Below are 471096 nucleotides of genomic sequence, written 5' to 3' on the forward strand. Positions count from 1 at the left end.
AGCTCCTTATGCTACCAAGCATATTAACATAACTGTTTCCCTTAATACTTTTAACAACTTCAGGTTGTTAAAAATTCTCATTTTAGAGTTGAAGACACTGATGATCAAAGGTCATGACCTGTAAGTGGCAAAGCCAAAATCTGACCTCTGGTTGGATGTCTTTCAGGTTAAAAGAGAAAGAGGGCAAATGTGGAAAGACAATGGCACCAGTTATCTTGAAGAGTCAAAAGTGCTAGAGATCCTTGGTTATGAGCAGAAGCTCATTCAGTGTAGATCAGTCTTTCTGCTAACATCCAGAAGATGACTTAGCTGATGTCTAGTGAGTGTGATATGAGTGAAGAGCACTGGTTAAAGAACACTCATCAGGACCCAAACTGACTGCTTATTTTTTTTTTTTTTTGGCAGGGTGACAAAAGATAGAAAATGAGTAGTCTGGCATCTATCCAATTATCTAACATAGATGTAAATATTTTTCTTGCAATAAGAAGGAAATCACCTATTGGATCACCGTGAAGATATCAAGCAAATTTCTAGCTAGAATGTACTCATAGATTTGATAGAATACAATGTCTGGACCATTTCTTCATTATGGTGTTTTAGATTTCCCCCATAGGGTGGTTATACATGTTTTATGAGAAGATGATTTCCCCCTGGGAAGTAGAGCAGCGTTGACTAAGATAAATAAGAATCAAAGACAGAGGCCAATGGGTAACTGGGAAGAAGGATTTTTAGATTTCCTAGAGTATATTCTAGGCTAAATAACATCTGACCCCCAAATTATAATCTGAAAAGATACATGTAAAAAGTGTTTAAAGCAGCACTATTTACAATAGCCAAGACATAGAACCAACCTAAATGTTTATCGACAGACGAATGGATAAAGAATGAATACAATAAATGTGGTATTCCATACAATGGAATGTTTTGTTGTTGTTGAGTCTCTAAATCGTGTCCAACTCTCTGTGACCCCATGGACTGCAGCATGCCAGGCTTCCCTGTCCTTCACTAACTCCCAGAGTTTGCTCAAATTCATGTCCATTGAGTTGGTGATGTTATCCAACCCTCTCAGCCTCTGCTGCTCTTCCTCCCTTGCCTTCAATCTTTCCCAGCATCAGGGTCTTTTCCAATGAGTCACCTCTTTACATCTGGTGAAGAGGTGGCCAAAGTATTGGAACTTCAGCTTCAGCATCAGTCCTTTCAGTGAATATTCACAGATATCCAATGAATATTCAATGAACTGTTCAGTTCAGTTCAGTTGCTCAGTCATTTCCGACTCTTTGCGACCCATGAATTGCAGCACGCCAGGCCTCCCTGTCCATCACCAACTCCCGGAGTACTCCCCCATAAAAAGGATGAAATAATGCCATATGCAGCAACATGGATGGATGTAGAGATTACCATACCAAGGGAAGTATGTCCGAAAGAAAAAGAGAAACATCATATGATATCAGTTACAAGTGGAATCTAAAATATAACACAAATGAACATATCTACGAAATAGAAAGGTTTCCCTGGTGGCTCAGCTGGTAAAGAATCCACCTGCAATGTGGGTGACCTGGGTTCAATCCCTGGGTTGGGAAGATCCACTGGAGATGGAAACTGCTACCCACTCCAGTATTCTGGCCTGGAGAATTACATTGATTGTGTAGTCCATGGGGCTGCAAAGAACTGGACACAACTGAGCGACTTTCATTCATTCATCCATGAAATAGAAACAAACTCACAGAGACAACAGACTTGTGGTTGCCAAAAAGGAGGGGGCTGGGGAAGAAAGGAGGCTGGGGAAGAAAGGACTGGTGGTTTGGGATTGTTTAGTTGTTGTGTCTGACTCTTTTGCAATCCCATGGATTGTAGCCCACCAGGCTCCTTTGTCCATGGGATTTTCCAGGCAAAAATACTGGAATGGGTTACTTTTCCTTCTCCAGATGCAAACTATTACATATAGAATGGATAAACAACTATCCTGTTGTATAGCACAGGCAACTATATTCAATATCTTGTGAAAAAACCATAATGAAAAATTATTTATATATATATATATATAAAACTGAATCACTTAGAGGCACAGCAGAAAGTAACACAACATTGTAAATCAACTATACTTCAACAAAATTAAAAAGATAACTTGATGCCTTACTTAAAGTTTGCATATAAATTGAGAACATGTTTCTCCACTGAACGGTATACAATTTAAAAACATACTGTTTCAGTTATCTATTGCTGCGTAACAAATCCAACCTGGAAAGTAGTGGTTTAAAACCACTGGTTTATTATTTCTTATAGTTTGGTAGGTTGACTGGGCTCAGCTGGGCAGTTATTCTGTTCTACCTGATGCTGGCTAGGGATGCTGATTTGGGGACCTTCAGCTGGTGGCTACATTGAGTTGGAAAGCCCAGGAAGGCTTCACTCACATGACTGGCTCCCTTGGTGCTCCTCCAGCAGCCTCTTCCTCTCCATGTGGTATCTCATCATTTAGTTGTATCTAGCTCAAGCTTCTTTAGAGCATGGAGGCTGGCTTCCCCAGAGAGAAATGACAGACTTCTCTGTCTGAGGAAGAAGCTGCCAGACCTTTCAAGGACTAAGCCCAGAAATGGCACAGGGCATCTATGGAAGACACAGGTCATAAGATGAGGAGAGGGAGCGTGACTTCATCTCTTGATAAGAGGAGTGGAAAGTGTCATGGTAAAACTGATGTAGGTTGAGAGAAATTGTTGCAGCTACCATTGGAAATAATTGACCACACTCTTTTTACATAAGTGCTATTAAAAATAATGAAAGCAGAAAGGTTAGTTCAGAAAAAAATAAAAGAACTGAAGTATATTTAAATAGTGACTCATTCATTATTTTATCAATTGTTTTTCTCTCTGATCATTAGTCTAAGTTTGGTCTTGAGCCTTTTTGTGTTTTTAAACCTATAACAGAAACTAGCTTGGGCTTGAAGATACAAGAACATCTTGCAGCTTAAGTATCGTAAAGGGCCAGAAAAAAATATTTGAACTGGAGGAAAAACAATCTTAGAGCCTCAAAGTAAAGTTGTAAAGATGTTCTCAGAGATAAACATCAAGCTGGTCAGACTGGAAAAATTTTTGCTAGTTTTCCATTTGTAAAAATTCCCAGCCCCAGGCAACAAAAGGAATAGTTTGCTACATCAGCTGTTCAGATATTCCAACTGATAGGAAATTAAATAACAAATTCTGGAATTAATATATGAAGATGACAGTTTTTCTCACTTAAATATAAAGTAATAGTCAATAGACTAATACCTGAGTTGAACAAAAATTAGGAGACAGAAATAGTTCTAACTTTTATTAAAATAAGCTAAAGAACACATTCAGGTTAAGTGATATATTCGAATATAAAGTCACCAAAGTTTTTAATCCCATTCTCAGGTTTTACAAGTATCTTAAGATAAATAAAAAAATATTATGTATATTTAACATAATACAACTAAAACTGTTTGCAGTACATTATATCTAGAAGTCTAAGTTGTCATTATGCTAACTATCAAATGCTAATTGAATCACAGCCATAAGTTCATGTGATTTGAAGTAGACCTGCTTTTATACAAACATGTCCTAAAATCATAAATAGACATACAACATCCTCAAAGTCACAATATATAGAGATACAGTCAGTGACTAGCGTTCAGGACAGAAAAGAAGAATTGTAACTTTATAAATACAAGTCATTTATATGCCTGTTAAATAGGAAAAAAAATTCTTGGCTTGATTATAAGCTTTAAGGATAAGTTAAACATAAGGTTGACTGAGCCTGTGTCCCTGTTGCTGAAATATAAAACAGATAAAATTCAGTTCTATTTGTAGAATTCCATTAAGTTATCATTTACTGAAACTACCAAAAGTTTTACTGAAGTTAGAAATGTACTGAATGTTCTTTGCCTTAATGGATATCTTAAATTAGTATTTCATAGCATATGTCATTTCCAAGCTAATTAGAGTTAGATTAAAACAGCAAAGAATGATTACATATTACTCTGCATTTTGAAAGCACACCTGTTTGATTTACATTAATTAAAAAAATCCAGTGATAATTAGCTTTAAAATTTAATTTTGTTTATCAAATTGACCTCTGTTAGGCGGTTGTCTGTAAATTGCTATTCACTTGATAGAACTAGCACGGGGCGGTGTGTGTGTGTTTGTGTGAGTACAAAAGAAAGCAGGTGAGAGAGAGAAAGAGGGAGATCTCCTCGCTCCTGGCTAAACCATAAAGAGCAAAATGTATTTTGATATTGTTAAACAGTCTCGAGAAAGACTATTTTAGTGGAAGATACATCCAAGACACAAATACCATGCCCCACAGAGAATCACAGGAGTTTAGAGCTGAAGGGGAGCCTAACGCATTATCTCATTTATCCACTTTCTTATCTTACAAATGAGGAAATGAAGGCAAAAGAAAGTTACATATTGTGACAAGGCTACACAGACCTAGAACCAGTGTCCTAACTTCCAGACCAAATGGTATTTCTATTATTCTCTAAATTACCACTCTTGACTTTTCATCTTCTGTCAAAACAAGAATGACGTTGTTGAGTTAATGATTCTAGTAGAAAACAAATACACGTATATACCCAGCATACTACTTTAACTTGCAAGTGTTAATGTCTTAATGACATCTTAATGTCTTAACTATATGCATTAAAATCTATATACTTGTGATTTCGCTATTACCTTACACTAGTACCCCCATTTTCCAAGATTCTACTGTTTGTGGAATTTTAGGATCATTCCTATTTCGGTAGTATGTTTTAATTTAAAATATATATTTATATTTTTTGGGGAATTCTGTGCCATTCAAGTTGTTCCAAAACCAGGATTGGAAATTGCTGGTGGTAACAAATGACAAAGAAAGTGCCACCTTTTAAAAAAAACTGTAATTCTACGGCAAGTATGAACAAGGACCTTACAACATGTTCGGAACTGAAAATTTTTCATCTTATTAAAAAGAACATATTAATTTTCTTATGTCCTGTAGTTTGGGGAATGTGCAAGAGCACTAAAAGACAGTGAGAGAGCTCCTTAGCAGAGAGACATTCTCTCTGCTCACTTCTTCATCCCTGCACTCTGTTGTTTCCCTTTACTCAGTCACCTCCCTAATCCAAAGCATTTGACAGCTGCCTCTTGAATACCACTTTTTAATGGTTCAGTCTTGTTAAAACAATCTTTAAAAAGTGACCCCCTCAAGGGCTTTGTGGTTGGAGCAAGTCTGAACAACTGCATGGATATATCATCAGAACCGAAATGGGGACTAAAGACAGAGTCCAAGCAAAGAGGCCTATGGGGCTGATAAAGTTGAATCAGATGTCCTCTCTATGTATTATGTAGTATACTTTCTTCTTTCCTGAAGAAGCAGCAACACTAAGAATAAATAAGGTCTGCATTTTTAATTGTAAAGTGCCCTGAGAAAGGAAGGAAAGAAAGAAGAATGAAAGAGAAGGAAGGGAGGAAGGAGAAAGAAAGAGAAAAAGAAAGAAAGAAAGAGAGCAACTTGGAGAGTCTCAGCTATGTGTGTGTGAAAAGTGTGAGAAAACCAGGGCACCAAGAGGTCACACTGACGTGGAGGAAAGGAGTATTCAGGTGGTGTCACTCACCATGACGGTGTCGTATTTGGACAGCCCTGGGAAAGAGCTCTGTAAGTAAATGAGAAAGCCTGGAAGCTGGCACGGGTGAGACAAGCCCCAGGTAAGCCAGAAAGTGTGCAAGGCTGTAGAAGGAAACGCGTGGTTATAGAATCACGTGGGCTTCTGCAAACAGCAAGCCTATTTGCTGAGGAGAACTTTTACAAAAGTCATTACTTAATTTGGGGACGAGTACCACTGTCTTCCATGCAGCTGAGAAATGCAAGGGAACCCGCAAAGTACAAGGTGAGAAATCCGCACTCTGTAAAGAGTCGCACTTCAAGATGCGTGCCCCTGAGCGACCCAGGCATCTGAGGTGCTCTGTGGCCTGGGCCACCCAGGAAAAGATAAGCATGCAAATGTCTATCAGAAGATTCCTTTTCTTCAAGGTAATATGACTACACCGGAATATTTTTCTAAGCATTAGATGCTTTCACCTCTCCTCTCCCCAGTGATACCTAAATGATGGATGTGTCTAAGGAACAGAATGGAGAGAGAGATGCTAGTTTGAAAGGATTCTTAAATGTAAGCAAAAATTAAGGGAAGACAGTTATCCAACCAACCTCTGCCCAAAACTCCACTGTTTGAAGCACAATTATAAAATGGATAATGGGGTCTTGCGCTGTCTTAATTTCTACATGTAAGCCCACATTTAGGTGAGCTTGAAGAGCATGAGTGGTTTGGCAGTAAGAAGGCTTAAATGATTAAAAAAAAACCCACTATGAAAGCTAAAAATAAATCTTTAATCAATGTTGCTTTTATCTTTTATTCCTCATTGTTCTTGTACCTGTGGTATATCATCCTACTAAAAATGCAAAAAATCTGAAGAGACACATTCTGATAATAAGATGAAAATAAAGAAGATCCTCAGCAGGCTATATTCACACTAAGAATATTAAATGGTCAAATAAGCCCACCTCAAATATCTTTAGTGAGCACAGAACTATTGTTTGGATGTCATAACTCCTCAATAAAGAGATGCACCCAAGTACTTGATTGAGATTCTCTGAAAGTTCATAGGGCCATGTTTATATGTGCAGCAGACTTTTAGAGATGAACATGAGGTGGAACTGTGCTTCCTTAATAACAATTTATGCTTGGTGTCTTAGTGTCAAATACGAGGAATTTCTGGAATTAGGTGTATTTGCAAAATTTGACCATGCTCAGGTATGCATGCCAGACCCAGAAGCAGAAAAAAGTTAATGAAATCATCTTAACATTTATTGATAAAGATGCCACTATTTTGTGCCTTTATGCCAGTCAGTGATAGACAGCCTCATGTTATTATTTTATTTTTATTTATTTTTTCCTCCTGCTATTATTTTACATGAGTTCCTTACTAGCAAACTAAAAGTACTTTCGAACAGTCCGTACCATTTTTAGATGTCCAGGATAAAAGGGATCTACTCTGATGCTTCAAAATTTATAATTATAAATATATATTTACACATATGTATGTGTGTGTGTCAAGTCTACTTGGGAAAACGTCCCAACATAAATTCAACTCACTTATTGAGGTGTTTTGTTTATTTGTGTCTTTTTTTTGACAAGAGACACAAAATGAAGTTAACTGAATGATAATCTTTCTGCTCTCAGAAGTGTTTGCAAACTTGACCTGACCATGAAGGGCAAGTTTATAGAGTGCATGGATGCAAATGTTTGGAAGAGAGTGTTGACAATGAGATGTTTAGAAAATACACCCAGGAGGATAGGTTTAGGTACTGAGATGGCTTAATCAGGAGGAGAAAAGGATAAGGAACTGTGATGCACCAAAGGACAGGAGAAGGCTCAGCAGTCAGTTATTCTAGGGCGTGATGTCACAAGGATGGTAATTCCTTGCAGTTCATCCACTATTTTCTATGTAAATGTACGGCATGTTCTCTAGCTAGCTTTAAAAATAGAATTGTCAATGTCTTATGAGACAGAGAAAGTAGAGTCTGCCCAGGAATTAAGGGATAAACCTAGACAACACTTCAAGGTTCCCTTCCTACACCAATATAAAAACACAGAATAAAATACCAGGATTAACTCAACAGACCTGGGTGCAACAAGAGCGAATTAAAATGCAGAAATATAATGCCATTCCTTACACAAACAATGGCTAGGCAAGCAATCTGATATTGCTCTAAGACTGTATATGGTCAGCTGAAGCAAGATGGTATATGTAAATCTTTTTCATAAATCAAAGGATAAGTTCACAAATTCTCAATACAAGTTGCTTCAAGAGGGGCTGCTCTGATAAAATCGAAAATCTCTCCTCCATATGTGCAGTTTCAAATGCTGTTAACATTTATAGAAAATGTTCTAAAATATAAACTTGGCATGTAAAAAACACAGGCAGAGGAATCAGTAATGATCAGAGCAAAACAATTCTAGAAAGCATCTTAATTTTCATATGGCTCATTTGCATCTGAAACACTGAGACTCCCTATCTCTCTGGTACAAAAATGTGTATACGTATTAAATTACTTTCCTCTTGAAAGAACTAAATGTTTGGAAGATGATCAAATTTTAACTGGAGGACTTGTTTTCTTCCATCAGGTGTGGGGGAGATGTGGCTTCCTGGTATGAGAGGCAACAGTTGATTCTAATAGCAGAACAAGACAAAAATAAGAAAGTAAATTGAAAACAATTCCTATTGGTACAGTTTGATTTCAAGGTGGTAAAACAAAAGGATACATACAGTACAAAGATGTCAAAAGACATCAATTTAAAAAATTAAACAGAGTTACTTTTCTAAAAATTGTGGTTCTGATACTTGAAAATTAGTTTATATTATTCATTCTAGGATACTTAGGGACGTCCTATGATCTGTTTCAATGAATTCATTTCTGAGTATCTGGTCAGGGTTTAAAAGAAAACTTCCCACCAGCTATTAAACAACAAGTGCAAGAGTCTACATTTTACTCATCTCAGATTTTTAACTTCAGATATTAATTTTAGGATATTGGCAGAACAGCAAAGATCTAAAATCTCTTTACTATTAACTTTAAACAATATTTAGGCTTAAGGAGATTGTTGGTCAATCACTCATAGATACAGAAACTTTATTTTCTGATATGGTTAAGATGTCTAAGAAAAACGTGTGTGCTCAGAAAGAAAATCAAAATTTGGAAGATGTCTCTGTCTTTCTCTTGGCCTTGCTCTCTAGGGCCTTCTGGTGTGCCAGGCTGCCCTGGGCCTTCTCCGTCTCCGCCTGATGGAGGGAGATGGTTAGGCATGGTCTCGTGGGGGGCGCTCTGGAGGGGCTGACACACAAGATGGACAGGCTGCAGCTGGCTAGGACAGAGAACATGACATCTTTGTAAATGAAATTCTCTAGATGCATGCTGCTCTTGGTGTTTCTTTTCCTTCTGTTGTCCTGTGTCTTTGGGAAGGCTTATTCAGCTGAGTTATGAAGTATTAAAGAACGGTAGCACAGCTGTGAACTGGAGATGTCAAGGGACAGCAGCATCCCCACCCACCTGGGGGTGAGCGCAGTGGAAAGTGGCTCAGGGACCAAGAGGCAGGGTGGAGCCGTGCCTATCCCCTCTCCCAGGACAAAGGTCCAGGAGCTGGTGAGATGTTTTTGAGGGGACAGTGTTTTTACACACAATTCACACTGTATTTCAAATTTGAACAAACCGTAATTTCTTGGTTAAGTAAACAGCATTGGGCTTGAACTTGCAAGCACGTAACTTGAATGGTTAAAGGGCCTATGTAATAAAAATTTGGATTTTTATCTTGGATAAAGATTTGGGATACACAGACGTCATCTTAACATTTCATCTTACTGATCAGTTTGACCCTCCTCTCCCCAAAAACTTCTATTTTAACTACTGAAAGAGACCACTTTCTTCCTTTATGGCAAAGATGCTAATGGGAAGACAGGTGAACAGAAAAGTAGATCAGAGGTGGAGAATTAAGCAAACGCAAAATATGATGGGTGTCAGTTTTCTGAGAAATGGAAACTTATCATCTTGACTTATCAATAAGCAATGTTTACCTACTTACTGAGCTTCCCTGGTGACTCAGATGGTAAAGAATCTGTCTGCAATGCAGGAGACCCGGGTTCAATCCCTGGGTTGTGAAGATCCCCAGGAGAAGGGAGTGGCTACCCACTATTTATTTGCATACTATTTATTAAGTACCTTCGATGTGACAGATATTGTTTTAGGTGCTGGGGATGCAGGTGAGGGGGAAAAGAAGTCTAAATCCAAATAAACCTACTTCCATGGAGCTTATGTTTCCACTTCAAAGTTGTCTGAAAGCAAGTAAATGGTAGTTGCCTAATAAGCCATAGAATCAACATCTATCTTTATATTCACCATATTAATCTATAATATTGGCACATTTTAGGACAGGATTGGTTCTCAGATATCTGAGCTTCATCTTTTTGAATCTGTCCAGAGCTTGTCTTTGGCTACCAGGAAAAGCCTAGGAAAGGCAGACTAAGGTGCCTGCCATGGGTGAAAGAACAGAACAGTCAAGTTACTTATTACACACGTGGAGGCTACAGAAAGGTACAAGGATTCTTCCATAATGCCCGTCAAAGTCAGTTCAGCGGTAATCAGGGCTTAGTTGTATGAAACTGTTGTGTTTTGGGTACATGACTTGGTGGGGAGGATATCCAATCAGTGTAACAAAAGAACTGTGCAATAACTTTAAGTATACTTGGAATAAGATTTTGTGGCAATCTGGAAACTTTCAGTTTTATGGTTTTTATTGCATCAATCAAAATTTCTGTTAGACAAACAAATACAATTAAACCAGTGCAAAGAAAAGATCTTGGTGCCGCCTAGTCTCACTTTGAGAGGTAGAGAACGAAAATAATCATTTTTATAGCACTTTAACTTTGGAACTGAGGTACCTGCTGACGCCTTCTGTTTCTTCCTTCATTACGTGCTTTTCTTTTAATTTGGTCCTCTTGAAAAGAATCAAAGTAGGGGCTCTCCAGGAGTTGGGCACAGGTTAATCTGTCATCTGGATTCATCTTCAGACACTCCTTTGGAAGATGGGAAGAGCAAAGAAGATATTAAAAAGAGGAGCCTGCATTGTTACTGTACCCTAAAACTCTGAATAATAACTTGGTAGAGCAAACACAAGTTTAGAAAATCTTCGAGTTTGTATAGTATCCAGAACTGGAAACTTGTTAATAACTGGAATTGCTCTTCTTTTGCAAATTCAAAGTCTTTTGAGGGCAGACTTGATGCACAGTCAATGTTTTGAAGGGGGTAAATGTAGGTCAGGTGTGTGTCACTTGTAAAGCAAAGAGTTTGTAGGACTTCACAAAATGTGGTCCCTAGGCCAGCTACATCAGCATTACCTGGAAATTGCTAGAAATACAAATTTCTTGGTCCAACCCCAAATCTACTGAATCAAATGCCTTGGGGGTAGGGCCAAGCAATCTGTGGGCTTTTTCTTTTTTTTTTTAATCTGTGTTTAACAAACCAACAAAGCTGGGGAATTAGACTTCCAGGATAGGATCTGTGGAATGCTGGGTTACAGCAGGTCAGAGCAGTGAGAGGTAGAAAGCAGGTGAGGTCCAGTGGAGCAGTGGTAAGGGCAATCTAAGAGTTCAGAGGCGTGGGGCTCTTGGTTTCAGGAGGACTCAGACGGAAGGAATCCTGTACGCTGGATAGAACCTGGGCAGTGGCCAGCACGAGCACAAAGGCTGGTCTACACAGCTGACTCTAGGTCACTCTGATGGCTCCGCTTCCTAGATCAGCAGAGTTTCACACTGGTGTTCATCATAATTACCTAGGGAGAGGCTTCAAGATATAAACTCCAAGGTCCTATGCACAGAGATTCTGCTTCTGTAAATCTGAGGTTATTTACTGGAATGTGTATTTTTAAATAGCTCATTCTGATGAGTAGTCATTCTGATGAGTGGTATGGAAGCCAATGCCATAAATATGACTTAATTGGTTGTTAAAGATAGATACTCATACTGGTATCTCCATCCCTGCCCCATTAAAGGCTTTCAGTATCCATGGTGAATGAAGAGTCACACTTTCTAGCATGGTCTCAGCCGGTCAAGCAAGAATGGCAGACTTGTCATAGATGAGCTTCTTCTGCTTATTAGAACTTGTTCTTTGTTTGACCCTGGTACAGGGGCTATATTCAGTATCGACATGGTTCTGATTTTGCCTGATCTTCTACTGATTTATTTAAAAAGCAATTTAGAATTTTAGTGAACCCAGTGTATCTAAAAGGTTATCCGTTCAACATGTAATATTTTAAAAATAATTAATGAAATATTTTATATTCTTCTAAAAAGTAATTTTCATAGAAATATAGAACATCTCAATTCTAATCAGCCATAGTTCAACTGCTCAGTAGTAACATGGCTAGTGGCCACCCTATTGGATAGCATAGTTCTTGATTTTCCAACTTAAAAGGGAATACATTCATCCTCATAAATTTCCATAGTCTGAAATACACTGACATAACTGTCAAATTTCCTAATGAATGCAAAAGAAGCATGGTGTTCATCACAGCTTTAATCATTCTCTTTCATCTTCTACTAATTTTAAAGGAAAGATTTAGTGTTTAAACCACTGATGTTCCTCTAATTGTAATTATTTTACAGTTCTTTAATAGTTTCAATGACCACATTTTTACATCGGCTTTATTTGACCTACTGTCCACCCGTCCCAGAGTTACCAGCTCCAGTCATTATGATTTCCAGTCAATATGGTTATAATTGATTCTTAGGTACCTTCATGAAATTCAAAGCCACAGGATGAACATCTGAGAACTTTTCTTCGAGAGTTTCCTAAAAAACAGAGTAAAGCATTTCAATGTTATGTAACAAGAAAGTAGCAGATATTTAAAATATATTAGTATTAAGAATACTTTGGAGAAAGCCCCTTAGTAGGTTATATAATTCCTTTCAAAGATTTTTTAAAACCGTATTTTTACATGATTTTACACTATAGTGTAATTAAAAAAGCTGAAGTTATTTTCTTAATTTTACAATGTCTTACAATTGGTGTTTGGTAAATGCTCATTCTAAATGTCCCCTTCAGTACCATAATATCTACTTATAGGGATCCCCAATCTACTTACAGGGGTGCTTTGAACATTAATGAAAATACACTGAACTGCATGAATAAGAGCACTACAGAAAGCAAAGGAATGATGAATGCAAAACTCAAATAGTAAGCAAGGAAGAGAATGGGACTGAGGAAGAGAACATGGGGAGGGGGAAGCTTCCAAGTTAATGGCACCATTCTCCTTCTCCTTTTTGGCTGCGCTGGGTCTGCGCTGCTTTGCGAGGCCTTTCTCTAGTTGCAGCAAGTGGAGACTACTCTTTGCTGCAGCGCCCGGGCTTCTCTTTGCGGTGGTGTCTCTTATTGTGGAGCACGGGCTCTAGGCACGCAGGCTCAGCAGTTGAGGCTCATGGGCTCTAGTGTGCGCCTCAGTAGTTGTGGCGCTCTGGCTTACCTGCCCAGAGGCATGTGGCATCTCCCCAGACCAGGGACTGAACCCATGTCTCCTGCATTGGCATGCAGATTCTTATTCACTGCATCACCAGGGAACTACTGTATTTTAGTCTTTAAACTAAACATGTTTTATGAATATTATTTTTAATTCAACCTCTATACTTGTAATTCAACATTTAACCTTTCATTATATGTGTTAAGAGTCTTAACAAAGATAATAAAATAGAAGTCCAGTATATAAATCAAGGTATTATATGAAATAAATTGAAGATGAACAGGTGTTTAGAGAAGCCAGGACCATTTGAACCCAATGGTTCACAGGTGCTGTAAATCATGAGCTGGCTTAACAGATTCTCCCTTCCTCCACATCACTCTGTCTTCAACACATCAGGAGTAGGGCACAAGCCTCCCGATGGTCCTTTCATTGTATAGGCAGAATAAAGCTGGGTTAAAACTCAACATTTTTTTAAAGATCACAGCATCCAGTTTCATCACTTCATGGCAATAGATGGGAAAGAAAGTGGAAGCAGTGACAGATTTTATTTTCTTGGGCTCCAAAATCACTGCAGATGGTGACTGCAGCCACGAAATGAAAAGATGCTTGCTCCTTGGAAGAAAAGCTTTGACAAACCTAGACAGTGTATTAAAAAGCAGAGACATCACTTGGCTAACCAAGGTCCATATAGTCAATGCTATGGCTTTTCCAGTAGTCATGTACAGATGTGAGAGCTGGACCATGAAGAAGGCAGAGTGACAAAGAATTGACGCTTTCAAACTGTGGTGCTGGAGAAAACTCTTGAGAGTCCCTTGGATAGCAGTGAGATCTAACCAGTCAATCCTAAAGGAAATCAGCCCTGAATATTCATTGGAAGAACTAATGTTGAAGATGAAGCTCCAATACTTTGGCCACCTGATACAAAGAGCTGACTCACTGGAAAAGACCCTGATGCTGGGAAAGACTGAGGGCAGGAGGAAAAGGGGGCAACAGATGATGAGATGGTTGGATGGCATCACTGACTCAAAGGACATGAGTTTGAGCAAACTCTGGGAGATAGTGAAGGACAGGGAAGCCCGACATCCTGCAGTCCATGGGATTGCAAAGAGTCGGACGTGAAACTTAGCAACAACAACAGACCATGTGGAGTTTTAAAGTTCATAGCCCAAACTCAGGTAACACAGATAAGAAATCAATGACTACAGAGAATAAGAAGGTTGGGTAGTCATTGACAGATTCCCAAAGAAAGGCAAAGACCACAGCGAAGCTGTAGAGGTGATCACTGGGGTTTGCAGTTTTGATTTCAATACAGTAAAGATCATTTTGTGGAATGACCTTCCATGTGAAAAGACATGTTGTAAAAAGATGGTTTGTATTGATTTGAGGTTTCAGAAGCTGAAAAAAATAGAGAATGCATTTGTTTTTCAAAATAAATATAACTACAGTAAGTACTTTTTGTGAGAAAATAATTATTTTATAATTATTTCAGGGAAAGGTACTTGAGTGTTTTGATTAAAAGGCTCACCATATTTATGAAGGAAAGAAAGATGCTTTCACTTCACATTTAAAATTAAATTAATCTTTGGATAGGGCAAGAAAACTTTTAAAGCCTTCTCCTGGTTCATTTTATGCAGTTTTTACATGGTTTATTCAGCCTGTGTCAGTGATGTCATAAGGAGAACAGGAGTTCAAAGCACAAATATTAAAAGAGAAACAACCACCCCTTTAAAGAAAGTAGCAGCACAAAGAGCGAAACACCAAAATCGAGCAATTTACCATCTCTTCTGGTTCAGGAATACTGATGCCATGGAAAAACTGGTTACTTTTAAAGATAGATTGATGTCTTGGGATTAGCTTTCCTGTAAAATACAAACCACATAACTCACGATTAATTTTAGTTAAAACAGCATCGTGCTTCAACAGTTAATTTCCGAGGTCCAGATGTAAAAGAAAGACTGAGCCTGATCATTTCCTCTAGATTTGGGAGAAACTGGTCCCTGCAAAAACTATGCCTTCTCAGGTAAGATCGGTGCTGCCAACTCTCTTTGCCACACGTGGCTTGCACTGTTATTTGTGCGTGCCTGCTCAGTTACGTTAGTCGTGCCTAACTCTTTGTGACCCTATGGACTGTAGCCCACTAGGCTCCTCTGTCCATGTGATTCTCCAGGCAAGAATACTGGAGTGGGTTGCCACGCCCTTCTCCAGGGGATCTTGCTGACCCAGGGATCGAACCTACATCTCCTGCACTGCAGGTGGATTCCTTACCCACTGAGCCACCTGGAAAGCCCCAGTCTGTCATTCAGCTGCCATCAGAGGAGGAGGTAAGCAAGTGGTGTGGAGAGCTTTACACATATGATCTCATTTAATCTTATAACTATCTCATGATGGTTGCATTTTTTCATCTCTACTGTCCCAGTGAGAGAATGAGGCTCAGAGGCTTGATAACCTGTCTCAAGTCACACAGTCATGTGACAGACCTGAGATTCAAACTCAGATCTAATATCTGCCTAATGTAAATTTCTACAGTCCTTAGAGGAAATCAGTTAAACAGCATAAGCTTAAGGGGTGGCCTATAGTGAAACACTACTCCACATCTTCCAGGGCTTGGAATTCTCCAGAAGAAGGTGTGGGAACCACACAGGGAATCAGACAGCAGTAGTTCCCTTGCCTGGCAGCCATGCTGCCAGGAGAGCCTATGGGAAGCGATTACTAAGTACCCATCTTGTGCGTGGCTTGCCACTTTGTTCACACCCAGGCTGAGGTGTGAGCTTGCAGCTGATCTTTTGGGTTATGTTCTCTTCCAACCAGGTGGAAAGTGCAAGCGCTGAGGACAGTGACATGGGATGAAAGCTCATGAGAGAGAGCACTGGAGTCCATTCTCATTCTTCAATTGTTAATAACTGGTTGTACGACTTCAGGTCATTCATGCAAGCTCCAAGAGCCTCAGTTTCCTCATTTGTGAAAACAGGCACAATGAAAAATGTTATAATGTTCTTAATGGATTTTTATTAAGACTGAAAGAGATGGTGTGTGTGAGAGCAATTTGTCAATCTTACGCATAGAGGAGTGGAGTTGAAAGCTGCAATAGAGGCTGTATAGCCTGCAAGACCTAAAATATTTACCATTTGGCCCTGTATAGAAAAAGTTTGCTGATCCCTGTGCTAGAGGAAAGGGGGAAAAAAGCAGAAACTGCATTTGATTAAGTGTCTTCAGAGTAAGCTCTATGCAGCTGACTCACACCCTTAGCCCCATCTTAGCCTGATAAGGAAAGTAAATGTATAGTTTATTGCACAGCTAATTGACTTGACTTGGAATGGCATCTGAAAACTCCTCACTGAGAGGAGTTAGGGCTCCACACACTGAGAAAAGGGTTGGGCGTTGGCTACAATCCAGAACAGCCGCCCTCAGCGGCACTTTGGAGACAACAGAAAGCTCTTGTTCATTATAATGACATACTACTACTACTACCAGTTAGCAACTCTGTAAGCCATAAAATGTAACTTATACCCAATGTTCTGATTATCAGATAAAGTTGGTCCACATCTGATTTTCCAGGCCAGAGTGGCTGGCCTGTCAGCAGCTCTGCAAAAACGCAACCAGTAGCCCATATGTCGACTGAAGAACCATACTGGGTATCCCCCACAAGAAGTTCGGGAGCTCGGTACCATCTTGTAGCGACATAGTCAGTGTAGGCATCTCCTGGAACTGCAAATGCATCAAGAGCAGGTCAGGCTCTCTGAAGAGATCAGCGTCAATAATTCTCAGAAGCCACGCTTCTCCTAACAGTTCACGCAGTGACGCACTAACCCAGGGAACTGTTACACTGTGTACTCAGAGAGTAAATTCCCCTTCCATACTATTAATATAAAATAGACAAGCAACAAGGATACACTGTGTAGTTCAGGAGATTATAACCGTTACCTTGTAATAAGCTATCAATATAATGGAGTATAATCTGCAAAAACGCTGAATCACTATACTGCACACCTGAAATTAACATAATACTATAAATCTATACTATAGTATATTAACATAATACTATAAATTTTTAAAAAATTCAACTAGCAAAGATACCTTAGCTATTTATTAACATCTGTGTAATCCCAAAGAGAGGGGCCCAGGGTGAGGGCATGGGGAGAATTTCTGTAGTGCGGCTTCGAGAATAAACCAGCTTCCCAAAGCACTGTCAGGTCCTGTCAACAAACTGACTGTGCTCACACCCACCTTGCAATGTGTCTGTTGTTAACACATGTTTCCACCTGCTGCAGAGTTTTAGATTCAGGGGGAGATCGTTACCTGTCCCCCCTTTCCTTTGGTTCCTCTCTCTCTGGGATGACTTCTTTGCTTCTCATCACTGTCTCTGAATCCTCTCTGTAATTTACAGTTCACTCTCCCAGTCTCATCAGCTCCATGAAGATTTTCCCAACCACTCTAGATCACGTTAGTATCTCCCTCTGGGGAACCATCTGCCTCTTCACTTTAGCACTTTATTGCCAATCATCTTGTGTTAGTCTTTTGTTTCTTTTACTTCGGATTATAAGTGCATGAAGACCAGAAATGCATCTTTTAGTTCTCTTCCTTTCCTACGGGCACAGCACATAAATGTGGCATCCAATCAACTATAGTTGATTGGATGGAGCTGAAGTATGAACTAATGTACTGACTAAAAAATTAAAGTGAAATTTCCCTTTCTGAATAATAACACTATAACAATTAGCATAATTCAATATCTAAAGAATTTAAACTATATCATTTCATAATTATCTGTATTGCATAACTTAGTAAAAAACTTGCTACTTACTCAGAATTCGTGCAAACCCAAAGTCACAGATCTTGATTATTCCTTGCTTAGTTATTAGAATATTTTCAGGTTTTACATCTCTGTGAATACACTGTAAGAAAATATTTAATTATTTCCCTGAGTCACCAAAACAACAAAGCATAATAAACATTAACTATTAGTTTCAATGATAAACACAGCCTGTGAGATAAACACAAATATGGCTTTCCTTCTTTTTTTCTAAAACCTTAAATTGGCAATTTTTCATTTGTAAATCTTGTCATAACAAAAAAGTTGCTATACTAGGGGAAAAAATTAAAATAATTATTGGATGGGAAAACTGAAAAAAAATTTTTTGAGAAGGGAATATCATATAATTATTTCTTCCACTTTTTACTGAGCCCTATTTGAATAGTAAGAGGTAGAACCCTGAATGAAACAAAGTCCTAGTGCATAGCATAGAGAACTATATTCACTATCCTACGATAAACCATAATGGGAAAGAATATTAAAAAATATATATATATGTATATGTATAACTGAATCCCTTTGCTGTACAGCAGTAATTAACACAACATTGTAAATCAACTATACTTTAATTAAAAAAAACCAAAACCCCTGAATGAGAGTACACCCAGAGTGCCTCTAATAAGAACAGCTGCCACCCAAGAATCACAATTCAGGTTGCATAAATATTACAGATTTGAGAAACTGGAAAAACATTCAAATGACAACAAAAAGAAAATGCATCAGAGGGACCATCTTATTTATCATCTGGTCAGGATGTGTGAAAGGGAGCTGAGTTTACAGACCATAGCTGTCCTAGGCCAGCTGGAACCTATGGCCACCTATTAACAAGAGATACCAAAGATTCATTTGTAAATCTATTTGTAAAATACCTCAGGAGACGAGTATCCTCAACAGTGAGCTAATCTGGAACCATGAACAACTTTCTTGCCATATGACCTCATGATGGAGTCGCTCCTGGGAGACCAGGTCACCACTGGGAGGCATTCTCCCCTGAGAGTCCTCTCCGGTGGAGAACTTGCAACTTGCTGCATCATCCCAGGACCCTCAGTGAAGCAAATGCTCCTTTCTGGATGTGAGAGGGCCTGTGCATGACGGTGGGCTGAGTGAACCCACCCACTGTTATTCCAGAAATGACTATTCTGTGTTGTGGATGCCCCAGGAGAAAACAGCTCAGGCCCTCGTCTTCAGACTTTAGCTTTCCAGGTTATTCTCCCTCTAAACAAGCAAATAGGTTTAAAACAATCTTGCTCTTCTTCTACAACTCAGCCCTCACACGGAGCTCTGGACTTCTCAGAGCACTTCCACAGGAATTAGTGCATCCTTGCAATGATCCTGTGCTGGCAGGTGGCAACCGCTGGACTCCTGATTTAGTACCACAACAATCAGCTCCCTCTGCCTGACTTCTCTGTTGTGATGTCAGTCCCTTTAAGTATTCCTTTCAAACTGATGATTTTGAAATTTTTATTTTTTTTTGCTTTTATGATAGCTATCTAAGAAGAGAAAATGTTGAATGCTAAATTCATTCTGGGTCATGGAAAAAAAAAATCCAGCACTCATACTACAAGCTTGTTTGTATTTAGTCTCAATTACTGTCAACTGTTTCATCATTTGTATGGCCATCAGCTAGAAGAAACCTTTTAAGGCCTCTTAAAAGTCCGAAGGCCTTAGATGGTAATTTTTAAAGCTGCACTGTTCTGACATAACCAACATAGTTTTCATCCTACCTTTTAGGCAACACATTTATGAAAACTGGATTAACACTGAGTCATATTCACCTATAATAGCTACTGATTTAATAAGAACAGGTTATGTCCTTCAGATGAGTCCAGCAAATTCTAAGTTTCTGGATTATGTGTGGTACTACCAGGTAAATGGACTTATACTGCTACCTGTCTAGTGGCCTACTGAAACATGCAAATCCCTGTGAAATTTATAGCCACGTGTTTTCCAACCAAAATATACAAAGGCAAATGAAGTACGGACAAGTCCCAAAGAAACAGAAAAAATCATTTAGTGTAGGTACAAGGTAAGAGAAGCTTCAAATAAAGAAGAATAGATGGAGTACTGAAGAAGGAACAAGAGAGTAAAAATCACAGGAAGAGTAAGAACCAGAGCATGGAGAACAGAAGATGCTTTGACATACAGCATTCACTTTCTCCAATGCAAAGCTGCACTCAAGTGTAAACTCTGTAATGCCTCTTGCAATCAACTTATTTTCCACCAAAGAACAAGAAAGTTGTAAGTCAGGGGAATCAAAACATTTTAATAAACTTGAGTTTCATACACAGCTTTTAGCAAACATTGCTTAAACTGGATTATGGTGGCTGATGTACAATCTCATTTTTACAGACTCACAAGCCAGTAGGAAGAGGTATCCATGGTATTTTAAACCCAATCCTTAATTCTAAGAACCATCTCCAGAAACTTCCCTGCCAGAAGCTGCCTCTTTATATAAGCCTGAATGGACATCTGAGAAGGTTGTTCTTTGAGCCTTATGGACGGACACTCATAATCAGAGAGGAGAGAAGCCTCCTTGACAACTAGGACACTGATATCAACAAGACAATAATGGATGTTATAGCCAGACACACTCACATTTTGTAAGTCACTGTAATTTTGCCATTTTGATATGGAGTTTTTTTTTTTTTTTTTTTTTTTTTTTTTTTGCCACACTGCATGGCGTATAGGATCCTAGTTCACCAACCAGGGATTCAACCGGGAACCACGGCAGTGAAAACACTGAGCTCTAAACACTGGACTGCCAGGAAATTCCCAGACATGAAGTTATTTTTTTCTAATTGATACATCAAATATATAAAAATTCATGAGTTAATAATGACGTTAAAGGGTCACTTCAGTTACCTCACTCTAGCCATATCATAGGGTAGAAAAAGAACAAAATGAGTAGGTATTTTCTTAAGTCCAGTGCTTCTCAAAATTTAATGTGTACACGAATCTCTTGGAGATCTTGTTAAATATGCAGATTCTGACTCAGTAGATCTGGAATGAGCCTGAGAGTCTGAATTTCTAATGAGCTCTCAGGAGACCTTCACCAACCACACTCTGAGTAACAAGGCCTTAATCCCTTACTACCTTGACCTTGGCTGGGATAACTGCTCTGGAGATAAAAGATAGTCATGGTCACCACTGTGAATCTTCAGCAACAACATGGGTGGGATTGCCTTTCCTATTTGAGAGTCTCATGAGGGTTCCTTTAAAATAAGGAGGGTATAAAGGTTTTAGATGTAGTATTGTAACAGCTTATATATGATTTAGACTGTTTTCCTTTGCATATGTTTCAACTAATAGGTTTATTTTAAAAAGATACACAAAGGTTTACCATAGTGTAAGAAAAATGGGGTAACCAGAGTTCAGAAGTAATTTTCTTGTCAGAGAAAGAAAGTTTGTCTGCAAAATTATCCATTTTTAATAAAGGTCACGGGTTATAAGTGGGAGGTTTTCAATATTTTAAGGTTTAATGTATAGAACATGTTGTTCCAAGCAGAGGAATGGTGGCAGTTCACAGAGCTACAATCACATTTGGGTTCACTCTAAACAGTAAGTCATAATCAGGTAGGTAAGTTGATTGATGGACTCATTCATTCATACATTCATCCAGTTACTCCATAAATGTTTCCTGAACACCCTATATGAAAAGATCCAGACCAGGCATTAAAGAGATACATACAAAGATAAATCATCCACAGAGACTGCATTCAAGCTTATAATGTGATTATATAGAGCAAAGATCATGGCATCTGGTCCCATCACTTCATGGGAAATAGATGGGGAAACAGTGAAAACAGTGTCAGACTTTATTTTTTTGGGGCTCCAAAATCACTGCAGATGGTGACTGGAGCCATGAAATTAAAAGATGCTTACTCCTTGGAAGAAAAGTTATGACCAACCTAGATAGCATATTGAAAAGCAGAGACATTACTTTGCCAACAAAGGTCCATCTAGTCAAGGCTATGGTTTTTCCAGTGGTCATGTATGGATGTGAGAGTTGGACTGTGAAGAAAGCTGAGCGCCGAAGAATTGATGCTTTTGAACTGTGGTGTTGGAGAAGACTCTTGAGTGTCCCTTGGACTGCAAGGAGATCCAACCAGTCCATTCTTAAGGAGATCAGCCCTGGGTGTTCTTTGGATGGAATGATGCTAAAGCTGAAACTCCAGTATTTTGGCCACCTCATGCGAAGAGTTGACTTATTGGAAAAGACTCTGATGCTGGGAGGGATTGGGGGCAGGAGGAGAAGGGGACGACAGAGGATGAGATGGCTGGATGGCATCACTGACTCGATGGACGTGAGTCTGAGTGAACTCCGGGAGTTGGTGATGGACGGGGAGGCCTGGTGTGCTGCAATTCATGGAGTCGCAAAGAGTCGGACACGACTGAGCGACTGAACTGGACTGAATACACAAATAGTTATGGTAAATAGAATTTTAAAAAAATCATTTTAATTACCCACAAAACTCCAGCAGCAAACTTAGGTGAATTTGAATACCTCTCAGAGCATGGTGGAAAGCAACAAAGATGTGGATTCAATTCTGCATCATCTTTAGCAATTATTTGCATCATGAAAAATATGAGCAATATGTCTCTATATTCTATATACTTTATCAATAAAAAGTCAAAGCTTCTGACTTACTCTAACAACAACAAAAACCTCACTTTCTTTTTTTAAACGGTTTTATTTAGTTTTGGCTGTACTGGGTCTTTGTTCCTGGGCTTTGCTCTAGTTGGTGAGCGGGGCCTGCTCTCTAGCTGCCGTGTGTGGGCTTCTCGTTGTGGTGGTTCCCCTTGTTGGGGAGCACAGGCTCCAGGGCTTGTGGGCTCAGTACCTGCGGCTCCTGGCTCTAGAGCACAGGCTCAATAGTTCTGGCACATGGGCTTAGCTGCTCCTTGGCATGTGGGATCTTCCCAGATCAGGGATTGAACCCATGTCTTCTGCACTGGCAGGTAGATTCTTTAACCACTTAGCCACCAGAGAAGCCCTTCGCTGACTTTCTTCTTAACACCAAGGGAAGCTTTCCTTAAGTACTGAAAATTAGTTGCATGATTGTGTACTCTTTTTCAGCAATCCTAGATTACCAGGATAGATATTCTGCTCTTGGCATCAAAACTGACCATATGGTAGTCTGTATCCTTGCCTCAACACTGCCTCTATGTAGGCACCAACTCAAAAGGTTATTTTTTTTAAAAAACTATCATTATAGCAAAAGCACCCAAGAGTCTACTTAAAGAAGCCCCCGCTGGCCTAAGATGGGACAACCTGAACATCAGAGAGAACAATGATTGCAAAGGACTGGAGCACATCACATACATAAAATCATGATGATGCCCTACACCCCCCTGAACCCTTCACTCCTCGAGGTTGCTGGGAGACACTCTTGGAGACACCAGTTCATCACTGTGAGTACTGACATCTAAAAGGAATAATCACATATTTATCTTACTGTACTTTACAGTAACCAGAGTCCATGGTAAATTCTTCTCCATAGAATTCCAATTAATAAATGCAGAAGGAATATTAGAATTAGAAAATTGTCACCTTTTAACTTTAATGAAATACTGGAGCGAGGTAATAATGATCTCTAAATGCTAAAACTAAAAAACAGATTGACAGCGAAAGTGCTAAAGAAGGGGATTGAGTGAACATCTCTTGAACCTACTAATCTATTTTAAGACAATCCAAAGTGGGAAAGACGGCCAGACGTTATATATGCCTCAGGTTGCTGACACAGTAAGAAGTGTACAGTACTGTATGTGAAGCCTTCCTGTCTAAAAAGACTGAACCTGAGTGTGACAAGCCTCTGGATATAAACACCAATTTACAGTAAATACAGGCAAAAGAACAAGTTAAATAACACACAGGAAGCAACCAGCCAAAAGGATTTCTATAACACAGGAGAAGTCAAAGCATGGTTCTAGGACGGGAAGCTTCAGCATCAATTGGTAAACTGTTAGAACTGCAAATGCTCAGGTTTTATCCCAGACCTACGGAATCAGAAATTCTGGAGGTGGGCCCAGCAAAGTGTGTCTTCACAAGAACTCCAGGTGATTCTGATGCATGCTCAAGTTTGACACCCATGGCTCTGAAAAATTAATGATGGAAAAAAGAAAAAACAGACAGAGGAAAGGAGACCTTTACAGTATAAAAGACTTAAGAGACGTTAAAAACAAAAGAAAATCAAGTGCCACGGAGGGTTACACTACTGATATTCTGAAAACTTCTTTTAACCCAATTTAAAAATAATCATAGTACTGATTATTTAAAAATAATCATTAGTACTGGGGCAAAAGGAAACTTTTAAGTTCATACAAACTTTTAATTCGTAAGGAATGAATAATTTGATTCTTATAGAAGTTGGAAAAAGCCATGAATAATGCATTACTTTTCCTTGTATTCTGTAACTTCCTTTTGTTTTGCTCTTCTGGTTCTTATTCTCCTTCCATCATTAGCTCTTCAAATAGACCCCTGAGCCATTTAGGAGAGAAGAGTCATGAAGAAATTAGCGAATGCATTAGGAAATGTTACTTACGTTGTGTTCATGACAAAAGTTGAGAGCTTGAAGTGTTTGCCATAACACACTTTTGATCACTCCATCAGCAACTCTGGGGAAAAAAATAAAAAAGGAAATGAAAACTCCTAAGATGTGTTTTCAGGAGCAGAACTGGGAATAGAAATGGAATGGGCGGGGCTTGTCACAGCCAGTGGATGCAGTACAAAGGGAATCCTGGAAATGTTCTTTTAAAAAAATGTTTTAATGAAAATTGATTTGCTACTTTCTTCATTATAGCTATGTAACTTTCCTTTTTAACTTGAAATTTTTAATGCTTATCATGAAAATTCAAACAACATAGAAAAGTAAAGAAATAAAACATGTTCATTCAAATCTTGCTAGCCCAAAATAATTGCTGTAACTTACAGTGATTGTCCCTTTGGGAATCCCTGGTTCTCTTCCTCTCTCTGCATTTACTTTTTAACTTTAATATTAAACAAATGTATTCATAAGGTTCGATATTTTTAAAGTTAAAAGAATATCCATGAAGAACTCTCTCATATCTGCCTAGCCAATCATTTCATCCTTGGCAAATTCCCCTCCTCTTTCAGAAACATTGTATGCATTGAGGTACAGATACATATATACAGAATATATATACATCTATTTCAGTGACCAAAGATCTCATTATATAGATGTATCATAATTTAGTAAGTCCTCATTGACAAGCAATTAGGTTTGATCCAAGTTTCATTTCTAGAAACAATGCTTCAGTGAATATCCTATCATCTATCCATGGCAGTTGTGCAATAATCTTTTTAAGGTAAGTTCTAGAAGTGGGATTTCTGGGATTTCTGGGAGGCACATGATATATTTCGATCCTGCAGGTATGAACTTCAGGTAGAACTGAGACCTGGTTTTGCAGGAAAAAAGGCATCCGTGAAGAGTGACCTTCAATTCATCGAACTCATGTCGGTGGTAAACACTCAAGCATATGCAAGAGTTGTTTTTATAACTTACTTACACCTGGTAAGATGCAGCTCCAATACTTTGGCCACCTGATTCGAAGAGCCGACTCATTGGAAAAGACCCTGATGCTGGGAAAGATGGAGGGCAAGAGGAGAAGGGGATGATAGGGGATGAGATGGTTGGATGGCATCACTGACTCAATGGACATGAATCTGAGCAAACTCCAGGAGATGGTGAAGGACGGGGAAGGCTGGCATGCTGCAGCCAATGGGGTCGCAAAGAGTCAAACACACCTCGTGACTGAACAGCAGCAGCACTTACACCTGGTAAGCAGGCAGGCACACAACCAGGGGGCCAGGGAGGACCAAGAGCCCAGGAGAGTGGAGTCTGGGAGCTTCTTGCCTCTGCAGATTTCCTGTGTGGAAAATACTAGGGAGTATTTTCCACTTGGGGATCTGGGCAACGTGTACTCGAGAGTACTTAATCTATTTTGTGTAACCATTTCTATAAATTGCAGCAATTACATTCCCTCTAACTTTTCTGTTGATGCACTGTTTCAGGGCATTTCACAGAAGAGTCATGGCTTTGGTTCAAAACAGAATCCTTAGCACAGATTCCAGGAAGGCAGATTCCATTTTAGGCAAAACAACATTTATACAAAATAACAACTACAAACAAATACCACAGATCTTAAAAGATAGTTATCAAAGAGAATACAGATTCACACAGAGCTCATTCCAGAAACACAGGGTGCTGTAACATTATTCAGCCACACTCAGCAGTTTTTCAAAGCATTTTGTGAAATAAAACCTTCCATAGAAACCAACTGATACTCAATGCTTCGTATACTGTGGGTGAATGACAAACATATAATGGAAGAATTGATAATCTTGAAGGTCTGAAAGCAAAAACTAGACATCCTGGGACTTCTCTGTGGTCCAGCATGCTTCCACTGCAAAGGGCATGGGTTCCATCCCTGGTCAAGGAACTAAGATCCCACATGCAGCGAGGCACGGCCAGTAACTAACCCTGATGCTGGGGAAGACTGAGGGCAGGAGGAGACGGGGGCAACAGAGGATGAGATGGTTGGATGGCATCATCGACTCAATGGGCATGAACGTCAGCAAACTTTGGGAGACGGTGAAGGACAAAGGATGGCACCTGCTGTGCTGCAGCCCCTGGGGTCACAAAGGACTGAACAACAACAACAAAACTAATTAACTGTTTTAAAAAAACAACAAAGAACATGGTATCCTGCTTCAAAACCAAAGGTGTTAGGGAGGGTGGCAGGGTCAGGGAATTCAGACTGGGTTGCCCAAAGGCTGCTCTTTCAGCCACTCAGGGGAATCCTGGCGCTGACATCAGAGCTCATTATCTTTTAGTTTTATATATAACTTGATGGGGAAAACAATTTCATTATCAGTGCCCAAGATGAATCAAGCCCTTCTCCGTAAACCCTTGTTATTCTAGAATAAAATCCAAGCTTTATTGTGGCCTGCTGGCCTCTTAATGATTTCGCTTCTGTTCACCCCTCTCGCCTACCTTTATCTCCTGCCACATTCTCACTGACTTCCGCTCTGGCCTGTTAAGTGTCTGCTCTTCCCTCAACAGACCGCCAAAGCTCTGTGTTTACTCTTCATCCTACGCCCCTCACCAGGAATTCTCTAGCTTCTCAGTGTGTTTTCTTCTCCTCCAAAGCCTTGTAACTCTGCAAGGGCTTTCTTTACCTTGTCCGTTACTGTAGCTCCAGGGCCTCGAACTGTAACTGGTACCCAACAGGTCCTCAACTAAGCTTCCTTCGCTGGCACTCTCAGAGACTATATAAACTCACACCCTGTAATAAATCCCTTTTTGCTTAAACTAGCTAGAGTGAACTCTGTTGTTGAATCCTGATCAGTGCAGAATAGGACACCAGAATTGGGGATGGGAAGCAAAGTCGAGGCCTTGGGAAGGCAGGCTATCTGACTGGTTGGGTCTGAAGTCCAGGGGATCTAATTACCATCAGTGGCTGTAACACTGGTGAATGGATACCCAGTGATGAACCAATTAAGTACATAACCACGTGTAGTCATCTGTAATAAAGTGCCTATTCAGGGCAGGGTTTTGCTGGACTGAAAGTGATCAAACAAAACGGGAACACATAGGAAAGTAATAAAAGTGGGGTTGGGCTGGTCGCTTCTCACTTTGCGTGAAAAATTGAAGAAAACAAAAGGATAGCTTTAGGTAAGGCTTTGATGTTTTAGTTCGAGGCACAGTTAGGAAACCGGAAGTTTCAATGTTTGCCCTTATTTCTTGTGTTTTTAAGACTCGCTCCACTGACCACTGGGATTATCCCAGAAGTGACTGAAAAATCGGACACTGAGAATAGTCCTGCTGGGTGCTAAATGACAAAACAGACTGAATTTATGTGAAGTTAATTAATTTCTCAGTTAATTAACTGAGACATACACTTTGAGAAATGAAATGCGACACTTGGGAGTATTCACGGAACTAAGAGCATCCCAACCTCCTGCCAAATATCCCTTCTTTTTTATTTATTTACTTTTTGGCCACACCTCATGGCATGTGGGCTCTTAGTTCTCTGACTAGGGATCAAACCTCTTGCAGTGGAAGTGTGGAGTCTAAACCACTGGACCTCTAGGGAAGTCCCTAATGTCTCTTCTTACATGAAGTAGCCCCCAAACTTGTATGGAGACTGGTCTTGCCTTGTGGAGGGCCCCCTCATGATCTCACTTGAGGCAACTGTATAACATGGGTGCTGTCAATTCTCCTCAAGGCTCCTTTCCCTGCCACCCGTCAATGTCTCCAAACTTTGACTCAAGTCAGATCTCAGCATGTTCCAAAGGGCCTATTACAAAGTCAAAGAGAAGAAAAGAAGATTTGCACAGCAAAGAGAACTATAAAAAGTTGCTAATCTATACTGGAGAATGTACATGGAAATGGATTTCGTAAGTGTCGGACCAGAAAGGAGGAAACACGATGTTACACTGGGCTGATTATAAACAGTTATGGGCACACTTACTATGGAGCCTGGTTCAATGAACTGCTTGGAGCAGCTAGGGGTGAGAGAAGTTGATTGCTGAATTGGTTGATCAGAATCTGGGCTAGATGGGTGCCTGTGCCAAATGAAATTGCAATGCTGGAAGTTCATTAGTAAAATGAAGAGGAAGAAATCCAAAGTTTTGGGGAGACAGGAGTGTTGGAGAGGATTTATCATATGCAACATGCTCATCTACTTCCCAGCTATATCTCCCCAAAGTATTAATGGTAGCAGTAATCTATGAAAAGTGAAAGTCATGTCCTACTCTTCCATGGAATTCTCCAGGCCAGAATACTGGAGTGGGTAGCCTTTCCCTTCTCCAGGGATCTTCCCAACCCAGGGATTGAACCCAGGTCTCCAGCATTACAGGCAGATTCTTTGCCAGCTGAGCTACAAGGGAAGCCCAAGAATACTGGAGTGGGTAGCCTATCCCTTCTCCAGCAGATCTTCCCAACCAAGGAATCGAACTGGGGTCTCCTGCACTGCAGGCAGATTCTTTACCAACTGAGCTATCAGGGAAGCCTGTGTTTGTCCCTAAATCTGCAGTATTGCTTTCAGTTTTCTATTTGGTGCCAGACACTTCTACTAGGCTCCTCCTACCACAACTGCCTTCATTCCTTGGCTCAGAACCTGCTGGTTCTTCTTCCATTTTCTAGTGTATCTATTGGAGAAGGCAATGGCACCCCACTCCAGTACTCTTGCCTGGAAAATCCCATGGATGGAGGAGCCTGGTGGGCTGCAGTCCATGGGGTCGCTAAGAGTCAGGCACAACTGAGCGACTTCACTTTCACTTTTCACTTTCATGCATTGGAGAAGGAAATGGAAACCCACTCCAGTGTTCTTGCCTGGAGAATCCCAGGGACGGGGGAGCCTGGTGGGCTGCCGTCTATGGGGTCGCACAGAGTCAGACACTACTGAAGTGACTTAGCAGCAGCAGCAGCAGTGTATCTATTTCCACTATCCAGTTAGGAAATGGGTAAACAGCCCCAAGGATGGATTCATGGACCTGACAGGACTACCACGGGACAGATTTAGGTTAAATTTCACTGGGTACTCTCAATAAGCTTCCCATCCCCACAAAACTGCTGAACCACAGTGACTTTCAAAGTTACTGGTGATTGGCTTTACTTCAGAGCATGATTCAGAGATTCCTGAGAGATTGGGTAGCTCTCTTTTCCCAGTACACAACTATCCTGGTAAATATTTGGTCACAGACCATGCGAGGATAGGCTGCTGCTGCTACTGCTAAGTTGCTTCAGTCGTGTCCTACTGTGTGCGACCCCATAGATGGCAGCCCACCAGGCTTCCCCGTCCCTGGGATTCTCCAGGCAAGAACACTGGAGTGGGTTGCCATTTCCTTCTCCAATGCATGAAAGTGAAAAGTGAAAGTGAAGTCGCTCAGTGGTGTCCGACTCTTCGCGATCCCATGGACTGCAGCCTACCAGGCTCCTCCATCCATGGGATTTTCCAGGCAAGAGTACTGTAGTGGGGTGCCACTGCCTTCTCCGGGGATAGGCTAAGAGGAAGAATTAAGTACACACACATGATGTCAATGCAAGGCTATTCCCCAAGGATAGCTGCCTCCTTCACGAGGCCCTGGGTCTTGGCTATTATGATGTGCATATACACTAAGTCACTTCAGTAGTGTCCAACTCTTTGCAACCCTATGAACCATAGCCCACCAAGCTCCTCTGTCCATGGGATTCTCCAGGCAAGAATACTGGAGTGGGTTGCCATTTCCTTATTCAGGGGAATCTTCCTGACCCAGGGATCAAACCTGCGTCTCTTGCATCTCCTGCATTAGGAGGTGGGTTCTTTACCACTGGGGCTTCCCTTGTGGCTCAGCTGGTAAAGAATCTGCCTGCAGTGAGGGAGACCTGGGTTCGATCCCTGGGTTGGGAAGATCCCTCGGAGAAGAGAATGGCTACCCACTCCAGTATTCTTGCTTGGGAAATCCCATGGACAGAGGAGCCTTGCAAGCTACAGTCCATGGGATCGCAAAGAGTCAGACACGACTGAGTGACTTTCACTTCACTTTCTTTACCACTAACACCACCTGGGGCTATTACAGTGGCTGAAGCCAAGCCTCTAGTTTATGTAGAAAAGAACCTTAGAGACCTGCTCATCTATCTTGTGTGGGAGAACCCATGGTCAGATCAAATTATTCTGATCACCACGCTGGCTCTGTTGTCTATTACAGTAACTTCTGGACTTGGAGTACTCCTTCCTGGCCTCTGTCACTCAGGGACCCCATCATTCCTAGGAAACCGGGATGTCATTTCAAAGGAAGACTCTCCCTGCTTCAGCATGTGGGACATGCTGCTGCTGCTCTTCTGGCTAAAGCACTTCTCAGTGCTCATGATTCACTGCCACCCCTCCACCAACCCACACCCATGGCTTTACAGGAAATTACCTATGGTCAGTTTGCTGAGAAGGAAATTAATTCTTTTATATGTCCATCACACCTGGGTAAAGACGAATTTAAAAAAAAGAAATTGAAACCTGATTTACAGACGTACATGATGCGCTGTTGCCAGCCAGAAGTGGAGAGCAGTAGTTTTATAAGACCATTTATAATTCATTGTTCCCTTATATATCTAATTCTTCATTAGATTTTAAATTTCTTGATGGTAGGACTGTTCTACTATGTATAGTGCAATGGCATGAAGGGAAATCTTTTCTGTTGGCAGGTGGTAATTTCTATCACATTACCAATTAACTTATCTACTGGACCTATTTTGAACACAGAAGGATTTTAGAGAATGGGAATGTATTATTTCAAATTTAATCAGATGACACCAGTTGCAGTTGCTTTACATACATGTAGTTTCTTCCATATATCAACTTGAATCAGCCATAGGTATATGTATGTCCCCTCCCTCTTGACCCTCCCTTCCACCCCCTTTTTTCTCATTTATTTATTTTTAGTTGGAGGATAATTGCTTTCCAATATTGTGTTGGTACATACAGTTTCTTAACTGCAGCAAATCAAACACAGTCTCAGGGCTTACTCTGCAGCTATTGATCTAACAAATGCTTTTCCCTCTATTACAAAAGTAGAGGAACCCAATTGCTTTCATTTGGCAGGGGAAGCAGTACATTTTCACCATCTTACTTCAGTGTTAAATTAGCTCTTCTTTGTGATATAATTTAGTCCTCAAGTCTCTAGACAATCTCACCATCTCACAGCTCATCCCAAACATCCATTACCTTGATCATCTTATATCTACACACCAGTTATTTCTTCAAACTGTGAATTTACCCTGATAAACAATGAAGCTGAAGCTCCAATACTTTGGCCATCTGATACGAACAGCTGACTCACCGAAAAAGACCCTGATGCTGGGAAAGATTGAGGGCAAGAGGAGAAGGGGGCGACAGAGGATGAGACGGTTGGATGGCATCACTGACTATTAGAGTTTGTGCAAGCTCCGGGACAGTGAAGCCTGGTGTGCTGCCGTCCACGGGGTTGCAAACAGTCGGATTCAACTGAGCTACTGAACAAACAATGGTCCAATAGGCTTGGTATATATGCTGTTTAGTTGTTTACCTCTGTTTGCTATTCACTGGGTTTATACTCTTTGGGATGTTGAAGATTTTGGGAAGGGAGTGAAAGCAGACAAATATTTTAAATTAATCATAGTTATCTGGAAGTAGCCAGCATTTCATAGAAAGAGTGGTGAACCTGCATTGTTCCTATTTGCATTCCTTCATGTAGATCCAAGTCTTAGGGCTGACCCAAAGCACGCTGTATACCCCGGCACTGCTAAATACACTAGTAAAACACACTGTGCTGTGCTTAGTCGCTCGGTTGTGTCTGACTCTTTGTGACCCCATGAACTATATGTAGCCCACCAGGCTCCTCTGTCCATAGGGATTCTCCAGGCAAGAGTACTGGAGTGGGTTACCATGCCCTGCTCACACTAAACACACCAAATACACTTTCCAAAGGAAAGCAGGGAAGTTCAGCAGTCTCTGTGGTTGCTAAATACATACAAGACAAATGAGTTACTCAACTATGCCTTGTTCTTTCTTGCATCTGTGCATTCCACCAAGATCGCCCACCCAGCCAGTTCTTCCCCTTTTCAAAGTCTCAGCCCAAATGTGTCCTTCTGCGCAGAAACTTCCCTGATTCCCCGGGACCAACAGATGCTGGAGCTGTTCTTCTGTATCCAAAGCACTGTTGGTAACTCAATTTTCACTGTCATTTGTAATGGCTACTTTGAGTATTGGTTTCTTCATTAGATTTTAAGCTTCTTGAGCACAGGATTGTGCCATTATATCTTTCTAGCCTCTGCACTAGCAGAAGTGTTCAGTAAAATATTTCTGAAGTGAATGAATGAATCAAAGCATGCTCCACACTTAAGGAGGCTATTAGGATGAATTAGATATGAGTTCTGCACTCAAAGGAAGAGAGAGTATGCACTTAAAAACCTGTAAGGTGGTAAGTGCCAAGTACTGTAACAGGGATGAAAACAAAATTTCACGGATATTCAAAGGAGGGAAGCAATACCATTCAGAAAAAGGAATCTCACAGATAGTCAGAATGTCTAGGATTTCACATTCTAGAGATAATGATACAGATAGGGAAAGAGGACACAAACTTAGGAGGAACAGCATAAGCTAAGTCCTACAGGCAGTAGACTTCCTTCCTTTCACAGAAGGAAGAAAGAGATGTTCAGTTCAATTAAACTGGTACATGGATTGAATGTATTATAGGTTTTATTTTCAGGGCCTTGAACAATGCATGATATTAAGCATCCATGTCTAACTTTATAAAAATGTATGTTAATTTATAAATTAATTTATATTTAAATTAAACAACAAATCTGTCCTCTAAAGCCAACATACAAAACCCTATTTAGCTTAAAGTAAAGTTGAAATATGAATTAATCCATTCCTTTAATTCATTCCTTTAACCGTTTTTTAAATTATTAAGAAAAAATTTTTTTGGTTATGCCTTGAGGCATGTGGGATCTTAGTGCCCCAACCAGGGATGGAACCCACACCCTCTGCACTGGAAGTACAGGGTCTTAACCACAGGACCACCAGGGAAGTCTCTAAAATTAATTTCTATTTTAAAAGTAAAATTAGAAAATTAGAGATGCCAAGGGAACATTTCATGCAAAGATGGGCACAATAATGGACAGAAATGGTATGGACCTAACAGAAGCAGAAGATATTAAGAAGAGGTGGTAAGAATACACAGAAGGACTATAAAAACAAGGTCTTAATGACCCAGATAACCATGATGATGTGGTCATTCACCTAGAGCCAGATATCCTGGAGTGAAGTCAAGTGGGCCTTAGGAAGCATTATGAGAAACAAAGCTAGTAGAGGTGAGGGAATTCCAGTTGAGCTATTCCAAATCCTAAAAGATGATGCTGTGAAAGTGCTGCACTCAGAGGGCCAGCAAATTTGAACAACTCGGCAGTGGCCACAGGACTGGAAAAGGTCAATTTTCTTTCTAATCCCAAAGAAGGGCAATGCCAAAGAATGTTCAAACTACCGCACAACTGAACTCATTAAACATGCTAGCAATGTAACACTAAAATATACTTCAAGCTAGGTTTCAACAGTACATAAACCAAGAACTTCCAGATGTACCAGCTGGATTTAGAAAAGGCAGAGGAACCAGAGATCAAATTGCCAACATCTACTAAATCATAGGAAAAGCAAGGGAATTCCAGAAAAACATCTACTCTGCTTCATTAACTACACTAAAGCCTTTGACTGTGTGGTTCACAACAAACTGTGGAAAATTCTTAAAGAGATGGGACTACCTGACCACCTTATCTGCCTCCTACAGAGATTTCCATACAGAGGAATCTGTATGCAGGTCAAGAAGCAACAGTTAGAACTGGAAATGGAACAACAGACTGGTTCAAAATTGGGAAAAGAGTACGTCAAGGCTGTATATTGTCACCTTGCTTATTTAACTTATATTCAGAGTACATCAAGAGAAATGCTGGGCTCGAAGAAGCACAGGCTGGAATAAAGATTGCCGGGGGAAATATCAATAACCTCAGACATGCAGATGACACCACCCTTATGGCAGAAAGTGAAGAGGAACTCAAAAGCCTCTTGATGAAAGTTAAAGTGGAGAGTGAAAAAGTTGGCTTAAAGCTCAACATTCAGAAAATGAAGATCGTGGCATCCAGTCCCATCACTTCATGGGAAATAGATGGGGAAACAGTGGAAACAGTGTCAGACTTTATTTTTCTGGGCTCCCAAATCACTGCAGATGGTGACTGCAGCCATGAAATTAAAAGACGCTTAGTCCTTGGAAGGAAAGTTATGCCCAACCTAGACAGCATATTAAAAAGCAGAGACATTACTTTGCCAACAAAAGTCCATCTAGTCAAGGCTATGGTTTTTCCAGTGGTCATGTACAGATGTGAGAGTTGGACTATAAAGAAAGCTGAGTGCAGAATAATTGATGGTTTGAACTGTGGTGTTGGAGAAGACTCTTGAGAGTCCCTTGGACTGCAAGGAGATCCAACCAGTCCATTCTAAAGGAGATCAGTCCTGGATGTTCTTTGGAAGGACTGATGTTGAAGCTGAAACTCCAATACTTTGGCCACCTCATGCGAAGAGTTGACTCATTGGAAAAGATTCTGATGCTGGGAAGGATTGGGGGCAGGAAGAGAAGGGGATGACAGAGGATGAGATGGTTGGACAGCATCACTGACTCGATGGACGTGGGTTTGGGTGAACTCTGGGAGTTGGTGATGGACAGGGAGGCCTGGCGTGCTGCGATTCATGGGGTCGCAAAGAGTCGGACACGACTGAGCGACTGAACTGAACTGAACTGAATCTTTTAAAAAATTTGATTTGCAAAATCTACATATGTATGTATGAAATGATATTAATTCTTCATTTGGCAAAGATTTACCCAATTTGTCACTTCTTTTTTAGTTTTGTTTACATACTTTTTGTCAAAGGGACTCTAAAACTAATATGACATTGTTTGGCAGTTGAAGTTGAATTTCTTCTTCTTTAAAAAATTTCTTGGTTTAGTTGAACTTTCTCAAGTTAAAAACAAAAACCTATGGCTGATTCATGTTGAAGTTTGACAGAAAATAACAAAATTCTATAAAGCAATTATCATTCAATTGAAAAATAAATAAATTCACAAAGGAAAAAAAAAACCATTGGCATTCTGATTAGATTTTTGTGCAATATATAAATCAGGAAGGAAGCCAAAATATAATAATGAATACTTCCATCCAGAAATATATGTTCATTTAAATAAAATCCTTTGTATATATCAGTTTTGTAATTGTTTTTAGGCAAAGTTTTAACATCTTTTGTATCTTTATTCCTAAACATTTTTGTTGTTGACATTTGAATGGGATCCTTTTACATTAGATTTTCTACAGTACTGATTGATACAAAAGCTATTACTTTTTGTGTACAGAATTTAGAGTGCTATACATACAAACATATATATGTACATACATATATATATACACATACACACAGATATATATACATATATATATATGAAAACTGAATTCCATTTGTTTTAGTAACTCTAGGTAATTCTGTTAGACTATAATAATATCATGCAAATAATGGAAATTTTATCTTGTTTTCCGAAGTTTTAAATCCTATTTGTTTTTCTTAGTACATTATGCTGGCTAGAGTTCTCATGTTTTATTTCTCACTTTAATGATGGTTTCTCTAGTGTTTTATCATTGAATATAAAATTTGCAGTCAATTTGGAGAAGTTGTGTGTCTATATGTGTGTTTGTGTGTATAAAAAGTATTTTAGTTCTAGTTTGCTAAGGTTTTTTTTCCACCAAATAATCAGGAGAAGATGTTGAATTTATCAACTGACTTTCCAAATTTTATCAAACATGTATTTTTTCTCCTTTAACTTTAGTGAATTATATGAAAGAACTATGGTTCATTCCTTGAATTCGGACAATCTAACATATAACTTTGAATTACTCTGAGATACATATAGCTTTGAAATACATCGTAATTTATATTTGAAGTAGATTTGTCTATTAAATACTATACATTATTCCTCTAGGTTAACATTACCTTTGGTTAATATTCATTTGCCCTTTGAGCACATCCTGAGATTGGAGAGAAAGAGCCAGCAGATGCAAACAGGCAGAAGGGGGCTCAGATCTGAAATTTGCCATTGTTAATCCCACACTTCAATATTCTTGCCTTGAGAACCCCATGAACAGTATGAAAAGGCAAAAAGATAGGACAATGAAAGATGAATTCCTAGGGCTGGTAGGTGCCCAATATGCTACTGGAGATCAGTGGAGAAATAATTCCAGAAAGAATGAAGAGATGGAGCCAAAGCAAAAGCAACACCCAGTTGTGGATGTGACTGGTGATGGAAGTAAAGTCTGATGCTATAAAGAGCAATATTGCATAGGAACCTGGAATGTTAGGTCCATGAATCAAGGCAAATTGGAAGTGGTCAAATAGGAGATGGCAAGAGTGAACATCGAGATTTTAGGAATCAGTGAACTAAAATGGACTGGAATGGGTGAATTTAACTCAGATGACCATTATATCTACTATTGTGGGCAAGAATCCCTTAAAAGAAATGGAGTAGCCATCATAGTCATCAAGAGTCTGAAATGCAGTACTTGGATGCAATCTCAAAAATGACAGAATGATCTCTGTTCATTTCCAAAGCAAACCATTCACTATCATGGTAATCCAAGTCTATGCCCCAACCAGTAATGCTGAGGAAGCTGAAGTTAACGGTTCTATGAAGACCTACAAGACCTCTTAGAACTAACACCCAAAAAAGATGTCCTTTTCATTATAGGGGACTGGAATGCAAAAGTAGGAAGTCAAGAGCTACCTGGAGTAATAGGAAATTTGGCCTTGGAGTACAGAATGAAGCAGGGCAAAGGCTAATTGAGTTTTGCCAAGAGAATGCAGTGGTCATAGCAAACACCCTCTCCCAATAACACAAGAGAAGACTCTACATCACCAGATGGTCAACACCGAAATCAGACTGATTATATTCTTTGCAGCCAAAGATGGAGAAGCTCTATACAGTCAGCAAAAACAAGACCAGGAGCTGACTGTGGCTCAGATCATGAATTTCTTATTGCCAAATTCAGACTTAAATTGAAAAACATAGGGAAAACCACTCAACCATTCAGATACAACCTAAATGAAATCTCTTATGATTATACAGTGGAAGTGACAAATAGAGTCAAGAGATTAGATCTGATAGAGTGCCTGAAGAACTATGGATGGAGGTTTGTGACATTGTACAGGAGGCAGTGATCAAGGCCATCCCCAAGAAAAAGAAATGCAAAAAAGCAAAATGGTTGTCTGAGGAGGCCTTACAAATAGCTGAGAAAAGAAGAGAAGTGAAAGGCAAAGGAGAAAAGGAAAGATATACTCATGTGAGTACAGAGTGCCAAAGAATAGCAAGGAGAGATAAAAATCACTCAGTGATCAGTGCAAAGAAATAGAAGAAAGCAATAGAATGGAAAAGACTAGAGATCTCTTCAAGAAAATTAGAGATACCAAGGGAACATTTCATGCACAGATAGGCATAATAAAGGACAGAAATGTTATGGACCTAATAGATGCATAAGACATTAAGAAGAAGTGACAAGAATACACAGAAGAACTATACAAAAAAGGTCTTAATGACCCACATAATCACAATGGTGTGATCACTCACCTAGAGCTAGACATCCTGGGATGTGAAGTCAAGTGGGCCTTAGGAAGCATCACTATGAACAAAGCTAGTGGAGGTGATGGAATTCCAGCTGAGCTATTTCAAATCCTGAAAGATAATGCTGTGAAAGTGCTGCACTCAATATGCCAGCATATTTGGAAAACTCAGCAGTGGCCACAGGACTAGAAAAGGTTAGTTTTCATTCCAATCCCACAGGAAGGCAATGCCAAAGAATGTTCAAACTACCGCACAATTGCACTCATCTCACATGCTAGTAAAGTAATGCTCCAAGTTCTCCAAGCCAGGCTTCAACAGTATGTGAACCGTGAACTTCCAGCCGTTCAAGCTGGATTTAGAAAAGGCAGAGGAACCAGAAATTGCCAACATCTGTTGGATCATCAAAAAAGCAGGAGAGTTACAGAAAAACATCTACTTCTGCTTTATTGACTATGCCAAAACCTTTGACTGTGTGGATCACAATAAATTGTGGAAAATTCTGAAAGAGATGGGAATACCAGACCACCTGATCTGCCTGCTGAGAAATCTGTATGCAGGTCAAGAAGCAATAGTTAGAACTGGACATGGAGCAACAGACTGGTTCAAAATCAGGAAAGGAGTACATCAAGGCTGTATATTGTCACCCTGCTTATTTAACTTATATGCAGAGGACATCATGCAAAATGATGGGCTGGATAAAGCTCAACCTGGAATCAAGACTGCTGGGAGAAATATCAATAACCTCAGATATGCAGATGACACCACCCTAATGGCAGAAAGTGGAGAGGAACTAAAGAGCCTCTTGATGAAGGTGAAAGAAAAGAGTGAAAAACCCAACTTAAAACTCAACATTCAAAAAACTAAGATCATGGCATCTGGTCCCATCACTTCATGGCAAATAGATGGGGAAACAATGGAAACAGTGACAGACTTTATTTTGAGCTCCAAAATCACTGCAGATGGTGACTGCAGCCATGAAATTAAAAGACACTTGCTCCTTGGAAGAAAAGCTATGACCCAACCTAGACAACATATTAAAAAGCAGAGACATTACTTCACCAACAAAGGTCTGTCTAGTCAAAGCTATGGTTTTTCTAGTAGTCATGTATGGATGTGAGAGTTGGACTATAAAGAAAGCTGAGTGCCAAAGAATTGATACTTTTGAACTGTGGTGTTGGAGAAGACTCTTGAGAGTCCCTTGGACTGCAAGGAAATCCAACCAGTCAATCCTAAAGGAAATCAATCCTGAATATTCATTGGAAGAACTGATGCTGAAGCTGAAACTCCAATACTTTGGCCACTTGATGTGAAGAACTGACTCATTTGAAAAGACCCTGATGCTGGGAAAGATTGAGGGAGGGAGGAGAAGGGGATGATGGAGGATGAGATGGTTGGATGGCATCACTGGCTCAATGAACATAAGCTTGAGTAAGCTTCCGGAGTTGATGATGGGCAGGGAGGCCTGGTGTGCTGCGGTCCATGGGGTCGCAAAGAGTTGGACATGACTGAGCGACTGAACTGAACTAAACTGAATCCCACATATAATGAAACTGGGAACTAGCCAGCAGAACTTCAGTTTTCTAGATTACTTACCCGTTTGGGTTTCTTTCCAGCTCATTTAAAAGTGTGTGATCACAGTATTCAAAGACTAAATGCATTTTCCTCTTTCTCCTGAACACCTCAATGAGGTTCACAAGATTTGGATGTTTTAATTGCTGCAAAGGAATTGAAATACAAAAGTTGGTGATTCACTTCTTGTAATAGTTTCTCCCAGACCCTTTACAATTTTAAGAGCCAAAGGCTTTGCTCATCTTTCTCTTTGCATTTCTTGCCGAGAAATTATTACAGTTACTCAAAAGAGGAACTACTCTTAGTAAGTACCAAAGAATCTTAAAGCTGGAAGAAAGAATTTATCTAACATACCCCATAGTAAAGGGTAACTAAGCTGCTTGAATCTCTCTGGAGATAGCAAAGTACAACTTAAAATATAAGCACTAAAATTAAAAATGCTTTATGAATTTAGTGGAAATTCTAAGTATACAAGTTGTAAGATGATCTGAATATAGAATAGTAATGGAATTATTGAGTAAAAGACTATAAAAATCATCTATACCCATTTAGCTTATATACTGTCATAGATTTAATGTAAATAGCTGCACTGAAATCCAGCTTGGATTTTAGTGTTGTGCTCAGAAAGACTAGATCTCAACCCTCGAATCTGAAATAACTGCATATTCTAGGAATCCTTATGGTTAGTCTGTGTCTAAATTTATCACATTTTCAGCTCTCTTCTTTGATTTTCTTGTTCTCTTTTATGCTGAGATGTTTAATGAGTTAAATTCAATTCCCAGACTGAAGCATTTCACAAGGCTGCCTTTCACAAGCATTTCACAATGTCGCAAATCAAAGGAAAAACCCCGATTAAGTAAGATAATATCACTAAAGTAACTACATAATTTATCACCCAACCAGGGTAACGAGTATAAACCAGGACTGTCCCAGGCAAATCAGCACATGTGGTCACTCTGCCTATAGGTAAGGTGACTGTATAATTTCACACGTGAACTAGTACACTTTTGAAAGAAAATGCTAGCCAGACAAAAAGGGATGCTAACCACATGGAACACTGGGATAGAAGCTATAAACCAGGACATCTGATCACTCCTACTTTTGAGTCATCTTCCTGTTGTTTTCCCAGTACAGTAGACGAATTAACTTTCCAAACCCTAGACACCATTTACTCAGAAAGATATGCAGTATTTTGTATATTGTAGAAACTCAACAAATAGTTTGCAGGCCCGGTAGAGAGGCTTAAAGTACCGTGACTTGTACAGTATACTCTCTCTTATCTGTAAGCATGGCTTGATCAAAAAAAGAAAAAGAAAAAGAAAAAAAAAAAAAAACCCAACCAACCAAAAAAAAAATAACCCAGAACAAAAAGTATCACCCTGTGACTATGTGCCTGCTGCTCAACAGTGTGGGGAAAGGGAACACATTACACATTAACTACACACCCAGAGCACCAGATCAATTTGTTTCCTATGTGCTCCACCAGCTAAAAGAGCAGAAAGGCAAACAGTGGACGGAACAGGTCACACAGGTGAGCCAGACGCTTCGTGCTGAGGCCAAAACTGCAGATTGGGAGCTAAGAGTCTCTATCAAGAGTCAGGGATGCGCAGGTACTGCTGGATGTGCTGGCAAGGTTTTCAGCTCTATCTCTGAGTGGACTGGCAATTTATATCTTCTTTGCAAATCAAATGAACTTAGATCAGAAAACAGTGACTTGTGTAAACAAAAACAGGTAGTAAGGAGGAGGAAATCAAAGGAAATTTAAATAGTAGGAGTATGTGAGGAAAGTAAGGTAGGTTTATCATGGAAGGGATCTCTTCAGGGCGCAGGTGGGTGAAACATACCAGAGACAGGGGAGACGCACCCTCAGAGAGCCATCGTGCTTAGTCGTTCAGTGGTGTTCTTCTTTGTGCGACCCCATGGACTGTAGCCCGCCAGGCTCCTTTGTCCATGGGATTCTCCAGGCAAGAATACTGGACTGGGTAGCCATTCCCTTCTCCAGGGGATCTTCCCAACCCAGGGATTGAACCTGGGTCTCCTGCATTGCAGGCAGATTCTTTACCATCAGAGAGCCATCACTGGAGACCAAAGTGAGTTGGAATCTGGCTATTTTTTTACCTTCAAGTGCACCCTTAAATTGGACACTTGTAACCCAGGAGGTGCTACCTGAGCATTAACTGTACTTGAAGGGTTGGTGGGAGTGGGTGCATAAAAAGCTTTCCTATTAGAAAACCACCCACTGCCAGGTCCAGACACACCCAGCTCATCTGTGATGAGCTGTGTGTCTGATCAGCACTCTCTGCTGGCCATGAAGTTAACAGGGAACTGTTTTTAAAATCATGATGGATGTGCTCTTGAAAACTCCGTGCATATCAAGTCATATTTTAAACAAAATGCTAAAACTTTTTAGTTGAGGAAACCTGCTACAAATGTTTTTAAAGGGAAGGGAGTTTTATCTCCCTTTAAAAACTAGATTTCTGGGGTTTTCCTGTAAACAGGTGACACATGCCAAAAAGCAAAGGTGAGCTGTGTGTTCCTGAGGAAATCACACTTTTGTTACTCAAAGTGTGGTCCACCGACAAGCAGCATCTGTGCCATCAGGGAGTTTGTTAGAAACACGGAATCTCAGGCTGACCCCAGACCTAGACTCAGAATCTGCATTCCGACAAGATCCTCAGGGCATCCCGGTGCACTGCCTTTTGTCTCAGTTTCCGCCCTATGTTGCATGAGAAGCATCTCTAAGCTCTCTTACGGCTCTAAACTTGTAAGATTTTTTAGGATAAGAAAAAATTTGCATAGAAAACTTGTGAATCTTCCATATGAAATCCTATGTTGTTTTAAAGCCTTTAAAAACAATGTAAAGGCTTTGTGTAAAGTGTGTATACATAACTGGGGGTGACAGTCAATGTGTCTAAGAATCAGTGGAGCTCAGGCGGGCCCAAACCAGATCGATGACTACAGGCACTCTGATGCAGCCCTGTGGGTCCCTCAGTACCACAAAAAGCCCTTTTAGTTGCTGGTTTATGGGGAGAAGGACTTGGCTGGGGGTTGGGAGGAAAGGCCAGGGCTGAAGGGGAGGATAAACACTGGGGATGAGGGGACTTAGGACATTGAATATTTACCAACCAGAACGAATTTTTAACAATCAAAATTTGAACAATCTATGGCTGTACTCATAATATCACTTAAAGATCAGAGTGGCCAAAGCCCACAGTGATGATCTATTTACAGAGTTGCTGATACAGAGGAATTTAAGTCCAACAGAAAAAAAAAAGATCACTTTAAAATTCTTTGTAATTTTCCAGTACTGTGATATTATAGATGTACAGAGGAAGTTAACCTACCTTTAACATGCGTATTTCTCTTAGAGCTATTTTCTTAACGACAGGATCATCTTCGGATTCCACAAATTTTTTAATAGCTACCACTTGTCCCGAGGTTTTGTTTCTGCATTTGAAGACAACCCCATAAGACCCCTCCCCAATCTTAGCTAATTTTTCATACTTCTCCATTGGTGTTGAAGTGATTTAAATTTCTGTACTGATTGACTTGCAGCGCAGTGTTGCACCTGGAAAATAAGATGGCTTGGCTTAATCACTTTACCAAGGATAGGGCTCTCACAGTTTACCATCTAAAATTAATTTGCCCTGGATGCCAAAGGTTTATTTCCATTTAACCTTAAATACACTAAAAAATATCTGGAGATTGTTTTGTTAATTCAGTTAAGTCCTATGTAGTTATTCCAGCTACTGCAAAGATTGCACATATGCTTCTTATCATGGGTTTGTGTGTACTTCAGTTGAGCTAAAAGAATTTGTGGAAAGGAATCTTATCCGATCTATTGTTGTCATTATCCTCAGTAAAATGTTTAAAATATGATGCTGTAAAACCCAGCTGAAGGAACACTGCACACTCTGGTGTATGGTGTTTATCTTTCTGGTCCTATTCCAGGTTAATACAGCCAGCTACAAAGAGTGGGAACAGGGCATGGTATGGATACAAAGTGCTCTACTGCCACCTGGTGGACAGAAGAGAGACGGCTGCTGAACAAAGCGGTCATTAAAAACATTAACAAAATCTTTCTGGAGTATCGTTTCTGGTCCCTGCTGCTGCTGCTGCTGCTAAGTCACTTCAGTCGTGTCCGACTCTGTGCGACCCCACAGACAGCAGCCCACCAGGCTTCCCCGTCCCTGGGATTCTCCAGGCAAGAACACTGGAGTGGGTTGCCATTTCCTTCTCCAATGCACGAAAGTGCCCCTAGGTTTTACATGTATGGAGGAATGGATCCTTAAATTCTTAGATCCTAAGGAAAATAATAAAAAAGCACAAAAAATTAAGGCAGCTCTAATTCTTCATGAATGCTTTCATATCCATAGAGACTTCTATGATAATACTAGTTTTGATTTTTCTGTCTTGCATCATACATCCATCAGTTTTGTGGTAACTGGTTGACACGCTAAGTAACACATGAAGCCAACACAATTAAACATATACATCTAGCAATGAAAGATACACAAATTGTAAATAGTCTCAAAAATCCCACCCCAGAATCTTGATGATATAATCTCACAGTAATAGTTAGCAATTAAACAACATTGTTCCAATGAAATTACACATCATCTGCACAAATTTTTATGAAGTAGGTGTTATTTTTATTCAATTAAACAGATGAGAAAGCAGGCACAGTAAAGGTAGCATGGACCGAGAACTCAGGCAGTAGGGTTCCAGAGACCGCAATTTGACTCACAACACTACACTGCTTCTTGGTGAATTCAAAAGAAAGCACAATTTGAAGAACCACTTTATCCAGGTATTCAGATTAATAAAATGTCAAGCGAAAGAGCCAATCACTTTAAAAAATTCTCATGTTTCAAATGAGGACACTTTTTTTTTACTTCACTATTATTGTCTTTTCCATCTAAAGAGTATCTCAGTGGAGAAAGAAATCATCTACTCTTGCTTGCAACCATAAAAATACACAACTGGGAAAAGTATTTAAGAGGTAAAGGAGTAGTACCTTTTAAAAATTTGTGCTTTTACAAATGCCATTTCTTTATTGTTGTTTTTTGATTTTATTTTCTCCTACAAAAGGAAGAAAACTTAAGCACACACTCAAGTAACACATGGAAAATCCATCACAGGTTATAGCCTGAAAACTCTGTTAATTACACTGTATTTAAAAATAGGTATTATTGATACTTTCCTTGTGGTCCAGTAGCTAAGATTTCACGCTCCCAATGCAGGGAGCTTGGGTTTAATCCTTGTTCAGGGAACTAGATTCCACATGCTGCAACTAAGAGTTTGCATGCCACAGCTAAAGATCCTGCAGGCTGCAACTAAAAAAAATCCCGCATGCTTCAGCAAAGATCGAAGATTCCACGCGCTGCAACTAAGACTGAGCACAGCCAAATAAATAATCAATAAAACAAATATAAAACATTTTTAAAATAGATATTATTATCTTAAAGGCATTTAGGCATAAGCATGCATACATTTGTCTTTCTGTAGCCAAGTAAAGGGCTTCCCCGGTGATTCAGTAGTAAAGAATCTGCTTGCAATGCAGGAGACATGGGTTCGATCCCTGAGTTGGCAGATCCCCTGGAGAGTGAAATGGCAACCCAGTCCAGAATTCTTGCCTGGAGAATCCCATGGACAGAGAAGCCTGGTGGGCTACAGTCCATGAGGTCAGAAGAGTCAGACATGACTTAGCAACTAAACTACCACCACCAGCCAAGTAAAGGGTGATCGGGAGGAGGACAGGAGAAATGGCACTTGCTTTAGAAAGTTATTGGCATAGAAAATTGAAGATTTATGACTTTAACCTACTTAATGAGTGTTACGGTTACTGAGGGAAATTTTGAATATGCCAAAAAAACTTAATTATGAAGTTTTAGTCTATGTGTTATTTTGTTTCCCTCAAGTAGGTGATCTGATCTACTGATTTGTGATTTTCCTTTTCTTTCAACAGGTTCAGCAGCAAAGACTGATTGCTCAGAATAATATCGAGATCTCTGTCACATCAACCAAACTGCTGAATATGATAATATAAAGCACCAGAAAATAGTACTTTACTAGTAACATCACTGACTCGGTGGATGTGAGTTTGAGTAAGCTCTGGGAGTTGGTGATGGACAGGGAAGCCTGGCGTGCTGCAGTCCATGGGGTCACAAAGAGTCGGACACGACTGAGTGACTGAACTGAGTAACATCCCTATATTATCTGTTTTCCAAAGCCCTTATATGTTCATAGGAGATGAATCTGAGTACATAGGTAGGCATTAGAACAAGGCAGGCATTTCACAAAGGAATTTATGGCTCTAATTCCAGCTTACTAGGACTCCACCAGAGTTTATAGAAGCTATAATTCCTATCTCTGACATGAGGTTCAGATCAGATATCTCACTGTTTGATGAACATCTCTAAATGAATGGACAGAAACATCTCAAAATCAATACATTCTAAATCAAATGTCTTCTTTCTAATCATCTACCCTTACCCAAAGTTCCCAAACCTGCTCTGCACAGTTCCTAAATGGCTTGTCAAGATATGCACAGGGAAAACTGAGGCAGACAAGGTCAGGGGCAGCAGCTTAAATGGAATCTCTCTCATGTACCTTTCACAAAGCTATGGAAGTCAACCAAAGCAATAAAACCACATAAATCCAATACGGTCAACATTATAAGGAGACAGAGGAGTCCAAACTTAGATAGAAAGATAAACACCCAATTCTGGAAAAGATACCTCTTGAGCTGCCCTTTTAAGCCCTTGCAGAGAGCAAAGATGGGAGTGGGGTGAGGTCTGGAAAAACTATAAAGAAGAGAGAAGAGTAAAAGAAGGGCCTAAGATAGACTTAGCATCACTCCTCAGAAGAGAAAAACACATTACAAGTGCAAAAAGTACTGAGAGTGTCCTGGCAGATCTGAGCACTCACTACAGGGACGAGACTTCAAAGTACAAGGGCATCCAGGAGGCATCAGTCAACTTGTCCTACTCTTGGGGAAGAGAAGGGTAACAAGGAAGGGAGAGACTTATTCAGTCTTTGTTGGAGACTATGTAAGTGAAGGGAAAAAGAAACAAGAGGATAAATTTGCAGTTCTGCAAGACAAAAGGGAATTCTGAAACAGAAGGCTATGGAAACCTTCCTCCCACCACTAAGAAAGCACAGTCCATTAGAGACACTGCACTTCAGCACAGCAGCACGGCAAGCGTCCTTGAACTAGGATGGCTGTCAATTACTGTAAGCCTAAACCTGCCCAAGAAATAAAATAGAAAAAAAGTAATCTCCACACAAAGTTATTAGTAGAAGAGAACATAAATGAGAATAAAACATCGCAGCTGATAAAAATCATTCCAGGGAGTTCCCTGGAACAGTGCGTGCCAAGTTGCTTAAGCGGTGTCTGACTCTTGCTGACCCCATGGACAGTAGCCCGCCAGGCTCCTCTGCCCATGGGATTTTCCAGGCAAGAATACTGGAGTAGGTTCCCATTTCCTTCTCCACTGGAATACTGATAAAGGAATAAAAAATAGGTTGAGGGAATTCCCTGGCCGTCCAGTGGTTAGGAGTCAGAGCTTTCACTGATATGGCCTGAGTTCAACCCTTGGTTGGGGAATTGAGGTCTTGCAAGCAGAGCAGTGCAACTGAAAAAATAAAAAAACAAAAGAACTTTCCAAAAAACCTAACCATGAAGCAGAAGAAAACTAACACAATATCTGATTTAAATATCCTCTAACAATGATTTGGAAATAGAAAGAACCACTTTAGATAGCTCAGCAGTGAAGAAACTGCTTGCCATGTGGGGGACCTGGGTTCGATCCCTGGGTCGGGAATATGCCCTGGAGAAGGGAATGGCTACACACTCCAGTATTCTTGTCTGGAGAATTCCATGGATAGAGGAGTCTGGTCAGCTACAGTCCATGAGTTATAAAGAGTTGGACACGACTGAGTGACTAACACACATACAATGTTGATGAAAAAATAAATTGATAGTTGATTTAACTCAGGAAAGAGAAAGAAGAGAAAGAAAAATGATCTCAGAAATAGAGACTAAATAACAAGATGCCAACAGGAGAACAGAAATAAAAGTTTAAGAAGAGGAATTAAAGAAAGGCAGACTAGCAGTTAAGAGGCTAAAAATGAGGGGGAAAGAAGGAAGTGAGTTTAGAGAGACAGCAGTTGAATGGAAGATAGGCAAGGAAGATACAACAAAAGTATAACTAGAGTTCCTTAAGAAAGAAAACAAAATAATGGAATAGAACCAATATTTGAACATAAACCAAGAAAAACTTCTGGAAATAAGATGTGAATGTACATATTGAAAGGACGCATCAGGTAATTGGCTAACTAACTCAGAACAACCAATTCAGAGACATATATGAATAAAATTATTAAGATAAAGAAAATACTCTCATAGCCTCCAGTCATAAAGACTAAATAACTTCAGTGTAACAGAATTAGAGTGACATCAAACTTATCAAGAGCAACATACAACGCAAAATGAGAATGCATCAGCATTTTGAAGAAATTCAAGGGAAGAAAGTGAAAACCAAGGGTTTCAACTCAGCCAAGCTGTCCTTCAAGGTAATAGACAAACAGTGTAAAACAAGCAAGAATTCCAGTAATGTTATATTCATGAGCTCTTCTCAAAAAATCTGAGAGGATAACTTTCACCCAACCAAGAGTTGACTGGGAAAACTTCAGCAAAAGCATTTATAGTGAACATTTAATGTATTCAGTGTATTCAAAGACTTCGTATACATTTAAAGTATTCAAAGACTGAAACAAAGGGAGGTACAAAAGTGGAAGAATAAATATATAAGTAAAAACTTGTAGATGTTACCAGTTTTGATAATGTAGGAAGTAATGCAACTAAAAATCTGTTAAAAGAACGGGGGAAAAGGGAGGCAGAATAAGTTCATGGATAACTGAACTGCTGCTGCTGCTAAGTTGCTTCAGTCGTGTCCGACTCTGTGTGACCCCATAGACAGCAGCCCACCAGGCTCCCCCGTCCCTGGAATTCTCCAGGCAAGAACACTGGAGTGGGTTGCCATTTCCTTCTCCAATGCATGAAAGTGGAAAGTGAAAGTGAAGTCACTCAGTCGTGTCAGACTCTTTGCGACCCCATGGACTGCAGCCTACCAGGCTCCTCCGTCCATGGGATTTTCCAGGCAAGAGTACTTGAGTGGGGTGCCATTGCCTTCTCTGGGATAACTGAACAGGTAGGAATAAAAAGATATATTAAGAAACAACAAAAAACAACTGGGGGCTTCCTTAGGGACTTGGTGGTAAAGAATCCGCCTGCCAATGCGGGAGACACAAGTTTGATCCCTGGTCTGGGAAGGTCCCACATGCTACGGAACAACTAAGCCCGTATGCCACGACTGTAGAGCCTGTGCTCAGAGCCCAGGAACCACAATTACTGAGCCCATGAGCTCCAACTACTGCAACCCTCACGCCCAAGAGCCCATACTCTGCAACAAGAAGAACCACTGCCGTGAGAAGTCCACGTGCTGCAATGAAGAGCAGCCCTCTCTTGTCGCACCTAGAGAAAAGCCCGCACAGTAACGAAGACCCAGCACAGCCAAAAACAAATAAATAAATAATAAATAAATAAAATTATAAAAAACACTTGACAAACCAGAGAACAAAAGGTTAAATAAGAAAACAAGGACTATGAGAATTTTTTTTTTTTTAAAGTATTAGTCTAGGGAATTCTCTGGCAGTCTGGTGGTTAGCACTTGGTGCTTTTACTGCCGTTTCACTTCCTGTCAGGGAACTAAAATTCTGCAAACTGTGCAGCTCTGCCAAAAAAAAAAAGGCTTTAGTCTAAAGGTAACTACTGAAACAAAAATATAAGTTTCCAAAATACCAAAGAAATTGAAAAAAATATAAATCTAACACAGTACATAGAGAAATTCAGAAAATTTTACATTCTGCACATAATAATTATAACATAAAACAATATGGCAGAATAGAAATGAAAATAAGTTGTATCAGTAAATACGAGTGGGTTTAAGTCATTTATTAAATGAGAAAATTTTAAGTATGGCTCACAAAACAAGATCCAGTTATAAGCTAGATGCAAGAGACACACCTAAAATAAAGTGATTCAGAAAGGTTAAAAATGAAAAGACAGGCAAAGGTATATAGGACAAATGGAAACAATAAGAAAGGAATTTGTGATCTTGGTATCAGACAAAGTAAAATTAAAGCTAAAAAAAGTATTAAATATGACAAAAGGGGGCAGTTTTTAATGCTAAGAGCAAAAATTCATAATGTAGATATAACAGTGTCAAATAGCACAGCAATTACTGTTATAAAGCAGAAACTCGAGGGCATGCAAGGAGACATGTATAGAAACAAATTAATGAGAGACTTAAATACATCACGCAGTAAAAGACAAGGCCAGTGAACACAAAATATGTAACTCTGCAGAACACACAAACAATGCAAGCAGTAAAGTGAACCTAGAGGAGAGATATAAACTGAATTTTATACTCTGATAATACGGAATGGACCTTCTTATCAAGCACGCAGGGACTAGTCACAAAAACTGTTGTTTTTTTTCCGTTGCTCAGGCATGTCTGACTCTTTGCGACCCCATGGACTGCAGCATGCCCAGGCTTCCCTGTCCTTCACTATCTCCTGGAGTTTGCTCAAACTCATGCCCATTGAGTCAATGATACCATCCAACCATCTTATCCTCTGCCGCCCCCTTCTCCTGCCCTCAATCCTTCACAGCATCAGGTTATTTTCCAATGAGTTGGCCCTTCTCATCAGGTGGCCAAAGTATTGGATCTTCAGCTTCAGTGTCAGTTATTATATTAAGTCACAAAGAAAGCATCAGGAAATCTCAAAAGTAGAAATATTATAAATAACATTCTGGTCATAAAATATCAAACAAGAAATTGGAACAAGAATTAAAAACATAAAATAAAAAAAGATCTTCTACCTAGAAATGAAGAAGTCTTCTATTAAATACCTCTTGGGTAAAGAGGGAAACACAAACTAAACTAATAAAATTTAAAAAAATGATTATGAAAATACAACATATCAAAATCTAGAAGATACATTTAAAGTAGTGGTTCTCTACTAGAGTTGGTTTTGGCCCCCAGGGGAATTTTTCAGGGTCTGGAGACATGTTTTTATGAGTATGCAGAGACCAGGAATGCTGCTTAACATTCCTCAAGATGCAGGACAGACCCCCATGATAAACAACACTCTGATCTAAAATAATAACACAGTTGAAGTACCCTGTCATAAAGCAGTAAAGAGAAGAAAAGCCAGAGATCAAAACAAACATATAGAAAAAAGATAGAAGGCTAAAAATTAACAAATTAAATTCAAAATTTAAAAATATAGAAAAGCAAATACAAAATGAACCAAAGTAAAGCACAAAAAGGGAAACAATAAATTAATAAACTAAAATAGAAATTAATAAATCAAAGAAAACTTAAAACAGTAAATCTAATTAATAAACCTAAATTCTGGTTCCTTGAGAAATTTAAAATAGACAAATCATTACCTAACTTAATGAAGGAAAAAAGGAGAAATAACAATATGTAAAATAAAATCATAAGAGGGAATAACCATCAAAACAGAAGAATTTTTAAAAGATCATGAGACTATTTTGCATTTATGCAAATGAATATGAAAACTTGGATGAAATGGATAATTTCCTCAAAAGACAGAGTTTACCAAAATTTGTCCAATTAGGGATTGAGAATCTAGACTGGTTTAAGTATAGGAAATAGAGGAAGTTTTTGTTTTTCTTTTTAATCCCACAGAAAAGCACAAGACGTCAGACTTTGACTATGGTGGGGTAAAGAGATTGGCAAATTTTCTTCCTAAAACACAAGTATAACACTAAGCAAAATTGTCCAAGAAACAAAAACAAAAATACAACAATTTTACGAATCTGGAAACTGAGTAGAAGCAAAAAGCAAATGGGGAAGTATTTATTTATGATAAGCTGCTAGAAGGCTACTTAAGAACAGTGGGGTCTGCGGCTTCTTGCCTGAGGCTTCCATCATTCCTCCACTACCCCTGCCCCCCAGTTCAATGAGGGCAGTAATAAGACCAGTGTGGATGGGCCACGAGCCAGCAGCCTTGCTCCCGAGGCGGTGTGTTTGACATACCTCAGATGATGAAAACCTGTGACAACGTCAGTGAAATTCTTATGAATTGATATGAAACAAAAGGGAGAGAAAACAGTTTTTCAAGCCTGAAAATGCGGTTCTCATGCGGGTGAGGTGTAGACCAGCCAAGGGATTTATGGGAAGATCCTAAAAATGAGAGAACCACAGAGGGGCTAGATTAGCTTTCCACACACGGGGAAGATCAAAGAAGGTCTTAAAAAAAGTTAAAGCTTGGCAGGTTGGAGGACTGATTGAATTTTGAATCCTCTCTCCAACCCACATACTCATTTCCTAGAAGAGGTGGAAGACTTATGGCTAGAGACGTCTGAGTACCACCACTGCCCAAATTATTGGCGACCACTAAGCTCTGCAAGACAGCAGTGACTTCTAGAAAGCCAGGCTAAAAAACTAACACACTGAATAGAAACATTAGCAGCCACACATATGGGAGGAGATGGACTCTGAAATATAGGCAGAATGCAAAAACAAAAATCAACCCATTAAAAAACCAACAAAAACCCAGGGGAGAAAACCAGAATCCAGAATTTCTGGATAATATTTATCTAAAATGTCCAATTTTCAATAAAAATTATGCAGCATGCTAAGAAAAGGGAACGTGTGACCTATACTCAGGGAAAAAGTCAATAAAAATGAATTCTGAGCAGATGGATTTTGCTGACAAAGACTTCAAAATCAGCTTTTATAAATATGATCAAGTAATTTAAATAATGAAAAGAGAATATGACAATGACTCAGATAAACAGGGGATCTCCACAGAAGAATGAGAAGCATAAAAAAGAACCAAATGGGAGTTTTAGGGTCAAAAGATATAACTGAAAAATTCACTAGATGGATTCAGTAGCAGATTTGAGATGGCAGAAGACAGAATCAGTAAATCTGATAACAGGTTAATAAAAAATGGCCCGTTGGAAAGACAGACAAAAGCCTTAAGATGAACAGACTTCTGGAACAAAAATCAACAGTACCAATATACATGTAATGAGATTTCTCATAAAGAGAGAGTGAGACAAAGGGGTAGAAAATTACATTTGAAGAAATAATGGCCAAAACCTTTCTAAACATAATGGAAAACACTAACTACAGATTCAAAAAGCTTAATAAATCCCCAAGTAGGATAAACGTGAAGAGATCCATACTTAGATAAATCATAATCAAACTTCTGGAAACCAAAGATGAAGAGAGCTCTCAAAAACAGTGAGAGAAAATGATTCACATACAAGCAAACAGCAACATGCTCACTGACCAACTCTTCACTAGAAAAACAATCACAAAAAAAGCAATAAAAGAAAAAACCTCCCTCTTTAAAAAGATCAATAAAATTAATGGACTTTTATCTAGATGGACTAAGAAAAAAGAAAGAAAAATTGCCAAAATCAGAACCACCCTACAGAAGAAGATTAACAGAGAATATTATGAACAACTTTAAGCAACCACATTAGATACCTTGGTTGACCAAATGCCTAAAAAGACAAAATATCAAACTAACTCAAGGAAAAATAGAAAATCTGATTACACCCTTAAAAAATAAAAGGAACTGAATTGGTAATTAAAAATCTACCTACAAAGAAAAGTCCAGGCTCAGATGGCTTCACAGATGAACTCTACCAAACACCGAGAAGAATTAATATCAACTCTTCACAAATTGTTCTAAAAAATTGAGGAAAGAACATTTCCCAGCCCCTTCTGTAAGGCCAATATTAACCTTGATACAAAGTCAGAAAAAGAAATCACAAGAAAACTATAGATCATTATTCTCATAGATTTAAGAATCCTCAACAAAATTAGTAGAAACATATAAGGTGGATGTATGCCATGACTACAAAGGATTTATCTCAGGAATGCAAAATTACTTTAATATCTGAAAATTAGTAATGTAAAACATCATATTAATATGACAAACAAAGGAGCATCTCAGTAGATATGACAAAAATCCAATATCCATTCACAATAAAAATCTCAACAAACTGTATTAGAAGGGAATTCCCTACAGGAGATCTGTGAAAAACCTACAGTTAGTAGGCTGCAGTCCATGGGGTCGCATAGAGTCAGACACGGCTGAAGCGACGTAGCAGTAGCAGCATCATGCTTAATCTTTCTCTCCTAAGACTGAGAAAACGATGCCTGCTTTCACCACCACTACTTAACATTGTTTTGAAAGTTCTCATGCAATAAGTCAAGTGCAATAAGTCAAGTAAAAGAAATTAAAAGGATGTGCCTTGTGGCTGGGCCCCAGGGGTGGACCCAGGTCCCAGCAGTGAAAACACTAATTCCTAACCACTGAACCACCAGGGAATTTCCAAAATATTTATAGTATCATTACTCATAGGAGTCCTAAACTGAAAGCAAACCATCAATTGATGAATGAGTATCCATGCAATGAAATACCATTCATTTCATTCAATTCAAAATACCAGTAATAGAAAAGAACAAAGAAACTAACACAATACTGTAAATCAATTACACTACAATAAAAATTAAAAACAAAATAGAAAGGAACAAAGTACTGATACATGCTATAATGTGTTAAACATTAAAAAAACCCCATAATGCTATGTAAGAAAAGCCACACACACACAAGGAACACATATGATTCCATTTACATGAAATTTCTAGGAGAGTCATATGAGCCACTGAGAAGGACACAGGATCTCCTCTGTGATATTTATGCCAAAAAATGGAAACCTGAATATAATTATAAGGTAATAGCAGACAAAGCCAAACTGAAGACCATTCTACAAATAACTGTCTTGTGTTCTTAAAATATCAAGGTCATGAAAGGCAAAGGTCAAAGTACTGTTCCAGACTGAAGGAGAGTGAAGAGAAGCAAAAAATGAAATGTGATGCGTGATCTGGAATTTGGTTCTGGAATGGGGAAAATCCTAACTATAAAGAATCATCCTGGGATATCTGGTGAAACCTAAATATTGATTGTAGGTCAGATATCAGATTTCCTGATTTTGGCAATCTTTACTGAGGTTATATAAGATAATGTCCCAGTTCTTAGGAAATAAACATTGAACTGTTTAAAGGGACATGATGTCTACAATGTACTCTCAAACAGCACAGAAAAATTAATATGCATATATATATAATACACACACACAAAGAGAGAAAGAAAGCAATAAAAAATAGAGCAAAATGTAAACAATTAAAGGATATAAATGTATAGGAGTTCATTGTACTATGCTTTCAGGTTTGAAATTATTATACCAAAATAGAGCTATTTTAGAAACCTATATATAGGGGGACTATAGTGTCAACTCACTTTTTTTCTGCCTATCTAGTTCAATGACAGCAAAACATCTTTCTCAAACATCAATATAATCAGAGATCATCCTTTCTCAAAAATGGCTATGGCTTCTACTGTCACAGAATAAAGTTCAAATTGTAGTATGGTATTTATAGTCCTTTCAACACTGGTCCCAGTGTACCTTCCCTGCCAGTCCTTCTCAGATTTTTTCCCCAAACACTGTCAAGTCTCTAAGTCTCTGCTTACACGCTGCTTGGAAGGTTTGACTCCCAAACCCTTTTCATCTTTTGCAGTTCAACTCAAATGCCTTTTCTACTTATCATTTCCCTGATCCCCAAAGGCAAGCCCTTTCTCACCACACATACTGAGTCAACAACTTCCTCACTCCTTTTTTACACATTACTTACTGCACTTGAGATACTTTGTTTGCCCACTGTCTGGCACACAGTAGGTGCTCGACCTGTCTGTTTCAGTCATATCGTAATTTTATTTGCTATCCTTTCCACTAAATATGTACCTTTCTGCTTTAAACAAAAGCAGTAATACATATTGGTTGTTAATATAGTACCTGGGCAGGAAATCAGTATTAAACAGTGAGACAGTTATCTGCAGTGAATAGAAGCAACTGACAGGGAATATTTTTCAGTCATTAGTCACCTTCAATCTGAACCTATGTACCTCTTGGCTAATTTACCAAATGTTTGACTATTAAAGTTAATGAAGTTCTGTGTACAAAGGCAAAAACAGGTACAGACTTGGGCCGACTGGTGAATATGACACAGACAGGTAGATACTTGAGCGGATCATTAAATTCTTTGAAAATGTTCTATTTATCTTCCTTAGTCTTGAGGATTTGCAAAAGGATGCACATACAAACTAAGAAACATTTGGGGGCAGATTATTTGCCATGATTGTACCACAAGGCAGGTCACGAGGGTTCAAGCTAGCCTTTGAAGAAAAAACTGAGAGAAGGAAAACAAAATTAAGAAAGAGAGAGGAAATGGGGTGAAAAAACATTAATTTCCTAATCTAAAAGTTTATAGGAAACAGGTAAATCGTGATTATGAATAGGGGAGTAAGGAGACCCTTTCAAGACCAAGACAAGTTACAGATTCTACACGCTAAAAGTCACAGTCCGCTACGCAGTTATTATTTGCAATGCAACAAACATGTATTTATATTTAATAAAACTGACCGGAAAAATGGGCTATAAAACCATTCTCCGTCTGTCTTATAAACATCATACCAAATCGCAGAACTTCAAAAGTACACACACCCGTTTAAAAACCTGTCTTCGTGACAATACAACAGGATTAACTAAGAGCACCCCAGGAAACCAAAGACCACATCATTCACATAATCCAAGAAACGAACTTTGTTTAAAAGCTTCACATTTCATGCGAACACATAACAGATCTGAAAGTCTGGCATAATCCACTTGATTTCCAGGCTTCTAAACTAGCCTCGACCATACATTTAATGACAGTCCAGCTTCTCGGCACGCCAGGGGTCGATGTTCCCAAGCACAGCCGCTCCGCTGCCCCGGGGGCCCGCACCGGGTGGATCGTACAGTCGGCTGGCGCCACCCGTCGCCTCTGGGCCCTCGCCCATCCCTGTCTGTCCCTCCGAGGAGGCCAATCGGGAAAGCTCCCCCGCTCCCCTTCTCTCAGGGAACCTTCCCTTCTCTGGGAACCTCCATCCAGACCCTGTTTCTCTCTCCATCACCCCGGCACCGACCCACCTGCCTCCCAACCGCCGGACTTACGGCTCGGACGGGGCGACGGCGACGCAGCCTCTAGCGGCCCCGGCGCAGCGACTCCGGCGCTGGGCGCTGTGCGCAGGCAGCCCCCGCGAGGCGTCTCCTGGGCAACCGGACGCTCAGGCCGCACAGGGCAGGGCGGCTTCCGGAGCGGGTTCCCCCGGCGCCCGCCGCAGGGAAACTCGCGGCCTGGGTTCAGCATCTCGGTGGGTCACCTGTGGGCCAGTCCTTAACCGCAGAGTGTGGACGCAGCAGCAGTTTCTCCTCCCGGAACCCTTTTTAAGCTGCCCTGAAGGAGGCACTCGGGAAACGTTTAAACTTTTCCAGAACATTGCGATCACACCAAGTACTGTTCCTATCCCAGGCCTCAGGAGCACTAAAAGTTAGCATTGAAGTTACAGTAGGCCGTTTCCCTACCTGGGCATAGATCTTGAGGTGACCAGATCCTCTATTCTTAATCGTTCCTCTTTGGTTCTGCCCTGGTGTCCACATAGCTTCTCAGCAGATTTAAGGCTTTTCCGTAACAAGTAGCTTTATCTATTAGTTGCGGTCCATCGCTGCTGTTTTGATAATTCAGCAAGCATTGTTACTATTATGTGGGGCTGATTCAGAGTGAAAGACATGTTTGCCACCCAGTAGGGAAGCAAGTCAAGCAAACAAGTAATGTGATGAATGCTATATGGGGTCATAGGTATGAACACTGGAAAAAGATAATTTTTCTAAAGTCTACTCGTTTACAAGATGAACGTGGGAACACTAGCTCTATGTTGTTAATGAGCACATACACACTTTGGCCTCAGTAAAATGCTCCCCCATCATGCCCAAATTTAGGATGTCGATTATTCTGATTCCCTCAGAGGTAACTCTTCTTCCTTTTTCTTCTCTATCTTCAATTCTCCACTTCCTTCATTTGCTGAGACATATCCTCTAATCTCTGCCCATCTTTAGAAACAAAGGACAGAGACAAAAACAAAACCAGAAACTTTTACCTTTTTCGCCTTTAAGACCAAACATAATCCCACTGAACTCAAATCTACATAAACTTGTATCAACTTATTTCTCTTTTTTACCCTCATCATGCTATAATTTCCCCAGTAAGGATTCAAGAGATCACATCACCTTGGATACAGACCCAACGCCTATTTTCTGTTTTTGGCCACATCACACGGCATGTGGGATCCTAGTTCCCCAATCAGGGATCAAACCCTGCACCCCTGTATTGGAAGCATGGAGTCTTAACCACTGGACTGCCAGGGAAGTCTTTTTTTTTTTGCCAATGGCTATTTTCATCATGGTATTTAATCTCTGCAGTTTCTGTAACTGTTGACTATTAGAACTACTCTTCTCAACAGGAAGCTCTTCACAAATAGGCCCATCCCTGCTTGGCAGTAGCATGTTAGCATGTCTTGTTACTCTGCTCCACACACCCTGAGCTCTACTGTATTTAACGTCACTATTCCTTGAATAAGCAGCATTTTTGCATATGCCTACAGCTCCCTACCCTGATTTTTTTCTGCACTTGATAAACTCATCTATTAACAACCTGGTTTATATATAACATTCTATAAAGGCTTTTCTTTTCCCAAAGCAGAATTAAGCACAGCCTTTTGTATTGTTCTTCAAATCTATTTATTCATCCAAATGTGCTCCTGGAATATTGGGAATGATGATCTTCTATCTTCTCCCCAGTGTCAGTAAAGCACTTGGACCCACTGTGAATGATCAATGTTTGTTGGTTAAACAATTATCTCACCAGAGGAAACTTGAAAAGTCAAGTCTTTGTAATGAGTTTTGACTAGATGTGTTTCATAAGGTTTAACAGTAAAATCAATTATATGCAAATCCTTTTATTCTTACACAAAACACTTTGAATAAGGAAAATCTTTTTTGATAAAGTGAAAAATTAAAAGACAGAAAGTTAATTTCTTTTGCTGCAAAGAGACCATGAAAATCAGATTCTGAAATCCAATTCCTAGAGAAAGTAAGTGTAATTTCAGGGCAGAAATGGCTAGAGTGTATTTCAGAGGGTAGTGGATATATTCTGTGTAGTACATAGCTTAGCATAGTAGTTGAGAGTATACACTCTGAACTAAGTACCTAGGTTCAAATCCTAGCTCCACTGTTTCCCAGCTATATTCTTGGGCAAGTTATTTAATCTTTCGGTGCCTTAGTTTCTTCATCTGTAATATGGCATTAACGATACTTACCTCATTGGGCTGTTTTGGGGCTTCCATGGGAGAATCTATGGAAAATATGTGGAATAGCACAAACACATTCATTGGGCACTTATTATTATATTCCCTCATGTAATACCCTTTAGTGTTTACCCACTATTTAGTATAGCACACTTTCATCTACTAGTAATGGTAAAAAGTGATGCCTGTCCTTTATTTCCTGATCTCTACTGAAATCAGTAACACACTAGCAAGATGAATGATGCCAATAAGGCCTAGAAAAATTGGTATCATTTTCAACACCAATGTCCAAGAAACTAGCTCACAAGATAGACAACTCTGAATTTCAAAGAAATAAAATCTTTCCCAACATTTCAGTTAGGGACTCTCTTCCTATTTACTAAATAAAGATTCTCAATCAAAAGTTGGTAGGTGGAGCTCTCAAATTTGCATTCTTGAGTGTCACCACTGATTCTTCTTTCTCAGTCAAGGGATACTTGGATCACACTCAGAAACACTGATTTAAGTTCAACATCGGGCCAGTGGTTCCCATGAAGCACTGTACATCAGAGTCATTTGTATAACTTTATAAAAATATGGCTACTGAGCCCTTCCCTCAAAGACTGATTCCAGGGGTCTGTAGTTTTAAAAAGCCCGTGTGTAACATACAACCAGTTGTATACTTTATCTTCTGGAAATATTTTGAAATGGTTTGACAGTTAAATGTGAAGGTTACATTTTTTTGAGATGTGACCCTTTATGTAATTTACAGGATTTGGAAACTAGAAATACATGGCCCAGGTAAAGGATCAACAACCTGATCAATAAATGCCAAGGACAGAATATTGATTTCTTAAAAATCTTTTCCATGAAATCTGTTTTTCAACAAACTGATGATCATGTTATACTGATAAAGATCTGTTTCTAAAACAGTCACTGTGTTAGTCGCTCAGTCGTCTCAGACTCTTAGCAACTCCATGGACTATAGCCCACCAGGCTCCTCTGTCCATGGGATTTCCCAGGCAAAAATACTGGACTAGGTTGTCATTCCCTTTTCTACGGGGTCCTCCTGACCTAGGGATCGAACTCGGGTTTCCCTGCATTTCTTTAACGTCTGAGCCATCAAGGAAACCTTAAAACAATCATTATTATTAATGCTAAGATTAGTCACAATGTATTTGGGCAAAGTGATAAATATACACGACTGCTATGATTTTTAACATCTCTGTGGTTTAGAAGTCAGTTTTAGATGAGGAAACTGTTCTGGAGTCAAGGAGATTATCCAAGGTCATAATAACAGGCAGAAGCATTAACAAGAGTTGAAATGTCACCCACCTCTCAGTCCCCAACTCGTTTTTCTTACATCTAACTTTGCCCTCCTTGCCTTCAGAACTGCATTCCCCAGCATTCTCCTTTCCTTTCTCTACCCAGGAGTCAGCAAACTCTTTCTATAAATGGTCAGATGGTAAATATCTTGGCTCTGTGGGTCATGTACTTTTTTGGGGAAAACTGTCTTTTTTTTTTTTTTGGTGAAAGCAGCTATAGACAACATGTAAATGTATTTGTCCTAGTAAATTTCATTTAAGTAGGACTGGGCCCAGGAATGCAGTCTGTCGACTGCTCCAACTAAAAAATTATGAATGTTGTGATTTTCCTGATCAGAAAGTTGAAGAGCCTTCAAATGTGGGAATATTACTCTTTTATGAAATTTAGATGACAGATAAAATAAAAATATCAAGATCTGAAGGATCACAATGGTTACTTAAGGATTTAATGCAGAGTAATTAAAAACACTTTTCTCCTTAATATGTTTTAATCTTACTATATACAGATTAAGCCCAATGACAAGCTACTATACAACAGCATGTTAAAAAACATATTTATTTTACACTATGTACAATCAGGAACATATTTAAAAGCATTGTCAATTAAAATAAATGAAGACCATAAATCACAATTTAGTTTGTTCTTTGTGTATATACTCACATTAAAATATAAAGAACATATACCAAAAAAGAGCCAAAAGTGTGCATTTTTCTAAAACTTGGTATATACATATTCCACTGGGAAAAAAGCAATCAAAAATGACTTTAACCAAAACTAAGTTCCTGTGATGTGTAGTAACCATTATATTGTTTATATGAGGTAGTAACTAAATTATTTTGGCCAAGTGTTAATACTCTAAATCAAAAGAAACATGAAAATGATGATAAAATAAGGCCAACAAAAGTAAAAATTCCACTAGAAATTTGAACTGATTCCCTCTATGGAATGTTATAGTTCTTCAAAGTGATTATATGAAATGTTTAGTGTGGACTCTTTGATAATGCTAACATACTCTGTGCATATTGTAACTCAGACAAACTGCAGTGCTATATCACGGTACCGCTATTCTGTGATTCAAAAATTTTTCAAAGGTATTCTTTTTAAGCAGAGACAAGCAATCTTATAGGATTCTCCTGAAATATAAAAAAGACCAGTTACTACAACAAGGGATTAATTGGTTTGTTTCACATAGAAAACAATCCAAATACATTTATAAAAGGTGTTGTGGAGCCAAATGCATATTGACAATGTCACAGCTTACTTTTGTGACTTAATACATCACATATCAATACTCTGTGCAAATATAAACACACCAGTGTACTTGCATTAAAATTAAAAACAAGATTATAAAATGATTACAGCCTCCATTACAATTTTAAAAGTTACAAGATTTATCTTCATATTACTAAATTACATATAATAAAAATACAATAGTGTTAAAGGTACGGTTTCATTGCCAGCATCCCATTTTGTAATATAGCCACACCCAAGAATATACTCAAGAATTCTTAAAATATTAATCCCAATTGCCTTTTCAACATTTACATCTGTACAGATAAGACACTTACTTGTACATCTCATAAAAGTACATTATCTACATAAATTCTTAGTGTGTGTCTTCAGCAATATGAAGTTTCACAGAAAAATACTGCCTATATGTACAAAGATTACATAACAATGAATTAAGCACTTGTGTGGTTCAATATGCTAAATATATCCATACCACTTAAAACAAAAAATTGCCCCATCTTGTCTCATGCCACAATAAATTACAAGGAACTGAAGCCAGGTAACCGCGCTTTTGCAGCTTCAAGCGTCCGATCATGCTGCAGTGGTAGTGTTCTTTCTTCCTGGGTTCACTGTCAGAGCACGCTTCTCAGTAACTGTTTTCATGACCCGCCAGGATGTACAAATTGCTATTTGCTGTGGGGTTATCGGTTGGCCTACTTTCCAAAACCACGACCCTAAAATAGTAAACAAACCCATAAAAAACATGTAACATACATTTGAATCAGTTCTAATGAGGTGGATGAAACTGGAGCCTATTATACAGAGTGAAGTAAGCCAGAAAGAAAAACACCAATACAGTATACTAACGCATATATATGGAATTTAGAAAGATGGTAACAATAACCCTGTGTACGAGACAGCAAAAGAGACACTGATGTATAGAAGTCTTATGGACTCTGTGGGAGAGGGAGAGGGTGGGAAGATTTGGGAGAATGGCATTGAAACATGTAAAATATCATGTATGAAATGAGTTGCCAGTCCAGGTTCGATGCACGATACTGGATGCTTGGGGCTGGTGCACTGGGACGACCCAGAGGGATGGAATGGGGAGGGAGGAGGGAGGAGGGTTCAGGATGGGGAACACATGTAAACCTGTGGCGGATTCATTTTGATATTTGGCAAATCTAATACAGTTATGTAAAGTTTAAAAATAAAATAAAATTAAAAAAAAAAAAAAAAAAAAAAAAAAAACATGTAACAAAACAAAGTTATTCTTACAAACTAAAGAAAATTTTCCCACTGCTTCTTCATGATATGCCTCTAATAAATGCTGCTTATTTGCTATGTGGGCAGAAATCATTTGCAAATCACTATGATTAAAGAGGCAGTTCTAGCTCTGGGAAGTAATTTTGCTGCCCACCACTCTCTTCTAAGCCAGTGTTGTTCTAAGAGCCAGAGGGGGTAAAACCTATAACTAGGAATAAGTAGGGGGAACTTAATTTTTATTATGAATTCTAAAAACAATGTGTAGTTCAAGAGTTAGAAAATAAATCAAAATAGAACCAGATCCTATTTGGTCCTATAACTAAAAACTTTTCTGTTTGCTAGCATATGGTATTTCCTCTCTTGTGTTGTAAATCATATTTGAGGTATTATGTTTAATGCAAAACTAGTACTGACAACATCTATGTATTCCTGTTACTTGGAAGATCAGGCTCATTGTCAAAGGCTTCATAACTTTCTGTGAATACTTATAGCATGAAAATATAATCTTGAATATATTACTGCAGAAATTCCAATTCTCTTGAAAAATAAACTAGTTTTATGCTGGATTTATAAAATATGTTTAGAACTATGTATTTAATACAACCACTTTTCCTACCTGTCAGATCCAAGTAGTCTGAAAATTCTTGTGCTATCTGAAATTTCTTGTGTTACCTGTTCAATGAAAATACCAATTTAACTTCTGAAATGAAAGATACAGAATTTTATATGGGCATTTAATTTATAACTCTATAGAAAAGAAATAAAATTCCCAAGATGGAAACGGAACCCCTGTATGACCATTAACTTTCTCAAGTCAGCGCACAGGTATGTCCACTTGTTAGTCTAGGAAAAATATGGATTATTTTGAATCAATCATAAAACATGGAAGTAGTAAACGGAATATAGGCTCCCAGGGAAAAATTTAAAAGCAAAGCACCTAGTCCACTTTATTTATCAGAAACCTCTTATCAGTTACCCTAATGCTGACAGCAAGGCTCTCGCAGCAGTAAGGCCCTCATATCTGGTCCTTCCACTTAAAAGGCTGCAGTGTAGTGTGACGGGCCAAACTCATGATTCCAGTTTTAATCCGAGTTCTCCCACCTACTAGCAGTGACAACTGCAAAAGGTATGTAACTTGTTGGAAGTGGTTTATCTTCTGCCAAAAGGGAGAGACAGTATCTACCTTTCAGTGGTATCTTGCATATTCCTGTAAGTTATAGTGGGTTTAATGCTTAGTTAAGGAAATGCTCAGTAGATAACAATTCTCTTTCCCATTTCTTTCCTAGTCTCCTGAAATAATATTTTCTGATGGCATACATCTTGAAAGAAGTCCTCAGTGTGACCAAGTACCAATTGGGGAGTTAAGAATAAGTCTACAGGAGAAAGATAAACCCATTGTTTATTGCTTATTAAATGCAAAACATTCCCAATTATAATGGCAGTAGCCGCCCCCAAAATCTGGTAGGCTGAAAAAAACAATTTGATTTTGAAAATAAAATTATTCTGGAAACAGCAGTGATTCTTGACTTCTTTTGTAACTCAGCATGCCTGAAGGATCTAACATGCTCACTTCAATAGTAGCAGTTCATCATCACTGATTGTCAATGTATTTTGGGATTTGCCTACTTAAAGGATAGACCATTTTTGGAGGGGTTGTATTTAGTAAGGGGTATCTAAGCAGTCTGAAAAAGTGCCTCAGGATATTTTGGGACAAACTAATTTTTTTTAAACCATTCTCTTCTATCCAGCTTACGATGCTTTTCTTTCTCTGTCTGGTGTTTATTAGCTGTTGACGATTCTTATCTCTAGGTTCCATTCCCTCAGGTGATTAAAAAAAAAATCTTCCTGAGAGGTGAGCCCTCTTGTGGGAGTAACTCTTGGAAACATACTGGTAGTCACCTTTCTTGAATACGTACTATAGGCTAGGCATTATGCCAAGCACATTACTTATTTCCTTTCTTTTAGCAACCCTATGAGGTAGTACTATACTGTTATCCTCAATTCACAGATGAAGAAATACAGGCAAAGAGAAGTTAAGTGAAGCGCCAAGGTCACACAGTTACTGAAGAGGAAAACTGAGACTGAACCCCAGGATCTTCTCTGAAACCCACACTCATGATCATTCTACCAGTACTGTTTACTGGTCAGGAGAAATGTTCTGAGCTTAACACGTAACAGTTTAAAACACAAATAAGCTATTTTCTTACTCAAGGCACCTAATGTTTTCCTTTCCCTCCAATGCTCAAGTAGAAGTCTTACTATTGAGACTGGCGTGGGGTTACTGAAAGAACTCAGGATGATTTTACTTGCCTGTAATATTTTAAGGGACAAGTACCAAGTCTTGCTCATGTTATAACACCAGCACTTTCTGGTATAAATGATGAACTGAATTGAATACGTCGTATGCTGTTGCTGCTGCTAAGTTGCTTCAGTCATGTCTGACTCTGGATTCTCCATGCAAGAACACTGGAGTGGGTTGCCATTTCCTTCTCCAATGCATGAAAGTTAAGAGTCAAAGTGAAGTCGCTCAGTCGTGTCCGACTCTTAGCGACCCCATGGACTGCAGCCTACCAGGCTCCTCCGTCCATGGGATTTTCCAGGCAAAAGTACTGGAGTGGGGTGCCATTGCCTTCTCTGGAATACGTTGTATGACTTAGAGTTAAATTAAGGAAGGAAGGATAACGAGATAAGGGTACCAGAAATAGGAGGCAAGTTGACTTCCAGGGAAACCCTTTACCTGGAGCCTACACTGGTCGTTTTTCTGATATACAAAGTAGGAAAGGTGCTTCAGGGGCAGAGCGAGCCCGCATCTGCACTCCTGCTCCAGGTGACGTTCTGGGAAAGCTGAAAGAATATCAGAGCTGGCTCACTTTTAGCAGTATTTAGCAAGCTCCTGTGCTGAATATAAGGGTGCTTATCTGGAAGCACATAAAATAACACACTGAACTTGTCTGACTTAATGGACAGAGAGAGGGGGCTATAAAGTATGCGCTCTTGAATTTATCACTGAATTGAATACAGAAAATGTAACATTTCGTTGCACCAATCAGGAATTTTCCAAAGTTAAAGAAAACTCTGTGATGTAGAATTTGCCAATGCTTCAGGACTATTTAATGGTTCTAATTTTTAAAAAGATCACTTACCTCATTAGATCTAAAACTTCTACCTTGCATTCCATGTTTCCAGAAAGCCAGCACACTGTCCTGTAGGCAAACTAACAGGCAAGAACAGCTGAGTTACTGTTAATAGTACAAAAGTCCAACCAATAAGCAGCACTTCACCCCTCTTTCTACAATATTTCAATTAATAACTGTTACTCATTACAGATTTATAATGGCATCTTTACCACACCACATACTACATAGTATAAACTAAACAGCATAAATACTTTATTGAACTGACTCATATTTTGGTAAGAAAAAGAAAATTCACTGAAATTTTTTTTTGCTTTAGGAAGTTTTGTTTTGTAAAAATATTTGAAACATATAGAAAAATAGGAGAATGACATAAAAACACATGTATCTACCATTTAACACTTAAATCCTAACATTTCCCCATATTTGTTCTTTGTTTTAAATAAAAATGAATACTGCCAGCATCCCTATATGCTCCTCCTCTACTTCCATTCCAACCCTTCCTTCCTCCCTCCCTGAGATAACCACCTTACGGATTTGGTATCTGTTGTTCTCATGCATATTTTTACTATTAGAACACAGTGAGTTCACATGATCAGTGAACTTTATATTGTATGTTTCCAACTTTCATATATTTAGTGTGAGGAACCAAACGATGTTTCTAATTTTTTTTGTTATTACAAACAATGCTGCAATAAACACTCTTGTGCATGTGTGCATACTAAGCCATTTCAGTTGTGTCCGACTCTGCCAGGATCCTCTGTCCATGGGATTCTCCAGGCAAGAACACTGGAGTGGGTTGCCATGCCCTCTGCCTGGGGGTCTTTCCAACCCAGGGATGGAAGCCATGTCTCTTATGCTTCCTGCACTGGCTGGCAGGTTCTTTACCACTAGCACCATCTGGGAAGCCCTAAACGTTCTTGTACCTCTCCCTACATACGTGTGCAAAATTGTCTCTGGAGTGGATACCTAGAAATAGAATTACTGGGATATGTGCCTTCTAAAAATTCTAGTTTTGCTTTCTGTACTTAAATATTTAATATATATTCTGGTGTATATTCAGTGAATATTCTTAATTTGTTTCCTGCAGATAACGAACTGTACTGGCATCATTTGTTGAACCAAACATCATTTCCCCACTGACATATGATATAAATATCCAATTACATGTAGGTCTACTTCTGAGCCTTCTGTTCCATTCTTCCATTTATCCCTGTGTTGATCCCACACTGTCTTAATCACTATGGCTTCACAGTAAGTTTCAATATCAAGCAGGGCAAGTGTTCATCAAAATTTATTTTACTATTCTTGGCCTTTGGCTTATCCTTATGAATTTTCAGATCAGCTTATCAAGCAGCACAAGAATACCTTAATGGGTTTTTTTTTTTTTTAACTGCAAATGCATTGCATGTGTGGATTAATTTGTGAACTAACATCTTTCCCATATTAAGTCTTCCTATACATCAACACAGTGTAGCTCATTTGTTCAAATCTTCTTTTATGCTTTTAAAAGATAACTTCAAATTTCCTAGATAATGATCTTACACATGTTTGACTACATTTATTCCTATGCATCTTACTGGCATGTCAGAAAGCTCTCCATCTATTTTATTCATATCTAGCAATTTTGAATTTTCTTATTGGTTCTAATAGTTTAGAGTTGTATATTCTAGTAGATAATCATACCATCAGCAAAAAAAGATATTTTGCTTATTTCTTTCTAATCCTCACAGTTCCCTTTTCATAGTCTAATGAGACTATGTTGTAATATGATGATAGCAAACCTCCTTATCTCATTATCCAGTTTAATGGGAATCAGTTTAACCATTAAACGATATTTTTAATAAGCTGTACTAGATGAAGGACATTTCCTTCTACTGATAATTTCTAAAAAGTTGTCTTTTTAAAAAACCAAGAATGACTTAGATTTTACCAAATGCTTTTTGTGCATCTACTGAAGAGTTATGTAACTTTCGGCTTTCAATGTGCTATACATAAATAAATTTTCTGCTGCTGAACTACCTTTGCTTTTCTGAGATAAAGTCTACTGTTTGATGATATGGAATTCTATTTGCTAGTATTTTATATAAAATTTCCAAAATCTGTTTTCATGAGATTGGGAAACTTTGTTTTCTGTATAATTTAATTGATTTCACTATCAACAGTGCTAAATGAGTTTGAGCAAGCTCCGGGAGTTGGTGATGGACAGGGAAGCTTGGTGTGCTGTAGTCCTTGGGGTCACAAAGAGTTGGACATGATTGAGCGACTGAACTGAAGTGAGTGTTACTGATTTATTCTGCATTCCTTTCTTGTCTACAGTCTGAAGCAGTTGGTATATAGGACAGGGACTATTCCTTCTTTTAATAGTGGATAAAAATCCCCTATAAAGCCACCAGGCCTTATGTGGGGAGTCTTAATTAGTAGGTGCTTCAAACAACATGCCTGGCTCTGGGTCCCCATTTTCGGTGGGACACCGCTAGTTTTCTTTACCACTCATGAGGGCTTATCACTTTGAGTTTCTGATTTTTTGCCCTTTTTTTTTTGACCCGGCCATGTGTTTTTAAGTATGGATTCCATTTGAACATTTTGAGCAGATGTCCCTCAAAACTGACTTATTATCATCAGTGTCTGCTTGTTGGAGAGACGCATTCTAATTGGGAGAAAGATTAAAAATAGGACCAAGAATAAGACAAATGAACTATCTGCCCTTGGGCCTTACCTTCTGCTAATGCATATACATGCAAGGATCTTTACTGATAAAGAACTCCAGAAAAACCAGTGTACAGCTAAATTAACTGCCATTCATATTCATCAGCATTCTCTCTATTATGGTCATTTTACCTTATTTTTCCTGAATGCAATCATTTTAGAATACTGATTCTGTAAGAAATCTTTTTCCAGAAAAAATTCTTATCAAGCATAATGTAAAAATAGCAAGAAGGAAATTCCATATACTTAAGGATCTGTGATCAGTAGACACAACAGCAAAAATAATAGATTATACTAAATTGTAAAGCACTTACTGGGAAACCCTACAGGAGTCTCAAGAAAATGGAAATTCATAACTAGGTTATGTGTTGGGGGCCGGTGTGAGGCACTCCGCCCATGGCAAAGGTCATGAGGAAGGAGGCTCGACATACGCAAAGGTGGGATCGAGCCTCAGGAGTCCCCCTGGAAATCCTTGAGCATCTACCCCCATAACCAGAGCCTGCCTACTTTACTACTTTGTGCTCTCACCTACACCTCTGACTTTATGGGGGGCTGTCCCCCACCACCTCTTTCGGAGAAGGAGTTAACTTAGAGTTCCAGTTAATAATAATTCCTGGGCATGACAGGACTCCTGTTTCAACTTACAAACTCCTCTGAAGGTTCTCTAGCCTGCCTGACAGGCTTGTCCGGCCACATGTGATTGCTCACAGCCTCCCAACTGTGAGAGGCATGAGATGCTTTAAACCTTCTAAAAACAGGTTCCTTAGAAAAGTTAGAAAACTATTAGTATAAGTATAATGGGGCTGATTAGAAATTGTATTGGTGGAGGGTTTTTCATTTGTTGAGCCAATGCTTGTTGCTAAGTCTCCATATCCCCTGCCCTTACACACATTAATGAATATATAGAAGAAATAAGTATTAACCTTTGATATTAATCACATTAGACCTTAGGCTAAGTAAATTCTTTCCTTAACTAAAACCCACTACACCCTCACCCTATAGGAATGTAACTTTATTTGGGTGGCATCTGTTTTAAGAATAATCACTCCTGGAGAAATAAGTGTTGACTGACTGCTGTCACAAGGAGAGGGTCATAAATTGTCAGCAGGCCCCCCTGGCCAGAAGATGATGTAACACCCCTAAGACCTCTGTATACATTTGTGTGAAGCACCTGACTTTATTTATTTTTTTTTAAATTTTATTTTATTTTTAAACTTTACATAATTGTATTAGTTTTGCCAAATATCAAAATGAATCCGCCACAGGTATACATGTGTTCCCCATCCTAAACCCTCCTCCTTCCTCCTTCCCCATTCCATCCCTCTGGGTCGTCCTAGTGCACCAGCCCCAAGCATCCAGTATCGTGCATCGAACCTGGACTGGCAACTCGTTTCATACATGATATTTTACATGTTTCAATGCCATTCTCCCAAATCTTCCCACCCTCTCCCTCTCTCAGTGAAGTAAGCCAGAAAGAAAAACACCAATACAGTATACTAATGCATATATATGGAATTTAGAAAGATGGTAACAATAACCCTGTGTACGAGACAGCAAAAGAGACACTGATGTATAGAACAGTCTTATGGACTCTGTGAGAGAGCACCTGACTTTAATAAAAGTCAGGACTGCTGTCCCCGCGTGACTTTTGTATAACATCTCAGTGTATAAAAACAGACTCTGGAAAATAAAGAATTGGGATCAGTTCCTCGAAATACTGGTCTCCCCATGTCTTTCTCCCTCTCAAACTCTGGCTGAGTCTCCATCTGGAGCACGGAACCCGCCATGCTTACTAATTATGCCTGGGCTTCTAAGATCCGACTGGGGAGGCCTCAGTGTCTCCTCTCCTTTGGGAGAACGGAAGGACGCCTGCGGCCTACATAAGTGGTGCAAGCTTCTTGTCTTGAAGTTTTATTGGTCTCCCGCGTAAACCAAGCTACTCAGCCTCTTTTCTCCACTGAATTTTCCTACTGAGCTATTCTCATTCTATTACTCTTTATATCTTTGATGAATATTTAGATTAAGTCGCCGAAGCCGTCTCCCCTTCGAATACCCTGGATCAGCTGGGGCTGGACCCCGGCAGTTATGAATAACAATATTTAGTTACTTATTTTGAAAATGCCCAACCTGTAGGGAAGATGACATTATTTACTGATTATATCAAAGTTGTTAAACTATTTTAGGGAATATGTAAAAGCAAAGACTGATACCTCATATTCATTATATCCTATATTAAAAAAAATGAGTCCTTAGTAATATATTTTTATAATTTCAAACAACTATTGGACAAATTATTCTAAGCAGCTGATAATGCAATAAAACAAGAAACACAAAACTCTGACTTACCTATTGATTCAATCTGGAAATCAAAAGTGAGTTCAGATGATAATTTTCTGCTAGATTTTAATCTTCCTTGGAGATTTACTATTTTTATACAACCTATAATGGAAAAAAAGTCACTTAGAAACTAAGATAAAAGAAATCTTATTAAGATAAAGACATTCATAAACAAAAACTTACAGTCCAAGCATACAAGAATGGTATCTCTCTCCAGCTGCGTTACATGAGTAACACTCGTCTGTGGGGTATCTACAACACAAACAAACTTGATAAAACTTACAGGAAACAGTAATATTTAAAGCACAGAGACATTAAAAAAAGAATTCTGAATATAACTGAATTTGAAATAGATATATATTTTTGGTCATACACATGCAGCAGTTGACTCAGATGGGTTTGGGTTCAAACTCTGATACAAGAGCTAAACTGAGTGAGTGCTTAATGGAGGGTTAGCTATTGTCATTACTGCCGGTAACGCACTATCCTATTCATATGTGAGGTTCATATGTGAGATCTATATTATGGCAATGATTAATTTTGGATTTTAAGCGCAGAAGGCCAAGGGCTGTGCTTCGTAAATCATTATATGTGGTGCCTAGCACATGCAATAAATATTTACTGAATGAATGAATCAGAAAGTTAATCACTTTGAATACAAATGAGTTAAAAAAATACTGACATATTTTGAGAAGTATGAAGCACCATAAAAATGCAGAGGCATTATTTTTATAATAATGATTTATCCAAGTTCTAACAAACCTAAAATATTTAAATGATTTAGTTTTCCAGGAAGTGAGATGTAATATATCCTAGACTTTGTATGAATATCAAAGCTAAAACTGTTGAGCTATTGGCCTTGTTTCTGGAGAGTGGTTCTGAAGTCTAGTCTATCAGTCTAGTTTTTTACTTTCCATAGTATTTAGAATCCTAATAAATCCAAGGGCAGCTGTAGTTCAGACTTTCACACATATTCTGTGACTAGCCAGGGTTAAGAAGGATATGGAACAGGCCTCCTATAAATCAGGCCAACCAGATCTTTGTAACTCTTACACATTTGGTGAAAATTAGTCAAGAAGCCAGTCTAGCATTACTAGATAGAAAGCCAGGAAAATGAGATTTACAAATGGCTTATAATAATTAGTTTCCAAACACTGAAGGTATCTGGAGGCCTACTGATGTCCAGCTGCCGCCTCCAGATATTATTTAAATGGGGGTATGTGTGTGTGACTTGATGTATCAAGAGTGTTAAAATCTTCTCAAGTGGATTCTACTATGCAGCAGAGTTTAGGAAACCACAGCTTATAATTTCAGCTCATACAAAACCTTAAACATACTTTCACCCTCTTACTCAACCTCATCATCTCAAAAGCAGAAATGAATTATATCTGTTGTATTTAACTTCTAATAAAGGGATTTCATTATGCTAAGATAAGCGATCCAAAGTTCCTGGATGGAAGGTACAAAACTCTTGTGTCAGGAAATGAGAGGCCCTTCATTAAACAATTAGTAGAAAAGGATTTAAAATTAAAACAGTTGGGAGAAATAAGACAACTGAAATTCACTAAATAAAATATTAGTCAACCAACAATAGAAGGGAAGAAATTAGAAAGCAGGAGTTAACTCCATGTCTGAAAGGGTAGATACTGTCTAAAAAGGGAGAATTTAACAAGAGAATGTGAGGAAGCCAAAGAGAAGCCCCATATTGTTGCCAAGGGCTGGCCATGCTTTCTTTCAATGGAAAGCTCTCCAAGTTCCCTGGGCTTCAGCAGCCATGAGACTGTCTTTAGATTTCTGTTGAATGTGTCTAAATGTGTGATCCTTTTTTTTTTTTTTCCAATGCCAAAAACCTCAGTCTCTTAATTTTTTTCCTTTAGTGAACACTCTTTCAGGCTTCCAACAAATTCCTGACTAATCAATATTTGTTGGCAAGTTGGATCTTTAACACTTCTCTAAGTTGTCAAAGACTGAGCAAAGGGCCTTCGCAAGACCTTTAAAAATTACCTTCAAAAATGGCCACGCCTATTTTATAGCAAAACATTGTACACTGTCCTTTTTTAGGCAAAAACACAAAAGGAGCTTCATAACAAACACAGTGTTTTAAAAACAAAGATAAAAAGACCTTTAAGGTCATTTTTTTTTAAGGGTAACAGTTTAATCAGATTAATTTACCACAAAACCCAAGTTTTGCCAATGTGTATGGATTGTAACAATGCAACTGAGGGTTTCAAACTATCATCAAATTTCTGTTAAAAACTCATTAATTGGAGATGTTATTTCCTAAGGTACAAGCTATGAAGGAAGAATGTGCTACAACTGGGAAATGTAGATCAAAATTTAGGAAATATATAAAAGAATTATTTTCAAGCACCCTCAAACACTTTGGAGGTGCTTTACTATTTACTTAATATTTTGTATCCTAATTACAAATGATTAAAAATATTTATTAAAGTTACCAGGTAGTACCTGTGCATCAATTACAAAGATATACTGGAAAATATACTTAATGCAGCTTTTCCTCTTTAGATAAATCAGGTTTTCTATTAGCCTCTTGATGAAGGTGAAAAAGCAGAGTAAAAAAGCTGGCTTAAAACTCAACATTCAAAAAACTAAGATCATGGCATATGGTCTTATCACTTTATGGCAAATAGATGGGGAAAACGTGCAAACAGTGTCAGATTTCATTTTTTTGGGCTCTAAAATCAGTGTGGACCGTGACTGTAGCCATGAACTTAAAAGATGCTTGCTCCTTGGAAGAATAGCTGTGGCAAACCTAGACAGTGTCTTAAAAAGCAGAGACATCATTTTGCTGACAAAGGTCCATGTAGTCAAAGCTATGGTTTTTCCAGCGGTCATGTATAAAATGTGAGAGCTGGACCATAAAGAAGGCTGAGCGCTGAATAACTGATGCTTTTGAACTGAGGTGCTGGAGGAGAATCTTGAGAGTCCCTTGGACAGCAAGGAGATCAAACCAGCTCATCCTAAAGGAAATCAACCCTGAATACTCATTGGAAGGACTGATGCTGAAGCTCCAACACTTTGGCCACCTGATGCAAAGAGTCGACTCATTAGAATAGACCCTTATGCTGGGAAAAACTGAGGGCAAGAGAACGGGCGACAAAGGATGAGATGGTTGGATGGCGTCACTGACTCAATGGACATGAGTTTGAGGAAACTCAGGGAGGTAAGTGATGGACAGAGAAGGCTGGTGTGCTGCAGTTCACGGGGTCGCAAACAGTCGGATACGACTTGCACTACCAACAAGGTTTGTGTGTATATATATATATATGTGGTTCTCCACGTATGGTCCCTGTAGTAACATCATCAACATCCTGGGAACTTACACATTGAAAATCTCAGGCCTCACCCAGATCTACTGAATGAAAAACTTGGGGGTTGGACCCAGCCAAGTGATTCTGACACACACTCAAGTCTGGGAGACACCAGAATGTTTTAAATGTGTCAAACAAATTAGCTATTTCAAAGCAAGTCACCTTCTCTTTTTCCAGTTCAGTAAGTTACTCAAGACTGGATTTTTATGCACTGTACTTGCCTGATGAAAGATACAGTAAATTTATTACTTACAAAACCAGTCTATGCACTGGCCTTAATAATGAAATAAAAACCACAAACCTGATTCTGTAAACCACGAAGAGGTAGAATTTGGATTGACTGTTTCAAATCGAACCACCTGGTTGAAGTCTCTCCCTTTACTGACACCAACACAGACTAAAGGGTACTCCTGCTCAGGAACCACCAGCATCTCAAACATTCTAAGTGGGCATGGTATAGGAAAATCTATGTGCTGGAAAAAAACAAAATATATTACAAAAGGAAAACAAAAGCCAAACAATTTCATGGGAATGCCATTAAGAATGTTTGGTTTTATGAAAATACATAACAGAGTACTCTCTACTACAAAGACTGCTTCTTCTCACAGAAACTCAGGGTATGCAGAAAAAGTCCAAATTATGAAGCATCTTATAAATATTTTAGGTTCAGCACTGTAATTTTTAAGTTAAATACTACACATTTTAGCATCAGAATTGGAAACAGATCCAGCAACTGCATGGCTGGTCTGAGAGTCCCCCCACCTCCACCCTTTGAGGCAGAGTCTCTTGTTTGCTAATTGGACACTGCGCTTCAGTAATATTCCTCTGCCTTCTTATCCAACTGAGCAAACATGGGTGAGAAAACTGAAATGCCAATTAGCAAGAGACATTCCTTTTATAAGTGTGGACAGGAAAAAAAAAAAAAAAAACCCACAAAAGAAATTAGCCCTGTATTTCAAGTGATTCTATTCGATAAATTACCTTAATTACAATGTAACTGATTTTCATTATACATAAGCTTAAAATTATTTTTATTTTGCTACAAAGAGATGAAATTCACATTCTGAAACTCTGGAAAAATAGCAAACATTCACTTCGTTAGTAATCAGGGGGAAAAAAAATCAAGGTAACTATACACATCCACCAGAAGAACGAGAATAATAAGGGTTACTCAGAGAAAAGTGGACAAATGCTCGTAGCACTTATGGTGGCAGAACAAACTGGTGCAACCGCAGTGGTTAACTACGTCACTTATTAACGGGTGTGACCGCAGTGGTTAACTACGTCACTTATTAACGGGTACGACCGCAGTGGTTAACTACATCACTTATCAATGCCAAAGATATGCATCTCTTAGAACCCTGAAATAACACTCCAGTTATACCACCTACAGAACATGACTGTATACGCACACAGGAGCCATGTGCAAAAGTATACACACGTTTCATTGCTAAGAATAACAAAAAAACTGCAAGTAACCCAAATGCCTAAAACAGATAAAATGATGACAGTTTCACACAATCAGAAATTAGAGTGCAATCGAAATGAACAAACTATGGCTACATCCAACAAGCACACAAACACAGTGCTGCACAAAAGAAGTCAGGCCCAAATGAATATGATTCCACTTCCATACTGCTGAAACATTAGGTAAAATGCTAATGTTTAGGGGTACGTGCTATGGTAAAAATGGAAAATATGGGAGCTGATTTGTAGGGGGGGGGTGCCATGAGGAGCTCTGGGGTGCTGGCAATGTTCTTCCTTACAATAAAAAGGTTTTTTAAAAATATATTAGTCTTACACATATTTTATTAGGGCTACTTATAATTTATTTTTGTTGCTCCTATAAATGGGCTGTTTTCATTATATTTCCCAATGGCTACTGTTAGTATCTTTAAAAGCTACTGAAATTGATATTTTTTAATTCTGTAGTTTACTTATAAATTCTAAAAAAAATAAATTATAGAGAAAATAAACAGGTGAAATGGGGCTACCACAAGCAATTGCCTTAAAGTGTCAGAAGATGCAGTGTGATCCTCAGACTGGCAGGTGAAACTCTGCCCACACCTGTTGTTCCCACATTGCTCCTTCCCCGAAACTGCCTAAGTGCCTCCATCCCAGAGCTCCAGACATGCCTTCAACAAACACCCTATGCCCATGCTCGCTGGGAGCATCCCTACGACCTGGGGATGTGCTTTGGATAAAATCTGCCCTATTTTTAATAAAGCAAAACATTTAAAATAATTATCTTTGAAATGTGGAAACAGCAGTAGGACAGGAAGAAAACAGTGCTTCTGTATTTTTTCCTCAGTAAATTAGAAAACCAACAGATTGTGACTACTTCTACTTAGCTTCCAATAATATCTAAACAATATGTATAAGTCACTAGCAGAACAGCGTTCCCATAAAATAGTTTTAAAACCAGTCGCTACTGATGATAGTCCTTGAGGGAAATAACTATCTTTTACTCATTTTTTTCTTTTAAAATTAATTTTTTATTGAAGGATAATTGCTTTACAGAATTTTGTTGTTTCCTGTCAAACCTCAACACAAATCAGCCATAGGTATACATATATCCCCTCCCTTTTGAATCTTCCTCCCATCTCCTTCCCCATCCCACTCCTCAAGGTTGATACAGAGCCCCTGTTTGAGCTTCCTGAGCCATACGGCAAATTCCCATTGGCTATCTATTTTACATATGGTAATGTAAGTTTCCATGTTACTCTTTCTATACATCTCACCCTCTCCTCCCCTCTCCCCACGTCCATAAGTCTATTCTCTATGTCTGTTTCTCCACTGCTGCCCTCTAAATAAGTTCTTCAGTACCATTCTTCTAGATTCTGTATATATGTGTTAGAATATGATATTTCTCTTCTTTTTCTGACTCACTTCATTCTGTATAATAGGTTCTAGGTTTATCCACCTCATCAGAACTGACTCAAATGTGTTCCTTTTATGCCTGAGTAATATTCCAATGTGTAGATCAGTCCTGGGTGTTCTTTGGAAGGGAGGATGCTAAAGCTGAAACTCCAGTACTTTGGCCACCTCATGTGAAGAATTGACTCATTGGAAAAGACTCTGATGCTGGGAGGGATTGGGGGCAGGAGGAGAAGGGGACGACAGAGGATGAGATGGCTGGATGGCATCACCGACTCGATGGACATGAGTTTGAGTGAACTCTGGGAGCTGGTGAGGGACAGGGAGGCCTGGCGCGCTGCAATTCATGGGGTTGCAAAGAGTTGGACACGACTGAGGAACTGAACTGAACTGAACTGATATGTACCATAACTTCTTTATCCATTCATCTGTCTATGGACAGCTAGGCTGCTTCCATGTTCTAGCTATGGTAAACAGTGCTGCAATGAACAATGGTATACATGTGTCTTTTTCAACCCTGGTTTCCTCAGGGTATATGCCTAGGAGTGGGATTGCTGGGTCATATGATGGTTTTACTCCTAGTTTTTTAAGGAATCTCCATATTGTCTTCCACAATGGCTCTATCAATTTACATTCCCACCAACAGTGCAAGAGCGTTCCCTTTTCTCCACACCCTCTCTCTTACTCATTTTTATCTGTCTAATTAAATAGCACTGTACCTGATTTGTAATAAGTACATGAATATCTGCTTCAATTTATGACTTTTATTTATATTGAAAATAAAACAGTGTAGTGAAGTAAAAACTTAGAAAATGTCATGAAGGCATGTAAAGAGTAGAAAGAGATCTAACTTTAGTATAGGTTCAGAGGAAAACAAAGAATGGAGAAGAAAAAAAAAGAAAATGTCATGAAGACATGTAAAGAGTAGAAAGAGATCTAACTTTAGTATAGGTTCAGAGGAAAACAAAGAATGGAGAAGAAAAAAAAAGAAAATGTCATGAAGAGTAAGAGTACAGAAAACATAAGAATGTTTTTGAATACATCTGTTAAGACTTATAGTATAGAAACATCATAAATACTGTTTGAGATAATATCAAATATAGAAACAAAATACACTCAAGAGAAATCTCAAAGCAGAGAGACAAAGAAAGGAGAATTGGGTTTAGATGAAGGACAGTAAAGAAGTGCATGTTGCTCAGGGAGTTTAAGGAAAGTGGGAAGAGTGACAAGTCTTAGAGGAGGCCTACAAGTAGAACTGTATGTAAGGCTAACATCCTAGAATCCTGGCAATAGGCCTCGTCAGTCAGCACCAAGCTCCCTGGTACCCAGAAAAAAGAAAACATGCATGGGTAATTTTTAAGCTTCCCATGCCTTCAAAATATATATTCTCTCTTGCATGCTCTTTTTTGTATATTTATTTTTAATTAGAGGATAATTACATCACAAAAACATGGAATGCTTCATGACTTTGCATATCATCCTTGTGCAGGGGCCATGCTAATCTCTGCATTGTTCCAATTTTAGTAATAGTATATGTGCTATCGAAGCAAGCACCTGTACGTTCTTAATACAAAAAGTTCCTTTAATAGAGAGGATCTTTCACTATGTATTAAGATAAATAGTTTAACATATCGGGTAACACATAAAATTCATTCATACTAAGGTTTAATCAGACTATTAGTATCCATGAACAACTGATGTAATGAAACTATTTTTCATTTTGATAGAGGTTAGGAAAGAAAGGAATAGGAAGGACATACTGTAACAGACTAAGGATAAAGACAGGGAAGGGAACGGTGGCAGAAAAATAATTATATACACTTTACCACTCCATCTAGGATATGCTGTGCTTTTGTCAAACAGATAAGAACAAAGAGGAACTTAGAACAAAACCAGGTGGACAGAAATGGGCTGGGTTCAGAAGTTCTATTTTGCACAATTTATAAGGTTATTTTCCCTTTCAGCTTTTTGTTTAAAGAATTTTTGTTTCAGTAAATTTGTGGAAATATTACTTCAATGGGTGGTAAATTCTTGAAACTCTTTATTTCATTTCTTTAGTCCTAATTAATTGTGAGGTTAATAAATACTGATGTGAAAATTAAAACTAGATTCCCTAGTCACTCATAAAATTTTAAATATCAGGAAGCCAATACTTTAAACATCTTAATTCTATATTATATAATTTAGGAAGAATCCACTCCAATTATTTTGATCCCAATTTCTATGGAGATAGCAAATGCTCATGAAATACTACTTAATCTATACAAAATAGCGAGGAAAACAGCATAAAAAATTCATCTGGTATTTCCTTGGAGTGACTGAGCCAGCACTTCATACATTTTCAGTTAGCTTTTCCTCTAAATTTAAATTACAGCTGAGTAGTATTAAATGTTTTAAAAAATATTCATTAGAGGGACCTCCCTGGCAGCCCAGTAGTTAAGACTCCACGCTTCCCCTGCAAGGGGCACAGGTTTGATCCCTGGCCAGGGAACTAAATCCCCATGCCATGTGGCACGGCCAAAAAAATTTTTTTTCGTTAAGATTCTAGAGACACAAAGGCACAAAAACGATCCATGGGAAGGCCTAGGTGAATTAATAGGAGGGCAGATATTTAAAACAAATTATTTCCCCTTCATGATGGTTATTCCTTGACTTTTTAAGCCAAATGCCAATCTGTAGACTGTCCCTCTGCTACAGTGGAACAGGTCAACCAGAGAACATATTCAGACAAAATTTCACTGCTCTCTTAGTACCTCCTGTTCTTGATATCAGACTGTGTATGTGATTCAGTATTTCAGCCTTCCACTGTCACATCCCTGAACTATCTATCTAGTCTCTTTTAAAACTTTTATCAGGCCAATGGAGTTTTTTTAAAATAATTAGGCAGATTTTCACCACTCTGCCATATAATCCAAAATCATTACATTGTCTTGAGAATTAATTGGAAAAAAAAAAAGTTTTCTTGAAAGAACAGGAAAACTGATAAGCTTTTATATAAAAAATGATGCAGGTTGACATTCATGCTTACCTTAATTAACATAAATTTCTGCATTGGTTCAACCCATTCTAATAGAACAATGCTAGTTTGAAGTGCCCCACATAGGTATTTATGGCCTGTGTAAGGATTTCTCACTGTCAAGGCAAAAAAGTATATGTGAGTTTTCTTATAATGTGAAGTTTTAACAGTAATAGTTGCCTGCTCCAAAAACAAACAAACGAAAGGTGGAGGCCAGTTCAATTTGTTAATTTGATTGCAGAGTGAAAAAGAAATACTGTTTCAGATATGAGTGCAAAACTCTCATCACTTCCAGGATTTTTATTTGTATGCTCAAAAACTGTTGGTTGTTATGGCGCCAGGGGGTGGGAAGAAGAACTTTAGGTCTTATGGTATCAGAGGGATTAACTGAGATGGCAAGATCCTGAAGAAAGGTTTAAAGCAGATTTGGGGAAATGTTCCCGCATGGATAGCTGTAGCACATTTAGGGTGATTTGGGGTGCTCTTGGTAGTACTCATCAGAGGCAGTACTGCCTTGGTCCTCACTAGATGGAGACATTAATCAAGATGCAGGTTTACAAATAAAAAAACTGAATTGCCTCAGAGGTTTTTAAGGGAGGAAAGAAAACAATTTTTTGCTTTCCCTAGATACGAATCAACCAGCTAATTGTTTCAGGGGTTGAGGAGGACTTTAGGCTTGTGGTATGTGAAAAGGAGACTATGACTTGCACATCACAAGCATTAAGTTTCATGTATTAAAGGTATGAGAGTAAATAACAAGTATACTGAGTAAATAAATGCAGTCTCAAAAGCCATTACTAAGCAGAATGGTGAATGATTAGTAACAGGCTCCTTAGAGAACAGGGTATGGTAAAGTGCTGTAATAACATCATTCTCCATTTATTTAGTCAATAAATTATTTGGGAAACAACTATGTGTGCAAAGTTCTACATTAGGTTTAGTTTACATGAAAATAGAATGGGCAATACATTTATTTTACTTAAGGGAGAAAAGTAAACTATTACTGGCAGGATGTCCTGGAGTCCTACGGTTTTATTCTAGATTGAAAAATGGGCCTCACAGCATCCTCTTATCCACTCTGCAAAACAGGAGAGCTGCGTGAATTTGGATGGTTTACTTACCAACACAACACTTCTGACACCACTTGGTTTCAGGGATTTTTGCTGATACAGCAAATTTCCTAAATGGAAATGGAAATGAATATATAATACATGTAGGTGAAGTTAGTATATGAAAATACTACTGTTATAGAACAGTGGAGAAAAGATGAGTTGTTTAAAAACTGGTCCGGACATAATGGGTTATCTATTAAACACAAGAATAAACTGGATACCTTTCTCAACCCCTCTCTAATCAATTCCAAATGGATAAAGAATTTAAATATGAAAAAACAAAACTATGAAATATATAGATTTTTGAAGAATATGACCACAGGATTACTTTTAAAAATGCAAAAATAGATTATACAGGAAAATAATAATAAACTTAGATTTTTTTTTTTCACTGATGTATCCACAGCACCTCAAACTATGAGTGGCATTCAATTCATTGAATGTATTTAGTAAATTATTAACTTTAGTTTACCAAAAGACAGAGCTGAGAAAGTAAAAAGACGAGTCACAAATTGGGAAAAGAATAGGACTCTGTTCTGATAAAAACGGTATCCAAAAGTTAATACATTAAAGTTTATGTGCCTTCCACTGTTCGGGAGCTCTATACGACTTTAAAGCTTGGTGGTCAGTTTCCATGCCCACAGGAATTTAAGATTTATCAAGTTAGAAAGCAGAATGGAGTCATGCTCTAAGGAGGCAGAAAAACAATAGCAGAAAGTGGCAGCTGGGAGAAAAAATGGGCCACATAAACTATATAGGAAGAAAGAAACCTCCTGATACCCTTAAGTCCAACTATAGATACTATAGTACAAACATAATAAATCAAGTTCATTGTCACAAATAATTTATCATGAAAAGATACAGTTAAACTGAGTGCAATCTATTCTAAGAAGACGGAAACGCTTGCAGTGTATTTTAAAAGGATTTCCATTGAAAAGTTAATTTTTAAAAAGCTTTTGTGTGCAAAGTGGCAAATCTTAGCTATACTGTAAACTCAGTAATTAACGACAAATTTTTAAAGTACTTAAAAGTTAAGGTTCTATATTAGTTGCTTTACAACTAATACTGTACAGGAAGAATGGTTACATTACAGAAGTATTGTAAAGTACAATTTATACCAGACTCAGAAGACTTTTACTTAACAAATAAGGTCCAATATAATAATAACCAAAATAATAATAATGACTAAACAGAGGAGTAAACATAATTAAAAATCCCTGTAAGTAGAAAAACAAAACACCTAAATTTATAAGTATCTTCTTATAAAAATCTTCAATTAATAAGTCACTTAAATTTTCTAAGTTTAGAAACTACTTTGAAAAAAATTCAATTCATTCAAATTGACGCAAATAAGTCAAAAGCACTATATGTGATATAAAATTACAAGCAAACTAGAGGAAAAAAAAATTAGTTTTAACGTTGTAGAAAAACTAACAGTTCAGAAAGAAAATGTTTGATATAAGTGGAAAAGTATAAAGTAGAAAATTTTAGAATATGATAGACACTTCTGAAAATATGTTACTTTTACAGTTTTTTTCATTACATACGATTTCTACAAACCTAAGCTGAGAGCTTTTTTCCATTTCTGTAGTATATCTATTTTTTTTTATGAATGCATTCACATATTATCTCTAAGGATGAAAACATAAACGTACAATTACCTTGGCAGTATTCTGTCAGGAAGTTTGTGTGCTGGAATAGAAACGGGTAACTTTTGCATTTGTCTTGCATAATCAAAAAGCCCTGGTAAATTATGAGAATAAAGCTGAGAAGCTTTACCTGTAGAGAAAAATAAAGGTGTCACAAAAGCTGATAACATAAATAGGAACAACAACTGTAAGGTTTTTAAAAACTAAAAGACTTACCAGATATTGACAGTAAGCAATTGTTCATTACATACAACCATGTACACCTTCGGGGAAATAGCTGATAAAAAAAAGCACAAAGTTTACAGAGAATAATAGACAACGGCAGTGTAAATATTCACATTTAACCATGTAGCTGTCATATCATTAGGCCAGTTTTTAAAAAGAAATTTATTTTTAATAGAAACTCATTTTATAAGGCATTTAAAACAAGATGCTACATATACATATTTATATGGAAGAAAAATAAATTAGTGTAATTTCATTATATAAGTTTCTACATTATATGATTAGCTCAATTCTCCTTATGGTACAGACTATGTAATCTCAAACTACACGAGGAAAAGGACATTTTCAAACAATGTCTATTCCTTTATTTTGGTTCTTGAGTTTTCAATAATTAAAACTCTCCTGTGTACTTCCAAAAAATGGTCTTATCTGGGCGTATGGACATGCCTGGCTTCTGGAGCAGAAGAGAGGAAAAAAGATCACAGTGTCGTAAAACATAAGAGTATGGAAACACTAGGTATGGAGGAAAAAAGGCTGAGAGAAAATGCTGAAAACCTATAAATCATAAAGGACATATATACAGAATTCATTACTGATCATAAGCATGGTACACAAAGCTCTGGGGTGTGGCACCTGCTTACTCACCCACCTTCATTTACTGTTATTATTCTATACTCATTCTGTACTCCAGCTGAATTGACCATTCATAGTTCCCTACTCGTGCCATGCAGTTTCTATGTCTCTTGTCTGTCTGTCAACCTTCTATTCATCATCATTTATGGTCCATCTTAAGTGTTTCTCCTCCTCTCTCCACAGGTGGTGCTAGTGATGACCACCTCTGGGGATTACACTTTGTACTCACTCCTAGTGTGACATCTAACTGGAAGTACAATATGTTGCAGTTACTGGTTTACAGGTCTATTTTCTCTGTTAGATCATGAGCCACTTGAAAGTGAGCACTACTCCTGTGAATAACCACTGTGTGGATCACAACAAACTGTGGAAAATTTGAGTTCGTCTCCAGCACTGAGTAAATAGGACATGCTCTAGGAAGGTTTTCTAAACAAGACACAGCAGCAAATCACAGCACTGAAACTTATTCCTTATTTAGTGTCTATGTATAATAAATTAAGAATTTTTTTTTTAAAGGGAGAAACACAGAATAACATACCTGTTCCATTGATGTTTCATGAAGTTCATTGAGATTCAAGGTATAAATCCCCTCTTCGGCACCAAATATCAAGTACTGATCTGAAATGACAAAATAATCCACTGATTTTGATGTATAAAATTCTTTTACAAAAGACTTATATAATCTAACATTTAGTGTGTGTGTGTGTATATATATATATGCATTAACATATGAAAAAAGAATTGCTATCGTCTATAAAGCAGTATTTCTTATTTTAATGCAAGTAAGTAGTTAGAAACTGTAGCTCAAAGAATTGATTTATATGCAGATATCAGCCTCAAAGCATTGAAGAAAACTTTTAGGAAAACAGGTTCTGAAGAACGGCATGTTAGGACTCCTCATTCATTGGAGGGTGCTAAGGACTGATAAGAGAATCTGCAACTCCTTTTCTAAATTCCCTCTTGGAGAGGATCACGTGCAAATGACACATAGAATGTAATCCAGGAACAGTTGATGAAAACTCAAAATATTTTTGCAGATGGTCTGTTATAAGCATAGCATCAAAAAACCAAGATCTGACTACTGCCTCTTTAAAAGGTTAACTAAACTTGGATACCTGCTAGGGTGTTCAGTGTCTTCTAGAAGACGTAACAAGTCTGGTCATGGTCCTGTTCGATCACATTTTATGATCATATCAAAAAGTAGGTGAAGAACTTCTCCAGACTAAGCTGAAGCATCCTACAAACAACTTAGAATGTCAAGAGCATTCCTCAACTGCTCAGTGTTTAGGGTTAGTACTGGGAAATTAAACTTTGTGCTCAGACAGGACTGAACGGGGTTCAAACTGCAGCTCTACTACCGACTGTGAAACAACGAGCGTCTCTGAGTGCCGTTTTCTTTACCTGTGAAATAAAAGTACCCACATCTTGGCTATTTAAAAGATTTAGCAAATCTGTGTGTGTGTGTGTGAGAGACAGCGAGCATGTGCACATGTGTGTACATGTGTATCTATGTACATCTTTATACAGAGAGATGGCACAGAGTGTACGGTTTCAATATATTGATATGGTGCTGCTGCTGCTGAGTTGCTTCAGTCGTGTCCAACGCTGTGCAACCCCATAGACGGCAGCCCACCAGGCTCCGCCGTCCCTGGGAGTCTCCAGGCAAGAACACTGGAGTGGGTTGCCATTTCCTTCTCCAATGCATGAAAGTGAAAAGTGAAAGTGAAGTTGCTCAGTTGTGTCCGACTCTTCGTGACCCCATGGACTGCAGCCCACCAGGCTTCTCCGTCCATGGGATTTTCCAGGCAAGAGTACTGGAGTGGGTTGCCACTGCATTCTCATGGTGACTATACAGTAAAATTTTAATATCATGTGTCACCTCAAACACTGCTAATAACACAAAGAAACATATTTACCTTGAATGTTTAATTATAATAAATTTATTTTTCATAAAGATATGCATAAAGTGATTAAAACTGAGTGCTGTTCTAGCCTCATGAAAACACCAAGCAATTTTAATCAGAAAGATAAAAACAGATAAAAACATATAGTACTACCTCTTGTGTCTGGATTTATCCATGATGTTGCACAGTGAATTTTCAAGGGACATCCATTAAAAACCTTTGAAAAACAGGCACCCATCTGGAAAAACAAAAAATAACTAAATGAATCTATCAAGTCCTACTCCTTTGCCTTACAGTGATATCAAGGAGGTTCCAGGCACAAGGACTGTTAGATATGATTTTACTTAAAAGTCACTTTATTCTTCCTATCTTCTCAAATAAAGCAGTAATAGCAATTAATTCTGCACAATAATTTGCTTATAGAAGTATTACTTACATATCCCACATTAAGACTAATACAATATTCTCTGATAAGGAAAACCATAATTTCTCTACAAAGGTGAAAATTTTCTTACTTGGTTTCATGAGCCTAAAACTAGTATTAATCACTGAATTTCATATTACAAAGTGGAAGAGGTACAGTTGATTTGAAACTCATATAGGTACTTTAATCTCAAAACAGAGAGATGCACTTTACAAAAAAAAAAATTGAGCGATCTGATTATTCTCCTTGGAGGAAGTCAACAAAAGGCTTTATTCTTTGATGTTAATATTTATTTATCAAGCTCATTTATAAACTTTTCAGATAATAAATATCTTATAATGAAATATAATATCACTCATTTGAATGTTTTTTGATCTTCAAAGGGTAAGATGTTAATTTTGAAATGACTGTTATGGTTAGAATAAATAACTTGGAGGGGAAAAAGGATATAGAAGCATTTGATCAGAAGAACGGCACTGTGGTCATTTCTTTTTTCTTCTGGCCATGCCACAGAGCTTGTGAGATCTTAGTTTCCCAACCAGGGATCAAACCTAGGCCCACGGCGGTGAAAGCACCTTGTCCTACAATGGACCACCAGGGAATTCTACTGTGCATCATTTTACAGCAGAAATATTTTCTTCACAAACACAGAGACAATACAATGAGGGATTATTATTGTTGACTACAGTGGATTAAAATTATTAACACAAAATAATCAAAATATTTGATCTTAAAATTTCCTTTTTATGTATAGAAACCGAGCAACCAGTATTTTTAATATTTTAGTTCTCCAATAAGAACAACAGCCTGGCAATACCAGTGCGTGGCAGAAGACCAATAAGAAATGTTCCTATAGTGTAGGGCAGAAATTCTATCACTTAACTAATCCTGATAATTGTCCTTTAAGATAGGTACCTCAAATTCCTATGTTAAGGTACTGCTAAACTCCTAAAAATCTAAATGACAGAATGAGGTACAAAACAATCAAACCAGTCCTAACCTAAAGCTAACTTCTACAGTTGGTCCACAGTTATCAGCTCTTCCCTGTCAACTGCATAACTCATAAAGCAGTTTCATCCTGTAGGCCAACAATAAATCTTACCCCTTTCGTACATATGTATCTCCTAGACTTGGAAGCCCTTTACACTCAAAATTTCTTTTTGTAAGATGAGGTATAATTACTTAGATTTTTATACTAATAGTAGAGTTAAAAAGTAAAAGGGCTAAAAAGTAGACTTGAGAGGTTACAAACTAGAAAAACTATGGACACTGTCTAAACTAGTGTTACATGAAGTTTCAGGCTATAGACTGAGATCAGCAAAATGTAGTTCTATACATATTTAGCTAAAATTAAACTGAGTTAATATAATTTTAAGGGGTTCCCTGGTGGCTCAGTGATAAAGAATCCACCTGCCAATGCAGGAGCCATGGGTTTGATCCCTGGGTTGGGAAAGTCCCCTGGAGAAGGAAATGGTAACCCACTCCAGTATTCTTGCCTGGAGAATTCTATGGACAGAGGAGCCTGGCGGGCTACAGTCCATGGGGTTGCAAAGAGTCTGACAGGACTGAGCACAATATAATTTTAATCCTGAAAAAGACAGCATGGTATATATATATAGATAGATATAAAAAATGACAAGGACTATAATATAGACATCTAAGGTCTAGTTTTAGTTCTGGTTAGAGCTGGGTGGCGGTTTGTGATTTTGGTGACTAGTATCTTTGGGTGTCAGTTTTGAGTGAGTGAGTGATAGTCACTCAGTCGTGTCCAGCTCTGTGACCCCATGCTCCCACTGGGTCAGCTTCCAAAGGAGCTGAATGCTCCTTCCCCAGACTTGGGGACTGAAGAGAGAAAAGGAGTCAGGAGCCATGAGTTCTCCATGTTTTTAAGCAAACAGGATTCTGGACCCAAACTGGATCCAAAGGGTCTCAGTTTTACCCATGGACAAAATAAAGTTAGGGCCAGATGCTCCTTCAATGCTCCTTTTAGTTCTAAAATTCTGTTTTTGGTAATTGTGCATTTTTCACATTCCTTCAAAAATATGTACAGAACATTAGTAATTTTCAAATAAAGAAGCTATAGAACGTATAATATATCATAATTCTTTTGAAAAGCTATACTTTTCAAATATAATCAATTAGTATTTAAATTAGCAACTTCTAAGATTTTTTTCAATATAATGGGGGTTCTTTCAAACAGGCAAAAAAATCCAACCAAAGGCACGTACTCAAGAAATTATATGTCATTGTATTGAGTTTGAAAACTTAGCCTATTTGATCTTTATACTTACATGCACTTTAGGTGTTGGGGGTAGGCCATTACTAATAGGCTTCTAGAAAAAGAAGAGATGCATGATTATACTTCTTTTTGTTTGGTATATCAACACTATTATTTCAAACTCATGTGTTGTCCCAATAAAATACATGAATACACTTCTTTGTCAAACAAAACATTATAGATAATATTGAAGATCCCTATATCCTTTCACAGTCCACTTAGTCCTAGAACCTGCCCCCTCCAAATGGTTTATTGTGTACCCTTCCAAATCTTTCTCTAGGCAATTATATTACACTACAAAATACTCAGGTATTTGTATATCCTTCCAGACCTGTTTGCCATTGGCTTTAACTGCAGCACAGTATGAATATAACAAACTTTAGCTACTTCCTGTTGTTGGATGTTTAGATTATTTTCTATTTTTTACTACAACAACAATGTGGAAATCATCATCCTCGCATATCCTTTACTACACAATGTGTGAATGGTTTTTTTAAAGAATATGCTGTGATGCTTGGGGCTAGTGCACTGGGACAACCCAGAGGGATGGTATGGGGAGGGAGGATGGAGGAGGGTTCAGGATGGGGAACACATGTATACCTGTGGTGGATTCATTTTGATATTTGGCAAAACTAATACAATTTTGTAAAGTTTAAAAAAAAAAAAAAAAGAATATGCTGTGAGAAGTGAAAACACTGGAACACGGGGTCTGTAGCTTTTGCATTTTAGTGGACACTGACTGCTAAACTGCCTTTCCAAGTGCCCATTTTGTATCACTCCCATCAGCAATGTATGAGTCTTGGTTCTTCACAGTCTCACAGACAATGTTATCAAACTGATAACAGTTTTTACAGGACTAAAAAAAGTTTTCCCCTTTGTTTCTCATTAACTTGCATGCCTCTGACAGCTAGGAAGGTTGAGAACCTTTTTAAAGAAATGTTTACTGGCTAATTGTATTTCCTCTTCTGTGAATTCTCCCCTCCCTGCCTCGCTTTTTTTTTTCAAACTGAGTTATTTATTTTTTGGAGCTGTTTATATAAATTAGACTTAAATGCTTTATTGCTATATATTACAAATGTTTTCTCCTAGTCTGTAGATTTTTAACCTCATTTACCAAGTGCTTTGTCCATTGAAGTTTTAAACTCTGATGGACTCAAATGCATTAATCATTGGTCAGAGTATAATGATAATGTAAGGAGAGCAAAAACAATCACATCACTCATCTATGACAACATCCTCAAGAGTTCCAGATATTTTGCCAAGGAGCTACATTCCTGGGGTGTATGATTTACCCCTGGAGAATAAATTATTTTCAATTTTATGATTTATCCCTGGAGAAAGAATCTCCTTGGGAGAGATTATAATTTAAACATAAGCTTTCTGATAGTCTAGTTTCTTTTAATCTTAATAACAGCATTTTAAGGCATGACATTATAAATTTTTCTCAGTTTAATATAAATCAGAATTATTTAAATGAGATAAAAATTTAAAGCTACTATTAACTGATTTCATATACATGAAACAAATGAAATATTCTATATAGTACTATTTATATGAGTAACTTTTAGACATTTCTAAAATTAAGACTAGGAAATTTTACTTTGGAGATATGTTTATGAGGATGTACATACTGCCATCAATTTCTGATCATTTTTTTTCATTCTGCAAATAATTTATGTACATAATTTTATATAGATGTCCCTAAATTATCATATATCATCTATTTTAGCAAAACATTTTTAATTAGGGAGCTCTAAATGTTATAACTGTCGGATTTAATTTAAGTACTGACAGAACTGGCTGTAAATAATTTCAAGAAGCTGCACGAACTGTAATCACATTGCAATATACCATGGATACTGTTTATCCTATGATACAGTCATGACACACTTATTTCAGAATTACTGAGACTGTTAGTTTAACTACTAGTTCCTTATCCTAATAAGGTAATAGAAAAAGTGAATTTAAAATATATAAATTTTAAAAAGTACTCATTTCTCAAAGATTATTATACTGTTACAGTCCTTAAGCTGAATTTTTAAACTACTACATTAGAAGGATTGCTAAAATTTAAGTTGATGAAATGAAAATGGCACTTCTCAGTTGGAGAGACTACATAAACCCTATGATTTTTAAAAGACATTTCACTTTTGTTAAAAATGTCCTAAGTTTCACAAATTACAATGCATAACCCCAGTCAAATGCTTTAAATGAATCATAAAAATGGTATGTCACATTCTATAGTGAAATCTTATAAAATAACAGATACAGTACAAAAACCTCTAGCAATGTGTTTAGTGTACAAAGTTATTATAGCTATATGCACATAAACATATCAAATGGTCTATGAATTTCAGAACAATAACAAAAATTAGTATACACAAAAAATTCCCCCAAAAGACTGACTTATGATATGTTGACATCTGCTGAATTGGGAATTTTAAGGATTTTTTTGTTGTTAAGTTCTGATGATGGACATCATAGAATGTCTTCTGATGATTAAGTGTAAATTCTTCACAAATTCTTAATCTCCTTGATAAATTCTATTGATGTTCTGGTAGTTATGTCATAGTGTTTTATCTAATTTTTCTAATAGGAACAGTCGCTAAGGCTAATTTCATCTTTCCTGAAGTGGTATCTTATATCTACTAGAAATAACCTTAATTTTTCTTCCTTGTTCGCTATTTTCTTTGGTAAAAGTAGTAACATCACAAATTATGTGACAGAAATTTGTCCTGAGGTAGAAGGTATGGCTTTCCATCCATAAGTTCTTGAGACCATAAAAGGAGTGTATAAGAATCATTTTCATCGATGAGATTAATATTTCTCAACAATCACAAAAATATTAAGTGTTTACCCGTATGTAGAAGCCCACATTTTATAATATGCAATATAACCAATTGGCCTAAATAATTTGAAGAGTAGAAAGCCTTCATTCATGTTTACAACTGCAAAGTCATTTTTTTCAAGATTTAAACAACCTATTATTAACATAATAAAATATAAATATACTAATTATAAAATATATAATTGCTATTGTTTCATTAATTAAAATTGCAAAACTAATTTAATAGTCAAAAAGGAAACAAATACAAGTAGAGCTTATGAACATAAATACCTACTGGTACATCTTTCTTTTCTTTCCTTGAGAGGTTAGTGCCTCTATATTCATTCTGCTGTTGATATAATGAACCATCTCGTTCACCATTTAGCTGGAAGGAGTTCACCCCATTTCCTTCAATAAGATATGTTTAAATATATTAAAAAAAAAAGGATTAATTTCCATCAAAGTTTTCATTCAGAAAATTATCAAGTAGGAAAAAAATATATTATCTCTGAGGCAGTTTCAGCCTTCATTTGGGATTACCCAATCAGAATATTTAGTAGTGTAACAATCATACAGATGTTCTAGTTTTATCTCTATTTTTTTCATATAGGCAAATTAAAATTCAGGTTGTATCTAAGTACATATATTTGTGTTAAAAAGAAAAAAGTACTGAATACATAACTACTTTCAGGAAAGGGGCAATTTACAGTTTGTTACCCAAGGAGCATTTCTACTCTTTTTTTTAATTGCTTCTTTTGCATAAACATAAGACACTTCACAGTATTAAAACAGCACCTTTGAGGATTAATTTGGAGGCAAATACCTAGCAAATACAGACAATAATTTTTCTAAAAATGATTAAACGAAATAAAACAAATGAGTTCGACAAGGCATCCTCTCCTTTTTCTCAAACTGAAGTAGCCTAGGACCAAAACACATTTTCCTTGTTTGTTCAGAGTTTAATTTCTTTTGTTGCCGCACTCTATAGATAAATGACAAATTGGGCACAAACAATTCTACAAAAGAGGGAAGGCTAGACATGAAATGAGAAGCAAGGGGCAAAATATCTCAGCCTGGGTCACAGGTAATCCTATCATAAAAACATTTCAACCTATGAGACAAAAAGCAAACTTCATCTCTCTAGAGCCACTGCTTCCTTCTCTTCTCCTCAAAGGAATTTCAAATCATCTCTCAAAAGAAGAAGTCCTTCTACTTTTCTCCACACATCATGAAAACCTGGCAACCCTCTCATTTCACCCCCTCTTCCTCATTACCTAAAGCCACAGGCTTCTGAGGCGGTAACCTGGGAGGTGGTGGCCTAGGTGGTACTTGGGATGGCTTTGCTGGGCTCTCTGATGTGGGACACCTCTTGATTGTTCCTTGATTATCATCCTCAGTAGAATGAGTTTCCTGTGGTATGAATATGGACTTAGGCTGAAACAATACAGAAAAGGAGACCAATGACTAAACAAGAAATCGCTCATGTTTCATTAAACATGAAAAATATTAAGTATCTTCCCTGAAGTAAATATTATTATATATCAGAGTCTTTCAAACTGTGTTTAACAGTTGAGTTTCAAGCATATTCAACTATCTGATTCAGATAATCTTAATATATATCCTAAAAATGTACACAAAAATGTTTTCTCAAGAAAAAAGACCTTGTTCTACTCTTTCTATTAATTCCTCACAAGCCTACCCACTTAAATCTGACAAATAAAAATATTCTGGTCTTTATGATCTCCAATTTAAATGAGTCTCTTTTTATTTTAAACATGCAGGCTAATCAAAGTTCAATTCCTTTCAAGGCTAATCTCTAAACTGTCTCTTCCAGATGACTCTAAGTCTTTAAGGCTAATGCTTAATCTTCCAGACGCTCAACAGAAGATGCTGATTAAAATTTTATTAAATCAGAGAACACAAACTCAGCAATATAGGATACCTGAGAGACTTTCTGTGTAGACAATGGAAAAACCTCCAGTCAGCCAAAGGTTTGCAGAATTTATAAATTTTTATAATGTGTCCCTTATTAGGGAGACTGAGCTGTATTTATCTCTTTGAAATTCAGATCTCTATATTTCTAACTATAAAACTAAACAAAAAAGAACAATATTACTTGTGTGTGTGCATCATGATTTTTTTAAAAGTATAAAATGAAAACAAAATATAGTAGTGCATTGGATATCTAGACTGGTTGGACTCCAATTCTCATTTACAACTCCTGATTTCAAACCTAATAACAACTCATTTTATAAACAGTTCATTTTATAGTTAAAATTTGCTATGCATATGAACTTATAAATTTAAATTACCATATCTATCAACTTATTTTACTTATAAAATATCTATCAGTTGGGATTATTATTTATGATTCCTTTTATTTTTGGTCATGCCACACAGCTTATGGGACCTTAGTTCCCTCACCAGGGATTGAACCTGGGCCTTTGCAAGGAATGTGCAAGTCCTAGCCATAGGATCACCAGGGAATTTTCTAATGATGCTTTGTTTTGTTTGACAAAAAGACTTTGTTGCTAAAATTTTATTTTTAAATTACTGTCCTATTTTGTATTTTTTATTTAAAAGTATCTTCTGAAAATTAAATATCTGTAATGGTAAGTCACTATCTTTTTTACCCATTCTCAGGAAATCAGTTACTTGTAGATTATAGATTTAGAGAGAAAATCTTATTAAATACATGAGTTTTCTAACCCAAGTGAAATAATCATTTTTATTTATGAATTTCTAGAACTTATTATTTAGAATTAACATCAAATAATAAATTGGAAAATAAATTGAAAAAAAAGGACAAAAACAATTATAATCATCTACTTATATCATGATTAGTAACTTCAAGATTTTTCTTTGTGAATCCCAAGTGAAAATAAGCTACAGAGTAAATACTAATACAGTATTAAAGTGGCAGAACAATAATATACACATACACAATTTGCACTGAAAAAGAAACCTTTTTACCTTTGGTGGCAAAGGAGGTGGAACTTTGGCTTTCATGGTTGAACTATAAAAACATAAACACTTAGAATCAGAACTCTTCATTTTACAAATAAATCATTATTAAAATATGATTCATTTTTCAAAACTATAGATGATTTATATATACAGGTTTCTTTTTCTAAGATTAGTGTTATCCAAAATATTCTGTGAAATATTCACATTATGCTGAATGAAGTATTCTTGAGAAATAACTGAGTTTATATGCTTTCTTGTTTCCAAATAATATTTAGTAATTAAAACTGGAAAAGATAGCTATAATTCCAATTTACATCAATCGAAAGGTAATTAATATAAAAACACAAGCAACAATTGGTTTAAGGAAAGACAGTAAAATGATATAAAAATATATCATGATATAAGCTTCATTTTTACTACTATTAGGAAATATCTCTGATGAAGCCCATCAAAAGCTTCATGCTTTTTTCATTTACATGCTCTATGAAACTAATGGCAGAGTTTACTTGATTGAAACTGAGATTCATTACAACTCAGGACTGAACTAAAATTAAAAGATTATTGAGCATAAATTCTCAGCTAAGGAGACTGAGGCCCAGAGAGGTTAAGTGACCCAGCCCAAGGTCGCATAGTGGTGAGGTAGGAAAGAAGATCAATGATCCAATGGCTTCTCAGGTGTTTTTGTCACTCTATCAGGAAACTGCATCCTTCTTTAAAAAAACAAAAACAAACTTCCTCTCCTCTCTCAAAGAACTAACATCAATAAATACAGAAGGGAAAAATATTCTCCCCTTAAAAATACAGTTGTAAAAAAAGAAAAAAAAATTGTACCCAAAGGATTTGCTTACTTGAAACATATCAGATGAAATTTAATCAACCATATAGTAAGACTCTTTGTAGTTACAATAGTAATTCTAGCAGCTACCAATTACTAATTTATAACATTAAACCACAGGATATGTCTACTGTCTCTGTAAACATTTTTCAAAGTTATTATTTTTTTAAATCAACTCCTGCTATGGACTGAACTGCGTCCACTGAAAATTCGTAGGTTGAAACTCTAACCCCCAAGGTGCTTGTGTTTGGACATAGGGCTTCTAGGAGGTAACTGAGGTTAAATGAGGTCATACGGGTAGGGAGCTGATCCAATAGGATTGGTGGCTTTGTCAGATGAGGAAGAGATCTCCTTCTGTGTGTGTGTGTGTGTGTGCACAGACTGCGAAAAGGTTGTGTGAGGACAAAGCAAGAAGGCCACTGTCTGCAAGCCAAGAAGAGGGCTTCACTGGGAACTGAATCTGCAGGTACCTTATCTTGAACATCCCAGCCTCCAGAACTGTGACCAATCTCTGTTGCTCAAGCCACTCAGTCTATGATATTTCGTTACGGCAGCCTGAGCTAAAACATATTTTGGTACCAAGAAGTGGGGTGCTACTGTAACAAATACCTAAAAATGTGGAAACAGTTTTGGGACGGAGTAATAAGCAGAGACTGTAAGAGTTAAATATGGACACTAAGAGTGAGAGGTCAGTGAGTAAACAGGAGAGCTGGTGAGAAAGCTTCCATCTTCTCAGAGAATACACAAATAGAATTACACAAATTAACAGAATGTTGGTGGAAATGTGAACATTAAAGGCTATTCTGGTGAGGTTTCAAAATGGAAATGCACTGGGAAATGGAGGAAAGGTAATCCTTCACAAAAAGTGGCAGAGAACTTGGCTGAATTGTGTTGTTCTAGTGTTCTGTGGAAGGAAAATCTGCAAGGGATGAAACTGGGTAAGTTAGCTGAGGAGATTTCGAAGCAAACTGCTGAAGGAATGGCTTGGTTCTTTCTGATTGCTTCTAGTGAAATAAGAGAAGAGAGATGAACTGAAGAAGGAATTACTAAGCAAAAAGGAGCCAGAACTTGAAATCTGAAAAATTCTCAGCCTATCCGTATTAGCTCAGAAATGGATGGCATCAGAAAGCATGTACTGGAGAGAATACTATATTTATGCCTGAACTATCACTCAGAGAAAAAAAGAATTCATGGGATTGTACCAGAATAAACATTGGCAGCTTGAACGGAAGTTGGACAAGACAAAATGAAGGGAGGCTGTGGACAGGATGACAGAGCTTTCCAAACATGTATGCTTCTTCAAAAAAAGGAAAAAATAAATCCTGAAGGTGATCTAGGGATCATGAGATCTAAATCAGATTGACTTAGATGATATTTAGATGAGTCTTGGACTTTAGAGTTGATGCTGGAAGGAGTTAATAAGACTTTTTGGACTGAACTGTGTCTCCTCAAAATTTATATGTTAAAGTCCTAACTCCAATATGACTGATTATATTTGGGGACAGTGCTTTTGGGAGGTAATAAAGCTCATTTAACTGCGGTCATAAGAATGAGGCCCTAATCCAACAGGACTGGTGGCCTTATAAAAAGAGGAAGAGAGATTTCTCTGTCTGCACGCACACAGTGAGGGAAGCCTAAGGATATACTGAGATGGTAGCCATCTGCCAGCCTGGAGGAGAGCTCTCACCAGGAAGTAAACTGACCAGCAGCCCAGCCTCCAAAACCATGAGAAATAAATCCCAGTCTATGGTATTTTGTTAAGGATGCCCGAACTAATACAACTAGAACAGAGAAAAGGAAAGAAACTCTGGTACAACCCATGATACTACATTATAAAAGACAGTAAAATCACTTCAATATTAAGCCGTCAGATTTACTCAATCAGGCTAAATGACACTCTTTCTTCTACTAAAAATGGAAACAGAACTTACTTTTTAGATTCATCATCTTCTCCTTCATCATCTTCTAAATGTGCCACGTGCCCTCTAAGGATAAAAAAGGGTAATTTCACTGTTACTAAATGGACTTTACCAAAAAGCTTAAGAAGAAATTTTAGAAAATGCAAGAAGAGCTAACACAGGACAGAATTTTATTTCTGTATCTTTTTAGGATCAGAATATTAAAACAACAACAAAACACTCTTAGGCTATATGATAGAGAAGGGGGCAAATGGACTTGACTCATCTGTAACATAAAATATTATAAACTTAATTAAAAATTAAAGTTACCGCTGATGTAATTCTTCTTCAACAGACTTCAGAAGACTCCTTAGGAGAAAAGTAAAAATTAAAAATAATGTGAATAAAGCAAAGAAATACCAAGTACAATTTTTTTTTATCACATTAACCTTATATATAAAATTTTCAAATAAATACTTTTATTACTCACTACAAACTTGCTACAATAATCGTCTCTATACCATAAAACATCATTTAACATCTATTTTCTGCTGCTCATGTCTTTATACATGTATTTTAAATGAACAAAATAAATTCCAGTGTTTACTGGAAAAATATCAATTCAAACAAAGGACAACCCACCATGAAAGGTCACAATAGAGCTGACAAAGCAATAATTGCAGGGTCACACTCAAGGGTTTCCAGGATTTACATTTTTACCTGGACTATTTTACCTGACACCTGAAATTATATTTTCTTTTTCTTAAGAAAGGTGACACACTTTAAAAAACATCATGCTCTCAGGCAATCCTCCGAAATGAAACTCAACAGGTTGGACCTCTGCAAAAGCACGCATGCATGTGATGTGAATACATGAATGTAGCAGCGCTTTGCTTCCACAGAAGACACTCACTTACCTGAAGGACCTGTTCTCCAGTGGTGTGGGCAAACACATTTACACTTTTGGGAGACTAAGCCTGTACAAGACCAGGTGTGAGGGTCTTACCATTACGAGCAATTTATAAAACTTTGGTATTCAGGAATGTAAGAGAGAATTCACAGCATTCCTGAAAGTCCCTTACTTCTTTTCCCTGCCCATTCATGCAGCATACCTCCTGTATTATATTCTTTAAGCATAAAAACTCAAGAGCCTTCTTAAAGCTAATGAGATAGAAATATGGTTACTAAAAGGTTACTATTGTAAAAGTGATTCAGCAGAAAATTTACTCTCCTCAAAAGTTGTAAGGTAGTACCTTCTAATCATTTCCCTTTCCTATTATATAAAGTTGAAAAAACTACCCTCAGAATTATCAAAGCATAAAACCAGAGAAAAATGAAAGGTATGGTTAGCCTGGTATAAACAATTAACAGAATAGATTTTAGCCATCAAATGTTTTAATTAGGATAGTTAAATAACAATTTAAGTCTTTTAAAATGACAAAATTTTAAGTCTGGAGTTGTAAATGATATAGGAAAACCATAAACTAATTGCAAACCCTATTTTGCATGTGAAAAAATTGAGGGACTTCGGTCAAATGTATTATCTATTCACCAAACACTTCAAGGACTAGGTCTAAGAGAGACCTGTCTAAGAGACCGGGAGGCAGTGTAGCAAAATGATTTCAAGCTGTGAAGCAGCCTCTCCACTGTCAGTGATGCGGCCTTCAATCAGTTACTATGATTTCCCTAAGCTTCGGTTTCCATATATGTAAAGTGGGAATGACAATAGTATCTAGATCAAAATGTCTATCTGAAAATACAATTAATTAATATAGGTAAAATGCTTTGAATAGTAATTTAGAGTACAGGAAGTATTCAGTCAGTGGGGTTTAAAAAATTATTATCAATTAAATTCAGTTTAGTTCAGTTGCTCAGTCATGTCCTACTCTTTGCGATCCTATGAACCACAGCACGCCAGGCCTCCCTGTTCATCACCAACTCCTGGAGTCCACCCAAACCCATGTCCATCGAGTCGGTGATGCCATCCAGCCATCTCATCCTCTGTCATCCCCTTCTCCTCCTGCCCCCAATCTTTCCCAGCATCAGGGTCTTTTCAAATGAGTCAGCTCTTCACATCAGGTGGCCAAAGTATTGGAATTTCAGCTTCAACATCAGTCCTTCCAATGAACACCCAGGACTTATCTCCTTTAGGATGGACTGGATGGATCTCCTTGCAGTCCAAGGGACTCTCAAGAGTCTTCTCCAACACCACAGTTCAAAAGCATCAATTAATCTGCGCTCAGCTTTCTTTATAGTTCAACCCCCACACGACCACTGGAAAAACCATAGCCTTGACTAGACGGACCTTTGTTGGCAAAGTAATGTCTCTGCTTTCGAATATGCTATCTAGGTTGGTCATAACTTTCCTTCCAAGGAGCAAGCGTCTTCTAATCTAATGGCTGCAATCACCGTGTGCAGTGATTTTGGAGCCCAGAAAAATAAAGTCAGCCACTGTTTCCCAATCTATTTGCCATGAAGTGATGGGACCGGATGTCATGATCTTAGTTTTCTGAATGTTGAACTTTAAACCAACTTTTTCACTCTCCTCTTTCACTTTCATCAAGAGGCTCTTTAGTTCTTCTTCACTTTCTGCCATAAGGGTGGTGTCATCTGCATATCTGAGGTTATTGATATTTCTCCCGGCAACTTGATTCCACTTGGGCTTCCTCCAGCCCAGCATTTCTCATGATGTACTCTGTATATAAGTTAAATAAGCAGGGTGACAATATACATCCTTGACATACTCCTTTTCCTATTTGGAACCAGTCTGTTGTTCCATGTCCAGTCCTAACTGTTGCTTCCTGACCTGCATATAGGTTTCTCAAAAGGCAGGTCAGGTGGTCTGGTATGCCCATCTCTTAAGTAACACTACTCTAAATTAGCAATTCTCAAGGTATGGTCTAGGAACCCTGGAGGTCCTTTAGGCTCCTGTAAGAGGTTTGCAAGGTAAAAACTATTTTCATAATCTAAAGCACTTTAAAAAAATACAAACTCATTCACTCTTTTTCTTTCTTTTTCTCTTTTATTCTTTCATTGAGAATGAAACTCAAGAGAGTTTTCTGGAGACTATGAGATGTGAAGGGCTTCCCTTGGTGGATCAGATGGTAAAGAGACTGCTTGCAATGTGGGAGACCTGTGTTCGATCCCTGGGTCAGGAAGATCACCTGGAGAAGGGCATGGCTACCCACTCCAGTATTCCTGCCTGGAGAATTCCATGGACAGAGGAGCCTGGCAGACTACAGTCCACGGGGTCCCAAAGAGCTGGACACGACTGAACCACTAACACGTGCTCTTTTCATGTTTTCATGAGATGTATATCAAAACAGATTAGTAACAGACGTGAGAATCCAGCTATGTTCTATCAAGCCAGATATTAAGGATTTCTGCAAAAAATATAAAACAATGCCACCTTTTTTCCTAATATTATTCTGCTTCAGAAAAAAACAGCTATTCTTCATAAAACAATGTTGTTTGTGGGCCTCAACAAAATGTTTGCTGTATTATACTGCCATATATAAGCTGCTTTTAAGTCTCATGAAAAGAATAAATTGGTATTACAAAGAAGGTACCATTAAGAGTTGGCATTTCACTTCGTTCTTAAAGATGAGGAATTTTTTAATACACACAAAAAACATTTTTAATGATAACACGGAATGAGTACATTACTATTTGAAATAAAAAAATATTTTGAAGCTTTCAGTACTACAAATATTTATCTTTGTAACCCATATATACAAAAGCTCATTGAAGTCATTAACAATTTTTAAGACGGTAAAGGGATCCTGAGACTAAAAATTTCAGAAGCACTGCTGTATTTTCATCAAATGAAACATAATGTCTTCTAAACTCTACAGTAGGCTTTCACACCATCTTGGGGGGTTAGTCGCTAAGTCGTGTCCGACTCTTACAACCCCATGCACTGTAGTCTGCCAGGCTCCTCTGTCCATGGGATTCTCCAGGCAAGATTACTGGAGTGGGTTGCCATTTTCTTTTCCAGGGAATCTTCCCAACCCAGAAATCGAACCCGGGTTTCCTGCACTGCAGGCAAAGTCTTTACCAACTGAGCTATAAGGGAAGCCATCTTAGAAGATCTTAGAAGATATGAAAAAAACTTTTTCTTAAGCATATGACAATATTTTCTGAGCCATTTCTTTTCCAGTAGAGAATATTAGCATTTGAAAATAATTAAAAGGAGAATTTAAAATATATTTTTATTTTCAGTTTACCATATTTAATTGGACTCATATGGCATTTCACTTTTTAAAACATTATCTTCCTGGGATTAAAGGTTCTGTAAAAATAAGAGAACATGAAAAAGCAGATATTCTATGGCTAGGGGCTCATATATTTTTAATTCATTTATAAATGTCCTATGATGAGTTAAGATATTTTGTTAATAAAGTTACAGAATTCATGAAGTTTTAACGAAAAGGAGAAAACATGGTTTGCTTTTCTTTTCAGCCTTTTATAGAAGAGAAAATGAAATATAGCTATATTTACATAAAGGTTCATTTATACTAAATATTGCATCTTGAATGTGTTGGAGAAAAATATGATATTGATTTAATCACAAGACTGGATGCAACATAATAAATAATATCACTATTCACTAGTCTACTTAAATTCCTTTTATGGAATTTTGAGACAGTAATGAATAAAACAAATCAAAAAAGATGCCGTCACATATTGAATTAAATAAAGTCAATCTAAAATGACTAAAAAATTTGGATGAAGAGTTTAAAAATGGTACAATCTGTAAACAGATCATATATTTAACTGATAAACTAAAGAAACAGACAGAGAAATAAAAAACCACCACCGAAGTGTTTAGCATATCTGAATTAGCTGCTTGTTACTATAATCTTTCAAAACTGCCTAACTGGCTCAAAACTGTAAGTATTGCCCTGATTATATTAAAACACAAAGCAAAAACCTATTTATTTAAAACCAAAAGGCAATTTTATTCTTTCACTCATACTCATTTACTCTTTTTTTTTTTTTCCAATAACAACCTTTCTATTTTATTGAAACATAAAACTCAAGCACAAATTATTTTTAATCAAATGATCATTTAAGAAAGGGATATTTGTATTTGTTATTTGTTTTGGTCCATTATTTAAAATAAGGGATTTTGCTAATGGAGAACAGAAATTAGTCATAGATCTTTAATTCTGCTTTTAGTGGGCAGGAAAAATCAATGCATGTTATTGAAGGGCAGTTACCTTTAAAGTTTTTGATCATATACCCTTCAAAAGAATATATATATATATATTTTTTGGTGGATTTATTTATTTATTTATTATTTAATTTTATTTTATTTTTAAACTTTACATAATTGTATTAGTTTTGCCAAATTTACTCTTACAATCAACATTTACTGAGTAAATACCATAAATAAGGGCAACTAATGTGTTTTTACTAAAAAGGTGCTAAATGTTTTGCAATGATTATTCCATTTCATCCTTAACATACTATGCTGCTAAGTCACTTCAGTTGTTTCCAACTCTGTGCGACCCCATAGACGGCAGCCCACCAGGCTCCCCATCCCCGGGATTCTCCAGGCAAGAACACTGGAGTGGGTTGCCATTTCCCTCTCCAATGCATGAAAGTGAAAAGTGAAAGTGAGGTCGCTCAGTCGTGTCCGACTCTTAGCGACCCCATGGACTGCAGCCTACCAGGCTCCTCCGTCCATGGGATTTGCCAGGCAAGAGTGCTGGAGTGGGGTGCCATTGCCTTCTCGTACTATGAGGTAGGTACTATTATAATCCCCATTCATTAGAGAAAACTGAAGTAAATTTCTCAAAGTTACACAGTTATAGCAAGAAAGAGTTCTGACTCTGATCTGGCATTTATTACTGCTACACTCCAAGGTGGTGCTAGTGGTGAAAGAACCCACCTGCCAATGCAGGAGGTGTAAGAGATGTGGGTTCGATCCCTGAGTCGGGAAGATCCCTTGGAGGGGCACGGCAACCCACTCCAGTATTCTTGCCAGGAGAATTCCATGGATAGAGGAGCCTGGCAGGCTGCAGTCCATAGGGTCGCAGAGTCGGACACGACTAAAGTGACTTAGCACACACGTGTGCACTGCTATACTTAATTATGCCAGGAATTTCTTTTCACTGTTATTTAAGTCTTTAGAAGAGAATTTATTTTTAGAACTTTGGCTCTATATTAATAGAAATCAGAAATAATTTTTCTTTAAAAAATAATACCTTGTTAGTTTTTAATAGAAAAGTTGACCCCAATAATAACAGAATTCAAAAGAAAACAACTAAGTCAAAATACGTATGTACTCTATTTTTAAAAAAAAACTCTCTTAGACATTTCCTATGTGGTCTGGAATAGGTAGAAACCCATAAATGGAAATCTGTCTGCCTGATCACCTATGGAGAAAGCAGAAAATCCTGAGAGTTTTAAAACACTGCCTCGTCACAAGAATAAAGCAGACATATCGGTACAATAAGAGAAGTGCTACATCCATGCTCATGTCACATGTATGTATATATTGGCCAACCTACCTTGCCAGTGATTCGTTATATAGAATACAGTTCCTTAAGCAGGGATCCAATTAATCAAAAAATGAAGGTTGGGCAAATTATTAACATTTTACCTAGCCAAAGTAAACTATATAATATGAAAATGTTTAACAATCAAAAAAAAAAACTCACAACCAGACAAATGAGAACCAACGAATCTGGAAACGCACTTAGTGACAGGCTATTTTGGGGGTATTTTTGCAAGTATATAATATAAAAATATATTTTAAATAAACTAAAAAAGGTAAATGAAATATTCTTCCAAATTATCCAATCTGATAAAAATACATCAAAATTTGTTAACAAGATTCTTAAAACTAGGGACCTGAAATTAAGACAAAAATAACACACAGAAACACATCAGAATTTTTTATTTGCTAACCCATTATGAGACAGACTTTCCTTTGTTGCCCATCAATAAATCAGGACAAACTATAAAATAACACATTGCTATTAATTTTGACAAACTTCATTTTCCTAGCAGGGAAATTTTAGACTTATTTTAAATTTTAGGAAACATAAGGTTTAAAACAAAAAACAAAATCTTGAGCTAAATCATAACTAATGCATTTCTCTAGCTTGTCATTCAAAGCCTTCTCTGAATTAAAAAAAGAATATTTAAATTAAACATTGAGTTTATAAAAAAAGGGACAAGATTTTGCATTACTATCTCTAAATCTGAGAATCTGAGTTGCCTGTCTTTTAGTCACCTGCTGAACTTAAAATATGTCTCAACCCTCTAATTTCACTGAAAATGTTATTTTGAAATTTTAAGTAGTTCTGATTATTGAAATAATAGCCACATAGCTGGGAGATTTTGTCAGTTTAAAATATTTCCCTATAAATTAGCTTTTATAATGATAATTCATCCATGAACTCAGGAAATGAGACTCTGAGAAACAGCAGACCCTGGCCGGGTAACATGCTAATTCAGGCCTATGAACATCTTAGATTGTCACCCTGTAAGCTAGGTGCCGCTTCACTGCGGGGCTGCACCAGATACACAGGGCCTGGTATAGAGCTGACTTTGAATTAACTGTTGGATTTACTTCTTGCATAAAATATACGATAACTTCAAAAACTTGAGACTCATTTTAACTATTTATTTTCTTAAAAGAAAGTTAAGACAGAGATTTCTAAACAGTGTGACTATTTCCATCTGTTTTCACAGGCCAACACATCTGAAAGATGCACTGGAACAAGTTTTGTAAGGAATAAACATGTCAACTCTGCAAATAAAAGCAATACATTGCTGAAACATATATTTCTCTTCAGTTGGAATGTACTTAGCTTTCCCTAACAGGTAAGGTCTACAAAGTAGCTTGACATAAAAAATTTAATGTGATTGTCCCCATTATGACAATTATTGAGTAGATGATTGGCAAGGCAGTAATAAAAAAAGTTTAAAACATATTATAAAATATAATCTACCAGACTAGTATAATTTACTACTGTAAATATTTAAAATAAAATTAATAACATATTTAAAGGCAACTTAATTATTCTTAAATTTAAATATAATTTTAAAAGGATTTTACTTACTTGTTTGCACCTAAAAAGTAACTACTTTGGTGTCCTTGTCCATATTCTAGTTGTAGATCCTAATGGTACAAAATAAAATATTTAGCAAAACGGTTGTATATCACAAATCATGATACTATAATAAATATTTTTTAAAAAGAGAAACCTCAGACTTCAAATAAATCTGTATTGCTATATGTTCTTAAAGGAGGCACGGTAGGACTTCCAACAATAAAAGATTTCAGAAGTTTGTAGTCTTGCTGTATACATTTTATGATTTAAGTTGCCAAAAATATTCTGGCAACTAGTTTGAATAATATATGCAAGTTTCATTTATGGTCACTGCTACTATAATTAACATTTGTAAAAAAAAGTTTTTGGAAAGAAAAAAACTTAAATAAGGTATTTATGCTCAAGCTATAAAGAAGCAGAAATGATTACAAAAGAGAACAAGCAACAAAAATCTTGGTTTGACTTTGTAAATAAGATCTGGATTCATTATGTATATACACACATTCACATATTTCTACTACTGCCTCAACAGGTAATAATTTTTTAAAGATTAAAAAATAAGGTGCTTTTTTAAAGTAAATTATACATGTGAACTTGCACAAGATTATAAACTGCACTTAAGGACTTTTAATACTTTTGTAGAGTTACATAGCAAAGTTTCACATGATTATTATTAAGGTAGGTCAACTATTTAAACACTTCCACTGAACACTGCAAGTTGTAGAGCTAAGAGCTGAAATATAAGGGAAATAATAATAAGTATGCTCGATTCAAATGCCTTCTTGAGGAAAACGTGCCTTCCGACAACTATGGAAAGTACAAAGTTTCATTTTCTCCCAGGGTATTTCAAGCACCGTTTTAATGATTAAGGGGGGAATATTTAACATTTTAAACGAATGTTATTTTCATTAGAATACATCAGTGTACTCAAAGTGCTTTCTAATTTTACAAGATATTGCCAGATGCACAATGAGGACTTAATGCAAAAGTTATCTTCTTGGAGCAGCCTTCCAAGACTGTCCAGGAAGATAGGTGTGACCTTCTCCATGACTCCACAGTATTTAACACATATGTCTCCTTTAGCATTTACACTGGCTTTTCATTAACTTATTTATAAGTCTATAAAAATAATAGCCAGGCTGTAAGCTCCTCAAACATAGGAAAATTGTTAAATCCATCTTTTTTCCCTATAGCCTAGGGTCTAGCATAGTACCTGGCACACAGTAATTAGGCCCTAAATAAATGTTTGTTCAAATGCCATTTGTTTATTTTCCTGTTAATAAATAATATTCAGCCTTGTTAAGATATACATAGATCACATAAATATTAAGCTGGGAAATATGAGACTTCTAAGCAATACATCACATTTAAGTGAAAAGCATTTTAACATTTAAATACTCTAAGACCTGTCCAAAAAAATATCTGATGAAAATAAAAGTCAAAAGCCTGGTTTAGACAAGGCTCAAATTTTGTCTTCTTCAATAACTGTGTTCTTCCATGCATAACATATGTACTTACCAGTGACAGAAAAGATAATTTATCATAAACTAAAAAGATTAGTGAACTGTCACACTGGTATCACATAAAATCCTAATGAAAAAGGACACTTGTTCTCTTTAATTTGTAATGATGTATTTTAATATGATGAGATCACTACTATCAGTAGACCACTACACAGTTATTATGCTGTACTATTTAAGTGGTCATGTTACACAGGAACTTTTAAGCTTTGGTATTTAGAAGAGAAAAATACTAATATCAATGCATACCTTATTGAATTCAACTTTATTTTCTTTAGCTACACGTAATTGGGCCCTTCTAAAAGCCAGCCCAGCAATCTCTTTAGCCAGTATAATCTCTTAAGCCTTTAATCAAATGACAGCTTTTGAAAGCACACATTTGTGCCTAGTGGCCATGGCTTGTGTTATATGAATATAGACAGGTCCTAAGAATAGCTAGCTCATCTGCTATATGACAATTATAAGGTCGATGATAATAACTTATAAAAAATCAGCTGAGATATTTAGAAAGGTAAGAGAAGAATTTAAAATAACTAATGAAATATTTTAATAGAAAATGGAGCCTAAGTTCACATACAGAATAACACTCAGGCTGGGGAGAATCTGTTGATAGATCCAAGTCTGATGATTAAATGTGCCATGTATTAAGCCCTACTAGGAAAGCTAAAACTGAAAGGGTTTCATTCTTTAGTAATTCCTTCTCTGTAAATCAAGTTATATTTTAGCATCCAAAGTGGGGGAAAAATGTGCTGGGCATGTCATCAAGTAAAAGGACTACACTAAGTTCTTCTAATAAGCAGTTAATTTAATTCAACTATTATTTACCAAGCACTTATTAAATGGCAGGAATTCAGATAGCAAATCAGATAAGAAAAATGAGAAGAAATAAAAAAGAAAGAAAGAAAAGAGAAGCTTGGGTAAAGTTAGCAGTCATTCACGTATCTTTAGGGCAGTCTAAGAAAGACTGATCTAAAAAGCCTTCCAACGGGACCTGGAAGCTATTCTGAATAGAAAAATGCTACCAAAACTTTTGGCAAAACACTCAAATTAACCCTATAAAGTGACAATAAAGTAAGTCCATTCTTTATAAGCTAAATAAGAATATATTGGAACATGTCTGGATAGACATAAAAAATTCAGTAGCATAAATCAGTCATCAACTTATTAATGAATGACAGTGTTTAACAAAGAAGCCAACCAACATAGATTGAAAACATGCAATAGCCCAGAACAGATTCAAACTGAACATTCAGCAAAAAATTTAAGATTGTCAACCTAGGCCCAATTAAAATATCTTTTGGGGTTAGAAAGTCCTTAGTGTTTTAATGAATAGGGGAAAACTTCTGAACTAGGATAAAGGCTCTAAGAAAACAAGGGCCTTGCAAGAGCTGAAAATAAACAGAGGATGTGATGTGGAACACTGGAAAAGGAGAATATATCACCAAGAAAATATTATTATTGTTTTTTTTTTTAAACTTAGCTGGAGATTACAAAGTCTATCTATAACTGATGAGGAAACAGCAGGAAGTCTAAAGAATTATTACAGTTAGCTACAAAAACAGAAAAGAAATACTTTAGCAATATATTCTAACCAAGAAAACAGAAAATATAATTTTTTTCCTCATCAAAAAAATGAGACAATATGGTGCATGAGTAAAGTGTTAGGAAATATTTTTTAATGTGGTAGACAATTTACATATGTAAAAGGGACTGAACCCTAGATAATTCTTGTTTCTTAAAAAGAAAAGCAAGTAGGGTTGGAACACTGATTAATAAAAGCAGAAGAAAGGATGCAAACTGAATAAATATGGAATGAATATCAGTAGGTTATTATTTTCTCTTTTTAATTTTGTTGAAGTATATTTGAAACAGGTTAGGTATATTTTCCAGCAAATGTCCTATCATCATGCAATTATAAAACGAGTCCTCCCTAGAACTGTCTTCATATACAAAAGGTAAGAAATGTGACCACACAACATAACTTTATAGTAATAGTTTAACAGATTTAAAATGAACAAAGCTGATCTGTTTCTTTTCCATAGTAAATTTATTTATAGATTTTATTCAATTTGACTTAATTCTGGGGTAATCTTATAGCTCAGTGGTAAAGAATCCACCTGCAATGCAGGAGACCCATGTTCTTCAGAGCAATGATTATGTTACTGCTGATGTTCCTCCATAGCAATTAACATAGTGTTCTACATAGACAGCTGACCCTTGAACAACAATCGGTTTTAAGTGTATGCATGCGTACTCAGTTGCTCCAGTCGTGTACAACTCTGTGTGACTCTATCGACTGTAGCCTGCCAGGCTCCTTTGTCCATGGGGTTCTCCAGGCAAGAATACTGGAGTGGGTTGCCATGCCCTTCTCCAGGGTATCTTCCAGAGCCAGGCGTCAAACGTGTGTCTCTTCAGTTCAGTTCAGCTCAGTCACTCAGTCGTGTCCGACTCTTTGTGACCCCATGAACCACAGCACACCAGGCCTCCCTGTCCATCACCAACTCATGGAGTTTACCCAAACTCATGTCCATTGAGTCAGTGATGCCATCAAACCATCTCATCCTCTGTCGTCCCCTTCTCCTCTTGCCTTAAGTTTTTCCCAACATCAGGGTCTTTTCAAATGAGTCAGCTCTTTGCATCAGGAGGCCAAAGTATTGGAGTTGCAGCTTCAACATCAGTCCTTCCAATTAACACCCAGGACTGGTCTCCTTTAGGATGGACTGGTTGGATGTCCTTGCAGTCCAAGGGACTCTCAAGAGTCTTCTCCAACACCACTGTTCAAAGCATCAATGCTTCAGCACTCAGCTTTCTTTATAGTTCAACTCTCACATCCATACATGACTACTGGAAAAACCATAGCCTTGACTAAACGAACCTTTGTTGGAAAAGTAATGCTTCTGCTTTTTAATATGCTGTCTAGGTTGGTTATAACTTTCCTTCCAAGGATTAAGCGTCTTTTAATTTCATGGCTGCATTCACCATCTGCAGTGATTTTGGAGCCCCCCAAAATAAAGTCAGCCACTGTTTCCCCATCTATTTGCCCTGAAGTGATGGGACCAGATGTCATGATCTTAGTTTTCTGAATGTTGAGTTTTAAGCCAACTTGATCACTCTCCTCTTTCACTTTCATCAAGAGGCTTTTGAGTTCCTCTTCACGTTCTGCCATAAGGGTGGTGTCATCTGCATATCTGAGGTTATTGATAATTCTCCCGGCAATCTTGATTCCAGCTTGTGCTTCCTCCAGCCCAGTGTTTCTCATGATGTACTCTGCATATAAGTTAAATAAGCAGGGTGACAATATACAGCCTTGATGTACTTCTTTCCCTATTTGGAACAGTCTGTTTTTCCACGTCCAGTTCTAACTGTTGCTTCCTGACCTGCATACAGATTTCTCAAGAGGGAGGTCAGGTGGTCTGGTATTCCCATCTCTTTCAGAATTTTCCACAGTTCATTGTGATCCACACAGTCAAAGCTTTTGGCATAGTCAATAAAGCAGAAACAGATGTTTTTCTGGATCTCTCACGCTTTTTCGATGATCCAGCGGATGTTGGTAATTTGATCTCTGGTTCCTCTGCCTTTTCTAAAACCAGCTTGAATATCTGGAAGTTCACGGTTACGTACTGTTGAAGCCTGGCTTGGAGAATTTTGAGCATTACTTTACTAGCATGTGAGATGAGTATGATTGTGTGGGTAGTTTGAGCATTCTTTGGCACTGCCTTTCTTTGGGATTGGAATGCAATCCTTTTCCAGTCCTTTGCCACTGCTGAGTTTTCAAAATTTGCTGGCAGTGAGTGCAGCACTTTCACAGCATCATCTTTCAGGATTTGAAATAGCTCAACTGGAATTCCATCACCTCCACTAGCTTTGTTCATAGTGATGCTTTCTAAGACCCACTTGACTTCACATTCCAGGATGTCTGGCTCTAGGTGAGTGATCACACCATCATGATTACCTGGGTCGTGAAGATCTTTTTTGTACAGTTCTTCTGTGTATTCTTGCCACCTCTCTTAATATCTTCTGCTTCTGTTAGGTCCATACCATTTATGTCCTATATCGAGCCCATCTTTGCATGAAATGTTCCCTTGGTATCCCTAATTTTCTTGAAGACATCTCTAGTCTTTCCTATTTTATTGTCTTCCTCTATTTCTTTGCACTGATCATTAAGGAAGGCTTTCTTATCTCTCCTTGCTATTCTTTGGCACTCTGCATTCAAATGGGTGTATCTTTCCTTTTCTCCTTTGCTTTTTGCTTCTCTTCTTTTCACGGCTATTTGTAAGGCCTTCTCAGACAGCCATTTTGCTTTTTGCATTTCTTCTTCTTGGGGATGGTCTTGATCCCTGTCTCCTGTACAATGTCACGAACCTCCGTCCATAGTTCATCAGGCACTCTGTCTATCAGATCTAGTCTCTTACATCTCCTGCACTGGCAGGCAGGTTCTTTACCACTAGCGCCACCTGGATGCATCCACTTAATATGTTGGCTTTTCTTCAGTAAGTACATACTACACTACCACATGATATGCTGTTGGCTGAACCTGAAAACAGATGCACAGGATGCCCAACTTTACAGTTATACTCGGACTTTTGACTGCTGGTGTCCCCAATCCCTTTGTTGTTCAAGGGTCAACTGTAATTACCTTTCAATATATTTTTCACTGGTACATGGGCTAAAATGCCTAGTACAACTAGGAAAATAAGCAGTAGCTGAACAGATGTGTAATATATTCTTTTAACATAAAGACAGCATCTTGTAGATGGGATATATTCATTTATATGGTCATGGGCAAAACTCTTACTATTATCGAATTTTGCTGAGTTTTTTACTTTGCTTTTTTAACTCAGAAATCTTTCAAAATTGAAAGACTTTTTTTTTTTTTTCTAACAATGCTAAAATCAAGCTTTCTTCCTTGCTGAAGATCCCATGTGAAGTAAAAGAAGAAACTAATTTCCTCCTCGGATGTCTGTGCTCCTGGGAAACTTTATCTTGCACCATTTTTTAATTAGACAGCCCTAAGCTAGGAATTTCTGAAATTCTGCTTTTTGCTGTAGTTGACTTTGTTCAGGGCACACAGGGACAGTCACAGGGTGTAACATGCAAAGTCTGCAAAGATCACTGCCGGTTCTGTTGACCTGTTTAAGCTCTGGCAATTTCCTTGCCACTAGGTCCTTTTAAGTGGACAGCAGTCCTACTAAAGGGGAGTTTGGTGTGGAGGTAAGTGTCCATGATCGTCCTGTCCAAGGTTATCAAATTACTAATTTTTCTGCTGCCTAAGGTGAACCAAAGGATCAAAAGAAAAGCCTAGAGGGAGGGGATATATGTATATGTATAGCTGATTCACTTCTTTATATAGCATAAATTAACACCACATTGTAAAGCAATTCAACTCCAATTAAAAAAAGAGAAAAGCCTAAAAAAAAAAATAAATAAAATCAAGCTTTCTTCTTTTCGTTTCATATATTTCATATATATGTCACATATTAAGATTGCCTGATTAAAAAAACCTCTATTATAGTAATGAAAATTGAGATATAGTAATATTCTGAATTCATTTACAAAAACCATAAGATGAAAATACTTGCAACCAGAAATCACTGATGACAAGTAAGGTGGTGAGGTCTTTAAGAGGATAAATGCTTCTTTTCAGCTGCAAAAGATTTAGGGCCGTCATCTTGGTGCCAACACTCTACTAAGATAACAGCCAGACGTGTTGGGTCCATCAGGTTTTTAGTGGCTAGCAATAGGTATTTGTTAAGAGTTGAAATCCTGTTCACAGTGCTAAGAACTATGAAAGCAGGAGACTGGAATAATTATGGATACTTCACACCAAAAAACAGAAACACTGATGTGAAAGGACACATGTACCTCAAAGTTCTCAGCCGCACTATTTACAACGTCAAGACGTGGAAGCAACCCGAGTGCCCGTCAACAAAAGATGTGGTACATACACATGATGAAATAATGCTCAGTGATAAAAAATGAAATACTGCCATTTGCATCAATGTGGACTGGCCTATAGAATATGATGCCTAGTCTATGCAGAATCTAAAAAATAATACAAATTAATCTATTTACAAAACAAAAACAGACCCACAGACACAGAAAATAAACTTATAGTTAACAAAAGGGAGAGAGAAGGAGGAGAGAAAAATAGAAGTACGGGATTAACTGATACAAACTACTAAATATAAAAATAGACAAGCAAAAAGGATTTGCTGTATAACACAGGGAATTATACCTGATATCTTATAACAACCTATAATGGAATATAATCTTTACAAAAAACCTGAATCACTATGCGACACACCAGAAACTAATGAAATACTATAAATCAACTATACTTCAATAAAACAAACATACACTCAGAAGATAACAAGCATTGAGGATGTGGAGAAAATTGGAAGCCTTGTGCACCGCTGGTGGGACGGTAAAACGATGCAGCTGCTATAGAAACAGTATGGTAATCCCCCCAAAATCAAGCATAGAATTAACACATGATCCAGCAATCACCCTTCCAGTTATATGCCCAAAAGAACTAAAAGCAGAAACTTGACACATTTTTGTATATCCAGGTTCACAGCAGCATTATTTACAATAGAGTCCACTGACGGATTAATGGATAAACAACATGCGGCTATACATACAATGAAATATTATTCAGACTTAAGACACATGCTACAACAGAGATAAATCTTGAAGATGTTACGACATTATGCCAAGTGAAGTGAGCCAGTCACTTCACTTATATTATTTGTAACAAAAGGACACATAATGCATGATTCCACTTACATGGAATACAGAATACACTTACATAGAGTACAGAAAATCTCAAAGACATAGAAAATAGAATGGCAACTGCCAGGGGCTAGGGATGGGGGAATGGGAGTGTTATCAATCAAAGTGGATTTTTTAAGGTTGATTTTATAAATGGTAGGATCTGACAAATACTTCATTCATTCCTCTTCTTCCAGAACTACCCATAAGTTGAACGGCTCTAGAGCTCTTCTCTGTCACAAGCCCCCCTTGTCAACTGCCCCCACTATCATAACATAAGGGGTGTGGGAGGTAGTTCCAGGGAACAGAGCCATGATAACTCACTCAAGTGACTAGGTGCGTTACAGACAGGGTAGAGAAAAAGACTGCAACTCTAAAATGGTTTCTCGTTTTGTTGTTTTTTTTTTTTTTCCTGGAGAATATAAAATAGTCATTTTAAGCTTTTAAGTCTATGGTCTGTTATTTCCACAACAAATTTCACTAACTGTCATTCTAGCCTACATATGCCTAATTTTGAAGACATTTTCTATCCACAAATCACTGGCAGTGTTGTCTTCAGACATTCCATCTCACCTGTCCCCTCAGATGATTAATTCTGGCCTCATGTCTTCCGGCCTCTCTGGGCCATTTACTGACTCTTCCAGGTGGGAAGATCCCCTGGAGAAGGCAATGGCAGCCCACTCCAGTACTCTTGCCTGGAAAATCCCATGGACTGAGGAGCCTGGTGGGCTGCAGTCCATGGGGTCGCAGAGTCGGACGCGACTGAGCGACGTCAGTTCCAGTTTCCAGCGTTTCAGCTGCTGCTTCCCTGCCTCCAGAGCTGGCTCTGCCTCTGACCGCAGAACAGGCACCACCGCTGTGGTAACTAGTCTTCTGCGCTTTCTTTCTTCAGACCTAACTGGGGAACACATGCAATCCCACAGTTTCACCTATCATTTCCTCTTTGATGACATGAACCTTCCTTTTCTGAGCGAATCTCATAATTAGTAGTAGTATAACCACTCCATAATTTCAGCTCTTTATCTGCCATCTCTCAAAACTGTGTCAATGACTGTTCCCACATTAATTCCCACGAAACATAGGAGTCATTTGTTCATTTTCTTCCTGAAAAACATAGAATGATTCCTACACAATACTGAAATCAGACTTTCAGTTCCTCCCACAAACCAGATGAATCACATGAACCCCAAAGCTTTTGTCCTTTGATTTCCATAGTACCTATTATATGTTAGACTCTCCTCAACAGTCACCACCAGAAGAAACTCTGGCAGGGCACTGTACATTCTGTTGCAAGGCTAAGAGTTTACATATACAAGTATTTTCTGCCTATCAAGACAGCAACTTTCCTAAAAGGGAAACTGTATCTTAAGTCTCTTTTATGTTCTACAAATGTTATTTGGCATAGATTTAGAAATTTTTATAAAGAATCATTTAAACTAACCAGAACTAAAACAGGTATGAGAGGAAGAAAAGAGAAGGAAAATTCAATTGAAAAGGCAGAAAAGTAGATCAAGAAGTAAATGCTGAGGCAACTTGGGGCCCTGGCCGGCTACAAAACTTGAAAAAACTACTTAATAACAACTGTTAAAAGTACTATTTATTTAATATTTGCTAGGGTTAATTTCTCATCTTTTCTTACCTAATGGTAAGATAATATTTAAAACTTCAGGGAGTCCTTATAACCCAAATTCTAGCCTGAGAAAACTGGATATTACATAATATTACAAAGTTAAAATTTCATCTGAGATGGATTTCGTTGTTAATTAAGGGTAATTTATTTTTTAAAATTATATATATTTTATTTTTGTAATATATGGATATGTATATACATGGATGGTTTCTAGTTCACTAAAACAAGTCACATTATTCACACTGGGCATGTTTATAGGGAAATGCAATATCTAAAGAAAAAATTTATATCTGAGTGAGAAAAAAATGTTTTTATAACAAATAAAAAAATTTGATTTTTACTGTAACATTATAGTATCTTTGAGTAAATACGTTTACCTTGTAGAAAAAATTGCTATAATCCTTAATACATGGTAGGTTGCTTACTGGTAGGAATTTATAAAACAATGCTTAAACTGATTCATTAAAACTGAACAAAATGGTTGATTTAAAAAAAACCTAAAAACAGTTAAGACTAAAACAATGCTGACAAAGAAAATCAGAAGATGAGAAATACCAGGTTAGATCTTGCAGTGTAGTATACTTCTTCTGAACTGTCCAAAAAACCATCACTGTCGGGCTGTTCAGCAGAGACCAAAAAACCCAAGTTATTTACACTCAGACTAAAAGCCACAAATTCACAAAGGGAGACTTTCACAAGGGAAGTCAGTCAGTCCTGCTAACATCATTTTATTAAGGTAAATGCAAAGTCAAATCCAATGAAGCAGCTTCTCAAAGAGCAGCAGTGCAACAACTTTGCTATATAATGCAGTTACTAAATTAGTACAGAACTCAAATACATGCAATGCTAACTTAAAAAGAGAAGCAGAAAATAACAACTGGCATTTAGAAACATCATGATTTACCTTCTCCATCCTCTCCATAAAGGCCAGGCTGAAGTACTATAACATGATCATGTTAAGAATTTTTCTTTTAACATTCTTAACATGTTAAGAATTTTTCTTCCATGCTGGTATACTGAGAGCAACTCTTTAGATTAAAAGCTAAAGACTCTCTTTGTATGCCATTAGTCAGGTGGATTAAAATAAGCATTAAATTTAAGAAGAAAGTTCCCACTTCAGTTCTGAACGTTCATTAAGTTACTTTCTTCTCATTATTAAGCAGGAAAGGGAAAAAAAAAATGAAACATACAATCTGGAATTTTGGTTAAGTAATTTCATTAAGATTGATTTTGTTTTTTAAGTCTCATTTTTCATTCCTCTGTAGACTATTAACATCTCAAATGTTTGCACAGCATTTTGCTTCTGAGATTGCACTTAATATTTTATCATATATCTGGAAAGCAGTATATAAAAAATTAACAAAAAAGAATCATGAAAAGAATATTTTAGCAATCTTTAAATAAATGATAAACTTAATCTGCTATGTACACCTAGTCTCTCCTGAATTTCAGTTACTCCAAGGAGACTGGATTCTGCCTTGATGTTTAGAAAAGTGGCTGACACTCTTAAAAAGTTGCCCATAAATTTAATGAGAAGAGGTATTAATACTATCACTGGCCCAAAATTCTAGTTTAAGACTGTGGCATTTATCCTAATAAATATATCTGCAAAAAGCCCCTCAAAAATTGCAAAGCAAAAATGAAAAAAGAAAAAAAAAATCATTAAAAACATTTAAACAGAGAATGGTACAAACTAAGTTTCTCCTAAAGTAATTTTGAAAATATTTAATCTCAGCAACACAGATTTATTTATTTTGAATTTTAGAATTACTTACCTTTTTATTTCCCCAAAGGCTTAGAAAATTTTACTAACTAGCTTTTGTAGTCAGTGCCAACAAATCAGAAAGACTAATTAAAACATTTATTTTCAGTGTTAAGATTCCAAGATTACACTACTTACAAGTTCATGATGTGGTTCTGTCTCCTTCCTTAAGGGTGGATCAAATTTTACTTGGCCAACTAAAAAAGATAAAAAGTAAAGCTGTGATCTGATTCAACATTCTTAATAATAATTTAAAAAGTTACTCCATAGCAAAACATATTTAATCCCATCATCTCCTATAGACTGATTAACACCCAAAGATTTAAATAAACAATCTGTTAGCTGGAAGAAACCTAAGAAAGTTTAAGCTGTTAAAGCTTAATCTAATAACCCAAAGATGATTAGCAAAATTATGTCAGGATCTAACTTGTTACTTCATTGTGACCCAGCATTAAATACAGACAATCTTAGGACTTTATAGACAGACAGCAATTCAGGCAGAGTATTTCTGAAAACCAGCCTGCAAGGTGGTCTCTGATAAGTCCTGCCTCCTGACCTTCATAAACTTGTGTAGTCCCTTCCTACATCCTGGGGTGGCTTCTGAGATAAGGCTTCTGTCCTGGGTGCTCTCTCTACTGGATCACTTGGCTCTGGAGGAAGTCATGTTGAGCAGCACTATGGAGAGGCTACACTGCAAGGAACTGAAGTCCTGGGCTAACAATATGTGAGTAACCCTGGAAGCAAATGTGCCACCCTGGTCAAGTCTTTGGGAAACCGCAGCCCCTGATGACACTCTAATTGTAGCTTCATGACAGACCCTGAGCTAGAACCACCCAGCCAAGCTGTCCTGGATCCCTGAATATGTTGAGATAATAAATGTTTATTGCTTTAAGTTGCTACATTTTGGGGGTAATTTGTTAAACAACAATAAATAACTAGCACACTTCTACAGCGAAAGTATAACCTAAATATTATAGCCGACATAAACTGACTATACTACATTCACCTTTCCCCCTGCTATTCTAATTTAATGAATGACTCACTATCTTTATCTTTAATTTCTGTATCTCATTGTCATTATCTGCTTTTATAACCTGGTACAGCATTCAAGACCACCGAGATAAAAGCAGGGGCACAAATATAAAACATGAAAAAGAAGCAAAACAGAGAGTCACAGATATTACAGCTCAACTAGTAAGAGCTTGAGTTTCAGACAAAACAACAATTCTCAATCAAGGCAGGGGAACGAGTGAGATGTCAAAGCACACTCATTTTGTAACTGTTTTGATTTTAGCTTAGTATGTATGATTACTGTGAATGTTAATAACAATGAAAGGAGATCATGAGATTTGAATATTTAGCAATAGGAAGCACAAGTAAAGAAAGTTGAGAAACGGCCCTACAGAATACACAGTTGTATGTGAAGTATGTATATGCTTTATAGCTCTTATGAACTAGATATCAAATTCTAGCTCTTGGAGATAAGCAGGCTCTTCAATAATGGGTTCCTCATGCCTGTTCACATATGATCACAAATCAAAGATTACAAAATAGTTTTTAGTAAGATATTAAAACATGTATATACATACATACACATATATATACACATACATATATATATGTATCTCACCTTGATAGAGGCCTACTGAACAACTCTCACCTACACCTGTCACCAAACAGCATAATAAAGTTACACGAGGACAGTTTCATGCATTATCTGCCTTGTTATCGTCACATGTGAAATGCCTGCTTTCATTGGACCGCATAATTACTGAGCACAGTGATCCTTTCTTTTTTTTTTTAATTAATTAATTTTAATTGGAGGCTATTTACAATATTGTGGTGGTTTTTGCCATACATTGACATGAATCAGCCGTGGGTGTACATGTGTTCCCCATCCTGAACCCTTCTCCCACCTCCCTCCCCATCCCCTCAGGGTCATCCCAGTGCACCAGACCTGAGCACCCTGTCTCATGTATCGAACCTGGACTGGCGATCTATTTCACATATGACAACACACGTTTCAATGCTATTCTCTCAAATCATCCCACCCTCACCTTCTCTCAGAGAGTCCAAAAGTCTGTTCTTAACATCTGTGTCTCTTTTGCTGTCTCGCATATAGGGTCATCATTACCATCTTTCTAAATTCCATATATATGTGTTAATATACTGTATTGGTGTTTTCTTTCTGACTTACTTCACTCTGTATAATAGGCTCCAGTTTCATCCACCTCATTAGAACTCATTCAAATGCATTATTTTTAATAGCTGAGTAATAGTCCATTGTGTATATGTACCACAGCTTTCTTATCCATTCATCTGCCTATGGACATCCAGGTTGCTTCCATGTCCTGGCTATTATAAACGGTGCTGCGATGAACACTGGGGTACACGTGTCTCTTTCAATTCTGGTTTCCTCAGTGTGTATGCCCAGCAGTGGGATTGCTGGGTCGTATGGCAGTTCTATTTCCAGTTTTTTAAGGAATCTCCACACTGTTCTCCATAGTGGCTGTACTAGTTTGCATTCGCACCAACAGTGTAAGAGGGTTCCCTTTCCTCCACACCCTCTCCAGCATTTATTGCTTGTAGACCTTTGGATCGCAGCCATTCTGACTGGCGTGAGATGGTACCTCATCGTGGTTTTGATTTGCATTTCTCTGATAATGAGTGATGTTGAGCATCTTTTCATGTGTTTGTTAGCCATCTGTATGTCTTCTTTGGAGAAATCTCTGTTTAGTTCTTTGGCCCATTTTTTGATTGGGTTGTTTATTTTTCTGGAATTGAGGTGCAGGAGCTGCTTGTATATTTTTGAGATTAATTCTTTGTCAGTTGCTTCGTTTGCTATTATTTTTTCCCATTCTGAAGGCTGTCTTTTCATCTTGCTTACAGTCTCCTTTGTTGTGCAAAAGCTTTTAAGTTTAATTAGGTCCCATTTGTTTGTTTTTGCTTTTATTTCCATTACTCTGGGAGGTGGGTCATAGAGGATCCTGCTGTGATTTATGTCAGAGAGTGTTTTGCCTATATTTTCCTCTAGGAGTTTTATAGTTTCTGGTTTTACAGTTAGATCTTTAATCCATTTTGAGTTTATTTTTGTGTATGGTGTTAGAAAGTGTTCTAATTTCAGTCTTTTACAAGTGGTTGACCAGTTTTCCCAGCACCACTTGTTAAAGAGATTGTCTTTTCTCCATTGCATATTCTTGCCTCCTTTGTCAAAGATAAGGTGCATGGATTTAAGTGATGCTGTCTTAAGACTAACTTTCATAACAAGGACAGAACCCCAACTGTCACAGGTATTCAACACCCTTACACTCTGTGGGAATGCATTCCCAGAAAGTCATAAAGTCCCTCTGGAGATGCATTCTTCACGCTTTACATTGGCATCACTCTTCTGTTCTCTCCAACTTCCCTAAAGTTATGACAGTTTCTGCCACAGGACCTTCCAGCTTCTGTTCAAATAACTGCTGGACAATCACCCCAGGCTGCACTGCTATTTATGATGTTCTTAATAATGTTGAAAATTCCTACTTATCTGTAACTGTCTATTGGTCTTGATCTCTGTTTCTGCTACTATCTCCTTGAACATATGTCAAGTTACAAACCATAAATTTATGTTTTACTGTTCAGATGAAAGGGCTTCCCTGGTGGCTCAGTAGTAAAGAATCTGCATGTGACACAGGGGATCTGGGTTCAATCCCTGGGTTGGGAAGGTCCCCTGGAAGAGAACATGGCAATCCACTCTAGTACTCTTGCCTAGAGAATCCCATGGACAGAGGAGCCTGGTGGACTGCAATCCATAGGGTCACACAGAGTCAGACACAACTGAACTGACTAAGCAGCAGCATCCAGATGAAAACTCCCTCTTAGTTCTTTGAAACAGCTCTGACATGATCACTTGCTGACCCATCACCACTATTAGGGTCAAAACTGATCCTACTATGGCAGACAAGAAGAGCCCCAGAATTACTTCTTCTCAAAGCAAGTCTTTGCTTACCATATTTAACTGAAGGCGGAGGGGACTTTCTAAAAGGGAAAGAGTAATAACTTTTCTGAAAGTGAGTCAGTTTCTATATATATTGCCTTAACACCATTTAGCTTAATAAACAGAAAACCTCAGTTACATGAAGAGACATCATATAATTGTAAACAGAAAACATTATTAAAGGAACAAAGATATACGACTACTAAAATAAGTTATTTTTCAAAGCCTGTCTTTATCGTCAATAGCATGACTGCCTATACTTTATAACATCTCATATAAAATCATAAAACATCCTAAGAAAGCATATACTAGAACATTGTACAAGATTTTAAAGGTTCAAATATCAAACCCACAAGTTGTAAGAAGTGGTGATTTTAATCCCGTTGTTACCTCAACATACTAGAGGGACATGACACCTTTCTTACTGGTAAATGGTGAGAAAATGTCCATCACGTATCACCTGCTCCCACCAAAAACGGGGCATATCAGTATCTCAGAAAAACTAGGGTAACAGTATTTAGCTAAATAGAATATATGTGCATACGTAGTTAGGAGCTGATTAATCACTGATACAAACTACTAAAGAAGGACCCAGAGGTAACTGCACTTTGCAATAAAGGGCCTGACAATACAACTTAAAAATGTAACTGGAAAGCATAATAGAAAGTACTTCAGATTTTCAATAGTACTGAACACATAAGGTTTTCTGAATCAACTACAAAGGTATCTCTAATCACCTTTTGTATTATTAAAGAAATGACAAAGACATATTGTAACTACTTTCACATATTAAAAAATAATGGAGGACTTCTCTGGTGGTCCAATAGTTAAGAATTCACCTGTCATACAGAGGGTATGGGTTCGATCCCTGGCCTGGAAAGATTCCACATGCCACCAAGCAACTAAGTCCTTGCACCACAACTACTGAGCCAGCATGCTCTAGAACCCGTGCTCTGCAACAAGAGAAGTCACCGCAATGAGACGCCCACCTACTACAACTGGAGGAGCCCCACTAGCCACCAACTAGAGAAACCCCACACGTAGCAACGAAGACCCAGCACAGTCAAAAATAAAATAAATGAATTTTTTAGAGTTTAAAAAATAATGGGGGACTTTCCTAGTGGTCCAGTGCTTGAGTAATCCACTTTGCAATCAAGGGGACATGGGTTCCATCCCTGGGAATATCCCACATGCCGCAGGTCAACTAAGCCCGCATGCCACAACAAAGACCCAGCACAGCCAAAGTAAAATAATAATAATAAATAAAATAAATGAAAATAACAGGCTTTTTTTTTTTTAATGGGGAATGCTTGCATGCTAAGGTTGTCATTTTTAGAAAAACACTTTAGAGGAGAAATTAGCAAATTTAAACCACGTGGCTTCAGTGGGAGCTATAAAGGTAATTTAACATGGTCACAAAACTGACTATAGGCAAAGTATTAATCCCAGTCCTGGGCTTTTTGCCAAGTAGATTGTGCTTATCTTTCAAGAATTTCCATCTTATATGAGCAATTCTAGGTAGCACCAGCACCAAAATCTGCCAAGAACTTAATATACAGTGTAAGGTGCAGCCACCATTCCAAAGGAAGGTTCACAAAGGACTTCCAGGGTGAAGGTCACACACGTGTGCTGAGGTGGTTTCTGTGGAGCCAAAGACCTCTGGCCTGGAAGCTGAGAGATCTCGGGCTTGTTATTAATCAGTTGTATGACTCCACCCGACAGGTAGATCTATTCATCTTTGCATTTCTTTTTTATTTTCTATTAAATGGTGATAGTGTCTGTCCCTACTTGCCTTACTTAGCTTTTAAGTTTGCAGCCCTCTCCTCTTCTGGACCATCAGCTTCTTTGTAACCTGGGAGCTTGTCAGAAGCACAGAATCTCAGATTTCACCTCAGAACTACTGAATCAGAAAGGGCATTTTTGCAAGCTCTCTAGGCAAGTGCTACCAACAAGGAAGTTTAGGGAGCGCTGCCTTGATTCCTTCTATCCTGCCTACTCTAGGAATTTTATTCCTCTTCCCAAACAATAACACATAAATACACATCCCCAGCCACCACCAGAAAGCTCCCAGGAGCAAGAAAACAAAATTCTTACTGTCTTAATTAAATTCTACCTTTCAAAGCATCTAAAACATAAAAACTATTTGGAAGAAAATGGAGCAAAAATAATGACAACTAAATTACAGCCTGAAATCTTATTTTTCATTGTTAAATTACAAACTCTATACAATATATACTTACAGTTTATCTCCGAGCGTGTTTTTTCCTCTCTCACATTTCTACTCGTTGAGTGAATCCTATGTGGGACAGCAACAAGAGGCTAGGAAAGAACAAAGTCAAGGACAAGTCACTGTCTTGTCCACAGAATTACCTACATATGAAAGAAAGCTCTCACTTTACATAAAAATGGGAACGAAATACAACTTTATTATTAGTATTTTTAAATGGCAACCACAAACTGCAAACTCTTTTATCTTCAAATTGGGAGCTAAAGCTTAGGGATAGACATTATCCACAGCAGGTTCCCAGTGAGTTTTCTTATGAAAGTGTTGGTTGCTCAGTTGTGCGCAACTCTTTGTGGTCCCACGGACTGTAGCCTGCCAGGCTCCTCTGTCCATGGGATTCTACAGGCAAGAAAACTGGAGTGGACAGCCATTCTCTTTCCCAGGTGATCTTCCCGACACAGGGAATGAACTCAGGTCTCAGGCATTGCAGGCATATTCTTGTAAGTGAATATAGGAGTGTTCTTATGAGTTGAACATAAATAAATATTCAAAAATGAATATTTTGACAATACAATAGGTGTTCAAAAGCTGCAGCAAGCTTTCCCTGTTTCAGAGGAGAAAATTGTAATTAAAAAAAAATCTGCCTCAACTTCTTATATCAAGGATAAAATAAATGAAATGAAATAATGCTAAAGGCATTAATGATTTATGGTCTTCTTACCTAGTAAACACAACATTTCCCCTGCCTTAATGTTTTTTCTTGTAGAAGCAGCACTTTATTTTCTTTCCTTTTACTTTATTAAAATCTCTCTATGTGTACTGCCACATTCAGAGAGCGGTATCCTTGGGGGAGGGGAAGTGGGGGTGAGTTCTTCTTACTGTTAATATTAACACATGGACATTCTCCAATCTTTATGGAGTAAAAATGGCTCTATCTGAAAAGCTTCTGCAACTTCATTCTATATACTCTATGCCAGCATCTATTTCACGTACCAAATAGGTTTTTCTCCCTGTGTGTGAAACATTATCTTTGAAGTTATTAGCTGGGAAGAAGATACACTCTTACATCTATCTTTTTGGAAAATGTAATTTGTAAACACTTGAGCTCCAATTCTTAAGACTCTGTAAGGCAAATCAAGAACAGGACCCAGGTTAACTATTCTCAGTGTAGACATCTCTCAGGAAATAAAGAAATATGAATCTGAGAGACCCAAATATTAAAACACCAGTGGGTAATAAAACAGAAGCAAAAATAACTTTAAAAAGTAAGTAAACTTCAAACATACAGTGAGTTGTAGTTTACAAAGTGCTTTCATATACCTTAGCCCATTCTGTTCTCAAACTTGTGAAACAAATCTTTATCTTCATTTTATAGATGAGGACATTCAGCTAGTTAGCTGCAGAATGAGAAAAACCCTGAACTTTTGAAAACAATATTGGAACAAAAACAAGCAAAAATAGGTATCACGTTAGATTAGTAACACATATTGCTGTTATCAGTGAACATGCATGAAATCCGCCCTTTCTATGAGAATCGTTTTACTTTCCCAGCTTCAAAGGTATAAAGTTATTAAATCTTACAATGTTGTGCCTAGTAAATGGGTTAACATATAGAAGAAAATACTATCAAGTAAAAACCAGAATCACAATTACTTCAATGTGCAGTACTTCTAAAATAGAAATTACACGGGAACCGTACAGGAAAAGTGGACTTTCTTCTATTGTGAATAATGTATAATAAAGAAAAACTAAAGACTAAAGTAGAACTAGTACACGTGCTAAATATTTTCAAGAGAATTCAGTTTCCACAATATATACATAGTATCGGCAACTGCTGAAATACTAAGCACATTCAAATACTTAGCAATTACAAATCATATGCATATAATAAGACTGTTAGATATTACCTTTTATGCATAACATATACTGTAGTATATATGTATAAATCATCATAAATTTCTCTGGGGAAAGTATGATCAAAAAGAAAAATAAAAAGATCTTAAACTGTGGTCAAAAGAAAAGCTACCCCCATCCTTAACCTATAATTATAATACCAGTAACACAGTCTTGATAAGGAGAAATTTCTTTCTCTGCCATATGAGAAAATTTCAGAAGAGTCTTTATTCTACAGCTTGCTTCTACATTTGGTTTATTATTTCTCCACTTTAAACACATTTTAAAGGACTTTATAATCCAGCACAAATACACAGGATGAAGTGAGGGACAACAGCGCAGCATCTAATGCGCAGCATCTAATGCACTGAAGGAGAACAGGCAGTCCATATGCTGAATCTTGATACGCATGAATTTCAGTTACTATAATATAGTTAAATTATACTAGTCCTCTATAATATGATTCAAATTTTAGTCACCAATATATTAATTGCATATTATGAGTTATTAATTATATGTTATTCAGTATATTAGTATCTTATCAACATTCAGTATATTGATTGTAATTGCATAAGATAGAAACTTCACTGTGAGCTCTTCAGTCCACAGATGACTATAGATTTATGTGTGTGTGTTAGTCACAGTCGAGTCCAGCTCTTTGTGACCCCATGGACTATAGCCCACCAGGGTCCTCTATACATGGGATTCTCCATGCAAGAATACTCGAGTGGGTTGCCATTTCCTTCTCCAGGGGATCGCTCTTCCTGACCCAGAGATTGAACCTGGGCCTCCCGCACTGCAAGCAGACTATTTACTGACTGAGCCACCAGGCAAGATGACTTATAGTCTATTTATAATAACAGATGTACATCATGATCAGTGGCTAATCACATCACTACTTTCAAAGTACATCTGTGACTGATCCCTGAGCATCTGTTATTCAATTCATGTACAGACAGCAAAGTGTGTAGCTGTGTTGTTTCCCTGTCTCCCAGGGATAATATACTCATGTGACATTTTTACAAAAACTTGTTAACTGAAAGAAGGAATTAGCCAACAAAGATAAAACTGCTGCAAAGAAATAGAAAGTGATCACTCTGGATTAATGCTGGAAATGAAATTACAAGATAAAACAGACGACAGTGAGAATGCTGACATTGCTGCTGTTCAAGAGACTGCAGACATACAGCCATGGTAACTTAGTGAGGATGAAGCTGATGCAAGTGAAGAAAGAAGTTTTGATAAAAAGGATGAAGATGCCCTAGAAGAAGGGGCACTAGCAAAAAACTTCATATCATAGGAATATGGAGATTATTTCATACATTCAAAGTTCAAAGGATAAAATGCTAGAGGCGCTCTGAACGTAGGAAAATGACATTCACCAAAGCATAAAAATAACCTGCTCTGTGTCATGAAGTTAAATGACAAGAAGAAGGCAGACACTGTGCAATCTACTTAATAAATAGACTACTTGATAGTGAAATAATCCACCAAAGTAGTTTTTTATTTAAACAAAGAAAAGAAACAATTCTCATAGGTTATAGTATATCACAGTGTACTAAATATTAGTTGTACTATTTTTCACTTCTCCATACATTTAAAACGGACAATAAGAGATTTTAATCTTCTGACAAAAAACAATTATAATTTTCCTTATGGACAATTTAGATTGCTTTGCAGGATTTCAGCTCACTTGATCATTTTTACAGTCCTTTACTACCATCCAAATCAAGGCAACACCTATATATTAAATTAAAAAAGAATTTATAAAGCAAAACAACAAAACCCAATTTCTCCCTAGTATAAAGTCAATAATATTTAATAATTTTTAAGTTTTTTAAATTTCCAAATGCTTTTCCAGACCTTTAAACAAAAGGACAATGGCTTATTTACAGTTGTATAAATATAAGTTAGAATAGTGGTGAATTGATAGAAAGGTTCTCTGACCTAAGATAAGCTGAGACCATCTTTCTGACCACCAAGAGCCATAGTTTCTTCAGTATCATCGCTGAAATTTACACCATTTTAAGTACCTTCTAAAAGCCAGTCAAGTTCACGACTATCCACCTCAGCTACATACTCAGTAACAGAATCCTGACATGTAACATATATGAGTTGATCTTTGGTGTCACAATTATTAGCTGAGTTAGGAATGCTAAATATGCCAACCAAAGTGAAAGCTTCCTTTTATATCTATTCTCCCATCACACTAGGGTTAATTAATTCTCTAATTACACTGGATAAACATAGCAGACAATTAGGGTATTAGTCACTAACAAAGTCAATCCTATACTTTCCACTAACCACTAATAACTCATGAAGTACTGTACATGGATTCTTTTGGAGAAGAAAACAGAACAGAAATTTTGTGTATATTCTAACATCTTGTATAGGTGGTTCCATTTGCGTTCTCTTTTACAATGGGTTATTTATTTGGCAACTTCATCTAAAATGACTACTTTAAAATAACTAGAGTAATTTCAAGAAGTGGATTAGATGATTCTGCCTTTACTATTGGACTTCCCTGCCTGCAATGCACCCTTTACCTTTAATATTTTCAGAAAACAGTCTTCCAAAGAAGTCAACAGAAAAAACTCAGCTCATGACTTCTCTAGGATAGGCAAAATCAAGGGGTATTTCTTCCCTCAAGAGTTTATTTAAATTAGACCCAGACCTTAAGCAAACTGATTCCAAGATGTATATACTTATATACACATACATTACATATACCACTTGGTAAAAATGGTAAAAACAGTTCCTACCTCAGGATCATCATCATCAAAATCATGGTAAGTGGAATGATCTGGATTATTCACTTTATCCAACAGTTCGATTGCCAAAGACCGTGTCAAAGGCTGTGTGACAAATGGGTGCTATAAAGATAAAACAACATAGTACTTATTAGAAGTCTTGATTAAGGGACATCTTACCTCTTGAAAAAAAGACATTTTTCAGGGTGAAAATAATACCTGCAGTAACTTTTCAGCAGTAGGTCTTTTCTTTGGATTTTTGGTAAGTGCCATTTTCACAAAATGATGAAAACTATTTGACCTAAGAAATTTTGAAAATCAGATTTTAAAATTTCAATTCTGTTTTTTGCTCATGACTGTAAAAGTAAATAGCACAAACATACTTACCACTTCATCTTATCCTTTAGTTTAGGAGGCTGAAAATTGCTTTTTGTCATTAGAAATAATGCTCTGAAAAATCAACAATCATTACACAGCATTTTAAGACTGCATACTTTAGTATAAAACATTAATTCTACTACTACTGTTCCCAAATAAGGTGAAGCAAAACTAAGAATGCTATTTGGTCAGGACATGATAAATAGTACTGGGAGGGGGATGGAACCTCAATTTAAGCACAGCATTCTTCAGGTATGACGCACTGACCTCATCGGGTGTAAGTCAAACATAGGCGGCTGCAGCTCAGCAAGTTCTATGGCAGTGATCCCCACCGCCCAGAGATCACACAGCTGATTGTACCCCCCTTTCCTCTCAACAGCTGCGACTTCTGGAGCCATCCTGAAGGAAATATTCCAGAAAAGAAAAAACTGTTTACTGTATTTTAATCTTCTTATTCCCACCAGACACATGTAAGCTGAGGCCTACTTAGACCTTGACATCTGAAAAGTAAGTATGTAGTACTTAACATGGCTCGTATTTCCCAAGATCGTGAGATCTCTTAAGATGAGATCGTGACATCTCGTAAGACCCTCCCCATCCCAAGCCCCTACTGGTTTCTCATCGGTTACTTTGTTAAGTTAGCTATTTAGTATAAAGGTTTATAACAATTTACAAATGTAATAGAGCAACATGTACTAAATTTGTCTAAACCCCAATCTTTCTTCCTCTGTATATGCAAAATTCTATAGAGAAATTACATACTGTAATAAATAATTTATCATTTAGCTCTTCCTTTTTATATCAATAACTGTCATCTGGTCTCTGACTGTTTTCACTTGACCAAAACTATTTACCAGGGCACCAAGAATCTTGATTTAGTACTTAACTAGTATTTACTATAAACTTAATTGGTGTGTGGAAAGTTATAAAAATGAGGGTCTGCTTTTTTTAAAGAAATGTATTTACTAAGAGGAAAGTTACCTAAATTCAGTAAATTTTTTGTTTCTTTCAACTTTATTGTAGCCTTATTCTATCTCTATAAATCTATATTTTATTAAATACTTACACTCATTTTCAAATATAAAAAATTTCAAATCCTAAGCAGTAGTTCTGAAAATAAATACATGACATAAACACTTCAACTCTTACATATCAAAAGTATGATTTAAAAAAAAAAGTATGATTTAACTAGGCAGCCTTACAAGAATGTTTATTTTCCCGGTATTATTTCAGGAAAGTCAAGGCAGTCAGTCAAGTAAACAAACAAACAATAAAACTCCTTCTAATTTTCTAAACCCTTGATCTTAAGATGGTTTTTAACTTTAAAGTAGCTCTTATGACTATGCAAATTATCATAAGAAAAGTGAATTGTTAAGGGTGACGGTTTTAACTTTATTGACGGCTGTGGAAATGCCCTGTAGAGGATGAAGGTGCACACAGGTGGCACCTTAACGAGCTCACAGGTGATGCTCCCTCTTCCTCTACAAAAATATGAGTGGCAGATTCCATCCTGTGTACTTCTACTCCTGCCATTAGGCTGCATCCTTACCACAGCCAACTGAGTCATCTGTGAACCTGTTTGTTACATTTGTTACTATGAATATGTAATTTAATTAATTATAAAAACTAATTTATTATGAAGGTAAAAAGAATAAGTTGTCATGAAAATGAAAATGTATGCTTTAGAAAAGATTCTTGAAGACAAGTTTCTAAAGATGAAAAACCAAAAAAATCTGGCAAACCAGGCTAAAAACAGGACAGCTGTGAAAGATTAGGAGGCTATAGACTGCATGATTCCATCTGCATGACACTGGAGGAAAAGGCAAAACTATAGAGACAAAAATCAGAGCAGGTGCTGCCAGAGGCTAGAGATGGGCAAAAATAATTTATGAAAGGGGACAAAAGGAAACTTTCCTGGGTGATGGAAACCTATGTTTCACAGTGATTGTGGTGGCATTTTTCACAACCACAGAGTTTCTCAACATTCACAGAATCGTACACCTAATAATGTTACATTCATACCTCAACAAACCTGACTGGCTAGGCTCTCACTAGACTTTAGAGAAACACAAACTAAAAAAACATGGTTCATTTGCATACATCTAACTAGTTATCTGCACAAAGAAAAGGCCTTGATCCTATATCAGAAGACTGTCCCCTGCCAAAAAAAGTACACTCACCTTAAATTGAAATAAAATGTTTAAGGTACATGTGAAGTGTATTAATTTTGAGATCTGCCAATAGCACAGACTTTTTCAGATTAACTGAAATAACTGCCAACCTTAGTGACAGTGAATGAGAGATTCTGTAAATATTCTACATCCCTAGAGTTTAGGTGGGAAAGACATGATATGAGACAGGGAGTTGAGGGAGAGTCAGAGGAGAATCATGTTAGATTCTGGAGAATGAATGAGAGCTCCTCCAGATGTTTAAAATCAAACTGAGGAGACAGAGTACCTAAAAAGAGTTGTAACAGATAACTCTTTAATCTCTTATTCCTCTCGGAAATCAACCCCAAATAATGAGAACAAAAAGAGAAATATAAACATATCGTCTTTGAAAAATCTAGAAGACATATTTGGACAGAAGTAAAATAATAGTAAATGATGTGGCAAATAGGAGGAAGGACAAATCTAAGAGCGTGCGAAGGAAAAGACCAACGAGCAAGCCAAGAACCCCAGAAATAAGTAAAATTTAATGTAAGCCAATTATCATTTTATTGATGACTAGGTTCCTTCCAACTAGTTGGTTCAAAAAGTTTTGAGCAAGAGAATACTGTGAATAATATAATGTTGAAAAATTCGTCAGAATACAGACTGACTATGAAAATATATATAATATGTGTAGGACCGAGAGCTGAGAGTTTTGGGGGGAAAAACTTGAACCATCAGGTTTGTATCAGGTCTTCTAAAAGCCACATCGATCTTTAATGCCTTTTCCACTTGATGAAAAATAACATGAAAAAAAAAAAAAATAACATGGTAGAATATTCAATGATTATGTAATTCATCTACAGTGTATATGCCTAAATTACTTGGCCTGTTGATGACCTCCTTAATCTGTTTTAGACCATTCAGTCTATTTTTAAATAAACACTGCATACAATAATGATAGAAAAACAGAAAGTTAAATTATCAGTCAAAATAAAATTACCAATATGGTGTACCAATGAAAGACTTCCGTTTGGCAATCGTAGCTGTTATCTGAGCGGACACCCCAAAATCAGCTATTAAAAAAAGAGAGAAACATTTAGAAAATAAAACTGAAAGTAAAATTAAAGTAACATGAAAAAATTTCAATAATTATTTTAATTAATTTCATAGAAATGAGACATTCTCAAACATCACTCTAAAATCTTTAAGTGGACTAGCATTAAAATATCACAAAATATGGTGCATGATAGCCATGTGGATTCCCATACATCCCCACGTGAATCAAACGACAATAATTTTGATGAAGAAACAACTGAGAGACTCTAACCTGCCAGACTTAATGCTATAATTTCTAATTCCCAGGACCTGAAATTCAAGGAAAGTCATTGGAAGGGACCTTAAGTAGGAATATATTCCATTCATTTCCTGCCATACACATGACAGCTGACATTAAAAAAAATTAATAAATCTCTACTGGCAAATCTACCATGAAATGACATTGAAACAGACTTTTTCTAAAAATCTTAGAAAATTTACAAAAATCTTTTTGTAAAAATCTTAAATTCTAATACCAGTATCAATCACTATCAAGAAATGTATCTTTGTGTCAGTTTATTTTTATGTTGCTATTTAAGTATGTTGAATTCTGTATTTTCTAGTTTTTTAATGAACGATTTATAAGTCTTTACAAACTAAGATATATATTATATATATGTATATATAGGAGGTCTCTAAGGCACATAATATTGACACAAAACATTAAATTGCAGATGGAAACTGTTCACTAAGCCATCAATAGATAGCTGCTTTTCTCATATATAGAGATGACTTAGGAAATTTTTTTTATGCAAATTATTGTACTTTTAAATTTGCTTAGTCCTAATGTAGGCTATAGATCAAAATAGTTTTATCTTATTTTTAGAAAATAAATATTTGAATTTTGATTTTATAGTGTCATGCAGTTCAAAATAATCATTTCAAACCTAACAGACACAATTTTATAAAGTTACTATATTGTACATGTTTTCTATCTTAAACTTCCAAATTAAGTTAAAATTTAGGTTTTGAACTGCTTTAATCATAAGCTGACAACCAAAAGTTAGAAAATAAAAGCCCATTTAGCATCTAAATCGCATTTTTATGTGAGTTAATACTGTGTTTTATTTTAAAAGCTTATGCAAGTAGGTAGGATTTTTGGCCTTATTGATTTTTTGCTTTTTGGTTACAGGGTAATTTTATACAGATTTCTTACTAGAAGTCCCATTCCTTTAGGGTTAGAGGTGAAAGAATTTTCAAGGTATATTATTTCACTATTCATTATATCATCCATCATTATTTATAACAAATCTATAATATATGTAGGACAAATCTGATTCCCATTTAAGAGAAGAGGAAACAAATACATAGAGATTATATATGTTATGTCCTGCAACGAAAATTTCTGCCTAAAAATATGTAGACACTGCTGAAAGGGGAAACCTAGTCCTACAGAGGAAAACAAACTTACTATGCTTTGAAATAAATTTGTGTAAGTGATGAAACTCAAATTTACTTACCTAATTTTACATGACCATTATCCGTTAATAGAATGTTAGCTCCCTTCAAAGTGAGAACATTTTAGTTACAGTAGGAAACATTTTATCAGACCGCACATATAATACATTAAACATACACATTTAAAATAACAAATGGCAGCCTCAGACCTAGAAATACTTATGATTTAAAGTATGCCCAATTAAAATAGAAATACTGCCTCTATAGGCTGCACCCGCCTCCTCCCTGGGCAACTTTTAAATGAGAAAGCAAAAGTAAGCAGCCTCAATGGTTCAGGATGCAATCAATTATATAAGAGTAAGTTTGGGGAAGAAATATCAGGAAATCCCTTCCCACACCCCAGAGAGGAAGAAATAACCAAAATCTGCACCCCCTGATATTACTGCAGCTCTAAGAAGAAATGGGAGACATGAGGAAAAGGAAAAAAAACTAGAGGAGTGATTTCAACTTGAATTAGGCCCTAGCAATCTAGACTCTTGCAGAGTCTTCGATTTGTTCTCTCCAGATTAATTTTTTAAAATTACCGTTTATATCATGTCACCTGTAGTTATGATGCTTCCTTCCTTCCATTCATCCATCCATCTACACACCCATTTATCCCTCTTTCCCTGAGAGACTACCAGCAACCAGACACTATTTTAAGCTCTGGGGTTATAGTAACAAAAAAGTTACAGCTCTCATGGAGCTTACATCCAAGTAGGAGTGAAAGAAAATCTAAAAATGAACACACACACACACACACACACATACACACACACCACACGAATGAATGAATGAAACAACAAATGGTTCAAAGACAGACAGAGGTAAGTACTCTGAAGATAAAGCTGGAAGAAAAGTCCTCTCTAAGGCAGTGATAATTACACAGAGATTCAGATGAAGAGAGGGTAAGAGTCATGCTAAAATCTAGAACATTCCAGTAACAGCGAATACAAAGTCCTGGGACCAGAATGAACTTGACATGTTCCAGGAACTGCAAGTTTAGTGTGGTTAGAACAGAATGAGTAAAGCGAAGAGACGTGTGAAATGAGGTCAGAGAGGAAAGCAGGGGCCATATCATGCATAACTTTAATGGTCATGTTAAAAAAACTGAATATATATGGAGTATCACGGGAAGCCAATGGTAGTTTATAAGCAGAAGGGTGACAAGATCTGAGTTTAAAAGGTCACTTTGGTTGTGAGGTAGAGAACTGCCTGTAGGACCACTCAAGAATGGGAGCAAGAAGACCAGTTAGAAGGCTATTCCATAAATCCAGGTGAGATATAATAGCGACTTAGACAGGGGAGAAATAGTGGTAATGGCCAGAATCTACCTAATCAGGCCCAAACTCTGGAGTCCAGCACACAAGTTTTTGCATAATGGAGCACCAAACCTCCTGGCCAACCCGCTCTCCTAACACTCTCCTACATTTTCTTCTCTTCAATCTGTAAGATGTGGACTTTACAATCCCTGAAATGACCCCAAAATTCTGATCTCTGTATCTTTGCCCACACTGTTCCCTCTGCATAGAAAGCATTCCAACCTCCATTTCCAACAAAAATCTATCACTTCTTCCAGATCACTGAAGTGCCAATGACAGAATCTTTCTTGATTTACTTATCTTCTTAGGATCCCCCCTACCTTTGTATCCAAGGCTCTTATGTCTTTTAAGTGGCTTACGAACCATACTTAAAGCAGAGGATCTCAGCAGGTGATCTGAGAGTCCACTGAAATTTCATGCACAATTTGAAGGCATGTGCATAAGGGTATTTTCTGAGGAGAGAGTCCATGGCTTTCATCAGAGACTCAAAGAATACATGATCCACCCCTCCTCTCAAAAGGGCTAGAACCCTTCTGTTAGAGAAAACCTCAGGAAACAGAAGGGGGAATGAAAAAGCAGGAGGTAAGGTGGATGAGGGAGAAGAAAGGAGATGTCAGTTATCTTTGGAAATAAGCTGAGTCCTACCATCGGGGTGTTTTACCAAGCATGCATGGGGCACCTGCTCTCCCCTGCCAGTTAAAGACCAGCAGAAAAGGTCAAGGTTTAACTTACCCATCTTGATACATTATTAAAGACAGTTCCTTAAGACTGCCAACATTTACTAAACATCTTACAGAAAAAAACCTGAACAAACATTTTGACCAACCAGAAACTTCCTAAAGTCCGTAAATTAATGGAAGTTATGGACCTAATTTACATTTTATAAAGAAATAACCACAAACAAGATAAAATGTGTTATTAAAACATGAATCCACAATTGTACTCTTTAAAAGGCATGAATTTGATGGTATGTAAACTGTATCTCAATAGAGCTGCTATAAAAAAATAATGAAAATCTTCAAAGTATCACTCAACTTTATTATAGCAACATATTAAGACAACAAATTCATCAAATAGAATAATTGAGACAATTTAGCTCAGTTTGATCAGAATATTTTAAGAAGAAGAAGAGGGCCATTAAATAAACATATGATATATACCTTTATATCTCTGTGCATTTTTCCTTTACTGTGAAGATAGTATAATCCCTGGAGTTTCAAAAAAAAGTCAGAAACAGTAATAAGACTTTACTACAAAAAACACTCTTGGATTTAAAGTGGTTAACTCAGTAGTAGTCTCTCTTACTTATTTACTCATCACAGAAAGCTCTAGGGACAATCACTTTATTTTACTGGAATATCCAAAAAGATAAAAGAATCAAGAAAATGAAAGAGGCAGAGCTCACTCTGAACTGCTAATTTTCCTAAGACAAATAATTTTCACTAAACTCTGCTCAGTTTGAAATAACATTTTAAAAATAAATATCCAATTAGTATCAGAATGAGTTTCAATTCCATAAGAGCGTTTAATTTTCAAGACTTTCTTTGGTACTAACAGATATATAAAAATAAATAAGTAAATCCAATTTTAGGAGGTATATTATCATACTAAAGCTTTAAATAGTTTATTTGCAAATATAATGTACAAATTCAAGAATTTTCCAAACTGGAATATTTAATCCTTATTCTACTTAACAGCTTATGCACAATAATCAAACATTTAGTTTAATAAAGAACATTACTTTTCAATTAGCATTGAATTTACCTGTAGTGTTTCTCTGCTAACATATGCTATTTGCAGTTCTGAGAGAGGTCCCGTTACTATGAGAGGAGAAAATTAATGTTAATAAAATTACTCGAAGTGTGTTTTTTCAATAAAAGACAAAGTTGTAAAAGTTCCATTAAGCAACAGACTTAATATATTTAAGCTCTACTAAAATGTAAGCTCCATGAGGGCAGGAATTTAAAAAAACCTGATTTGCTCATTGTATCCCCAGTGTTTAGAACAGTGCCCGGCATGGAAAGGCTACTGAGTAAATGTTCACAGAATAAATAAAACAGTGAAATAGTCAATGAAATTAATTTACATTTTCATTTTTTACACCTGATCATAATACCTCTTAAATGTTAAAGAAAGCACGGCCAAGATGTCTAACTAGTTTTTATTAAAATTTTTTTAAAAAAACTGACATAACATGTATTATTGGCTAAGTTAAAAACAATACTTTTCCCCTAAAATTATTTGCTTTATAGACATAAAAGTACACACGTTCACTATAAAAAATTTCAATCAACAGAGATAGGTCTCTTCCTGATCCAAACCACTATTACCCAATAATAAACAAAATCAACAGTGTGGCCTATCTCTACCAGATGACTTTACACACAGATGTTTTATACAGTGCAGGTAGGCAGTGCACACACACATAAACATAAATGGAACCGTATTACACAGACAGTTCTGGAACTTGCCTTTTTCACTTATCACGACATCTTTCCATCTCTCTCTCTCTCTCTATATATATATATATAGAGAGAGAGATAGTTTAATCATATCGTAATATTTGAATAGTATTTCCTCTGTGTGCATCTGCTATGAAAAACTATGAAAAACATTCAAACAGTTTTTTTCTTTTTCACTATTAAATCACTTTAGAATATAAGAAGTAAGTTAGGTGGGAGAAACTATTCCAGAAATTGAATTAAGTCCCAACGATGAAATCAAATACTAGATAGTGATCTCCCACTTGCACAAACTTAAAACGTTTTGTAAAAATGTGTAGTTCAGACTACTTGTATTTTACAACTGTGGGAGAAAAGAATCCATTTCACTTAGATTCTTTTAGGGACAAGGCTAAATTTCAATGTCTGTGGATAAACCATATAGTAACTAATTTCTGTGGTTTATAAGCCTACTCTCATCCAGTAAGAAAGGCCTTCTTGACAAGTCTGTTCCCACAATATGACAAATAACATAACTTGAAAACCCTGAAAGTAACACCAGGTAAACATTTTAAAATAATTTTTAAAATGCCTAGCTAAGCTTATAAATATTAAGAGACTTGCTCAGAAGCCAAAAGCAAAAAGAGAAATGAAAAGCAGAATGGTAAAAATGTCAAATATTCTAGCTGTCTCTTAGGAGAAGGCCAATCTTAGTAAGCTAGGGCTTTAGTTTTATCCCCTACATGGGCACAGAAGAAACGGTTATAGGCCTGCAAAGGAAGAGTTAAAACAAACACCCACATAAAACCAGAATCCTCAAAGGGCTACATCTTCATTAAAATAGCAGATAAGCACCAGGAGATGACTAGGGATGTGTCATGGCCTGGGATCTGAACAGGGGAAAAAGATATCTTCTCTTGGAATTCATAAGGTCGCTTCTTCACTGAGGTTTAGAGTTCAAATATATATCGAAAACAATGAGGCCATTGGAGCCCTGGGGAAAATAATCCAATATTGTTGAAAGGACATTCTTTAAAGTCATATGGAACTCCCACTGAAGATGAGCTCAAAATTATGAAATCAATGAGAAAAAAATTCAACATAAATATTTAACAGAGTGTAGAAAGTTGTTAAAGGACAACATCAAACAGAAAGAAAAATGTTCAATGAAAAACAGAGACCAAAAAATCTATTATGTTGCAACAGTATAAAGTTCTAATGTTAGTTCTGCAAAGAAAAGTAAACAAAAGGAGAGAAGAAGGATTTGCCCCATTGCCCCCAGCCAAGCGGTCAAAAATATGTCCATGAATTCTTTGATACAGCCCCCTTAAGAGTTGCAACTTAATTCCCTTCCTGAGAGCGGGCTGGACAAAATGACTTGCTTCTAAAGAACAAACTGTAATGGTAGTGACAGAATACAACTCTAAGACTACATCATAAAAAGTCTATGGCTTCTTCCTTGCTCTTTGGGATCATTTCCTCTGGGAGAAATCAGCTGCCATCCTATGAAGAGACTCAAGCTGTCCTATGGTGAAATCTACATGGTAAGGAACTGAGACCTCCTGCTAATACTGATGTAAGTGAATTATCTAGAAAGTAAATCCTTCAACCTTAGTCAAGCCTTCAGATGACTACAGTTCCAGACAAGAGTTTGACTACAACTTCATGAGTGACCATGAACTAAAATCGCCCATTTTAGCAGACATTTGGTTCTTCCTAAAACCTCCATAAGACTTTCGATCCACACCAAATGGATCTTGGTATTTGTTGATATTTGGTCCTGCCCACAATGTCCTCAAGGCATTTGGTCCATGCTAAAAGATGACTGATATCAAGTCCTGTATAAAACCATGTGGCATGAACCAAACACGCTCACTGCACAGGACCAAACTGCAAGGACTTTTAGCATGGACCAAATGTCTTATGCGTGTTTTGGCCTGTCCTACAAGGCAAATCACCCAATTAAGCCATTCTTAATTCTTGACCCTTAGTAACTGTGAGATAACAAACGTTTGTTTTAAGACAATGAATTTTAAGATCAGTGTTGCACAGCAACAGATAACTAATATGGTTCACCTTTTAAGAAGATTTAAATGTAAGAAAAATCACACTGAGTAGATGATGGAATTAAGGACAGTAAGAAAAAACATAAAAATTCACTTAATGGTGCTTCAGAAATAAACAGAAATAATTTTTTAAAAGCCGCTTTAATAAAAAAAAATTGCATAATGGATCAAAACATAATTTGTATATGCCAGCAAAGAAACAAACAAAAACCCCATAAGCACTGTGGTTATTAGAAAAGTAGAACATCTCTCTGACCAACGAAAGTAATCCAGCATATTTTATACTACTCCCAATGGAATGACAACATGATGAAAGAGAGAGAGGAGAGGAGGAAACACACACACGCACACACAGAGAAATGGAAGTACACGTCTTATATGGTTATGTGAGTAGACAGCACTGTAGACCGCAGCCAAAGAGAACTATACATTGCCATGAGGAGGCTATTCGGTAGAAACCTAGGTGAAATCAAAGGAGTGAATGCAGAGAAAGAGGGTTTGGAGCTGTGTATAAGCATGTATATTCTCAGCATGTATGTCTGACAGCACGCAAGTTAACACAAGATTATTTCTTCCATAGATTCTTCATAAACAGATCAGGACCAACAAATTTATATTACTATATTATTTTCATCAGAAGGTTGATATGGAAAGATAACATGACAACCTATTTCTGTAACAACTGGCTTTCTTGCTTCCTAATGAAGAAAGCAGAATCAGACATCTAAGACCAATCATATATATCTGATGAAATTATGAAGCAATCTAAGACTAAAAAACAAGTTTGCTTCAAAAAACTAAAGATGTAAAAGAACGGATGACAAATTACAAGACAAGAATAAGACAAAAAATTGAAGGAGACCTGAAACAGAATCAATTTTGGAAATGAAAAATACAGTCACCAAAAATTAAACCCTAATGGATGTACTTATCACATGTGCACAATCAGTGAACCGGATGATGGCTATGAGTATCCTCAGTGTTCTGAGGGACTAAAAACCGGAAAATATGAAGGTGACTTTAAGAGACATGGAATGGAAATTGTAGATGGAGCAATCAGAGAAACTGAAGGAGAAACTATTTGAATAGACAGTAATTAACCATTGTCAGATTTGATAAAAGAACTAAAATCGCATACGTAAGCACTTTAAGTCCCAAGCAGGAAAAGTAATGTACGCTTAGATACTAGAAACACCAAAAATGAAGAGAAAAATCTTAAAAGCAATTAGAAAGAAAGGAAGATTACCTGCAAAGGATCAATAGTTAGCAGAAGGTACCAACAACTACACAAACTAGAAGACAATGGTCCAGTATCTTTGAAATGCTGACAGAAAACATCTGTCAGTGGAGAAAATGTGCCTATGTCTGCTTAATCTATTATTTAAGAATGAGGATCAAAGACTGAGTTTACCACCAGGAGACTTAGTTGAAAAAAACTTCAGGAAGAAGGAAATTAAATCAATAAGTAGCACAGTAGAGAAATTAATCCAAATGAAGACAATAAAAGGGGAAAATAGCTTTTAAAATTTATAACCAACTTCCAGAAACACTATGTTCTGTAATGCAAATGGTGCCAAATATTTTTCAATTTTCACCGAACCTTGAAATCAAAATGTTATTAATAAAAAGGAAAAAATTATCAAATAGAAAGAATAGCCACACTTAATAAAAATATTCTCAGAAAATAAGTAACTTTTCATAAAGCAGAAATACTCAATATTTTCATGTTTTTCCTTCTGACCTTTTTTTTTTTTTAAGTTCCCTGACCAGGGATCAAACCCATGTCCCCTGCAGTAGAAGCAATGAGTCTTAGCCACTAGACTACTTGGTAAGTCCCTCTTTCTGGCTTTCGAGGCTCTCTGGATCTGATTCCAGACACACCCCAGACATTGAGAGCGATCTCGAACCACACCTTCATGTCACTGTGCGGCCGCTTCACCCCCAGGAGCGCACATCTCTCTCTTCTTTGTACCCAAAGTTCACCGATCTTTTAAAGACCAATTTAAAGCCCACTTTCTTCATTATACCTTCTAAAGCACTTCTGGAAAATCTATTATTTCCTGTTTCCTATTCCAACTGAACTAACTATATATAAAATGCCTTCTTTAGAATTAGCAAATAATTCCACTGCATGAAGCTTTCTAACTTAGAAAGCAAATGTTCCTTTTGCCTGTATATATCTTAAATTTCCTTATGTATCCATATAGTATAATGATAAAACATACTTTCCACAAAACACTGATGTTTAATATAGTAAATAACTGCATTTTAAGAAATTCTACCTAATCTCTTTAACATACAACTTTTGGTCTTACCATGATAAATATCTTGTAAGGAACCACCTCCGCAAAACTCCATGCAAATCCAAAGTTTATCTCGCCTATAAAAAGAAAATAAGCATTATCACATTTTCATGATTAAAACTACTTGAAGTAACAAGTATTTGAAGGCTGTATGTTAATACCTTGAAAACCCACATAAATGCAATGTGCTATTTAAGAGAGAAGTTAATCTCTATGAGTAAACGAATCTTCGATACTTATGTGCTACTGTAACTCAACCTAAGGTTTTAATTCTTAAAATACACCTTTTGCAGGATATAAAGATGTCATCCAGCACATTCAAATGAGAGAAAATGTCCCTTTAGTTAAAAACTTCCCTTCCATCAGTTATCCATCTACCTTATGACTGTATTATAAAAGTTAAATGCTAATTAGAAGGTTCATACCAAAAATTATATAGAAGATTTATCACATAGAATAGCAATACATCTTAAACTACATCACTTTGATGGCGCTCTTAACAACAAAACAGACAAAATGTAAATTTTACCCTCATATCTAGACTCAACAAAGATCTTTCAAAAATAACCTTTCTTAAAAATTTATCACTTAGAACAAAAGAAAAGAAAAAAAAAACTATCACTCACTTGTCTTTAGTAGAATTTCTCTTTCACATTTACATTATAAGACAGCATAATCATAAGTCACAGGAGAAATAATTAGCAAAGAAATAATTGCTTATTCCTTTGTTCATTCCTTTGTTGAATCATTAATTACTTCATCTCAAAACATACCAGGAAATGTACTATTCTTCGGGGCCAGAGATGAGCAAGCTCAGTCTAACACAGAAGATTCTGCCTTCATAACAGAGACATAATAGAGACATATGTCTGTCTCTCTCACCCCTGTATCGATAGTGCCTAGGTATCCAGCAAATGAGTATTTATTCTATAAATGAATGAATACATGAGTGAGTGAAAGAATAAACAAACTGATTAGATCCAGGGTCAGCAAACTATGGCCAGTGGGCCAAATCTAACCTGCTGCCTGATTCTGCACAGAACAGGAATTATGAATGGTTTTCACATTTTTAAATGGTTGGGTGAGGGTTGTCAAAAGAAGATTTCTTGACATGACAATTATATGAAATTCAAATTTTAGTGTCCGTGTAAAGTTTTATTGGAACATAGTCAAACTTGTTCACTTACATATTATCTGCGGCTGATTTTTGTACTAAAAGCAAAGGTGAGCTATTGTGATAAAGAGAAACACACAAAATCCACAAAACTTAAAGTGTTTACTATATGGTCATTTACAGAAAAGGTCTGGTGACCCCTGGACAGAATTATAGTTTGATTAATGGACAATCCGGCCTTGTATAAGTTCTGCAAGAACCTAGAGGTAAAATAACTAGCAAAGTTAAGGGATATTTAAGAGAGGAAAAAACATTTGAGTTGAGTCTTGAAGTTAAAGTAGGAACTCACTGACAAGAGACATGGAAAAGGTCTGTGCAAAAGAATGAAAATCTGAAAGAAGACCCACATTTGAGAGACTGTGGATGATTTAGCATGAGCTGAACTCAGGCTACCTGAAGAGAGAGTGCAAGACATGAAGCTAGAACGGGCTGAGGTCATACTGTAAAACAACGGTCTGTTTGTGGATGCCTCAGTTTAGTTACCTTCACCTGGAAGGTCTCTAGTTTGTCAGTGTCTCTTAAAATGTGGCACCCAGAGTTAAGTACTATTCGGAGGAGTGCACGTGAAAAGTGAAAGGTGCTCAGTCGTGTCTGACTCTGCGAAATTCTCCAGGCCAGAATACTGGGGTGGGAAGCCTTTCCCTTCTCCAGGGCATCTTCCCACCCCAGGTCTCCCACACTGTAGGCAGATTCTTTACCAGCTGAGCCACAAGGGAAGCCCTCAGAGTAGTACATGAACAGTATACTAACAAGTGGACACGTATGGCAGTGCTGGTGTGATGAAGCAGACCTGAGAGGTGAGCTGACCTGGTTGGGTACGATGGACGATGCACCATGTAACAAGCGAACACAAACTATTAAAGAGTGTGGTCAGCAAACAAGAGTACAAACTGCCATGATTCTACAAAGTTGAAGAGACTGAAGCCCAGCGAAAGAAATCAGGACCTCACATTTACAGCTGGTCCACGCACCGATGAAACTGAGACATGGCAGCTGATGGTAAAGTATGACCTAGCTGGGCTTCTTAAGTGGCTCAGTGGTAAAGAATTCACTTGCCAATGCAGGACACGTGGGTTTGATTCCTGGGTTGGGAAGATCACCAGGAGAAGGAAATGGCAACCTACTCCAGTATTCTTGCCTGAGAAAGCCCATGGACACAGGAGCCTAGCAGGATACAGTCCATGGGGTCACAAAGAATCAGACATGACTTAGCGACTAAACAACAAGAAGTGAGGTTACTAATGAGCTTATGCTATGCTATGCTAAGTCACTTCAGTCGTGTCTGACTCTGTGTGACCCCATAGATGGCAGCCCACCAGGCTCCCCCATCCCTGGGATTCTCCAGGCAAGAACACTGGAGTGGGTTGCCATTTCCTTCTCCAATGCATGAAAGTGAAAAGAGAAAGTGAAGTCGCTCAGTCGTGTCCGACTCTTAGCAACCCCATGGACTGCAGCCTGCCAGGCTCCTCTGTCCATGGGATTTTCCAGGCAAGAGTACTGGAGTGGGGAGCCATTGCCTTCTCCACTAATGAGCTTAAGAAGTAATTTTTCCACTGGTGACATGAATAGCTATGTATACTGCTCAGAATTACCACCTGGCACCTCTCTGCACCTTTGGTTGCACAGACAGGTGTAAGACTCAGGCAAGTCCATCAACCAATATTCTTTGAAATGATGCTGAGACTATAATTCAATATGTATAATGCAGGATTTCATAGCCTGATCTCTCTAGACTGAATCCTTTCTTTAGGACAATGGTTTTCAAAGTATGGTCTGGGGCCCTCTAAGAGTGCCAGAGATCCTTTCAGTGGATCAGCAAGGTTAAACCCATTTTCATAACAACACTAAAAATTACTTGCCCTTTGCACTCTTTTTTGAGAATACAGTGGAGTCTTCCAGAGGCTGCAGAAGTGAGATGATGATGTAAGTCCTCTGATGGCTACTGGGATATGTGCTTATGTATTCTTGTTTCATATGCTTCTCAATTTTATCTCTAATATAATAAGTATCAATAGATATGATCCATAGAAACCAAAGCTCTTTGGGGTACTCAATAATTTTTAAGAGTGCAGAAAAAAATGAGCTCTCAGACCAAAATGTTTTGAGAACTACGGCTCTAAAATATTTTCGCATCTGCTGCACATGAATCTGATGTAAAATTCCTGTTGCAAGTGATTATGCAAACAGGCAGCAGGGACTTCTCACATCTTACAAAAACTGGCTGAACGGCTGTTCTGGGATCTGCTTAGGATAAACAGAAATAACATGTAAACTGCTTAGTAAAGGACCTCGAATTTAATAAGCCCAATAAATGTTAAGCCATTTCTACTTTTTTTCTTATATTTCATCTTGTTGGGCAGTTATTTACACTGCTTACAATGCTCCTAGAACTCAGAGAACGTGTAAATAGATAAAACTGCCCTTTTCTAAGAGGAAAAAAAAATAGAAGAGAGATGGGATTGATTTGATGTAACTTCTTACTAAAGTTGTGTTAATCACCACTTCCTTCTTATAAGTGCTAATTATGTGATTAATTATCTTAGATGCTTGTTGGGGACAGATGACTGACAAGTTTAACGGTCTATATTTTCTAGAAATCACCTTTTCCTTTCCAAATTGGTCAATGTGATCACTGATCTTTTGACATCTCTCCTTTTCGTCAAAAGGCACTCACTGACAGTGGATGACCATCGTGTCTGCTATATTTTCAGTACAGTAATGAGATATACTTTATATAAATCCAAAAAGGCTTGGATTCAGGTAGTGTCTAGTGTTCTGTAATTATCTACTCATCTATCTGTGCTTTAATTCCTTCTTAATAATGCTTTTCCTACCCTTGCTACTTTGAAAACAATTCTCCTTTAGTAAGGAAAATGGATGTAGGAAATGAGTTCTCTGCTTTTTAACATATTTCAGTATTACACCATCCTCTCCTTGAAGTTGGTCTACTCCTTTGCCCACCTGGCTTAAAAGTACAATTTTCTCTTCATTCTATGGGAAATGACTTTCCAACTTACACACTGAGGGAAAAAATTGTAATAATACATTTAAAATTTTACTTTTCAAGAGGTATAAAATACTTCACCTTTATAACTCTCTATTTAGTTAACTCTGCTATTATAAAAAATGCTTGAATATTCTGAGTTTATTAGAAAAATGACTTCCATCTGTTCCATGAATGTCCCTCTTGTGATGGTGAATGTTCATTTGCTTTTGGTCATTCACCAAGCCATCTGCCTAACAGGAAAGGGCTTGAACCATGTTAGTCCACTTTATGCAGGCCAATAAATTATAAAATGTTTGTCTGTGGGTATTTGGGACTGAAATACAATTAATCACTGAAGTAAATATATGTGTCTCTTAATTCCCTGACTCAACAAATCCTTAGAATTCTTCTTTCTTATCCTCTAAAATCATTGTTCTATTTGACAAGGAATAGAAAAATAAATAGGGGCAAAATTCACTATTCTCACCTTCTAGTTCAGTGTTTACTAGAGTATATATTTCATTGAAGAGTTTATCATTCCTATCAATACAACAGGCCTTTTAACCTTCCCACACTAATTGAACAAACTAAGCATAATTATTTATATATTTTGCCCAAATATAAAAATGTTTTAAAAGAAAAAATGTGAGCATGATCACCAAGGATAAACAGTTCTTGAATGTCTGCTACAAATTGGCACACCAAGTCATTCCTCCCACCCCATGTGAAAAATATAAAGTTCACTAACTGCTGGGTGTTTTAATTTAGGATAACTTATTTTAATGTGAGCTGAATTTAAAATGTTTTGGTTCATTTTTAAACATATGCAAACAAAAAAAAATGACTGCCTTCCAAAAAAGGTATATGGAACCCATCCACCTGCTTCCCCTTTAACAATGAGGGGTAGCTATGTATTCAGGGGATACAAGGTGACCTATTTCTCTGTAATTCTACCTAACAAGCCCCAGTTTGGCATAATATCTGACCAAGAATAGACCATAGGACAGCAGCTCTATGTGAAGCATGCTCCCTCAAAATTAACGGCTGGACAGTGAAATGAGTTTTAGAAATGTCATATATTAGCCTTCTCTTGGAAATTAACAATGCCACTGATATTTAAAGGGCTCTGAGAAAACCAGTGGGGTTGGGGAAGGCAGAGTACAAGGAGAAATGGAAGGAGGAGATGCAGGAAAGGGAGGAATGGGTGGGGAAACGAGGGCGAAGAGAAGAAAAGGGGGAGGAAGGGAGACGGAAAAAGCTGGGAAGGGGAGAAGAGAGAGCAGGAAGAGAACAAACAGCAGAAGGCGCGAGGGAAGACGAAGAGAAAGAGGAAATACAAATTCTCTGATTTGCTTCACCCCCAAATTATTTTTTCCATAAACCCACATATGAGCACCCCTCAAAACAAATGTTCGGTAGAAATACCTGAGCAATACTGGTGTAATAAAGTACCTTGTAAGGTAGTTCCATCAAATCTCTCACACTTAAAGAGGACTATTAGGGATTACCTGGTGAAATTCGAATGAAATATCTTAGTTTAACTGACAGTTTTGTATTAATGCTAATTTCGTAAGTTTTGACAAATGTCCCAGGGTTATGCAAGATGTTAATATCAGATAAAGCTGAGGGAACGCTTTGTACTATCTTGGCAACTTTTATGTAAATCGAACATATTCCAAAATTAAGTTTCTTTTTTTAAAAAAAGATGTGTGCACTAAGTCGTTTCAGTCATGTCTGACTCTTTGTGACCCCATGGACTGTAGCCTGCCAGGTTCCTCTGTCTCTTTCTCCAGGCGAGAATACTAGAGTGGATTGCCATGTTCTGCTCTAAAAAAGAGTAACTAGGTATAAATTAAAATGACTTAACTGTAATTTTAATTTTCATAGTGTGAACATTCAAAAAGGCATTTTTAGTTAAGATTCTGTGGTTTCCCTGGCAAGTCCTCTCTCTGGCTCTAGAAAAAAAATTTCTTCCACTTTCTGTACAACTCAAGAGACTACCATCTCTTTCTTGGATTACTGTAATAAATATACTGTATAAAATTAACTGACTCCTTGTCTTACTCTCCTTCACTCCAAGTTCCTCCCGCACAGAATATACTATCTCTGAGTTAAAGCCTTCCAACAAATATGCTCTACACTTATAGCTCTTAATTAAGGCATAAAAGGTTTCTTTCTTTGCCTAAATCTCCTCGGCCTTACCTTCTGAACTACACCCTTTCCCCTTAAGCTTTAATGTGAGATTGTTAGCTGTCTCCTGAACACTTCATGATTTTTTCATGCATGCATTTCCTTTGTCAGAAATTATAATCTTCTATACACATGCACACACCACGGTAAATGCTTACTAACCCTTTAACACCATTTAGGAATCATATCATTCAAAGAGCTCTCTCTGATTCGCTTTAGCAAAATCAGATACTCTACCATCTTTACCACTTTGTAACTGACATCAAAATGATTATTGTACTTAGCATATTGTGTGCTAAGTCCCTTCAGTCATGTCTGACTCTTTGCAACCCAATAGCCTGTAGCCCGCCAGTCTCCTCTGTCCGTGGGATTTTTCAGGCAAGAATACTGGAGTGGGTTGTCATGCCCTTCTTCAGGAGATCTTCCTAACCCAGGGATTGAACCCAGGTCTCTCATATCTCCTGTACTGGCAGGCAGGTTCTTTACCACTAGCGCCACCTGGAGGGCCCCACCTAGCACGCTGCTAAGTCGCTTCAGTCGTGTCTTGACTCTGTGCGACCCCATAGACGGCAGCCCACCAGGCTCCTCCATCCCTGGGATTCTCCAGGCAAGAACACTGCAGTGGGTTGCCATTTCCTTCTCCAATGCATGAAAGTGAAAAGTTAAAGTGAAGTCGCTCAGTTGTGTCCACCTAGCATATCATGTTGCAATTATTTGCTCATGTTTGTTTTTTCTATTCGATAATAAGCTCCTTAAAGGCAAGGGCTGTTTTACGTATCTTAACATCTCCAGAAATCAATACAGCACTCCAGACATGCTAAGAAATAATATAAAAACACTTTGTAAGTGGTGGTGATTTAGAAGTATATTATTACTGTATATTAAATTATGTTCAAGTACGTTAGATTTCAAAGGTTTAAAATATCTCATCATCTAAATAAAATTGTTTTTACAATTCTGGCTCTGATCCTCCAAAGGCTTATCTTTTGAGGAGCATTTGCTGTTATTCAAAGGATACGCTGGGCTAAGGAAAGCTCAGAAGCAATCTGAAGTCAAAATCATAATTTGCTTAAAAGAAACAATAGTTAAAAGAAGCTTAAAAGAAGTTCTTCTGGGAATAAAGAATAAGCCTATAGTGATTTAAATCTGTTGTTTTATAAATATATACACAGAAATACATAGATAAATATATATACGAAACCAGGACTATTTACTTTAAATTTCCAAAGAAATGTTTTATATAGTCAGCTCTTATTGCATAGTATGTGTAATTAGGCACTCAATAAACACAGGCCTTTAAAAATTTTTTTTTAATTTTATATTGGAGCATAGTTAATTAGTTTTGCATTAGCTTCAGGTGTAGAGCAAAGTGATTTAGCTGTACATATATATATTTATTTAATAAACGTGAATCTGAGCAAGCTCTGGGAGACAGTGGACAGGGAAGCCTGGCGTGCTTCAGTCCACAAGGATATAAAGAATCGGACATGACTCAGTGACTGAAAAACAACAGTAACAATTTTTTTTCAAATTCTTTTCCCATTTATGCTATTACGGAATACTGAGTAAAGTTCTATGTGTTTTATAGTAGGTCCTTGTTGGAATAAACACAGGCTTTTAAGGATATTGAAGAGCAAGTAAGGAAGGCACCATCAAGAATATTAGGCTCCTGTTTTACAGGAGGCTCAGTCTTGAGATTTCCTTGGAAAGTGATCATAGCTCACTATAATCCTGTTATAAAATATGCTTCTGAAATTAACTATATGCTGGTCATCTATTCAGTAAATTCAAGGGTTAAGTGTAATTTTCTGGAGGGGAAATTTATTAACAAACCACACTAGTTCAATTTCCTCATTTTTTGGCCTAAATTTGTTATACTAGGCTACAATGGCAACAAGATAGAAGAAAGTCACTAAGAACAATATATATTTTAGAGCGTTTGTATCAAGTTCAAGCAAACAAGCTCCTTGCCTTCTGTAAAATCATTCAGTAATGAGAAAGAATCCAAGAAACCATGTTTCCTTGGAGACTAAATCTGCCCTTTCTGGACTATGTAATACCTATACCTAAAAGAATGCTGGCGAGGTACCTGCAAAGCCAGGTTTAAATCCCAGTGCCTACAATGAGTAGCTGGATAACCTGAAGAAGTCATTTATCCAGCACTCCATCTTCTCATCAGTTAAAAAAAAGCGTGGGCTAAAGTGACAAGACCTCTTAGTCCCTTCCAGCTCTAACACCCCACAAGGCTAGTGATCATTATCCCACAGTCTGAATTTGGATGGGTCTAGACTTTACCTAGGGAAGCAGGGAAGAATTTATTGAAGAAAAGAGAAAGAGAGGATTAATAGCTATTTTATATTAATACCACCATTTGCTTTCATATTATTTTCATCAGCTATACAAGTTACAGAATAAAACTATCTACTTAAACCAATAGTACTGGGGATTCCCTGGTGTTTCAGTGGTTAGGACCTCGAGCTTCCACTGCAGTGGGCATGGGTTTGGACCTAAGATTCCACATGTGTTGCCGTGTGGCAAAAAGAACAAAAAAACACAACAAAACTCCCAAAACCTACCACCAACAAAACAACAAAAAAATCCCCCTAAAAAATCCCAGTATTCCTATGCCAAATCATTCAACTCCAAATGAACACAGCCTCACTTAAAAAAAAAAAAAAAATAACCTCAATTTTGTCGGTTTCATTATGGTTTCTGGACAGTTTTGCCCTTTGCATTCTTATATTCAGATTAAAATAAAAGTACCCTCTTTAAAAAAAAATCCATCCAGTTATACACATAACAGATATTCGCACACTTTTCTGTATGTATGTTATCTTTCAATTTTAAAAGCTTACTTTTAAAAAAAGGGTATTCAAAATATAGTCAGAATACATGTTTCCTGAAATCTAAAAGGAAGTACTATTTTTGTTAGGCATAACCTCAAACTGGCTCTCTTGCAGCAAGTCTCAAAGTTAAGGTTAAAGAGTATGTGACTACAAACTTGTGCTCTTTTGCCCAAAGCCTCAACAAAAATGGATACAAACTCCAAAGGAATTCTGCATTCTGGTAACAAGATCAAATGTTCTGCTGCTTAACCTGTGTGAGAAGGCTCCTGCCTAAGGAAGCCAAAAAGTCTAATGTCCAATTTAGTGTAACATGAGCTTGGGGGATTTTCTGGGGCAGGGCAGGTGGTAAGATGTGAAATGTTAGAAGTTTATCTGGTCAGCTCTTTTGCCAAGAAGTAGAAAGGCCAAGTCAAAAGTCATGTGATTCATGAGCAGAGTATCACAAAAAGCTTCTGTAAATAATTTGAAATGAGACTGGGAACTAAATACTTGGTAGGAAACTCTCTCAAACACCTTAGTCGTAAAACTGGAAGAATATTTACCAGAGTAAAATTGTTAACAGCATTGTTGAAAAAAATCAAATAAGGCACTGACCTGATGGTATTCAAAAAATAGCTAATAGTAATAGCAATTGTACCAATAATAGTAGTAATAGCAGTTAACATTTATCAAGCATTTATTATGTTGTAATCATTGTTCTAAACACTTGTATTTACCGATTACCCTCATTTACTATCACATCATGTACCTGTTATTATTATCTGCATTTTAGAGATGAGCAAACAGAGGCACAGAGTGATTAGGTAATCTGCCATAATCACACAGTTAGTAAGTGATGGTGTCAGGATTCAACCAACCTGATTCCAGAACTCTAGGCTCTCTAAACTAGCAACTATATTACTGTCTCTTTCACAAAAAGACCACCCCAAGGTTGACATGTAAATGGGTACAGCTATCTTGGAATAACAGGTTAGACTGTGGATGGTCCCATACTTCTAGAAGGCTCAGGCCATGTTTGAGAAATACTCAGTTTAATGTCTTTGGGGAAACCCAGAAACTCTTAAATTACCTATTCTTCCTTGGAGGAAGAAAACTTTGTAATACTTCTCCCAAATGAGTCTAAGCAGGGTCATTTTGTTAGAACCAAGAATAGTAAAACAAATTGTTTTGAAATAATTTTAACATATTGATAGCAATCGATTATTTGTATCATGAGTTTAAAAGATTTTAAGAGACTTCTTTGAGCTGATAACAGTAACTGCCTGTGCTGGGTCTGTCCATAAAATAAAAACGGATGCAGAAACGGTTGTTAGAGTATTGTCTGAACCACTCACCATTAAAGCAGTTTCAACTTGGTTGTTAAAGAACCCATTCAAAATGTTTAATAGTCACTGACCTGGGGATAGTACCTGTCCCTATGTGAACTAAAGTCTCCATTAAACCCACCCTTCGACCTCAATGAAGGTGGGCAATCAAAGCTGTCCAAGAGTAGTTAGAATCAAGAAGAGTTGGTCTGGCTGGCTTTTCACAAGCTGGAAAGAAGAGAGGGCAGAACTGCCCAGTCTTTTCCATATGCTGTGCCTGCATCAGAAGAGGAGAAGTGTTTTGTACTTGGCTCATAGATGGAAGGGGCGCTGTAATAAGTTACATCCTTATCTTACTTACCCTACAATGTATGGGAACCAAACAGGAGTTTTGTTTTTTTTTTTTAATACCTAAGAAAACATTCTGCAATCCCCCCTTTTGGAAGGAACCTTGAAAACAATTAGGTCACAGTATTCAACTTATAACTACATACAGAAGTGAATAAAACACAAGATTTGACCTTGAGGTCATCCCCTATGGAATACGATCTGGGAAACCCAGCCTGGTCCTGCCAACCAAAACCAGGGGCGGTAAATTCAGTCTTTCTAAGTTCACTTTAGGACCTGGGAAAATAAGAAGCTAGTGAAATAATTATAATTCGTAGTCCTTTGGATAAAACGAAAGGAAGGGATGATGCAATACTCTGAGGATAGAAGCACAAAAGAAAAAAAAAAAAGGTTCTAATAAAAACAACAGATATACTCTCTAAATTCACCCAAGACTAGAAGAAAGGGGCATGTACAGAATGGTTTATTTAGATCTCTACCATAGAAAGACTAACCATAGAACTTTTTACTTGTGAAACTACATCCAGAATTCCCAAGAGTACAACAGACATATCACAGACTGTGGTACTGGTTACAGAATTAGAGAGGTCATAAAAATTCCATTCATGTGAAAATATTGTATCTCCAAAGCATGAAGAAATATACAAAACATGGTACTTGAGCTAACTTAATTTTGTTAAATGGAGTAAATGACAGAAATCATTATTGCTTTTCATAAGGGAAACAAACAATGTACCTGAGATAGCTTCCAAAATAAGCAACAATATTTGGGTGTTTACAGTCTTTCATCATAATAATTTCTTGCTGCACAACTGCAAAGTCTTCTCCTAGAATAAAAAATAAGCATGTTGAATATTTAGTAGGTAAATTTCAAAATGTCAATTTGTTTCAAAACATAATAAATTATGCTGATATTATTTTTAATGATAACTTCAGTCTTTTCTTGACAGAAAGTAAAGTACAGCAATTAAAAGTATGAACTCTGGCCCCAGACTGTGCGGATTCGAATCCTAACTCTGTCCCTGACGAAGCTGTGTGGACTTGGGCAAATTACTTGATCTGTCTGTGCCAATTTCTTCCTCTGTAAAATGGGGATAAAAAATAATAATAACCTATCTCATAGGGCTGTTGGAAGGGTCAAGTGAACTAATGTATGTAAAATGTTTAGAACAGTATCTTGACACAAAGAAAGCATTAGAGATAAGCATTTACTATTATTACAATTATGCCCTGGATATAGTCATCACATAATTCACTAGAAATACATTATTTTTTCCCTTTATTAGCAAATAACATTTAATTTAAGTTTACACAAAGAAGCAATTCTTTTTAAAGATAGGGTAGGAACCCTTAGACACCCAGACTATCAAATGTACCTCCACAGTTCTCTGTGTAGAGTTGAGCGGCCTTTAGCAGTACTGGGTTACCAGGTGGTCCCCACACACAGGCCTATCCCGTATTTGAGTGCCTTGTCCCAGGTGTACTGGGATGTAGAATGGGATTGTATTTAAGCCTGGTCAGACTGTAAGCAAGTAATCTCTCCCCTTCTACTCCTTTCCTCCTTGCCCAAATTCTTCGAAATAAGATCTGGCAATCCTATAACAATGTCACACACTATGCCTCCTGAATGTACACTTGTCATGAGAGAAAAAGAACTGCCATGAATGCAAATGTGGTAAACCAGAGACTATGCAGAAAAAGAACATGTAGAAGTGCTTACATTTAAATCAAAGCAGCTTTTTATTACTAATTCAGTTTTTAAAGCATTATATACTATGAAAAATCTGATTAAATGAATATTAGTGGCAAAGTCAAAAATAGGCTTCCCAAACCAGTCTAAATCATAAAAGCAAGGGTGTAATGAGAAGCCCTGACATTTCTGGTCTTGGCATTTTCCACCTGTAAATGTAACTGAGACCTGAAGTAGCCTAACTGTGAAACATGAACTCAATACAGTCCCAGTCACAGGGAAGAGGTAGAGAAGAGATAGTATGTCAGATTTGTCATTTCTGCACTGAAATGAAAATCAAAGATCTCCAAAGGGAGAGTAGCAAATTTTTATATCTTCAAAATTTCAAAAGAAAATCACTAAACCAGGAGGATATTCTGCTGGGTTTACTTTCCACTAGTAAGAATTCTTGATTTTCAGTATATTAGGAAAAATCCAAGATAAAAATAATAAAGCCATAATGAGACTAATACCAATTTTCAGGGATACAGTAAATACTTTGTAAGCTCTAAATTTTGCTTTTTCACATGCCTCTTGATTATCCCTTTCCCCAATCTGTAACTGGGTTACAGGAGATCAAAGTTGAGATAAAGTTGACTCCAGGACTTTAGTTTAATGGTTAGAGGAAAGCTGCTCTCTTTTGGGGGGCAGCCCTGAAGTTGTTAGTCATCACACAACCTCTAAGGGAGCCAGAATAATACTGATCTGCAGAAAACAGCAAGAAGAAACAAAAAAAGGGGAGAAGGGGAAAGGCATGTGACAATGTAATTAAACTTGGAAATCTCATCTGCCTTGGTCATTTTCAGATATACCTGTTCTTGATCAATAAATTCCCTGTAGCTTCTGTCACACCTGCAAGCATCAGTGCATCAATGTCTGCGTGTCTCCATCCTCAATGGACTGTGACAGCCTCCAGAACAGGATGATGCTTTTATGATCTTTGCATCCCTAGCACCTAATATGTAATCAATAATACGCAGCTGTCTGAATGAATCCATGACAGAACATAATGCCTCTACCTCATGACTCTAAATCAGGAACATCGGCTTTTGGTTTAATTTCATCCAGTTATTAGCATGTTTTATACAACTGTTTGCTTGCTGCTAAGTCACTTCAGTCGTGTCTGACTCTGTGTGACCCCATAGACGGCAGCCCACCAGGCTCCCCCGTCCCTGGGATTCTCCAGGCAAGAACACTGGAGTGGCTTGTCATTTCCTTCTCCAATGCATGAAAGTGAAAAGTGAAAGGGAAGTCGCCCAGCTGTGTCCGACTCTTTGCGACCCCATGGACTGCAGCCCACCAGGCTCCTCCGTCCATGGGATTTTCCAGGCAAGAGTACTGGAGTGGGGTGCCATCGCCTTCTCCAGTTTGCTTGCTACTCCTGTGCTTTTACTAAAACCTATGAGTGACTTTAAGTCTTCAACTATCTCCCAGGAAATGCTGATACAAAGTGCTTCCTTTTTATCCTATTAAGTCAATTCCTGTGATTAGGACAATGGCCAAATGAAATTCAACATTTTTGTGGGGAAAAAAAATCCAAAGGAAAAAAACTCACAATTTGATTTTTAAAGGTAACTGAAAAAGGTAGATTTGAGAAGGAAAAAAGAAAGCAGTTTATTACATTAATTAATCCAAAGGAGCCTAACAGACTTAAAGGACTTTCTTCAAAGTTCAAGAGAAATATTCCAAAGAATAAATTAACAGCCCTCCCTGCCTAAATCTTAGCATACCTAACTGGATACTGCAAATTCTTTCCAATTTTGAGAGTCTAGGAGTTTTTGGTAAAATTTTTAGACATGAAAGTGAAGAATATATCTTCCAGAGGACGGCAAAAATAAAAACAAAACCTAATTGAGAAAAATAGGCAAGCCTAGAAGTAGAGATCATGAATAAACCAAGTAGGCAGGCAGAAAAATACAAACGAATACATGCAAAGTTCTCAGAATAAACATGGCACATACCAAGTGGTAAAAAATGTTAACTATTTAGTAGGCTGAATAACGGCTCCAAGGAGAGCCAGATGCTAACCTCTGAAACCTGTGAATGCTACCATATATGGCCAAAAGAGGTTCGCAAGTGTGATTAAATTAAGGATCTTGCAATGGGGAGATTATCCTGAATTATTTGGGTGGGCCCTCTAAGTGTAATCACAAGTGTCCTTTTAACAGGAGGCAGAGGGGATCACTGCTCCATTTTTTGGCTAAGATCAAATGTAAGAGGAGGGAGAGGGAGACTTGGAATGGCAATCCACTCCAGTATTCTTGCCTAAAAAATCCCCTGGACAGAGGAGGATGGCAGGCTACAGTCCAAAGAGTTGCAAAGAGTTGGACACGACTGACCGACTAAGCGCAGCACAGAGGGAGACTTGACTATAAGAAGGCAAGGAGCAAGATGCTATGCCGCTGGCTCTGATGATGGAGGAAGAGGCCAAGAATTAACAAATGCAAGGAATGTAGCTCTACAAGCTAGAAAAGGCAAGGAAACTGGTTCTCCCTTAGCGTATTCAGAGGAAAAGCACCCTTGTGGACACTCTGATCTAGACCCAATGAAACACACTCTGGACTTCTACATTCCAGAACATTAAGAATAAATCTGCGCTGTTTCAAGTCATCAAGTGTGGGATTTGCAAATGTAGCCATAGGAAATTAACACGTAATTACTATCAACATTATGTGCGACAGAGCTGACTAGCCACTCACAAAATATCTGCGCTCTCCCTTTCATGGTAGGGAAGTTACTGCTGGGAGGCAATCAGCCAGTCAAAAGACAACAACTCCCTGTCAACATGATGTGCCCAGGAGACTAGTTCTCGCCAATGGGATGTGGGCAAAAAAAATATGCCCTTTTCCTGCTCTTTGTTTTCCCATTAGCAGGCTACATGACACTGTGAGGTCCCAGAAAATGTGAGAAGTCTGGGTCTCTGAGTCATCATAAGAAAAATTTCATCCAACAACTTGAACATCCGCTCTAAACTATGACATAAACTTGCAATAAAAACTTCAGTTCAGTCGCTTAGTCGTGTCCGACTCTTTGCGACCCCAGGCATCCCTGTCCATCACCAACTCCCAGAGCTTACTCAAACTCATGTCTATTGAGTCCGTGATGCCATCCAACCATCTCATCCTCTGTCATCCCATTCTCCTCCTGCTTTCAATCTTTGCGAGCATTAGCGTCCTCTCAAATGAGTCAGTTCTTCACATCAGGTGGCCAAAGTATTGTAGTTTCAGCTTCAACATCCTTCCAATGAATATTCAGGACTCATTTCTTTTAGGATTGACTGGTTGGATCTCCTTGCAGCCCAAGGGACTCTCAAGAGTCTTCTCCAACACCAAAGTTCAAAGCATCAATTTTATGGCACTCAGCTTTCTTTATAGTCCAACTCACATCCACACATGACTACTGGAAAAACCATCGCTTTGACTAGATGGACCTTTGTTGTCAAAATAATGTCTCTGCTTTTCAATATGCTGTCTAGGTTGGTCATAGCTTTTCTTCCAAGGAGCAAGCGTCTTTTAATACCATGGCTGCAGTCACCATCTGCAGTGATTTTGGAGCCCAAGAAAACAAAGTCTCTCACTGTTTCCATTGTTTCCCCATCTATATGCCATGAAAAGATGGGACCGGATGCCATGATCTTTGTTTTCTGAATGTTGAGTTTTAAGCCAACTTTTTTTTACTCTCCTCTTTCACTTTCATCAAGAGGTTCTTTAGTTCTTCGTCGCTTTCTGCCATAAGGCTGGTGTCATCTGCCTATCTGAGGTTATTGATATTTCTCCCAGCAATCTTGATTCTAGCCTGTGCTTCATCCAGCCCAGCATTTCTCATGATATACTCTGCATATAAGTTAAATAAGCAGGGTGGTAATATACAGCCTTGATGTACTCCATTCCCAATATGGAACCAGTCTGTTATTCCACATCCAGTTCTAACTGTTGCTTCCTGACCTGCATATAGATTTCTCAGGAGGCAGGTCAGGTGGTCTGGTATTCCCATCTCTTTCAGAATTTTTTTAGAGTTTGTTGTGATCCACACAAAGGATTTGGTATAGTCAATAAAGCAGAAGTTTTTCTGGAACTCTCTTGCTTTTTCCATGATCCAACAGATGTTGGCAATTTGATCTCTGGTTCCTCTGCCTTTTCTAAATCCAGCTTAAACATCTGGAAGTTCACAGTTAACGTACTGCTGAAGCCTGGCTTGGAGAATTTTGAGCATTACTTTACTAGCGTGTGAGATGAGTACAACTGTGTGGTAGTTTGAGCATTCTTTGGTATTGACTTTCTTTGGGATTGGAATGAAAACTGACCTTTTCCAGTCCTGTGGCCTCTGCTGAGTTTTCAAAATTTGCTGATTTCGAGTGCAGCACTTTCACAGCATCATCTTTTAGGGTGTGAAATAGCTTAACTGGAATTCCATCACCTCCACTAGCTTTGTTTGTAGTGATGCTTCCTAAGGACCACTTGACTTCACATTCCAAGATGTCTGGCTCTAGGTGAGTGATCACACCATTATGGTTATCTGGGTCACGAAGATCTTTTTTGTATAGTTCTTCTGTGTATTCTTGCCACCTCTTCTTAATATCTTCTGCTTCTGTAAGGTCCATACCATTTCTGTCCTTTATTGTGCCTATCTTTGCATGAAATATTCCCTTGGTATCTCTAATTTTCTTGAAGAGATCTCTAGTGTTTCCCATTTTATTGTTTTCCTCTATTTCTTTTCAGTGATCACTGAGGAAGGTTTTCTTATCTCTCCTTGCTATTCTTTGGAACTCTGCATTCAAATGGGTCTATCTTTCCTTTTCTCCTTTGCATTTCGCTTGTCTTCTTTTCTCAGCTATTTGTAAGGCCTCCTCAGACAACCATTTTGCATTTCTTTTCCTTGGGGATGGTCTTGATCACTGTCTCTAGTATAATGTCACGAATCTCCATCCATAGTTCTTCAGGTACTCTATCAGATCTAATCCCTTGAATCTATTTGTCACTTCCACTGTATAATCATAAGGTATTTGATTTAAATCATACCTGAATGGTCTAGTGGTTTTCCCTATTTTCTTCAATTTAAGTCTGAATTTGGCAATAAGGAGTTCATGATCTGAGCCACAATCAGCTCCTGGTCTTGTTTTTGCTGACTATACAGCTTCTCCATCTTTGGCTGCAAAGAACATCATCAATCTGATTTCTGTATTGACCATCTGGTGATGTCCATGAGTAGAGTCTCCTCTTGTGGGGCTGGAAGAGGGTGTTTGCTATGACCACTGCATTCTCTTGGCAAAACTCTGTTAGCCTTTGCCCTGCTTCATTTTGTACTCCAAGGCCAAATTTGCCTGTTACTCCAGGTAGCTCTTGACTTCCTACTTTTGCATTCCAGTCCCCTATAATGAAGAGGACATCTTTTTGTGTGTGTTAATTCTAGAAGGTCTTGTAGGTCTTCACAGAACCATTCAGCTTCTTCAGCAGTACTGGTTGGGGCACAGACTTGGATTACTGTTATAACTGAATGGTTTGCCTTGGTAACGAACAGAGATCATTCTGTCGTTTTTGAGAGGCATCCAAGTACTGCATTTCGGACTCTTCTGTTTACTATGATGGCTACTCCATTTATTCTAAGGGATTCTTGCCCACAGTAGTAGATATAATGGTCATCTAAATTGAATTTACCCATTCCAGTCCATTTTTGTTTCCTAAAATGTTGATATTCATTTTTGCTATCTCCGTTTGACCACTTCCAATTTGCCTTGATTCATGGACCTAACATTACAGGTTCCAATGCAATATTGCTCTTTACATCATCAGACTTTACTTCCAACATTAGTCACATCCTCAACTGGGTGTTGTTTTTACTTTGGCTTTGTTTCTTCATTCTTTCTGCAGTTATTTCTCCACTGATCTCTCATGGCAATTGGGCACCTACTGACCTGGGGAGTTCATCTTTCAGTGTCCCATCTTTTTGCCTTTCATTCTGTTCATGGGGTTCTCAAGGCAAGAATACTGAAGTGGTTTGCCATTGCCTTCTTCAGTGGACCACATTTTGTCAGAACTCTCCACCATGACCTGTCCATCTTGGGTGGCCCTACACGGCATAGCTCCTGGTTTCATTGAGTTAGACAAGGCTGTGGTCCATGTGATCAGTTTGGTTAGTTTTCTGTGACTGTGGTTTACATTCTGTTTGCCCTCTGATGGATAAGGATAAGAGACTTATGGAAGCTTCTTGATGAGAGAGACTGACTAGGGGGAAACTGGGTCTTGTTCTGATGGAGGGGGCCATGCTCAGTAAGTCTTTAATCCAATTTTCTGTTGATGGGTGGGGCTGTGTTCCCTCCCTGTTGTTTGACCTGAGGTCAAACTATGGTGGATATAATGAAGACAATGAAAACTTATTATGCTCTAGTTTAGTTATTACAGCAGTTAGCATTATGCTAAAGTGATGTAATTACCAACCATTTACTAAAAAGGTTGTCCAAACTGTAGGTTTTCCAAATTGTTAATTCACAAATGTTTTAGTGGATTACAAACACAAGACTATCCTTTTAACAGACAGAGGACAGATAAAATGAATAAGAGTATAGACATTTGTATTTGGTTCATTTTTTATACATTTTTAATTTAATGCTTTCCTGTAAAAAGCTATTCATATATGTGAGAGCTGTAAGACCTACTCTTAACATAAGCACTTTGTCTTAATGGACTTCCCTGGTGGATCAGATGGTAAAGCGTCTGCCTACAATGCAGGAGACCTGGGTTCAGTCCCTGGGTTGGGAAGATCCCCTGGAGAAGGAAATGGCAACCCATTCCAGTACTCTTGCCTGGAGAATCCATGGATGGAGGAGCCTGGTGGGCTACAGCCCATGGGGTCGCAAAGAGGCGGACACGACTGAGTGACTTCACTTTCACTTTTGTCTTAATAAGCTATCCACTTACATTTTCAAAAAATTGGCAAAAAATTCAACAAAGCAAATAAAATTCCACAAACACTGTTGCTAGATAAATATGGTGAAGCTGTCAAAAGAGAACGACTGGCAGGGTAGCACTACCACTGTGGTCTTTTTAACAGTTTATGTATCTAAATCCAAGTATTCTTATGTGTATCTGCACAATGAGTGGAAGGAGAGGTTATAAGAAAAACAGGCAAATGTAAGGATTATCTCTACTGGGAGGTGAACCAACAGACAAGTCTTTAGGAAACCAAGTCTGGGTCTACTTGTAAACTGTGAGTTCTCTGTTTCCCTAGTTCTTTCCTTATGAAGTAATAAACAAGTTTACATGTCACCCTCAATTACCTTTTGTTTTTTGTTTCTTATTTTGATTCTTTGTTTTTAAATTTTCCTTGGGGCATCTTTATGTGCCTCTTCTAAGTGACATGTTCATGTCTCTCAGAAGCCAACATGTTTTTCTAGAAGTGTCATGACAAATGTCATGATAATGAAATAATTCTTTGCAGTATCAAAAGTTAATTAACATGGTAACTAACAATAGAGCAGATTAGAACTTAAAACATTTAATTATAACTTTTAAAGAGTTTAAAAGCAAGTTATTTTGTTATAGATCTGATTTACCTTAGTGTGTAAGCACGTAGAGAAATATGTGTATGAGCATGTATTTGTGTATATATATTATTTGTGAAAATATCTAGTGCTTTCATTTGGGTGAAGATGAATAGTTATTCTTAGGACATTCTGTGTTGAGAAGACATTCAACAATCACCACACACCGAGCAGCTAATATGACATAAAAGAGGACATACTAAAGAGCATGGGCAGAGTTCTAGAAATGAACAAGACTTTCCTTGACTTTAGGAAACTTACAGGGGATAAAAAATGCTGCACAATCATCACTATAATACCTTAGAGTCAAACCTTAAATAATTCCCTTCTCTTTTTTTTTTAAAGTTATTCAACAGATCTTTACTAACAACTACTATCTGCCAGCAATGGGATGGCACCAGTTTAAAAAAAATACAAACAAAAATCCCTGACATTGCAGAGCTTACCTTCTAATATAAGTAGACAGGCAATAAACAAAATAAGTCAGCAAAATTATACAGTATATTAGAAAGCAATGAGTAGTAAGGTGAAAAATGAAGCAAAGGAGGGAATAGGGATTTGGCAGGAATGGCTCAAGAGAGTGGGTGAGAAAGAAGATATTTGACTAAAGACACAAAGGGGAAGGGAGCCCCTGAAAAGGGTCAAACTGCCTGGCTTCTTGGAATAGGAGGCAGCCTGCTGTGCTTGGTGTGGAGTGAGCTAGGAGAGAGCGCAGAAGATGAGGGTGATGAGGGGGTATATCATATGTGAGCACTTTGTCTTGTACCCTGAGACAGGAATCCACAAAGACCTGACATGCTAACACTGACTGCTGGGTGGAAAGGGAGCAGGGAAATCATTCAGAAGGTTGTGTATCAATCCATGGAGATGTGCACTGGCTTGCACCAGGGCTGGAGCAGTGACGATGGAAAGATGTGATCACCAACTTGATCTATTTTAAAGATAGGGCCAACTGGTTCAGTCTGACTGGAAGTAGAGTATGAAAAAATGAGATGAGTTAAATACCACTTTCAAACATATGGTCTGAGCAACTGGAAAGATGGAGTTGCCATTCACTGAAATGGATTGACTCCCTTATTTCTGTAACATTAAATCTACGCTTTGCTGCTGGACTCAACATGTCTAGCACAGGGTCAAGATTAAGGACAAGTATTTTGGAATCAAAATATTGAACTATGAAACTTGGTTTCACAACGTTCTGGTTGTATGATCTTAGGCAAATCCTCACATTCTCTGAGCTCAGGTTCCTCATTATGAAATGGAGATAACAGTGTCTCCCTCTGAAGGTTACTGCAAAGATTAAATGAAAGAAGTAGCTAGAACAAGGTCTCACACATGTTTAATAACTATTACCTCCATTGCTGTCACCCAGTATGATTTATTTGTAAACCTACTTCCATTTCTCCTACTATTCCCCCACTTACTCTGCTTCAGCCACACTGGCTCCCTTGCTCTTCCTTGAATACCATACACAGCTCCTGACTCAAACAGAGCCTGTGTACTTTTTATTCAGCTGCCTGCAATGTTCTTTTTCTGTGCAGCTGCCTTGATTTCTCACTTCCTCTAGGGCTCTACTCAACTGTTCCCTCTAAGACGAGACCTTCTCTGATAACCCCATATAAAACAGCAACTCACAACTACAAATCTACAACACTCTTACTCTGCTTTATTTTGCTCCACAGCACTTATCACATCTAATACACTCTCTGTTTATTTACTCTGTCTCCCAACACATAATAGGGGCATTCAGTCTGAAGGACTTAATGAATTATTCTAGAAGTACTAAGCAACTGAAACCCACAAGTGAAAAAATAAGGTAGTATGAATAGTAGAAATACAAAGTTCTCACTATCTGCAATATATATTATTGTGTTCTTGGAAAGCAAGAAAACAAACAAACAAAAAAAATCAACTGAAAAAACAACCAGAAACAATTAAAAAAAAAAATCAAGTCAACAAGTTAGAATACATACATCAAATTAAATTATGTACCTAAAGATAAGCTTTAAAATGTGTGGGCTACATTTAATTAAATATTTGTAAGTATTTTTGGAGTTAGAAGATATCGAAAAAAGTGGAAAAACATTTCACTTATGAACAAAAGAATTTACTATGGTAAAGATGGCAACTGTCTCATGAATTTATCTCTGAATTAATGTAATTCCAACCAAAATACCAATTAAATCTTCCTTTGAACATAAAAAAATTATAACTAAATTCATCTGGAAAAAAAATTGACACAAGGGAATGATTTTTACTGGGACTGCACTGAATTTGTAGATAGGCATTTGTAGTAGGCATTATTTTTAAATGAGTAGCTCTTATTTAAAAATTGATACACCCAAAAGAATTCTCATCTTTTTGATTCTTTGTCTATTTTGGATCATGTTAAATGTCCTGTGACCAGAGAGATGGGAAAGAAATAAAAAGCATCCAAATTGGAAAGGAAGAAGTAAAACTGTCTTTGTTTTCAGACAAGATGATCTTCTATGTAGAAAATTATAATAATTCCACAGGAAAACTGTTAGAATAAATGAATTCAGCGAAGTTTTAGGATACAAAATCAACATACCCAAGCAACAAACACTCAGAAAAGGAAATGAAGACGATCTCAATTACAATCTCATGAAAAAAGAGTAATATATTTAGGAATAAACTAATCAAGAAGATGAAAGACTTGCATACTTAAAATTACAAAGTACTGCTGAAATAAATTAAAGAAATAAATGGAGACACCCATATTCATGGATTAAAAGACTTAATATTGTTAAAGTGTCCATACTACCCAAAGTGATCTACAAATTCAATGCAATCCCAGTAAAAACCCCAATGGTATTTTTGAAAAAACAGAATTAGAAAAAACAACCCTAAAAATCATATGAAACCATTATGAAAGACCTTGATTATCCAAAACAAGATACAAAGTTACAGTAATCAAAACCTTTCAGTACTGGCATAAAGACAGACCTATAGACCAATGGAAGAGAATGGAGAGCCCAGAAATAAACCCATATACATATGATCAATAGATTTTGAACAAAGGTGCCAAGACTACAGAATAGGGAAAGACTAGTCCCTTCAACAACTGGTGATGGGAACAATGGATATCCATATACAGAAAAGTGACATGAGATCCATCTGTCTCTTAAATCGTACAAAAAATCAACTCAAAATGGATTAAAGACTTAAACCCAAGACCAGAAACAATAAAAAAAGGAAATAAAAAAAGGAAAACATCTTTAACATTGGTCTTGGAATGACTTCTTGGCTATGATGTGAAAAGAACAAGGAACAAAAGCAAAAATAGAAAAGTGCAACTACATTAAACTAGAAAGCTGTTGCAGGGCAAAAAAGGAACCTAAAGAATAAGAAAATATTTGCAAACCATATATATGATAACAGATTAGTATCCAAAATATCTAAGTAACTCCTACAACTCAATAGCAAAAATAAACAAAAAACCCCAACAAAACAAAAACCCTTATTAAAAAAATGGGCAAAGGGCTTCAATAGATAATTCTCCAAAGAAGACATTACGAACAGCCCAGAGGTATACGAAAACTTGTTCAACATCACTAATCAGAAGGAAAATGCAAATCCACATTTGCAAATCCACAAACGCAAAGCCACAAAGAGGTGTTAACTCACACCTCTTAGGACAGCAACTACAAAAAATAGTGAAAATAACAAGTGTTGACAAGGATGTGAAGAAATCGGACCATGTGTACACTCTTGGTAGAAATGCAAAATGATGCAGCTGCTATGGAAAACAGAATGGAGGTTGATCAAAAAATTAAAAATAGGACCATCATCTGATCTAGCAATACCACTTTTGGGTATTTAACCAAAAGAATTAAAATCAGGATTTCGAAGATAATCAGCACTCCCATGGTCACTGCAGCATTATTCACAATGGCTAAGAGGTCCAGTGATGCATGAATAGATGAAGAAAATGTGGTACGTACACACACACACACACACAATGGAACACTCCTCAACCACAGAAAGAAGGAAATTTTGGCATACACAACAACACTGGTAAACCTTGAAGATGGACCCCGAGCACATGCTGAGTGAAATCAGTCAGTCACAGAGGATAAATACTACATAATTCCACTTATAAGATATCTAGAGTAGTCAAACTCATGGAAACAGAAAAAATACGGGGGTTGCCAGGATCTGGAGGCTGAGTGGGGTGGGAGTGGTGAGGAAGTGCTGTTCAATAGATTTAGAGTTTCAATCCTGTTGGAGATCCTCTATACAGCTTAAGTTTTCAGTTAGCAATACTGCTATAACTGTACTGCATGATATACTTAACAGCATATCATGCATGTTATTGATATGCTTGATACACTTAAAAGTTTATTTAGAGGGTAGACCTAATGTTATGTGTTTTTACATATAAACACACAGACATACACACAGTGTCCTATGGCCTGAGGAAACAATTTAAACTATGGGAATAAGTAAGGTTTCTCACGCCCACGATGTGGGTATTCACAAATCTTCCTTCTATTTTAAACACAGAGAAATGGTAATATTTACCTGTCCTGTTATATAAAAGTATTTTAATTATAAGATCAGTTTTAATTTATCTTTTAATATGATATGTGGTCCACAGGGTCGCAAAGAGTCAGATATGACTGAAGCGACTGAGCACGCGCCATTCAAAGTACACAATTTATAAACCCCATTTCATACTACAGAAACAATAAATGGAAATAATTTCAGTAAAACCATGGCTCACAACCCAGAGCTGTTATGATTCCCTTAAACAAGCTGTCAATTATTGTCACAAATTACCAGAATACCAGTAAATTCAATTACTATCTTAAGCTAAGAAGACACGAGATCTAATGACTGGTTTTAAAAAAGATAAAATTGGCTTTAAGTAATGACATACTATTATAAGATATTTTTTGTAAAACCATAAAACCAGCACCTAATTTTTGGTTTTTGGAGAAATAGTCAAACTATAATACCAAACAGAAATATAAAGGGAGCATCTAATAATTCTACTGACTTCTTGATATTTTGACATACAGAAAAATTAATTATAATATCAATGTATGTATTTTTAAGGATTGAGAATGAAGAAAATGACACTTCAAATATTTCATCTGATGAAAATACCTGATAAAGAGAGATTAAAAAAAGGAAAATCACAGGTCTAAGATGGCATCACTTGTACTAAAGGCCATGATATCTAACCTGGATTGAAAACCTAACCCGAATGCAGTTTGAGCTTTCACCAGGAATGTAATCCTGACCAACCAGTTTGGGATTTTCTGGTCAGCATCAATTAGCTAATCCGTCACACGGGCCCTCTCCAACCTCACTGAGGAGGAAAAAGCAATCTGTAGGATAAAACCCTTGCTATTCCTTCCCCACAAAAGATGTCCTGGTCTAACAATAATCCTTTCTTTTGCTAAAGGTCCCCTGTCCCATATTTCTTCCTCTAAAAGCTTTCCATTTTGTACGTCCCCTAGGAGGGCTGTGCCAGTTGCCAGACAGGATTCTGCTCGATTCATGAGTCACCGAATACAACCAATTAGATCTACAAATTTACTCAGCTGAATTTTGTTTAAGCATAACTTACAGCCTTTTTATTTGCCTGTCTTCTAGTAAGTGTTCATGATTAACAATGCTTAAGATAAGTATCACTTATTTTTGCATAAATTGTTATGAACCTATTTTGACTTGGGTTCAACAGGATCAAGAAAAAAAGTCCCTTATTGAAATGGAAAGATCAAAATATCCAGCTTGGTATAGCCAAAATAGCTTCTATTGGATGATTAGGTTTAGTTTTTGGTTTAAAGAAAACATGAGCCTCACTCTCAAAAAAGTCTTACTCTAATGCAATGTTTATAAACCTTTTGGTCCTAGTCACCTCTCTCCATGAAAATTTAATGCCACAGATATTCTGTTTATGTACTGTGTGTATATATCTGTGCTTAATATATTAAGATTTTTTTTTCTCCTTAAAGAAATAAATTCCCCTGCCTTCTCAAGTTAAAGGCACATATGAGAAAACATTCCTCAGTGGTAACAGATGGTCTCCAGGTAGTGAGGGAAGAATGGTTTAATATGAGATTCCTGACTAGTATGCTAGGTCTCTTTTTCCCTTACCTGGATCCAGCTCTTCTTTTGAGAGCCAGGTTTACCTATGTGGCTCCGATGGACGATCCAAAATAAGTCAGGTGCCCTCAACACAAGAGGTGAATTCCCAGTCTTTGGATTCTATCTTTCCTACTCTGGTAAAAATTTACAGTAGCATAGCTAGAGTCTCTTTATGCAAAATAGGTCTTGTACCAGGCTAAAAAACGTTTCTGGAGTAAGAACAGAGAAAAGGAAATATAAAGCACGGCACATATTTTAAGCCAAGTAAGGAATACAAGCAGGAGGAGAAGGGGATGACAGAGGATGACATCCATCCTCTGTGATCACAGATGGACTTGATGACAAGTCCATCACCGACTTGATGGACATGAGTTTGGGTGAACCCCGGGAGTTGGTGATGGACAGGGAGGCCTGGTGTGCTGTGATTCATCGGGTTGCAAAGAGTCGGACATGACTGAGTGACTGAATTGAACTGAAGGAATACAAGGGTAAAACATGTATCTCTAGAGGCTTACCAACGAGAACCACAGTCTATTATTCAGGGAGAGTTCTAATTTTGAGATGCTTCAAGCTCTCAGACATTCTGGTTCTCTCTCAGAAGACCTGATTTTAAATAAAGTTTTATAGTGGCTCTTGATCTATTCTTGAGGTCATGAAGGCATAAACCACAATCAACTCACTAAGCTACCATTCCCGAAAATCAAAAATGTATGGCAAAACTATTCTTCCCACAAACTAAATTCTGACTTACATCTGCCCCTAATGTTAACACAGACAGTACCTCTTCCTTATCCTTTGTCTTATCAGTCACATTTTAAGTCTCATTCTTTCACCCTAAAATCCTGCCCATCCCTGCCTACCATGCTACTCAAGTGTGGATGTTTTAATAGGAATAGGTCTTCTTACCAGGGGAGTCTCCCTTCTCCATCTATCCTGTGTATACTGACCACACTACTAACCTATTTTTAAAAAATCCCATTATCCACAGGGTAGAGTCTAAATCTCTGTGCTATTAACATTTATGGTTCTCCGTAAACTATAATCAATCTGCTTTTCACATCTTATTTCCTACTATATTTCCTATTTATTTCCCACTGTGACAAACACAGCACAGTCACTAGTGTTAGTCGCTCAGTCATGTCTGACTCTTTGTGACCCCATGAATCGCAGCACGCCAGGCCTCCCTGTCCATCACCAACTCCCAGAGTTCATTCAGACTCACGTCCATCGAGTCAGTGATGCCATCCAGCCATCTCATCCTCTGTCGTCCCCTTCTCCTCCTGCCCTCAATCCCTCCCAGCATCAGAGTCTTTTCCAATGAGTCAACTCTTCGCATGAGGTGGCCAAAGTACTGGAGTTTCAGCTTTAGTATCATTCCCTCCAGAGAAATCCCAGGGCTGATTTCCTTCAGAATGGACTGGTTGGATCTCCTTGCAGTCCAAGGGACTCTCAAGAGTCTTCTCCAACACCACAGTTCAAAAGCATCAATTCTTCGACACTCAGCTTTCTTCACACTCCAACTCTCACATCCATACATGACCACTGGAAAAACCATAGCCTTGACTAGATGGACCTTTGTTGGCAAAGTAATGTCTCTGCTTTTGAATATGCTATCTAGGTTGGTCATAACTTTTCTTCCAAGGAGTAAGCGTCTTTTAATTTCATGGCTGCAGTCACCATCTGCAGTGATTTTGGAGCCTAAAAAAATAAACTCTGACACTATTTCCACTGTTTCCCCATCTATTTCCCATGAAGTGATGGGACCAGATGCCATGATTTTTGTTTTCTGAATGTTGTGCTTTAAGACAACTTTTTCACTCTCCTCTTTCACTTTCATCAAGAGGCTTTTGAGTTCCTCTTCACTTTCTGCCATAAGGGTGGTGTCATCTGCATATCTGAGGTGATTGATATTTCTCCCGGCAATCTTGATTTCAGCTTGTGCTTCTTCCAGCCCAGCGTTTCTCATGATGTACTCTGCATATAAGTTAAATAAGCAGGGTGACAATATACAGCCTTGATGTACTTCTTTTCCTATGTGGAACCAGTCTGTTGTTCCATGTCCAGTTCTAACTGTTGCTTCCTGACCTGCATATAGGTTTCTCAAGAGGCAGGTCAGGTGGTATGGTATTCCCATCTCTTTCAGAATTTTCCACAGTTGATTGTGATCCACACAGTCAAAGGCTTTGGCATAGTCAATAAAGCAGAAATAAGATGTTTTTCTGGAACTCTCTTGCTTTTTCGATGATCCAGCGGATGTTGGCGATTTGATCTCTGGTTCTTCTGCCTTTTCTAAAACCAGCTTGAACATCTGGAAGTTCACGGTTCACATACTGCTGAAGCCTGGCTTGCAGAATTTTGAGCATTACTTTACTAGCGTGTGAGATGAGTGCAATTGTGTGGCAGTCTGAGCATTCTTTGGCATTGCCTTTCTTGGGGACTGGAATGAAAACTGACCTTTTCCAGTCCTGTGGCCACTGCTGAGTTTTCAAAATTTGCTGGCATATTGAGAGCAGCACTTTCACAGCATCATCTTTCAGGATTTGAAATAGCTCCACTGGAATTCCATCACCTCCACTAGCTTTGTTCGTAGTGATGCTTTCTAAGGCCCACTTGACTTCACATTCCAGGATGTCTGGCTCTAGGTCAATGATCACACCATCATGATTATCTGGGTCGTGAAGATCTTTTTTGTACAGTTCTTCTGTGTATTCTTGCCACCTCTTCTTAATATCTTCTGCTTCTATTAGGTCCCTACCATTTCTGTCCTTTATCGAGCCTATCTTTGCATGGAATGTTCCCTTGGTATCTCTAATTTTCTTGAAGAGATTGCTAGTCTTTCCCGTTCTGTTGTTTTCCTCTATTTCTTTGCATTGACCGCTGAGGAAGGCTTTCTTACCTCTTCTTGCTATTGTTTGGAACTCTGCATTCAGATGCTTCTATCTTTCCTTTTCTCCTTTTCTTTTCACTTCTCTTCTTTTCACAGCTATTTGTAAGGCTTCCCCAGACAGCCATTTTGCTTTTTTGCATTTCTTTTCCATGGGGATGGTCTTGATCCCTGTCTCCTATACAATGTCACGAACCTCCGTTCATAGATCATCAGGCACTCTATCAGATCTAGTCCCTTAAATCTATTTATTTCCACTGTATAATCATAAGGGATTTGATTTAGGTCATACCTGAATGGTCTAGAGGTTTTCCCTACTTTCTTCAATTTAGGTCTGAATTTAGCAATAAGGAGTTCATGATCTGAGCCACAGTCAGCTCCTGGTCTTGTTTTTGTTGACGGTATAGAGCTTCTCCATCTTTGGCTGCAAAGAATACAGTCAATCTGATTTTGGTGTTGACCATCTGGTGATGTCCATGTGTAGAGTCTTCTCTTGTGTTGTTGGAAGAGGGTGTTTGCTATGACCCATGCATTCTCTTGGCAAAACTCTATTAGCCTTTGCCCTGCTTCATTCCATATTCCAAGGCCAAATTTGCCAGTTACTCCAGGTGTTTCTTGACTTCCTACTTTTGCATTCCAGTCCCCTATAATGAAAAGGACATCTTTTTTGGGTGTTAGTTCTAAAAGGTCTTGTAGGTCTTCATAGAACCATTCAACTTCAGCTTCTTCAGCATTACCGGTTGGGGCATAGACTTGGATTACCGTGATACTGAATGGTTTGCCTTGGAAACAAACAGAGATCATTCTGCTGTTTTTGAGATTGCATCCAAGTACTGCATTTCGGACTCTTTTGTTGACCATGATGGCTATTCCATTTCTTTTAAGGGATTCCTGCCCGCAGTAGTAGATATAATGGTCATCTGAGTTAAATTCACCCATTCTAGTCCATTTTAGTTCGCTGATTCCTAGAATGTCAACGTTCACTCTTGCCATCTCTTGTTTGACCACTTCCAATTTGCCTTGACTCATGGACCTGACATTCCAGGTTCCTACGTAATATTGCTCTTTACAGCATTCGACCTTGCTTCTATCACCAGTCACATCCACAACTGGGTATTGTTTTTGGTTTGGCTCCATACCTTCATTCTTTCTGGAGTTATTTCTCCACTGATCTCCAGTAGCATACTGGGCACCTACTGACCTGGGGAGTTCCTGTTTCAGTATCCTATCATTTTGCCTTTTCATACTGTTCATGGGGTTCTCAAGGCAAGAATACCGAAGTGGTTTGCCATTCCCTTCTCCAGTGGATCACATTCTGTCAGACAGCATCTTGCCTAAATAGGCCCAATCTAGAGTATTTCACAAGAAAACAGCCAAAGCCAGCCACTCAGAGACATGTGAATTGGTAACATTTTTCTAGCCACAGCCACCACCATTCCTTATTGCCAGCACCACTACTCATACATATACTCTGCTCAACGGGTAAATCTCTGCAATTAGGCTACTTACACACGCTTTCTGGTCGGTTAGTTTTCACATTGGGTAACAAGCTCTTTGAAGGGAGGAACCATGTCTTTGTACCTTCTATTCTAATTAAACTGAGTACTAAACAAATATTGACGAAGCTGAATCACTGAAGTGACATAGGGTCGAGGAGCAGGAAGAAAGTGCAGATATACTAAGTAAAACATCTTCTTTATTTTTGAACATTATTCCCTTGCCCTGTGTAAATATCTAATCTGACCAGTACAGTGGGCCTCAAGCTTACTGTGACAATAATGTGGCTCTAGTATGTTAAGGAGTGGCTAGGCAATCCATGGTTAACCTTTGAAAAGTAATGATGTAACAAGTCTCTTCATGAGGGCAATCAACACCTGGCAGCACTGAATAAACAGCTGGAGGCAAGGGCTTTAATCAAGCTCTCAGGGAGGTGGGAAAAGCAGCAGATAACTCATTCCCCTCCCTGCCCTCTGTGACGAGAGATGGGGGAGGAAAATGCACTCTCCCACCTCTCAGGACAGAGAAGGCTAATGTCAAAGGCTGGCAGGAAAGAAGATTCATAACAGTTAACTCTGGAGCCCCATGAAAAAACTGTGGAATGGGTCTTACTGGTACTTAGTCACACTTTCAAATTTTTGCTTTACAGTTTAATAAACAATGCTCTTCTGAAAACAAAACATCATACCTTATTTTCTCATGATGAATTTTCCTACTTATCAATCTCAGTATTTTTCATGGTGTTGGAAGAGGAATGAGTTTCCCTACTTAGAAGAGTTGCTCCCATGCTGCTGCTGCTGCTGCTAAGTCGCTTCAGTGTTCGACTCTGTGTGACCCCATAGACGGCAGCTCACCAGGCTCCCCCGTCCCTGGGATTCTCCAGGCAAGAACACTGGAGTGGGTTGCCATTTCCTTCTCCAATGCATGAAAGTGAAAAGTGAAAGTGAAGTCGCTCAGTTGTGTCCGACTCCTAGCGACCCCATGGACTGTAGCCTACCAGGCTCCTCTGTCCATGGGATTCTCCAGGCAAGAGTACTGAAGTGGGGTGCCATTGCCTTCTCCTTGCTCCCATAAGCTGCTACCTAATCAGTGTTATCTGTCTGCATTTACATTCTACTTTAATAACTAAAGCTGTAAAAAATACCACAAATGAGTGACTGCAAGCAACTTTAATTAAATACTATTTCTTTAGTGTGAAAAACTAAAGAACAACTGGTAAAGAGTCAAAGGAATCAGGTCCACAAACAAGATGAATGGCCTTGGGTAAATTACAAGCGCCGTGCCTGCTTCCCTGCAATAGGAAATGCGAGCATTAGGCGGAAGAGACTGTTCAAATGACACTTCTCTGCCTTCAGGTATTTTCTACGCCAAGTTCTGAAAATTGTAAAAAGCTCTGACCACCATCTATCTATGACCTAAAAAGTATCTTCTGGCTCTAAAATAGACTTTAAAACACAATAAGAAGAAAAAAGATAAGAAGTTGAAAGTGAAGTCTGAAAGTACTGTGTTGATTTGAGTTTTTTCGTAAGATGTAGTAAAACCCAAACGAACTTTTGGGCCTGGAACCCAATACCTATCCGTGCATTCTCTTCTATTAGCAGGCTCTGCCACAAGCGTTCATTTGGATCCTTTTGAACTTTCTTTTAAAGTAAGTCTCAAGAGCTGGCGGTGTACTAGGTCCGTCAGCCTAACAACCACAGAAACAAACCTGCAGTCTGACAAGAGCAGGTTTACTGACCCATTGCAACAAGGAAGACTGCACACCAGGGAATCTTCAGCTGTCTCACAAAACAAACGAGAAAGAGTGGTTAATTTGGGGAAGAGTAGTTAGCCTTCCCTGGTGGCTCAGATGGTAAAGAATCTGCCTGCAATGTGGGAGACCTGGGTTGGGAAGATCCCCTGGAGGAGGGCATGGCGACCCACTCTAGTATTCTTGCCTGGAGAATCCCCATGGGCAGAGGAGCCTGGCAGGCTACAGTCCATGGGGTCACAAACAGTTGGACACAACTGAGCAGAGTATGAAAGCTGTAAGACTTACAACTATAATAATATTTATAGTAGTTATAAAAGAGTAGAGTATAGGGCTTCCCAGGTGGCACGATGGTAAAGAACTCGCCTGTCAACACAGGAGATGTAAGAGATGCTGGTTCAGTCCCTGGATTGAGAAGATCCCCCGGAGGAGGGCATGCAACTGACTTCGGTATTCTTGCCTGGAGACGTCCAGGGTCAGAGGAGCTTGGTGGGCTGCAGGCCACAGGTTGCAAAGAATCGGACACAAGTGAAGTGACTCAGCACGTACACACAGAGTACAGGTGAGATTTACATCAAGCTGTGTTTTGATAGGCTTAGAGCAAAGCAGGGCTGTGTGTAAAGGGTCTACTTCAGGACTGGACTGCAAAGTGAATCAAGATCCTCTTTCCTCAGGAACTACAAAGTTAAGACAGATGTGGATGCTGTGTCCAGAAACCCCTTATCTGGAGCTGTGTGTCTTGGCTGTAAATTAAGACCACTGTTCTATGTCAGAGAGACCTAGATTCTCCAGGCAAGAGTGGGATGTTTTATTCTTCCTGATATAATTACACACAAGTCAAGTTTCTGACAGCCTGATTTTCCAAAACAAAGTTTTTCAGTGAGTTGGCAAGCCATAGTCATTCAAAGACAGGGTTTGTTATGACATTTCACAGCTCTATCATTCTTGGGAGAAATACTGTTTCTTGTTGAGTTTGAGGTTTTATCTATGTCTGCTATTCCAGCCTGATAAATGGCCAGATTCTGACTTTCTCTGCTATTTAAGATTCCTGTCTCCACAGCTTGCTAATTAAACTGATTACATTATGCTCTTCAGAAAAGTGTGTTTGCCGATTTATCTTTTGTTTGTTATACAGCAATTTCTCCATGAAAGATATCCAACTTCAGTGGATACACTGGTTTTGAAGAAACCTCAGTGAAGTTCATGTACTCATTTAATGTGCTAGCTTAATTTCTATTAGTATAATGCCCTCAAGGTCCATCCATGTTGCTGCAAATGGCAGATTTCCTTTCTCTCTTGGCTAAATAATACTCCGTGTATATATGTATACACATGCTCGCACACAGGGAGAAGGCAATAGCAACCCACTCCAGTACTCTTACCTGGAAAATCCCATGGATGGAGGAGCCTGGTAGGCTGCAGTCCATGGGGTCGCTAAGAGTCAGACACGACTGAGCGACTTCACTTTCACTTTCCACTTTCATGCATTGGAGAAGGAAATGGCAACCCACTCCAGTGTTCTTGCCTGGAGAATCCCATGGATGGAGAAGCCTGGTAAGCTACAGTCCATGGGGTTGCACAGAGTTGGACACGACTGAAGCGACTTGGCAGCAGCAGCAGCTCGCACACATGCACACACCCATATCTTCTTTATCCATTCATCCACAGACACTTAGGTTGTTTCTTTATTTGGGCAGTTGTGAATAATGACATAGGAGTGCAGGTATCTCTTCGATATCCTTTCATATCCTTTTGATATACACCTAGAAGTGAGACTGCTGGATCACACTGCAGTCCTATTTTTCATTTTTTAAGGAATCTTTATAGTGTTTTTCACAGTGGCTACACCAATGTACATTCCCACCAACAGTGCACAGGGGTGCCCTGCTCTGCACCTCCTCACCAACATTTATCCCTGGATAAAAAATGGGATATTTTTATGATAAAAATCTAAAAACCCGCACAGCAAAGGGAACCCAAAGAAAATGAAAAGACAGCCTACAGTATGGGAGAAAATATCTGAGAATCATGTATCAGGTAAGAGGTTAATATCCAAAAAAATATAAAAAACTCATAAAAGTTAATCGCAAGAAACCCCAAACAATCTGATTTAATAATGGACAGAGGAACTGAAGAGATATTTTTCTGAGGAAGACACACAAATGGCCAACAAGTATATAAAAGGTGCTCAACATCATTAATCACCAGGGAAATACAAACAAACCACAATAAGATATCACCTCACATCTGTTAAAATAGTTATCATAGCAATACAAAAGATAACAAGTGTAGATTAATTTTTATTGTGAAGATCTCTGGGACTACAATGTAATTTATAAAACATCAATAAAATGTAAACTTTGTTAGAAGCAACTGGTATTAAATGGAAACTGGACTTTCTTCTATACTGGTGTATTATGGGAATACAGTAAATATTACATTTGTATTAGCCGTATTTCAGGTAAAATGCCAGAAGTCACTGGTCTGCATTACATAGTGAGAATCAAGAAGCCTTTCTGCAGGAAGATGAGATCATGAAGTGACATTATCTGGGTAATGTTGTTCTCTTTTCTATAAAAGTATTAATATTTCTATCTCTCATTAAATACTTGTCTTAGTATTGCTCAGATTTTTTTTTTTTTTACCCACTTCATGAGTAAGGCTTAAAATAAATTTACAAATATATTTTTGTTATCCTCTGAGACTTTGGGGAAAAGGTAACATGGATGGATAATTTATATAACAGGGCAGGAAATGCACTAATGAGCAGTTTTTAAAATAGAGACAAATTTACCTACCTAGGGGTAGTACCCTAATTCCCTTAATACTAATTTCTAAAGAAAAGTTCTTTAATAGGTAAAAATTGATGACATATTGTTTCTAGGTGATATTCCAGTGACAGTTCTTGAATAGCAGCATAGGTAAGTCAATGGGCATAATAAAAACGGTTGATTTCTAACTTCAATTAGGTAGTCAACACTGCACAACAATTCCATCACTGTTAACTGGTCAGTTCCGTCTATTTTCTTACCCGGGTTCAAATCCTCAAAATAAAAACACTCAGATTGCCTCGTGGGGTAGACTACTGTTTGTGCCTCCAAAAGCCATTCTTTCCTTCTTCTTGGACATGTTAATGACCACTTTTCCCAGCCTCTTCCATTTCCCTCTTGCATTTCTGCAGCCACTGAAGTTACGTTATAGCAACAAAATGAGCAACAAAAATGAGCAGAACTGGTGTGTGACGTCCAACCTCACTTTTTAAAAAGAAAAGTTACTTGCCTTAAAATATCTATCTCTCTACCTGCAAGCTAAAGATGGACATACCAGTGACCCAACCTCACATCAGCAGATGAATGAGTGCTCCACTGGGTGATAAATCACAAGGAACAGGCATCCTTGAATGACCTCATGGAACAGAACTGAATTACCAACTTGTGTTCACCTCAGAACTGTTATAAGAGAGAGAAATAAATGTCAATTTTGTTTAGGTCACTTTATTTTGGGTATTTTTGCTATAGCAGTTAACCTGAATGTAATATGCTTCTTTTAAAAAATGTTTACAATTTGATAGCTGATTTACAATTTGTGCCAATTTCTGCTGTACAGCAAAGTGACTCAGTTATACATATATATACACATTCTTTTCCTAATACCCTTCTCAATATACCTCTTCACTGGTCTCTCTGTTTCCAATACTAATTTACGTTTCAATTCATCTGCCACATTACTACCAGTTATCTTTTAAAACACAGACTAAATATTAGTCTTCTCCCTAATAATCTTCTGTGACTCATGGCTCTAGACTTTCTGGCATGGAACAAAGGTATTATGGTACATAATCTGGCCCTAAGTATCTTTCTGGTTTTCATCCTTTATGATCCACTCCCATCCTGGACCATGCCCCACTTTTTCCCATGAAGGTTCTTTAGCTCCAGCGTCATTAGACTTCAGTTTTTTCCAATGAACAGAAAAACAAAACGTAACTTTGCAAAGTGAAAGACAGAGGAGGTAAAGAAAATTAAATCTGACTGAGCGACCAAAAAAAGGTGTGAAGAGACAGTATATACACATATGGTCACTAAAGTGATTAACTTCAGGGTATGTTCTTTCTGAGAAGCATCTGAAGATGTACTGATTATCCAGTGGCTGAAATGTCAACAGTATCAACATCCAGAAAAAAAAACAAAACAAGCGGTTATTTAAGTTCTATGGATAATATACACTTAATATTTAGGTGACATCCGTATAACAAAGTAGCATTTAGTATATTCACAACACTGTGCCGCCATCACCTCTATCTAGTTTCAAAACACTCTATCGCCCCCAAAGGTGACCCCACACCCACTAAGCAGTCACTTCCCCTTCCTCCCTCTCCCCAGCCCCTGGCAACAACAAACTAGATTTCTGTCTCTTTGGATTTACTTATGCTGTATATTTCATATATTAATAAACAGAATATACTATAGGTGACCTACTGTGTTTGGCTTTTTAGCACAATGTTTCTGAGGTTCATCCTTTTTCATTTTGTAGTTTTATCAGTATGGATGATATAAATTTTACAAGCAGGAATATTTGTAAATGCAACATACTGAAACCAACCTAAAGGCTCACACATAGACCAGTGACTGAATTAACTACTGTATAGTCACATGATGGAGTAACTATACAGAATGAGAATTAATGTGGAATGATTTCTCAGACATAATGTTAAATGAAAAGGGCAAAATTCAAAGGGATAGCTATAGTACGCTTTAGCTGTCTACCTTTTGTGAAAAAACAAAAAATAAGAAAATATTCAAGTACTGCCCGTTTGGGTAAACAAAACAACACAACATGGAAAGGATAATCTTGAGACCATAAATTGTGGTTATCAACAGGGGATGAGCGGGAATAGAATAAAAAAGAAGAATGATACTTCCCTAAATCATGTTCAAGTTTCATGTACTTCACAAATACTCTAAAGGAATGAAATCAAAGATGAATACAAACAGAAACAAATGAACTGGTCAGGTTTTCATGGGGTAAAATGCGTCCCCTCAAAAGATACGGCGAAATCAACCTCCAGTACTTCTGAATGTGATCCTATTTGGAAATAAGGTCTTTGCTGTAATATAGTTAAGATGAGGCCTTTATGGTGGTCTCTATAGCTGGTGTTTTCATACGAAGGAGAAATTTGAACACGGGGTGTTCGCTCTGAGATGATGGAGGTAAGGACTGGAACCATCTATAAGCCATGGAATACCAAAACTGTTGGCCATATTTTTCAGAGTTCTCAGTAGGAACCAACTCTGCTGACACCTTGATTTCCAACTTGTAGCCTCCCCTGTAGAGAATAAACTGCTGCTGTTTCAAGCCATCTAGTTTGTGCTATTTTGTTATGGCAGTCTGGAAACCATACAGACTTCAAAAGAATAACATAAGCAATTTTGAAAGGGAAACGGAGAACCAGATTTTAGAATGATATATGACCTCAGCCTACAGATCAACAGAATTCTGAACAAACAATGACCTCCAGTTAGTAGCTGAGTTCTCAAGGGAGGCATAGGTTTCCAATTCTGAAATTACTTTTATGTTCAAGGATTAAGAAAATAAATAAATATACTGTTGATAATGGAAATGAAGTTTCTCTCTGTTGGAGAAGGAAGTTACACATATGGAATGGAGAGAAGAGTATTAGATTGGTATTGGAGGTATAAGCGTGAAATGGTTTTCAACAAAGATAGATGGGGGTGGGGGAGGGAAGAGGTGAGTGGGTATATATATATTTATGTGTGCATATACACACCTATTTCCTGGCTCTATCCCTGAAGACAACCTAGTAGAAACCATGCATCAGTAGCAATAAACAGACCCAGCATTCAAAACAAAGGCTCAGGAACTCTTTCAGATTAAAACAAACAAACAAAAAAACTAAAGAGACCTGGCAACTGATTGCAACACATCCTCCTAGATTTTCTTTTTTCTAAAAACGTACTACTGGGGCAACTGACAAAATCTGAGTAAGAACTGTGGATTAAATAACAGCCCCATAGCAGCATTAATTTCCTGATTTTGATCACCGTACTGTTATGTAAGGCAATGAATGACATTACACTGTTTTAAGGAAATACACATGAAAGGTATTCAGGGGAAGAGGGTATTTTAAGTGTAGGAAAAGAAATAGAGAAATCTAGATGAAATATTAAAATTCTTTGTACTATTCTTTCCAGTTTTCCCTAAAGTCTGAAATTACGTTAAATAAAACTGTAACAACTTAAAAAATAATGAACAATGAACTCTATAGTAGAGAGGCAAACTTTTAAAAAATATTGCTGGAGGACTGGGAATTATTCTAAAAATTCCAGGAAGTGCCTGTAAGGCAATATATTGAATACATAACAGCACCGGCTCTAAGAAAACATAAACTTGGATTTGAATTTGCTCCTCTGTTATACAGTCCAAGGCAAAGTAATCTTTCTGTGTCTCTATTCTATGAGATGGGGATGATAATACCACACCTACTGCATTGCCTCTCATTAGGAGGATTAATTGAGACACTACACAGGAAGAGCTCAGTATAGGGTCTGGCACATTGTCCTAAGCAAGCATCCAAAAAGTGGCTGCTGGAACTTTTATCATCATTAGCATTATTGTTGTTGTTATGTGAGTTTGTGAATTTAAGGAAAATAATTCCACCATCTGGAAAAACATTAATAAGAAAGTTAATTTCTGTTAAACCAAGTTCTGCACATCATCATTATTTTCTACTGATTTCTGGGCCCGTGTGGAATTCTGCCAGGGGCTTCCCAGGTGGCACTAATGGTAAAGAACCTGCCAACCAATGCAGGAGACATGAGACGTGAGTTCGATCCCTGGGCTAGAAAGATTTCCCTGGAGGAGGGCATGGCAACCCTTTCCAGTTTTCTTTTCTGGAGAATTCCATGGACAGAGAAGCCTGGCAGGCTACAGTCCATGGGGTCACAAACAGTCGGACATGGCCAAATTCTCCTTTGTACCTTCTCTGATTTAGAAGACAAACCCAGTATGATAGCTGCATTTTCCTGGTTTTTAATTTTAAAAGGACCTGTTAGTACTTCAGAGCCTATTAATGTTATTTTAAGTATCTCCAATAGTTCTAAGCATGTGTAAGAGTACATGTGTGTGTGAGAGACTCTGGGGAAAGTAAATGTTACCTTATACAACATTTTTAGACTTTAAAGACTAAATTGGATATATCAAAGATTCAAACTAAACATATAAAAAGGGCTCTTTTCTTTATTTGGTGGTGGTGGTTTAGGTGCTAAGTTATGTCTGACTCTTGTGACCCCATGGACTGTATAGCCTGCCAGGCTCCTTTGTCCACGGGATTCTCCAGGCAAGAATACTGGAGTGGGTTGCCATTTCCTTCTCCAATACATTAAACTACTTAATTTTCACACCAATACTAGGAAGTAGAAACTATTGCTATCCCTACTGTGCAGAAAGGAAAAACAGGTAGAGCAGTTAAATATCTGCCAAGGTCACACAGTTTGCTGTGATGGAGCCTCAATTATAATCTAAGCATTCTGGGTCCAAAGTCCACATTCTTAACCACTATACCATGCGTGCTTTGATTTCACTATCCATCATAGAAACAACTGGGCTTCAAACTAAGCACTTCCTTAGTAACTTTAACTTTTCAGAACATAAATGAGAATCAGGCACGCACAAAAAGGTACCATGAGAAGACAAGAGAGATAATGCACAGTTCAAAGGAAAGTTCTTCTGATAAACTCATAGCATGCTCTTTTTCATTAGATACAATTCTAACAAACCTGATTGTCCAATCTTCTGGCCAACAGTGCAACAGAAACAAGCAGACAGAGGAGGCAGATATAAAGGGCCGGACTTCAAAATCAAGAAATGTGCCTTATCATTTTGTCTTAATACAAGACATTGTCAGTAAATGTTAACTGATGTAAAGAGAAGCAACTAGGGGATTCGCTGACAGTCCAGTGGTTAGGATTCTATTAAGTTGCTCAGCACGACCATCAGAGAGATGGGAGTGGGGGGAGCAGGGCAACTAGCGACACTGAGTGGGCAAAGGTCATCATTTAGAGCCTTTTTCTAAGAGGCACAGTGACGTTTCTTTATTTGTCATGAGCTGCTGAAGACAACTTATAACTATTAGTTACATTATGATAACTATCCTACTCTCAGCATGCTATTTGAGATGAAATGCATTTGAGAAATACTTACAGATAATGGTTAAAACAACTTTGGCAATTTAAATAGAATTTTAGAAAATTTACCTCTATGAAATCCTTTATTTTCCAAAATCACTGAGTATCTTACATTATTGTATCTACTTCTGATATCCAAACAATACCATTATCAGCCATTATGTTACCCTTCATCAAATTCTATACAAAAAAATTTAAACAATTTTGCCAAATACGGTTTCACTTAGCTTCACGTTCAGATTGGATATCAGTTATCAAGAAAAAGGGGAAAAACAACTACTTTGGATGCAAATTCTTAAAATCCTTTTCATTACACTTGACTATTTCAGGTCTAGTTTTTGTTTTTCAAAATGTCAAAGACTAGATATTAGAATTCTAATTCAGAAAAATGAGTACATAACACTACCAATGAAGCTGTCCTCTTCTACCACATTCCAAATCAAACCTGAATCTTACCAGTCTTCGAGAGCTAACTCCCCACCCACAGAAGACCACATTAAATGATTCTATGGCGAGATAACTGGCAAAACCCAGTTATCTGGGTTAAGGGGGGAAGTTCCACAGGACAAATGACTAAGGACAAAAGGCAGGAGGGACAAGGAAAAAAATAAAGAAGTGAAGGCAGAACCTATAGACATAAAAGAAGTTTGAGACATATCAACTAATTGTAACATGTGAAACTTATTTGTTATTAAGAAGCTCTTATTGATATTGTTAAGAGAAGACAATGGTATTATGATTATATTTTTATAAACTATATTAAGGCGTATTTTAAAATCATACATGGGCTTCCCTGGTGGCTCAGCACTAAAGAATTCACCTGCCAATGCAGGAGGCGCGGGGTGATCCCTGAGTTGGGAAGATCCCCTGGAAAAGGAAATGGCAACTCACTCCAGTATTCTTGCCTGAGAAATCCCAGGGACAGAGGAGCCTGGCAGACTACAGTTTGTGGGGTTGCAAAGAGTCGGGCATGACAAGAACTAAACTACAGCAACAATTAATCCATATCAAATGCATAATCAAAGATTTTTCTTTAGTAAATTCACCTAGTTGTGCAACCATCAGTATAAATCAATTTTAAAATATTTCCATTACCCAGTAAGACCCCTCACATCCATTAACTATTAATCCCTTCTCCAAACACACCAGCTGACTAATCCTCTTTCTGACTCTGTAGATGTGTCTTTTCCAGACATTCCACATTAACAGAATCATCTGGCTCCTTACACTTTACAATTTTTAAGGTTCATCAGTGTCACAGCTGGAGAAGGCGATGGCACCCCACTCCAGTGCTCTTGCCTGGCAAATCCCATGGATGGAGGAGCCTGGAAGGCTGCAGTCCATGGGGTCGCCAAGAGTCGGACACGACTGAGCGACTTCCCTTTCGCTTTTCACTTTCATGCACTGGAGAAGGAAATGGCAACCCACTCCAGTGCTCTTGCCTGGAGAATCCCAGGGACGGCGGGGCCTGGTGGGCTGCCGTCTCTGGGGTCGCACAGAGTCGGACACGACTGAAACGACTTAGCAGCAGCAGCAGCAGCGTCACAGCATGTATCAACAGTTTGATTCTTTTTATTGCTGAAAAGTATTCCACTGTATTATATAGACATATTTTGTCTATTCATTTATAGTTTTGTCTATTCATGTACAGTCTATTCATTTGCAGTTAGGTTGCTGTAGGGCAGTGAGGTTGCTGCCAACGTTTGCCTATTAAGAATAACACTGCTGTGGACACGTGTGTGTAAAAGTTGCTGTGTAGGTAGATACACGAGAGTGGAACTGCTAGGTCATTGCTATTGCTATTGTAAGTCACTTTACGGCAAACTAATAAGCTTCTCAAGAAATATTTAAAGTGTTTTAGATATATTAGCTTATTTAATTCCTACAACAGCCTTAAGAGGAAGCTATTACTATTATCCCCATTCTAGGGATGAGGAAACAGAAGTCCATCCAAAAAGCTTAAGCAATGTGGTCAAGTCAGATGAGAATCAAAGCAGCTTGGCTTTAGTATCTGTGGTCGTAACCACTAGGCCATATACTTCAAGCTCACTGACAAGTTAAACATTTCTCACAAGACATAAACAAATTAAAGAAATTTAATACAAAAATTCAGGTGGCTTCTAAGAACACAAAAGGAGACAGTCCAATGTTAATTAAATTTAAGTGTATATCTCATAACATATATATGGTAGTAATTCTTGTTATCTCTGAGTGGCAGAGTTGAAATGTATTCCATTTCTTTTTATTTAATTGTATTTTCATTTATTACAGTGAGAGAGAGAGATAAAAGGCAGTATTTAAGATTAACATAAAACAAACAACTCACTAATCAGAAAGCAAATGACCTGATGAACAATAAGATTTTAAGTTCCTAATTTTTTAAAGGACATTTTAAGATGTCCTGAGTGAGTACTATGCATTGACCCTAAGTTGAGTGCTGTGGACATAAATCTGATTGCAACTTAGGAAAAAAGAAAGGCAACTCTAGAATCACAGCTGTGGGAAAAGGTGCTCCTCTAGTAGGAGTCATCTTAACCAGAGGAGGGGTTAGGGAGAAAGGTTTCCCGAAAGAGAAGGCACGAAACTGATCTGAGGGAATGGTGTATGAACACACTGCTTCTAAGCAGACTCTTTCATCAATAACATAGCCTCTTCATAATGATTAAAAACGGAGGCCCTGCTTCAAATGTCAAACCTTTCTTTTTTTGTCAGTTTGTCAATTTTGAATATCCACTAAAGAATAGGAGTTTCAAAGAAAAGGAAAAAAGCTTTGTCTTGTGATGTTAGAACGTAATCAGAGCATAAAAAAAATCTGTAAATACCTATAAATGAGAAAGTATTTTTTAAATTCATTATATTTGCGTGTAGTTTGATCACAGTCAGTCAAGGCATCCTTAAAACTTCATCTTAATAGCACTTCTAAGTCTGTTGATGATCAAAATCAGGGGTGGGGCAAACTACAAGCACAGGTGGCCTGGTTGGTTAAGAATGATTTTTCACCAACGAATAGTATTTACATTCAAGGAGGAAGAAAGAGAGGAGGGAAGGGAGCGAGAACCATAAACAGAGACTACATGTGGTACCAAAAGCCTACAATATTTTACTCTCGACCTTTACAGAAAAAGTTGTCTACAATTAAAAATATATATATATTACTGGATGGATCTGTGGCCATACAGAAAGGCATCAGCAGAAAGGCACAATCACTGAGGTGGAATTCAGTCTAGACACTAGTATACATACGTACTTACAATGGGAGGGCGAAATCAGGGAGGGGAGGGGTTTTTAAGAGTACACAGTTAGTTCAGAAAGACATGGGTTCTGCAGGGAGTGGGGGGAATTCAGGGATAGAATACAGTTGAAGCAGATGAAAAATAGGGAGTAGTCCTGGGGCTTTACAAGCTACTCCAGGTAGAAGGCAGCTATTCCAATATTAACGACCCATAAAATGTGAGAGTTAGGTTTACTGAGGAAACTGAGACTCAGAGCTAAAGTTACTTGCCCAAGTTCACAGAGCAGGAGTACGGGACACCAAGAACTGGCCTGCAAATACCAGATGCCAGTTCCGTTCTTTCCACTGCAGCACACTGCCTCTTGTCACTGGACAGAGTTAACCTGGACAAGCACTCCATCTCTGTGTGACCAGTGAGCTCAACAGAGTACAGAGGCAACAGTCTCCTCCGGAGCTCCCCTTCCTCCTGCAGTCATCAGTGGTTTTTCAGGGAAGAACTGGGCAAGGTGTCTACAGGTCTCAGAGAGGTGGAGGAGCAGACAACAGCTCTGCCAGATATTGGGAACAACAGAGAATGTTGACCAAACATCATTAAAACAAGCCTGAGATATCCAGTGGTTGAGGGCAATAAGAAACACCAAATTTGAATGAATTTACCTGGTTCCAATTTTATTACTTTAATTGCTGCCAGTTCACCGGTGTTAACATTCCGTGCCTAAAAAACAAAAGAAGATAACTGTGAAAAGAAAGCTTTCATAAAAACTTTATGAAATGCTATTTTAGCTTACTACTTATATTGTCAATTATTCAGAATATTTTTTAAAGCAAGAATTGTAAAACTGATTTATATTTACAAAACAAACAGTATATTCTTCCCAATGAATTTCAACATCAATCCAAGTATAAATTTAATGAGGATGATAATAACAGCAGTAGTATACCAGATTGTAGTATATCCAGGCACTATTCCACGTGATTTTCTATTTATTCATTGAATTTTTACAGCAATCTTAAAAGGCAGGTACTAATGTAATAATATCAATAATATTCTTGTGTTGCACATGAAGAATTTGTAGCACAGAGAACTTGCCGAGACCGTATAGCTAGGGACATGCTGGGATTCAAACCCAGGCAGTCTGACTCCAGAGCCTGAGTTTTTTAAGCATTACATTCCACCGCGATTCACTCAAGTTCAATTCAGTCGCTCAATTGTGTCCGACTCTTTGCGACCCCATGGACTTCAGCACACCAGGCTTCCCTGTCCATCACCAACTCCCAGAGCCTACTCAAACTCATGTCCATCGCATTGGTGATGCCATCCAACCATCTCATCCTCTGTTGTCCCCTTCTCCTCTCACCTTCAATCTTGCCCAGCATCAGGGTCTTTTGCATCAGGTGGCCAAAATATTGGAGTTTCAGCTTTAGCATCAGTCCTTCCAATGAATATTTAGGACTGACTTCCTTTAGGATGGACTGATTGGATCTCCTTGCACTCCAAGGGACTCTCAAGAGTCTTCTCCAACACCACAGTTCTAAAGCATCAATTCTTTGGCACTCAGCTTTCTTTATTGTCCAACTCTCACATCCATACATGACTACTTGAAAAACCATAACTTTGACTAGATGGACCTTTGTTGGCAAAGTAATGTCTCTGCTTTTCAATATGCTGTCTAGGTTGGTCATGGCTTCTCTTCCAAGGAGCAAGCATCTTTTAATTTCATGGCTGTAGTCACCATCTGCAGTGATTCTGGAGCCCCCAAAATAAAGTCTCTCACTCTTTACATTGTTTCCTCATATATTTGCCATGAAGTGATGGGACCAGATGCCATGATCTTAGTTTTCTGAATGTTCAGTTTTAAGCCAAGTTTTTCACTGTCCTCTTTCATTCAAAGAATTCTGAATTAACTAGCTTTAAACTTTTAACCTAAAAAAACTTTATGAAAATCAAATACCTTTATATAACTGTAAAAACAAGCTCCTCATATCTGTTTAAACACATCTGATAGTATAAAGAAATCAATTCAATACAAACCAAATATATTTTACAAGCCACATATTACAAATAAAAACTATTTTAAAAAATCAACCCATAATATTAGATTGCCAGTGTTTACAAATGTAATTACATGTAAGTAAGCAGAAATAATCTTTTCAGTTTGTATAAAAATGGTAGTTATTTTTGTAAATTTAAAATGTTTTATAATTGAATAAAAATTTTCAAAATATTTCAAACTATGAACTGAAACTTAAATTGATTTTTGTATCAACTAATGAAGACCAATATATGCAATTCACTCAACACTGAAAAATTCATTCATGTCATGAGAATTATTCTTAGTTGTAACACTTATTAGTGGACTGGTATGATGCTGTGAAAGTGATGCACTCAATATGCCAGCAAATTTGGAAAACTCAGCAGTGGCCACAAGACTGGAAAAGGTCAGTTTTCATTCCAATCCCAAAGAAAGGCAATGCCAAAGAATGCTCAAACTACCACACAATTGCACTCATCTCACGTGCTAGTAAAGTAATGCTCAAAATTCTCCAAGCCAGGCTTCAGCAATATGAGAACTGTGAACTTCCAGATGTTCAAGCTGGTTTTAGAAAAGGCAGAGGAACCAGAGATCAAATTGCCAACATCTGCTGGATCATGGAAAAAGCAAGAGAGTTCCAGAAAAGCATCTATTTCTGCTTTATTGATTATGCCAAAGCCTTTGACTGTATGGATCACAATAAACTGTGGGAAATCCTGAAAGAGATGGGAATACCAGACCACCTGACCTGCCTCTTGAGAAACCTATATGCAGGTCAGGAAACAACAGTTAGAACTGGACATGGAACAACAGACTGGTTCCAAAGAGGAAAAGAGTACGCCAAGGCTGTATATTGTCACCCTGTTTATTTAACTTATATGCAGAGTACATCATGAGAAACGCTGGGCTGGAAGAAGCACAAGCTGGAATCAAGATTGCCGGGAGAAATATCAATCACCTCAGATATGCAGATGACACCACCCTTATGGCAGAAAGTGAAGAGGAACTAAAAAGCCTCTTGATGAGAGTGAAAGAGGAGAGTGAAAAAGTGGGCTTAAAGCTCAACATTCAGAAAACAAAGATCACGGCATCTGGTCCCATCACTTCATGGGAAATAGATGGGGAAACAGTGGAAACAGTGTCAGACTTTCTTTTTTGGGGATCCAAAATCACTGCAGATGGTGACTGCAGCCATGAAATTAAAAGACGCTTACTCCTTGGAAGGAAAGTTATGACCAACCTAGATAGCATATTCAAAAGCAGAGACATTACTTTGCCAACAAAGGTCCATCTAGTCAAGGCTATGGTTTTTCCAGTGGTCATGTATGGATGTGAGAGTTGGACTGTGAAGAAAGCTGAGTGTCGAAGAATTGATGCTTTTGAACTGTGGTGTTGGAGAAGACTCTTGGAGAGTCCCTTGGACTGCAAGGAGATCCAACCAGTCCATTCTAAAGGAGATCAGTCCTGGGTGTTCTTTGGAAGGATTGATGCTAAAGCTGAAACTCCAGTACTTTGGCTACCTCATGCAAAGAGTTGACTCATTGGAAAAGACTCTGATGCTGGGAGGGACGGGGGGCAGGAGGAGAATGGGAAGACACAGGATGAGATGGCTGGATGGCATCACCGACTCGATGGACATGAGTTTGAGTGAACTCCGGGAGTTGGTGATGGACAGGGAGGCCTGGTGTGCTGCAATTCATGGGGTCGCAAAGAGTCAGACAAGACTGATTGACTGAACTGAATTGAACTGAAAGCTCAGTGAATCACCCATAAGGGATGATAACAATATTAACAGTGGAATCCTTCTAAGAGTACTGGGGCATTAAAAAAAAAATGAGTTTCTAAGAAGATATATACGGGACACAGTCACTGCTAAAACATATAAATAAAAATTTAACCTTTAAACTCAAAGAACACCAAAGGTATTAAAAATACAAATTAAGAAGAATTAAAATTAAAATTTCAAGGGAAGTTCATTCCTTTTAAAAAAAATCCCCATAACTCATAAACATTTATGATGCCAACTTACTACAGAGTAGTAAGTTTTGAACTCAGCAGTAAGTTTTTGAACTACAGGCAGTTCAGAACAGATTTGAACATTTATTTCAAATTAACTTAATTTCCATTACATGAAACAGACATTTCCAATAGTGTCACACAAGTATTTATCGCTTTCACCAGGATAAGAAGACATATATATATGAATGGAATAGAAATAAAATCAGAGTGTCATTCTGGGAGCATTTTGTAAAGAGGATGGAGCAGAGTGCAAAATATTCATTATATCACAGCAACGTTAGTCATAAATCTTCTCAAACACTATCAGAACACCTTGCCTTTCCTCACGTTGCGATACCTCTTCTCTGTTAGACTTCTTGACACTCTGTCCTCTAATCCATATCTTTTTTAAGCACTTCTCCAATAAAATAAGACATCCCTCTCTAATTCTCAATTCTCCATTTAAAAATCTTGAAATAGTTTTATTTTCTGTTTATTGAAAAATAAATTCAGAGTCTGGGTAATTCCAAACGAATGAGCAAAAGAAAATATGAACTCAGAGAAAGCTAAAGTGAAGTCGCTCAGTCGTGTCCGACTCTTTGCGACCCCATGGGCAGTAGCCTGCACCAGGCTCCTGCGTCCACTGGATTTTCTAGGCAAGAGTACTGGAATGGGGTGCCATTTCCTTCTCCAGGGAATCTTCCCGACCCAGGGATCGAACCCACATCTCCCAGATTGTAGACAGACGCTTTACCATCTGAGCCACCAGGAAAGTCCCTCAGAAAGCTAGGCTGACTATTTTTACAACTGAAATTCTGTTTCCAACTGACCACAAGAGGGCACACTTCCACTGACAACGCAAGTTACACAAGGGTCCAAAATGGCTGCAGCACACAATGTACTCTTCTAAAAATAGATTCATTAATAGTTAACACAGCACATATTTAACAGAAAAACTATGACAGTAAACTACGGGTAAGTACTTTACAAGAGTCAATTATTTACTAAAGGCTTGACTTATGAATACTATTTTTCAAAATTTAAATTAGGATTTTCTAAAGGGTAACAAGTTTTTAAATTATGGTTCTTCAGAGTCAATAAGAAAAGAAGACAGCTAATGATTACTGTTCTTTTTGCCTTCTGAATATTTTCTAATATGTAACTTATTTGACAGAAATAAGATAATTCACAAAAAAGGGAAGAAAAAATCCTCAGGAAACCTGAATTTCTGATCTTTACCACATCATAGTCCTTAGGTTTATTCATGAAAGGTGTTTAACATTATGATTCATCAATAATCTTGGGTCTTCTGGCTAAAGTCAGTCATATTTTGCTGTTTCTAAATTTACAGCAGCCAAGATTACACATAAGTAAATTTTAAAATACCAACTCTATTGCTCTGTACCTGCTATTCTTTTTTCAATCACCTAGAAAAATTGATTACAGAAAAATGAAAACACGGTAAATATTTATAATTATAATAAAGCATATAGCTAAAAAATTTCTAATTCACTATCAGTAACATGAGGAGCCCTTACAAATAGCTCTGAAAAGAAGAGAAGTGAAAAGCAAAGGAAAAAATGAAAGATATACCTATTTGAATGCAGAGTTCCAAAGAATAGCAAGGAGAGATAAGAAAGCCTTCCTGAGTGATCAGTGCAAAGAAATAGAGGAAAATAATAGAATGGGAAAGACTAGAGATCTCTTCAAGAAAATTAGAGATACCAGGGGAACATTTCATGCAAAGATGGGTGCAATAAAGGACAGAAATGGTAGGGACCTAACAGAAGCAGAAGATATTAAGAAGAGGTGGCAAGAATACACAGAAGAACTGTACAAAAAAGATCTTCATGACCCAGATAATCACGATGGTGTGATCACTGACCTAGAGCCAGCCATCCTGGAATGTGAAGTCAAGTGGGCCTTAGGAAGCATCACTACGAACAAAGCTAGTGGAGGTGATGGAATTCCAGTGGAGCTATTTCAAATCCTGAAAGATGATGCTGTGAAAGTGCTGCACTCAATATGCCAGCAAATCTGGAAAACTCAGCAGTGGCCACAGGACTGGAAAAGGTCAGTTTTCATTCCAATCCCAAAGAAAGGTAATGCCAAAGAATGCTCAAACTACCACACAATTGCACTCATCTCACACGCTAGTAAAGTAATGCTCAAAATTCTCCAAGCCAGGCTTCAGCAACACGTGAACCATGAACTTCCAATGTTCATGCTGGATTTAGAAAAGGCAGAGGAACCAGAGATCAAATTGCCAACATCTGTTGGGTCATCAAAAAAGCAAGAGAGTTCCAGAAAAATATCTATTTCTGCTTTATTGATTATGCCAAAGCCTTTGACTGTGTGGATCACAATAAACTGTGGAAAATTCTTAAGAGATGGGAATACCAGACCACCTGGTCTGCTTCTTGAGAAATCTGTATGCAGGTCAGGAAGGAACAGTTAGAACTGGACATGGAACAACAGACTGGTTCAATATAGGAAAAGGAGTACATCAAGGCTGTATATTGTCACCCTGGTTATTTAACTTATATGCAGAGTACATCAAGAGAAACGCTGGGCTGGATGAAGCACAAGCTGGAATCAGATTGCTGGGAGAAATATCAATAACCTCAGATATGCAGATGATACCACCCTTATGGCAGAAAGTGAAGAACTAAAGAGCCTCTTGATGAAAGTGAAAGAGGAGAGTGAAAAAGTTGCCTTAAAGCTCAACATTCAGAAAACAAAGATCATGGCATCCGGTCCCATCACTTCATGGCAAATAAATGGGGAAACAGTGGCTGACTTTATTTTTTGGGGCTCCAAAATCACTGCAGATGGTGATTGCAGCCATGAAATTAAAAGACGCTAACTCCTTGGAAGAAAAGTTATGAACAACCTAGACAGCATATTGAAAAGCAGAGACTTTACTTTGTCAACAAAGGTCCATCTAGTCAAGGTTATGGTTTTTCCAGTAGTCATCTATGGATGTGAGAGCTGGACTGTGAAGAAAGCTGAGCACCGAAGAATTGATGCTTTTGAGCTGTGGTGTTGGAGAAGACTCTTGGACTGCAAGGAGATCCAACCAGTCCATTCTAAAGGAGATCAGTCCTGGGTGTTCATTGGAGGGACTGATATTGAAGCTGAAACTCCAATACTTTGGCCTCTGATGCAAAGTGCTGACTCATTTGAAAAGACCCTGATGCTGGGAAAGACTAAAGGCAGGAGGAGAAGGGGACGACAGAGTATGAGATGTTTGGATGGCATCACCGACTCAATGGGCATGAGTTTGGGTAAACTGCGGGAGCTAGTTGTGGACAGGGAAGCCCGGCATGCTGCGGTCCATGGAGTTGCAAAGAGTCGGACACGACTGAGCGACTGAACTGAACTGAACTGAACATGAACTTTATAGATCTGCCCAGGGAAAAAAACTGAGGATAAATATTCTCAGCTTCTAGACCTAGTCTTCTGCCACAGCATTGATTTGTCCACCATTCTCACATGTTCTCAAAGTAATGCTCAGATCAGTTGTTTTGAGTTCAAAACTCTTCAGGAGTACACACTATTGTTTGAAAGACATGATCCAAATTCCTTACCAGAAAATTTAAAGTATTTACTAAATATAGCATTTTATAACAGCTTTACTGTGATACAATTCACATACCAAAAAGTTCACCCTTTCAATGTGTACAATTCAGTCATTTTTAGTATATGCACATAGTTATGTAACCATCATTCCTATCTAATTTTGACACATTTTTATCAACCCAGAAAGAAACCCCAAGACCCATTACCAGTCACTCTCTATTCCTCCCCCTCCCAATCCCTGACAACTAATACTCTACTTTCTGTCTCTATGGATTTGACTATTCTGGATATTTCACACAAATATGATCGTACAAACTCTGGTCCCTTGTGACTGGCTTCTTTCACTGAGCATAAGCTTTCCAGGTTCATCCATGTTGTAGCATTTATCAGGACTTTATTCTTTTTGTTGCTGAATAATATTTCATTGAATGAAAATTCCCCATTTGTTTATCCTTTTACCAGTTGAAGGATGTGTGGGCTGTTTCCATTTGGGCTATTATGAATAATGCTTTTATGAACCCTGTGTGGATCTGTGCTTTCAATTCTCTTGGATAGAGAGCTAAGAGTGGAATCGCTGAGTCACATGGCAACCTCTGTTTAGCTTCCTCAAGAACTGTCAGACTGTTTTCCAAAGTGGCTGCACCATTTTATATGACTGCCAGCAATGTATGAGGGTTCCAATTTCTCTACAGCCAAGCTGATATATATTATTACCTGGCTTTTTAACTTTAGTTTTCCTCGTTGACGTGAAGTGGTATCTCTTTGTGGTCTAGTAACTCACTAATGACTAACAATCTTAAGCATCTTTTCATATGCCTGTTTGTCATTTGAATATTGTCTTTGAAAAAATGTGTATCTAATTCTTTGCCCATTTTTAATTGTGTCGTATTTTTACTGTTGACTTGTAAGCATTTTTTATAGATCCTGATGTAAGTCTCTTATTAGTTACATGACCTGTAAATATTTAATCCCACTCTTGAGTTGTCTTCATTTCTTGATGGTGTTCTTTGAAGCAAAAAATTTTTAAATTTTGTTAAGTCAAACTTTATCTACTTTTAGTTGCTTATGTTTTTGGTATTATAGCTGAGAAACGACTGCCTGGAAACCAAGGTCACAAAGATTTTTTTTTCCCTATTTTTTCTTCTAAAGAGTTTTATAGTTCAGCTTTTCCATTTAAGTCTATGACCCATTTCCATTTAGGTCTATGACTTTTTCTATGGTGTCTGGCAGGGCTCAAATTTCACTCCTTTGCATGTGGACAGCCAGCTGTGAAGTACAACATTTTATCTATAAAACTGTTTACTACCTGTCTGTATTTCCAGTCGGTCCTTACTTGGCGCTTTATGCTCTAGCCAAACTAAACAACTGCCCAGCCCCAGTGCTAGCCACACTTTTACCCTCTGGCACTTACTGCTTAGACAAACACTTTCCATAAACTCCCTCCCCTAGCCTAACTCCTAGACATCTTTTAAAGCTCACCTTAGGTTATTATCACTGCCTACAAACCCTTCCTGACCCCAGTTCAAGTCAGGCATCCCTCACACACACTCCCAGATATCCTGGGTAACCTTTCTCACACAGGAGTGAGCTTGATTTGGAAAATCCTGCAGATCTAGAGCTGATCTCAGATTAGAGGAGCTCTTGGAAACCATTTTTAAGCTGTCCTGGAATTCAGTTTGGCTCAGTCAGTCTTTCAAAAAGCGTTCATTCTAGCACTGGTTTGGGAAAAGGTTTCTGTGAGACGATTTCATACTGACTACTAAGTTATCTCTAACTATCGGAAAAGTATTCCTTGACTGTGACAATGAGAGTAAACAAAATCTAGACTAAACTATAAGTGGCAAAAACATGCTACACACTATATAAAGTGAGTTAGATAACTGTCCATAACAAACCTGATCATCTACTATATACCGAACACCTTCTATATTCAAAGCTTACTGTTCAGAAGGGGCTGTCCAATGTGAACATATATAAAGAAAGGTTCCAAGATGGGAGTGAAGAAATGCAAAGTTTAGTGCTGGCTCTGCCAGTAACAAGCAATAGGATCTGAGTTAGTAATTTCCCTGTGTCTTCTGCCCTCAATCTAAAAATAAGAGGAGAAAAAAGAGACTATTTCGAGTTTCCTTCTAATTCTAAAAGTAAGGTGTTCGCATCAAATAATTTAAGTCTAAATTAACAGATTCCAAATACTAAACCAGTTGGCTGGTTATACAAGGATCATATGAGGACCTCAAAAACAACAAAAAATGCTGCCACTGATTTCTGAACCAACAGGTTTAGGACAAGACAGGAATCTGTATTTAAAGCTACTGAGGTGCTTCTGATACTCAGCCAGGTCTGGGGACCTGGCTTAAGGCACCATGCCTTGTGAATTTTCTAAAATATAAATACCAACTTCTAAGTCTGGAAGGGGTGTTACAGGGATGGCTTTATGAAGGAGATACCATTTAAGCAGAGGTTTGACAGACGGGCTGGATTACAACAAACACAGAAGCAGGATAAGAAAGAGGGCACAGGAAGAAAAGCATGAGCAAAGGCATAGGGACAGAAAACAGAGGCTATTTTGAGCGCATTGGGCGGGTGGAACCTCAGGGTGTCTCCCATATAAATGCTCCTTCCCATATAAATGCTCCTTTTCAGAGGGAAATGGTTAACCCAAAGCTCCTGTTGAAGGAAGAGTTTTGTTTGCTTTTCCACAGTTACTCAGACTAGTATGAGCCTACTACAAGGGCAACCAATTCTATAGGAAGACTGAGAGCCAGGGTGACAGACATTCCTGGTTTGCCCAGGACACGCATAGGTTATGCCAGATTGTCCTAGCAGAATTACTAATAGGGCCCACTTTCACTCTCAAATTTATAATTAAAATTTTATTTAACTTGGACAGTAAACTATAAGGTCACTCTACCTTCGTGACCTGAGCTAACATGAAAAAGGAGATACGCTGATCGGATTATTGAAAACAGGGGTCAGCAAGCATTACTGTTTTTGTAAATGAAGTTGTACAGGAACGTGTTCATTGGGTTAAGTATCATCTGTGGCTGCTTTCACAACACAATGTAAGAGTTGAGTAGCTGAGATAGAGACCATATGGCCCAGAACCCCTGAAGTATTACCACCTGGCCCTTTACAGAAAAAACCCGCTGACTCCCACTCTGAAACAATACTGTCCAATAGAATGTTTTGCATTAAAGGAAAGGTTCTACACGCACTGTCCACTTACTGTAGCCCCATGCCACATAAAGCTACTGGCAAACCAAGACATGGCTGGTTGTCTGAAGAACTGAATTTTATTTAATTATTTGATATGCAATAAGATATTTAAATTTGAAAGGCTCTCAAACTGTTCAGATATTTAAATATTTAATTGAGATATAATTGACATATAACGTTGTATTTACTTCAGGTGTACAAAATAATGATTTGATACATATATTACTAAATGATCACAAATTTAGTTGACATCCATCACCACACCTAGTTACACATTTTTTTTTCTTGTGATGAGAACTTTTAAGATCTGTTCTCTTAGTATCAATACAGTATTGTTAACTATAGTTACCATACTGTACATTTCATCCTTAGGACTCAGTTAGCTTTAATTGGGGGGAAAAAAAATCAACTTTAAAAAATATAGTTCTAGTAATTTTAATACATGTATAGATTTGCATAAAGTGAGTTAACTATCATCTGGAAACAGAAAAGTTCCATCACTTCAAAAACTCCCTAGAAAGTTACATTCTCCCCTTACCTTTACCTCTGGCAACCACTGACTGTTCTTTGCCACTACAGTTTTACCTTTTTAAGAATTTCACGTAAATTAAATCATCATGTAACTTTCTGAGACTTACCTTCTTTCACCAAGTTGCTCCATATATCATTAGTTCCTTTTTCATTGTTAAGTAGTATTCCACTGTGTGGATATACCCCAGTTTATTCACTACCAGTTGAAGCTATCAGCTATTTTTAGTTTTTGGTAAATATACATAGAGTTGCTATAAACTCAATGCACAGGTTATAAGAATATTTTGGAGAGGGATACAGTAGATATATGTTTAATTTTTAAAGAATCTGCCAATTCTGTTCTTCAGTGGATGTACCATTGTTCATTTCCAGCAGCGATGTAAGAGAGCTCCAGCTCTTCCAGAACTTTCTTGTCAGAAACTGGAATTGTACTTTTTAGCCATTTCCAACAGGTATATAATGGTATCTCACAGTGGTTTTAGTCTTCATTTTCCTAAAGGCTAATGATGTTGAACATCTATTCCAGTGCTTATTTGCCACCCTTTGGTGAAAGGTCTTCTATTTTTTGACCATGTTTTAATTGGGATGTTTATTTTCTTACTTTTGAGCTTTGAAAGTTTTTTTTATATATTCTAGATACAAGTTCTTTTGCAAGCGCTACGATTTGCAAATATTTCCTCTCAGTCTTAGCTTGCCTTTTCTCTTAACAGTGTCTTTTGCAGAGCATTATGGACTGATTTGATGCTTTCGAACTGTGGTGCTGGAGAAGGCTCTTGAGAGTCTCTTGGATGGCAAGGAGATCAAATCAGTCAATCCTAATGGAAATCAACCCTGAATAGTCACTGGAAGGACAGATGCTGAAGTTGCAGCTCCAATACTTTGACCACCTGATGCAAAGAGCCAACACACTAGAAAAGACCCTGGTGCTGGCAAAGATTGAGGGCTGGAGAAGGGGGCGACAGAAGATGAGATGGTTGGATGGCATCACTGACTCAATGGACAAGAGTTTGAGCAAACTCTGGAAGACAGTGAAGGGCCAGGAAGCCTACTGTGCTGCAGTCCATGGGGTCGCAAAGAGTTGGACATGACTGAGCGACTGAACAACAATGGACTGATTGTGTGCTCCCAAAATCTGGATGTTGAAGTTCTAATTCGTAATACCTTAGAATGTAAGTGTATTTGGAGACAAGGCCTTAAAGGAGGTAACCAAGGTTAAATGAGTTCATACAGATGGGCTCTAATACAACAGGACAAGTCTTCTTATAAGAAAAGGGCCCACAGATGTTAGTGCACAGAAAAGGTCATGTTGAGAACACAGCAAGAAGGCAGCCGCCTACAACCCAAGGGGAGGCCTCGGGAGACACCAACACACCTTGACTTTGGACTTCTAGTCTCTACAACTGTGAGGAAATAAAATTTCAATTGTTTTATGCCACCCAGTCTGTGGTATTTTGCTACAGCAGACCTAGCAAACTAACACACCGAGCAGAATTTTTTACTTTTGATGAAATCCAGTTTATCAATTGTTTTCTTTTATGAATGATGCTTCTGGTGTCATGTGTAAGACCTCGCCTGACCTCAAGTCATAAAGATTTTCTCCTGTGTTTTCTTCTAAAAAACAAGTTTTACATTTATATTTATGATATACTTTGAGTTCATTTTTGTTTAAGTTAATTTTGTTTTGTGAAGCTTAGGTCAATGTTCCTTTGTTTTTTGCAAGTTTATGTCCAACTTTTCCGATACTATTTGTTGAAAAGGTTATTATCTTTCTTCCACTGAATTGCCTTGCATCTCTGTTAAAATCAATTGGCTGTTATCTGTGTGGTTCTATTTCTGGATTCTACATTGATCCACTAATCTTGTTCTATTCCTTACCCACACTACACACAATCTTGATTACCACAGTTTTATAGTTAGGTCTTAAAAATGAGACACTGTGATTCTTCCAATTTTATTTTTCTTTTTTCAAAGTTCCTTTAGCTATTCTAGGTTCTTTTTCTTTTCACAGAAATTTTAGAATCACCTTGTCTACATTTGCTGTAAAAAATCCTGCTGGGATTCTGATCTTGATTGTTGATAATTATAGATCAATTTGTGGAAAACTCACACCTTTACTGTTCAGAACTTTTCAGTCCATGAACATTTTCTGTTTAGGTTTTCTTTGATGTTTTTCATAATGTTTTATAAAAACATTATCAGCATATATAATAGATCCTACACATTGTGTATTTTCAGCACATAGATCCTACCTATTGTTTTAACTTTGACTTTAAAAGCCATGTGTGGCCAGTGACAACCATATTAGACATCATAGCTCTAAGAAGTTTGAACCAGCATGTAATATAACCCAGTGTGAAAATGATGCCATAAAGTTGTGCCAGTGTCTTAGCAAGTAGGACTGTGGGCAAAATAAAGATACGAAGAAACAGCATGGAGACAGACAACAAAGAGCAGAGAACAGAACAAATGCATAGAAAAAAAAAAAAGAGACCATGAGAAAGAAACGTATCTCCAAAGTTGTCCTGAGTTCCTGATAACTTTCCAGTCCCCTATCACATGCAGCTTTCAACAGTCTCTCTTTTCCTGAATTAACTTGAATGTCTCTTTGTTTCTTAAAACCAGGTGATTAAAGATTTAAGTTTCTAAGACTGTATGATGCTAATTAAAAAAAAAAACAACCCATAAAAAACAGATTGAGACTATCGTACTAACTTTTTAAAAAGATGCACTTAACAGCTAATGACTGTATAAAGACACAGAAAATAATCTATGACTGATAAAAATCAAACAGCAACAAGTTATATTTCAAAGTTTATTTTTTAAAAAAAGTTATTTGGAATTCAAATTGGACTTTTTCCATACCAATAACACTTTCAAATGGTAACTGGCAGACCACAAATGTCAAATGAACTGATAACATATATAAAACCTTAACAGTGGCAATAAGTTTGGGAAAACATAAGGGGCCAGGTAACCACATTCCCACTTCCCACTATAGAAATGACAGAAGCAGCATCTCTAATCCAAAGAGGCCCAAACTCCAGTGTGTATAAAAAATCACCTGAGATTTTGCTTTTGGAAATATGTAAAACTAGATATGAAAATCCTTCCCATTATAAATACCCAGCTATAGCAAGTAAGACAGAACAAGTACTCTCTTAAATGTACTGCTGGACTCAGGAGGAAAGAAATCCACAGGAGGCAAAAACAGAGAGAAAATAGTAATTTGTTAAAAAAAATAAAATCTGTTGAATGTATTTACTGAAGGAAATCAGAGTGGTAAACAAGAGCTAAAGTCATGACTTCAGCTTAAACTTGGAATCTAGAGACTTTAATTGGCCACCTGATGCGAAGAACTGACTCATTTGAAAAGACCCTAATGTTGGGAAAGACTGAAGGCTGGAGAAGGGGACGACATGGCATCACCATCACTGACTCAATGGACATGAGTCTGAGTGAACTCCGGGAGTTGGTGATGGACAGGGAGGCCCGGCGTGCTGCAGTTCATGGAGTCGCAAAGAGTCGGACACGACTGAGCAACTGAACTGAACTGAACTGACAGTGAAAGCTGGAATTGAGATCACCACAAAAAAAGCAACAATGCCCCCCGAAATCACACCTCTCAGTGCATGGAGGTAAGGAAGGGGGTGTCTGTCCACTGACACAGAGAACAAATTAAAAAAAAAAAAGTGCTTGAATCACTGGAATGGGATTCCTCGAAAATTCAAATTCATAATCACAGCCTATTTTCTCAGTTGAGTATAAATTTACACTGCAAGGACCAGGAAACTCAAGCCAAGAAATGAATTTAAGCTGTTTCTGCATTGGTAATCAAGGCACCTGTCAGAAAGAGAAGCAAATTTTCTATAGAGAAATACACTTTCAATCCATGCCCCAGGAGATTCCTAAATACAGCACCGGCCAAACACGAAATTAAAACAAAATTATCAAACCAAAAGGAAACAAACTACAAGAACAGCAAAAGTTTAAAACAACAGAATGAAATTTGTGGGAGGTTCAAATTTTGGAATTAATGGATACATAAAATTACAGTTAAGTATGCTTTACAAGTTTACAGGACTAAAGGAAAGTATTAACTACATGGGCCAGAAATAAGAGGCTAACAAAAATGACTTGAAAGATGGGGAAAAAAGAACTTAATAGAATTTCTGGAAATAAAAAATATAATTCTTGAAATTAAAAACCTAATTGGAGCACACACAGAGACAGAATTTAAACCAAATGACAGATCTAAAACAGCCAAAAGAGACAGATATAGAAGATATGAGAGATTGAGACATTTTAAAATCATCTTATCTCATAAATACATCTCATGAAAGAGAAAGGAACATACATCTAATTAAAATTTCAAAAGAAAAAAATAAAAATCCAACCATGGTGAAATATTATGTCAAATAAACTGAATATTTATTTATTGAGATAATTGGTAGTTCAGATTAATTATAAAAAGATTGGAAAAAAAAGACAAAATAGTCTACCCAATAAAATCTTTTTCTCACTTGAAGCCTTCTATTTATTTTTAAGTATGAATTTCTACCTTACAAAAGAATATATCCTTCAAATACATCAGTCATGAAACCTAGCATCTATCCATTTGAGAACACCCTTTCCACCTATAATAATCAGGATCTATCCATTAAGTAAAAGCATGCAACAGCCAACTGCATCTTTTAAATTTAAAATTCTGTTTAGATCTGAAATGAGTAAACAAATTATTGGAACACATGAATGCATCTGAGTGCTGGATTTATATCTTTCCCTAAAATCAGTGATATTAAAACATGTATTTGCTTTTTACCTGACACAAAATTACAAGCTTAAATATATTTATAAGACAGAGTAATTTAGCTTCATGAAATCTATAAATGATACTTTCACAAAGCACTCCTAAAAATATTAGAAACATCTTTTTTTGATATCATATTATATAAAAAATTTTCTACTATTATTCCTCCTTTCACTAAAAATCCATCTATTAATACAGGAGAACGACCAATATGAACACCACTTTTTTCACATTTTTCCTCTGTTCCAAAATCCTTCTGACTGCATCTCACTTGTTTCCATTACTGCTGGGTTTTTACTTCCATCATACTCGGGTGATCTCAGAGGATAAACTGAAAAGACGGGCTGAAAAGAAGACAGGACAACCCCTAAGGACACAGTGTTAAAGCAGGCATGGAATGATAAGTGCCTGAGCTAAAGTAATTTAATGAGAATGGACAGAAATGGCTAACATTCTACATTATTCCATGTTTCCGTTTGTGGTTGTCCAGAGCCCAAATTAACAAGATCCACATTTTATTTGCTAATGCAATTATTTTCAGGAATAAACAGCTATGTTTTCTGCTGCACTGTCAATCCAGGGGTGTTCTAGGACAGTCCTCGAACAATAAAGGAAGGACCATAACGGAGCAAGGCCATTCCTCTCCAATAAAACTGGACCTGAGTTCACACAGGCTGCCAAGTATGAAGACAGCATATCCTCAAATAAGTTATGAAAGAGCTTGGCCAGATGGACAGGAAAAAGAAATGTAAGAGCAGATTGTGGAAAAAAGAAGACCAATTCAGAGAATAAGGCAGGGAGAATGTAGTTATGGGGCCAAAGACAAGACCAAACAGAGACAGGCATCGCAGTGGCTATAAGCCCAGACTGCTGACAATAACTGAACCTGATCTCGCCAGTACTGATAAATGTTATTTTCAGGTACCACATTCTGGTGGGACAGCTTGTGGTTTCCCATGATAATCTCACACAGGTCTGAAAGGGCTAAAGTAAGGAAAATGGACAGTGAGCTTCTGTCACCCTTGGCCAGTGATAAATCTTCCTCCCAAAAGCTGGAAAGGGACCTTCCTGTGAGTCAGATGGAATCTGAATCCATTAAATGGCAAACAAAAACATATAAAGGCAATAAAGCACAGTGGTTCTGGGTATGTTCCGTGAGGTTGGATCCCAGCTCCATCATTTATTATGAAAACACACAGAACACATTCAGCAGCCTGTATGACACTGAGCGAGTTCTTTAACCTTTTACAGTGTCCTCATCTGTAAAATGGAGATAATAAATGAGGTAAACTCATTATAGTCGTGAGGACTTTTGTTTTCCACTGTCTCAACTCAGTGAAGGAACTCTCAAAATTTGGATAAAATGAGAAAATATTGAGAAATCTATATGAATCTGCTTTAAATGGAATATACCAGGTAAATTTAGGAGAAAAAAGAAAAAAACACAAAACAAACAGTAATTCTAGGTTCTTTAAGAAAGCATTTAAAACCAAGTAGGAGCTTTACAGATGTCTAGTTCAGTTCAGTTGCTCAGTTGTGTCCGACTCTTTGAGACCCCATGGACTGCAGCACGCCAGGCTGCAGTTAGATAGCATTTATGCAAAGCAAATAATCAGGTAAATTTTTAAAAATGTTTTAAAATTATCTGTTTTGGAAATACAAATTTACATGAAGCTGTTATCCAATAGTAGCAATGTGTAGTTAATCATACCAGTTAATTCCAGACCTGGTCTGATTACACTGGTCTGTTACAACCTAAAACAACATTTAAAGACTTAGCTGAAAAGTTAGGGGAAGAGGAACAAAACAAGTATGTTATCTCAAATTGTGCAGGGCAGAAACACACTGCCATAATGACTATCCAATAATATCTTGGTTATTAGAACAGACGTCCTGCAAATCTAAGCAAATGAAATAGCTCCAAAAGCATGATTAAAAAACAAAAAGCTTGTTTGGCATTTGCAGTGTACTCTGAGTAGTCAGCAATAATGAAAGGGCAGAGAATTAAGAAGCCTAAGGTCATAACCAGATGTAATATGATTGTTTGTTTGCTGACTGGCCAGTGAGATCTAGAGAAGCTGAGATGCTTCACACAAAAGTTGGAAAGCAGAAGCAAAGAATCCAATCAAGTGGGTGTACTAGTTAGCAACTAAAAGACACATGGAATGGCAAATAGAAAAGGTAAGAGGCAGTTAACAGCCAGTGATAACAAACATAGGGAATAAGTCAGAGAGTAGATATGATCAAAGCCTTAATGTATAAATGCAGAGTACCTGAGCCTAGAAATCTTATACTAACAGATAGCCTAAAGGCAAGGCATCCCATTACACAAATTCTAAATATACTCGGAAGTGAAAATGTGTGATTAACCAAGGAAAACTTTTCAAAGAATTAAAAAAGAGGATAAATTGTTGTAACAAGTATTCAGTTCAGTTCAGTTGCTCAGACGTGTCCGACTCTTTGCTACCCCATGAATCGCAGCACGCCAGGCCTCCCTGTCCATCACCAACTCCCGCAGTTCACTCAGACTCACGTCCATCGAGTCAGTGATGCCATCCAGCCATCTCATCCTCTGTCGTCGTCCCCTTCTCCTCCTGCCCCCAATCCCTCCCAGCATCAGAGTCTTTTCCAATGAGTTAACTCTTCGCATGAGCTGGCCAAAGTACTGGAGTTTCAGCTTTAGCATCATTCCCTCCAAAGAAATCCCAGGGCTGATCTCCTTCAGAATGGACTGGTTGGATCTCCTTGCAGTCCAAGGGATTATCATACTAAAAAGGTAGAGAATTTAGGAAAGTGTTTTTCTGGCACAGAAATCACCAAATCAATGGAATAAATTTAAAATATGATAAAGATAGCAGTTCACATACATATAGAAAAGCTTTAAAAATGCATACACATTTTTACACAGTAAAAATACACAGTAACCAGTGGTTACATACAGCTAATAGGAAGAAGGTTAAAGGAAGAGACTCTCAGGTTTTTTTACTTTTTAATTAAAATTATTAAGAACAAAAATAGAAAAGCAAAGTTGTGATAATAACTTTTAAAAGCACCACAACAATTTATATACAACATAAAGAACTGCATACTGCAGTTCTGCATGAAGAAAGTGAGGGTGCAATTAATCTACAACTTAAGCCAAGTTATCCAAACTACTGGCAGATTCTCAATCTCTGGAAGTTTTAAATGGTACCACATCACACACAGAGCCAAATAAAGCATAAAGATTTTAGTTTCATGGTTTTCCATGGAAACATAAGAGAATGTCCCTAAGGTTTCTAATTGAAAAGGCACAGATTTATATGAAGAAATGGGCTTCCCCAGGGGCTTATGGCAAAGAATCTACCTGCCAATGCAGAAGACGTGGGTTTGATCCCTGGGTGGGGAAGATCTCCATGAGCAGGAATTGGTAACCCACTCCAGTATTCTCACCTGGAAAATCCCATGGAGAGAGTTCTACAGTCCATGGGGTCACAAAGAGTTGGACACAACTGAACAACTTCAGTTAGTAATCTTGGCATTTCACAGTAAACATATTAAATTATTATTATTATTTTAAATTTTATTTTACTTTTAAATTTTACATAATTGTATTAGTTTTGCCAAATATCAAAACGAATCCGCCACAGGCATACATGTGTAAAAAACAGCTCATGAAATTGACAGAAGGATTACATTTGTCGACACACTCATTTCAGATCACGGTCTGTCTCTTCAACAGTTTTGCAATGCTGATACCAGGGTCTTTCAATGATACCAGCCAACTTTCACTCTAGTAAAAATTCCTAGTGTGATGTAGATGAAAACCAGCAACCTCTTTCATGTGTGTTAATAATATAAGAAGGGTGCAAAAAGGATAATCAATCTTTGATGATTACAAAATATCCTACAACCTTCAAAAAGTACATTGGCTAATTACTTAGATGCTTGAACAAGGTGAATCAGATTTTTTTTCCCTAGAAGGGTTTTTTTTCAGGGAGGGGGAGGGAATCTTTAATAAAATACTAACTCATGCCAACAGAATATTTTTAGTATCCTACTACAGAAGGATATTCATTTTATGCAATTTTACAGTTTTCCTACCTGAAAATGTTCTGTTTCTGCTTCAGTATATGCACAAACCATGGTAGTACTGCTCAGAACACAATGATGATGATGATACTACACCCAGCAATAAATGCTAAACAGCAATAAATGCTTACCCAGCACATACTACATGCGAGGCACTGTGCCAGAGCTCTGTTTGTAAACCTCACTTATTCCACGATGACCCTATAAAGTAGGCACTACTATTAAATCTATTTTATAAATGATATAACTGGCACTCAGATAAGTTAACAAATTTGAACCCAGGCTGTCTTGATTCCAAAAAGCTATGCTCTTCATCACCAAGTTACCCATAACCAGGAAATGTTACTCAAAAAAGCTTCCCTGAAAACAAGTATGTATTAAGCAGACGCCATACACATTTTCAATTGCCTGATGTAAAACTAAAGGTTCAGTTGTGAATTTCACATGTGCCTGGATTTCATTTTTTTTTAATCCCTCCCACCCCTCTAAATTTCATTTTTGAGGAAAATATTAGAGAAAGCTCAAAAATGCAGCAGTTGCTTCATTTAACAAATATTGAATGCCAGGCTCTGTGTAAGATGTTCTTTATAATGAGCTCTTGGGGAAAGACAGTCTAACGTGAAAGAGAAATACAGGACTGGAAATAGAGATACGTGCTATAAGAGTAAATGGGAGACTCTTCCTTAGAGACTAACAAAGTCAGGGAGGGATTCTCTGAGGATACAATTGTGATCTGACATTATGTGTAAAACATATTTTTTTCGACCAAGATTTTGAACCTTTAAGGTACAAACACATAAAAATAAAAAATATGTTTATTTCCTAATTCTGTTGATTCCTCTGTGACAGCAATCAGAATCTATCATTTAAGTCAGTGAAGTGGGCCTTAGAAAGCATCACTATGAACAAAGCTAGTGGAGGTAATGGAATTCCAGTTGAGCTATTCCAAATCCTGAAAGATGATGCTGTGAAAGTGCTGCACTCAATATGCCAGCAAATTTGGAAAACTCAGCAGTGGCCACAGGACTGGAAAAGGTCAGTTTTCATTCCAATCCCCAAGAAAGGCAATGCCAAAGAATGCTCAAACTACCGCACAATTGCACTCATCTCACACGCTACTAAAGTAATGCTCAAAATTCTCCAAGCCAGGTTTCAGCAATATGTGAACTGTGAACTTCCTGATGTTCAAGCTGGTTTTAGAAAAGGCAGAGGAACCAGAGATCAAATTGCCAACATCCGCTGGATCATGGAAAAAGCAAGAGAGTTCCAGAAAAACATCTATTTCTGCTTTATTGACTATGCCAAAGCCTTTGACTGTGTGGATCACAATCAACTGTGGAAAAGTCTGAAAGAGATGGGAATACCAGACCACCTGATCTGCCTCTTGAGAAATTTGTATGCAGGTCAGGAAGCAACAGTTAGAACTGGACATGGAACAACAGACTGGTTCCAAATAGGAGGAGTTCGTCAAGGCTGTATATTGTCACCCTGTTTATTTAACTTCTATGCAGAGTACATCATGAGAAACACTGGACTGGAAGAAACACAAGCTGCAATCAAGATTGCCGGGAGAAATATCAATCACCTCAGATATGCAGATGACACCACCCTCATGGCAGAAAGTGAAGAGGAACTAAAAAGCCTCTTGATGAAAGTGAAAGAGGAGAGTGAAAAAGTTGGCTTAAAGCTCAACATTCAGAAAACGAAGATCATGGCATCCGGTCCCACCACTTCATGGGAAATAGATGGGGAAACAGTGGAAACAGTGTTAGACTTTCTTTTTCTGGGCTCCAAAATCACTGCAGATGGTGACTGCAGCCATGAAATTAAAAGACGCTTACTCCTTGGAAGGAAAGTTATGACCAACCTAGATAGCATATTCAAAAGCAGAGACATTACTTTGCCAACAAAGGTTCGTCTAGTCAAGGCTATGGTTTTTCCTGTGGTCATGTATGGATGTGAGAGTTGGACTGTGAAGAAGGCTGAGCGCCGAAGAATTGATGCTTTTGAACTGTGGTGTTGGAGAAGACTCTTGAGAGTCCCTTGGACTGCAAGGAGATCCAACCAGTCCATTCTGAAGGAGATCAGCCCTGGGATTTCTTTGGAAGGAATGATGCTAAAGCTGAAACTCCAGTACTTTGGCCACCTCATGTGAAGAGTTGACGCATTGGAAAAGACTCTGATGCTGGGAGGGATTGGGGGCAGGAGGAAAAGGGGACGACAGAGGATGATATGGCTGGATGGCATCACTGACTCGATGGACGTGAGTCTGAGTGAACTGCGGGAGTTGGTGATGGACAGGGAGGCCTGGTGTGCTGCGATTCATGGGGTCGCAAAGAGTCAGACACGACTGAGCGACTGATCTGATCTGATCTGATCTGAAGAGCAGATGTAATACTAGTAGTTCAGATAAAATAGACTTTTTAGCATTCTGACACTCAGTTAAAAAAAGTCGATGCCACTGTTTCCATTCAAAAAATAACAACAACTCATAATGAAGTACTAATATCATAATATGCAATAAATCCATCTGCACAGGGCTCTCAATCCATGGAAAATATGGCAGAAATTAAGAGTGGAAACTAATAACTTGCTGTTGACACATCTAAGTATGTAAAAAGTGGATTTTACTAAACAACCCACCAACTACCACCACACATACAAACTTTTTTCTAACTGTTTTAACCAGGCCATAGCAAGTAGCTTTTTCCACTACATGATGATACTGGCTTTGGTTTACTTTGTCAATCAAAACCACTAGGTTTTCACTAATTACAACTGAACTAAAAACTGAGCAAGCAATAATTACCAAGAAAATTCTGAAAAAGACAACCCTAAAAGATATTAAAGCATATTTTATAAAGGCCTCAAGAGTTAAAACCACGAAGAAATGACAAATGAATGAACAGATCAATGGGACACAGTTCAAAGTCCAGAAAAAGACTCATACAATTTCCAGAAACAGAGAAAAAACCTGAAATAAAAATGGACAGGTTACACTCAAAAAGAAATACAAATAAGATAGCATAAAATCCTTAACCTAACTCATGTAAACAGAAATGAGATAGCACTTCTTATCAGAGGCAAAATGCTATCTGAGTTCAACCACTCTCTCATCAAGCCATTAAGAATCAGGTGCTCCAAGGATCCTCAGGCACTGCTGGTAGAAATGCAAAATGTACAACCTTTACATGAAGGGACTGTAATAATACTTATCAAAATTACTGGTGTATTTACTCTTTTGCCTAGCAAACACATTTCTAGGAATCGAAACAAGACACCTGCAAACATAAGAAATAATACATGAACAAGCTCATTCACTATAAAATTGTTTGTAACTGCAAATTGAACACATTCAAGTGTTTGGCAACAGAGGACTGGTTGAATAAATGATGGTACATACACACAACTGAATACTATATAGTCAAAAAAAGAAAAAAAAAAAGGAAGATCTTATTGTACTGATAGAGAGCTCCAAGGTATAAAAATGAAAAATAAAATAAAGTGAAAACTATTAGTATGCTAAATCTTGAGTAAAAGGAGGAGGAAGAAAAGAATATATATTTGAATTAGCTGTTTGCATAACATCTGAAAGAATAAACAGAAATGTGCAAAAATAGTTACATGTAATTGGGGAGAAGTAACAGGGATGGGTAAGATTAAGACTTCTCAAGGTATGTACAATTTAAAAAACAGCATTTCGATTCTGACCCGTGTAAACAAATATATTCCCTATTCAAAAAATCATAAGTTAACAATTACATTTGGAATAAAGATATAAAAAGAAATTGGTGACTTGGTTAATGTTTGGTCAAAAAATGTTATTGGACCATGGTGTAAGCCTTCCCTCTGAGTGATATTTAAAATAATTAAAAATATATAATTAATATATTTAATATAATTAAAATGACAATACTAATCACTGTATGAAAGAAACATCAGTATCACAAACATGATCACACTTGTCTGTATGCTTATACCAAATTTCAAAGCAATCTATTAAAACCAGAGGACGTCTTTCCCTTTGGAAAACTCACTTTGCACTATGTGGTGAAAAGTATGCTGTCCGCCTGGCTGGACACAGCTGCATTTCACATGTCTATAAGAAGCCAGCAGGAAGAGTAAATGCTTGGGACAAGCATAAACACTTCTGCCCCTGTAGATAAAGGTTTTAATAACAGCCAGCTCAGCGCAGGTCAGGCTGGGATTATGCTAACACTGGCATGGTGGAGGTGGTAAACGGCAGCCTTCAGTCCAGTGAAGGAATGAAAGAATGAGGAAAAGCCACTTCCAATATCTGCTAGTCTCTTCTCCCAAAAAGAACTAAAAAGGACCTGGAAATGGTAAAGAATACTCCTTTAATGCAGGAGACCTGGGTTCGATCCCTGGGTCGGGAAGATCCCCTGCAGAAGGAAATGGCAATTCACTCCAGTATATCTTGCCTGGAGAATTCCATAAACAGAGGAGCCTCGTGGGCTACAGTCCATAGGGTTGCAAAAAGTCAGACATGATGGAGCAACTCAGGCACACACACACGGAATTCCATGGACAGAGGAAGCTGGGCTACAGTCCGTGGGGCTGCAGAGTCAGACATGACTGAGCAACTAACAGACACACATAACTCAGCAACTAACATACACACTCACACACACACACACACACACACAGAATTCCATGGACAAAGGAGTCTGGCAGGCTACAGTTCATGGGGTCACAAGGAGTTGGACACGACTGAGTGACTAACACACACACACACACACACACCCACACACACACCCCACCCCCATCTTGCTTCCATCTGTGGGTCGGTTGGGAGTTTTGTTTAGGACCAGAGAGGAAAGAAAAGTCTACATTTAGCACCTCATTAACATAAGTGAAAGTGGCTCATTTAGAAAGTATTTTAGGCACTAATTAGGGAAATGAAAGGTAAGAGGAAAGGGCTAAAGTCTAGTAAAGGCTGCCCCAGCTGCCTAGGATCAGGGTCAGCTAAGCCCAGCAATGACTTCCAAAGAATTAGAATCTAAGTCACGGCCACATCACTCAGAGAAATCTGAGTATGGACACAGAAGTGTGCCAAAAATTTAAGGGCTCCTGTTACAGGCGTATGTTCTAGTGTTTATTAGAAGAGACTGCTCTAAGTAGGATCTTTGTTCTTGCATCTATCTGGGTAAATAATATTTATATGGGGGAGGGTTTAATCTGATAAAAAAGGTATTTTTATCTCTGGGAACTTCTGAAGGCATATTCACAAAAACAAGCTGGTGAGTTTGGAAACAAGAACCTAATCCTGTGGCAACATAAGCAGACAACTTACTCAGACCCCTCTTCAAAGTTCAAGACCCATATAACCAACTGGATAATGCCTCCCGTACCCAATATATCTCAAATTCAAGAGCCTCCACCCAAATTATGTTATTTCTTAGGTGTAATGTTACTGCACAATACCATCCAAGGCCAGATCTGATAACCCAACACCTTAACCCTTCTCTGACACACCATCTCTTCACGCACAGGACTTTAAACGCCTGCTGAATCTTCTACTGCTCCACTTCCACTCTTGGTGCTCTAGGGTTTTGGCCACTACCATCTCTTCTCTGGAATATTTGATGAGAGAGTCTCCAGCCTGGACTCTCTTGCGACTTCTACAATCCACACATCTAGCAGGCTTTCACTTTTATTAGCATAAATTGCTCATAATATTCCTTTATGAGTTTTAAAATATCTGCTATATCGGTAGGTATACACTCTTTTTTCCTCAATAAATATCAATCAATACATACTATTTATGCCTTCTCTTTCATTTCTTAGGTGATCTTGTCAGTTCAGTCACTGAGTTGTGTCAGACTCTTTGTGACCCCATGGACTGAAGTATGCCAGGCTTCCCTGTCCATCACCAACTCCCAGAGCTTGCTCAAACTCATGTCCATCAAGTCAGTGATGCTATCCAACCATCTCATCCCCTATCTTCCCCTTCTCCTCCTGCCTTCATTCTTTCCCAGCATCAGGGCCTTTTCTAATGACTCAATACTTCGCATCAGGTGGCCAAAGCACTGGATCTTGTCACACATTCTTTTTTTTCACTTAATTCCTATCCTTCCTTTCTGTTTACATGTCTTCCAGTGCCTAAGATTTCACTCTGCTCTTTTTCTAATTCTTGGGGGTGAATGCTTATTTTTTGCTCTGTTTTTTTAATAAATAAATTAGCAATTATAAATTACGACTGCAAGTCCTGCTTTATCTATTCAGAGTTTTGATAATTTTTCATGGATAAGATTACTGTGTGGCTTTCACTGTGATTTCCGCTTTAACTAGGTGAGTAATAAAGTGGTTTTGAGCTTCCAAAAGTATGGGACCTGGCTAAGAGAGACCAGTTTTACCCTTTCTTCTTAAGAAACTGAAAAAAATAAAATCTTAAACAATGGTTCTTAGACACTGAACATCAGATAGTAACTACAGTGATTCCTGTAAACAGAAAACCAAAACCCTACAGAGTTCTACAACTGTCTCAGCTTATAACCTAGGGATAATTTTCAGGCCTTAGTGTAGGGAGGAGGAATCCGGATGCAGTCTCATGGTCTCCCTGAGTTGAGAAGATGGAGCCGGGAACATGGGAAAACCAAGGCAACTAGAATTTATAGGAAAAGTACCCAAGACAGAACTGCAGAGAGAGACAACTTCAGTAGAGAGTCCACCTAAATCTCAAGTTTTTCAGCTCAGCACCGATCCCCAGTGTGCGAGACCCGAAAGAGAACCACCAGAAAGGAGGAGAGAGCAGCCCCCACAGCTTGTTAAGGCCAGGAATAGTTCAAGTTCCTACTACCACAAAACCTCATCATTTAAGAGGCAATGGGTAAAAAAAAGCACTCACAAGGGTATTACCTTACTATTGGGGTAAATTAGCCCTAAGCTACAGGTTGCTCTGTTTCAACCTAACTCAGCTTGAAAACAAACCTCCAAAGGATCTGATTCCAAAGTAACTTCACTGCACCACAGAACAAAGCTCAAGAACATTAATAAGAACACAAAAATATCCTACACACTTGAGGCAAAATTCACAATGTCTAGAATCCAGTAAAAATGACTAAGCACATAAAGAGGTAGGAAATACAACCCATAAAATGAGAAGGAAAATCGATAGAACAGAGAGGTAAAAAAAAAAAAAAAAAAAGAATTACTAGACAAGGATATTAAGATAATAACACTTTATTAGGATACTAAAGGACGAAAAGCAAAAAAAAAAAGGAAAATAGTATAACTGAATTCCGTATGTTAAAGAAGCAAAGATTGAGCAAGTTAACTTAAACAGGGAATATGAAAAAGACCTAAATCAAGCTTAAAAGATGAAAACTAAACTACCTGAGGTAAAATATACACTGGCAGATCAGATACCATGGATGCAAAGATTAATGAACTCAAAAACAAATCATGTATAAACTATGCAAAATGAAACAGAGAAAAAAAACTGGAATAAAATGATCAGAGTATTAGTTGTGGGACAGCTTCAAGCACCCTAATAATAGGTAATCAGAAATTTTTTTACAATGATGATCAAATTTTCCCCAAATGTGACGAAAACTATAAATCCACAGATCTAAGACACCTTAACTCCCAGCACAAGAACCATGCAGAAAACATTAAAGCACATCATAATCAAACTGATCTGAGATCAAAAGCACATAAAGAAACCCCCAGGGGTGAGGGAAGTCTTCTAAATGAGATTATAGAGATAGCTGCACAACCATATAAATTTACTAGAAATCAGACTGTAATACAGTCCTGGGTAATTTTTATGTTTTGTTAGCTATACTACAGCAAAGCCCAAACACTACTTCGAAAAATGCTCTGAAAGAAATATTAAGAGATAATCTTAGTGACCTTGAGTTTGGCAAATATTTCTTAAATAAAATAAAATAAAAACAGCATGAATAAGAACCATGAGTAAAGAAACAAACTGTCTTGTATCCCTACAGTGAAACACTATACTCATCAATAAAAAGGAATACTGACACACTCAACAACAGGGGTAAATGTCACAATAATTAAGGTAAGTAAAAGAAGCTGGACAATACAGTACATACGCTGTGATTTTAGTACAGAAAATTCTAGAAATGGCAAACTAATCTAAACTGACAGCAGTGGTTGCCTGGGGACTAGTTGGAAGTGAGAAAGGCGGGGGGCAAGAAAGATTACATGGGGGCACACAGAAACTTTTGAGGATTATGAGAATGTTTATTATTTTGATTTCTGTGATAGCTTCATGGGTATATACATATGTCAAAAAATAATCAAATCATATGAGTTAAATATGTACAGTTTACAATATGTCAATTACACCCCCATAAACTGCTTTTTAAAAAGAAAGAAAAAAAAAAATCCTTAAAGATCATTTCCTCACTGTAACTTTTCTGGTATCCTCAACCCAAATCTGTATTCATACCATATCAGAGAACCTACAATTTACTCCTAAAATAAAATCATACTGTTGTTATGCTTATTTGTATGACTGTCTTCCCTGTTAAGGCTGTGAGCTCTTGGATTGTCTTATTTATATTTTTATATTTATATTAAAAAATTTATATTTTTTATATAAATATAAAAAATATATTTTTATATTTATGACTTAATAGGGTAGTGCTTATACATAATAAACACACAACACATGTATGATTAGTTGAACTTTAGCTTTTTAAAACCAAATGCGGAATTTTGGGTATACAGAATTAAAGGTATGAAAATAGGTACTCGATGGGAATCTCAACAAAAATCTACTTGAAGTTGTCTTCAATGCTTCAATATAAACAGCCAGTTTGTAAATGTCTCCAGAAAAATTTAGTGTGCAGAGAGCAGAAATCAGAAGAAAAAAATAAAATATGGTAGATACCGAGAAAGACTCAGGTAAAAATTAAGGAAGACACAGTAATTTAACACTATGGACAGAAAGAAACAAAACCATTATCCATATTCTACATGCAATCACTGATTATGTTAGTCTGTATAAATGTCTGTTTACCTAGTACTGTAAGAAATATAAAGACAGACCTCTAATTCACGGGTCCTGAGACAAGGACAGTGTGGTTAAGGGAAGAAATAGCTTTAAGAGGGTCAACAGCTCTTAAGCGGATAGTTTTTATGTGCCAATTCCAACAATGAGCTGAAAATAGCAGAAAGGGATTCCAACTGTTAAAGGTACTTTGAAAAACTTCTCTCCACAAAATGCTATTTATGTCCAACAGTCACCCTTTTTTTCCTGATTACATCAGAGAAATAACTGGTTGATCTCTTTTTGGTTTCTATTACATCTAGGTCTGGGTGGAAGGACAGTAATTTAGAATACTGGAGGTGGGGCTGCTGATCTGTCTTAACAAGAAAGCTGATTTTCAGCTCAGGGACAGGCCACTGCTTTAAAGCAAAAGAGGCAGAAGAACCCTCCCTGGATTGTCAGGAATAGATGGAATCAAGAATTCTGAGCTCCCTGTACTCATGCAACAATCTGCACTCATTCTAATAAGAGAATTTCACAGTTCTAGAAAATTAAGAGTAATATAGTCATAACAAAGTCAACTGGTATTATTAAAAAAAAAGTGTTTGTAAAGCTTTGTATCTATATAAATTTTGATTCCATACCCACACATTATAATAACAAACTATGGAAAACCACTACAGTCATTTAACTATAATAGCCAAAAACCATATTATGCGATTTTCCTATAAACACACAACATGTGAATAAAACCAAAATTTGCCTTCAAGAGGTAAACATGAATTTACTTATAGTGAAAATGATATTTAAAGGATTATTTTTAAAAAGACTTTGACTTGGTAAATATCATAAACTAGTACTTTTAATAATATAAAATACAAAAACATTTTCCTAACTTTTGAAAATCTCTCTGGCTTCTCAAAAATGAAACTTTCTTAATCTAGCAATTAAATTAAAATGTATGGAACAGTCATTTAAAATACATAAAAGGCTATGTGTAATAATGACATTAAAGATATATATATATAATTAAATGACACTGCTGTCCTAGCATTGCTTTTCTGTATTATTTTTTCATTCAAATGAAATACAACCATACCATCTAATCCACAAAGGCATTAAGTAAATCCTTTAGAAATAATAAAATGTGTTTAAAAGAACAGAAGATTTTTAAGTCATTACACTATTTTACTTAAAGCTATACATAAATGAAAGAGGAGAGTGAAAAAGTTGGCTTAAAGCTCAACATTTAGAAAACTAAGATCATGGCATCTGGTCCCATCACTTCATGGCAAATAGATGGGAAACAGTGGAAACAGTGTCAGACTTTATTTTTGGGGGCTCCAAAATCACTGCAGATGGTGACTGCAGCCATGAAATTAAAAGACGCTTATTCCTTGGAAGAAAAGTTATGACCAACCTAGATAGCATATTCAAAAGCAGAGACATTACTTTGCCAACAAAGGTCCAGTCTAGTCAAGGCTATGGTTTTTCCAGTGGTCATGTATGGATGTGAGAGTTGGACTGTGAAGAAAGCTGAGAGCCAAAGAATTGATGCTTTTGGACTGTGGTGTTGGAGAAGACTCTTGGGAGTCCCTTGGACTGCAAGGAGATCCAACCAGTCCATTCTGAAGGAGATCAGCCCTGGGTATTCTTTGGAAGGAATGATGCTAAAGCTGAAACTCCAGTACTTTGGCCACCTCATGTGAAGAGTTGACTCATTGGAAAAGACTCTGATGCTGGGAGGGATTGGGGGCAGGAGGAGAAGGGGACGCCAGAGGATGAGATGGCTGGATGGCATCACTGACTCGATGGACATGAGTTTGAGTGAACTCCGGGAGTTGGTGATGGACAGGGAGGCCTGGCGTGCTGCGATTCATGGGGTCGCAAAGAGTTGGACATGACTGAGTGACTGAACTGAACTGAATACATAAATGAACAGAACCTAACAAACGTCCTCTTTAAAACAATAATTAAACAGCATTTTTTCCCCTTAAATTTTATTTATTTAGGCCACAGCTCACAGCTTGCAGGATCTTAGTTCCTGGACCAGGGATGGAACCCGTGTGCTCTGCAGTGGAAGTGAAGAGTACTATCCACTGGATCACCAGGGAATCCCCTAAACAGTAACTTTTTAAAGCAAGATATACTCCATATAATTTTATGCCTTAGATTGAGGGTGGATTTCCTAAAAGGACTAGGAAATAAACGACAGCAATATCTGAGAAGTCTTCTTGACCTCTATTTTTAGCTAAGGTTGCTATATGAGATCCAGTTTAAAAGACGAGTACAGAGAAATATTAAGTTTGACTCCCTTGTTTTCAGCTGCTAAGTTATGTCCAACTCTCTGCGACCCCATGGGCTGCAGCATGCTAGTCTTTCCGGTCCTTCACTATCTTCTGGAGTTTGCTCAAACTCCTGTCCATTCTGTCGATGATACCATCTAATCATCTCATCCTCTGCTGCACCGTTCTCCTGCCTTCAATCTTTCCCAGAATTAGGGTCTTTTCTAATGGCTCGGTTCTTCGCGTCAGGTGGCCAAAGTATTGAGCTTCTGCATTAGTCCTTCCAATAAAAATTCAGGGTTGATTTTCTTTAGGATTGACTAGTTTGATCTCCCTGGTGTCCAAGGGGCTCGTAAGTGTCTTCTCCAGCACCACAACTCGAAAACATCAATTCTTAAGCACTCAGCTGTCTTTATGGTCCAACTCTCACATCTGTACACGACTACTGGAAAAACTTTAAACTTTGGCTATACCGATCTCACTTTGACTCACTTACTACTGGTATAAATTCAGGTGTCTTGATTACATTTTCTTACTTATTTAAAGTATACTGTAAAATTGTCATGCATGTTCCAGACTGACTGCAGGAATTTATATTCCCTTTCTAACTGGTGTCTTCATTTCACTACACAAGAATGAAGAAAGAGAATAATTTCAGTGTCTAGTTCAGTTACTAATTATGTATTGGGAGCCAAATACCTGCAGGAGAAGGCAATGGCACCCCACTCCAGTACTCTTTCCTGGAAAATCCCATGGATGGAGGAGCCTGGTAGGCTACAGTCATTGGTCGCAAAGAGTTGGACACGACTAAGCGACTTCATTCACTCACTTCATACTTTATCACTAGAGAAGGAAATGGCAACCCACTCCAGTGTTCTTGCCTGGAGAATCCCACGGACAGAGGGGCCTGGCAGGCCGTGGTCCATGGGGTCGCAGAGAATTGGACATGACCGAAGTGACTGAGCACGCACGGTGCTAGGTGTTGGGACACAAAGCTTCTGCTGGCATAAACCTAATGCCTTTGTTAAATGGTAAAACCATGTGTTAAAATTCTGAAAGTCCATTTCCCTGAATGACCGAGTAAGACTGGTGAGACAGTGGATGAAGCCAGTGAGCTTTTATCTGTCAAGGCCTCATTATTCATTTAGTTCTGGTATGTCAAGTATCTGTTCTACACATGGGCAGAAAGTCTTCCTGAGCTAAAAAAAAAAAAAAAAAAAAAAATTCTAAGGGAAAGAACAGCTGGGACTACTGGCCATGAAAAACCTTAAGGTCTGCATATAGGGGGATGTAATGCCTTCAGATTCTAAGGATATTGGTCACCACATTCACCTGGTAGTTAAAGAGGGAGGCTTAAATGCCTGACAACAATGAATGCCTTAAGGCACTTTAGAGTTCATAAAGTTGTTTCTCACTATTTTGCTGTAACTTTCCTGACCTCATAATTTTATACAGAAAGGAACTGAGAGAGGGTAAATCAGGCCTTGAGCAGAAGGCCAGCCCTAAATTTCACAAAGCGTGTTCTGTGATATTAGGCAAAAAAAAAAATTTAGATTTATGATCTATTAGTTTAGGACAATAACTGATCAAAGTTAAAAGTACCATCTATTATAAGACTTTTCAAAGTCTTCAATACGCTAATATATAATGTGAATTTCCATGTGGAGGAAGGAAATAGCAGCGTTTCCCAAACTCATTTGATCACAGAATGGTTAGTCCTTTAAGTAAGGATCTAATGCTCCAGAAAACAAATTTGGGGAAACCTTACTACTGTACCAAACAAGATACAAAGGATCATGTCAGGGGAGAACATACTTCCAGAGGTAAAACTGACTGACAGCCAGAAGGTCAGGGACCTGGAAAAAATGACAAAATGGTTGAAGAAGAGAAATGTCCACAATTCCTGCAGCTATACACTGAACAGCTAACTGTAGCAATTAATGTCTTCCTCCAAAATACTTACTGAGCTTCTACTTGTTCCAGGACTGTGCTAAAAGTTGGAGGTATAACAAAATATAGGACACAGAAGTTCCCTGATCACACAAAGCTTACATTCCAGTTGTGGGAAACAAACAAACAGGCAACAGATTGAGTAGTGCTACGTAGGAGGAAAAGAAAGCAAACAAAACCTGGAAGATGTGACACCAAGTATGACTGAGACAGGCTAATACCAAAATAAAAACAAACCAAAAAAACCCTGGAAGTACTAAGAAGGGCTTTCCTAAACTGAGCCATGGATATAGGCTCAAATTTACATAGTAACAGGAACAAATACTATCACAAAAATAGTTAACATTTATGGAGTACTTAGTAAGTAAAAGGTAATATACTAAGATCTAAAGGCTTTATTTAAACCTCACAATAACCTATTTCATTATTTTCATCTAACAAATGAAACCAAGGTACAGAGAAGATAAATTAAGTGTCAAAGGTCACAAAGCTAAAAAAGTAGGAGAGCTTAAGTTCAAATTCAGCTTCCCAGTTCAAGATACTAACTTCTTAACTATTTGGCCATCTGACCAAGCAGTATCTACTTGACTGATGTTACTGTCCTGCAGTTCAGTTGCTAAGTCGTGTCTGACTTTGTGTGACCCCATGGACTGCAGCACACCAGGCTCCTCTGCCCTCCATCCTCTGGAGCTTGCTCAAACTCAGGTCCATTGAGTCAGTGATGCCATCCACCCATCTTGTTCTCTGTCACCCCCTTCTCCTCCTCTTGCCCTCAATCTTTCTCAGCATCAGGGTCTTTTCCAATGACGCGACTCTTCATATCAGGTGGCCCAAATACTGGACCTTCAGCTTCAGCATCAGTCCTTCCAATGAATACTCAGGGTTGCTTTCCTTTAGGGCTGTCTGGTTTCATCTGCTTGTGGTCCAAGGTATACCAGATTACTGGTATTGGTGACAAAAAAAGGCACAATCACAAAATCTGTGAAACCAAACACTAACAGTCAAAAATGGGTCACAGCCAGTAACTACAACGATTGAGATTACAACTGCAAGAATCCACTTTGCCGTTATGTGGAACAGCAAACACGGTAGACGTTCAGGTGTCAGGAACAGGGACTAAAGAGAAGACAGTAGAACCAGAAAGTCGTCAGAAAGGCAAGATCAGGTAGAGTCAGGCACACTGTGCCACCAGTCTGCTCACAACTGTCTTTCTGAGAGCTCTTGGAGTAAGAGGTCCAACCTTCACCACACACATGCTGACTAAGTAGCTCTTGGGGAAGTACAGCTTTGGATCACTTTGCCACTCATGGGGACTTTAATCTCCTGCTTCCTACAGAACATGTACAAGATTCTGACACAGTCCCAAAGCACATCATTCCTTTCCTCCCTATCAGTTTCTGCATCTTCGCATTAATGACCTGCATAGTTATTCTCATTTTCCCATTACATTTTTCCCAAAGTGACCCCAGAAGAAGCGTCGCTCAAGCAGTATCTGCAAGCCAAACAATATGATCACGGCCAGCATTAAAATGTTCTGGCACAGTTAAACATGATTTTGTTCCCTTCTGCCTTGATACTTTTACAATAAGCAACATGCTGTTATCTTCATGGAAAACAGCCAACTCTGGAAGCTAGAAACATACCCCTCAACCTTTCCATCGAAAGCCAAAAGCAAGAAGTAAAGAGAAGCACTGAATACTTCTCTAAACACTAGTGGTACCCAGAGGCAGGAAGAAAAATTCCTGCTCTGAATGTTCATATCTTACTGCCAAATCCCTATGCATACGGAATTTCAGAATTTGACATTAAAATCTTCTATTAAATAGTTTTTAGATATCATCCTGTGGGAAATGGGAGGCAAATAGTAATTTCAAAATTACAATATCATCAGGAAAACTTTTCAGAAGAATATGTGTTCTTAAGAAAATGTGTCAGTAATGCTTTTGGGAAAATGCCTCCACATCCCACCTCCACTGCCACCTGCTTGCAGATCTCTATTTCCCACTCTGCCTCCTGCGCCTCAATTCAAGAGTATGTACCAATCTGATACTTTGCATGTTGTATGAAAACCAAATATTATGTCAACGGTAATTCATTACATAAATGGTAGTTCATTTATTCAAAATAAAACCACCAAATCCATAAAGAATCCTAACTACTGTCACCTACAATTTTGGGAAGAACTATGAACTTCCAGAGTTTATAAGCAATTTTGAGCCAGGGGCAACAGCCCACAACTTGGGTGTGGCTCTTAGCCAGGTTCTCTTTTCTGTGAAATGACAGCTTGCACTTGCAAAGTCCAAACTCCTTCTAGGAAGTAAGGTGCTTTTTTAAAAGATAAGGTTCTTAAACAGTTCCAAATGTATGGCTAAAAACATAATGCCTATCTGCATAAGCACCAGAATTAATGATTAGGTTGCCTTCAGATTCTCTATGTGAATTGATCTGACTCTGCTTAAGCAACAGGAGAAATTTAACATGTTCCAGAAAGTTATGTCCAACCTAGATAGCATATTCAAAAGCAGAGACATTACTTTGCCAACAAAGGTCCGTCTAGTCAAGGCTATGGTTTTTTCCTGTGGTCATGTATGGATGTGAGATTTGGACTGTGAAGAAGGCTAAGTGCCGAAGAATTGATGGTTTTGAACTGTAGTGTTGAAGAAGACTCTTGAGAGTCCCTTGGACTGCAAGGAGATCCAACCAGTCCATTCTGAAGGAGATCAGCCCTGGGATTTCTTTGGAAGGAATGATGCTAAAGCTGAAACTCCAGTACTTTGGCCACCTGATGCGAAGAGCTGACTCATTGGAAAAGACTCTGATGCTGGGAGGGATTGGGGGCAGGAGGAAAAGGGGACGATAGAGGACGAGATGGCTGGATGGCATCACTGACTCGATGGACGTGAATCTGAGTGAACTCCGGGAGTTGGTGATGGACAGGGAGGCCTGGCGTGCTGCGATTCATGGGGTCGCAAAGAGTCGGACCCGACTGAGCAACTGAACTGAACTGAACTGAACTGACACTAAATAAAATGGGAATTTTCAGTGTACAAAAAAGACCTCTTCCCTTTGCATCTACTGGTAGACAAGTAATAAACAGAACCTAGCTTCAGCTTAATTATGACTTAGCTGAAACACGTTTAGAGGACTGAATGCCCTTTAAGACTGAATGGGAAAAAAGGAGACAGCCAATAAAAAGAAGAAAGGAAAATGGAATTATGGTGAAAATAAGCCAATTTTGTATATTATTCAAACAGGAATAAACAAAGCCACGTTTTGATCATTTCTAATGGCCTTTATGTCTCTCCAATCCTTATAAATTAACAAAATTAGGCATTAATAGTCACCTTTGGTGTCCCTAAGCAGCAGTTAATGTAAAAATAAAATTACGAATTATATAAAATACATAAATTTGGGAAAATAAATTCCATCTCTATTTTGTTTCTTATTTTAAGACTCAAATTTATGTCAGATGGTTAACTCACTGAATTGTACACATTTAATGGGTGAGTTTTATGGTATGTGAATTTTATCTCAATAAACTTGTTAAAAAAAATTTAAGTCAAATGCCGGGGTTGGGAGAAAGAGCAGGGGGACTGCAGTGTCTGAAAAATAAAGCTCCAGAATAACTAAGCTTTTCTATATAAGCTGACCAATGAAACCAAAGGCAAAACAGGCTCTGGTGAAACAGAATAGATTTGATGTTTCTGGCCTGTTAAATAAAGAAATCCCCTCAAATGATTGGGTTCCTGACTTGATCAGCAGCCAGCTAACCCGCCTTTGCTAACTGCAGTTCTGACCCACTCCTTTCCCCTCTGTGCAAGGAACATATTTGAAGAGGGTGAGAACCACATGCTTCTACCAGAAGGAAAAAATAATATTCTGGCAACAGTGGTGGAAGGTTTGGGGCGGAGAAGGGGGAGCTGTCCATGTTTTATGCCAGAACATTTTCAAAAGCATAAACTACTTTCCTCACAAGCTCAATCTTAACTAACCAGAAGATAAATATCCTCTCCTTTAGTAAGTATACAGTTCCACTGCATAGTTGCCTTTTTAAGGAAATCTACTTATTTCTTATCACTGTCCCTTCTCATGACCAGGGAGATACACTGGGGGCTTTTCTCATATCACCGAATCACTTCCAATCTTCCTTCCTTGGCAAAAAACCCCCCACAAAAACATTATTTTAAAAAAAGTAGAAACCAACACAACAGACGCATAGCTCTGTGCTTCCACACACCTAATTTTGGCAGTGTAGCTGAGTGCACGGACTCCGCAGGCGGACTGGGTTCAGTTGCTGCTAGGTGGGAACCCTCGAGCAAACCACCAAAGGTCTCTGTGCCCCTCTATTCTCATCTGTAAACTAGAGATACAGATCCTACATCATAGCATGGATTAAGATTAAAACAGATTATTAGGGGCCAAAGCTTACAGAAAAATGCTTAGCACATGATATATAATAATAATTATTACTTCAAAATGCAAGTGAGCAACTTAAAGTATGAAGATAGTTTGGTTTGAAAACTTGTAAAACAGAGTTGTGGCAATTTCTAAAAAACTGTACAGATATACTAAAATTGAACAAGGACATAAATGGATGGCAGATGGTGGGAGTGAGCCAGGTTTCATACTATTAGAGAAGGCTACAGATATGCAATAAGGAAGTCTAGAATGAACCATGGAGGACTGGATTAGATTTAAAGGCATCAGTACACTACCACATTTAGCTTAAAAGAATAGTTATATAAATACAAAAAAACTACATTAACCACTGATACATGTATTCATATATAACATATATTATAAAACAAATATCTTATATATTAACAACATATTTTATATACTATATATTTATTAGATTTATATAAGTATTTTATATATTAACAATATATATCATATACATATATATCTCCTAGATTTATTTATACACATAAGTGTATACATGCATATATAAATATGTATCTCCTAGATCCATCTCGGAGAAGGCAATGGCACCCCACTCCAGTACTCTTGCCTGGAAAACCCCATGGACAGAGGAGCCTGGTAGGCTGCAGTCCATGGGGTCGATAAGAGTCGGACACGACTGAGCGACTTCACTTTCACTTTTCAATTTCATGCATTGGAGAAGGAAATGGCAACCCACTCCAGTGTTCTTGCCTGGAGAATCCCAGGGACGGGGGAGCCTGGTGGGCTGCTGTCTATGGGGTCGCACAAAGTCTGACACGACTGAAGCGACTTAGCAGCAGCAGTAGATCCATCTAGAAGGGGGCCTAGAAGAAGTGACACACCAGTAAGAACAAGTACTCCTATAACCCCAATCTTGGCTTCTCACAGTACTCTTCAATATAAGGAATCTGGGGTCCTTGAAGAAATGCCTGATCATAAGGCTGGGGCAGGGAATATACATGATGAGCCTGATCAGATACGATCAGATCAGATCAGTCGCTCAGTCGTGTCCGACTCTTTGCGACCCATGAATCACAGCACGCCAGGCCTCCCTGTCCATCACCAACTCCTGGAGTTCACTGAGACTCTTGTCCATCGAGTCAGTGATGCCATCCAGCCATCTCATCCTCTGACATCCCCTTCTCCTCTTGCCCCCAATCCCTCCCAATATTGCCAGGAGTAATAAAGTATTAAAAACAAAATGATAGGGACATATCAAAGGGACACAAGAGACAACCTGAAAGAGCTCCCAATGACCATGCTGGAACAACTTGAGCAATCTGAGTACTGGATTACAGTCCACAATATAAAATAAGTACTGATAAATCCATCAGTTCAGTTCAGTCACTCAGTCGTGTCCTACTCTTTGCGACCCCATGAATCGCAGCACGCCAGGCCTCCCTGTCCATCACCAACTCCCAGAGTTCACTCAGACTCACGTCCATCAAGTCAGTGATGCCATCCAGCCATCTCATCCTCTGTCGTCCCCTTCTCCTCCTGCCCCCAATCCCTCCCAGCATCAGGGTCTTTTCCAATGAGTCAGCTCTTCGCATGAGGTGGCCAAAGTACTGGAGTTTCAGCTTTAGCATCATTCCTTCCAAAGAAATCCCAGGGCTGATCTCCTTCAGAATGGACTGGTTGGATCTCCTTGCAGTCCAAGGGACTCTCAAGAGTCTTCTCCAACACCACAGTTAAAAGCATCAATTCCTCGGCGCTCAGCTTTCTTCACAGTCCAATTCTCACATCCATACATGACCACTGGAAAAACCACAGCCTTGACTAGATGGACCTTTATTGGCAAAGTAATGTCTCTGCTTTTGAATATGCTAACTGAGGAGCAAAGATACAAATCTCCATACGGAAAAGCTCCAAGTAATTTACATAGCTACTCCCTCTCTCACAAAGATGAGGCTTAACTAGTCACCCTCTAAGTGTGGGGCTATGTTTAATGATTTGCTTTCGGACAGCACGGCATGGAAAGGTGGGAACAGTGACTTACAATGAAGAAACCTGGAAAACATCATCAAGGCCAGGTGATCAAGGTTAACATCACCAGTGATAAGTCAAATTAATAGCATGGATACTTCATCCTCCCCAATAATTTATACTCCAGTCTAACCGTGAGAAAATCATTAGATACAACTAAATAGAGACACACACTATAAAATACCTGATTAGCACTCCTCAAAACTGTAAAGGCCATCACAAACAAACAAAGTCTGGGAAACACAAGGACAAAATGTAAGGAGGCATCCTGAGTGGGAGCCTGGTACAGAAGAGAAGTCAGGGGAAAGCCAGTTGAAATCCAAACAAAAGGTAACGTTCAGTTAACAGTGATGAACCAAAGTTGGTTCTTATAGTTGTGACAAATGTACCATGGTCATGTGAGATGTTAACAAAAGGGGAAAACAGGTGAGGAGCTTACAGAAACTCTCTACTATTTTTGTAACTTTTTATAAATCTAAGAATATTCTAAAATAAGCTAAAAAAAAAATCTCAAGCCAAAGAATTAAAAGAGAAACTAAATTTTAAAAATGGTATGAGTGTAAAAAGATGAGTTTAAGCCTTGTCCAGATAAACAAAAAGGTATTTATCTCCTAAAACAGCTGATCATATCAGGTAAATGAATAACTTTTACAAACAATGCTGCTAAAAAAAAACTAGATCCTTTTGCGGCCATATAAAATAAGTTTGGTTTCCAGAGTTTTCTAAAACCCACCAAAATAAGTTAAATTATATTTTTAGAATACTTTGTCTAAAGTCTTATAAACACAGATTTAAATTTCATACCTTTTATATGATCACTTACTATAAAACAATACAGGTTATATTATTATAGAAATGTTCTTTAAAATTTAATCCAAATACTATAACATGATAGAAACAGCCAAGGAAATCTCAATACAAACCTACTGTAAAAATAGCAACTCTGCCCAGTAATTAACAGTAACCTTCAATTTTGGTTTTTTGAAAGAAAAAAGTCTGTCAAGCCTCATGTAACCACAGTTTACTTTAGGAAAAAAAACAACAAAAAAACCTCAACATTCCAAATGAAAACATCATATGCGATTAGCAGACTCCAGTAGTGAAGCAGATGAACATCAAAGTACTGACTAGAAACACAAGACCCCCAAAGAAAAATGTCAACATAATGATTATGAAATAAAAATGACAATGGCTGGCTGACCTATGACTGTTCAAGTTGAATGGCACACAACAAGTAAACAGCTCTGCGTGTGGCCTGTTTCTGTAGAAGGCTTTATAGTCTCTATTCAACCCTCTTTGAAGGTTTGGGGTTTGACGTTTCATTAAAGGGAGAAAAGGCGGAGGAGCAGGGGCGGGGACAAACGCAGCAAGAAACAGAGAAAGGAAAGCAGAACAAGTTTTCATAAAGCGACTGTCCACCTGAGTCTCCTATCACTGGCGCCTCAATGTCCTCTACCTCTCACTGACTCCGACACCTTAAGGATGTTGTGGTGGGAGAGCAGTGTGAAGCCTCCTGTGTAGGGACACTGGGAGATCAAAGTCACCAACTCCTGAGGTACCAGAAGGAAAACAGGAATCCAAAAAAGGATTTCAAGGATGCACAGGTGTTGAAAGAAAACTTTGATTACAACAATGGTGGGTCATATCTCACTATCTTTCCATTAGTCTTAGCTGTTTCGACTAGAACATATTCAGTAACTTGTAACACCAAACTTTTTCCTAAATACCATAACTTTCACATACATGTATATTATGGCACAGGTCTTTCATGGCATATTTCACTCACTCACTCAAATGTGACACCTCAAAAAAAGACTGAAACCACAAATCTTGAATCCTTTGAACATTTTTTAAAAGCGAGGAGGAAGTTAGATGAGAGCTCTTCTTTATTTGAAACCTCTAAGCAAAAGATGTCCCTTCTCTTGGCTCCCATAAGAAATCTGAAGAAATCTCATTGGCACATTCACTTTTCTTCTTTACCACATCTCCCCCCTGATCCCTTCAGTTCTGCTAGTCGACCACAGGGTGGGAAGGGGAAGGATATGAGACAACATATTTCCACTTAAATTGATTATCTCAATCGATCTGTCCAAACTCCAACTATACAGCTTACTTTATTCAAGTTTCCCATCTCTTCAGGCCACCTATGCTCCAAACTTCCCATGTCCTTAATCTAATTCACATTATTATCATTCATTCTTGGACTGTTCGCACAGAACCATGCCTAGGACTTAGTGAGTACTCCATAAATGCTATTTGCTATTATTATAATTACTGCTGTCATTAATATCCAATATTCTCCACTATTCTCATTTGATGCAATCTGACCTATTTCCTGCATGATCCCTTCTTGCTTATCCCCCACCCTCAATTGTCTTCATTTTCCAATATTCATTTCAACTGCAATATTGTTCCACTTCACCTATTAAATCTAAGCACATTTTAGAGACCAACTTTCAGTCTGTTTCTTCTAGAAAGTTGCAACTGTTTTCTGATCTTCTGTAAGTCTATCAAGAATCACATAATTCAATACATAATAAAAAAATGCTCCATGTTAATGCTGGAATTAAATTACATAGTACATTGATACCCTGGGGTAAGAAATGGTAAACCACTCCAGAACTCTTGCCTGGAAAATGCCATGGACAGAGGGGCCAGGCAGGTTACAGTCCATGGGGTCACAAAGAGTTTGACACGACTGAGCGTGTACCCACACACATGCCCATATCTACCCTGCCACCTCCCTGAGAAGAGGGCTCACATCTTCCGCATCAGCCGTGGTACAGGGTTCAACAGAGATGCTCAGTAAGTACCCCTGGGGAACACACTTAGAGAAGGATATAAATGATATGGCGCTAGGAGGAAGTAACAGGATCAAACTCCTCAACAAAAGACTACGAAAGATGTCACCATCTTCTCTTATTTTCTGAATCACTTGTAAACAGGATATTTTGCCAACCACTCTAAACACTCCAGAAAACAACTCTACAGACAGCAAGTACATTCTCCTAACTGGATTCAATGAACTCCCAGTCTTACCTCCCCTAGTTGTACGCTATATGTGCTGTGCATGCTAGGTCGCTTCAGTCGTGCCTGACTCTTTGCAACACGATGGACTGCAGCCCACCAGGCTCCTCTGTCCACAGGATTCTCTAGGCAAGAATACTGGAGTGGGTTGCTGTGCCCTCCTCCAGGGGATCCTCCCGACCGAGGGATCGACTTGTCTCTCTTACGTCTCCTGGACTGGCAGGCAGGTTCCTTACCACTAGTGCCACCTGGGAAACCCAGTTCTATGCTATATCTGACTCCAAAGTACTGCATACCACTCTTTAAAAACCTCAAACTACCCCTGTGTGAACACAGACAGTTACAGCGGAAGACCACGTAAAGACACCAGGAGAAGATAGTCATTTACATAAGACAAGGAGAAAGGCCTTAGAAGAAACTAACTCTGCTAAAAATCCTTGATCTCAGAACTTTTAGCCTCCAGAGCTAGTAGGAACTCCAAGAAAATAAGTTTCTGTTGTTTAAGCCACCCAGTCTATGATACTCTATTTTGACATCCCTAGTAAGCTAATACAAGAACCCCAAAATAGACCCATACAGATACAGTCAAGTGACCTTTGTCAAAGGAATTATGGTAATTAGATGGAAAAAGGATGATCTTTTCAACAAAAGGTATTCAAACAACTGGACATCCACATGCCAAAAAAAAAAAAAAAAATATCTAGACACAGATCTTAACATCTCTCACAAAAATTAACTATTTCAAATAGATCATAGACCTAAATGTCAAATGCAGAACTAAAGAAGTCCTGGAAGAAAAAATCTAGGTGACCACAGTCTGGGTTTGGCAATGGGTTTTTAAATAACACCAAAGCCATGATCAATGAAATAATCAAAAAGCTGGACTTCACTAAATTAAGAACTCCTACTCTGCTACAGACACTGTTAAGAGAATGAAAAGACAAGCCACAGATGGGAGAAAATAACTGCAATACATATATCTGATATAGGGCTTGTACCTACAATATACAAAGAATTCTTAAAACTGTTAGAAGACAAACAATCCAATTTTTAAAAAGACAAAAAGACCTGAACAGACACCTCACCAAACAAGATACACAGATGACAAACAAGCACATGAAAAGATGATCAATGTCCCAGGGATCTGCAAATTAAATAAGATAACCACCACAGACCTATGAAGATAGCCAAAATCCAAAAGACAGACACCACCAAATGCTGGCGAGGCTGTCGAGCGACAGGAACAGGATTCATTGCTGGTTGGAATACAAAATGGTACAGTCGCTCTGGAAGCAAGTTTGGCAGTTTTTCCACAAAGCTAAACATAGTCTCACCACACAATTCAGCAATTACACTCCTTGGTATTTACCCCAAACAGTTGAAAAGTTATGTCCACACAAAAATCTCTGTCCACAGATGTTTACCGCAGGGAGGAAAGAAAAAAGCCCCTTCAAAATTCAAAACCAAGAGTGTGCTACTCATTTGGGTCTGGGGTTCAAATCTGCATTACACATAATGTATGAGAAATTCCAAACTGAGCATTCAACATAAAGATTAGTTCCAGATCAATGAGACTCATGAGGTTTCCAATAGGAGTGAAAGCAAAACTGTTTTGGAAGCACATTCCCATATAACTTGAGCCACAAAAGATTTTCACATAAATTTCAGATGAATTAAAAATTAAAATAAAAATCTACCACAAGGGAGAATCAACAAACACAACAAACCAAAACATAGAAAGATCAACATTCCCCCCACCTCGAATTTGAAAAGACAGGATAGTAATCTGAAAAACAAACGTTAGTAAGTATGTTAAGATAATCAAAGTTATAAGAAGGGGTCAAAACCCTAAGAACAAGAAACTATGCAAAAAAGAATATACAGACTTGAAAAAAATAATAAAACAGAGCTTCTCGAAATGTAATTATTAATTTATTTATTAATTTAATTATTAAAGGAAGTGAATCTACTATGGACTGAACTGTGTCCCCCACCTCCCCCCAGTTCATATGTTGAAACCCTCATCTCCATGTGATGGTGTCTGGAGACGGGGCCTTGGGCAGATAATTAGGCTTAGATGAGGATGAGGTAATGAGGCTGGGGGCCCTCACATGGCACCAGTGCCCTTAGAAGAAGAGATACAAGAGAGCTTCACTTCGTCTCTGCCATGTAAGCACACAGTAAGACAGCAGATGAGGGCCCTCCACAAGCCAGGACAGAGCCCTCACCAGAAACCAACTGTGCCGGCACACCTTGATCCCAGACCTCTAGTCTTCAGAACCGTGACAAAGTAAATTTCTGTTGTTTAAGCCATCCAGTCTATGGTATTTTGTTTTTGCAGCTGGAGCTGACTAAGACAGAATCTAAATAACCAAGGCTTAAATAGTTTGGCCATTAAAATAAGTGATAGTGATTAATTAGAACTCAATAAATAAGAATCTTTAAGTCCAAAAATAAATAAATGGAGAAGTAAGCGGACAGAGGAGCCTGGTGGGCTACAGTCCATGGAGCTGCAAAGAGTCGGACATGACTAAGAGACTAAGTACAGCAAAAGCTCTTCATCACAACAGAATGTCAACCAATAAATACAGAAAAAATTAATGGAGCTAGAACACCACTATTTTGCAACCATCATAGTAATAATTCGAGTAAGAATCATCACTGGAAGCTAAAACTAATGGATGTAAGTTAGATGAAAAAGGAGGTATTATACAGTCTCACAGTATCTCCCCACAAATTACTTATTAACTACAAAAAGAAAAAAGTTAACTCTGTAGTGGTGAAATCTGGCAGACCCTTGTTAATCAAGTGATCAAAACTAACATTAATAAAGGGACAAATCAACATCATGCGCCTCCTGATACGATTCACTGAGTACACATCATCACTTACACACTTTTCTGCCCAAAATGTGTAACCTGAATTTAACCAAAAGGAAACACCAGACACTCCAAAAATGAAGGACATTCTACAAAATAAATGACACACACTCTTCAGAAATGTCAGTGTCTAGGATAACAAAGAAAGGCTAAAAAACTATTCTAGATGAAGAGAGACTGGAAAGTCTTGAAAACTAAAAGCAATGAATAATTCTGTGTCAGTTTCTAAACTAGCAGGCAAAATGCTCTTATGGACATTATTAAGACCACTGGAGAAATCTGAATAAGGTCTACAGATCAGATAGTAGTAGTATATTGAAAGTCTGACTCGGCGGTTTCATTTAAGTGAAAAATACTTGAGAAATACTGTGAGTTGTATATACATAAAGGAGCATGATGCTTGTAATTTACTCTCAAATGCTTCCCAGAAAAATACTAGGTTAGCCAAAATGTTCGTTCAGGTATTTCCTTAGGATGCTATGGAAGAACCCAAATGAACTTTTTTTTTGGCCAACCCAGTAATATGTGTGCATACATATATATACATCTAGAGAGAGAAAGAGAGGAAAAAAAATGACAACGCAAATGTGGCCAAGTGTTAACCACTGGTGAATGTGCATAAGGGTATATGAGAGTTTTTTGTATTATTCTTCTAATTTTCCTGTGAGTTCAAATAATTTTTTTTAAAGGCAACAGAAATTCTGAATAGCTGATGAGACTAGACACAATGGAAGATACTGAAGGTATGAACCATACTATAAGACAGCATACAGAGCTGAAAAATCATGATGTTATACAACATGATGAAATACAGAGAAAAGTACACAATAGTTCTAAAGAAAAAAACGATAGGAAAAAAGTAATCGTCAAAGATATGCCAGCTTAGAATTTTCCAGAATTGATGAAACAAGTATTTTTATTTAAATCCACATCTAGAAACATCAATGTAACACCAGAGTCAAATAAAAAAATCTTAAAATCAATTAGAAAGAAAACACTGATTAGCTACAAGGAACAACAAATTGACAACAGACTTCTTATCATCAACAATAGAATATCTTCAGAGTTCCGAGAGAAAGTAGTTAACTTAGTTATACTACACTACATTATAAAAGTTAAGACAAAAATAGAGATATTTATTGAAAAAAAGAGACTGAGTTTTACCTTTACACAGTCGAAGGGAGAGGGGGAGGGAGGAATAATAATCTACCAAATAATGCTAAACAGGAAGAAGAAAACTGAAGCCAGAGTGACACAGTAAGATGCCAAAAACAATAGTGAGCAAAGAAACTGAAAACCATATGGTTGAACGTAAAATAGCACTGTATGTAAAAAGCAATGATAGTAAACACTCATCTGGGAGACAAAAAAAGCAGTGTAGAACCAAACTAACAGACAACACAGAGCAGAAAGGTGGCAATTGAGTCGAATCATTCTCAAGTCCATGCACTGACCAGAAAGAGAATAAAGATGCATTAACCTTATTATCCATGTTGAAATTTTAAACCAGAAGTATAAAAATAAAATGTATAAAAATAACTTTTAGCCCAACAGAGGAAAAAGGGAGGAAATAAAACTCATCCAATAGTGACCTAAGAAGGTTAGAAAGACAAGACTGGCCCTAACGAATTTGGAAAATATACTGTAGTTCAAATGAGTAGCACATTTTCCGAGCATTTATTTGTCTTTATCTTGGATATCTAAAACATTATCTATCACATCTCAAAATATGAACGCTCACTTTAGTCAGAATGTCTATTACCTCTTTGCTCACTTAGGTCCCACAGTTAGATGTTTATACATACCTACTCCTTTGGAATGGCTTCACTCACAAATGACAAGTTTTCTCTCTACAAATGAAAACTTAATTATTTCTTTGACTCCCAGGTCAGATTCATTCTTCCTGGAAGTCCTTACTAAATTAACGCCAACTCACCTTTCCCTTAAATTGAATTTTCTATAGTATTTAAAACATGTTATTGCTCTTTTAATTGTTCAAATACCGCCTCGACCCAGAGGGATGGTACGGGAAGGGAGGAGAGTTCAGGATGGGGAACACATGTATACCTGTGGCGGATTCATGTTGATATATGGCAAAACCAATACAATATTGTAAAGTTAAAAAAAAAAAAAATGTTCCTTAGATGTTCCATTTTAGGCATAACTTTGTGCTCGCTTCAGCAGCACATATACATTTTAGTCATAATTTGTTTCCTTAATCAGATTATAAGCTCCTCAAGATCTGAAAGAATTCTTTAGGATTTTCTAAACCAATCAAGCACAATGTTGTTTGTTTTTCTCTTAAGGATGAAGCAAACTTTTATTTTCCTTTAATAAGCACAAAATATTAATTTTGCAAAATATGTACCAATTCATCTCATATATAAAGCTCTAAGGACTTTGTTTTAATCTTTAGATAATATAGTTGAAGTGGACAGCTTTTTAAATTCATTTCCCCTGTTTTCATTTTGCCAATTTTAATAAGAGTCCATATGCTCAGGGCTAAAAATGTTCAAGGTTAAATCAAAGGAAGTCAGACACCACTAGTACAGTGAAGATTTTAATTAAAACTGAAGCTGTGGCTCACATTACAAATACTGTACCACTGTGAAGAAATATTACATAATAGCTATCTTTTACTATATTAGTAGAGACAGCAAATGATGAAATTTATAAATAAGAAGAAAAGGCAAACATTAATAAACTAAAGGAGAGCTAAATAAATGGAGAGAGATACCATATTCACAGATCACAGGGCTCAGTACTGTTAAGATCTCAATTTTCCACAAACTGAACTGCAGATTCCACGTAATCCCAATAAAATCCCAGTAGGTTACATATGGGATAAAATATCACAGAATTATACACACAGATATGAAAATATGAGTGCATGCAAAAAGGGGTGAAATTTACTAAGGTCCAGTTAACTGCATTGTATCAATCAATCTTCCTGGTTTTGATAATGCACTATAGTTGGGCAAAAGTATCAACACTGGGGGAAGCTAGGGGTTGGGTCCACATGATCTCTTTGTCCTTTTTTTTTTTTTTGCCACTTCCTGTGAGTTTTTAATCACTTCAAAATAAAAAGTTAAAATCTCAGAAGCCTTTGTCATATCATTGAAATGCTGACTCTAAAATCTGCATGGTAAAAATAAAGGACCTAGAATACATAAAACAATTTTGAAAGGTGGGGATAAAGTTGAAGGACTCACTGTGTGAGTGCATGCTAAGTTGCTTTAGTCATGTCCAACTCTTTGAGACCTTATGGACTGTACCCCTCCAGGCTCCTCTGTCCATGGGATTCTCCAGGCAAGAATACTGGAGTGGACTGCCATGCCCTCCTCCAGGGGATCTTCTGGACCCAGGGATCAAACATGCATCTTTCATGTCTAGCATTGGCAGGCGGGTTCTTTACCACTAGCATCACCTGGGAAGATCTCACTACTTGATTTCAAGACTTTCTATAAAGCTACAGTAAGCCCCCAGGTGGCTCAACGGGTAAAGAATCCACTTGCAATGCGGGAGATACGGGAGACCTGGGCTCGATCCCTGGGTGGGGAAGATTCCCCAGGAGTAGGGCATGGCAACCCACTCCAGTATTCTTGCCTGGAGAATGCACATATGCACAAGCAAGACTGAGGTATTGTTGAAAATATAGCCAAACAGCTCAATGGGACAAGACAAAGTGCCGAATACCACACGTACTGTCAAGTGATTTTTGTCAAAGGTGCCAAGGTAATCCATTTGGGATACACTTATATCACAATCTAGAAGAGCTTTCATAGTGACAGAAATTAGAACAGGAGTGGAATGGTTGAGGGGGGCAGTGCTGCATGACTGAGAAGGGACATAAGAGAATTTTCTGAGGTTAAGGAAACCTTCTACCTTAATAAAGGCATGGGTTGCAGAACTATATATGTCAAAACTCCTCTAATTGAAACATTTAAGGTCTAAGCATTTCACTCTAAGTATGCCATAATTAATTTTAAAAATATGCAACAGCATACAAGTTTTGTAAAATATCTGTCTACAAAGAAACATCAAAATACTAAGAATATTCATCTCTTGGGAGTAAGCCTATCAATTATTTTAATTTTCTCAGAGTTTTCTTATTGTCTATTTTTTTCTTTTAAAAAATATACGTTATAATCAGAATACAAAAAACTTTTCAAATTTATGCCAGAATAAAAATATCTAGCTCATATTCTACTGCTCCATTCACTAATTCCTTATATCAATTATCCTCCAAATCTGCAGCATTTTTCTTCAATAGGACACATTTTTCATCTCCTCCTGTTAATCCCTTAGTAAGCTGGGAGAAAGGTTCTGGCCCTTATCAGCCTCATTTATCCTAAGATACTGCTAAACAATTGTTATTCTGCACAGAAAAATGAAGGGAAGTCTTTATTATTCCTGTTTCTTTATAGAGTAACCACAGCCAGAAAATAAGGGGGGGAAAAAAACCTCACAGATACCTATTTTCTAATAGAGTATTCAAACTGTCAGAGCTCCCCTTCTCAACTTCACTGTCTCTATAACTGATGCCATTCTCCCACTAACTGATTTAAACAAGTATTTATAAAGCACCTATTACATGCTCCTCAATGAGGCTTAAAATTAAGTCCTCTCTGAATTGTCTCTCTCCATCCCTGTACTTCTCCACAAAGCCCTGTCAAATTTCTCTCCAAGATGCTTTTCATCTATCTGTTCTTCCTTTCCATTCTTCACTTCTGTTTGCCTTGTCTGACCCATTCCCATTGACCTTCCTCTTAGATCTCTATATAACCCTCTAGCACAGTTCTGTGAATCCCTGGAGGTCCCTGGGAGCTCTTTCTGAGAGCCTGAATAGTCAAAACCATTTTCATAATAATACCGAAACGCTATTGGCCCTCTTTCACTGTGCCGACATTTGTACTAACAGTACAAAAACAGTGATGCTAAAACTGCCGGCGAAGTGTTCGTTTTTCAGTCTTGTCCGACTCTTGATGATCCCACAGACTGTAGCCCGCCAGGCTCCTCTGTCCATGAAATTCTCTAGGCAAGAATACTGGCATGGGTTGCCATTCCCTTCTCTGGAGGATCTTCCCGACCCAGGCATTGCAGGAGGATTCTTTACCATCTGAGCCACCAGGGAAGCCCAAACTACCCGTGCCTTAGCACAAATCAAGGCAGCAGCCCCACAATGTAGAGCAGTCAACTGTATTCTTCACTGCCGCGCACTCACTGGGAAAAAACAAACCAGTTTCACTTAAGAATGCCCTTGTGGAAGCATGAGTATTAATTTTATTAAATCTTCACCCTTAAACACTTATTATTTTAATATTCTATTTGAGGAAATGCATAAAACACTTCCACATTCCAAGTACACTGGTTATCATCTCAAAGAACAGCACTGGGGATTGAGCTGCAACCTGAACTAGCCACTTTTCCCACAGTAAACTGTTTTTACTTCAAAGACCAACTGACTACCTGTGATTATTCATGTCTAGATATCTGACATTTTCTTGAACATGAACGAAATGAATTTGTCAGTTTAATGAAAAAACCAACAGTTTGTTGCAGGGGATGCATTTAGCACTTTCAAATAGAAACTTGAGTCTTGGAAAACTTGTATCTACCATTGATAATTTAAGACTTTTCTGATGAGATGAGTGATGATTTGTGGTACTGTGTAATGAAAGGTGGCAACCTTGGGAAGGTCTGGATAATGTCGTGGATCTATATTTTTGAGTGAACAATGCATGCTGTTAAAAAAAAAATCATACATGGGTAAAAATGATGTTTAAAATTCAAGAGAGACTAACAATTAAGTGTTTTACCATAACAGTAGGTCTTAGATTCTACTTTATAACTAATTTTTAACTGTCAAGTTGTAGAGAAGTATTAGAGGAAAATACCCATAATTATCTGAAAAGGGTATTAAAAAATATTCTCCTTTTCCAAAAAAATATGTGCCAGAGACCAGAGTTCCTTTACATGTCAACCAAAACAAAGTATCCCAATAGGCTGAATGAGGGAGAAGAGAATGGCAACCCACTCCGTATTCCTGCCTAGAGAATCCTGTGGACAGAGGAACCTGGAGGGCTGCTGTCCATAGGGTCGCAGAGCTGGACACTACTGAAGCGACTTAGCATGCATGCATGCACGCACTGGAGAAGGACATGGCAACCCACTCCTGTATTCTTGCCTGGAGAATCCCAGGGATGGGGGAGCCTGATGGGCTGCCGTCTATGGGGTCGCACAGAGTCAGACACGACTAAAGCGACTTAGTGGCAGCAGCAGCAGGCTGAATGAAAGAACAATGAGAATCTGCTGCCTTCTATTTAACAAAATATTAAAGAGATTTTCAAAATGTATAACAATGCCGCTCCCTTCACTAAATTTTTTATTTGGAAAATAGTTATTTTTCATGAAAATGTCAATTTATGTTGACATGTTATAAGTTTATTATTTTTTTCAAAAAATTAATATTAAAAAACCTCTCAGGTATAATTGCTAATATAGTCAATCGCAATAGATACAATTAACATAAACAACTCTGGTGTTATCAACTATTTTTAAGAGTACATAAGGATTCTAAAGCAGATTCTTTCATAGGTATTTCTGCCCTTCCTCTCTGATCCATTCTCATCAAAACTGCCAGAATAACCCTGGGCACTCGTCAACATTATTACATCCTGCACAAAAGTCGTTAGTGCTCCCCACAGCCTGTCACTCCCTATATACACGATTTTACCTAGCTTCCAAGTTTGTAAATTGGTCCTGCCTCACCTAGCAAATTCTACTTCTCCATGCTCCTGCACATGGGTCTTCCATGTTAGTCAATCCTCCCTTTTAGTCTCTAAACCTTTACTCCTATAGTTATACAGTCACTCCTCACCTGGAAAGCGCCTACCATTCCTTCCTCTCTCCCTGTCTCTTCCAATCTCAACTTTCTCTTCCTAAGGGGCCAGAAGGCAAAAAGGACAATGTCTCAAAGGTGAGATTTAAACTATCGGCAGCACATAATCTTTCTAAATTGTGGATCATTACATTGTAATTTATATATTCCACAGAAACTGTACTTCAATTTTTCTTAAGAAGTTTGCGTTTTATAGGTAATGAAGGAACAGAAGGTGGATGATTTATACAGGAAGAACTTTCTTACCATCTCAAGTTTTTTAGACGACTTTAAACAGACTAAATAAATGTCTTATTTGGACGTACCTAAATTTACGGTCACATCTAAAATTTTTCCAACAGATTTTAAGGATTAAAGGAGGCAATACATTGTCACATGAAGAATCCAAACCTATAACCTCAGGTCAAGGCAGCTGGAAATGAAACATGGCATCTTCCAGCCGCATCTCCACCAAAAAAAAAAACAAAACAAAACACAAAAACCTGTAAAAACAAAGCTAAAACAAACATGAGCTCATCTCTCAAATCTAAGGCCTTTTGGTACTGGTGAACAAAGTCCTCTTCCTGATTTGAAGTCCAACTTAATCATATTTTCAAAACACAAAAACCAGTATGTAACAGCTACATATATTTTTTTTTACTAGTTACTAAATGTCTTTAGTTTAAAATGACAAGAGTATCTTACATCCATGTAAGCTATGAATACTGCTTATTATGCAGAAGATACATTAAGCCTATTGATTTACCTTGGTCCTAATAATAATCCATAATGTTTAATTCAGTCTGTACCCACTGTGGCCACAGCTGTAGGTCAAGCCTGATATCATCTCCACTATAAAACCTGCTGTGATTTCTCCAAACCGGAAATAATGTTCTCCTTCCTCTAAACTTAGGTAGTAGCACATGGTTTCTCTCCTGCCGGTTCATTCATTCATTCCACAAATATTTACTGTGAGTCTAATACGTGTTAGGCACTTTTCTACGTTCTGGGGATACAGCCGTGGACAAAACTAAACCACCAGCTTCTTGGGCTTACACCCTAGTGCGGAGAGGAGGGCAATAAGTAAATAAATATAAGGTGACACATGCCACAGTGAGAATTAGGGAGAGTAAGAAGCAGAGCTGAATTTTTTTATAAAGCTAATAAAACTTAAAAGTTCAGGCCTCCTCACTCTCCTGGGCCTCTAAGAGTGCTGAGAGCTACTGGGACGTGGAGGGTGCTGCTGGGGAGGAGAGGCAGGGTGGGTGGTATCCGGAAGTGCCACCCAGCATCTCTGCTTAAATGCCTGACGAGCCCTCAGAAGAGAGGGACCTGCCTCTAAGGTTACAGCACTTGCTGGGACACCTTTTCTAATTCTAAGTATTCACTTTCACACCAAACATTTTATTCTAATGTATTTGTTTTCTCACTGAGGGTACCCAAATTACTGTATAAAGTTCAGGCCCTACAAAATCTGGACACATTCCGGGTAAAGACAGAAGTGCGGAGGAGTTGTTTCTTATAGGATCGTAAGGAACATGCACATTAAAAGGTGACATTTGAGCTGACACCTGAGGGAAATGAAAAGGCAAACCATACAGACATTGGGGGAGGGGAATTTTCAAGCACAGACAGCAAGTGCAAAACCACTGAGGCAGCAGCAGGAGGAGCAGAGTAGGTTAGGAAGACAGCAGCAGGAGAAACAGCAATATACGATAATAAATATTATGACTGACAATGAACCATTACTGAGTATTAGGTGACAGGCCCTGCCCCAAATGGGGCTTCCCTGGTAGCTCAGACGGTAAAGAATCTACCTTTTCATACTGTTCATGGGGTTCTAGCTAAAACTGAACATGGAACAAAAGACTGGTTCCAAATCGGGAAAGGAGTATGTCAAGGCTGTATATTGTCACCCTGCTTATTTAACTTATATGCAGAGTACATCATGCGAAATGCCTGGCTGGATGAAACACAAGCTAGAATCAAGATTGCCAGGAGAAATATCAATAACCTCAGATATGCAGATGACACCACCCTTATGACAGAAAGCAAAGAACTAAAGAGCCTCTTGATGAAAGTGAGAGAGGAGAGTGAAAAAGCTGGCTTAAAACTCAACATTCAGAAAACTAACATCACGGCATCTGGTCCCATCACTTCATGGCAAATAGATGGGGAAACAGTGGAAAGAGTGAGAGACTTTATTTTTGGGGGGCTCCAAAATCACTGCACATGGTGACTGCAGCCATGAAATTAAAAGATGCTTGCTCTTGGAAGAAAAGCTATGACCAACCTTGACCAACCTAGATAGCATATTAAAAAGCAGAGACATTACTTTGCCAACAAAGGTCCATCTAGTCAAAGCTATTGCTTTTCCAGTAGTCATGTATGGATGTGAGAGTTGGACTATAAAGAAAGCTGAGCGCTGAAGAATTGCTTTTGAACTGTGGTGTTGGAGAAGACTCTTGTGAGTCCCCTGGGCTGCAAGGAGATCCAACCAGTCCATCCTAAAGGAAATCAGTCCTGAATATTCATTGGAAGGACTGATGCTGAAGCTGAAACTCCAATAAATTGGCCACCTGATGGGAAGAACAGACTCATTGTAAAAGACCCTGATGCTAGGAAAGATTGAAGGTGGGAGAAGGGGACGACAGAGGATGAGATGGTTGGATGGCATCACTGACACGATGGACAAGAGTTTGAGTAGGCTCTGGGAGTTGGTGATAGACAGGGAAACCTGGCGTGCTACAGTCCATGGGGTCGCAAAGAGTCGGACATGACTGAGCAACTGAACTGAACTGAAAGAATCTACTTGCCTTGCAGGAGACCCAGGTTCAATCCCTGGGTTGGGATGATCCCCTGGAGGAGGAAATGGCAACCAACTCCAGTGTTCATGCCTGGGAAAACCCCATGGACAGAGGAGCCTGGTGGGCTACAGTCCATGGGAGTCACAAAGAATTGGACATGACTAAGCAACACACACACACACACGCACACGCACATGCATGCACACACACTGTCCCAAATACTTTTTTAAGCATCTCCATTTTACAACTGAGGAAACTGAGGAACAGAGAGAAAGATTAGGTAATTGGCTAGTAGGTGGTGAAATCAGGTAGTCTGACTCCAGAAACTACTCTTAAATCACTATGCTGTGCTATAGAGAGGTTGACTGTCCACTTTACGAAGTGTCGGAACAATCTCTCTGCCAGTAAGATATTTAATGTGCTAGAAAAGGGGAAATCACAGTTTTGATCTCAAACTATGACAGCTTAAAGTAGGCTCACATTTTATGCCCCTGTACATAAAGTACCAAGTCTTATCCTTTTCACTATTTCACACACAGTCCCTAGAACCTTTCCTTTCATATTACAGCTATTCAATGTGGGGCAAATGTTAAATGGACTCTCATGAGAGAATGACTATTCATTCTCAATACAAAACAAATAGATGTACTTTCAAATTCTAGAGGTAAGTACCTCTTTAGGGAATCAGAGCCTAACAAAATCAGATAACCTGTTTGTGTCTACAGAAATTATTCAACAATCTGTTCCACTGTCATTTTCCACCTCAAATAAATACTGAAATGAGAAAACTCAACCTTAATTTATCCCACTCTATCTTTCTGAAGTTTAAGACTACTTCCTCTGGTCCCTCTCGACTTTGTTCTCCATGAAAGTAAAAAAAATGGGCATAGCCCTAGATACTCATGTTTCATTTTCTTTCAGCTGTTCTTTTCTAAATGCTAAAGGTCTTCATGTCTTAACTGACTTTTCCACAGAAGTCCTTACAAATCCTGACTATAATGAAAGAGTGTCTGATGGTATTAATCGGAATGCCTGAAAGACTGCAGAGTTACAAACAAGTTAACACACAATCACATGTGTTGTGATAACCTGTTTGTATCTACAGAAATTATTCAACAATCTGTTCCACTGTCACTTTCCACCTCAAATAAGTACTGAAGTGAGAAACTCAACCTTAATTTATCTCACTCTATCTTTCTGAAGTTTAAAACTACTTCCTCTGGTCCCTCTCGAACACATAAACACTTGAACATGCAAATTAATTTCCTGATTTCACTATCCCGTCTTCAATTCTCCCGTCAGCTTTCAGAGACTCTCTTTACACAGATCACCACGTGAAAGCTACCCTGGAGCGCAGCCTCTCTACAGCCTCTGCTCCAGAGGGAATGACTTCCCAACACACATAGATAAAATCAGTATCAACATTTCCAAAGCATGTTCTACAAGACACTAGTTCTAAGGATAAGCAGTTGGAATTACAGAGAAGAATCCCAGTGTTAAGGAAGTCTGGAGTTTGCTGGGTAAAGCACTGTTGACCAGGTTTGTTTACCGTAGGACTTCCTGGTCTTTGGTGTAACTCATAGTACTGCTTTCCTTGGAGCATCCTGGTCACACTTTGGAAAACACCTATGAAGTCCAGTCTGAAGGCACAGATGATGCCAAGGCTTCAAGAATCAAGACTTACCAACTGAGTTGGGACATACTGTGGCACTTGACAAAAGAGGGCTATGAGGCACCTTTGGAGGAAGATGTAGTCTGCGAAAAGGTCAGCTGGAGACAAGGACCTAGAACTCAGGAGAAGGCACAAGCTGGTGGCATCTGGGAGTGTCCACAGGGACCAGGCCAAAGCCACTGAACCAACTGAGACGCTCTCTTAGAACACATGAAAACCGGTGCTTCAAATTCACCTTGCCTCACCCTATCTCCAGCTTTAGCATCTTCTCTAGCTGTAAATCTAGAAAAACATCTGTACACAAAGGCTCTAAGGGTAGGAAAAATACAAATTAAACAGGAAAACTACCTGAGAAAAATAGCATAATGCATGTGGAAATCACATTAATGTTAACAAATGCTGGTAACGTGATATGGTATATAACTACCTAACCTCTCCAAGAAATTGCTTTCAAATGACAAACCTACAGCTCTCCATTCTTTTCTTCCTTAGGATCATGGACCTCTTTGAAAACGTAATAATACCAAAAGCCATCTCTCCAGAAAAACACACAAACTTACAATGTGAAGTCTATTAATTTCAGAGGATTTCATGGGCCTCCTGAGGCTCAATCAAAGAGCCCCTTTTAGCTGTCAACTCACAGGTCCCAAGGTAACTCCTGCTACAGATACTTCATCTGACAGATAAAACCCAGAGTTATAAGACATTTAAAAGTATTATGACTGTTCTTTTTAAATTATATGTTCATGTACTTTAAGACAGTGCAGTGCATGCCAAGTCGCTTCAGTCGTGTCTGCCTCTGTGCAACCCTATGGACTGCAGTCCACCAGGCTCTCTGTCCATGGGATTCTCCAGGCAAGAATATTGGAGTGGGTTGCCATGCCCTCCTCCAGGGGATCCTTCTGACCCAGGTATCGAACCTGTGTCTCTTACATCTACCTGCATTGGTAGGCGGGTTCTTTAGTACTACCATCACCTGGGAAGCCCAAGACAGTGCAGAGGAAATGTATTATCCGTATTTTTTTGGTCTTAAAAAAATTAAAAACTTGTTGACTGACATAAGTCATTTAACACCACAAACAGAAGGGCACGTGATGGTAATAATACCTTCAAACCAAAACAGCTCTGAGAGGCTAAATGATTTTACAAGGCTACAGAGCTAATAAATTCCGGCTCTTCCACATGCTGCTGCTGCTGCTAAGTCTCTTCAGTCATGTCCGACTCTGTGCAACCCCACAGACGGCAGCCCACCGGGCCCCTCTGTCCCTGGGATTCTCCAGGCAAGAACACTGGAGTGCGTTGCCATTTCCTTTTCCAATGCATGCATGCATGCTAAGTCACTTCAGTTGTGTTCGACTCTGTGCGACGCCATACACAGCAGCCCACCTGGCTCCTCTGTCCACAGGATTCTCTAGGCAAGAATTCTGGAGTGGGTTGCCATTTCCTTCTCCACTTCCACATCCTAGCTCAATACTTTTTAACCAAAACACACCACCTTAAATATAATAAGCATATTATTACATTGCATAGGATATAGCTTTCAAAACAAAAATCCCTTAAAACACCAACCCTCTAAGAATGACTGTACATAATCAGGCCTCTAACTTATTTACTTAATCGGATCATTCCATTTTTAGCACCTAAACACTGGTAAATCAGGGAGCAAACTACTGACTTTTGAAAAAAAAATCCTTTAATGCACTCCTCTCTAATTAACACAATTTGCATAAACAAGGAAAATCAAAAGAGCAAAACAAATACCAAAAAATAAAAATCTGTTATCTTTATAGCATGAACATGATTATGTATAGACAAAAATACAAATAGTTTAAGCTTTGGGTTGTTCAGCAAACCGGGGATATGATGCTAAAAACCACGTAGTTTCTCTCTTTTGGGTCCCTGGTACTAGAAGAGTCTGGCAGGCAGGGATCAAGCATCTATTATCTGATGTCCACTTGGCAGACTCTACAAAAACAGTGAGGCCTGGCTGCACAGCAGGACTTAGGTATACTAACTACTACTTAAAGATCCTCTCTGACTCAGAGCGCGGCTGCAGCTAAATGCTGAACTAAGTTGTGTGCCTCTGTGTCCTCACTTGGATAATACATGATCTGCCCACATATTAAGTTAAGAATTAAGAATGCAGTCCCTAAAGCAAACTGATTCACCTTCTGGCTTGGCCACTTACCATCTTTGACAGGTTACTGCAACTTCCCCGTGCTTTAGTTTCTTCTACTGCAAAATGGAGTTAATAGCAGTGTCTACCTCCATGGGTTGTTGTAAGATTAAGTAAGTTAATACAGGACGAAGTCTTAGAGCAGTGCCTGGCAAGTAACACTCTATAAATGTTAGCTTCTATTATCATTATTTTAAACAGATGACAAAATTAATCAACTTATACCTGTACTGCACTTAGATGTCTTGAGGAAATTACAGGCCTGAATTTTTTTTTTTAAACATGTGGCTTAACTACCAGCTGTTTTTTCTAAACACAATAAGTACATGGCCGATTATTCTTGTAAAGAACTGATAAAGCACTTACTGTCCACACTGCCACCTAAGACTGACACATTAGCAAAGTTTCAGTTACTTTTCATCTCAATACAGCAAGACTTCCTTAACCAACTCTAAGTTACCTGGATTCACTCACCTCAACTTTCACAATCACTACAAATTCCAAACACAGTAACATAATGGTTATTCTTACAGTGGCCTCCTAACTGCTCTTCACCTCTGTCCCCCATCTCCACCCCCCACACTGCAGCGATAAAGCTTGTAAAAATCCAAGTCTAAATTCACTCTTCTGCTTAAAACCCAGCAATGACTCCTCATTGTCCTAGGGAGAAGTCCCACCTCCTTGGAGGACCTAATAAGAGGCCTGCTCAATCTAGGGCCATTCTCCCTCTCTGGCTACTCAGGCCATACAGGCCTTCTTTCAAATCCTCACCCTGCCCCTGGGGCCTCCAAGCCTTCCCAGATCATGCTCCTTCTATCTGGCATAATCCCCTTTCCCCAGTGCCTCTGACTCCCCTGAGGAGATGAGGTCCCCCCTGGTACATGCTCTACTAGCCCTAATCCTAATCCTCTCTTCTCTGCAGCACAAAAGGAAATTGCAATAAGACAGTTATTTAAATGACTGTTTACTGTTGTTCTTGTCCAAAAAATATAAACAAGTAAGACTTGCGAAGACCGTCCCTCTTTTAGTGCTACAACCCAAGTGCTTAGACACACAGTACCTTATATACAGTGCCAGCCTGCTAAGTCTCTTCAGTTGTGTCCAACTCTTTGGGACCCCATGGACTGTATAGCCTGCCAAGCTCCTCTGTTCATGATATTCTCCAGGGAAAAATACTGGAGTAGGTTGCCACTGTCTACTCCAGGGGATCTTCCCCACCCAGGGATTGAACCCTCATCTCTTATGTCTCCTCCAAAGGCTGGTAGGTTCTCTACCACTTGAGCCACCTGGGAAGCCCCTATACACAGTAGGCATGCACAAGACACCCCTGCCGTCCATGGAGAAAAGTGGTGAGATAAGTGGGAAGGGAAAGCGACTCATTCACAAAACATGACTCCTGCAGAATACTGGCTGCATTGTGTTGAGTATCTAAGTTACCATATGCATTACAAGTCACGCCAAAGTAAAAAATCTTCTGCTTAAACGTGGGCAAAACAAAGTTAAGACTCAACTTTCCAAAGTAAACTTAAGTTTCTCTACGCATCCTCAGGTGTTATGTGAAACAGGAGGAGTTCTACTTCAGTTACCAGTAAGAAGATACACAACCAAATCAAGACTGCTGCCACATTTGGCATGAGCGTCCTCTTCTTGGCAGCCTCTGCGAGGCCAAGAGTTGAGCTGGCCAAGGAAGCATGCTTTATCTCCCACATTTAGAAGTGGTCCCTCTACAACAGGAATGCTGTGCTACTAATGGACTTTCGATTCTAACCTTGTCAAACCAGTACCTCCCCTAAGTGTTCAAGTCACTTAAAAAAAGAGAGAGTTGAATCGTATGTGTCACTGACGGAAACAAGTTTAATAAGGCATCACAATCCAATTTGAGATGGAGAAAAAGTTGCTCTTTCGAAAGAAAGGGAGAAAGGAGTCATCCTAACCAGATCTCTTTTGCAAAAGAAAGTCATTACTTGGAAAATTGAAAGAAACTGGCCTGCGGATGCTAAGAGACGAAAGGTGGTTGAGACTGCCCAGAGTAATGACCATTGCCGGGCCTGGTGGGCAGCAGATGCCAACCCAGCGCGGAATATCCCGGGTCCGTGCGGAGCACGCAGGTTTGACACACGCCAAACCCCTGCCATCCGGCTCGTCGCACTGCCCCTGCCAAAGCAACAAACGCGCAGACCCTCTCAACGCGGTCAAGAGCAGAGCTGCCGCCGCGGATCAGCGCTTCCCGGGAAACGCGCGTCAGGGGCAGATCCAGGTAAGGACGCGGGGGTCTTGGGGTTAACCGTCTGGCCCTTTGTTCGCTGCAAAGCCGCGGAGCCCTGGGCGCCCGCCGTGCCTCCTCCCCCACATCTCTCCGGCGCCGACAGGCAGGGCGGACTCCGGCGCCCCGGCTCGCCGGCGCCCCCCACCCTCCCCGCGGCGGGTCAGCGCCCCGCGGCCTCGGCGGCGCGCGGCCCCTCGCCCTCACCTTGTAGACGTCGCCGTAGGTGCCGCTGCCGATGCGCTGAATCAGCTCGAAGTCCTCCTGCGGGTTCCGGCGGGACAGATCGAAGCCGGGGTTCATGGCGGGCCCCGGGTGCCCCCCGCCTCCCTCCCAGCCAGGGGAGGGGGGGCGCTCAGGGGGCCACACGGAGAGTGAGAGCCGCGGCCGGCCCCCGGCTCCCCCCGGCGGTCACAATTGCCCGACTCCACGCTGCGGCCGCCGCCGCGGACGACAACCACCGGCCTAACCGTCCCCGCCCCCAGCAGCCCGCCGCGGCGCCGAACCCAGGTCACACCCACACGGAGCGGAGGACGCTCGCAGCCCCTAGCTCGGGGTGAAACTCCAACATGGCTTCCGCCTTGGCCGCTCCTCCCCCTCCCCTTACTCCGGCTCCGCCATCCTCCTCCCCTTTTCCCGGCTCCCGCCCGACTGCGCAGCCGCGATCCCGGAGGGAGCGCTCCCCGGCCCCGCGCGCAGCCCGCCCCTTGCGCGCTCCGGCTCCGCGCGCCTGCCCGGCACGGGCGGGTGGCCGGGTCCTACCGGCCCAAGCGGCCGCGGCTTCCCGTGGTGGCGGATCGGTCTGCGGCCGCCGCCAGCCAGGCCGCGCCAGGAAAGCTCGCCTGTCCCCGGGACCGTGGGTGGGCACAGGCCGACAGGAGCGCCTATTCGCTTGTCATTCCCCCAACGACAAAGTTTGACGTCGCCTCCTTAGGCTCCCATCCTGAGCAGGTAGTAGTTTGAATTTGCAGGTAGTGTCTCGAACTTTTTTTTTTTTTTTGAGACGCAGCCACAAATAGGACACAACCGAATTTCTGGTATTGCTGGCAAACTGTCCTGAGGAAAGCCCCTGCAAATGAATTGTGCTGACTCCGACTCCCGACACTCGGGCCCGTGGAGTTGACCTGCCGGGGTGCCAAAGAGGACGGGCCAGGAGGGCGGCCAGGGTGGCCTGCGCAGTAGGTAGGCGGTGGGAAACACCTCGAACGCGTGGAGGGCGTGGGAGACAGGCAGAGTCTAGAACTAAAGCAGTGCTTGACGATCACCTTCACAAGGCATCTGGATTATCACAGATGGGGGAGGGACCAGCAAGCTGTCAAGCAACCTTGCAAAGGAGAGTGGGGTGGGGATGAAAGGTGGAGGGTGGACAAGCTCCATTCCCACGCCTGACATGTCAACACGTGATGATCTGGAAGCTCTGTAGTTGAACAACCCAAAGCTCCACCCTGCTTAAGACCCAGATTTCAACCATTGCATCCCATGTATGTGGACACCAGCTCCAACTCTTATTAGCTGTCCAAGAAAACTTGTGGGTATGGAGGGTTTATTTTCTGTTCTCAGGAAACTACCCATTGTGTTAGTCGCTCAGTCCTGTGGACTCTTCGCAATCCCATGGACTGTAGCCCGCCAGGCTCCTCGGTCCATGGAATTCTCCAGGCACGAATACTGGAATGGATTGCCATGCCCTCCAGAGAATCGTCCTGACTCGGGGATCAAACCTGTGTTTCATGTCTCCTGCATTGGCAGACAGGTTCTTTACCCCCATCGCCACCTGGGAAGCGCCCACTAGGCATTTCCATCAGCAGTAATCAAGTATATTGGTGATGGCCATTTCCAAAGTACCACTTGGGAGTTTTGCTTCAGAAATGCTTTCCTGATACCCTTAGGCACCGCACCCTCTGACCATCAATATTCTCTAATGCCTCGAGGCTCCCTGAGAAACTAGGTCTTGTCAAACCTGTTAAGAATATAATTGTTCAGTTGCTCAGTAGTGTCTGACTCTTTGTGATCCCATGGACTGCAGCACGCCAGGCTTCCCTGTCCTTCACGATCTCTCACAGTTGGCTCAAACCCATGTCCATTGCGTCGATGATGCCATCCAACCATCTCATCCTCTGTTGCCCTCTTCTCCTCCTGACCTTAATCTTTCCCAGCATCAAGGTCTTTTCCAGTGAGTCGGCTCTTCACATCAGATGGCCTAAGTATTTGAGCTTCAGCATCAGTCCTTCCAATGAATATTCAGTTTTGATTTCCTTTAGGATTGACTGGTTTGATGTCCTTGCAGTCCAAGGGACTCTCAAGAATCTTTTCCAGCACCACAGTTCAAAGCATAATTTTTTCAGTGCTCAGCCTTCTTAATGGTCCAACTCTCACATCTGTGCATAACTACTGGGAAAACTAACTATGTGTACGTTAGTTGTCCAGTCATGTCCTGACTCTTTGCAGCCCCGTGGACTGTAGCCTGCCAGGTTCTCTGTCCATGGGATGAAAGACCATATAAGTATCATCAAATAATAGTCAAATGAACTAAACTGCTTCATTTTTATCTTTTCAGTCCCTTTGCTTACAGTAAGATTGCATGTTTACTAAATTCTCAAAGTTGTTTGCTCTGTTGACTAAAAGATGTTGGGAAATGACCATCTCTTTGCCTATACAAGTAGACTTTCAATTGTCTAGTTTTTAATTATTTTAAAGTATCAGTACCATGAGCATATTATACCATGAACATATTACTTAAACTGCCACTGTATAAATACTTACCACTGGGTTTTTTTCTAGATGGATCTACCCTAAGCCTCTGGTATCTTCAGAATTAAACTCCTGACTATAAATGTTATTCCATGGCTAAGGACCCTGTTTTGGGTCTGTTTAAGGCACTTGCCCGGAGTGCAAGCCTTTCTTCAGCCTGTCCACTTTTGGAGAACTGTTTGGCTTCTTTAAGGCAAACATGAGGATAATTAGCCCAGGATTTAGATAAGCAGATCTAATAAACTATCCCAATAGGAACCAGTTCTGCTCTCCTTATCTGCCTTTTTAATGCTGTAAAGACAAAGTCTCAGGATTGAATGTGCCAAAAAGAACATTCTAATGGTTTCACTGTTTTGTTTGTGAGGATTATCATCCGTGCAGATAACTTTGTATTTGCATCGCTAATAGACTTCTTTCAAAGGGAAAAGACATTTCAGTAGGGTTGAAACAGTCTTTAAAGTTTTGTTTGGTTCCTTTTGGCAGGGCCAAACTAGTCCTTTTGAAAAGACATGGATTTGTATGTAAGGGCCTGATTTGCCATGTGGGTTACAACATAAATAAAAGGACTTTTGCAGTCAACAAAGAATAAAATATTTTGTTCTTTGCAATACTAATACATATATACAGTCAAAGTTGATTTTTTTTCTATTCTAACAGTTCTCATCTTCGCTAGAAATAACACTAATGATCACACTTTCTGTGAATCAGAGAAATAGCTTCCCTCTTCTATGATTAGAAGCATCCTTAGAAGTCATAAATTGCTTCCAAAGCGTCTCTCCCTATTTACTACTGCTTGAATACCTTCATTAAAAGGGAACTTGCTGCCTGCAATGCAGGAGATGCGGTTCAACCCCTGGGTCAGAAAGATCCTTTGGAGAGGGGAATGGCAACGCTCTTGCCTGGAGAATTCCATGGACAGAAGAGCCTGATGGAGTCCATGGGATCACAAAGAGTTGAACACAACTGAGTGACTAACACACATTTCTGAAGCACCCCACTTTATTGTGAGATAGTGTTAGTAAATAATCATATAACAATAATAGAAAACAATATCTAACATTACCAAGTACTTACAAGGTGCCAGGCCCTGAGCCAAGTTCTTTCCATGTTTTATCTCATTTAAATCTCACAACTTGATGACATAGATATTATTATCTCCATTTTTTGTTGCACAGACAGTAAACTGCTCAAGGTAACAGAAAAAGCTGAAATTTGACTAAATGTAGTACTACACACTGGAGAAGGCAATGGCACCCCACTCCAGTACTCTTGCCTAGAAAATCCCATGGACGGAGGAGCCTGGTAGGCTGCAGTTCATGGGGTTGCTAGAGTCAGACACGACTGAGCGACTTCACTTTCACTTTTCACTTTCATGCATTGGAGAAGGAAATGGCAACCCACTCCAGTGTTCTTGCCTGGAGAGTCCCAGGGACTGGGGAGCCTGGTGGGCTGCCGTCTATGGGGTCGCACAGAGTCTGACACGACTGAAGCGACTTAGCAGCAGCAGCAGCAGTAGCAGTACTACACAAAGGTCAGGCTCTTAGTCACTAGTTTGTAGTTAAACTATACTTTAATCATTTTCTCTCATGCTTAGCCAGAATCTGCCTGCCTGTTACCCATTTCGAGTCGGTGGTTATTAGATTCTAGTGGCATATAATACAAAGAAATGCCATGGTGACTGCCCTCAAGGAATTTGCAGTATCCAAAACAGTGTGAGAAGCACAGAGGAAGGACATAAATGTTGACCAGAAGATGTAGGAATGATGCTAAAGCTAAATTTTGAAAACTACGTCAGAGTTTGCCAGACAAGGGGGGAAATGGTACACTCCAAGCTGGCCATTTAGCCCCAGGCCCTTAAAGCACCCATCCATGTAAGCATCACATAGTAGGGAGCACATGAAGGCTGAGATGGACTGTAGCAGTTGCTGCCATATCCAGACCACCCTTCTGTTAGCCTGTCCCTCATGGATTTGTGGCTTAGAAATTCTCTTGTCTCCACACCAGCTTTCAGTTTTATCCTCAGAACCTGTTGTCTAATAACTCACTGTCAATGAGTCTAATAACTCATTGTCTAATAACTCTCTAATAACCACCATTCACATTTTCAGTACATCACCAGCTCAGGGAAAGGAATGCTGAGGCAACCCTAACTCAGAAAAGACTCAGTACAACCAAGCCATCCATGGGAGAGGAGACTCAGACCCAGACATGCGTGAAACAATATGGCAGAACATTGCAGGAGATTATATAGCCTCACCTAGCACAGCTCTGAGCCTGGTTACTAGGGTTCAAATCTTGTCTGGCTTTCCTTACTGAACAACCTTGGGAAGTTATTTCAAACAGGAGCAATTATGAAGAGTCGAAAAGAAAACAACGTGTAAAAGTCAGTAGTGCCTGGCACCATAGTAATCCCACAAAGTATTAATTACTGTTGTTTTGAGTACATTTTAGAATGTTTTAAAGGGGAACAGTCATGAGGATCTGGTCCCATCACTTCATGGCAAATAGATGGGGAAATAATGGAAACAGAGACTTTATTTTGGGGGGATCCAAAATCACTGCAGTTGATGACTGCAGCCATGAAATCAAAAGATACTTGCTCCTTGGAAGAAAAGCTATGACCAACCTAGATAGCATATTGAAAAGCAGAGACATTACTTTGCCAACAAAGGTCCATCTAGCCAAGGCTGTGGTTTTTCCAGTAGTCATGTATGGATGTGAGAGTTGGACTGTAAAGAAAGCTGAGCGCTGAAGAATTGATGCTTTTGAACTGTGGTGTTGGAGAAGACTCTTGAGAGTCCCTTGGATTGCAAGGAGATCCAACCAGTCCATTCTAAAGGAGATCAGCCCTGGGTGTTCTTTGGAAGGAATGATGCTAAAGCTGAAACTCCAATACTTTGGCCACCTGATGTGAAGAACTGACTCATTTGAAAAGATCCTGATGCTGGGAAAAATTGAAGGCGGGAGGAGAAGGGGATGACAGAATGAGATGGTTGGATGGCATTACTGACTCAATGGACATGAGTTTGAGTAAACTCCAGGAATTGGTGATGGACAGGGAAGCCTGGTGTGCTGCAGTCCAAGGGGTCACAAAGATCCGGATACAATTGAGCGACTGAACTGAACTGAACTGAGTAATGAGGATGGGGATGGAGATATGATTTAGGAAGCAAATGCAATAACAGAACATGAATTAAGGCCAGAGATGTCTAGGATGGAGAAAAGGGAAAGAAACCAGGAAGTAATTAGAAGATGGAATTGACAGATTTGGAGAGGTGAGGGAGCAGTCAGAGACATGGATGACAAGGAGGTGCCTGACCTAGACAATTGGGAAGATCCCAAAAAGGTGATAGCATTTGTCATAAGAGGAACTGGGGTTATTTGCTGGAGAGTTTTAACACTGGATCAAAGGAGTGATTCTGTTTGTATATGTTAAATTTGATGTGCTCAAATAGAAATGTGAAATCAGTGATAACTTTTACATTTATCACTAATAAAAATTATAGTTGAAACAGAAAAAACTAGGAGACTAATTTTAAAATTTTGGGGAGCCATAGTTCAGAAATGTTTGTTGAGCATCTGTTAGGTGTCAAACATATATGAAGTTCTGGCAATCAAATAGGTCCCTAAACTCAAATTGAGGCTAAAGACAAGTTCTCAGGTAAGTACTAAGGTGCAGAGAAGCAAAGCAAGAAGAAAATATTAGATGCCACTCAGGCTAATAATTTGGTTCTTTTTCAACCTATATATATTTTTACTTTCTTTAAATAAATATTTTAATTTTTTTTAAGTAGTAAATGAGTATTTTTAAAAGCAGTATTTTACTCAGCATTTGCTCACAGGGCAAGTGGAGCCCTGCATGGGAAGTAGGTGGAGATGGAAGTCCTCAGGTGTCAGCTTTCAGCTGCTTCTCTGTTATTCTGAGCAGTTCACCTCTGCTCTCAGATTTGCATACCTCCTAGTACAGTGTTTCTCAATGGAGGTTTCATGAGCATTTTGGATAGGACAGTTCTTCCTTGTGTGGGACCGTCCCTGCCCTGCACCAATACTGCCCCCAGCCATACTGACATCAACAGTAACATTTCCAAATGCCTAGGGCTGGGCTGGAGGGTGTGGATAGTGACTGAATTGAGAATGTTTGTTTATCATGTCCCTTAGGAGAACTATCACCTACACCAAACTATTTACCATGGAATTCCTTTCTATATCATAGTGTGTTCCCTGAGAAAAGTCCTAATATGTACCTAATAAGTACCTAATAAGTACCTAATATGGAAACTAATATGTTTCCAGTATTTAGCACCCAAGTGATGTTTCTCAGCTCTCTGTAGATCCACAACCAAAATTCTACTTCCCCTTTATTATGTAGTTCCTGGGTTCACGTAAGAGGGCACTGAATCTAGTTTTTGCTGGTTATGAACATCTTCACAGAGGAAGGAACCTCTAAGCTGAGACTTAAAAGATGAATAGAGAATTAGTCAGGCAAGAAAGTATACTCCATACTGAGAGTAGAAAGATTACACTCAAAGAAATGAAAGTAGTTCTGTCTGGGGTGACTAACAAATAGAGTGGTAAACAGGGATCGTCCATTAAGAGGCATGCAAATTGTGATAAATAATTTGGATTTTTATTGAGAACCCAAGGGGGCTAGTGATGGGTCATCAGCTCACGAGTGGCATAATCTTATTTATGTCTTAGAAATATGCCAGTGTCTGCAGGTGGCGAGTGAATTGGAGGTGGGGGGTAGAACTGCAGATGAGCTGGGAGAACATGGAGCGGTGTTTGCTCTGAGGTCTTCGTTGGCCTCACTGAGCCTTCCGCAGAGCTGCTCTGCAGTCTCAGTCTTGTCCCTTGCACTTCTGCTCCCAGGCCTCTTTATTCTTCACAGGTGTTTCCACACCTAAGTCTCTTGCCCTTCTAATTCAATTTTACTATCTGTGGAACTAGGACAATTAGTATTAACAAAGCAAAGAAGGAGGGAGTTTTAAAAAAGAGAATGATCAAGTGTGTTAAATGCCAAAAAAGAGACAGGAGACAGAAGAGTGTCATTAGATTTATCATCATGGAGGTTAGTGCTGACCTAAGTATTGACATTCATGGCTCCTCTTCTGCCAGAGTGTCCCCTCTTAGTTATATTCTCCTAGATCCCCTTCAGCCTTTCTCATACATCATGATCTTCATACATTTCATCTGGACACATATTGTATATTCATATCTTTCTAAATTTTGGTGCTAAGCATTGAGCTAGCTCAGTATTCCACATGGAGTCTGGTCAGTGTTGACTACTGGAAGACTATAAGTACCTATTATCTCGACATTATCATGGCCTAAACTTTGATTCAGTTTCTTATAGTTCCAACAAACTTAGGGCCATTGTGCTGCCCAACTCCAGGGGATCAGATTATAATTTGCAATTATATAATTCTCAACTCCAACTGGCCCCTAGGTCCTGATCATGAAACGTCTCCAAAAAACATTTGCTCACCTCTGAATCAGATCGTCAGAGGTGTTCTTGAATGCCCATTGCCATGAAGTACCAGGGACAAGAAACCTAATCTCATAAATCCTACTGTAAAGTCCCTGCCAAAAGTTCCTCAGATCAGATAGCATCTTCTCATCACCAAACAGATGTAACACGCCAACAAAACCGGGCACAGAATACTACTACTCAATTGCTACCAGCAGAGATCTGGCAAAGAAAAACAAGACAAGAACTTTGTTTAGATAGAGAAGTACTTCCTATCTTCTAGAGAAGTCAGGATTTCAAGGGGGTGCTCTTGGGCCTGCTCTGTAGGTAAATGATATCTTTTTAGACCCAACTAATCCTTGATGGGTGTAGGCTATGGAAAAAATAGACAAAATATTGAAGGATTGTAAGGAAGTGCAGGCTGATTGCAGGCTGGGTGAGAGATAGAGATGCTAAGATTATCTTATGGATAAAACTCCTAATTATATTCATCTTTTGTCCCCTGGTAGATGAGCACACAGTGTTTCCCTGGTTCCCTTTCATGTAACATCTAGCCCTCAGTTAAAGGCTATTGCCTTGTCCTCTAGTTCCCAAGTACAGAGTAAGACAACTGTTGGGCCAGATGGAGTTGAACCGGAACAAATTCAATTACATACAGTGTTTTTCCAGGGTAGGTGACTGCCCAGAGTGCCATCCTGCTGGCCTCTTCATTAGAAACTTGAGTCTAGTTGCTATTATTCCCTTAGGAGGACTCCAAACCTTACTCTCAACAAAGCCTGTAGCAAAGCAATCTGCTTATATATCTAAAAAGTTCATCACCTTGGAGGAAAAAAGTCCACTAATTTGGTTTAAACCTGGACTGGATTTTTTTTTTAATCAAAACAAACAAAAAACAGCCAAAACAAAAACAAAGCAAGTCAGAAATAAAAGCCCAGTTAAATAATTCAAATAAAATGCTAGGAGTTTTTTTATTATTCCTTACTCTCTGTTCATTGCTCAAGGCAGCTGTGAAGGTAACTCATTTCTCAAACTGACCCAGATCTCTGCCTCAGGAAACAGAACCTGCTGGGCCTGAGCTCATGGTAAAGCCCAACTGGATCAAGACCACGTCTCAGCTGCTGCTGCTGCTGCTAAGTCGCTTTAGTTGTGTCCGACTCTGTGCGACCCCATAGACGGCAGCCCACCAGGCTCCCCCATCCCTGGGATTCTCCAGGCAAGAACACTGGAGTGGGTTGCCAGTTCCTTCTCCAATGCATGAAAGTGAAAAGTGAAAGTGAAGTCGCTCAATCGTATCTGACTCTTAGCGACCCCATGGACTGCAGCCCACCAGGCTCCTCTGTCCATGGGATTTTCCAGGCAAGAGTACTGGAGAGGGGTGCCATTGCCTTCTCTGCCACTTCTCAGCATTAGAACCAAAACTTCAGCTTGGAATCTGATCATCTGGACTTAAAGATACTTTAAAAATCTTTTTATGTTTAAATTAAGACTCATCTGGTAATACCAACTTTCCCAGCTGAGCATCTGATACCATCAGAAATAGTTTAAACATGTGTTGGTGAAATAATTGTTCTCATCATAAAAGGAACAAAAGGAAGGAAACTCATGAAACGTTCCTAGCTGCTTTGTATTTTATTTACAAAGGGCTAAGCTCTTCTATAAAATTTATGAATGGTCATTTTTAAGTGTAAGTGTGGAACTGTACAGGCATTCTATCTTTGCCTCAACACCAGCATCAACTGGGCATCAGTATCTGAAAATGTTGTAGGAACTTTTAATACCTAAAAGTATAACTCTCTTACATTGCTGATGTCAATATTTAGGGCTAACCTGTCACCTAAAGAGAGCCCTCTTTGATCCTTCCAAATAAATCCAAAATACCATGTCCACAAATCGGAGAGCAGTCTGTTTTTAGCTATGGGATGCAAGCCTCTTAATTAGTCTCCCTGGCCCCATTCTCTTCTGACAATACCACACCTGGCTAAGAAGCAGGCTTCTTAAAATGCCAACAGTGAAAATATGGAAGTCCTGGGAGGAAGCTAAATTTGGAATGAATATGAACTCACTTTTAGGCATATTAAATTTGAGAAGATAAAAAGGGCATTAAGGAGAAACCATTGCAAAGATGGTGACAGATTTAGAAAGTACAAGAGGAAATGAGATCATCACGTGTAAATTTGAGTCATACAAATAAAGAGTAGAATCACGAGATCTCTAAGTTCTTTTCTCAGTCTGAGAGTGTAGAACAATGGTGAGCATTTTTTTTTTTTTTGAATGAAGGCCACTTAAAGGGAGCAGAAAATGTTTCTGGATTTCTTTTTTTTTTTTTTTTAAACATTTAAAGTGAAAAGAATGTTACTTCCATATCAAGAATTTATACTGTGGGATGATTTATTAAGATTTGAGTATGTATTCATTCTTCCTCACGCAGTGTTTTCCAGCCTTTCTTTGTTTGATATATTTGTGACATGAAATTTAGAGACAGGATAGTTGGAGACATGTTAGTGGGGCAGTAAGAAGACAAGGGGAATAATTCAGCCAGCAAGGAGCTGAATCAACCTTTCAGATGTTGAAAGAAAGAGAGAAGGGAGAAAATAACCAAAAGCTCAGTTAACTGGTTCCTAGAGAAAGTTTGGGGGTTTGTGTTTAAGGCCTAAAGAGAATAGAATGGACCTCAAGTGTGAGTCTGTATAGGTGCTCTTTGAGAGCTGCAAGTAATGATTAGAATACCTTTCTAAGATTATGGTGTATCTTTATATGTGATCCTAAGAAGAGTTTGAGGTAGGTGGGATCCCAGAATAAATTAAGGTTACGAGAAGAATACCAATGAGAAATTTGCCAATAGTTTTGAATTTTGCTAAAATATTATCTGGTCCTATGTAAGAAGTCATGACACAGAAGCAGCTTTCAAAGCTGTTAAAACTGAATTTGCATTGCTTTTTAGCATTTATAAATGTTTTCATATTTATATCTCATTTTATCTTTGGAATCAGTCCTTCATTTATTATCATCCCCAGTTTAGAAATGAGGAAATTGAAGCTTGCTGCTGCTAAGTCGCTTCAGTCGTGTCCGACTCTGTGCGACCCCATAGATGGAAGCCCACCAGGCTCCCCTGTCTCTGGGATTCTCTAGGCAAGAACACTGGAGTGGGCCGCCATTTCCCTCTCCAATGCATGAAAGGGAAAAGTGAAAGTGAAGTCACTCAGTGGTGTCCGACTCTTAGCGACCCCATGGACTGCAGCCTACCAGGCTCTGCTGTCCATGGGATTTTCCAGGCAAGAGTACTGGAGTGGGGTGCCATTGCCTTCTCCAAATTGAAGCTTAGCGGGGTGAAAACCAGAAACAGATCAGGGTTTATAATTAATTTCAGTCAGGGGAATATTTACTGAGCTTTGATGACTGAACTTCAGGTTATATTAGGTGTTGGTTGTATTATGAGTAAGATGTGCACCCAGTCCTTGACCACTCAGCCCGTTCTTTCTCCAGTTCTCTCCCAGAGCTTTGCTGTCCCCTCTGAGCTCGGGCTGGGCTGGTTCATGGTGCAGTCCACAACTGAGCATCACCTACACAAAGTGCTTACAGGTTGCGGTTTACAGGAAGAATTGACTCCAGGGTACCTGGCAGTTCATGCCTATGCTGCAGTCGTCAGAGTTGCAAAGGTAAAGAAGAAATGGGAAATCTTGTACACCGTGGGGAGGAGAATAAATTGGTACAACCACGTTGGAAGGACATGTTTCATTATCAAAGCAAAAGATGCCTTTACAGTCTTAATATGTAACAATTCCACTTCCCCATGTATACAAGAAACTCTCCCTCAAATGCGTAAGGAGACATGTAAATGAATGTTCACTGAAGCGTTGTCTATAATAGGAAAATAATTGGAAACAACCTAAATATTCATCAACCTGAGAATGGATAAGTGAATTTGTGTATGATCACACAGTAGAATATAATATTATAGTTAAAGTAAATGAGCTAAAACTGGAATTAGAATATGCATAAATCTCAACTAATGGAATACTGAGTGAAAAAAAGTGACAGAAGATAAAGTATGCTACCATTGACATGAATGTTAAATGCATCAAACGATACTGCATATTTCCATTTGTAATAGCATTTTAAAATATTCGTGGTAATGATAAACTCTGAATTCAGGATAGTTGTTACCTCTGCTGAGAAAGCAGGATAATGATAGAGTATGCAGAAGCCATTAGCCAAATCTGTGTTTCTTTTAAAAGAAAAAAAGCAAAAAACGTGGATCAAAAGTAAATATGTGACAAAGCTGGGTGGGAAAGACGAAAGAGTTTGTTATATTATTTTTCTATACTCTGTATGTTTGGAATATTCCGTTTAAAAGTATCTCTGGGCCATGGGCCCTGGAGTTCTGGGATTCTCTTGTGTTTTTTACTCTTGTGCAGATTTGTTTCTTTTTCTTTTCTCATGCTGGAATTCCATCCATTCTTTGATATCTAGCTCAAGTCTCACTACCTTATTGAGAATTTCTGTGACCAACCTATCAATTCAAACTGCTTCCCCTTTTCGAAACCATGATAGATTTGTCAGGTCAGTTTATTTTTTTCCCTCAGTTCTTGTCTCATTGTAACAAAAATTTGGAACAACAAACTAAAGGGTTTAACGTAACAGAAAAGTTACAGCTCAGTTCAGCGCAAGCAGACAGATCTTTCATTAGACAGATACTCCCAAGGCATGGTAGCAGGCTGACCCCAAAGGAGTCATCCCATTCCCTCTTGGCTTCCCTCTTCTTTATACTTCCTGTCTCCTCCTCTTGGTTATGCCCTGTGCTAAATAAAAAATCCACCTGTAATGTGGGAGGCCTGGGTTCGATCCCTGGGTTGGGAAGATACCCTGGAGAAGGGAAAGGCACAGTATTCTGGCCTAGAGAATTCCATGGGATTGCAGAGTCGGACATGACTGAGGGACTTTCACTTGCACTTTCACTGTGCAAAATAGGGCCTGTACCCACCACCAATCAATGAAAGGAAAAGTAAATAGGCATACAGTCAAGGCCGATTGACAATTGCAAGCTATATAATAGCAGGCTCTGTTGTATATGTCTTCCCATAATTCAGTCTGTTATAATCAGATGTATATATGTGCAGAATATTTATGAACCCTTAATGGGCTCCTGGCTGCTTAAAATTACTTGAAGAAGCCCCTGTGATTGGTTTGTATCCACTGTGTGCATGTGCAGGAGTTGGAAGAGTCTCTGTGGTTATTTTTGTAGCATATCTGTGAGCTCTCCTGGGTGTGTCTGGGATGGGGTTTAGAGATGCGCTTGCATGCCTTTCAGCCAGGCCACCCCTCATTGCTCATGCCTAGCTTCCTTCCTAATAGATCTATAAAGTTCTCTTGTACACTATGTATTTATGACCAAATTCTTTCATATTGTTGTTTAAATATATATTGCCTTGCATTAATTTTTGACTTTACTGTACATGAACCTTCTTTTTCCAATTATATTGTAAGAGAATTAAGAGCAGGGACAATGTCTTTAATGTGTTTTATTCTTCCCCAGTGCCCAGTGGAGCCTAACCAGATACTTATTAAAGAAAGTGGTTTATGAACCAATAATTATAACCCTTCCTACAAAACCTGTACATAGAAAGTTGAAAATACTAGTTTGAGCTACATTTGCTTTTATTTTCCAAGAGAGAGAATACTAATGAGCTGTGAGACGAAAAATCAGGCAGCAGAAGGGAAAAGAAAAAATAACGGGTTTGTATATTACACATTCTGAATAATCGGCTCTTGAATTATTAAGTGTGGGTTATCTCTTATAGGGAAAGTCAGATTTTAAAAATTCATTTTATGACTATTGAACTGCTTCACAGTTATTTCCAGTTTTCAGACAATCATAGGCCAAACTTACAAATTATTTTGGAAAAACATTTCCTCTCTTGATATGCTGCATAATCACACACAAATACACCTTGTTTTTTGTAGTGTTTATTAGACAAGACCTGGGAATGGTGGTCCAGTGAAACTAAAAAACAAAAAACATTGCACCTGTGAAATCAGAAAAGGATTTTGGAGGAAAAGAAGTTACTTTGAGTTCAATTTACCTGTAGTCCGTCTAGTAAAAAGTGCTTGGTTTTTTTTGAGGCAATTACCTCCCCCGACACCTCAGAGTAAAAGGTTAGTTTCTACTAGTCCAGAATGAAAGCTGAGGAGCACAGGAAATGGTGAGAGGCCTGGACTACACTGTCTCTTCTCAGAACGAAAAGTCAGTTATCACAGAATGAAATAAATGTAGGAATCAGTGTGGTTACTTTTAGCAAAAGTAGTAGCTGGTATGGTCTATTTCAAAACTACCTCCATTTTATCCCTGGTGTATTTTATTAAACCAGGCCACTGTCTCAGGATTCTTTGGCCTAAGTGCTACAATATCCAAAATACAGTTTCTTAAATTAGACCTTACCTACATCTGTATTTATGACTTCATTCTTAACTCTAAAGTGTACCTCAGGGAGGTAACATCTTTTAAATTATTATCCTTCTTTATCTCTATGTCATTTATGCCTTGACAAAGAAAACTAGAGACACAAAAATATCTTGCAATTTGGTAAAAGATCACTTATTCCCTCATGTTGACCTCATTTCTGGGTATTAAGGTTGAAGTAAAGTCTTAAAGCAGTGGCCAGAGTATTTTTATATTAATAATGAACCTTATCATTGGTATCTGCAATTTTTCCTTTCCTTAAATAAAGAAAAGCAAGAAATATGCTGTTATAGAGAGAATATATCCAATGATGCTTACTCCTTGGAAGGAAAGTTATGACCAACCTAGATAGCATATTCAAAAGCAGAGACATTACTTTGGTCCATCTTTGTCAAGACTATGGTTTTTCCTGTGGTCCATCTTTGTCAAGACTATGGTTTTTCCTGTGGTCATGTATGGATGCGAGAGTTGGACTGTGAAGAAGGCTGAGCGCCGAAGAATTGATGCTTCTGAACTGTGGTGTTGGAGAAGACTCTTGAGAGTCCCTTGGACTGCAAGGAGATCCAACCAGTCCATCCTAAAGGAGATCAGCCCTGGGATTTCTTTGGAAAGAATGCTGCTAAAGCTGAAACTCCAGTACTTTGGCCACCTCATGCGAAGAGTTGACTCATTGGTAAAGACTTTGATGCTGGGAGGGATTGGGGGCAGGAGGAAAAGGGGACGACAGAGGATGAGATGGCTGGATGGCATCACTGACTCGATGGACGTGAGTCTGAGTGAACTGCGGGAGTTGGTGATGGACAGGGAGGCCTGGCGTGCTGCGATTCATGGAGTTGCAAAGAGTCGGACACGACTGAGCGACCGAACTGAACTGAACTGATATCCAATGAATATGTTGGGTTCTCAAAGTTTCCTAAAAGTTTATAACATGAAATTACTTTCCCCTGGAAATAAAGTAATTAATAATTGTTACATTCTAACTCAAGGCCACAAAATCCAAATAATATTAGTAGGTGTGGCAGTTGATTAAGAAATCATGTCTTATTTTCCTGTCTATGGGCTTGCCATGGAAAAACAAATATTTTTCCCTTCTCTTGTCTAGAGGAAAGGATAAAACGTGGTGATTTTCTAAAGTTTTATGGAGACAGAGACTCAATTATCTGGAAGGAGAAGTGTTCTAAGAAAATGGGAATGACTTGACTTCAGGAGAATTTGGATCTCTTGATTCCAGAAGGAGGCAAGAACTAGACAAGAGGCAGTTTCCATAAATGGTGAAGACCCACGTTCATGCCCAGATAACAGTTCAGAATGGTATAGACCTCTCATGGGGATGCCAGCATGGATATGACGTCTCAGAAGTAGTAAAAGTATTCATTTATAATGTGTGGGCATACATAGTCGTGTCCAGCTTTTTGCCACCCCCATGAACTGTAGCCTACCAGCTCCTCTGTCTGTGGAATTTTCCAGGCAAGAATACTGGAATGGGTTGCCATTTCCTACTCCAGAGAATCTTCCTGACCCAGGGAATGAACCTGCATCTCTGGCGTCTCCTGCATTGGCAGACAGATTCTTTACTACTAGTGCCATTTGGGAAGCCCTAATTTATAATAAGCTAAAGTAAATCAAGGGTACAAGTTGTAAACTCTAGGGTTACTATTAAGAGAACAGTAAAAGTATGTGTAAACAATATCTTGTATAAATAGTAAAAGAGAGAAAAGTAATAATAAAGAAAACTCAAGCAAAAGGAAGGCAAGAAAGACAATAAGGGGAGGTTGGGGCTGACATATACACACTACTATTTATAAAATCAATAACTAATAAGGCCTATTGTATAGTACAAGGAACTCTACTCAATACTCTGTAATGACCTATATGGGAAAAAAAATCTGAAAAAGAGAATACACAGAAGAACTGTACAAAAAAGGCCATAATGACCCAGATAACCACGATGGTGTGGTCATTCTCCTACAGCCAGACATCCTGGAGTGTGAAGTCAAGTGGGCCTTAGGAAGCATTACTACCAACAAAGCTAGTGGAGGTTATGGAATTCCAGCTGAGCTATTTTAAATCCTAAAAGATGACACTGTTAAAGTACTGCATTCAATATGTCAGCAAATTTGGGAAATCCAGCAGTGGCCACAGGACTGGAAAAGTAAGTTTTCATCCCAACTCCCAAAAAAGGGCAGTGCTGAAGAATGTTCAGATCTCTGGACAGTTACACTCACTTCCCATGCTAGTAAGGTTATGCTTAAAATCCTTCAAATTAGGCTTCAGCAGGACTTGAATCAAGAACTTCCAGATGTACATGCTGGGTTTAGAAAAGGCAGTGGAACCAGAGATCAAATTGCCAACATTCGCTGAATCGTAGAGAAAGCAAGGGAATTCCAGAAAAACATCTACTTCTGTTTCATCGACTACATGAAAGCCTTTGTGTGAATCACAGCAAACTATGGAAAATTCTTAAAGAGATGGGAATACCAGACTATCTTAGCTGTCTCATGAGAAACCTGTATGTGGGTCAAGAAGCAACCGTTATGGAACAATGGACTGATTCAAAATTGGAAAAGGAGTATGACAAGGTTATATATTGTCACCCTGTTTATTCAACTTATATGCAGAGTACATCATGCGAGATGCCAGGCTAGATGAATCACAAACTGTAATCAAGATTGCCAGAAGTATTAATAATCTCAAATATGCAGATGATACCTCTCTAATGGCCGAAATGAAGAGAAACTAAAAAGCCTCTTGATGAAGGTGAAAGAGGAGAGTGAAAATGCTGGCTTAAAACTCAACATTCATAAAACTAAGGTCATGGCATCCTGTCTCATCATTTCATGGCAAATAGAAGGGAAAAAAGTGGAAGCAGTGACAGATTTTCTCTTCTTATGCTTCAAAATCTCTGGGGATGGTGACTGCAGCCAAGAGATTGGAAGACATTTGCTTCTTAGAAGGAAAGCTATGACAAACCTAGATACCATATTAAAAATCAAAGACGTCACTTTGCCAACAAAGGTCTGTATAGTCAAAGCTATGGTTTTTCCAGTAGTCATGTGCCAATGTGAGAATTGGACAGTAAAGAAGGGTGAATGCCGAAGAATTGGTGCTTTCAAATTGTGGTGCTGGAGAAGACTCTTGAGAGTCCTTTGAACAGCAAGGAGATCAAACCAGACAATCCTAAAGGAAATCAACCCTGAATATTCATTGGAAGGACAGATCCTGAAGCTTTAGCTTTAATACTTTGGCCATCTGATGCAAAGAGCCGACTCATTGAAAAAGACCTTGATGCTGGGAAAAATTGAAGGCAAAAGGAGAAGAGGGTGACAGAGGATGAGCTGGTTGGATAGCATCACTGATTCAATGGACATGAACTTGGGCAAACTACGGGTGATATGAGGGATGGGGAGACTGGCATGCTGCCATCCATGGGGTTGCAAAGAGCTGGACATGACTTAGTGACTGAACAACAACAACATACATATATATGCAACTGATTCACTTTGCTATGCAGCAGAAACAAACACAATATTATAAAGCAACTGTACCCCAAATTAGTAATAAAAAAGACAATAAGAAAGAGTAAGTAACGAATGGAATAAATAGAAACCAAAATACTGAGACATTAGCTATAAACCCCAGATTCTTATGACTTCACTATTGAATTCTTCCAAATGTTAAGGAAGAAATAACAGTCTTGCACAAACTCAGAGAATACAAAAATACCAACTCATTTTATGAAGCCAATAAACTGTTGATCTCCAAATCTGAGATCATCACAAGAAAAGAAAATTATAGACTACTTTCTCTTCTCAGTGATTAAAAAAATTATAAATTAAATATCAGCAAGACAAATCCAGCAACATTTAATATATAAGATGTGTATTTATTTCAAGCATTCAAAGTCAGTTTAACATTTATAGTCTTATTATTTACCCAATAAATAAATAAAATATATATGATAATCTTTATAGATACAGAAAAGGAATTTGATAAAATTCAGTGTCCATTCATGGTTTAAAACTTAACAAACTAGTAATTTCTTCTCTTTCTGGAAGTCTTTTAGTTTTAAATAAGTTTAGACTTATAGAAATGTATAGTCACTGTTATAAAAATTAAAACTCAAACCACATATTGGAATACAATATTTGTAAAACGTACCTGATTAAGGACTTGTATCAAGAATACAAAAGAATGCTTACGACTCAGTAAGAACTCAAATTAAAGTGAAAAAATGCAATTTATAACATGGGCAAAAGATTTGAATAGATGTTTATGAATGGTTATAAGCACATGAAAAGATGCTCAACATCATTAACCGTCAAGGAAATGGAATTAAAACCACAATGAGATACCAGTACACACAAACTAGAAGGGTTAATATTAACAACACTGACAGTACCAAGTATTGGCAAAGATTTGGAACAACCAAAACACTCATATACTTCTGGTTGGAGTGTAAACAATATGGCCACTTTGGAAAAATCTGACAACTTGTTATGAAGTTAAACATAGACCTACCATAGGACCCAGCAATCACATTCCTGTGTATCTACCTAAAAGAAATGAAAACATATGTATTCATAAACTTATATATTAATTCTTGAACGTTTACTACAACTATATTCATAATGGCCCAAATCTGGAAACAAAATGTTCTATTAAACAGGTGAATGGATAAATAAATTGTGGCACATCTATACAGTGGAATACTATGTAGCAATTTAAAAAAACTTAATGAACTACTGATACATGAAATGACATGGATAGAATTTCAAAAGCATTATTCTCAGTGAAAGAAGCCAGACACAGACTTCCTACCTGAGTCCACGTATGTGCAGTTATAGACATTACACGGTATAGTGGTGGCATGCGTGTCAGCATTGCCTGTGGTCATGGGGTGGGAGAAGGAAATTGACTTCAGAGGACAAAAGGGAACTATATCATTAGTATGATGATAATTACATTAGAGAATGCATTTGTAAAATTCATAGACTTGTGCTCTTAAAATTGGTGAATTTCATTGTATGAAAATCATATCTCAATAAATCTGACCCCCCAAAATAGGTCAAAGATTTGGACAGGTACTTCAGAAAAGAGAATATCCAGGTGCCCGATAAACATGTGAAAAACCACAACATTGGAAGATGTGAAGCAGCTGGAACTGTCCCACACAGCTGGTGAGAATGTAACTTGCTACCACTTTGGGAGACTATTTGGCAATTTCGATGACTGAATATGTGCATAACCTGTGGCCCAGCAATTTTGGTCCTATTTGTAGTAGTCAAAATTTACAAACAACCCAAATATCCATTCAACAGTAGAATAGATACCTAAATGGTGTGTATCTACACAATGCAATACTACACATGATGAGAATGAATGAACTACTGCTACATATGTGTGAAACATAATAATGAATGAAAGAAACTGTACACAAAAGGCTGCATTTATTTAAAGTTCAAAAACAGAACAGATTAACTTATGGTAATAGACATCAGGACTGTGGTTATCTGACAGAAGGTTATAATTGGGTGGGAGCACAAAGGGGATTCTAGAGGAACAGTATCCCTTTTTGATCTTTGTACTCATTCAAACCGGAAAATTACTTGTAGTACAAAAGCACCTTTCACTTTACAAAGCAACACATCAAATTCATGAAAGGAACAAGGAAAACACCATAGAAGATCCATTTTTCAATTGTGTAAATTTATCCTAAGGAAAGAAAAATTCAACAGAAGCACAAAGCTTGCTGTGGAAATGATTATTTTAAACATGACATCTGTTAGCTAAAATCAGCCCAAATATTCAATGAGTGGACCAAGATTTAACAAATTATGCTATTACCAGTACAAGATAATAACATACATTTAAAATGATGAACAGACTTTGTAGAGACACTAAAAATTTTTACAGGTACAATGTTAGGTAGAAAAATAAAAATTTAAGATGATAGGTACACTATGATTCTGTGTGAAAGTGAACCAATAGGTGGTATAAAAATATAAAAAACTTTTGTGTTGGAGTGATTTATGGGTTTTTTTTTTTTTTTTTGAGGGGGTAGCCCTCTACATTCAACCTCCCTACCACATGAATATTTTTTATATTATTTGAACCAATTAGAGTTCTTCTATTGCAAGAAACTAACAAGTAAAAAAGATTTATGGAGCCAGAAGGGAGTAACTTAGAGAATCAAATCAATTACTGCATACCTAAGAAGAAAGATAAAGGAACTAGGAAGGTTACAGAGATTTTAGAAACAAAAGTTCCCCAGCAAAGTCTCTAGGATTCTGCCTTCTGATGACTAGTCTTAAATACCTTCTTTCCCTGTGTGCTGCTATGCAAGATTCAAATTATTGGAGGAGAAAATCTAATTATTCTGGCCTGCAGATGGTGACTGCAGCCATGAAATTAAAAGACGCTTACTCCTTGGAAGAAAAGTTATGACCAACCTAGATAGCATATTCAAAAGCAGAGACATTACTTTGCCAACAAAGGTCCATCTAGTCAAGGCTATGGTTTTTCCAGTGGTCATGTATGGATATGAGAGTTGAACTCTGAAGAAAGCTGAGTGTCGAAGAATTGATGCTTTTGAACTGTGGTGTTGGAGAAGACTCTTGAGAGTCCCTTGGACTGCAAGGAGAGCCAACCAGTCCATCCTAAAGGAGACTAGTCCTGGGTGTTCATTGGCAATCTTGAAATATCAATAACCTCAGATATGCAGATGACACCACCCTTATGGCAGAAAGTGAAGAGGAACTAAAAAGCCTCTTGATGAAAGTAAAAGAGGAGAGCGAAAAAGTTGGCTTAAAGCTCAACATTCAGAAAACGAAGATCATGGCATCTGGTCCCATCACTTCATGGGAAATAGATGGGGAAACAGTGAAAACAGTGTCAGTCTTTATTTTTTGGGGCTCCAAAATCACTGCAGATGGTGACTGCAGCCATGAAATTAAAAGACACTTACTCTTGCCTTGGAAGGAAAGTTATGACCAACCTAGCTGCTGCTGCTAAGTCACTTCAGTCGTGTCCAACTCTGTGTGACCCCATGGACTGCAGCCTACCAGGCTTCTCCATCCATGAGATTTTGCAGGCAAGAGTACTGGAGTGGGGTGCCATTGCCTTCTCCATGACCAACCTAGATAGCATATTAAAAAGCAGAGATATTACTTTGCCAACAAAGGTCCGTCTGGTCAAGGCTATGGTTTTTCCAGTGGTCATGTATGGCTGTGAGAGTTGGACTGTGAAGAAAGCTGAATACCAAAGAATCAATGCTTTGAACTGTGGTGTTGGAGAAGACTCTTGAGAGTCCCTTTGACTGCAAGAAGATCCAACCAGTCCATCCTAAAGGAGACCAGTCCTGGGTGTTCATTGGAAGGACTGATGCTGAGGCTGAAATTCCAATATTTTGGCCACCTCATGTGAAGAGTTGATTCATTGAAAAAGACCCTGATGCTGGGGAGGGATTGAGGGCAGGAGGAGAAGGGGATGTCAGAGGATGAGATGGCTGGATGGAATCACTGACTCGATGGACGTGAGTCTGAGTAAACTCTGGGAGTTGGTGATGGACAGGGAGGCCTGGCGTGCTGCGATTCATGGGGTCGCAGAGTTGGACATGACGGAGAGACTGAACTGAAGTGAACTGAAAGCTGTATTTAAAAGTACTAGTGTAACCAACTGTTCGAGTTTGCCCAGGACTTCCCTGGTTTAGCACTGAAAGCCCCATATAGCAGGAAACCCCTCAGTCCTGGTGAAATCTGGACAGTTGATCATCCTACTCAAGATTTAGCCACTTCAATTAATAAACATTTGTAATCTAGTTTCTCTAGACCAAGAATGGAGGCAGAGCTTAACCGTATAGTTCTGGCTCAGGGTCTCTCATGAGGTTGCAGTCAAGATGGCACCTGGGGCTGCAGTCATCTGATGGCTTGACTTGGGCTGAAGAGTCTGCATCCAAGTTCACTTGTGTGGTTTTATCAGGAGGCCTTAATGTCTTACCATGTGGGTCTCTCCTTAGAGAGACATGGCAGCTGGCTTTCCCCATGAGCATGTGATCTGAGAGAAAGGCTAACTTGGACGCTGTGGAGTCTTTTGTAACCCTGTCGTGAAAGTTACATGTCATCACTTCTGCCATATTCTATTGGTCACACAGATCAACTGTGGAACAATGTGAAGAAGGAACAACACAAGTGTGTGAATACCAGGGGGCAAGAATTATTGGGCCATCCTGGAGGCTGGCTCCCAACTCTAACCCTATCAGCATTTAGTAATATTCTGCTGATTTTTAAATTGTAGAACATATGGACAATTTAAGAGTGCAAGTATAATAGAAAAACATATAATGATGAATACCTTTGCACATATATTTTATTTCCCACTCTGGTTATATGGCATAAATTTCTGATGTGCAATTATTAGGGTGCATGGTTTAAGCATTTTATAATTTGTTATATATTGTCATAATGCTTTTCTGATATTCGCAGTGTATCAGAGTGCTCGTTTCACCATACCCTTGCTAACCTCAAATATTATTGAAGGTAGCTGTGCCAATTTCTAAGTGAAAAATTGTACCTCCTTGTTTCAGAGCGCCTTTTTAATAGCAAGGTTGAATATTTTTCCATGTTCAGTGGCCCTTGCTAATAAATAAGCACGCAATAAGCCATAAATCCTTTCCAGATATATTCATGCTTTCATTCAATATTTATTGAATGCCTAGTGTAAGAACAGTGAAATGTCTCTACTTCTAAGATGCTCACTTTCAAGTGAGAGAAATGGACAGGGAAGCAGTTCCATATATTCTAATCTGGGAAAATATTTTAAAATTTCAGAGTCAAAAAACCATTAGGTTGCTGGTGGAGACTGAAAATATTGATACTTCTCTCTTGCTAGAACATCAAATACAGAGCTAAGAGATGGAGCTGAGAATCAGACCAAACAAAGGATCTCAAATCAAATCTTGTTGGCCTTGTCAGCCTCATCAGGAAGGTTAGATCTTTTCTCTGAGGGCAAAGGAAAGGAGGGGGCAAGCTGATCAGATTTGTGCTTTTGTAATTTCCCTTTGACTAAAGTGTGGAGAAGAACCTGGAAAGGGGTGATAATCAAGATAGGGTGGCCAGCCAGCGAACAACTGTAGTCTAGGAGGGCGCTGAGGATGGATTTATCCCAGCAAGTGGCAGGAAGGATACTGAGAATTGTCTTAGGTTTAAATAGCACCCCTTGTCTCAGTCTAGGTCTTCAAGAAAATTAAGCAATAAAACAAAAGATTGACAGGTGGACTCCAAAACATGCCATTTACTGCTGGAAAAAGTTCCATAGAGGTCTTAGCTTAGAGTGAAAGCCAAATGAGATGCTAAGTTAAGCCCTAGGTGAGGGCAGCCCTCTCTGAGGTGAATTTTGAGGTATGCCACCTGGATCCCTCTTCAGAAATAAAGGACTGGTTCCCCTGTGCCAGGAGTGCTGCTCCTACGCTCAGCTAGCAGCTGAGGGCCTTGGCAGAAAAATCCCGATAGCCCAAAGTTATGTCTCCTTCTTGAGTGGCTGGAATTCAATGACTGATCAGTAAGGAATATAAAGCTATGGTCCCCCTCCCCCAATTTGAGACAACTTTGAAAGGTCATCCCAGCTTTGGGGCTCCCTGGAGAATGGCCACAGCCTTTACTGAGACTAACTCTCAGCTGCACTTCTCCCTTTGCCCAATCTTGGTCCCTTCTTTTTCCTTCCTGCTCATTCTTCCCATCCTGTCCTTTTCTTTTCCCTCCTTTTTTTTTTCTTTCTTTTTTTCTCTTTCCTTCCCCAACTGTTGATTCCAAAAGCACTACCTAATAAACCTCCTGCACACTAGTACTTATCTCAGAATCTGCCTCCCAGGGAACCCAACACGTGACACCTCGGGGAATGCAAAACCTGGAGGACTGGGATGTTTGTCCCCTGTAGCTAGCAGTCGAGAGGATGAAAAGTGGCTCAGAACTAATTCGTCCAGACAAATCATGGGTCATTCCACCTTCCCTGAGATAGAGCAGTCAAATGCATGGAGAAATGCCAGGACTGACACCACCTATGTTTGTTCAACAAAGCAGAAAATATTAGGACACCATTGAGTGAAATTAAAGAGATAGAATCACTGGGAATTAATGTAGTAGATACAGGGGAGGAAAAATAGAGCCAGTCAAAAGTTACTCCTAACATTGCAAAATAGTAATCCTCCAATTAAATAAATTAATTAAAAATACAATAAAGAAAAAGAATTACTCCTATGTTTCTTACTCAGGTGACTGAGGGCATGGTAGTGCCTTGTAGCGTGATAAAAGAAAAAAACAAGTTTGAAGGAAAACATGTGTTCAGTTAGACGTGCCTTTAGGAAGTCAGAGTTGTTCCATTAGGCAATTAAAGATACTATCTGGAGTTCAGGAGTGTGGCCTGGAATAGCAATATATTGTGTGTGCTCATCAGTGTCTGCCAAGTAATGATGAGGATCCCACAAGGCTGACAGAGAAATAATTTAGGGAACAGAAGTAAATTTATTTTTAAAAAACCCAACAGTCTCTAATTAACATTTCCAGATATTTGAAAAGGTACAGCAAGAGCAAAGATGTGATAAAAAGGATGATCAGAAATATAAGGACAGACATCTTGGGAATGAAAAGTATGCTTGGCAAAATAAAAATTTCAGTGGAAGGATTAGAAGATAAAATATGTCAGACAGTAGAATATGAGAAAAAAAGGTGAAAAACATTCTTTCAAAAAACCCAACATTATCTTTATGTAGGTCCTGTCTTGGTCCTTATTATTGTTAATATTCATCCTTGGCTAGATTTCTGGATTTGCTTTTAGTTCATACAGGGAAAGGCTAGGGTTTTTGCATTGGACTGGAACAAAAATCTGTCTGAGGGGAAGGGATGTAGCAGGGAGGTGAAGAAGGGATAACTGCTGGGGTCTTTTCCCTGAGAAGGTTAAATGGGGTGGGTCCAAAGCTCTGGTGCATGCATTCACATTAAATGGTAGAACACCCTTTCTTTGTGCAGGGGTGGAAAAAAAATGTTTGCAGGAGCAGAAAACTTCGTGTCTTAGCCTTTGTATTAATAGCTCTATGAATGTGGGTCTTGCCTCTGTTTAGGAAAAGAGCCTCCCCTTTCTAAAGGTTCCAAAAGGTCAGGCTGCTGTAATAGAATACCATAGGCTGGGTGGATTATAAACAACAAAAATTTATTTCTTACAATTCTGGAGGTTGAGAAGTTCAAGGTCAGGATGCCAGCAAATTTGATGGTGAATATGTGAATATCTGGTGAAAGCCCACTTCCTGGTTCTCACTGTGTCCTTACTTGGGGAAATGGGAAGGAGAAATCTCTGGGGCTTCTTTTAGAAGGGCCCTAATCCCAGTCAGGACAGCTCCACTCATGACTTAATTATCTAATCACCTCCCGAAGACACCACCTCCCGAAGACCCCACCTCCTGATACCAGCATATTGGTGATTAGATTGCAACATCACTTTGTAGACAAAAGCCCATATAGTCAAAAGCTATGGTTTTTTCCAGTAGTCATGTATGCGTGTGAGAGTTGGACCATAAAGAAGGCCAAGTGCCGAAGAATTGATCCTCTGAACTATGGAGCTGGAGAAGACTCTTGAGAGTCCCTTGGACTGCAAGAATATCAAACCAGTCAATTCTAAAGGAAGTCAACCCTGAATGTTCATTGGGAGGCCTGATGCTGAAGCTGAAGCTCCAATACTTTGGCCACCTGATGTGAAGAGCCAACTCATTGGAAAAGACCTGATGCTGGGAAAGATTGAGGGCAGAAGGAGATGAAAGAGGACGAGATGGTTGGATGGCATCAGTGACTCAATGGACGTGAGTTTGAGCAAACTCCAGGAGATATAGTGAAGGACAGGGAAGCCTGGCATGCTGCAGTTCATGGCGTCGCAAAGAGTCGGACATGACTGAGGGACTGAACAACAACAACAAAAATGCATTGTGGGGACACAAACATTCAGTCTATTGCAGGTGACTGGAAATGGAGGAAGTTCTTTCTGCTGGTTTCTATGTTCTCTCTGAATGGGCACTGTCATCTGCTGAGGCTTGCTGGGTGAGCAGGGATGTTGGGGTGGGATGTGGGTAGGGAGCTGTGAGGAGTGTGAAGATTTGGGAGGAATCATCTAAACGAAGGATGAAAAACAATAACAAAAACAAAAAAGCTGCGTAGGGAAACAGGAAATGATCATCAGGCTACTCTGAGGGCTCAGGTGAGTGGTAGGTGAGTTGAAACACCACTGAAAAGTTGAGAGTGATTTTGACAACCAGAGCTGAAAATGAGGAATCTCTGAAAAAGAGGAGGCAAGCTGGTCTCATAATGAAAAGGTTCTTGAGAAGAGACTTGCATAAATGAAAAAGAGAAAAACATCCTCCTATGAGTCACAGGCCTCATTTTCCTCAGCTCCCTGGTCCTGCTTTGATGTTTACAAAGGGACAAGTGATTATAAAGGGGAAAGGTAATGGGAATAATAAACCCAGGACGCAGGAGAAGGAAGCGACTCCAGAGCCCCAAGGACGAAGGGACCAGCACGTACTCTGCTGCGAGGAAATGGGAAAGGACTTCCTGGAGCTCTCTTCATAGATCAGCCCCGTCCCCACCCTCACAGAAACTCCCTCCAGGGATCAGACACTTGGTTGTCTTTGCTGCTCTACCCTTAGTACCTAGAACAGAGTGTGGTACCTCACAAGTACAAGGTTAACACTTGGTGAATCAAAGATGTCCATGGTGTAGTCACGGGCTTTTTGAATGGCTGAGCACACCAAAGTCTGGTGTTTTGTTTTTTCTTCTCCGCCTTTACAAAAAGCTTTCAAACAGCTTTTGGGCCTCTTGGGCCTTTTCAAAAGACAAATAATCCTACTGCTGCTCCAAGGGCCCCACCGCCCACTTCCCAACTGAAATTGCCTCTCTCTGTTCTTGTTGGAACGAGAGGCACAGCTTGCTTTGTGAGAATCTTGCATAGAAAATGGTGCAATCTGGGCCGCTTTTCATCTTTTCCAATCTCATTTCCTAAAATTAAAGAGAGAGAAATGTAAGGAATCTCAGGAATATGAAACTTCTCTGGAATGATCTTTATTGAGCAGTTCTTGGAACCAGCTGAAATCCTGAAGCTCTGTCAATGTGGCCAAGAAGAAGGGAAAATGACAAATAACTTCAACAGTCCTAGCCAAACTCTGAAAAAGATATCTAGAACTATTTTTTTTCCTTCTGAGAGTGGTTTGCCTTTCCCCTAGTTTAGTAATTGTTAAAAGATTGTTTTAGATTCTTTGGGGGTGGAAGAAAAGAAAGGAGAAGGGAATCCAGTGTTTAGGAAGTAGCACGATGTGGTTAGTAGTGCCCTGGAAGCTGTGTAACTTACACGACTGTTTCATGCCTGCTGACTTCCTCTCCTTTCAGGGTGCCCCTGACTGTTAAGTAGGGTTTTTATTAATGGCATTCTCCTAAGGAGATTGTTCACAGCATTTAGGTTCCCCTTCCCATTTCCATCTCTCTTTGTGGCCTGTAAATCATCTTTCCAAGGGCTTCATTCATGGTGAAGAGCCATTTTGTCTGCCTTATAATTACCGAAAAGAGTGTAAGAAAAACTGTGTTAGTCTGCCAGATGGGCCAGAAACACTTGACTGCACTAAAAAATTTCCAGTCATGGTATTCTCAGCTTGCCCTTTTGCTGTGAGCAGTGCACAAAGTCCGCAAGCATTTCCCCTGAAATCTCCACCGCCCCTTGGCCAGGGCGAGTTTGGCTGGTTACCAGAGGCCTGGGAGGAGACAGCCTATAGAGTGGCAATTTGCTTGCACCCTTCTTCTCACCCCATTGTAAGCGAACCACTTCCAAACTGAGCTGGTGGTGAGAAAGGAGCTGAAACTGATTTGCCCACAGTCCGGCTGGGTGAGTGCTGACCCAGGACTGAAGCACAGAATCGCTGCACGCCAGCCTGCCTGGGGCACATCGCGCTGAGTCACGGCTTCCTCAGGAATGCAGCTCATCTGGAATGCAGCGCAGGGGCACAGGCCTTTAGAAAGGGGAGGTTCTTTTCCTAAACAGAGTGAAAACCTACATTCATAAAGCTACAAGAGATCTTTAAAAAAAAAAAAAAAAATCACACACATTACAGGTAAATAAAGAATTTTTCTTTTTACTTCTCCTCCCACCTCCATTTCAGGTTCCTACTTCGGGCCAAGGCACATTTCATCTTGGGCTCTATCTTTTCATCTTTTCGGATGTTTAAATATCTGTATTTTCTATGTATTATATAGTTATATGCATATATGTGTATACATACACACACAACAGAGATTTATAGACAGAGGGAATTTTGCTTTGACCTGAATGGTGTCATACAGTGTGAATTATTCTCCAACTTACTTTTTTTAAAAAATTAATTTAGCTATGTCTCTTGGAGACTTTTCTGTGGCAGTAGGTTCTAATTCTTTCTAACTGCTGCATACATGCTTGCTCAGTCATCTAGTCACGCCCGACTGTTTGTGACCCCATGGACCATAGCCCTCCAGTCTCCTCTGTCCATGGAATTTTCAGGCAAGAATACTAGAATAGGTTGTCATTTCCTCCTCCTGGGGATCTTGCCAACCCAGTGATGGAACCCACATCTTCTGTGGCTCCAGCATTGGCAGGCAGATTCTTTACCACTGAGTCACCTGGGAAGCCCAACTGCTGCATACTCTTACACATAACTCGGATGCATTGCTGTTTATTCATCTCTCCCTCTTTTGGTGATTATTTTGATTGCTCTGGTTTTTACTGCTACAGATAGTTTTCAGTGAACAGCCTCTTACCACTCTCCTTCTGGCATCCATGCAGTATTTCTCTAGAGTAGATACCAAGGTGTAAGATTGCGGAGTCAAAGGATAGAGACATCTCAAATCAGAAGAGCTGCTGCCCAGTTTGTTCTCCAAAAGGCTTACACAGTTTATATTCCCAGGTTTAAGAGAGCACCTCCATTTCAATATGCTTGTCACGCTTGATGTCAATCTTTCTTCCTTATTGCCAATTAAATGTGGAAAATGGTATCCTCCATGCTTTTATTGGCATTTCCTCCTAAAATGGTGACACTGAGCATCTTTTCGAATGTTTGTCATTCGTGTTTACTGTTTTGTGAATTGCCTGTTCATATTTTTTTGTCCGTTTTCGATTTTGTTTGCCTTTTTTTGAGGATCTATAAGAGCAAGTCCTTTGCTGTGTATGTTACAGTGATCTCATCCAGTCTGTCACTGGAATTTTAATCTCATTTATGGCTTATTTCATTGAACAAATCTAAAGTTTTGATAAAGTGAAATTTCTTAATCTTTTTAACCCTTTTCGTTATGGCTTTTGCAGTTTGTATATTGTTTCAGAAGATCTTTTCTATCCCTAAGATCAGAAATTTGGTATTCTACGTATTTTCTTTTTATAGTTTAATCATATGTTAGCTTTTTTCACCCAAATCTACCTAGAGTTTATTTTAATAAATAATTGAGGTTAAAAAAAAAGTCACTTAGGGACTTCTCTGTGGTCCAGGGGTCAAGACTCCATACTCCCCAATGCAGGAGTATGGGTTCAAAATCTCTGCTTGGGGAACTAAGATTCTGCATGGCTTAGCCAAGAAAAAAAAAGGGGGGGTCACTTAATTTTTCTTTCTAATATTAGCCAGTTGTTTTAATATCATTTATTGAAAATTCCATTCTTTCCCTTGTTGTTTCAGGATACTACCTTTACAATCATACTAAATTCCTATAAACATTGGCTTGTTTCCAGGCTCTCTCTCTTTTTCTATTGCGCTGTTGATCAATTTTTGTTCTGTTGGAAATGTATTTTTGGATAATTTGGGGACAGTTGTTATCTTGACAACCTCACGTCCTCCTATTCAAGTCTTTGTCTAGGTTTCATAATTTTTTCTGGTAGTTCTGGCACATATCTTATTAGTTTTTTTGGTGGCTATTTTCTACTTTTTGTTGCTATTGTGAATGGAACCTGTTTTTTCCCCTCCTTATCATACTTTCTATTTTCAAAATAATTGGTTTATTGACTTTTTTTTTTTTTAACATATTGACCTTGCATCATTGGTTCTAATAGTTTTCAGCTGATTTTCTTGGATTTTCTAGGTAACTGATCAGGTTATCTGGAAACAAACCACTGAGTCTCTTCATTTCTGTTTTGTCTGGGCTCTTTCAGGTAAGAATAACAGAAACGTAATTCAAATTAACCAAAAAAGGGAAGCTTATGCGCTCACTTAACTAACAAGAAGCCAGTACGTTTGGATTCAGGTGATAAAACAATGTCATTTGATATTGGTCTTGCTTTCTCAATCCCTCTACTGTACCTCCCTTTGTCTTGGCTCCATTTCAGGTCAGGATCTCCCTGTGGTGAGATCCTGCCAGAAGCCCCAAGCTTACATCCTATATTCTCTCAGCAACACCCAGAACTTCCTTTTTAGTGTTCACCTTGCAAAATTTCTATTTGCAATAATTCGGTCAAAAGGATGGTTTTGACTCATTGATTTGCTCACATGCTCATCTCTGAACCAACCGTTTCAGTCAGTAGATTATAATATGCATGTAGACAGGGAGTGAGACTGGTTCTCTAAGGAAAATTGAAATGTTTTTATCAAAAGAAGAGGATATGGATGGTGGATAGAGGAAAAGCAGGCACTATCCACTCTGACATATTTAAACCTCTTTCAATGTTTTCAATATTAAACCTATGATTTCTTTTCTTTGGTCTTATAACCTTCCCCCCATTTTGGGGGCGGATGTGTGTGAATTTTTCTTCATGTTATAGCTGCTACTTTTCGCTCAATTTCTTAGCATTAATTTCCTTCCTCCTTTCCTTCCTTCCTTCGTATGTCCCTCTAAATACAACCTTCCCTGTTTAGCAGTTTTGTGGTTTTTCCAGCTAGTTCCTGGGCTTCCAGGCCAGACTTTGATCTTATTCTATAGTGTTATAGATCCAATTCCTTCTCCAGAGTCAAATTCTGGCTGTGAGACTGTGCCTGGCTCTTCTGCATCCCCTAGTATGTTGATTTGTTCAAGCCTGCAGTCTTAAGCAGCTTCCGTCAAGGGGGTAATCCTGTCTGACCCTTGATTTCAGTTATCTTACACAGAAGATATTTAGCCCCTGACACCTTGTATGGGTCCAGCTCCTGAATTCCTTTGTTTGCTTTCGGCCAAACAAAAGGAAGGCCTTCAGCTCGAGGCCACTTGCTGTATTATTTCCATTCCATTTCTGGGCAGCAGAGGTCTTTCTGAGTGTGAACAAAGCTGACTCTTCTCTCCTATTTTATATCTCATCCGTTATCACCATCATCTTGGTTTAGAGTGGTCCTCAGAGCACTGTAAGTCCACTCCCATTTGCTATTTACTGTTCAATATCCTCCTCCCCTCTCACCTTCCTCTTGGAAACTGTACTGTCTGAGGGCAATGCTGCCATTTCTCCGTCACTGAAATAAATGGCTTTTCCCTTCAGTCCTCATTTTCTTCACTCGTCTGCAGCAACCAGCCACGTTGATTGCTCTTCCTTTTGCACCTCTCTGCCTTTGGCTAATACTGTGCTCCACTGACTTGGTTCACTACCTCTTCTGATTCTTCCCTTTTTAAAATTACTTTCATTTCCTCCTCTCATTTTTTAGCTGTGGAAGCCCCCAAGGTCTTTGCCCTCTGGTTTCACTCTGTTTCCTTTACCCTTAGACTTTCTCACATCTTCAGTAACCTCTAAAGTGAGTGCCTGTCTTCATCCCAGGACTTTGCCCACCTGAGTTCTATAGCTATCCATCTGCCTGTGGTAGTTCCACTTGATGTCCTGCTGTTCCATCAAATTTATTCCCCTTTTGAACTTTCCAAATTCCATCACAGGTACCATCTTTTCCTAGTTTCTAAAGGTCAAAATTCATACCCATCCTTGATTCCTCCTATGTTCTCCACAGCCAGCTAATTACACATTTTATTGATCCTGGTGCCTTGAATTTCCTTTCTTGTGATTGCACTGTTTGTGCACCTGCCATGATACCCTATTATTCCTCTTTTAGACCATTTCTGTGTTTTCCTAGCAAAGCAGGATAGCTTAAAAGTGGAAGAATTTTCATGAGTTTGTGTCAAGCTTTATGATTCTGGACACTCCCTTCCAGAAAAGACTTATAAATATTCTAGCTTTCTTCCTGGTCCCCTTATCGCCCCAATAAAGGAGGGAGAATCCTTTATTGTATAGGCAAAATCAAGACTGATGTGGGTTCAGTCCAGAAAGGCTAAGTTGTTCTATTAGAAAGAGCAAGACACTATCAATAGGAGAGAATTCATTTGAGCTGAGACTAAAAGGAAGAGTAAGAACTATTTTGACAACCCAGGGAAGAGAGGCTTGTTTTCCAGAGAGAATGGGAGGCATAAGCAAAACAGAAACAAAATGCAACATGGTGCCTGGGAGTTAAGTGTGTGTGTGTGTGTGTGTGTGTTGGGGGTCTACAAAGAGTCAATGTGAGCCAGGAAGAATAGGGATAAATGAGGCTGAACACAAAAGCTTTCTACATCAAGTTAAAGACGACCATTTGGGCTAGAATCGGACATGGAACAATGGACTGGTTCAAAATTGGAAAGCAGTGAATCAAGGCTGTAAATTGTCCCTCTGCTTATTTAACTTATATGCAGAGTATATCATGCAAAATGCCAGGCTGGATGAAGCACAAGCTGGAATCAAGATTGCTGGGAGAAATATCAACAACCTCAAATATGCAGATGCTACCTCTCTAATGGCAGGAAGTGAAGAGGAACTAAAGAGCATCTTGATGAAGGTGAAAGAGGAGAGTGAAGAAGCTGGCTTAAAACTCAACATTCAAAAAACTAAGATCATGGCATCTGGTCCCATCACTTCATGGCAAATAAATGGGGGAAAAAAATGGAAAAAGTGACAGACTTTATTTTCTTGGGCTCCAAAATCACTGAGTGTGCTGACTGCAGCTGTGAAATTAAATTACGCTTGCTCCTTGGAAGAAGATCTATGACAAACCTAGACAGCATATTAAAAAGCAGAGACATCACTTTGCTGACAAAGGTCTGTATAGTCAAAGCTATGGTTTTTGCAGTAGTCATGTACAGATGTGAGGGTTGGAGCATAAAGAAGGCTGAGTGCCAAAGAATTGATGCTTTTGAACTATGGTGCTGGAGAAGACTCTGAGAGTCCCTTAGACAGCAAGGAAATTTAACCAGTCAATCCTAAAGGAAATCAACCCTGAATATTCACTGGAAGGACTGATGCTGAAGCTGAAGCTCCAGTACCTTGGCCACCTGATACAAAGAGCCAATCCATTGGAAAAGATCCTGGTGCTGGTAAAGATTGAGGGCAAGAGAAGGGAGCGACAGAGAATGAGATGATTGGATGGCATCAGCAACTCAATGGACATGAGTTTGAACAAACTCCAGGAGATAGTGAAGGACAGGGAAGCCTGGTGGGCTGAAGTTCATGGGGTTGAAAAGAGTTGGACATGAACTAGTGACTGAATAACAACAACAGTTTGGGGTATCAGGGATGCATTAGAAATGGGGATGGGGTCTTATGGCCACATTTGTAGCCATTTGGCTTGCATCTTTCATTAAGCAGGACTCAAGGTAGAGAAGGGATGGGTATGTATTAAGGATAGTGATGAGATTGTGATTTGCTGCTCTTCACTGCCTTTTTAGGACTCTTTGTGACCAGAATTGCTGCGTGGGGTAATCTCTGTGAGGAAAGAATGCAGGAGCGGCTCCCAGAAAGGGGGCTGCTGGGATAGTCAGAATGAGTTTGCCAAGTTGGGGGGCAAATCAAGGTTTAGACCAGAGGAGTCACCATCGTGGCTGGCAATATGGCTCTGCAGGTTATCGTAGGTAGAAGGAGTTTCATAGGAACTTCCCCAGTGGTCCAATGGCTAAGACTCCGCACTCCCAATGCCGGGTGGGGTGCAGGTTTGATCCCATATTGGGGAAGTAAATCCCACATGCCTCAATTAAGACCTGGTGCACCCAAATAAATAAATAAAATAAAAAGGGTCTCATAGATGAAACAGTGAAGGTGAAAGTGAAGTGAAAGTGAAAGTTGCTCAGTTGTGTCCAACTCTTTGCAACCCCATGGACTATACAGTCCATGGAATTCTCCAGGCCAGAATACTGGAGTGGGTAGCCTTTCCCTTCTCCAGAGGATCTTCCCAACCCAGGGATCAAACCCAGAGCATAGGTCAAATGAAGGCCTCAGCCCCTCATTTCATGGCTCCCTTATTTGTGAACTTCCTGTTGGTCTTTTAGGGCCCATTTGAAATGCTTGTTTCTCTCTGAAGTTTTTCCTTTAGCCCCTGGCCTGGTAGCTATCTCTTTTTCTTTGTAAACTCTATAACTTGTGGTTTACAAGTATTTTATAGCTTTGTATTCCCACTGTGGGTAAAATCTCTGAAGATTGTCTTGCTTATCTTTGTATCTTCTCCATCACCTGAGACTCTGCCCTGTCTATAGTTTCTACTGAATAAACAGTTAAATGAGCTGAATCTGTACTTTCTTGGGTAAAGTACCTCCTACAGGATTTAATAAGTATGAACCTTAAATAATGAAATATTTGAAGGAACTTGAATATTTCAAAGCTCCATCCATACAAGGCCTGAATAATTCATGCAAATATTGTGAAGAAAAGAACAAAAGCTTATCTAATAATTCAATACACTGTTCTTTATTTGGGTCCATAAAAGGAGATCTCATGCTTTCGTTTTGGTGGTAAGCTCAGCTCTAGAAGCTTTGAAATGCGGATTAGATCAGTTACATCACAATTATATTTGAAAATTGAAAAGAAGCATTTTCCAAAAGGCAGATTCCAAAGCTATGCCTTTTCAAAGGAGGTGTCATTTGGAAGGAAACTGAATCACACCATGAAAGATGTGGCACTTCTTTTGGTTTCCACGGTCTTCTGTACTACTGGTGTAGGCTCGTGTGATATGTAGAAATGTGCTTAATCAAAAATAGCCTGACTTCTCAAGTTAAGAAAATGTATATGAAGTGTTTCTGAGATAAGAAGAGGCGCATTCTTTTTTTAGCACACATACCTCCTATGTGGCTGTATTTGTCTTATTCCCTTATTTGAAAATTTGGCTCTGTTTATAAAATCTACAAATTCTTACTCATTTAGAAGAGAACTAGAAAAGCCTGGAAACCTGTGGAGCTGAATGGTATTTTAAAGTGCTCATTCTCATTTTCTCTTCAGTAAAGAACTCAACGCTGTTACTTGTGTTTATCTGATAGTACACACACTTGGGATTACTCACCTGGGAGCGAGACCTGAGTTCTGGTGCAAGCCTTCTATTTACTGACCTGGGTGATGCAAATCTCTTAACCTCAGAGGTAAAATGAGGGGGCTGTTGCCTCTGACTCCATGCTTCTGCATGTATAATAATAAATAATAATGCTTCTGTAAGTGTAATTAACTCAAATGTTTGATGAGCTCTTTAAAAAAAAAAAAAAATGGTTGGTGGCTTTAATGAGTTTGTACCACTGAGCCCTGAGTCGTATTTTTGAAGTAATATAAGACAGGGAGAGAGGGTTAAGAGGTCCCTTCCATTATATGAATTTCCTATTGAATGTGTTAGCTTGAGATAGCACTTGCCTAGTGTTAGGGGTCTATAGATACTACTTGAATTAGGGAAGGTAGTGATTAGGATAATGAAATTTTTTTAATTTGAAAAAACAACAAAGCCAAACAGAAATGAGTTTCTAATTTTATTGCAAATAACTTGGAGGACTGAAAATGATTAAAGTTGTCATACATTTCTACATTGATAAGCCCTGTGCCAAGGGATCAGTTACAACACAGTAATCTACCAAGATGAAAAAGAGTACCATTGTTAATAGCTTATTTTAAGTGTTGTAGAGTTTTAAATGAATTTGCTTTGTTTCTTTGTCTTTTGTTCTAAGAAGCTGCCTCTGAGGGGTTTATGCAGGAAATAGATGTGATCACCTTTGTGATGTGTTAAATTAGTAGCAAATTTAACTTTAGGATGAGAAATCATACTGGATGCAGAAATAGATTCAAAGAACCACATACTAGTTGCAGGTTAGACATAATGTGTAAATGTTATTTTGATAACGATTTTTAAATTTGGAATTTTTAAGATTACACTTTTTTTTTAAGTGTAACTGAGAGAAGCAAGAGCAGTGTATTTGTGATCGAATTTAAGTCACCTGCATGATATTTGTATATCTACATGTGAAAGTTTAAATATAATGACATCATCTATATTGTGCATATATAGTACACACACACCTATGTATGTTGGAATCCTTATCTATTCCATAGGAAGAAAATGCTGTGTTAAAATGTCTCTAGCATTGAGTTACCTCTGAAGAAATTATATTGTTTTGTTTTTGTTACTTCCTGTTGGCCTAGTGACAATGATTCATGATAATATAATGTAGTACATATGATTTCCAGTATCATATGACATTTAGATGGATATATAAGAAACCTGGAACACTATTCTTTTCTTAATTTAAATTTTAGTTGGAGGATAATTGCTTTGTAGTATTGTGTTGATTTTTGCCATACATCAACATGACTCAGCCATAGGTATACATATGTCCCCTCCCTCTTGAACCTTCCTCCCACCTCCCACCCCATCCCACCCCTCTAGGTTGTCATAGAACACCAGATGTGAGCTTCCTGCATCGAATAGCAAATTTCCACTTAGTATCTAATTTTATATATGGTAGTGTATGTTTCATTGCTGTTCTCACAATTGGTCCCATCCTCTCCTTCCCCGAAACACTGTTCTTTAAAAACATAAAACTTCAACAGAAGTCTGTTTATCAGAGAATTTTGTCTCATTAAACAGGTAGTGTTTTGATTTCAATAATAGTAGGACTCCAACAGAATTGACCTTCAGTGTAGAATATAACTGAACTTTATTTCTTAGCAATTATAACTCATATGTAAAAACAAACAGAAATCTTTTTTTTTTTCACGAGTTTGTTGTCTTTTCTGCAAATACATCACTTTCATTTTATGATTGGAGTGAGTTTTCTTTACAGTAGGCTTCTTAGAGACAAATACTCATTTTAGAATTGGAAAAATTAAGTTGCTAATGATTAACTTTGGAGAGGAGAGAACAAACAGAAATACAGACATAAAAGAACAAATAATTTTGAGTTAACAACACTGGCAGGATTAGATGAACAAACATTTCAATAAAGAAGTGCTCAACAAAGTTTAATTGACTAATTTAATGATAATTAATGGGAATTAGTGGAATTTGACAGGGAGGCCTGGTGTGCTGCAGTTCATGGGGTCACAAAGAGTTGGACACGACTGAGCAACTGAGCTGAACTGAACTGAAGAATGAAAAATTTTTACAATTATAGCATGAGGGAATGAATAGAATTTTGTTACAGAAGCTGCTATTAGGACAATAACAAATTGTCTGGTAAACAGAATCCAGTATATGTAATTTACTCTTGCTATAGGTAGACCATTTGCTTAATTTTATTTTCATCAGCCATCTCACAAATGCTTACCAGTAAAATGAGTTATATCTTTGGACTCAATTTTCTTTATCTGAATAATATTCCTGGGACAGGTAATAATCTCCAGTTGGAGCTAGAAGCATTTGATTTAGAAATCAATCTATTTCTGAATGTTGTAGTATTTGATTTTACCACATCTTTTTTTGTTCCATTGAAATTTGTTGTTTTTTCCAATGACAAGTTGACGTGCCAATAATACCATATATATAAAAAACTATAATCCTGTGGTTCTCACTGAACTTGGCTAAATTTCAGAACTGTAAATGATAACCCAAGAAAGCCTTAGATTAATGGTTCTCCTCCCCAAAAGTTAAAGGGATTCTGAGGTTTCTAAATAGATTTACTTCAGAAGCATTCTAGGGATATTTTTGCTTTTCTTTGACTCATTTCCTTCTTGATAAGATTCTATTTCCTTTCTCTTCCTCTTCACTCTGTTACTTAACATAGCTAGAAATATGGTGTAACCCTCCTGAAATCCTGCTTTCAGCAAATATGCTCATATGAGAAAACTGAAAATTTAGGGGCATATGTGTTAACTTATGTTCCTGTTAATTCTTTGCTTCCCATCCCACTTCTGATATAATAAACCCTCATATTTGGCACCAGATTTTCTTGCTACTATTCTGACATTAAAACATAAGCTTGTCCCATTCTCTGAACCAAGATTAAGCCACAACGTGAGCTTCCCAGGTGGCGCTAGTGATAAAGAACCTGCCCACCAATGCAGGTAGACTTAAGAGACGTGGGTTCGATCCCTGGGTCGGGAAGATCCCCTGGAGGAGGGCATGGCAACCCACTCCAGTGTTCTTGCCTGAAGAATCCCATGGAGAGAGGACTCTGGCAGGCAGCAATCCATGGGGTTGCAAAGAGTTGGACATGACTGAATCGGCTCAGCATGCACACAAGCTACAATGAAGTCTTAAAACAATGAGTAATGTTTTGACCTTTGGTTTAGTAATGAGGAGCCTAGGAAAAAAGTAAGCCTTTTTTACTCTTTCAAATATGCTGCAATAGACTGAATATTTGTGTCCCCCCCAAAATTCACATGTTGAAAACTAATCTCTGATGTCATGGTATTTGGGGGTGGGACTTTGGAGAGGTGTATGGGTCATGAAGATGGAGTCATCATGACTGGAATGAGTGCCCTTGTAAAAGAGACCCCAGAGGACTCACTTGCCCCTTCCCACAAGTGAGGACTCAGCAAGAAGACTGCCACCTATGAATCAGGAAGTGGGCTCTCACTAGACACTGCATGTACTGGCACCTTGAACTGACTTCCCAACCTCCAAAACTGTGAGAAATAAGTTTCTGTTGTTTATAATGCACCTAGTCTCTGATATTCTTTTATAGCAGGTTGAATAGACTGAGACCTATAACAACCTTGTCTGGGCATCTCTAGGATGTAGTGCATGCATGCTAAGTCCCTTCAGTCATGTCTGACTCTTGGTGACCCTATAGATTACATCCTGCCAGCCTCTCTGTCCATGAGATTCTCCAGGGGAGAATACTGGAGTGGGTTGCCATGTCCTCCTCCAAGGGGTCTTCCAGACCCAGGGATGAAACGCACGTCTCTTATATTTCTGCATTGGCAGGGGGGTTCTCTACCACTAGCGCCACCTGGGAAGCTCCCAGGTATAGTGAAGCAGACAATTTGGATCCCCTTTTTTTCCCCACTACCCATCCCATTCCTTACCTGGCAGGGAGGGATCCGTGCTGTTTGGATGCCATGTACAAAGGGTCACTAACTGATTCTACATCTTGCCTATCCCCTCGATCCATGCCCACCCTAAAGCCGGGGTTTGGTCCCTTCTCCCCAACTTCCCCAAGTTCTGTGTTAAGACCATCTCTATTAAAATGCTGCTTAGGAGTTGTAATGAAGGGTGGTTTGACTATGAGCGTTGGTGGATTTTGAGTCTTTTCCAAATATTCAACCAGACTTCACTGACCACCTTTATTGTCTTCATTTTTCAAACAAAGCAGGTAATTGAGGATAAATTCCTCATGTGGAACAACCTGGGAAATTGTGACACTTCCAAAGTGAGATTGGAAATCTCTCCATCAGGAAATTCAACGTAAGCGAATCTCTGCCCAGATATGTCTTTGATGCCCATCTCCGTAAATCTTATTTGCTTTGATAGCATCTGTCTCCCACCTTTATTTCCCAGAGGGAAATCAAGGTCCTAATAAATGTGAAGTGACTGAGAGCAGGATTCGCATAGCAAGTTAGAGAAGCAACAAGGATTCTCAGTTCTTACCTGTTTATACTTTTTTCTAACAATTCCCACCTGCTGCCTTCCTATGTCATTACCTGGTTAACAAAGGACAAAGAGGATTGTGATAGTTACGGGTCGTTTACTTTCTGGTCACGTACGTTCTTCATATTCATGATGTTAATCATCTGATTACTGTCAAGTCAATTTAAGTTCGGGTGAGATCAGCATCTCCTGAAACGCAGTGCATTTATTGAGCAACTACGGCATGTAATGCAGTGTGTTAAGTTCTGTTTGGGGAAACTGAAAGAGAAAGATATGGCCCCAGACATATAGTATCTTATACTCTAGTCATAAAGCCAGATGCACAGAAAATGACATTTGCAAAGTGTATGTTAAAAGAAAAATAAACAAAAAGCTGTTATATTTCCTTTCTCTCTTCAATGAGATGAGATTGTTTTCCTTTTTGATAGTCTTGCGATTGGTTTCACAACATTTCCATTCCAATCAGAGATTCTCTTAATATGACATCTCAGAATAAGCTATATTTTGCTTTCAAAGTGGAACGAAACAAGAATCCTTTCTTCCCACATTTCCTTGGCCTGTCTTTGCAGTGTATTTACTAAGTTCTTTGTATTTCTCTTGTATGTCACGGTTCTTTTTTTTTTCCTTCTGCTTTTAAATTTTTATTTTATTTTTAAACTTTACAATATTGTATTAGTTTTGCCAAATATCAAAATGAATCCGCCACAGGTATACATGTGTTCCCCATCCTGAACCCTCCTCCCTCCTCCCTCCCCATACCATCCCTCTGGGTCGTCCCAGTGCACCAGCCCCAAGCATCCAGTATCGTATGTCATGGTTCTTGATGAGGAGAAAAGTAGGTTTTCATTGGCTGACATCTTAGTCAAACCTGAATATATATGTATATTTATGCAGATGGTGACTGCAGCCATGAAATTAAAAGATGCTTACTCCTTGGAAGAAAAGTTATGACCAACCTAGATATCCTATTCAAAAGCAGAGACATTACTTTGCCAACAAATGTCTGTCTAGTCAAGGCTATGGTTTTTCCTGTGGTCATGTATGGATGTGAGAGTTGGACTGTGAAGAAGGCTGAGCGCCGAAGAATTGATGCTTTTGAACTGTGGTGTTGGAGAAGACTCTTGAGAGTCCCTTGGACTGCAAGGAGATCCAACCAGTCCATTCTGAAGGAGATGAGCCCTGGGATTTCTTTGGAAGGAATGATGATAAAGCTGAAACTCCAGTACTTTGGCCACCTCATGCGAAGAGTTGACTCACTGGAAAAGATTCTGATGCTGGAAGGGATTGGGGGCAGGAGGAGAAGGGGACGACCGAGGATGAGATGGCTGGATGACATCACCGACTTGATGGACGTGAGTCTGAGTGAACTCTGGGAGTTGGTGATGGACAGGGAGGCCTGGCGTGCTGCGATTCATGGGGTTGCAAAGAGTCGGACACGACCGAGTGACTGAACTGAAGTGAACTGACTGATGGTTAGCTGAGTTCCCATGAATGTGTCTCATGGTGGGGACTCAAACACACCCTTTCTCTGGCCCCTTCACTGTGAGGGCCTCCAGGCAGGCTGAGGTTCTCTTCTTTATTCATGGCTGCTTCCTCCTACTCCTCCCAAGTGGATAGGTGGTCCGGAGTGAGGACATTCCATTAGATTGCACAGGGAGCCGGTCAGGTTGGGATTCTGCCTTTGGAGAAGTTCTTCCTGAAGGAGCTAGAGAAGTAAGAGGAGTCAGTATTGCCTCTACCTGGCAGGAGATCTGACCCACTCCTCCCACCCTAGCCCCCCTTTGCCCACTTTTGACTCTTTGACCTCACTCTCTGGTGGGTGCTTTAGTTTGGGGCTCCTTTAGCCTAGGGTGATCTGGGACAGCCGCCCAGATGATGCTCCCTTAGTAGGGAACGCACCCTCAAGCTTGTGGCTGCTTCCCTCTGACTAATGTATCTTTCCTTTTGAAAGTGGTATGTGTGCGTGCTAAGTCATTTCACTTTGTGACCCTATGGACTGTAGCCCGCTGGGCTCCTCTGTCCTTGGGATTTTCCAGGCAAGAACACTGGAGTGGGTTGCCATGCCCTCCTCCAGGGGATCTTCCTGACCAAAGGATCGAACCTGCATCTCTTATGTCTCCTGCATTGACAAGCCAGTTCTTTACCACTAGTGCCACCTGGGAAGCCCTTTTTAAAGTTTATTATACAGGAAAAAAAGAAAGAAAGAAAGAATGAGAGAGGAAAGACCAAAATAGAGATGTAGGAGAGGTAAGAAGAGGCAGAAAGAAGAATGAAAAAACTAATTTTATTGTTATACGAACTTGACATCTTACTGTGTCTCTCCCTGCTCCCAACCTGGCTTCTGCTGTGCCCTCTCTGATTTAGTAGGTCAAGAGCAGGGCCCGAGAATCTGCATCTCCATCAAGCTCCCATGTGAAGCCAGTACTGCTGGTCCTTAGACCACATTCTAAGTAGCAAGGGTCTTGAAGAATGATGAATCACATACTGTACCAGTTTCTTAACCACTTTTTATATAATTATATCTGATGTTCAGATTGAGCTTATGTGCCTGCCCATTTTAAGTGCTTTGCATGTATCCACTCATTTAATCTCCGTAATTCTATGAGATGGGCACTACTGTTAGCCCCACTCTACAGTTGGGGAAACCAGGGCACAAGATTATTTACGGTAGGCCCCCTACATATGAATGCGTTCTATTCTGAGAGTATCTTCTCAAGTTCAATTTGTTCATAAGTCCAACAAAGTTAGCCTAGGTACCCAACTAACACGATCGGCTATTTGGTACTGTACTGTAATAGGTTTATAATACTTTTCACACAAATAATACATAAAAGAACAAACACAAAAAATAGGCATTTTTAATCTTACAGTACAGTACCTTGAAAAGTACAGTAGCACAATATTACAGCTGGCATAGAGGGGCTGGCATGGAGTGAACGGACAAGAGTTACTGACTGGAGAAGGGAGAGGAGGTGGGAGATGGTGGAGCTGAAGGGTTGTCAGCAATAGGAGAGGGAGGGCAAGCTGCAGTTTCACTCACATCTGACATGGATGGCACAAGTCCTAGTTCCTTGCTGGATTCAATTCTATCTATCCTCTTGAAAAAACAGTCTAATGATGTCTGGTAGTAGTGTTTTTCTTCTCATAGAGGACACTTTAGCCCTAGGTTGCATTCTGAACAGCTCCAACACCTTTGTGTACTGCTCTACATTGGGTCCTGTGCCTCAAATAAAGAAAATCCCCTTGCCATTTCTAGCATCAGGAATCTCTTCAGTTCTTCAGTTACTTCTTCTTCCTTTTGTCTCTCTTTGTGCTTTCTCTGGGCATGTTCACATCTTTGCAAGTTTGCAACTTGAAAGTTTGTATATAGGGAGCTTAAGCTGTAGTTGATAAAATATCACATAGGAAGTATTATGTTAGAGCCAGGATTCAAACTCAGTCTAGCTCCAGAGTCTGTGTGTTTAGCTCCATTCTTATTTCAATAGTTTACAAATGTATCACCCTCTTCTGGACATACTTTTAAGTTTTCAGTCTTTCCCCTTTAAAGGAGGGAACCCAGCTTGAAAACGATGTACCAGAGGTGTACTTAAGCAGCCAGGGAAGACCACTGTGATATTGACTCGCCATTGTATTAGACACACTGTCAACTTTGTGCCTTGTGTAAATTTAATAATTAGAGCCAGTTCTCCAGGATTAGCTGTAGAATCCCAAGACAGCTGTGGTTTTGGCTGTTTTTGTTCTTTTGACAAGTAGAGCAGCTGAGGTGAACAGCTCTAGCTGATCATTGAGGCAGCAAGAGAGACAGCTCCAAGACAAACACACTTTTCATTGTGCAACCCAAGGGGAGAGATCAAGGCCAGAAGGGCTGAGCCAGGCAAGGGTGAGGAGTGAAATTGGATGCTCTGTAGGTGAAAAGGTTGGTGGCTAGTCAGGGCAGATAACACAGTGGAGAGGCTGAGGCAAAATGGACTCTTATAGACGAGCCCAGTCTGAATCAAGGAAGCCAGAGATTCACTCATTCATTCACTCAATAAGCATTAATCGACAACTTCTATGTTCTAGCCACTATGCTGCATGCTGCTGATACAGTGATGAGTTGCACAGAACTGGCCCCTATCTTCAGGGAATTCTAATTCTTGTGGGGAGACTGACAAGACAAAACCAAATCAAGTAAGAATTCAGACAAATAAATCAGTGCAGGCTGTCCTCAATGCCCTGAAAAAAGGATGAGAGATGGTGAAATCAAAGGGCACCCTCTCGAGATAAGTGAACTCTGAAAACCACTCTACTAGGGGGTGCCAGTTAGCCCCAGGAGATAGGTTTCCATCCGCCCAGCCCTGGGCTCTTTTCCCTACATATGGCCACTCTTCAGATCATCCTATTTTGATGTCAGAAACCCAATATGGATTTGACTTTGGTTCCTTGATTTACCATGTTGAGGCTTTAATTTTGCTTCTGGAACTAATAATTTAATTATTAGCAAATGAATTAGCATTAAGCTTTTTCATTTGGAGGCCTACTGAACTGTAAACCTCTTCTTAAAATTTCTGAAGGGACTTGGAAAAAAAATGATAAATAAGGGTTGAGCAAATTGTCAGCCCTTCATTGGTCTTTTAGGAGCTCTTTCACAAATTGGTTCACAGCAGAGTAGTTAATAAGCACCAGCTTGTCACTTTATAATACAAAGACACTCACTTCATCTTCCTTAAGGATGCTCTAGAAGGAGAGTGGGAAAGTTAACACTGTGCATCATATCTTCCCTGGAAGCAAATATGTTTCTTTACTGGTAGAGCTAGAAAATTGTATGTGCAGTTTACTAATTTTTTACTTTAAAATTTTTGTTTTACTGTTAGATTTGATTAACACTGAAGATTAATAGTATAAAGATTAGCACATCTTTCATTTTACTGTAGATTATTTCAAACATACAGAAAAGTTTAGAGGATAAATAACAAAATGTCATGTATTGTCATCCAACTAAGTCATATAATAAAATTTTACCATATATGCTCCAGATCTCTTTCTTCTTCCCTGTCTCTTCCCTCTCTCCCTTTCTTTCATCTCTCTTCCTTCTTTCCAAATTAAAGTCTTATACATGTAGCTAAAGCCCCTGTAACTAACCTGTCCCATTACTCTCCTGCCATCTGTAAAAGTAAAACCTATCTTGAATTTCCAGTTTTAATTTTTGTGTGATTTTTCATTCTTAAATTATATATACACCCATAAACAATACAGAATGTTGATATGATTGTTTTCCATCTTTATTAATGAAATATTCTAACTTTAGGTGTGGCATCACTTGGTTGTATCATAAATATTTTAAAAAGAATGTTCATGTTGATAGCAAAATTGATTAGATACCTAAGAGATAAAAATGAAGCCAACATAAGTGCTGGAAGAAATAGATTGTCAGGAATAGGAAGTAAAATAGTATCAGAGAGTAGGTGACTTAGATATAAAGTGTTATAAAGATATAAAAGAGTATAGGAGGGTAGGTGACTATACTTTTTTTTAAAAAAAGTAGTCCATCTTTTGACAAAAAAGGTAGATCAAATATGCAAGTTAATTGAACAACCACTGAGAGCCACAGATTTTCATCTACATTTAAGACTACTTGTTGTGTCAATGCCTCCATGAACTTTGAATTTTCTAGATTATTCTAGAATTTTCTTCTTTATTTTGTGACAACTTCCTCTTTAGGAAGGAAAGTGACAACTTCCTCCTTTAGGCCTCCGTTCTATCTACCTCTAGTATATGATATAATGCATATGGTATTTGCTATGGTTTGTTTACATGTCTCTCTCAATAGGTTGAATGTTGTTTGAGAGCAGGGTTCATGTCTTATTGTATTCTCAGGGTATAGTCCACAGGAGGTAGTTAATACAGTCTGAGGAGTGGATGAGAAATCCAAATCATGGAAAATCTTTTAGTAGTTGGCTTCTGAAGACAAGATACTTTAGTGAAAATTAGCTTAAAGTATAGAAAAGGAGGTTTTATCTTTTGGTCTTCAATTAGGCCTACAAAAAGGAAATTTCATGTAAAAGCTGATAAATATTACTAACAAAGCAGAGAAATTACTTGGCATTTGGCTGTAGGCACTGGCAATGTATGAGAAGTGTGTATCAGTATACAGATCATTTCAGGAAAGCTTTAATTTTACAAATTGCCAATTTTACAGATCACCTGGGAAATAACTTCTATTCTTATTTAGGAATTTAATTCTTTGTCAACTATGAGGATTTAAAAAGCATTTATTCTTGTAACTTGGAATACTGGGATTTTGTTGTGTTGGGATTGAATGAAACAATTCTTCTAAAGCGCTTAGCATAGTGTTTGGCAAATAGCAGGTACTGAATAAACATTTGCTTTACTATTATTAGCTGATCCCATACTTAGATTCCTCTAATTTATACTACATTTTCTTGGTATATGGTATTTGAAGGGGCTCCCCACTCTCTGTGTGTTCATAGTAGTGCATTAGTAAAGCTGCTAGCTCAGAGAAAAGAAGGCATCAAAAAAATTCAGACCTTAAAATTAAGCTCATAATGGGAAATTCTTGAATGTTTTGTGAATTAGATATGAAAAATATAAGAAAATTATATATATATTTAAATTGAAATAAAGTTGACTCAATATTGTATTAGTTTCAGGTGAAGGGGATTATATATTATAAATATATTTTTGCAGAATTAGGAAAGTCATTGGAATATTATAAGTATCTTAGTCCAATTATAAGAAGTACTTATTATGAATAATGTATCACATGCATGAAAAAAGGGTGGTGTCTAGTTTCGTTTCCCTAAAACACCTTTTCAACTGTGAGTTTGAGGCAGCTGTGGTTGACCAAAGTATAACTAGTGAGGTCCACCGTAACTAGCGTGTGTTTACATTTTGACTCATGGTTCCTATCAGACTTTAACACAGAGGAACAAGTAATATTACTCAGCCTTCAGTGTTTAATCTTCCATTGTTTTTGTCTTCCAAGTTGTTTCAGTTTGTAGAAAAGTTCCTTTTCGATTACAATATGTAGTCCTGATTTCTGCAATTTTTCCTCATTTGTCATTTTGGGGTAGCTATGAAAATCCTATAATAAGCTTCTTATTTCCCAAATCCCTGCATATAAGCCTTATTGAGTTGGATTCATCCTAAATACATTGTGAAATCACATCAGCACTTTCAGATCAGCAGGTTACTTCTTAATAAATTTCTGTCTTAATGTTAGACGCTATTTTAAATATATGAAAAGGAGCAGTTCCCAAATGTGTGTAACTACTTCCAGGGAATAGTAAACCAGAGCGTATAATTAAATGAAGGGCCTAAATCTTTATTATGCTGTCACTGGATATTTGAATGACTAGTTGTAAATGAGTTCTAGTCATATAAAAGTCATTTTCTATGAGTAAAAAAATAAAAATCCAAATTTCCCTATTTTGAAGTATAGTTCCAGTTCCTGGGTAAAACTAGCAATGAAATCGACATGTCTCCACAGCTAAAACAGACAGAGGCTTACAGCAATAAACTAAACCCACATGGGTGGTGGGGGAAGAAACCTTTGAACCCTGTTTTTTTGTTTTTTTTTTTTTCTTTCTTCTGAGCTGATTGGATAGTTTACTCAACTAATTTTGTCTTGTCACCAGAAAGTCAATTCTCCATTCTAGAATTTCTTCCACTCAAGTAAACAGTATTGATGCATATAATCTGGATGATAAAAAGAAAAAATTCTTTTAAGAAATATCTGGATATATGCCTTGAATAAAGTCCTCATTTAGGTCACAAAAATGTATTCAAAGAGAAACCAATCAAAAATAATAACAACATTAAGTACCATTTATTGAGTATCTCCTATGTGACAAACCTTTAACATGCTTTATTCCTTACAGCCAATTGTTGGACGAGTGATAATATTTGAATTTTAGATATCAGGAAATTTCTGTTCCCACTGGTCAAGTAATGCACCCAAGTTTGCACAGCTGGAAGTATGAAGGCTGATATTAAAATTCCAGTCCATCTGGTGGTAGTGCCTGAGAACCTTTATTTCTTTCTTCTGCAAAATACAATTAAGATCCAAATTACCCAGGGGTGAATAACAATTATTGCAAGCCCTATTGATTAGTTTGGGCTTCCCTGGTGACTCAGAGAGTAAAGAATCCGCCTGCAATGCAGGACATCTGGGTTTGATCCCTGGGTTGGGAAGATCCCCTGGAGAAGGGAGTGGCTACCCACTCCGGTGTTCTTGCCTGGAGAATTCCATGGACAGAGGAGCCTGGTAGACTACAGTCCATGGAGTCACAAAGAAATGGACATAATTGAGTGACTTCAGTTCAGTTCAGTTCAGTCGCTCAGTCGTGTCCGACTCTTTGCGACCCTATGGACTGTAGCACGCCAGGCTTCCCTGTCCATTACCCACTCCTGGAGTTCACTCAAACTCATGTCCATGGAGTCAGTGATGTCATCCAACCATCTCATCCTCTGTCGGCACCTTATCCTCCTGCCTTCAATCTTTCCCAGCATCAGGGTCTTTTCAAATGGGTCAGTTCTTTGTATCTTCACAGGTGGCCAAAGTAGTGGAGCTTCAGCTTCAACATCTGTCCCTCCAATGAATATTCAGGACTGATTTCCTTTAGGATGGACTGGTTGGATCTCCTTGCTGTGCAAGGGACTCTCAAGAGCCTTCTCCAACACCACAGTTCAAAAGCATCTATTCTTTGGCACTCAGCTTCCTTTATGGTCCAACTCTCACATCCATACATGGCTACTGGAAAAACCATAGCTTTGGCTAGATGGACCTTTGTTGGCAAAGTAATGTCTCTGCTTTTTAATATGCTGTCTAGGTTGGTCATAGCTTTTCTTCCAAGGAGCAAGCATCTTTTAATTTCATGGCTGCAGTCACCATCTGCAGTGATTTTAGAGCCAAAAAAAAATAAAGTCTGTCACTGTTTCCACTGTTTCCCCATCTATTTCCCATGAAGTGATGAGACCAGATGCCATGATCTTCATTTTCTGAATGTTGAGCTTTAAGCCAACTTTTACACTCTCCTCTTTCACTTTCATCAAGAGGCTCTTTAGTTCTTCACTTTCTGCCATAAGTGTGGTGTCATCTGCATATCTGAGGTTATTGATATTTCTCCTGGCAATCTTGATTCCTGAGTGACTAACTCTAACTAATTGATTAGTTCACCCAGCCATTCACTGATATTTCCAATGACTTGAGAGAATTCAGCCAGAATGCACCCCCAAACATCAGCATCATGACTTTATCTCTTGATGAACCAGAGTACAAATGCTGTGAACAGAACCAACAGAGGTTCAGGTGGCAAATCAAACCAGAATTCATAAAGAAGTATTAGATACACAGTAGCTAAATATACTTACACTGCTATCACATGTGGATTGGTTTCTACGTGCCAGACACTGTGAAGAGCTGTATCTGTATTATTTCATTTTTTCTTCTTAGGCTGGATTACATGGTAGTTAACAACATGGACTCAGAACCAGAGTAGCGTGGCTCTGGTTCCTCGAGCAAGCAGTCGAAAATGTTTCATTTGCTGTGTCTGTAGAATGGAAATACAATACCTCATAAACTTAAAGTGAGAAATGAGTTAAATTAAAGCCCTTAGAATAGTACTTGCATGCAGACAGCACGCAGCATATGTTGGCCATTAATTCTCCTAATGACCCTGTGAGGTAAATATTGATACTATTATGATCCTCATTTACTGTTTAGAAGATTGTGGTGGCACATAGCAGAGGTAGGCTTTGAAAGTAGGTCTGTTTGACATTAAAACCTGCCCTCCTCATCACTGCACTGTTCTGCCTTTCAGTACAAAGATACACAGAATGGGCAAAGAATATATGGGGTGGAATACCACTGCTCAGATGACTTCCTGGGGCAGTCAGTGAATCTTTGCTGAGAGGCAGGGCAAAAATTCCTAGGCCGCTTCCATCCAGATGGAAATGTAAATAATGTGAAACTTTCAGTGAAGGCTTAACCACAGCCAGGTGATTCCTCTGGTGGTGATGAAAGTGTATGAATGAAGTATAGGAGCAGGGGAGCCTTCACACACCTCCAACCCTTCCTGCCTCTCAGAACAGTTACACCCCTTGGCACAAACCCACCAGAGACATCTGTACACACTCACAGCCTCAAAGAAGACCACACAGCTGACTTCCCTACCTGTTGGGTGATAGAATTATTAAGCTTCTGCTGGGCATCTTCTCAAAAACCTTATGCACTATGTGTAATTATCTTACTTAAGAAGTGAAGAAATTAAGGTTCAGAGGAATTAGGTGAATTGTCCAACGTTATTACACAGCTTGTAAATGGACAACCAGGATTCAAACACTCGTCTGTATCTTAATCCCACAGCCATGTTATCTCACTTTTCAGGGATTGTTCCTTTGGTTTGGGAAATTACAAAGTCACGATTTCTCCTGATTGCTTTTTGCTGTAATCTTTTGACCATCTCTTTTGTTGTTGTTATTGATTTTATTCAAGAGCAAGAACATGCTGTGGAATCCTTGGAGTAGCACCAGAGATTGTGTTCTAATTTAAGAGGTTGCATCACTGGAATATCTGTGGACCGTTACTCCGCCATGCTCTCTTTCTTCCCCTTCCTACCTCATTATATTTGACATCTGATTATTAGAATCTTTTTAGGGGTTTTTAAACACACTTGTGGGAAAATGCTAGTTAAAATGGTTACAGGCAGACATTTGTGTTATAAAAAGGGAAGGAAGTCACCTTGGGGAATTCGATTTATGTATACTGCAAAGATTTTCTTAAAATTTTCCACAAGATATACATGATTTCACAAGCAAAATGATTAGTCAATCCAGTAGCAAAATTAAGACTGGTTATTGGACTTGTTATTTTAAGCTCACTGCAAGTTATTTGCTTCTGTACCACAAAGGCTATGGGACAGTTGGAGGACTTGAACTGACTCACCATCACTCTTGAGTAAAAGGACTGAAGCTTTGTAAATCTTGTCCTTCACCCTCCAGCTCTGACCCTACTGTCCATTTCCTATAGGGAATGAGCATGTTGCCTGCAGTAGGTGTTTGTCAAACATTTTAATACCATCTCATCACTGTGATGATTAACAAATGTGTTCTTTTGTAATTAGGGTACACTATGAAGTCCAGCATCAGACTTCCTGTGGTTCAGATCCTGGCCCTTATACATATGAGTACGTAGAGGGCATGCACTGCATCCATGTTGAAACACAAATGGTAATCTCATCCTTTAATTCTGAAATGGTTTTATTGTCCTCTACTGGCAAGGATGGCTAATAGCTATCTTGCTTTTATTTCCATAAATATATTTATATAATATGTGTAATAGATATAAATATATTTACATATATAATATCTATTCTATATGGCATCCATAATGCCATCTATAGCAATTTTGAAATTTTAAAGCATTAATTCCAGTAACTAATTCAGGAATAAATCACATAACCACCAATCCCTGTCAACCTTTTCTCCAGTGACCAACCCCCACCTCCAATTTCATGTAAATAACAAACACTCTGGAATATTTTATCTACAGGAAACACTGTTGAGTACAGGAGCAGTAACTGCATTTGCTTATCTTGTTTCACTCAAGAAGGCTTTAAATGTTTTTATGCTTTAAAAACATAAAGAAAGAAATCTGGAAGGATTTATCTCTGTCATGACATCATCAGTAAAAAGTGGTTTTTAAAATGGAGACTTCTTAAGAAATAAAATCTGTTGATTTTAGCATTCACCTCTCACTTTCATTAAAAACGGAGTTTTCATGTTAGACTCAAGCTTTTCCTGGAGATAGAGATTCCACCAGGGGAAGCAATATGTGAAGTTATTGCAAGAAGGTTTTTTGGTTTTTTTTGTGAAATCGTGACTCTTGCCAGAGATGTCATATGCTTTAGTTAATTTCCTTCCCAGGAACTAGGAAACATTCCCAAGGCCCAGATATGTACAACTGGAAGGCTATTCAGAAGTCAGTAGCATGGGGCTGGAGACTGAATTTTGCATACTTCATTTGTTTCTGGAGATAAAGCCTCTATTGTATTTTCCTCAAGGTGAAAGTCTAATTCACTTTGAAAATCTGAAAGCCTTATTCCATTGGAAGAAAATGATTATGATTTCTGTCACATTTATTACTATTTATATCATAATAAATTTACTTAAGGAAGAGGATGGCCTCTGCTGGACTCCTTCCAGAGTTCCCTAAGGAATAAAACCATACAACTGACAGCCCATGGGACATTGTGTTCTGCCTTTTCCTTCTCAATCCTTCGGTGTTTAAGCTATCCACCACAACACTGTTGATTAGCAACTCTGCACGTACACAGTGCAACAGTAATTAATGTTCCCCATGTTGACTCTCAGGAACCACAATACCATGAAGTACCCTTCAGGATTGTCAGGGAGAAATTAAATTACACTCAATATAGTTTGAGAGCAATTTTGCTAGTGGTTTAGGGCACCTCTACAGGGAGGTGCTAAGGTCTGAAGTCAGCTCCTACCAGTTTGTGAGAGCTGATTGTTAAGTAATAAACAGTTGCGTGAGCCAGATGTTAAACCTTTGGAATTGGGCCATTGTGGGAGTATTGACATCACAGGAATTGGCATCTGCTAAAAATCAGTTTGTTAGTTTTTTCTTCCAGGGTACTGGTTTATCAGCACACTGTTGTCTATCTATACCTTTGAAACTGCATAATCTAATTAATATTCATTAACTAGGGCTCAGGATGGACAACAGTTTACTGATGAGTTTTGCTAGGTTGAAAAGCCAGTTAATACGTTTTAGTTTTCTATGGCTGCTGTACCACAAACCTGGTGACTTAGAGCAATTAAATTTTATTATCTCATAGTTCTAGATGTAGAAGTTCAAGCTCAGTATCACTGAATCAAATTCAAGGTGTTGGCAGGACTGTGTTCCCTCCAGAGTCTCCAGAGGAGAAGCTGTTTCCAGCATTTTCCAGTTTCTGGTGGCTGCTAGCATTCCTTGGTTTGTGGTTTCATCACCCCAATAATCAAGGTCAGTTCAAGGCCAGCATCTGTAAATTTCTCTCTGTTCTATCTTCACATTGCCTTTGTATGAGTGTGTGTGTGTAAACTTCCTCTCTCCTGTAAGGACACTTCTGATTACATTTTGGGCCCATACCAGTAATCCAAAATAATCTCCTCCATCTTAAGATCTTTAACTTAATCCTATCTGCAAAGACTGATTTTTCAAATAATATAACGTTTGTAGGCCCCAGGAATTAGGACCTGGCATCTTGGGAGGGCTATTTTAAGCCTCCCACAACACCCACCTCAGCAGACTCTTATATACACAGATGTACTGTATTTTATATAACATCCTTAACTAGTCTTAATGATAGGAACAAATTTTTAATAATGGTAGTAGCAGCTTTTTTTATTGAGTACTTCCTATATACTGGGCAGAGTGCTCAGCACATGGTAATCTGTTCATCTCAACTATTATCCCTTCTCAAATCTGGACATGTGTGTTCCAATCTCCTAAATTCTTTCTGGCATTCCAGAATCTAAGGAGACATGTCACAATATACATGTCCTGCCTCCCTCCAACTGCCACCTCAGTCATTCCTTGGGGCTCTTCATACAACTATTTCCAGGATTTCCAGTTTATATAGCTTACTCTTCCTAGCCTAGTTCCGTAGTTTCCAATTCTGTCCTTTGGTTATTCTTAATGAGATTATCTCCAGTATCAACACAGGGCTTGATTAAAGGGACTATGGAGACTATTAGAGTATTCTCTAAGACTTCCCTGGTGGCTCAGATGGTAAAGCATCTGTCTACAATGTGGGAGACCCGGGTTCGATCCCTGGGTTGGGAAGATCCTCTCCTGGAGAAGGAAATGGCAATCCACTCCAGTACTATTGCCTGGAAAATCCCATGGACAGAGGAGCCTGGTAGGCTACAGTCCATGGGGTCACAAAGAGTCGGACATGACTGAGCGACTTCACTTACTTACTTACTTATGGAGAGTGTATCTATTGGCTGGGAATGACTCCTTGGCCAAGTGAGTGGAAGTCTCTGGGCTACGATCTGGGCCATGTATTAGGTTGCTTCCATGTATTAGCTATTATAATTTAGGGTTGCTGTGAGCATTGGGGTTCATGTATCTTTTCAAATTAGAGCTTTCTCTGGATATGCCCAGGAGTGGGATTGCAGGATCATATGGTGACTCTATTTTTAGTTTTTTCAGGAACCCTCATGCTATTTTCCATAATGGTTTTACCAATTTACATTCCCACCGACAGTGTAGGAGGGTTCCCTTTTCTCCACACCCTCTCTAGCATTTATTATTTGTAGACCTTTTAATGTTGGCCATTCTAACTCGTGTGAGGTGATACTTCATTGTAGTTTTGATTTGCATTTCTCTAATAATTAGCAAAGTTGAGCATCTTTTCATGTGCCTATTGACCATCTGTATGTCTTGTTTGGAGAAGTGTATATTTAGGTCTTCTGTCCATTTTTTGGGTTGGGTTGTTTGATTTTTTGTTATTAAGGTGTATGAGCTGTTTGTATATTTTCAAAATTAAGCCTTGTTTGTCCAATTACAAACAAAACACCATCTTTCTCTAGTCACTTGAAAAATGCAATGCTTTCCACTTTTCACTTTCCAGTTCTGCAGGGCAGCAGCAATACAAATATTATCTTTTTCTTCTCTGGGAAGGATTTTCTGACTTTGACAGGTCCTTGCCCTTTCTCTCCTACAGAACCTGTGAACTTCATCTCAGTTAAGCTAGAGTAACTGTCACTCAGAATAACCTTTGCTTTGTTTACATGCCTATCTCTGTACCTCAAGACCTTCAGGTGCTTGAGAACAAGGATATCTTATGTCATTATTGACTGGGGGATTTTTGCAGAAACTAAAGCCTGTGGCCAGCAATTTTTATTGTGTCCAGCCAAAAATTAATTCTGTTATTTCTCTAGCACTTTGTTAGTTATTCCGTTCAATAGTTACACCTGTAACACCTGTGAAGTCTTCTCCAGTACTGTGAGTTTCATTTTCACGTTCTGTATCAGAATCAGTATGTTTTTTTTTAGGGGGGGCCGCTTTTTCTTGGTTTAATATTCATATTGTCTGAATCAGAACTATATTCTGAAGAACTGCCATCTTCTGAGACACTAGTATATATGTTGCTCAGACAATCAGAGATAGTACTCATAAAATTCACCAAAAAATTCTTCACTGCAAATTCCATGATGCATCATTTTTGAAAATTTAATGGTAATAAACTTGAGTTTATAATATACACAAGTTTGGAACAAAAACCTAATGGAGCAAAATATGAATAACAACAATCATAAGTTGTATAATTAACCCTGATCAATTTTAAACTCTAACAGCTTTGCATGGTGATGTTAATTGTATCACTCTCTAAAAATGTACTGATATGTCTCCGGTCAATAATGTGTTATTTTTTAATCTTTACTAACTAGCATAATTCCTGGATCATGAAATAAACCCTAAGCATCCTCTCTGAATTGAAATTAAATAAGATTTCAACTTTTTGAAAGTTGAAACAAACAAACAAAACAACAACAGATTGAATATTTACTCTAACTCTTAAGGGAAAAGCAATTGATATCATTGCTGGGTTTTTTGTTTTTCACATTCCTTCCTAAACTTTCTTTACTTTGGCTTTTGCTTCACTCTTGGGACAGAGAAGAGGCAGTGTTCAGCTTTTGTGATTTTAGACCCCCTCTGAAAGACTGATTACTGACACTTTGAATTTTGGTTTTTAATTTCATCATTTTGTGACTCAGAGTAGGGGGAATTTTGGTTAATTTGTTGGGGAGTAACTTTGGTTTACTGTCAACATTACAAGTTGATATTTGAGTTAAGTCTTTTACATGTGTAGACTTATTTAACACTTTCCACAACTCCATGAAGTAGGTACTTCATAGCTAAAGAAACTGAGGCACAGAGAATAACTGCATCAGGGCGTGGGGGTTTACCCTGGGACTTCAAGACTTTGAAGTCTAAGTTTTGAACATCACATTACACTGCTTCTAGAGTCAACTGTTTTCTTAAGCTGTATTAGAGAAATGTTTCTAAAAGAGAAGGGAATTCAGCCTTTTACTAAATCCTGATTGAGCACTGTTGTAGCTCAGGCTTCCATAGCAAAATACCATCCTCAGTGACTGAAACAACAGACTTTTATTTCTCATAGTTTTGGAGACTGGAAACTCCAAGATCAAGGTGCTAGTCGATTCAGTTCCTGGTGAATTCAGTTCCTGGCCCCTCTGTGTGCTCACACAGCCTTTCCTTGGTGAATGCACATGGAGAGAGAAAGAAATCTCTCTCTGCTTTCCTCTTCTTATCAGGACACTAGACCTCAAATGAGGGCCCCACCCTCATGACCTTGTCCAAACCCAATTAGCTCCCAAAGACCCCATCTCCAAATATCATCATATTGCAGGTTAGGGCTTCACGATGTGTGTTGCGGGGTGGAGGTGGGAGGGGACACACAAACATTCAGTCCATAACATGTACTAACTAGAATTCTCTGGAATATGTTAGACTACATTCTGACAAGAAAGAAAGAAAGAAAAGAGCACAATAAGGCCTGGACTAGGGAGAGGCAAACAAGTGACCAAAGGCCCAGCATTCTAGGAGGCACCCATGCTCAGGTGCTCACCCCGCAAGGTCATGAACCTACACTCCTTGCCTGCCTCAGCCTGGTCCCAGCCCTGCTGCTCTTCCTCTGTTCTTGGGGAACTCAGCATCTGGCAAGGACATGCTATCAGTGTGGGTCAGATCAAGAGAGAGAAACCACAGTAATTACTTAGTGTGCCTCCTCCCCAACCCCCAGTACACATTGTTGTTCAGTCACTCAGTCATGTCTGATTCTTTCCAACCCAATAGACTGCAAGACTGCAGCATTCCAGGCTTTCCTGTCCTTCACCATCTCTTAAAGAGTCTTAAAGAGTCTTCACCAGCACCACAGTTTGAAAGCATGAATTCTTCGCCGTTCAGCTTACTTTATGGTCCAACTCTCACATTTGTACATGACTACTAGAAAAATCATAGCTTTGACTAGACAGACATTTGTTGGCAAAGGAATGTCTCTGCTTTTTAATATGCTGTCTATGTTTGTCATAAGCTTTTCTTCTAAGGAGTAAGTGTCTTTTAGTTTCATGGCTGCAGTCATCATCCACAATGATTTTGGAGCCCAAGAAAATAAAGTCTGTCACTGCTTCCATTGTTTCCCCATCTATTTGCCATGAAGTAATGGGACTGGATGCCATGATCTTAGTTTTTTGAATGTTGAGTCTTAAGCCTACTTTTCCACTCTCCTCTTTTACTTTCATCAAGATGCTCTTTAGTTCTTCTTCACTTTCTGCCATTAAGATGGTGTCATCTGCATATCTGAGGTTATTGATATTTCTCCCAGCAATCTTGATTCCAGCTTGTTCTGCATCCAGCCTGGCATTTTGCATGATGTACTCTGCATAAAATTAAAACCCTAACCTCCAATGTAATGGTATTTGAAAATGGGGTCTTTGGGAGATAATTAGGTTTAGATGAGGTCATGAAGATGGGGCCCTCATTTGGGCATTAGTGATTTGAACAGGGGAAGTTTAGTATAAAGAATTATTAACTAGCAGTCTATCGTTTAGAAACCCATGAGGATGCAGAGGGAGAAAATATGACGAGTCAAGCCAAGGAGTTTTGACCTTCAGGATAAGAGTGAAGATTTTGTTTTTCCCTCTGGGCTGTGCCTGAGTGAGCATGACTTGCCCCATTTATTAGGCAACATTAGACTCGGCAGCATTTCCTTTCAGATCGACCCAAGCATTTAGGCTATTTTAAAAATCTAAATAACATCTCAGTCAAACTAACATTCCAAGAGAGAAATGTTTTAATCTATCTTTTCCCAGAACAGCCTTTAGGCCTGGGAGGAAGTGCAGATAGGCTGGGTGATGGGCAATATACTTGAAGGTTTATGGGAATCCAGAGGTTTTGGCAAAGGTACATATAAATCTCAAAGAAGAATTAAATATAATTGGAAATTACACAAACTGTACAGTAGAATTTGAATGCAGGTCAAATCACAACAGCTGTTTGCTCTCTCTCATTTAAGCTACAATAACAGAATCGCTTAAACAAATTCTCTTCCTTTCTTGAACTTTCAAAGTATTTATTATTTGCATAATGTTTAATCTCCAGTTCCAGAGGAAATTCCCAAAGGGAGAGACAACACAGAAGCACTTTAAATTTCAACCACATGGAGAAGAGAACAGAGGGAGTATGCTGGATCTTTCTAAATATTGGTGGTCATTTTGTTGAATATTCAGCTGAGGGGTGGATGGCTGAGAGAACACAATCCCAAACATTTGCACAATATATTCGAACTAGGTCAAAGGTACAGCTCCAATTAAGGGATGATATCCAACCCCGTGTTTATAAATCTGGAATATTTCAAGAAAGATTTATTCTTTGCTTTGCAAGGGCTAAATCCTTATTCTCAGAGGTCTGGAGTACATCGTACCTGCACACCCAAGGAAAACTTTGAGTATCTTCCATTTCATTCAGTTCAGTTCAGTTCAGTTCAGTCGCTCAGTCTTGTCTGACTCTTTGTGACCCCATGAACCGCAGCACGCCAGGCCTCCCTGTCCATCACCAACTCCTGGAGTTCACTCAAACTTATGTCCATTGAGTCCATGATGCCATCCAACCATCTCATCCTCTGTCGTCCCCTTTTCCTGCCCTCAATCTTTCCCAGCATCAGGGGCTTTACAAATGAATCAGCTCTTCGCGTCAGGTGGCCAAAGTATTGAGTCTCAGCTTCAACATCAGTCCTTCCAACGAACACCCAGGACTGATCTCCTTTAGGATGGACTGGTTGGATCTCCTTGCAGTCCAAGGGACTCTCAAGAGTCTTCTCCAACACCACAGTTCAAAAGCATCAATTCTCCTGCGCTCAGCTTTCTTCACAGTCCAACTCTCACATCTATACCTGACTACAGGAAAAACCATAGCCTTGACTAGACGGATCTTTGTTGGCAAAGTAATGTCTCTGCTTTAATATGCTGTCTAGGTTGGTCATAACTATCCTTCCAAGAAGTAAGCGTCTTTTAATTTCATGGCTGCAATCACCGTCTTCCTTTACATAGAGGCTGTTTATTTGCTGTAATTTGCAGGGATCCAGGAAGATCTTGGCCTAGGAAAGGGCAGTGGGTTTGAAGTGCATCTCCAGAACTCAATATTTGACCTGTAAAATTTTAAGGTACTGTGCTCAGTCCATGGCTCTTAGTCTGGCTGCGTTTTAGAATTACCTGGGGAAGCTTTAAAGTAATACACAACCCTTGATCCCACTTCAAGAATGTTAGTATTTAAAAACAATACTAAAAACATTTAAAATATTTAAAAACAAACAAAAACTTCCTAAGTGGTACCACTGTGTAGCAATTTTTGAGAGTCACTTGTAGCTCTAATATATAATGCTATTGATTCCTCTGTGATGAGTATCTTATGGATAAACCTTTGCACACATTTCAAAATTGTTTTTAGGGACTTCCCTGGTGGTGCAGTGGCTAGGACTCTGCACTCCCAATGCAAGGAGTGCAAGTTCAATTCCTGGTCAAGGAATTGATCCCACATGCCACAACTGAGAGTTGGCATGCCTCAACAAAGATCCCAAGTGCCACAACTCAGACCCAGCATAGCTAAATAAATATATAAAATTAATGTTTTTTAAAAATAGTTTTTTATCAGGATAAACTCTCATTGGGGCTTCCCTGGTGGCTCTGACAATAAAGAATCTGCCTGCAATGCAGGAGACCTGGATTTGATCCCTGGATTGGGAAGGTCCTCTGGAGAAGGGAATGGCTACCCACTCCAGTATTCTTGCCTGGAGAATCCCCATGGACAGAGGAGCCTGGTGGGCTACAGTCCACGGGGTAACAAAGAGTCAGACATGACTGAGCAACTCACACAGATAGAAACTCTCATTGAGAGTCAACCGTATGTGAACGTGTGTATGCATTTAGATGAAGTGTAAATAGCACACAAAAATGTACACACACAAATACAAATGTACTAGGGTACAGGGAGAAAGGGAATTTTCCTTTAAAATTTCTGAAATGTGATACTGTTTTCATTATAAAATAACACGAGTTACCAAACACTCCCTCCCCAGTTGCCCTTTTTGCATTTTTGGGTTTGAGCTGCTTTCAGAAGGCTGTTGAAGACTGTACCCTGAACATGATAAAGGCATCTGTGTTGTTATTTGCTCAGAGCTGGCCTTCTCAAATAACTTTCTGTCTCTCTGTCCTGAGAAAGCATTGCACGAAGAAGTTCAAAGTTCTATGTGGGTTGAGGACCTAAAATAAAGTGGTCATTCAATGCATATTCAATTATGATGACTAACTGCATCTTATAACTTTGTTCTGAAATCCAGCACTTGATGCATAGATCATGGATCATATTCATTAACCATGGATCATAAATATTCATTTAATGTGTGTCTTCATTAGGTGGTTATTAACATGTCAAAGATATTTGTGGAGAAAATGAAAGTGATAAATTCTATCTATATTTACTCTTATTTGAAAGGCTAATTTATTTTTAGAGTATTTTTTGATAAAAATCCTTTAATAAAAGGAAGTTTACTTTAGAAATAGTCCTCTGCTTTTAAGCTAACAATTTTACACAAAGAGAGTTTATTGATGTTTTGCCTGCCAGATGGATATTAGTCAAATGATGGACCTTGTAAATAGTCCAGTTCAGAGAAGGATAACATAAAGCACTGCTCTTCAAAGACTAAATTGGTGCCTTCTCTATTGATAGTACTTTGGAGTTGTTTTAGAGGTGACAGTGTTTTTTCTTCACCCTTACCTGAGCCCCTTGGTGATCAATAACTCCAAGATGGGTGCATGGGGTTGGTATACAGTCTCTGAATAGAAGAGGGAAAGGATGGGCACGCTTTGTCTTCAAAGGACCATTCAACTCTGGTGCTATTGCTCTAAAGCAGCCACAGACAATATGTAAACGAACAGATGTGACTGAGTTCCAAAAAAACTTTGTTAAAAAACACAGGTGGCAGGTTATATTAGGCTTATTAGGCCATGGTATATAGAAAAGAGCAAGCCCAACAGGGTATCAGGCTGGTGCTCAGGTTGCAGTGGGAGGGCACAGGCCAGGACTGGATGTTTTAGCTACAGTGCAAGAAGTCAATGTGTGTTGGGGCTCTATATGAGCAAGTAGGTCCACTGTGGTAGGAAGAGTCATGAGAATGCATGAATAATAACAGTGGGGTACTATGAATGGCTGGCATTTACAGAGGACTTGCTGTGAAACTTGTGTTAAATACTTTACATGTTATCTTCACAATCTCATGTAACCTTTTTTTTTAATAAATTTATTTTTTAATGAAGGGTAATTGCTTTACAGAATTTTGTGTTTTCTGTCAAATTTCAACATGAATCAGCCATAGGTATACATATGTCCCCTTCCTCTTGAACCTCCCTACCAACCCCTCCCCTCTAGGTTGATACAGAGCCCCTGTTTGAGTTCCTTGAGACAAACAGCAAATTCCCGTTGGCTATGTTTTACATATGGTAATGTAAGTTTCCATGTTACACTCCATACATCTCACCCTCTCCTCCCCTCTCCCCATGTCCATAAGTCTGTTCTCTATGTCTATTTCCCCATTGCTGCCCTGCAAATAAATTCTTCAGTACCATTTCTAGATTCTGTATATATACATTAGTATACAATATTTATCTTTCTCTTTCTGACTTACTTCACTCTCTATAATAGGCTCTAGGTTCATCCACCTCCTCATGTAATCTTTATAATAACTTGATAATCTCATATAATTGCTGTAATAACTTTGAGGTAGGTGTTATTATATTCCCATTTTATAGATGAGATTGAGACATTTAGAGGCTAAATAAATTTCTCAGTGACATACAGCTAGTAAGTGGCATAGCTGAGATGTGAATCCATTTAGACAGTGTAACTTTAGAGGCTGCTCTTCTATGCATTTCAGAATTTTCTTGAAGAGATCTCTAGTCTTTCCCATTCTGTTGTTTTCCTCTATTTCTTTGCATTGATTGCTGAGGAAGGCTTTCTTATCTCTCCTTGCTATTCTTTGGAACTCCGCATTCAAATGGGAATATCTTTCCTTTTCTCCTTTGCTTTTTACTTCTCTTCTCACAGCTATTTGTAAGGCCTCCTCAGACAGCCATTTTGCTTTTTTGCATTTCTTTTCCATGGGGATGGTCTTGATCGCTGTCTCTTGTACAATGTCACAAACCTCTCTGCATAGTTCATCAGGTACTCTGTCTATCAGATCTAGTCCCTTAAATCTATTTCTCACTTCCATTGTATAATCATAAGGGATTTGATTTAGGTCATACCTGAATGGTCTAGTGGTTTTCCCTACTTTCTTCAATTTAAGTCTGAATTTGGCAATAAGGAGCTCATGATCTGAGCCACAGTCAGCTCCCAGTCTTGTTTTTGCTGACTGTATACAGCTTTTCCATCTTTGGCTGCAAAGAATATAATCAATCTGATTTCGGTGTTGACCATCTGGTGATGTCCATGTGTAGAGTCTTCTCTTGTGTTGTTGGAAGAGAATGTTTGCTATGACCAGTGTGGTCTCTTGGCAAAACTCAATTAGCCTTTGCCCTGCTTCATTCCATATTCCAAGGCCAAATTTGCCTGTTACTGCAGGTGTTTCTTGACTTCCTACTTTTGCATTCCAGGGCCCTATAATGAAAAGGACATCTTTTTTGGGTGTTAGTTCTAAACGGTCTTGTAGGTCTTCATAGAACCGTTCAACTTCAGCTTCTTCAGCGTTACTGGTTGGGGCATAGGCTTGGATCACCGTGATATTGAATGGTTTGCCTTGGAAACAAACAGAGATCATTCTGTCATTTTTGAGATTGCATCCAAGTACTGCATTTCACACTCTTTTGATGACCATGATGGCTACTCCATTTCTTCTAAGTGATTCTTGCCCACAGTAGTAGATATAATGGTCATCTGAGTTAAATTCACCCATTCCGTTCGCTGTTCCCTAGAATGTCGATGTTCACTCTTGCCATCTCCTGTTTGACCACTTCCAATTTGCCTTGATTCATGGACCTGACATTCCAGGTTCCTATGCAATATTGCTCTTTACAGCATCGGACCTCGCTTCTATCACCAGTCACATCCACAACTGGGTATTGTTTTTGCTTTGGCTCCATCCCTTCATTCTTTCTGGAGTTATTTCTCCATTGATCTCCAGTAGCATATTGGGCACCTACAGACCTGGGGAGTTCCTCTTTTATTTTATTTTATTTTTTTCTGTTTTTTTTTTTTTTTTTAATTTTTATTTTTTTTTATTTACTTTTTTAATTTAATTTTATTTTTTAAACTTTACATAATTGTATTAGTTTTGCCAAATATCAAAATGAATCCGCCACAGGTATACATGTGTTCCCCATCCTGAACCCTCCTCCCTCCTCCCTCATTGAAACATGTAAAATATCATGTATGAAACGAGTTGCCAGTCCAGGTTCGATGCACGATACTGGATGCTTGGGGCTGGTGCACTGGGACGACCCAGAGGGAGTTCCTCTTTTAGTATCCTATCATTTTGCCTTTTCATACTGTTCATGGGGTTCTCAAGGCAAGAATACTGAAGTGGTTTGCCATTCCCTTCTCCAGTGGAACTGGAAAATTCTGTGGAAAGTTCTGAAAGAGATGGGAATACCAGACCACCTGACCTGCCTCTTGAGAAACCTATATGCAGGTCAGGAAGCAACAGTTAGAACTGGACATGGAACAACAGACTGGTTCCAAATAGGAAAAGGAGTACGTCAAGGCTGTATATTGTCACCCTGCTTATTTGACTTATATGCAGAGTACATCATGAGAAACGCTGGGCTGGAAGAAGCACAAGCTGGAATCAAGATTGCTGGGAGAAATATCAATAACCTCAGATATGCCGATGACACCACCTTTATGGCAGAAAGTGAACAGGAACTAAAAAGCTTCTTGATGAAAATGAAAGAGGAGAGTGAAAAAGTTGGCTTAAAGCTCAACATGCAGAAAACGAAGATCATGGCATCTGGTCCCATCACTTAATGGGAAATAGATGGGGGAACAGTGGAAACAGTGTCAGACTTTATTTTTGGGGGGCTCCAAAATCACTGCGGATGGTGATTGCAACCATGAAATTAAAAGACGCTTACTCCTTGGAAGGAAAGTTATGACCAACCTAGATAGCATATTCAAAAGCAGAGACATTACTTTGCCAACAAAGGTTTGTCTAGTCAAGGCTATGGTTTTTCCAGTGGTCATGTATGGATGTGAGAGTTGGACTGTGAAGAAAGCTGAGTGCTGAAGAATTGATGCTTTTGAACTGTGGTGCTGGTGAAGACTCTTGCGAGTCCCTTGGACTGCAAGGAGATCCAACCAGTCCATTCTAAAGGAGACCAGTCCTGGGTGTTCATTGGAAGGACTGATGCTGAGGCTGAAACTCCAATACTTTGGCCACCTCATGCGAAGAGTTGACTCATTGGAAAAGACTCTGATGCTGGGAGGGATTGGGGGCAGGAGAAGAAGGGGACGACAGAGGATGAGATGGCTGGATGGCATCACCGACTCGATGCACATGAATTTGAGTAAACTCTGGGAGTTGGTGATGGACAGGGAGGCCTGGCGTGCTGCGATTCATGGGGTCGCAAACAGCTGGACATGACTGAGTGAACTGAACTTCTATGCATTATGACCTCCTGCTCCAGGTCAGAGCCATGTCCAAAGTCATCATAGCTGGCAGAAAATATAAGGGTCTCTATCTAGGTACTTTTTTCTTGGTTCTGGTTCTAGGGATTCACTGTGCTTAAAATAGACCAAGAATAGAGCCCTGGGGTGTACACTGTGGGGAAACTATTCTCCATGGGCTTTCATGTTTCTACATGTCTTCAACTAAAGGCATTGGCAGCCTTTGGTTGAGCAGTGTCTTTTCAAGTGTGTTTGTATATTGAACAGCCCTGGCAATTAGAAATAGTGTCTTCCTCTGGAGCAGAAGGAGGTTTTGTTTACTGTACTTTACAATAAAGACCATGTCTCCCTCTGGGGCAAAGTTGGACAAGTTCACTTGCAGCCCATTGTAGAAGATTGGGGTTCTTCAGCTGTGTTGGAACCCAGTGTGTGTGTGGTTTCCATCTGGGCTCCTGTGTCACCCCTTGGGTCTTGGGGCTAAGGGGACGTGACATGAACATGAAGCTCATGTTGCTTGGTGTGTGGAGCATAGAAAAGTCCTTTGTCTTTGGCCCAGGAGTCTCGTTTTGTCCACTACCATCCTTGACTCTGTGGCAGCTAACTTGTTATTGTGTAAAAAGGCTAAAATCTTAGATCTTCCACAATTCTTGGGACATACACAGGAGGTACAATGGTTATGAAGGCTGGTCTAAGGGTAAAGGCTGTCCAACTCCTGGCTTGACTCCATGCCTTTTAAAATTATGGATGTATGTTGTTGTTGTTCAGATGCTAAATTGTGTCTGACTCTTTGTGACCCCATGGACTGCAGCACACCAGGCTTCCCTATCCTTCACTAACTCCCAGAGTTTGCTTAAACGCACATCCACTGAGTCAATGATGCCATCCAACCATCTTATCCTCTGTCTCCCCCTTCTCCTTCTGCCTTCAATCTTTCCCAGCATCAGGGTCTTTTCCAAATGAGTTGGCTCTTTGCATCAGGTGGCCAAAGTATTGGAGCTTTGGCTTCAGCATCAGTCCTTCCAATGAATATTCAGGGTTGGTTTCCTTTGGGATTGCCTAGCTGATCTCCTTGCTGTACACGGGACTCTTAAGAGTCTTCTCCAGCACCACAATTTGAAAATATCAATGGATGAATGTGGGCCATGCTGTGATCTGAATGTTTCTGTCTCCCCAGTTCATATGTTGAACTCTTACCCCTCAAGGTGATGGTATTAGAAGGTAGGGGTCTTTAAGAGGTGTTTAGGTCATGAGGGCAGAACCCTCATGAGTGAAATTAGTGCCCTTGTAAAAGAAGCCTCATTAAAAAAAATGGTATATAAGAAGTGGACTCTCAAAAAAAAAAAAAAAAAAAAAAGAAGTGGACTCTCATCAGATGCTGAATCAGCTGGTATCTTGATCTTGGACTTTTCAGCTTCCAGAATTGTGAGAAATAAATTTCTATTATTTGTAAGCTACTCAGTTTATAGTGGTGGCTCAGACGGTAAAGCGTCTGCCCGCAGTGCAGGAGACCTGGGTTCGATCCCTGGGCCGGGAAGATCCCCTGGAGAAGGAAATGGCAACCCACTCCAGTACTCTTGCCTAGAAAATTCAACAGATGGAGGAGCCTCGTGGGCTACAGTCCATGGGGTTGCAAAGAGTCGGATATGACTGAGTGACTTCACTTTCTTTCTTTTCTTTCAGTTAATAGTATTTGTGTTACAGCAGGCAAAACAAAGACCAGCAGGCCTACAGTGACGTCAGAGAGAGGCAAGCCTCTGTAAGCACCTGTAGCTCTTGCTCCTGTAACTAGCAGAGTGTTACGATCCTCTGAGAAGTTCTGAGACGGACCGCAAGGAGTTACAGCTGTACAGTTGATTCATTGGAATGATCCTCAATGAACCATAGCTGTAACATAAATACTACATTCCAGCAACCTAATATAGTGGTTCTGGAACCTAGCTGCTCATCAGAATCACATGACAATATTAAAATAACTTAAAAACAACAGATTCTTGAGCACCACCTCATACATAATGAATCAAAATATCTGAGGGTGAAATCAGTATTTTAGAGCAGTTTCCCACATTATTTACATGTGGTCATTCCCTGCACTATTCTAATGATAAGGATCAAATAAATTATACCATAAAAAATCCTACTGCTTCTCTGTAACTTTCTTCATTTGTTACAAAATAGAATTGTGTTGGTCAGTTTGGTGGCAATTGGCCACATGTGGCTATTTAAAATAAAATCAATCAACAGTTAAATACAGTTTAAAATTCAGTTCCTCAATTGCATTAGCTACATTTCATGTAGTTAATCACTACATGGGGCTAGTGGCTAAAGCATCATAGAGTGCAGACATAGAACGTTACCATCATCAGAAAACGTTCTATTGGATATCTTATTATACCAGAAAAGAAGAAAGCCATAAAAAACTACTGGGGTTGTACCAAAAAACTCAGGAAGCAACAGGAATAAGCCTCCATGGACAAAGATGGGATAATTTGAGCGCCAGTCGGGATAATAACTGCAGTGAAGTGCACTGTTGTTGTTCAGTCTCTTAGTGTGTCTGGCTCTCCCGTGGACTGAAGCACGCCAGGTTTCCCTGTCCTTCACTATCTCCTGGAGTTTGCTCATACTCACGTACGTTGCCATCCAGCCATCTCATCCTTTGTTGCCCACTTCTCCTCCTGTCCTCAATCTTTCCCAACATCAGGGTCTTTTCCAATGACTTGGCTCTTCAAATCAGGTGGCCAAAGTATTGGACCTTCAGCTTCAGCATCAGTCCTTCCAGTGAATATTCAGGGTTAATTGCCTTTAGGATTGGCTGGTTTGATGTCCTTGCTGTCCAGGAGACTCTCAAGAGTCTTCTCCAGCACCACAGTTCAAAAGTATCAATTCTTCAGCACTCAGCTTTCTATATGGTCCAACTCTCACATCAGTACATGACTACTGGGAAAAAAACAACAACATAGCTTTGACTATATGGATCTTTGTTAGCAAAGTGATCTTTGTTAGCATGGATATTTCAATTCATGAATTAATTATCATACTAAAAGAAAATTTACTGGTGACTAACCGTGCTAGGGAGCCAGGTCATTATTTGAAAACTGGAAAATAAAGGATATCAAGCATTTAATCAGTAATTTCATAATGGAAAGGCCATATAAATTCTTGAGATATACTGAGATGCATAGCAGAAGGCCCTTTGGCAGGTTCCATGGGACTGAGTGCCTGTTGCTCTTCGCCAGAATCAACTCAACAACAAACACGTTCTAGAACTGCTTTTTCTTCCTTCCCTCTTTTGATTCCCATATTGCCCTGTTGTTCACTGGGATTCTCAAATAAACTGCTGTGTGCAAACTTTTCTCTCAGGCTCTGCTGTGTGGGGCAACCCAGGCTAGGACAGCATTCTGGCTCAAATTCTTGAAAGAGAATCTAATGCACTTGGCATATAGATTTGGTTGCTGGGTTGTCAATCTACTCCTGGTCCAACTTCCTGAAAGGGGCTGCCTCTTCCAGAGATGTAGGTAGAACTTCTTAAAGTGGAAGAATAGAAGGGAAGAGATGATTATTGGAGGTGAAATCGATTAACGTGTCCAGCCTGCAGCTCTGCTACAGACAGAATGACCTGTTGACCGTCAGCATCAGTATCACCTGGGAGCTTGTTAGAAATGAGGAATCTCAGGGCCTAGTTGGACCTACTGAATGCAAACCTGCTTTTTAACAAGACTCCCCAGGTGATTTACATGTATAAAGTAAACTTTTCTAGAAGGAGAAGTAATGATCTGGGGCAGGGCTATTTTTATAAAAGATGTTGCTTCCAAAGGTCAGTGGGAAACACATATAGGGGAAGGAGAGAGAGTACATATTATTGGAACTGGGGTGGGGGGGGGGCAGCGGGCAGGGAAGCTGGGGGTTGGGGGAGGATGGAAGAGGAAAAGCGAGATCGAATCTCTCTGAAAACACTTTAAATCCATAATAGAAAAAAAGCACTCTGTAACTAGGTTATTATACACTGCCCCATAAACCTCAAAAAATGGGAAAATAAAAAAGTCCCCCAAAATGTCTCTATGTGTTTTGGACAGACTGCAGATTAAATATTGAATCCGAGGCTTCTTTTAGGGGTGGAGTATGTGTTCATGAGAAAGGCAGAACCAGTCCGGGCAATCTACCCCTTCCCTCTGGACACGCTGGACTTCACCATCCCTCCCCGACCCCCGATGTCCCTTCCCCCTCAGTTCACTATCCCCTCTTTCATGTAAGAGCCTTTAGAAACAGGCATGTGTTAGTCACTTAGTCATGTCTGACTCTTTGTGACCTATAACCTACCAGGCTCCTTGGTCCATGGGATTCTCCAGGCAAGAATACTGGAATGGGTTGCCATTTCCTTCTCCAGGGGATCTTCCCAACCCAGGGATCGAACCTGGGTCTCCCACATGGCAGGCAGATTCTTTATCTTCTGAGCCACCAGAGCATGGTGTACTGGTAAATGTTTAACAACTGGCTCTCCAGAAATATAAAGCTCTGATTTGTACTGTTGGCCAATTTCCATAGTATAAATAGTTCCATGACTGATTGTAAACTGCCATGACATTAACTGAACATGGAGTTGGGAGGTGGTACGTAGTGGCTCCAGCACACCCCAGGAAGTAAAGGGTTGAAGGCACCAAACGGAGTGGTTTACAGACTTCCCAGAAGTGAGGGGAGGAAAATTAAGTTGATGACAACCTGCAGTGCTTGCTTTACCTTCAGTAACTATGATTCTGAAGCATAACTATCAAGTTAAAGGGACTTGCCTTGTCTCCTGGGCTCCAGGCTGCAGATCTGGCCATCTGGTCCAATCTGTGGCTGTTTCTTAACTCCAAGTTTATTGAGAATGTCCTTATGTTGTAGTTCTAAAAGAACCAGAAACTCAGTTGGAGAAAACGTTTGAAGGGAGCCACAGTGACTTACAGTCTATATTTACCAAAGCTGCTTCCGTAAACATTATCTGGGCTCGGAATGCTCACACCCACCCTTCATGGGCACACCACGCCCTATTCTCCCCTGCCTGAGTGTAGCCCTAATGACTACCACCCAGCTCCCTAGGTGTCACACACCCTGCTTCTCTGGCCAGAGTCCAAGCCCTTGCCTTGTTTCCTTGAATGCCATCCAAGAGTTGCATACCTGTCTTTCCTGGGAGATTTCCAGCTGGCCCATAATTCCCTTCCCTTGGGGATGTTAGCAGATAAGGCATATCTACCTGACTTGCTGTAGGCACTGGCAGGCAGCTTGAACCTCTCCCCCTGCTCACAAACACTGCCATGGGGGCTCAGTGTTGGGTCTCTCAAGGCCTGATCCAAGGGGCCCATCCTCTCTGGGCACCACCTACCCCCCTCCCCAAGCTCCATAAACCATTGATTTCTGTTTGGTGCAGCCGAACACCCTCTCCTCACCTTTATCCACAAAGTGCACAGCGGAATTCCCCATAACTGCTCTGGTTGCTTACCTTCTTGGAAAGCATCCAATGCTAGGAATCCAGCTCATTACAGACAGCCCAGATTAAAGTTTCTTAAACTTTATGATCAAACCAGTCCATCCTAAAGGAAATCAACCCTGAATATTCATTGGAAGGACTGATGCTGAAGCACCAGTACTTTGGCCACCTGATGCAAAGAGCCAACTCATTGGAAAACACCCTCATGCTGGGAAAGACTGAAGGCAAAAAGGAGAAGGGAGTGGCAGAGGATTCTATGGTTAGATGACATCACTGACTCAATGGACATGCTGCTGCTGCTGCTAAGTCACTTCAGTCGTGTCTGACTCTGTGCGACCCCATAGACGGTATCCCACCAGGCTTCCCCGACCCTGGGATTCTCCAGGCAAGAACACTGGAGTGGGTTGCCATTTCCTTGCCTCTAATTCAAGCTCAAGTTATGCAGGAAAGAGTCCCAGCTTCTGCTGTTAGACACGAGAAGCTGACCGTGGAGCATCCTTGACCTCTCTCTGCCTCCCAGCAGTCCCGAGAACTGGGGTCCACTGTGTCCTCTAACTCCCCACAGAGGTTCCTCCTGCGAGGCGCCTGCTGAATTTGCAAGGACACAAAAATGGAAGTGCCTGAGGGGAGAGTTTCTTCCAAAGTTCCTGGCTGTCAAAGAAATGAATATATCAAATGACTCTGAAAGAAATGATGGAAGAGATCAACATTGTAGGCACCTGGGAGATCAGACTGTCCAAGTGACTTGGTTCAAGAGGAGACAGGAGCCAGAGCAGAGAATATACTGCACTGGAATTGCTAGCATTACGAGCAAGGTTTCAGGAAACTTATCAGGGAAGGTTAACTCAAATGGGCACTAATGAATTGATGACTCAGATCCAGGAACAGGTAAGACTGTAACAACCAAAGGCAAAGGGAGGTGTGATGTCATGTAATTATAACATCCCATAGGGACTGGCACTGGGCTACAGGATGGGATTGGTTGTCCCCTGCCCAGTGAGCAAATGATCAGGTTTTTAACTAAAACATGGACTGTGAATATGCCCGGAATTCTTAATGCATGCACTTGAATCCTTTAGCTCTCTTATCAAAGACTTTCTTTGTATATAAAGGACTAAACTAGATATGGGCAGATCTTTAAAATGCATTAGACTGGGGCTACTTGAACCTTGTGTATTGTAGGTACTCAGAAAATGGCTTATTGATTATAATGTAGTAAGGCTCATCCCTGTCATGGGGGGCTATGGCCGTGGTCTTTAAAGAGTGAGCGATAGTGACACATGTTCAGAAAATCCCACAATAGTCCACAGATGGGCTACCTCTCTGCTAGGACAGGGCTTCACCTGCTTATCCCCAAATGCATAAAGGTTGAGTGTTCCCTCAGCCTTAGGAGAGGTAAGACATAGCACCAAGCATTAATCTAAGTCTTGGAATCAGGCTGAGGAGGTCAGATGTGTGTATTAACATATATCCTAAAATCAGGAAAACAGCCTTTCCCTCATCCTCCTCGTTTCCAAAAATATCTTTATGAGATATTCTCTATTGTTTTCCCAGTGCAGTTAGGTCAAAGTTTGCCTTATAAGGAATTTCACAGTTTTGAGAGCTCTCCCTATAGGAAGTTTTTCCTGCTGTTCTGCCTGAGTTGCCTTCTGCTTAATTTTAGTTCATTACATTTTTAAAGACAGGGAGTGCTTTATGGGGCAAAAGGCCCAGTCATCGTGGGAAGAATGAATCATTTCAAGAACAGCGAGATGTGGGGGGAAGGCCAAGGCAGCTGAGGGCAGGAAGTTGGGGGTGGATGGGTGACTGAGAACAGCATCACAAGTCTGTCTTTTCTTCTGTTACTCCCACTAGGGGGTGCCCAGCATCCCAGGATAATCACTATTACTAGGAAGTTGAGGTTGGAGGGGCATCTCCTTCTAATACAGAAGGGTACCAGCTGACCCAGGTTTCCTGCCTCTCTGTCCTGATCTGAGAAGAGATCCGGAGGTGGGGCATAGGGAGTTGGGGGTAGGGGTTGGCTGGGTGGTATCAGATTAAAGGCACCAAGAAGGGGACAACAGAGGGTGAGATGGTTGGATGGCATCACTGACTCGATGGACATGAGTTTGAGCAAGCTCTGGGAATTGGTGTTGGACAGGGAAGCCTGGCGTGCTGCAGTCCATGGGGTCGCAAAGAGTCGAACATGACTGAGCAACTGAACTGAAACTGAATGCCTCTCAGGCATTTGAGGAGTCTCTTTCCTTGGAAACCTCTGGGGATATCCTGGGTTCTCTAGAACCTAAGGGTCTTAAAGTCATTGGTTGGAGTGATTATGGACCAGAAAAGTCCTCCTGAGCCCAGGAGAAGTGGTGATATTTCACCTCTGGTGGGTGAAGAATTTGTGATAAGAAATGACCAGGACTGAGGGACTGGTTGCAGACCAGGGATGGAATAAAAATAAAAAATGAGGTGAGATTCTGAAATAGAGTAGGTAACAGGTATGGATGAAGATCATGGAGAGGTGACAGTATTTTGAGGGTCTCAAAACAGCTAGGCAATCAGAATGGTCACAGCATAACTTTAATTGTGAATGGCTTTCTGAAAAGAAAATGGAACTTGCACTTTGATAGATGTGAGTTCAAATTTCAGCTCAGGCATTCAATAGCCATATGGCTTTGGCAATTTAGGAAAGTTATCCAGCATTTTTTCTCTTTTATTTTGTTATTGAAGTATAGTTGAATTACAATCTTGTGCAACATCTTTAATCCTTAATTTTCTCATCTTCAAAATGAGACTAATGATACTAGGACGATTTGAGAATTTAAAAGATATAACGGCATATAAATCACTAAATAACTCTAATCTTTTCCCTTTTCCTCTTTCCTGTTTGGAATTGATTGCGGGCAAGGAAGGGCTTCCCCGGTGGCTCAGCAATAAAGAATCTGCCTACAAGTTAGGAGCCACAGGAGATGTGGGTTCGATCCCTGGGTCGGGAAGATCCCCTGGAGTAGGGCATGGCAACCCACTCCAGTATTCTTGCCTGGAGAATTCCATGGAGAGAGGAGTCTGGTGGGCTTCAGTCCATAGGGCCGCAAAGAGACATGACTGAAGCGACTTAGCACGCACACATGCATAATGGCAAGGAAAGATGTATCTGTTCCTTTTGTTCTTGTCCTGAGATGTAGGATATCAAGACTGCAGCCCTGGGGTCAGAAGATCCTCCCTGGCCTCTGCAGTTTTCTGACCACAGGACTTCAGTGAGTACTCAGGGCACTCTGTAGAAGGCCTACCCTCTTTGACCCTTTCGACAAATCCTCATACTTTGGGCTTTTCAGGCATAATTTAGAAAAGAGCCTCCAACTAAATTTTTAGAGGTCACCATCTGGTCCTGAGACCTTCAATCTTGGAGAATTAAACTTTCTTGTCTGCAGCCTTGCAGAGCACCAAAGCCTGGCCTGGAATCCAGGTGCAATGTTCTCTTGTATTAGCAGTTAATCCATGTTAATATGATAATGATTCACTATTATTTTCAGCACAGTTTTCCAAAATATGGGCCACAGACCATTTGTACCAGCATCAGCAGGTGGGCTTGATAAAAAATGCAGGTCCCTGGCCTCCTGCCAGACCTGTGCAATCAGACTCTCTAAAGTTAAAAAGCAAAAGCTTAGAAAGTTAACCAGTCCCTCGTTACACTTTTACGAAAATGTTATGGAAACATAAGACCTTAGTCATCCAGAGTCTCCTTTGTGGAGGAAAATTGGAGCCCTTGGGCAGATTTCTGGTTGCTTCAAAAATTATGTATTTTACTCAACTTTAGCAGCATGTCTATGAGTATTTTTTTTTATTAAAGATATCTTTGTGTAATTGAAAAAAAAAAATCATACCTTAGAGGTGTTTCTGACCCTGCTTAGTTACAGGGCCAACTCTGTCCTTAGCCACTTATTCACTCCCCCCAGAACTTTCTAAACGCTGGAAACATTGCCGTGAAGGTCACAGACCATTTCTGTGGATACCCGATGAGACAGTGTGATTCGGAAAGTTCACTTTAATTCAGTCCTAAGCCACAGTGATAACCTGGTCAAGGCAGTGGGGGAGGGAAGGGAGTCCTGGTTCTTGTTTCTGGGGATGGGGGAGGGGGCCACCAGAATAAAGGCTGATCACCAGCTTCCACTTCCTTTATGTTGACAGAGCTCTTGCTGCCAGTGTAGCTGTGCTTATACTGAGAGTTGGGGCAAAAATGAGCCCTTCCTCCAAAGCTGTGAACTCTGATCTCTTAGTCTAGAGAGAGATGAGTTGTGGACATTGAACAGACACCAGGAGCTTCCTCCTGACAACAAGGACTGCATGAGTTGGCTTTTCAGAGGGAACTTGTGACTATCACTCTGGAGAGACAAACCTTTTTTGGAAACAGCAGTGGCAGCAGCTTACGCATTAAAGTTCTGACCAGCTCTTATAGCCTTTTGAGTGAGAGGGTTCTACCTTGACCTCTGGGTGTCCCTGCATTGCAGAAACACAGTAGCTGTTCAGGGCATACTGGGAGCTGTGGGTAAATTTTCCAAGGAGTCACATCAGCTTCGGAGTGCCCAAAATGAGCATAAAAATGCTGCCAGGAAGACAGTCATTGGTACCATAAATCTTTTGGGGAACAAAGTAGAAAATGAATATTAGTGAAATAAAACAAGACAGGTCATGGTGGTGTAGCTGATGTCACTGTCCGCAGCACCTAACTGCAGGTCAGGGGATGGGGTGACCAGGTGGACCTGGTTTCAGCCTCTTTCCAAGAGAGGCTGCATCCCTCCCTGAACAGAACACTGGTGGTAAAGGGCTCTCCTCTTTTAAAAGGAGGAAGCATCCTTTGCATCCTTCCCAGTCTATTCTTTCCCTTATTTTCCAGGAAACAAGAGGATTCATCTGATTTAACTGGAGATGGCTCCCTTTCCTAATTTTTGTTCCATTCCTGAAGCTTCCGCCCTGCAGGGCTCAGCGTGAGCAGACAGGAACATGCGAAGAGGCAACCACTCGAGAGGTACCAGTTCCCAGAGGCAGAGCCACCCCTCTGCTGGGCCTGGGCAAAGAAAACTCCCCACCTCTTTCTTGTATTCAGTGGGGTTTTGCTGAACCTGGAAAGGAAGTAAATTCCAAAGGCAGGAAATGACCCAGAGACCATAACAATATGTGAAAAGCCAAGCCGGTACTTCCGTGGCTTTATTTCAAACTATTCTAATCTGTGTCCCAGGAAGCCTAACCCATTACCAGATGGAAATCTGTTTCCAGACGCCTCTGGGCATCTGCCACTCCCGGCTGGTGACATTTGTACATTTCAAGAAGGCAGACCTGTCCTGATAGCTTCAAACTTCCAGAGAGGGGCAACCCCAGGAGGGTCCTCAGGTCTCTGGCTGGGCGCATCGACCATCTGATGTGCTTCGTCATAGCTGCATTGTTGCTGGCCCCCAGCCTAGATCACTGGCACGCCTAGTCTGTTCTTGAAGACTCGCAGGATCTGAAATCAAAAAGCCCTGTGGTGCCAGAAAAAGCTGGCTGCCTTGCTGGCTGCCTAATCCCTTCCCACCAGGCTTCCCTAAAGAAACCGATGAGTCAGGAAGGAAGAAAACGTACCTGAGGGAGAGCTGGGTTGGGCTAGTCTCTCTCATTGCTTCTGAAAATTCCTCCTGTTTTGTAATGCGGGTGACGTTTGGCGATTCGGTTGTGCTTTTCCTGTGTCTTCCTCTATCATCTCTCTCTTCGAGGAACATTTCATTTACCACTCATGAAATTGTTAGGGGAAGCACACTGATTGAAACCGCCCACCCTGGCCAGGCACCATGGTAACCATTTACAAGAGTTGTTTTATGACAGGAGATCCTGATAAGGAATACGGAACTAATAAGCCACCACCAACCGGAAGAATTCGGGAAAGGTCGAAAGGAAACACCGCATGTCCATCCACTTCCCAGAATCCCTCTGGCTAGCATCCATCTTGGCTGAGCTATGCCTGCGCCACCAGGAAGGACTCTGAATTAGAATGATTGGCCAAAGACCACCTGGAAACTAATCCCATCACCATAAAACCAGAGCAGTTCTCCTGGGTTCCCTTACCCTACTGCTCTCCACCCAGGTGCCCTTTCCCAATAAAATCTCTTGCTTTGTCAGCACGTGTCTCCTCGGACAATTCTTTTGTTAGACAAGAGCCCAGTTTCAGGCCCTGGAAGGGGTCCCCTTTCCTGCAACAAAATCAGCTTGGCAAAAACAGGAGTCCCTCTGATGGGGAGTTAGTCAGTGTTGTAAAGATGTTTTCACTTAACTTTTGTCCCCAGGAGCAGGGTAAGAAAAACTTTCCACCTTGACTCCCAGATGGAACCATTGTTTACCTGCCTTGTTCTGGCCCCGGGGCCTCTGCTTTTCCTGGCTTTTAATTTTTCTGAGCACCATATCAGTCTTCCCATGGGTTTTAAACACAGTGACTTCTGGGATACTTGCTTCAAACAGGTATCCTGCTAATCCCCTCCCCTAGTAATCAGACCCCGATGCTGGTAAAGATTGAAGGCGGGAGGAGAAGGGGATGACAGAGGATGAGATTGTTGGATGGCATCACCGATTTGATGGACATGAGTTTGAGTAAGCTCCGGGGGTTGGTGATGGACAGGGAAGCCTGGAGTGCTGCAGTCCATGGGGTTGTAAAGAGTCAGACACAACTGAGCAACTGAACTGAACTGAGGAATCAGAGACTAGCCCATAGTTGAATTGATAATATGCCTACATCTTTCAGCACTTTTGAAATGTTAAACAGATTAAAGGATAAAGAATCCAATATATTTGTTGACATCTGGTTTATAGAAAATCGCCAGCAAGAAAAGAAGTGGAGAGTTCCACATCCGGCAGGGGGAATGAAGAGCAGCAGTGAAGGGCGCTGCCCTCCTTGTTCTGACATCAGATACCTGTCCTGGAGTCCCAGTGGCGCTGAGCCATCTATCTACAATTTGTGTGCTGTTTCTTATGAAAGTGGTTTTAAATAGTATAGTCTGATAAGCTTGGATTTATCCTTGGAGACGGAATGTATTTTCCATTACAAGACAGTAGCTTAATGTCAGAGGTAGTCTGTATCAACTATCTGAAGGTAGTAATGAACAGAAGATAAGAGAACAGGGGATCTTCCTAAAAAGGAGGGAGGGGGCGGAGAGAGAGAGAGAAAGAAAAAGTCTTTTTCGTTGTTGCCAGGAAGAGACAGTCTTGTAGGGAGTATAAGATATATGAGTCTCTCTCTTTCTCCCCTTTCCTCTGCTGATGGAAAAGGAGCCAGGAAAAGCTAGAAACAGGAGACAGAGGGAGGCCATCCCTTCAACTGTTAACAGCAGCCAAATAGGATAAATAGTCAATATTTATGATGATGACGACAGCTGTGATGATGAAGAGAACATTTTGACCCAGATGAAAAAAAACAAAGACTTGATTTCAAGCTATGCTTGAGTCCCACGTATTCCTGTTAGAGCCTCTTACATGATCCAAGGGACAGGAATTTAGGATGAACGAAATAAATATAATTGGATAGAAAAGTCAGGATTAGAATAAAATGTGATTAGAATGGTTACAAAAATTAGAAGGTGCCAAATTCCACCTATTTTTGTACTGCTTTCAGTCGTGAATGGTCTGTTAAAAGATAACATGATGAGTTAAAAACTTCTTTTTTTTTTTTTGAGTTATAATTGACACATAATGTTATATTGATTTCAGATATAACCCTGCTTATTTAACTTCTATGCAGAGTACATCACGAGAAACTCTGGGCTGGATGAAGAACAAGCTGGAATCAAGATTGCCAGGAGAAATATCAATAACCTCAGATATGCTGATGACACCACCCTTATGGCAGAAAGTGAAGAACTGAAGAGCCTCGTGATGAAAGTGAAAGAGGAGAGTGAAAAAGTTGGCTTAAAGTTCAACATTCAGAAAATGAAGATCATGGCATCTGGTCCCATCACTTCATGGGAAATAGATGGGGAAACAGTGGAAACAGTGTCAGACTTTCTTTTTTGGGGCTCCAAAATCACTGCAGATGGTGATTGCAGCCATGAAATTAAAAGACGCTTACTCCTTGGAAGGAAAGTTATGACCAACCTAGATAGCATATTGAAAAGCAGAGACATTACTTTGCCAACAAAGATCCATCTAGTCGAGGCTATGGTTTTTCCAGTGGTCATGTATGGATGTGAGAGTTGGACTATAAAGAAAGCTGAGCACAGAAGAATTGATGCTTTTGAGCTGTGGTGTTGGAGAAGACTCTTGAGAGTCCCTTGGACTGCAAGGAGATCCAACCAGTCCATCCTAAAGGAGATCAGTCTTGGGTGTTCATTGGAAGGACTGATGTCGAAGCCGAAACTCCAGTACGTTGGCCACCTGATGCGAAGAGCTGACTCATTTGAAAAGACCCTGATGCTGGGAGGGATTGGGGGCAGGAGGAGAAGGGGACAGCAGAGGATGAGATGGTTAGATGGCATCAGCAACTCAATGGACATGGGTTTGTGTAAACTCTGGGAGTTGGTGATGGACAGAGAGGCCTGGTGTGCTGTGTTTTAGGGGTCACAAAGAGTCAGACACGACTGAGTGACTGAACTGACTGACTGATACAAGATAACGATTTGATATTTGTATATATTACAAAATGATCACCATATGTCTAGTTAAAGCCATCACCATACATAGCTACAAAAGTTTTTTTTTCTCTTGTGATGAACACTTTTTTTTTTTTTTTGGCCACAGTACACACTACACGCCATGTGGGATCTTCCAGGATCACACCACACCGCATGCAGGATCCACCAGGGAGCAAACCTGTGTCCCCTGTGGTGGAAGTGCAGAGTCCTAACCACTGGGCAGCCAAGGATGAAAACTTTGAAGATCTACTCCCTTAGCAACTTTCAAATATGAAATTAGTAATATTAACTATAGTTACAACACTATGCATTATGTACCCATGACTTGCTTATTTTATAACTGGAAGTTTGTACCTTTTGACCTCCCTCACCCATTTTGTACCCCCTCACCACCACCCCTCTGTTCTCTGTATCTATCTATGAGCTCAAGTTTAAAACTGCACTTTTATTTGAATGTATAACAGAGCAGAAGATTTTGTTACCCTCTCTGAGACATATATTTGGGATGTCTGGCCACTGGGGACCTTCTCATCCTCTACAGGCTTTGCCAGAAACAAAGAACAGAGGAGGAAATACACGGCTTCTTGAGTGCTAGCGGTGAAAGGTCAGAGTTCTGACAGTAAATGTTATATTCTGTTTAATCCCAGGGTTAGCAGAGGCAGTTGCTAGATATCGAAAATGGATGATTTTATTTTAAAAATGGGAGAATAGAATAAAAAATTGAAAAAGAATAGAGTCAAGAATTCCAGACTATTGGCTAGGTGCCCAGGACACCACCGCAAACTCATGGAGGTTCTGTGGTGTAGGTTAAATGTCAAGGGTGATGCTTGACATCTGTTGGCCGCCAGCTGAACTACTTGGTCAAGGTTGTTCAGGGTTTCAACATTAGATTGTGCTGCACTCCTTTCAAAGATATCTTTGGGTTTTTCAGCAGCTGTTATAAAATGAGAATAGTAAGTAAAAATCAGTATGAACATGAGGTGAATAAGTGGTGGTGTCTAAACAGCTTCCAAGGTTTGAGAAGATGTTCAATGCCCAGTTGTCATACATATCCTTTTATAAATAACTGTGGTTATGAATAAAATTAAAATATTTTTTCTTTCAATTTATGGGTATTATTTTTTTTCAAACAGCTAAGTTGTTGGGACCTTCCTATTGGATAAATGAGATTTATGGTGTTTTTTCTGGCCCAGAATCTCTGTGAAAAAAATTACTGAGACAGTAAGAAGCCATGAATTGGAAAAGTTTGGGAACTTCAGGATCAGAGCAATACAAATTGTCTCAATGGGCAAAGATGGATTTTAAAGACTTAGGCTTAATGGTGAGTATGGAAAAGTAATTCTATTTTTTTCCCCTAGACTATCCAGGGGACTGCTCACAGTAGTTCCCCTGTGGAAACAGGAACATTCTTAGTCTGAAGGTTTTTTTATTAATGGAACTATTTGGTAGACTATTAAAAGTTGTCTTGTGCAATGGTTCTCAAACTATCTTTCAATCTGTCATAGACTATGTGATAACTTGTGGTAACTTGGCTGGGCCAGGGAGCCCAGATATTTGGCCAAACATTATTCTAGATGTTTCAGTGAAGGTAATTTTTTAGATGAGATTGACAACTAAATCAGTAGTTGAGTAAAGCAGAATGTCTCTATAATATGGGTGGGCCTTATCCAATCAGTTGAAGGTCTTAACAGAACAAAGACTGAACTCCCCTGAGCAAGAAGGAATTCTGTATATATAAACACACACACACACACACACACATTCTGTTGATTCTGTTTCTCTGGAGAACTCTAATACAGATTGATACTTTTAAAAAATGCAATAAAAGTAAACTTCTAGGAAATCAATCATGCTTAATATTGTAAAAATGTTAAATTGTTATACAGCCTTCCAAATGCTTAACTTCAGTTGCCATATTTAGTTTGTCTGATTAATAATAATAGTCTGTTTTGTAAATAAGTTCATTTGTATCATTTTTAGATACCACATATAGTACTCTTGCCTGGAAAATCCCATGGATAGAGGAGCCTGGAGGGCTGCAGTCCATGGGGTCGCTGAGGGTCGGACACGACTGAGCGACTTCACTTTCACTTTTCACTTTCATGCATTGGAGAAGGAAATGGCAACCCACTCCAGTGTTCTTGCCTGGAGAATCCCAGGGACGGGGGAGCCTGGTGGGCTGCCGTCTATGGGGTCGCACAGAGTCGGACACGACTGAAGTGACTTAGCATAGGATAGTGATATCATGTGATATTTGTCTTTCTTCGTCTGACTTACTTCACTTATAGTATAATAATCTCTAGATCCATCTATGTTCTGAAGATGATGTTATTTTAATCTTTTTTTACAGCTGAGTATTATTCCACTGTACATAAATATACATCTTTATCTACTCATCTGTAGATGGACATTTAGATTGCTTCCATGTCTTGGCTATTGTAAACAGTGCTGCAATAAACATTAAGATGAATGTATCTTTTTGAATTATGACCTTCTCCAGATATATGCCCAGGAGTGGGGTTGCTGGATCATATGGTAACTCTATTTTTTGTTTTTTAAGGAACCTTCATATTGTTCTCCATAGTGGCTATACCAGTTTACATTCCCACCAACAGTGTAGGAAGTTTCCTTTTCTCCACACCCTCTTCCACATTTATTATTTGTACTTTTTGATGATGGCCATCCTGACCAGTGGAGAAGGCAATGGCACCCCACTCCGGTACTCTTGCCTGGAAAATCCCATGGACAGAGGAGCCTGGTAGGCTGCAGTCCATGGGGTCGCTGAGAGTCGGAGACCACTGAGCGACTTCACTTTCACTTTTCACTTTCATGCATTGGAGAAGGAAATGGCAACCCACTCCAGTGTTCTTGCCTGGAGAATCCCAGGGATGGGGGAGCCTGGTGGGCTGCCGTCTATGGGGTTGCACAGAGTCGGACACGACTGAAGCAACTTAGCAATCCTGACCAGTGTGAGGTTATATTTTATTATAGTTTTGATTTGCATTTCTCTAATAATTAGCGATGTTGAGTATCTTTTCATGTGCCTGTTAGCCATCTGTTTGTCTTTGGAGAAATGTCTATTTAGGTCTTCTGTCCATTTTTGATTGGGTTGCTTGTTTCTTTGATATTGAGGAGGAGAGGAATATATTAGGAATTTTGGGTTAACAGATACACATTGTACATATCTATATATAAAGCAGATAAATAACAAGGCCCTACTGTATAGCACAGGGAATGATATTCAATATTTTATTATAACCTATAAAGGAAAAATAATCTGAAAAAAATATGTTCTTATATATGTATATAATAAGGGTTTCTCAGGTGGCTCAGTGGTAAAGAATTTGCCTGCCAATTCAGGAGATGCAGGCGGTCAGGGTTTAATTCCTGGGTTGGGAAGATTCCCTGGAGGAGGAAATGGCAAACCACTCCAGTACTCTTGCCTGAAAAATTCCGTGGACAGAGGAACCTGGCAGGCTACAGTCCATGAGCTCAGAGTCTGACACAATTTAGCGACTGAACACACACATATATAATACATATTATATATATTCTTTTGTATATATAATATACATATATATATAACTGAATTACTTTGTTGTATACCTGAAACTAACACAACATTGTAAATCAACTATACTTTAGTTTAAAAAAAAGGAAAAAAAGGTGGATGTTAAAAACTGTACTTTATAAATAAGTTGCATTTTGTAAGTAAAATCTTCATGGAAATGAAACTGCTGGCAGAAAAGACCCCATGGATGGGTGACTCAAAGCCCCCCTCTCAAAAAAAAAAAGCCTTTGTGGGAAACACTTTCTGTAGCATTGATCTCATAAAAATGTTAATATATCCAGGTGTGTGTGTATGCGCTTGGTTGCTCAGTCATGTCTGACTGAGCAGCCCCATGGTCTGTAGCCTGCCATTCTCCTCTGTCCATGGAATTTTCCAGGCAAGAATACTGGAGCAGGCTCCCATTTCCTTCTCTGGGGATCTTCCTGACCCAGGCATTGAACGGGCATCTTTTGTATCTCCTGCATCAGCAGGTGGACGTTTTACCACTAGTGCCACCTGGGAAGCCCATATATACCCACACACGCACACATGTATTTATTTACTTTTTATTTTGAACTAATTTTAAATTTACTGAAAAGTTGTAGAACTGGTACAGAGCTTTGCTGTATATACCTGAGTTTCCCAATTTTAACATCTCTACAACCAAGTACAATTTTCCAAATGAAGACATGAACACTGGTACCAAACTATTAACTAAACTTCAGCGCTTAAGTTTCACCAGATATATATATAAATAGTGAAGTAACTACTCTAGGATGTGCAACTTTAGTATGTACCGGGTCAGAAGATTTTTGCAGAATGGGTTGAAACTGATGCTTTGCTTGCAGATCAGCCAGCTGAGAATAGAACAGTTTGACAGCAACTGTGGATTGTTCTATAGAAGAACATACAAACCACAAACCTCAGTAAAAAACATCGCATATATTGATAGAGCCAATACCATAGTTCTTAAGCTTAACTGTCATTACTGCCAGAAATAACAAATACTTTTGTATTCAGAGATGTTCAGTTCAGTTCAGTCGCTCACTCATGTCTGACTCTTTGCAACCCCATGAACTGCTGCATGCCAGGCCTCCCTGTCCATCACCAACTCCCAGAGTCCACCCAAACCCATGTCCATTGAGTCGGTGATGCCATCCAACCATCTCATCCTCTGTCATCCCCTTCTCCTCCTGCCCTCAATCTTTCCCAGCATCAGGGTCTTTTCAAATGAGTCAGCTCTCTGCATCAAGTGGCCAAAGTATTGGAGTTTCAGCTTCAATATCAGTCCCTCCAATGAACACCCAGGACTGATCTCCTTTAGGATGGACTGGTTGGATTTCCTTGCAGTCCAAGGGACTCTCAAGAGTCTTCTCCAACACCACAGTTCAAAAGCATCAATTCTTCAGCGCTCAGCTTTCTTCACAGTCCAACTCTCACATCCATACATGACCACAGGAAAAACCATAGCCTTGACTAGATGGACCTTTGTTGGCAAAGTAATGTCTCTGCTTTTTAGAGAGGTTAGTCACTTAATAACAAAATGCTTGAATGTGAATCTGAAATGGCATGCATTTTTTGCCAAGTGTTTTCTATCTCTTCTGTAAAGTCTTTTATGACCTTTCATAGGTAGAACCCACTGTAATGGCTTTTGGGGCCTTACTGTGACTTCACAGATGTCTGTCATAGTACCAGTAACAGTCACTATTAATATAATTTGGGTAGGTACCTGCTAAACTGTGAGGTACTTGTGGGCATGGGTGTGTCTTGCTCACACTGATAGCTCAGTGCCTGGTCTAATGCCTGAAGCATAGCAAGCCTGCAACACATGCTCACTAAAGAAAGGAAGTAACTAATCAAACACACAATACGTTCATATCAACATTTTTTCACTTGTTGGAAAAATAGCCTGTGTATGTGTGTGCTTGGTTGCTCAGCCATGTCCTACTCTCTGCAGCCCCATGGACTGTAGCCCACCAGGCTCCTCTGTCCATGGAATTTTCCAGGCATGAATACTGGAACAGGTTGCCATTTCCTCCTCCAGTGGATCTTTCCTACCCAGGGATCAGACGGGTGTCTCTTGCATCTCCTGCATTGGCAGGAGGATTCTTTACCACTATGCCACCTGGGAAGCCCTAACTCAAAATTATTCTAGTGATGAAGACAATGCCGCAGGTACATTTAAAAGGAAAAGCTTACAAGGGCCTTGTGTTTGAGAAACAGGCTTTGAATGCCAGGTATGACCTACAGACTGAATAAAGAATATCGCTGTTGCAAATAACACAAATATCTGATGCTGACTCACTTATTCCATAAATGGATTGTTCTCTGAAGGTAATTTTATCCATCTGAGTAAAACCCAATTTCCACTTAGACTGGTGTGTTATTAATAATTATCATAATTATTCAGCATTTCTGCAGTATGTGTTTTAAAGTCTTATGTTCCTCATTCTTAATGAGCTATGCAGACAGAGGTAATGAAAGGTAATCTAGTGTCACATGCAGCTGGTATTCATTACATTGTGATTGACTGATTCATTACTGAACTCAGTTAGGGGCAGGTAGCTGCAAGCTTATTGGAAGAAAGCCTCCCTCACTTTTACATGGAGGAAGTGTGGGGAGTGGGAGAGGGTGGGGAGTAAGGGGCAGGCAGAGACTAGAGAGGCCAGGATGTAGGAGTTCCTCCCAGATGGGAACGGAGCAGCTTTCCGAAGCCCTGACCCACTTCAGCAATCCGCAAGGCACTCTGGGATTACAGACGCAGACTGTTTATTTGCCCTGTGAAGGAGTGTCCTTTGGGATCAGAGCTGTTGTTTCTTAGGAACAAACTGTTTAGGGATTGCTTTTGCGGGCTTCCCAGGTGGCTCAGAATCCACCTGCAATGCAGGAGACCTGGCTTCAATCCCTGGGTCCCAATCCCTGGATCAGGAAGATCCCCTGAAGGAGGAAATGGCAACCCATTCCAGTATTCTTGCCTGGAGAATTCCATGGAGAGAGGAGCCTGGCAGGCTATAGTCAGATATGACTGCAAGACTAACATACACATTTTATGAATCTGGGATTAATTGTCAGCATTCTACTTATGCTTATATCATCTGATTATAAAGCTGGGAAAAAATAAGATATCAAGAAAAATTTATAGAAATTCAGAACATAAAAGCTGAATAGTGAGATATTCTCATAGGAGATACTGCAATTATGGTAGGGTGACTAGTGACAAGGAAAGCGTTGATCCTAAGTGCCCCTAGTGGCCAAGGACAGTTGAAATATGTCCTTGAGAAATGGAAAGAAGAGATGTGTCTCCTATTTGTTGGAAACCTCACTTCCTTCTAGAAGCCCTGCTCAGTGGGTTGCCCTGGTTCTGTCAATTGAAAGATGAAAAAGGCTTTAACAATGGGAGTTGTAATTAAGGTTGGGTTGTTGGCTTAAAAAAAATAATGTATTAGGTCTCTGGTAAGTACTCAGAAATCCTTCATCTCGCCATTTTTTTTTTAATTAGCACATGACATTTGTGTACTTTGGTTTCATTGGGCAGTGACCACAAATATTTGTCTGGAACCCAACTTGGAAGAAAGGAAAGTTGAGAAGATAAAAATACAGACCTTTCCTGGCAGTTGAGTTGGCTGGGAGAAATACAGAAAAGCTCAGGGAAATGTGCTGCTATAAACTCAAAAATCTACTTTGTCAGAGGCCTGGCAGGCCAGGTTAGCCTGGGGCCATACATGAATGCCACCAGGGAAGTAAAAGAACCAGCCTGGAGCGCTCAGAAGGGTGGCAAAGCAGATTTCTCTTATCTTGGGTAGAAGCTCAGATCCAGAAGTCAGAGAGTGTTATGAGGGTTAAATGAGATAATGCCTGCCAAGGTGACCAACACACAGCCTGGCACCTAGCAGATGCTTGGGACGAACTGGGTTTCCTTCCCTACTGTGACTTCATCAGGCCTGGGCGTGGGTGTCTGAAAACACTGTCTCGGAGGATAGCTTCGTGCCATGCTGGTATTCTACATTTTTGAAACCACTGGAAAGCTGGACCCATGCAAACTCCAAATTCTTCTGTTCAGGTTGAGAGTAGCCATAGCTAGGGATGCAGCTCAGTTTCTTCATTTGCAAAATATTATATTTCTGGGAAATAAACTTGAGACCCAAGTGAGGAAGCACACCTGATATCATTTCTTCAGATGACAATTGGTATGGATTTCAACTCAGAAAAGGACCCTAAGAACTCCCACCCACAGGGACTACTGTTATCTCTATTTGAGGAAAGGACCCAGTCTCTGGGATGCCTCAGCTAAGATTTCTTGGTAGTACCTTACCAGTTTCTCACAGATATGTTGCTTGGAAGCCTAAACCAGGGGGCAGCAGGGAGCTTTGATTCCAGCTGGTCCCCTCTCCACCAGCTTTGTCATAACATCAACAGAGTCCTGCCGTTTGCGACCACCTTTTGACCAGGAAGTCCTACCTGCTGCATCTTCCTAGCCAAAAGGCACGTCCCCAGCCAGCTGTCCTTTTTAGCCTCTTATCCCACTGTGGTGCTGCATGTTCTTTCATCATGCTTTTATTTTCAGTCTCTTTTCTATTGGATTCTTCTCGTCACCTTTAAAGTGTGCTGAAGTCTCCCACTGAGAGTAGAGTGGGAGGAGTGGAGACAACCAAATCACAACTGTACATTCTTTTTGAACCATTACATTTTCTTCTCCCCCTTATAGAGCATTCTAGAAAGAATATTTATACTTGTGGACTCTGTTTCTCACTTCCCACTCACTCCTCTGGTCACTCTCAGCTTGGCTCCTGAGCCATCAACCAAACCAAACAGCTTGTGCTGAGGTCCTTTCGCTTCCCCTGCCTCCCCAGCAGTCATCTGTCCTGTTCACCATCCCTCCTGGGACCACTGTCTTTTCTTGGCTTCACTGATACAAGACTTTTCTGGTCTCCTCTGTCTTCTCTGACAGCTAATTTACTATCATTTTTTTGTAGCCTTATCTGCCGAAGAATTGATGCTTTTGAACTGTGGTGTTGGAGAAGACTCTTGAGAGTCCCTTGGACTGCAAGGAGATCCAACCAGTCATTCTGAAGGAGATCAGCCCTGGGATTTCTTTGGAAGGAATGATGCTAAAGCTGAAACTCCAGTACTTTGGCCATCTCATGCGAAGAGTTGACTCATTGGAAAAGACTCTGATGCTGGGAGGGATTGGGGGCAGGAGGAGAAGGGGACGACAGAGGATGAGATGGCTGGATGGCATCACTGACTCGATGGACGTGAGTCTGAGTGAACTCCGGGAGTTGGTGATGGACAGGGAGGCCTGGCAAGCTGCGATTCATGGGGTCGCAAAGAGTCGGACACGATTGAGCAACTGATCTGATCTGATCTGATTCTTTTCAAATTAATAAATATTAAAATACCCAAGGTTCACTCCTAGACTCTCTTCCCTCCTTCTATATTTTATTCATGCCAAAAACGTTTTCCCAGCCTAGATCTCTCCTCTGAGCTCTAGACCCACATATCCACTTCCTACTTAACATTTCTACTTGGGAAGTCTCACAGATATTGAAAATATAACACATCCAACACTAAACTCTTTTTTTTTTTCAATTTTAGTATTTAAAATTGAAGTAGAGTTGATTTATAATGTGTTAATTTCTGCTGTAGAGCAATGATTCAGTTTAAGGTATATATATTCTTTTCCATTATGGTTTATCACAGGGTACTGAATATAGTTCCCTGTGCTGCACAGCAGGCCCTCGTTGTTTATCCATTCTATATAGTTTGCATCTGCTCATCCCAAACTCCCAATCCATCCCTGTCTTTGTCTTGACAACCGCAAGTCTGGTCTCTATTTCTGTGCGTCTGTTTCTGTTTTCTAGATAGGTTCATTTGTATCTTTTATTATTTTTTTTCCAGCTATACCACACAGCATGCAGAACTTCCCCAACCTGCTATTAAACCTGTGCCCCCTGCATTAGAAGCATGGAGTCTTAACTGGACCAATAGGGAAGTCCTTGTATCATATTTTAGATTCCACATACAAGTGATATCATATGTCATTTGCCTCTTTCTTTCTGACTTACTTCACTTAGTATAATAATCCCTAGTTGCATCCATGTTGCTGCAAATGGCATTATTTCGTTGTTTTTTTTAAATGGCTGAGTAGTATTCCATTGTGTATATGCACCACATCTTCTTTATCCATTCCTCTGTAGATGGACATTTAGATTGTTACCGTGTCTTGGTTATTGTGAATCGTGCTGCTATGAACATAGGGTGCACACATGTTTTTGAATTATAGTTTTTAAACTTGATCTCCATCCCCAACCTCAAATTTCTTCAGTGTTCCCCATCTCACTGAAGAGTTAAGTAGGCCAGAACTTGAGTCTCCAAGACCCTTCCCTCTGCCTTACCCTTCACATTCAGTTTTGCCTTCTAAACCTCTCCTGAATCCATACTCTTGTTCCTTCTTCCTTTCCCACTATCCGGAGCTACCATCATCTCTTACCTAGATTGCTGCAGCCATTTTGGTCTATCTGCAGCCATTTTGACCTTCACCTCTCACAACGTATCCAGAGTGATTGCTTCATCTGATCTTTATGGCCACCACTGCCCAGCCTGAAAATGGTTGAAATGCTTGAATTTCTTTCCATTATTATAAGACACAATATTCTTAACATGCCCTGCACCTATCCAGCTTTATCTGAAACCATGCCCCACCATGCTTTCTGCACACCAGCCCCTCTGGCCTTCTTTCACTTCCTTTTACTTGGTATGTTTCCCTTTCTCAATAGCTTTTTTGCCCAGAATGCTCCTCACCCCTCTTCAACTTGTAACTTTGCCCCTTTCTTCAAGTCTTTCTCAGTTGTGGCTTCCCCAGAGCTATCTTTCCTGACCTCTATATCCAGGGCAAATCTCTACCATATGACACTGGGTACTTCTCCTTCATATCGTGATCATGGCTGTAATTTTATATTTATTGTGATTATTTGGTTCAAATAAATTTCTCACTGACTGTAGACTTCATTAGGGTAGGGACTGTGCCTGGTTTTCTGTGCCTAGACCCAGCACAGAGCCTAGTATATATAATACATAGAAGGTGCTTGGTAAATATGTTTGTTGAATAGATGACTGAATGAATGAACATGGACTTAGGTTTTCTGTGATTTCTTTGGCTCCCTCTTATTTTGGCTATCTCATCCATGTCTTATCCTTTGTCTAGTTATTGGAAACTCAATCATGACTTTGGTTTACATGTCCAGTGCCACTGCTGGGCCTTCTTCCTATGTTGGTAAGGAAACTCATGAGATTCTGCATAACCTTTGGACAACGTCCTCCTGTGAACGCTTCCTCTCATGCAATAATTTTGTTATTATCAGGATTCTGTTCAGAACTTCAGGCTTAGATAATAAGAGAGAGCCATCTGGGTTGGGGGTACAGTAGAGAATCTCCCACCTAGAATAATAAGATCATGGAGTTGGAAGAAACCCTTGGTAATCATTTAATTTCTCAAGTGAAGCATACATTCTTTCTGTACCACTCCTGGCAGATGCTGTTTTGTCGCTAAGTCGTGTCTGATTCTTTTGCAACCCCATGGACTGTAACCTGCCAGGCTGCTCTCTCCATAGGATTTCCCAGGCGAGAATACTGGAGTGGGTTGCCATTTCCTTCTCCAGGGGATCTTCTCTATCCCAGGATTGAATCTGCATCTCCTGCACCGGCAGGTAGGTTCTTTACTACTGAGCCACCATGGAAGCCCCTCCTGGAAGATACTAGTAGCTAATGTTTATTGAGCACAGGCCTGTTACTGTCCTAAGAACATTGATATGAATGAACCTATTGAATCCTTTGCAACCAAATGATAAGTACAGTTACTGTAATACATCTTTTGTAGATGGAGAAATGCTGTACTACCTTTGTAGTTAGCCAGTGTTTATGTGGACACTTCCAGAAATGGGAATTCACTCCACTATGAACTGGATAGTAGTTATTTCCCCTAGTTCCAGCCTCGATTGTATAGAATAGCCTGCTCCAACTTCTACACAGTCATTAGAATATTTTCAAATAGTAAGAATAGTTTTTTTCTATTAATAAAAATAACATATTCTTGTATAAAATTTGGAAAAGTTCAGAAGAGTATAAGGAAAGTAAGAATCTTTGATAAACAAGGAGAAAATAAATGTTAACTGTCCAGAAACCATTAGCTTTTCGTTATTGTTTTTAACATCTATATTTCTTTAAGGGCCCATATAAAATCTCTGGCCAGTCAAGACACCTAGTTCTCTGTCCCATGACCTTTCAACAAGCCAGATTTTTTTTCTTTGTATAAAATTCTAAATGTGAAATTTTACATTTATCCCTTATAAACTATATTTTGCTTATTTTGATTTTTTTCTTCCATACTGCTGAAACTTTAAAATCTACATTCTGCTACCTAGTATGTTAGCCTTCCAGCTTTGTATGCTACATGATTTTGATAACAGAACTTTCCAAATGTTTATTCTAGACATTGATAAGATGTTGAGCAGAAAAGAGCTCTGTGATGCTCTCTCAGGACCCTCCCTCCAGTCTCACATGGATCCTTTCATCAATCATTTAGTATGGCCGCTCAAGAAAATACAAATCAGTGATCACGTCTCAATTTCTAAGTGCTCACAAATCATCATTTAAATACTCCATTCTAGAATTTTCCTGGAAATCCTTCCATGTCAATCTGTTACATCAGACTTTTCACTGCAGTGGAAGGGGCTGAGTGTAGATAAACTGGCCCTGATTAACATTTAATGGGGCTGAAGAAAGGATCCCATGGGTGTACATTGTCTTATTCTTATTACTTCAGGAGATCAGCTTCCTGTCAACATGCAGGAAACTGGAAAGCTGCAGTCTAATAATACAGTCACTGACAGGAAGATTGTTGTTTAGATAGCCCTTCCAGATTTCTCAATTGAATAATCTTGGTGAAGAATGACTGTATTTTTTTTTCTTTTTATGACTTGGATCAACTTTCAAGGCTACCTGACTTCATGTAGTAGATGGGCTGCTTCCATGTTGCATAAAAATTCTTTTTTTGGAAGTCAATTCTACCTAAAATGTACTACTGCAGGAGTTTCCTTTTTAAGGCCATCCTGACGTGAGACATTTTATGAAGTCAAGGATCCTTCAGTGATTTATCTCTTTGAATTTTAAAAATCAGAGTTGCTTAAAGCCAAGAAAAATGATATTGCATATTTCTTTGCTTTTGGAAACGTCGGGTAACATTATGTTTTGTGACTGTCATTTTGAGCAAACAGGATTGGTAAGATCTTGGGACTGCCAGGCAGCCAGCTAATGAGGAAAACCCAAGTCTCTACCCAAAGTCACATTCTCACCTCACCATTCTCTGGTGCATTCCTACTGATGGAAGATTGCTTCTTTTGATCCCCCTGATGGATATTTTTCTCATTTTTCAACTGTCTTCATCAATAACTCAAAGAAAATTCTATGGACACATCTTCTCTGAGTCTTCCTGTCACTGAGCTGCAGCAGGTGGGGCTGGTGGTCCGGGGGCGACTGCAGTCAGGGGTCTGTGTTCCTGGTTCTCTTGGACGGGAGCTGTGTGGAGGCCAGAGTCTCCGCTTGTTCACCTCTATGTCTCCATAGGACTAGCCAGAGCCTCCCAGGAAATGGTGTTAATTGACTCAATGATGACTCCTAAACTTGAACTGGAACCAGCTCCTGGGATACCATGGGGTCCACCCTGTTGTCACCAAGGGAACCGTGATGGTTTAGACTGGCTTCTCCTTTCTGAGATTGCCCTCCCCTGAACTCCTGAAATATTCTGAGACTCACTGGCCCTTAACCAAACTTCCTCCTCCCCGGCTATTGTTTGTGTACGTGTGGGCAAGTATGTATATATTATTTGTATATATCAGTAGTCTTGTCTAGGTTTCTGTGTATTATGTCTCCAGGTTAGGTACCGTGCCTTAATCCTAATCCCAGCCCTTAACCCCAATCCTTAATTCGGTTCAGTCACTCAGTCGTGTCCGACTCTGTGGCCCCATGGACTGCAGCATGCCAGGCTTCCCCGTCCATCACCAACTCCCAGAGCTTGCTCAAACTCATGTCCGTTGAGTCAATAATGCCATTCAACCATCTCATCTTTTGTCATCCTCTTCTCCTCCTGTCTTCAGTCTTTCCCAGCATCAGGGTCTTTTCCAATGAGTCAGCTCTTTGCATCAGGTGGCCAAAGTTTTGCAGCTTCAGCTTCAATCCTAATCCTAACTGCTAACTAATCCTGATTTTGATCCTAACCCTAAGTCTTAAATCCCAGACTCCAAGATCCCTACTCAATAGTCAGTCTTTAATAAATATTTGCTTTTCATTATGAACATTACTTTGATCTTAACATCACTAGAATCACTAGAAACTGCCGTGCATTTTCTATGTTGTATTATCCAATGAGAATTATAGTTAAGAATGAGCATCTGCTCCATTTAAAGAGCAGGAGATTAAAAATACCTTCAGTATAAAATTGCAGGTTTAGTATGTAACTCAACATCTTATTGTTATGAAAGTTAATCTACATGGAGGATTTCAGTGAACCTTATCAGTTAATTGGAATAGCCTCTTGATCATGTTCACACCGTTTGCCAGTAAAGCGTGTTTACTTTAAAGTGTGGTCTCTTTCTAGTTTCTATCCTGTCATCAGGCTGATTTCATAGGATAATTTACAGATAGCTTAAAACAAAATAATATAAATGAATCAATTAATTTAGCCAGAACCACTTACATTTCACTTTTAGTTTCATGACCAGCTACATAATTTGAGGAACCCAGTGCAAGATAAATATGTGGGGTTCCTTGTTATTAAGAATTTCTAGCTGGTGACAGCAGAGCACTAAGCCCAGTGCACGCCCATGGAACTGGCCCTCTGTGCACTTTACGCATGGGGGAGCTCAGGTCCAGAAACGCACAGCAAGATCCTGCCAGGTCCCAGCTGACACGTGCTAGACAGGTAGTTAGAACTTGGCCACTGGACATTTGGTAGCTGCTCCCACTGCTTGGTTTCCCATTCCTCGGCTTCTCCCTCTACCCAGTGGGGAGCTGGGTTACATTCTCAGTGCTGGTAACTGGACATTCTGCTTTTACCACTTTCTTGGGTTGTTCCTACCCTTCGTCTGATTTCTTTCCTAATGCCGCACCGGAACTGATTTGCCTACAGCATCTCCTCATGGTCAGCATGACCTCTGCCACTGGTTTTCTTGAAAATTCCGAGGAGATTTATGAGGTGCTGGTGGAAAGAAAGCTGATTAGAGGCATTTCTGCAGATTGGATTGCTCTCCTTGGCTCTCGGAAGCAGAAGTGTTGTGTTTCTTCAGCGAGTTTCTCCCCGCTTCCCACATCTCAGCATACACTCATTCCTAAGAGTAAGCTGAGATGTCTTGGCCAAAATTGCCTTAGGATAGGCTCCTGAATGTGCTGGATATTAATAAAGAGAGGGTAAGAAATTCCATCAGTCCCTGGAAATCAATTCCCAATCTCCAGTTCTATCTGAATTCGGCTCCATCTTGAATAGCCATGTGTGTTGTTTGCCAGAATTCCATGGACTTGAGAATGTGATAAAGAATTTCATTTCCTTCTTTCTCCCCAGAGGGACTGCCCAATTGGTGGCTATAGGAATTCAGACCCTTTTATTGTGCCAAAAGCCCCCAAGCCGCAGACAGTGCATTCACTTCGGAATGTGGCCAAGCCAGTCCCTTTGAGAAGGGAGCTTAGCTGCCCTGAGCTGGCATCTGTGCTGACACAGCCTTGAATCTAGCCCACAGGCTGGGTTTTGAGTTTACTAGTAAAATTTAAGCAAGCCTAAAGAAACCCTTGATTCAATAAAAACAAAAATAGCCTTAATTTAAAGAAAATCAGGGTGGAGTAGGGGAGGGATAGGACTTTCACATTATCTCCACATAACAGATAATGAAACAGGTTCAGCTGCTGCTGCTGCTGCTGCTAAGTCGCTTCAGTCGTGTCCGACTCTGTGCGACCCCATAGAAGGCAGCCCACCAGGCTCCCCCGTCCCTGGGATTCTCCAGGTAAGAACACTGGAGTGGGTTGCCATTTTCTTCTCCACTGTATGAAAGTGAAAAGTGAAAGTGAAGTCACTCAGTGGTGTCCGACTCTTCGCGACCCCATGAACTGCAGCCTACCAGGCTCCTCCATCCATGGGATTTTCCAGGCAAGAGCACTGGAGTGGGGTGCCATTGCCTTCTCCGGAAACAGGTTCAGGGGGGTTTAAAAAAATCTAATTAAAATTTTTTATAGAATTTCACATCCCCGCCCCGCGCCCCTCCCCGCCCCCAAACTTTTAGATGGACTCAAAGCCCAAGCCAAAGCCATCGATTTGATACTGGCTCCACAATGTCAATAGGCAACTTTCCTGAGAGCCCTTCTTGCTGACAGGAAACACCCTGGGGAAATATGCAGCAAATGGAAGACATAGTGGGGTCCTTAGGGAACTTTCCTATAAGGGGGTGGGTAAAATGAAGACACAAATCAAACAAACACTGTAATATTGATATAAAACAAGCTACTAAGGACCAAATGCAAAATACAGACATGCTTCTTGTGGCAGTGAGGAGCAAAATGCAAGAATCAGGTCAGTGAACCAGGGAGGGCTTCCTGTAGGAGGCACCATTTCAAGCAGAATTTTGAAGATGGTCTGGGTGAAGGGAAGTGCCAAGGGAAAGGGGGCGGGTAATCCCTCTGGGACCTGAGATGATGCTTTGGATTATCTAGATGACAAACCTGTCTTTTCCCTTAATTATTGTACTTTATCCATCACATGTTATTTTTGCTGTGTTCTAAATGATTCAGACTGCTCTGTCTGGATAGATCTGATCTCCAAGGTTTCCTTGATTGAATGTGCAGGTATTTGTAGTTAGACTATAAAGTGCACATAGAGTGGGAATGTATAATGTGAAACCTTAATTCTGCCAATAAAAATAAAAATGCCAAGATGTGAGCTATGCTGCTTCCCTTTAGTAATTACTCATTTCTGACCAAAAAAAAGTGGGAGACTTAATTCACCCCCAGGGCAATTTAAAAACACTCTTGCTGGTTAATTCACTCCCAACCCTGTTCCCCAAATGGTTTTTCAGCTTTCTCTTTTCAGTCCTTATTTTAGAAGTTATATCTTTCTTTCTGATTCATGACTGTGTAATCATTTAATTAATTAATCTGGATAAAATTAACACTTTCCTCTAAAGCAAATATACTTTGTTCTCCTTGGGAATATCATACATAGAGAAGAACTATAGATTACTTGTTATAAATGCAAGCAAGTTACATGTGCATTCCCTGGATATCACCATCAGCACCATCCCCACAAGTGAGCAAAAGACTTTCTCCGTCAAATAACAGGCATCAATTAAAGCAGGAATTTAGATCCTCATTCACAGGATTATAAATTATTAAGCTTCACAGATCTGATCAACAATTAGGGGCTGGAGGAGACCTCCTTTTGCTTCATAGAATCTGATTGCTTCTGCTCCGTATCATCTTTCTAAGAGGATTTAAAATCTGGTTTCAAACAGCTGTCAGAATGATTCTCCCCTTTCTTAAGGCATTCATTAGAAAATAAAATCAGATATAATTAACAAACAAACCAACCTATCTGCCTGCTGTTCTGACTTGTTATAATAAGTGTTATTTCTACTTACAAACAGTTTCCTGTCAGCATCCTGCTGTTTCTTTAATAAGACTTCTGTACTGGGGAAGAAAAAAAAGCTTGGCATTAAAATTAAGCCCTGACTTGTCGTCACTTCTCTTCCTGTTCATCTGTGTTCAGATCCAATTTGCTTGGAGGCTAAAAGGAACTAAATATGTCAAAACCATCACTGAGAGAGAGAAGGGACCTCTCTGCTCCTGGAGTTGGCTGAAGGATGAGGCTGCCTTTAGACTCACGAGAAACACTCTCTTCTCTCCCTGCTGGGCTTGGGTGGCCCTTGTGGCTTACCAAAGGACTGGGAAATCTATTCAGGTTCCCGGCGTTGGTCTCCCAGCTGATGACGATGTTCTGGTACCTTTGAGCCAGTTCCAGAGGTTCATGTGGGTGGGCAATCCAAAGAGAACTTTGATCTCAAAGTTGGCCTCTGGGTTTGGTAAGGATGGGAGACACTGCATAAGAATAATTGGGGGGTATTGCCAAGCTGGCAAATACAGCAATGGATATAATGCTATGTGATCAAAAGTTAGGGGATTATGGTCTTCCTCTTTTGTATCTTTTAAATTAATCTTTTAAAAATTGTGGAAAACTTCAAACATACCAAAGAAAGTAAAATAGAATAATAAACTCCCATAAACCCATCACCCATTTTCAGTAATTATTTACTCATGTTTTTGACACCCCCACCAAATTCCCCTTTCTGTACTGTTTGAGAAACCAATTCAAGACACTCTGTCATTTCATCTATAGTTTGGTTTGTGTCTCTAAAAAAAAACTCCTTTAAAAACTACAACTATAATCCCATTAACACACCTAAAAATAATGAATAATTAATTCCTTCATATAATCAAATATTCAGTGTTTAAAATTCCAGTTGTCTCATAAACAAATGTTTGAAAAATAATTTCTTTGATCCAGATTCAAGTAAATTCCCACAATTTGATTGGTTGATATGTTTCTTTCTTTTTAATAAACTGTTTATTTTGGAATAATTGTGCTGGTGCTGCTGGTAAGTCGCATCAGTCATGTCCAACTCTGTGCTACCCAATAGATGGCAGCCCACCAGGCTCCTCTGTCCCTGGGATTCTCCAGGCAAGAACACTGGAGTGGGTTGCCAAGTCTTCTCCGGGAATAATTGTAGATTTCCAGAAAAGTTGCAAACAAAATACAGAGAATTCCTGCAAGCTCTTCACCTGATTTCCCCTAAAGTTAACATATTATGTATTGATGGTATATTTGTCAACACTGAAAGGTTAATAGTGTGATATTACTATGAGCTAACCTACTAGCTTTATTCAAACTTCACTAGTTTTTCCCTTAATGCTCCCTTTCTGTTCCAGGATCCAATTCAGGACTCTATAATACACTTCAGCATTGTGATTTCTTATGCTTCTCTGATTTGTGACAGTTTCTCAGTCTTGTTTGCCTTGGTAGATCAAGTATTTAGTAGAAGGGCCCTCTGTTTGGGTTTGTCTAATGTTTTCCCTGGTGGCTCAGATGGTAAAGTGTTTGCCTACCATGCGGGAGACCCGGGTTCGATCCCTGGGTTGGGAAGATGCTCTGGAGAAGGAAATGGCAACCCACTCCAGTATTCTTGCCTGGAAAATCCCATGGACGGAGGAGTGTGGTAGGCTACAGTCCATGGGGTCACAAAGAGTCAGACACGACTGAGCAACTTCACTTCACTTCAATGTTTTTTCAATGGGGAAAGAATATCACAGAGGGTTAGGGGTTCCTCTCATGGGAATTATATCAGGGGCTACATATCACTATGACCTTAAGTTTTTAAAAAGTCTCTTTAGTCCATCTCTATACCATTGCAAGTTACTTGTGGAAGAATCTCTAGACATTTGTTTTCTTTTCTAATATATAGGGACCATGGCCATTTTTAGGCTGAGTAATGGAGGTCTCTGCTTCAACCCCAGGCTGCTTTCCAAACAGTTGCCATCTCAACACTTCCTGTTCATTTGTATCCCATAACATCACAAGACAAGGTTAAATAAAATTCTCAGTTTCACTGTGGCTGCATGTCAGCCTTTGATGTTAAGTAGACGCTGGAGAGACAGTCTGAGAAAAAGACATTCTTCATAGGAAACAGATTTAAAAAATTCCTTGAAGGCTACTAGTTCATGTGTCATTGAAATATTTTGATAAGAACACACACATACACACACACTCACACCATGAAGAGGTATTCAAATATATTATTGTTATTGGAAAAAAAAGAAATACACCAGGACTTCAGAGCCTTCTTATAACAGACAGCCACTAGGCTACACTGGTGATGATTAATATCTTCTGGTTGACATTGACATTGGTTGACAATGATGCTTCTGAATCCATCCCTTGGTAGTTTCTTTGGGCTCCCATCCTTAATGTGAAAGGAGTAATTGCCAATCACAGAACGCAAGGGGTTGGTGTGATACAGGAGTGATTCACCAATATCCTTCAGAGGAAAAAGAAAATCAGCAGTTAAACACATTTTAACACCTCAGATATAATTTCCACCTTTGGTAATGATGACGCTGACACCAGAGTGCTATTGGAATGGGGTCCCCTTGGTAACAGAGGAGCAAGTACAAAATGTGTGAAAAGCTCAGCTTAATGCAAGTGCCTTTAATATCACTTTGGTTTCACAATTAGGGTTCTGTTGCTCTTTATCTTACTTGGTCCAGGGGCAATGAGTTTAATGATGTTTCACACTGAGTGTTCCTCAACCTTGGTGAGGTATTTCAAGAAAACTCTAGTTGGGCTTCTGGATTCTTGGACCATTAATAATTTTAATGGTGACAATAAAAGCTGGAGGAACTCCAATCACAGCAAGGGTTTTCAAGAGGCAGCGTAATAATGAGGCTTGTGGAGCTCTGGGTGTTAGGGCCTCTGGGTTTGCTCTGTCCCTGGCTGGCTCTGTGTCCTTGATCTTATACTTAACCTCACTGGATTCCAATGGAACGTGCAGACATAACTCTCCTTGACCTGCCTAAGAGGTATGTTTTGAGAAACAGCTGAATAGGTGTATAAAAGGTGGGGGAAGTCTGAAAGGAAGAAATAAGGGGAAAAAATTACATTTTGGAAACAGAAATTGCTTAATAACAAGCAGTGACAGAATGCCTGCACATTGGAGTTTCGTAGTCAGAGTGAAGATTTACTTGGCATTTTGGGTTTGTTTTTTCAGCGAGCAGAGGCTATCTGGGGGAGTTGAGAGAAAGGAGAAAAAGGAAAGAAAGTTAAAATGTCAAGAATATTCTAGGTATATAATCTACTCAAATTCTATGGATTGACAACTCTTTCTACTTATATAAAAAAGATCTTCCAATGATGATTACTCAACCATGTCTGTTTTCCACATTGTTTCATAATTTGAGGTTCCTTTTACCACTCCACACCCCCAGCAATTGTCTAAAGCTCAAAAAGCAAAATCGTTTTGAATGTTGGCCCTTTGAGGCCTTAGAACAATGGCTGACCTAATTTTTTCCATAAGTCCTATTACTGAGCTTGGGTGTCTCACCTTTTTAGCCTTCCAAACACTGGCTTATCTTAGGGACCTTATGAAACACTGTGCCTAATAATAACCTGGTAGTTTAAAAACAAAGACTAAGCCCTGTGTGAACCTCCCATGAAGGACATTTCTAATTCCATCTTAAAAGCTTGAGCTTAAATCAGAGTTGGTAGTATTATTTGGGGGTCACCTGCTGAATTTAGTTTTCTCTCCACTCTGTTTAGTCAAAGGTCTTGGTTCTTCTGAATTTTCTCCCAGTTTCAGAGGATGCCTGGGTCATGGCAAACTGTGGACACTCTGGTAAATGTGGCCAGAGGACGTGACTCTCCCTTCAGATCCAGGAACTGAAGGCTCCTGGCTGATGAGGAGGATGACTAACCTCCAGCAGCTGGTGGTGCCAAAGTTGCTTCTACCACCCATAGACCAAACCCAGATCTTGCTGGGCTCAGGAGTTCATACATGGGCAGTGACTTAACCACTGCTCTGCTCAGTGTTCCTTGTTCTATTGCCCTTGAAGACAATGTCTCTGACTAGCCCTGGCTTGTCCCACTGAAGGGACAGTATGAGGACTGGCGAAACTTACTTGGTCATAATTCTGTCACTAAGTAAAGGCCTGTGTGTGCTGCTGCTGCTGCTGCTAAGTCACCTGTACGATCCCTGTCCCTGGAATTCTCCAGGCAAGAACACTGGAGTGGGTTGCCATTTCCTTCTCCAATGCATGAAAGTGAAAAGTGAAAGTGAAGTCACTCAGTCATGTCCGACTCCTAGCGACCCCATGGACTGCAGCCTACCAGGCTCCTCCGTCCATGGAATTTCCCAGGCAAGGGTACTGGAGTGGGGTGCCATTGCCTTCTCCGCCTGTGTGTGCTGCCATCCCTCAACTTAGTAGGTATCTTTGTTCCTATTCCTCCACAGGGCTCATGCTCACTCACAGGGCACTTTTCTTGGGTGGCTCAACTTTCTAGAAGATTCAGTGGTGCCATCTTATTCCCATCTTGAGCAGGTTGTAAAGATTCCCTCTGGATTACTCACATGCTGAGGGAGTGGCCTGGAGTGAGAAGAGAGCCCTGGGCTAAGGGTCAAGAGACTGGCGTTCTAGGCCTCGCTATGCCACCTGGTTCGTGACCTAGGAAATGCCCTTTACGTTCTGAGGATATTATTGTTCTTGCCTATGAATTGAGGCTATTAGACTAAGATCATCTCTTAAAGCCTAAGTGAAAGTATTAGTTGCTCATCATGTCCAGCTCTTTGTGACCCCATGGACTGTAGCCCGACAGGCAACTCTGTCCACAGAATTCTCCAGGTAAGAATGTTGCAGTGGGTTGCCATTCCCTTCTCCAAGGAATCTTCCCAATCCAGGGGTCAAACCCGGGTCTCCTGCATTCCAGGTGGATTCTTTACTATCTGAGCTGCTGAGGAAGCCCTTAAAAACCTATGCTATAATAAATATAAAGTATATTTGGTGCAAAAGACTCACAGTTTGTACCATTCTGGTCATATGCTGTATATCTATGTATAGGTGCCAATAGATCGGAGAGAAAAAAAAGAAATTGGTAAAAGAAACTTATCTAACTATTCTCACCTCTATTAAAACATGGAAGTCAATTATTATTATTATTTTTAAAATATTTATTTATTTGACCGTGCTGGGTCTTAGTTGTGGCACGTGAACTCTTTATTGTGACATGTTGAAACAGGTTCCCTGACCAGCCTGGAACCTGGGCCACCTGCATTGGGAGCATAGAGTCTTAGCCACTGGACCACCAGGGAAGTCCCAAAAGTCAATTATGTTTAATGGAACTTTGCCTACTCAGTATACTGTAAGGAAGGCAAGCTCTTTGGGTGTTCGGCTCAGGTTTCTGAAGACTACTGGTGGCCATTTTACCACCTATAAGTGATATTAAGACTAAAACTTGTATATTCTAACCATGGTGCTTTGTAAGCCATTGGCTATTATTAAATAATAGTGGCAATTTACTAAAATCCTCTCTTTCTGAAAATTAGTTATGCAAAACTGTTATTTACTTATGAGTTTAAGATAGAGAAAGAGATGGAAATGCTGCCTTAAAGCAGACGGAGTGTGGGCAGGTGCTGGCCAAGATTGCCTTCCACTCCCCTCACAGGCTCTGGGGCAGAGGCAGGCGATTGTGTTAAATCATGCAAAACGCAGTGGCAGTTGGGTAAGACATGCAAAATGGATTGAAAGCAGAGATCTTATTTGTCAGTACTGATTCCAAACCTGAAGGCTGCAGAGATAAAGAATAAGGATTAACTCTTAGAATATGCTACCTGCTTGAAAAAGAAAAATTTCCCAAAAGCCCAACACACACATTTCAGCTGTCTACAATTTTCCAATTAGTATTAACTCATTAATTAGTAAAGCATGAGTGAGTTTGGAATTTTCAGCCCAACAACTGTGCAGATCTTTATAAATGTCCTGTAATCTCATCAGAAGGTCCCAGATTACCCTCTCTTTTGCTTTAATTAGAAAACAGGCAAATCAGGACAAGGATATAAAATTGACTTTGTCTCTCTTACTAATTCTGTCACCTGGAACAATTCACTTAGTCTATTTGGACCTCAGTTTCAGTAACTCCACTGTTACAAATTTACATTAGGGGACTTCCCCAGTGGTCAGGTGGTTAAGAATCTACCTCCCAATGCAGGGTATGTGGTGAATTGTAAGCTATTGACTTGTAACCAGTTCCCTGGTTAGGAACCTAAGATTCCGCATTCCGTGGGGCAACCAAGCCAGTGCGCCTCAACTAGAGGAACACATGCATGTAATGAAGAATGAAGATTCGGCACTGCCAAAAAAAGAAAAAAAGTTTTATCTGTAAAAATGTCCAAAAGCAGATAGTATATGATTTATTTATGTATTTGCTTTGCCACAGAAACAATGACCCCCCCCAAATCGCAGCGGTTCATAATACTAACTCATTCCTCTTTCATGTTGTTAGTGGCTACAGTCAGCTGCTTTTCAGCTCCTTGGTCTTACACTGGGACCTAAACTGAAGAAGCAGTCTTCTATCCAGAACAGAGGGAAAGAGTAGGAGAGCTCACAGAAACATACAGCGGCTCTAAAACTTCTGCTCAGTCGTGGAGTGTAAGAAAGCAACATGTTGGGGATGATGATGGGGTGGGTATATTTATTGTTCCCTTGGAAGACACTGCAAGTCATTTGATACCTGATTAATTGCCTCCAGGAATTATTTCTCAGGAAATGGGAATGAATAGTTAGGGGTGATAATATATCACAATATATTTATCTGTAAATAGAGATATGCATATAAAAACTCTGAAATATTATTCATTAAAATATTCGTAGGCCAGGAGAATTGAAAATGTTATCTTGCACATGAATGTTCATAACAGCATGATTCATTATAGCCCTAAAATGTAAACAACTCAAATATTCATCAACGAAGGATGAATGGTTTAAAAAAATGTGGTTTATTCATATAATAGAAAGTTGTTCAGGCATTAAAAAAAATGAAGTACTGTTACCTGCTACAACACGAACCTTGAAAACATTATGCTAAGTGAAAGAATCCAGTCACAAAAGGTCACAAATCGTATTATCTCAGTTACATGCAATGTCCAAAATAGGGAAATTCAGATAGACAGAAAGTACGTGAGTGGTTGCAAGGCCTGGGCAGGACAGAGGGTGGGAAGTGACTGGCAGTAGGCACAGTGGTTTCTCTGGCACGCTGAAAAGGTTCTGGAGCTAGATAATGGTGGTGATTGTCCAATCTTGTGAATATATTAAAAACTTAATTGTTCACTTTAAAAGGATTAATTTTATGCTATGTGAACTATATCTTAGTTTAAAAAAATTCACAGAAGCTATTGAATGATGAGATTGTAGGCAATTTTCCCTTTATGTATAAATTCCTATACTGCCTGCATTTTTTATAATGAGCAGGTTTTATCTTTATATTCAGAGAAAAAGAATGGAGATGTTCTAATGGGGGAGAACACAGAAATATCAGTTGCACAAAATAAAGTTACCTTGAACTTTCCTTAGGACACAATTCATGTATCCTAATTTCTAATTGAAAATTGAAAATTTGAACCGCACCTGAGTTAAGCACTTAAGAAAAAATTCATCATTTTCCTCTAAACTAACCTGGAGATGTGCAATAGCAAAGGTAGAACAATTTAAAATCAGGGAAAAGTGAAAATGGGATTAAAAAGGGGTGCATGTGTGTGTGCTCAGTTGTGTCTGACTCTTTGTGACCCCATGGACTGTAGCCTGCCAGGCTCTTTTGCCCATGGAATTTTCCAGGCAAGGATGCTGAAGTGGGTTGCCATTTCCTACTCCAGGGAATCTTTATGACCCAGGCATTGAACCTGTGTCTCCTGTGTTTCCTGCATTGGCAGGAGGATTCTTTAGCACTGAGACACCTGGGAAGCCCCTAAGAAGGGGTATATATAGTCAATGCCAATCTATCTCAAGGGAGAAATAGTTTCCCAGAGTCAGTCAGGAGCACAGTAATCTCCATCTTCTTGTTTCTACATGTGGGGAAAAGTCAAAACCACAGCTTCATCTCTTGGTTCTACCATCAGAAAGATTGCAAGCTTAATTACCGTTTTGGCCCAGGGTTTCATTTTACTTTTAAGTGAACCTGAGAGCTAGTATCCTAATCAGGAAACAATTTTTTTTCAGGATAAAGGTCTGGGGGTAAGGGAGTTCCAGAGAAGTGAGATGGAGACCCAGTCCAGGATGTTCAAGCTGACATCAGAGGGTGTGAGGTCTTTGAGTTGGGGAGGGGATGGTGACTTCCAGAGAGTGAGCCACATTCAGAGTGGAGATTTAGACTAAGCTAAGTCTGCAGATGAACTCAAGCATCTCCCTGACCTTCTCAACAGGAATTTTCCCAGGACTCAGCAAATGCTGTTGTCCCCTCCACATTCAGGGTTGACTAGAGAATCAGCAGTTAGGGTCTATTCCACAGCCTGAACTTCTCAAAGATAAAGGAGATAAGTGAACAATGTTCCAAGAGCCACACAAGTCCAACAGGCATGAAATATATCTATTGGATAGGTAAGGCCTCTTTCTGTGAGAGATTTATAGAGGAGAGAGGCTCACATGCAATCAGAGAAAATCAGTGCTTGTATTTATGTGTAGGTGTCCATAAGTGCCTGTTCCTAGGAAGGCCACAGCTTAGGTTCTTTACAAATAGCACACCATAAATGGAATTGGCCCAAACATTGCTGTTAGCCACAGTTTTGATCTGAAAGATCAAAGAGAACTTAAAAAAAAAATAAGTCCTGTGACTTATCAGAATGTTGTTAAATGTTCCTTGGCCAGGAGTAGTCATACATGATACAATGATGTAGCTTATCACTCACGATTTATTATTTGAAAAAGGGTAAAGAAGTTGTTCTCCCTAATAACTCTAGCAAGAAAATACAAGGTCTTGCTGTGCCCTTTCTAAAACAACTTCCTGAAGAACAAAACCCAAAGCACAAAGAGCATTGCAGCTCAGAACATTTTTGCCCAGCATTTCTGATAATATTATGCTAATTATAATGTGCAATACAGATTGCATTAGCAAGGTGTAACAAGAAGCAATCAGGGTGTATAAAGCATGTTTTCTCCTTAGCCCTGTCTGACACTGTACCCTAGAGAGGTGGCAGGAACCTCTGGGTCTCACATCAGAGATGGCAGGCAGGGACTTAATATGATGACTGATTGCTGAATTTCACTAACAATCACCAGATACTAATCTATGTAGAATCTGTGTCTTGTATATAAGTTACAGGCATTTGGGGTTTTCTACTAATCTGAGAAAAAGAGGCTTCTGCAGCTGGAAGAGTGCATGCTAATTTTATTCAAGCATGCTGAACTGTGTCCAGCATATAGTAGGCTCTCAAAAAACATGGTTTTATGTGATAAATGAAAGAATGAAGTACTGCTAGGGCACACAGTATTAGCCAGAGTTCTTCAGAGAAACATAACCAATAAGACGCATGTATATATGTGTTTATATACACTCATATATATAAACATATATAATGCACACCTATGTATATATAGGAGTTGGCTCACACAGTTATGGGGGCTGAGGAGTTCAGACCCAGAACCATTGGTATAGTTCCAGTTTAAGTCTGAAGGCCCTGAGAAGCAGAAGAGCTGATGGTGTAAGTTTGAGTCTGAAGGCAAGAGAAAATCAATATCCCAGTTCAAAGGCAGTAGGGCAGAGAGAGAAAATTTGTTCTCACTCATCTTTTTATTCTGTGCAGACCTTGAGTGGATTGGTGAGGCCCACACACACTGGGGAGAAAAATCTGCTTACTCAATCTGCAAATGCAAATGTTAATCTCATCTGAAAACACCCTCAGAGACACACCCAGAAACAACGTTTCCACAATCGTCAGGGGCACCCTGTGGCTCATGCAAGCTGACACATAAATATTCTCCAAATCCCATGCTCATCCTATCCCCTTAGTAGGACAAGCTTCATGAACCAAACACCTTTTCTGTGACTTTTGAAAGGAATGAATACCTTTGTGAGGCTAAAGTGGATGGTTTAAAATCAAAATTTTCTGGACGTGAAGCTAATGGCACAAAAGTAGATCCATGATTTCTGACAGTATTCCGTGCCTGCTGGATACACTTGATTAATTGGTACTGTGCTCCCTTAATCAGCCACACTTTAATACTTGGATAATCAAACCAATGTCAGAGTGTGGGATGCACAGAGGACAGGCAAAGGACAGAGTCTGAACAGATGGCTAGGTGAGAGAGCAGAGAGGCGGGCTAAGCAGAGGCCGCAGTTAATGGGGAAACATCTCAGCTAAGAGTTTTCACCTGGAATCAGCTGTTGCTGCTGCTGCTAAGTCGCTTCAGTCGTGTCCGACTCTGTGCAACCCCATAGATGGCAGCCCACCAGGCTCCCCCGTCCCTGGGATTCTCCAGGCAAGAACACTGGAGTGGGTTGCCATTTCCTTCTCCAATGCATGAAAGTGAAAAGTGAAAGTGAAGTCGCTCAGTCGTGTCCGACTCTTCGAGACCCCATGGACTGCAGCCTACCAGGTTCCTCTGTCCATGGGATTTTCCAGGCAAGAGTACTGGAGTGGGGTGCCACTGCCTTCTCTGTGGAATCAGCTGAGGAGGTTTAAAAAGTATCCTGTCCAAGCTTCCTCTAGAGCAATTAAATTAGAATATCTTGGGAGGTGGGAGATGGTGGCACCAAAGTGCAAGTAATTTTTTGTTTTGTTTTTTAGTTTTTATTAAAAATTTTATTTATTTTTAATAGAAGGATAATGGCTTTACAGTATTGTGTTGGTTTCTGCCAAACATCAACATGAATCAGCCATAGATGCTTCTAAAGTGCAGCCTGTTCTGCGCTGTCCAATAAGTTCTTTACTAGAATAGAGTGAGATTTGTGAAAACCAACTCCTTTGTGAAAACCAACTCAGTGGAGAATAGTGGTTCTCAAACATGTCTGCACATTGGAATCATAGTTTGGAAGCAGGTTTTTGAAAGCTTCAAAACCTCTTATGCCTGGAGTCCACCCCTAGAAACTGTGATTGAATGGGTCTAGGTATAGTCTGGGCTTTGGAATTTTAAATAGATCCCCCCAAAATGCATAATCTCTAGTCCCACTCCAGATCTCAGAATTTGCATATAGATGTTTTAAAAATTGTGGTAAAATACAGACATACCCTCAGTATCTGAGAAGGATTGATTCCAGGAAACTGCTGATACCAAAATCCACAGATGCTCAAGTCCCTTAGATAAAATCGGGCAGTATTTGCATATAACCTACACACACCCTCCAGTATACTTTAAATCATCTCTAGATTACTTATTACCTAATTCAACGTAAATGCTGTGTAAATAGTTGCTGGTGAGTGGCAAATCAAGTTTTGCTTTATGGGATTTTTTTCCCCCAAATATTGTCAATTCATGGTTGGTTGAATCTGTGGATGTGGAATCCATGGATATGAAGGGTCAACTGTACACATAGCATAGAGTTTACCATCCTAATCACTTTTTAAGTGTACAGTTCAATGCTGTGAAGTATATTCACATTATTGTGCAATCAATCTCCAGAATCGTTTTCATTTTGCAAAACAGAAACTTCCACTGAACAACTACTTCTCATTCTCCAGGCTCTGATAACCACCTGTTGGGATGCCTTCTGCAAGCATTGTAGTTGCCAGCCTCGACTCTGAGTCCAGTGACGGCAACCGAGACTTCAGTGAGTTATTGAACAGGGGCTCTCATGAGTCCAAAACAAAGGGTCCTGGAGCAACACCTCAAAATGTATGGCAGACGACAGGTAAGACACAGCAACCTTTGACTTGGGGGAGAAGGAGGCTACCATTTATAGGAGGAATTGAAGTTAGGTTGGCTTACCAGTTCCCAGGGAAACCAGCAGCTGAGATTCATGCCTTATAGCCCCCCAGGTTAACAACCATTATGAGGGCAAATGTTTCTCTGTAATAAACTACCAGGTAGAGCTGTTCTGGCCTAAGGATTAGAATAATCACTAGCTGGGGCAGGGGTGAGCACATTCATGTAGGTGAGGTGTAGGTGTAACAAGGACTGGTCAATAGGGGATGTACAGACAGCAAGGGAACGGTCATGTTGAGGAGCCATCCACCACCATTCACCACCAGTCTACCTTCTTTCTCTATGAATTCAGCTATTCCTGGTGCCTCGTGTAAGTGAAATCATACAGTATTTGTGTTTATGTGACTAGCTTATTTCACTTCGCTCAGTGCCTCAATGTTCATCCATATTGTAGCATGTGTCAGAATTTCCTTCCTTTTTAAAGTTGAATAATGTTCCACTGGATGCATATACCACAGCTTGTTTATCCATTTTATCTGTCAGTAGGCATTTGAGTTGCTTCACTTCTGGACTATCATGAATAGTGCTACTAGGTATACAAATATCTCTTTGAGACCTTGCTTCCAGTTCTTTTGGGTACCTCCAGAAGTGAAATTGCTGAGTCAGAGAGTAGTTCTATTTTTAATTTTTTAAGGACCCATCATACTGTTTTCCACAGAAGGTGCACTATTTTACATTTCCACCAACAGTGTACAAGGGTTCCAACTTCTCTCTTCTTGCTGGCAATGTATTTTCTGTTTGTTTTTGATAGTAGTTAAGCTCATGGGTGTGAGAAGCAGAATCTGCATTTTAACCAGATCTGCAGGTAATTGTGTTTGGTTACAGTTTGAACTTCTGTTGAGGGCAAAATTGGGTGAGGTAATATATAGGGGGACTAGGAGAAGATAAAGGCCAATTAAGTTTGCTATGTAGATTCTACTGCTGCTGTCTCTAGGCTATTAAGGGTCTAGGATTGTCTCTGATGGTTAACTTCTCTCTTTCCTGGAAGAGAGGGGAGAAGGGGAAACTTTACGAATTTATATCCTGCTTCGTAGGGGAAGGATAGAGAACTTTTTTGGTCTCATTTTTTTCGATTGTCTTCAGCTCAAAATAATCAATGTGTCAAAGTGGCATATTTCAGGGTGGCGTATTCTTACTCTTCACAGATAGCCTAGAGTCCCTGTATTCATTATGCGACCAGCTGTGCAAAAGGGTCCCACAACACTCCTCTTCCTTCATCACTGAGGATTCACTGCCTTCTTCTCCAATGTCACAGAAATAAACCGTCTCAAGGGCCTCAGGGGCTCTCAGATTCTCCAGCGTGTAGCTGACATTCTCAACAAGATATCTTGATGGAAATGATGTTATGGAAATTTAGAATCCAGCAGATCCCCTTGGAAGAGCTAGTTTACCACTGCTTCTCATTTATTAAATCAATGCTTATTTCTGACCCAGAGCTGGATACAGATCTTCTTCCTTATTCATAAACGGTATATTCTCTAAATTGACTCACCACTCTCTACCCTTGCTTCCAATAACAGATGGTAGCTATTCCTTGTGTTCCCTGCTTTTGAACATGGTCTGTGGACTGAGCATTAGGGAGAAAGTGCACTGACTGTCTCCACAGAACATATGTGACCTTCTCCTGTGGGCCTCAGGAAGCTGGCCTAAGCAAAGAACTTTAATATTCACCAACAGACTAAGCTGTAAATATCAAACTGTTTGTTTAACTTGTAACATTAATCTTTCTGTGGCTTTAGGCATAAAATAATAAGGAAAACATCACAACTTACTACAGCAAGTCAATGGGCCAATGAAATGGATGTTGTTATGTTTCAAAATTGTGCCAAGTTTATGTTGATAAAGTGACTTTCTCCTGGGAATCTAAAAAATAGTCCCTATGGTTCTAATCCCACGTGACTCTACTATGTTTTAGATTTACATGAAACAGGAAATTGGCCCAGTGTGGCCTCATTCATCTTCATAACTCCTCTACTGATGGAATTTATAGTGGGTGTAGTGTTATTATTCTTTCACTACTGAGCTCTAGAGAGATTAAGCTTTCAGTCAAACTAGCAAATTCTGTATTGGTTCCAGAACCAAGAGAAAAAGAATAGGTCTGTGGCTATGTATACATTAAAAATCAAAACTTTAAAAATTGCTGTTATATGGTGGAAATGAAGACATTTTGCTAATCAAAAGCAGGTGTGTCTCACAGACTGAGTCTATCAGTGCCTGGTTAGAATTGACTTGTTGGTTCCATAGAACAACTAATCAGTTCAGCTTAACCACAACTTTGATGGATTAAAAACTCAAACTTAGAATGTTTGACCTACCATCTACATTGACTGTGTAGACCAGAAGCATACGGGCTGTTACAGTTAAGATAGTCTTTCTAATCACCTTCAAGAAAAACCATCTGACTCTACATTTTCATTCTTGGGCATTTATCAAATAGGAAAGGCCAAATACCTCCAAATCCTTCTTTCCACATCCTTTGAGTGTGTTATGCATTTTGACATGGTCCATATTTCTGTTAGAAATTTTCTTACCTCTTAGTACAGTTCAGTTCAGTCACTCAGTCATGTCTGACTCTTTGCGACCCCATGAATCGCAGCACGCCAGGCCTCCCTGTCCATCACCAACTCTCGGAGTTCACCCAAACTCATGTGCATCGAGTCGGTGATGCCATCCAGCCATCTCATGCTCTGTCGTCCCCTTTTCCTCCTGCCCCCAATCCCTCCCAGCATCAGAGTCTTTTCCAATGAGTCAACTCTTTGCATGAGGTGGCCAAAATATTGGAGTTTCAGCTTCAGCATCAGTCCTTTCAATGAACACCCAGGACTGATCTCCTTTAGGATGGACTGGTTGCCTCTCCTTGCAGTCCAAGGCACTCTCAAGAGTCTTCTCCAACACCACAGTTCAAAAGCATCAATTCTTCAGCGCTCAGCTTTATTCACAGTCCAACTCTCACATCCATACATGACCACTGGAAAAACCATAGCCTTGATTAGATGGACCTTTGTTGGCAAAGTAATGTCTCTGCTTTTCAATATGCTATCTAGGTTGGTCATAACTTTCCTTCCAAGGAGTAAGTGTCTTTTAATTCCATGGCTGCAATCACCATCTTCAGTCTTAGTACAGGAGACCTGAAATAATAACACTTAAACAAGATAGAATTTCTTTTTTTTTCACAAATAAAAGAAGCATAGAGAATTGGTGTAGCTCACAGGCAGGACATGAATGTTCTGTGCCCGTTCTTGTTGTTCAATCGCTAAGTCATGTCCGACTCTGCGATTCAGTGGACTGCAGTATACCAGGCACCCCTGTACTTCCCAGAGTTTGCTCAGATTCATGTCCATTGAGTTGGTGATACTAACCATCTCATCCTCTGTCACCCTCTTCTCCTCCTACCCTCAATCTTTCCCAGCATCAGGGTCTTCAATGAGTTGGTTCTTCGCATCAGGTGCCCAAAGTATTGGAGCCTCAGCTTCAGCATCAGCCCTTCCAATGAATATTCAGGGTTGATTTACTTTAGGATTGACTAGTTTGGTCTCCTTGTAGTCCAAGGGACTGTCAAGAGTCTTCTCCAGCACCACAATTTGAAAATATAAATTCTTCAGTGCTCAGCCTTGAAAGCAAATTGCTTCTGTTATTTTAGGCTATTATGACAGAGAGTAAAGCATTTGTAGATGTGATAACTACATCTTAGATGGCCAGAGTGGGTCAGTGTGCTCTAGCACAGACGACTTCAGGAAGAGTAGCAGCTACAAAAATTACTGATTATGCTTTTGATAACCTACTATCATGCTCTAAGATCCATTTAGTCACTACACAGGTGAGTTAAATGAGGGCATAACAGAACTCACCATTTCTTTAGTTTTCTTTGATGAAGACACATTTCCAGAATTCTCTTAAAAATACAGGGTTACTTTTGGTTTACTATTTTGTTAGGAAGAGACAGTCCCAATAGTGCTTACTTTGGGTCAGGAAGCCAATTTGAAGATTCTCCTATTTACTAGATTTATCCACTCAGACTGTAATTCAGGAAATGGGCTAATAACCCCATTGGATTGGGATTGGATTAACAGAAATTTTGATCCTATCATGAAATGGACTTGGACTCTAACTCCATTTATCTCTGGATTCCCTTATGTAAGGCTCTGCTTTGAATATGTGTGGGGGGAGCAGTGATATTCTGGGTCCCTGGGGGTTAGTCCAAGTCCAAAGCCACCTTGATAATTTGTGAAAGTTATAGGTATTTCCCATTCTCTAGTACACAGTTACCTTGGTAAATGTATGCAGGCACTTTAGATATAGAGACAGATTTTCATAGGTTCTTACAATGTCCTTCTTCAAGATTTCTCCTTTTCATTCACTGGATTGAGAGTCTGAATATTGGGAAATAGGTCATGATTCTGTAGTGATGATTTAAGACAGGTATGATGATTTAAGTCTAGGTTTACCGGGCTTAGACATTTTTCAGTTTTACAGGGCAAGGAAATCCTGAATAGGCTGCCCATCTAGTTCAGTTTTAGAAATATTGTCATCAATTAGCCACCATCAAAAGATCCCTGAAAGTCAAATCATTCTGCTATTATAATCACTGTATCTACTCTGTTTCTGGCACTTAAATCCTACTATTTAGTGCCTGCCCCTCTTGATATCCATCAACCCTGCTGAAATCAGGGAACTAATTTTAATAGCAATGTCTCCCACCTTCATCCTCAGGGTACAGCAGAAATTCAACAAAGCAGTCTTCAAGGATTCTGGTTCTTTCTTCATCAATATTTTCCCCAGTGCTTTAGAAAAGGGAGTGTTCTCTGGTCTTAGTTTGGGTACGTGCTAGATATTGTGTATGATAAATCTACCTATACAGTCTTATCTCCCTACGCTTCTGGAGTCATAGCATTTCAGCTTCCTTCAGTGATAGAACACAGTGGAATCCAGGTTACAGTCTACCAACTGAGTTAACAATTGGCTCAAGCTAAGGAGAATGAATGCAGAATCCCTGGATCTCTGGCTAGTGCATCCATGCTAATAATTTGGCCCATAAGATTATGTTTCTGGTAGAACACTCAATAAATTCTCCAAGTTTTTACCAATATTACTTTGAGCAAAATCTTGCAATTCTTTTGGCATATGAATCTTTTCCTTCTGTGTTTGACTATTAAAATTGGTCCCTAAAGGCATGCTAGATCTAGAACTAGTTACAAGCCTGCAGGGAATGAAGGATCATGGGTAAAAGCAGGAGAACAGGAACTCCTGTAGGAGATAACAGTCTCAGATGAGGTAACTATAAGGTCTTCAAGCAGTCCAGATGAGCATCTTCAGACAGGGGAGAAGGTACAGCTTCTTTTGGTAAGAAAGGTGCAGCGGAATTTGAGGCTACTCAGAGTCATCTAGATCCATTCAATGCCCTCTTTCCATTTCTTGTGGTCCCCCTTTCCCAAACAAGGCCCTGACTTTCACATATGATATCTAGTGAGGGCATGAATTCAACTTGCACTGAAATTCGGTAACTGGCCAGATCTGACTCTGCACTGACTTTGCATTTGACAGCCACGTGACTATAAGAGATTAAAAAAACTCTTTTAAAGGAGTCCTAAAAGCTTCCTGTTTCTCTAAGAACACCTGGGTATGAGAATTTACATTCTTTAGTCTGTCTTCATTTTTATAAGCTCACAGATGCTAATAGAGGCAGCCATCTCAACCCGCATTTTATATATTCCTTAACCCCAATGTAATGATTTACCCCAATGTAAATGGAAAACAATCAGAAGGGAAGGCAAAATTTTCAATAGTCACTTCATTCTGTTAGGGAAACACTGGCTGAAGCCTCCTGGCTTGGCTGGGCACCATAATAACCAGGTGCATGAGTTATCTTAACAACAGGAGGTCTGGTAAGTAATGTGGGACTAACAAGCTACCACCAACTGGAAGAATTCAGGAAAGGTCAAAAGGAGAGAGGAGATGTCAGGCCATATGTCTTACCAACCTCCTGGAATCCTTGCTGGAATCCATCTTGGCCAAGGAGTCAGAATGATTGGCCAGAGACAGCCTGGAAACTAACACCATCACCATAAAACCTGAGACTGTGAGCCACGTGGCAGAGCACTGCTCTCCACCTAGGTGTCACTTCCCAATAAATTTTCTTGCTTTGTCAGCACATGTGCCTCCTCAGACAACTCATTTCCAAGTGTTAGACAAGAGCCCACTCTCAGGCCCTGGAAGAGGTCCCCTTTCCTGCAACAATTCCAAATGACAAAAGTTTATTATCTCACATACCATGGGTTACTAGTCATGGTCACATACCATGACTCACATGCCATGGGTCACATCCCATCATTTAATGATACTCCAATACTTACTTCAAGCCCAAATTGGTCAGATAGTCAATCTAATGTTCCATGTCCTTGAAACCTGTTGTTTGCAACCATTTATAGTCCAATTTTTGTACTGATCAGAGTTCTTTAGTTGTAATCAATGAATTTTCTCTGGTTACTTGAAGCAGAAAGGAATTTATTCAGGGATATAGAGATGAAAAAAATCACACAAATATTGAAGAAACACACTTTAGGTAAGCTTCCAGGAATAGTCTCAGTGTGCACATCCACATTCCAAAGTGACCTTCCAAAGGAGTTACAGCATCTCCTATGATCAGGAAGCCACTATGCTGCTGGTTCCAGTCCATGCTAGAAATGTGAATTACTCATGCCCCACCTATTCCCTGTACAACTTATTCTGAGTCAGTCTAATATGGATGCATTGCATTGCTGGAATATCAATCACCCTAGGTGTCCTGCACAAGGAGAACTGGGAAATACAATTTTTAAATTTGTTTATTTATTGTTGAGAAGACAGGATCTACACAGGGAGGAACTATCAAGACGTTAAGAAGGTGATCAAAATATATGTGTATTTTGGTCACGTGGTATGGCATGAGGGAACTAAGTTCCCAGACCAGGGACCAAACCCTCATCCAGTGCAGTGGAAGTGCCGAGTCTTAACACCTGGACTGCCTGGGAAGTCTCTATTCTTTGGACAGCTGAGAAGAAGCCTGGAGAACAGAAAAGAAAAGAGCAATCAGAGTTTACTTCGTGGATTGGGTGGTAGGCCCATAAGGATTCATTGTTTATTTTGGCTGCACCACACAGCTTGTGAAATCTTTGTTCTCCAACAGGGGATCAAACGGCTGCTCTTGGCAGTGAAATCAAGGACTCCTAACCACTAGACCGCCAAGGAATTCCCAGGATTTGTTATTTCCTAATACTTTATAATGAATACAGATGCATAATGAATTCATATGGGTTCTCCAGAGAAACAGACCAATAAGATTGCTCAATCTATCATCTATCTATCTGTCTGTCTGTCTATCTATCCATCTATCATCTACTGTAAGGAATTAGCCCATGAGAATATAAAGGTTAAAGTAGGCAAGCTGGAGACTCAGGAGAGCCAATGAAAGAGTTTTAGTCTGTGCCTGAAGGCTGGTGACCAATGACCCAGCACAAATGCCATCAGGCAGAGAGTAAGAATTCTTTCTCGTGTGTGCTCAGTCAGTCGCATCCGACTCTGCGACCCTGTGGACTGTAGCCCCCAGGCTCCTCTGTCTATGGGATTATGCCAGGAGAATATTGGAGTGGGTTGCCATGCCCTCCTCCAGGGGATCTTCCTGACCCAGGGATCAAATCCATGTCTCCTGTGATTCCTGCATTATTCCTGGGAAATCCCATGGACAGAGGAGGCTGGTGGGCTTCAGTCCACGGGGTTACAAGAAAGTCAATTGGACATGACTGAGTGACTAAACAAGAATTCTTTCTCCTCAGTCTTTATTCTACTCAGGCCTTCAAGAGGCCCACCCACAAGGGGGAGGGCAATCAGTTTTTATTCAGTCTACTGATCCAATGCTAGTCTCATCCAGAAGCTCACTGGCAGACACACCCAGAAGAAATGTTTAAACCAAATATCTGGTCTCTCTCTGTGACCAAAATTGACACATAAAACTAGCCATCACAATATGTTACCTATTTTATGTATATATCAAAGAATACTATTTTTGTTATGAGATTAAAAACAAGGATTTGGGGGCAACAACAAGTGACTGATGGCCACTACGAAATGAAGTCCCTGTAGTTAAGTTTTCGACTGAGTTTGAGTGTAAATGCCCAGGGAAGGAGTAGTTTTTTTTAGTTGCTATTAGCTGCAGTCCATGGGGTCGCTAAGAGTCAGACACGACTGAGTGACTTCACTTTCACTTTTCACTTTCATGCATTGGAGAAGGAAATGGCAACCCACTCCAGTGTTCTTGCCTGGAGAATCCCAGGGACGGGAGAGCCTGGTGGGCTGCTGTCTACGGGGTCACACAGAGTCGGACATGACTGAAGTGACTTAGCAACAGCAGCAGCAGCAGCAGTCATTTGTATCTTGGTTTGAAGGGGGAGGGCTTCCCTGGTAGCTCAGCTGGTAAAGAATCTGCCTGCAATGCAGGAGACCCTGATTTGATTCCTGGGTGGGGAAGATCCCCTGGAGAAGAAATAGGCTACCCACTCCAGTATTCTTGGGCTTCCCTGGTGGCTCAGTTAGTAAAGAATCTGCCTGCAATGCAGGAGACCTGGGTTCGATCCCTGGGTTGGAAGATCCCCTGGAAAAGGGATTGGCTATCCACTCCAGTATTCTGGCCTGTAGAATTCCACAGGGTTGCAAAGAGGAGGACACAACTGAGCCACTTTCCCTTCACTTGAAGGTGGATGAGTGGGTTGTTGAGTGGAGTTTGGAGAGAGAGAGAATCTAGATATTTGAGGGTTGGAAAGGTTGAGAGCACCATTTAGAGGAATAAAGGAGGAAAGAATGAGAGTTTTGGAGCTCTAAGATATATTTCTGCTACTTTACATTATAGTTGGAGCTGTGCTCTCTCCTGGCATCTGCCTGAGGTCTTTTGCATTTTTGTTTTTTCACCCTAAAGGATATTGGAATTTTAAGGTGCCAGTAGATTATCTCCAGTTTGTTATGTATCCATCAGTATGCCCAGTTTTTATTTTTTTTTCACGTACATGGCAGGATTCTGAATTAAAACCTGCTCTTCTAACTTCTCTTTCTGATTCTCGGGGTATTCAGTTCAGTTCAGTCACTCAGTCGTGTCCAACTCTATGTGACCCCATGAACCGCAGCATGCCAGGCCTCCCTGTCCATCACCAACTCCCGGAGTCCACCCAAACGCATGTCCATCGAGTTGATGATGCCATCCAACCATCTCATGCTCTGTCGTCCCGTTCTCCTCCTGCCCTCAATCTTTCCCAGCATCAGGGTCTTTTCCAATGAGTCAGCTCTTTGCAGCAGGTATTGGCCAAAGTATTGGAGTTTCAGCCTCAACATCAGTTGTACCAATGAACCCCCAGGACTGATCTCCTTTAGGATGGACTGGTTGGATTTCCTTGCAGTCCAAGGGACTGTCTTTAGTTTGCACAATTAGAAAATGTAGGTAGATTTATATACTTCATTATCTGCTGCTATTTGTTTCAATCTTGGATTGGAGGAACCAATGAGCAGAAACTGCACAAGGGAACTTTCTTCAAACCTACAGTTTATGAATAATACATAATTCACCGTGACTCATGAAAAGCAATGGTAAACAAACCCCAAACAGTTGGCCACCTCCTCTGCAATCCACAGACAGTGGTTCCTCCCCTTGCAAACTGTGAACAGCAATATTTGAAGGTAGCAATGGAAATTGGTGGTGCTGGTTTATCTTTAGCGTCTCCCATATGCTTATTGGCACACGGTGAAGTCATAAAAGTGAGCGCAAGCAAAGAGAAAAAGGTGTCCCAACTACTAAGGTATCGGCAATTTGTGGAAAAGGAAGCTGTTCCCTACCCCACTGCTCAGAAGTCCTCCTTCCCTTATCTTTTTCGAATTGTAAATGGGGAGCCACACCTGGCGTCAAATACTGCCTCTGCTACTGATGAACTTTATGTCCTTGAACAAATTACTGACCTTTTATTCTTTTATTTTAATTTATTCTCTTCTTTCAATTTTGGCCTCCTTTCAATAAGAAGAGATAGTAGCAATACTTATCTTTAAACACTCAGGGCTCTTAATTATGAGCATCAGCAGCTGACTCTCGCTGATTAGGCAGAAAAGATACTGGGTAGCGCACAAAGAGGTTGGCAAGGCTAGAGAAGCAGGCTTGAGGCTAAGCTTCTGGGGTCAAGGCCTGAAACTATGCTGCAGAAGCGACCCAGTAAGGGAGCTGCTGACCCTTCTTCCCCCCAGAGCACAGAATGGCCGCCAGGAACACAGGCTCTACTGCAGCTTTGGTAGCGCTAATACTTCTGGGCCAGAAACTGACCTTACAACAACTGGTACCCCAGAAGACTAGATGTGTCTGCCATCATCCTTGCCAGCAAATGGGTCCCAGGCATCACCTCCTTCCTGTGGTTCATCTTTTCTGATTAAACTTTTGCCTGGGAGCATCTCAGTGGCAGATCCTAGGCATCATGCCTTCGTTCTGATGCTGAGGTCTCTGGGGAAGCAAATTTCCTGATGACTTCAGGGAGGCGGAACTCATAAGACAGGGAACTGCCTAAACATAACAACATGATCAAAAGGTGAGAGGCAACCTTGAAACATGACATACATTCTCTCTCAAAGAATTGTGTATGTCAAATGTTTGGTATGCATTTGGGGTTCATTAATTTTTGTTTCCTTTTCTTCTTTATCAGAAATACCTGTTTGCTCATTGGATTCACTCCCAGACAGGTTTCTATGTAGGGATGATTTATAAATAAAGTGGAATGGAGCTTTGACCCAGAGGAAGGTCCACGTGGAAGGCTCTCTGTTTCCTAGGGCCATTCCTTGGATGTACTTGACCTCTTGACTCCTGACCTTATCTGCCCTGACCCATGGGACCTTCTCATTCTTTCCTCTTACACTTGACCTTTTGATCCCTATATCTTTTGCTTGCTTATAATCACAGCAACCCACCGACACTCTTCACTCCACCCCTCATTTTTGTTTTAAGCTCTTGGTCTCTTGACTTGTATTTTATAATAAATTCTGATACCAATCGGAGTCTTTTTTAGCCCTGACTTCTGGACAATTTATGCAGCATTTTCATATTTTGCATAATCGTTGAAGGAGATCTAAGAAATATTCAAAAATATTTTAGATTTATAAAATAACTTTCCTATCTTTAATGAAAGAGAAGTGAAGAAAGTCTGAAATGGAGTTATAGGAAGAGAAAATAAATAGTTACAGAATAGTTTTCCTATCACTTACCCAATTCTTCTGCCCCTTTTCCTAAGAAGTAGTTCATTAGGACTTTGTATCCAGAGGGGAAAAAATATCACAGTAACAACCTGCTCCAAGAAATAAGCTTACTGATAAAATTTCCCCAAACTCTCTTAAGACAAATTCTGCTTTCTCTTCCATACAACTGCACTTGCTAAATTTCCAGAACTTCTTCCCAACTAAAACACAGGGCAACATTTTCAACAGTAACAGTCTGGTATACAGCTGTTGGAACTCTATGGCCTAAGACAAAGCCTCGAGGACCTGGAGAGAAAGCAGGATGATCCTGTTCTACCATCATGGTTCAGGGAGCCAGGAATTATTTATCTAGGATTATTTATTCAAATTGTCCTGAAATCTCTCAATTTCATTTGACAGTCTGTGAAATGTTCAGCTCAGTTGACTGGAAATGTCCTCAGGAGACCTTAGGCTTGTTTGTGTCTTGGGATATGATCTAGAGAAGTATACACAAGCAGATATAGTAGATAATTCTTGCTCAGGGCTGTCACAGCATAGTGACTGATCCTCAGGAAAAAGGCAGTTGAAGCTGTGTGGATCTATTTTACATCATGCATCTCCTTCAGAGAGTAGAGTTCTACCAGAGAATGTTGCAAAGAGTAACCAGATCTTTCTTGATCAATTGCATCCATCAAAATAAAGCATTAGTAGAGAAAGACTGAGGACATCAGATGAAAAAGAGTTAGCACATCTTAAGAAAATTATCTTTGAATGTGGCCCCATCTATTTACAATGGTGGGAGAACTGTACTTAGAGTCAGACCACTTTGAATCCCAGTTCTGTTACTTTTAGAAGAGCATTTTGAGTGAGATGCTTGTTCTACTATTATACAACTTCTTTGTTTTACAAAAGTGAAGGACTTATAGTGCAAATACTCCAGAATCCCTTCGGTTCAGTTCAGTTGCTCAGTTGTGGCTGACTCTTTGTGACCCCATGACTCGAAGCATGCCAGGCCTCCCTGTCCATCACCAATTCCTGTAGTCCACCCAAACTCATGTGCATCAAGTTGGTGATGCCATCCAGCTATCTCATCCTCTGTCATTTCCTTCTTCTCCTGCCCCCAATCCCTCCCAGCATTAGGGTCTTTTCCAATGAGTCAACTCTTTGCATGAAGTGGCCAAAGTATTGGAGTTTCAGCCTCAGCATCAGTCCTTCCAAAGAACACCCAGGACTGATCTCCTTAAGAATGGACTGGTTGGGTCTTCTCGCAGTCCCTTACTAGCATCTAAATTAACTAAGATTCTTTGCCTTGATGGTGTAAAGGCCCTGAAAAGGATAGGACAGAGAGAAGTAATTCCAAAGAAGGAACATGGTTCTGGAAAGGGCTGGAGCATATTACCATGGAAGAGGCAATTTTAGCTGGAGTGCCCAGCTTGTGATATCCTGCTGCCCTCGAGTCAGTAGGAGGTCACTGACATAGCCAAAATCATGCTCAAAGAGAAATGGAGAGAATCTTTCAGGCAGATTCCATCTACTATTAAATTTTGCCTACACTTTGCCCTGCTCAGAATATTTAGTTAAGCAGCAGGAGAAGCAGTAGTAGCAGATCAGAAAAAGTCTCTTACTGATGGTGGCATGAATGAACAACAGGTGTTTTCCCAGCTAGTTGATTTTATGCTGAAAGCATTCAGAGCCACAGCCCTGTTGGGGAAGGGAATCCCAGACTTGCTGCCAAATTTCATCATGGGTCATGTGGATCTTATTCTTCCTGGTTTGGTGACCTTGGTCCAACTAGAAGAATAACTTCTGCATGAAGGGGCAACAGAAACAGGTAAAGCTACTGAATGGGAACCAGGTGGACAGCAACCTCTCTGTCCCTTTGTACATGTCTGATGTTTGGAGGGTTGGTCTGGTTGATTTTGGCAAGTCTGTCTGCTGGGCTCCTAAACACAGCTTCTAGGAGCTCAAACCATGTATCCCATTCCTCTTTCCCTGGGTCTGTTACACATGATAAGTTCTAAGAACAATCTAAGACTAGTCAGGGCCTCAATGCTGTGTTGAGAATATAGGCAAAATATTTTCATTATTCTGTTGTCAGAATAATACAGTGGGAGAGCAGGAATGAACTCTTTTGTTTGCCAAGTCCAAGACAAGGCCCAGGTACAGAGCACAGGCTGCTATTTACCCCGGATCATCTGAAAGAGCATTTGAGGGAAGTGGAAACTTTCTGAAAAGGAATTAGAAATTACCAGCGTGCATGACCGTTAGCTCTCACCATCAGGTGGAGTTTGTGCAGTAACCTATTATTAATAAAAAGGGAATGAATATCTTCTATGTTTCAGGGTTTAACCCACCGACTAAACAAAAACTATATTGCTAATATGCAGTTTTACATAAGTCATGGCAAGAAGGCACTTGTTTTACCAGTTTAAGGTGGCACTGTATTTCGGGGAAATGCCTTTTTGTTTTGGAGGGAGAGTGATGGCTGTTTATGTGCAACAAATTCTTGGGCCCTGAAATATTGCTTTGTACTTCCTGACTGTCTCTCTAGGCTGCTTGTGACTCACAGTGTAAGAATCCTTTAATTATTCTGAAAGTGGCTGGCTGGTGGTATGTTTCCTTCTGTCCTTCCATTTCTATCTCTCAGACCATGATAGTTCTCCAGGTTGGAAGCTTACTTGTCTACTGGCCTCTCCCATGCCATGCAGCCATTGGGTGTACATACGTGGCATGTTCTGCCCTAAAACAGGGCAGGTGCCCCTATATATATTTAGGGGGGGTCCTGGTCTTGTTCCCAGTCCCCAGCTAAGAAGGGGCCTCAATAAAAAATGAACCAGGGCTAGCCAGTACCCCAATCCCCACTGCTGTAGCTGTGTTTTATTGACTAACCTTCTGTTTTTTTCCTTTAGACAAAGCTCATCATGATTTGTCTTTACTTCTCAGTTTTCTTTTCTCATAAAGGATCCATTTTTAGAGACCTTCCTTTTAACCAAGAAGATAACAGTTTTCTGGCCAATCAGACTTCTCATTGTTGATATAGAAGGCCAGACTCCCCACCCCTTTCTCTTTTCTTGTGTGTTCTTGTCTCAGCATAAGCCAGCACCTTCCTACAGAGAACTTAACTGGTACTTGGGAGACATTCATTCACCTGTTGCATAAATACTTATCCAGGGTCTGCCTTAAGTAAGGCGACCAACTACGCAATTTGCCTGCCACTGTCCTGGTTTTAGAGAGGAGTCTAGGAGCTGAGTGTATATCTGACCACCAGCTTCTCAGGTTATTCAGTGACCTTCTGTGACTGTAGTTTCTCACAGAGCAAAACATGGCATGGTAGAAAGGGCACTTACCTAGAACTGGGGACCCTGGGCTCTGGTCCCAGTTTGACCACTACCAAGGCAGGGCCTCAGGACAGATCACTGAACTTCAGTTTCCTTCTCTGAAGAGCTGGATTTCATGTTCTTTGACTTTTTTGTTTTACAACCAAGCTTCTACAGTTCTGTTTCTAAAGTAACTTGATAAGCCAATTCACACTAATTAGTATTACTAGATAAGAAGTAATGGGTAGTAAGGTTTGGTTGATACTTGCTGATGATACTAACATTTATAAGGTCCCTATTCAGTGTCGACAACATCCATTACTTCATCCTCACAGTAACTTGTGGGGTGGGTACGTTCTTTCCTTTCCTTTATAGATGAGAGACTCAAGGCCTAGAGAGGATAAGTAATTTGCCCTCAGATCACACAGCAAGTTATGAATTAAAGATCAGAACCTGGGAGGTCTGACTTTCAAGTCCAAATTTGAACTGTTGCTCTCATTGGCTAAAGATAAGTCAACAGTTAAAATGAACAGGCTAATTGTTTTCTCTCCAAGGACTGTAAAACAGAAACTGGCTATTTGCTAAAGGGTATGTGCCTGAAAAAGCATGATATTTAGGAAATTAGGGTTTTCATTCATAGCGAGGCTCCTCCTTGCTCTTTAAGACTGACCAAAGGACAGCAGAACCAGTGGAGAATTAGAGCATCCTCCATCCCCCACTGCTTTTTTTTCCCCACTGTTTTTGGAAGCTTTAGGATATCTCCCCTCCCTGCAGGATCCTGAAGCACTTTAGGGGCTGTTAGCAAGGCTCAGAGAGTCACTCCCAGCAGTTCCCACTGCCTCTCACTGTTGTTGGTCTGAGAAATGATTCCTTTTAGATCTCGTTTCCTTCCCAGTGCATGTGTGGGGGTGTCTGTATGGATGGGGTGGGGGTGAGGGATTGTAGAAAGATTCTTACTAGGCATGTTTCTTTTCTTTCTTTAGAAAGGATAATTTGAAATATAAACAAAATAAGGCTGTGGGGTCACATTCACAGCAGCTGGCAGAGTTTCACTTAATTAAACTACTCTGATTGCTTTATTCATACATTTCACTTGCTCCATTCCCTTCCTCTCTGACTCCTTATAAAGGCAATGCTATTTCATAGGGAATGGGGAGAGAAATTAAACACCGTTAGTTTTTGAGACCAACACTGATTAGCAACATTTATTTTACTGTGATTGCCTACGTGAAAGTATGCAAAAGTAAATTTATATTCTGAGCACGTGACTGCTTTGGACTGAAGCGTTAAAGGGAGTTAACAGTTTTAGGAACTCACCCTCATTTGCTCTAAATTCCCTAAAGTGAGGTAGGACAGAAGTGCCAGTGACAGGAAACGGAAACAAGTGTCAAAAGCGATGGTCATTTGAGCTGCCCGCCATCAGCAGGATCATTCTAAAATCCAGACCTGATTCATTTTCTCTCCTGCTGCAAAACCTGACACAGATCTCTTGTCTGCTAGGTCGAGGGGAAGCGCCTTAGCCAGGCATGGAAACTATTTCACCACCTGGCTCCATCTCTCTCCAGCCTCCAGTCTCCCTACACTCACCACTATCTTCCCAAGGCTCTGATCACATGACCCCCACACTCCCCTCCCCAGCATCATCCTTTTCACACCTTCATGACTTTTTCATAAATGATTCCCTTTTCTTTTGATGCCTTTCACACCCACCACACCCTTGTCACCTGATGAATTTCTCCCATCCTTTCAGTTGAAGTTCAAAGCTTGTCTTTTCTGTGAAGCCTGTCGGGACACCCCCTAGAGGAGTTGGTCTCTCCCTCTCTTGTGTCTCCATATTACTTTGCATACTTTCATCAGAGCATTTATCACAATGTGTTGTCATTTTTGTTGACACAGCCATCTCCTTCATTAGACCATGTCTTATTTATCCTTGTTGACTCATTTGAGAAGATTCTGATGCTGGGAAAGATTGAGGCCAGGAGGAGAAGGGGACGACAGAGGATGAGATGGTTGGATGGCATCACCGGCTCAATGGACATGTGTTTGGGTGGACTCTGGGAGTTGGTGATGGACAGGGAGGCCTGACGTGCCGCGGTCCATGGGGTCGCAAAGAGTCAGACACGACTGAGTGACTGCACTGAACTGAACTGAATCCCTTTCCAATTTCAGAGTCTGGCACAAGCCAGGAAGTACTTAGTACCTAGGAAATACTTAGATGCTTACTGAGTGAGGACATCACAGCTGGTATGCTCTGTCAGCTGTCATGTATTGTGTGTACTATGTACAAACATCGTATAGGTGCTGGCACATGTATGAATGTGTGTGTGCTCAGTTGCTCAGTTGTGTCTGACTCTTTGCAACCCCATGGGCTGTAGCCTGCCAGCCTCCTCTATCCATGGGATTTTCCAGGCAAGAATACTGGATTGGGTTGCCATTTGCTCCTCCAGGGTATCTACCCAACCCAGGGATTGAATCTGTGTCTCCTGCATCTCCTGCAATAACAGGCAGATTCTTTATCACTGAGCCACACTATCTAAGGAGAGAGAGATAAAAATCTGAATGATATAGGTCACAGTTCTTCAAGAAATATAACATTCCATATGAGATGAGGAAATAAAAAGCAAAACAAACAGCATGCAGAGATATGTACATGGCTGTGAGAGCTTAGGGGAGAGGGAGTTGGTTTGGGGTTGGAGGTAGGAACGAGGCATCTCAAAATAGGGCCTATGAAAAGATTTTGACAGATATAGAAATAGTGGTGGAGTGGGGGCATCTGGGTTGAGGAGACAGTGTGAATAAAGGCATGAAGATAAGGACAAAGAGATTTCCCTGTAACAAAAGGTCTGAGAGTTCTAGTCTCACCATAACTAGGGAGACTGAACACTTAAAAACAAAATCTAAAATAAATCCCATTAATATCAATAAATACATTTTCCCTTGTTGCCTATGGTTGCATCCTCTAAATAGTAGTAGTGATTAATCACCTCCAAATTGCTCAAGGATATGAAGCAGGGTGTTCATAAGTCTTTAGCAGCAGGAAATGCTTGTTGCAAATAAACTATTTACAATTTACTTTGTAAGCCTCATTGCTGATGGGACTGTGCAGTGGACCATAATAACAGTAGGTATTAGCCCAGTCTTAACAGAGACACAAAGAAAATGTTTGTACGTGGCAGCCATTTCCCGTTGCAAACAAAGTTTTAATGGGCTTGGCTACAGCTTGAGAGACTTTCAAAATATAGCCAGAAAACACCGAGTCAGTTAATCCTTTACATGACAATTGTGTTTTGAAAATAAAAAGAAAACAAGTCAAAAATGTTTGTCCCTTAGCAATCCTTTATGAAAATTAGACTTTAAAATCAGACATAAATGCGATATACGAACCAACCAGGAGCTGTGTATGATCAGTTTCTAAATTAAGGAAGGCAGGCTTCTAGTTTGCCAAGTTTATGTCATGTGCGTCAGCAATGAACAGTTTGCAGATAGAAATTATAGTTTATATTGAAAAGTTTTAAACTTTCCTGGGGGATCCTCCATTACCAGTGATATTTATAAAGCCTCTTGTTACCATATGAAGCTGGTGAAAGGAGTATTATGTAGACCTACTTCTTACCTTCTGTGTTCCCATGATAGATGGTTGGGTTCGTGCATTCAAGGACTTGCAGATGTCAGAATAAAGATAACCAGCATCTCTTTCATTTCCTTCTTAGTCTTTACAAGTCAACATACCGTCACATTCATTTTTTTCAGTTTTTCATAAACTGATGAAGTAAATAGAGCATGAAAAATGATCTTATTCTACAGATGAGGAAACCAAAAGCAACAATGATCAACAAATCGCTCATACACTGCTGGATATTGCCACAGAAAGAACCAGAACTCTTGCCTTCAGATTTCATGTCCATTGCTACACAATGGTGTTCATGAATAAACTTACCTCTCATGGGGTGTTATAGAGACAGAGAGCAAGAGTAAATATCTGACGGCCATGGAGGTCACTGTAAGGAAGGATGACAATTCCATGATAAATAGGGATATCTCAGAGGCAGCCTTGACTGCACCTCTCAGGTCAGAGGTCCACTAAAGTAATGAACATATTCCCACAAAAAAAATCAGATTTAAAATCTCCAGGTCTTTCATAGGCAACCAAATAGTATGACAGCCTAAGTTGTAGACAATAACAATAATCCACAGAGAACATCTATAGGGCACTTGATCTACACCAGATTCTATGCCAAGAGCTTCATGCACACCATGTCCTTTAACAACAACCCTCTGAGGAAGACACGATCACTGTTGTGATACAGATAAGGAAGTTGAACCTTAGATTGTTTGTCAAGGTCTTACAACAAATACCACCGAGCAGAGAACTGAACCCATGCAACTTGCCCCCAAAGCTGGAGTGTTTCTCCTAAATTATTCCAACTCCTATGTGTCAACTGTAATGTCTATAGGGTGGGAAAATGGAAAATACAGGAGTGATGGTTGAGTCTGACCCTGAAGATTCAGCTCAAATGTTAGATTACATCTGAGAAGGCAGAGCACATAGGGAAAGCCCTCAGTCATGGGAACCCAGAAGCAATCTCCAATTCTGTGTCTCAAACAGCAGATCTGTTGGCAGACAATTAAAGGGCATTAGAATGTCAAGGACCAAACTGCTTCTAATGTTTTGTCATCTCTGTTTCCCTCTTGTTCTTCAGAACTTTCTGTTTTTGTTTGGTTTTATCCCATTTCAAGGGTAATTTTGTAGATCTTGATGTGGCTGTCAGTAGAGTTGTTTCTAGTTATCCTCCAGAATTTTTAGCATGCTTTCTAACTCTTAGAACACTCGCTTTTTCTGATGAGACAAAGAAAGAAAATATCCCTTAAACACAGGTGCAATGGACTGAATGTTTGTGTCCTTCCAAAATCCATATGTTGAAACCCTCATTTCAATGTGATGGTATTTGAAAGTGGGGCCTGTGGGAGTAATTAGGTCATGATGGTACAGCCCTAATGAATGGAATTAGTGCCCTTATAAGAAGAAGTTGGAGAGTTGCCTAGCTCTTTCCTGCCATGTGAGGATAGAAAGAGATGTCACCTACTTGCAACTTGGAAGAGGCCCCTTACTAGGATCTGATCTCAGACCTCCTGCCTCCAGAACTGTGAGAAATAAATTTCTGTAGTTGATAAGCCATCCAGTCTATCATATTTTGTTATAGCAGCTTGGACTAAGATAGTGAGATGAATAGAACCTTGCCTCTCAGTGGAGTGTGCTTTCTGTTAACCCCTACATCCTGCTCCTGTTCCTGAAGCTTAGGTGGGAAGCAAAGCCAAGCCGGCCTCCTGAGAACCCATCATTTACTCTCTACAGACCTGACCCCTTCCTAGTGAATCTCAGAAGAAATGCTACGCAGTCGCCTTTGGAAATGAAATGCTTTTCTATTGAACCGGAAAATAATCACATCCTCCCATTTACTCTTTAGGGTACAAATTGATCTGACTTGATTTGTCAGAGAGCCAGAACTGCAGACAAATAGACACCGGAGAAATCAACCAATCTTTTAAGCCAGCAGTAATTGTTGCTCCTGTTGGCTGGCTAAATGACTTGTATCTGGAGGAGATGCTTGGAATGAATCAGAGTGCCCGAGGTGACAGAAACACAGAGCTTTCCAAAGTGGGCTCTAACAGAGCAAGTGTTTCTTTCTATCTTACAAGGATTTGGTTTCATGCCCCCCCCACCCCGCCCCCTTTCCCTTTTATCCTGTCTCCTGGAGCTAGTATCTTCTGCAGAAACCAAAGGTGATGCATGTATATAATGGTGAGGAAAAGTAGCTTGTGTGGAGAGGAGAAGAGATGGGTGTAAGCATTTAATACAGGGATATGCCTATTTCTGCCTTGGTCATTAATAAACCCAGGAAGCAAGTAGGCACTATATCAGAGGGGGTGAAATCCTTTTGCTGGCAGGCTGTCCATTTTTAAATTGAAAAATAGTTTAAATATTAAAAAAAACTGTGAAAAAATGTAATTGACACTCATGAATCAACTACCTAGATTGAAGAGCTGCTATTTTGTCATGTTAGCATTGATTCCTTTCCCTTCTTCCTTTCTTCCTCCCTCCCTCCTTCTCTGTCTCCCTTCCCTCCTTTCTCCCTTTCTTCCTTCCTCAGATACAAAATATTGCAATATAGTTACATCCCTGGACTTCCAATCACAGTTTTATTCCTTTTTCTTTCCAGAGAGAAGAGCTCTTACCACATTAGAGTTTATCTTTCTTGTTCATTAAAATCCTTTTACTGTATAGATACATATGCAGAAAGAATATGTAGTCCTCTTTGAAGGTGAACTTTTAGTATTAACCCTTGGGATATATTTTTTATGTATCTTTCAAAAAATTTAAAAAATGCATTTGTAACTCAATTTAACTTTAAAAAATTTATTTTATTGAAGTATAGCTGATTTACAATGTTGTGTTAATTTCTGCTATTTTTTCATAAGATTTAATAGGATATTGAATATAGTTCCCTGTGCTCTACAGCAGGACCTTGTTTATCCATTCTATATATAATAGTTTGCATCTGCTAATCCCCAAATCCCAATCCACCCTTCCCTCTTTCTCGCCTCTATGTCTGTAAGTTTGTTTCTCACAGACATAGAATCTGTTCTCTATGTCTCTGAGTTTGTTTCTATTTCATGGATAAGTTCATTTGTGTCAAATTTTAGATTCCACATAGAAATGATATGATATGATATTTGTCTTTCTCTTTCTGACTTACTTCACTTAGTATGATATTCTCTAGGTTCACCTTTAGCAATTTTTTACAAATAGCGTTATGTTGCAATTTACCCATGTTGTACCAATTGATCTAGTTCAATGATTTTAACTGCTGTGTTGTATTGCTTTGTATGAATAACTCCAAATTTATTTCACTCCACCCTGCTGATAAACATGTTTTTTCCTACTACAAACAATACAGTAATACATCTTCTCATTGAAGTCTCCTCTGGCCCATGTATGAGGTTTTCTCCTCAGAGTATATACCTAAGAGTGGAATTGCTGGGTTACAAGATTTCTAAAATTTACATTTATTACTAAGTTGTTAAACTGTGTACTTAAAAATTGTTCATAGAGCATTCCCCCAGTGATTAGACTAATAGAGGAATAAGCTGTCATAAACCGTTAGCAACAAGTCATAACAAAAAACTAGTTGAGTCAGGCAAATTGTGTGTATTTCCTGTAAACTGGTCCATGAAATTTATGGTTGTATTTCCCTTCTTGAAATAAGCATATAATATAGTCTGTGTCCTCCTTGAGGTAAAATGTCTGTACTGGAATCTCTGGATTATTCTGCCATGAATAGACAAAAGGCGAATAGCTGGAGGAGAGGATCTAAGTTATGTCTCTGAGCTCTGGACCTCCATGCCATAGCTTGATCTTCAGACTTAGTTAAAACTTATACCCAAGTTGGAAAATGAGCTTCGTTTGTCACTTAACCTAAAACACCTGTAGAAAAACAGCTTTTGGAAGTGGAAGAATGTACAAAGCATCTGGATAATATTGGAACATCTGATTCAGGGTCATGGAGACCTCTGACCCTCAGAATAGAAACTGAAAAGTTTCCTTGTGTAAGCAGCCTGTGTGTATGCGTTTGGACACATTCACATTCATGCTCCTGACAGAGCTCTGTCAGCCTGCGCTGGACCTCCATCACCTTCCCCTCAGAGGCTCTTCTTGTTATTTCAAGGGAGTCCCCAGGCTGTTGGTATATCACTTGGGCTCAGAAACAAGTTTGCTCATGTGTTTTGGCTCCTGACTGATCTCTCAATGAGAATAAACCCCACTAAGCACATTGGAGGGCTTCCTGGGTGGCTCAGTGGTAAAGAATCCGCCTGCAATTCAAGAGACGCAGGAGGCACGGGTTTGATCCCCGGGTTGGTAAGATCCCCTAGAGAAGGGCATGACAACCCACTCCAGTATTCTTGCCTAGAGAATCCCATGGACAGAGCAACTTGGCAGGCCACAGTCCTTAGGGTTACAAATAGTTGCAGACAACTGAAGTGACTTTGCATGCACACATGCAAATACTTCGGAGTCTTCACTTCTTAGGAAGCCAGAGCTGCTTTGTTGTGGGGCAAAGTGGGGCAGGGTGAGGACGGGAAGAGAGACTCTGTCTGCTGAGCTCTAAAGCAGCATGTGTACTTAGATTATTTTTTTTTAAAAGATCTTCTCCAGCTTCTGGCATAATTCCTCTTCCTCTTGTCTTAGAGATTTAAAATTAGTCCTGTGCAGTGAGTTTGAAGTCGGGAGAATGGGGACTGTTACTCCATCCCCACATGGCCATCCTGCTGTCCCTTTTCTCCCCCATGTGAGTGCGTGCTAAGTCACCTTAGTCATGTCCTATTCTTTGCGACCCCATGGACTGTAGCCCACCAGGCTCCTTGGTCCATGGGATTCTCCAGCAAGAAGACTGGAGTGGGTTGCCATACCCTTCTCTAGGGGATCTTCCAGACCCAGGGATCAATCTTACATCTCCTATGACTCCTGCACTGCTGCTGCTGCTGCTAAGTTGCTTCAGTCGTGTCCAACTCTGTGCAGCCCCATAGACGGCAGCCCACCAGGCTCCTCTGTCCATGGGATTCTCTAGGCAAGAATACTGGAGTGGGTTGCCATGTCCTTCTCCAATGCATGCATGTATGCTAAGTCGCTTCAGTCATGTCCGACTCTGTGCGACCCTATGGACAGCAGCCCTCCAGGCTCCTCTGTCCATGGGATTCTCTAGGCAAGAATACTAGAGTGGGTTGCCATTCCCTTCTCCACCTGCATTGCAGGTGGCGTCTTTACTACTGAGTCACTGGGGAAGACCCTCTCTCCCACTAGACACCTCATATTAGTACTCTCTCAAGTTTGTTCAGCCAGGCTTCAACAGTATGTGAACCGTGAACTTTCAGATGTTCAAGCTGGATTTAGAAAAGGCAGAGGAACCAGAGACCAAATTGCCAACATCTGCTGGATCATCAAAAAAGCAAGAGAGTTCCAGAAAAATATCTACTTCTGTTTTATTGACTATGCCAAAGCCTTTGACTGTGTGGATCACAACAAACTGGGAAATTCTGGAAGAGATGGGAATACCAGACCACCTGACCTGCCTCCTGAGAAGTCTGTATGTGGGTCAGAAAGCAACAGTTAGAACTGGACATGGAACAACAGACTGTTTCCAAATTGGGAAAGGAGTACGTCAAGGCTGTATATTGTCATCCTGCTTATTTAACTTATATGCAGAGTACATCATGAGAAATGCTGGACTGGATGAAGCACAAGCTGGAATCAAGATTGCTAGGAGAAATATCAATAACCTCAGATATGCAGATGATACCACATTTATGGCAGAAAGCAAAGAAGAACTAAAGAGACTCTTGATGAACGTGAAAGAGGAGAGTGAAAAAGTTGGCTTTAAATTCAACATTTAGAAAACTAAGATCATGGCATCTGGTCCCATCACCTCATGGCAAATAGATGGGGAGGCAGTGGAAACAGTGACAGACTTTATTTTTGGGGGCTCCAAAATCACTGCAGATGGTGACTGCAGCCATGAAATTAAAAGATGCTTGCTCCTTGGGAGAAAAGTTATGACCAACCTAGACAGCATATTAAAAAGCAGAGACATAACTTTGCCAACAAAGGTCCATTTAGTCAAAGCTATGGTTTGTCCAGTGAGTCATGTATGGATGTGAGAGTTAGACTATAAAGAAAGCTGAGTGCTGAAGAATTGATGCTTTTGGACTGTGGTGTTGGAGAAGACTCTTGAGAGTCCCTTGGACTGCAAGGAGATCCAACCAGTCCATATTAAATCAATACTGAATATTCATTGGAAGGACTGATGCTGAAGTTGAAGCTCCAACACTTTAGCCACCTGATTCGAAGAACTGACTCATTGTAAAAGACCCTGATGCTGGGAAAGATTGAAGGCAGGAGGAGAAGGGGACGGCAGGGGATGAGATGGTTGGATGTCATCACTGACTCAATAGACATGAGTTTGAGTAAACTCTGGGAGTTGGTCGTGGACAGGGAGGCCTGGTGTACTGCAGTCCATGGGGTCTCAAAGAGTCAGACATGACCGAGCAACTGAACTGAAGTTTGTTCAATGTAAATCCCAAAGCTCCAGGCACGTCACTTCCTGGCCAGGGGAGGACCTGAGCGTAGCCCCGTAGAGGATCTTGCAGCAGTTCAAATAAGACAGCCTGTTACAGTAGAGTCACTGAAGATGATCTCCTCAGAGCCTCTTTGGGGGCATTCATTGTTTTCCTCATGTGGCAGATCAGCAACCCGCACAAGTGGAAACCAACTGGTTGTTAATGGAGAAGAGAGCTGCAAGTAGAAGAAAGAGCTTGACTGGAGCTTGATCAACTCCCTCCACCACCGCCACCGAACATTTCTCAAAACACAGAGTTATATTTGAAGCGTGTTTAGATGTTACCTACTTCATCATTTCATTTATTTATCTACTGTATATAACAAACCATCTCAAAATGTAGTGACTTAAAACGACAGTGAATGTGTTATTCTCACAGTTCTGTACGGTGGTTGAGTAATTCCTCTGTTGTTTTCACCGGGTCTCATGTCAGTGTCTGTATTTAACTGGGAGTGAGGAGGAAGAGGTCCAAGATGGCTTCATTCATGGGTCTGCCCTCCAAATGGTCCTGGCTGTCAGCTGAGGTACCTTCTTCTCCTCCATCAGCCTCTCATTTGAGTTGGATAGACTGGGTTCTTTATATGACATTTTTAGGGAAGTGTTTCAAGAGGGAGGAAGCTGCCAGTCTTCTCGAGGACTGGGCTCTGGAGCTCCTAATGTAGCACTTCTGCCACATTCGATTGGTGAAAAAAATGATGGGGCCAGCCTAGATTCAAGGCAGAGAAACAGACACCAGCCCTTAATATACGACACCGTTCAATCCCTGTACTGTCTGATTTTGTTCTAGTTGAATAAGTCTAACGAAGGGGTCCCTTATTCTTTCTCAAGGCAACAGCTTCATGGAGACCATCCACAGCCTTCCCCCTTTAGATGGATATCCCCTTGGTTCAAAATAAGCATCAGGTCCCCTCCTTCCTTATCTAGTACTGGGGAAGAGAAATCTTTTAGTGAGAGGAGCCAAAGAAAATTTACATTTACGACACACAGATGGAATAAGTTATTTTGTCGAAGTTCTGTTTGAGCTAGGTGTGCCTTTTGCAGACGGCAACCTCATTCTGAAGAGCTAAATTGGGCCAGTGTGGAACTGAGGGGAAATAAAACTAATGAGCTGATTGGGTCTGTATCTGGCTTAGACTTTAAGCGAGAAGGATAAAGGGGTCCCTCGAGGGTTCCAAGCACTTCAGCTTGGTTCAGTGGAGCGAGAAAACAAATCAGCTGGTTGGGGAGAAAACCACAGTCAGAAAGAAAGGGCCATATATCTCAGGAAATTATGTATCATCATAAGTAGCTAGGTGGCATGAAGATTCCATAGAGGCGAAAGCACGCTAATGCAGTTTTGGTCTAGTGTCTTGTTATTCATAGTGTATTCATTGGACTACCAGGAGAATCGCGGCCCACTCCAGAACATGAATCAGAATCTGCATTTTAAGAAGATCATCAAGCACCTCATAGGCTTATTGAAGTTTAAGAAGCACTCGTCTAGAGTGCTCTCTTGATGCCTTTAATTCACACCCCATGGGAGACCCAGCAGAGAAGTGGTCTTACTTCCAATAAAGAACTGTGGTTGGCACCAACCTAGACAGCATATTAAAAAGCAGAGACATCACTTTACTAGCAAAACTCCGTATAGTCAAAGCTATGGTTTTTCCAGTAGTCATGTACAGATATCAAATTTGGACCATAGAGAAGACTAAGTACTGAATAACTGATGCTTTTGAACTGTGATGTTGAAGAAGACTCTTGAGAGTCCCTTGGACTGCAGGGAGATCAAACCTGTCAATCCTAAAGGAAATCAACCCTGAATATTCACTGGAAGGACTGATGCTGAAGGTGAAGCTCAAATACTTTGGCCACCTGATGCAAAGAGCTGACTTATTGGAAAAGACCCTGATGCTGGGAAAGATTGAGGGCAGGAGGAGAAGGGGGAGACAGAGGATGAGATGGTTGGACGGCCTCATTGAATCATTGGACATGAGTTTGAACAAACTCCAGGAGTTAGTGAAAGACAGGGAAGCCTGGCATACTTCTGTCCATAGAGTCATAAAGAGCTGGACACAACTGAGCAACTGAACAAGAGCAAGGTTTTCTGGGAACAGAGAGGGTTCAGCCTGTCAGTCTGTGGACACCCGCAATCTATTGCCCTTTTCTCTAAGCAGGGGTGCTTAGCCTTTTAAAAAAGTTTTATTGAGATATAATTCACCTACTATAGAATTCATCCATTTAATTGAACAATCCAGTGGTTTTCGTTATATTCACAGATAAGGGCAACCACAGTCAATTTTAGAACATTTTTATCACCTCAAGAAGAAAGTCTGTGGCTTTCAGTGATCACCCCCTCATTCTTCTATCCATACTCACCTTCCACCCTTCCCTTAAAGAACCACTAATCTTTCTTTCTTTTTGGTTGCATTGGGTCTTCATTGCTGCATGTGGGCTTTCTCTAGTTGCAGCAAGCCAGAGCTACTCTTCTTTGCTGTGCATGGGCTTCTCTGATTTGGGAGCATAGGAGTGCGGGCTTCAGTAGTTGCAGCACGGGCTCAGTAATTGTGGCTTGCAGGCTTAGTTGCTCTGAGGCATGTGGAATCTTCATGGACCAGGGATTGAACCTGTGTTCCCTGCATGGGCAGGCAGATTCCTATTCACTGCTTCACTGCATTACCAGGGAAGTCCAATCTACTTTCTCCATAAACTTACCCATTCTGGACTTTCATATGAATGAGATCATGGAGCATGTGGTTTATAACAATTTTTTGGATCCTGAAGATCCACTGAAACGCAAATGGAAACCATGAACCCACTTCCCAAAACATACATACACAAGTATATTCACTCAGAACTTCATAAAATTTTGTGAATTTTTTGAAACCTTTAGGGAGCATCTTTAGGGAGCCAAGATTAAGAACTCATACACTGTAGCCCATCAAGATGGGTAGTTGTCACAAGCAAGTCCTAGTCTGGTTTGAGCACCGCTGGCAGCAAGGCTGTGAGCTTGCAGGAATAGGTCACATGGGGTTATTACAGCCCCAAGGTGAAAAGTGACTAAAGCAACAAGCAAAGGACAGACACCACGTGTTTTCAGAGCTGAAGAAGCTGTGTTTATTACACACAGTTTGCCAAGGAGGGGATGATGGTGAACAGATGTGTCATTTGCAATTATTCCTAAAGATGTTAATTATGCAAATGGAATCTCTGATTAGGGTTCTAAAAACAGAACCCCATATATTATGGGGTGTTGGGTGTGCACAATCAAGCGTGCTTGCTGACTCTTCCTCCAGGTAATCACTGTTGGTGCCAGACTCCTCACCTGGGGTTCTTATTTTCAGCGTGCCACCTTGAGAGCCAGAGAAGCGTTCTGTGGGCCACGTTCTAACTGCAGAACACTAAAGCTGGATCTAGTCTTTGAGATCAGGGAGTATAATCTGTTTTTGTCCAGAGGCAGAAACTGAGGCCCAGAGAAATGATGGGACTTATCACTAGCAGAGCGAGGATAAGATCTCCTATCTCTTACCTCACAGATTCGCTTTCACCTTGCCTTATTACATCAAAGAGGACATAACTCAGCTATTAATTTTCTCACCAGGGTGTCCTTTAAATCTGTGTGGAGTGAGGGCCTGGGAAATAATGTAAGCAAAATATCTCCCTAACCCACTCAGGATGTGCATGTGCCTGTATATGGGGAAGGGGAGAGCAAGTAACTAGAATAGCATAGGGGTTATACTCTAAGCTGTGTTAGTCAACAGAGCAGCCACTGGTCCATGTGGCTATGTAAATTAAAATGAAATAAAATTTAAAATTCAGTTGTAATAGTCACATTCCAGACACTCAGTAGCAACTCGTGGCTCATGGCTACCACTTTGGACAATGCAGAACATTTCCATTGCTGCAGGAAGTCCTCTTGGACAGGGCTTTCTAGAGGCTAGCGTCAGATTTTCTGAGTATGAATCCCAGTAAAATCTCGAGTGTATTCCTTAATGTTTCCAAACCTCTATTTCCTCATCTGTAGAATGTACATAAGCACGGTGTTCACTTTGTTGGTTTGCTGTGAAAAGTATGAATGTAAATAAGATAATGTATGTGCTTCAAAAAGGTGCTTACGTACATGCGTGCTAAATTGCTTCAGTCATGTCCAACTCTTTGCGATCACATGGACTGCAGCCCGCCAGGCTCCTCTGTCCATGGGATTCTCCAGGCAAGAAGACCAGAGTGGATTGCCATGCCCTCCTCCAGGGATCGAACCCCTGTCTCCTGTGGCTCCTGCACTGCAGACTTATTCTTTACCACTGAGCTACTGGGGAGGTCCAAATATTATCATCATTAAGCATCTCAGTATCCTGTTTAAGACAGTACAGCTTCTTTTTTAAAAAATATTTGTTCATTTGGCTGCACTGTGTCTTAGTTGCATTATGCAAGATCTTTTGTTGCCGTGCACAGACTCTAGTTGCAGCTCCCGGTCTTAGTTTCTTGACGGCATGTGGGATCTTAGTTCTGCAACTAGGGATCACACCCTCATCCCCTGCATTGCATGGCAGATTCTTAACCACTGGACTACCAGAGAAGTCCCCAGGGCAGCTGCTCCTGATTGAAATGATGCAGTTTATTCCATGGAGGAGTAAGGAATTATTTGACGGGGCACTAGAATGCCAAGAAGTCTGTCTTGGTTGGGTTATAGTGGAAGGAGGTCAGGAACAGGGAGAAGGAATTAGGAGAGGCTGGGACTGGGGGAAGATGATCAGGGTCCTGGGAACAAGGAGAAGACACAGTGGTAAGGGCTGTGAGAAATGCCCGAGGCAGTCTAGGGCAAGGTGGACAAGTGCCATACTTGGCAGAGACATGGATCTACCAGTCTGAGCATGTATATAAGTGCCCCTCACCTCACTTCCCTTGTGCTAACTGCTTGTCTGCTTGTCCACAAGAGGGAGGCAAGGGAGAGGAGAGAAGGAACTCCAAGTCCAGCTGGCTCTTTGCTGGCAGCTCTGGCCAAAGATTTGCTGTGGAGGAAGATGAAAATTCTGATGAAAATACGACTGCCTTTCACAGAAGCTTGAAGGTCTCAGCTGTGTTTTCCTCAAACCCATTTCCTCAGTGGAGAGGATCCTCCCTAAAGGCTGTGTGTTATTCAGCAAGTCATACTTCACGATCTCTTAGGAGGGCAGGGACAATTTTCACACCTGGCTGGAGGCTGTGCCAACCTCCCAGCAACCCCAGCAACAGGGTCAGCAACACAGGACACGGAAACTGTGAGTGGAGAGGAGAGAGGTGGCAGTCATCCAGGTAATTTGGCCCCACGGCCTGCCACTCCACAGTATTGATTGTGCTGCCAGGGCTCATAAAGCACTGTGTTAGGCATTGAGAGAAGGTATTAAAAAAATCATTCTCTTTGCCCTTAGGGAATTTTCATGTAATTCAGGAGCTAGTGAGCCAAGGGACGAAGGGGCTTAGGGTGGCAGAGGGGGAGATAGGATTTGCAGATGTATTTTATGCCCTGGTCTGCCCAAAGTGTTACCTTGGGTCAAGCTATTGCAGTTTTCTGGGTCTCCTCACTTTCAGATACATTTAAGTGGATGGACTGGGTGATTTTAAAGTTCTCCATTTCTAGAACCCTGAGAGTCTAATTCAGATGTGGGGAGGTGAACACCTAGGCTGCGGAAGAAGATTCTTCCACTAGGGCTGTTAGCTTTATCTTATAAAGTATGGGATGCCCAGTTTCATCTGGATTTCACATAAATGATGAATACATTTTTTTAGTGCATGTCCCATGCTGTATTTGGGACATACTTATACTATGAGATTATCTGTTGTTTGTCTGAAATCCAGATTTCCTGGGCATTCTGTATACTATTTGTCTACCCCTGCCTTCCACCAAACATGTCTGCACCTCTTACCATGTGGGTAAGGCATTTCTGCCTCTCTACATCCTCTTACTGGGACTTCCTGATTAATCTGACTGGTCTGAATCTGTGAAATTCCTTCGCCACATTTGACTGACAAGGATACGTGCGTCTAAGGCAAGGCCTTTGACTTCCTCTGCCTCCCACTGTCTGGACAAAAGCATTCGGCGTCTCTTCCTCTCCCTCTCTCTTGAAAGAAAATCTGAGCACAACTGCTCATGGGGAAGAGGTAGATAACTCCCCCCTTTTCCTGCTGCTTCCCAGCAGACCTCATCCATCCCAGTGGCTGAATGGACTTGCAGTCCATTCTGAGGGTCCATTTATCATAGACATGTCTGAGTGTTCTAGCTTCAAGACAGATTTGGGATGGGGGCAGAGGCCCCTTTTGTCTTAAAGTTTAATCTTTTTTTCTCCAGTTTTGCTTTTACCAACAAACTCTGCATTTGGGGGATTATTGGGTGCTTACTGTCTTAGTAATAAACGGACACTTTCATTCCCACTGGGCCAGTACATTACTGTGTTTTCTTGTTTGACTCAGGTTCCAAACCTCTTATATGAATGTTGTCTCTACAAATCAGACATATTAGCCCATTTACATAGAACCCTGATGACTGTGAAAAAGAAAAAAAGTGAATGGCATGTGACATCATCAGGCTAGAACCAGAGAGAATGGTCAGATATAAGTCATACTGGGATACTTATAGAGGTGACTTGGGAATTTTATGTTGTAAATAAATACTTGCTGTATTGAAGAAGATAGGGAGGGCTCTTGTCCAGTTATCCAGGCCTGACAATTCTAGTTATAGACTTTTACAGTGAGATGGTTATATGAACATACCTCTTGAGATCCTTTGCCAGTGGGTGTTGTCATCCTAGTCATTGGGATTTTTCCCAGCTCAGGTTCTTTATTTCTTGCTTGGACCTTTGCCACACACAGCATTGTCACTCCCTGCCTCCTACACTTGGCTTTCCTAAACACATATTATGTCATCACACTGCCTAAAATCTTACTCTTGCCTCAGAAGCAAGTTCAAACTCTTTAGTATGGTGCACCAAGACCAGGTGGATATGTCAGTCTTCACATTTTTTTTTCCCCTGCTACTACCTTCCCTGCTCCCAGGCTCCTGGGTTATAGTCCCAGTAAACTTATAGTTGTCTCCTAAATATTCTCCTTTGCATCGCCAAGTCTTTGCACAGTTTGGCCCTTCTCCTTTTAATGTCCTTCCTCTCCTGTCTCTGGTGAACATTTGCTTTTGAGAATTAACTCAAAGGTCAGCTTTCCAAAGTGAAAGTCGCTCAGTCGTGTCCAACTCTTTGTGACCCCATGGACTATACAGTCCATGGAATTCTCCAGGCCAGAATACTGGAGTGGGTAGCCTTTCCCTTCTCCAGGGGATCTTCCCAACCCAGGGATCGAACCCAGGTCTCCCACATTGCAGGTGGATTCTTTACCAGCTGAGCTGCCAGGGAAGCCCCAAGCCTTCTTGAATCCCCCGTCCTGGCTGAGCGACATTGTCCTTCCTCTGTGCTCTCAGACTCTACCATGTTGTATTGCAATGGTTGCTTCAGGAATCGGGTGCTCCCTCTTGTGTAGGACCTCCACAAGGGCAACATCTTGTGTCTTTCATCTTTGTAGTTCCTCACTGATGTCACATGCTTCTTCTATTTCCCCTATTATAAGGCCAGCACAGCAGGGGCATCCAATAAATGACTGTTGCTTGCACGAGGACCATAGAATATAGCCCAGATAGCAGTTCAGTTCAGTTCAGTCGCTAGGTCGTGCCCGACTCTTTGTGACCCCATGAATTGCAGCACGCCAGGCCTCCCTGTCCATCACCAACTCCCGGAGTTCACTCAGACTCATGTCCATCGAGTCAGTGATGCCATCCAGCCATCTCATCCTCTGTCATCCCCTTCTCCTCCTGCCCCCAATCCCTCCCAGCATCAGAGTCTTTTCCAACGAGTCAACTTTTCGCATGAGGTGGCCAAAGTACTGGAGTTTCAGCTTTAGCATCATTCCCTCCAAAGAAATCCCAGGGCAGATCTCCTTCAGAATGGACTGGTTGGATCTCCTTGCAGTCCAAGGGACTCTCAAGAGTCTTCTCCAACACCACAGTTCAAAAGCATCAATTCTTCAGCACTCAGCCTTCTTCACAGTCCAACTCTCACATCCATACATGACCACAGGAAAAACCATAGCCTTGACTAGACAGACCTTTGTTGGCAAAGTAATGTCTCTGCTTTTCAATATGCTATCTAGGTTGGACATAACTTTCCTTCCAAGGAGTAAGCATCTTTTAATTTCATGGCTGCAGTCACCATCTGCAGTGATTTTGGAGCCCAAAAAAGTAAAGTCTGACACTGTTTCCACTGTTTCCCCATCTATTTCCCATGAAGTGATGGGACCGGATGCCATGATCTTCATTTTCTGAATGTTGAGCTTTAAGCCAACTTTTTCACTCTCCTCTTTCACTTTCATCAAGAGGCTTTTTAGTTCCTCTTCACTTTCTGCCATAAGGGTGGTGTCATCTGCATATCTGAGGTTATTGATATTTCTCCCAGCAATCTTGATTCCAGCTTGTGCTTCTTCCAGCCCAGTGTTTCTCATGATGTACTCTGCATATAAGTTAAACAAGCAGGGTGATAATATACAGCCTTGACGTACTCCTTTTCCTATTTGGAACCAGTCTGTTGTTCCACGTCCAGTTCTAACTGTTGCTTCCTGACCTGCATACAAATTTCTCAAGAGGCAGGTCAGGTGGTCTGGTATTCCCCTCTCTCAGAATTTTCCACAGTTTATTGTGATCCATACAGTCAAAGGCTTTGGCATAGTCAATAAAGCAGAAATAGATGTTTTTCTGGAACTCTCTTGCTTTTTCGATGATCCAGCAGATGTTGGCAATTTGATCTCTGGTTCCTCTTCCTTTTCTTTATTTTATTTAATTTTTTTATTTAATTTTTTAACTTTACAATATTGTTTTGGTTTTGCCATATATCAATATGAATCCACCACAGGTATACATGTGTTCCCCATCCTGAACCCTCCTCCCTCCTCCCTCCCCATACTATCCCTCTGGGTCATCCCAGTGCACCAGCCCCAAGCATCCAGTATCATGCATCGAACCTGGACTGGCGACTCGTTTCATATATGATATTGTACATGTTTCAATGCCATTCTCCCAAATCATCCCACCTTCTCCCTCTCCCAGAGTCCATAAGACTGTTCTATACATCAGTGTCTCTTTTGCTGTCTCGTATACAGGGTTATTGTTACCATCTTTCTAAATTCCATATATATGCGTTAGTATACTGTATTGGTGTTTTTCTTTCTGGCTTACTTCACTCTGTATAATAGGCTCCAGTTTCATCCACCTCATTAGAACTGATTCAAATGTATTCTTTTTAATGGCTGAGTAATACTCCATTGTGTATATGTACCACTGCTTTCTTATCCATTCATCTGCTGATGGACATCTAGGTTGCTTCCATGTCCTGGCTATTATAAACAGTGCTGCGATGAACATTGCGGTACACGTGTCTCTTTCAATTCTGCTTTCCTCAGTGTGTATGCCCAGCAGTGGGATTGCTGGATCATAAGGCAGTTCTATTTCCAGTTTTTTAAGGAATCTCCACACTGTTCTCCATAGTGGCTGTACTAGTTTGCATTCCCACCAACAGTGTAAGAGGGTTCCCTTTTCTCCACACCCTCTCCAGAATTTATTGCTTGTAGACTTTTGGATCACAGCCATTCTGACTGGTGTGAAATGGTACCTCATAGTGGTTTTGATTTGCATTTCTCTGATAATAAGTGATGTTGAGTATCTTTTCATGTGTTTGTTAGCCATCTGTATGTCTTCTTTGGAGAATTGTCTATTTAGTTCTTTAGCCCATTTTTTGATTGGATCATTTATTTTTCTGGAATTGAGCTGTAGGAGTTGCTTGTATATTTTTGAGATTAGTTGTTTGTCAGTTGCTTCATTTGCTATTATTTTCTCCCATTCTGAAGGCTGTCTTTTCACCTTGCTTATGGTTTCTTTTGTTGTGCAGAAGCTCTTAAGTTTTATTAGGTCCCATTTGTTTATTTTTGCTTTTATATCCAATATTCTGAGAGGTGGGTCATAGAGGATCCTGCTGTGATGTATGTCGGAGAGTGTTTTGCCTATGTTCTCCTCTAGGAGTTTTATAGTTTCTGGCCTTATGTTTAGATCTTTAATCCATTTTGAGTTTATTTTTGTGTATGTTGTTAGAAAGGTTCTAGTTTCATTCTTTTACAAGTGGTTGACCAGTTTTCCCAGCATCACTTGTTAAAGAGATTGTCTTTAATCCACTGTATATTCTTGCCTCCTTTGTCAAAGATAAGGTGTCCATATGTGCGTGGACTTATCTCTGGGCTTTCTATTTTGTTCCATTGATCTATATTTCTGTCTTTGTGCCAGTACCATACTGTCTTGATGACTGTGGCTTTGTAGTAGAGCCTGAAGTCAGGCAGGTTGATTCCTCCAGTTCCATTCTTCTTTTTCAAGATAGCTTTGGCTATTTGAGGTTTTTTTGTATTTCCATACAAATTGTGAAATTATTTGTTCTAGCTCTGTTAAGAATACCGTTGGTAGCTTGATAGGGATTGCATTGAATCTATAGATTGCTTTGGGTAGTATACTCATTTTCACTATATTGATTCTTCCAATCCATGAACATGGTATATTTCTCCATCTATTAGTGTCCTCTTTGATTTCTTTCATCAGTGTTTTATAGTTTTCTATATATAGGTCTTTAGTTTCTTTGGGTAGATATATTCCTAAGTATTTTATTCTTTTCGTTGCAATGGTGAATGAAATTGTTTCCTTAATTTCTCTTTCTATTTTCTCATTATTAGTGTATAGGAATGCAAGGGATCGTCTTCCTTTTCTAAAACCAGCTTGAACATCGAAGTTCACGGTTCACGTATTGCTGAAGCCTGTCTTGAAGAATTTTGAGCATTACTTTACTAGCATGTGAGATGAGTACAATTGTGTGGTAGTTTGAGCATTCTTTGGCCTTGCCTTTCTTTGGGATTGGAATGAAAACTGACCTTTTCCAGTCCTGTGGCCACTGCTGAGTTTTCCAAATTTGCTGGCATATTGAGTGCAGCACTTTCACAGCATCATCTTTCAGGATTTGAAATAGCTCCACTGGAATTCCATCACCTCCACTAGCTTTGTTCGTAGTGATGCTTTCTTAGGCCCACTTGACTTCACATTCCAGGATGTCTGGCTCTAGATGAGTGATCATATCATTGTGATTATCTGGGTCGTGAAGATCTTTTTTGTACAGTTTTCTGTGTATTCTTGCCACCTCTTCTTAATATCTTCTGCTTCTGTTAGGTCCATACCATTTCTGTCCTTTATCGAGCCCATCTTTGCATGAAATTTCCCCTTGGTATCTCTAATTTTCTTGAAGAGATCTCTAGTCTTTCCCATTCTGTTGTTTTCCTCTATTTCTTTGCATTGATCACTGAGGAAAGCTTTCTTATCTCTTCTTGCTATTCTTTGGAACTCTGCATTCAGATGCTTATATCTTTCCTTTTCTCCTTTGCTTTTCACTTCTCTTCTTTTCACAGCTATTTGTAAAGCCTCCCCATACAGCCATTTTGCTTTTTTGCATTTCTTTTCCGTGGGTAGCAGATATGTAAGTTAATTGTGTGGTGTGAATTTTCAGACTAAATAAATCTTCACAGTGGAAATGACTACACTGAAATTTAGTATAGAAACATGCTGCAGCCCATGAAAACCCAACAGATTATGTAATTTAAATGAAGGATATGAAATCTTTATCTCAAGGCACAAATCAGAAGAGAACCACAGCATGAAACCCATGTAATAGGTTAACATTGGCATTAGTATTAGCACGAGGTAGTCCTTCCTTCTTTGGGGTAGAGAATGCCTGTTTTGGTATCAAACTACATCTCATCAACATGTTTGTTATGACTTATGGAAGGAATGTTTTTTTTCTTTGCCACGTAAGATCCAGTGGATCAGCAAGCTATCTCTGTTGGCAAGTACTTCTTGAGAGGCTGTGAGACTGGTCACAGGGATAAGGGGTATTTTTTGGACACTTTGCCTAAATGAAATCTGAAGGGACACCTCTTCTAATATTTTGTTTCCTTCATTGGGCATAAGTTTAGCTCTCAAAGTGTAAAAGTCTTAGACTTCCCTGGTGGTCCAGTGGTTGAGAATCTGCCTACCAATGCAGGGGACATGGGTTCTATCCCTGGTCTGGGAAGATTCCACACATCATGGGGCAGCGGAGCCTGTGTACCACAACTACTGAAGCCTGCACCCTAGAGGCCGTGCTCTGCAACAAGAAGCCACCTCAATGAGAAGCCCTTGTACCACAACTAGAGAGTAGACTCACTCGCCACAGCTAGAGAAAGCCCAGGTGCAGCAATGAAGACCACTGCAGTAAACAAACAAACAAACAAAAAGCATAAAAGTCCTAAGAGGAAAAATTGCAAGTCTACAAGCACTCTAGAGAAAGAACACTTGGCTTGGAGGCAAGCGTCTAGTCCCAGCTCTGTCACTAAGCCCATGGGTGATCCTGGGGAAGTCACATAACCTCTGAGGACCTCAGTTTCCCCATGTTTGTGTCAAGGGGGTTCTACTAGGACCTCTGAAGTATTTATCTGCTTTAGCATTTTGATCCTACGTGCTTCTCTGCAGGGACAGATTGTGAACTTAATGAGCTTAAGCTTCAAGGATCTTTGCATGCACAGCTCTTTTCAGAAGCCCTGGGAGGGGCCCATCAATATCTTTTCCTTGGTCATATATTTTTGTAAAGTTTCAAAAAGTAAAATATTTTAACTGAAATTGGTTAAGACAACTATCTCGTTTTACTCCCCACTCTCCCTTCATTGCAATTCCCCAGGTGTGGGGTGGCCTTGAATTGGTTGTGGGCATGTTTGGGGTTCAGATAAAGAGAAATTGGGTTGAAGATATTAATGATACAATTCCATGTAGCCTAGAGTTACTTTTGTGTATAGTTGCATTGTTACTAGTTATTCTAATATAGGTCTGGCTTCCAGAAATATTTCTACTATTCCCTGTGCTGAATGGCATGCACAAGAACAAGTCAAAACACTTCTCAATTGCGTCTATATAATGTTTTGAGTGACATAAGAGTATAATCAAATTACTCTTATACCACATCTATCACCTTATTGATGAATATAAGGGGTTCTGTCACTAGAATCCTGTTTCTTCAGGACTTTTTAATGCATTGTATTGATACCAATGCATGCTCACTCACTAAGTGTGGCATGAAGGGGCAAGGCCACTGATGATGCCATGGAATGAACTTATCCTATAATACTTGGCACTGGAAGCATGTGGGGATTGGGAGAGGGACAAGATTTTGAAATGTACAGAGCCAGAAGATAGTCTGTTGAAAATTCTTCTAGTCATCAAACATGAAAAGTTATAAATGGAGGATTCAGTTTTCAATGATGCCTAAACAAAATGGAAATGTTCTTTCAGCAGGAATATACTCAATAAAGCAGCATGTATAATTATAAACACACTGTTTTCCCTTGTTTTGATTATGTGTGCTCAAAATAGAATTTTCCAGAATGTCTGTGTTTGTAGGGGCAAAAACCTTTAAGCAGTACTGTAAGACGTAAGTCTCTGATTTTGCAGGTTTTATGCATCACAGAATAAGCCTTTACATATCTGACACATCTTGTCGAGATGAATTGTATTGGTTTTAGATGAAACAGCATGCAGTATTGATACAATTCATTAAAAAGTCCTCAAGAAACAAGGGTTCTAGTGACAGAACTCCTATATTCATCAGTAAGGTGATAGATGTAGTATAAGAGTAATTTGATTATACTATTATGTAGCTCAATATATTATAGACACAATTTAGAAATATATTTGACTTGCTCTTATGCATGCCTTAATTTTGGACTAATTTTGTATCCATTTTCAGAATGGCTGATAGACTAAAACTCAAAGAGGAAAGGAAGGATGTATCTTAATGGAAATTGATGATTTAAACTAAAAGAAAGAAGACTAGCAGAGACTTTAAAATATTGAAAACTCTCTTATCACAACGGAAGCTAAAGACTCTGATGGCCAAAATCAAAAAGATAGGAAACGACCACAACAGCAAAGAAAACATAGACAAAGCAGTAACAAAAATGAGAGGAAATTTATGTGATTTGGGACACTCCAGGACAAAGAACAGAAGGAGGATAAAAGTAATGGTCTGCATGAGGACATGGACTACAGAAAAGTTAATGAGTGTCATTGGTATTTAAAATTAGCCACTGCAAAAGAAGCCTGAAATGTCATGACTCTTTTGGCTCATAGATGAAGGAAACTGGTTAGAGCTTAGCCCAAATTTGACAAAACTCTAAAAATGTTACATGACACTGTAATGAATTAGAAGTTGGAAAAAAAACTTTTCTAAATTATCAATAATGAATAAATAAATTTCTAGTAGACTGAATTATCCTCATTTCCTTATAGAAAAATTATATTAAAAATTATATAAAGAGATGACTAACAATTTGGAAAAAAATTGTGCTTGTACTTCAGGCAGCTCATCAGGAAATATGGTTTGTCATTCTGCCGCCCCCCCTCACCCTCCCCCCCCACCCCCGGTTTTTGTGATGTTTGCAGTTTTTCAGTTTTAGAAATTAGTATTTTATAATATTATGACTTCTTACTTCATTGTAAATAAATATTCAATTTGTACTCAATTTTTGTTTTGATTTTGTATTCTCCTTCAGTAATTAGGGCCACCAAATTATATCAGCACATGATCTGTTGCTACTCATCTGACAGATTCCTTTATAGAGCAGTGTTTCTCAAGCCTTAATAGGCATTTGAATCCCCTGGGGATCTTGTTAAGATGCAGCTCCTGAGATTTCTATATTCCTAACGAACTCCCAGTTGGTGCCCACACTGCTGGTCTAGGGACACACTTTGAGAATCCGATGTACAACTGTGGCTTCCCTCTGACTGTGCATTGGGTGATGCTCTTAGAAAACACAGATGCCTGGGCCCCACCCCTGAAGATTCTTAGGAAACTTTGTAACTAGGCAAACAGACCCTTTGATACACTGTTGCTAGGAATTCAAACTGATGCAACCATTTTGAAGGTTAGTTTGGCAATATCTTCTTGGAAACCCTAAAGAGGTCAGCTGGAAATTCTGGGAAAGGGAGTTTAGAAATTCCTAGCACAGGCTGGTGGAGAAGGCAATGGCACCCCACTCCAGTACTCTTGCCTGGAAAATCCCATGGACACAACTGAGCGACGTCACTTTCACTTTTCACTTTCATGCATTGGGGAAGGAAATGGCAACCCACTCCAGTGTTCTTGCCTGGAGAATCCCAGGGATGGGGGGAGCCTGGTGGGCTGCCATCTATGGGGTCGCACAGAGTCAGACATGACTGAAGCGACTTAGCAGCAGCAGCAGCAGCCCAGGCTGGGGGGAAAAAAAAGTGTAGAAGGATGGTGTTTGGCTGAGAGACAGTAGATACATAATTGGTACAGGGTACAATCTCTGTAACCCAGAACTTCTACTTTTAGGAATTTATCCTAGTAATATATACCTATATAAATATATAGGTATGACTTTAATTCCACAGTATTTGTAGTTGGGAAAACTAACAGCAACCTGACCATCAATAAATTACACAAACTATGAAACATCTTTACAATGAAATAGCAATCAGTTCAGTTCAGCTCAGTTGCTCAGTCATGTCCGACTCTTTGCGACCCCATGAATCACAGCACGCCAGGCCTCCCTGTCCATCACCAACTCCCGGAGTTCACTCAGACTCACGTCCATCGAGTCAGTGATGCCACCCAGCCATCTCATCCTCTGGCGTCCCCTTCTCCTGCCCCGAATCCCTCCCAGCATGAGTCTTTTCCAATGAGTCAACTCTTCGCATGAGGTGGCCAAAGTACTGGAGTTTCAGCTTCAGCATCAGTCCTTCCAAAGAACACCTAGGACTGATTTCCTTTAAAATGGACTGGTTGGATCTCCTTTCAGTCCAAGAGACTCTCAAGAGTCTTCTCCAACACCACAGTTCAAAAGCATCAATTCTTCAGCACTCAGCTTTCTTCACAGTCCAACTTTCACATCCATACATGGCCACTGGAAAAACCATAGCCTTGACTAGATGGACCTTTGTTGGCAAAGTAATATCTCTGCTTTTCAATATGCTATCTAGGTTGGTCATAACTTTCCTTCCAAGGAGCAAGCGTCTTCTAATCTCATGGCTGCAATCACCATCTGCAGTGATTGTGGAGCCCAATAAAGAAAGTCTGACACTGTTTACACTGCATCCCATCTATTTCCCATGAAGTGATGGGACCAGATGCCATGATCTTCGTTTTCTGAATGTTGAGCTTTAAGCCAACTTTTTCACTCTCCTCTTTCACTTTCATCAAGAGGCTTTTTAGTTCCTCTTCACTTTCTGCCATAAGGGTGGTGTCATCGGCATATCTGAGGTTATTGATATTTCTCCCGGCAATCTTGATTCCAGCTTGTGCTTCTTCCAGCCCAGCATTTCTCATGATGTACTCTGCATATAAGTTAAATAAGCAGGGTGACAATATACAGCCTTGACGTACTCCTTTTCCTATTTGGAACCAGTCTGTTGTTCCGCAGCTCATCTTAGTTAAACAATTACTACATGCCAGACATTGCTGTAAGTTATTTATAAATATTAAATTTGTCTTCACAATTATCATGTTTCCATTTTGCAGATGATGTAATTTATATGTATTAACATGGAAAGCTGTCCAGGGATATAACAGGTGAAAGCAATTAGCAGAACATTATTTATAATATATCATGCATTACCATTATAATATACTAGCAAAAAATAATATATTCAAATCTGAGGCCTAGTCTTCAGTAGACAACTGCTGATATAGAATAGGAATGAAAGGACATTCATTTATATTCAAACACACTGTTTTCATGCAATTTAACTGGTAACACTTTCAGAGGAAGTAAAAATGATCAGGCTGATTTGGTGGATAAGAGCAATCTGTCAATGGTCAGATGGGTAGTCATTCTTATTGATCCCAACATGAGGGCTGATGGGAAGAACTGACCTATAGATGTACCTCTATCACATTTCTTTAAGGACACACTCTAGGAAGAAAATACACCAGTGCAATTTGTCTGGGCTTCTCAGTTGGTCCAGCTTTTTGTCTTATACTGTTTCACCTTAGTAAAGTCGTTCCACTCTTAGGCCATGGCAAGGTTTAAAAAAATTCCCAACACTTTATTATGGGATTTTTCAAACATACAGGACAGATAAAAAGAAATCTACAGGGAACACATGCATCTATCATCCGGACTGTACAATTAACATTTTACTATACTTCCTTCATCACAAATCTACTTATCTCTCTGTGCATCCATTGATTCACTTCATTTCCGGGGATGCACTTCAGAGTAATTTGCTGACGTCAATCAGTACACTTTCCCCTGAATGCTGCAGTATACATATCAACAACTATAGTTTAATATGTTTCTAGTTTGTCTTCTTTCCTTTTGAGGGAACATTTACACGGGAAACACACAAATCTTAGGTGTACCATCTGATAAGTTTTCACTAGTGTGTACATCTGCAGAACTCAGACTTCTATCCAGAGAGAATTTTACCATAACTGAGAGTTCTCTAATGCCCCTTTCTGGGTACACCATTTCTCCCCACCACTCCCCTCACTAGACAACTACTGCTCTGATTTTTTCCCACTATAGATATCCTTTCTAGAACTTCATACAGATGGACTAATACAATATGTATTTTGTGCAACAATCCTTTTACTCAGCCTAACGTTTTTTGCAATTCATCCACATTATTGCATATCCCCATTGTTCATTAACCATTTCCTTATTTTCTGGTATAAGATGATGTTTCAGATTCAACTCGTACTTTCCCAGTTGTAGGCCTGGAATCGGCCATTTTTCCAAGGATCTCTGGTTTCTTTTGCGTTGTGCTTATGTGCTCAGTTGTGTCTGACTCTTTGCGACCCCTTGGACTATAGCCTGCCAGGATTCTCTGTCCATGGTGTTCTTTAGGCAAGAATACTGAAGTGGGTTTCCATTTCCTCCTCCAGGGTATCTTCCTGACCCAGGGACTGAACCCCCGTCTCCTGCATTGGCAGTACCACATGGTAAGTCCCTGGTTTCCTTTAATAAAGGGTATATTCAGAGACCAAGATTTGGGCACTCAATGTTTTAATTGCTAATGGGGTATCGATGCTTTTATGTCATTCACTCAGTGGACAGATATAGGAAATATGTATATATATATATACACACACATATATATATGAGATATATGTGTGCATGTTAATGTATGTACATATAATCCACACATATTCATCTATAGTATTTATATATTTGTGTGCATGTATATATTTATACACACATAATGAAAGCTAAGTACGTACCAATACTTTGGTTTCAATCTTAAACCCTCAGGGTTTCCCAGACTTTCCTGTTTCAGTGTTTATAAATACCTTCCCTAGCAATGAGAATATTGGCCCCTATTATCACAGCATATTTACTTATTGGCTTAATCTCCCAACCACGCTGGCTGTCTCTTCCACCCACCACCACATCCCACCTCCTCTTTGTCCTGTGTCTCACCCCCTCCTGCCCTGCATCCATGCCTCTGCATGCCTTCCTCAGCCCTCTCACATCCCTCTGATTTCAGTCACGTGCTGAGTTCTCCATCCTGGGAAGGAAAATACAGAGAGCAGGTACCACATTTTGATAGGAAAAAGCCCAAGTGAACAAAACCAACACTGCTCCATTTGCAGTTCTATTTCTTAATTCCTGTTACTAAATGTTTACAAAGAAAAGCACTGAGCCTTTAAAAACAAAACAAAACAAAACAAAAGGGAACAATTAAGTGGAGCAAGTTACAATTTTAAGTCCTAAGTAGAAGACTTTTAACAGGCTATTAGAATGATAACCTGTGGCTGCTGTGGAACCAGCTCAAAGGCTCCCTGATGTCGCCCAGGAGGGGCTAACACTGCTCTGTAACCAGTGAAAACACTTAAGGCCTTCAAAGGCGTTAATCAGTCATAAGGAGTATTAGCAGAAGCTTCCGCAGGGGAAGCATTGGCTGTCCTTGGGGAGACACAGGGGGTGAAGGTCCGGGCCATTCACAGAGATCTCCAGCCTTGGCATTCACAAGGTCTCAGCTGTGACAAGTTTGCAAGCCCCAAGGTCAGGCTTTTACCCACTGACTTGAGCTTCCTGGGGATTTTTCATCAAAGCCTTTGCCTATCACCTTAGGGGAGAAACCCTGGTGTAGTTACCTTCATATTTCTTAAAGTCTGAGAAATAACCTGGCTTTTGGAAAACAATTGTTAACGCTTCCTGGAAGTTTTGGAAGGCAGGAACCCTCTTGAGTGCACCAAGCACTGTGCAGTGCTGGCTCTTTGATTTCTAGCTCGGTTTTGACTCATGCCCCCACTGCCTTCCCTGCACTCACCAGAAAGCACGGCTTCTCAGCTTAGTTTGCTTATCAGACTGCATAAAGCCGGGTGGTCTCAGGGTCTGCTTTATCTTTGGCCACACACTACCTGCTGACCCGGGAACCCACTTAATCGTCTCTGAAATATGCCTCATTTGTAGGTGCCGGGAGCCATCTCCCGGCATATTGCATATTGAGTGCAGCACTTTCACAGCATAATCTTTCAGGATCTGGAATAGCTCAACTGGAAGTCTATCACTGCCAGGAGCCAGCGTGAGGAACTCCGCCCGTGGCAAAGGTCATGAGGAAGGAGACTCGGCATACACAAAGGTGGGATCGAGCCTCAGGAGTCCCCCTGGAAATTCTCAAGCATCTACCCCCCAAACCAGAGTCTGCCTACTTTCTGCTTTGTGCTTTCACCTACACCTCTGACTTTACGGGGGACTGTCCCCCACTACCTCTCTCTGAAAAAAGAGTTAGCTTACAGCTCCAGTTAATAATTCCTGGGTGTGACAGTGTTTCAACCTACAAACTCCTTTGGAAATCCTCTAGCCTGCCTGAATAGGTTTTTCCGGCCACATGATTGTTCAGAGCCTCCCAACTGTGAGAGGCAGGAGATGTTCTAAACTGTCTAAACACAGATTCCTTTGAGTAGTTAAAAGATTGATTAGAAATGGTATTGGTGAAGGGTTTTTCACTTGTTGGGCCAATGTTTGCTGCTAAGTCTCCATATCCCTTACCTACTGTGTCCTTGGCAGTGTATTGATTGATATAATGGGTGTATAGAAATGTAAGTAGTAGCCTCAATGTTTGTAACCTTGGACCCTTGAGTTAATTCTTTTCTTGATTGAGCCCACCTCACCTTTGCCCTATAGGAATGCAGCTTTGTCCAATGCTTTTTTGGAGGCTGGCGCCTGACTTTAGAATAATCACCTTTAGAGAAAAATAAGTTTCTTAAAATGTTAACAGGCCTCCTGGCCAGAAGATGATGTAAATCACCTGAATTTTTGCATATGATAAGTTTGAAAGCCTGGCTTCGATTAGGACCAGGAACTGCTGTCCTTGCATGACTCCACCCCTTCCCCCATTAATCCTCTATGCACAACTTAAGGTATAAAACTACTTTGGAAAATAAAGTACGCCCCTTTTTTGTTCACCGAAATCTGGTCTCCCCATGTCGTTCTTTCTTTCACTTTCTGGCTGAATTTTTCCTCTGAGGCGGGGAAGCTCGTCAAGCCTACTAATTTTGCCTGGGCTTTTAAGATCTGACCAGGGAGGCCTTAGTGTCTCCTCTCCTTCGGGAGAATGGGAGGACACCTGCGGCCTTCGTAGGTGACGTAAATTCCCTGTTTTGGAATTTTATTCAGCCTCTTTTCTCCACTGAATTTCCTCACTGAGCTATCCTCATTCTATTACTCTTTATATCCTTAATTAACGTTTAATTAAGCAGTTGTTTCCTGATCCTCGCCTACGCCGTCTCTCCTTCGAATACCCTGGATCAGCTGGGGCTGGACCCCGGCATGTAGGCTTAAGGCCGCCTTAACCTGAAACAGGGATTGCAGATTTGTTTCAAGATATATTTTTTGTTGTTCAGTTGCTAAGTCGTGTCTTGACTCTTGCAATCCTGTGGACTGTAGCCCAACAGGCTTCTCTGTTCATGGGGTTCTTCTGACAAGAATACTGGAGTAGGGTGCCATTTCCTCTTCCAGGGGATCTTCCTGACTCAGGAATTGAAACTGTGTCTGTTATGCCTCCTGCATTTGTAGGAGGATTCTATAACACTAGTGCCACCTAAGAAGCTCTGTATCTAATTTAATTCTCATGTAATTTCTCAAAGAAAAAACTACTAGCTTCACTTTACCTATGATGAAAACGGAGGCCCAGAAGCCATAAAGAAATTGCCAAAGATCTTGCAGTAGAACTGGAACCTGAATTCAAATCTATTTGCTTCCAAAAAACTTGTTCTTTCCATGGCACCATACTTTGTTGTTGTTTCTGAACCTAAGCTTCACCGTTAACATTCAGTCAAGTCAGTCACTCAGCTGTGTCCGACTCTTTGCAACCCCATGGACTGCAGCACAACAGGCCTCCCTGTCCATCCCCAACTCCCGGAGTTTACTCAGACTCATGTCCATTGAGTCAGTGACGCCATCCAACCATCTCATCCTCTGTCATCCCCTTCTCCTCCTGCCTTCAATCTTTCCCAGCATCAGGGTCTTTTACAATGAGTCAGCTCTTCCCATCAGGATATCAAAGTATTGGAGTTTCAGCTTCAGTATCAGTCCTTCCAATGAATATTCAGGACTGATTTCCTTTAGGACGGACTGGTTGGATCTCCTTACAGTCCAAGGGACCCTCAAGAGTCTTCTGCAACACCACAGTTCAAAAGCATCAATTCTTCTGCGCTCAGCTTTCTTTATAGTCCAACTCTTACATCCATACATGACTACTGGACAAACCATAGCTTTAACTAGATGGACCTTTGTTGGCAAAGTAACGTCTCTGCCTTTTAATATGCTGTCTAGGTTGGTCATAACTTTTCGTCCAAGGAGTAAGCGTCTTTTAATTTCATGGCTGCAGTCACCATCTGCAGTGATTTTGGAGCCCCCCAAAATAAATTCAGCCACTGTTTCCACTGTTTCCCTATCTATTTCCCGTGAAGTGATGGGACCAGATGCCATGATCTTCGTTTTCTGAATGCTGAGCTTTAAGCCAACTTTTTCACTCTCTTCTTTCACTTTCATCAAGAGGCTCTTTAGTTTTTCTTCACTTTTTGCCATAAGGGTGATGTCATCTGCATATCTGAGGTTATTGATATTTCTCCCAGCAATCTTGATTCCAGATTGTGCTTCATCCACCCTAGCGTTTCTCATGATGTACTCTGCATATAAGTTAAATAAGCAGGGTGACAATATACAGCCTTGACGTACTCCTTTTTCTATTTGAAACCAGTCTGTTGTTCCATGTCCAGTTCTAACTATTGCTTCCTGACCGGCATACAGATTTCTCAACCCTTAACTTTCAGTTCAGTTCAGTTCAGTCGCTCAGTCGTGTCCAACTCTCTGCAACCCATGAATCGCAGCACGCCAGGCCTCTCTGTCCATCACCAACTCCCAGAGTTCACTCAGACTCACGTCCATCGAGTCAGTGATGCCATCCAGCCATCTCATCCTCTGGCGTCCCCTTCTCTTCCTGCCCCCAATCCCTCCCAGCATCAGAGTCTTTTCCAATGAGTCAACTCTTCTCATGAGGTGGCCAAAGTACTGGAGTTTCAGCTTTAGCATCATTCCTTCCAAAGAAATCCCAGAGCTGATCTCCTTTAGAATGGACTGGTTGGATCTCCTTGCAGTCCAAGGGACTCTCAAGAGTCTTCTCCAACACCACAGTTCAAAAGCATCAATTCTTCGGCACTCAGCTTTCTTCACAGTCCAACTCTCACATCCATACATGACCACTGGAAAAACCATAGCCTTGACTAGATGGACCTTTGTTGGCAAAGTAATGTCTCTGCTTTTGAATATGCTATCTAGATTGGTCATAACTTTTCTTCCAAGGAGTAAGCATCTTTTAATTTCATGGCTGCAGTCACCATCTGCAGTGATTTTGGAGCCTCCCAAAATAAATTCAGCCACTGTTTCCACTGTTTCTCCATCTATTTCCCATGAAGTGATGGGATCAGATGCCATGATCTTAGTTTTCTGAATGTTGAGCTTTAAGTCAACTTTTTCACTCTCCTCTTTCACCTTCATCAAGAGGCTTTTGAGTTCCTCTTCACTTTCTGCCATAAGGGTGGTGTCATCTGCATATCTGAAGTTATTGATATTTCTCCCAGCAATCTTGATTCTAGCTTGTGCTTCTTCCAGCCCAGCATTTCTCATGATGTACTCTGCATAGAAGTTAAATAAGCAGGGTGACAATATACAGCCTTGATATCTCCTTTTCCTATTTGGAACCAGTCTGTTGTTCCATGTCCAGCTCTAGCTGTTGCTTCCTTACCTGCATACAGATTTCTCAAGAGGCAGGTCAGGTGGTCTGGTATTCCCATCTCTTTCAGAATTTTCCACAGTTTATTGTGACTTACGCAGTCAAAGGCTTTGGCATAGTCAATAAGGCAGAAATAGATGTTTTTCTGGAACTCTCTTGCTTTTTCTTTTCTTTTTTTTAAAAAATTTATTATTATTATTATTATTTTTACTTTACAATATTGTATTGGTTTTTGCCATACATCAACATGCATCCGCCATGGGTGTACACGTGTTCCCCATCCTGAACCCCACTCCCACCTCCCTCCCCATACCATCCCTCTGGGTCATCCCAGTGCACCAGCCCCAAGCTTCCTATATCCTGCATCGAACCTGGACTGGTGATTCGTTTCTTATATGATATTATACATGTTTTAATGCCATTCTCCCAAATCATCCCCCCCACCTCTCCCACAGAGTCCAAAAGACTGTTCTATACATCTGTGTCTCTTTTGCTGTCTCGCATACAGGGTTGTCATTACCATCTTTCTAAATTCCATATATATGCATTAGTATACGGGAGTTGGTGATGGACAGGGAGGCCTGGTGTGCTGAGATTCATGGGATCACAAAGAGTTGGACACGACTGAGCGACTGAACTGAACTGATACTGTACTGGTGTTTTTCTTTCTGGCTTACTTCACTCTGTATAATAGGCTCCAGTTTCATCCACCTCATTAGAACTGATTCAAATGTATTCTTTTCAATGGCTGAGTAATACTCCATTGTGTATATATGCCACAGCTTTCTTATCCATTCATCTGCTGATGGACATCTAGGTTGCTTCCATGTCCTGGCTATTATAAACAGTGCTGCGATGAACATTGCGGTACACGTGTCTCTTTCAATTCTGGTTTCCTCAGTGTGTACGCCCAGCAGTGGGATTGTTGGGTCATAAGGCAGTTCTATTTCCAGTTTTTTAAGGAATCTCCACACTGTTCTCCATAGTGGCTGTACTAGTTTGCATTCCCACCAACAGTGTAAGAGGGTTCCCTTTTCTCCACACCCTCTCCAGAATTTATTGCTTGTAGACTTTTGGATCGCAGCCATTCTGACTGGCGTGAAATGGTACCTCATAGTGGTTTTGATTTGCATTTCTCTGATAATGAGTGATGTTGAGCATCTTTTCATGTGTTTGTTAGCCATCTGTATGTCTTCTTTGGAGAATTGTCTATTTAGTTCTTTGGCCCATTTTTTGACTGGGCCATTTATTTTTCTGGAGTTGAGCTGTAGGAGTTGCTTGTATATTTTTGAGATTAGTTGTTTGTCAGTTGCTTCATTTGCTATTATTTTCTCCCATTCTGAAGGCTGTCTTTTCACCTTGCTTATAGTTTCTTTTGTTGTGCAGAAGCTTTTAATTTTAATTAGATCCCATTTGTTTATTTTTGCTTTTATTTCCAATATTCTGAGAGGTGGGTCATAGAGGATCCTGCTGTGATGTATGTCGGAGAGTGTTTTGCCTATGTTCTCCTCTAAGAGTGTTATAGTTTCTGGCCTTACATTTAGATCTTTAATCCATTTTGAGTTTATTTTTGTGTATGTTGTTAGAAAGTGTTCTAGTTTCATTCTTTTACAAGTGGTTGACCAGTTTTCCCAGCACCACTTGTTAAAGAGATTGTCTTTTCTCCACTGTATATTCTTGCCTCCTTTGTCAAAGATAAGGTGTCCATAGGTGCGTGGGTTTATCTCTGGGCTTTCTATTTTGTTCCATTGATCTATATTTCTGTCTTTGTGCCAGTACCATACTGTCTTGATGACTGTGGCTTTGTAGTAGAGCCTGAAGTCAGGCAGGTTGATTCCTCCAGTACCATTCTTCTTTTTCAAGATAGCTTTGGCTATTCGAGGTTTTTTGTATTTCCATACAAATTGTGAAATTATTTGTTCTAGCTCTGTGAAAAATACCGTTGGTAACTTGATAGGGATTGCATTGAATCTATAGATTGCTTTGGGTAGTATACTCATTTTCACTATATTGATTCTTCCAATCCATGAACATGGTATATTTCTCCATCTATTAGTGTCCTCTTTGATTTCTTTCATCAGTGTTTTATAGTTTTCTATATATAGGTCTTTAGTTTCTTTGGGTAGATATATTCCTAAGTATTTTATTCTTTCCGTTGCAGTGGTGAATGGAATTGTTTCCTTAATTTCTCTTTCTGTTTTCTCAGTATTAGTGTATAGGAATGCAAGGGATTTCTGTGTGTGGATTTTATATCCTGCAACTTAACTATATTCATTGATTAGCTGTAGTAATTTTCTGGTGGAATCTTTAAGGTTTTCTATGTAGAGGATTATGTCGTCTGCAAACAGTGAGAGTTTTACTTCTTCTTTTCCAATTTGGATTCCTTTTATTTCTTTTTCTGCTCTGATTGCTGTGGCCAAAACTTCCAAAACTATGTTGAACAGTAGTGGTGAGAGTGGGCACCCTTGTCTTGTTCCTGACTTTAGGGGAAATGCTTTCAGTTTTTCACCATTGAGGATAATGTTTGCTGTGGGTTTGTCATATCTCTTGCTTTTTTTGATGATCCAGTGGATGTTGACAATTTGGTCTCTGGTTCCTCTGCCTTTTCTAAAACCAGCTTGAACATCTGGAAGTTCACAGTTCACGTATTGCTGAAGCCTGGCTTGGAGAATTTTGAGCATTACTTTACTAGTGTGTGAGATGAGTGCAATTGTGTGGTAGTTTGAGCATTCTTTGGCATTAACTTCAGTGTTGAGCAAATCTGAATTCCACCAGATTTTCAAACATGACCCCAAACTGTCATTCTCTTCTTTGACTTGGTTTTAGCTCCAACTGGAAGCATGAGTCTAAGCATTTAGTTTCATGGAAGAGAAATGCAAGAGGCACTCTCTAAAGTTACTACCTTCTATCCTGTGGGCTTTGGGCAGCCCAGAGTAAGTTTGTTTCCAGAACTAGGAGTCTGGCACAGTGACCTTGACTCAAAAGGATCCCTGTCCAGGCCAGTTAAGTGTGGAGTACCCTCTTTCAATGCCAGGCAGTTCAAAGAGGTACAGAAGAGTTGTGACCTGACTTCCTAATCCTGTGACTTGTGGGCACCTGTGTGCCTGCTTGGTTGTTGTGATGTCACATGGACTTCAGCTTCTATAGTTAGAATCACAAGCCTCCATGAGGTAGTTGAGTAAACCAGGAGAACTTCAGAGCTGGAATGGACCTTTAACTTGGTCTAGTTCCATACTGTCTAAGGAAAAAAAAGAAGAAGAAGAAGAAGAAAAGAAAAGCTCTGTCTAGCACCATGGTCAGAAACAGGTTTAAATACTTCCTGGGGAAGGAATACTACAATCTCTCCCCTTTAATTGGTACATTGTTAGGCAGCTCTGGCAGCTCCGAAATTCTTTTAAAATTAGATTATATATAGCTCTCTATAATTTTCAAGCTCTTCACCTGATTGATTTTCCTCAATTTTATCAGAAACTGATTGCTATAAAGTTGATCCATCAACCAAGTAGCTGGTGCAGATAGTTTGGACTAAGCAAGGTTAGTTCAGGCAAAACTTACAAGGCTCTCCAGTAGAGTTTACTTTCATTGTCTTAATCATGCTACCTTTCTTTAGGGACAACCCCTTCTCACCCTCTCCATTCTTTCTTCCTCCTTCAGAATTCCTGCTGTTATGAAAAGTTTGGAAACTTAGACACCATTGTGACTGATAAAAACATGACTGTCCCCTCTAAGGAGAAGGTTACATCTTGAATTTTTTTTTTATTTTTTTAAGGCTAAAACCTTGAAAGGTTTGGCATAAAGGAACAAATTCGAAATGAATCTTAGTATTCAGGCAGTTTGAGGGAGGGTGGGGCTAAGTGAATATAGATTCCCAGCACTTTTGATATTGAAACAGCATGTAAAACATCCATCAGCTTAAGCTAATTTTGTCTCCTTAAATAACATGTTAATTAATCAGATTGAAATGGCACCAGCTTACACTGGTTTTGTCTCTGTAACTAAGTTGATTAATCAAACCTGGAGACTTTAAGTGACAGGACTGAGCATGTGCAGGATGGGAACCCATGTCTCCACTATAACCCGGAACCCAGAGCCAGAGATCTTCATGCCACGAAACTCAAAGATGAGATATGTTGCCACGGTGCTCTTTAGGAAGCACTATGTCCTTCAATAAGGAAAATCTGGTTTCCTGCAATATGGACTAATTCAAGACTAGCCAATAAGCTTCCAAGTTTGAAACTCCCCTAGCTCCTTAAATGTCACTTGAAGCCTGGGTGGAAACGAGAAATTTGAGAACTTTGCTTCCAGTTTCCTTGCCGGTTAATCTCATAATAAAGCTCTTCCTTTCCTCAAAAGCTGATGCCATAGTAACTGGCTTCTGTGTGCCGCAGGCAGCCCGCCCTTTCTTGGTAACAATTTCGCCTCAGGTAGGACACCTGACTCACCAAGGTGAGCCTGGTTCTACATGTCCATCCTGGTCTGATGATGCTCTCCACTTGGTGAATACTGGTGGTCTCACAGGAGGATGGAATAGAGTGTAGGGAGGTTAGTGACCTGTGTTGCTGCTGCTGCTGCTAAGTTGCTTCAGTTGTGTCCGACTCTGTGAGACCCCATGGACTGCAGCCTCCCAGGCTTCTCCGTCAATGGGATTCTCCAGGCAAGAACACTGGAGTGGGTTGCCATTTCCTTCTCCAAGTGACCTGTGTTACTTGACGTCTAAGTGCAATAGAAAGTGGCTCATTGGCTCAAAGAGTGTAGAGCCTGGTCCCAAGCAGCCCTTAGCATGCAGCGCCATTAGCCTCTCACCCAGTCAGAAGGAGTGGTAGGTAATCCTGCTCAGTCACTGGTCCAGGTTGCAGTGGGCCCCACCCACAAAGAACCAACTGTCAATGAGCTGCAGGATTCTTCCTCAGCCATTGGTTGGGGCTGCAGTGGCCCCGCCCACAAGCAACCAACTGTGACGGAGAGCCCATTAGTGAGGGGATTTTTCAGCCAACCATTGGTGGAGTGCTGGTCTTCAGGTGGAGAACGAGGTAAGAGGTTGATCCTGGGCTTCTCCTCTGGGGCCTTCCAGTTCACCTTGCCTTGGGCCTACGGATGACCTGGGGGACAGGGGGCAGGTGCAGGGAACATCCTGGGGATGTGTCCTGCAGGGCTCCAGAGCCCTTGCCAAGGCGAGGCCCAGGCCTTGAGGCAGCGGTGAACCTCCCTCGCATTTCTGCCTCCACAGCCTAATAGCAGTGGCAGTCAGCCTGGGTCACAGCCTGTGAGACCTGGCCCACTCTGTACAGGTGGTCTGAGGAGCCTAAAGGCCAGTTGGGTTGGGCACCTGGCTCCCTCAGCAATGACTGCTGGGCAGGGACTGAGGACCTAGTCCTGAGGGTGCCACCAGCTGAGATCTTCCTCTTCTCAGCCATGACCTGGACCTCAGAGGGTGGCAGTTGTGCCTTGGGACCTTGCCCATTTTTGTTAGAACAGAGAATAGCATTCATTTGATGGAGATTTACAGGAACATCCTTACCTGACCATGACCTGGCCTCAAGAACAAAGGATCTGACACCAAGAAGTTGGCAATAACTAACCATGCCCCTCCCTTACCATTCCTAGAAAGGGGCTTTGCTGAAAGCTTTCAGGGAATTTGGGGTTTTTAAGGCATGAGCCATTTGTCTTCTTGCATGGCCATCAGTAAACCTTTCTCTCCTCCAAATTTTGACATTTGGTAACAAAAGTAAAGCCCAGTAGGATTTGAATAGCCACCCTGGGTTTGACTGATGATCTGCTTTAATTCCTTTCTCAAAGATGGCATCTCCCACAGCGCAGTCTATACTCCAGCGCTCATGCGGCCAAAACAGGAGCCAGCGATCATTTGGAGGGAAGTTTTCCTGAGAACAAACGGCTGCGTCTCTTGATGCAAGGCATAGATATTCCTTGAAAAGCTTTCTGTCGAAATACGCAAGGTCCCAGCCTGCCTTCCTTTCAGAGAGATGAAAATATCACAGCCTGTGGTGGTTGAGGGTGCGGTGGAAACTAAACTCCTTAGCCCTGAGGTTTAGGGATGGGTGTGTGTGTTTTATTTATTATTTATGGAGCAGCCTGTCCAAACACTGCGTTTTAGGAACTGGTAAGAAATACTGATGAAAATATGAGCACTCGAGGCATGAAAGAGCCTTTGAAACTAGGACAGACTTTCATTAGAGCCCTACCTGGATGGAGTCTGTGGGTGAGGCAGTTTGTATGCGCTACCCTCTCATCCTCACAAATCAATTTTTAAACTTGGTTTAGGCTCTGGGAAGCAGCGAAACTGGGGATTTCAAATGAGCCTCTCAGTCCAGATGTGTCCATAATAAAAACCACTGGGCAGTAGGGCATAATTAACCATCTCTCCTTCCCTGAGACCGCAGAATGGCATTCATTTCGCCAACTGGGCTTGACGTGAATTGGCTAGAATGTCTGAGTAGATTTCCAGCTGCTGCTCATGTAGTGCTGGCTCCCAGCAGTATTTGCATTCCAAATAAAACGAGGCCTGAAATAGATGTGCGATACATGTTCAAAGCTATTTTTAATCAATGATCACTTGGTTTGCTGTGAAAGATTATCAGGAGGTCACAATCCATTTTGGGTTTTGCTGTGTCCTGCAGAACTGATCTAAACACCCAGTGACTTCAGCTTCTCCTCCCATCCTTCTGCTTTGTCAGCTCGATGGATGAAGGGGAGGAGGGGCTTTAGTGGACAGCACAGACTTGTTTACAGTTACAAGTAGCAGAGCTGGAAAGCCATTTACTTCAACTGTTTAAGTTTGTCCTGGTCCCACACAGAAATTTTGTGGAGCAGTCGTAAGCCTGAGGAGTCTGTCCTCTGAACCTCCATCCTGAAACTCACCAGGCTACTGTCCAGCAAGCCAATCAATTTCAGTTCAAAGGAGGGCTCCAGAGAAATGTTTCTCATTTGCTAAGCCCCCTCTAGCTGTGCGGATGCTTCGAGAAGTGCACATTTCTTTATAGATAGTATCTTCCTGGAAGCTTGAGCTTTCTGTAGGGACTGCTGCCAATATTATCCACTAGTTGTTGTTGTTTTAAATAATGGCACCTTACATTTATTTAGCAGGATTACTGTTTGCAAGCAAATCTATAATCTCATTTGCAAAATGCATTTACATAGTGTGAATACTTAAATGCTTACAATTGCATATTAATTTTGTTTAACAGAGTATGCTAATATTACTTTCCCCTCCCCTGTTTCTCTCTTTTTCTGTAATGTGTTTTTCTTTTTCAGGCAGCTTTTCTGACTTTTTTTTTTTTTTTAAACTCATGCGTTGGCAACTATATTTCAACGGATCCCCAGGATCAGTGAATGTTTGCTGTTACTGTGTTGTTTGTCTTCCTTCCCTAGAATATGGGCTTTGTGAGATTTGTGCTGAATGGCCTCCCTCCAGGTCCATGCTCTGCTTTCTCCAGCCTGCGGGTTGACCCAGCAGACAGGTGTGTATGGACCGCATTAACTCCTTACGTCTGGCTTCAGGTTGGCTTTTGCTCCTTGTGGAGCACTGGCAGGAGCCTGGAGGCAGTGGGGAGAGTGCGTTCAGGGCGTTTGTTCCTCTGGCTCCTTCCTTGGGGGAGTCACACCAGGATGGCTGTGTTCTTGACTGAAAGTCACGGGTCCTACCAAGTGGCCTCTCCACAAACTCTCCAGGCTGCACTAACTACTTCCTTCCCCCTCAAGCCCCGTGCTGGTCACTGTGACCATCCTTTGTGATTCCCCTATGTCCTGCCGACCCTTTAAATTACCCCTGTTTAAAGTCCCCTCAGTTAAAAAAAAAAAAGTAATAAAGTCTCTTCAGGACTTCCCTGGTGGTTCAGTGGTTAAGACTCTACCTTCCACGGCAGGGGGCGCAGGTTTGATCCCTGTTCGGGGAACTAAGATCCCACATAAAAAAGTCCCCTCGAATTATCCAGTGTGAACATGCCTTTCTTGGTCTTCTATGACTTTGATATTTTTGAAGAGTCTGATCAGATATTTTGTAGAATGTTACTCAGTTTAGGTTAGCTTGTTTTTTCACATTGTGCTTGCAATTATGCATTTTGGGAAGGATACTTTAGGGGTTTTGTACCCCTCTCAGGGTATGTATTGGTGGATACATGAATCAGTATATTATTAGTGATGTAACCTTGATCATTTATTTAAGATGATGTCTGCTTAACTTCATTGTACAGTTACTATTTTCCCATTGTAATGAATAATTTTTTGATGATATTTTGGGACTATGCAGATATCCTGTTTCTCTTCAAGCTTTCATCCATTCATTTGAGCATTCATCAGTAGATCTTGCCTGTAGCGATTATACAGTAGTGTTCTAATGGTGATTTTCTATTTCCCTCATTCCTTCTACATTTCTTAATTGGAATTCATTCTCCTGTAAGAAAGAATTGTATCTTATTAATTTCATTGTGGCCTTGTCAATATTTTATTCTCTGGATTTTACACAACCCTATGCTATGATTATTTATTTTATCATGTAAGTTTCTTCAGCCTTGGCTCCTGGGAGCTCTTTTAGATTGGATCCTGTGTTCTTTTGACATACACACATTTTATTTTGAGCAATTTCTTATTTCTTGCACCAAAATATACTTCTGCTAATTATATTTTATTTGTTTTATTTAAATGAGTAGACTTTATTTTTTAAAGCAGTTTTAGGTTAACAAAGAAAGTGAAAAACAGTAGAGAGAGTTCCCAAATACCCACCTCAGTTTCCCCTGTTATTAGTATCTTGCACTGATATGGTATATTTATTACAGTTGATGAACAAGTATTGATATACTGTTATTAACTAAAGTCCATGGTTTAAGTTAGGGTTCACTCCTTGTCTAGTTCTATGGGTTTTGACAAATTCATATCATGTGTCCATAATGACAGTAGCATATAAACAGTTTCCCTGCCCTAAGAATGCCCTATGCTTCACCTATTCATTCCTTCTTCCTCCCAACCCAAACTCCTGGCGACCGCTGATCTTTTCAGATTTGCCATAGATTTGCCTTTTCCAGAATTTTGTATAGTTGGAACCATACAGTATGCTGTGTCTTCTTTCATTTAGCAGTAGGCATTTAAATTTCTTTGATGTCTGTTCATGGCTTTATAGATCATTTCTTGTTATTGTATAATATTTCATTGTATGGATATACCACCATTTATCCATTCACTGACTGAAGGACATCTTGAGTGCTTCCAAGTTTTGGCAATTATGAATAAAGTTTCTATAAACATTTATGTGCAGGTCTTAGTAAGACATACGTTTTCAACTCATTTGGGTAAACACCTAGGAGTGTGATTGTTGCATCATATGGTGAGGCTATGTTTAACTTTGTGAGAAACTGCCAAATTGTCTCCTGAAGTTGCTGTGCCATTTTTGCATTCTCATCAGCAAGGAATTCTTGTTGTCTCACATCCTTCAGCATTTGGTGTTATCAGTATTTTGGATTTCATCCGTCCTAGTAGCTATGTACCAACTATGTTGTTTAACTGGTCAAATCCAATAAAAGGTGCTATCTGAAATGTTTGATAAAGGATACGCCTGGAGAATCCGATTTTTTGGAATTGGGAAATGAGCCAAAGCAGAAGCTAAGTTGAAAACAAAGAAGAGGGACCAAATCTTAGCCTAGGATAGCAAAATCTACCTGAAAGCACAAATAAAACTTATTTCCTAAGTCTAGGGTCAAACTGAGGAAAGGAAGTATACTGGTGTTTGTTTAGTATCTGGACATGTCCTGTATTAATGCCTTAATTTTGGTTAGCTGGGATTCTTCAAGTACATTTTTTCAGAAAAGATAAGTGGATTATGAGCTTCCCAGGTGGTGCTAGTGGTAAAGAACCTGACTGCCAGTGCAGGAGACTTAAGAGATGTGGGTTTGATCCCTGGATTGAGGAGATCCCCTGGAGAAGGGAATGGCAACCCACTCCAGTATTCTTGCCTGGAGAATCCCATGGACAGAAGAGCCTGGTAGGCTCTGGGGCCATAGGCTTGCAAAGCATCAGACATAAGCAACTTGGCACACACACACAAATGGATTATATATTTTCGGATCCCACAAATATTGGGAATGCCTTCAGGCATTAGAAAACAAGTAAGTTAGAATAGTGAAACATCTCGGGTTTTCTGCTCAACTTATCCTATTTTGTTGTTTGTTTCCAGTTGAGGAAAATTTACTCCTTCAACCCATGTATTTTTGGTGTAATTATCACTTCAGAGTAGGTATGTACCTAGACCTGGTTAATTGTTATAACCTGTCCTTAATGTCCTTAATACAAGGGGTCAGTTGGGATGACCTGTCCTTAATTATTCTTAATACAAGGGGTGGGCATATGATTCAAGTAGGGTCAGTCAGGGCCCTTGAGTTAAATTACATATATGGCTTGTGAGCTGTATGGAGGTAGAGCTGGACTGCCAGGGGCCATCTTCCCTGCCATGTAAACAGCGTTCGTCTATGTAAGAGACAATGAGGCCAACATAAACAAAAGGAAACCAACAGATTTTAGAAATGGAGAGAAAGCAGACAAACACTGGAGGGAAGAGAATGAGAAAGATGAATCCTGATGAATTGTTTGAGATGTTTGATCAGCAATGCTGGAAGTCTTGGACCTTCCAGTCAAACAAATCAATAAATTTTCTTTGTTTTTCTTAAGATAGTTTGAGTTCTGTCTTTTACAACTGAAAATGGTAGGCATAGAATTGTTATTAGGAATAGTCCAATGCTAGAAGCAGACTCTACAATGTAGATTTGGTTGAGTATAAGTGTAGCACAGAATGGAGAGGACCCCTATACTAAGGGCAGGAAAATTGTCCATCTTTGTTATGCTGTTTTGAAACACAGTTAAAGGGCCACCTCTTCTCTTTGGACTCAGACCATGTGCCTGCGCTGAGATTGGAGCTTTAAAGGAGTTGTCAAAATTCCAGGATGTTACCTGCTTCTTGCATGTCTTTCAAGAAAAGAAAGTGCTTTAGTGTAAATTGGTCCTTGTGAAAGTACGAAGGAGATAGTATATAACTTTGTTAAGAGATGCCTTTCTTTCCTTTGGATGTGGGCAGTAATCTAGGACTGCTAGGGATCAGATGATCATGTACTTCATGGAACTACAGAAGCCAAAACCCCTGCCCTAAGCTTGAGTTACTGCTGGCAGAAGTTGGGAGGTGGGAGATGGAGTAGGGGATGTGAGTGGGACTCAGGAGGAATTTGAGAAGTCCAGAAGCCTGATCCTTTAAGCCCCTCCTCAAACTATCCTGCTGAGCACTGGCTGGTGGTGAAGGTAAGAACAGTTCTTTCCCTATTAAACAGCCAATGAACAGATTCAACCTGGGCCCAGCACTGCTGAGTTCTGCCTCAAGCACCTCAGCCTGAGTCATTTAGGACTCACTTAGCTGAGGGTTAAGACATGCTGCCAAGAAGCAGACATGCAAAAGAACCTGGTCTATAATCAAGGACAAGACCAGATTTCTGATTTTCACTTACAGAAATAGACTCAATCAGTAGATGACTGGGATTTTAAAAGTATTGGATTGCCAGAGAAATGTCAATCTGAAAGCACTTGGGATTGTTGGATTTCTAAGGCAATCCCCAGGTCCTTGTAATAACACCAAATACAAGAGAGTTGTTAAGGGGCAGGACCTCCAGAAGGATTTTTTTCCTGCATTCTTCGTTTTACTCACAGCTTTGAAGGATAATGAATTTGGGTGGTCTGTGCACAGGGAGAAGCCTGGTGTTGTCAGACTGGTTTCACTGTCAAGAGGTAAACTCTTGCTGTGTTATTCTGAAGGATCTGGTATGTGTGGCATACATTATGGCATACTATCTGCCTGGGGTTTTAATTGAAGATACCCAGTTTTCTTCCTCTACTGTCTAATGGAGGTGTAGGGGATCATTACATTGATCATTTAAACCATAGGTTTTTGTTTTTTTTTCATTATAACTATTACTATTGTAACTTTACAGTGAAAAATTTCAATCATAATCACAATAAATAGAATATTGAATGCTGATGTATCCAACCTCAATGATTGTCAATTTATAGTCAATCTTGTTTTATGCCTACCTTGACTTACTAGATTATTTTGAAGCAAACCCTACATATCATATAAGTATTATTTTTAAAAACATGTAATAATAACACCTAAAAAGTGGTTATTATTATTAAATATTCAATGAGTGTTCAAGCTTCCAGTTGTTTCATAAATATAACTTTGAAAGTATAAACTGCAGGTTATTGAATCAGAGAAGCCTATCTGTTTGTCAGAGGTGTGTGTATCACCCAGAGATCCTGGGCATGAAGATGGGGTGATAACTGGGTGTGATTCTGTGTTGTTTCTCTTTGGAGTAAGTCTTTATTTATACATTCATTGGACAAACATGAGGTGGAGGGACTTTTGAAATTATATGAGTTTGTGTTAAGTGGGCATGGGGAAATGTAGTTGATATTTTCTCCTATTGTCTGCCCACCCCTCCCCCCACCTTTTTTTGTGAAGGCACTGCCTCCCTCCTATCTCATTAGGTTTTTGTGAAACTGTTAATCACAGTGTATGTCCTGGCCACAAGAGCAGTGTGTGGCCCAGATCTAACCAACAATGGACCAACTTCTCATCCACGGTGATTAGACATGATCTGAGTACAAGCAACCAAGGTACTCTCATGAGATTGAAAATATTACAGATACAGGGGAGTCTATCATCCATTTGAATCATGAACTAAAACAATATGTACATGGAATTGTTTCCTGGGTCAATCTTCCTGGAATAAGGAAAGAGCATACATACTGTGTGAGAAAATGAGGACAATATAGATAGAAAAGCAGAGACAGGATGAAGCAACAGTTGTGGGAGTTGATGGTAGGGAGGAAGAAGAGAGAGATGGGCACTGACAATATTTGAGCCCCTGGGTTTAGCTCTACCTAAAGTTACCTTGGACATTTTTTTGAACCAACTTACTCATTTATTTTACCTTAAGATAGTTAGAACCAGGTTTCCTCTCAGCTGCAACTAGAAGAGTCATAGAAGCTGGGTATAGAACCTTACATTACAACTTTTGCCCCTCAAAATTCTGTACGTTCTGCTTAACTTCCTTCTAATATCTAATAATACAAAGGAGAAGTTTGTGACCAGCCTGACTTCCCTCCCTTTATTATGCAATTTATTACTCCTGTCTGGTTACTTGAGTTTTTTCTTCATATGTATGTTTCCCTCTGAAACACTGTAGGCTCCTTACATTTGCATAATTGAGGTTTTTTCCAATTGGTGATTTTTTTTTTTTCATTTGTATCTTAGATTATAATTTCTATCCTACTTACTTTGGCTTATTTCACCTGTGTTTCATAGGCTGGATGTTTATAAATTGGGGAAGCTAGGAAATAACAATATTCTGGCAGCCTCCAAAAGCAGCAGCTAGTCAATAAAGCCTAGCTGTCTAGTTCCTGGATTGGAAGTCTTCATTCTTATTCTAGGAAGCCAGACAAGTTGGGAGAAATGAAAAAGCCTAGCTGTCTAGTTTCTGGATTGGAAGTCTTCATTCTTATTCTAGGAAGCCAGACAAGTTGGGAGAAATGAAAAATTAACCATTTTTCAAATGGTTAATCTTTCTATTAAGGCATCATAACACGAGTTATGTAGACTTAAGAGCCAGTTTCTCTCATGTACTTTGTGTTTTCAGCATTCACTTAATTAATTCAATTCTCAAACCAGTGTTATTAAAACAACTTTTATGTGTCAGACCCTGTGGTTGGCTAGGCTATCTAATTTTCAAGGACCTTGTAATCTAGTGGGTAGGTAAATGTATAAGACAACCAGCTACAGAGAACTGGTAAGCTTATGCTACACACAGTGGCAGCAAATTGGAGAGGGCTTCACAGGGGAGGTGACAAACATTTGTATCCAGCTTTGTAGAATCAGCAGGAGCTTACAAAATGAGAAGAAATTGCTATATTATTCTGTTAACGTTGACATGTGTCCTTTGAATGGAATGTGATGGGGGCTCTGCCTGCATGTTGATATTTCCTTTCAAAGTTTCACTTCACTGCATTTGAATTTCACAAGTGTTTTCGTATGACTGACAGATCTGCGTGCCACAGACAGTATATGGAATGAGCCGGGCAGCTTTGTCTCTCTGTCAGTTTAATTTCTCTTTCTCTCTACCTCTAGGTAGAGGGATGTTGTGTTTTTACACATTTTAGTTGCTTATCTGTTGTAAAATATATTTATATAATTTTGAGGAAAAGCAATGATTTACATTAGCAGAGAATGCTATACTGTGCTTAGTCTCTCAGTCATGTCCAACTCTTTGCAACCCTATGAACTGTAGCCCTCCAGGCTCCTCTGTCCATGGGGTTTCTCCAGGCAAGAATACTGGAGTGGGTTGCCATGTCCTCCTCTAGAGGGTATTTCGAATCCAGGTCTCCCGCTTTGAGGCAGATTCTTTACCAATTCAGCCACCAGGAAAGCCCTCCTCATTTCCTCTTCCATTTTCTAATGGTTAAGGTCATACAGGGTTTCTATGGTGGCTCAGTAGTAAAAACCCCACCTGCCAATGCAGGAGACATGAGTTTGATCACTGGGTTGGGAAGATCCCCTGGAGAAGGAAATGACAACCTACTCCAATATTCTTGCCTGGGAAATCCCACAGACAGAAGACTGGTGGGCTATATAGTCCATGAGGTTGCAAAAGAGTTGGACATGACTTAGTGACTAAACAACTAAGGTCATATACCTAAGTAGGACCAGAGTAGAAATAATAATCGTGATGATAAAGATTGCATCAGTTCAGTTCAGTCACTCAGTCATGTCCGACTCTTTGCAACCCCATGGACTGCAGCACACCAGGCCTCCCTGTCCATCACCAACTCCCAGAATGTATTCAAACTCATGTCTATGACTCGGTGATGCCATCCAACCATCTCATCCTCTGTCATCCCCTTCTCCTCCCACCTTCAATCTTTTCCAGCATCAGGGTCTTTTCCAGTGAGTCAGTTCTTCGCATGAGGTGGCCAAAGTTTTGAAGTTTCAACTTCAGCATCAGTCCTTCCAATAAACACCCAGGACTGGTCTCCTTTAGGATGGACTGGTTGGATCTCCTTGTAGTCCAAGGGACTCTCAAGAGTCTTCTCCAACACCACAGTTCAAAAGCATCAATTCTTCAGCGCTCAGCTTTCTTTATGGTCCAACTCTCACATCCATACATGACTACTGGAAAAACCATAGCTTTGACTAGATGGACCGTTGTTGGCAAAGTAATGTGTCTACTTTTTAATAAGCTGTCTAGGTTGGGCCTTTTCTTTCAAGGAGCAAGCATCTTTTAATTTCATGGCTGCACTCACCATCTGCAGTGATTTTGGAGCCCCCAAAACAAAGTCTGCCGCTTTTCCACTGTTTCTCCATCTATTTGCCATGAAGTGATGCAACCAGATGCCATGATCTTCGTTTTCTGAATGTTGAGCTTTAAGCCAAGCTTTTCACTCTCCTCTTTCACTTGCATCAAGAGGCTCTTTAGTTCTTCTTCACTTTCTGCCATAAGGGTGGGGTCACCTGCATATCTGAGGTTATTGATATTTCTCCCAGCAATCTTGATTCCAGCTTATGCTTCATCCAGCCCGGCATTTTTCATGATGTACTCTGCATGTAAGTTAAATAAGCAGGGTGACAATATACAGCCTTGACGTACTCCTTTCCTGATTTGGAACCAGTCTGTTATTCCATGTTCAGTTCTAACTGTTGGTTCTTGACCTGCATACAGATTTCTCAGGAGGCAGGTCAGGTGGTCTGGTATTCCCATCTCTTTAAGAATTTTCCATAGTTTGTTGTGACCCACACAGTCAAGAGGCTTTGGCATAGTCAATAAAGCAAAAGTAGCTGCACAGCACTGGAGTGACTGTGAGGAGATACCCTACGTCCAAGGTCAGAGAAGCCCCAGCAAGATGGTAGGCACTGGAATGGTGGCTGCATGGCACTAAAGCAACTTTGAAGAGATAACCCATGTCCAAGGGCAAAGGAGAAGCCCCAGCAAGATGGTAGGAGGGGCAAAATCATGTTTAGAATCAAACGCCATACCCGCCAGAGATGCTCAGAGGGCTCAAACATACCTTGTACGCATCAAGACACAGAGACCTCACAGAGACTGAGAGCAAAACTGTGTTTGGGTGTCTCCTGAGGAGGTATGGGTCAGGAGTGGACTGCTGCAGGGGCAGGGGCCCTGAGTGTAGTAGACCTGGGTATGACATAAGCCCTCTGGGAGGAGGTCACCATTAACTCACCATAGAGCTGCCAGAACTTACACAGGACTGGGGAAACAGACTCTGGGAGGGCACAAACAGAACCTTGTGTGCACAAGGACCTAAGAGAAAGGAGCAGTAACCCCACAAGAGATTGACCCGGACTTGCCCGTGAGTGTCCAGGAGTCTCCGGCGTAGGCGTGGGTCGGCGGTGGCCTGCTGCAGGGTTGGGGTAACTGTGCATGGGACCTTTTGAAGGAGGTCACCATTATCTTCATTACCTCCACCATAGTTTGGCCTCAGGTCAAATAACAGGGAGGGAACACAGCCCCACCCTTCAACAGAAAATTGGATTAAGGATTTACTGAGCATGGCCTCGCCCATCTGAACAAGACCAAGTTTCCCCCTCAGTCAGTCTCTCCCATCAGGAAGCTTCCATAAGCCTCTTGAAAACCACAATCACAGAAAACTAACCAATCTGATCACATGGACCACAGTCTAACTCAATGAAACTATGAGCCATGCCATGTAGGGCCACCCGAGACGGACGGGTCATGGTGGAGAGTTCTGACAAAATGTGGTCCACTGGAGAAGGAATGGCAAACCACTTCAGTATTCTTGCCTTGAGAACCTCATGAACAGTACGAAGATTGCATAGCACTGGCAATTTTCACAAACATCGTTGCATTTAATGTTCACAAAGATTCTCTGAATGTATTACTATTATTATTATACCCAGTTTGCCAGTGAAGAAATCAAACTTAGCAATACCAAGATACTTGTTTTAAAATGTTTTATTAAATCTCTGGACTTCCAGTCTGGTACTTTGCCTGTTACTCAGTGAAACCCCATTGATTTTTGTTTAATTGAATTCTAATTAAAAATACTTTTCAAACTAGGATCTAGGATTATCTTTTTTCTTTTAGTATTATCTTTTAAAAAACATAATGAAATACATAAATAGTATCTGGTTCAATAGCTGATTTTCTATATTTCTTATATTCTGTATCACAAGTAATATTTCCCGTGTTCCTTGATATTATACTGCTTGTGTTATTGTCTAGTTTGTATTTACATGATTTGTGTTGTCTTAGCAAAAATCCTTTTCCCTGCTTAAAATCTAGTAAATTTCTTTTGTACCCTTTCTTTGTGACTTAAGTTCACCAACTGTCAGCTCTTTCCTGCCTCTCTATGGCAGACTGCCAGATTGCATAAATCATGCCTTTGGCTGTTTTTGTCAGCCACTGAAGCAGAATTTTTGCAAAAATCTTGTAAACAGTGTGTTGCAATGTCAATGGCCTCTGCTACCAATGTCTCCCTTTTCTTTTATTTAAAATGATGCTCAGTTGCCTTGTTTTATGAGGTGGACCATTCCAACTTTCTTCCATGTGCAGCTAGCTAGGCTTTTCTCACGGATTTAGTAGAAGTCAACCTTGAACTTTTCACAGCGATGCTTCTCCTCTTGCTCATTTACTTTCCATCAGGATCCCCAGTGTGAGCAAGGTTGAGTAACCCATCATGTCAAAGAGTCCTGTTTTTGAATCCTGGCCCTGCCACTTTCTGGTTGGGTCACCCAGGACAAATGTTTCCAACCTCATCTGAAAAATGAGATCACATTGCACATACCTAATGACAGAATTGGGAAGATGGAATTAGATGAGAATAGTGTCAGGTGCATAATATTTATTTTAAAAATGTCGATTTCCACTTTTATTATTCCTGTAAATAATTCTTTCTTTGGTTGAAGTTTCTCTTTGTTGTCAAGCTAACCGTTCATATATCACAAACTTACCACTGCCCTCTCTTTTGAAACATTCTAAGTCAGTTGTTTTGTTTTTGCCTAAACTTTATTTCTTGAACATCTTGACTCAACTTTCTTTTTAATAGTGTTTCTTCATTCTTTCCCTACAAATTTTAGTGTCTTCTGCTCTCTGGCATCTTTAGATTGGAGCAAATGGTTCCTTCAGGTCATTCTTCTGACATTTTTAGCCACTTTTTATTTCCTAGGTAGTTTGCTTACTCCATAATAATCTGATAAACTGGTTCCCAAGAAGTCTGTTTTCAGATAGTGGAAAATTGATATCACTTTACAGTGATATGTTCTGGTAGTTCTACTGGCTCATTTCCCATTTCCCCCCAAGCTTTTAGAAAATTCATTTACATAAATATTCTTCAGTTCTGTGTTATTCATATTGATTTCACAGGCTGTGATTGATTATTTCAAATCCTATTCCTTTTAGCTGAAGGACAGTCAAGATCTTCTTCCAGTTCTTCTTTTTGTATTCAGGAAACTCACCATTTAATAAATATAATAACAACCATAAATGCTTGGATACAGAGACACAGAGATAAATAAAAGATAGTCCATCCTTCAAGGAACTCATAATTAAGTTATCCCTTCCTTAGTTCTTTAAAAGATATTTATATTCTTTTATTTTTATAATCATTAAACTTGGCTTCTTACATAAATGAGTATATAGTCTTACATCCTTGGAATAATTTTCACCATCAGGATTATCCTAAGGCTTATATTAAGGTGAAAAAAATTTAGATGGTTCCTCAAAGAAGTGGTTTGGGTATAATTTGCTTAGTATTTGCATTTGCTTATTTTGAAAAGACTTCTTGTTTCCAGTTATAATACTAAGGCTATAAACGAGGCTAGACTTCTTGCTTCATGTTTGGCTGCCATAATTGATACAGATTAGATTGCTTGTTCCAGAAACATATAGCCTAAAGTGAGTCAACAGTTAAATGGAACAGAAACGGGTGGGGGTGGAGAAAGTCTCAAGAAATCTTCTAAGACAGCAATAGCCCTCATCTGGAATTTTCCTCTCCTCTGCAAGAGTTTTTGCAGCTAGAGTGCAGTGTGACCAGACTGCATGTTGTGAGCTGAGGGTTACTCCAAGTCTGCCCCATGCTCAACTGTTTCCCTTACTGGCCTTTGAATTAGAGCATGGAAGACCCCCTGTCAAAGTAGAAATGTTTAAACACAGAATTTTACTGTTGCAAGGGATCTTACAGATGAGTATACCACAGAGATTCAGAAATCTTCAAGTGTGAGAATCCCTTTTCAACCCCAACGTTGTTGGATTCCCATTCAGTAGGACTTAAACTTGTAGTATCCATGGATTGAGAAGGTGTATAATGACAATATGCCACTATGAATTCAATAATCATTTGCCTGAATTTAAATTTGTTAATCAGAACAGCAATTACATATATTTGAAACAAATAGCTACACTGGATGAATGAGACATATTGTTTATTTAACTGTAACCTATTAGGTGTACACATGGACTTGGAGATGCCATGAATTTAGAAGCCACCAGGGATCTGCACCTTGGAAATCATTGGTCTAATCTAGTCTCCTGTTTTAACAGATGAAGATAAATGTGGTTTGTGGGTATTAAGTGACTTTCCAAGGATACAGATAGTTAATGGCAGAGTCCAGTTCATTGGCACCTTTTCCACTTTGCCTCATCTGTCTTAAACTTACCTGAGATGATTATTCATCCAGGTCAGCAGAGAGAAGTGTAATAAATGAACTAGCTCAGAGGAAACTATGATTGTGTACCACACTCAGGAAAACATGCTCCTATATTTAACAATAATAAAATACCTTTCGGTTAATCAGACTGTATATATATAGAATTCTTGTATAACTTGTATTACTTGACAATTGTATATTTCTTTAGGATTTCAAAGAAATAGGGGCCTATGTTAGGTACTTTAGGAACTATAGAGTAAATTTGAAAACTATGGAATTTCTGGCCACAAATAATAACTCCTCTCAAAAAAATGCAGAGGAAAAATGAAAAATCTTAAATATTATGGGTTTCTGGCAATAAACAGGCACAAAAGTCAGCAAGAATGGACATCCTCAACTTCTGCCAAGTCAGGAGGAGCAGTTCTGGCTGCTGAGTTGAGAAGAGAAATGAGAAAAATCACCAGCCAAATAATGCATTATAATATTGGCAGACATAGGAAAGGGAGTGTGTCAAAGATATTAAAAAGCCATTCAGTATTAGAATGACTTGATTCAGCAGGGGGAAGATGAAAAGAATAATTGATATTTCTTGGATATTTATTAGTGTTTAGATACAAAGGGAGTATTGAGAGTAGCCAAGTCTTCAGTGCAAGGTCTCTTGAAGTGATTGATATGAGGTAAAAAGATGCTGGACTGAGTGCTGTTCAAATCCGTGTTCTCCCTGGGTGACTCACTTCTGCCAGTACTGCATTGGTTTAGAAGACTTAAGGGGTTTACTAGACTAGCTTTAGGTCTTTTTTGGTCTGGATGACCCTTGGGAGTCTAGTTGATTGTGATTCCTCAGAACATTTGGGTTATTTGCATGGTCCAATCATATCTCTTGTGTGGCTATAATAATAATAAGGATTTATTCAGTTAGATCCTGGAGTAGGAAATGGCAACCCACTCCAGCATTCTGGCCTGGAAAATTCCATGGACAGAGGACACTGGTGGTCTATAGTCTATGGGGTCGCAAAGAGTTGGATATGACTGAGCTGAACAGTTAGATCCAGCTGTGTCTCAAGATGATCAAGGCTACTTAGCTAGATGTTATTGTTATTATCTATTGTCCATAGATAGAGGCATCTATTTTATGAGCAATGTTTTCCATCTTCATTCCAACCAAATGATTCAAAACTATATTTCAGGGATTTCCCTAGTGGTCCAGTGGCTACAGCTCCAGTAGCAGGAGCCTGGGTTCAATCCCTGGTTAGGGAACTAGATTCCACAGACTACAGCTAAGTTCATATGCCACAACTAAAGATCCTGCATGCCACGACTAAGACTTGACACAGCCAAATAAATAAATACTTTTTAAAAATATGAGTTTCACAATCTTAGGGAAGATAGTGCTGGACATGAGCAAATCATTCTCACCACCAGAAACTGTAACTCCACCTGGATTGTCTTTGGGAAACATCCCATCTGAGTTCTTAGAGAAGCACAAGGTAGCTATAACTAGTGTTGACAGGAAAGCTGTACAAACAGATCATGATTAATTCTGTAGCCCCTACAGCTGAATATAATAAAACTGCTGTCCAGGGAGTGTTGCTTTGCCTCCGTGTCTTCTACCTTCTCATTCCCAAGACTCTAGGTGTCAGAAGGAGGGAATGGTCTTTGTCACAGAGCGGAATCCTTCCTCTTCTCAGTAACTCTCCTGTTAGAACTGCAGTGCTGGCAGAGATCCTGAGAAGGGCTCTGCAAAGTGGGCTGGTTAGCAGGAGCGTTTTCACCACAGGCAGATTCCGTTGCCTTGGTGAAGTCCCCACGCATCTGAAGAGTGGCTCATGTGTTTCCGGCTGGGGATCACTTGTGTTCACCCAGGCACCCACAAGAAACCTGGGAGACTGGTGAGCAGGTGCTGGGTGAACCAGGAACCTTGAAGAATCACCCAACAAAATAGATCATTTTATTCACTATAATTCCAGAAGGACTAATTCTTGGAGGAAAAGCAGTCAGAGAAGCATTTTCAGTATCAGGGGCCTAGGCCAGTAAAAGCAAGTTGAGGAGGAGGGAAAAGGAAGAACAGAACAAAGCAGCGAGGGGGTGAGTGGGGTGTGAGATTCTTAGCACTTGCCTTGGGTGGAGAGAGTTGTCTAAGAAAGGTTTTAAAGATGTAGCCCTTATGATATGCTTGTAAAAACTTTCACTCTGCACCTTCATGGGAATCACAGTAGACATCTACATTCTTCTCTTTCTATGTGGACATTAGGGCCGACCTTTGCCCATTGAGCCATTAAAGTGTGGCTGGTCCAAACTGAGACACGCAGCAAGTGTAGCATGCACAGGGGATTTTGATGACTTAGTGTAGAAAAAAGAATGTAAAATACCTATTTTGTTGACAATTTTTTATATTGAATACTCATTGAAAAGATAATATTTTAATATACTGGGTTAAGGTACATCTCCAACATTAATTTTAGCTGTTTCTTTTTACTTTTAAATAGTGTCTATTAGAACTTTTAAAACATAATGTGACTGATGTTAATCTACATGATTCTTCAAAGCTACTGGAGTTAGATTTGTGTTTATTTTGGGTTGATAATGGTGTTGCTGCAGGGTTGTCCAAGCAAACTCTCACACCCATGTCTATTGAAGGGAGGGTCAGACTGGGTGTATCTCAGGCTCCAAAAGAGCATTTGTTAACAGTCTTTGATAAGAACATCTATGTGCTGAGACCTGCAGACATTTGGAAAGATTCAGGGAAATATCTGGGAGAAATGGGGCCTGACTTAAATATATCAAAAGGAGACCAAGTTTTCCTATAAGAATAGAACTGGTTTAAAGGAGTAAGCTCAGAAAGCAAGGATGGGAAATAGCAGGGGTGGGAGAGAGGGTGCAGCCTTCTCTGAGAGTGTCATGCCTCAGTAAGAATGCGTGGGAGGGAGGAGGAGGAGGAGAAGAAAGGATGGAGGGGGAATGGAGGAGAAGGAAGGAAATAGAACTGAACTGAGAAAAACAGCCAGGCAAGGCTAGATACGGTTCATGTGATTCCTAATAGATCTTGTGAGTTTGAAACAGCTTGAGAAATGACCATTCCATGGAGTAGAAATCCTCTGTAAAACCACCATGAGTAAAGAAAAGCAGGTTTCCTGAGTGTTCAGTAGCAGTGGTCCTGAGTCTGTTTATTTGTGAAATGGCTTTGAAGCTGCCCTAATTCTTTGTTAAGACAAGACTGGGGAGAAAGCAATATTGCGTTAAGTGATGAGGTAAAAGAGCTCCTGATATCCTCAAAGTCTTGAGTGCTTCCCAGGGATGCTTCTTTTAGCATCCTCCACAGATTGGCCAGGAGTGCCTGGCTGCACCCCTGGCATGGCATGGTGTTATTCTGTAGCAGTGTATATAACTCAACTATTCAGAGCATGATCAGACCCTTCAAGTAACCAGAATAGCATCCTTCATTTCACTTTATGGTCAGCAAAGACACTCATTCCAAAGAATCAGTAGAAACACATAAAACCCTTCAACGGAGTTCAGACTATGCTCTGGGTCTGAACAAATTTAGTCCAATTTCTTACCCCATAACTCCTGTGTCTATGGAGCCAGGCAATGAAAATGAATGCTCTAAATAATGACCAGAGGCACTGTAAGAGTCTGAAGTGCCTCACAAATCATCCAAGAAAGATTAAATTATGTCCTGAACTTACCAAAGCCAAAAAGTGAACTAATAATATATTTTAGAAGCAGTTGCTCTGAAAGCTGAAACTGAAAACATGGTGATGTTTAACTCCAATTTAGTGAGACCATCTAAGTAATTAAAAGGTCCCACTCTTAAAACTTTCCAGTTGATTGGGGGTTCTTTTGCACATTGGAAACAAGTATGAGAAGGTTTTATGCGTTTCTTTGAGGCAGAAGTGTTAACACTAACACAGCTTGGTGGATTAGCTGCTTTGGTTTTACCTAGAACTAGTTGGAATTGCAAATTCTGAGCGCACCCCAGAATCTGCTTATTAGCAACATCTTTAGGGAATTCTAGGCAGGCACTCTGAAGTTTGAGAAGCATTGGCCTAAGGGACTAATCTGTTTCTTGGAAAGTAAGGAATACCTTTCCTTGAATAGGGCCTCTGGAGACCACAACTAATGCTTATTTTATGTTCTAGTTCCTATGCTAAGAACTTTACATGAGTTCAGTTCAGTTCAGTTCAGTTGCTCAATCGTTTCCAACTCTTTGCAACCCCATGAATCGCAGCACGCCAGGCCTTGCTGTCCATCACCAACCCCTGGAGTTCACTCAGACTCACATCCATCGAGTCAGTGATGCCATCCAGCCTTCTCATCCTCTGTCGTCCCTTTCTCCTCCTGCCCCCAATCCCTCCCAGCATCAGAGTCTTTTCCAATGAGTCAACTCTTCGCATGAGGTGGCCAAAGTACTGGAGTTTCAGCTTTAGGTGGATTTCCAAAGAAATCCCAGGGCTGATCTCCTTCAGAATGGACTGGTTGGATCTCCTTGCAGTCCAAGGGACTCTCAAGAGTCTTCTCCAACACCACAGTTCAAAAGCATCAACTCTGCAGCACTCAGCTTTCTTCACAGTCCAACTCTCACATCCATACATGACCACTGGAAAAACCATAGCCTTGACTAGATGGACCTTTGTTGGCAAAGTAATGTCTCTACTTTTCAATATGCTATCTAGGTTGGTCATAACTTTTCTTCCAAGGAGTAAGCATCTTTTAATTTCATGGCTGCAGTCACCATCTGCAGTGATTTTGGAGCCCCCCGAAATAAAGTCTGACACTGTTTCCACTGTTTCCCCATCTATTTCCCATGAAGTGATGGGACCGGATGCCATGATCTTCGTTTTCTGAATGGTGAGCTTTAAGCCAACTTTTTCACTCTCCAGTTTCACTTTCATCAAGAGGCTTTTGAGTTCCTCTTCACTTTCTGCCATAAGGGTGGTATCATATGCATATCTGAGGTTATTGATATTTCTCCCGGCAATCTTGATTCCAGCTTGTGTTTCTTCCAGCCCAGCATTTCTTATGATGTACTCTGCATAAAAGTTAAATAAGCAAGGTGACAATATACAGCCTTGACGTACTCCTTTTCCTATTTGGAACCAGTCTGTTGTTCCATGTCCAGTTCTAACTGTTGCTTCCTGACCTGCATACAGATTTCTCAAGAGGCAGGTCAGGTGGTCTGATATTCCCATCTCTTTCAGAATTTTCCACAGTTGATTGTGATCCATACAGTCAAAGACTTTGGCATAGTCAATAAAGCAGAAATAGATGTTTTTCTGGAACTCTCTTGCTTTTTTGATGATTCAGCGGATGTTGGCAATTTGGTCTCTGGTTCCTCTGCCTTTTCTAAAACCAGCTTGAACATCAGGAAGTTCATGGTTCACCTATTACTGAAGCCTGGTTTGGAGAATTTTGAGCATTACTTTACCGGCATGTGAGATGAGTGCAATTGTGCAGTAGTTTGAGCATTCTTTGGCATTGCCTTTCTTTGGGATTGGAATGAAAACTGCCCTTTTCCAGTCCTGTGGCCACTGCTGAGTTTTCCAAATTTGCTGGCATATTGAGGGCAGCACTTTCACAGCATCATCTTTCAGGATTTGGAATAGCTCAGCTGAATCCTTCAGCAGTCCTAAGGAAGCTGTGTAAGAATTAATCCCAACCGTCTTACACTGTTGGTTGGAGTGCAAACTAGTACAGCCACTATGGAGAACAGTGTGGAGATTCCTTAAAAAACTGGAAATAGAACTGCCTACTGCTGAGTATACACACTGAGGAAACCAGAATTGAAAAAGACACATGTATCCTAATGTTCATTGCAGCACTGTGTACAATAGCTAGGACATGGAAGCAACCTAGATGTCCACTGGCAGACAAATGGATAAGGAAGTTGTGGTACATATACACAATGGAATACTGCTCAGCTATAAAAAAGAATGCATTCGAGTCAGTTCTAATGCCATGGACGAAACTGGAGCCTATTATACAGTGTGAAGTAAGTCAGAAAGAGAAACACCAGTACAATATATTAACACATATATATGGAATTTATAAAGACAGTAATGACCACCCTATATGCAAGACAACAAAAGAGACACAGATGTAAAGGACATGCTTTTGGACTCTGTGGGAGAAGGCGAGGGTGGGATGATTTGAGAGAACAGCATTGAAACACGTATATTACCATATGTAAAATAGATGGCCAGTGCGAATTCAATGCACAAAGCAGGACACTCAAAGCCGGTGCTCTGGGACAACCCAGAGGAATGGGGTGAGGTGGGAGGGGGGTTCAGGATAGGGGGACACATGTGCACCTGTGTCTGATTCATATCAATGTATAGCAAAAAACCACCACAATATTGTAAAGTAATTATCTCCAATTTAAACAAATTAATTAATTTAAAAAATTAATCCCATTTTACAGATAGGGAGATTGAGCTATAAAATCATTAAGCAGTTTTCCCAAACCCTCTTGCTGGTGTCCTCAGAAGAACCAGGACTCACATCTAGACTGCCACTCACTGGCAGGGCATGATTCAGTCTTTTTCACTTGGGTTTTGAGCCACGTTCAAGATGGGCAGACAGGGAGTTCTCTGGGTCCAACCCCTATGAGTGTGCTTTGTCCTTTCTAAAAACCTGGGATTTCCTGCTTGAAAGTCTCACAGAATCTAGATGGTGGAATGACTTCTCCAAATCACACAGTTAAGTGCATAATCCTGGGTGGAGTGCAGGCTTTTTGACCTTTCATGTCATGTTACAATTTAAAAGAAAAAGCGGAGAAAATTGGTCTGAAATACCATCTTTCAGGGATAGTATCTGTTAAATTCAGAAGTTTACTCTTTATGTGATTCAAGATAGTTCAATGAAAGGTTTAAAAGTTAGGGAGAGGACACTCCTCCTTCCACACATCATAGTCTTTTGAAGCTCACGTTCTGTTTCTCTGTTCTCCTCCTTTCCTTCCTGCAGACAAGGCTCATTCAGCTACTCTTCTGCTTGCGAGTGAGTGAAAATGGCCATCCCTGCCCTAATTGGACAGCATCCTTCAGTTTATTCCTCAGCAATCATGAGAGCATGGTATTGTGTCTGTTAGTTCTTATCCTCCAGTCAAAGAATTCTGGCTATTTACTGATCCCACACTTTTATCAGCCAATGTCAAGCTGTTACTAAAACAGGACCAGGAAAGCCACCCCTTTCAGGTAGGGTTGTGGGAGTGATTCCCAATAATGAATTACAGACTACGCAACTGTGCCCAAATAGTCTACTACATTTTTTAAAAACAAAAATGAGGTCATACCTCTTATAATTATTATTTAAATTGAATTTTTTTGCCAACATATTAAATACTCCCCCATCTATAAATATCATCATACCTCCTCAGTTTTTTGTGACAGTGCGATATATCCGTTGTATGTCTCTGCCTTAGTTTGCTTAACTATTTTCTGTTGCTGGGTTCTTTTCTCCGGGTACTTGCCAGTATAGTCAGTGTTATAATGAACAGTCTTGTCATAAATCTTTGTGCCCAGTCTTAGTTCTTTTTTTTTTTTTTTTAGGATAAATTCTTACAAAGAAAAAGTGCTAGATTAAGAAATGTAGCCACTTTTAAGACTTTATAAGTACATAGTCCAATTACCTTCTGGAAAAGCCATCCCAATTTATACTCCTTTCAGCAAGGGAGTCAACCTTCTCACAACCTCACCAGCACTGGGGATTATTCTTTTTTTATCTTTGCCAATTTGATAGGTAAAAAAGGAGCTCATTCTTTTAATTTGTATTCTTGCTGAGGTGGAGCAATTTTTTCATATGTTCACTGGCCTTTTGTATTTCTGATATATCTTTTGAAAACCTCAGTAGTGCTTTACACAGGAAAAAGATTTTGGCAGTTGTCATTAAGTATCTGCTTGTTCCTTAGTTTATAATGGTATCCTTTAGTTGATAACCCCAGCCTGAAAATAAACCAGCATTGTATTATTAGGATAATATCATGTGAGTCTTAAAACAATAGGTAAAGCTAAGCCTTTAATTTGTTACATTGTCCTTTATGAAGCTGTTTTAGGAGTAGCACATTGATCTTCTAAGCTATGTGATAAAATGCTTGAGACCAGAACACCCAGCTAACTGAAATGGTGGGATTGGGGTGAAGTGGGAAATGGCAACCCATTCCATTGTTCTTGCCTGGAGAATCCCAGGGACGGGGGAGCCTGGTGGGCTGCCGTCTCTGGGGTCGCACAGAGTTGGACACGACTGCAGTAACTTAGCAGCAGCAGCAGGGAATGTGAAAGATGTCAAACTCACCTATTGTCAAGGCAGTTGGAGTTCTTAAAGGAAGAGAGTTTTTCATGCTATCCTGGTCTCTAAGGAGGGTAGGGAAATCTGTATGGAAAGTTGACTATTTCTTTTTGATCCAAAAAGAATTAAAAATCTTTGGGCCCCAAGATTTTCCATGCTGTTTTATTTTTCCATGCTTTGGGCCCAAATCTCCTGTGAAAGTCGAAGTGTGGGTAATGTTGAGTCTCCTCACAGTTACTTCCTGAGACTTTGAAATGATTCAGGATAGAAGACTCCCAAGAAGACTTCCCTGGTCCAGAGGTTGAAAATCTGCCTTGCAATGCAGGGGACGGGTTTGATCTTTGGTCCGGGGAGATCCCACAAGCCGCTGAGCCACTTAGCCCCGAGAGCCGCAACTGCTGCAGCCCGTGTGTCCTAGAGCCCGTGCTCTGCAACAGGAAGAGCGGCTGCAACGAGCAGCCCATGTGCCACCAACCGGACAGTAGCCCCTGCTCTCTGCAGCTAGAGAAGCCCTGCACCTGGCAACAAAGACCCAGTGCAGCCAAAATAAGTAAATTTTTTTTTTTTTTTTTTTTTTTAAAGAAGACTCCCAAGAGATCAGATTGTGGAAAGAGTAGGCTCATTGACAATAATAGGTCAAGACACTTTGAGAAATGCAGGATGGGAGAGTTTGGCTACACAGGTCAAACATGTCCTTCTGTATAGGCAGTAGGCTCTGGTTTGATTCAACGGAGTTTCCCAAGCTTACCTCACGATAATGATCACCTGATGTAGTTACTAAAAATAGACATTGCCGGGTCCACTGATTCAGACTTTTCAGTCTAGGGTCTGATGATTCTACCCTCAGATAAGTTTGGAAAACACAGATTCAAAAGTTCTGCAGGAAGGTCCTTTATAGCAGAGCTTTTAGGATATCCATTTAGCCTGTATAATACCTACCAATACAACTCCCTACCCCTCGGTAGGACCTTAGTATTCTGGTTGGGCTGTGTCATACCCATGTCCCTGGCCGCAAAGGAAGCCGGACTGTGCCAGTCAGATTTTCTCCCTGTAAATTAAAGATGGCATTTAGAGGTAGTCAGTCAGTCTCTAGAACTGCAATGTGGAATCTCGAGAGCATAGTACAGCTTTATTCTGCCATGTAGATAAAGAAATTGTTAAAATGGTTTTTAGGGAGACAGAAAAATGAAACCCAGTTTCTCTCTTGGCTTGTGGTAGGTTGACTTGTTTTCAATAACTTGTATCTCTCACTAAAACACTCTCATATAAAAAATATTCTCTATATGTAACTAAAACCTTTACACTGACCATCAGTTGAATTTATTGGGTCTTTTATTGTAAAAATGAAAATTCTTCTGGAAACAGTAGGGTCATCAAAAATCTGTAATTTAATATTAATTACCTTAACCAGATTACTGCAAACTCTGGGAATAAGAGTGTAATTTGTAGGGACAAGTGTGAGGAGTGGGCCATGAAGGTGGGGAAAGGCATACTAGGTGAAGAGTCATAGCGATGGTTTTAGAAACCGAAAAGGGAGCGTGGAGCCTGGATAAGGTCACCTCTGTGGTGTTTACACGTTTTCTCCTTGTGCTAGAGAGTGTGCAGGTGTTTCCAGTCTAGGCTGATTTAACAACCCTTGTGGATATCAGTTGGCATTTGGGATCTGTCAGTCTCAGTATTTGTTGTAAATAATACCTGGTTAGGATTTTTGACTTAAAGCTTAAAAACATGAGTGGGTTATTTGAAGACAACTCCATGTACTCAGAAGAGTTGATTTAGTGTTCATTCAACTAGTCAACTCATTGCACAACTAGTTATGTTTAGCTCTTGCTCATCATACAAGGGCAAGACAAAATTTTCCTCCCTAACTCTCAGGGCTCTTCTGGGTGTCTTGATCCATTGTTCCCTTTTGTTCATGAGGGCTTATGAACTCCTTCAGGAAGTTGTCTCAGTGTTCCATTATGATCACAATTTCTAGACTTTTCTACCAGGTCAATGAATTGTTAGAAGCTCACCTTCAGGTTCCTGAAATACTCTTTTGCTTTCCAAACATTTGGTCCTCATCAATTCTACTATCTCCTATTTTCCCCACTATTTTCCTATTTATTATTTTATTTGTGTAGCTGGAAGGGGAGCTCCTTATTATCTTCCAGGAGAGTTTGATGTTGAAGAGCAAAACATCTGACTTCCCAGGACCTCTTTAAGGTTCTTCATGTCCTTTTAAAAAAAAAAGCCCCAACACTTGGAAAGAGGTGAAACCACTGAACTTCAAAGGTGTTGACAAACTTTTCAGTATCGAAGGTATTCCTGCCTTTAACACTTTATTGCCACATCTTTGATTCATTTTATTTTCTTAAGGACTTTCCTTCCTTGCTAGGGGCTTCCCTTGTGGCTCAGCTGGTAAAGAATCCCCCTGCAATGAGGAAGACCTGGGTTCAGAAGATCTCCTGGAGAAGGGAAAGGCTATCCACTCCAATATTCTGGCTAAGAGAATTCCATGGACTGTATAGTCCTTGGGGTTGCAAAGAGTCAGACACTACTGAGCAACTTTCACTTTCAGTCTCTTTTCTTGCTAAGGAGGTAATTTTGGATTTCACTCTATGTTCCCCAGAAAGCTACAAATGTGAGCTCAATCTTAATTGTTTGATGGAATTATAATTTTCTCTGATGGTCTGAACAACAAATTTTGAAAAGGAGTATCTGAGGGCTGGTCCTGGAAGTCCAATTCTAGGTACCTGGCTGAGTTCACAAGGAAAACATTGCAAGGAGGTCATATCTGATTTCTGGAAGCCAAAGGGACCCTGAGGCTACTTTCTGCCTGAGAATGGCTGGCTGTGGCTGTCTGATGCTGGCTCTTCAGCTGTGGGCTGGAAAGGCTTATGAGAATGAAGCTTAGAAAATTTGTGCTTTCTCGAGAATTTTTTAAAAAATTAAAAAAAAATCATTTTAATTGAAATATAGTTGATTCACAATATTGTGTTAGCTTCTGGTGTACAGCAAAGTGATTCAGAGATAAATATATATAAAAGAACATATATATATATATATATGTTCTTTCTCAGATTCTTTTCCATTATAGGATATTGTAAGATATTGAATATAGTTCCCTGTGCTATATAGTACGGCCTTGTTTATCTATCTTTATATACAGTACTGTGTATCTGTTAATCCCAAACTCCTAATCTTTCCCTGCCCACCCCTTTGGGTAACCATAAGCTTGTTTTCTATGTCTGTGAGTCTGTTTCTGTTTTATAAATAAGTTCATTTGTATCTTTTTTAGATTCCACATATAAGTGATATCATATGACATTTGTTGTGACACCTTCTTAATGGGAAGGTGTAAAAATATGGAGATTTCTGTGTGCAATAAATTTTTATTAAGTCTTATGTGGGTTTTCAGGGTACTTGTTAATGTTAACTCCCAACTCTACCGTGCATGATTTTTCTTGTTTTATGGCTGGGCAAACAGAAGCATAAAGAGCAACAGTGACTGGTCTGAGATCACCAAATTAGTGAAATAGGCAGAACTCATAGACTGATTATCCCTTACTACAGCCCTTGCCCAGCCAGTCACCCTCACACTTAGTGTTCCCCTAACAGCTGCTATCCACAGCTCCTTAGGAAAAGGGAAATTCAAATGCAGATGAAGGAAAAGGAAATTGTTGCAGCCCAGTGTTCTCTTAACATTTAATTCAAAGCTGTGCTGTTGGGACTAGCCATCCCCATGTGACTTAATAGTCACAATTAAACCAAGTCTAAGGAGGAAAGTATATGTACAGTAGACTAACACTAATGCATTTTCAGGGTAGGGGGGACACTGCTGACTCAAGCGAAATATACACTTATTTCAGCCACATGAACTGTAGTGACTGCTGTTTGTTTCTTTCTGTTCACTCAGGGATTAAATTGAGTTTAAGCAGCCTGGAACAGTTTGATGTCTCTTCCTCTCAGCCGTGGAAAGTGCCGGGTGTCTTACCTCTAGAATCTGACATTCAATGGAGGGGGAGAACAATCCACAACTGAGATCTTTCAGCTCTTTTTAGGCCCATCTATAGACTGATTTAGGCTTCCCAGGTGGTGCTAGTGGTAAAGAACCCGCCTGCCAGTGCAGGAGATGCCTGAGACCAGGGTTTGATCCCTGGTTCAGGAAGATCCCCTGGAGGTGGGCATGGCAGTCCACTTCAGTATTCTTGCCTAGAGAATCCTATGGACAGAGGAGCCTGGTGGGCTATGATCCATGGGGTTGCAAAGAGTAGAACACAACTGAAGCGACTCACACATAGTCTGTTTTACGTTAGAGTTGGCAGTGACATAGGAAATCAGAATGATGCAGAGCTAAAATCATGAGCTTTGGGGACAAATAGTTTTAGGTTCGAATTCTGCCACATAGTAATGGAAACTTTGAAAGCATTTTCTTTCAGGTGATGATTAAATATTATTTGATAGGTGGGTAATAATGATAGTAGAAATAATAATTGTTATTCAAGCAGCTACCAGTAAATGAGTACTTACTACACACCAACCACTGCACTAAGTGGTCTCAATCTTGACAACATCAGTAAGAAATGGGCCCTCCTAATGAATGTATACTTAATCAATGTCAGTTTCTTTCTTCTTTGAGTAAGTATTGGGTTGGTCAAAAGTTCATTCATGGTTTTCCATAAGATACTGAAAAATCCCAATGAGCTGTTTGGTCAACCAGATATTTACCGAGCATTGGATACATGCAGACATTGTAATAGGTACTGGTGGCTCAGCATTAACTGGGTTGTGATACCATCTCTAGAGGAGTTCTTGTATTCCTGGGGAAATGGGGAAGAAGACAAAGAAATGCAGTATGGTAAGGACTCTCAGGGAGTATGATGGGAGCAAATGCAGGGGAGACTATGAGACAAACCACGAGTTGGGGAAGGTTGAATCTTCAAGGCTCTGTGGCCCAGGAGGTTGTTGGACTGCTAGAGGTCATGGACTTCTGAGTTCAAGTCCAGTGCCCTCTACTAATCCTTGCTTCCTAGATGAGCGTCATCACTAAGATAAGACTCTGGGAAGCTTCTTCCCAAGGAAAGGATTACTTTTGAGGAAAAAAAATGAGCCTTTATTGTGAAAGTTTTCAAATTCTCAAATAGATTAGAATAATAGACCCTTTTACCCACTCCCTCACATTCAACTATTATCAACATTTTGCTTCGTGCAAAGGGCACATTTAGTGGGGGGTGGCGGGGGGCAAGGGGAAGCTTCTGCTGATAATTCCAAAATAGCATCTCCTTTTAAGCTAAAGAATGGGCTATTATTGAGGTAATCATATTTGCATTTTGCATATATGCACTTTTAAAAAACATCAGTCATGATGCCTGGTTTGGTGAACATTGCCTTAATCATCACATGGTCAGTGTACTATGGGCATCTTTAACAAATGGATCAGAAACAACGGGCATCTTGGTTAAGATGCTAGACCTCATTGGGTGACTGTTGTCAGTCACATCTATTACTTGGCAATCATCTGTTGAATGAAAGATCTGATTGTGAAAATAGGTTTGCACTTTGTCTTTTTTCTCCTTTTTCTCTATCAGTCCCAGTCCCTGGAAGGGAGTCTATGTTAGGCAGCATGCTCTGAGTGGTGGTTTCGAAAGCAGGGAGAGGAAAAAACAAACAAACAAACAAACACGTGCTTAGACTTCTAACCCATGGAATTTATTTCAGGGTGCATATTTTGGATTACCAAAGAATTGATTGAGCTTATGAAACAAGAGTAAGTCATTTCTGGAAGGGAAATTTTTTTCTAACATTCAGTAGAGAGATTGATTGAGTTTGCCAAAGCTAGAATAAGGCTGCTTTTGTTTAAAAAGGAAGTGATTAGGTAAGGAGAAAGCTTTTTGGATTGTCAGATAAGCGTCTTAAGTCCTAGGCTCTGCTTTGATGAACCAGGTGATATTTGTCAAGGCACCTCACAACACTAGTTTCAGTTTCCTTACCTGTAAAACACACAAAATCCTCTTAGTTTCTGTTATTTTGTGACTTTAAGAGGGTTTAACGCAAGGCATTAAGACTTCCCTGGTGGCTCAGACAGTAAAGCGTCTGCCTGCAATGCAGGAGACCCGGGTTCCATCCCTGGGTTGGGAAGATCCCCTGGAGAAGGAAATGGCAATCCACTCCAGGACTATTGCCTGGAAAATCCCATGGACAGAGGAGCCTGGTAGGCTACAGTCCATGGGGTCACAAAGAGTTGGACACGACTGAGCGACTTCACTATATAATGCAAGGCAGTGATTAAAAGCAAGGTCCTTCGGAGTTGAATAAAGCTGGTTTTCAAGTCTATGTCAGCTGCTACTTAGCTGTATGATCTTGGAAAACCCACTTAACCTCTCTGTTCTCCATTTTCACAGTTTGTAAAACTAGTACAGTAGTAATAACTCAGCCAAGAATTCCTGTGCTATACAGTAGGTTCTCATCAGTTATCTAGTTTATACGTACTATCAATAGTGTGTGTATGTTAACCCCAGTCTCCCAATTTATCCCCCTTACTTTCCCCCCTTGGTGTCCATACATTTGTTCTCTACATTTGTGTCTTTATTTCTGCTTTGCAAATAAGATCATTTATACCATTTTTCTAGATTCCACATCTATGCATTAATGTATGATATTTGTTTTTCTCTTTCTGACTTATTTCATTCTGTATGACAGTCTCTAAGTCCATCCAAGTCTCTGCAGATGACCCAACTTTGTTTCTTTTTATGGCTGAGTGTAGTATTCCATTGTGTATATGAACCACATCTTCATTATCCATTCCTCTGTTGATGGACACTGAGGTTGCTTCCATGTCCTGGCTGTTGTAAATAGTGCTACAACACCAGTTCTTTCTTTCTTAGTGCTTTCTGGAAATTCAGATTTGAAACTCAGAAGCTGCACCCATTTTTAAGGTTGCATTAAGTCAGATTCCTCTGTGATCTGAGGTTCAGATGCTTCACCTGGTTATCTTCTCAGTCCACATAACTTCAGAATCTGCATGTTGAAGTTTATAATCAATTCAATTCTTCTCTTTCTAAAAAAGAATTTATTTGGAAGAATATTTGAAACAAACGGAAAATGTATAGATGTTTGTATGGCTATTTGAAACAAACAAGCAAACAAATGAAACAAGAGGAGTAAGTAGCCTGGTTCCACTTTGGAAAATAAAAACCTTCGTTAATTTCTGCTAAGTCCTTTCCTGAAGCCTGGCAGTGCTTGAAGCAATTCACATATAGTCACTTATTAACCCTCACAGCAGCCATGGTAAGTAGATTTGAGGATGATTCTCAGTTTTGCTGGTGAGAAAAACTGAGGGACTGACAGGGTGAGTCATTTGCTAGTCAGACAGCTAGGATGTGGCTAAATTGGGATTTAATCTCTTAATATCTGACCCCAGAACCAGGATCTTTTCCAGTGGTTTCTGAATGGCACAAATACTTGTAATAATTTTCTATTGTTTTATTAAATATTGAACTCAAGAAAATTAAATCACAGCAGACTGGAAATATAATTCAAACTTTTATTAAATGTCAGAATATCGGATCCTTGGATGCATTTTACTTCTGGGCATTGATCCAGGTTGGAAGCGTATATTTAAGTATTTGCTGCTATGATTATTGCATTGATGTACAGTGGCAAATTAGATTACTGTGTGAGGATTACGTTACTGACACATACATTGAGGAGGACACTTTTTGATCTTGGTATGGGAGCTCAGATGTTCCCAGCAGGCCTTCTGGGCTGACTATTTCCTTTGAACTACCTGTTCTATGGAGAAAGTTGTCATTTAACTTGAACTTGTGAGTTCTGAAAGGGATATTTATTCTTTTTCCTTCTTCAAGGTGCATGCCCACCAGAAATAAATGCTCTTGGTTTGTGAGTAAGTTTATAGCTACTATAATAACCATTTTTGGTTTAGTTTGGAAAACTCCAGACTGCTACCTACTCCATCTTTTTTTTTTCCCTCCTAAAAGTTCTTCCAAACATAGTTCTTTCAGTGGAAATAAAAGATTGTTTTCTGTCTTAATCTACTATAAATAGTCATCTTTTAAGTCTGTGTCTCCTGCAAGAGGAATCCAATCACTTGCTTCTTGGACCCTCTTTATTCTTCTGACTTCTTCCTCCCTAACTCCTTAAGGATGGACTTAAAAATAGCCCCAATTCCAAACTCCTGTCCACCTCAGTCCCCAAACCAATCCTGGTAGGAAGTGTGATAACCTCACCTCTGGGATTCGTTCACATTCCTGGCCTGGGTGCCCAGTGATATGGCCACAAATGCCGGGCCCATGCTCTTCCTTGTCACCCAATTCTGAAGCAACCTCTTACCTAACACTGCAGTTGAGCCTGTCTAAGACTCTCTTGTTCCTGTGTTCATCCTTTCAGGCTGCAACTCTTCATAGCCATAAAATCTGAACTGTGCCTGACCTCATTACACCCTTGGATGATTATGCCTTGAGACTGAGTCTGACTCTCTCAGCCTAGAGCGAAGAGCAAAACATTAGCTGAATGCTGGGCTGAACGCTCTGGTTGCTTAGGGGGGTAGTTACAGGACTGAGTGCCACAGACAGGCTCCAGGGGCCATGATGGCTGTGATTCTAGAAAAGCAGCTCAAGCATCACTAAATGATGAGCGAAAAGAAATGTCGTGAGCTTAGAGGTAAAGGGGTACATTACTGTAGAAAAGAACAGGTAGATGGAGGTGTCCAGATTGAAACTGGGGTTGAAATGAACAGGTGGCTAGCAGAGAGGCCAGGCAGGGGTCTAGGTGAGGGATGGTGGTAGAAGGAGTGAATCTGTGGGCCTTGTCACCCCATTATACACTGAGGAGTGTGTACCGAGGAGTCAGGCTGGACTCAGGACCTTCAATTTTGCAGCTGGCCTGGCTTGCATCCTGGTTCATGATGCCCATTCCTGCCTGCTCTTGGCTGCCAAGGCCCCAGTAAGCCTCCAGCAAGCCTCCTGCCTGCCTGAGTCTGGGTTCTGTCCCATTTTCACTTTAATAGAATTGATGCTACTCAGTGCTCCCAGGACACGTGGCATTGCTGTCTTTGGCTCTGGCCCTGATTTCAGCAGAAGGGGAAAAGAAACGAGGACTGCCAACAAGGCAATTTCCTTCAACTCTAAGTCCCACCATGCACCCTGGTTCTTATGAGCAACAAGCCTGAAGGATTCTGAATAGCATTTTTGAATTAAAGTATTTTATTTTATGTTTGCCTCATGGCTGTGAGGAGATATCCCACGTCCAAGGTCAGAGAAATCCCAGCAAGATGGTAGGCACTGGAGCAGCTGTGAGGAGATACCCCACGCCCAAGGGCAAAGGAGAAGCCCCAACAAGATGGTAGGAGGGGCAAATTTGTGTTTAGAATCAAACCCCATTCCTGCCAGAGACACTCAGAAGACTCAAACAAACCTTGTGCACACCAGGACCCAGGGACCCCACAGAGACTGAGACAGAACTGTGTTTGAGGGTCTCCTGTGGAGGTACGGGTCAGCAGTGGACTGCCACAGGGGCAGGGGCTCTGGGTGCAGCAGCCTTGGATATGGCATAAGCCCTCTTGGAGGAGGTCGCCATTAACCCTACTATAGAGCTGCTGGAACTTACACAGGATTGTGAAATAGACTCTTAGACAAACAGAACCTTGTGCACCAGGACCCAGGAAAGGAGCAGTGACCGCACAAGAGACTGACCCAGACTTGCCCAGGAGTGTCCAGGAGTCTCCAGTGGAGGCGTGGGTCGGTGGTGGCCTGCAGCAGGGTTGGGAGCAGTGAGTGTAGCAGTACATGCATGGGATCTTTTAAAGGAGGTCAATATTATCTTCATTACCACCATAGTTTGAAAGTGAAAGTGAAGTCGCTCAATCGTGTCCGACTCTTTGCAACCCCGTGGACTGTAGCCCGCCAGGCTCCTCTGTCCATGGGATTCTCCAGGCAAGAAATATGGAGTGGGTTGCCATTTCCTTATCCAGGGGATCTCCCCAACCCAGGGATCAAACCTGGGTCTCCTGCATTGCAGGCAGACGCTTTATCCTCTGAGCCACCAGGGAAGCCAACCATAGTTTGGCCCCAGGTAAATATCAGGGAGGGAACACAGCTCCACCCATCAACAGAAAATAAAACGATTTTAAAAAATTAAAAATTAAATTAAAAAATTAAAGATTTAGTGAGCATGGCCCCGCCCATCAGAACAAGACCCAGTTTCCCCCTCAGTCAGTCTCTCCCATCAGGAAGCTTCCATAAACCTCTTATCCTTCTCCATCAGAGGGCAGACAGAATGAAAACCACAGTCACAGAAAACTAACCAATCTGATCACATGGACCACAGCCTTGTCTAACTCAATGAAACTATGAGCCATGCCATGTAGGGCTGCCCAAGACGGATTGGTCATGGTGGAAAGTTCTGACAAAATGTGGTCCACTGGAGAAGGAATGGCAAACCACTTCAGTATTCTTGCCTGGAGAACCCCATGAACAGTATGAAAAGGCAAAAAGATAGGACACTGAAAGATAAAACTCCCCAGGTTGGTAGGTACCCAGTGTGCTACTGGATATCAGTGGAGAAAGAACTCCAGAAAAAATGAAGGGATGGAGCCAAAGCAAAAACAATACCCAGTTGTGGATGTGATGGGTGATAGAAGTGAAGTCTGATGCTGTGAAGAGCAATATTGCATAGGAACCTGTAATGTTAGGTCCATCAACCAAGGCAAATTGGAAGTGGTCAAACAGGAGATGGCAAGAGTGAACGTCGACATTTTAGGAATCAGCAAACTAAAATGGACTTGAATGGGTGAATTTAACTCAAGACGACCATTATATCTACTACTGTTGGCAAGAATCCCTTAGAAGAAATGGTGTAGCCATCATAGTCAACAAGAGTCCGAAATGCAGTACTTGGATGCAATCTCAAAAACGACAGAATGATCTCTGTTCGTTTCCAAGGCAAACCATTCAATATCACGGTAATCCAAGTCTATGCCCCGACCAGTAATGCTGAAGAAGCTGAAGTCAAACACTTCTCTGAAGACCTCCAAGACCTTTTAGAACTAACACCCAAAAAAGATGTCCTTTTCAATATAGGGGACTGGAATGCAAAAGTAGGAAGTCAAGAAACACCTGGAGTAACAGGCAAATTTGGCCTTGGAGTACAGAATTAAGCAGGGCAAATGCTAATAGAGTTCTGCCAAGAGAACGCACTGGTCATAGCAAACACCGTCTTCCAACAACACAAGACTCTACACATGGACATCACCAGATGGTCAATACAGAAATCAGATTGATTATATTCTTTGCAGCCAAAGATGGAGAAGCTGTATACAGTTAGCAAAAACAAGACCAGGAGCTGACTGTGGCTCAGATCATGAACTCCTTATTGCCAAATTCAGACTTAAATTGAAGAAAGTAGGGAAAACCACTAGACCATTCAGGTATGACCTAAATCAAATCCCTTACAATTATACAGTGGAAGTGAGAAATGGATTCAAGGGATTAGATCTGATAGACAGAGTGCCTGAAGAACTGTGGATGGAGGTTCGTGACATTGTACAGGAGACAGGGATCAAGACCATCCCCAAGGAAAAGAAATGCAAAAAAGCAAAATGGCTGTCTGAGGAGGCCTTACAAATAGCCATGAAAAGAAGAGAAGCAAAAAGCAAAGGAGAAAAGGAAAGATATACCCATTTGAATGTGGAGTTCCAAAGAATAGCAAGGAGAGATAAGAAAGCCTTCCTTAGTTATCAGTGCAAAGAAATAGAGGAAAACAATAGAATGGGAAAGACTAGAAATATCGTCAAGAAAATTAGAGATACCAAGGGAACATTTCATGCAAAAATAGGCACAATAAAGGACAGAAATGGTATGGACCTAACAGAAGCAGAAGATATTAAGAAGAGATGGCACAAATACACAGAAGAACTATACAAAAAAGATCTTCATGACCCAGATAATCATGATGGTGTGATTACTCACCTAGAGCCAGACATCCTGGAATGTGAAGTCAAGTGGGCTTTAGAAGCATCACTACGAACAAAGCTAGTGGAGGTGATGGAATTCCAGTGGAGCTGTTTCAAATCCTAAAGGATGATGCTGTGAAAGTGCCACACTCAATATGCCAGCAAATTTGGAAAACTCAGCAGTGGCCACAGGACTGGAAAAGGATTTCATTCCAATCCCAAAGAAAGGCAATGCCAAAGAATGCTCAAACTACTGCACAATTGCACTCATCTCACATGCTAGTAATGCTCAGAATTCTCCAAGCCAGGCTTCAGCAATACGTGAACCAAGAACTTCCAGATGTTCAAGCTGGCTTTAGGAAAGGCAGAGGAACCAGAGATCAAGTTGCCAACATCTTCTGGATCATCAAAAAAGCAAGAGAGTTCCAGAAAAACATGTATTTCTGCTTTATTGACTATGCCAAAGCCTTTGATTGTGTGGATCACAACGAACTGGAAAATTCTTCAAAATACAGGAATACCAGACCACCTAACCTGCCTCTTGAGAAACCTGTATGCAGGTCAGGAAGCAACAGTTAGAACTGGACATGGAACAACAGACTGGTTCCAAATAGGAAAAGGAGTACATCAAGGCTGTATATTGTCACCCTGCTTATTTAACTTATATGCAGAGTACATCATGAGAAACGCTGGGCTGGATGAAGCACAAGCTGGAATCAAGATTTCTGGGAGAAATATCAATAACCTCAGATATGCAGATGACACCACCCTAATGGCAGAAAGTGAAGAGGAACTAAAGAGCCTCTTGATGAAAGTGAAAGAGGAGAGTGAAAAAGTTGGCTTAAAGCTCAACATTCAGAAAACTAAGATCATGGCATCTGGTCCTATCACTTCATGGCAAATAGATGGGGAAACAGTGAAAACAGTGACAGACTTTATTTTTTGGGCTTCATAATCACAGCAGATGGTGACTGTCACTATGAAATTAAAGACTCTTATACTCTTTGGAAGGAAAGTTATGACCAAGCTAGACAGCATATTAAAAAGCAGAGACATTACTTTGCCAACAAGGGTCCATCTAGTCAAGGCTATGGTTTTTCCAGTGGTCATGTATGGATGTGAGAGTTGGACTGTGAAGAAGGCTGAGCGCCAAAGAATTGATGCTTTTGAACTGTGGTGGTGGAGAAGACTCTTGAGAGTCCCTTGGACTGCAAGGAGGTCCAACCAGCCCATCCTAAAGGAGATCAGTCCTGTCTGTTCATTGGAAGGACTGATGTTGAAGCTGAAACTTCAATACTTTGGCCACCTCATGTGAAGACTGACTCATTTGAAAAGGTCCTGATGCTGGGAAAAATTGAAGGTGGGAAGAAAAGGGGACAACAGAGGATGAGATGGTTTGAATGGGATCACCAACTCAATGGACATGAGTTTGAGTGAACTTCGGGAGTTGGTGATGGACAGGGAGGCCTGGCGTACTACAGTCCATGGGTTCGCAGAGTCGAACATGACTGAGTGACTGAACTGATCATAGAATATGGGGCTTCCCAGGTGACTTAGTGGTAAAGAATCTGCCTGCAATGCAGGAGACATGAGTTCAGTCTCTGGGTCAGGAAGATCCCTTTAAAAGGAAATGGCAACCCACTCCAGTATTCTTGCCTGGAAAATCCCTTGGACACAGGAGCCTGGCAGGCTATAGTTCGTGGGATCACAAAGAATCAGATATGACTTATCAACTAAACAACAATTATAGACCATAAATAAAGGAAGGAAGAGATCATCTCTAATTAAAGTTAGCAAGCAAGTGTTTATCTAATGTCTAGTAGTTATCAGTTTTATTTATATCCCTAACCTTGTTATAAAAGCAACAGAGGCTAAAATAATGAAATATGTAGTTTCAGTCTCAAGGGTGTACCCAGAAATGTTTATGACTTAAAGTCATTTATTGTATTATAGAAATGTAACCAATATCACAATATGGTTCATGGATTTAAGTATACCATGACTTAAATTATGCTGAATGAAAGGAAACCACAGAGAAAACCTTGGCTGTGATCTTACTTTCCATAATCAGTCTTTAAGTTCTAGGAATCCTTTTGTTATAACTAGTAATGAAATCTCACACACATGTGTGTACACACACACATACACACACTTCTACCTTGCAATATTACTAGCAAGTTGGATCAGCCATAAGCTAGCCAGTGAATAGCTCCTGACTGACTGAATGATCAGCCTATACATTGTTTGGCAAACTGGATCAAGCCACAGAAAGCAGCCTCAGATAAAGTGAGTGATTTAACATGATTTACTTTCTCACAGTGAGAGGCTCTATTTAATTTTCATACCCCTGTATCTGATGTCTTCCCATGAAATATAGTAGACTACTTCTCCAAACTTCCCTGCTGGTGAAAAGAATGCATTTTTGAAAAATCCATTCTTAATTTCTGGTCCATAGGCATAAACCATGCCTCTGGGAAAGAAATGCATTGCATGAATGCACTTGGTGAAGGTAAACGCACAGAGGCATTCTACTTTCTGTTAATTAATGACAGAGATGCCAAGTTTTTATAGAAAACCAATTTTGCTTTTGAACATCAAGGAGATCTTTGAGCTTAAGAAACATTTCAATTTAGGAAAACTATAACATGGTCAAAAGTCCAAATGTAACAAATAAATCACAGTTGGTGTGAAAAATTGGATGCATCAGGAATTGGTCCATGATTGTTCAGTAAATACAACTGGACTCCTGTAAACATTTTCTCAAAGCTGAAGACAACTCCAAAAGTTGGGATTTGTTTCAGCATTTTCCCAAGAGTTGGAATTTACATTCATGGGCTGGGACTGTGGGAGCTGAGAAAGGCTGCAGTTGTGAGCAGCCCACTGGGTGGAACCATGCCTTAGGCGAGCCAGGGCTTTGCCTGGCTGATGAAGGATGGATGGTCACTGTCTCCAAATGGAGACTGAGTCTGACCTTTTTGCAGGATGGGAGTTTCAGTTTCCTCTTGTTTTTCTTCATTAAGAAGTCATTTATGAATACTCACTGTGACATGACCTCCGTGGTGTATTTAAAACAACCCTATGCTGATATTGTCATAAGTTTCATTGTACACACAGATGATTCGAGTCAGCAGGAACATGGACAGAGTTGTCAGGATGAGTGGCAAACAATGCGAGGGCTGAAGCACTGCAGAGCACGCCACACAGCCCATCTTATGCAATGGCTTCTATTCTCGTGTATTATAGACTCAGGCCCATCTAGATTGCATCTGCCTTGAGCTCCTGCAAATTTGTCTGCCTGGAGGTGCAGTTGGTGATGAAGAACAGTGAAAGTCAGGACAGTTACTTAAAGTGGAAAACCCCAAGTCTAGGTACTCTGAGCCTCCCAAACGGTGTCTGCCCTTTGACTTCCAGTAATCAATTCTAAAGAAATACTTAAGCAAGTGTTTCCATAAGTCCATCCACAATGAAGTTAATTACAGCATCATAAAGGCAATGGCAACCCACTCCAGTACTCTTGCCTGGAAAATCCCATGGATGGAGGAGCCTGGTAGGCTACAGTCCATGGTGTGGCTAAGAGTTGGACACGACTGAGTGACTTCACTTTCACTTTTCACTTGCATGCATTGGAGAAGGAAATGGCAACCCACTCCAGTGTTCTTGCCTGGAGAATCCCAGGGATGGAGAAGCCTGGTGGGCTGCCGTCTATGGGGTCGGACAGAGTTGGACACGACTGAAGCGACTTAGCAGTAGCAGTACAAGAATGAAAAATTGGAAACAACCTAAATGGGGGGGGGGTGATATCAATTATGGTGTTATTTATGCTGCAGAATATTATGTAGCTGTGAAAAAACAGTCAAGCAGCCTTATCTGAATAGAGTTGTCCACAATAGGTTGCTGTATAGCCATTTCTGTGTTTAAAAAACTATGTGTGTGTAGCAGTGCTGCGCTTGGGGACTGGAGTTGAGGAAGCTGAGGGAAGGATCATCACTTTGGCATTCTACATTTCTGCTTTATTGGAAAGTTTTCAGTTAACATGTATTACTTCTGAAGCTAAATATATATTTGCAAAAGGAGATTAAATAATTTAAAAGCTTTTCAGTCAAGATGCCCAGAGTAATCCTTGGATTACACAGTAGCCAAAAAGAATAAATCCATAATTACAAACAGAGGCTATATGGTTGTTTCAGGCTCTTGGATGAAGGATTTCATCTGAGTGTATTTCTAGAATATGTGTTCTGTCTTCTGAGAGAAGGTGGGACTGTAAGTTCAAGACGTTTATTGGCCTGACCCCTTTGTTCTATCAGCCTGTGCATGCTTTGTGTGCCAGGTCGCTTCACTTGTGTCCGACTTTGTGCAGCCCTATGGACAGCAACCTGCCAGGCTCCTCTGTCCACGGGATTCTCCAGGCAAGAATACTGAAGTAGGCTGCTGTGCCCTCCTCCAAGGGATCTTCCCCACGCAGGGATTGAACCCTCATCTCTTAAGTATACCTGCACTGGCAGGCAGGTTCTTTATAACTAGCACCCCCTGGGAATAACCTTAATGATACTCTTAATAACATTCTTAATGATACTCTTAATAACATTCCAGCTGAGCTATTTCAAATCCTAAAACATGATGCTGTGAAAGTGCTACACTCAACATGCCAGCAAATTTGGAAAACGCATCAGTGGCCACAACTGGAAAAAGTCAGTTTTCATTCCAATCCCAAAGAAGGGCAATGCCAATGAATGTTCAAACTATCATATATTTGCATTTTACATGCTAGCAAGGTAATGCTCACAATCCTTCAAGCTAGGCTTCAGCAGTATGTGAACCAAGAACTTCCAGATATGTAAGCTGGGTTTACAAAAGGCAGAGGAACCAGAGATCAAATTGCCAACACTGTTGGATCTTAGACAAAGCAAGAGAATTCCAGAAAAACATATACTTCTGCTTCATTGACTACAGTAAAGCCTTTGACTGTGTGAATCACAACAAACTGTGGAAAATTCTTAAAGAGATGGGAATACCAGAACACCTTACTGACTCTTGAGAAACCTGTATGCAGGTCAAGAAGCAACAGTTAGAACCAGATATGCAACAATGGACTAGTTCTAAAATTGGGAAAGGAGTACATCAAGGCTGTATATTGTCAACCTATTTATTTAACTTCTATGTAGAGTACATCATGCAAAATGCTGGGCTGGATGAAACACAATCTGGCATCAAGATAGCTGGGAGAAATATCAATAACCTCAGATATGCAGATGACACCACCCTTATGGCAGAAAGTGAAGAGGACTAAACAGCCCTTTGATAAAGATGAAAGAGGAGAGTGAAAAAGCTGGCTTAAAACTCAACATTCAGAAAACTAAGATCATGGGATCCGGTCCCATCACTTCATGGCAAATAGATGTGGAAACAATGGAAACAGAGACAGACTTTATTTTGGGGGGGGGGTCTCCAAAATCACTGCAGATGGTGACTGCAGCCATGAAATTAAAAGACTCATGCTCATTGGAAGAAAAGCTATGACAAACCTAGACAGTGTATTAAAAATCAGAGACATCACTTTGCCAACAAAGGTCCATCTAGTCAAAGCTATGGTTTTTCCAGTAGTCATGTATGGATGTGAGAGTTGGACCATAAAGAAAGCTGAGCACTGAAGAATTGATGCTTTTGAACTGTGGTGGTGGAGAAGACTCTTGAGAGTCCCTTGGACTGCAAGGAGATCCAACCAGTCCATCCTAAAGGAAGTCAGTCCTAAATATTCATTGAAAGGACTGATGCTGAAGCTGAAACTCCAATCCTTTGGCCACCTGATACAAAGAAATGACTCCTTGGAAAAGCCCCTGATGCTGGCAAAAATTGAAGGCAGGAGTAGAAGGGGATGACAGAGGATGAGATGGTTGCATGGTATCACAGACTCAATGGACATGAGCTTGAGCAAACTCTGGGAGATGATGGACAGGGAGACCTGGCATGCTGCATTCCATGAGGTCACAAAGAGTTGAATATGACTGAGCAACTGAACAACAGCAAGCAATAACAAACATTATTCATTTTCTGTTTTATGGTTTGCCAATCACTTTTCACATCTTGAATACTACAACAAAGCCGTGAAGTGGTACTATTATCTTTGTTTTCAGGAAAAGTAATTAAGGTTTAGGGAAGTTTGTAGACATGCTCTAAATCACACAACTAGTTAGGGTAGAGAATCAGTAGGAGTTAGGGATTTTATCCCCAGTTAGCCATTAATTCTAGAAAAATCACTCTTTTTCTAGGTCTCTGATTCCTCAACTTTGCAATTGGGATGGAGAAGTTTTCTAAGTATAAAAGTATACAATGGTTAAAATAAAACTTTATAGACCCTCCTTATCTATACTGCTCAATTAACTTTGGGACAATTTTATGGATGTGTTTAAAGATACATTGTAAAGACATGGCAGCCATCCTTGCTGCATATTAGCATATTTGGGTATGAAGTTAAAGGCTGTCTATTTGTGAGGTGATTTAAAGGACAGATTATTGCAGATTGGTTGGAAAGAATCCAAGGTCACATCATCCCTGTCATGGCTCTGCATTCCAGGTGGCACAGGTGATCATGGTGTGTCAGAGGTGAACTGTGGTTCTTTCCTGGTCTAGGTAATTCTCACTACTTACATAAGCATTCTATTTGAATTAGAATAGAGAGATGATTTGGAGAAGGCAATGGCACCCCTCTCCAGTACTCTTGCCTGGAAAATCCCATGGATGGAGGAGCCTGGTAGGCTGTAGTCCATGGGGTCACTAAGAGTCAGACACGACTGAGCGACTTCCCTTTCACTTTCCACTTTCATGCACTGGAGAAGGAAATGGCAACCCACTCCAGTGTTCTTGCCTGGAGAATCCCAGGGACGGGGGAGCCTGGTGTGCTGCCATCTATGGGGTCGCACAGAGTCAGACACAACTGAAGCGATTTAGCAGCAGCAGCAGAGAGATGATCATTTACAGAACTAGTTGGTACATGGTAGTTCTAAGTAAATATTTGTAAATAACTGGATCTGCAGTGTGAATATTTGGCCAATGGGTCATAAAAGAAATTGACTTTTCTTATAACTGAACTATTGGTCTTATTAGTACCATCTCCCCAACAGCTGAATCCTAATCTTTTCACTCATCAACACAGTTTTCATGAAACCTATTCCCACAGAGGGTAGGTTTGTTTTTATTCAGGAATGGTGAGGACAATAGATCAAGAGATGATAGCGGTTGAGAAACTAGTTTGTTATTCACAGTTCCCAAGGGCAGGGGCATACCGGAGAGCAGCAGGATAAGACAGGAGACAGACAGAGCAGGGGAAAGCGAAGGTGAGAGCCCTTACTGTGGTTTCTGCAGGAAGAAACAGGTGAGGCAGGGTGAACAAGTTTAGGATTGACTAGTCTGAATAATTCCAGTGGGTTCTGGGATATAGGGGCTGTCTCTTTTTGATATTCTGGCTCTGGGGTGACTAGGGCACAGGAACAGTGGCTCAGCTATAAAAATCCACTCAAGGAGGTATTTAGGGCAAGGCTCTGAGTTGGTTGGTTTGTGTATGAGAGGTGTACTCCCACAAGTCCTTAATTCTCTCTGAAGTTGGCTAGCCCTCAAAGCGACAGGCTCTCTGGGGTCAACAGGACCCTAGGTGTTCAAGCTTCAGAATAAAAAGGCTGATCTAAATTAGGGTAGCCTTGGGGCTTCCCTGGTGGCCCGGTGGCTAAGACTCAGAGTTCCTAATGCAGGGAGCATCCCTGATCAGGGAAGTAGATCCCATATGCCACAACTAAAGATTCCATGTGCCACAAGGAAGACCTGGCATAGCCAAGTAGATATATATTTTTTAAAAAATCAAAGTAGCTTTAAAAGGAAGCAAAGAATGGGCAAGCAGGGGTGGGTTGGATATAACCTATCACTCTCTATAATATTATGTGTACTGACACAGCATACTTTAATCATGGATCACTGGTTTGGCATTACTAAGTTTGGAAAAGGCTTGTTCATGTTTTCTTCCAGGACCACTGAATTGCTTTGTCATTTGAGATAGTTTATTTTTTCAGTTCTCCTTTAATGAAACTATACAGTTACCAGGTGGCAGTGGGTTCTTAGTGATGGGATTTTTCTAGCCCCTCCCACCCCTTCCTATGTATACTTATATTATTAACTTGTATATATTGAGAGGTAGTATATGTAGTGCTGGGCTGGATGAGTTACAAGCTGAAATCAAGACAGACGGGAGAAACATCCACAATTGCAGATATGCAGATGATACCACTCAAATGGCAGAAAGTGAAGAGGAACTAAAGAGCCTCTTGAAGGTGAAGGAGGAGAAAGAGCTGGCTTAAGAATAATATTAAAAAAACTAAGATCGTGGCCTTTTCATACTGTTCATGGGGTTCTCAAGGCAAGAATACTAAGAAGGGAATGGCAAACCACTTCAGTATTCTTGCCTTGAGAACCCCATGAACAGTATGAAAAGGCAAAATGATAGGATACTGAAAGAGGAACTCCCCAGGTCAGTAGGTGCCCAATATGCTACTGGAGATCAGTGGAGAAATAACTCCAGAAAGAACAAAGGGATGGAGCCAAAGCAAAAACAATACCCAGTTGTAGATGTGACTGGTGATAGAAGCAAGGTCTGATGCTGTAAAGAGCAATATTGCATAGGAACCTGGAATGTTAGGTCCATGAATCAAGGCAAATTGGAAGTGGTCAAACAGGAGATGGCAAGAGTAAACGTCGACATTCTAGGAATCAGTGAACTAAAATGGACTGGAATGGGTGAATTTAACTCAGATGACCATTGTATCTACTACTGCTGGCAGGAATCCCTCAGAAGAAATGGAGTAGCCATCATGGTCAACAAAAGAGTCCAAAATACAGTACTTGGATGCAATCTCAAGAACGACAGAATGATCTCTGTTCATTTCCAAGGCAAACCATTCAATATCAAAGTAATCCAAGCCTATGCCCCAACCAGTAACGCTGAAGAAGCTGAAGTTGAACGGTTCTATGAACAACTCCAAGACCTTTTAGAACTAACACCCAAAAAAGATGTCCTTTTCATTATAGGGCCCTGGAATGCAAAAATAGGAAGTCAAGAAACACCTGGAGTAACAGGCAAATTTGGCCTTGGAATACGGAATGAAGCAGGGCAAAGACTAATAGAGTTTTGCCAAGAAAATGCACTGGTCATAGCAAACACCCTCTTCCAACAACACAAGAGAAGACTCTACACATGGACATCACCAGATGGTCAACACTGAAATCAGATTGATTCTATTCTTTGCAGCCAAAGATGGAGAAGCTCTATACAGTCAGCAAAAACAAGACCGGGAGCTGACTGTGGCTCAGATCATGAACTCCTTATTACCAAATTCAGACTTAAATTGAAGAAAGTAGGGAAAACCACTAGACCATTCAGGTATGACCTAAATCAAATCCCTTATGATTATGTAGTGGAAGTGAGAAATAGATTTAAGGGACTAGATCTGATTGATAGAGTGCCTGATGAACTATGGACGGAGGTTTGTGACATTGTACAGGAGACAGGGATCAAGATCATCCCCATGGAAAAGAAATGCAAAAAAGCAAAATGGCTGTCTGAGGAGGCCTTACAAATAGCTGTGAAAAGAAGAGAAGCGAAAAGCAAAGGAGAAAAGGAAAGATATAAGCATCTGAATGCAGAGTTCCAAACAATAGCAAAGAGAGATAAGAAAGCCTTCCTCAGCGATCAATGCAAAGAAATAGAGGAAAACAACAGGATGAGAAAGACTAGAGATCTCTTCAAGAAAATTAGAGATACCAAGGGAACATTTCATGCAAAGATAGGCTCAATAAAGGACAGAAATTGTATGGACCTAACAGAAGCAGAAGATATTAAGAAGAGGTGGCAAGAATACACAGAAGAACTGTACAAAAAAGATCTTCATGACCCAGATAATCACGATGGTGTGATCACTCACCTAGAGCCAGACATCCTGGAATGTGAAGTCAAGTGGGTCTTAGAAAGCATCACTATGAACAAAGCTAGTGGAGGTGATGGAATTCCAGTGGAGCTATTTCAAATCCTGAAAGATGATGCTGTGAAAGTGCTGCATGCAATATGCCAGAAAATTTGGAAAACTCAGCAATGCCAAAGGAGTGGAAAAGGTCAGTTTTCATTCCAACCCCAAAGAAAGGCAATGCCAAAGAATGCTCAAACTACCGCACAATTGCACTCATCTCACATGCTAGTAAAATAATACTCAAAATTCTCCAAGCCAGGCTTCAGCAATATGTGAACCGTGAACCTCCAGATGTTCAAGCTGGTTTTAGAAAAGGCAGATGAACCAGAGATCAAATTGCCAACATCCTCTGGATCATGGAAAAAGCAAGAGAGTTCCAGAAAAACATCTATTTCTGCTTTATTGACTATGCCAAAGCCTTTGACTGTGTGGATCACAATAAACTGTGGAAAATTCTGAAAGAGATGGGAATGCCAGACCACCTGATCTGCCTCTTGAGAAATTTGTATGCAGGTCAGGAAGCAACAGTTAGAACTGGACATGGAACAACAGACTGGTTCCAAATAGGAAAAGGAGTACGTCAAGGCTGTATATTGTCACCCTGCTTATTTAACTTATATGCAGAATACATCATGAGAAACGCTGGACTGGAAGAAACACAAGCTGCAATCAAGATTGCTGGGAGAAATATCAATAACCTCAGATATGCAGATGACACCACCCTTATGGCAGAAAGTGAAGAGGAACTAAAAAGCCTCTTGATGAAAGTGAAAGTGGAGAGTGAAAAAGTTGGCTTAAAGCTCAACATTCAGAAAAACAAAGATCATGGCATCTGGTCCCATCACTTCATGGGAAATAGATGCAGAAACAATGGAAACAGTGTCAGACTTATTTTTGGGGGCTCCAAAATCACTGCAAATGGTGACTGCGTCCATGAAATTAAAAGACGCTTACTCCTTGGCAGGAAAGTTGTGACCAACCTACATAGCATATTGAAAAGCAGAGATATTACTTTGCCAACAAAGGTCTGTCTAGTCAAGGCTATGCTTTTTCCAGTGGTCATGTATGGATGTGAGAGTTGGACTCTGAAGAAGCTGAGCACCAAAGAATTGATGCTTTTGAACTATGGTGTTGGAGAAGACTCTTGAGAGTCCCTTGGACTGCAAGAAGATCCAACCAGTCCATTCTAAAGGAGATCAGCCCTGGGATTTCTTTGGAAGGAATGATGCTAAAGCTGAAACTCCAGTACTTTGGCCACCTCATGTGAAGAGTTGACTCATTGGGAAAGACTCTGATGCTGGGAGGGATTGGGGGCAGGAGGAGAAGGGGATGACAGAGGATGAGATGGCTGGATGGCATCACTGACTCGATGGACGTGAGTCTGAGTGAACTCCGGGAGTTGGTGATGGACAGGGAGGCCTGGCGTGTTGCAATTCATGGGGTCTCAGAGAGTCGGACATGACTGAGCGACTGAACTGAACTGAACTGAAGATCGTGGCATCTGACCCCATTACTGCATAGCAAATAGAAGGGTGAAAGGTGGAAGTAGTGACAGATTTCCTCTTCTTGGGCTCCAAAAGCACTGTGGATGGTGACTGCAGCCATGAAATCAGAAGATGATTGCTTCTTGGCAGGAAAGCGATGACAAACCTAGACAGTGTGTTAAAAAGCAGAGACGTTACTCTGCCGACAAAGGTCCATATAGTCAAGGCTATGGTCTTCCCAATGGTCATGTATGCTTGTGAAAGCTAGACTGTTAGGAAGGCAGAAAGCCGAAGAATTGGTGCCTTCAAACTGTGGTGCTGGAGAAGACTCCTGAGAGTCCCTTGGATAGCAAGGAGATCAAACCAGTCGATCTTAAGGGAGATCAACCCTGAATATTCACTGTAAGGACTGATGCTGAAGCTGATGCTCCAGTATTTTGGTCTTCTGATGCCAACAGGCAACTGATTGGAAAAGTCCCTGATGCTGGGAAAGATTGAGGGCAGAAGAAGAGGGTGTCAGAGGATGAGATGGCTGGATGGCATCATCGATGCAATGAACACAAACTTGGGCAAACTCTGGGAGATGATGAGGGATAGGGAAGTCTGGCGTGCTGCAGTCCATGGGGTCGCAAAGAGTTGGACACAACTGAGCGACTCAGCAACAACGTATATTTACAAATATGTGTGAGCATATACAAGCTGATATATACACATATCTTTTAAAGGTACAGGAAGACAAAATATAAGCCCTAAGTGCCAAGGAATTTCAATAAAAATGCATCTTAAAGTTGAAAAAGTTTATCACCTTATTGCCCCTCCACTCTCAACACCTGCCCCTTCCCTTGTCTAATTAGAGCTCTCTGAAAAATGTACAAATAAGCACACATCTTTCATCTTTTGAGGAATGACTTATGTAAAGACATCATCAGGATCAATAGATTTGTTTTCTGTAGTGTAACATACTCTTAAGCAAGTCTACTTAAAAAATTAGCCCACATGTATTATTGAATACTGTTCATATTTTTACAATGAATGATGAGTGCCACTGACTGCCTCTTCTACATGCACCCACACGGCTGGCACACCCTCTTCAATATCAGTAAGGCAGAGCAAGTCACCAGCTTCTACAGAGCACCGCTGGCTGTGTGCTGAGAAATTTCTCCCATGCAGACCTGGCAAGACAATGCTTATACACAAACACATTGTATAGCCATTTGCTGGCTCTGTCAGAGCAGCAACAGGGCAGGGGCAGGGGGTCTCTGAGCCGGCAACTCTCTCTGTTGGAGGAGTCCCTCTTAACCCTTTAGAGGTAACTAATTTCATGAGGTAACTAATCTCATTCATGGCTGCACAACTGCCTTCCTCTAAACCCCTCCTAAGATCTCTCAAAATGGTGCTAATTAGACATCTCATGCACTTTTTGTCTTATCATAACATCATTAACAAGGGAAGTAAGCCCCAATGCTGACCAGCTAGGTGCTAGGGCATACCTTCTGCACTTTGTCTATACCCCACCTGTGTTCTTGACACATTTCACTTATGGTGCTAAGAATATACAGTTTCTCTTTCTTTTGTTTGTTTGCTTTTGGCTGTTTCTCCATAAAGTATTCATGACCTGTCCACATTCTCCTGGATTTATTAACTTAGCTCCTTTTATATCTACTAGTTAACCTTGATGTCTTCCCTTCCTCCTGTACAATAAATCCCTTTTCTGGATCAATACTCCTTATTCAGTACACACTTGCCTTATAAGTAACTCTCAAGATACTTGGGTCCTTTTACAGAGTCCATGTTTGCAGTTCAAAGGCAATCTCTCAGGCTTTAATAACTTGGATTCAGGTAATCAGGGCGGTAGCTACATATGCTCCATTCTGTTAAATGCCAGGTGGAAATCCATTCTGATTGAGTTCAAAGTGAAATTAGGAAAAAAGTCTTTCCAGCTCTTTGGTACAGGAAACAGCTCAGGGTTCTGCACAAATCTGAAGAGCTCATTGAATGCATCTTTCCTGTGACTTTAGTGGACACAGTCACTGGAGCTTATTGGTACTCAGGCTTCTCTGTTGCTTTCTGGAGCATTCACTACAACCATCCTCCAGCCTTTCCTATTCCTGGATGGCAGGCAGAGCACGCCTGGAGGGAATGAGTGCTCAGCTGAGATAAAGGCACGGAGAAAGTGGACGCCAGGATCTAAGGGAAACTGGCGAGACATTCACTCTCCAGCTGTTAGGAACTTTAATTGTTATGTCTGTTGGAATTCCATAGACCCTTGGAACATGATCAGAGGGGTAAGTGGGTCAGAGAAGAGGGGAAATAGTGGTGAATTGTGGGCTACCATCTTACAAAGAAAGCAATTTAAAATACTGGTTTCCAATTGCTGCTATAACAAATTACCACCAATTTAAGGACTTAAGACAATTCATTACCTTACAGTTCTATAGGTCAGAAGTCCAAAGTTAGTCTCACCAGGCTAAACCCAAGGCGTCATCAGGGCTGCATTCCTCTCTAAAAGCTCTATAGAGACACAAATGTAGAGAACAAACATATAGACACCCAGGGGGAAGGAGGGGATGAACTGGGAGATTGAGATTGACATATATACACTATCCATACCATGTATAAAATAGATAACTACTGAGAACCTACTGTATACTTCAGGGAACCCTACTCAGTGCTCTGTGGTGACCTAAATGGGAAGAAAATCCAAAAAAAGAGGGGATATATATACACACACACACATACATATAGCTGATTCACTTTGCTGTACAGTAGAAATTAGCATAACATTGTAAAGCAACTACACTTCAATAAAAATTAAAGATAAACCTGAATATTGAAATAGTAAAAAAAAAAAAAAAAAAATCTCTTGGGGAGAATCTGTTTGCTTGCCTTTTCTAGCCTTGAGAGGTTTTCTACATCCCCCAGCTTGTTGTTTACTTCCTCTATTTTCAAGGTCAGCAATGATGCATCTCGCTAACTCTTTTTCCATTTTCCACCTGCTCTAATGGTACTCAGGAAAGGTTCTCTGGTTTTAGGAATGCATGGGATTTGCTTGGACCCACTGGAATAATCCAGGATTATCTCCCCATTTCAAAACTTCAAGACCTTAATTATATCTGCCAAGTTCCTTTTGCCATCTAAGGTGACATAGTCATAGGTTTTGGGGGTGGGATGGGCAGATTATTCTATCCTACTGTGAAGAAGGCTGAGCGCTGAAGAATTGATGCCTTTGAACTGTGGTGTTGGAGAAGACTCTTGAGAGTCCCTTGGACTGCAAGGAGATCCAACCAGTCCATTCTGAAGGAGATCAGCCCTGGGATTTCTTTGGAAGGAATGATGCTGAAGCTGAAACTCCAGTACTTTGGCCACCTCATGTGAAGAGTTGACTCATTGGAAAAGACTCTGATGCTGGGAGGGATTGGGGGCAGGAGGAGGAGGGGACGCCAGAGGATGAGATGGCTGGATGGCATCACTGACTCGATGGACGTGAGTCTGGGTGAACTCTGGTGTGAACTGAGTCTGGGTGAACTCCGGGAGTTGGTGATGGACAGGGAGGCCTGGTGTGCTGTGATTCATGGGGTCGCAAAGAGTGGGACATGACTGAGTGACTGAACTGACTGACTGACCACAACCACAAATGGAGAAGTAAATGGCAGCCCACTCCAGTATTCTTGCCTAGAGAATCCCATGGACTGTATGTAGCCTGTCAGGCTCCTGTGTCCATGGGGTCACAAGAGTTGGACATGACTTAGCAACTAAACCACCCCCCACCCCACAACCACAGAGTTGATATCCTCACTGAGATAGAAAAGGGAAGCGTCTACCTTTAGACCTACCTTTTTTTGTCTCCTTCAGGTCTAATGGGGCTTCCCAGGTGGCTTAGTGTTAAAGAATCCTTCTGCTAGCTGCCGTCTATGGGGTCACTACTGAAGTGACTTAGCAGCAGCAGCAGCAGCGGAGATATGGGTTTGATCCCTGGGTCAGGAAGATCCCCTGGAGTGGGAAATGGCAACCCACTCCATTATTCTTGCCTGAGAAAGAGGAGCCTGATGGGCTACAGTCCATGAGGTGACAAAAGAGTCGGCCCAGATGGTGCAGGGGTGAAGAATCCGCCTGCCGATGCAGGAGATGCAGGAAACCAGAGTTTGCTCCTTGGGTTGGGAAGATCCTCGGGAGGAGGAAATGGCAACTCACTCCAGTATTCTTACCTGGAAAATCCCATGGACAGAGGAGACTGGTGGGCTACAGTCCATGGGGTTGCAGAGTTGGACACAACTGAGCACGCATGCTGTGCTGTGCAGATCTAATGAGATAACCATAGATTTTTAAAAATTCTTGATTTGACCAGTTAATCTATGATAAGTGAAATTTTATTATTGGCAAGCAATAATAATATTAATTCCATAATAATTTTTCTTTATGCAAATTATTACTTTAGTTTCAGTTTGGGGGATAACTTTCATTTCTCCTCTCCATGTCTCTCCTTTGAACATCCAGGAGCTTTCTCTGCCTTCAAAATCTTTAATCTTCCTGACCTCTCTAGCTATGGAATGATTTCTTCTACAGTTGACTGCCAAAGTTCTCTGACAATTCATCAACATGTGTTACTGTGTTTTCACTCATCTTCTATCCATCCCTCAGACCCCAGAAGTTTGATTCCTGCCTTAACTCCTCTATTGATGATCACTTGCCAAAGGTCCCAGGTATTATGTCACTGAGACCCTTTCTTACTCTTCTGTCTGCTGCTAGATATTCCCATGGTTCTCAACACCCTTGACCAGGCCCTTCTTGAAACTCCCCGCCCTTGGCTTGCGTGGCTCTCCTGACTCACTCACAGCATGCCGCTAGGCCCTGGTTCCTTGTCCTCCTCCAAGGTCTACCTTCAGACACCACCTCTGCTCTTCTACCCCAGTTAATCATGGGCTTCTCAACATGTTTGCATCTACGTAGATACCTGCCAAATCTGCTTTTCTGACTATCTGGTGGACATTTCTATACAGGTATCCCTCTGTCCTCTCATATCCAAAAGTCCAGAGCTTAAATCTCCAAATCTGTTCTCCCTCCTGATTTATATACCTACTTACTTATATAAAGGTTGTTTATTTATTTTAGTCAACAAATCCATCATGGTCCTAGTCATCTTGGCTTGAATCTCCAGCATTGGCGTCTGACTCTTTTAATCCCCTCTGGTTAACTTATTCACTATTTTTATTCCTAGTACTTCTGGCATCTTTTCCTTTGCTTCCAGTACTGCCCTCCTGATTCTTATCACACATGCCTGGGTGATCTGAAGTCCTTCTCGGCACTTTCTTCACCACCACTGCTAAAGCAGTTCTTAATCTCTCTTCTTCCATCATGTCATTCTTCTTTTCTTCATTGCCTAAGATCTTAGTGCTGTTTGAACCCTCTACTCTCTCAATCTAATCGGTATTTCCACATTTATCTTAAACTTTTCATTACAAAAATTCTAGGAGGACCAGGCTGTTCACTCTCCCATAAACATAACTTGTTCATTACTGTTTCTGGGTTCACATGGTTTTCCATTCCTGAAATTCAATCTCTTTCTCCACTAGTTTACTCTCATAGACCTTTCAAAGCTCAAGTCTCAATTTCCCCATCAATACTTCTCTGGCCATCTCCGTTTTAAAGACTTTTTTCTTCCTCTGAACACATTCACATTTGTAGAGCACACTGCAAATCAGCAGAGAACTTCCATAAGGCACAGTCAACCACTCACCTGTCTTTCTGCAACTGTTACCATGTCCTAAATTCTTTCCACTGTTACTATGGATGAACTCTGCAGGTATCTACCTAAGTCAGCCTGTCCACTTATCTACCAGATTCCACTTCAGCATTTCTGCTTCTCTTTTCTGTATCAATTTCTCCATCCCTCCTGGATAATTTCCATCAGTACATAGCATGCTGTTATCTTCTCATTTTCAAAAAATCTAACAAACCCTCTCTTAATCCCACTTCTGCCTCTATTCATTTCTTTCTCATTCCTTTTACAGCAAAACTCCTTGAAAAAGTAGCCAGTCTGCACTGCTCTAACTTCTCTCTTACTGTTCTGTCTTGAACGCATTCCAGACGAGCTTGCATCCCCAATGGTCTGCTGAAAATGCTGTTAGTAAGGTCACCAAAGACCTCCTCTTTTTCTTAAATCCAATGTTCAATTCTTATTTCTCATCTTGCTAGACCAATCAGAAACGTTTCAACCTTGATGACTTTCTTCTATTTGAAACACTGTTTTCACTTGGCTTCCCAGACTTCTCTTTGGCCATGCCTCTCCAGTCTTTTTGCTGGTTCCTACTCATCTCCTGGACTTTCCTGATGGCTCAGATGGTAAAGCATCTGCCTACAATGCAGAAGACCTGGGTTTGACTCCTGGGTCGGGAAGATCCTCTGGAGAAGGAAATGGCAACCCACTCCAGTACTCTTGCCTGGAAAATCCCATGGATGGAGGAGCACAATAGGCTACAGTCCATGGGGTCGCAAAGAGTTGGATACGACTGAACGACTTCACTTTCTCATCTCCTAGACCTCAACTTGTAACAGTTTTCTATGTCTCAGTCCTTGCCCCTCTTGTCTCATCTCATCTCATGGTTTAAAGTAACATCTATAAGTGGATTCTGTTAGCCCCCAAATTTATATCTTTACCTGAACCTCTTCCCTGAGCCTTAGATGTGTGCAATCCAATTGCTCACTCAGCATCTCCACTTAGACCTAATAGGTATCTCAGTGCATCCCAAATCCAGCTACCGAGACTGTTATTGCTTCAACCTACACTTTCCATAGCCTCCCTGTGTCCATTGCTGATAACTCCACCCAGTCCCTTTCTTACTCTCTCATTGTATGCACTAGCAAATCCTTTTGGTACTGCTTTCAATATTGATCTGGAATCCAACCACTTATCATCGTTCTACTATTATTACCCAGTTTAAAACATTGCCATCTCTCTGCTGCTGCTAAGTCGCTTCAGTCATGCCCGACTCTGTGCGACCCCATAGATGGCAGCCCACCAGGCCCCTCTGTCCCTGGGATTCTCCAGGCAAGAATACTGGAGTGAATTTCCATTTTCTTCTCCAATGCATGCATGCATGCTAAGTCACTTCAGTCATGTCCAACTCTGTGCGACCCTATGGACAGCAGCCCACCAGGCTCCTCTATCCACAGGATTCTCCAGGCAACAATACTGGAGTGGGTTGCCATTTCCTTCTCCAAGTCATCTCTCTATAATGACACAAATAACAGGTAAGAGTGAAGGTCCTGGAGTCATAGCATGCAGGCTTCAGTCCAGGCTCTGCCACTTACTGAGGGTATAGTCTTGGGCAAGTTATTTACCCTTTCTGTGATTCAATTTCCTTATTTGTAAAATAAGGATAATGATGATAATGATTGTTACAAGGTTAAGTAAAAACAATATATATATAATAAAGCGCTTAGAACAATGCCTGGCAAATAGAAGGTGATCAACACATGTCAGATGCATATCATAATGTATGTATAATCTATAAAGCCATAAAAGCTCCATGACCATAGATGGGAAATAGTAGGCAAGAAGATAAGGGGAACAGTCAAAATGGCCATTCTCCTAAGCATCAGCCATCCAAAATTTTAAATACCCAAACCCATACTGAACTAGGCTGGGGGATAATTGTTCCCACCCACTCTGGACTCTGCCTAATGCTTGATATATTGCTTATTTTGTGAAATTTTTACCTACAGATTTATAGAATGATGGCATGTAGCGAACATCTCCTGATCACGCTGTGCTGTGCTTAACTATTAGCTATTGTCACCTCTTTTTCCTTTGTCTCGAGAGTACTTCCTATGCTACTCTTCTCCAAATCTCCTTTCAGCTCCCAGGAATCCCAGACAACCTTAATTCTGATCCTGGCTCTATTCTGGGTTGACCTTCTCTTTTCAGGATGCTATATGTAGTTTGCTGTCATTGCTACCAAATATAACATTTAAAAGAGTGTTCTACAAACCCAGTTAACAATGCTGCCCTGAGAGCCATTTTCAGTTCTCATTTTATTGACACAAAGAACCTGGGATTCTTTGCAAAAGTGGTTGATATGGAAAAGGCTGAACTGCTGAGTGAGGATGGAAAAAGCAAGTAATTCAAACTATGTCCATACTATTCAGGACCAAAAAAAAACAGGTAGCTTTCAGAAAAGGAAATTGAGAAATGAAAGAATTTCCCTAAATATTCAGCAAGTCCTGAAGCAGGGATCAAACCTCACTGTTTAAAACTTCAGGTATTTCTTTTGGCTAAATTCCAAGATTCTTTGGATAGAAGAATCTGTTGTGTTTTTGTTTCAGTGGGGCTCATAAGGGCACATGGTGGCCTGGCTGGGAAACACTGAGCAACATCTCCCCCACCATCTGCCCCCTCCGTGACCTGCCACTTGTTCAAGGCTCTTGATCACATGCAGATCGCAGACACCAAATAAATTAGGCAGATGGAGCTCATACATCAAAGCCACCTACTTGGACTCCTTTTTGACCATTGGTGCCTTTTCTCTCTCTCTCTTTTTTTCTTTTTTCAATCAGCCTCATAAATCTGACCCTGACAAGGTCCTGTCTCTCCATACCGATAGTCAGAGGTGAAATGGTCATTTGTCCTCAGGCTTTCATCTGCTTCTCCACTTGAGTGACCATCAGCACCATGTGGTAGGTGGCTCAGTGGTAACGAATCCACGTGCCAATGCAGGAGACCCAGGAGATCGGGAAGATCCCCTGAAGGAGGAAATGACAACCCACACAGTATTCTTGTCTGGAAAATCCCATCAACAGAGGAGGTTAGTGGGCTACAGTCCACGGGGTCTCAAAGAATCGGACATAACCGAGCATCCACACACACCCATTTATTACAGGGGGTCAGGTGTAACTGCGCAGAGATGTGTGCCAAGTCCTGCCAAACTGGTGACTCCTTCCAAAAGAACAGGATGGTTCTCCAAGCACTGTGCGCATCTGATGATTACACTGCCAAGAGCTGTAAAGAACACGATACATTGTTATGTCTTCTTCAGAATATCTGCTTCATTATAGCTATTCATGTACTGGCTAATGATTACCTGGAGTCAAATAATTTTTCAAGAGGCTTATCCAAGTCAAGGATTGAAGGAAAAAAACAGAGTATCCAGGGTGGTAACATTGCTCTCTGAGGGGAGGAGGGCAAATGCCTCTGTGTTGAATTCACCATGTTCAGGGACGTTTGACTCAATTGTTGTGCCCTGGTCTTGAGCCTGTGAGTCTGGGATGTCAACTTTGGTCATGTGTGCAAAGTTTAGATTTCTCATCACTTGTGGAGAGCTGCCTTCTGCCTTCTGGGAGCTGCATCTTGGCTGGGTCTTGGGTCATTTCTGAGTCTTTGCCTTTTTCTGCCTGCTCTTCTTAGAGGAGGCTGTCTCTTTTTCTCCTCTCATCCAGATGCTATTTATATGTGGCTTATGTTCCCCTGTCCTCTCTGGGTTTCCCCAGCTCCTTGCATGGGGATGGGACACCCAGGTTCTCCCTCTGTTCCTCTGATGTGATTTGTATCCATAAAAATGGGCAGTCATTTTCTACAGAGGCCTTTCTATCTAGTCCATTTTAGAGACCTTGAGGGTTGGAGATACCTTATCATACTCTGGCAGCTTATTTTGGCTATTTACAAAATACCATTAAACTTCTTTCATTGGTTCATAATAAAATAACCTATTGAAAGAGCATCATGCTTTCTCATACTTTTGAATGCCCATCATTCCACCAATACTATAGATGATTTATGTTTGCTGGTGCTGTATGGTAAACTCCAGGCTTTTCACTGGGTACAGTCCTTGGGAGAATAGTGTTCTGTACCCCGTGGAGACTGTGGCCTGCAGGTGTGAGCAGCCACAGGATACCTGTGTTGGAGATGATGAATAACAAGCCATAACTGCTGCCATGCACATGGTGCAGTTATTACAGGCCAGCCTTCTCATTCTCTGTGATGCTAATGCTTCATTTTCATTATGTGTTTGGTTCTCATAGCAGCTCTAAGAAGGATATTATTACTCTGATCCCCATTTTACAGATGAGGAAACAAAGGCTTGGAGATGCTAAGTAAATCCTGCTCCCCACAAAACAGAGGAGCTTTGCAGGCTACAGTCCATGGGGTCACAAGAGTCTGACACAACGTAGCGACTAAACCACCACCACCACAAAACAATCACATAGAATTTGAACCCAAGCCCCTCTGACCTCACACCCTGGACTCCATATGTCTTGTTGCTATGTCATCAAAGCATATCACTAGACTCTCCCGGCTTGGCTTTGGGGACATGCATTTTATTGGTTTCCTTCCTACCTTTCTTCGTGGTCTCTTCTGTGGCTCTTCCTCTCCCTGTGGAGCTTTTAATGCTTGAGAGTCTTAGAGTCTTGACCAGAACCTCCTAGTTTTCCTAGCTACACTCTCTCCTAAGCAATCTCACCTAGTTATGTGAACTTAAATATCAACATGCATTTAACACCTATCTGCTGACATCTCTACAATCAAAACTTCCTTCCTTGACTCTCAGATTCATGCATCCAACTGAGATTTCTAAATGGCATCTCAAACTTTTGTCATTATTCAATTGCTCAGTCATGTCCAACTCTTGGCGACCCCAAGGACTGCAGCACACCAGACTTTCCTGTCCTTCACTATCTCCCAGAGTTTGCACAAATTCATGTCCATTGATGTCAATGATGCCATCCAACCGTCTCCTCCTCTGTTGCCCCCTTCTCCTCCTGCCCTCAATCTTTGCCACCATCAGGGTCTTTTCCAGTGAGTCAGCATTTTGTATTGGGTGGTCAAATTATTGGAGCTTCAGCATTGGACCTTCCAATGAATATTCATGATTGATTTCCTTTAGGATTGACTGGTTTTATCTCTTTCCTCTCCAAGAGACTCTCCAGAGTCTTCTCCAACACCACAATTCAAAAGCATCAGTTCTTCAGCACTCAACCTTGTTTATGGTCCAACTCTCGCATCCATACATGACTACGGGAAGAACCATAGCCTTGACTATATGGACCTTTGTCAGCAAAGTGATCTCTCTGCTTTTTAATACACTGTCTAGGTTTGTCATAGCTTTTGTTACAAGGGAGCATGTGTCTTTTCATTTCATGGCTGTAGTCACCATCTGCAGTGATTTTGGAGCCCAAGAAAATAAAATCTGTCACAGTTCACATTTTCCCCCCACCTAGTTGTCATGAAGTGGTGGGACCAGATACCATGATCTTAGTTTTTTGAATGTTGAGTTTTAAGCCAGCTTTTTCACTCTCCTCTTTCATCTTCCTCAAGAGGCTCTTTAGCTCTTCACTTTCTGCCATAAGCATGGTATCATCTGCATATCTGAGGTTATTGATATTTCTCCCAGCTATCTTGATGCCAGCTTGTGCTTCATTCAGCCCAGCATTTTGCATGATGTACTCTGCATAGGAAAGGCAAAATGATAGGATACTGAAAGAGGAACTCCCCAGGTTGGTAAGTGCCCAATATGCTACTGGAGATCAGTGGAGAAATAACTCCAGAAAGAATGAAGGGATGGAACCAAAGCAAAAACAATATCCAGTTGTGGATGTGACTGGTGATAGAAGCAAGGTCTGATGCTGTAAAGAGCAATATTGCATAGGAACCTGGAATGTTAGGTCCATGAATCAAGGCAAATTGGAAGTGGTCAAACAGGAGATGGCAAGAGTGAACGTCGACATTTTAGGAATCAGCAAACTAACATGGACTGGAATGGGTGAATTTAACTCAGATGACCATTATATCTACTACTGTGGGCAGGAATCCCTTAGAAGAAATGGAGTAGCCATCATGGTCAACAAAAGAGTCCGAAATGCAGTACTTGGATGCAATCTCAAAAACGACAGAATGATTTCTGTTTCCAAGGCAAACCATTCAATATCACAGTAATCCAAGCCTATGCCCCAACCAGTAACACTGAAGAAGCTGAAGTTGAATGGTTCTATGAAAACCTACAAGACCTTTTAGAACTCACACCCGAAAAAGATGTCCTTTTCATTATAGGGGACTGGAATGCAAAAGTAAGAAGTTAAGAAACACCGGGACTAACAGGCAAATTTGGCCTTGGAATACGGAATGAAGCAGGGCAAATGCTAATAGAGTTTTGCCAGGAGAACACACTGATCATAGCAAACATCCTCTTCCAACAACACAGGAGAAGACTCTACACCTGGACATCACCAGATGGTCAACACGAAATCAGATTGATTATATTCTTTGCAGCCAAAGATGGAGAAGCTCTATACAGTCAGCAAAAACAAGACCGGGAGCTGACTGTGGCTCAGACCATGAGCTCCTTATTGCCAAATTCAGACTTAAATTGAAGAAAGCAGGGAAAACCACTAGACCATTCAGGTATGACCTAAATCAAATCCCTTATGATTGTACAGTAGAAGTTAGAAATAGATTTAAGGGAGTAGATCCAATAGACAAAGTGCCTGATGAACTATGGAATGAGGTTCGTGACATTGTACAGGAGACAGGGATCAAGACCATCTCCATGGAAAAGAAATGCAAGAAAAGCAAAATGGCTGTCTGGGGAGGCCTTGCAAATAGCTGTGAAAAGAAAAGAAGTGAAAAGCAAAGGAGAAAAGGAAAGATATAAGCATCTGAATGCAGAGTTCCAAAGAATAGCAAGGAGAGATAAGAAAGCCTTCCACAGTGATCAATGCAAAGAAATAGAGGAAAACAACAGGATGAGAAAGACTAGAGATCTCTTCAACAAAATTAGAGATACCAAGGGAACATTTCATGCAAAGATAGGCTCAATAAAGGACAGAAATTGTATGGACCTAACAGAAGCAGAAGGTATTACGAAAAGGTGGCAAGAATACACAGAAGAACTGTACAAAAAAGATCTTCATGACCCAGATAATCATGATGGTGTGATTACTCACCTAGAGCCAGACATCCTGGAATGTGAAGTCAAGTGGGTCTTAGGAAGCATCACTACGAACAAAGCTAGTGGAGGTGATGGAATTCCAGTGGAGCTATTTCAAATCCTGAAAGATGATGCTGTGAAAGTGCTGCACTCAATATGCCAGCAAATTTGGAAAACTCAGCAGTGGCCACAGGACTGGAAAAGGTCAGTTTTCATTCCAATCCCAAAGAAAGGCAATGCCCAAGAATGCTCAGACTACCACACAGTTGCACTCATCTCACACGCTAGTAAAGTAGTGCTCAAAATTCTCCAACCCAGGCTTCAGCAGTATGTGAACCGTGAACCTCCAGACGTTCAAGCTGGTTTTACAAAAGGCAGAGGAACCAGAGATCAAATTGCCAACATCGCTGGATCATCATAAAAGCAAGAGAGTTCCAGAAATACATTGATTTCTGCTTTATTGACTATGCCAAAGCCTTTGACTGTGTGGATCACAATAAACTGTGGAAAACTCTGAAAGAGATGGGAATATCAGACCACCTGACCTGTCTCTTGAGAAACCTATATGCAGGTCAGAAAGCAACAGTTAGAACTGGACATGGAAAAACAGACTGGTTCCAAATAGGAAAAGGAGTATGTCAAGGCTGTATATTGTCACCCTGCTTATTTAACTTCTATGCAGAGTACATCATGAGAAACGCTGGGCTGGAAGAAGACAAGCTGGATTCAAGATTGCCGGGAGAAATATCAATAACCTCAGATATGCAGATGACACCACCCTTATGGCAGAAAGTGAAAAGGAACTCAAAAGCCTCTTGAAGAAAGTGAAAGAGGAGAGTGAAAAAGTTGGCTTAAAGCTCAACATTCAGAAAACGAAGATCATGGTATCCGGTCCCATCACTTCATGGGAAATAGATGGGGAAACAGTGGAAACAGTGTCAGACTTTGTTTTTTTTTGGGCTCCAAAATCACTGCGGATGGTGATTGCAGCCATGAAATTAAAAGACGCTTACTCCTTGGAAGGAAAATTATGACCAACCTAGATAGCATATTCAAAGCAGAGACATTACTTTTTCAACAAAGATCTGTCTAGTCAAGGCTATGGTTTTTCCAGTGGTCATGTATGGATGTGAGAGTTGGACTGTGAAGAAAGCTGCGTGCTGAAGAATTGATGCTTTTGAACTGTGGTGTTGGAGAAGACTCTTGAGAGTCCCTTGGACTGCAAGGAGATCCAACTAGTCCATCCTAAAGGAGATCAGTCCTGGGTGTTCATTGGAAGGACTGATGCTAAAGCTGAAACTCCAGTACTTTGGCCTCCTCATGCGAAGAATTGACTCATTGGAAAGGACTCTGATGCTAGGAGGGATTGGGGGCAGGAGGAGAAGGGGATGACAGAGGATGAGATGGCTGGATGGCATCACCAACTTGATGGACATGAGTTTGGATAAACTCCAGGAGCTGGTGATGGACAGGGAGGCCTGGCGTGCTGTGATTCGTGGGGTTGCAAAGAGTTGGACACGACTGAGTGACTGAACTGACTGACTGACTCTGCATAGAAGTTAAATAATCAGGGTGACAATATACAGCCTTGATGTACTATTTTCCCAATTTTGAACCAGTCCACTGTTCCATGTCTGGCTCTAACTGTTGCTACTTGACCTGCATACAGGTTTCTCAGGAGGCAGGTAATGTGGTATGGTATTCCCATCTCTTCAAGAATTTCCCACAGTTTGGAAATGGCAACCCACTCCAATATTCTTGCTTGGAAAATCCCATGGACAGAGGAGCCTGGCATGCTACAGTTCATGGGGTTGCAAAGAGTCAGATACAACTGAAGCGACTTAGTGCACACACAGTCAAAGGCTAACATGCCCCAAATAGAATTCTTTATTTCCTTCTCAAGAACATCAGACACCTCAATACATGATACCACCATGCAAACACTCAAACCAGAAGTGTCAGCCTGGTTCTTGATTTCACCTTTTCTTCTTCTAGACTCCCAGTAATTCTGTGAGTTCAACCTTGACCCACTTTTCTTCCTCCGCTGCTGTGTCTTTAGTCTAAGTACTAACATCCCTTGTCTGAACTATTGCAATAGCCCACTTTCCCTGGTTTGCCTGCTTTCATACTTGCCATCCCCAGCCCCAATTCATTTCCCACTTAATGATGTTTACAGTATGAATCAGGGAATTCCCTGGTGGCATAATAGCTAAGGCTCCATGCTCCCAAAGCAGGGGGCCAGGGTTTGATCCCTGGTCAGGGAACTGATCCTGTGTGCCACAACCGAAGATCCCTTCTGCCAAAGCTAAGACCCGGCACAGCCAAACCAAATGAATTTACTAATTTTTTTTTTTTTAAAGAAAGAAGAAAAGGACTAATTACATATACCTATAGGTCCAATATTGCCCATGGGCCACCAATTTAAAAATAATAATAAATACAATTAAAATAAAATATAAATCAATTTGGGCCCCTCCCCTCCTTGAAACTCTCCAAAGATTTTCTTTTGACTGAAGACCAAACTCTGTAGAATGCCCTTCAAGGCTATGCATGAACTGGCAGTTGACTAACTTTGCAACTGAATCTCATAGCTCTCATTGCCTCATTCACTGCTCTTTAGCTACAGGTCTGTCTTTCCAGTTCCTCAGTGATATGAAGCCCTTTTATGCCTCAGGACCTTTGCACTGGCAGTTCCCTCTCCTTGGAACACTCTCTCCCTGACCCACAGGTTCTCACTACATGTTAACTGAACAAGTGAGAAGAGTATGGATAGATTGCCTCTCCTACAAGAATAAGATGAATAATAACATGAAAAAAAGTATGTCATTAATAACTTGTTTAGCTATTAGTATTTATGACATTTAAGCGATATGGGCTTAGTATGATTAGGCTATGGGTTTTCTGAAGCATGTTTCAGGGAGGAGTGGGAGGAAACATATTTAGCATGTGTTAACGATGACTCATTAATTCTGAGAGGTAGATGCTGATATCCCTGTTTTTCAGAATTTGTGTGGCTCGGCGAGGTTAGGTAACTGGCTAAGGATGAGTGGGTAAGAAGCAGTGGGTCCGGAATTTCTAGGTGGTCTGAGTCTAGTGCTTGTGTGTTTCCCGAATCCTGGTGCCTTTGGGAGGGTAAAACTCAGAGAAGAGATTCGAGGTAAAAAGGAGAGACACCTGGAGACACTAGCTTTTTTTGTTCACCTGGACAGCATCTCTAGCTGCTGTGATCAGAGAGACTAGGTATCTCTGCCTTGGTTGTCAGATACGGCCTGAGTGAGCTGAACTAGCCCGCAACTTAGAAACCCAGTATCCATACACACAGATAAGGCAGGGAATACAGTTAGGTATGGCAATTAATGAGCCACCATCTGCTAAAACATCACACTCTGAGTGGGACTTAACATGGTTATGGGTTTCTTTGAACGTGGTTTTTTTTTTTTTTCTTCCCCACCATATGTGCTTAAAGGCTTTAAAAAGGAAACAGCTTAATCCAGGAATGTGAAAAAGAATGGTGACATTCCGTGGTGTGTCAGTGAAATGAGAAATTTATCAGGCACCATCTATTTTGGGGCTTTGTGGTATTTTCTGGTTCCAGGCTTCCAGTTAGTGATAAAATGGCAAGATGAATTGCCACATGTGTGGGGTAGGTAGAGAGGAGCACCATAGTAGGTGCTAATTCTAAAATTTACTTTTGGCTTTGCCCTGGACTCAACTGACACATATACAGAAAATACCCTGTTTCCTCCAAGGCCTCTCTGAGATAGCCTGTATTCCACTTGGCTTAACCATGTTCTTCCCACTGAAAATGGATCTGTCTGTGCCAGATTTCCCTATCTGTCTGTGTTGAATATTGTTTGCACCTTCATGATAGCACTCAGTCCAAGCATCTCTCTTTATAGCCTCTTGCGTTTCTCTCTTCCTCCTCCTCCGCTAACCTAAAGCTCCCTGAGGGCACAGGCCATGCTTTTCATCATTTCAGCATCATCCAGTACAACCCAGCAAAATAACTTACATTGGGGGTGCTCAATAAATGTTGAATTAAAATAAAATTGTTACAGGGGAACAGTTTAGAATGATGACATTAATGTAAGATACCTCAATTATTTACAGAAATGACATATTGTAGGTCAACAACATATTGAGTCTATCTTTACATTAAA

At 39.7% G+C, this 471096-nt stretch overlaps 2 protein-coding genes, 4 long non-coding RNA genes and 1 other non-coding gene across 16 annotated transcripts; 2 read left to right on the top strand and 5 right to left on the bottom strand.

Annotated features, from left to right (window-relative positions):
• Positions 1-3291: 3291 nt before the first annotated feature.
• On the bottom strand, positions 3292-56944 carry CDKL4 (cyclin dependent kinase like 4). 4 transcript variants are annotated; one of them, XM_006071206.4, is made up of 10 exons: positions 56792-56944; positions 42966-43189; positions 39646-39767; positions 24410-24482; positions 17859-17949; positions 16565-16762; positions 14834-14916; positions 12336-12392; positions 10485-10619; positions 3292-8222 (listed from the first exon to the last, which is right to left on the bottom strand). In XM_006071206.4, exons 2-10 carry the CDS (start codon positions 43131-43133, stop codon positions 8121-8123), a joined length of 1029 nt encoding a protein of 342 aa, XP_006071268.1. In that variant the 5' UTR covers positions 43134-43189; positions 56792-56944; the 3' UTR covers positions 3292-8120. The 4 variants fall into 4 exon arrangements, with proteins under 4 accessions (XP_006071268.1, XP_025116692.1, XP_025116693.1 ...); XM_025260907.2 differs by having other exon boundaries at positions 56768-56909; XM_025260908.3 differs by lacking the exon at positions 56792-56944 and adding an exon at positions 51756-52260.
• Positions 56945-60701: 3757 nt separating this feature from the next.
• Positions 60702-246686, bottom strand: MAP4K3 (mitogen-activated protein kinase kinase kinase kinase 3). Of its 6 annotated transcripts, XM_025260904.3 has the most exons (35): positions 246323-246686; positions 185187-185244; positions 152316-152406; positions 140744-140808; positions 135686-135741; positions 135082-135129; positions 132623-132665; positions 131068-131140; positions 128182-128313; positions 127924-127986; positions 127756-127837; positions 127549-127659; positions 122910-122988; positions 118321-118356; positions 116829-116887; positions 115484-115546; positions 105017-105075; positions 97269-97307; positions 96972-97025; positions 94212-94254; positions 92513-92672; positions 91534-91646; positions 88425-88466; positions 85863-85947; positions 84344-84423; positions 83164-83224; positions 82960-83077; positions 81308-81366; positions 80199-80302; positions 74595-74766; positions 71145-71213; positions 70971-71063; positions 65925-65995; positions 63398-63453; positions 60702-62249 (listed from the first exon to the last, which is right to left on the bottom strand). In XM_025260904.3, the coding sequence occupies exons 1-35, from the start codon at positions 246416-246418 to the stop codon at positions 62162-62164; spliced, it is 2721 nt and encodes a 906-aa protein (XP_025116689.1). In that variant the 5' UTR covers positions 246419-246686; the 3' UTR covers positions 60702-62161. The 6 variants fall into 6 exon arrangements, with proteins under 6 accessions (XP_025116689.1, XP_025116690.1, XP_006071269.1 ...); XM_025260905.3 differs by lacking the exon at positions 115484-115546; XM_006071207.4 differs by lacking the exon at positions 118321-118356 and having other exon boundaries at positions 246323-246685.
• On the bottom strand, positions 78615-78724 carry LOC112578316. The gene has a single exon (XR_003102607.3). It is a non-coding gene; the product is annotated as a U6 spliceosomal RNA (small nuclear RNA).
• Positions 245974-321796, top strand: LOC123328435. Its single transcript, XR_006543257.1, has 3 exons — positions 245974-246109; positions 247119-247297; positions 321656-321796. It is a non-coding gene; the product is annotated as an uncharacterized LOC123328435 (long non-coding RNA).
• Positions 321797-321933: 137 nt separating this feature from the next.
• LOC123328434 lies at positions 321934-322658 on the bottom strand. The gene is made up of 2 exons (XR_006543256.2): positions 322378-322658; positions 321934-322261 (listed from the first exon to the last, which is right to left on the bottom strand). It is a non-coding gene; the product is annotated as an uncharacterized LOC123328434 (long non-coding RNA).
• Positions 322659-345343: 22685 nt separating this feature from the next.
• On the top strand, positions 345344-393714 carry LOC123328436. 2 transcript variants are annotated; one of them, XR_006543258.2, is made up of 3 exons: positions 345344-345624; positions 354261-354430; positions 393067-393714. It is a non-coding gene; the product is annotated as an uncharacterized LOC123328436 (long non-coding RNA). The 2 variants fall into 2 exon arrangements; XR_006543259.2 differs by lacking the exon at positions 345344-345624 and adding an exon at positions 348404-349275.
• On the bottom strand, positions 361321-365059 carry LOC123328437. Its single transcript, XR_006543260.2, has 2 exons — positions 364832-365059; positions 361321-361543 (listed from the first exon to the last, which is right to left on the bottom strand). It is a non-coding gene; the product is annotated as an uncharacterized LOC123328437 (long non-coding RNA).
• Positions 393715-471096: the final 77382 nt, after the last annotated feature.

Source organism: Bubalus bubalis, chromosome 12 (genome assembly GCF_019923935.1).
Source record: "Bubalus bubalis isolate 160015118507 breed Murrah chromosome 12, NDDB_SH_1, whole genome shotgun sequence".
Taxonomy (NCBI): Eukaryota; Metazoa; Chordata; class Mammalia; order Artiodactyla; family Bovidae; genus Bubalus; species Bubalus bubalis.

Bases quoted from the DNA above. Each gene is read 5' to 3' on its own strand.
- CDKL4 (XM_006071206.4), bottom strand. From the start codon at position 43,133: ATGGAGAAGTATGAAAAATTAGCTAAGATTGGGGAGGGGTCTTATGGG. The intron at 39,768-42,965 runs GTAGGTTAACTT...ATTCCTTTGCAG, and splicing joins GAGAAATACGCATGTTAAAG to CAATTAAAACATCCAAATCT. The intron at 10,620-12,335 runs GTACCTAAGAAT...CATCTTCCAAAG, and splicing joins TGGCTTTGAATTTCATGAAG to GAGTGTCTGAAGATGAATCC.
- MAP4K3 (XM_025260904.3), bottom strand. From the start codon at position 246,418: ATGAACCCCGGCTTCGATCTGTCCCGCCGGAACCCGCAGGAGGACTTC. The intron at 185,245-246,322 runs GTGAGGGCGAGG...TTTGTTTTTTAG, and splicing joins CCTACGGCGACGTCTACAAG to GCACGGAATGTTAACACCGG. The intron at 94,255-96,971 runs GTAAGTTCTGTT...ATGTTTTTATAG, and splicing joins GAAGATGATGAATCTAAAAA to TTCAACCATGAAAGCCAAAG.